The sequence below is a fragment of the Melanotaenia boesemani genome, chromosome 2 (assembly GCF_017639745.1).
Source record: "Melanotaenia boesemani isolate fMelBoe1 chromosome 2, fMelBoe1.pri, whole genome shotgun sequence".
Classification (NCBI taxonomy): Eukaryota; Metazoa; Chordata; class Actinopteri; order Atheriniformes; family Melanotaeniidae; genus Melanotaenia; species Melanotaenia boesemani.
Genome location: NC_055683.1, coordinates 25,276,559 through 25,853,274, shown reverse-complemented (window position 1 = coordinate 25,853,274; position 576,716 = coordinate 25,276,559). Strand labels below are relative to the sequence as shown.

The 576,716-nt window shown below is 39.0% G+C and overlaps 25 protein-coding genes, 2 long non-coding RNA genes, 1 other non-coding gene and 2 pseudogenes across 44 annotated transcripts; 11 read left to right on the top strand and 19 right to left on the bottom strand.

Moving 5' to 3' along the window:
• Nucleotides 1–5,870: 5,870 nt before the first annotated feature.
• On the top strand, nucleotides 5,871–50,984 carry LOC121632080 (ras-related protein Rab-26-like). Its single transcript, XM_041973256.1, has 9 exons — nucleotides 5,871–6,446; nucleotides 7,387–7,497; nucleotides 26,014–26,055; nucleotides 28,380–28,446; nucleotides 32,025–32,077; nucleotides 48,432–48,497; nucleotides 48,610–48,666; nucleotides 49,167–49,243; nucleotides 50,260–50,984. Exons 1-9 carry the CDS (start codon nucleotides 6,261–6,263, stop codon nucleotides 50,357–50,359), a joined length of 759 nt encoding a protein of 252 aa, XP_041829190.1. The 5' UTR covers nucleotides 5,871–6,260; the 3' UTR covers nucleotides 50,360–50,984.
• A 435-nt stretch (nucleotides 50,985–51,419) lies between these two features.
• LOC121632070 (arf-GAP with dual PH domain-containing protein 1-like) lies at nucleotides 51,420–66,144 on the bottom strand. Its single transcript, XM_041973244.1, has 11 exons — nucleotides 65,881–66,144; nucleotides 63,605–63,735; nucleotides 62,073–62,164; nucleotides 60,914–60,996; nucleotides 56,286–56,398; nucleotides 55,921–56,067; nucleotides 55,465–55,548; nucleotides 54,256–54,318; nucleotides 54,069–54,140; nucleotides 52,901–53,129; nucleotides 51,420–52,822 (listed from the first exon to the last, which is right to left on the bottom strand). The coding sequence occupies exons 1-11, from the start codon at nucleotides 66,023–66,025 to the stop codon at nucleotides 52,794–52,796; spliced, it is 1,188 nt and encodes a 395-aa protein (XP_041829178.1). The 5' UTR covers nucleotides 66,026–66,144; the 3' UTR covers nucleotides 51,420–52,793.
• An 836-nt stretch (nucleotides 66,145–66,980) lies between these two features.
• LOC121651144 (RNA-binding protein with serine-rich domain 1-like) lies at nucleotides 66,981–69,941 on the bottom strand. Its single transcript, XM_042003080.1, has 7 exons — nucleotides 69,855–69,941; nucleotides 68,753–68,902; nucleotides 68,450–68,629; nucleotides 68,234–68,339; nucleotides 67,796–67,949; nucleotides 67,551–67,692; nucleotides 66,981–67,393 (listed from the first exon to the last, which is right to left on the bottom strand). Coding segments are annotated over exons 1-7 (840 nt in total). The 5' UTR covers nucleotides 69,857–69,941; the 3' UTR covers nucleotides 66,981–67,287.
• Nucleotides 69,939–74,188, top strand: LOC121651107. 2 transcript variants are annotated; one of them, XM_042003014.1, is made up of 4 exons: nucleotides 69,939–70,107; nucleotides 71,317–72,000; nucleotides 72,081–72,194; nucleotides 72,414–74,188. In XM_042003014.1, exons 2-4 carry the CDS (start codon nucleotides 71,359–71,361, stop codon nucleotides 73,362–73,364), a joined length of 1,707 nt encoding a protein of 568 aa, XP_041858948.1. In that variant the 5' UTR covers nucleotides 69,939–70,107; nucleotides 71,317–71,358; the 3' UTR covers nucleotides 73,365–74,188. The 2 variants fall into 2 exon arrangements, with proteins under 2 accessions (XP_041858948.1, XP_041858939.1); XM_042003005.1 differs by having other exon boundaries at nucleotides 71,292–72,000.
• Nucleotides 74,085–81,403, bottom strand: LOC121651156. The gene is made up of 2 exons (XR_006012400.1): nucleotides 80,847–81,403; nucleotides 74,085–75,716 (listed from the first exon to the last, which is right to left on the bottom strand). It is a non-coding gene; the product is annotated as an uncharacterized LOC121651156 (long non-coding RNA).
• LOC121651138 (cytochrome P450 2K1-like) lies at nucleotides 74,117–79,250 on the bottom strand. Its single transcript, XM_042003067.1, has 9 exons — nucleotides 78,910–79,250; nucleotides 78,646–78,808; nucleotides 78,427–78,576; nucleotides 77,662–77,822; nucleotides 76,842–77,021; nucleotides 76,622–76,763; nucleotides 76,345–76,529; nucleotides 76,119–76,260; nucleotides 74,117–76,029 (listed from the first exon to the last, which is right to left on the bottom strand). The coding sequence occupies exons 1-9, from the start codon at nucleotides 79,102–79,104 to the stop codon at nucleotides 75,842–75,844; spliced, it is 1,506 nt and encodes a 501-aa protein (XP_041859001.1). The 5' UTR covers nucleotides 79,105–79,250; the 3' UTR covers nucleotides 74,117–75,841.
• A 1,491-nt stretch (nucleotides 81,404–82,894) lies between the features above and the next one.
• LOC121651149 (cytochrome P450 2K6-like) lies at nucleotides 82,895–87,497 on the bottom strand. The gene is made up of 2 exons (XM_042003091.1): nucleotides 86,894–87,497; nucleotides 82,895–83,456 (listed from the first exon to the last, which is right to left on the bottom strand). Exons 1-2 carry the CDS (start codon nucleotides 87,480–87,482, stop codon nucleotides 83,269–83,271), a joined length of 777 nt encoding a protein of 258 aa, XP_041859025.1. The 5' UTR covers nucleotides 87,483–87,497; the 3' UTR covers nucleotides 82,895–83,268.
• Nucleotides 87,498–88,255: 758 nt separating this feature from the next.
• LOC121651116 (cytochrome P450 2K1-like) lies at nucleotides 88,256–94,117 on the bottom strand. Of its 3 annotated transcripts, none has more exons than XM_042003033.1 (9): nucleotides 93,810–94,117; nucleotides 93,550–93,664; nucleotides 93,188–93,337; nucleotides 92,823–92,983; nucleotides 92,071–92,250; nucleotides 91,840–91,981; nucleotides 91,417–91,601; nucleotides 91,156–91,297; nucleotides 90,501–91,047 (listed from the first exon to the last, which is right to left on the bottom strand). In XM_042003033.1, the coding sequence occupies exons 1-9, from the start codon at nucleotides 94,017–94,019 to the stop codon at nucleotides 90,860–90,862; spliced, it is 1,473 nt and encodes a 490-aa protein (XP_041858967.1). In that variant the 5' UTR covers nucleotides 94,020–94,117; the 3' UTR covers nucleotides 90,501–90,859. The 3 variants fall into 3 exon arrangements, with proteins under 3 accessions (XP_041858976.1, XP_041858967.1, XP_041858959.1); XM_042003025.1 differs by having other exon boundaries at nucleotides 93,550–93,712; nucleotides 93,810–94,116; XM_042003042.1 differs by lacking the exons at nucleotides 90,501–91,047; nucleotides 91,156–91,297; nucleotides 91,417–91,601; ... (1 more) ...; nucleotides 92,071–92,250; nucleotides 92,823–92,983 and adding exons at nucleotides 88,256–88,491; nucleotides 88,730–88,871; nucleotides 88,961–89,140; nucleotides 89,713–89,873 and having other exon boundaries at nucleotides 93,550–93,712.
• A 3,107-nt stretch (nucleotides 94,118–97,224) lies between these two features.
• LOC121628038 lies at nucleotides 97,225–102,382 on the bottom strand (annotated as a pseudogene).
• A 14,643-nt stretch (nucleotides 102,383–117,025) lies between these two features.
• On the bottom strand, nucleotides 117,026–124,320 carry LOC121628030 (annotated as a pseudogene).
• A 1,574-nt stretch (nucleotides 124,321–125,894) lies between these two features.
• Nucleotides 125,895–129,376, bottom strand: LOC121651133 (cytochrome P450 2K1-like). The gene is made up of 9 exons (XM_042003052.1): nucleotides 129,152–129,376; nucleotides 128,892–129,054; nucleotides 128,560–128,709; nucleotides 128,195–128,355; nucleotides 127,443–127,622; nucleotides 127,218–127,359; nucleotides 126,811–126,995; nucleotides 126,550–126,691; nucleotides 125,895–126,441 (listed from the first exon to the last, which is right to left on the bottom strand). Exons 1-9 carry the CDS (start codon nucleotides 129,359–129,361, stop codon nucleotides 126,254–126,256), a joined length of 1,521 nt encoding a protein of 506 aa, XP_041858986.1. The 5' UTR covers nucleotides 129,362–129,376; the 3' UTR covers nucleotides 125,895–126,253.
• A 3,387-nt stretch (nucleotides 129,377–132,763) lies between these two features.
• On the bottom strand, nucleotides 132,764–156,424 carry abca3b (ATP-binding cassette, sub-family A (ABC1), member 3b). The gene is made up of 31 exons (XM_042002994.1): nucleotides 156,159–156,424; nucleotides 155,037–155,128; nucleotides 152,338–152,584; nucleotides 150,868–150,995; nucleotides 148,173–148,338; nucleotides 147,221–147,480; nucleotides 147,017–147,133; nucleotides 146,418–146,538; nucleotides 144,928–145,101; nucleotides 144,615–144,796; nucleotides 143,482–143,628; nucleotides 143,057–143,186; nucleotides 142,797–142,951; nucleotides 142,162–142,317; nucleotides 141,822–142,032; nucleotides 141,479–141,629; nucleotides 141,279–141,377; nucleotides 139,646–139,844; nucleotides 139,262–139,568; nucleotides 138,603–138,876; nucleotides 138,223–138,427; nucleotides 137,828–138,047; nucleotides 137,103–137,261; nucleotides 136,689–136,861; nucleotides 136,117–136,251; nucleotides 135,831–136,025; nucleotides 135,509–135,696; nucleotides 135,242–135,412; nucleotides 134,923–135,119; nucleotides 134,667–134,740; nucleotides 132,764–134,100 (listed from the first exon to the last, which is right to left on the bottom strand). Exons 2-31 carry the CDS (start codon nucleotides 155,088–155,090, stop codon nucleotides 133,969–133,971), a joined length of 5,127 nt encoding a protein of 1,708 aa, XP_041858928.1. The 5' UTR covers nucleotides 155,091–155,128; nucleotides 156,159–156,424; the 3' UTR covers nucleotides 132,764–133,968.
• A 1,970-nt stretch (nucleotides 156,425–158,394) lies between these two features.
• Nucleotides 158,395–167,397, bottom strand: ccnf (cyclin F). Its single transcript, XM_041995776.1, has 17 exons — nucleotides 167,132–167,397; nucleotides 165,506–165,660; nucleotides 165,267–165,373; nucleotides 165,111–165,178; nucleotides 164,751–164,947; nucleotides 164,481–164,534; nucleotides 164,029–164,133; nucleotides 163,783–163,860; nucleotides 163,176–163,330; nucleotides 162,677–162,841; nucleotides 162,376–162,499; nucleotides 162,099–162,279; nucleotides 161,866–161,953; nucleotides 160,386–160,485; nucleotides 160,094–160,230; nucleotides 159,489–159,667; nucleotides 158,395–159,225 (listed from the first exon to the last, which is right to left on the bottom strand). The coding sequence occupies exons 1-17, from the start codon at nucleotides 167,142–167,144 to the stop codon at nucleotides 158,780–158,782; spliced, it is 2,352 nt and encodes a 783-aa protein (XP_041851710.1). The 5' UTR covers nucleotides 167,145–167,397; the 3' UTR covers nucleotides 158,395–158,779.
• A 7,526-nt stretch (nucleotides 167,398–174,923) lies between these two features.
• LOC121628611 lies at nucleotides 174,924–177,114 on the top strand. Its single transcript, XR_006008200.1, has 3 exons — nucleotides 174,924–175,057; nucleotides 176,222–176,297; nucleotides 176,475–177,114. It is a non-coding gene; the product is annotated as an uncharacterized LOC121628611 (long non-coding RNA).
• Nucleotides 177,115–177,124: 10 nt separating this feature from the next.
• Nucleotides 177,125–182,456, bottom strand: LOC121628581. Of its 3 annotated transcripts, none has more exons than XM_041967681.1 (9): nucleotides 181,828–182,456; nucleotides 181,242–181,300; nucleotides 180,345–180,910; nucleotides 180,209–180,262; nucleotides 180,035–180,113; nucleotides 179,668–179,812; nucleotides 179,196–179,291; nucleotides 178,259–178,452; nucleotides 177,125–178,110 (listed from the first exon to the last, which is right to left on the bottom strand). In XM_041967681.1, exons 2-9 carry the CDS (start codon nucleotides 181,254–181,256, stop codon nucleotides 177,961–177,963), a joined length of 1,299 nt encoding a protein of 432 aa, XP_041823615.1. In that variant the 5' UTR covers nucleotides 181,257–181,300; nucleotides 181,828–182,456; the 3' UTR covers nucleotides 177,125–177,960. The 3 variants fall into 3 exon arrangements, with proteins under 3 accessions (XP_041823615.1, XP_041823607.1, XP_041823622.1); XM_041967673.1 differs by having other exon boundaries at nucleotides 180,345–180,894; XM_041967688.1 differs by lacking the exons at nucleotides 181,242–181,300; nucleotides 181,828–182,456 and adding an exon at nucleotides 180,952–181,110 and having other exon boundaries at nucleotides 180,345–180,921.
• Nucleotides 181,554–181,627, bottom strand: trnat-agu. The gene has a single exon. It is a non-coding gene; the product is annotated as a tRNA-Thr (tRNA).
• A 2,042-nt stretch (nucleotides 182,457–184,498) lies between the features above and the next one.
• hmox2b (heme oxygenase 2b) lies at nucleotides 184,499–191,843 on the top strand. Of its 3 annotated transcripts, none has more exons than XM_041967708.1 (7): nucleotides 184,499–184,592; nucleotides 185,101–185,177; nucleotides 185,938–186,039; nucleotides 186,145–186,262; nucleotides 186,430–186,921; nucleotides 188,956–189,079; nucleotides 189,163–191,843. In XM_041967708.1, the coding sequence occupies exons 3-7, from the start codon at nucleotides 185,972–185,974 to the stop codon at nucleotides 189,288–189,290; spliced, it is 930 nt and encodes a 309-aa protein (XP_041823642.1). In that variant the 5' UTR covers nucleotides 184,499–184,592; nucleotides 185,101–185,177; nucleotides 185,938–185,971; the 3' UTR covers nucleotides 189,291–191,843. The 3 variants fall into 3 exon arrangements, with proteins under 3 accessions (XP_041823642.1, XP_041823652.1, XP_041823662.1); XM_041967718.1 differs by having other exon boundaries at nucleotides 184,510–184,561; XM_041967728.1 differs by lacking the exon at nucleotides 185,101–185,177 and having other exon boundaries at nucleotides 184,537–184,592.
• Nucleotides 191,844–192,183: 340 nt separating this feature from the next.
• dnaja3a (DnaJ heat shock protein family (Hsp40) member A3a) lies at nucleotides 192,184–197,232 on the bottom strand. 2 transcript variants are annotated; one of them, XM_041967657.1, is made up of 13 exons: nucleotides 197,201–197,232; nucleotides 196,771–197,051; nucleotides 195,871–196,007; nucleotides 195,695–195,778; nucleotides 195,363–195,575; nucleotides 195,112–195,264; nucleotides 194,888–195,035; nucleotides 194,093–194,157; nucleotides 193,825–193,953; nucleotides 193,631–193,746; nucleotides 193,374–193,471; nucleotides 193,130–193,265; nucleotides 192,184–192,906 (listed from the first exon to the last, which is right to left on the bottom strand). In XM_041967657.1, the coding sequence occupies exons 1-12, from the start codon at nucleotides 197,215–197,217 to the stop codon at nucleotides 193,144–193,146; spliced, it is 1,563 nt and encodes a 520-aa protein (XP_041823591.1). In that variant the 5' UTR covers nucleotides 197,218–197,232; the 3' UTR covers nucleotides 192,184–192,906; nucleotides 193,130–193,143. The 2 variants fall into 2 exon arrangements, with proteins under 2 accessions (XP_041823591.1, XP_041823595.1); XM_041967661.1 differs by lacking the exon at nucleotides 193,130–193,265.
• Nucleotides 197,233–197,321: 89 nt separating this feature from the next.
• LOC121628547 (mitochondrial import inner membrane translocase subunit TIM16-like) lies at nucleotides 197,322–310,256 on the top strand. Of its 3 annotated transcripts, XM_041967637.1 has the most exons (31): nucleotides 197,323–197,461; nucleotides 199,212–199,308; nucleotides 199,553–199,633; nucleotides 199,985–200,055; nucleotides 200,875–201,061; nucleotides 202,083–202,159; nucleotides 205,960–206,010; nucleotides 227,436–227,519; nucleotides 228,836–228,918; nucleotides 299,032–299,086; nucleotides 299,187–299,244; nucleotides 299,352–299,497; nucleotides 299,595–299,693; nucleotides 299,768–299,863; nucleotides 299,990–300,149; nucleotides 300,255–300,430; nucleotides 300,504–300,612; nucleotides 300,841–300,927; nucleotides 301,175–301,317; nucleotides 301,470–301,574; nucleotides 301,897–301,982; nucleotides 302,228–302,369; nucleotides 302,491–302,580; nucleotides 302,730–302,846; nucleotides 302,965–303,100; nucleotides 303,269–303,360; nucleotides 303,534–303,620; nucleotides 306,666–306,750; nucleotides 307,020–307,156; nucleotides 309,420–309,485; nucleotides 310,075–310,256. In XM_041967637.1, the coding sequence occupies exons 1-31, from the start codon at nucleotides 197,402–197,404 to the stop codon at nucleotides 310,162–310,164; spliced, it is 3,153 nt and encodes a 1,050-aa protein (XP_041823571.1). In that variant the 5' UTR covers nucleotides 197,323–197,401; the 3' UTR covers nucleotides 310,165–310,256. The 3 variants fall into 3 exon arrangements, with proteins under 3 accessions (XP_041823554.1, XP_041823571.1, XP_041823562.1); XM_041967620.1 differs by lacking the exons at nucleotides 306,666–306,750; nucleotides 307,020–307,156; nucleotides 309,420–309,485; nucleotides 310,075–310,256 and adding an exon at nucleotides 303,755–305,666 and having other exon boundaries at nucleotides 197,322–197,461; XM_041967628.1 differs by lacking the exons at nucleotides 197,323–197,461; nucleotides 199,212–199,308; nucleotides 199,553–199,633; ... (22 more) ...; nucleotides 303,269–303,360; nucleotides 303,534–303,620 and adding an exon at nucleotides 306,148–306,283.
• On the bottom strand, nucleotides 254,407–276,955 carry vasnb (vasorin b). The gene is made up of 3 exons (XM_041967648.1): nucleotides 276,739–276,955; nucleotides 270,570–270,632; nucleotides 254,407–258,311 (listed from the first exon to the last, which is right to left on the bottom strand). The coding sequence occupies exon 3, from the start codon at nucleotides 258,278–258,280 to the stop codon at nucleotides 256,220–256,222; it is 2,061 nt and encodes a 686-aa protein (XP_041823582.1). The 5' UTR covers nucleotides 258,281–258,311; nucleotides 270,570–270,632; nucleotides 276,739–276,955; the 3' UTR covers nucleotides 254,407–256,219.
• A 212-nt stretch (nucleotides 310,257–310,468) lies between the features above and the next one.
• glis2b (GLIS family zinc finger 2b) lies at nucleotides 310,469–337,377 on the bottom strand. Its single transcript, XM_041967697.1, has 7 exons — nucleotides 335,886–337,377; nucleotides 317,675–317,876; nucleotides 317,342–317,472; nucleotides 315,825–315,980; nucleotides 315,586–315,719; nucleotides 315,383–315,501; nucleotides 310,469–315,242 (listed from the first exon to the last, which is right to left on the bottom strand). Exons 2-7 carry the CDS (start codon nucleotides 317,850–317,852, stop codon nucleotides 314,500–314,502), a joined length of 1,461 nt encoding a protein of 486 aa, XP_041823631.1. The 5' UTR covers nucleotides 317,853–317,876; nucleotides 335,886–337,377; the 3' UTR covers nucleotides 310,469–314,499.
• Nucleotides 337,378–339,740: 2,363 nt separating this feature from the next.
• tfap4 (transcription factor AP-4 (activating enhancer binding protein 4)) lies at nucleotides 339,741–351,732 on the top strand. Its single transcript, XM_041972767.1, has 7 exons — nucleotides 339,741–340,273; nucleotides 343,281–343,446; nucleotides 343,539–343,637; nucleotides 343,768–343,938; nucleotides 344,031–344,180; nucleotides 348,417–348,584; nucleotides 348,718–351,732. The coding sequence occupies exons 1-7, from the start codon at nucleotides 340,185–340,187 to the stop codon at nucleotides 348,868–348,870; spliced, it is 996 nt and encodes a 331-aa protein (XP_041828701.1). The 5' UTR covers nucleotides 339,741–340,184; the 3' UTR covers nucleotides 348,871–351,732.
• A 3,540-nt stretch (nucleotides 351,733–355,272) lies between these two features.
• Nucleotides 355,273–372,641, top strand: srl (sarcalumenin). Of its 2 annotated transcripts, XM_041996736.1 has the most exons (7): nucleotides 355,273–355,333; nucleotides 363,069–363,161; nucleotides 364,592–364,687; nucleotides 365,447–365,482; nucleotides 368,730–368,846; nucleotides 369,109–369,342; nucleotides 369,452–372,641. In XM_041996736.1, exons 1-7 carry the CDS (start codon nucleotides 355,273–355,275, stop codon nucleotides 370,261–370,263), a joined length of 1,449 nt encoding a protein of 482 aa, XP_041852670.1. In that variant the 3' UTR covers nucleotides 370,264–372,641. The 2 variants fall into 2 exon arrangements, with proteins under 2 accessions (XP_041852670.1, XP_041852676.1); XM_041996742.1 differs by lacking the exon at nucleotides 365,447–365,482.
• A 3,109-nt stretch (nucleotides 372,642–375,750) lies between these two features.
• LOC121629994 (adenylate cyclase type 9-like) lies at nucleotides 375,751–407,723 on the top strand. Its single transcript, XM_041970000.1, has 10 exons — nucleotides 375,751–378,168; nucleotides 398,004–398,176; nucleotides 399,407–399,517; nucleotides 399,923–400,179; nucleotides 400,349–400,451; nucleotides 401,010–401,218; nucleotides 402,175–402,334; nucleotides 402,550–402,692; nucleotides 402,893–402,916; nucleotides 403,295–407,723. Exons 1-10 carry the CDS (start codon nucleotides 376,356–376,358, stop codon nucleotides 404,640–404,642), a joined length of 4,341 nt encoding a protein of 1,446 aa, XP_041825934.1. The 5' UTR covers nucleotides 375,751–376,355; the 3' UTR covers nucleotides 404,643–407,723.
• Nucleotides 407,724–410,260: 2,537 nt separating this feature from the next.
• Nucleotides 410,261–455,537, top strand: crebbpb (CREB binding protein b). Of its 5 annotated transcripts, none has more exons than XM_042002219.1 (31): nucleotides 410,261–411,128; nucleotides 418,950–419,575; nucleotides 426,243–426,410; nucleotides 437,049–437,295; nucleotides 439,674–439,787; nucleotides 440,535–440,774; nucleotides 440,892–440,991; nucleotides 441,154–441,291; nucleotides 441,379–441,496; nucleotides 441,667–441,841; nucleotides 441,980–442,042; nucleotides 442,344–442,465; nucleotides 444,964–445,152; nucleotides 445,313–445,693; nucleotides 445,857–446,030; nucleotides 446,232–446,409; nucleotides 447,067–447,185; nucleotides 447,296–447,535; nucleotides 447,713–447,801; nucleotides 448,848–448,958; nucleotides 449,077–449,133; nucleotides 449,239–449,316; nucleotides 449,459–449,526; nucleotides 449,631–449,781; nucleotides 450,068–450,214; nucleotides 450,338–450,451; nucleotides 450,548–450,713; nucleotides 451,059–451,226; nucleotides 451,454–451,615; nucleotides 451,914–452,195; nucleotides 452,312–455,537. In XM_042002219.1, the coding sequence occupies exons 1-31, from the start codon at nucleotides 411,044–411,046 to the stop codon at nucleotides 454,544–454,546; spliced, it is 7,305 nt and encodes a 2,434-aa protein (XP_041858153.1). In that variant the 5' UTR covers nucleotides 410,261–411,043; the 3' UTR covers nucleotides 454,547–455,537. The 5 variants fall into 5 exon arrangements, with proteins under 5 accessions (XP_041858153.1, XP_041858163.1, XP_041858180.1 ...); XM_042002229.1 differs by having other exon boundaries at nucleotides 410,262–411,128; nucleotides 440,919–440,991; nucleotides 446,229–446,409; XM_042002246.1 differs by having other exon boundaries at nucleotides 410,262–411,128; nucleotides 448,878–448,958.
• A 2,069-nt stretch (nucleotides 455,538–457,606) lies between these two features.
• Nucleotides 457,607–467,259, top strand: trap1 (TNF receptor-associated protein 1). Its single transcript, XM_041968272.1, has 18 exons — nucleotides 457,607–457,818; nucleotides 458,751–458,921; nucleotides 459,021–459,103; nucleotides 459,193–459,333; nucleotides 459,829–459,900; nucleotides 460,539–460,699; nucleotides 460,808–460,917; nucleotides 460,996–461,069; nucleotides 461,380–461,535; nucleotides 461,691–461,811; nucleotides 461,939–462,008; nucleotides 463,038–463,185; nucleotides 463,312–463,497; nucleotides 463,621–463,759; nucleotides 463,843–463,928; nucleotides 464,787–464,932; nucleotides 465,029–465,101; nucleotides 465,260–467,259. The coding sequence occupies exons 1-18, from the start codon at nucleotides 457,698–457,700 to the stop codon at nucleotides 465,359–465,361; spliced, it is 2,160 nt and encodes a 719-aa protein (XP_041824206.1). The 5' UTR covers nucleotides 457,607–457,697; the 3' UTR covers nucleotides 465,362–467,259.
• On the bottom strand, nucleotides 466,349–471,232 carry LOC121628893 (MAPK regulated corepressor interacting protein 2-like). Its single transcript, XM_041968287.1, has 5 exons — nucleotides 470,516–471,232; nucleotides 470,351–470,420; nucleotides 469,727–469,866; nucleotides 468,705–468,788; nucleotides 466,349–466,486 (listed from the first exon to the last, which is right to left on the bottom strand). Exons 1-5 carry the CDS (start codon nucleotides 470,568–470,570, stop codon nucleotides 466,416–466,418), a joined length of 420 nt encoding a protein of 139 aa, XP_041824221.1. The 5' UTR covers nucleotides 470,571–471,232; the 3' UTR covers nucleotides 466,349–466,415.
• Nucleotides 471,233–471,931: 699 nt separating this feature from the next.
• Nucleotides 471,932–475,858, bottom strand: LOC121647313 (glycerophosphodiester phosphodiesterase 1-like). The gene is made up of 6 exons (XM_041996636.1): nucleotides 475,411–475,858; nucleotides 474,689–474,864; nucleotides 474,254–474,359; nucleotides 473,859–473,951; nucleotides 473,378–473,589; nucleotides 471,932–473,251 (listed from the first exon to the last, which is right to left on the bottom strand). The coding sequence occupies exons 1-6, from the start codon at nucleotides 475,669–475,671 to the stop codon at nucleotides 473,104–473,106; spliced, it is 996 nt and encodes a 331-aa protein (XP_041852570.1). The 5' UTR covers nucleotides 475,672–475,858; the 3' UTR covers nucleotides 471,932–473,103.
• Nucleotides 475,859–476,045: 187 nt separating this feature from the next.
• LOC121632397 (dynein assembly factor 5, axonemal-like) lies at nucleotides 476,046–500,015 on the bottom strand. Its single transcript, XM_041973885.1, has 13 exons — nucleotides 499,457–500,015; nucleotides 498,797–498,981; nucleotides 498,487–498,611; nucleotides 498,158–498,276; nucleotides 495,964–496,196; nucleotides 495,337–495,561; nucleotides 491,575–491,718; nucleotides 490,012–490,177; nucleotides 486,890–487,037; nucleotides 483,011–483,161; nucleotides 481,478–481,634; nucleotides 480,935–481,126; nucleotides 476,046–476,501 (listed from the first exon to the last, which is right to left on the bottom strand). The coding sequence occupies exons 1-13, from the start codon at nucleotides 499,992–499,994 to the stop codon at nucleotides 476,332–476,334; spliced, it is 2,553 nt and encodes an 850-aa protein (XP_041829819.1). The 5' UTR covers nucleotides 499,995–500,015; the 3' UTR covers nucleotides 476,046–476,331.
• A 943-nt stretch (nucleotides 500,016–500,958) lies between these two features.
• prkar1b (protein kinase, cAMP-dependent, regulatory, type I, beta) lies at nucleotides 500,959–567,006 on the top strand. 2 transcript variants are annotated; one of them, XM_041973925.1, is made up of 11 exons: nucleotides 500,959–501,157; nucleotides 503,170–503,357; nucleotides 517,566–517,736; nucleotides 520,354–520,445; nucleotides 541,780–541,841; nucleotides 544,600–544,646; nucleotides 547,588–547,746; nucleotides 553,762–553,822; nucleotides 556,026–556,147; nucleotides 564,019–564,100; nucleotides 564,525–567,006. In XM_041973925.1, exons 2-11 carry the CDS (start codon nucleotides 503,184–503,186, stop codon nucleotides 564,695–564,697), a joined length of 1,143 nt encoding a protein of 380 aa, XP_041829859.1. In that variant the 5' UTR covers nucleotides 500,959–501,157; nucleotides 503,170–503,183; the 3' UTR covers nucleotides 564,698–567,006. The 2 variants fall into 2 exon arrangements, with proteins under 2 accessions (XP_041829859.1, XP_041829868.1); XM_041973934.1 differs by lacking the exons at nucleotides 500,959–501,157; nucleotides 503,170–503,357 and adding an exon at nucleotides 514,072–514,405.
• Nucleotides 567,007–576,716: the final 9,710 nt, after the last annotated feature.

Here is a 576,716-nt window from a genome sequence, read left to right as displayed (position 1 = left end):
TTGCATAATTGAGTTAACGAGTGCTTTTGGTATGAAACCTGATCCTTTATTCACCGTGAGGACTGTGGTCATAGACTGTGACCACAGATAGAGGCAAAGTGAATAGGCCCTAAAGCCCTGCAACAACTGTGGGTTCACACTGTGGGCCTGGCAAGCGGCACAACACTCTGGGCCAGCACCAGGCTAATGAAAAAACAACACCAGGGTAATGCCAGAGTGGAGCTGGGACCGCAGCACAGTGCCCGCTGCACAACTGCCTGGGTCAGCACTGGCACTGGCCACAGCACCAGTTGTCACTGCCTTAATCCTGCCTGCTGAGTGACCTCATCATCGCCGCCTGTAGCGGCTGCCATGGCTCATTGCTGCTGCAGCAACACAGTGACCTCACCTATGCTTCACATGCACTCACACTCATCCACATGCAAAGCAGGCAGATGCAGAGGCACAATGTCCAAAACATGCAAAACTGTGACAATTAATTTTTTTCAGTTTCAGTTCTGTTTGTTGGCATCTGTTTCTGTCTAAAGAGGGCAGTTGGGTGGCATAAGTTTTGAGCTGCTAAACGCATTTTAAGAAGTATTGAAATCTTAGTAGTGTTATCACTGTCTGTTCAGGCACTACATCCAACAGTAGTACTGAAAGACTACAATACTACAAGAAACATAAATAGATCAATGAAATAACATGAAAATACAAATTAAAAATTTTCACAACTGCCAGAGGTATCCAAAAAAAATATCATAAGTCTAAAAACTGAATTATAAACAGTATTAATTTATACCACAATTGTAAATTGTATATTTTTTTCTCAGTGATTCTACTGATATGAATGTGTGTCAGGCCAAGTTACAATTACAAGGAAGCATGTGATGTTAGTTTATATATTGCATTCATATGGGACACCATCAGATTGTACAGACCAAGTTTCCATGAGCTCTTCTATTAACAGACATAAACACATATGTACATTCTGTTCATGATCATATATATGTATATATATACATATATATATATATATATATATAGATTTAGATTTTTATATATATTTATATATATATATATATATATGCTCATACACATTTGCGTGTGGTGAAAATAAAAAATAAAGAGACACTTGCTCTGTTGGCACCTCCTCCAATCACACACGCCGCCTTCACTCCCTCATCCCAGCTGTCACAACTGCAAAAACTCTACAAATACACACACACACACACACACTTGTATATTCACACTCACCCACACACACCACTTTTCCTGCTCACACCTTTTCCCGCTCACCACCACTCTCCAGTTGGTCCTCGTGTGCCCACTCTCAGCCGCAGCTTGAAAAGTGTGTGCGTTTGTCTTTGTATGTGTGTGTCTTTTGTTGTTTCGGTTCCAGCAGAGTACACACATGAAGTGCCCACCTCTGGTTCTGCAAAAAGCGAGAGGAAAAAGTAAATTGTCAGCCACATTTTAGTCTGGCTAAGTTGTGAAAAAATCACTGCCACCGAAATCTGTTCTGTGCCTCAGAGTAAAGAGAGTATTAAAACGGCACTGGGTAATTTAGGCACACTTTGTGGGAAAATACCTTTTTTTCCTGCTTGACACTGCTTTACACTTTGTTTTAAGTCTCCAGGCTGATCTAATTTACAGCCTGACTTGATGTTGGGATCTAGTGACGGGTGTGTGTGTGTGTGTGAAATCACTCCCGTGCTTACTCTGCATATTTGTCGTGTATGAGGGAGTCAGCGCAACACCAAATGCTTCCTTTTTGACAGCAACGCCATATGCATGGTCATAAATCTGATCACCAGCACAACAGAATCCAGTGACACTGTTGTTTGCAGGAAGCACCCAGGATTAGCAAGGATTTATGGTCGGGCCTTGTATAACAAACCCATCACTTGTGAATGCATCCTTTATCCTCATCCTTAAGATGACAAACTGGCATCTTTGCAAGTGGAAAGAAAAGTGCAAGTAGAAACACAGAAGACATTCAGATTAAATTTAACTTCCACGGACCATATCCAAATAAATAAAAGAACTGAAATAAGGAGCAGATATTGGGGGAAAATTAGGCCCCTGGTTATGATTATTGCCTGTGTGGCATTTTTCCATTCTGGTACCCTGGCTCAGACTCTCATGTCTGGATCTTTTAAAGGGCCCAGTGAGGCTTGGGCATGTATAATATTCAGCACATCAGATTAAACTTTGCTATGACTCCCTGTGGCCTAAATAATTTAGACCCCCTATTGGGTTACAGCAAAATTAAAGAGAAAAAAAAAGTGTGGACTATGTGAAAACGGTGGTGAACATTGCAAATATGTCACTGGAATACTGTGTTGACGTCTTTGGACAGGTAATAACGAATGTTGTCACCTTTTTTATGATGCAGAGGAAAGAGAATTAAAAATTTGTTTGATGACAGATTCTAAGTCAGAGCTTGGCTTTAGTGGTTTAACACATTAAAATATGGCAAGATTGAGTATAATGACCTTGCTATGGCAATTTCAAGGAACTATAACCCACTGCTTTTGCTGCTGTCAGTTTCTTTCCATTTTCTCTGGGACTTATCTCAGCAAAGGAATACAGTGGCACTTTGTTTCTATCAAGCTTTACACTGACAGCAGCAATAAAACTGCAAAAAATAGTGTGCTGAATTAAAGCATTAAATGTTAATATGCCTAATAGAAAGAGAGAGTACTCTCGTTTAAAGTGACTCTACAATTTGGTAACTGCTACATGTTTTATGTAAGACAGAAGTTGTGCCCATTATAGGATTTGGAAGCCTTTTGAAGAATCACAAAATTCATCATAAGAGTCAAAATGTTTAACAATTTTTTTAATTAATTTCTCTGTTTCTATACAAAGTCATCCTCCAGGCTGGATTACATCTAAGATGGATAATATTTTCCTGTCTTGTTCAAATTCTGTACAGAGAATAGTAAGTTTTCTTCACAGAATTTGAATTAAGAGATACTTCAAGTAGTCAAAACAAAGACAAAAGCAGTTAGATTGAGAAAAATTACACTCTGAGATTTCTTTATTCATTAAAATATGTCAGATAAAACTACAAACCAATTAATCCAACAGAATGTAAACAAGCAGCATCCAGTTATTCTCCACTGTCTTTGTTTCAAACACACTCTGTGTTTTTCTCCTTAAGAAGCCTTAGGGAGTGAGTAGGTGCCAGGCAGTGCCAGTACACTGCTGGTTGCTACTGCCAAGGCCTGACAAACAGGGGTGATGGCTGGCAGGATGCCCCTGGTGTCCTTTCCCCCACCACCACTGCCACCACACACACACACACATATACCCACTCATTGCACTCAGAGCACAGGCAGCTGAGAGACAGAGCAGCCAACAGATCAACAGTTGCTATGACTTTAGTTGAGCGACTGGTCAGCCTGCTGCACGCCACCCAGCCCACATTCAGGGCACCTGACCCTGGGTAAACTGACAAATGCCTGGCCTTTGGGTGTGCTTGCAGAGTGATGTGACCCTGAGGCCGAGAAGACCTAACTGCTGTTGGCACACACATGTATAGCCACCCTTCATGTGTGTGTTGCTCCCAGTCACAGTGTTGATGTAGTACATTACACTTGCAATTCCACTTCTCTATCATGGAACATGTCTGTGGATGCTTGCACCCACAAATGTGCTTAATTAACATGTTGAAGTAATTTGATGGTTTCTTGACTCTTAAATCACTCAGTTATTTGAAAATGCATAGCACTGGAATTAATGTTTTTAATCGCTGCTTTGTCATTTTAAGCAAAACACAAGTACACCCACTATTTTAGATTTCTCTCTACTGGTTTTATTTATTGGCATGTTTATATGCTTGCACTGCTATATATTTTGGCACCGACACATAAAAATGCATACAGACATATGGAGCAACAACTATATATCATAGCCTTGCAGTGTGTAGGACAGTCATAGGACATGTTTAACTCATCTTGACAAGGCTGTTAATTTCTCTGAAGCCAGGAATGGATTCCAGTGACCCTCTCTTTCCTCATCCCTTATTCCCTCCAAAATACCCAGCTGTTGTAGACAGCTGCTTTGAGGGCAGAACGAATCTCAGCTGTCGAAGGGAGCTGTGTGCAGGGGTACGGTGGATTTTGGGGTTTGTATTCCCTCAAATCAATGACACTTCAATCTCCTGGTCTGCATGAAGTTGGGTGGAGTCCAGTAAAATGCTGACAGACAGCAGGTTTTGGGACAGAAAACAGATGCTACAACTGTCTGTGTTAACAGCCAAATCGTTAAGTACTTCTGACCTGGGGTCACAAGGGAGATGACCTCCAAAAACATTCAACTGCTAGATGATTAAAATATGACTGAAAATAAGAAGAGGGATAGCGCAAGTTCTTTAAATGTCAGGTTTTGCTAAAATGCTAGCACATGAACATAAGCTAATAAAATTGTGACTGAGACATGTCCAAATGTACACAGATGTGAACATAATTATCAGTTTTTATTCATTGAGCTTACCTTTCTTTTGATCCACAAAAATGTATTTGTGTCTTTTCTATTTGTTGATGTTTAATTTAATTAAATATGCATATATCTAATGGATTTGCATACTTCAGTTTCTTATTGGGGAAATCAAATAATGTATCTGTGCTATGATCTCTGAGCACATACAAATGAGCCTTAGCAAGCTGGCATTTCAACAAAAAGATTACTGTATCAAACACAAATTTAATGTTGCATAAATGAATACACTGCTGGAGGAAAGCTATTCAGCATATTACTGTGGGTTCCAGAGGACAAAATATAATTTGAATTTGTGACTTTCCTTTGCTGCACATGAAGGTAATATCAGGACTCCAAATATATTATATAAAATTCAATGAGCAACAATTTAGAGGCTAAACAACTGTAAGTAATATAGACTTTGCTATTAATGATAAAACTCAGCTGTATGTGTCAACTTGATTAAGATTCTGCCACATGCATTGTATATAACTAAGCGTTCTTGTTTATTTTATTTTATGCCATTAAGACAATAGATTTTTTTTTTTGTCATTTCATTCTTTGTTAGTTTTTTTTTTTTTTTTTTTTTTTTTTTACAAGAACTGTAATTGTTTTTTGAAAATACAGGCAAATGCTTTAACTGCAAATACAATTTATCTTTATACATGACCTTACTGTTACTCTGGTGTTTAAACTGTGGTTTACTAGTATGTGTTCCTTTTACGCCCTCTCGTGGCGCTTTGTTGAAATCACAAGTCAAGCACGTTTAAAAAAATTATATTTAAATATATAAAACAAGTAAATAAGCATATAAAAATACAAAGATTCAAAATAAGTTTCTAAAAAAAATGCATAATAAATATAGTTCATATACAAAATGAATAAATAAATGTTATTTGTATACAAGTATACAAAACAATATTTTAGAAAATACAAAATACATAGAAGTATAATTTAAAATAAATGGGGGGAGGGTATATTCAAAATAAAGCTTTTTCTGTTTGAGTGTATATCTGTCACTTCTCCGCTTTATACAAGCAATATAATCTAAAATATGAACGTCATAAATCGCTTAAGAGAATATATTAGTGTTTCCTTAAATATTTTTTTATTTCTTTTAGAGTAATCTGTAGGTTTTAAAAACATTTTGTAAATAATGTTATACCATTTTATAAAACAAATAACTATAATACTATTAAAAATATAATTGCACGAAAAACTAATAATTTGACTCCTTAACAGTCAATATTTTCTGGATACAGTGGCTGTTGGTAAATGCTTCATATTTCAGCACCACGGACAGTTACAGGTGCTCCTACAGCATCATCTAGTTTTACAGATTAAAAATGCATTGTGTCAAATTATATTTTGCTACACATTTAAGTTCCCTCTGTAAAATTGCACTCATAAATTAGCCTTTGAGGATTTCCGTTCATCAGTCAGTTCTGTGTAAAGTCCTGACTGTTTTGCTCTCAAGGTGGAGTTTAGGGCCACATCACGTGCGGTTGCCGCCGCTAAAGCGCGCTACAGCTGCGCAGCTGCTGTCTTGAAAACAGAAAGCCAGCGGGAGCAGGAAGCGGCAGGTCTGCAGCGGAAATCAGCGCGCGTTGTTTTTCATGACAATTACACTTCTTTTTCTGGAGTTGAGGTTAGTGTCGAGGAACATGCGAGCAACGTACAAGTGAAAAATCAACTGGTTTCTCTGCTACAACTTTTCGCCCTTTTTGCACAAATTCGAGTGAGATTTTTTGTTTGTTTGTTTCTGCCGAGTGATACTTTTGACACAGTGACTAATGTCTCGAAAGAAGGCAGTAAAAGGCAAAGCCGCAACCAGCAGCCCATCTGCAGGTAGCCCCGCCGGGAAGAGCTCCGGGAAATCCTCGAGAAGCAGCACAGGTATTGTTCAGATGAACGGTGTGGTCCATCCCAGCAGACCCTCCATCAGCAACAGCAGCGAGTTCTATGACATTGCTTTTAAGGTAAGCTCAAGAAATAAATTATTTAAATTCAAGAAACTTGCTTTGTGTTTTTGAAGCAGTTTGATGTGAATGTAGTAATGACTTTGGCTCCTTTTGAAGAACAATTTATTGATCCAATTAATAGTGTTAATTGATTATAAATATTTTTGTGTGCAGACTTGCTTTTCTAAGATTTTTTTTTTAACTTGCAATTTGTGGGTCATTGCACGGTATTTCACTGCCTACTGCTCCCTATAATTCTAGTCCTGTATTGAGTTTGTACAGAAACTGATTGCATTTAAAAAAGAAATGAAATGAAGAAAGAAAAGACAAAAAGAAACAGGCCACATGGAGAAAACAGGGGACAACGTCCTCAGACTTACTTGCAATATTGTGCATCTGTTCAGTGACCTTGTTAATTCTCCTTCCTCTGTCTTTCATCTGCTGTCTGCTTCCTCTGTGAGCCCATGAGGCTCTTTTGATTTCCATGTATAGGTCCCACAGCCCCTCATCTAACCTGATAACTATAATCACATAAAACCTTTAACCTAATCACAGCTCAGAATAAAAACATGCACAGTTGTTTGGAAAGAAGCTCATAATGTATGTTTGTTCTGTATATGACACTGACAGGAAGGATCTAAGGACATCCACTGGTGACCATTAAGCAGTTGCACTCATTCATCTGCATGCTATTTACTGGCTAAGCACCAAAACACAGACTAGTTTAGTAGAATTATTCAAATGTTCTGAGGACAAACAACAGACACTGATGTATAATTAAAATGTATGGTCAACAGCTCCCTAGTCATATTCTTGTATATGTTTTTTTATTTATTTCATTTGCTGGTTGAGTATTAAGTTTTATCCCTCTTGACACTGGTTGTACATCTTGTGCTTGGCCCTTAAGCTGTCAGGTCATTCCTAATTGATTTCTGGGCTGTCTTGGTTTCCTGTGCAGGTGATGCTGGTTGGAGACTCTGGTGTGGGGAAAACCTGTCTGCTGGTCCGTTTCAAAGATGGAGCTTTCCTTGCTGGCAGCTTCATCTCCACTGTAGGAATCGACTTTAGGGTGAGCGTGAATCAATGGGAAAAGAAACCAATCACAGAAATTTCCCATGTACAAATACATTCATTCACACTTTCAGGTTTAATGGCTTTAGTATAATTGGGCCATGCTCTCATGGGATGCTTTCCACAGCTATTCTGTGTCTTTACAGACCCCAGAGCTTTGAGTATTTCCTATGTTAGAGGATGAATATTGATTTCTTAAATTAGTTTGACATGCTTTAGTTTTTTAGCTTCCCTAGGTGATCATAGTGTCAAGCATGTGCCAGTTTCATGGTCTCTCCTGGGCAACCACAAAAGAATGTGTCCATCTTTTATAACAATTCCATTCAGGTGATTTACGATACTAACAGTCAACCAGTTTAGAAATGTGGTCCCTAAGCCTGCTTTAATGTCTTTAATTATCTTGCTTGTTTTTTTTTTTGTTGGTTTTTTTTTTTTTTTCAACATTAAAAAACTGAATCCTTAATCTTTATTTTTGCTAATTTGTTTATTTGTCCTACAGAAGATATTGTGTGAAAACACACAATATCCATTACTATTACAAGAACCCTGACAAAAAAGACACTTTTGTGAATTTATTCTGCTCATTTTTTCTGACCGGTGGTAAAACTGTATTTCATAGATTGAGAACTGCAATCATGTAACATTGTCCAGTTTACAGCAGACAGTTATAAAGAAAAACTGGATGTGTTAAGGGAGCACTGCAGATGATATTATCATGTCAGAGGGTATGTTATTCAGAGTGCAATCTGGGAGCCCATCGGCGACAGACTAATGGCTATACCTCTGCAGGGGTAATGGCCAATATTTCTAAACCTCTGGTGCATCCAGCAGATATCCACATAAAAGATATCTGGGCCAAGATTTTGTGTTCCCGTTGCTTTCACTGGTCATCATGGTTCAAACAATGGCCCAGTTAAAAAAAAAAAAAAAAAGAAAGAAAAAAAACGAATCCACTTAAAAAAAGTGACAAAAAGAAAAATATTAGTCAGAAGAAATGGCTTTAAAACTATTCTGTCCATGTTCTGCTTTCTTTTGGTGTCAAAACAAACTGTTCATGCAACCAAACCCGGTCAAATTTGATTGGCCACAATTATGGTTGTTTTTATTTTAGTGTTGTGCTCAAAGCAAATGCAGTGTACTGCCACTACATATTTTTGGTAAACTAATTTTCCTCAAATGTCAGATTTAGTTTCTTTTAGTTAAAGATGTTAACAAAATTTGCAAAGAAAATGGCATTTTTATTACAGATGTGCTCTCCAAGTCCCAGAAGGCTTTAACTTAAAATTTTCTTTTCTTTATATCCATTAAATGTTTATGCTTTTTTCTACCTGAGTAGAGCTTCATTCTTTATGTTAATATACACCAATCAGACCAATATTAACTGAATTTCATTGGTTATGAAATGAAATTTATATGGATGTTCTTATGAAATCTACTACCCACCTACCCAAACAATTTTGCATAGTAAAATCCTCCTGATTTGATATACAACTCTTTTAAACTGCTCAGGAGCTGCTAAAGAAACTTTACAAGAAGTCCAAGGCTTGGATATTAGCCTCCAAACTGGAGGCCAAGGGAAGTACCTGATGGGATTAATAAGGGAAGGTGGTTTTAAATGGGCAGCATGTATGATTTAGTTACATCTAGTGGCAATATTGTTGGTTGCAACCAACACACAACCCCTTCTAACTACAGGGGCCATGAAAAAAATGTTACCAGACCACTCTGGCACCAGTATTTGGTTTGGACATTTATTAGCAAGTTTAATAGGAGAAGAAAATAATAATCTATAAAAAACAAAAACAGGGTGATTCTTATTTTTAAATAAAATGTTAAACATAAACATAGTTGTGAATAATAAACCAAAGAAGTTTAGGGTTTTGTTTGGTAATGTTGTTCATCTGTACTTATACCTCCCTCACCTATCCATCTCATCATTTTCCTCCCCTTATTTAAAGCTGGGTTTCCAAGGTACAGTAACATGTCCCAGGAAAAACCCAGACTACCCCCTTCCCAGTGACTCTCTTCAGCATCTTCTGGGAGACTCCAAGGAATTCCCAGACCAGTAACAACATATAATCCCTTCAGTGAGTTCAGGGTCTGTCCCAAGATCTCTGGTTTGATGAGCTTGCAAAAGGGAGGCAACCAGAAGGTGTCATAAGCAGATTCCTGAGATACCTCAGCTGACTCGTTTCTGTGCAGAGGAGCAGTTGGTCTACTCTGAGCTCTCCTAGATATTAGCTTTTATTCTACCTATCTAGAAGGCTGACCACAGCCACTCTCTGATGGAAACTCATTTCAGCAGTTTGAATCAACCAAACCAACCAATCAGTCGTAGATGAGATTAGCATGCAATTGGACCTGTAAATCAGAAGCTTTGCCTTTCAGCTCAGCTCTTTTCACCACTCTAAACCTCAGAAATTCCCCTTGTCACTATTAATGAATCCCCACCTACCATTCCTTGTGAGCAAGATCCCAAGAGACTTTAACTCCTCTCATTGAGGCATAGAACCACACACAATCCAGAGGGAGCACCACCTTTTTTCTCTTGAGAAACATGGCCTCAGATTTGTAGAGGTTCCTGGCCACTTGACATTTGACTGCAAACCACTTTATCATGTGGTGATAATGGCCAGCATGCTATGGACATAATTTTGAGTCCACAAAGCATATGTTGACTGAATGCTCCTGCTCCCGTGACCTATTTAGCAGCTCCATGAGGGTAAAAAATCTGGTCCTCAGTTTCATGACCTGTGGACCTCTTGAATCCAAGGGTTGACAACCTGTCAGAGCCTCCTATCCAATACCCTGGACTAAACTTTCAAAGGAAGACAGAGTAGTGTGATCCCCTGATAATTGGGGCACACACCCTGGTCCCCCTTCTCAAAAATGTGGGACCACCACCCTGGTCTACCACTCCACAGGTGATGTCCATGACCTCCGTGCCACATTGAAGAGGCAAATCAGCCACACAATGTCATGAGTCTTCAGCATTTCAGGGCAAAAATAGCCCATTTCCATTTTCCACCCGTGGATATCCCCATTTTGGGAGAACAGTTTTCTACCCACACCAAGTCCAAACTTGGACATACTTTGTTATATACTCTTCTGTCGAACCACCAAATGGTTCAACAGAATTTCCAAAAAGGTCCTTTTCTAGGGCCTCTCCCAGTTTCTAAGATGCCAGTGTTTTTGTTTCTGTATCCACCAATGCTGCATCGCTTTGGTCCCTCAGTGTCCATCAATTGTTTCCCCCCTGGACAACCAAGACTGAAGGGCCTCTTTCTTCCACTTGATGACTTCCCTCCACAAGTGGGTCCTCTAGTTACTGCTATGACAAGCACAAATAACTTTCTAGCCACAGTTCCTGATAGCTTTATCTGCAGCTGAGGCTCTTAACATAGCTCATTCAGTCTCCACATCTTCAACTCACCTCTATTATGTGTGAAAAACTGTTCTAGAGGTTTGTGTTGGGTTCATCATATATTTCTGGCACCAAGGTGCTTAGATTGAAGCTGATGTGTAAGTATTCTTACCCTGCCTAACACATCTCCACCTGGAAAACTGTAGAATATGAGAGAGTCCAGCCTGTCTCCAGGAATTTGGTTGCAGAGCTGTGTGCAGAGACCCAATTATTGGTACTGTTACTGGTGTGTGCATTGTGACATCGGGAACTGGCACATCAAAGCCCCCAACTTCACCTGCCTTCAACCTTACATCGCACCTAAACTTCAATTTCCTCCCCCGCAGGCAGTGACCCTGCATTTAAACAATTTTTATCAACTTTTTTATGTTAAATTCAGTTTTAGGTACTAAAGTTAGTAACATGACAATATATATAATTACATTTTATATTCTTTGCAGACATATCTTTGTATTAAACTATGCAACCACTATGGCTCTGTGTAGGCTGGATGAAATGATATGTGGATGAGGAGTTAATTCATTTACTTGGAGCATTGTGCTGTGCTGATGCATATTAAGGCCTGTCTAGGCAAAACAAAGGCCTTCACCAGCTCTCTACATGAGCTCTCTCTTGAATATACTGCTTACTCATCTCTTTTTTCATATGGAATCTATGGATTATATTTTTGCAGTGTGACATGAATGATTTGTCATCATTCTTAAGGGTTTGGCTCTTCTGTTCACATTCTTGTTAAATGTTCAGTTGTTCTTGTATAAGTAAAATAAATCTTGAAATCTTCATGTGCTGTGTACAGTCTTACTAAATACATCATGAATGAACAGACACAGAGATGGCATATAATTTCTGATTACATTTATGTGAAGTGTCTTTCTATCCAACAGCATAAACAGTTTAACATTGAGTTTGTTTGAGAAGTTGAGAGACTGGAGCTTTTTTTGAGTAGGAGAATATGGATTGGTTTTTATTATTCTTTAATTAAAATGCACAGGAAAAGGGTGACAGACAGGGAATGACTGTTATTTTTAGGAAAGACAATGTTGATCCCTTTTGTTGGTTGGAAAGAAGGCAATTTGCATCGTATGGAGATTTGATCCATTTCAAAGCTGTAGTGACGCCATGTTTTTCTTCTCCCTCTTGTTTATTGTCTCATCTCATTTAAACCTCAAAATGTTCTCAGGGTTACAGAGCTGCTTTACTGCCTTGTTAGACTTAAGATACAGCAACTTAATAAAAAAAATATAACTACATTTTTCATTTAATTTTAAAATCTTTATTGTCTAAAAAGCCTGGCAATTAAGGCCATATCTAATATGACTCAGATGTAAATCTTACCCTTCTGAATCTACAGTGAATCTGGCAGATGCAATTATATCTTAACACTAATAAGAAAAAGAGCTGCCTCTACATGCTACTGTGGGACATTTGTGCCAATGTAATACTTTAAATAAGGTTAATGTGATGCAAATTCTCCTTCATAGATGCATGATGAATCAAACATTGAAGCACTGCTTAGACCACAGATATTATCACTGATTTCTAGAGAGTGTATAATCTTATTATCCTAATATATCTCCACCTCTGCACCACTCGGATACATATGTGAAGACTTATTGGAGCCAGCAGTAAAAGTATGAATAATAAAAAGTTCAGTTTTTGTAGTTGCATAACTTTTTATTTTTCAGTCTTTCTGTTATGATAAATGAAATCCCAAAGCAGAATGTTGGTGTGAAGGCAATGACCCCTGGGTCTTTTGTTCATGTAAGAGTTTGTGCGAGAGTCAGAGAATGACATTACAAAGAAAGCTGCATCTTTTCAGGTTCATCAGTTGCCATGGTAGTTCAGGTGCTAATCGATGGGCAGGTGACTTGATGGCCGAAAGGGCAGATCTCTCATTTATCCTACATTGTGTGACTCAGACAGTTCTTGGCTCTTGAAATTGGGTGTTCTTTTTTTTTTTTTACCTCGATCAGGAGATCACAGGCTTTATGTGAAATGCTTCATCAGGGTGCAGAGAATATTTCCTTTAATTGAAAATGGCCTCTGTTCTTCATGCTACAGCTCATTCTTAATGCTCAGATTAAAAATGGACTTAAGATCAATGTGTGTACACAGCTGACACAGAAAGTTGTTTTTTGCTCTTTTTTTATTTTTCTCTTTTGGTGTTTTATTTACATGCAACATCAAAAGTAGCCTATACTTGCCGTATTAAAGAGTCGTTTAAAGAAAGTATGTTGAAGTCTGCTAGTAGTTTTACTATCCATCTGTCAAGACTGCGATTGTTGGATGCACTATGACACATGAAATATAAAAACAGATTGTTATGATCTCATTGCATAGAATCAAATATGTATATGTACAGATATGTAGAAATATGAAAATTTGATTGACAGTGAAGACTTTTGCAGGTTTAATTAATGATACGAAAGTTATATGATATGTGTGGCGATAATATCGACTCCAAGGAAAAATAAACATCTTTCTTTCTGTTACCACAAACCAAACTCTGCAGTCTGGAACAGATGCAACATCACAACACTGCCTTAGTTTTCTAGTGATGTACTTAGAGTGCTCTGGTGGTCCATTAACTGTCCCTGACTTGTTTAAGAGACATGGATCACAGCTAGCACACTGATTGATGTTATCTTATTTGCAGACTTTACTGTCTTCACAGCCTTTATCTTAATGATATACTTTGCTTTGCAACATTAGGGGAGATTACTCTTTGAGCTAAAGCTACAATAGATGGACTCATGTTCATCACTAAATAATCATGAGTCACAATGGGCGGTGAACTACTTTAGTAAGTGTGCTAGCAGTCATCTTGCCCATGTAGAATCAAAAGCTATGGTACAATGTCAACATTTTGCAAAACAGTCGCAGTTATCATGAGATAAAACTCGCTGACCTTGGCTTTTTCTCTACACTCACCATTATGTTGATGTGTATTTAAATGTAGCTACAACTAGCAGTTTTAAATTTAGCAGTTCTGTGATAACAAACTTTTTTACATTATATTATTTTGGGAAAGTACTGGTAAACTGGGCACGTTTTGTTTCAGGTGAACTGGAAAATAATAATGAAGCAGATTTTAATATTTTCCATAGATGACACAACCAGTTACAACATGCTTACACATGTTGGGGTTTATTTATCTATAAGGCTGACGCATGTAAAACTAAGTTTTCATTGTAATCACAGCAGGGAAGTTTCACACATAACAGCAACCCTATTGATTTAATTTCTTCTCATCATATTTTTGGGTATGCTTAATATGTATGTGGGAGCTGGGGCTGTGAATCAGGCAACCACTGAATCTTCACTCAACATTTTGCCTGATTTTGAAGTAACTTCAGACAGGGATGCACTTTATCCCTGTTACTGATTTTTAACATTTCACACACCATGTTGGCTTGTACATATTACCACTCTGGGCAAAACAATGCACCATTCTTTTGTGCAGATTAACCAACAACCAAACATTTCTAACCAGAAGATTTTCTTTAAGGAAAGAGAGCATCCATTCTGTAGAGAACTGCATGTACATTTATTCCTAAACTCAGCCTGGTGGATTAGCCACAGAGGCTGTGTGTGTTGTTAGACACTGGCCTTCATTGCCTTAGATGAGCTACCCAACTCAGTTTCTTGCATTAGTCGCCACCAGTCATTGATTTATTGTATAATTAGTCTTTTAATCTATTCATGAACAGAAGAATACTTATTAAATTATTGAAATATTTCTAGTATTATGGAGGTAGGACTCAAGATTGGGTTGATGAGTGTGTGTGCATGTGCAGTAGTTGGAATGGCTGTGTTCCTTCTATCACTTAAAAAAACAAAGACACGACACAAAGAAGGTCAGAAAAGAGGATTTCAGAATCACTGAGGGCTTGAATCTGTTGTACCTTTTCTGGTCTAGTTAGCACAGGAACAAGACAGAAGTGGACACGCAGGCTACATTTTTAGAAATACAGTAAGGAGGTGAAGACGTTCAGAATCTTCCTCCATATATTCTGCAATAATGATGCACCCACTCACCTACAAGGATCAAGAGAGGGATACGTAGTCCCGCTTGACCAGAAACAAGAGAAAGATTTTCTTCTTTTTTTTTCTGGAATTACCCAACTTTCTCATACTTTTGTTTTTGCTGTACTAAACTTTATAACCAGGAAGACGTCAGTCAATCACGTGAGTTTATTGTTTGCTCACTCAGCTGGTGAGTTGTTTTAATCTTGGCAAGGAAAAACGTGACAACCTAAACTCTTTCTCTGCTCCCTAATGAGCATTAAGTTATTTTCTAAACAAACAAAAAACCACCTTGTATATGTTTCTCTTATTTGTAAAAATCTCTAAGCGGACTGACACGTGTTGTACCAGAGCATGACCAAGTGAATCATCATGGTTTCCAAAACAGATCCTTCATTATTGCCACTGTATGACAGTAATGATAAATTATTTCCAGGTCCAGAATGATTGCCATCATGCAGTCATATTTACTGAACTGGTACATTTAGGTGGGTAAGCGGGTGATAATGACTCAACTATTGCCAAAGTCTCACATACCTTTACAGCTGCCTGTTCTCCCTAAATCCACCTCTTTACTATGACTGACTCACAACAAAATACGGCACATCTAGGTCTACTTTGATTGTACTTGAAATGTGCTCATTATTTACAGTATGCAGGTTATTTAGCGCCAAAATCCCCAATGCTTCACACAGTTGCTTCCATAAAAAGAAAATACACTGGAATTGAGAGATGCTTAATGTTAATGAAGGTAACAAAAGTCCACAAGATTATTGATTATTGTTATTTTGTCAGAACTGTTGATACTGATTTATTCCTGACCCCTATAATCCTGAGCCTGTGTTGTGTGTGATGCAACACAAGAGTTGTTTTCTCTATGATTTGATCAGCCTCCAGTAAACATGGTTCTGCAGTTACACCAGAGATTAAAATACTGTGGCCAGTAGCACTGATAATAGCTTAGTGGGTAAATTGACTGAAAAAATGTTAAATAGTCCATTTTGCTGATGACTGGGCTATTGTGGAAAACATTCGCTTGCATAATATACTGTATGTGTGACAGTAAAAAGAAAATTGGCTTTACATATGTAAGTGTTGACATGTCAAAGTAAATTTTTTTGGTAAAGATTTTAAATATAATTACAAATTCTTCCATCAATAAGTGATGCTGTGTGTTAAACTTTTAAGTGATACGCTGGTTTAGCAGATGTGGAGACTGTTCATGAACCACAGGAGGTTCAAGCTGGCAGTCTTATGATCCATTTCCAAATGCTGACAGATATGGTTAAAAACCTCTCTTTACTTGTTGGCTCATTACCTTTGTAAAGTATCTGTTCAATAGCTGCTGAGTGTTGTTCGGCTATGAAACAACGAAGGAAAAGCATGCAGATAATTGTGTAAAACATTAATCAAGTTTAATTGAGAGTACAATCATTCAATTCACCAAGCAGCTTGAAACAACAGCGAAAACCAAGTGGAGAATATTGCAGCAGATTTTGGCACATTTTTGGGGTAGCTAAACAACACAGCTAAACGTACCCATACGTTTAGCTGTGTTGTTTATTATAGAGAGGCATGATCTTTACAAGTTATTAGACTTTACAGTGATGTATAACGCAATACCAGTTGGTATTAAAATGAAAAAACCGACCAAAGACAAATTTCCATAGTTTTTTGTGCTAAGTATATATAAAACAAGGTAATTTTGTTTAGTACTAAAGTACTTTGCATTTTATGTCATGCCAAAAACTAGATTTTCCTAAAACTGTGAATTTTTTACTCATATTAACTGTGTTATTGGTTCTTATGAAGAAGTATTAAAAGGTGTTAGAGGACTTAAGGTTGTGCTGTGTTGAACATCTTTCTATGTTTGCATCACTGACTAATTTATCGAGCAGTGTATTTAAAGAAAATATTATTTAAAAAAAAATGTAAGTATCCAGTAATTTGTGTGGGACTCAACTTGAACATACACATCATGTTCAATGACTGAGCCGTCATCCTTTGCTCTGTTGAGTCATCAACCAGTCCATCCACCAGTGATGGTGCCCTGAAATAGATTAAATGATGACTATTATGTTGTGAGTCACCATTCTTTCATCTAACTGTGCAACCGTGTGTGGATGATTGTGTTTGTGTATGTGTGTGTGTTACACAGCCCCTAACACAAACTTAACTGCTTTTGATTTTTGTCTTGAGTGCAAAAATTAAAATTGACATGATACAGGCCATACATCTTTTATTTTATTTATTTTTTGCATAATGTATTGTTGCATAATTACTTTGCTGAAGTGTGTATAATTGCTACAAATTGCTTTGTTCTGATGAACATGAAGTCATCTTCAGAAGGTTTGGAGAGAGTGACTCATGCAACAAGTGGATGTCAGTCATACATCATTGCGGCTCTCTGTTGGAGGAAAAAACTAGATTCACCTTGAAGTTTATTTGAATACTTCCAATAGTAATTTTGTTTTAGTATTATGTCCAACAGAAAGATTGATTTTCTTTAAGGTTGTTGCTGTGATACATTTTGTTATTCTGTGGGGTTTTTTATATTAAACAGGATATGTTTGTATACAAGTCAAAGCGGAAATTGTATTCTTTGCTAAATTAATTTATCTCTAGTCATTTATGTTATTTGTATGTATGTATGTAATACTTGAGTTCCTGCTGTCTACTTTTTTTTTTAGATCTAAATTATTTTTGAACAACTAATATGAAAAAAGGGAAATTTGTCATTATCCAAGTTTTGAAAGTTTGAATGCTGGAGTTGGAAGTATTTGATGAGTTAAAACTGTCATGATAAACATGATGGGTGTCTGTTAAAGTATATGCTGTGCACATTTTAAATAGAGTCTTGAGCAGAGAGGGAAAATAAGGCAGCAGCGACAGAGGCTGCAAGAGGAGAAGAAGCATTAAAAAAAAAAAAAAAAGAAGAAGTAGAAGCAGCTTTGACTTGATGACTGCATCCTCTCCTCTGAAAGTCCCCTCTCCCCTTTGATACACCTGATGTCACAGTGAATGTCACGGACAGTCCATGGCCTGTATTTCACTCATGGCCACTTTCTTTTTCTTGTGTGGTTGGTGGAGAGATGGGTGACTGATTTTTCCATTACATACCCTCCAGCCTGCCAGCTCCTCCTGCCTGGCTCTTCTGAGTGGGTGCAATTAAAGTGCCAAACATAATCATGCCAGCAAGTGGCAGTGATGGGTTTTTATGCTTGAACATTGAATTAATTTAAGATGAATTGGGTGATACAATTTAAAGAAAAAGTACACACAGATACATAGATGCAGAGTTATATCTGATCATTACTTAAAGTTATTCTGCTTGACTGTCAATTATTTATTCAGTCATATCTGGTTCTTTAATTAATGTATAGTTATTCCGTTATGTTTAATAATAAGTCTTGCTATCTGTGAGTAAAACCAAATTAAATGTATTAGGTGGGTGTTTACATTGCCCAGGGAGGTGTTTGTTATTAATGGAAAGCAGCTTTGCCACCCGCTGCCCTAATGTCACTGGAATCTAGAGAGGTGAGCCCCAAGGAGCACCATCAATATTTAACACTGGAATGAAAAAGATGAGGATTGAACTGATGAAATTTGAAGCATCGATTGGAAAGGACAAGAAAGAGAGGCAAAAGCAAAATAACAATTAATACATATTTTAAGAAATTTCGAGAAAGAAATGTCCCTTGTCAAAACTAAAGATAAAACCAAACTTCAACCATATTAGCTGCCAATTGAGTCATTTTGTAATCATTATTGTGCACATTTCTGTACAAAAGTAAAATCTTAACGCATTACAAGACTCACAGTGTTCTTATCAAAGATGCCTTTTGAAGATATTTTGTAGACAACTGCAAAAACAAAAGGCTACAGCAATTTACAATCTTGTTTCCAAAAATGGTTTAACTGTGTTATGTCTCGTATATTAATTTTCCCAACAACAAAATGTGTTAATTTGCTTTAGGAAAACCAGCCAGCAATATGTAGTTAAACCAATAATTAATCATTTAGAAAGAATGTATTAAACCAGACAAATCACACAATGCAGAGAAATGACTTTAAGCAGGGGGACAGGGTACATGTAGACTAGACCACACATAGACACTTTTTGGGACTAGAAACATCTGCATGGGCTCAGAAGCACTTCTGAAAAACATTGTCACCGAACACAATTCATCACAGTTATGATTATAACTCTGCTGTGCAAAGATTTAAAAAGAAAAGACAAAAAACAGACTTTTAAACACTATTGACAAAAGCCTCATAAGAGGCTGATTAAAGCTTTTAAAACCTGAGGTACCACAACTGTGATCTTTGAAAACAGATGGTGCCAGATTGTGCCAACATGCCAGAGAGCTCGCCTGAACTGTCTGTACTGAAACGTCTCTGACTTGTCTGTTCTGTTCCACCTTATTGAAGCAGAAATAATGTTCACATATTGCACTATGATTTGATAGAGATTTAGAGCTGCAGCTGTATCATTCCAAAGGAATATTCAGTTATCCTGAAAGTGTTTGTTCTGTTTCTAAGTTAGCCTGAAACTTTTTTATTCTGTGCTGTGCACCATCTTCATTCATTCTTCACCAAAACGCATTTAGTGATATTTATATACAGTACCAGCTAACAGTTTGGACACATTTTCCCATTAAATCCAATGAGAAAATGTGTCCAAACGTTTGACTGGTAGTCTATCTTAACAAATCTCACAAGCATTATCTTTTCTATGACTCCAAAAGTATTCAAATTCACTTTGTTGTTACAGAAATATATTCATTTTATTGTTGCTATGAAAAGGCAAAGGCCTAAAACATAGGCTCAGGGCTCAAAGAGATAAGATGGATGGAAGCTAAAAGTAGTCTTGTCATGTGATTAATCAAAATGTGAAAGTCTATAAAGCTTGGAAGCATCCACATGTCCGTTTTTATTTAAAAGCCTGTAACAGTGATCATGTAGGAGTAAATTAGTGTACATGGCAACGGTAACATGCATCTGTGGAGCCACAATCATCCTGACTTTCCTGATATCCAGATGCTGTTTTTGCTGTTTATGTTTTCATTACAGAAAAGTAAATTTAGTGTAGTCTGTTTGTATTGATACATGAAGTAAGCCACAACGTGAACATTTTTGGGTTCTAACCAACAGTTTTTCTCACAGACAGACACATACACTCTTTCCTGTGATTCAACCATACAGGAAATATTCACCATCCTGCACAGCCACAACACACACAGACAGGAGAATGGGCATTTTCTTCTGTCATTCCAGTGTGTGAAAGATCCTGGAAAAGAGCGTAAAAGGGGTCACAGCTTTCTCTCGCTGCAGTTAGATGAATAATGATTCAGTAGCATCACAAATTCTTTTAGTTTAGGAAATGTAATGGGAATGCTTTGATAAAGCGAGTCAACTTGTTAGTAAAATAATTTTTTTACAAGTTACAGGTGAAAGATCAAACAAAATGATCCACATCTTTCAGGTAAATCAGTACATCTACCTACTAGGAAAGATTTAACAATGTCAGGTTTGGGTGGTTTTACACTCCACTAGAGACTCCACTACACTCTACCCCAATGTAGTTGATCAAGGAAATATTGTTTAAACTGGAATATAATTATGAATGCTCTCAGGGCTCCAGACTGCGACCAAATGGTTGCATTTTGTGACTAAAATGTGAGACAGTGCGAGTGAATTTTTCATCTACTGACAGAGGGGCTGCGAGTCTCCTACTTCAAAGTGCATTCTGAACATGGTAGCGTGTTGTGTACACCATTATAAAGCGACAGCAGCCTGTGTGGAACTGTTCTGACCGTGGACACGACCACTCCGAGAGTGTTCGCAACCACGGTCTGAGAGGTTGAACCATTCATGGCAGCGCTTAAAACCAGTCACCAGAGATCACGGAATCACTTCAAGCTAGTGTAGCAAAGTTAGCTTGATTCAGCGGGTAAGTTTACACAAGGACACAGAGCCGGAGAGCTGATTGGTTGATACGGAAGTTAGAAACGCCCACCTCATCAGCATACACTGATACATGAGGAGAAGTAAAAATGTGGAGGAGTGAGGCAAAGTAAATGTGTGCATTAGGAAAAGTGGAAATGTAGGGCCGTAAAAATAAATGCATAAATAAATAAAGGAGGAAAAAAAATAATGGGTAAAGAATTAAATAAAATGGACACAGGAAAAAATAAATAGAAATAAAAAAAAAATAACTGAAAATAAAAAAAACAAGTGTAAAAATAATAAATTGCTGTGGAAATAAATAAAAATATGGGAATAAAAATAAAGTTGGCAAAATAAAATAGATGAATAAATGGATAAACTAATAAAAAATATAAAAATGACATTTATTCATTTATCTATTTCCTCATTTATTTATTTATTTATTTATTTATTTTTGATTATGACAGTTTTGGCCTTAATATGTGACATGTTCCAGTCTCCTAATTAAAAAATAATATACACTTAAAAAACAGAACTAAAAAATAAAGAAAATATTGACAGAATTATTTTTTTTAATCTATTTTATTTAATCTATTATGTATTTTATTTTATAGATTTATTTATTTGCTGTTCTAAACATTTTTAGGTTGTCTTTTTTTATCAATTTTTGTCTTTCCCACAACATCCCTCTTTATGGCAGCATCCATTACAACTATATGTATATATGTACAAGGCTGATTATGCTAATTAGCGACTTCTAGCAACTTTTAGGACAGCCAATAGCTACTTCTCTTACTGAGGAGTTGGGAACAGTGGCTGGAGAGGAGTATCAGTCCCTGAAGCTGTTCGTTGCCAGGAACTAAATGGACAAGTCATACCATGCCCTCTGGGGGATGATGGTGACAAAATTGCTGTTCTGTTTCAACTACAAAGTGAAAATATAATCAAATCTGATTTGAGTTGATTTGATTTGATAAGTTCTATGTCTACTTGTTTTGTATTAGTGCGGCCAGTAAGATGCTTTTTTTTATGTCAACTGCTGCACAAAAAATGTGAATTGTAAACACTGTAATTTCTGAATTTATTGTTCAAGTATTTATCACTAATACAGTGAAAATGAGAGAAAATGTGAATATTTGCTTTGCAAGGCGATTTCAGTGTGCACCCATAAATTTTTTCCTTGCGCTCCTAAAAATTTAGGTTAGTGGCCGCTGTGCTCCTCGTAAAAATAGTTAGTCTGGAGCCCTGGCTCTCTCTTTAAATCAGCTTTCAAAGTTCTGTTTTTGTTTTGTTTTTTTGTTTGTTTGTTTTTTGTAGTTTTCTTTTTTACCTCTTTAGGTTGTTTTGTTGTTGGCTATGGGTCTCTGCAACAGGATGAAGCATTTTTTGCAACTGTGCCGCTGGTGCTGTTCAAGGGCCCAAAGGCTCACAGCACTTTCAATTAGTCTGTTTTCATCTTCACCTGGTCACTCAAGGGAGAAAATCAATAACAGAAAGGTAGGAAGGTTTTCTCTATTACACAGACTGCATAGTTAGAGGCTTGTTGAGGAAAAGTACTTTGTTTTTTGTTTTTTTTTACTTTAATTCACAGCCCTAAAAACCCTCTGAAAATGTCTCAATCGAGACAGATCTAAATTACTAAGTAGTTTGTGTTTAATTAAATTAATTTAACAAATAATCAGCTATCTAAAAACAGGGTGTACAGGATATAGGCAAAATATAGTTGCCTCAGCAACTATAGTGTCCCTTTAAAATGTGCAGGGTAAGCATGTGTAACCCATCAATAAGTGATTCCCACAAAGTCTAAGACAGTCTGGTGTAATGTGATATAGTGCACTGTCACAGCCTCTAGGAAAATATCCAGCACATTTTGGTTCAAGCATTTGTAAAACAATGTCTCATGGTTTGAAAATACTGAGTCTGCAATCTCCAGAAGGGACGAGGAGAGAAGATCCAGTATGTTCAATTATTTTTTCAGTCGCAATATGTCTAAAAATGATTAACTCCTATAGATGAAAAACATCATTAAATTAACAAAACAATAACTCTGACCAGTTTTTTGAATCACAAAATAACAGGGGTGGGAGTGTTTTACTTACTCATGCCCCATAACATTGGCTTTCGGGGGGTTGGGTTTGTTTTGTTTGTGTGTGTGTAGCATCAACTGCAGCATCCTAAATTGTTTTAAAAGAATCAATGGTCTCATTTACAGCTGAACTCCTATTTAAGAGGCACCATATTAAGAGGACTTACAATAGTTGAGGAAGATGTCCAAAGTCACTGTTCAGTGATACTTGATGCTGGTCAAGCTGTAAAGGAGCATTATGGTGTATAAAAAAACATGTTGCAGAGTTTCTCCTCTAAGTAGCTCGCAAAAACTAGTAGTAAGTTTGAGCATTGATTTTTCCATCCCTCATCAACCTAGAATGTTCCAACTAACTCATCTTTAATGATAGTAGTCCATACAGTACCCTGGGCTCGACTTAAAGTTGAGCCTGGTAATCAGTGATTCAACACCAGTCCATCCATTCTCTCTATCTCAAGTCACTGTCATTTCATTTTTCAGGCTCCTCTTGATATTTATACTTGTGTATGTCATTCAGTGGTGGCCATGTTTCTGCTGCTTGACTGCTTGACACTGCTAGGCAATCTTGCTGGCTCAGTTTGTTGTAGGCAGGTAATCACAAGCTATATATGACTTGGAAATGGGTTAAATCCAACATGCACAGAATTTTCTATGTTATTGAGCTGAAAATTGTACATAAAATACTCTGTGTATACCAAGTTGTATCCAACTGCTACAGTAATATGCAAGCGCTACAAATGTTCATAAATATCACTGATGCAAACTGTAAACTAAACAGCTACAGCTACTGGTCTGACAGATCCTTTGCAGCAGTGCTTTTCGGCTGATTCAATCCCTTGGCGTCGAATTGACATTTTATGAGCAAGAACCTATTATCTGGTTCTAGCAAATGAAAGGTGCATCTTTAAGTTTTATTCCTGACTTGAGATTGATGTACAAGCTAACAACTTTAATAACCAGAAAGTAAAAGTGTCACTCTGGAGCAGACTGGAAATGTGTGGGAGCTGGATGTTTCTGTATTTGTGTGTGTAGACTTATGTCTGTGTGTGCATGATTTGACAGCTGGGAACTGGGTGTTGATGCAGTGTATATCTCTGCCCTCTGTTCTTTAACTTATTGCCCCTGTGCATTGATTTCTGAGTTGCATGTTGGCTGCATGCACCAGTAAGCTGTCAGACCAGAAAGTAACACATTGAGGAACTGCCCCACATAACCTCTTTTACACGACTGTCATTGAAGCTATTAATTTGCCTCATCTATGAGCTTTCTGTGGACGTCACACGTCTGTTAGTTGCCTCACGCTTCGGTCATTAATGTTTTATTGGCTCACACTTCACAGACCCTTCTGAACGCTCCTCATACATTTGTAATTTATGATCCCTGTGAAGTGCTGTTGGAGTGATTCTGTTTTGAGTGTACATTTTCAGTCATGTACCTTTTTTCTGGGCATTAGGTTATTAAAAAACTAACATCCAGCATGTGGCTGGTAAGTAGAGCAGTTTGTATTTGAAGATGTCTTCTGTGTGGAGGGGGTTTGTTGTAGCTCAGGGAATGTAAAAGACCTAAAAGTGGTGTTTCTTCTCAGCAGAATGTAACTACACAGAGCAGAAAGCTGTGTCAGCCTGTAAGATGAAAGGACTTGAACATAAAGAGGAGAAAGTGTTGGTAGATTGGCACTCTTTAATCTGCAACACCTTAATTTTTCATCCCACCAAAGTAGACTGGCTCATATAAGCTGCTGAGATACATGCATTTTATCCTACTTAATCCACCCTTTCAGTGATCATGAGGTCTGTGTTGCTATATTTAGGTATTCAGCATCATTATCAGAGCAATCAAACTAGACTAATCACCCAAAATCCTACTGTAATAGTACCGTGGTGGTTCTACAGGACTTTATCTGGGTCACTAAATATTCATGAAGCCTCTAAGCACATCATGGGTTGTTTTTAGTAGCAACAACAACAAGGAGGTAGTCTTTTGAGACTCTGATTCCAATCAAACCACACTTATAAACTTGCTTGCAGCTCAAGTTTCTACACATGAATATGTATAGTATTTCTCCCTTTTTGGCTCTTAGGGAGGTAGATGAGCTGAACACATCAACAAAGACCATATCTATGTCTAAGTGCTCTGCTGGAGGATGAACAGCATTTTGTCCAGGCTGAATATCTTCTGTCTTTCCTCAGGGATCAGGGAATTAGAAGGTCAGTTGCAGCTCTCAGGAATATCCCAGGGGGTTGGGGATAAAGGTAGGAGGAATCTTCTGTGTGTTGCTTGGCAGCAGGCGATGCTATCTACATCAGCACACTGGGACAGAGAAGAACATCTCTTCTTTTCAATAACACTTATAAGCTCAAGGAAAATAGAGACGGTGAAACAAGTGTGGATGATCAAAACACACAAAGTACCCAATTTATTGATTTACCTTTTTTAGTCATTTTATATTAATTCATTGTTGTACTTAAGTTTGTTGTTTTCTTCCCTTTTTTGAGATATCTTGCAACTTGTTAGCTAATGATGAAAACTGGTAAAGTCTAGGTCGCTTCTGTCTTTATTCTTATAGAAAGCAGTTATATTATTTTGACCCAAAGCTCATCACTGATTGAAGTAAATCTGATAGCAGGAAGTTTCGTTCATCATCCTCAGAACTGAAAGTGTGCATCCATTTGTCTGAGCTTGGTTGTGCAGTTAGGTGGAGCAAACAGAAGCGAAGATCAGAAGATCTCCCTAGGAGAGACAGAGGGAGGTGAGCAGAGCAGAGGGGGTTAATCCTCCAGAGGAAAGAGGCGAAGCCTCATCAAACGGGGCCCGCGTGAACGGGAGACATGTAATATTGATGGAGAGTAGAGAGGAAAGTGTCCCAGGTAGATGAGAGAAATGAGAGGCTGTTCAGGCAGATGCCTGACCACAAAAACACACACACCTCAAGTTGTTTCTTCCACACACTGAAAATGAGTTTGCTAGATGGGAGACAAGTTTAAATTTAGGCACTGTCACTCATCCTCATTTCTTGCTTTTATTTCCAGAACAAAGTCCTGAACATTGACGGAGTCAAGGTGAAGCTGCAGGTAAGTACTTGAATTTATCATCTAAAAAGAAAGGTTATGGGAACTGATGAGAGATGTGCCTTTTGGATTCCTAAAAAAAATACTGAAAGATAATTAAGGATAACACCAAGTGTGGGGTACTGTCAGTCTGCACATATCTGCTCTGAATGGAGAACATAATGTGACCACAGCTGTAGCCAGCTGAGCAGTGCTGCTTGGTTTGCATGCTTTTATTTACTAGAATCCAGACTGGGGTTGAAGTGTTAGACTGATTTACTCATATGAATGTAGAGTTTGCGGTTATGTTTTATGAGCATATGAGTTTCTAAATATCAATCTTTTATCAAATTAAGTTAAAGATATCTATTGTCTTGAAATGAAAGCATGAAAGATATAATCTAAAAAAAAAAAAAGTTCTGCAGCTCTTATTTCAGCATTTTATGAAGCATGTGTTGTGGTTACTTTTGTGATTAGTACTGAAAACATGTTTGTCAATTTGGTTTCCTCTTTAATTGTGAAAATCTTATACCTGCAATAAAAAACACATATTTTTTAAGTGAAATTCCCGTGTATTTTTACATGTAAAGTATGATTTTAATCCTGTTTCCAGCAAAGTTCTGTATCTTACCACCCGAGCTATAAACAGTACACAGATCAGTTTGGCAAAAGATGTAAATATTAGAGACAGATATTTTCCTCAGAGGTCAAACCAGACCTGAAGTCAAAGAGAATATTTCAACAGTTTTCTTTTGGTGGACAAAAATGAGACTACTATTTAATGCTGGTGCTGCGTCATGTCTGCAGGATGTGTTCATAAAAATACATTAATTCATTTTTTGTGTTCTCCAGTGCTCAGTTAAAAGCCAAAACTGTTATTTCAGGGTTGTCTTAGCTCATCAGGGTAAAGTCATTTGTATGACTGATACTTGCATTACTTCAAGTGTTTTGGCATAATTTTACCGTTTTAAAAATAAACTTATGGCCTCAGAATTGTACAGGGTATGACTTTCCATCTCCTTCCCTATTCACTGAGTGGGAGATCTATGAGTATGCTAATAAGCGTCACCCACGGTTCAGCCTCTCAATTTTTCCTCCAAGTTTCTCCTTCAGCTGTGCAAGACTCACTATGGTGGGTTAGTTTGGTATAAACAAACACTAATAAGGTAATGATCAGGGCTTCTAACTGTCATTACCAATCACCATCCACTTTCAGCCCAAGAAACAGAAACAGTCGGCCAGACAGCCACCAACCTGGGGGCTGCTCGCAGTTACAGCCATGTGTCTCTCAGCTGCGTGGGAAGTCAGAGACAGTGTGCAACTGCCTTTCTCAAAAAAAAAAGAAAAAAAAAACACAGGCAATAGGTTTTTGAGCCATGTACCACAGACACATTTTGTTTTCCCCGAGAAACGACTGACAGCCTGGAAATTCAAACAGTTTACACTTGGCTGCTGGCAGAGCTGCTCAGAACATTTTCTCCAGCAGCATGAGTTATACAGGGACATGGAGAAAATATGCCCTCACATACTCACAGTCTCTCCCAGATAAATCGTTTGGATACCGTCAGTCTTCATAATAGGTTTAGTAGCAAACCCACCTGGTAATAAAAGGTCTATCTGCCCCAGCATCTTGAGAGAAAACACTTATTGGACATACCACCTGATCATACTTGCAGTGTCTCCCAGAGTCACATTATATAATTAGTTTAGCAGCAAAATCCAACTGTTGCATTTCAAACTGCAAACCAGTGTTCTCACTGGTATTTTTAATGGGATACAGGATGTCTTGAAATAAGGTCAATTAACTTATGTCTTGATCAGCAATGTTTGCAAATATATGAGAGCTTACAGAAACTGACTTTATGCTGTCAGTCACAAACAGACCATGTCACAACTGACATTTTCGCAACCAGAAGAAAACACACTGACTTGCTTCTCCCAGCTTGTGCTAGGTTCTCCTACAACTTCTTAGAGGCCCTCCCAGTAAGCATTCAGGATTAGATGGTGTTGGTTGCTCCAAACAGTCTCTGTCAGTGGTATTAAACTCATTTTAGTTCAGGGGCCACGTACAGCACAAATTGATTGGACAAGTAAAATAACAGCATAATAACCTATAAACTGCATTTTTATCTGATTTTAATTTTTTTTAATGCATTTTTGCCTGTTATTTAATTGTATGTGGTATTGCATGAGCTGGAGAAATTATATTTCAAAGCAGAACTTCTTAATTGCTGTGTTAATGAATGATTTTTGCCCATGATGTTGTTTGATTATTAAACTTTTTTTGCAGAGGAGGACCTTAAAAAACTGAAACTGCTGACCATATTTGTTTTTCTCCTTATCATCAGATCTGGGACACCGCTGGACAGGAGCGCTTCCGCAGTGTCACTCATGCCTACTATCGTGATGCCCATGGTGAGACCCTCACATGTCAAAAATACATTAATATATGCAGCAACAATTAATAACATGTGACCAAGACATGTGTGCAATATTGTGCAGACTGTGGCCTTGGTGCAGTGTCATCTTATGTACCATTTTTAGTCCAAGGACTTTTTTCCCATCTGCATAAAGTTGATGGCATTTTCAAAGCTGTTACGTTGTTATCAAAGCAAATTTTTATGATGGTTATATCTCACAGATGTGTTTGCACCAAGGTTTAAATGAGAATGTTTTTCTTCCACACTGCTGTATTTGTCAAGCACTCAGGTTTTATAACTCTTCTCCAAAGATAGAAGGACAACTCATTCGGGATTCAGGGACTTCTTGATGATCTGTAATCAGTCATTATGAGCATGCCCTTCTGTCTCTTTTCAAGTCCACATGTCTGTACATCTCCCTTTCATCCATTCTGATGTCACTGTTGGCTATGCAAGTTCATTTAGAAAGCTCTTACTGGTAACTCTACTGCTGGTAATCAAGTCGGAAGTGCTTCTGGGAATAGCTTCAATCAGAGCGTGAAACTCTCTCCATGGGAAATAAGGGAAAGTACTATGTTGTGGTCTGATTTCTTGTGGCCAACATCCAGGTGCAATGGAAAGTATAATTACAGTTCTGTCTTTGTTCACCATATCATCACATCATTCTTATGGAAAAATAATGTCAGGTAATCAAATATTTACTTTAAAACATGTTGGTATGAGAAACTACTGATATAAACTGGAAGATTTAATTAACAATGCAGCCTTTTAAGCATAACCTGCTTGTCTCCAGGAAAGTTAAATAGTGACTCTGCTCTTTTTGTTGAGTACTTGATAGTTAACCAGTGTTCCAGTATGTGCTTGTAACATTGAGCTCTTTTATGTATGGAGGAGGCATCACTTCATTTCTTCGACTGTCTGGGCAGCAGGGATTCTTGAAGTTTGTACAACTTAAGCAGGCTTAAACTACATACATACCTGCTTATGTGAAAATACCTGATCTGTGTCTGTGTGTTGTCCTCATTATCCTTGTCATGGTTTGGCGTCAGTCCGCCTAACTACAGCCGATGTATTTCACATGGATTGTTTCTGTCTCATGTAAGAAGGAGACCCTTGAGGACTTTCAGTAGTTTCAGGGACTTTGCCTGGGAACGTCACAAAGCTTTGAAATGCAGTTTCACACATCTTTCTGTCAGGATTTTCAATTACTCCACTGTTACTGGTGTAAAACATATCATACATGTCCACATAACTAAGTCAAATGTTCTTTAATGTTGACCTTCTCTTTCCTGTCTCTTCTATGAGCTGAAGTGATAAAAAATTGTAATTTCCACAGGCATTAATGAAAAAAGAAATGTGCAGGTTGGAATCTGAATACTCAAGTTTATTATTGAGCTTTAAAAGATTAATGCAAAGCTCCTTTAAAGACTTTTCTGTGCAACTTAAATAAGTTTTTTTCTACACTTGCTGTAGATACTGAAGCCTTTAAATGTTACTGACTGTGAATCTGACTGGGACTTAGTTTAATCTGAACAAATTCTTGTTTCAGCAGCACAGTGTCAGACAGCTTTTCGGTGTTTTGTACAAAGGCACTCAGTTACAGACGTTCAAGTTTTCAGGGTTGCACAATTAAATGTCAATATCACTTACTGACAGAGCTTTTACCAAAAGCTTTGAAAGTAAATTGTGTCTTTTGCAAACGATACTTGCACAGTCTTTTATATATATATAATTTTTTTTTTTTAATCTGAAAGACCTTAAGCAAGACAATCTCTTCAATTGTAGTTAAACTCTCAACCGATTTATGTGGTAGAGGGCTATTTTTATTTTGGTTTCATTAAAGGAAAATAGAGCCAAATATGTAAAGATGCCTCAAGGAATTTTCATGTGAACAAAATTTTCTTTGAATGCATTCTTTAGAACTAAAACACAAGTAGCTATGAGAGCATGCTGAGTATATTCTGTTCAGGAACACAGCTATGGCTGTTCTTGTGGTTTATGTCTGGCCATGAAATTATTGTAGAAGACAAGAAACAAATTGAAGCACAAACAGATTTTTATGAACCATTTAAACAAACGTGCAATTATATGCACTCCTCCATGAAGCAAGGTGAAGAAAAATAAATGGAGTCCAATTTTACAGCCATCCCATGTTTTTGGACAGAAGCAGAAATGCAGACTCAAAGTGTGGCTGCAGAAAGATGAATGTAGGAGGACTGAGGGAGAAGAGAGGCTCTAGAATTGAAAATAAGACATTTAGCCTGGTAGAAGTGTATCTGCTTTGTGGGAGAGTGTGTAGACACTCATAAGGTTGTTTTTGTATTTATTTTATGTTTTTTCATTGCCATGTAAAAATGAGTAATTATTTGCTTTCACCTTCTGCTTGTTTCCTCTATTTAAAGGCATTATATATATCTTGGATTGATATATACTGTATGTGCACTTTGATAAAGCACAAGAACACATTTACAAGCAACACAGTGATATAAAAAGATAAAAGATGAAGAATAAACAAACCACAGAAATGGAAATTACAGACTGTTTCAAAGCAGCAAAACATTTTAGCTTAACAACACATCATTCTGTGTGTGCTGGATAACAAAAAAAACTTTTTGAACATTGTTTATGTTCCCACACTATGCTCCCAAGTTTCCTGTCATATCTTTCACAAGCATTCATTTTTGTTGTCCCGGATTGATGGATGGCACCCTGCCGAAGGACATTGGGATCTGTGCTGCTCTGCTCTGTTAACATTCAGTAGATGGTTGGTTGTTAGATTAAAATGCACACTTTGTAACCTCTTCTTTTCATTATAGCTTTTATGGTTTTGTTCTTTTCTTTATTTTAAACCAGCCATTTGAGGCCGAGCCAGCGATGTGAGGGTTGAATCAACTGATAAAATCCAGGGGAAAAGGATTATCCTGATTATTATTCATCTGCTGTAAAACTTCTGGTGCATTAGCTTTATAAAAAAAATATTGTGTATATTAGCTGGAAAAAATTATTATTGCATAAAAACCTGAAAAGTAATGACATTTCATAATAAACTCCTCACAAATGGTCCTGCAATCAACTGTTGACTCTAAGTGTTCTGTTCTTTTTTTGGCAAATGCCTTGTTTGCATTTAACGGAGACTAATTAACATAAATATACTTGTTTTATAACCTCCTCATTAGTGTTTTACCAGTTGAAACCTGTTCCCTGTTCTTATTTTGCTCTCCATTGCTGCCTCTGGTCTCCCTCTAGTGCTGCGAGGACTTCTACTTTTTTTTGTCTCTGCAGCATTTCTAACTTCCATTTTCCAACCTCAGTTTAACTGTTAAATCTGAGTTAAGTTTTATGAACGTTGAGACTTTTTTTATTGTGTCTATTAGCCTAGTCTAATAATGTTTCATTTTATGTTTCCATCCTCTAAACTGCTGCCTTGTGTCATTGTTTAAAATAAATAACTGCCTTCTGGTTGTATTTCTTGTATGGGGTTGAGGCATCAAGATCAAACATCAAATTAAACATTTGCTGAGAACTCTTTTTATCAAAATGTCTGATATTGAAACTTTTCTTTGTTTCCTTCAGCTCTTCTTCTGCTCTACGACGTCACCAACAAGTCATCCTTTGACAACATACAGGTTGGTTGTTATTCCTTCCTCTTTGAAGCTTGTTACGGCCACCGCTTATTGCTGGCAGCTGTGGCTCATTTTGCTGCTGATTGCCAGTTCTGGAGGCTCTGTTTGAAGTGGCAGGAGCCGGCACACCTCCGTCCCCGCCCCTCTAAATGGCTTCACTATGGACCAATCAGGCTGCAGCTTGTTAGAGGCTGAGACTGAAAAGGCTGCAGCCGAAGCCAGTCACGGGGGGGGGGGGGAAGTTGGATTGGCACAGGCTGCTTCCCCTCGCTTAGTCACCGTGTGTGTGTTGTAGGAATGTGGCTGGTTAGCACAGGTGACCTCATTCCGAGTTGTGGTGGAATTTTTAGGTAGCAAAGCCTACTGGGTGCTCACTGTGCTTTGTATGGGTGATCTGTTTGGTTGCAGACCATTTTGTGTTGTCCTGTGGGAGGACTTAGTCATGGTTCTGTTTAAGTTGGATTCACCGTTCTACACCCAGTTTTGTTTAAGCTTTGGCTACACCTTTAGTAGTTCTGCCACAGTGGGTGCTTTGTGTTTAGTTACAGTGTTGGGCTAGATTAGTGTTTGGTTTTGGTTGTGACTTCCGTCACTTTAGTTTATGGATCTGCTGCTCTTTGGTTTTAGCTTCACTGAGTCTTTGTACAGTCATTTGGTTTTTGGTTTTTGGTGGTTTTTGGTATAGGTTCTGGTATATTTCTTTCAGCAGGTCCGCTAACCCCAACACTCATTCATTTTGTGTACTTTTTTGTTACAGGTTTTCACTCATCGTTCACGGGTTTTAATAAAATGGTTGTATTTTACCTTTTATCATCTGTCCCCAGCGTCATCTTTTGTTACGCCCAATCATACCCCTATATTGGGTCGTAACAAAGCTCTTAAGAGACTGAATGGTTTTGCACTGGATCTATCCGCCTATCGCTCTCCTTCAAGGTTTGACATGAACAAATGTTTACATGACATGATAAATTAAATTATCACCCCAAATGTTCACAAGAGAATTCACAAAAGGATGTGTGACACATCTAGTGTACAAGAAGCTGCATGGATGACCCACTTTATATTGTTGAAATGCAGAGATTGCCAGTGTGATTTGTGTTATTGGAAGTGTCGGGCTCTAATCTGACCTTTTATTTTGTCTGTTTATTTAGAATTCCTAGCTTGATTATCAGTGAAGGAGGGCTTTTATTAAGCAATTTAGTTATGTTCTGTTTTGTGATCCCTGTGGGAAGATTAGTCTTTTATGAGCTGTTATGTTTCAGTGGGCAGCCACACAGAAGTACCCAGAAACCAACTTGAGTTTTGAGACCAGCAAATCCATTTTTGTGAATTCATTCCGTAAAGGCTGTCTTATTTAAAATTCCCAATCTCTGTGTGGCAGGAACCCATTATAGTGAGAACATTCTACCTCCCAACAGAAAGCTCCCAGTGTAGACTGTGCTGACCACTGTGGCGCCTGGTCGGCCTGTTGGTGCAGACTGTTAAATGTTCATGCTTTATGCATTCTGACAGCAAGAGTACTGAAAACAGATTACAAAATGAAAAATGACACTGATTAAAATCACATGAGAACTCATGCAAAACAATCATTCATTACTGGTTTTTATTATCGATTAACCCAGATCGACTCAGTGTACAGAACATGCTGTAGCTTCATTTGTACGTTTGCAAATCAATTACAATTTATTATTCGTTGATCGAACATATTCTCCTAATTGCTTTAACTATGTGTGCTACTGAGATGTAGCTTTTTGAAATGTTCAGTTAGTCCTACATATATTGTAGTTCTTTCTGTGTCCACAAAAAGCTCAAATCAACAAGCAATAACTTTTATTTTTAGTAGTCAGAGTGAAGAGACAAGGAGTTAGCCTGCAGAAATTTATGGTTGAACTGCAAAGGCTCATTGTGCAACAGTAAGTTGCTGTCTGCAATATGCACTCCTACAGTTGGATTTTTTTGTATATGTGCAGGCATGTAATCTGTAATCACACAAAGGTACAGTATTATGTGGACTGTGATTTATTGGTTGAGTTCTGTGGGATCAGTGCTACCATTTTTACTCTTTATCTTTACAGGTAGGTAGGGAGAGGAAGTTTCATAAAACGTTAAAAAACTAACAACGTAGGAGACATTGCCTAATACTGCTGGTTGACCAGTTGCATTATCTGATAAGGCTTTTATGTTTCTATGACTGCTGTGAAGGATATGCTTTCCACACATGGAGAGAAGATATGAAGAAATACAGTATGTGGAAAGAATCTGAGTGTGCTCCTCCCTTCCTGAAAAAATAATTTGCCTCCAAATCAATTATATATATATATATATAATTATATATTATATATTTAAATGTCTGCTGCAATGGAAAGGAAAAAAGCAACAGTGTTTCTAGATCTTCAAAACAGAAGCAAAAAAGTTTATTTTAAAATTTTTAAAGGACACAGTTCAGCACCTTTTATATATCCACTAATTAGCAGTTAGGGCTGTAAAATTGCATGTTTTCATAACCCTCCATCTCCTCTATTACTGTCCTTCAGAGCACTGTGTTTGCTGTCAAAGGGACAAAAGTTGTTGAAGCTTGTATGATCGTACCTACTGTTTCCCATTATATAGTAAGTGTTCAACTCAAAGACAGACCTTTTTAACTGCTTTAATTGGCACCAAGCTGAAAACTGCTCTTTCATGGTGCCAAAGGGCTTGTTAAAGCAAGAAAAGGCTGTATGTTACCAGTCTAGGTTTGAGAAATCTGATGTGTGTGTATGTTCTAAGTGATCTCTGAAGCATGAAAGATTCTTCTCAAGTCTAGAGCTGAACAAAAAGCTGAACAAAAGTTTTAGCACAAAGTTAAAAAAAAAGAAAAACGGTTGTGTAGAGTGAATATTTAGAGAGTGATACAGGAGAGTCAGCAACCTGGCACAGTCTATTTTCTTTCTGTGGTAGGCTGATGTAGCTTCAGACCCACAGTTTCACACTAAAATTTTGTTCAGTCTGGAAACCCCAGCTTAGTCTACTGTTAGGCCATTTCTTCTCTATGCTTTTTAAAAGTTAGTTATGGCTGTAAATGGTCTTACTAATTAATTAATACAAACTGGAACTCAGAATACTTTTACATAATTTCCTTTTAATAAATCCTACATATTAGTCTGAAGCAAACCAAGTGGAGCAATGACATACTGATAATGCCATCGCTAAACCTATGTTGCTTTAACCTAACAGGCCCACAGGAATAACCTATGGGAGAATACTTGCATGTTTGCAACTTTACAGTTTTGTAGTTGGACTAACGTCTGTTGTTTTTGTGTTGCAAATGTGTTGCATCAGTGGCTAATTAAGAGCCGCTGTCAAGTGTACTCATACTATATATGAAGTAATTTCTGATCTCTAGTGTGGCTTTGTCACAGAAGACAATACAGTATACCATGTGCCAGTGAGGAAAGCTGTTAGAAGCAGTTTTTAGTCTGCCACAAATTAGATGTCTTCTTGAAAAGCACAGACTGACGTTTCCTTCCTCATCTGCTCAGCCTTTCCTCTTCCACAACCTTCTACCCTGCTCTCATCCAGTCACTGTAACTGGAAGGAAAATATTGGCTGCAAGCTGCGGAAGCCTGCTGGCACGCCGCTGCCTAACAAGCACTAACTCATTTTAATGAACACTAATGGTGATGAATGCCACTCAAAAGGTAGGGGATAAATTAAAGGGGCAAATACTTGTTCCTTTTACACCCTCTACTATCTCTTCTCTATAGTGTGTCACGTTCTCTTCTACAAGGACACAATTAGGAAAGCAAAGCTTAATGTCATTAAATCTATCCATCATTTTAGTGAGACTAGCTTAAACATTTAAGGCATGACAGTCTCTGGCAAAGCAATTCATTTTTCCTGAACTACTGTATGTGCAAGATGAGTCTCTCAGGATGGATGAATCAGCTTTTTGTTTACATAATTTGCAGTAGCACATAGTGCAAGTCATCATTGTTGCAGTTTTGTAATGTGATGAATGTTTTGTTGTTGGAAGAGCTGCTTCAGGGAGACTATAAAAGTCCATTTAGATCCTGCTGCAAATAATTTGTCTGAATTACTCCACAAAAAGCAGCCCAGCTCCTGCAGTGCAATCATTAAGATATCGGATTACTTGCTGTGAATGGGAATCACAGAAACTATCAAACCACAGTGAATCATTGCTGTCAGTTAGCTTAAAGTTCATAAAGCTAACTATTTCCACACAGCGTCACACCATCAACACACAATTTGACAGCCATCCTATCATGTCTGTATAAGTTGAACAGGTTTCATTAACATAAACATGTCTCACTAACATTATACATGCTAACCAGCATGAGACTAACTGAAGTAAACTATGTTTGTATGTTTTGATTTACCATTTTTCCCCAGTATTAAAGGCATTTTCATTTTCTTGCATTTCTTTGATTTTATGCAGACCTCCCCATACAGTACAATGATACCAATAACCCACACAGTCTGTAGGATACAGCTGACTGCCATCTCTTCCTATTGTAGTAGTTTAATGTTGTGCTACAGTTTCTCAGCCTAACTTAAGATCTGTGATCACTTGAATATCTCTCCAAGCACTGAGAGTAAGCACACTTCAACTGGCTATGAAAAATAATTTGATTTGTTGTCTGGTGATGGTGTGGATTGAAGGGTCGTTTTCCTTCTGTCTGTGATCTTTTTGTCTCCTTTCTTCTTTCCCTTTTGCTCTTTTTGCTATTTTCCATCTTTTTCTGCCCCCTCCTGTCAGGTCCAGCAAGATTACATAGATTCCGTGATTAAAAGTAAATAAATAAATGGATCAGATTATCAAGAGGAGCCTTACCCATAGGCCTCCCCTTGGCAGAGCAAATTTGTTCAGCACGATACAGCAACCAGATTATCATTTTGCTATGATGCTGGACAGGATAAGTTAAAAATAAAAAAAAAAAAAGAAAAATAATTTGATGAACATACTGTTAATTAGCAGTACGCCATGTTAAAGAAACATGACTGTGCAGTGTTACAAGAAAAACTTGATTGTGCAGACCTGTTGTTCTAACATGGTTTAGGATGATTTCTCTTTGAATAGAAAACAATGTTTCTTACTTACACATATCTTCAAACAATATATGCCTGTGCTGCTGCTCTTGGTGTCTTTGTGTTTTTGGTTGTAAACTCAAACCTCTTGGGTTGGTGAAAGATGGCACCCCTGTGTTTGGCTGGCTGTTTTTGTCTGTTGACCGTGCTGTTACTTTTCTTGTGTCTGCTGCAGGTGCATGATTGCCTGATTCTTCTTAATATTCTAGACTTTTTTGGAAAAACTGCAAATTTGGAACTCATTCAAAGATGCCTCCTCCTTTCCTGGCACCCATACCCCTTCATCTAAGGCGCCTTTCTTACTGGCTTCCTTGCAACAGTCGCCAAAGAAGATGTGGAAAGCGAGAAGGAATCTTTTTCAAACCGAAATCTTACCTGGCTTCTTCCAGTCACGATCCCTGTTTTCTGACCGGATCCTCCACGGAGTACAGATGTCAGTGGCTCTTCAGCCTCTTCTCTCACCAGACTGGCCAATGCTCAGTTCGTATGGCGCTGATTAATACCAGATCCCTCACATATATTTTGAATTACTTTTTCACAACTTATGATCTGGATTTTCTTTTGCTGACAGAGACCTGGCTGAAACCAGGTGAAAACAGCTTCTTTTCGGAGTTCCTCCCCCTCGGCTGCTCATTCTTCAGCATCCTGCAAGCTACCGGTCGTGGCGACGGTCTGTCTGCTATATTTAAGGAGTGCCTCAGATGTAGAATGATAACAGCAATTAAATATTCCAGCTTTGAAGTGCAGCTGGTTGTGATTGATCTTGCCTGCGATGTGCTGTTTTCCACAGTTTATCTCCCACCCAAATTTAATTAGGACTTTCTTTAAGATTTCTCAGAATTTTTCTCGGAATTTATCCCATAGTTTGAAAACTACTGATTTGCAGGGACTTTAATATTCACGTTTGCTGTGCAACAAACCAATTGGCTAATGAGTTTAAAGGCCTTTTGGATTCCTTTGGTCTTGCTCAGTCTGGTAGTGCACCAACACATGAACAAGGGCACACTCTTGATCTTGTCATTTCTCACTAACTCTCAGTTTCCCTCAGAGAAATAGTTGACACTGCCATCTCGGATCACCTCCCCATCTTTTTTTGACTTTGCATTCCAGCATGCCAGTAAGCCTCCGACTAAGGCAGTCTTGTTTACAGGTATATTTTCTCATTCTTTTTTTGTCAATTTTTTGCACTTTTGTAAGGCTCTTAATGCCCTGCGGCACTGTAGCACTTTCCATTTGCGTTTCTATGTGTTCTTTGAATTATTTTATGTTTTTAAGCACTGGTTTTTGCATACTATTTATGATTAAGTTCTAAAGCAGTGTGAGTGCCTTTTGGTTATTGTAAAGGGTTATACAAATAAAATTTGATTGATTAATTGATTGATTGTGTGAAATTTCTCATGCATTTGCTGTAGAGACACAATATAATGCCTTGAGGAAGATGAAACCTGCAGTTGCTTGTCTACATTCATCTCTCTGTCTGTCCCCAGGGTATGTACTGGCTTCAAATTAAATTGCTGCCTGCCTACCACATAGCTGCTAGTTAAATGTCATGGCACCACCACCGCACCAGATGGTGATGAGAGAAACTGTCAGTAAATATTGCAGTGATATAAAGTGAAATACCAATCATTTATAATCAGAGGAGACTGGCATTTAAGAAGTGACTCGTTACAGGTTTGGTAATGTGTTCTAAAAGGACACATAAGAATTGTTTTATCCCATCATATTTCTATAAGTTGGTAAAAGCATGATATGTCTAATCTTCATTGTCACTCAGACATTTCCTGTGAATTTGTCTTCTGCATTAAACATTATTAATGTATCAGCTGCAGCATGTTAGTGGATTACTGTAGTCATATATGATGCAGCCAGTGGAGCATAGTTCTGCACAGGCAAAGTGTTGGAGGTAAAATGATCTATCAGGGTTCAAGAAGCTGCTCCCTGTGGACATTTCATTTACTTTGTCAGTTGTAAAGTCACATAACAGATGGGGCACTTACTGTAGCATCACAAATTGTGTAAGACAAATGAATGTGTTCTTAAAGTTGCTTTGCTTTAGTTGAATCAATTCCAACAGAAACAAAACAACTTTCAATGCCCCTCTGGATGAGTTTGTTGGAGGTGCTCAAATGTTGCAAAACTGTTGGACAAATCTCTTGAATTTAGAAAGAAGGATGGCCTCTGCCTCATCTCTCTGCTCGTTGTTATGTAACGCCATCATTTCTGCATGTTCATCTGAAAAGTGCCTTTTATGTTCCTTTGAGTTCATTGCAGCTCTGCAAAAAGCAGCTCTTTACCTTTGTGGGGGTTGACAAGTCAAAGGTTGAAGCTGTTCAGGCATTTTCTAATCAAAAAGTATGGCTGTGTTTATCTCCTTTTTTACTGCCATGGAAAGCTACTATTTCAAATTATGAAGAATTCAACTTTTGAGTGCATATATACTGCCTTATATAAAAGCAGATTCAAGAGACAGAAACCTATTAGTTCTCTACTTCTACTTCCATTACTTCAAAAATATTGTAGTGACAATGCTGTCATGCTATGAAATATTCAAGATTAAACAGCCTAAAGTCTATTTCTGTTACCAGTTTGAAGAAAAAGAATTGTTTTCAGAAAGTAATTATTTTAGATTTATAATTTGTTAAAGTAGAAAAAGAAGCTCATAAACTTAAGAAGAAGAAGGTTAACCACATAATATTGTGGACAGGTGCTTCTGGATTTTTTTTCCCCACTTCATCAGGAATCATAAACATTCACCATTTTGTCTGGCAATGAAAGGATTTACATTGTGTTTTTTTTTTAATAGGTTTGCACAAGGTAATTCATTCAATCACCGTCTGCATTGCTTGTCTGTGTCTGCACCATTTTATCTGGTTATCACAGTAACTATTGACAATGTGCTGCACTGGATCTCCCCTAAAACCAAGTACTGCCTATTACTCATGTTTCAGAAGTCATTATTGAAATTAAGTAGATGGTCACAGAAACATAGTTCAAATCGTTACCAGAGGTGCTACAAATCCAGAAAATATTTATTATAGTGTTGTCTTATGTCACAAACCAACTCTTTTTGTCATTTTGGAGAGTTTTCTGTCCTGGTGGGTCACTGGCTTTCTGCTTTAGATGAAACTGTATAAATAAGAGATCATCCTTACATGCTGCTTAGTAGTTTGTGCACTACCATCGATGTCCTAAAAGTTGATCATTGAAGTCTTAAAATCTTAAATATTAAGATACAATTTTCCATAGTTGTAAGCAGATGATGTTGCTATAAGAGTTTGGTGTTCCTTTCATTTATGTGGAGCAAAAGAAACAAAGTAGTTTAATTGAAAAGTGTTAATTGACCTTTTCTTCACATCTTCTTCTTCTTTCTTTTGGAATATAATTTTTGTTTGAATGTTTTCCTAGAGAAGTAAAGAAATTCTGTGGTATGGATAGTTATTTTCATCTTGTACCTGAGGATTGAATCTCCTTCTTTCTTCTTAAATATTTAAATGAAAGAATTAAAGAATGTTTACAAAAACTAAAATGCAGTGTTTCCTCTTAATTGGCAGGAAAGGACCCTAGCCCACTCTGTGGAAAAAGAATTTGGTGTAATTGGAAATATCAAATAATCAGAGGTCTGTGTTCAGTTTCAAAAAGAGTGTGAATGTATTTAATTCCTGACATGAGGTCAGATGATACACAGATTAAATCACTTTACTCAAAATCGACCATTGAGGCAAAATTGCTGGTTTATGGACCTTTGTTCTTTTTTCCATTGCACTTCTGAGACCCATTTGCAATGAATATGCATTTTACAGGCACTTGACTTTTTGCACACACTTCAATTATATCTTGCATTATATATTGAAAACCTTGAATTATTAATTCACATATACATGCATTTATAATTGGTAGAAAATGTAATGGGTCATTGTTATAATATACCCTGGTAAGGTTGTGAACTATTTTCAATTACTCCCTGATTTGACCGTTTGGCATTAATGCAGCATATTATTAGTCCATAAAAATAGTTTTCTCACAGTAAAGAGTGGAGTATAATGCATGCATAGACTTGAATATGTAAGTAGTCCCTGTAGACCTGGGATGCGCCTTAAAGTGCCAATAAACTGTCATGCTTCCTCAAAGACATGGTGGCATTAACAAGGTTTACTCATTTAAAGTTTTTTCAGTCATGTTTCAGAAAAGAATTAAATGATCTCATAAATATTAGACCACAAGATAGATATTTTTAATCATGAAACTTTAGGTAACAGCAGCTCCACCTTCGTATCCAGTAACTGTAACTCACAGCTCCTAAAGGACTAAAATGATAAGGTAACTGCTAATACAAGGAAAATGGATGAAAATTATTCATTACAGAAAATATGTTCAATTTGTTTAAACATTGAAATTTATTTAAAAATAATTCAAAGGCAAATTTTAACTGTTAAATATGAGAACTGTTTAAGCTGGAGGTAAATTATTACCTTTGTGTTGTCTCTCCTTTTCTTTCAACAGGGTGCATTTAGGACACGACAAGAATAGTGGGCAGGGTTTTAAAACCAAAATGTTTCCCATCGTTTCTTAATAATTTCAGAGGCTTGTCAGTTCAGTTTCTTTTTTGCATATTTTGTTCAATAATTTGCACAATTTTTTTAATGAGTGAGCTGTAGGCCGGCCAGTTAACTATCCAAACTCCTTTGCTACAGAGTTGTGCTGTTATGACTCCTACAGAATGTGGTTTGTGATTATCTTGCTGAATAGACAAGAAATACATCCTCTAATTTAATTTATCACTATACCATTCTGATTACCAGCCTGATACTCCTTCTTTTCTTTGCCTTGGAGTAAATGGTATCCTTGATTTTATAAAAATAAAAATGATTTAAAATACCTCAGAAAAGTTCTTCATTTTAACTCTGTCCATCATAAATGAGACAGGATTCTTAATCTTGTTGGGTTTATCTCTCTTTGTATTCTAAATTGTTTTGCTTTCATTTGTAAATGCAGCAATGAACTGTGTTTATTTAGTGATTTTCAGACATGTTCCTGAGCCAGTGAGGTGGTTTTTATTCATATTTATCATTCATTTTTTTTAATGCACTGCTACCTGAAGCTCCAAAGATCCTGCTATTAAATATTGGTGTCTGTGTTCACTTTCTTAAATAGAGGTTTTCTCCATATTTTGAAATAATATTATTATGGATAATGGTATTGTGAATAATGATAATGAAAGATGGTCAAGAGTAAATTATTTAATTTAACTAAAATATTTGCCTTTCCAACTACAGTTTGAATAACTTCCTAATGTCTTCCCAAAATGATTACACCTTGTGCCTTTGGGGTCAAAATGACCCCGCCAAGTTTACCTTTAATTTAAACTTATAGTATAAATTGTCAATCAGTTCTTTGTCACACCTTTAGTATGACCTGGATGAAGTGTAATGAAGACCATAGTACTGAACAACACCCATTACTTAATGAATAAAAATTATGAAAACATAGGAGTTTATCTGGGGTCAAAATGACCCCGAAGGACAACAGGATGATTAAACAAAAAAGTTTCCTAGGCTCTACTGTTCTCAAAGAAATTCACATGTGCAATGTCCCATCGGGTTATTTAATATAAATAAAACTAAGAACTTGTATTTCAAAGAGAAAAATGTTAAGTTGGGAACTTGTTATCAAGTGCAGTTCAAAATTAATTTGGTTACAAGCTTCAGTCTCACTCAGGCTTTTATGACAGCAGCTTTACGAAGCACATCAGTCATCAGGACATGTCTCACACCCTGGGCAGACACATCAGCTGCTCTTTTACAAACACAAAGCCTTTGTTTTCCCCGTGAGGCCACTGACATCAATGGTGTTGTCTGAGGGTTTTGTGTGTGTGTGTGTGTGTGACGTCTGTGTGTTTTTCATTGTTAAGGTGTAAATGTTTTTTTTTCTGATCTTTACTGTTCCTATTGCTAAAGTCTACAGATTGCGTATTTGTTCCTGCATGCATGCGTGTACATCATCTCTGTTTCCGGTGTGTGTCAGGCACAGTGCCACTCTGTTTAGCTCAGCTGCTTAAACCTTCTCTCAGGGGAGAAGTCCTACTTTCTCCCCGCGCTCCTCTGAGTTGGCTTGACCATTTTTCTCTCCATGTAATACTCTCATCAAAGCTTGGCAAGAATATTGTTGTCACCCATTGCAAATTTTCTTTGACAAAAGTGCAACAGAGGGAAAGTTAGGGCATGAGGAATAACTCAGAGGCTCCATGAGGAGATTTAGTCTCATTTGTTGTTGTAGTTAAAGCATGACCTGGGATTTACAGCATTGAAATGGATTCTGTTTACAGTATTAGGATGGATTGTTTGTTATTGACAATAACACATCAGGGAGTTCAAGGACAGTCATTGAAATTTTGGATAGTTTGAATCTGATGTCATGCCGTTGGAGTCACATTAATCTTATATTCTATATCTGCACCAGATGTTTCTCACTGACAGTCTCAGTATATTATGTATAGATGCCACCTGTGTAAGCTCTAGTGTTCGATATTAAGCACTCAATAGAAAGACTCGGCCTAAAAATGTGTACTTGAAGCAATTTTTTTAAATATGTCTCATTTTCATGTATGAGTTTAACAGTAAATGAAAATACACAACTCATCCCATTGTAAGTAAGAATTTTCATCATATTGGGACCTAGTAAAATAATTGGTCATTTAAAAACAGTTTCCTAGATGGTTAAATATACATTCTCCAGATGAGAAAGATGCATTTATTCATGAGAGCATCAGAAATTCTAATATCAAAATACAAAACAGTTCAAATAAATGCTACAAGGCAATTATTAAATTCAGTGGCATCTTTATTTCAGCAGTTTTCAGCATAAATATGGGGATACTGGACAGCTCATCTAGATGAGTGTGCACCCCATGTACAGAGGCTGAATGCTAAACACAGCTGGTCTAGAGCTCTGTGCTGCATGTTGTTCAAATAGTCCATTAGTGCCAAAATATCCTTTGAAAAATAAATGTGAGAGACGTCTGGGAAGGTTGCTATGGATTGTGGAAAAAAGCCTCACACAGCACATGTAAAGAGCAGCTGAAATAGAGATGCTATAGAGCTCTGGAAACATGGTCTTGTCCCTATATGCATTTCCTTAAAAAAGACTCCCAGAGATATGTTACAGTTGTTCTTGGAAAACACTGTACAGCGCTTTGGGGATATGTTGCTTTTTTTTTTTTTCTTGGTCATAAAATCTTACCCATTAAGAAAAATCTCAGAACAATATGGTGGAGCTTCTGTCATGATTACGTTCTCCTGTGCTTCTTCTGGTCAGAAGTTAGAGCTAACAAAATACAAATTTTCAAGTATCTTTACTTTTGAGTTCTTATTTTTTGAAAACCTTTTAGTTTGTTACTTCAGTTTTAATGTATTTGGCCGTTATTGTGGGTTATTTTTTTTATTTGGCATCATTCTACGCCTTCTCGACATCAAGACTGATTTCAGGCCACACAGATGGGGCATTAAAAATTAGAAATAACGATTCCTTGGTGTAGTCATCAGTGCAAGACAGAAGGAAGGAAAAAGAAGGAACAACAAAATATTGCTAAAAATACAAAAGAGAGACTTGAATGTAACGTCTGCGACAAGATGAGTCAGTAATGATGTGGATCAAAGTAAACCAGACAACACTACAAACGAGTTCAGAGCAGCAGGTTATCACTTGTCCCTGGCTTTTTTGAGTTAACCGTTTTATGTCATCAGCTGCAAGAACACATCTTGGCAAATGCATCAACTGTGTTTTTATTATTGTTTTTAATTATATCTAAAGTCAGAAAGGGTTGATATTCTTCCAAAATATATTTTAATTTGAGGGTCATTTATCCTGAATTAACCCTCAAAGGGTTACTTTATCACTCATTACACTCCTCTTGTCTCTAATCTGACCAACATTTACTGTTTTAAAAAGTTTCTGCTCTCAGAAACAAGTCTGTCAGTAAAGAGAGTGAAAGCAGCTGACCTGGATTGTCTTTTTGTTGTTGTGACAACAAAAGTAGAACAGATCCAAGGCAACGTCAAATGTGCCTACTGTAACAAGTGACAGCTTGTCCTGATAGTGTCACAAAACAGCCTCCAGTAGCTGTCTACCTGTCTTTAAATTTGCCTTCCACTCTGATGCAGTTTCTTTGGTCTTGGTCCTGTCTCGCACTCCGACTGTCTTCTCCATCTTGCAGCCTTTTGGCACCCTCTGAAAAATCTCTGCTTCTATGGCGTCAGTCTTCCTGTCAAGGTTATCATCCCTTGTCTCATCAGCTCTCAACCTTTGGCATAACTTTTTTTAAATGTATTATTTGAAAGTAGACAGTCCCACCCAACAATATAATGGTAGGGAAACCTTGCTTTATGCTCAATATGATAACTAAATGGAATAATTTTATCCTTTTATGAAAGCAAAATGTTACATTACATTTGAGATACAGTATTGTTTGAGTTCAGTGCTCCTCATAAATCTCCTTTATATAACAGAAAACTGTTTTTATGTGAAATTTGTGATTATAATGGCCACAACTATCCCTTTTCTTATATTATTGTTTAGCCTCAATCACTCACTAAACTGAGATCTACTAAACTACTTCATTGATCTATTTTGTTGCCTGCTGAATCATCATTTATATCACTCTTCTGTTACGAGACATTAAAAAGCTTTAACTCTCTTGAAGTTATAAGTGGTATCGTCTGGAATCGGTGATTATTTTTGTGAAATGACGCATGAGGGGATGTGCAATATTACAGCCAAATGATCTAATTAAAAGCTATGGTTCAACAAGAGTAACTGCAGCATATGGAGAAAATCACTGAAAGGCAAGCTGGATTTTTTATTTTTTTATTTTTCCTTGTTTGTTGGGGGAAGATTCTGCAGGGTTGGGCAATCAATAACACCACTCAAAGGTCAATCTAAACCAGAATTTTTGTAGATTTTATATTAAATGCACAAAAAGTCTAAATATTAGCCACAATTGGCAACAAACCATAGCAACAGGTATATAAATGACAAGAAAGCCATTTTATAGAAAGGAGGAGCTTATTGCCTGATTGAAGAACCCCACAGCCACCGTCAGGTCTGACCTCATTAACTCCACAACACATCAAATCACAAACATAATTCAGCATTGATTTAAAGAAAGCTACAGGATTGATTAGGGACAAATGGTCTATATGTTAACAGCATATTGAGTGGTTGCTACAAAAAATGGCTCTTGTGGAGAATGATTATCAAGAACTATCATACATTAGCTGAATTTAATATAAAACAAGACTCATTATCCTTACTAGATTTGATTAAATCACATTATTTGGCTCTCTATCAACACTTGGTTATAAGTTAATCCAACATGTTTTGGCAAATTTTATCATAAAACCAAAATTTTATTTGTTTAATTTCCTCAGCTTTATAAGCATCCTTTAGCACATGAAAGATGCAAGATGGCCAAGACTCATCCCAAGTAGGTTGAAGCATCTCTGCAAGATTGCTAATGCAACAAACCAATATGTGCATGTGCTGTACATCTTTATGACAGCTTTATGAATGTGAACTAGGAACGGGTTGATAATGGAATTACTCTAAGTTGGAAATACATGTCTCTATTAATGTCCGTGGTGGACATAAATACACTGCCTCTGTATGTGCAACCTGCAAGAGAGAAATGCAAAGTATAAAACACAACAGCAGAGTTATCCAATGAGTATAAACATGCCAGGAAAAGATATACATCAGAATTCTTCTGAATGGATGCGGTATTTTAGAGGATAGAACAAAAGCTTTTTATATGTCCACTTCAATTAAGTCTTCGATTATATGTCCACTTCAATTAAGTCAGCATATCTTTCAGTGATATTTGCATCACCCTGATTCATTCTCATGCAAGGTTATAATATCCCTGTCATAACACTGAAACATCCATACAGTCTCCTCTTATCACACACTTACACAAACATACACTAAAAAATTATTCCTTGTAGGGTTTGGAGGAGTTGGGAACATATCAGTGCTGGCACTGGACAACTTTTGCCAGGTCATAAATGGATCTTGATACTAACCCAAAGAAACAGAAAACTGTGCACACTCACACTCAAAATGAAGCTCATTTAGAAACCCCAGGTAACTTGCATTGCCATGTTTTTCACCATGTTTGCTTGTTGTAAAACTCTTCCTAGGTTTCCGTTTTTGTTTCCCCTCTCGGTCTCTTGTGCTCTTATTAGCTGGAGCTCCTTAAAGCTGTCCCAAATATCTAGCATTCTAGATATTTGGTTAAAGCCTCTGATGTGTCAGCAAGCTTACAAAATGTCTTTCAAGCATTCACACAAAGCAGTTGGAGACTACTTTCTTATTGAAATGTAATACTTTAATTTTAGAGGATGCATCTGGGTTTACAGTATGACAGAGTTCAGGTTTCTCTGTAAATTTACAGTTTGTTTAAAACTGTTTACAGTGCAGGCAAAACACACATAAAGCCTGTTTCATCCCTTGTTATTGAATATGACCTTTATAAAGTTGTGACCCTCATCAGTCCCTTATCAAACACCAAGCCGTCACCGTAATTAACTGTAAAGAAGCTGTCAGAGAGAAATTTGCTTTAGAGCAGAACTATAGAATTATAAAAAGGCTAATTTATCAGCAGCCAGTCAGAAAACCATTGCAGAGTAAGTCACTGCAGGGACAATTAGGCATGGTGTTGATATGATGGATATTATTTCATCAGGAAGTTTTGCAGGTGTACATCAGAGCTAATTAACTGCTCGTTAACAGGGAAGGGGTGGTTCAGCTGCTGTCAGAGCACATGCAGCCAGAAGAGATGTTGGTTCCCCTGCAAGGCTTTGTCTTTCCCTTGTGTATAGTTAGATCAGGATGTAGCAGACAGTGTTGATTAGCCTACTGATGTTTGTTACTGTACCTCTTAGAGTATTTCTTTTCCTCACATACTCTCTTGGTATTTAAACACTTTTGTTTAATCCTTGGCTTTTTTTCTTCTCAGTGTTTTGTCTGCAAATTTTTTGTCTCCTTTTCCATCTGTTCGTTTTTCATGTCATTAGATTTGATGCACATGCTGTCCTTGTCAAGTCCCCAACAAGGTTTTTATTGGTTTGAGGCTTTTTTACCTTTTACCTTTATGTAACACATTGTGTCTTTTGTCTTGTTGAGCTTCGTGTATGTGCATGCACGTGTGTGTGTGTGTGTGTATTTATGCAATATTAATGTATTCTGCTTTCATTCTTTCTTTACTTGTGTTTCCCAGGCTTGGCTGACTGAGATCAATGAGTATGCCCAACAAGATGTGGTGCTGATGCTGCTTGGAAACAAGGCAAGACACTGATTTTTGTTACAGTAGAACATAAAAAAAACTAATGTACAGATGATTAATTTTTATTTTGATCATTTTAGATGACTCGTTTGTGATGTTCTTGTCTTACTAGGCTGATGCAACTCATGACAGGGTGGTGAAGAGAGAGGATGGTGAAAGACTTGCTAAGGTAAAGAACTAAATCAAGAAAACATGACCCAATTTTTGTTTAAGTGTGTTAAAATGCAAAGCTGCTCTAGACATAACAAAAAGCAGTGCCCATATTTGTTTTAACTGGTTCAAAATGAAAGCCACTTTGTCACCAGTTAATGTTGCAATGTCTCTTTTCATGTGATCTGTACCACTTATTGCATATCTTTTTTGCTTGTGAGAGTATTGATATTGCAAAGAGGATCATTTATCTACAGATAAGTTTTTATTTTGTTTCTTTAAACCTGTAAGAAAAATATCCAATCTGTAAAGATAAAAACTGAGACAAAAGAAAGGCAGAGACACCAGTGTAGCCGTGTTTATCACTTCTGCTGCCCTGTTAAGAGCTCCTGTAGACTTACAGTCAGAACCCTCTTCTGTTTTGCCAGTGAGAAGTAAAAGCTTTTTATGATTTAACATTTCATGTCTGCACCCTGGAGGGTGTCAGAATGAATAACCATCATCACTTTCACTCTGCAGGAATTTGGGGTTCCGTTCATGGAGACCAGCGCCAGGTCAGGTCTCAACGTGGAACTGGCTTTCATGGCTGTGGCCAAGTGAGTATGATTCTTTCAGCAAGTGTTGGAAACAAGATCAATAAAGACATGGTTTGTCATTAAAGTTGCATATTTGGCAATTTACTTAACCGATTACTTGTCACATTAACAATCAACTGATTCCTTTTTTAAAATAAAAACTAATATGGCTTTTTACCATTTTCTAATAAACCCACATTTAATGTTCACTGCCAAATCAACTATTTCATTTGACAAATAGATAAAGTGTAAACCATGTTAATTGCATTATAAAATAATTAAATATAATAATTTAATAGTTGACTCAATAAAATCCATGAGTTTGGTTGAATTGTTTCCTAAAGGTACCATTAGTAATGGCTGTATTTTAATCTTATGCACACAACATAACATTTATTCACAGCAGAAACTTTGACATGCCATTAAAGTAAATGCTGGTGTATAAATATATGAAAAAGGACTATAACTTGTTTGCAAATTATGTTCATTTAGTCTAACAAGCTAATAAATTTTATATACAACATAATTACCATGTATGTACAAGATAACTTGTAACAGCAGGATTTTCTTAAAAGCACCAGCGGTGCTTTAGAGGCTTTGTAAGATGCTGTAAAATACTGTAAAATCATACTGATTATCCATTCTCTTCACAATAGACTTGATGGCAGCCAGGTTGGTGGCTTGTTTTAATTCAGACATAGAGAGTTGTGCTGTTTTACTGTTCATGAAAGACACCCTCTCTGAGAAGGAAAAAAAAATCTCCACCTGGTGGTGCAGCCAAGCACTACAGCATATACCATCAGTCACCTTGTTAGAAAAAAATCTACTCTACAGATCAATTAGAAAACCTTGTGATGCAAGCTCAAAAAAAGTTGGACCCAAAAAAATAAAATAAATCTTTATTTAGGTTTCACTTTTTGTGTTGTAAAGTTTCACAGCTCTTCCAACTTGGATGTTAATACTCTCGAACTACAAGGTGCTAAATTTAACTTGGTTGAATTAATTCCCAAAACATCCTCTTGCTTTTTTTTTTCTAGGGAGCTGAAGCACAGGTCCATGAAGGATCCCAGTGAGAAGTTTAAGCTTCAGGAGTATGTAAACAAGGAAATGAGGGGCGCAGGGTGCTGCAAGTCTTAAATGGTTCTATGTGTCTGTGCGTGTTTGTTGACTACTCATCTTTATATATCATATGTGATCATATCTGGAATTATCAGAGGTGAAGAGTCAGCTCCAGCGAGGTATAAATTATTTCTGTTTGTTTATTTCTCTACTGTCAAACTTTTTCATTACATACAAACCCCATCTGTTGTCCTCTTCTGTTATGGTTTTGCTCACCTGCCTCCTGTAGCTGTGAATGTAGCCTGAGGTTTGGATTGGAAAAGAAACAGACCGCACACCCTAGTCAGCTCCCCATTACTGGGCATTTCTATCCATAACTGTTGCTGCATAGCTTTTTGACCTTGGAATATTATGCATTACTTTGTGTGGTTAATTCATGTTATATAGATTTAATCACATCATAATTGTATTAATTGGTGGGAAATGCATGTGTTTTTTAAGCCTATTATTTTCCCAGATCGACTTAGAATTTCATTGTTGGCCTTTTAGAAAGCTGTGGATGAATCTCTGGATGTGCTGAGATGTTTCTTCTGTTTGTCTTACAGAGTTTCACAACAATGTTTCTACAGGCTCCCTGAAGCCAGTTTAGCTCACCAGCATAAATTCAAAGTATTTCCATGATTCAGCTGTAGATATTAAGGAATATACATTAGCTCAACACACAGCAAAAGCTAATGGATGTTGCTATTTTGGATACAAAGGTATTGAATAGAAAGACATAAATGAATTCAAGCATAAAGCAATTGAAATAAATGTACAGAAAGTCAGTCATGCATTGAAAACTTCTAAAGATATATTATTGTGCATTTAATCATTTGCTGAAGTCATTTAAAAACGAATGATCAAACAAACTATATACAGTGGGGTTTTCACTATTATGTAAACTCCTTTTTCCTGCATGTAAAAACATTTCAGTAGAGAATAGCACTTTAGGTGGAAAAAGAGAAGCATATATATATAATGTTTGTAATTTATTGTTCTATTTGTAGTCTTTGAAAACTGTATTAGGCTGCTTTAATTGCTGCTCTGTTTTTCTCCTTTCAGTAACACAATTGGAAAATATAGTGCCATGTTTTGGGTTTGTTTTTTTTGTTTTGTTTTTGTTTTTTTTTTGTTTTCTTTGTAATTATTTGGACCAGAATGTTTTCCATGTCATCTTTCACAGTATTTGACCAATTCTTTATTAAAAACAGACCTCTTTTAGTATGATTTTTGCATTTGTAGGTACCATTTTATTAATAGAAATTTGTAAATGTCTCTGTGCAGCACTACTGCATATCTATTATTTGTTCCTATCTTGATGCTCAAAGTCTTGTTTTTTTTTTTTGTTTGTTTGTTTGTTTTGTTTTGTTTTTTCTCAATGTGCAACCTTTTTTCCCCCTGTAACTCTGAATTTTTGGCACAATTAAAAACCAAACAACATTTATGTGGCATTCATGCTTTTAATAGTGGCCATACATCATACTCACATACATTCTTATTCTCACACTCAGAGCATGCAACTGCTGATTAATGTGTGCAGCCAAGAGTCAGTGTCTTGTTCAGTGGCACCAGAACAAGTGCATGGCATGCTTAACTCTTCAAGATTAAACATAAAAGTCATTGCTTCAGTTATGGTACCACTTAAATAACATCCACATGACTTTCTCTTCAGCGCCTGCACAAATTATTTAACATGTAGACCTGCAGTCAACGGTTTAGTGAGGTTAATGAGCCACTGGGGATTTTATGAGGAGTTCAGTGCGATTTTAAAACCTTTCATTTGTCTCCCTCTGCTGGATGAATCATCCAATACATTAACACGCAGTAAATGGATCAATATCTTGTAACTGGTTTCCGACAAAAAAAAAAAAATATGCAAACCATAGCACTGCAGTTTGTGTGATTAAAACATTAAAAAAATAAGACAAAATAATAAAATAAATATTAAGAATTAATTATTGTAACCATATATAATGAAAAATATTATACATGTGTGTATGATATGGATGTGTACCTCATAGTTTATCAGTCTTGTCACATTAGTTTAGCCTTCATTTAAGTGGTCAGAGGTGAGCGTTTGTACACATTGTTGAAATGCAAACTTAATTCAGCTGCATTAAACATCAGTAATACAAGTGTGGATGTTTATATATCTGATTACAGAGAACAACACAATGACATCTCTTTACATGTGAGCAGGAACATTTGTGGACTGTTCTCTTTCATGTAGGAAAGTCACATCACACCAGCTGAGTGTGTTAGGCTAACATTCGTGAGTAATGACTGACACCACCAGAAGAAATCAGTCAGGCGTGTTCTGCAGGTGAGGAAGGTGGCAAGTGGAGGAGAAAGAGTAATTGTGGGAATGGTCAAACCCGTCTCACCTTTAGGTCCTTTACATATCACCTTTCAGTTTTTATATGGGCTTCTGCTACGAGATCCACCAATAGTTCTTCTAGAGCAGTGATGATCATGGTTTGTGTTTAAAATAAGCCTCCACTGAAGAAAGAATAGCATATATTAGACTCATTCATTGAACAAAAACAATATGTAATTTCACCTTTTGTTTCAGTTTACCTGCATACTCCTGTGGCAGCATCGGCCTGTTGATAACAGTCTGAAATGCTTCCATCCAATCTTTTTGGTCCTTGTCAGTCTCGCATGCAAAAAGGAATTTCCTGTCCGGGGTCACTATGGTAATTCCAAATTGCCACAGGTTGCCCTGAATGTTGGGAGGAAGGCCAGGAAGAACAGTGTAGTTGTTTTCCTTACTGCCAATGAACACCTCACCTCGTGCATAAGCATCCTAAAATCAGAGAGCAAGAACAGAGGTAGGTGTAATCCCTCAGGCTTGAAAAATAAGTATGTACTTACAGAAAGCTGTAGTTTCATTAACAAAAAAACAATTATGCCCTTCAAGTTTAACTGCAAACAACACACACTTCAAAAACATTGTGAGGCTTGTGGGGCTCTGGACTCTGCCCACCCTGGGTGACCGGTGCCCAGAGGCTGCCGATCTAGGGACGGTGGGGTTTGTGCCTCATTTCCGTGGGGGTCTCAGGATGGGGCCTTCCTCTGCCACCTTCTGCACAGATGTGTGGTCATCTCTATAGTGTGGTGGCTAGCAATGTTTCGGGACCCCTGCTAATCAGGGGTTGGTCTGCCTCTGACCTTGTTGCAGAGGCGTGGTTGCATTTGCAGATTGCACTCATCTGTGAACACTCTTCATTCCTATTATTCTGCATGCTGACACAGTCACTGTGTTGTCCTATGGTTTATACTCTAATAGCTACTTTTGTTTAGTTGTTGTAATATATGTTTTATTCAGCTTGTACATCTCTTAGAGGTGCTCCCGATGATTGTCAGCTTTGTTTTCCGTAGGATGCTGTCTGTTGTGTTTGACTGTCTGGTGTTTCTGTTTTGATTATGGGGCTTTTGCTTTCTATCTGATTGTCTCTTTTTTCTTCTCTGCACTTTTCATTTCTGTTCACTCTTTATCCTTTTTGTCCTATCTTATTAATAAAATATATACACTATTATGTACTGTACAGCTGAAGGCTTTTCTGACATGGTATGTACCACAAACCAAAAAAAAACTGTAGATAAATGGATGGTTGTTTAAAACTGAAAACACTTTCTGATCTTTCCTTGTCATTGTACCTTTAAATAGTTGAGGTAGATACAGAATAGACCCAACAACATTTATTAGTGACTGAGTGCAACTACAGTTGTGCAACTGTATTACCAGTGGATCTTTGAAGTACATCAGCCTCCTGTCATCCATGGTAAACCACCTCTTCTTGAAACCCTCTGTGTGCTGGAGAACAGAAACAAAGAAGGTTCAGAACACCTTGATGGCCTTATTAGTAATTTTGCTCTGTTGGTATGAAATGTAAACAAATATATCAAAAGAAAAAGGCCAAACAAATCACCTTTGGGCCAGTCTTTTCCATGTAACCCTCCTTTATGAAGTTCCTGGTCAGCTGTGGCAACAACTACACAAATAAATACAAAGTCACTGAAAAATCCTTTTGTATCCAGGATCTTACTCATTTTTCTTAAGGGTTTTCTAATCAGGATTTAGACTGTAACTTTATTTGAAAGATTGATTCTTTTGAATTTTTCTATGAGCTCCTCATGGGCCTTTCTTTTAAGCAATGGTTGCTGTTCAATAGTATAATAATAGAAATGGCAATGATCACATATCTCTTTTAACATGCTACACTTGCACATCCTTTGTAAAAGGAAAAGAGACAGTGCCGTCTCATATCTATTTACAGCAGCATCAGTTAAAGCAGGGGACCATCACTTGCAGACTTAAAATGACACAAATGTCTGTGGTGAAACAAAATAGATCTGTGATATTTTTAGCCAGTGGGTTTTTTGGTGTTTTTGTTTTGTTTTGTTTTGTTTGGTTGGTTTTTGTTTGTTTGTTTGTTTGTTTTTTTCCTGACAATGGGTAAAACTTTGCAATCAATTGCACGAAAGTAACTTTTTAATGCTAACAAAGCATAAATTTTACACATTTTACTACACTACTAAAGCAGATCCAATGCTGGTTTAGACCCAGTGCTTATATCAGAATTATTTATCACTTTTTCAATTTCCAAACCACTGGCCAGAAAAACTGATACTACAGAAGCGCCACATCCTTGCTAATCCAAAGACTTGTTTGACTTGCTTTTAAAAGATTGTGTAAAATATCTGTTTTATTAGAACTTACTTTAATTAATAAAATTAGGAACAGATTGTCTTTTTAGCTAATTTCATGAAACCTCAGCTAAACCATGTCTGAAAAGGGTTAAATTAAATAATATAAGTAGGTTTTTTTAAAGGGATGAAGGGATTTTTACAGGATCACAAAGGTAAGTGAAATCGCCGCCTCTGAGAAGTCATTTTAATGGAGTTTTAACTGACCATGTGACTATGACTCAAACAACCCTGGTCTGAACACATCCTAACTGAAGTTAAACTAGTGAGAAATAACAGCTCAGTTTATTATTAAAATACTGCAATGAGCAACAATATGTTTAATATTGTGAACTATAAATTTAATCTTTTTGTCTGTTAATAGAATTTCCAAAAACATGTCCTGTGCATATGTATGTGCAGATATGTATGATACATGCATGCATACTGACCTCAGAGTTAAGAGCTCCAGGAAAAGCCACCTGCAGGTAGTGAAACCTGGCTGCTCTGATGGCGTTAAACCAGTCCACCATTTCCTTAATAACACAACATCAAAAAGTAGAATAACTGATCCATACAGCAATTTCAATAACTACAGTCTGTAAATGTCTCCAGTACTACATACAGCAGTTTATATTAAATAAAGAATGGAGAATAAGTAACATCTGTGAACCTCAGCCCACATAAATTAGCAGAATTATTTTCTTGTTACTAAGATTATTAATCATGGCAATATCTTTTTATAATATATAATAATATATTTTTAATTTATTTCACAGGGACAAAACATTAAAACAATGTTACTAAATATGCAACCATTGCTATGTTGCAATAGCAATGGTTGCAATGAGGCGGCGATTTCACTCACCCCCCTCACTCTCACTTACATTCGAAACACCAAGCCTCACCTTTCCATCCTCATGGTAAACAAAGATGTTCCTGGTGCTGTTGTCCTTCAAATAGGTTATCTGCAGTCCATGAGAAGTGCCAATTTTAGCTGGCTGGAAAGTGGCATTCACAGTATTGAGCTTCATGATTGCTTTGGGTTCTCTAGCCTGCAGGAAAGACAATGATTAATTTTCAACTCATTAACTCTGTAAAATGTTCCTAATTTGTTTCAGAAAAGGTAACTGTCAATGTTTAACAATGTGACAATGGTCATTATTTTACTCTTCACAGAATTGTAAATAACGACATTTTGTAAAAAAAAAAAAAATAAAGAAATAAATAAAACAGGCAGATTTGTAAAACAGAACAATATTAAAGCACTCACATCATGCTTGTTGAAGTATTTCAGTACACCCTCGCGTTCGGACAGAATAAATTTTCGGCTGAGGTATTGTCCATTGTCTCTTCCTCGTTTCCATAGAAACCCTTCTCTGTAGCCTGCCGTGTAGGGAGTCACAAGGTTCCCGATTAGAAAAAGAGAAAGCACAACTTCAATCAAACCTCTGAATACAACACTCCACATATCAACACCATGAAAACAAACATATAATGACACATGAAAAAATATCAAGCAATAACAGTTTTTGAGTATTTAACTCGCAGCTATATTTTGAGGAGAACAAAAACTGTGTCGTCAAGTGAGTCCAACAAAGATTCTTTCTTTCTGCAGAAGCTCAATGCATTTGGTGTCTGCAAGAACATTTTATGTACCTTCTACCAATTCTTCACTGAAAGCTTAACCTTCTCGGTTTTTTTGCTGGTTTAACTCTTACATACTGTTCATATTCAAAAGTTCCATCATAGCAAGTTTATATATAAGGAGCTCCCAACCTGGGGTCACGGACCCCCCAAGTTCATCCCCCAAAGAGCACAGGGGGTCCCTGAGGCTTTGAACATTCAGAGCTGTTGTAATCAATGTCCACACATTTCCCTATTTTAAGAAAGAAAAGAAGGGTTATATGTTGTTAATTTAACTTTGGCTTTATTGAAGGATGGGACTCAGCTAGACTACAGTATTTATGGTGAGAACCTCACTTGAAATCATAAAATCAAGCATGATTTCAGCACGGAAAGGGGCGGAGGGTCCATGCTTTTTAGTGTTTGCATGAAAGGGGTCCCCAAGGAAAAAAGGTTGGAAACCACTGAACTATATCAAACCTTAAACTGCAGATCTATTTAGAATGTCTAAATAGCTTTTGTCACATTAATAAATGCATAATTTATCCTTAATAAATGTTTTAGTAAGCAGGGAGAGTTTATTTGTTAGGTTTTATAAGAAAGAAAGAAGCATTTATTACAACACACAATCATCTCCTGTTTTAACTAAAACCTAAAATCTATAATAACTAAGATATATTTTACTCAATTTAAAAATTGTATGAACCTTTTGGAACTGTTAGAATTTATAATATAACCATGTTTCACCACTGCAACCACTGAACACTGTCTTAATAGCTGCATCATAACAAACGATTGGTATCTTTTTTTCTTGGTTCTAGTGGCCTTTATTATACAGTTAGTGGACAGAAAAGGGGGTCTGAGAGAGAGTGACAGTTAGCCATACTGGCTTGAACTGGCTGTTCAACCAGTTGAGCTAAACACCACTACTTAATTATTATTATGAACTCAACATTTATCACTTTCACATTTATCTTTTTTATTTGTTTTGTCTTATATAAACATCTGCTTTGCTGCCTGCTCCTCACCATCAGTCATCTTATCAGTCATTATTATTATATTACATCTCAGGCGCAGATATTGTGTCTGTGTTACTTGTGACCTCTGCATGACTTCTGTTCCCTTCATGCACCATATATGATCACTCCATAGACAGTGTCTGTGTGAGGGTCCAGGTCCCCCTTGAAAAAAAAATACTCAGAAACACTGACCTGTAGTGTTTCACAGTTTCAAGATTTCCTGAAACCATAATCTTCCTTGATGTGACCCACACTGGCACATTTAAAATCCATCTAAATAGTTATGGGTCAAATATGACCTGAAACAGCCGAAATGTCCAAAACTTGCAAAACTAGCACCAATACAAAATAAGCAATTGTATATTTTTCTCATTTCTATGTATTTAGCTCACTTTAGGAAAAGTCATCAAATTTCAGGCCACAAGAATTATATTTAGTGTAATTTTACTGCTGTCAAAAGTCAAAACGGGTTAAATTTGATTCGAACTATATGTAAGGGTTAAAGGATTATCTGTTAAGAAAAAAAATGCATGCATGTTAAGGTCTGCTCTAAGATTATTGGAGACCAACAGGAAGACCAGAGCTCTCTCTGGGGGTAAAAAGCAGTCCAAAAGGCAAGGAACATTATTAAACAACTTGACCATGTACTGGCATGGTATATATTTTTTTATTTTATCTTAAAGTGTATTAAGTGTTCTGGGCACTAACTTGCAGACTGGATCATTGGTGGAGTGGTGTTGACTGCTGTCTGAATGTGTTCCTTTGTTGTATCTTCTATGTATTTATTTCTTTATTTTAATGAAGGTCTGACTGCATATGAAGGGCTCATCATTGAGAATATCAATTTAGCATCACTGACTTAAACAAACGCTAAGCTGTAAAGCTTAGATGTTTACAGGTGTGTTTGAACTTTTAGATAGTATCGCATGTATTAAAATCAAACCTCATCTTTTATAATTGGAAAGTGAAATCATGTTTTTGTTTTCATTAGTAAATCTCTTTAATTTTCCTGTTAATGTGTGCGGGGTCAGAGTGCCACAACCTATTAAGCAACACCAATGCTTCAGAAAATCTCTTCTTATGCAAGCAAAAACATTACTGGTCGACTGAACGCACCCACAAGGATTTGCAATACTTGTGGCAGTGTGTGCATGCGTGGGTGTGGGTGGAAAAGGTTTTTTCATGCACTTATAGCATTTGTGGTCACAGTTTAAAAAAAAAAACCTCGTCAGTGGTGAGAGGAAGAACATCTGCTGTTAAAAGACATAAATAATTTAGCTGCAACTGTCACTGCAACGTCACAGAAGCAGACACGCATACACCTATCCCTAACACAAACACATACACACAATTGCAGGTGTAGGGCTCTGTTTCTGGTTGCCTTCCTGATACTGGCTGGCTACTTTGCCCAACAGAAACAGCACTGGATATAGGAAAAGCAAAGCAACATGCAGACTTACTTACAGTATATGATCATACAGACCAACAATACATGAAGCATTTAAATGCTTCATCTACAAAAGTGATAAGATTTATGGAAGATAACCGACAGTAAGCATTATTTAACTTTATTGCACTGTAGTGTGAACATGACCATTATGCATAATTACTTATTGTTTGAATTAGTTATTCTAATAATTTTATGGTAGTTTAACTGGTATGGAGCTAAAAGTGATGGTACTCAAGAAGGTCTTACAAAAGACTAATTAACCCATATGACACATCTAGTTTTATAATTGTTCTTTATTTCCCAGGAATTTTCTTAAAACAGACTACATCAGAAACAAGTGAACTACTTACTTATAAAAACTTGTAAGAAAACTAGTTTCCCTAGAAAGAAGAAGACTGACCCTTAGTTTATAGTGGGAGTTGAAGTAAAGTGATAATCCAACAAAAAGCCGGCTGCTTTCTCTCATAAATACACCTGAAATAATAAATTGTGTTCACATGCACGTTTCTCTGATTCCTCAGCTGCCATGACTTAAGAGCAGGAAATTCTTGGTTGAGCAACAGTTTCATCAATAATTCATTGGCCACTATGTTGAACAAAGCAAATTTTTTTTTTTTTTTAAATCTATGAGCAGTGTACTATAGAAAATGTGCACACAAAGAGGTCATTCTTCCTCAATGGCTGAGACATACTACCACATGTTCCTAAACCTTTGCACGGCACAGCACAAGAAGCCATTGACGGAGAGATGGTGACCAACAGTCATGAGACTCTGTCTTTATCATCTCTACCTGAAACTATGATTTTTTATTTTTATTTTTTTACTTTCTGGATGCACTTTGCATTTACTTTATGACCTCAGTTCAATGAGCCAGTCTACAAACAAATAAAAAGTCTTTATAGTTGTCTTGTGTGCAAAAAACAAACATATTAAATCACATAATAATATTTTGAATGCAAATGTGAGACATAGCTCTGAGAGAGAGAACCTAATATGCTTTGGTTAAAAAGGGAACTTTATGGGTATTAGACATCACAAACGGTTTCCTCATCGTGTGGGCAATTCCACAGGATGTGAACTCAAAACATTTGTGCAAACCTGACACAGTGGCACTGTGATGTCACTTTACTGGAAAAGTTGATGAGATAGCCCACCCATAATGTCCACAACTGAGGTATAGAGCAGGACAGTATGGTTTCTAAATGTTGATGAGAAAGTCTTATTTATCAGGCTTTCTCTGAGGGAGGAAAAACAGACTTTATTTTTGAACAGCTTCCTGTTTCCGGCACAGAAGTTGTCAAGGGAATGAGTCAATAAAACCTGATAGAAAGCATGTTGGTATGCATCTTGTCTGTCCTTTTTTTTTTTTTTTTTAAATCAGCAGAACATGTAGTCATATTTGACAGTTTTTTGAGACTGTTGATAAGTTTTATTCAGTCTTCTGAATAAGAAGAAGATGCTTGTTATCAGTGCTGTTAACATTTAATGTATATGCAGTATATGTATGCAGTTACATACAGTAAATAAATCTATAATAAATGGTAGTGTACTGTAGTCTGAAAGTCCTGCTACCAAAACAGTTCCCAAATTAAAGTAATTTCTTTAACTCTAATAAAAAAAAGCAATAAAAGTGTAGCCTGAGATGAGGCCCCATATGTTCCACCTTATATGCTGTTCAGCCAAAAATGCTGGTAACAACAGATGATGCTCCGCTGCTGAGTATTCATGCAGCTTTTGTTCCTGAATATGCAACAAGTATAATATCATTTCATGTGTCACCAAACAGAGACACACTTTATTCTTACCTGCAGAGTAACCCTCCTGTCTCTCCACACATATAAACTCCTTCCTCTCATATTTAGCTCGGATCCATTGGTCCCGCACGAGTCTGTAGAATAATGCATGAGATGTTCAATTCTACCTGGATTTGATTTGTTTACTTATAGCCTCAGCTGCTCTGTTGTAAATATCCCATTAACTTTCATGGATGCCAGACTTCTGGACTTTCTTTTAAAACACAACTTCTACATTATAATTAGTAAAAAAAAAACAGGACTTTCCTCTAACGGTACTGGTACTGATTTTATGGCTCATTCTGTGATTTTAATCTCGTATATCTATCTTTGTTGTAATTAATCTTGCATTTGTAGTCATATTCAATTTTCATTTTCACAAAGACAGGTGATTTCAATATGCTCAACCTTCTGTGCCACTCTTAATTAACATGCTCAAGTTTTTATTGGAACAGTTTCATGCAGTTCTTCCCAAAATGCTTCAAGGTCTTCACAGTTAATGGGTTTGCCTTAATGCTTAAACTCTTTTGCATTTTAAACACAGTGCAAGTCCCACTGAGTTTCTAACTTGACAGCTTGGTGTTGTATCACTGAATAGTTCTTTTTTTATGTTTTGTTTTTTATCACTAAATGGTTGTCCAGAAACTGTCATACTGAACCACTGCTTCCTGTTCATAGCACTGGACCTTTCTTATCACTGTGGAGCTTCTGCATGACATCTCAGGAAAACCAAAACACTTGTGGAGCAAAAATAAATGTACCACTAATACAAACTAGTATTATGTTTTCAAAAATATAAAGATTTGCATTTGTCTTTTTTTTTTTACAAAATACTCAACAAGTAATACAAAAAGTCCCTAAGTAAAATTTGACTTGACTCCTCAGATGAGTTTTAGAAAACTTGATAAGCTTTCGTTAAATGCATGAATTTTTCTATGACCATAGATGTTTGAAATAAGATGAATCCAAGATGACCAGAAATAAACCTTTTAGGTATTATCCTGGCACCGAACTGTCAAGATGTGCTCATCTTAACTGAAACCGGAATCTGAACCGGCGTGTCTGCAAGTCCCATAATGCTTTGTGGTGTGACATCACAGTCCTGAACTCTATCTGGGCAGAAATACCTGAATCAAACAATAAGGAAGGCAAGGGAAGGTGCAGTACTTACAAGCAATCTTTGTATGTAGGACAGTAGTAGAAGGCAGGAACAATCTGTTCATATTTGGCCTTGGCAGCAATGTTACCTACAGAGTCCATAAACTGCAAAGAAAAAAAACTCAACATGGGAAACACGTTCTACTCAATGTTAGACAGGTATTCATGATGTTATGGCAGATTGGTGGACATAACCTGCACGCTTTTCACCAACGGTTACTATGTTATATGGTTTCAGAGACACCAGACTGTTATCTGAGCAAACCATATATGATATTAAATGATTCAGTGTTTTTTTAGCCACAAATTACAGGAAGTCAATGCTGATTCTGCCATCATTTCAATGATGCACAGCACACTGCAACAACGTTGATAAAATATCAAAACTTTAATAACTATAAAATGTAAGCATAATACAATGTTAATAGAACGTCATGTATATTAAAAAAGACTCTGTTATTCTTAACTTTAAAATTACCCAGAGGGAAATGAACTCTGTTGAATTTAATAACTAGTACTAGTAGAGGGATTTTGCTTCTCGGCTGAGGTCATATTATTATGCAAGAATGTTAGTGATGAAGCTTAATATGTTAGTGTTGGAGCTACAAATAGCGAAGTTAGAGCAACTGTGAGTCACATTGCCAAATAAATCTACAAGCATTCAGTTGTAATCTGCCTTTCATTTTGTCCTTGTTCACTGCCAAGTCTAAGAACCATTTAGAAAAAGTGATCAGTCAAATGGAATATATAAAAAATTATAATCAATTAATTATACATTTAGTTTGATTTGACAGGAAGCTTGTAATGAATTCCACATATGCCTCATTATGGGACCATGCCAGATCTAAACACAACCATAAGTACTGTGTTTTATGTCTCAAATAAAAGTTTTATTGCAATCTGTAACAACCATTTAAAAAAAGACACAGCAGGTCAATGTATTGAGTAAATGTTAAGCACTTGCAGCTCAGTGCTGAATCCTTGGTTAAAACAGACAGTCCCACTGACATAGAGCCTTTGCTTTTGTGTCTCTATTACAAACAAAGGACACTGATCAACATGCATTGGAAGCAGAAAGAAAATACAGAAAATATAAAAATTAATGTATATACCCCCAAGGAGAAAAATAGAATGATTAGGTGCAGACATTCCTACAAAATAAGATTATCACATAGTTAATCTCAATGAAAACGTGAAATCTTTTCACTGTTCTTGAGATTTTCTGTGAAATAAATGTGTTTTTCAGAATGGATTCTTCATAGTCCCACACAAACACCCTTGCATATATATACAAAGATGCTGGTTGTGTCTGCCAACTGCTGGCTCATTCCTTTCAATTCCAGCTGCATTGATACAGATGACTTGTCTTATTCTCCCAAGCGGGGCTGCAGAGGCCGAGCAGGAGGCAGACAGTGATGCTCTAAGTGGAGCAGGCCAGTATGGGTGAAGCAAAGATGCAGGCCTTACTGCAAGCCAAGTTTGAAACAAGGGCTGATCTGCTCTGAAAAGGGCTTTCAGAAATAAAAGTGACTGAACAGTTCTCACCTCCAACTCAGAAGGGCTCCAGGGATCCAGTAAGAGAGATTTGACCTTGCTAATATGAGCAATGTTTCTGTGAAGGCCTGAGCAGCTGTGACACACAAAAACCCCCAGGGTGTAGGATGCCCACTCTGGGTCTGAAATGCAGAATTAAGAAATACAGATTCACACACAAATAATGAATAATGAGAAGATTTTATGTGAATGTCTAGCAGGTCACTATTTCAAAGTGGTGACTGTTCGAACTATCATAACTTTAACATTATTTTATTAAATAGTCAATCAGACCAATTATACACTGTCCTGATATATAATCCATCCACATGTTTCAATTACATTTGTATAAGCTTTATGTACAAACTGTGTAAAACACTTCCTGAACAAAGAGATAACCAAAAAAAACTAGTGTAAACCCTAAAAAAAATAAAATAAAAATAACCCTGCTCTATAAAATTTTGACAAGTTACAGACACTTAAAAAGGTCAAGTACAGTATTCATGCATTTAAAGAAGATCTGGGTTTTGAAATTTGGTTTAAATACATGAGCAGATTCTTGAGTCAAGTAAAAAGCTGTGAAAGTAGAGAACATGAACAGTGCTTCAAGATTAAATGAAAACAGTGAAGGGATCAAGCAATCACATCAAACTTGTAAAGGAAACTTATAAAGCAAGAGATTAGGGCTGGGCAATATATCGATATTTTCAAATATATCGATACTTTATCACACACAATATAGAATGAGGGAATATCGCTTATATCGAGATAGTTTGTCTTGAGTTCAAAGTATCTTTTGTTTTTGCATTTTGCACAACTGTTTTTTTTTTGTTTGTTTGTTTGGTTTTTTTTTTTTTTTTTTTTTGTCATTGAAAAGTATTTTTCATTCATTTTGTTTTAAGAGCATTTAATTTATTAGACAGCTACTGTATAGCTGTCAACTGTTTTGCCCCCTAATACAAGTAGGCCTCAACACTGAACTATTCGTCATTACGTCTAAAATTAAATACATACTTCCCACATGAGTGCACTGTAGAGAAGACTAGAAGCAGGTCACTAGAGAACAGCAGGCTTGTCTTTGTGACCCCAATTTGCACTGAGAACATAAATGCTCCAGCAGAGGTCTGTGGTTTTATAAACAGAGCTAAAGCTTTTTCCACACTCAAAAGTCATTTTCAGAATCATTACTCTGATCACTGCAAAGTGAAATTAAAGTTGATGCAGTGGGGGGTTTTTAAAGTAAGTCAGAGAAGTGGGCAGTTTCATGTTTGTATCAGTGAGATGCAGCTCCTTAAAACAAAAAAACACTAAACCCATGAAACTCTGTCTCAAGCCACACACATAGAACACAAAATTAAGATAAGAGCAATGAACCTGAACTTTTTTTTTTCCTTCAGCATGACGGCAATGCTAAAAATATAACATTGCAATGCATTCTCTTGCCATCTGGGTTATTTATTTACGTAAAGTCAATCTACAAGCTGCACTGTATCAAAGAAAAGTGCAGAGAGCTAATCCCAAACTCAATCAATAACATAAAGTTATAACACAAACTAAGCTTAAAATCGGTCACTTCTTATTTTCTGTATATAATAAGAACCGTTTTAAGAATGGATGTGAAATAAGTTTAACTGAATGGGTGGTGCACTTGATAAGAAGCTCTCATAAACCTCATTAACATTTCAGCCTCAAGCTACAATTTTTCAACATCTCATGAGCAAATAAATGTAGATTTCACAAACCACATGTTTGCATGTGCAACGAAGCTCTGTGATGCAGATCTGAGAAGTGTTAACTATTCAGACTAAATTTCAAGGGTGTGTAACCACAAGTGTGTGCTGAAGGAAACCAGCCACCTAAATGAATGCATGGCTCCTCCGTCTATATGCAAAGCTTTCTATAATAAATCCCATGTACAGAGCTACGGTTCCCCCCAATTAAAACTGGGTTGAAATTATATGCATTTACAGTTTACATTAGCGCAAATATTTATAAATATTTAAAGTCAAGATTTTCAGATGTCATTATTAGCTCATGTACAAAGGTTCTTAACTCACTGCTCTGCGGTCAGACAATGTTCATTGTCCTATAAAGTTTATCATATCCTGTCACAGTGACTGAGAACCTTGTAGCCTCCAATAACAAGACAGTCTGTCAAGACGGGGCGCGGTTGAATGGTTTCGTCTTAGAATCAATAAGAAAAAAGAAGAAAAAGCTTTAAGTTGTAAAAATGAATAAAAGTAATCGCAATATGACATGAAGCTGTCAATGAGACGCCTCCAGCCTACCTGCAGCTCCGCAGTCGGCACAGATTCCATTCCCAGGTTTCCCTAGAAGCTGTTTAACACGTTGTCTCTTCTTTTCCTGTTCCGAAGCCATAACAGAGTCGATTCTGATCCGATCAGTGGCTGAAATCCACCGACTGTCAGGCATCAAAAGTAATGTCAGTGGACGCACAGGACTGTGTCTGCGCCAAAACAGCTGATTAGGTGACTAGTTGCGAAAAGGCTATAAACTGGAGTGTGGTCTGCTGTGGATGCTGCCAAAGCAGTTACGAGACACGACAATGACAGATGCAATTTCTCAACTTTCATTCTCATTCAGGAATGAGCCACCTAGCGGTGAATGTGCGGAAATGCGCTCGATTGTCCCATCAATCAGGCTACACCCTGATTTAGAAACTTATGTAAAAACCTATCTTGGTGATTTAAATTTGATAGAACAGTTTGATTTGTTTTATTATTTGCTAGTTCGCCTGCTCATGTGAAAGTGGAATTAATTAAATTAATGTGGGCCAAGCACTTAAGCTTAAGTGCAATTATTTCTTGGCCTAATAAATCAGCTCACAAGGAATTTTATCATAGGTTAAGCATGGATGTCACGTGCCTTTAATGGGGATGATGTCCCAGAAAGATTTAGGGTCAATCCCAAAGCTCGCCTGCAAATTGCATGTTTTGGTAAAACAAAGCAAAGAAATATTTGGCACAAATGTGGGATTTCAACTGAGCCATAAGTGGAAAATGTGTCAAAGTCACAAAGTAGTCCAGACTAGGCTTAAATGTGCCTGCTATCTGGAATATAAATATGTTATAAAGACAGCTGTAATTGTTGTCCCAAGTTATGATTAAGGTCTATCCCAACAAAATAAATAAATAGCAATAATAATCTCTGAGGTCGTTATTATGAATTTTAGTTTAATTTTCCTAAAGGTTCAGTTGTCTCACTTTATCAGATATGATGTAGAATGTGGGACAGCACAATTTTGGTAATATGTGCCCATGATTTCAAATCTTGAGATAATTTTTACAAACTTCTTGAAGGTTTATAATTTACAAGTTTTGTACTATTTACAATACATTGACAAAAAAAAACATACTGAATCTCTGAATCTTGATGCTTCTGCATTTTTATTTTTCAAAAAGGTCTAAAAATTCAATACGAGGTAAAAAGAAGTCACAATTTAAAGAACACATCTGCAGATCTCAGAGATAACAATATAAAAACAGAATCAACTTACCACAAAATACTGAAACAAAATGTAAAGATAAGCACTTTTGCTCTTCTTCTCTTCATATGAGAGACAATGAAGATTATTTAACTTCTGTTGAGTCCACAGAGTCCGGAAAAGCAAAATTACAGCTGATCTGGTTTAAGAATCTACGAGACCATGTGGTACCTAAATGTAAAACACATGTCTATCTAGAGGAGTTAGAGCTGGAACGAGAGCGATGGCGCCTGCGTCCAGGAGATCTGGAGCGAGAGCGGCGACGTACTGGGGACCGCCTTCTTGGGGAGCGGGACCTGTATGGATTCAAAGACAAAAATAGAAATTAGGTTTATAATTATTTTATAAACATAAACACTTTGGTGGGAGAGCAGTAAGATTCAAAGATCTTCCCACAGTGCATAAATAAAATGTTAAGAGCTGCTGGAAATGGTAGAAACATGGGTATCCTACCTTCTCCTCATGCGTGGTGGGCTGCGACGCCACATTGGTGGTGGTGGGGGCATTCTGCGAGGAGGAGACGGTCTACGAGGTATAGCGCGAATTCGCTGAGGCAACACTGCAGCTGCTGTGATTTCCTGCCCATCAATTTGCCCTGTCAAATTAATAGTTATTAAAATCACTTGTTTGATGTTAGCACACAAAAATCTGCCCTGATAATCCTGTAATCCAGAAGCACTCATATGATTCCTGCTTACCTCCATCCATATGTTTAAGGGCCTTCTGGGCCTCCTCAGGGGTTTCAAACTCCACATAAGCATGGCCCTTAGGCAGGTGTGTATGAAGCCTATCAACTGGCATGTCAATCATTTTGATTTTCCCATAAGTAGAAAAGATCTCCTGGATGTGCTCCTGTTAAGCCGTGACACAACAGTATGTCATTAAAGAAATTTCTGTTAGATGAGTGATGTTATTACATTACTTTAGTTACTTAGTGAATCAGGCTTTTCATTTTCTCAGTTTTGTCTTAAGCAGTCTGCTTAAAACACTGACTAAATATAAACTTCTCACTTTCTATAGTTATCCTTCAATCCTTGAGAGTACCCGATCATCTGCTTGACACATTAAGTGTGAGATGTTCACATAATCTTGAATGACATTTCTAAACTAAAAAGATGTTTTATGTTTCAGCTAACCTTGGTTACATTCCTGGTCAGCCTTCCTAAGTGAACCTTGGTGGGTTTGGGTGTGGGGCTTCTTTTCCTTCGTTCTTTATCATCTCCTCTCTTCTGGTTTTTTGAGCTGCAAAATCATAAGACAAAATAAACATAACCATGATGTAAACAAGAGAAAATACTAGACATCAAATTTCAAAAACATAAGATCTTTGTATTCATTGAGGGAGAACTTACGGTGAGCGGGAGCGACGGCGGTTGTCATGCCGTCTGCGGTTGGGGCTTGGAGAGCCTGAGGAGCTTGAAGAGGAGGAGGATCGAGAGGTAGAGGATCCGGAGCGGCTTGAACCAGATGAGCTGGATCCACTTGAGGAACCAGAGCTTGAACCAGAGCTGCTGCTGGATGATGAGCTAGACCTGGATCCAGTCAGTGAAAATACAGAAATTTATACGGAAAAATATTATGTTAGAAAACATCTAGGATACATTTTACTGCTAACATGAGCATAGACCATAAAAAGAATGTGTCGGAAAGCAAACCTGCTGCTGCTACTGCTGCCAGAGGAAGCACTGCGGCGTTTCCTTACTTTCTCCCTTCCCCTCTCCTTGTCTCCTTCCTTGGTACCAGTCTTTTCTTTGCCTCTATCTTTAGTTTTTTCATCCTCCTTCCGCTTTGTGGGTGATGGTGCCCTAAAGTCAGGGTAAAGCCAACGTTAACTAGGCTCTGTTAACACCAGATATAAAAATACATCTTCATATGCATTTCAAGTTCAAATTTCCACACAGACTTTATTCTGATCCAGTCTTTGTGCAAAAATGTGAAGAAATACTTCGAATAATGAAAACAACTCTACTCACCATAATAAATCATTTTAGTGTATTTAAAAATAAAGAGTCTACATTGCATTTTGGTATTGTTTATGCATGTGCATTGTAGTTTAACAACATCTATTGCTTAACATTAAAGACATCTCTATTTACCCTTTGACTGGAATCTCTACATTAAAATGGCTTAGCAGTAGTTAGCAGTAATGATTTAACCTTGAAAGCAAAGAACAGGTAGGTCTGTGACATTATTTAATTGCTCCTTTGATTAATTGCGTGTCATAAATTAATTAAATTGGAAAAGTAATCTGAATTCTCAAAATAATATCATTGGATTACTCCTTTCTCTAAACAGTCTAAAATCAAACGACAGCTGCAATAAATTGGATTTTGATTGAGCATTTTTCTTTCACGTTGTGATTAAATACTGTTTTAGAGCACAATAACATTTTAAGACCATTCCTTGCGACAAATAATTCATGGAAAGAATCAAAACCCACAGAAAGTACCCGAACCATTAAAGGTTTTCATAGTATCGTAACTTTGCTGCCATATTTAAAATTTAATATCACTAATGTAATGACTGATGTCCAAGTTGATTAAAAGCCCCACTCTTAAAGTCATCCGCCGCCATTGATTTTCATTCAACCGCTCTAGAAAACAAGGGAGCAGAACCGTTGTCCTGCAATTTACCGAATACATTCCTCTTCTCACTACGTATATATGATAAATGAAACGCAATATAATTTCAACAATTAATCAAATGTGTAGTGGACATGCCATAAGCCAGAAAATGCCTAGAAGAGCTTAAACTTACATTTCTTTCGAACGCGGTGGCTTCGTTTGTACCAGTCGCGGAATCCGTCGCCAGCTGATGACGACAGCGGAAACTGCTAGCTACCTAAGCGCCAGTTACAACTCATTTGTTTATCTCAATTGTTGATGTAATGTGCCATATATGTTTTCAATGTAGTAGTGTAACAACGAGACATGTCTTTGGAGTGAATGAAATGAGTTAATCTAATTTGAAACGACAGTTGAGCTCTCAGCCATCGAGAACGGTTTGCAAGGTGAGCGCAACACTTTTTTATTGCTGCTGTCGTTAGCTAGCTCGGCTATCATGTTTTAGTTGCTTCCAAATGGAAAAATGTGATTACTTACTCCAGGACTGACATTTTACAGAACTTCTCAGATGACATTCATTGAGAAATAATTATGCATTGCTAAAAGGCAGCAACGCGTGAGTAGCATATCAATAATCCTGTCCTTATCACGAATAAACAAGTTGTGCCACAACTTCACTATTGCTTTGTCTGGACTAAACAGCTTCAGCAAACTGTAATGTGAATGTGTTGATATTGTATAAAAAAATAAACGTGATAGTACTTTTATGTGCTTGCAGTAATATGCTTTGGGTTCAACTTATACAGTGAAGATTTTGGTTGTACTCTTAAATGTGATTACATAGATGAAGAATCTGGATTCAGAAATACAAACATCCTTTTTTTTAAAAAAAAAAAAAAAAAAAAAGGTCACATAACAAAGAAACTGTGATAAATTTCAAGAGTTCATAGTATATTATATATATTTGTTTCAAGATCTTATATATACATACATGCAAATATGAGAGTTAGTAGCTTCATGAAGCTTGACTGAAGTCATTTAGAGATTAATCTGTTGGTTTATTAAATAGTTTTGATTATATATAGTGGAGAGTAGCTGCATCAATTCAAAGCCCTGAAGGGGTTTTTTTTTTTTTTTTTTTTTTTTTCAAGGATGGTAAACAACAATAATAGAAAATAAATCCAGTTAAACACACAGAGACAATGCAGTCCTTCATCTATAAATTCTTCCATTAACATTTAAATATTAGTTTATGTTTTAAAGTCAGATCAGTACAGACCTACACTTGAGTAAGCATTTTAGACATATGTCTTTGCCTTTGCAGTTTAGATCCTGAAGCCTGAAGTTGTTGACAACAGGGTTTCCTAAAGTTGTTTGAACAAAGATGATTTAAGTCCTACCTTTTTCAAAGTAACTTCTGTTGTAAGACTATAAAGAGCTAATAAATGTTTAAGAACATTTAGCTTCACTAAAGTTGTTGCACAGCTAACATATAATCAGAAATGTACACACCTGCAGCCTGTTCAGAATTTCCAATGAATCTCACTCTGTCTTGTGTTTGCAACAGCACTGTGAAAATTTTCTTATGATTTGTACAGTTTGATTTGTTTTTCTATGGCTTCTTCAACAGTTTCCATTTTATGAATCTCCAAAAGATTTGTAATCAAACTCACAGGGCAGTTCCAGAGTGAAAGACCATGGGTAGGCTGGATGATGCTGCCAAACACAAAGTGGTGGAGCTGCGGAAGGCTGGTCTTAGTTTCCGTAAGATCAAAGCTGTGCTGGAGCTGGAGAACATCAAGGTGTCTGCTCAAGCCATCTACCTGTATCTAAGGGAGTTACAGGGGAGGCCACCAGGAAGAGTCAAACCAGTGGAGACTGCAGCCAGCACATTGGCAACACAGGTGCAGGCTCGAACTGGGACATTTCGGGAAAACTGGAGCAATATTCATCTCCAAAACCTAATACGGGAAGCGTCTCAAAATGCTGGCTTTGCAGCTTCTACAGACTTTGCCAAACAGAGTTCTACAAATACAGAGACTAGTGGAAATTCATCCAGGTCTGGGGATACCAGTGGAGGCAGCAGGCCAAAACAGCAACAAGAAGGGAATAAGGAAGAAAATGACATCCAGATTGTTAGTGTCACATCTCTTGCTCAGCATGGCCAGCAAAGAGTTCCCCAGTCCACTGTATCAAGGGTAGAAGCAGGTGCTATGTCTTCCACATTTACAGCTTCTGGAGCATTAACAAGGAGGAGAGTCACACCTTCTCCTGCAACCAGTTCAATGTTGGCAGCTCGAAAGAGACTTTTGGACAAAGCATTGTCACACAGGCCGAAGGTAGTCAAGCATAAGTTCCCTTATATTTTCATAATCTAGATTTAAAACTTTTCATGATAGCTTAATTTTTTTTCCAACAGTCATTCCACCAGGTGGCATCATTATTAAGGAGAGATCAGTCAGGCATTCAAAGTTCTGATTTGAGGAGCGCTCTAGCACAACCACGTCAAACCTATGATCTGACTACAGAAAAGGTGAGAACACTGCAAATGTTAATTGCTGAAAACAGAGTTTAGCTGTTCCTGTTTTTACACTAATACTTGCACCTCTGGAACTTGTATTATGTGTTATTGAGACATCTAGAATTTGTCTGTAATACTGTATTTGTTTAGTTTCAGTCTAGAAACTTTGCAACTATAATTGTTTGAAAGATTGTATCATAACTGCTACTTTGATTGTTTTCAATGTTACAGACTGTTATCGAAGGTCAGCCTGCAGATAATGGCTCCTCACAGCAGCACTTCCCCACACAGAGACCAGGACTGAGTGCCCGTTCCCTCCACTCTCTCCCTCGTATTGGGATTCGTCTTCCTAACCGCCCACTCCCACCTTTGACATCCTCAGCTCCTGGGGCTGCTGTTATTCGTCTACAGAACCCTGGGGGCCAGGGTACCTCTCGTAATGAGAGGAATCCAAGCCCGCAGCAGGCAGTCCAGGACTCCGGAGGTAGGGGTGGTTTGCAGGACCAGATTCAGACCCTGGGCTCTGAAGTGCGTAGCCTGGGCCTGGCTGTGAAAATGCTTGTGGAGCAGCAGTGCCGTTTGGAAAGGGAGCAGTCGCAGCAGACCCAAATTCAGAAGCAGATCCTCAGCACTCTGCAAACCCTTGCTTCCAAAATGATACGTTGTAACAGTGCTCAGCAGCAGAAAAACAAAACGCCATCACCTTCTTCTTTGCCAGCAGCCTCTGCCTCTACCTCATTTAGCCAAGACACCTTTAATTTTAGCCAAAGCACATACAGTCAGTGTAGCCAAAGCCAACCAAACTTTAACTCTTTAGAAAATTTAGACAATTTGGAGACCTTTAAACTGCCAGGACTGAGCTCTGCAAGCATGAATGGGTTTCCAACATGTAGCAGTCCAGAGAGCCTTCCTCTTACCCACACCCCCCCTCATACACAACCGTATACAGCTGCATACCCACAGCAAACCAGTCAAACATTAATGCCCCCTTTTACACCGTCATACGTATCTACATACAGCCAGTCTCATGCTCAGACTTTCGGAACATCAGAGAATAAAACCTCTGATTTCTCGGGCAGCTGTTCGGCAAGCACCTTCCAAGACTGCAATGTTTCCACTCAGCAGGTGAGCCACCCGTCACAGGATCAGCAGGTCAATACTATCAAAGTGGAAGGTCCTTAAGGGGCTTAAGATTCCTCAATGTTTGGGGAATATGAGGGCTCAACTGTGCTTTTTATAGTGACTGTAGCTTTGTCATTTGACACGCATTTTTATTATTAAAAATGTATGATTTAACAATGTAGCCTTTTTTAATTTATCTAATTTCAAAAGTGATTTTCAGACTATACATATAAAGCAATATAATAAACAGATTATAATAAATCCATAATGTTAAATTTTTATTTTTTAATAGACACGCATTGTTTTTTGTGAAAAGTTACTTTTGTGTCAGTTTATTTTATATTACTAGGGCATGCAATGCAAATAGTTCATTTTCATATTTGTCTACTAACCAACTAAGAAAAAGAAACAATAGTAAAGAAGCTGATTGTGATCCAAAGTTTTTTTGTTTCAAAGTATTTTCATGTTTTTATGTTCTTTTCCAAAACCATGGTGGCTTTGGGAATGAGAAAAAGTAGCTTGGAGAGCAGTGTGGGGCATTTGTGCTTAGACAGAAATTAGTTGCAAAGGCCAAACCTATAAATTCCTACATATTCCCTGTGAGGATTTTCGTAATACCACTCAACCATCCTCTTTTGCAGTGGATCATTTTTAAGCATAAGAGATTCTGTGCTTACATGATTTTATTTGATAGTGTTCTGAAATATGTGTGTTAGAGGCACATCCACACCAAGTACAGCTGGAGCATGTCTCTTTAGATCAGTTAGCCCTGTTATCTTGCCAATGCTCTGAAGGGAACACTGTCTGTTTGGCTGTGGAGTTAAAAAAAAAAAAAAATCAGTAGTCTTCTTGGGATGATATACTCCCAACTTTTAGTCTGAACTAGAATTTTAATGCTGTCAGAACCTACAAAATGGTTTAAAATCTTGAAAAAAATTTCTGTTATATTGCTGTTTGTAGTTTTCTTTTAATTTTATGTAATTGCACAAATTTCCAAAACAGACATAAAACTTGGATCATTCAAGTTTAAATGGTTTTGTTACATTTGCTTAACATATTTGAGTCTAAGATTATTACAGGTGTCAGAAAATATGGTTAACAACTAGAAAATGTACATATCTGCTCATTTTTCTCTGCCCATTTTACACAGAAACCCTCAGCTTTTACATGCATGCACACACACTATATCCCTCTATCCCATCTTTTATACTTACTAAATCCAATTCAAGGTTGCAAAGGGGGCTGTAACCTTTACCAGGCAAGAGACATGGTACACCCTGGACAGGTCACTAGTCCAATACAGGGCCAACACAGTCAAACAAGACAACACATACTCAAACTCAGTCAATTAAGTCACCAGCTGACATGCATCTGCAAATTTTTAGATTTTGGAAGGAAGCCTGTGTACCCAGAGGAACACACACACACAGATAGAACATGCAAACTCTGAACAGGAAGATCCCATCCAAGAGTCAAACCAGGAACTTACTTGTTGTGAGGCGACACTATTACCCACCACATCACTGTGCAGCCCCAAGGTTAGTTTCAGTGTTAATATTACAGCACAAACAGGGCTCGTGTAATGTAACAAGGCGTACTCTAATCTGAAACAGATGCCCTTTGCCCTAATATTGCCAGGGCTACATGTAATTCACAAGTAAAAAAGTCAACATTTGTAAGTGTTAGAAATTTAAATGGCTTGGTATACAGTGCACAGTTTTATTGTTTACAAGTTTCTATTCATTTGTTTTGTGTTTTGAAATGCATATAATGCTAAATTTATTATAAACTTCCTGTTCTCCTCTCAATAGAATTGTTGTGCATTTTATTTATAGCCTACTGGTTGTTGGTAAAAGTTAATACACAAAATAGGATAATAATAATTTTCTGCCTACCCAAGTTTATAACTTTTTTTGCCAGAAGAGACACAAGAGAGACCAGCATTATGTATTATAATTCCTTTTTTACATAATTAACAATGTCTTAATAAGAAAAGAGTACTGAGCAGTTAAATAATTCAGTCATGAAAATGAATTGAAATTGGAGTTTATTTAATAAATCACCAATTAATAATATTAATTGAGAATTTCCAGTTGAGAATAATAATTCATTTGGAGAATCACATGGTTTTTCATACGGTGAAGCGAGGCATTGAGACATCTTCCCGCGATACTTCTGCTTGAGAGATTGATGCGAAGGCTAGCTATCTGAACATCAATGACAATAGGTTGGGCTGCACTGTGGTGTGGTGATTAGCATCACAGCCTCACAGCAAGAACACTGCTTGTTCAAGTCCATGGGTTCTCTCTGAGTACTCCAGTTTCCTCCAACAGTCAAAAGACATGCATATTAAGTTAGACTGATTGAAAGATCATGAGCACAATTAAGCCCTGTTAATCTTGAACCTTTTACCTTTAGATTTGTAGCTAGCATATGTCACAACAGGTGAATAAGCAGGAAGTGACTGGACAAAGCAGAGCACCCCACTCAAAGAGATGGCATAAGACAACAGAAGTTCAAAGTTTCAGCTCTCTTTCTCACTGGCGCCTAATGGCACACAGCATCTGAGGTAAAGGAGAGAGGATGAAGCCCACAACTGGTGTCAGATCCAGTTCATCTTCTGAGACACCCGGTGGGGGAGTAAAACGAAAGTGCTGGAGGAGGGAGGTGAAGAAAAGGAAGAGCTCCATTCTGGCCAGGCCTTCTCCAAGGCACACCCTGCGACCTGTAAGAGGGTGCAAAGTGTTGAACATGATCCTGTGTGTACAAGCACTGAAAACGGTCATACCTGAAGAATGAAATCCAGCAAAGTACCTGCAGAGAAGGGCATGAAGGCATCTCTTTTGATACATTTACCGTCGTTATCCAAGAAATGACAAGGGTTGAAAGTGCGAGGGCTTTCCCATTCACCCTCATCATACAGGACAGAAGTAAGAAGAGGAAAGACAGTAGTTCCCTGTAAGTAAAAAGAAAAAGGTCAGGGACTAAAGTCAGAATGGTATAAAATTTGTGTTGAAATGGAGCAAAGTGAGCAGCTGACCTCTTTGATAAAGTAGCCCTGAAAGGTGACATCTTTGCTTGTTGTGTGAGGAATGGCCATTGGGACGATGTTGGCTAGTCTCTGTGATTCATGGATAACTGCATCAGTGAACGGCAGGTTCCTCCGGTCCTCTATTCGAACCTGACGACTTCCAACCACCCTGCTCAGCTCTTCCACAACACGGTCTGGATGCACATTTAAATCAAAAAGATGTCATGCTGTGATGTCAATATTTTATGTTAAAAACTGTAAACTGAGACAAGTTTGTAATGCGCACCTTGAATATGAGGATACTTTGCCATATACAGTAAACACCACTTCAGTGTAGTTCCTGTGGTATCCGTTCCAGCTGCAAACAAGTTTGTCACACTGTAGACCAGGTTATCATCGTGGTAGTGGGAATTCTTGATGTCAGACTCCTGGTATAACACAAAGAGGGAGAATACTTACTACTGTTTATAGTCTGTGATCAGACTCACTAGAATTTAACTGCTCACCTCCAGAGTTTGCTTTCGGATCAGAAATGCATCAATATAGCATCTGCACATATTAGGGTCCAGAGTCTCCTTCAGGTCTGCTATTATCTTCCTTGTGTCTTCCTTTCCGGCTTCTATATTCTTCATCACAACCCTCCAGTTTTTAAGGCATGGGCCCAGCCAGGGAAAAAAGTTGTATATCTGGAAAAATATTGTTGGAATATGCAACTATGAATCTAACAAAGTCTTCAGTCTTACATACTGAATGATCTCCGGTCTGGCAAATGAACTTCTCACTTCAGATCTTTCCACAGCATTTAGAAGATTAAGGTCGGGACTTTAACTTTGTAATTCCAAAATATAAACTTTATTTTCTTGTGGCCATTCCTTGGTTGACTGATGCATTGCAGTCAGTGTCTTACCTGATCAACTGTCTATTTAAACGTCTAACACTAATCTTTTAATTCGCTTATATTCTTTTGAATTTGTTGTTGTAGCTATTATGGCACACCATTTTGCCCAGATGCAGCAAACAAAAAAAAAGGAAGCATTAGGAGCAAGATTCCTTATATTGACAACACACAAACTGAGGTAAACTACAATAAAGAATATGGAAACAAGTAAAACACTAACAAAACATTCAACAGGAGTAAATCATAAGTAAGAACATACACCAATAGATTCTGCAGAGATTTTTTGTTCCTGAAAACAGAAATTGGAAAAACTTCACAAAGTTCAAAGGACTGCTTTAAGAAGCTGTAAAATAAAGGTTTGCCACATATTTTCAGCAGCTATAGTTTAACAAGTAGTTAAGATACACGTCAGTGTAAATTTTTATTACCAGGATGGAAACAGATCCAGTCAGATGGATAGTCTCATTATCTCTTTCCACCATGGCTTGGAAGACCGGGTCTTTGTATTCAAATCTCTTTCCAAACATTAGAGCTGATATAACATTTGAAGCTGCATAGTTAATGGCCTGGGTGTTGTTGAAAGGTTTACCTGTGGTTAAAAAAGTTAAGAAAATTAGAAACAATAGTTGAATATTAAATGAAACTTTAAAATACTGGTTTGTGTTTAAGCTTAATTGTGTTGTTTTACCATTAGGTTATTTAAGTTAAATATTTTTGGATCATTGTTAAATAACCCAAGCTAACAACATTTTTAATTTAGTTCTTATAAACTTAGCAATATGTGCATGTTTTAGTTAAAATACACATATTTGAGCAGTCAACACCCACTATTATGGCAGTTTAAAAATAATAAAAAATAAAAATTTTATTCCACAAAATATTAGCTATTTAGAGCAATTAATACATATTACACAGTCCTAATAATGATTTTAACACTGTTGCCACCACCTGCCCTTCTTTCTCTTAAACCCTGGTCCTTGAAGGCCACTATGCAGGTTTTAGGTGCTTCCCTGCTCCAACACATCTGATTCAAGTCAAAAGAATCCAACAATTTGTTGTCAAATTTTACACACTGACCCGTGTATTTGAATCAGTGTTGAAGCAGGGAATTATCTAAGTAGACAGCAGCCCTAGAAGGCCAGAGCTTGAAATCAGCTGTAAATAATCTGCAGTACTTCAGAAAACAGCATTACCTTCAAATTGCTCAAATTCTTTAATCAGGTAGTGAGATTCCTCGAGGATTTTTTCTTCACTTATCTTCTTGCCCATTCCAAAATCTTTGAGCGTGGTCAGAGCAAAACGCCTCATTTCCTTCCACGACTCTCCATTGGAAAACAGTATACCTAAAAATAAAACAAGTTCACTTGTTTTGTTAAGGACAACAAACACGAACTCTTAAAACATTTCCTTACCATGTTCTTTGTTAAAATCATAGAAAATTGGACTGACTTCTCTATTTCCAAACTCATCAGCATGGTTTACCAGAGCCTGTTTGACTGTCCTGTAACCTGCCAGGACCACCACCTTCTTCGTTCCAAAGTAGACTTGGAACACTGGTCCATATTTTTTGGAAAGCTAAAACGGTAATGAGGCTAAAGATGAGACTCACACTCCTATATTGTTTCCAAAAACACTATGTATTGAATAGAATGGTCTAGGGACAATAAATTACTCACATCAACAAGGCTTTGGTCGAGTCTCTTTAGATCCACCTGAAGCAGGTTACCAAGCAGAGGAAGAGGTCTGGGTCCTGGAGGCTCCCTCCTTTCCTGGGAGCTGAAGCTGGACAAAAGAAGGTAGACAACCAACAGACCAACAACGACCCCAAACAAGGAGACCGAAGTTGAGGACTGCAGAAAATCTTCAATCATGATCCCACAGTTTACAAACTCCTCTTAGTAAACTCCTTAAAAAGTGTAGATGTCTTCAATCTCAGCCTAAAGTATTCCCTGAAAACAATTTCTAAAGACTGTCACACCTAAATCTTCTGGTTTTATATCTGCAGAGATGTGCAGATAAGAACAAGAACAACAACAAAAAAAAAAAAACGTAACAGCATGAATTCACGAAGGTTATTGTGTCGGGAAGGAAAGCAGCGACATCATGTGGGCCCACAAAACATCCACCTGTGTTTTAGCTCAAGGTTCAGTTCAGTCCACGAGAAGCGCCAACTTTGTTTCCCTTGCGAGGCTGTGCGCGCGGCCGTGTCCCTGTCTTGGAGACTTGTGTTGTATTCATTTTATTTGTCTTTCAGCTGTTAATTAAAACTATCCGTTCAACCTCGCGTCTGCGAAAATACAGAAAAGCTCTTCCGCGTTAACACGCTCATTTAAAATGTCTGATCAGTCACACAATAGGCTACTACCTGGAGCCCCACAAGAAGAAAGTTCTGCCCGGTTTATGCGTCGGGAACACGCTGCAGGATGTCCTCACACACGTACGCGAAAACAAAATTACGTAATTTTCTCGCTTGGCCCCGAAAACAAGAAAAGCTTCTCACGAAGTAACAGCCCTCCCACTTTTATAAATCAGTTGATTATTACTACGGAGATACATGTTGGAATATCATCTAACTCTACATATTGACCGTATGTTTTTATTATTTTATTAAACTTCAATTTATGGTGCAAATAAGTTTTTATTCCTGTTTCTTTTTTTTCCTGTTTAGGTCACTTGTTTCCTGCCTAACACATCTGTCATCAGGCAAAAGTCTGTGTGCTGAATTCCAGATTTTAATTTTCATGCTGCCCACAAAAACACTTTAGTTTTATCTCTCACTGTTATGCCTTGTTAGAGCTGACCTGTCTCAAAATAAACTATTCTAATCATATGTTGTAATGTAAAAAATATGCAAATATCAGCTTTTTTAATATTTTGATCAAGAAATATTTAAAAATATTTAAACAGAAAATAAGATAACTTGATTTTTTACATATTTAACAAAAACATAATTTCTTTTTTTTTATTTAGATTATTTTTATCTATATATCAATTTATCATAGTCCTTTTAGATATTTAGTGTTGTTTGTGTTTGTTCACTGACTGACTGTTTTTACTGCTTGCTGTACAACAAATTACCCTCACGAGATAATAAAGATTCCTTGAACCTTTACTTTATTGGAAAACAACAACAGAAAAACAGTGACACTGTTAAAAAAGCATCACAAAACATGACAGTGGAATTTAAAGGAAGTGGGGTATTCACACGAAAAACTGACTTAGCATCAAATACACCTGCTGGTATGCTGTCCATATAGTTTCATCTTTGATTAGGACACGTTAAGACCTGATATACATTCATTGACAAGCTATAGTTCTAATGTACTATCGATTTCAATCAACACTTTAATAATTAATCATTTAAAAAATAGACATGTTTACATAAAGGAAAAGAAATTAATACAATTTAAGATTTTCATTTGAAAAACAGAAAGTTGCTTATTTTTTTGTCATAATCACATCCCAATGTTTCCTGTTTTGTAGATAAAAGATTAACTCACTCTGTGTAGATAGGTTTTATTTATTACAGGACTGGTATTTAAAGATTTTGAGCACAATTAAGCCCTCGTGTTAATCTTGTAACTGTGCCTGATGAATTCCAGTACTCTTTTACCTTTAGATTTGTAGCTAGCACATGTCACAACAGGTGAATAAGCAGGAAGTGACTGGACAAAGCAGAGCACCCCACTCGAAAGGACGGCATAAGAAAAGAGAAGTTTAAAGTTTCAGCTCTCTTTCTCACTGGCGCCTAATGGCACACAGCATCTGAGGCAGGCCCGGACTGGCCATAGGGAGAACCGGGAGTATTCCCGGAGCGCCGGTCTAGGATTGGCCTGCTGGCCTGCGTCTCTTTTTTTTTTTTTTTTTTTTCCTTTTCTTTCTCTTCCCGCCCAGGAGACAGGCCAGGCCAATCAGAGGCCACTCAGGCCAGTAGAATGTAAGGAGGGCAAGACGATTGGTTTATTACAATTAACACCCGCCCTAATAGTCCGTAGCAACCACACAGACAGCGCGTGTCGAGGGATGAGACGTGTGTCTGGTGCTACGGTGTGGGGGTGTAGCTACTGCTAGCAAACGACGGGATGGACTCCTCCCAACGAGGAAAAAGGAAAGGCGGCGCCGAGAGGGAGAGAGAGAGAAAAAGAAAGGCGCTGGAGGATGATGCGGCGAAATGCCTGAAAGTCACAGACTTATTCAGGCTCCCCATACCATTAAAAAAAAAAGATGCGTCTACAAGTAAGTTATTTAAAAAAAACACACAAAACTTTGATACAAAATACTCTTTTAAACACAGTATGAGGTCCAAGGACCCAAGGGTCCTTGAGGCTGTACACTTTCAGGCTTCACAGTGTAAATATGTAGCCTGTGTAGCCCTTGCCTTGAAATGAAGATAAATAAGACATAGGTTACACCAGGGGACAAAGTCATATATTTACAGCAGTTTATTTTTGTTATTATAATTTGTTAAGTTGTTGTTTCAATCAAAAAAAGAAATAGAGATTGTCTTGTCTACATTATTATTTTATTCATTTTGAATCAACCAAAAACGTGTGTGTGTGTGTGTGTGTGTGTGTGTGTGCGCGTGCACATGCATGTGTTTTGTTTGTGCCCATGCATTTAGGTGTGGGTGTGTGAACACGCGTGTGTGGTCAAGACCAGGGTGGCCTGATGCATGAATCACTCTTGGCCTGAAAAAGTTTCCCAGTCCGGCCCTGATCTGAGGTAAAGGAGAGAGGATGAAGCCCACAACTGGTGTCAGATCCAGTTCATCTTCTGAGACACCAGGAACATCTGATGAATCTGCACAATTCCTTGTTTTTTCAAGATGATAGGAGGCTATCATGCATGATCTTTCCATTGAAAATCATCTTAGACTTTTACAAGTCATAAGAGCTGACTCAGTAGCAATACACCTACTGGTGTGCTGTCCAAAGAAATAGTGTAATCTTTATTCAGACGGGACACATTAAGGCCTGGACCACACCAATGCACTCACTGTTCTGCTGTTATCTTCTCTGTGGACTGAATTTTTTTTTTTTTTTTTTGGGCATATGACCCAGACACATCTGTGATTGCAGATGGATGCACTTTGGAGTTTGACCTTAAAAAACTAAATTCTGCAGCTTGGGCTGATTTTACTGATGTTTTGAATTTGTATCACTTGCGGATTTAAATTTTCTTTACCAATAGAGCAGGTTAGTTTTAAATTGCTTGTTTCTAGCTTTTCGTCAGGCATGTGAGAACTTTTTAGACCTTAGCATGGTGTAAGTAAACACTTAAGTATCAAAAGAAAAACAATTTTTTAGATAACACTGCACTTACATTCATTCAAGTTAAACGTCACTTCTCATCAGCTTTTTGTAAAATAACATGCAAATTTAAAACTAAAAAACAACCAGTCCTATTCAAAATGCTGGTCCCTCCCATCTTTCAAACAAGTACGTAGTCATATGTTTTAATGAGTCAAGGTCGGTCAGGTTGTCATTCAAATAAACGTGAAGCAACAAATTTTGGCACCACTGCTGATACCTGAGTGGCAGTAAGAACACTGTCAGGTTCCAGGTGCCAGCCTGGATTAAGAAACCACTCCCGCTTTTCACCACCTTTTCAAAAACAGAAATTTAATCTCTGTATGGTGTACATTTAAATGGGTTTTTAAAAAAAAGACTCGCTCCACAGCTTTTTAAATTGTGCAACATAATTTTGTTTGCTTCCTTTATTTCTAAGACAAAAACAGGCTTTGTAACAAATACTTGGGTAATGAAGCCATGTGGCGTTCAGCTGACTATGCAAAGTTAGCATGTCCAACATACAAGTTAGAAAGTTATGTTTAGCTTGATTCTGGATTGTATTAATCTGTTATTGAACATCACATTCTAAATCTACACTTACATTTCTGTATGTTCAGTTAAAACTTATCAGTATCTATTTTAATGTCACTCTTTCCACTTTTATGCATTGCAATGAATGAAGTAGTGATCAAACTGATCAGTGGTGCAGAGATCAATAATAATGCCACACTTTGCTCCTCTTCCTCATTGCAGACTGACAGCACACAGCTCATGTGGAGAAGGAGCGAGGACAAAGCCTGTTGCTGGTGTCAGATTCAGTTCTTCTACTGAAACTCCAGGTGGAGGGGTGAAACGAAAGCGTTGGAGAAGGGAGGTGAAGAAGAGGAAGAGCTCCATCTTAGCCAGACTCTCTCCAAGACACACCCTGCGACCTGCAAGAACAAAAAGTGTCAAACATTAACATCCGATCACGTTTTGCAAGAATGGATATGATTCCTTACGTCTTAAAAAATGACAAAAACCTGATCAAGCTCTTATACCTGCAGAAAGGGGCAAGAAGGCATCTCTCCTAATAAATTTACCCTCTTTGTCCAGGAAATGAAAAGGGTTAAAGGTGTATGGACTCTCCCACTCACTCTCATCATACAGTACAGAAGACAGAAGCGGAAATATGGTTGTACCCTGGACATAAAAAGAAGGGGGATCTATCATGTCATTTCTCATGCTGTCAAAGTATACTTAACATTTTTATCAATGATATTGTTTCATGGAAGCTCTGAAACACTAGTGAGTTTTCTGACCTCTTTTATAAAGTGTTGGCGCAGCCATTCTGAACAAGAGCTGGACAACGGCAATACGGAGGAAGAAAGACACACAGTCAACATTTACGTTTGGCCTGCATGCTACAAAGAGGATAATTTTGTGAATGAGCAGCAGCCATTTATTGATTATTGCACACCGGTGTGTAGCCACGCCCACCTCTCAAAAGTAGGTCAGTGGGTCACTTAAGAACACTTCAGTCAACACCCCCACTTGTTCTTAAGCCATACACAACAGTGCATCGATTTTAAACACATTTCAATATTACAATCTTCAAATACCAAATATAAACATCACAAATTTGTCCATTGTCGTTTTAGCAACAGGTTTAGTAAACACATCTGCCACCATTTTATCTGTAGGACAATAATTAATAGTTATCTTTCCATCAGTGAGGACAGATCGGACAAAATGATAACGAATGTCTATGTGTTTACATCGTTGACGACAAACTGGGTTTTTAGATAGGGCAATAGCACCTTGATTGTCTTCAAAAATGGATACAGGTGCATATTCCAATCCATTGTCCATCTCAGTCAACAAGCGTACAAGATATAGGCATTCCTGAACAGTAGCTGATAATGCTATATATTCAGCTTCACACGTGGATAAAGCTACTGTAGACTGTTTCTTAGACTTCCATGAAATAATGGGGCCAGTCTCAGATAAACTAAAGCAGTAGCCTGTTACACTCCGTCTATCATTCTGGTCCGCTGCCCAATCTGCATCACTATAGGCCACAAGTTTAAGATTCCCATGTTTCCTGTAACATAACTCCTGGTCCACAGTGCCTTTCAAATATCTCAACACATGTTTAGCTGCGATCCAGTGGTGTTGTTTTGGTTCAGCAAGAAACTGTGACAATCTACTGACAACAAAACTTAAATCTGGCCGAGTAGAAGTCATTAAATAGATTAAACTACCAATAACTTCGCGATATTTTTTCGAATCAGCAGGTCCACCTCCACCATCAAGGTTCATTTTCATTTCACATGGTGTTGATCTTGGTTTGCAATGAGACATGTCAAACCTCTCCAGAATGTTGGTTATATATCTCTTCTGATTCATCCTTATTTCACCTGGTTTTTGGACAAAATCTATGCCAAGGAAATGCCTCAGTTTCCCAAGATCTTTAATCTTGAATCTAGCTTCCAACATTTCTTTCACATATTTAAGAAGTTCACCATTACTCACTGCAACAATTATGTCATCAACCCAGATGATCAGAACGACTCTCTCATTGTTAGACTGTTTCAAGTATACATAATGATCTGCTGTGTTTTGAACAAAACCACTTTCAACAAAAAAAATTATGAAGTAATTGGTTCCAATTCCGTCCTGACTGTTTCAAACCGTACAGTGACTTATTGAGTTTACACACCAGTTTTTGTCCCGATTCTGATTTTACCTCAAATCCTTCAGGCTGCTCCATATACACTTCACAGTCTATTGGAGCATGCAGATAAGCAGTTTTAACATCCATCTGATGTACTTCTAGATCATATTGTGCTGCAAGCTGCATTAAGACCCGTATTGAAGTCATATCAGCTGTAGGTGAAAAGGTCTCATGATAATCAATACCAGCCACTTGATTATAACCTTTTGACATATCTAGCCTTATAAATGGTCTCAACAGGACTTTCTTTGACAGCATAAACCCATCTGCCCCCCACTGCATGTTTACCCTCAGGTAATGGCATCAATGTAAAAGTATTATTCTCTATTAGAGACTCCATTTCTTCTTTCATAGCCTTAGCCCACTGCTCTGATTTTGAAGAGCCCAAGGCTTCCTGCAGTGTCTGAGGGACGTCACATGTCACATGATAGCAGTAGTCAATATTTGACAACGCTTGATCTTCACATTTTACTTCATAATCACAATCTCTATAATATTGAGGTGGTCTCCTCTCTCTCTTTGGATAACGTGCACTATGGCTACTCTCACCTTCATTTTTTAAGTTGGTATTATGTTCACACACTTCTGTTTTCACTTGCGGAAGGTCATTAGTCACATCAGGTCTTGGTGGCTGAATTTCAGCTTTTCTCCCTTGACTCATAAAAGGATCATACATGTCTTCATCTGTCTGTGTGTTACATTCATCAGTTTTCTTTGGTACAGATTTCACCAACCGGTTTTTCATTACTTTGCCTGTGTCTGGGTAGTAGACTAAAAATGCAGGGCTGTTTTTGTCATACCCCACAAATATTCCCTTTTCACAACGAGTGTCTAACTTTTTCTTATCATATTTATATGCATAACATTCTGAGCCAAACACTTTCATCTTTGACAAATCAGGCATCTTCCCAGTCAACACGTGGTATGGGGTTCGTCTAAGCCGGCTGTTGTAACATCTATTCCTGATTATAGCAGCAGCCTGTACCGCATATGTCCACAACTCTTTTGGAAGTCTACTTTCAATTAACATGCATCTTGCCATTTCAAACAAGGTCCTCCATGCTCTTTCTGCAGTCCCATTCTGATGGGGTGAGTAAGGAGCTGAGGTTTCATGTCTGATGGCATTCTGACTAAGCAGTGACTGAAAAACAGAAGAGGTAAACTCGGTTCCATTATCTGACCTTACACATTTAATTTTCCCATATGGGGCAACATCAGCAATGAATCTCTCCATAGCTTTAACAGTATCACTTTTAGCTTTGAGGAAGTAAGTAAACATAGCTCCTGAATAGTCATCTGTAAAGGCAATAGCAAATCTGAAACCATCTTTTCCCGCTGGCTCTATAGGTCCAGCAAGATCTGCATGAACAAGTTCAAGAACATTTTTAGCTTTTTCATCAGGATCTATATTTCTGCTTCATGTAAATTTTCCTTCTGTACACACATCACATTTCAAATTAGACTTCTCACATTTCCCCTTAATTTTCATGCCTTTGGTGACACTTTCCAGCTTTAACACATCATCATGGTTGCAATGACCCAATATTTCATGCCATGTCTGAACATCATAGCACACATTACATTCATCGGTTTCACTTGTCAGAGTACTCAAATAGAAAAGTCTGTCTTGCGTGATGATATCAAAAGACGTACCATTTCTATGGATGAGCTGGTTTTGTCCTTCCTTGAAGATGATGGTCGCTCCTTTTGATGTAGCCGCTTTGACCGAGAAGATGTCCTGGGAGAATGATGGAACGTAGAGCGCCCCCTCCAGTAACATCGTCACATTGCGGCCTTTGCTGTCTCTTGTGTGAACTTTGGCGGTGCCCTTCTTCAGTGCAATACCACTGGTCCGCTCTCCATCAGCCAACTCCAAAATATGGCTTTGCGGCTTGAAACTCGAGTCAAACTCCACAAATCGCTCGATGTCTGTGATGATATGCTTTGTCGCTCCCGAGTCGACCATGAGGCCTCTCGCCTTCACCACATTAACCGGGATGGCATCCAACTGCACCTTGAATGCGAATGTGTGATCTTCCTCATCCACCGCTTGCTTCACCTTGTCTCGTTTCCTCCGTCGGCAGTGCGTATCTTTGTGTGTGGCATTTTTACAGAAGCTGCACCACTGTCTCGGCTCTCTTTGCGCTCCATTCGACTTGCACTCCGCAGCTTTGTGGCCTTTCTGGCCGCAGGCATAACAGGTGAGTTTTGCATTCCCATTGTCTCTTCCTCGCACATTCATCACACTGTCCTATCTTGAGCTAGAAGCACTAAACTTCTCGGTGCTTTCATAGCTCCTCAGTTTGGTTTTAAACTCAGCAAACGATAACGTCTCATCACTCTGTGTAACATGGACAGAGAATGGTTTAAACACTTCGGGCAGGCCTTTTAAAATCATGGCAGTCAATAAGCCGTCACTTAATGTCTCTCCTGCATTACGCAGCGCTGTTATTGCCGTCTCCGCACGGATAATATAATCTGTGACGCTCTCATTCTCACCTTTTTGGAGAGAAGTCAGTTCTGTATACAAACTGATTACTCGGGCTTTCCTTTCCCCGCATAGTGGTCTCGCAGGATCTGCAGCGCCTTTCTGCCATCATCTGCGGCGTCTCTCATTACCAGGGACAAACTCTTATCGTCCAACAGTTGGATTAGCACTGCGTACGCTTCCTCATTTTTACTGGCGTCTGCGGCTGCAGCCTCGTTGTCTTCACCGGGGGCTTCACTCAGAATGGTGGACTTCAGGTCTAACAATCGTAAATGTGCCAAGACCTTTGTTTCCCACAGTTCATAACTTTTTTCATCTCCGTCAAAACAAAGTCGATTCCATCGGCTCCCAAACTCTTTGCTGGGCCCATAACCTGTTGGCGCAGCCATTCTGAACAAGAGCTGGACAACGGCAATACGGAGGAAGAAAGACACACAGTCAACATTTACGTTTGGCCTGCATGCTACAAAGAGGATAATTTTGTGAATGAGCAGCAGCCATTTATTGATTATTGCACACCGGTGTGTAGCCACGCCCACCTCTCAAAAGTAGGTCAGTGGGTCACTTAAGAACACTTCAGTCAACATAAAGTATTCCTGGAAGATGACATCTCGACTAGTTTTGTGAGGAAGAGACATGGGGATAATGTTAGCCATTCTCTGTGTCTCATGGATGACAGCATCAGTGAATGGCAGGTTTTTACGGTCATCTACCCGCACTTCACGGCTTCCTATTACTCTGGCTAGCTCCTCCTGGACCTGGTCTGCAGAAAAAAATAGAAATCAATACATTTTGAGAATGAGACTGAATGTGGAGTTATAGTGGACAGCTTTGTCCCAAAGTTGAAGCACAACCTAAAGACCAGGTCCAGGACTTGAGGAGGCCATTCTGGCACTAGTGACCAGTTTCCGTCTGGGGTTTTGGTGTAGGGATGATATATGATTATAAATATCTGTGTCCACACTGACAAAATTGCCAAGCTTTACCTTTTACTCACTTACCCTGAATATGTGGATATCTGGCCATCAAGAGCAGACACCAACTCAGTGTAGTAGCTGTGGTGTCAGTGCCAGCAGCAAACAGGTTGGTCACTGTGAATACCAAGTTGTCCTCATTGAAGTTAGTGTTCATAACACAAGAGTCCTAAAAGAAAGAACATCCACATGCAAACATGCATGATGAACACTTGAAGAACAATTGTTCTTAAAAAGATGGAAAGCGTGTGGCCTCACCTCCTCTTTCTGCTTCCGTATCAGAAAACAATCCACAAGTCCTCTGCATATCTGAGGGTTCAGTGTCCCTTTCAGATGCTGGATTAAGTCCTTCACATCTCTGACAGTCTTCTTAACATTTCTTAAAATCAGCCGTCGGTTCTTTATCCATTTGACTAACCAGGGAAACATGTTGTAAAGCTGCAAAATCACATATCTAAATATTTATGTGTTTGCATCAGTGACCAACATTAACTTTCAACAAAAGTCAACAAGGTAAAATATATAATAAAAAAATAATAATGATCTTTAAAGGAACACTAGTAGGATTACTGAACAGAATGAGATTACTGAACATGGGTGGGACTCTGTCAAGATGAAGGCTAAAATGATGAACATATAAATGGTTTCATATGTCAAGCACAGTTGTGAATAGACAGTGGTCGTCAGTGGCCAAAATTCTTCCAGACTTCAGCATGTTTTTATCTGCGAGGTGATCCAGTGGCCTCAGGTCAAAATTGTGTACATGTGTACTGTCTTCTTCTATATGCCTTCAAAGGTGCTACTTATCCCACAGCACCTTGCACCTATCAAACAAAGCTGGTCTTTCAGTTGTAAAGCTCAAAGGCTTCTCACATCACCATCAGTTGTTTGTCCATTCAGAGACACCATAGTAAACATGGTGGTACAAATATGGCAGCTGTAATGTATGTAAACACACAGCAAGTAGATATAAATGGTTCATTCTAGGAGAATAAAAATGTTAAGCTTACCTGGATTGTTACAGAACCTGTAATGTGTATTGTCTCCTTGGCTCGACTCACGAGGTTTCTGAATCGGGGATCATTGTATTCAAATCTGCTCCCATACACAATAGAGGAGATGATGTTGGATGCTGCATAATTTATTGGACATGTTGTGTCAAATGGTTTCCCTGCAAAGCAACAGAAAGGAATAATGTACAACACAATTTATGTGGGCAACAAATTGCTGATGATTTCAGCACAACTATCAATCTTTGTTAATAAGTTAAAAAGTAACAAACATTACAGAGATGTCACTTTCATTTTGAGGACACATTTACCAATAGAGTTGGTTAGTTTTAAATAGCTTGTTTCTAGCTTTTTGTCAGGCATGTGAGAACTTTTTAGACCTTAGCATGGTGTAAGTAAACACTTAAGTATCAAAAGAAAAACAATTTTTTAGATAACACTGCACTTACATTCATTCAAGTTAAACGTCACTTCTCATCAGCTTTTTGTAAAATAACATGCAAATTTAAAACTAAAAAACAACCAGTCCTATTCAAAATGCTGGTCCCTCCCATCTTTCAAACAAGTACGTAGTCATATGTTTTAATCAGTCAAGGTCGGTCAGGTTGTCATTCAAATAAACGTGAAGCAACAAATTTTGGCACCACCGCTGATACCTGAGTGGCAGTAAGAACACTGTCAGGTTCCAGGTGCCAGCCTGGATTAAGAAACCACTCCCGCTTTTCACCACCTTTTCAAAAACAGAAATTTAATCTCTGTATGGTGTACATTTAAATGGGTTTTAAAAAAAAAGACTCGCTCCACAGCTTTTTAAATTGTGCAACATAATTTTGTTTGCTTCCTTTATTTCTAAGACAAAAACAGGCTTTGTAACAAATACTTGGGTAATGAAGCCATGTGGCTTTCAGCTGACTATGCAAAGTTAGCATGTCCAACATACAAGTTAGAAAGTTATGTTTAGCTTGATTCTGGATTGTATTAATCTGTTATTGAACATCACATTCTAAATCTACACTTACATTTCTGTATGTTCAGTCAAACCTTATCAGTATCTATTTTAATGTCACGCTTTCCACTTTTATGCATTGCAATGAATGAAGTAGTGATCAAACTGATCAATAATAATGCCACACTTTGCTCCTCTTCCTCATTGCAGACTGACAGCACACAGCTCATGTGGAGAAGGAGCGAGGACAAAGCCTGTTGCTGGTGTCAGATTCAGTTCTTCTACTGAAACTCCAGGTGGAGGGGTGAAACGAAAGCGTTGGAGAAGGGAGGTGAAGAAGAGGAAGAGCTCCATCTTAGCCAGACTCTCTCCAAGACACACCCTGCGACCTGCAAGAACAAAAAGTGTCAAACATTAACATCCGATCACGTTTTGCAAGAATGGATATGATTCCTTACGTCTTAAAAAATGACAAAAACCTGATCAAGCTCTTATACCTGCAGAAAAGGGCAAGAAGGCATCTCTCCTAATAAATTTACCCTCTTTGTCCAGGAAATGAAAAGGGTTAAAGGTGTATGGACTCTCCCACTCACTCTCATCATACAGTACAGAAGACAGAAGCGGAAATATAGTTGTACCCTGGACATAAAAAGAAGGGGGATCTATCATGTCATTTCTCATGCTGTCAAAGTATACTTAACATTTTTATCAATGATATTGTTTCATGGAAGCTCTGAAACACTAGTGAGTTTTCTGACCTCTTTTATAAAGTATCCCTGGAAGATGACATCTCGACTAGTTTTGTGAGGAAGAGACATGGGGATAATGTTAGCCATTCTCTGTGTCTCATGGATGACAGCATCAGTGAATGGCAGGTTTTTACGGTCATCTACCCGCACTTCACGGCTTCCTATTACTCTGGCTAGCTCCTCCTGGACCTGGTCTGCAGAAAAGAATAGAAATCAATACATTTTGAGAATGAGACTGAATGTGGAGTTATAGTGGACAGCTTTGTCCCAAAGTTGAAGCACAACCTAAAGACCAGGTCCAGGACTTGAGGAGGCCATTCTGGCACTAGTGACCAGTTTCCGTCTGGGGTTTTGGTGTAGGGATGATATATGATTATAAATATCTGTGTCCACACTGACAAAATTGCCAAGCTTTACCTTTTACTCACTTACCCTGAATATGTGGATATCTGGCCATCAAGAGCAGACACCAACTCAGTGTAGTAGCTGTGGTGTCAGTGCCAGCAGCAAACAGGTTGGTCACTGTGAATACCAAGTTGTCCTCATTGAAGTTAGTGTTCATAACACAAGAGTCCTAAAAGAAAGAACATCCACATGCAAACATGCATGATGAACACTTGAAGAACAATTGTTCTTAAAAAGATGGAAAGCGTGTGGCCTTACCTCCTCTTTCTGCTTCCGTATCAGAAAACAATCCACAAGTCCTCTGCATATCTGAGGGTTCAGTGTCCCTTTCAGATGCTGGATTAAGTCCTTCACATCTCTGACAGTCTTCTTAACATTTCTTAAAATCACCCGTCGGTTCTTTATCCATTTGACCAACCAAGGAAACATGTTGTAAAGCTGCAAAATCACATATCTAAATGTTTATGTGTTTGCATCAGTGACCAACATTAACTTTCAACAAAAGTCAACAAGGTAAAATATATAATAAAAAAATAATAATGATCTTTAAAGGAACACTAGTAGGATTACTGAACAGAATGAGATTACTGAACATGGGTGGGACTCTGTCAAGATGAAGGCTGAAATGATGAACATATAAATGATTTCATATGTCAAGCACAGTTGTGAATAGACAGTGGTCGTCAGTGGCCAAAATTCTTCCAGACTTCAGCATGTTTTTATCTGCGAGGTGATCCAGTGGCCTCAGGTCAAAATTGTGTACATGTGTACTGTCTTCTTCTATATGCCTTCAAAGGTGCTACTTATCCCACAGCACCTTGCACCTATCAAACAAAGCTGGTCTTTCAGTTGTAAAGCTCAAAGGCTTCTCACATCACCATCAGTTGTTTGTCCATTCAGAGACACCATAGTAAACATGGTGGTACAAATATGGCAGCTGTAATGTATGTAAACACACAGCAAGTAGATATAAATGGTTCATTCTAGGAGAATAAAAATGTTAAGCTTACCTGGATTGTTACAGAACCTGTAATGTGTATTGTCTCCTTGGCTCGACTCACAAGGTTTCTGAATCGGGGATCATTGTATTCAAATCTGCTCCCATACACAATAGAGGAGATGATGTTAGATGCTGCATAATTTATTGGACATGTTGTGTCAAATGGTTTCCCTGCAAAGCAACAGAGAGGAATAATGTACAACACAATTTATGTGGGCAACAAATTGCTGATGATTTCAGCACAACTATCAATCTTTGTTAATAAGCTAAAAAGTAACAAACATTACAGAGATGACACTTTCATTTTCAGGACACATTTCTATGTAAACAAGAAGCTGTGTCATCACTTCCACACACAGAATAAAAACATGATACCGTCGTGTTTTTCAAACGTTTGAATCAAATGGCCACATTCCTCTAAGATTTTTTCTTCAGCAACTCTTTTGCCCATCCCAAAGTCTCTGAGGGTGGCAAGAGCAAAACGACGCATCTCTTTCCACGAATCTCCATTTGCAAACAGAATTCCTTTAAAACACAATATGAAATATAAAATAAAGTCCTGCAAATAGTGTATACATAATGCATATATAACATGTATGACATATAACATATATACACAAGAACATTTTACATCAAATTTGGAATATGTTCTTTTGTAAGAACTATAAATATTTACTTATTTTTGTTGTAGTATTATTAAATATATTAAAAAAATGTATTGTACAGGTAGGTCATACCATGACCTCTGTTTATATCATAGAATATAGGTGAGATGTCTCGATCTCCAAACTCCTCTGCATAGCTGACCAGAGCCTCTTTGACTGTCTTGTAACCAGCCAGGACCACCACCTTCTTGGGTCCAAAGTACACAGTAAATACAGACCCGTGTTTCTTAGAAAGCTGATTGAAAAGAAAAAATTAAATTCTATCAATGTGATACAAACAGTAGTTTATCAGTCAAAGAAAGGCTTCTTTCGAAAATGGAGTACTAACCTACCTCACATAATGTTTTGTAAGGTCTCTTGAGATCAAGCTGCAACAGGTTGCCAAGCAGAGGCAGAGGCCTCGGTCCTGGAGGCTCTTTCCCCAGCACAGCAGAAGTGGAAGTAGCTGGGAAAAGATAAAGGACTAACAGAACGATACCAACTCCCATTACCGTGATGGGACTGGAGAAGTAGGAGAAGGCAAAATCCTTCAAAAGCTCCATTTACTCTGCAGCTAGCGGTCCACCTGGCTGATAATCCACCTGGTGGAAAACACGGTGCTTGTTGTGTTTCAGTGAAAATCTCAGTGGATTGTGTTTGGGTTGTTGTGGGTTGTGTGGATGTGTGGTTTGACTCTTCTTTTGCCCGCCTCCTGAACTTAAACATCACGTGTTTTAGTATCCCAAGGGCAGAGAGGTCTCGATCAGTTCTAATGAATTTTAAGCCAAATCTTAACTACTTAAAATTAGCAGTAACGCTCCCTTGGTAACTACAAGGAAGCCGAGAGAACATCTTCTGACCAACTCCAGCTGCTGTAGGTCCAAAGCAGTGGAAGAACTAAGGTGCACAAAATAACATCATTCATTACTTTTTCTCTGAATTGTCATTACAGATATTGTCAAAAATCACTACTTAAATAATATTTTCAAATTGATCTTTATGGTGTTTCTGTCAGATAATTCATTTATACAACTCAACATTTTATTAAAACAGAACAATGTCGAGTGGTGTGGGGCAGAGAACCTGGTCTTAATAAACATCTTTTCTAGCACCTTTTTGGACTTTTTCAGGCTCTGACAACAGAAACAGAAAAACATATCAATGAGAATTGGGCTGTTTCTATACACAGGAGAACAAAGGTAGCCTATAAAGGCACAGTGAGGTTGGCAACACAGCTTGTTGAACTAGGGTTAAGTTCCCGTAATACTGAAGCTCTACTCCAATTACAGAACATCTAATTACAGGTGACTAAAGAGTAGGTTTAGGCTGTCACATGCCTGAATAAAAGTACAATTTTTAATAATTACAACATATTTTTTTATTTTATTAGAAATAAGTAGCTTTGTGTTTGGTTGATTATGCCCTTCTGTAACAATGCTTTTTTTTGACAATAAATCTTACACACACATACAAGATTTGGCAAGTCATTATATGCTCATCAGACAAAGTGTGGCCTCATATTAAAGGGAAACAAACAGGCTTTCCAATAATATAAGATTTGTTACCAGTAAGCATTGTCACAAAAAAAGAAATAATTGACCAAACACAAAAGAACATATTTTTTGTGCTAAGTTTATATACAAAATGGGTATAAATAAGTAATTTTATGATATATTTATAATTTAAACATTCAGAAGTGTAAGATGAGACAGATTTTCTCCCAACATTTGCATAGAGCATCGTTTTATTTTAAAAAGAAGAGCGATACATACACATTTGACAGGGTCAGCTCCATGGTACAGTACAGTACACAATTACAATGATGTACGTTCCCTTTTTAAATATGATACATCATATTTCAGCAGGACTCAGTTCTCTCACACATCAGCAGTGCAAACATTTCTCTGCTTCACTTTGCAACTTTTTCAAGTCAGGTATGTAATGAGAGCTCAATTGTGCAAATATATAAGAAAGGCAATAAAAAGGACACATGAAGAGGTTGTCTTGCCAGGACCAACATATAACATAACATTTAACTTTATTCACACCAGATGGCACGAAGGAAGCTCTGAAAAATCATAGAAAAAACAGGTCATAAAAGTAACTGAGTGCTTTTTTTTAAGTAACACATCACATTCAACTCACTTCTGTAAAGCAATTTAGTTTTTGTTTTTTCACTGAGCAGGAATGTTATTTGTACATTATCTGTTTATTCTTCCCAGATTATAGTATTATACTGTATGGAAAGCATATGATTGTGACTATATTTCTCATCAGTATGCATGGAAATATTTTTTGGAAACATTAATTGTTGCTCTATATGTCTATACAATATATACATCGTTTTACAAGGTTTTTAGGCTTTGGGAAGAAATAATCTGGGTTCACTCTGAACTGAGGTTCATCGCGAAACCAAATTCACAATAGGACACAAAAAAAAAGAAAAAAAAGCACTTTAATGATCATTCTTTTACAGAACAAGGCATCTGTTTGTATCCAGAGAACTAGCAGTTTTACTTTATTTGTTGGATTTTTGGACATTCTTTAAAGGAACAGTTTTACATGAAGACAACGATCAACCTTTTTTTTTTTCCTTTTTTTTTTTTAACTTTACTGAACAGTAACAATCACTCAGTTTATAAAGTTTGTCATCCGGTAGTGCAGAAAAATTCTAATGAATTTAGGAACTGTGCTGCAATACTCTCTGCAGCACTCCCACACAGCTACAGGGAAACATACGTAGGTCCAAATCACTCACAACAAGACTTCAAATTTGACTGCTACCCCAGCAGCATGTGAAAATAGCCTCCTGCATCATGCACTGACTTCAGGATTTAATTCAACCTTCATGTAAACTGTAATGGCTAACATCCCATCGCACACTGCTGCTGTAACTTGTCAGCAAAAAGCAGAATGATTGCATCACAAGAACTGACAACAGAGAAGTAGTGACTCTTCTCAGAATGGAATAAGTAGAGAGTAAAGATAAACTTCAGTTTAGCATGGTCCTGTATTGGTCACTAGCGGGTCTCTTCCTTTTTTCCCCTCTTTCTCATGCTTTGTGTGATGCTTTTATGCATGCATTCCTTATTGAGCCCAAATAAATAGTCTTGCATGGGGTCAGTGGTTTTAGTACCAAGAACATGTCAGATTATGTAACATATGCGAACAACATTAAGAGGCTCTTGAGGATGACCAGTTTATCTGCAAAAGGCAAAGTAAAGAAACAAAAATCCTCATTTGTTAAAAATGGCTCTAAGGTGTGCAATGATTTTACAATCACATCAGTATGAGTGGTTCACTCTCTTGTTATGACTGATGATCACCAAGAAAAAGCACAATAAATTCTTGGAACAATAAGGTGGTAATAAAAGTCATAAATAACAAAAACAAAAATATGTACAGATGCTTAATGCGCACGCATATGCAAACAAACCCTGTCACACACAGTTTAGTGTAGTGGTTTAGTAATTTCTTTGTTTTTGACGTCACTATTAAAAGTGCAGAGAAGAGATTTCATTGAATGGTATAATCAAGAGCCCACACGCCATGATCATGACAAAAAAAATAACATCAGTGTCCCTACATTCACATAGCAACAAACAGCATGAAGGAGCAAACAAAGGTGGTGCGGCCAAATAAAATGTTTGAGACCAGACTATCAAGTGTGTGTTGGTAAAATCATCTGGAGATAACAATGATCTGCTCCAGCCTGTGTTCAGTCCTTTTACACAGCTTATACATACGCACTAGCAGAAAGTGGGACGATGGACAGATTCCCGTCTCCTACTTGCTCCCAGTCTGAGTGCAGTGCTGGAACTGGGCAAAGCTGAGAAACACTTGTTCAAGTGATATCTGGCTCACACAAGTAGTCTTCAATGTGGTATTTCTCTTTGGCTGCCTCCAAAGTGCCGAACACCTGGACACAGAAATGGAGAATGATGATGGACAAAAAATGTTCAACGTATGGCTGAAATCTGAATTTAATGTACAATTTAAAAAAAAAGAAGAAATCCTAAACACCTACTGATATACTAGTGTAACCTTAACCCAGTTTCTGATTTTCCATATGGTTGTTTTTGCTTGTTTGTTTAAAGTTAGCTTTTCAGAGACATTTAATCTTTAGGAGCAACAAAATTTATGAAAAATTTCTTTAAATTATGTTTTTTTATTTTGTATTTTTACTATTTTTGTTTGTTTGTTTTTTGTCATTGTTTTCCTGAATTACAAACTGCTGGCATGTTCCATCATACACATCTGTCCTACAATTGTTTACCCTGACTATAGAATAAAATTACTTTATCAGGATTTTTTTTTTTCTAAATTAAAGTAGAAGGAGAACAGGAAACTTTTCAATTAATTCCTTTGTGTATTATTTTGTCCACTAGAGGGCGAACTGACACAACACCAGTGCAGGGACAGCTTTAACTCTGTTATTCCTTGAGCAATTCTCAGTTGTTTAATCATGAAAATACTGTACCTGTGCCCATGTTAGTGCTTTGTCAGTCAAATGGTAGTGCACCATTCCCTGGTGCTCATCTTTGAGTTGACTTCCTGTTGCAGGAGAAAATTAATTTAAAACTGCTTTATTATTCTTTTACAAGGATAGTAAAAAATAAAAAACAGCTTCCATTGATTAGAGCTGTGCATGGTAAACAGAGATTACATTTACTGCTATGAAAACACATTTATGTTCAGCTGTTTTTGCGTTATGAGACATTTTGACACCTCTAACCTGGGAAGGTGCTTTCGATGAAGTCTTTAAAAAAGCAGCAGGTCGCTGTCCTCCAACTCAGCCTCTACATGGACTTTAGCCAGCAGGGTGTATCCGCTGCCAAACTTGCTCTTTAGATGCTGGGGACCTCCCAAGGCACTTGAACTGACCGTTGACCATTCACTGCCAGCCTGGTGCACAGGGCCTCACACTCCTCCATACTGGTGAGTAAACACATCCATGTAACAGCAAAATATGTCAGCATCTTCACATCTTTTCATTAGCCCAATGTAGTGATCAAAGTTATTCTAGCTGACACCCAATACATTCTAAAGAAGCTCACCTGTGAGATGTAATAATTATGGCCTTGCCAGACTCTCGCGTGCGTGTAATAGCATCCCACAACAGCCTCCTGGCCACAGGGTCCATCCCGTTGACGGTTCATCCAAGAAGATAACAGGAGGCCCACCAATCAGGGCCATGCCTGCGCTCAGCTTACGCTTGTTACCGCCACTGTTTATGATCATAAGACTTAATTAAGTAAACTGATCGACATAACAGAGCAATACCTAGGGTAATATGCGTTCCTGTCTAACACAAAATCTACCAACCTGTAGCTGCGGACTAGTTTATCAGCGTGAGGTTCAAGCAGCAGTGATCTCAGGACATTCTCCACACAGCCAGACACATATTTCTCTGGTATTCCTCTGAGCCTGGCATATCATACACAGAGTCTCTCTTCCTGTCATGTGGTCCGTACAGCTCAAATTGAGGACAGTACCTATGCGCTGCTGAACCTGTAATGCCAAGATAAATGTTCTTGTCAAATTTCAGTGTGTTAGAAGCAGTGTGCTTCAACAGCAAAGATTTTGTTATTTTGGAACCAAAAGCTATCTATAAACACTCATCCATCCCATCTCCCTCCTCTCACCTTCTAATGTCCCTCAAGATGCTGTATCCATCAATGTATGCGTCCCCAGATGTAACATCCTCATCGCCTGTCAGCATCTTAAATGTTGTGGTCTTCCCTGCCCCTTAAAGCCCAGGAGGCCAAAACACTCTCCTTTTCCTACAGCGAGAGACAGCCTGTCCACACGCAGAAGACTTTCCCGCTGCTGTACACCTGCGAGGGACAGATAACAGTGGGTTTGTGCCATAATTTCACATAGCTGGAATCATGCATATTTCAGCAGTTAGACTGGGGAGCTTAATACCTTGCTGAGCTCCTGCAATATGAGGGGGCTCCCAACCATAGACTCCACATCGGCTGCCACTCCAGAACCCTCTTCCTCTCATCAGCCACATCTCTGTCCTCTGGTTGGAATGCTGCATCCTCTATAAGAGGCAACTGACACACACAAAACCAAACTTAAAAGATAAACATGAATTACCCAAAACTTTCAAGAACTTCACTAAAACTTACAGTAAAAAACAATATTTAATCAAAGAACTGTTGTGTATTATTCCGCTAAATATTTAAATAACAATTTTAACAGGATATGTTGTTGTGGATAAGTTTGTAGTGTTCTGCAGAAATTGAATTAATTTAATATTTCATTAAGATTAGACTAACTTGGCTCAACAGCACAACAGACTGAGATTGTGCAAAACTAATGTCTGAGATTTATGTTGTTTTATTTGTACAGGGATTAGAATTCCAACTCTCCAACTGTGTGCAAAGACTTTTACAGCAAAGTACACATCCCATCACAGAAGACAAATATAATTAAGAACGTTTCCTTTTTTAACATGTTTATTCAAACTAAAAAGTGCTTCCTACATAGAGCAAACTATAGCTGCTAGGGCTTTTCTTTAAAGGAAATGTCAAACAGTCATCCTCAGTGCTCTCACAATGCATCTACCTGTTTGCGTCTTCTGCACAGGGAAGTGAGGAGTCGCCAGACAGTGCGGATACACTGCAACTCGATGACAAACAGCAGAATGATGAAGACAACACCCTGCACGGAGAAGGCCCCACGAGGAAAGCGCCCAACACCAGGCTCTGACATTGAGAAGTAGTTTGTCTGGTATGTGATGTCTAAAAACAGAGAAGTGTTAAGTTACATTGAAGTTAGCGGGATAGTCACAAACAAGCAAAAACAACCGTATGGAAATTAGTGGAATTTTATTAGTGTTCAGAACCCAGTGGATTATTTATCTTATTTACAACCAATTTCCAGTTTTCCTTTGCATTGACTGACATGAAGTCAAACATGTTTTTAGAACTATTATACCAGATCTTTTCATCCTCTCTGGTTAGGCTGAAGTTGTACTTACTTAAGTATTTGCAGATTACGCGGCTGACAGGACTGGAGGTGCAAAATGAGATGTATTCGTAGTTCTGGTAGAACTGGCTAAAAGACATGCCCAGGCAATAGTTTGGGAAGATCAGGAAAACTTTATCCAGTAAGTGTGACATGTCCTGCAAGTTCAGTTCTGTAGACGACAATTAAGAAAAGACAGTCAGTAAAAATGATTATTCTTTTTTACTTGTTTGCTATTTTCTTCTCTCTCCATACTTTTTCCATGGTAACCTGGGTAGTGTTTGCAGATGCAGGCATCTCCTCACATACATATGAAATCACAGCAATGTTTTGCACCATTTCACAACAAGAAAGCTTCACACATCCCACTCCTCTCTGCAAAGGCTCTTCAATCAACCAAGTGTCATTTCCTGGAACATGAGCCCTATCTGTCTTCCCACACATAAGTACTGCATATGGTATATGGTAAGCGACATAGCCAAGCCAGGTGGTAAAAAGCAATAATGCAAACACACTAGCCATTTAATGGTATTTACTTCATGTTTTTGTTTTATGAATGGCTGCTATTTCTTTTTTTTTTTTTTTTTTGGGCTTGCAAGTCTGGTATTCTCGTCAAAATGATCATATTCCTTGAAAAAAGGCCTTTATAAAAAACAGGAGCTCTCTCTTATATTTTGGGGATTGCCATAATTTGAAAAATTTTCTATGTCTGCTATTTTTGATGGTCCATCGCTCACCTGGGATGGTCATGATTGACAGCCCAGAAAGGTAGCAGTGCCAGAGATCATGTTGAAGATGGTGAGGCGTGTGTAGGCGCGTAGCAGCAGTGGAGAAGAGGAAGCTGAGCAGGTACATCAGAGGCACAACTGCCCAGCCATACAGCAGCAGTAACAACAGCACATCTACAAGGTGGTTGTGCTCCACAAAAGCCTTTACTCCAAATGCCTGAAATACCACCTGTGAGCAAAAGACACATCAAAATGTGATTGTACAACAAACCATCAAACCTCTGCAAATTTTATTTTATCCTTTTCAAGACACGCACAATGTATGACTAAGAGATAAAAAAAAGATTAAGGTTTTTTTGGGCTTTTTTAAACTTCTTATTCAATTTCTGACATATAAAACAGACCCCTCATTGAAGCATGACACGACCCCCCCCTTGCCCCTACTCACTCTGTGAGCTGGCTCCGTGCAGCCTCAGACAGGTTGCGTGGCATGGGGAAGTTGCCTGTCTGTATGGAAGCATTAGGCCCAGCAAGAAGTTTGAAAGAGCGCATTGTCCACCATCATGAGGGCTGTAGCAGGTGTGTGGTAGCCCTGATTGTTGAAGTAGGCTGTTGCTTTCTGCATACTGGCGGCTGCTGCCACGGAAGGTGGCACCCACCACACACCGCTCATTAAGCTGCCGCCTTCTTCCTTTAGCTGGTAAGGATGTAATCAGTGAAGTCTAAAGGGTGAAAAAGATAGACATACTGTCAGTAAATCTTCAGTAAGCATAGAAAGGGTTGTTAACTACAGGACTCTTTGCACAGACTCATAGGAAGAAGGAAGACAATGATTAGAAGAGTCATCATCAGAGCCTCTTCATGGCTTTTGTGCGCAGTGGTCATTTAAAGACCATGTACTACTTCTTGCATGTCTTTTTGTGTTGTTACTTCTTTTACTTTTCTTTGCACAATACTCCCGTTGCTTTGTGTCGCTTAGGAGTTTTTTGTAGTCAAGTATTGTAATCACTTTGTGTTACTCTGAGAGGTTCTCTTTAAACAAAATCCCTGAACCATGTTAATCAAGCAGAAAAACAAGCACTTGCTTTTCTTACTATACATACCTGTTATGTTATGAGTTCACCCAGCTGGGTGGAGAGCTGGGATGTGTATGTGTCTGCCAAGGCAGAGGCAAGGGGACTGCCCAGGCTGCAGGGCCACAGGGACCCTGGTGGGACCATATCGATTGAGTTGCGAACCTCAGCTGGGGAGCATCTGGTGACTGGGAAAGGTGTGTAGCCACAACTAAGGCCACAACTGTGAAAATCAAAGGGACCAGGAATTGTGCTACATGACCTTCCAGTTTCTCCAGCTATACAGCGCCCTCTTCAGGAACATGGCATAGAACTGTTGCAGATGTAGTCTCATCTGATGAAGTAATAGGAACAGTGTAAGCAATATGGAGAAAACATCACTATCACCAGTTTGCTTTCTCAATCTAACCCCAATGTTCAACTTGATATTTGAGCAAGTCCTCTGAGATGAGATGTTGCCACTGTCTGTGAGTCGGTGACATCAGTGAGGCCGCTGATGCTGCTGTTATAAAGTGCCATGCAGAATGAAAATAAAAAATAGAAAAAAAACATGGTGATGTGTGAGAAGTGTTTCTGAAACTGTCAAGTTATTCAGTCATGAAAATGCAATTGAAATTGGAGTTTATTTAATAAATCACCAATTAATAATATGTAATTAAGAATTTCCAATTGAGAATAATAATTCATTTGGAGAATCACATGGTTTTTCATACGGTGAAGCGAGGCATCGAGACTCTTCCCGCGATACTTCTGCTTGAGAGATTGATTCGAGGCAGTCGCTATCTGATTTGAGCATACATCAATGACAATAGGTTGGGCTGCACTGTGGTGTGGTGATTAGCAATCACAGCCTCACAGCAAGAACACTGCTGGTTCAAGTCCATGGGTTCTCTCTGAGTTCTCCAGTTTCCTCCAACAGTCAAAAGACATGCAAATTAAGTTAGGCTGATTGAAAGATCATGAGCACAATTAAGCCCTGTTAATCTTGAAACCTTTTTACCTTTAGATTTGTAGCTAGCACATGTCACAACAGGTGAATAAGCAGGAAGTGACTGGACAAAGCAGAGCACCCCACTCGAAATGACGGCATAAGAAAAGAGAAGTTTAAAGTTTCAGCTCTCTTTCTCACTGGTGCCTAATGGCACACAGCATCTGAGGTGAAGGAGAGAGGATGAAGCCCACAACTGGTGTCAGATCCAGTTCATCTTCTGAGACACCCGGAACATCTGATGAAATCTGCACAATTCCTTGGTTTTTTCAAGATGATAGGAGGCTATCTTGCATGATCTTTCCATTGAAAATCATCACAGACTTTTACAAGTCATAAGAGCTGACTCAGTAGCAATACACCTACTGGTGTGCTGTCCAAAGAAATAGTGTAATCTTTATTCAGACGGGACACATTAAGGCCTGGACCACACCAATGCACTCACTGTTCTGCTGTTATCTTCTCTGTGGACTGAATTTTTTTTTTTTTTTGGGCATATGACCCAGACACATCTGTGATTGCAGATGGATGCACTTTGGAGTTTGACCTTAAAAAACTAAATTCTGCAGCTTGGGCTGATTTTACTGATGTTTTGAATTTGTATCACTTGCGGATTTAAATTTTCTTTACCAATAGAGTTGGTTAGTTTTAAATTGCTTGTTTCTAGCTTTTCGTCAGGCATGTGAGAACTTTTTAGACCTTAGCATGGTGTATAAGTAAACACTTAAGTATCACAAAGAAAACAATTTTTTAGATAACACTGGCACTTACATTCATTTCAAGTTAAACGTCACTTCTCATCAGCTTTTTGTAAAATAACATTGCAAATTTTAAACTAAAAAACAACCAGTCCTATCTTCAAAATGCTGGTCCCTCCTATCTTTCAAAAACAAGTACGTAGTCTATGTTTTAATCAGTCAAGGTCGTCCGGTTGTCATTCAAATAAACGTGAAGCAACAATTTTGGCACCACCGCTGATACCTGAGTGGCAGTAAGAACACTGTCAGGTTCCAGGTGCCAGCCCTGGATTAAGAAACCACTCCCGCTTTCACCACCGTTTTCAAAAACAGAAAATTAATCTCTGTATGGTGTACATTTAAAATGGTAAAAAAAAAGACTTCGCTCTGCAGCTTTTAAATTGTGCAACATAATTTTGTTTGCTTCCTTTATTTCTAAGACAAAAAACAGGCGTTTGTAACCAAATACTTGGGTAATGAAGCCATGTGGCGTTCAGCTGACTATGCAAGTTAGCATGTCCAACATACAAGTTAGAAAGTTATGTTTAGACTTGATTCTGGATTGTATTAATCTGTTATTGAACATCACATTCTAAATCTACACTTACATTTCTGTATGTTCAGTCAAACCTTATCAGTATCTATTTTAATGTCACTCTTTCTACTTTTATGCATTGGCAATGATGAAGTAGTGATCAAACTGATCAATACATAATCGCCACACTTTGCTCCTCTTCCTCATTGCAGACTGACAGCACACAGCTCATGTGGAGAAGGAGCGAGGACAAAGCCTGTTGCTGGTGTCAGATTCAGTTCTTCTACTGACACTCCAGGTGGAGGGGTGAAACGAAAGCGTTGGAGAAGGGAGGTGAAGAAGAGAAGAGCTCCATCTTAGCCAGAACTCTCTCCAAGACACACCCTGCGACCTGCAAGAACAAAAAGTGTCAAACATTAACATCCGATCACGTTTTGCAAGAATGGATATGATTCCTTACGTCTTAAAAAATGACAAAAACCTGATCAAGCTCTTATACCATGCAGAAAAGGGGCAAGAAGGCATCTCTCCTAATAAATTTACCCTCTTTGTCCAGGAAATGAAAAGGTTAAAGGTGTATGGACTCTCCCACTCACTCTCATCATACAGTACAGAAGACAGAAGCGGAAATATAGTTTGTACCCTGGACATAAAAAGAAGGGGGATCTATCATGTCATTTCTCATGCTGTCAAAGTATACTTAACATTTTTATCAATGATATGTTTCATGGAAGCTCTGAAACACTAGTGAGTTTTCTGACCTCTTTTATAAAGTGTTGGCGCAGCCATTCTGAACAAGAGCTGGACAACGGCAATACGGAGGAAGAAAGACACACAGTCAACATTTACGTTTGGCCTGCATGCTACAAAGAGGATAATTTTGTGAATGAGCAGCAGCCATTTATTGATTATTGCACACCGGTGTGTAGCCACGCCCACCTCTCAAAAGTAGGTCAGTGGGTCACTTAAGAACACTTCAGTCAACACCCCCACTTGTTCTTAAGCCATACACAACAGTGCATCGATTTTAAACACATTTCAATATTACAATCTTCAAATACCAAATATAAACATCACAAATTTGTCCATTGTCGTTTTAGCAACAGGTTTAGTAAAGACATCTGCCACCATTTTATCTGTAGGACAATAATTAATAGTTATCTTTCCATCAGTGAGGACAGATCGGACAAAATGATAACGAATGTCTATGTGTTTACATCGTTGACGACAAACTGGGTTTTTAGATAGGGCAATAGCACCTTGATTGTCTTCAAAAATGGATACAGGTGCATATTCCAATCCATTGTCCATCTCAGTCAACAAGCGTACAAGATATAGGCATTCCTGAACAGTAGCTGATAATGCTATATATTCAGCTTCACACGTGGATAAAGCTACTGTAGACTGTTTCTTAGACTTCCATGAAATAATGGGGCCAGTCTCAGAATAACTAAAGACAGTAGCCTGTTCACTCCGTCTATCATTCTGGTCCGCTGCCCAATCTGCATCACTATAGGCCACAAGTTTAAGATTCCCATTGTTTCCTGTAACATAACTCCTGGTCCACAGTGCCTTTCAAATATCTCAACAAAGGTTTAGCTGCGATACCAGTGGTGTTGTTTTGGGTCTCAGCAAGAAACTGTGACAATCTACTGACAACAAACACTTAAATCTGGCCGAGTAGAAGTCATTAAATAGATTAAACTACCAATAACTTCGCGATATTTTTTCGAAATCAGCAGGTCCACCTCCACCATCAAGGTTTCATTTTCATTTTCACATGGTGTTGATCTTGGTTTGCAATGAGACATGTCAAACCTCTCCAGAATGTTGGTTATATATCTCTTCTGATTCAGCCATTATTTACACCTGGTTTTTGGACAAAATCTATGCCAAGGATAATGCCTCAATTTTACAAAGATCGTTTAATCTTGAATCTAGCTTCCACCATTTCTTTCACATATTTAAGAAGTTCACCATTAGCTCACTGCAACAATTATGTCATCAACCAGATGGATCAGAACGACTCTCTCATTGTTAGACCTGTTTCAAGTATACACAATGATCTGCTGTGTTTTGAACAAAACCACTTTCAACAAAAAAAATTATGAAGTAATTGGTTCCAATTCCGTCCTGACTGTTTTCAAACCGTACAGTGACTTATTGATTTTACAACACCAGTTTTTGTCCCGATTCTGATTTTACCTCAAATCCTTCAGGCTGCTGCCATATACACTTCACAGTCTATTGGGGCATGCAGATAAGCAGTTTTAACATCCATCTGAGGTACTTCTAGATCATATTGTGCTGCAAGACTGCATTAAAGCCCGTATTGAAGTCATATCAGCTGTAGGGTGAAAAGGTCTCATGATAATCAACACCAGCCACTTGATTAATAACCTTTTGCCACATACTAGCCTTATATACATGTTCCTCAACAGGACTTTCTTTGACAGCTATAAACCCATCTTGCCCCCCACTGCATGTTTAACCCTCAGGTAATGGCATCAATGTAAAAGTATTAGTTCTCTATTAGAGACGTCCATTTCTTCTTGTCATAGCCTTAGCCCACTGCTCTGATTTTGAAGAGCCCAAGGCTTCCTTGCAAGGTCTGAGGGACGTCACATGTCACACGATAGCAGTAGTCAATATTTGACAACGCTTGATCTTCACATTTTACTTCATAATCACAATCTCTATAATTGAGGTGGTCTCCTCGCTCTCTTTGGATAAGTGCACTAGGGCTACTCTCTCACCTTCATTTTTTAAGTTGGTATTATGTTCACACACTTCTGTTTTACACTTGCGGAAGGTCATTAGTCACATCAGGTCTTGGTGGCTGAATTTCAGCTTTTCTCCCTTGACTCATAAAAGGATCATACATGTCTTCATCTGTCCTGTGTTGTTACATTCATCAGTTTTCTTTGGTACAGATTTCACCAACCGGTTTTTCATTACTTTGCCTGTGTCTGGGTAGTAGACTAAAAAGGCCAGGGGCTGTTTTTGTCATACCCCCACAATATTCCTTTTCACAACGAGTGTCTAAACTGTTTCTTATCATATTTATATGCATAACATTCTTAGCCAAACACTTTCATCTTTGACAATCAGGCATCATTCCCCGTCAACACGTGGTATAGGGGTTCGTCTAAAGCCGCTGTTGTAACCTCTATTCCTGATTATAGCAGCAGCCTGTACCGCATATGTCCCAACAACTCTTTGGAAGTCTACTTTCAATTAACATGCATCTTGCCATTTCAAACAAGTCCTCCATGCTCTTTCTGCAGTCCCATTCTGATAGGGGTGAGTAAGGAGCTGAGGTTTCATGTCTGATGGCATTCTGACTAAGCAGTGACTGAAAAACAGAAGAGGTAAACTCGGTCCATTATCTGACCTTACACATTTAATTTTCCCATATGGGGCAACATCAGCAATGAATCTCTCCATAGCTTTAGAACAGTATCACTTTTAGGCTTTGAGGAAGTAAGTAAACATAGCTCCTGAATAGTCATCTGTAAAAGGCAATAGCAAATCACTGAAACCATCCTTTTCCACGCTGGCTCTATGGGTCCAGGCAAGATCTGCATGAACAAGTTTCAAGAACTATTTTAGCTTTTCATCAGGATCTATATTTCTGCTTCGTGTAAATTTTCCTTCTATACACACATCACATTTCAAATTAGACTTCTCACATTTCCCTTAATTTTCATGCCTTTGGTGACACTTTCCAGCTTTAACACATCATCATGGTTGCAATGACCCAATATTTCATGCCATGTCTGAACATCATAAGCACACATTACATTCATCGGTTTCACTTGTCAGAGTACTCAAATAGAAAAGTCTGTCTTGCGTGATGATATCAAAAGACGTACCATTTCTATGGATGAGCTGGTTTGGTCCTTCCTTATGAAGATGATGGTCGCTCCTTTTGATGTAGCCGCTTTGACCGAGAAATGTCCTGGGAGAATGATGGAACGTAGAGCGCCTCCTCCAGTAACATCGTCACATTGCGGCCTTTGCTGTCTCTTGTGTGAACTTTGGCGGTGCCTTCTTCAGTGCAATACCACTGGTCCGCTCTCCATCAGCCAACTCCAAAATATGGCTTTGCGGCTTGAAACTCGAGTCAAACTCCACAAATCGCTCGATGTCTGTGATGATATGCTTTGTCGCTCCCGAGTCGACCATGAGGCCTCTCGCCTTCACCACGTTAACCGGGATGGCATCCAACTGCACCTTGAATGCGAATGTGTGATCTTCCTCATCCACCGCTTGCTTCACCTTGTCTCGTTTCCTCCGTCGGCAGTGCGTATCTTTGTGTGTGGCATTTTTACAGAAGCTGCACCACTGTCTCGGCTCTCTTTGCGCTCCATTCGACTTGCACTCCGCAGCTTTGTGGCCTTTCTGGCCGCAGGCATAACAGGTGAGTTTTGCATTCCCATTGTCTCTTCCTCGCACATTCATCACACTGTCCTCTCTTGAGCTAGAAGCACTAAACTTCTCGGTGCTTTCATAGCTCCTCAGTTTGGTTTTAAACTCAGCAAACGATAACGTCTCATCACTCTGTGTAACATGGACAGAGAATGGTTTAAACACTTCGGGCAGGCCTTTTAAAATCATGGCAGTCAATAAGCCGTCACTTAATGTCTCTCCTGCATTACGCAGCGCTGTTATTGCAGTCTCCGCACGGATAATATAATCTGTGACGCTCTCATTCTCACCTTTTTGGAGAGAAGTCAGTTCTGTATACAAACTGATTACTCGGGCTTTCCTTTCCCCGCATAGTGGTCTCGCAGGATCTGCAGCGCCTTTCTGCCATCATCTGCGGCGTCTCTCATTACCAGGGACAAACTCTTATCGTCCAACAGTTGGATTAGCACTGCGTACGCTTCCTCATTTTTACTGGCGTCTGCGGCTGCAGCCTCGTCGTCTTCACCGGGGGCTTCACTCAGAATGGTGGACTTCAGGTCTAACAATCGTAAATGTGCCAAGACCTTTGTTTCCCACAGTTCAGAACTTTTTTCATCTCCGTCAAAACAAAGGTCGATTCCATCGGCTCCCAAACTCTTTGCTGGGCCCATAACCTGTTGGCGCAGCCATTCTGAACAAGAGCTGGACACGGCAATACGGAGGAAGAAAGACACAACAAGTCAACATTTACGTTTGGCCTGCATGCTACAAAGAGGATAATTTTGTGAATGAGCAGCAGCCATTTATTGATTATTGCACACCGGTGTGTAGCCACGCCCACCTCTCAAAAGTAGGTCAGTGGGTCACTTAAGAACACTTCAGTCAACATAAAGTATTCCTGGAAGATGACATCTCGACTAGTTTTGTGAGGAAGAGAACATGGGGATATGTTAGCCATTCTCTGTGTCTCATGGATGACAGCATCAGTGAATGGCAGGTTTTTACGGTCATCTACCCGCACTTCACGGCTTCCTATTACTCTGGCTAGCTCCTCCTGGACCTGGTCGGCAGAAAAAAATAGAAATCCAATACATTTTGAGAATGAGACTGAATGTGGAGTATAGTTGGACAGCTTTGTCCCAAAGTTGAAGGCACAACCTAAAGACCAGGTCCAGGACTTGAGGAGGCCATTCTGGCACTAGTGACCAGTTTCCGTCTGGGGTTTTGGTGTAGGGATGATATATGATTATAAATATCTGTGTCCACACTGACAAAATTGCCAAGCTTTAACTTTTACTCACTTACCCTGAATATGTGGATATCTGGGCCATCAAGAGCAGACACCAACTCAGTGTAGTAGCTGTGGTGTCAGTGTCAGCAGCAAAACAGGTTGGTCACTGTGAATACCAAGTTGTCCTCATTGAAGTTAGTGTTCATAACACAAGAGTCCTAAAAGAAAGAACATCCACATGCAAACATGCATGATGAACACTTGAAGAACAATTGTTCTTAAAAGATGGAAAAGCGTGTGGCCTCACCTCCTCTTTCTGCTTCCGTATCAGAAACAATCCACAAGTCCTCTGCATATCTGAGGGTTCAGGTGTCCCTTTCAGATGCTGGATTAAGTTCCTTCACATCTCTGACAGTCTTCTTTAACATTTCTTAAAATCAAGCCGTCGGTTCTTTATCCATTTGACTAACCAGGGAAAACATGTTGTAAAGCTGCAAATCACATATCTAAATTTTATGTGTTTGCATCAGTGACCAACATTAACTTTCAACAAAATGTCAACTAAGGTAAAATATATAATAAAAAAATAATAATGATCTTTAAAGGAACACTAGTAGGATTACTGAACAGAATGAGATTACTGAACATGGGTGGGACTCTGTCAAGATGGAAGGCTAAAATGATGAACATATAATGGTTTCATATGTCAAGCACAGTTGTGAATAGACAGTGGTCGTCAGTGGCCAAAATTCTTCCAGACTTCAGCATGTTTTTATCTGCGAGGTGATTCCAGTGGCCCTCAGGTCAAAATTGTGTACATGTGTACTGTCTTCTTCTATATGCCTTCAAAGGTGTACTTATTCCCACAGCACCTTGCACCTATCAAACAAAGCTGGTCTTTCAGTTGTAAAGCTCAAAGGCTTCTCACATCACCATCAGTTGTTTGTCCATTCAGAGACACCATAGTAAACATGGGTGGTACAAATATGGCAGCTGTAATGGTATGTAAACACACAGCAAGTAGATTATAAATGGTTCATTCTAGGAGAATAAAACATGTTAAGCTTACCTGGATTGTTACCAGAACCTGTAATGTGTATTGTCTCCTTGGCTCGACTCACGAGGGTTTCTGAATCGGGGATCATTGTACTTCAAATCTGCTCCCATACACAATAGAGGAGATGATGTTGGATGCTGCATAATTTAATTGGACATGTTGTGTCAAATGTTTCCCTGCAAAGCAACAGAAAGGAATAATGCTACAACCACAATTTATGTGGGCAACAAAATTGGCTGATGATGTTCAGCACAACTATCAATCTTTGTTAATAAGTTAAAAAGTAACAAACATTACAGAGATGTCACTTTCATTTTGAGGACACATTTACCAATAGAGTTGGTTAGTTTTAAATGGCTTGTTTCTTCTAGCTTTTTGTCAGGCATGTGAGAACTTTTTAGACCTTAGCATGGTGTAAGTAAACACTTAAGTATCAAAAGAAAAACAATTTTTTAGATAACACTGCACTTACATTCATTCAAGTTAAACGTCACTTCTCATCAGCTTTTTGTAAAATAAACCATGCAAATTTAAACTAAAAAACAACCAGTCCTATTCAAAATGCTGGTCCCTCCCATCTTCAAACAAGTACGTAGTCATATGTTTTAATCAGTCAAGGTCGGGTCAGGTTGTCATTCAAATAAACGTGAAGCAACAAATTTTGGCACCACCAGCTGATGACCTGAGTGGCAGTAAGAACACTGTCAGGTTCCAGGTGCCAGCCTGGATTAAAGAAACCACTCCCGCTTTTCACCACCTTTTCAAAAACAGAAATTTAATCTTCTGTATGGTGTACATTTAATGGGTTTTTAAAAAAAAAGACTCGCTCTCACAGCTTTTTAAATTGTGCAACATAATTTTGTTTGCTTCCTTTATTTCTAAGAACAAAAACAGGCTTTGTAACAAATACTTGGGTAATGAAGCCATGTGGCTTTCAGCTGACTATGCAAAGTTAGGCATGTCCAACATACAAGTTAGAAAGTTATGTTTAGCTTGATTCTGGATTGTATTAATCTGTTATTGAACATCACATTCTAAATCTACACTTACATTTCTGTATGTTCAGTCAAACCTTATCAGTATCTATTTTAATGTCACGCTTTCCACTTTTATGCATTGCAATGAATGAAGTAGTGATCAAACTGATCAAATAATAATGCCACAACTTTGCTCCTCTTCTCATTTGCAAGACTGACAGCACACAGCTCATGTGGAGAAGGAGCGAGGACAAAGCTGTTGCTGGTGTCAGATTCAGTTCTTCTACTGAAACTCCAGGTGGAGGGGTGAAACGAAAGCGTTGGAGAAGGGAGGTGAAGAAGAGGAAGAGCTCCATCTTAGCCAGACTCTCTCCAAGACACACCCTGCGACCTGCAAGAACAAAAAGTGTCAAACATTAACATCCGATCACGTTTTGCAAGAATGGATATGATTCCTTACGTCTTAAAAAATGACAAAAACCTGATCAAGCTCTATATACCTGCAGAAAAGGGCAAGAAGGCATCTCTCCTAATAAATTTACCCTCTTTGTCCAGGAAATGAAAAGGGTTAAAGGTGTATGGACTCTCCCACTCACTCTCATCATACAGTACAGAAGACAGAAGCGGAAATTATAGTTGTACCCTGGACATAAAAAGAAGGGGGATCTATCATGTCATTTCTCATGCTGTCAAAGTATACTTAACATTTTTATCAATGATATTGTTTCATGGAAGCTCTGAAACACTAGTGAGTTTTCTGACCTCTTTTATAAAGTATCCCTGGAAGATGAACATCTCGACTAGTTTTGTGAGGAAGAGACATGGGGATAATGTTAGCCATTCTCTGTGTCTCATGGATGACAGCATCAGTGAATGGCAGGTTTTTACGGTCATCTACCCGCACTTCACGGCTTCCTATTACTCTGGCTAGCTCCTCCTGGACCTTGGTCTGCAGAAAAGAATAGAAATCAATACATTTTGAGATATGAGACTGAATGTGGAGTTATAGTGGACAGCTTTGTCCCAAAGTTTAAAGCACAACCTCAAAGGACCAGGTCCAGGACTTGAGGAAGGCCATTCTGGCACTAGTGGACCATTTCCGTCTGGGGTTTTGGTGTAGGGGATGATATATGATTATAAATATCTGTGAGTCCACACTGGACAAAATTGCCAAGCTTTACCTTTTACTCCACTTACCCTGAATATGTGGATATCTGGCCATCAAGAGCAGAGACCCAACTCAGTGTAGTAGCTGTTGGTGTCAGTGCCAGCAGCAAACAGGTGGTCACTGTGAATACCAGTTGTCCTCATTGAAGTTAGTGTTCATAACACAGAGTCCCTAAAAGAAAGAACATCCACATGCAAACATGCATGATGAACACTTGAAGAAGCAATTGTTCTTAAAAAGATGGAAAGCGTGGTGGCCTTACCATCCTCTTTCTGCTTCCGTATCAGAAAACAATCCACAAGTCCTCTGCAATATCTGAGGGTTCAGTGTCCCTTTCAGATGCTGGATATAAGTCCTTCACATCTCGACAGTCTTCTTAACATTTCTTAAAAATCACCCGTCGGTTCTTATCCATTTGACCAACCAAGGAAACATGTTGTAAAGCTGCAAATCACATATCTAAATGTTTATGTGTTTGCAATCAGTGACCAACATTAACTTTCAAACAAAAGTCAAACAAGGTAAAATATATAATAAAAAAATAATAATGATCTTTAAAGGAACACTAGTAGGATTACTGAACAGAATGAGATTACTGAACATGGGTGGGACTCTGTCAAGATGAAGGGCTGAAAATGATGAACATATAAATGCGTTTCATATGTCAAGCACAGTTGTGATAGACAGTGGTCGTCAGTGGCCAAAATTCTCCGCACGACTTCAGCATGTTTTTATCATGCGAGGTGATCCAGTGGCCTCAGGTCCAAATTGTGTACATGTGTACTGTCTTCTTCTATATGCCTTCAAAGGTGCTACTTATCCCACAGAGCACTTGCACCTATCAAACAAAGCTGGTCTTTCAGTTGTAAAGCTCAAAGGCTTCTCACATCACCATCAGTTGTTTGTCCATTCAGAGACCACATAGTAAACATGGTGGTACAAATATGGCAGCTGTAATGTATGTAAACCACACAGCAAGTAGATATAAATTGGTTCATTCTAGGAGAATAAAAATGTTAAGCTTACCGGGATTGTTACAGAACCTGTAATGTGTATTGTCTCCTTGGCTCGACTCACAAGGTTTCTGAATCGGGAGATCATTGTATTCAAATCTGCTCCCATACACAATAGAGGAGATGATGTTAGAATGTCTGCATAATTTATTGACATGTTGATGTCAAATGGTTTTTCCCTGCAAAGCAACAGAAGGAATAATGTACAACACAATTTATGTGGGCAACAAATTGCTGAATGATTTCAGCACAACTATCAATCTTTGTTAATAAGCTAAAAAGTAACAAACATTACAGAGATGACACTTTCATTTTCAGGACACATTTCTATGTAAACAAGAAGCTGTGTCATCACTTCCACACACAGAATAAAAACATGATACGCTCGTGTTTTTCCAAACGTTTGAATCAAATGGCCACATTCCTCTAAGATTTTTTCTTCAGCAACTCTTTTGCCCATCCCAAAAGTCTCTGAGGGTGGCAAGAGCAAAACGACGCAATCTCTTTCCACGAATCTCCATTTGCAAAACAGAATTCCTTTAAAACACAATATGAAATTAAAATAACAGTCCTGCAAAAATAGTGTATACATAATGCATATATAACATGTAGTGACATATAACATATATACACAAGAAACATTTTACATCAAATTTGGAATATGTTCTTTTGTAAGGAAACTATAAATATTTACTTATTTTTGTTGTAGTATTATTAAATATTAAAAAAAATGTATTGTAACGGTAGGTCATACATGACCTCTGTTTATATCATAGAATATAGGTGAGATGTCCTCGATCATCCAAACTCCTTGCATAGCTGACCAGAGCCTCTTTGACTGTCTTGTAACCAGCCAGACCACCACCTTCTTGGGTCCAAAGTACACAGTAAATACAGACCCGTGTGTTCTTAGAAAGCTGATTGAAAAGAAAAAAATTAAATTCTATCAATGTGATACAAACAGGAGTTTACTCAGTCAAAGAAAGGCTTCTTTCGAAAATGGAGTACTAACCTACTCACATAATGTTTTGTAAGGTCTCTTGAGATCAAGCTGCAACAGGTTGCCAAGCAGAGGCAGAGGCCGTCGGTCCTGGAGGCTCTTTCCCCAGCACAGCAGAAGTGGAAGTAGCATGGGAAAAGATAAAGGACTAACAGAACGATACCAACTCCCATTACCGTGATGGGACTGGAGAAGTAGGAGGAAGGCAAAATCCTTCAAAAGCTCCATTTACTCTGCAGCTAGCGGTCCACCTGGCTGATAATCCACCTGGTGGAAACACCGGTGCTTGTTGTGTTTCAGTGAAAATCCTCAGTGGATTGTGTTTGGGTTGTTGTGGGTTGTGTGGATGTGTGGTTTGACTCTTCTTTTGCCCGCCTCCTGAACTTAAACATCACGTGTTTTAGTATCCCAAGGGCAGAGAGGTCTCGATCAGTTCTAATGAATTTTAAGCCAAATCTTAACTACTTAAAATTAGCAGTAACGCTCCCTTGGTAACTACAAGGAAGCCGAGAGAACATCTTCTGACCAACTCCAGCTGCTGTAGGTCCAAAGCAGTGGAAGAACTAAGGTGCACAAAATAACAATCATTCATTACTTTTTCTCTGAATTGTCATTACAGATATTGTCAAAAATCACTACTTAAATAATAATTTTCAAATTGATCTTTATGGTGTTTCTGTCAGATAATTCATTTATACAACTCAACATTTTATTAAAACAGAACAATGTCGAGTGGTGTGGGGCAGAGAAACCTGGTCTTATAAACATCTTTTCTAGCACCTTTTTGGACTTTTTCAGGCTCTGACAACAGAAACAGAAAAACATATCAATGAGAATTGGGCTGTTTCTATACACAGGAGAACAAAGGTTAGCCTATAAAGGCACAGTGAGGTTGGCAACACAGCTTGTTGAACTAGGGGTTAAGTTCCCGTAATACTGAAGCTCTACTCCAATTAACAGAACATCTAATTACAGGTGACTAAAGAGTAGGTTTAGGCTGTCACATGCCTGAATAAAAAGTACAATTTTTAATAATTACAACATATTTTTTTATTTTATTAGAAATAAGTAGCTTTGTGTTTGGTTGATTATGCCCTTCTGTAACAATGCTTTTTTTTGACAATAATATCTTACACACACATACAAGATTTGGCAAGTCATTATATGCTCATCAGACAAAGTGTGGCCTCATATTAAAGGGAAATAACAGGCTTTCCATAATATAAGATTTGTTACCAGTAAGCATTGTCACAAAAAAGAAATAATTGACCAAACACAAAAGAACATATTTTTTGTGCTAAGTTTATATACAAAATGGGTATAAATAAGTAATTTTATGATATATTTATAATTTAAACATTCAGAAGTGTAAGATGAGACAGATTTTCTCCCAACATTTGCATAGAGCATCGTTTTATTTTAAAAAGAAGAGCGATACATACACATTTGACAGGGTCAGCTCCATGGTACAGTACAGTACACAATTACAATGATGTACGTTCCCTTTTTAAATATGATACATCATATTTCAGCAGGACTCAGTTCTCTCACACATCAGCAGTGCAACATTTCTCTGCTTCACTTTGCAACTTTTTTCAAGTCAGGTAATGTAATGAGAGCTCAATTGTGCAAATATATAAAGAAAGGCAATAAAAAGGACACATGAAGAGGTTGTCTTGCCAGGACCAACATATAACATAACATTTAACTTTATTCACACCAGATGGCACGAAGGAAGCTCTGAAAAATCATAGAAAAACAGGTCATAAAAGTAACTGAGTGCTTTTTTTTAAGTAACACATCACATTCAACTCACTTCTGTAAAGCAATTTAGTTTTTGTTTTTTCACTGAGCAGGAATGTTATTTGTACATTATCTGTTTATTCTTCCCAGATTATAGTATTATACTGTATGGAAAGCATATGATTGTGACTATATTTCTCATCAGTATGCATGGAAATATTTTTTGGAAACATTAATTGTTGCTCTATATGTCTATACAATATATACATCGTTTTACAAGGTTTTTAGGCTTTGGGAAGAAATAATCTGGGTTCACTCTGAACTGAGGTTCATCGCGAAACCAAATTCACAATAGGACACAAAAAAAAAGAAAAAAAAGCACTTTAATGATCATTCTTTTACAGAACAAGGCATCTGTTTGTATCCAGAGAACTAGCAGTTTTACTTTATTTGTTGGATTTTTGGACATTCTTTAAAGGAACAGTTTTACATGAAGACAACGATCAACCTTTTTTTTTTCCTTTTTTTTTTTTTAACTTTACTGAACAGTAACAATCACTCAGTTTATAAAGTTTGTCATCCGGTAGTGCAGAAAAATTCTAATGAATTTAGGAACTGTGCTGCAATACTCTCTGCAGCACTCCCACACAGCTACAGGGAAACATACGTAGGTCCAAATCACTCACAACAAGACTTCAATTTGACTGCTACCCCAGCAGCATGTGAAAATAGCCTCCTGCATCATGCACTGACTTCAGGATTTAATTCAACCTTCATGTAAACTGTAATGGCTAACATCCCATCGCACACTGCTGCTGTAACTTGTCAGCAAAAAGCAGAATGATTGCATCACAAGAACTGACAACAGAGAAGTAGTGACTCTTCTCAGAATGGAATAAGTAGAGAGTAAAGATAAAACTTCAGTTAGCATGGTCCTGTATTGGTCACTAGCGGGTCTCTTCCTTTTTTCCCCTCTTTCTCATGCTTTGTGTGATGCTTTTATGCATGCATTCCTTATTGAGCCCAAATAAATAGTCTTGAATGGGGTCAGTGGTTTTAGTACCAAGAACATGTCAGATTATGTACATATGCGAACAACATTAAGAGGCTCTTGAGGATGACCAGTTTATCTGCAAAAGGCAAAGTAAAGAAACAAAAATCCTCATTTGTTAAAAATGGCTCTAAGGTGTGCAATGATTTTACAATCACATCAGTATGAGTGGTTCACTCTCTTGTTATGACTGATGATCACCAAGAAAAAGCACAATAAATTCTTGGAACAATAAGGTGGTAATAAAAGTCATAAATAACAAAAACAAAAATATGTACAGATGCTTAATGCGCACGCATATGCAAACAAACCCTGTCACACACAGTTTAGTGTAGTGGTTTAGTAATTTCTTTGTTTTTGACGTCACTATTAAAAGTGCAGAGAAGAGATTTCATTGAATGGTATAATCAAGAGCCCACACGCCATGATCATGACAAAAAAAATCAACATCAGTGTCCCTACATTCACATAGCAACAAACAGCATGAAGGAGCAAACAAAGGTGGTGCGGCCAAATAAAAATGTTTGAGACCAGACTATCAAGTGTGTGTTGGTAAAAATCAGCTGGAGATAACAATGATCTGCTCCAGCCTGTGTTCAGTCCTTTTACACAGCTTATACATACGCACTGCAGAAAGTGGACGATGGACAGATTCCCGTCTCCTACTTGCTCCCAGTCTGAGTGCAGTGCTGGAACTGGGCAAAGCTGAGAAACACTTGTTCAAGTGATATCTGGCTCACACAGTAGTCTTCAATGTGGTATTTCTCTTTGGCTGCCTCCAAAGTGCCGAACACCTGGACAGAAATGGAGAATGATGATGGACAAAAAATGTTCAACGTATGGCTGAAATCTGAATTTAATGTACAATTTAAAAAAAAAGAAGAAATCCTAAACACCTTACTGATATACTAGTGTAACCTTAACCCAGTTTCTGATTTTCCATATGGTTGTTTTTGCTTGTTTGTTTAAAGTTAGCTTTTCAGAGACATTTAAATCTTTAGGAGCAACAAAATTTATGAAAAATTTCTTTAAATTATGTTTTTTTATTTTGTATTTTTACTTATTTTTTGTTTGTTTGTTTTTGTCATTGTTTTCCTGAATTACAAACTGCTGGCATGTTCCATCATACACATCTGTCCTACAATTGTTTACCCTGACTATAGAATAAAATTACTTTATCAGGATTTTTTTTTTTTCTAAATTAAAGTAGAAGGAGAACAGGAAACTTTTCAATTAATTCCTTTGTGTATTATTTTGTCCACTAGAGGGCGAACTGACACAACACCAGTGCAGGGACAGCTTTAACTCTGTTATTCCTTGAGCAATTCTCAGTTGTTTAATCATGAAAATACTGTACCTGTGCCCATGTTAGTGCTTTGTCAGTCAAATGGTAGTGCACCATTCCCTGGTGCTCATCTTTGAGTTGACTTCCTGTTGCAGGAGAAAATTAATTTAAAACTGCTTTATTATTCTTTTACAAGGATAGTAAAAAATAAAAAACAGCTTCCATTGATTAGAGCTGTGCATGGTAAACAGAGATTTACATTTACTGCTATGAAAAACACATTTATGTTCAGCTGTTTTGCATTATGAGACATTCTGACACCTCTAACCTGGGAAGGTGCTTTCGATGAAGTCTTTAAATAGCAGCAGGTCGCTGTCCTCCAACTCAGCCTCTACATGGACTTTAGCCAGCAGGGTGTATCCGCTGCCAAACTTGCTCTTTAGATGCTGGGGACTCCCAAGGCACTTGAACTGACCGTTGACCATCACTGCCAGCCTGGTGCACAGGGCCTCACACTCCTCCATACTGGTGAGTAAACACATCCATGTAACAGCAAAATATGTCAGCATCTTCACATCTTTTCATTTAGCCCAATGTAGTGATCAAAGTTATTCTAGCTGACACCCAATACATTCTAAAGAGCTCACCTGTGAGATGTAATAATTATGGCCTTGCCAGACTCTCGCGTGCGTGTAATAGCATCCCACAACAGCCTCCTGGCCACAGGGTCCATCCCCGTTGAAGGTTCATCCAAGAAGATAACAGGAGGCCCACCAATCAGGGCCATGCCTGCGCTCAGCTTACGCTTGTTACCGCCACTGTTTATGATCATAAGACTTAATTAAGTAACTGCTCGACATAACAGAGCAATACCTAGGGTAATATGCGTCCTGTCTAACACAAAATCTACCAACCTGTAGCTGCGGACTAGTTTATCAGCGTGAGGTTCAAGCAGCAGTGATCTCAGGACATTCTCCACACAGCCAGACACATATTTCTCTGGTATTCCTCTGAGCCTGGCATACATACACAGAGTCTCTCTTCCTGTCATGTGGTCCAGTACAGCATCAAATTGAGGACAGTAACCTATGCGCTGCTGAACCTGTAATGCCAAGATAAATGTTCTTGTCAAATTTCAGTGTGTTAGAAGCAGTGTGCTTCAACAGCAAAGATTTTGTTATTTTGGAACCAAAAGCTATCTATAAACACTCATCCATCCCATCTCCCTCCTCTCACCTTCTTAATGTCCCTCAAGATGCTGTATCCATCAATGTATGCGTCCCCAGATGTAACACTCTCATCGCCTGTCAGCATCTTAAATGTTGTGGTCTTCCCTGCCCCATTAAAGCCCAGGAGGCCAAAACACTCTCCTTTTCCTACAGCGAGAGACAGCCTGTCCACAGCCAGAAGACTTTCCCCGCTGCTGTACACCTGCGAGGGACAGATAACAGTGGGTTTGTGCCATAATTTCACATAGCTGGAATCATGCATATTTCAGCAGTTAGACTGGGGAGCTTAATACCTTGCTGAGCTCCTGCAATATGAGGGGGCTCCCAACCATAGACTCCACCATCGGCTGGCACTCCAGAACCCTCTTCCTCTCATCAGCCACATCTCTGTCCTCTGGTTGGAATGCTGCATCCTCTATAAGAGGCAACTGACACACACAAAACCAAACTTAAAAGATAAACATGAATTACCCAAAAACTTTCAAGAACTTCACTAAAACTTACAGTAAAAACAATATTTATCAAAGAACTGTTGTGTATTATTCCGCTAAATATTTAAATAACAATTTTAACAGGATATGTTGTTGTGGATAAGTTTGTAGTGTTCTGCAGAAATTGAATTAATTTAATATTTCATTAAGATTAGACTAACTTGGCTCAACAGCACAACAGACTGAGATTGTGCAAACTAATGTCTGAGATTTATGTTGTTTTATTTGTACAGGGATTAGAATTCCAACTCTCCAACTGTGTGCAAAGACTTTACAGCAAAGTACACATCCCATCACAGAAGACAAATATAATTAAGAACGTTTCCTTTTTTAACATGTTTATTCAAACTAAAAAGTGCTTCCTACATAGAGCAAACTGTAGCTGCTAGGGCTTTTCTTTAAAGGAAATGTCAAACAGTCATCCTCAGTGCTCTCACAATGCATCTACCTGTTTGCGTCTTCTGCACAGGGAAGTGAGGAGTCGCCAGACAGTGCGGATACACTGCAACTCGATGACAAACAGCAGAATGATGAAGACAACACCCTGCACGGAGAAGGCCACGAGAAAGCGCCCAACACCAGGCTCTGACATTGAGAAGTAGTTTGTCTGGTATGTGATGTCTAAAAACAGAGAAGTGTTAAGTTACATTGAAGTTAGCGGGATAGTCACAAACAAGCAAAAATCAACCGTATGGAAATTAGTGAATTTTATTAGTGTTCAGAACCCAGTGGATTATTTATCTTATTTACAACCAATTTCCAGTTTTCTTTGCATTGACTGACATGAAGTCAAACATGTTTTAGAACTATTATACCAGATCTTTTCATCCTCTCTGGTTAGGCTGAAGTTGTACTTACTTAAGTATTTGCAGATTACGCGGCTGACAGGACTGGAGGTGCAAAATGAGATGTATTCGTAGTTCTGGTAGAACTGGCTAAAAGACATGCCCAGGCAATAGTTTGGGAAGATCAGGAAAACTTTATCCAGTAAGTGTGACATGTCCTGCAAGTTCAGTTCTGTAGACGACAATTAAGAAAAGACAGTCAGTAAAAATGATTATTCTTTTTTACTGGTTTATATTTTTCTTCTTCTCCATACTTTTTCCATGGTAACCTGGGTAGTGTTTGCAGATGCAGGCATCTCCTCACATACATATGAAATCACAGCAATGTTTTGCACCATTTCACAACAAGAAGCTTCACACATCCCACTCCTCTCTGCAAAGGCTCTTCAATCAACCAAGTGTCATTTCCTGGAACATGAGCCCTATCTGTCTTCCCACACATAAGTACTGCATATGGTATATGGTAAGCGACATAGCCAAGCCAGGTGTAAAAAGCAATAATGCAAACACACTAGCCATTTAATTGGTATTTACTTCATGTTTTTGTTTTATGAATGGCTGCTATTTCTTTTTTTTTTTTTTTTTTGGGCTTGCAGTCTGGTATTCTCGTCCAAAATGATCATATTCCTTGAAAAAAGGCTTTATAAAAAACAGGAGCTCTCTCTTATATTTTGGGGATTGCCATAATTTGAAAAATTTTCTATGTCTGCTATTTTTTGATGGTCCATCGCTCACCTGGGATGGTCATGATTGACAGCCAGAAAGGTAGCAGTGCCAGAGATCATGTTGAAGATGGTGAGGCGTGTGTAGGCGGTAGCAGCAGTGGAGAAGAGGAAGCTGAGCAGGTACATCAGAGGCACAACTGCCCAGCCATACAGCAGCAGTAACAACAGCACATCTACAAGGTGGTTGTGCTCCACAAAAGCCTTTACTCCAAATGCCTGAAATACCACCTGTGAGCAAAAGACACATCAAAATGTGATTGTACAACAAACACATCAAACCTCTGCAAATTTTATTTTTATCCTTTTCAAGACAGCACAATGTATGACTAAGAGATAAAAAAAAAGATTAAGGTTTTTTTGGGCTTTTTTAAACTTTCTTATTCAATTTCTGACATATAAAACAGACCCCTCATTGAAGCATGACCGACCCCCCCCTTGCCCCCTACTCACTCTGTGAGCTGGCTCCGTGCAGCCTCAGACAGGTTGCGTGGCATGGGGAAGTTGCCTGTCTGTATGGAAGCATTAGGCCCAGCAAGAAGTTTGAAGAGAGCATTGTCCACCATCATGAGGGCTGTAGCAGGTGTGTGGTAGCCCTGATTGTTGAAGTAGGCTGTTGCTTCTGCATACTGGCGGCTGCTGCCACGGAAGGTGGCACCCACCACACACCGCTCATTAAAGCTGCCGCCTTCTTCCTTTAGCTGGTTAAGGATGTAATCAGTGAAGTCTAAAGGGTGAAAAAGATAAGACATACTGTCAGTAAATCTTCAGTTAACATAGAAGGGTTGTTAACTACAGGACTCTTTGGCACAGACTCATAGGAAGAAGGAAGACAATGATTAGAAGAGTCATCATCAGAGCCTCTTCATGGCTTTTGTGCGTCAGTGGTCATTTAAAGACCATGTAACTACTTCTTGCATGTCTTTTGTGGTTGTTACTTCTTTTTACTTTTCTTTGCACAATACTCCCGTTGCTTTGTGTCGCTTAGGAGTTTTTTGTAGTCAAGTATTGTAATCACTTTGTGTTACTCTGAGAGGTTCTCTTTAAACAAAATCACTGAACCATGTTAATCAAGCAGAAAAACAAGCACTTGCTTTTCTTACTATACATACCTGTTATGTTGATGAGTTCACCAAGCTGGGTGGAGAGCTGGGATGTGTATGTGTCTGCCAAGGCAGAGGCAAGGGGACCTGCACCAGGCTGCAGGGCCACAGGGACCCTGGTGGGACCATAGCGATTGAGTGCGAACCTCAGCTGGGGAGCATCCTGGTGACTGGGAAAGGTGTGTGCCACAACTAAGGCCACAACTGTGAAAATCAAAGGGACCAGGAATTGTGCTACCATGACCTTCCAGTTTCTCCAGCTATACAGCGCCCTCTTCAGGAACATGGCATAGAACTGTTGCAGATGTAGTCTCATCTGATGAAGGTAATATGAACAGTGTAAGCAATATGGAGAAAACATCACTATCACCAGTTTGCTTTCTCAATCTTACCCCAATGTTCAACTTGATATTTGAGCAGTCCTCTGAGATGAGTGTGCCACTGTCTGTGAAGTCGGTGACATCAGTGAGGCCGCTGATGCTGCTGTTATAAAGTGCCATGCAGAATGAAAATAAAAATAGAAAAAAAAAACATGGTGATGTGTGAGAAGTGTTTCTGAAACTGTCAAGTTATTCAGTCATGAAAATGAATTGAAATTGGAGTTTATTTAATAAATCACCAATTAATAATATTAATTAAGAATTTCCAATTGAGAATAATAATTCATTTGGAGAATCACATGGTTTTTCATACGGTGAAGCGAGGCATCGAGACATCTTCCCGCGATACTTCTGCTTGAGAGATTGATGCGAAGGCTAGCTATCTGATTTGAGCATAACATCAATGACAATAGGTTGGGCTGCACTGTGGTGTGGTGATTAGCATCACAGCCTCACAGCAAGAACACTGCTGGTTCAAGTCCATGGGTTCTCTCTGAGTTCTCCAGTTTCCTCCAACAGTCAAAAGACATGCAAATTAAGTTAGGCTGATTGAAAGATCATGAGCACAATTAAGCCCTGTTAATCTTGAACCTTTTACCTTTAGATTTGTAGCTAGCACATGTCACAACAGGTGAATAAGCAGGAAGTGACTGGACAAAGCAGAGCACCCCACTCGAAAGGACGGCATAAGAAAAGAGAAGTTTAAAGTTTCAGCTCTCTTTCTCACTGGTGCCTAATGGCACACAGCATCTGAGGTGAAGGAGAGAGGATGAAGCCCACAACTGGTGTCAGATCCAGTTCATCTTCTGAGACACCCGGAACATCTGATGAATCTGCACAATTCCTTGTTTTTTCAAGATGATAGGAGGCTATCTTGCATGATCTTTCCATTGAAAATCATCACAGACTTTTACAAGTCATAAGAGCTGACTCAGTAGCAATACACCTACTGGTGTGCTGTCCAAAGAAATAGTGTAATCTTTATTCAGACGGGACACATTAAGGCCTGGACCACACCAATGCACTCACTGTTCTGCTGTTATCTTCTCTGTGGACTGAATTTTTTTTTTTTTTTTTTTGGGCATATGACCCAGACACATCTGTGATTGCAGATGGATGCACTTTGGAGTTTGACCTTAAAAAACTAAATTCTGCAGCTTGGGCTGATTTTACTGATGTTTTGAATTTGTATCACTTGCGGATTTAAATTTTCTTTACCAATAGAGTTGGTTAGTTTTAAATTGCTTGTTTCTAGCTTTTCGTCAGGCATGTGAGAACTTTTTAGACCTTAGCATGGTGTAAGTAAACACTTAAGTATCAAAAGAAAAACAATTTTTTAGATAACACTGCACTTACATTCATTCAAGTTAAACGTCACTTCTCATCAGCTTTTTGTAAAATAACATGCAAATTTAAAACTAAAAAACAACCAGTCCTATTCAAAATGCTGGTCCCTCCTATCTTTCAAACAAGTACGTAGTCATATGTTTTAATCAGTCAAGGTCGGTCAGGTTGTCATTCAAATAAACGTGAAGCAACAAATTTTGGCACCACCGCTGATACCTGAGTGGCAGTAAGAACACTGTCAGGTTCCAGGTGCCAGCCTGGATTAAGAAACCACTCCCGCTTTTCACCACCTTTTCAAAAACAGAAATTTAATCTCTGTATGGTGTACATTTAAATGGGTTAAAAAAAAAAGACTCGCTCTGCAGCTTTTTAAATTGTGCAACATAATTTTGTTTGCTTCCTTTATTTCTAAGACAAAAACAGGCTTTGTAACAAATACTTGGGTAATGAAGCCATGTGGCGTTCAGCTGACTATGCAAAGTTAGCATGTCCAACATACAAGTTAGAAAGTTATGTTTAGCTTGATTCTGGATTGTATTAATCTGTTATTGAACATCACATTCTAAATCTACACTTACATTTCTGTATGTTCAGTCAAACCTTATCAGTATCTATTTTAATGTCACTCTTTCTACTTTTATGCATTGCAATGAATGAAGTAGTGATCAAACTGATCAATAATAATGCCACACTTTGCTCCTCTTCCTCATTGCAGACTGACAGCACACAGCTCATGTGGAGAAGGAGCGAGGACAAAGCCTGTTGCTGGTGTCAGATTCAGTTCTTCTACTGAAACTCCAGGTGGAGGGGTGAAACGAAAGCGTTGGAGAAGGGAGGTGAAGAAGAGGAAGAGCTCCATCTTAGCCAGACTCTCTCCAAGACACACCCTGCGACCTGCAAGAACAAAAAGTGTCAAACATTAAAATCCAATCACGTTTTGCGAGAATGGATATGATTCCTTACGTCTTAAAAAATGACAAAAACCTGATCAAGCTCTTATACCTGCAGAAAAGGGCAAGAAGGCATCTCTCCTAATAAATTTACCCTCTTTGTCCAGGAAATGAAAAGGGTTAAAGGTGTATGGACTCTCCCACTCACTCTCATCATACAGTACAGAAGACAGAAGCGGAAATATAGTTGTACCCTGGACATAAAAAGAAGGGGGATCTATCATGTCATTTCTCATGCTGTCAAAGTATACTTAACATTTTTATCAATGATATTGTTTCATGGAAGCTCTGAAACACTAGTGAGTTTTCTGACCTCTTTTATAAAGTATCCCTGGAAGATGACATCTCGACTAGTTTTGTGAGGGAGAGACATGGGGATAATGTTAGCCATTCTCTGTGTCTCATGGATGACAGCATCAGTGAATGGCAGGTTTTTACGGTCATCTACCCGCACTTCACGGCTTCCTATTACTCTGGCTAGCTCCTCCTGGACCTGGTCTGCAGAAAAAAATAGAAATCAATACATTTTGAGTATCAGACTGAATGTGGAGTTATAGTGGACAGCTTTGTCTCAAAGTTTAAGCACAACCTAAAGACCAGGTCCAGGACTTGAGGAGGCCATTCTGGCACTAGTGACCAGTTTCCGTCTGGGGTTTTGGTGTAGGGATGATATATGATATATGATATATGAATTACCAAGCTTTACCTTTTACCCCTTACCCTGAATATGTGGATATCTGGCCATCAAGAGCAGACACCAACTCAGTGTAGTAGCTGTGGTGTCAGTGCCAGCAGCAAACAGGTTGGTCACTGTGAATACCAAGTTGTCCTCATTGAAGTTAGTGTTCATAACACAAGAGTCCTAAAAGAAAGAACATCCACATGCAAACATGCATGATGAACACTTGGATTGTTCTTAAAAAGATGGAAAGCGTGTGGCCTCACCTCCTCTTTCTGCTTCCGTATCAGAAAACAATCCACAAGTCCTCTGCATATCTGAGGGTTCAGTGTCCCTTTCAGATGCTGGATTAAGTCCTTCACATCTCTGACAGTCTTCTTAACATTTCTTAAAATCAGCCGTCGGTTCTTTATCCATTTGACTAACCAGGGAAACATGTTGTAAAGCTGCAAAATCACATATCTAAATATTTATGTGTTTGCATCAGTGACCAACATTAACTTTCAACAAAAGTCAACAAGGTAAAATATATAATAAAAAAATAATAATGATCTTTAAAGGAACACTAGTAGGATTACTGAACAGAATGAGATTACTGAACATGGGTGGGACTCTGTCAAGATGAAGGCTGAAATGATGAACATATAAATGGTTTCATATGTCAAGCACAGTTGTGAATAGACAGTGGTCGTCAGTGGCCAAAATTCTCCCAGACTTCAGCATGTTTTTATCTGCGAGGTGATCCAATGGCCTCAGGTCAAAATTGTGTACATGTGTACTGTCTTGATCTATATGCCTTCAAAGGTGCTACTTATCCCACAGCACCTTGCACCTATCAAACAAAGCTTCTCTTTCAGTTGTAAAGCTCAAAGGCTTCTCACATCACCATCAGTTGTTTGTCCATTCAGAGACACCATAGTAAACATGGTGGTACAAATATGGCAGCTGTAATGTATGTAAACACACAGCAAGTAGATATAAATGGTTCATTCTAGGAGAATAAAAATGTTAAGCTTACCTGGATTGTTACAGAACCTGTAATGTGTATCGTCTCCTTGGCTCGACTCACAAGGTTTCTGAATCGGGGATCATTGTATTCAAATCTGCTCCCATACACAATAGAGGAGATGATGTTGGATGCTGCATAATTTATTGGACATGTTGTGTCAAATGGTTTCCCTGCAAAGCAACAGAAAGGAATAATGTACAACACAATTTATGTGGGCAACAAATTGCTGATGATTTCAGCACAACTATCAATCTTTGTTAATAAGCTAAAAAGTAACAAACATTACAGAGATGACACTTTCATTTTCAGGACACATTTCTGTGTAAACAAGAAGCTGTGTCATCACTTCCACACACATAATAAAAACATGATACCATTGTGTTTTTCAAATGTTTGAATCAAATGGCCACATTCCTCTAAGATTTTTTCTTCAGCAACTCTTTTGCCCATCCCAAAGTCTCTGAGGGTGGCGAGAGCAAAACGACGCATCTCTTTCCACGAATCTCCATTTGCAAACAGAATTCCTTTAAAACACAATATGAAATTAAAAAATAAATTCTTGCAAATAGTGTATGTATGACATATAACATATATACACAAGAACATTTTACATCAAATTTGGAACATGTTCTTATAAATATTTACTTATTTTTTGTTGTAGTATATTAAATATATAAAAAAAATGTATTGTACAGGAAGGTCATACCATGACCTCTGTTTATATCATAGAATATAGGTGAGATGTCTCGATCTCCAAACTCCTCTGCATAGCTGACCAGAGCCTCTTTGACTGTCTTGTAACCAGCCAGGACCACCACCTTCTTGGGTCCAAAGTACACAGTAAATACAGACCCGTGTTTCTTAGAAAGCTGATTGAAAAGAAAAAATTAATTTCTATCAATGTGATACAAACAGTAGTTTATCAGTCAAAGAAAGGCTTCTTTCGAAAATGGAGTACTAACCTACCTCACATAATGTTTTGTAAGGTCTCTTGAAATCAAGCTGCAACAGGTTGCCAAGCAGAGGCAGAGGCCTCGGTCCTGGAGTCTCTTTCCCCAGCACAGCAGAAGTGGAAGTAGCTGGGAAAAGATAAAGGACTAACAGAATGATACCAGCTCCCATTACCGTGATGGGACTGGAGAAGTAGGAGAAGGCAAAATCCTTCAAAAGCTCCATTTACTCTGCAGCTAAGGGTCCACCTGGCTGATAATCCACCTGGTGGAAAACACGGTGCTTGTTGTGTTTCAGTGAAAATCTCAGTGGATTGTGTTTGGGTTGTTGTGGGTTGTGTAGATGTGTGGTTTGACTCATCTTTTGCCCGCTTCCTGAGCTTAACCCTTTAAGCCCTAGGGTTTTTGGAGGTGTAGTTTGCCTGAACAGACCTACCCAAATTAAATCAACAATAACTCTGTAATTTTTAGGTTAATATACATAAGCGTGGTCTCAATGGATAGGTAAGACCCTATGGAATATAAATCCAGTGTCTGAAACATTGTGAATGTTAATATGCCTGTGCAAATTGTCATAAACCATAGGTAAAAAAAAATATATATATATATATATCCTCGGCATTTTATTTATTTATTTATTTTGTACACAGATGAAAACATCATGACAGAAATCATTCTGTGCATAAAGAAACCACTGCATGGATTCAGCAACTCCTTGACTACAACTGTACAAAGTTTCATGAGAATAGAACAAAGCTCATAGCTTTTATGCAGGTTTTAGTGTGGATAGGACCAGGCGGACTTTCCATTTGGCCACTTGGATACCCAAACTGTGCCAAATTGTGCTGTGTCTGTATTTCCTCCAGAACTTCCAACACGGTGTATTTGGCTCTTTGTAATTTCTTGGACGCGTTTATGGCGTTTATCCTTCGTTCTAAATGGATAAAAAGTTATAATGAAGTAAAGAAATGAACGCTGTTCGATATTCGCTCTTTCCGGTGCGCCCACGTGCGTAACTGCAGCAAAATGGCAACGATACTCCTTTGTTTACGCGCAAGTATTTATACCTGACTGATAAAGTGTCGTTCAAGTGTAAGATATCATTGGAAAGCTTGTAAGATGTAGAATTTGACCAAACTTTATTTACACTGCCAAGACCCACAACAAGACAACAAAATGGCTGTGAATGGGAGCATATGACATGTTAGCGTATGGCGAAGTTTCACCATTATGGATTACTACGCTGTGAGTTTTGGTCGAAGAACAATGTGGATAGACTTAAAATGACCACAAAAAGGTAAGGAAATAAAATATGTCGCTGTTTGTGAGAATAGCTTTGGGATTTGGTGCTGTATTTGGTGATAAACATGCTATCTGATAAGGCTGCTGTGATATGCGACGGTTAGCTTTGTGTTTGTTTTGAGACTGACGTGAGGTGCTTGGCGAATATCTTTTTATGCTTGGTACCATATTAAAGTGCAGCTTTTCTAGTTTCATTTGATACCCAATATGTTTGGGTGGAGTTAACGGATCACGCGTTGTGTTGCATTTTGTTTCGGGTGTTACTGGTTATGGTGGCGCTGTTGTTTGTGGCATATGTATTTTAAAGTTGTTATTAAACAAATTCTTTGTTGACCAAATGCACTTGAAGAGTTGATTTAGTGACATTAGGTATTCTTCTTTAAGACACATTATAAATAAAATAACCTAACATCACTAAAGTAACTTTTTTACACACATGAACTTGTTTACACCTTTTGGACCCACCGGTGGGCTTAACAGGTTTAACATCACGTGTTTTAGTATCCCAAGGTGCTGACAGGTCGCGATCAGTTCTAATGAATTTTAAGCCAAATCTTAACTACTTAAAATTAGCAGTAGCGCTCCTTTGGTAACTACAAGGAAGCCAAGAGAACATCTTCTGACTAACTCCAGCTGCTGTAGGTCCAAAGCAGTAGAAGAACTAAGGTGCACAAAATAACATCATTCATTACTTTTTCTCTGAGTTGTCATTACAGATATTGTCAAAATCACTACTTAAATAATATTTTCAAATTTATCTTTATGGTAGTTCTGTCAGATAATTCATTTATACAACTCAACATTTTATTAAAACAGAACAATGTCGAGTGGTGTGGGGCAGAGAACCTGGTCTTAATAAACATCTTTTCTAGCACCTTTTTGGACTTTTTCAGGCTCTGACAACAGAAACAGAAAAATATATCAATGACAACTGGACTGTTTCTATACACAGGAGAACAAAGGTAGCCTATAAAGGCACAGTGAGGTTGGCAACACAGCTTGTTGAACTAGGGTTAAGTTCCCATAATACTGAAGCTCTACTCCAATTACAGAACATCTAATTACAGGTGACTAAATAATAGGTTTAGGCTGTCACATGCCTGAATAAAAATACAATTTTTAATAATTACAACATATTTTTTTTATTTTATTAGAAATAAGTAGCTTTGTGTTTGGTTGATTATGCCCTTCTGTAACAATGCTTTTTTTTTTTTACAATATATCTTACACACACATACAAGATTTGGCAAGTCATTATATGCTCATCAGACAAAGTGTGGCCTCATATTAAAGGGAAATAAACAGGCTTTCCAACAATATAAGATTTGTTACCAGTAAGCATTGTCACAAAAAAGAAATAATTGACCAAACACAAAAGAACATATTTTTTGTATAAATAAGTAATTTTATGATATATTTATAATTTAAACATTCAGAAGTGTAAGATGAGACAGATTTTCTCCCAACATTTGCATAGAGCATCGTTTTATTTTAAAAAGAAGAGCGATACATACACATTTGACAGGGTCAGCTCCATGGTACAGTACAGTACACAATTACAATGATGTACGTTCCCTTTTTAAATATGATACATCATATTTCAGCAGGACTCAGTTCTCTCACACATCAGCAGTGCAAACATTTCTCTGCTTCACTTTGCAACTTTTTTCAAGTCAGGTATGTAATGAGAGCTCAATTGTGCAAATATATAAAGAAAGGCAATAAAAAGGACACATGAAGAGGTTGTCTTGCCAGGACCAACATATAACATAACATTTAACTTTATTCACACCAGATGGCACGAAGGAAGCTCTGAAAAATCATAGAAAAACAGGTCATAAAAGTAACTGAGTGCTTTTTTTTAAGTAACACATCACATTCAACTCACTTCTGTAAAGCAATTTAGTTTTTGTTTTTTCACTGAGCAGGAATGTTATTTGTACATTATCTGTTTATTCTTCCCAGATTATAGTATTATACTGTATGGAAAGCATATGATTGTGACTATATTTCTCATCAGTATGCATGGAAATATTTTTTTGGAAACATTAATTGTTGCTCTATATGTCTACACAATATATACATCGTTTTACAAGGTTTTTAGGCTTTGGGAAGAAATAATCTGGGTTCACTCTGAACTGAGGTTCATCGCGCAACCAAATTCACAATAGGACAAAAAAAAAAAAAGAAAAAAAGCACTTTAATGATCATTCTTTTACAGAACAAGGCATCTGTTTGTATCCAGAGAACTAGCAGTTTTACTTTATTTGTTGGATTTTTGGACATTCTTTAAAGGAACAGTTTTACATGAAGACAACAATCAACCTTTTTTTTTTTTCTTTTTTTTTTTTTAACTTTACTGAACAGTGACAATCACTCAGTTTATAAAGTTTGTCATCCGGTAGTGCAGAAAAATTCTAATGAATTTAGGAACTGTGCTGCAATACTCTCTGCAGCACTCCCACACAGCTACAGGGAAACATACGTAGGTCCAAATCACTCACAACAAGACTTCAAATTTGACTGCTACCCCAGCAGCATGTGAAAATAGCCTCCTGCATCATGCACTGACTTCAGGATTTAATTCAACCTTCATGTAAACTGTAATGGCTAACATCCCATCGCACACTGCTGCTGTAACTTGTCAGCAAAAAACAGAATGATTGCATCACAAGAACTGACAACAGAGAAGTAGTGACTCTTCTCAGAATGGAATAAGTAGAGAGTAAAGGTAAAACTTCAGTTAGCATGGTCCTGTATTGGTCACTAGCGGGTCTCTTCCTTTTTTCCCCTCTTTCTCATGCTTTGTGTGATGCTTTTATGCATGCATTCCTTATTGAGCCCAAATAAATAGTCTTGAATGGGGTCAGTGGTTTTAGTACCAAGAACATGTCAAATTATGTACATATGCGAACAACATTAAGAGATTCTTGAGGATGACCAGTTTATCTGCAAAAGGCAAAGTAAAGAAACAAAAATCCTCATTTGTTAAAAATGGCTCTAAGGTGTGCAATGATTTTACAATCACATCAGTATGAGTGGTTCATTCTCTTGTGATGACTGATGATCACCAAGAAAAAGCACAATAAATTCTTGGAACAATAAGACGGTAATAAAAGTCATAAATAACAAAAACAAAAATATGTACAGATGCTTAATGCGCACGCATATGCAAACAAACCCTGTCACACACAGTTTAGTGTAGTGGTTTAGTAATTTCTTTGTTTTTGACGTCACTATTAAAAGTGCAGAGAAGAGATTTCATTGAATGGTATAATCAAGAGCCCACACGCCATGATCATGACAAAAAAAATCAACATCAGTGTCCCTACATTCACATAGCAACAAACAGCATGAAGGAGCAAACAAATCGGTGCGGCCAAATAAAAATGTTTGAGACCAGACTATCAAGTGTGTGTTGGTAAAAATCAGCTGGAGATAACAATGATCTGCTCCAGCCTGTGTTCAGTCCTTTTACACAGCTTATACATACGCACTGCAGAAAGTGGACGATGGACAGATTCCCGTCTCCTACTTGCTCCCAGTCTGAGTGCAGTGCTGGAACTGGGCAAAGCTGAGAAACACTTGTTCAAGTGATATCTGGCTCACACAGTAGTCTTCAATGTGGTATTTCTCTTTGGCTGCCTCCAAAGTGCCGAACACCTGGACAGAAATGGAGAATGATGATGGACAAAAAATGTTCAACGTATGGCTGAAATCTGAATTTAATGTACAATTTAAAAAAAAAAGAAGAAATCCTAAACACCTTACTGATATACTAGTGCAACCTTAACCCAGTTTCTGATTTTCCATATGGTTGTTTTTGCTTGTTTGTTTAAAGTTAGCTTTTCAGAGACATTTAAATCTTTAGGAGCAACAAAATTTATGAAAAATTTCTTTAAATTATGTTTTTTTATTTTGTATTTTTACTTATTTTTTGTTTGTTTGTTTTTTGTCATTGTTTTCCTGAATTACAAACTGCTGGCATGTTCCATCATACACATCTGTCCTACAATTGTTTACCCTGACTATAGAATAAAATTACTTTATCAGGATTTTTTTTTTTTTCAAAATTAAAGTAGAAGGAGAACAGGAAACTTTTCAATTAATTCCTTTGTGTATTATTTTGTCCACTAGAGGGCGAACTGACACAACACCAGTGCAGGGACAGCTTTAACTCTGTTATTCCTTGAGCAATTCTCAGTTGTTTAATCATGAAAATACTGTACCTGTGCCCATGTTAGTGCTTTGTCAGTCAAATGGTAGTGCACCATTCCCTGGTGCTCATCTTTGAGTTGACTTCCTGTTGCAGGAGAAAATTAATTTAAAACTGCTTTATTATTCTTTTACAAGGATAGTAAAAAATAAAAAACAGCTTCCATTGATTAGAGCTGTGCATGGTAAACAGAGATTTACATTTACTGCTATGAAAAACACATTTATGTTCAGCTGTTTTGCGTTATGAGACATTTTGACACCTCTAACCTGGGAAGGTGCTTTCGATGAAGTCTTTAAAAAGCAGCAGGTCGCTGTCCTCCAACTCAGCCTCTACATGGACTTTAGCCAGCAGGGTGTATCCGCTGCCAAACTTGCTCTTTAGATGCTGGGGACTCCCAAGGCACTTGAACTGACCGTTGACCATCACTGCCAGCCTGGTGCACAGGGCCTCACACTCCTCCATACTGGTGAGTAAACACATCCATGTAACAGCAAAATATGTCAGCATCTTCACATCTTTTCATTTAGCCCAATGTAGTGATCAAAGTTATTCTAGCTGACACCCAATACATTCTAAAGAGCTCACCTGTGAGATGTAATAATTATGGCCTTGCCAGACTCTCGCGTGCGTGTAATAGCATCCCACAACAGCCTCCTGGCCACAGGGTCCATCCCCGTTGAAGGTTCATCCAAGAAGATAACAGGAGGCCCACCAATCAGAGCCATGCCTGCGCTCAGCTTACGCTTGTTACCGCCACTGTTTATGATCGTAAGACTTAATTAAGTAACTGCTCGACATAACAGAGCAATACCTAGGGTAATATGTGTCCTGTCTAACACAAAATCTACCAACCTGTAGCTGCGGACTAGTTTATCAGCGTGAGGTTCAAGCAGCAGTGATCTCAGGACATTCTCCACACAGCCAGACACATATTTCTCTGGTATTCCTCTGAGTCTGGCATACATACACAGAGTCTCTCTTCCTGTCATGTGGTCCAGGACGGCATCAAATTGAGGACAGTAACCTATGCGCTGCTGAACCTGTAATGCCAAGATAAATGTTCTTGTCAAATTTCAGTGTGTTAGAAGCAGTGTGCTTCAACAGCAAAGATTTTGTTATTTTGGAACCAAAAGCTATCTATAAACACTCATCCATCCCATCTCCCTCCTCTCACCTTCTTAATGTCCCTCAAGATGCTGTATCCATCAATGTATGCGTCCCCAGATGTAACACTCTCATCGCCTGTCAGCATCTTAAACGTTGTGGTCTTCCCTGCCCCATTAAAGCCCAGGAGGCCAAAACACTCTCCTTTTCCTACAGCGAGAGACAGCCTGTCCACAGCCAGAAGACTTTCCCCGCTGCTGTACACCTGCGAGGGACAGATAACAGTGGGTTTGTGCCATAATTTCACATAGCTGGAATCATGCATATTTCAGCAGTTAGACTGGGGAGCTTAATACCTTGCTGAGCTCCTGCAATATGAGGGGGCTCCCAACCATAGACTCCACCATCGGCTGGCACTCCAGAACCCTCTTCCTCTCATCAGCCACATCTCTGTCCTCTGGTTGGAATGCTGCATCCTCTATAAGAGGCAACTGACACACACAAAACCAAACTTAAAAGATAAACATGAATTACCCAGAAACTTTCAAGAACTTCACTAAAACTTACAGTAAAAACAATATTTATCAAAGAACTGTTGTGTATTATTCCGCTAAATATTTAAATAACAATTTTAACAGGATATGTTGTTGTGGATAAGTTTGTAGTGTTCTGCAGAAATTGAATTAATTTAATATTTCATTAAGATTAGACTAACTCTCCAACTGTGTGCAAAGACTTTACAGCAAAGTACACATCCCATCACAGAAGACAAATATAATTAAGAACGTTTCCTTTTTTAAGGGTTCAGCTTGAACATATTTATTCAAACTAAAAAGTGCTTCCTACATAGAGCAAACTGTAGCTGCTAGGGCATTTCTTTCAAGGAAATGTCCAACAGTCATCCTCAGTGCTCTCACAATGCATCTACCTGTTTGCGTCTTCTGCACAGGGAAGTGAGGAGTCGCCAGACAGTGCGGATACACTGCAACTCGATGACAAACAGCAGAATGATGAAGACAACACCCTGCACGGAGAAGGCCACGAGAAAGCGCCCAACACCAGGCTCTGACATTGAGAAGTAGTTTGTCTGGTATGTGATGTCTAAAAACAGAGAAGTTTTAAGTTACATTGAAGTTAGCAGGATAGTCACAAACAAACAAGCAAAAAACAACCGTATGGAAATTAGTGAATTTTATTAGTGTTCAGAACCTAGTGGATTATTTATCTTATTTACAACCAATTTCCAGTTTTCTTTGCATTGACTGACATGAAGTCAAACATGTTTTAGAACTATTATACCAGATCTTTTCATCCTCTCTGGTTAGGCTGAAGTTGTACTTACTTAAGTATTTGCAGATTACGCGGCTGACAGGACTGGAGGTGCAAAATGAGATGTATTCGTAGTTCTGGTAGAACTGGCTAAAAGACATGCCCAGGCAATAGTTTGGGAAGATCAGGAAAACTTTATCCAGTAAGTGTGACATGTCCTGCAAGTTCAGTTCTGTAGACGACAATTAAGAAAAGACAGTCAGTAAAAATGATTATTCTTTTTTACTGGTTTGTATTTTTCTTCTTCTCCATACTTTTTCCATGGTAACCTGGGTAGTGTTTGCAGATGCAGGCATCTCCTCACATACATATGAAATCACAGCAATGTTTTGCACCATTTCACAACAAGAAGCTTCACACATCCCACTCCTCTCTGCAAAGGCTCTTCAATCAACCAAGTGTCATTTCCTGGAACATGAGCCCTATCTGTCTTCCCACACATAAGTACTGCATATGGTATATGGTAAGCGACATAGCCAAGCCAGGTGTAAAAAGCAATAATGCAAACACACCAGCCATTTAATTGGCATTTACTTCATGTTTTTGTTTTATGAATGGCTGCTACTTCTTTTTTTTTTTTTTTTTTTTTGGGCTTGCAGTCTGGTATTCTCATCCAAAATGATCGTATTCCTTGAAAAAAGGCTTTATAAAAAACAGGAGCTCTCTCTTATATTCTGAGGATTGCCATAATTTGAAAAACTTTCAATGTCTGCTATTTTTTGATGGTCCATCGCTCACCTGGGATGGTCATGATGGTGACAGCCAGAAAGGTAGCAGTGCCAGAGATCATGTTGAAGATGGTGAGGCGTGTGTAGGCGGTAGCAGCAGTGGAGAAGAGGAAGCTGAGCAGGTACATCAGAGGCACAACTGCCCAGCCATACAGCAGCAGTAACAACAGCACATCTACAAGGTGGTTGTGCTCCACAAAAGCCTTTACTCCAAATGCCTGAAATACCACCTGTGAGCAAAAGACACATCAAGATGTGATTGTACAACAAACACATCAAACCTCTGCAAATTTTATTTTTATCCTTTTCATCCTTGACAACTCCAACCACTTTGTTTGGAACAATCATAACTATTGGTATCTTTATTGTGCTGTATTAGATACAGATACTGGATCTGAAACTGACCAGCATGAGGAGGCAGGGCAGCAAGAAGTTGACCAGGTCCCACAGCAGGGCGGAAAACCAGAAGTTTGACAAGTAGACGCCGCTGACCTGCTGCACATGCTTAGACTTGATAGAGGACTCCGTTACCAGCAGCAATGCAAAAGTGCTGGACAGGGAGGCCATGCCATACATTAGGTTGATGGCAATGGCAAACCCGGTCTTACTCCTAGAGTTAGAATACAACAATAATATGGTTAGAAGACAGCACAATGTATGACTAAGAGATAAAAAAGAAGATTAAGGTTTTTTTGGGCTTTTTTAAACTTTCTTATTCAATTTCTGACATATAAAACAGACCCCTCATTGAAGCATGACCGACCCCCCCCTTGCCCCCTACTCACTCTGTGAGCTGGCTCCGTGCAGCCTCAGACAGGTTGCGTGGCATGGGGAAGTTGCCTGTCTGTATGGAAGCATTAGGCCCAGCAAGAAGTTTGAAGAGAGCATTGTCCACCATCATGAGGGCTGTAGCAGGTGTGTGGTAGCCCTGATTGTTGAAGTAGGCTGTTGCTTCTGCATACTGGCGGCTGCTGCCACGGAAGGTGGCACCCACCACACACCGCTCATTAAAGCTGCCGCCTTCTTCCTTTAGCTGGTTAAGGATGTAATCAGTGAAGTCTAAAGGGTGAAAAAGATAAGACATACTGTCAGTAAATCTTCAGTTAACATAGAAGGGTTGTTAACTACAGGACTCTTTGGCACAGACTCATAGGAAGAAGGAAGACAATGATTAGAAGAGTCATCATCAGAGCCTCTTCATGGCTTTTGTGCGTCAGTGGTCATTTAAAGACCATGTAACTACTTCTTGCATGTCTTTTGTGGTTGTTACTTCTTTTTACTTTTCTTTGCACAATACTCCCGTTGCTTTGTGTCGCTTAGGAGTTTTTTGTAGTTACGTATTTTAATCACTTTGTGTTACTCTGAGAGGTTCTCTTTAAACAAAATCACTGAACCATGTTAATCAAGCAGAAAAACAAGCACTTGCTTTTCTTACTATACATACCTGTTATGTTGATGAGTTCACCAAGCTGGGTGGAGAGCTGGGATGTGTATGTGTCTGCCAAGGCAGAGGCAAGGGGACCTGCACCAGGCTGCAGGGCCACAGGGACCCTGGTGGGACCATAGCGATTGAGTGCGAACCTCAGCTGGGGAGCATCCTGGTGACTGGGAAAGGTGTGTGCCACAACTAAGGCCACAACTGTGAAAATCAAAGGGACCAGGAATTGTGCTACCATGACCTTCCAGTTTCTCCAGCTATACAGTGCCCTCTTCAGGAACATGGCATAGAACTGTTGCAGATGTAGTCTCATCTGATGAAGGTAATATGAACAGTGTAAGCAATATGGAGAAAACATCACTATCACCAGTTTTGCTTTCTCAATCTTACCCCAGTGTTCAACTTGATATTTGAGCAGTCCTCTGAGATGAGTGTGCCACTGTCTGTGAAGTCGGTGACATCAGTGAGGCCGCTGATGCTGCTGGCATCATCTGTGGTCCAGTCATGGGAGCGCCTCTCATGCTGGTACTGAAGGGCTGGCAGCTGGATAGCCTGTATGTCTAAACTAGAGTCTACCAGTTTTCCTACCCTGGAAACAAAATAAAATATAGTTAATAAATAAATAAAAAGCTTCATGAAGTCTTTAAAGAAAGAAAAAGATCAATTTGTAAATCAACCACGAAAGAGGTCCATTCAGTGAAAAAAATTACACAGTAAAACATAAACATTACTTCCATAATGCTTCCATAAATTAAGACATAGCACAAACTCCAAAATAAATATGTTATAAAGTGCCATGCAGAATGAAAATAAAAATAGAAAAAAAACATGGTGATGTGTGAGAAGAGTTTCTGAAACTGTCAAGTTATCTGTCCTTTCAATACTTCAGCAAGGTGGATGGAGGCAAGGCTGCCTGCAAACAAAGCTATTTCTGGGCCTCGCAATTCAGTTAGTAGTAAGAGAACAGCACCTACAAAGCAGGCTGCATCCAGCTACCTTAGATACCCTCATCTCACCAGATACAGTGTTTCTGTAAGTTTACAGTATAACTGGCTTTTCTACAACTCTTGTCCACCCAGTTAATTTAAAACATATGAGCTGTGAGGTCTTTTACAGCATGCATACTTAATACAAAATAAAACAGACAAAGAGCATTAAAATGCAGTTTAAACTTTTAAGTAATTTGACGTTTTGGAAATTGAAGACTAACAAGTTAATTTATTCTTAATAATGTTAATATAATAAATAGTAGCAGTGTTAGAATCTGACATGCATTTTAATTTGCTGCAAAATACTGACTTACACAAAGATGTTGAATAAGAAAATGTTCATACAGCTGCTTGCCTTTGTATCATTTGATGTTTAATGTGTTGTGTAAATGCCCAGAACATGCTGTTGGATTTTCATTTTCACTTGTAAATAACGAGGCCTTGGCAGAAGCAGCTATGACGTTAAACATGTGTGACAGTTTAAGCAGCATGCAGTGCTAGCCTTTCGTTGTAATGCAGCCCTGTGTTCGTTGCCACAGATACAGACATCAAGCTGATGAGGAAGCAGAAGGAACTGATCAGTAAGCAGCAGTCAGCTCAGACTGAGACGTGGGAGCAAAGGAAAGATGCAATCACTTTAACAGAAACACAGCTGAAACCCGTTCAACATGCAAGACGGCACATTTTCAAGTGCAATCAATTCCAAAATACACAAAAGGTATCCTGAAGTTCTTTCACAAATAAATATTGTTTCAGTAGGTTTCTGCTTATGAACATAAGGATCTAAAATTGAAAGAACTTTGCAAAAATACCATAGGAGGTTCTTTAATTATTAGAGTAGTATAATGGACCCATTTCCTAACGCATTAAAAGGTCTGCTCTGCTGCTCATTGGAAGGATTTCCATTACCCGTAGCATTAAACTGCCTGAGTGAGTTACCCAGGGGAGGGTGAGTTACTTCCAGCGTCAGATCCTGCCGATATGGAAAATTAGAAATAACAATCAATCACATTTGCATGTTATATATCCCCTACCTGAGGAAAACCTCCTCCATTGTGGTCACTGAGGCTCCAAAGCTGGCAATGCCCAGCTCCTCTCTGTTCATCTCCAGCTCAGCAAACAATAGTTCAAACCTGTAAAGCGCAGAAGAAAAACCAATTAGATAGTTGGCAGTTTGCACACTGTGTTTTTGTAAGTATTTTACCATGACTGATCTGAGGCTAAATCAAATCACCTGCTGGTGCTCTCTTTAGGTAGAATATAAGAGAGCTCAGCTCCAGCACTGCTCTCCAGTGTAGCATTTGGAACATACATGTGAACAAGGCGGGTGATCTCGGACACATTGCAAAGAGCATCCTTAACTATCACCATGTGGTAGCCAGCACCTGGTGAGAGAAAGAGACAGACCTGCATAATTAACCATAAAAAATATGGGTTTATGCAGCATAACAAATAATATTTGATCATATCTCTGCAGCTCTAGGAAAAGAAGTCCCTCCTGTAAAAACCATAATGAGGTGGCATCCTGCTGATGTTTTGAGCCTCCTGCAGTCACTTCCACTGTTCCCTTCACGTACCATATTTGTTCTTGAGGAAGAGTGGTGACCCGCAGCACTGCAGCTCTCCTCCTGCCATGATGGCAATACGATCACCAAGCAGGTCAGCCTCATCCATAAAATGGGTGGTGAGCAGGATGGTGCGACCACGTTTTTCCCCCTGCAGAAGGTCCCAGGTAGCACGTCGTGCAGACGGATCCATACCTGAAGTGGGCTCATCAAGCATAACAACCTAGAGATTAGAAAAGACAAGGGGAGATGAAAAGTCACAGATAAGGAGGAAGAACTAGAAAAAAAGAAATAACAACAACAAAAGAACAAAATAAAATTACAGTGAATAATGCCTGTTGTGGCTCCTAACCTTTGAGTCTCCTATGAGGGCAATGCCAATAGAAAGCTTTCGCTTCATGCCACCAGATAAGGTCTTAGAGCGAGCATGCCGCTTGTCCTCAAGGTTCAGGATGCGGATGATCCGATCAACCTCTTCTGGAATCTTTTCTTTTGAGTAGCCTTTTAACTGGATACAAAGTAGATCAACACACAGTACAAAAACATTATACTCACTTCACATTCTGCTTTACATTTAAAATTTAAGCAGCTGGTTGCTGCCAGCTAATGGGGATCCAAATAAAGAAGAAGAAGAAGAAGAATCTAGACACTACACCCTGAGAAATCTTACAAGCAGCAGTGGTTATTTGGAATCTGCAGTAGTTTCCATCTTGTATTTCCTGACACTATAGTTAGGTCATGGTTTGGAAATATGGTGGCATTGCAGCAAAATGGCTTCCCGGCAGTCATTTGCAGTTAAATGTAGTCTTTTCTTACCAGTATGATTTTTAAGTTTTGGTATCAGATTATTAAACACAAATTAATATCAGGTGTTAAACATGAAAGTTTTTATGTTTTGGAGTTGGAAATAACTAATTAGAATACCCACTCACCTCATAATTGTGTATGCAGTGCATAGACTGTGTGTGTGTGCAATTGTGTGAATACCTGTGTGTAGAAGAGGAGGTGCTCTCTCACTGTAAGGTTATCAAACAATACGTCATGCTGAGGACAGAGTCCCAGACTCCGTCGGATCAGAGCCATGTCCTGACAAATATCATAACCGTTGATATAGGCCCGGCCACTGGTGGGAGGAAACAGGCCTGAGACATGAAAGTGGGTGAGTTAATGTTTGTTGCATTGCATGTTTAATGTTTGTGTGTGTGTGTGTATATACAGCTTGCTTGCAAATGTGTTTCAACTGTAACCTGTAAGCATGGATAGTGTTGTGGTCTTCCCAGCACCATTGTGTCCCAGCACCACTGTGATCTGTCCCTCAAACATGTTCAGTGTCAGATCTTGTACAGCTTGTCGAGTCTTGTTTCCCACTTTGAACTCCTGTTAAAATAGAATAAAGTAAAAAAGTAATCATTAATGTATTATCATGACTTCTGTACAGTTATTCACTTGACCTTGTTTGGCAAACTCAAGTGAGACTATACAGTTTAAATCTTAGTACCTGATCTGCCAGGTGGGATTCCATAAATAAATGATTCTCATTCATAATCTACTGTCCTTAAACAAATTAATCATTTTTTAATAATTAAAATACTTCTTACCATATTCCCAACCACCTGGATCGTTATACGTTAACTGCTGCATAGTGACCCCAGGTCAGTGTTCTGCTGCTCACCTTAGTAAGATGTTTAATCTTTATCCCAGAGACAAGCCCAGCTGGCTCCTCCTCTATAAACTCTCCTTTCAGGGCCTTTTCTGCATCCTCCTCTTCCTCCTTCTCATTCACCAAAGCCATGCGAGGGCTGCTGCACCAGTATGAAGGCTGTAGATAAGGTGATTAAAAGACATAACAAAAGGAATCTTATTTTACACGTAGAAAGTCAGTGTCATCATTTATAGTGTGTGATCTCTTATCACTGAGCCTAGTTAGTTATGGGATGAGATGAGGAAAGCAGCAGAATACTTCGGACAAACATTGTCATTGTTTGTATATACAAGATGGGATTATATCCTGGCCAAGTTACCCTTTGCTGCACTTCCTAAGAACCAGAATGAAACCTCCCTTTTCTGCACTACAGAAACAGCATCCAAACACACAATGGACACAGAGTGAAATGCGTCAGCATCTAATCCACACCCTGCTGGCAGTCTCTTGAATTCCTGACAATTGGGAAATGGGTTAACACAAGTTTATTTTTTGCATAAGCACGAATGTGTGTGTGTAAAGGAACACCATTTCGTGATGGTCTACAGTTGCTGTGAAGATAAACCTTATTTGTGTTGGCTGGAGAGACTCAGACATTTCCTGTTTTTCTAACTAGCTGAACCCAAAGACTTCCTCTGGCCCGTATATTGGGACCTCTCCTTTCTAATCCCCCCCTACTCCCACTATATCAGATGTGCTTTCAGTGAGATGGATGCAGCTGCGTCTTTAGACAGTTTAATCTCAGACGAGACCTTGGCCTTGACTTGATTTGATGATGCTGTAAGTGCTAAATCCCATCAACTTGCACCATTCAGTAACATGACTGAGGTTCAATCCTTCTGCAATACAGCTAATTAAAAAAGAAAGAAATTACACTGCTTGACAGTGTAAAAAAAAAAGGATTACAAAAACACAACGTAAGCATTAGGGGAAATTTTATTTGCATGTGACTTTCTCTTTTTGGTTTAATTATTTCATGTTTAAAAGACAAACTTAATTGTTTGCAAGAATCTGACCTTATGCATATAAGAAATATATCTGCACTGGCTTGTTAGTATTCCCATACATGCATGCATGAGTGAGCAGCTTATTTCAAAGCATACCAGTAAAAAGAAGTAAGATGGCAAAGGCACTCCATACTCCCCAGGAAAAACTGCCTCCATGTACCAGGCCACCAGTCCATACAGCACAGAGTCAAACAGCAGCAAGCACAAAACCTGGGCCAGGGAGAAGTCATCATCCACCGTCACAGGGTCAAACAAGTTTGACCACTGGATTCCTGTACCTGAAAAGCAAGACAAGTACAAAAATAAATGAAAGAATACATTTTATCAGAAAATCATAGGATCAAAAGATATCAACAAGGAAATAGTCCCACAATTTAGGCAGTAGTTTGACCAAAGACACAACTCTCACCTTTGCCTTCAAACATTCCTATGAGCTGTGCTCCCATGGCCATGGCCACATTGGAGATAAGGCAGGCTGACACCTTCTGGGCATGGCTTAGTAAGTCATAGCGTGGCCACAGGAACAAATAAGGCAGGTAGCTGAGGAAATACATGAAGCCTCCTGCTGCTGCCGCCACGTTGGCTACATTCAGGCAGAAAAACAACAATCAGTGTCTTAAAAATGTGAGGATCTTATTAAAAAAAACTGTGATTTTTTTTGTTTTATGTGTGAACTGCTTGCAGATAAAGTCCAATAAATGAAATGATTTGCAGATGTAAGCAAGGCCTGACAAGCAAAAAAGATTATTTTAGCTGGATTAAATCCATTTCTCCTGAAAGAAAACCTGAAAGTGCTACTTAGATTAAACATTAAGGAGGAAAAAGGGAAAAGGAAGCTGAGTCATGTGAACAAGTAGAATGAAAGACTTAGTGCTGTTTTTGTTCAAATTTCTATAAAGCACAGCAAGAACTCTGAAAAGACCACTTGCAGCAGACAATGTGGCATTTTGAGCCTCCTTGGAACATGCATTGATTAAGTCCTATTATCTGTTCCCAAAAGGTACATCAGTGTGTGGGCAAGATGTGTCCAGAAAACTGTAGACACAAAACGGGAAGAAAAATAGCCCATCTTTGTAGAAAAATGGCTAAAGATGTCAGTGAAGAAGGCTTTCTGTTTGCTTAACCTCCCATCTCTCCCTCTTCCCTTTTTACACGAACAAATCTTTTCTAAGTAAAAGCCTCAAATCAAACTAAGTAATCTACAGTAACATAGTATATATATATATATATAAATTGAAACTTGCTTGACTTGTGATTAGTTAGAATTTATTATGATGAATTTTCTTTATGATTAGTAAATAACTAAAAACTAACTAATTCCTTACATACAACTGCTTTACAAAAAGCCACTTAAAACTGGCCTGAGAAGTATTTCCAATCAGAGCTACTTTGAGGAAAGCTGGAAGGGAATGGATGTTAGTCTGAAAGAGAGGCTTTGAATGAGTGAAAGAGCAAAGAGCGAGGGAGAAAAGAAGCATGAGAAAAGAAAGAACTGAATAGCTTCCTTTACTGCTGAGGTTGTCCAGGCTAAACCGTCCTTGGATCTCACACAAGAGTGAAAAATTCCTGACTTCAGAATGATTCGCTAACTTTTAGATTGAGCAAAACACACCCATTGCCAAGAAATGACACCATAAAACACAGACTTATTGGGTCAGAAATTATGTAAGATTAGTCAAACATCAAATATTGGCTTTCCCGAACTATTGTTCCTCGTGCTTTTATTGCTGATTTTCTTCTTCATATGCACAAAGAGGAATAAAACATGCAGCAGATGGAGCGCCAAAGGAGTACTCGCAGGAAAACAAAAGTTGTCTAAAACTATTTCCCCACATGTAAAGTACACAGAAAACGACTGAGAGCTACAATAAGACGAGGAAACAGATAGAAGACACTCACCTCTTGAGAAAAAGGCACTGATCATGAAGCTGAAGTTGATGGTGGCCACAGTGAAGAGCAGCAGGAAGACAAAGACTAGTGTGGGGTCACTGTAGGTCAACACAGCCCCGTTAGGGCTCACCTACAATAATAAGATTCAGTTTCAGTGGACAGGGATTTAACTTAATTAAACCACATGAGAAGTTTAGAGAGGAGCTGGTAACTAGACGTGAATGAATGAATGAATGAATGAATGAATGGTTTGAAACAAATAAACTATACTGTGCAGTCATCTGTGGGTGGTGTTATCAGTTAAGCATCACATAGATGTAATAGGTGAACAAGGATTAGAGGTCACTAACCAAAAGTTGAACTTCAAAGATTAAACAAACAAAACATATGACATCATTATATTTTATTGGTAAGAACAGAAAAGTGCAACATCTAAATATAAAATGAAAAAAAATAAAAAATAAATAAAAACTCTCAGAGCATTGTTTGGGATAGGTGTCATTCATTGTGCTATTTTTTTTTGCTTTAGAACCGGCTTAAATATGTGGCAATACCATCTCTGAGCTGGATTGTGGGGTAAATAAATATCACTTACAACAATAACTCACCTGGATACAAAGAAGCAGAGTAACAAAAAAGACTGAAATGGAGAGGAAGAGGAAGAACATCAGGAACCAGGCACTCCAATGGAGCCAGTTGCTGAGTCCCATCATCCTCATGTACTCCTGGGATGCACAAGAAAAAGGCAAAAGCATTAGTTTGACATATGATAAACTAATTGGATGCACTCAAACAGAGACTCATACACTCACCTTAAGCTTCCTTTCTTTTTCCTGCACCACAGCTCGCACTATGTTGAGGGAAGTGTAGGTGAAGCTGAGTACCAGCAGAAGGGGCAGCTGGTTCTGAATAGCCAGTATGAAGACATCATATATAAAAGCAGGGTAAGGAAAGCGTGATAGGACCACCCTGACCTGTCGCAGCAGGGGTACAGCAGCAGTTCTGTTGTAGGAGCGCATGATGGCTCGATCCACTGCATGCTGCACTGCCAGGAAGCCCTCACGGAAATAGCCTTTAAAAAAATTTGGGATATGTTATTATCCCTAATTTGGGTCAAAGAAATGACTCACCACACAAACCCACTTATAACACAACCTGTTCTACACATAAAAAAACACTTTTAACCTCTCTATAAATGTTAATATGGAAATGAATAAGTAGCTTTCTGAAACAAAACTAGAGCTCCAGACCAGTAATTCTGTATGTAGTGTATGCAAATCCATACCCATGTGACTCTAAAAGCTCTTGTCACAATGACTTCACCTTTTTGAGTAGATGTGTTATTTAAAAAAAGGAGACTGGTCAATGCATTATCCAAAACCCCTGTTTGATATTAAGTGGTAAATTAAACAAGCAGGAATAAAATACGTAAAAATTTAAGTCAGCAGCAGATGATCCCTCTTGAATAGTTTTAAGCATATTAACCACAAACACCTACCAAAAAAAAAAAAAACAGAAAAAACATAACACTCAACAATCTAAATCTGTGTAGGGGTGTGGTTGCCATGGAGACAAAACCTCAAGAAAGGACTATTGCTCAAGATGTAGTGACACAAAAAGCTTTTCATCAACTTAAAAATAAATCAAAAGCTCTTTTTTTTCATTTGTAAGATATCATTGAGAAATAAAAGTGAATAAAACAGATAAATGAATGTGAGGATGTACCCATTTTGAACCTTTGTGTTTCAACAAATCAAAGCTCACCCGGTGTGCCTCCTTCCTTGTCATATTGTTCTCGTGGCCCTGGAAGCTGAAAAAGTGGAAAGAGGCTGAGCGTGTGCCAGTCCAGGTCACTGTTCGGGTTCAGCTCTGACTTCTCTTTTGGTGGGGCGTTACGGGGGGTGAAGGTGAAGCGCAGGTGGTAGCTCACCTTCAAATAAAGAGTGTGAAGAAGGACAGACTGAGCAAAGTCAAACAAAGCTGAAAGAGGCAGAGTGGAGAGAATTTTATGTGCACTTTGGTTTTAGTCGCATTTAGCAACAAATGATGTTGAGTGGATTTCCTCTGGTCGGTTCATAGTGAGTCATCATCTGTTTTGGTCTATTTTTTTTCACCAGGTTTCAAACTGTAGTTGCTTGTTGAAAGAAAAATGTTTGTTCTTGTAAAGCAGAAACCTTGTACAGCAGATATTCAAATATTTTTGCCCAAATATATTTTGTTTCTTGGTCGTAGTCTTTTTTTTTTTTCAGAAAAATAACCCAGCATTGCACATTTGTGAACATTTACCTTCTGTGGGAAGGCCCCCTCTAGTCAGCAAGTGTCTTGTAACGCTTGATCAGTCATGAGTCAGTTCATTCTGTGGTTGAACCACTTGAGTTAGTATTGTTGAGATTAAATTGTGATGTCCAAACATTTTCCTTTAGAAATGTCTACTCCAATAAATATGACAAACCATCTTGGCCCTGATGCTGCAAAAGAGACCCAAACCATGATACTAGCATCACCTTGTCTCATAGATAGGTGAAGATTTTCATGCTGGAATGAAATGTTTTCTTGCATCCAAAGATAGTGCTTACAATTCAAATAAAATGCTTATCGTACATTTACAAGCCTTTGTAACCTTATAAGCTACAACACACATTATTCTATGCAAGTAAGAAACATTGGCCTGAATCCTCTCGATTCCTCTGACAAACTAAATTTGCAACCTTTCTATCCTGATGTACATCAATCACTCTTTTTCTGAAGTCTGTAGAAATGTTCTTTGTCTGTGCTATGATGTACAAACATAAGCTAGAAGATCAGATTTTTTTTTGGGACTGTGCTTATTAATTAAACAGAGCTTCCACTCACGCCTGAACGTCATCCAAGTGATTAAAAACTACCTCACGTTTAGCTCACTATCAAATTAACTGTTAATCCTTAAGGTTTACTCCCACCGATATTAAATGTTTTTATGTTTTAATGTTAAATATTTTATCTCCTTTATGTTTGTGTTCTCTTTGACTTTTTAGATATAGATATTAGACAGTATTTTAGTTTTTATTTATAAAGAAGAAGGACATTTCAGAGGGCTTTTCCTTAATACAGTCAAAGTCTCTAAAGAAGGAGGAGAAGAAGAAGAGGAAGAAAATCTTTTATCTCCCCTTTCAATTGTATTTTTTACATGTATCATCTCCCAGATGACAGCAGTTGTACAGAGTAAAACACTGTCACAGCACCTCTCACTTTAGTCTCTTTTCCACTAGTACCAACTTGGGTCGACTTGACTCATTTAAGGCCTGTTTCCATTAAAATTGAGTACTATTTCAATACGGGGAGGGGTTCAAATAGCAAGGCGGTCAAAACGTACTATGACATCATTTGTATGCAGAGCAAAGAAGACACAACAATGGAGGATTATTGAGATGATGGTAAATCAGAACCACCACAGTTGGGCCACGGAATTGGTTTGCATATAGCCATTACTTTAGTGATGATCACATAAATAATAAAATTACATCGTCGGTGTTACCAGGTTTTTAAAAATTGTGGGATTCTTGTGAAGGAGTCGCTCTTGTAACTCATCCACTGATGTCACTCCCTGGCCAATCAGTGGCCAGCAGTCTGTAGATGTTACATTTTTGGCTAAATTCAACCCACTTTGGAAAAACGCACCCGAGTAGGTGCTAAAAAGGCACCTAGTACCAGGTGCTACTACCTGATGGAAAACCCTAACAATCTTGGCTCGAGTTAAGTCGAATCAAGTAGGTACAAGTAGAAAAAGAACCATTATTTTGCACACAACCCAAACTCTGCTACATTTTAAACTTTCTGTCTGTATTTGATATGCCATCATTTAAAAACAAAAGATATCCAAGAAAAAAAGACCTTATTTGCTACACTGAGACAAACAAGCAAACAACAAAGAAATTATACTGAATAAAAGTATGAGTAGCTTGTACATATTTCCTTGTTTGTTTTATCTTTCACATGCATACGGTTAATGGCAACCTCAAGGAAATGAGGTAAAAGAGATAAGAAAACAGAGAAACGGACATGATAATGCACTATGACTAAGGGAATTTATAAACTTTATAAATATATGAAGTTGGTTATAAACATGATTCACTCTTTTATTGCAGTGAACTTTGGAAGCTCTAAGTCATTACGTGTATCAGATTATTTAATAACAGCCACAATGCACAAACCTGGAATTTCTCTGTTGTCATGTTTTTCTGGCTTTGCAGGAAGACACATGTCATCTCAGCCATTTTATTAGTTAAATAACCCCCACATCTTTTCCTTCTTTTCAAACCACAACCAACAAACACGTAACAACTAACAGAAGACTAAGTACCTAAACCAGTATAACTAGTTTATCTCAGTAAAAATATTCTTGACCTCATGTTCAAATGTAAGAACTGTGCACCTGCCACAGTGTGAAACAGAGTGTGACAGTGTGTATGCTATTTTTCACCTTCAGTGGCAAGGGTTCATCATCATGAGTGAAGGGGTGTTCAAACACAACAGCAGCCAGCAGCTTTCCTGACAGAGGGTCATTTCTCACGTAGTTCTCAAACTGCTCCTCCGTCTCAAAGCCACGGACTGGAACAGAAACAAGCGCACACACACACATACACAAAGAATTTCGCATTAGTTGTGTTGTGGCATTCACCTCATGTGCAGCTGCATCCACGTCTGTCTCATGACCTGACCTTGCGCCTCACCATTTTTTTGCTGACAAGCAGGAAATTGGTGAAGACATGCTCAGCATAGTGAGTTCTGGGACCCGTTTTATCAATACTTACGGGTCAAATTCCAAACAGTGCACTTGAACTGTGCGTCAACACATTAAAAAGGAAGAATTACAAGTAAGGCCAAAAAACAAATACATATGATGATTTAACACATCCTCAACAATCCTTTTACTTACCATTAAAACTATGTTCTATCAAACACACATGAAGGTATTCTGAGTCTGGCAAGGAGAATCAGTATTACACAGCGGTGCCAGGGTAAAATCTGGGTCACAGTCATAAAATAAACAGTGTCATAAAGACACACCGAGGGCAGAGAGGGAAAAGCAAACAGCTGCCAAATTCACAGGCTCAAACGTTCACTTGATACACTGCTGAAATGGTTATTAGTAAGTTAACCTAAAAGGAGGTTCTTGTACCCAAGGACTACTACGGCATTGCCAGGAGGTGGAAAGAAAACAAGAGCAATCATCAACAGCAATGAAATATGTGAAAGCATACACTTCCTCTCTGCTGTAGTAATCCCTTCCTTCAGGCATTATATTCAGGCTTTGGAACATTAAAGGCAGATTTCTGTAATACGGTGTGTGCATGACAACACTAAAATTCAGCATTGATAACTCCCCTCCACCTCTCCCTCTGAACTTTAAGACCAGTTAAATTATTTATTCATGGCTGAGCTGGGATCTCAGATGGCTATGCACACAACAACCTGCAGTTACACAAATCTTTTTATCGGCCCATCTCAGCTTCAGGCTGCAGTGCAGTGTGTGTCTTTTTTGTTGATGGCCTGTTGAAAGGAAACTAAAATATGTAAACGGGCTGTTTGCACACCTGTCATTCAGACTGCCTGCTGGTTTTTCTGGTGTCACACAGAAAAAATGTGCATAAGTGTGTGGAAAACAAAGAAATGACATGCTGGTGTTCCAAGGGAGCAGACAAACATATTACAGTAAATACACTTCCTTCATTTCCCTGTCAAAAAGCACAGTGGATATGGGAGTAGGGTGTGCCTGAGGGCCGTTTCTGGAGAAACCAGTATTCCCTGCTGCATCCTGTACTACAAATGTTCACAAGGCTCTAGTATTTAGTTCACTGGTTACAATGGTGGTACCAGCTATTTCAATTCAATTCAAATGAACCAAGCCAACATAGTTAATTATGCTACTCATTTTATCTTTATCACTCACCTGCAGACAGAACCAGGCTTTCTCGCACATCCTCTGCCACTTGACGCACCACACTGGAGTTACTAGGGACATATGCCAGCTGTAAGCTTCGCAGGAATGTTTTAGGGAGATAGTCGACAGAGTAGCTCTCGTAGATTGTGGCATTTGGGTAGTCCTTAAAAGTAACCTTCTGGCGCAGCACTATGAGGATGCCAGAGAAAAGCAGGGGAAGAAGTATCTCCACCAGAGTTACCAGGATCTGACGTTTCTGAAGAGTAGAATTAGGCATTAGGAATATTTCAAATTACTCAAAATCTTTGATGAAAGTGAAATGAAGTAATTTAGGCACCACAAAATGGGTACTTTCAGCGTGCTTGAAAAATTCAAGCTTCTAGTTATTTAAATCACATTGTGGTTTGGGTATCAATTTATTCTTGTCATTCTTTAACATGTGGCTTCATTAACAAGAAGGCTTCCTTTTGTTGAGTGATTGAAGTATAAAGTGACTTTGACATTTTTAGGGCATAACTTAGTCAATCTTGTAAAGTATCAGTAACAATACTAAAACAGAATGATACACCCACATAGGAGTCACATTCCCTTTCTGTGGAAATCTGGCTTCAGATTTCTCCTAATAGTCTAATTTAAACAATACTGAACTGTGTACAGCCATGAGCTGAATCTTAATACCTTTTCAGAGTGAATGCTTGGGTGATTGACCTCACTTGGATCTAGATTAAACTCATTGAAACAATCATGTTGTTTGAGATGTGGACAAAGTATTTTAAGTTTGGGTTTTTTTTTTTTTTTTTTTGCAGTGGTTTCAACAACACTGAGACATCATACACCCAAACCTTTTATATGCTTCTATCATCAATACACTCCTAGCCAAAACATTTCCAATGCAAATTTTATCCATGCTAATGCATTGTGATAAACTGCACCTTTATTCTCTAGCTACTCTCTGCCAGCTACAACTCATTTTTATTGCAATTCAGCATGCCTCGTGTAATCCAAAATTTGTTCAGAATGAAAACACAACTAAACTCAGCAAGTAAACCTTCTATGTATCACTGCTTTTCAAGAATTGTTACTGAATCAGTATGTCAATACATATACAAGAGTTTTAATAGATGGTTTCCTCTATTTTATGTCTCATGTTCAGCAGTTATAAAAACAAGAAAATGAAGTTGAAACTGTTCTTTTTCCTTTTTTTCTTTTCCTGCTGAGGCTTGAAGTCTTGTTGCCACCACCTTTATGTTGGTGTTTGATGAAGCCAAAGTCAACTACTTGCGTTTATCTTTGTCACATTAGATGCTGCAAACTGAACATTATTTAGTACAGCACACTATAAGCTCAGGCTGGACGCTCTGCTTTGTTTTACTGTCAACTCACCATCATATTTCTATGTACCATCAATACCTCCTTTATCTACACTACCAGTCAAAAATTTAAACACACTTCCCACTTGGTTTTAATGGAAAAGTGTGTGCAAACTTTTTACTAGTTGTTTAAATCCATCAATAAAAATAATTTCCCTCATATTGTTTGACCAGAGTAGAATGTGTTGATATTTTTTTATCCTAATATTTTTACAGTAAATTTTTATTGTATGTATAGACTAGAAAAACGTTGTGTGTTAGGAATCATGTTTTTGTTTCATTTTGTTTTGCTTCTGTCTGCTCCTTCCTGGGTCTGGCCTGTCTTCCTGCTAGCCTTAAAATTATGTTACCATTAGAAATTGAGATCAAATGTTATGTCTCCTGCTTTCTAAGTTAAATAAAGTAAATATATATATATATATATTTATATATATATATATATATAAATAAATATCCAAAATGTTTCTAGGGTCAGATAAAACGAGCATTTGATCTGTAATCAGTGGAGAATTCTTCAGCAGTCAAAATCTGATGTCACTTAACTGGAAATATGTCAAAATGACCACAGGGGAGGACAAGATACTGTATATAAAGCCTTTGTTTACAGATGTTTTAAAATAGTCTTTAACAAACCTGATTTGCAATGCCCCAAATGTCCTTACTAAAAGGTAAAATATTAAAAGAGCAGCCCCACACACGCTATGCAGCCAACAAGCCATTCTATTGCACAATAGTTTAGAAACTGTAAAATCATTAACCAATATACATATTCAACTTCATACCTGCTGCTAGTAAGCGCAATAGACAAACAGAAATGTGCCAATACTTTATACAAGTACAAATCCAGCATTGTTGAAAAATGACTTCCTATCTTCTGTACACTGACAGACCTTGAATCAGATGATATGGTGTTCTGGAAACACAAGAGAATTATCTGACAGTAATGGTTGACTCTTGATTTAGTCTCCTGATCTATGTCACAACAATTTTAAAGAAAGTCAAATGAGTAAAGAGTACATGTAGTGACTTTTCATGAAGACAACTATATAAGGCCAAAGAAAGCATGTGACAACCAACATGCTGACCTAGCTAGCAGCTGTGCAATAACAATAGAGCAAAACATATTTTAATTCCTCAAGTAGCTGGATAACATCTGAAGGTGCTGAAGCTAAATGTTAGCCAGCTTACCATATTTATGATGTCCCATAAGCCTATTACTAAGATGCTGTAACACTTTATAAACACAACTACCTACTGACAATAGACAGTCGCAAACCACATCAGAACCAAATAAGGACTCAATAAAAGTGGATGTAGGTGTATCATCCTCTAACTCACCTGCTGAAGATAATTTTTCCACACCAGCAGTCCAAATTGTCTCAGGATGGCCATTTTAAACAGGACACAGCCCAGGAAACTTTCCACAGATCCTGGAGACAGGCAGAAGGCGACATTTATAATTTCTAATCAGTGTTAGATTAACATTTCTTTGTAATGGCTGTGGGATAACTTAGATCTCTCAGTTTCCATTTATGAAAAACAGAAGAAGCACAAAAAGAGAAGTGAAATTGAGTAGTCATTTGTATTACAATGAGCATTATGCTGTAGTTGTCATTAGAAACCGCAAACAAGAAAAAGGTGGAAAATTAAGAAAATCAACATAATGAGAATGAGAAGCGCGATAACAACTCAACAGGGAGTTTGACCAGTTTGACCAGTTTCGGAATGGGATCTAATGGTTACAACTGGATTAAGGACAAAAGACAAACCAGGCCACTGACTTTCACATAGAAATAGGAAAATACCTATTAAACTAACACATGAATAAAAAGGTTTTCACAGAGAAAGAGAGAGATCTTTTAACATATGTCAGGAAAATATGGGACAGTCACAGATACATAAGAAATAGTTTGCACAATATGATCTATATGTTGCAGTTAAAGCCAATGAGAACACAGATCTCTATTTTATTTGTGACCCATTTCAGAGCACACCGCGACTTCTGAAATCGACACAAACAATGCTGCGATTGTCTAATTTTCACACTGGTTTCATTCATCCTAATAAATCTGAGGTAAATTTGCAAATTATATTTCTAACTGAGTTCAGAAGACCATGTGCTGCTTGTTAAAAGCAACCATGTCTTTATTAACGTGTTTTTCCAAACAATAATCACACATAAGCTGTTAAGGACGTGGTGCATTTCCTCATAAACAACAAACTGCCTTTCTTTTCTCTGATTGGTCCGAAGCAGTATTCCGGCTCTCCTGATTGGACAAAGAACATGTCCGTCAATCCCTAAAGGAGCCCGATGAATCCAAACGAAAAAGCTGAGTTGCAAAGGTACGACTTATTATATACCAAACCACTATTGTAATGCAGTTTAATAAAGTAAAATTAGTTATATATCCCCAAATAAACTTAATGTTTAATGTCTTATTACATAAATAAGTTTTTTACCTCATAAACAAGGGGTTTTGGTACATGAATTGTACGAGCCGTGGTCCCTCTCTCTCCAGTCGGTCGAGGTGAAAAAAGCTCGTCCTTATTGTCTTAATTTGGTATCAAAAACATTACTGCAGGGCTTTTTGCTCCACCGACACCATCGATGCTCGACTACATTGGGTGAGGCAAAGGATGCCCGATCCAGCTTTATCCCCTCCAGTTTGCTGCCTGCTAGCGAGGTTATGACATAGCACCAGCGGCTGGATAAGCCTGTAAATTCATCGTATAAAACGCAGCGACAAACGTCAACAAAACATGTCACGTGATCTGACTGGGGCAAAGTGTGTCATATGATCCCAACAGATGGGATATGCCTTTTTTGTGTGTGTATATTTAAATGCACCTACACATATCCACTTTGTTTCAATACATATTGAATATGTATTTTCGGGTTTCTTACTTTATTTTTAGAAATATTTGTTTTTTATATTGTTTGATTGTTGCCTTTTTTTCAGTTATATATTACAAGTAAACCTTGATTACCATAATTAACATGCATATTGATTAAGCCTAAAAAAGTATGTATAATACACCTTTAGTTCAACAGCTACTGCCTCGTTAAAATATTACTCTGCTGTACTTCCATAGAGCTCAGAAAATCCTGAAAGCAAAAATAAACAAAAAGAAAAAAAATGGTACAATGGAGCAGAGGCTAAAGCATCAAAACAGTAGTCCCCATTAATAATGGCTAGTTTCATAATTTCTATAATGTACCTTAATTGTGTCCCTCATGTGTATGCCATATCCGTAACAGTCATAATCATCATTTGGTATTGCACAGGCACACACACACACCAGCTGTTAGATGTCAGATGAAGCAAATCCATTAGACTCTCCCTGCTCCAGAGAATTTTTTTTTTACTACAATACTTTTTAATTTTTCTGATTTCACCTCATTCACTTTTTCCTTTTTACAGTCTTCTAGCAAATAATAGATCCATAAACAAAAGAAAGCAGCACATTGGATAAATACGCAACTAGAACTTCAACTAGATAGAATTACAATTAATTTGTTGTTGTGTTTAGCGGTTTGTTGATGTGGTTTTCAAGGCCACTGTAGGCCAAGCATTACATGTGACAATAACAAAAGCACGGTGCCTTTTTGTTTAATTTGAACACAATACAAAAACATATTACATATTATTACATATTCACATTGCATGTCTGTAAAAAAAAACCCAGCAGAAATAAAAATTTCACAAAAGAAAAACTGCATTTTTGGAATGAAGCAAATACAATTTCAAGTAGTAGAGGCATGTTCTTTTTTTTTTCTGAAACCATTTATATATATATATATATATATATAAAAAAAACACTTTTTACAATTAAAACACACAAAAGAAAACCAGTCTAGAATAACAGTTTGTAATGTATTTATAATCACAGTCTTAGACATCATGCATTATGTATCCTGACTGAGGCATACAGTACTTGACAACATCCTTATGTAATAATTTTCCTCTAGTGTTTGAACTTCCATCTGTTTCCAAGAAACCCAAATTCATCAAAACGACTTCAATACTGATTTTTCAAGTGTAAGAAGTTGCATTTAACTGCACCTTAGTGATGATGAAATTACTAGACCTGATTCAGATGGGAGGAAAAGTAAAACTTATCAGCATGTTAGAGTTTCAGGTTGTATTGGGTTCAATACATTCAAGCTGTATATTTATGACTATGCACCAGCAGTTTAGTATGAACCTCATTCAGCTGGTGATTCCTGATTCTTTGTTCCATTATCAGTGCACCTTAGTGATTAAGTTACCATCTATGTGGGGTCTCTGATGGGATTAGTGTGCCACAGGTCATCATAAGCATTAATCAGCTGCACATCTGGTGTATAGCTAGATTGTAGTGGATGCAGACAACTAAATGACTCATTTCACATCCTTTTCTTTTCACGCAGATGCCCCTGAAAGCACAGATCAGACCACAGTACCTTTCGCAAGCATGTGATGAAGAACAAAACTAAGCTGGAAGAATTCCAAAAAATATTTTTAGGCTTCGAATGCAGATGTTTCATTAGCTAGATGACAGTAATCATCTTTTGATAAAATTCACCATATACAAGATTGATTCTTGTACCAGCAGTGCATTTCAGACACTATGATAAACGAAAACAGACAAAAATATGACAGCTATGTTTTTCAATAACAACAGACAGTTTTCCCTCTAAAAAAAATAAAAAATGTACAAGATTTGTTTCATTTATAACTATCTAATATGAGATAGGTTTCTGTAGGAGGCTGTTAAACAAGTGAAATGGCTCCTGAGGAAAGTCAAGTTATGTTCCAGTGGTTTCTAAGCTGACTGTCTTTGTTTAATGGGAGGTATTTTTATTGCTCCATGCATGTAAACATGTAAATGAAATGTAACGTGGCAGAGAGGCAAGTTTCTTGGTAATTCATTTTTAAGCTTGTTTGTTTTTCCCTCCTTGTCTCAAAGCTCAGTCTTTTGATCTCCCAGCAGTTGACTAACCAGAGTGGAGTCTCAGGAGGAGACACCCGAACATCGAGAACAAATTAAAAGTGCTGGAGGTCTTCTCTATGAACAGCTTGAGGTCAAAGACCCATTGTCTACAGACTCAGAAACCCTGCGTTGGAAGAATACTCTTCTTCCAGATCCTCTTCTTCTCTTTCAACCTCACCTCCACTATGAGCAGCTACATTCTTCCTCTTCACTTGTTTGGTGGAGGTGCCCCGGGGCCTCTGCATGGGCACTAATAGGCGGAAGCCTGGCTGGGCATTAACAGAAGCTCCACCCAGGGAGCTGGTAAAGGTCTTGAATGTGCAAGGCATGAAGGAGGAGGAGGAGCATGTAGATGATGGACTGACACTCTGGACGGATGAGTATCCTGAACTTTGAAGGTCTCTGGATAAGGAGGCTTCTTGTCTTTGGCGATCCTGCTTTGTTTCACCTTCTGCTTCACAAAAGCTGTCTTCATCGCTAGACAAAGCTCGACAGTGCTGAAGTCTTTTTTCTGCTTCAGTAAGTGGCTGCAGTGTGATGGAGATCATAGAAGCTATTGAAGGAGAAGAGGTGAAAAGGTTAAAATAATACAAATAACAAATCAAAACCGTTTTTATATGATGGTCCATTAAGATGAAGAATTCAGCTGATGAGTCATTTCAAGTAATATCTCCCAGTAAAAGGAAAGGCTCATGCATTATTTTTCTCCTCTGCATGTAGATTAGTCAATTTATATGCATTAAGCTTTAAACCAGAAAAAAAATCCTGCTGGAGTAAATGTGCCCAGCCACTTTCCATTATCTTCTCCATACTCACAATCACAGTCTTTCTCCCCCTCGCCCTCTTCTTCGTGGTCTCCCTCATAACCAGAGCAGGAGGAGTCCAGACTCCAGTCCAGGATGTCTCCCAGCAGCATCTCCTCCTGATTGGACAGCTCTGCTGTAGGTGTGGCTACAAAGCTGCCTCTGTGGGCCTGAATGCTGTCATCACGTCTCCTTGAGAGTAAGCAGACAAGCGGAGGGTTACAATGAGTCACAGGAGCTTTTTACAGATGGCACAAAGAAAAACACCTTCTGGACGAGGCGCCTCACAAGTCCACAAGTCACAGCATACAGGGGACGCTGAGAGCTGATAAATGAGCAAGAAAAAACAGGCAGGGGCAATGGTCTGTCACTTAGTTCAGTCTCGTAACTCAAAATCATACTCCGTTGGTAACCTAAAACGCAGGTTTTAGGTGGCATATTTTGCAAAGAAGGGAGCTATGGTAAACAGAAGAAATAATCTTGTAAGTCAAGTACTATGTTTTAGAAAAATGGGAAAAATTTGATGATTCAAACAGATTGTGTTTATAAATATTTTATAGCAGCTTAATATCAACCTGCACTTATATTGGGGGAGCTGTATGTTAGTAGCTGGCTTACCTCTTGTTGGTGCTTGATGGAGATGCTAGAAAGGTGTGGATGTCTGCTGCCTGACCACCAGTGGGACTGGGGGGCTCCATCTGAGGCTCAACTTCTGGAATCTCCAAGATCTGACAGAGCTCTTTAAAATCCATCACCTTGCAAAAGAGATGATTTTTTTTTTCAAATATATATTCATGATCAGTACAATTCAGGAAGAAGAGAACAAAAAGACACAGGGCATGTTGTGAAACCAAAATGTCAAATTTCAACCTTTTATATTCTGTGAAGAAAAAAGAAAAGAAATAAGTACCTTTTCTTTGCTGATTTGCTGATAGGCCTCATCCTCAAATCTTTGCTTAACACCAGTAAGAGAGACGTGCCTGTAATCTTTGGGAACATCTTGACTGAAACTGAGGAAGAAATAGAGAAAAGAAGAAAAAAAATAAATAAAAAAGGAGACCGAGTTGGATTCTCTGTGCTTACTGTATCACTATAAATCAACTAGAGGAAAAATCTTGCTACAGGTCCATTTGAGAATTGCAACTGGTCAATATAATCTTCACCTATTAAAATGACTCACTCTGCAGCACGTTTCTGTGACGACTCACTAATAGTTATTAACTCAACCACTCCCACATCAAGTAAGGCTTCTTTATGACTCTGCAGCTCTCTGCCCTTCTTGTTTGCTTTAAAACCCTTAATGGCCCTCCATTTTCTTGGTAACCAGATGTTTTTAACGTTTTATGTTTAATCAATGTGTGCATGCTGAAAACAGCCAGACACATCACCAATCAATTCCTGTTATCTTTTCTGAGGAGGAAAGAACGGTGATGCAGTGGTCATGTGTGAGTCACGGTGCAGAAACAAATCAGACTAGCAGATTATTTTCAGAGCCATGTTCTCTGGCTTCATAAATATTGCAAATTTACTCTATGCTTCTAATTTCAGATTGCGGGTTTTGGCCGGCTGTCGTGCTCTAAAACAGCTGAATGAATGACCCAATCATCAATACAACACAAATCAAGTCTGGTTTCTTGTAATATGTTGTGTCTACAGTAGATATTCTGAGTAATCACACAAAGCTGGTGTCATTATTGGCCAAAGGTCAGTATGCCCTTGATGCCAAGCTCTTGAAACTCTTGACATGATAACAGAAGCTGCAAGCAGATACTACTCAATGTTCAACACATAAGTATGTGAGCATATGTGACTTCTACTTACAACCTGTTTAGTTATAATATTTACTGTGAAACAAATAGACTATAACTTAAAAAGGGGGAATAACTTTATATAGCAACGGTGTCAAATGATTCGTGTGTGAACAGAGTGATCAATGGCTAGAGCAGGCGTGGCCAACGTCGGTCCTCGAGAGCCACAATCCTGCGGGTTTTCCAAATTTCCCTGCTTCAACACACCTGACTTACACTAATGAGTCATTGTGCAGATCCTTATAGGCTGTTGGATCCATTTAATTTGAGTCAGGTGTGCTGGAGCAGGGAAATTTGGAAAACCTGCAGGATTGTGGCTCTTAAGGACCAACGTTGGCTACCCCTAGAGGCAACATTTGAGCAGTAGAAACAGCTGCTTCATATAAGTAAACAACTAGTGACACAGTAGATCTTCAAAATACAGCCAAAAGTAATAAGGTGAGCTCATTATGGCTGTTACAGGTTTTACTGCTCGGTGCACTCAGTCTGAATACATGACAGACTAGGTGGTCTTGCAAGAAGAAGGGTGTGAGAGAATTTAATTTATCAATCCCATTTAAGAACACACCCTCAGTGACTTACCACTTGACATAGAGCAGCACAGACAGAGGGATGAGGTCTTGCTTGGAAAATCCTGTGTAGTCAACTAATAGGGTGGGCCAGATGGGACCTGCAGAACCCAAACATAAGTCAAGATTAACATAAACTTTTCACCAGACTAAAACTGTAAATTCACTTTGTTTTGAAAAGATTATTGGCATGAGTTAAAACGGTGTTGTGTTGCAGATGCTGTGTGTGCGTGTGTGTGGTGTTACCATAGTGATGTAGTGCCCGTGTAAGGAGTAGTGCAGCACAGGCCAGTTTGGCAGGAGGGGGTGTGGTGAGAGCCGAGTAGAGCAGTGACAGCTCACAGATATAGCTGAACAGGTGAGTGGTTCGCCTCTCCAGAGGGAGCAGAAAGAGTAGTACCTCCCCGTAGTCCAGCAGTGTGGGGCTCTGAAGAAAAGTGAATAGTAAAAGAACTCTTTACATTAGACAAGAGCCTCAAGTTGCACTTAGTCTGTGTTTCATGTGGATAGTTACTGTCCTTACCCTGATCTTTCCCTCCAGCACAGACACAACCTCTCCCATCATTCGGACCAAGTCCTCATACTTGTAGGTGTTGTCTGTGAGCCAAACAGCCTCGCGTATAGTCAAGATTTCCTTACTGATATAGCTGAAAAGAAACCCACCATGGCATTATCAGCTTAGATAAATGGTCTAAAAAATTACCATTACTTGAAGAGAATTGTTTCTAAAAAGGAAAATTATACTACAACACGTGGCTATAGGACAAACAAGGCTATGAAGAATACAGAGATCACAGAGGATTTTGGTGTGTGGCCATTCTTACCGTGTGCAAACCACCATGCAGGCAATTCCTAACAACTGAAGGCGAGCCTTGGGGACAGAGCGCAGAGTCAAGTAGCGGTCCACGCAGCCTACTGTCACATGTAACGTCAAGCTGGAGAAGTCCTTCATAGTGGTCACCTCCACAAGCCAGTCAACAAGGATGTACCTTGTAAAATGGAAAATTACATGTGTGAGTATAATCAAGCATAGAATAAACACAAATGAAAAATTTTAAATGGGGGGGGGGTTATATTAAAATTAAATCTTAAAACTCATTTGTGATAATCGAATCACATTTTGAAGTCTGATATTATTCGGAGGCAGAGGACAAGCTGGTGTTCTCTATCATCTGCTCATCGGTAATGTCATTAAGGAAAGCCAAGATGGTCTAAACACAGTGAGTCATCACAATGACTAACAGAAGCACTTGATTGCCTAGATATCATTATTCACCAACGGACTGGAATCATTTAATGGTGGAGGTTCCTATTTCCCTGTACCTCATTGTGTCTTTGATGCCTTGTCTGAGGATGCCCTGAGTGCAGCATTGTGATGCCAGATTGGAAGGAGTGAAGAGCTGGGCTACTAAGTCTGCACACGCCTTGGACTCCAGACCTAGCGGATTCCCTCTGCTGCACACTTTGGCCAGAGACAACTAGGAAAAGAAGATCAAGATTCAAATAGGAGTCAGAATGGCTCAACAGAGCTTGACAGCTTTTTGAGCTGTGCTGCCATAAAAGAAAACAATATGACTGAATAGTGCAATAGTTTACTGCTTAAACGAAGTGCTGGAGATTCAGATGAGTCATGTTATTGTGACTCATTGGAGTGAGCAAAGAAAGAAAACAGCAAGTCAACAGTTGTCAAGCCCTTTTGACACAGCATGATAGGGCTTCAACATCTTCATGAAAAAAAGAAAAAAAAGGCAGAAGAAATGCTGTCAAAAGACAAAAAGCTTCACTGCTTTGTTTTTTGGTTGATGTTGATTTATAGGCGAGGACTAAGAGAAGTAAAAAGCTCCAGACGGAAAAAGAAAGCAGTCGCAAGACACACACACACACAAAAAAAAAACATTTAGCAGATTAAGTCAATTAGTAAATCACACACCTGCGCTTCCCAGCATCCTTTGCTAGCATAGTCCCTGAGAGTTCGCACACATTGGAGGTACCTTCCTGGATCGGCCATCTAAAATTCAAATGCAAATATCAAGCACAACTCACATTTGGCCTAATGTGTCACTTGATATATTTGCAAGAGTTTCCTTTTCCATTTTATTAACATTTCTTTATTTAGTTGGTTTATTTCAATGCACACTTAGATGTTAAATGTGCCTGTGGTCAAAATCAAACTTACCGCTGCTTTACGACTGTGCTGCCACAACAGGTATGAGCTCTGTAGACAGCCGGCCCGTGATGAGTCTTTTAGCATGGTTATGGCATCAGAACGTCTTTCATCCTCCTGGAAAAAAAAAGAAAACACAGTTCCAGATGTTCATGAGACATTTTAACATCTCATAATGATATTTCTGAGAAGGCTGTCATAAAAGAGCCTGCCAAATTTGTGAAGACTCCTCGTGTGTCATGCAGTTAAACAATACAACACATTGAGGATGTGGGTAAGAAGCACTGACTGGGACAAAGACAACAACAGGGGAAAAATATTTATTATTCCCTCTCCATGTTGCTAAAAACCAGTCAAACAACCCCCTGCAAGACCAGCACATAGATTTACATTTTTTATGAGGAGCTAACAGAAACTGGGCAAACCACACCCAGATCATTAGTTTGAGCCCCACTCTCACTCACATCGAACAGCAGCAAAACTCTGGCCAAACAGTGCAACAAAGGGCCCCTCTTTTCCTGCAGAGAAAAAAAACATATGTATTGTTCAAACAATCAGAACATTTGATACTTTACATTACTACTTTTTCTCAAAACCATCAACACAGCTAAACGTTTTCCATTTGACAAATGGAGCTGCAAATGTCTTGAACCTGATTAATTTAGCTAAACAATCTATGTTGATCATTCTCATGGCCAATGACAAACTTATTCCCTCTGAACAGTTGAACCTACCATGTTGGTATCACACTCAGCCTTGAGGCGATCAAACACCACAGCCTTACAGCAGCTGCCAGTGGGCGACCATGGCGGACGGATGAACACCCAAGTGAAGGGATCTGCTTTAGGAGAGCGCAGGCTCTCTGCCAGGCTGAAGAAGTGGGATGCCTTTCGACCACACACGTCTGCCCGCCCCTCATCACTTAACAATGCTGGAGGCAAAAAAGAAGACACTTGTGGAAAGCTGTAATCATTTCATCAATAGAGTTTTTGTATCCTATTTGACACAAATTTATCCATCATGGTCTTTTAAACAGAAATTGACAGTGCTAACTCTTTACCAAAAACAGAAGAAAAAAAAATCATTTAACTTACGCCCTTCATTGTACAAGTAAGCAATCCCAAGCTTCACAGCAGCCTCAAAGTTTCCTTTCTCAGCAGCTCTGAAATGAAGAGAAATTTAAACTAAAAATCCATCATGGCAAACATTGTTCCCCTCTGTTTAACAGCAGGAATTTCTAGGAACTGTACCTTTCAAACAGCCATAAGGTGTTGGGGGATGGCCACTTGTCTCTGAAACTGACCCTGGCCCAAATACTGGAGTGGTTGTCAACAATGTCACGCAGCTGGGAATTAACCTGGAGCAGGAGTGTATATAAAAAAAGAGAGAGAGAGAAAAAAAGAAGAATTAACAAGATGATAAGCCACATCATATCTGTGGATACTACAGCACATGCATGCTGTGTAGTAGCGTTTGTTTGTTTACGCACCACTCTGACAGACAGGAGGTCCTCTGCAGAGAGACACTGAAGAACACAGAGAACAATCTCCTCAGGTAAAGACAGCAAGGTTAGGGGTGGGGATCGTTTACGAACCCGCTTCCGTACTGGAACCGAGTAGCATTTTGAACAACGGCAGTGGACAACTGAAAGAAAATAAAAAAATCAATGTTACTTATCTCATTATTTTTAACAAGCAGTTTTGTATTCTTAAGCAGACTTCCTTTAAAGTCCAGCAAACATTCAAATACGCTAAAGTCACCAAATCACTTGACATCTAAGTGCAAAGCTGGCAAGCTAATTCTCACATTAGTGTGGAACAAATATTTGCTATTCATTTAAAGTAGGCCGTAGCTCGTTAGGTTAGTATGCTAGCAGGTTATGGATTTACACTCAAAATAAAATGTTTTGGGATGTAAAAACAAAACTATGAATTTGAGCTACATTAGCTTTCTCATTTCTATTTTTTCATGACACTAAATCTACGCTACTACATCTTAGAGGGAAGCAGTTCACTTTTTGTGCAAGCTGCTGAAAATAATGGAATATTCCTCACATCCTCTACACAACAAAGTGAAGAAACAACAAAGAATGATTGTTTTTATTATTTTTTAACCCTACTACAGCATTGAAATTTCCCTCTGGGATAAAGAAAGTATTTTTCATGTAATTTTCATTTCACCTTGGTACATTTGACATCAGACAGCTTTAATTAGTAGTCTGTTGTCATAAATTAAATATTTAGTCAAACTACTCAGGTTGGCACAAACAATAAACCAGAATCAATTATGGATTAAAAATCATAATAATTAGCAGATTAATCCACAACTATAAAACACTCCCTAAGTTTTTGAATACAAAATAGTTCGAAATGAGCTCCACTTAAACCCAAAAAGTGAAATCAATGAGTGATATTAATCTAAACAATAATCACTAGGGGCCATCTTTCTGCAACAAGTACTCTTAATACTCCTGATGAAGCAATAACCTTAATAGAACAATGCGAATTGTAACAGGATACTTTTAGAGAAGTATTGATATGTCTGCTAAAGTAAGTAAGTATGTAAAGGAGAACATTTAACAAAAACTAACGTATGCCACACCAGGGTGGTCTGCTAAAAGCATATGATTGAATGTGAATTCGTATAAAAACAATAATAGTAAGAAGACCATTTGTATTAAATTAAACATGCATAGGAAAAATAGCTGCATTTAGAGCACTTCTCTACAGTGTAATGAGTACATCCAAATGGGTGCATTCTGGTGAGCGCCCAAATTTCCCTCCTTTGGCTTAAATAAAACCAGCGTTAAGTATATATTAAGTTTGAGTGGATTTGCAGTACGATTTGAGTTTATATACTGCAAACTATAGCGTTCCAACTCTAAGAGGGGGGATGTTTTAACTACATTAAATTGTCGATTTCACTTAATGCCACTGTAACTCTCAGTAGGAACCCATCGCATCAGTTAACGTATGAGCTGACTAGTTGCTAGTTACCAGCCGAAAGTCTGTATATGATCAAATACAAGTTCTCACACACTTGTTTTTAGATCAAATCATCCATTATCTGACTGGTAAGAATAAGTCCCGTCAAAAAGTGAGGAAAAGTTACTTACCGCCCGCTTTCATTGCTATTAGTGATCTGTCCTTGTGCAACGAGGCTTGTAGATTCAACACTGTGCAGCTATTTAAACGTCACTTCCTAAATGCTAATATTACACACATGTACAATTGCAGAAACAATTACGAAAGAATCAAATATACAGTATAACAGTATCTGTTCTGTTGTAGTAGCTGACTAATATCTGTACAAGTTGCAAGTTCTTGCCTGAATTCAAATTCAAGCATGCGTCCTTACTTAGACCCGCCCCAAAAATACTCTAGGACCGCCCGCGCTTAACGTTTAAACTCTGCATTCAATTTGATTGGTGAAGAGTGATGACGCCCATGTAACAGAACGCGAACTTTTGATTGGACAATCTGAACAACGTTAACAGTGGTTGGTCAAAGTGTACAAACTGCACAATGTCAGAACCTTATTGGAGAACGTAAAACCATTTCGAAGTACGCGCTCGCCTGTAAATGTATATGATTGGTTGACCTGATTACGACGAAGGTCCATAGAGAGTTCTTCTACAAGTGCACTGTGGGAAATGTAGTTGGACTAAAAACTATCATTTAAAGGTACATCATTTAAAGAGACAGGTGCAAACTCACCGTTACCGATCAAAGGAGAATATTTTGACATGCAAAAGTACAATGTTTCGATCATAGTCCCGTCTCACATTCATGGCTGAAATCTATTTACTTTGTTTCACCTGAACATTCTGTATTACCAAATGTTATAAACTGAAAATAATTACAAACTAAGCAAAGATACGAAGAAATAAAACAACAGGTTGGTTAGGTTAGGGAATCAGCTGCCTTTGAGGAATTGAGGATTGAGCCCTTTGTGTTGCATCCCCATTTAGAATAGATAGATTTATCTCTAATCTGAATAGTTTCATCTTGATTGCTAGTCTTTTGATGCAATCATAAAGAAGAAGAGTACATCACCAGTAATCATTTGTTCTTTTCAGACTCTCTTGATCTGCACACCAGTTGCTCACTCAATCTCATCATCACAAATAAGACCAAGAGTTCACCATTTGTAGAATCCCTCAAATACTTCAGTATGTTTTAAAGTGTTTTAATGTTTCCCAATTTTTTATTTAATTTAATTCTTACAAAATGTTGCATCTTAAAAGAACATGAGAACATATTTTTGCTTTCTACAGTATGCAATTCCCAGTTCTCCATTGCATTTTTCTTGCATAAATGTACATTTACATGTATGGTGGTGAATAAAATCAGCATCTTTATTTCACTTTCCTCTGCTCCTTGGGGCCATGTAACTCTTGCTCTAGTTAACACTAGAGGTGAAGTGTGATCAAATTATCTTGTAACAGAGTGACCTCAGTCAGGGCAAGGGCTGTGACATCCTCAACTTGATGCACTGTTTCCATAGAAACTCCAACCCATCTCAACCACTTTCTCAGTAAAAACACAAGTGAATGGTAAGGGACAAGAAATTAGATGGTGCATTTAACCAAAATCAAATATAATTAGAGAAATGAGACCACACACAATGTTAAGTATTTGATTCATTTTCCTCTAAGTACATATTAGTATAATTTCACTAAAAAGATGTCATAACAGAGAAAGTAAATGTAATCATAGAGGAATATTGTACAGTAATGATAGATAGATAGATGATAGATAGATAGATAGATAGATAGATAGATAGATAGACAGATAGATAGATAGATAGATAGATAGATAGATAGATAGATAGATAGATAGATAGATAGATAGATAGATAGATAGAAAGAAAGAAAGAAAGAAAGAAAGAAAGAAAGAAAGAAAGAAAGAAAGAAAGAAAGAACTTTATTTATCCCATTTATTGGGAAAATTATGTTGCCTTGTAGTTTATCCTCACACACACTCAGAAAAACATGCAACATTAAAAATGTAACTAAAACCAAGTAAAATCATTAAAAAAAATCTTTTACGATACATACGATACATACATACATGTAATAGGTATGTACTGAATATACACTACCGTTCAAAAGTTTGGGATCACTTCCCTATTGAATCCCATGGCAAAGTGACCCCAAACTTTTGAACGGTAGTGTATATATATATATATACATATATATATATATATATATATATATATATATATATAAACAATACATCCCCATTACATCAAATTCCATTCTCATTGCATTTGTTTGTATTAGAACATCTAAACTGAGGGAGCATTTAAATTTAATTTTCTTATTATTTCATTTGACTGTCTGGCCAAGTATGTGTTATCTCTGTCTACACCTGTCTCTAAAACAGCTGTCATAATATCCAAGGCAGAGCTGAAATCTAACTCCATCTTGCCAAGGTATCATTTGGAGCCTGCTGCAGGCATTGACAAATTAAATACAGACAGAATTGTCTCTAACACAGATGCTGCTGATTGGAAATTTGAATAAATAAACCCACAAGGCCCCAGGTGGCTCAAATCCAGTTTTAATAATGTCATGTTATGCTGCCTGTTGCATCTCTCCGAACTGATGTCAGTGCATGGAATTCAAAGTTTGGTAAAATAGTGCTGAATGCTTGGGATTGGATCCAAGCCCTGGAGATAGAGAGGCGGATGAGTTGCTCCCATCTGGTTTCCTGTCATCTTTGCTGTGACCCTTGCAATCCAAATGACCACTTCCACCCCATCTGCACTTTGCCCTTGTTGGCCCCTCCACCCTGTTGCCAGACCTAAACACAGTCCCTCCACACCCACACCAGCTTCCCAGATTCTCATAATTTTAATTTAAAATAAACTCTTATTGAAGTATACAGATCCATCAGCCTTATCTTTCAGATAATGTTAATAACATGTACGACATCTCAGTCACTGTATGTGTATTTTGCCAGTAGGGGGTGTCATTTATTCTGGTTGACAGGGAACAGTCTGTTTTCTTAACGACCAGAAGATCCCACATGTCTCTGTGTATCTGAGCAAGTCATCCATTCTGGCAAAGCACCACATGACAATGTCTCTATATACAACACGGGGATATCAGGCAAAGGGGAAGTTCAGGTGGTTCTGCCAACCATAGCTGTGTTTTACACTCTAAGAAAAAGCACAGTGACAGTTGTGATCTATCTGTTCCATAGTCTAAACAGTGTTAGCCTATTGTCTCCTCACTGTCCACTCCCCATTTGTCTTCTGTATTTTTAGCCCTGTCCAGAGATTCTTCCAGATCTTTCAGGACAGGGCTAAATGCTGTTACCTTTCAATTATTTGTAGTTTGCTAAAATAAACAAGTTTACTATTCAAATGCTTAATAGGTGTCTTCAAGATACAAATCTTTTCAAGAGAATGAGGATATCACAGACAAATGTCTTCATGTCATATTTATTTATTACAGTGCATACATAAAGAGTTAAAATGTACATATAAGTAGAAATATACAATACAAAAAAAAAAAACTTGTATATACAGCACCAAATATTGGAGGCCACACAAATAAACACATTTGTGTCACACTAGAGTGACAAACAGCATAGGGAGACAGCGTGGCTGTCTTCCTGGAGAGGGACATAAATCCCTGCAGCAGAAAGAGGTAGATTTTCCCATTAATAATTAAGAAGGCAGAAGGGAAAACTAATCACATCTCTAACAAATATCTGGTCACCATCCATCAATTTTTACTGGCACAATATAGCTTAAAATTTACAACTATGCAAAGAGAACATAGTCAATGTATACTACACATATAAAAGCTGAATTGACAAGCCAAGGCAAGAATATGAGCATGTGCCTTAATTGTCTTGTTTTCTGTTTTTTCCTCTTTTGTTTCTCCAAAATAAAAAAAATCTATCACATTTGCCATCTCTTTCTCTGCCTCTGACCAAGCAGCTCCAACAAAAACAAGACTAACAGAAAGCAATGGATTATTTTCATTCAGTTAAAAACATAGCTTTGCAAAAAATTAAACACAGACACTGAGAATGGTTCACTTTTACATGTGCTGAAGCCCCATGAAATTCACCTTGTCCCAAAAACCTTGCCCTTAGGGAACAGATTGGAAGATATCTTACAGACAAATAGACAGCAAAGCCAGACAGCCTGATACGTTATCATCTAATGTAATGTAATTTTGGGGTTTCTCTCTTGTGTTGCTACTCAGAAGACACCACTGCTCTGGATCCCCTAGAAAAACATAAATGCATCACCAGCATTTACAAATAACATTTTGTTCATGACAGACATGAGACGGATGTATCTTGCAGTAACCACGTGTTGAGAAATATAGAGTGACGTATGTTAGCTCTCATTTTTTGTCCACAAAGGTTCAGAGAGGACTTATTCAAATCCAGTTGAGCTTACATTTTCATTGTTGCCTCTGGTATTACATCTAATCCCCTGGTAATAATTATGTTCTGCTCAGGATGGTTGATCTCAATCTAGCTTCAGGGGTAACTCCCTGCTCCTACATAAAAGTCAAAGGAAAGACTTCCAAGATTCTGCTTTGACTTCAACCACCACCTCCTTATTTCTCCCCCTTCCTTTCCCTTGTTTAAAGTCACAAATTGACTAGCAACCAGAAAGCAAAGCAAGATCTAAAGGCACAGTTGAGCTGCAGATCATGAGAAAAGACTGAGCCGTTCCATGCCTGTAAATACAGCATGAAAACTCTGCCTCTGCTGACCGTTGAGATGGTCTTTAGCATTGTGTGTTAACTGCCACTCTTATATGTACAGACACTCAAACATCCATGAAGTTATAGTTCAGATCAATGCAACAATGATAAATGAAAATTCAAGGATTTGGGAGTCCAAGACGAATAATTAATGTAAAGATAAACAGTATACAGTCCTTTTAATATCTGTACATTTCAGGTCTTCCCTCAATGATTTAACCTTTTCATCTTATGTTACATTCAGTCACATAAAGGACTCTTTAAGACAAAAATAAAATACCATTGTGTATCTCACCCCACGAGACCACACACCACAAGAAAGACCCTATTCACAGATGTGAGAACAGAAACATTCACTTGCTCTTGGAAACCCCAGAGTTTCTCAGAGCCCAAACATTAGTTAGTATTCACCAGAGAATGACTTTGTACCCTATTTTCAGACTGGCAAAAGGATTTGCCTCCCACTTTTAGTCAGTATTCTTTCCCCTTTGAGAGAAAAAAATTCTTTGGCATTGAAAGGTAAAGACTATGTGAATGTTGTGGACTATGGAGCACACACTTAATGATTTATCTAAACTTGAGAGTCAGCAGACTATACACACATCTCTTGAGTTTAATGGGCATGTGAGTGTTGTCAAGCGAGGCAGTAGGGATGTAGAATGAATGGATGGGTCAGATGTGGAGACGGGGTGGGGGGGTAAATTCTCAGAAGTTCAGGTGGAAACAGGGGAATGTGACAGAGCTTTTTTCCATGAGTGCTTGCTCAAGGCACCAAGCGGGAGGGGCCACAGAGGAGCAGGATCAGTCAAAGTGTCCCTGCAGTGGCATGTCCCCTCAGGCAGTGTCCTTCAATAATCCTGGTCTTCCCTGTATGGAGTTGAGGTGCCCCACACACACACAAGGCTGGGCGTAAATGCTCGCACATTGACAGGAAGGCAGTCAGTAAATCAGAAAGTCAGCACCCTGTGCTTTTGTAATGTGAAATTGAAGCTACAGAAGGCATTTCAAAGTATGGCGCTTCACTAAAAGGTTTTCTTGCGTAGACATGGCCATATGTGCAAAATGTTTTGTTCTTTAGTATTAAGTCCAAGTTTAAAAAATCTTTCAGTTCAACTGAACCTTTATCATATCACACACAAACACCTCACTCTTCCTCAGCAGGTCCTCTGCCCTCTCCAGCTCATCATCCACACAGATGCCAGTAAGATCCTGCTGGACTCAAGTTCCACTCTCCCATTGCGTAAAAAAAGCCCCCAACACATTGCTGCAGTGTCACAGGACGAGTGAATGACGTTGGCCGCTGACGCGGGCGCGCTGCTCTTTCGGCTGGATATCGGGTTGCCGTCTTTGGCCCACTTCTGGCCTCTTGGAGAGTCACCTGTCCTGGTAAGAGGAATGCTGTGACTGACGTGCCTAGTGACGCCAGCATTGACTCCAACAGCAGCTCTGCATAGCGTGTTAGGTGTCCGTGTAAGCACCCACTGTAGAACTGCAAGAGCTTCTCTGCATGTAAATATGCATGAAGTGTGCAACGCTTATTTGTGTCTCCTCAGAGATTGTTTTGACACAGGACACCTGCTGCCTGCTGATAAAAGAGTTTGTGAGGCATTAGTGATTCTCCTTTTTCAATCCAAAATTCTGGTCCAGACTACATACTGTAGATCTTTAGTTTCCTTTTCTATCTTTCTTTTGACTTTCTCTGATTTCCTGACAAAAGCTATCTCCTGTATGAATAGAGCCAAACTCTAATAAACAACTGTGGGAATTTGGCACTGGGAGGAGGTGAAGTGGAGGCGTTTTTAGTGAGACCTTGAGCTCCCAGCCCTGGACAAGTCTCTGATTTTGAGTTCTTCTAACTTTTTTTCATGTGCTTCACAGGGGACACTGCTCAGAGGTGAATGAGCCTCCCTCCTTCTTTTTTCTTCTCTTCTTTTTGTGGACTGTCCAACAAGCAGTTGCCATAACCAACAGCAAGAGGCCCATAACAAGTAGTACCACTGATACCACTTTAGTCTGTGGCAAGTCGTTGTAAGTGTAGGTCACCCCTGTTCCTGCAACCCCAATAACCAAAGAGATGATTCCAAAGGGAAAGATGCAGCGGTACCAGGACTTCTCCATGCCTCCGGTAGCTTGAGACAAACGCTCCAATGAGGAGAGTACTTCAGGTACCTTGGCCCCACCAGCCTCCAGGGACTGACTATCCTGCCCGGAGTTGGTCTGGGGCTGTGGCTGGCAAGCAAAATGGCCCGTTGTACAGCCCATCCTAAATGTGTGGGCTGGCAGATCCCGACTGGATCAGCAGCGTTGTTCTCCAAGATCCTAACTGTGATTAGCTTTTGCCTGGAGAAAAAGAAAGAGATAAAGACAGGCAAAAAAAGGTCTGTATGAGACAGAGGAAATTACTGGAGCTGTAATGGCTAGAAGGTGCCAGATGAAGGGTACTAAGTCAGCGCTGAAATCCACTCACACAATCCCCTTCTCTCCTTCCTTCTCTGGCTGTATCTCTACACACTGCTTGCTGGTTCTTCGACAGCACATTGTACACTCTGCAGATCATAGTGACGGGGATATATAAAGGACCAAGGGGGATGGGAGGAGCAAGGGATGAAAAGCTGGGTAGTCCAAGTGATACGATTGGTTCTTTTTGACTGACATCAAACTCTGAAGAAGGGAGAGTAGGGGCTGAGGAAGCAAGGGAAGGGGGAGGGGTGAAGACTTTACTGCTCCCTCTTTTCTCCGTGTCCCCATCATAGCACCTCAGCTGCAGTCTCTTGTCTCACTTTGTTTTTCTACTAAATAAATTCTTCCAGGAGGAAGAGAAAAGTCCAGTGCTGACAGGAAATCAGAGCAAAGGGTAAAGTCCTGCCTTATTTATATTTAATGCTCAATATGAAAGTGGATCTCCGCAGCTACAGATTACGTCCATGTGGGAATTATACGACAAACACAAATTCTTCCACTACCTACGCACTCCCTCCTTTATGTGTATATAAACACATGAAAAAATAGTAGAAATACATCAAATCAGAGCTCCTCCAATGGCAGTGTTTGTACATGGATGTCCATACTCACTCGTGACAGAAAACACAAGCAGCCCCCTCTCATTCCCACCCACACACACGCTGCAAATGCCAATTCTTTCATTCAGTCATTTCTGAATGAAAGGCAACCTGGTAGTAGGTTAATCCCCTAGCATGCTCAACTTGCTTTTCTTTGAAAATAACTCAATATAGACAGCTTTTATTTTCTCAGCTTGTTTATCTTCTCTCCACACCTAAAAAGCTACACCAAAGAAGGAAAAATGTGAGTAAAATGCAAATGTCTGTCTAAATCTTCAGATATTCCTGGCTTTATAACAGCTATTTCATCCTTTTCTTGTCTCAGAGGGCTTAATGAAAATGAGTATGGACTTAACATCACTGATTATCACAACTTAATGGTCGATTTGATGGAAAGGAAAAGAAAGTGATTTCAAATTTGAAACTAATTGCATTAAAAATAATTTAACCTGAATATAAATAAAAAAAAATGTGTATTTCTTAAAAACCAAAACCCACTGTATTAAGGATGTAACAAGAGTAGAGATGTGTCTGGGAAACAGCACCTGTGAGCCTTAATGACAAAAGACTTCACTATGCCTTTATAAAAAGCATGCTTTAAGCTTAGTAACAGGTCTGCTCTAATAATTAGTTAAGTATTCTCCTCCTTTTTGGTGTAGTCTAACAGATTAGCAAATACCTTATATTACCCTATAAATGAAGAACATGCTTCTGTCTGCACAGGACAACTGTTGTCAAGACACCAAAGGGAGAAAGCTACATTAGACTTGCTGATCAGTGGGGGTGATCAAATAATAACACCGACTTAACAACTAGCTCACCCAGAAAAAAGACATGTACAGGAGCCAAAGAGAAATAAAAGAGGGAAAGTGAGGAATGTGTTTGTGAAGGGCGGAGGGGGGTAGGAAAAAGAGAAAAGCAACAGGCATTTGAAGGAAAGAAGAGGATTCTTTTTAGCACCATTTGGTTTCTGTGGATTCGTACTTGGACTCTCTTGTTGAAGTGGACTTAGTGAAGATAAAAGGAGAAGGCTGAAAGTAGTGAGGCATAGAAAAGAATTTATGGTAACTTCTTTTGGTATGAGGTTATTTGTGACTTACAGAGGTACTTTCCATGAAGCTTCTCCCAAAGAAAGCAAAACTGTTTGGATCTTCCATTATGTGACAAAAAGAGGCGTGAGAAAAATGCAGCAAAGGCGTGAGACATGAGTAACCAGGTCAGGACCAGGCCACGCTGGTGGGAGCAGAGCAGCTTTAATGATGACAGCCACAGCCAGGCAGGAGCTATGTATGCAGGGCCACAGGAAGAGTTGCATAGGCTCCGCTGCTCCCACTGGGACCTATGTGCAGACCTAATGCGATCTCAAAGATGCCTCATCTTTTATTCCCTTCTCACACACTGATTCAAGACTGTACAAGCAGACTGGAAGCTTGCAGCAAATCCCTACAGTCCCAATCAGATGACATGACTGCAATCCACGAATGGTGAGACACAGCTGGTGCTGAAACTCTGAAGGTTTAGCTAACATGTGTGAATGTATTCCTCATTTAAATCAGGAGTAGTCATTTAAACTATTACATGTTTGTTGTTTTGGAAAAGCAGCCTATCTGGGACTGAAACAGTCCTGTCCCTTTTTATAATCTTATTTTTCCTCTCCTCAGGGAAACATGCCATTTCCAGCTTGCAGCGTGCAGAGAGCCAGGCCTACACGCGTCTTTGTGACTCAACCAGCTCTGGGTGTGCGTCTATCTGTGTTTGTGTGTGCATGATGGTTGGTGCAGCAGGGCTAAAACACCCACGTCCTGCTGCGTGAACCCAGCGCCACCTGTCGCCCAGTCTGGAACGGCCCCTGCTATCCACACGTCATCTGTGGGCATGAGCCTTTTGGCCCTCCTGCATCTCACACACACCCTCATATCACATTTGAGGCGGGTAAAACCATGAATATTCAATCAGAGACAAAGTATTGGGCCCATATGTCCTAATATGTATTGTATGTCTGTCTGTGTTATGCAACCTCAAGAGGGAAATCAAAAACATATGGAGAACACGATGAAAGAGTATAGATGAAGGTCTCTTCTCTGCCCTTTTATTAATACTGAAAGAAAAAAAAAGATCTAAACCACAATGGAAAGATTCCAAATCTATCTTATGGCTAACAGGTTCCTTTGAGACTCTGCTTTGGAAGAAAGTGGAACATAAGAAGAATGTGCCCTAAGTCTTTATGTCTTCTCTGTTTTCAGTGGAATAAAACAGGATGCCCGCTGTTCAATTAAATCCAGTCAGACAGAAATTCATGCAGACAGCAAACTGACTAATACCCATTACTTGTTGGTCTTTAGAAAAAAACATTGTCCTGAAGTCATTTTAGGTCATGGTTTGGATCCGACTCTCAACTTATATAAATTGCTCTGTGTGCCCTGTGGCTTCTTCTGCTTATTGAGTACCACCTGTTGGCACAATGAGTAACTACAGTTGTTTTGTTTTTCCTTTATTAACTGTGATATATCATAGTTGAGCAAATAAAAAAAAGAGAACATATCAGTTTATACAGAAAAAAACCCACAAAGTGTTTATTGGGTCCTACAGGAATTTCAAATTCCCATACAGTCAGATCTCTGTGGCTACCAGCTCCTATCAACTATGACAATATACAGATTAATTTTAAAATTCATAAATAGTAACTCAAGTTTTGAACAGTCTAAAACATGTTAGAAACCAAGGATAGACATATACAAAGGAAACTTATTCAAGTTATTAACATTCTTGATTTAACTCTGAGTTACCGCTTCATAAGGTACACATTTAGCTATCCGTTAGTTATTATACATGAATAACGGTTAGGATCACAAGAGGCTGGAGCAAGTCAAATTCAATACTCAGTAGGAGGCTATATGCATCATAGAAAGGTCACCAAACAGGACTGACAAGGAAAAACAGACATTTGCACTTTCATACACTTTCATTTCCCAGGGACACTTTGACATGGGGGTATGTTTTCTGTTTATATAATATTTTGTTGAATTGACCATGTCAAATGGGTCCTAATCGGTTGCTTCACTGGACTGCAGTATGTGGAGAAATGTCGTGTGTATGCATACCTTTCATTTAGCCTAAAAAGTGGTAACTCAGTGACATGCTTAGTGGTCATTCAGGCTCAGAGTCCAGGATTATGGCAGGGAAACGCTTCCCTCCTTCTCCCAGCAGGGAATAGATGTCTCTCAGCACACTGGGGTTGGGACGTCCAGGTCCAGGTACTAGAGATGAAAACTGAGGGGACAGAGAGTCCAACAGGACCTGACACACAAGAGAAGAGACTGTCAGCAAGTTATTTTTAAGTAGTGTTAATGGATATCACTAAAGAAAACAGACTGTGTAATTTATAAGCACTGTTAGGAAACAGTTTTTTTCCTGCCCTGTGGTGTTTCGATAACACAGCCACTACCTGTTCCAGGTAATTCTCTTGTTGCAGCAGTGCCACTCTCATCCGCAGCCTCTCCAGCTCTTGGAGCTCTGCCTCTGCCCTATAAGTTATAGTCGGGGGCAGGGGTGAAGTTATCCCGTCTCCCCACACGATGTTTGCCCCAGTGGGGCAAAGACAACCTCCATCTGGCCTCCATCGATCCCATGCTTTCCACTCTGACGGAAAACACAGTTATTTTTAGAGCGTGAGCAACCGCACCCCAAAACGTTTTGCTGCTCTGTTGCCTCAGCTTTAAATAGCTGGGTCCTTGCCCAGCCACGTCAGGAGAGACAGCTTTAAAACCCCATCGTCACAGGAAGGAGATCTTATGAGGCCAAGGAAAGTACTGATCTGGCACCAAGGCTGCACTGCGGCTCTGTTTTCATTTTCCACATGCCAAGACGGAGAAACCGCATCAGCTCGTTAGCACATTGCCTTTATCATAATCATTTTTTAAATTATATTAACATGCAATAAATGACAAATGCCTCTCTGGATGAAAAAAAATGCTCTGAAAATAAATACTGTACCTTGGAGGTGAGATCCTAGATTGGCAGCATATGTTCAAAATAGCAGACAGAGGTGTGGGGGCTTCACAATTACTGGAAACTTCTGTCTCACACTGGCTCTGGCAGCAAACTTGTGTTGCTTTCAAACTTGAGCTGGTAAATATAAACAAATCTCCTTCCCTAAGGGTGGCTGGATCATTCAAGGGGTGTAAATGAAAATGAGTGGGAAATAATTATAACTGCATTGCTGGGGGTAATGGAAATTGTACCATGTAACACACTGTAGGTACTGACTCAGTGAAACTGATACATTTACTCACTGTTGTATCAACAAACTAGTTCAGAATTTTTCCATCAGTGTTTTCTGTATGTGGGCATGTGCTGCCTGATCTTATCAAAAGGATTCATACCTTTTTTCACTTGATGTGCAAAGATCTGGAGCTCTGCTACCATCAGCTGCAATCTTTCAAGTGTCAGACAGGAATCATACTTGCTTTGCTCAGCACCTGTATACATCATAAAGGAATAGATTTGAAATTGCAAAGTTTTTGCTTAATGAAGCTGACTTGTGTAGATGAGGTGCACCCTTTTAATTCAGCAATAAGCACCATATCTGCAGTTACTCTAATCTTGTAACAGTTGTAGAAAAATCTCAGTTGTCCAGGATCCTGAGTCTGTTTGGCAAAGGAAAGGCTTAACATTGATTTATGTCATCTAAATAGCTCTCTCAGAAAGTTACTTCCTGCCAAATCTTGAGTAGTTTCCCACGTATCTCTCATCTTCTCGCCCACATTCTTGTGTCATCAGTCACTTCTACCAATTTCCCAACCTCTAATTTTAAATGCATGCATGCATGTATGGTTCTGTTGAGGCTGTTTTTACCCAGGTCTGTGGCCATTTCTGATGCCTGCTTAGCCAAAAGCTCCTCTGCCTGAAAGCGCTGTGCGAGGTCGAGCCCTTGGTGAATCCGTCTGTGCAGCAGAGTCCTGGTCTGATCTGGACTACCACATGGCCAATCCCTGGGAAACTATATGGGTCAAAGAAACAGGGTCAATTATATTTAGTAGAGATCGCTTAGACTAATGAAAGCATTTCAATCAACATATTTTAATAAATCAACATTAAAGAGAACGCCTGTGAATTGTGCAGAGTAGAGAAAGGTTTCTAGCATGATGCTACACAAGACAGAAAACATGCCTGAGGCCCCTTGGCCCACTTTAACTGGCTTCACTAGAAAAATAAAGGATACCATAGCTCTCATTCTCTCCATGAAGTGACTCCTCCCAGGCACAGGTTTCCTCTGTAGGGCAATTACTTTTTCCCACAATCTAAAGATAATGTAGAGAATGAAACTAAGTTCACAAATACAACCTGAAAATCAAGACCAGTTTTTATATATCATGAAATGTTTCATTTTAGTCACCTGTTTTGCTTGCTCCTTAAAGATTTCCATTTAGTTGTTTGTTCAGATGGCAACCTGAAAATTCAAGAGAAAACCTTTTTTAAACTGCAGCTGACGAAGCACAATCAATTTCATAGTTTATTTGTGTAAAACATACCCATTCTTTTGCAGCAAAATGCTTGCCCCGGACCAATCTGCATCCAAAATGGACAGTTTGTTACTTGAAGAAGGCCCGGATACAGGTGCAGCTTTGTCACTCGGCATATTGCTTCTGACTGTCTTGTTTTTAGTAAGCGATGTTGTGATCTCATCAGGAGAAGCAGATGCCAAGACAGCCTGCTGCAATTTTCTTGATGTCTGGTGCACAGCCTGAGCCAAAGAGGGTGGATGGCTTTGAATGATCTTTCTGTTATTTGTGGTTTTGGACTTTCCTGGTTTGAAACTTGCTGAAGGCCTTGGGTTCAATGTCTTTCTGTCATGACTGGCCGATTTAGAGGTTAATCTCATGGCTCTTTGACTTTCTTTGGATGTTGTTGATGAATGCAGTACATCCATGCATGCGTCTGTTTTCTTGTGAGTTCCAGCAAGGTTTTTACCACTAGAGTCCTTTCTAGAACTCTCTGAGCCAGAGCGGATTCGAAGAGCTTTTTCCAGTGCTCGCTCAAGCAGTTCCATATCTTCCTTCTCCCCTGGTGGGACATCTGCATCTGCATCAAGAACAAGCTAATATTCTGTTAACTTATTTACTTTGGAGTAGTACAGATTTCTTAACTCACTCATGCACAATTTAATTACAACTACAACAAATTAAAGCACCAATAATCATGACATAATACCAGATGACGCTGATCTTTCTCTATTCTGTTAGTTGCACTAAGCAGAAATTTTTAAATACATTTAATGTTTCTTATTCATTTTTATATCACTATTCTGTAGGTGAGGTTTTTTTCTTTATATATACCAAGTAACCGCTGATCAAAATGATCTATATCTGGCTAAATAATCAGCATTTTCTCTAAAAAGTAAAATAAGATGATTTTTCTCCAAAAATTACCTGCAGCAACATCATCTGCTGATGTTGACTCTTGTGAACCTGCCTTGGGTTGCCAAGTCCTGAGAAGAAAAATGTTTTATACGAATCAAAATGACCCAATAATGCTAAGAAAGGCAAAATAAATATATCACAATAAACAAAATTTTGTTCCATGCCCAATGAAATAAGGATACATATCTATGAAATTATCATTATATTTTTATTTAAAATTTGGAGAAAAGAAAGATCGGTTTCGCAAAAAACAAACAACCAAACAAAATTAAATAAATGAGTAAATGAGTAAATAATATAATAATGGGAAAAAAAAGAAAAAGGCACTGCTGGGATTCGAACCCAGGATCTCCTGTTTACTAGACAGGCGCTTTAACCAACTAAGCCACAGCGCCACCTGACCAGCGAGGCAGTCAGATCTTATTTTGAATGATGGCCTACTGTGGGTATGATGCGTAGAACTTTCTAATTGTTAGTCTGGGTTGCCACGAGAGGCCAAACCTCGGTTTGCACAGCTTAAAGTAACAAAATACTCGCCAATGCATAAAATACTGTGTGATCTGATAAACAAACCCAGAATAAACAGAATACTTACAAGCTCTGTAAGATTTCGTTCAAGACTCGAATACTGCCATTGAGTTTAGCTTGTTCGTCTTTGTAGGACTTTACAGCTTGATGAACCGTTGACACTAGGGACATGGTCGCTGTGTGGCTGTTGGTGCTCTTGCATTCCTCCCGCAATAACACGAAATATATCATCAAAAGTAAAAGCAGTTTAAACAGTGATTCCACTTTTTTTTCTCCAAAAATGTGTATGTTATAAGATTATACAAAATAGTTCATTCGAAAAAGGTGGAACAATTCACTGGTTGACATCTTTACAAAATGCTCTTTCGTTTTGACCCGCGAAGATACTTAACGAATGCGGAAGCTGCATTTCTCTCCTCAACACTTGAGAAGGGCAACTGTATTTATTATGCACGTGCCTGTTAATATATACAATGCAAAGACACTCACAAACTGATATTCTGAGCAAATATCCACTACATATGTTATCTAAAAAGCATAAAGTTATAAAAAGGATATAGACCGTTTCGCATTATATCCTCCGCAGTAGGCAGTTCTCGCGAGAATTGTCATGGCAACCAGGGACGCTTTTTTTTATGGACTTGTTGCCAACACCTGAATAGAGTTTATAGTTTTACCATTTTATCTCTGGTCTGCTGACACCTTGTCTCGTCCTGCTTATACATACGACACAAATGTATCAAAATAACTCAATTGCAAATAATTACAGAAAGGATTCTGGTATTTTGTTAACTAATGTCCCAGTGAGAGACAATACCTTTCTTTACAAATTTAACTTCAAAGAAGAATAGACTTAGCTTGATCTTTATCTTTGGTTTTTGTAGCAAGGTTTAATTATCATCATTAATGATGACTTTGACATTCATGTCTGCCAAATCCTTGGTGTGTGTACTGTATTTTAAATAGTGTAGGTTGACAAATGTGCTTTACTTTTTTGTTGTTTTTTTAATTACATGACAAATTACTGTCAACATTCTATCAATATTTGCTAACCTGTGATCTGTGATTTTAGACAATACCAGAATCCATTTTTAAAAATACTGTGAGAATATAAACCATCCATCCAACATTCAAGAATTTATATGAAGGTAGAGGCAAGACGCATTCTGGACAAGTTGCCAGTCTATGTAAGGTCAGGATATAAACAATTTGTTACAATGTGAGGTCTGTCAGTATCCCAACAATATAACAAAATCAAAAAATCTTATATGGGGGTTGATCTAGTTGAAATCTATGGAGCACAACTCAATTAGCATGTTTGTTCCAACAGGAACAGAGCAATAAATCCCCACAGGCTTTACCAGGTTTTCTTCTTGTCCATCTTTCAGATGCAGCTAATTTACACTCCAGAGGGTGTCCCCTGGACAAACCCAAAACCAAGCAACCCTTCTATCATGTCCTTTTGACCCACAAAATCATTATAAAATTAAGGTTGATTTTTAAAAAAGTGTTAAGGCAACATTTTAACTGCCTCAGACTGAGACCGTGCTCACAACTACTGAGATTTGAACTGCACAGATAACAGTGCTTCATCAAATATATTCAAAACTCCAAAGCATCAAAGTGGTATAAAGATAAGTGAAATTAAAGGGTCTGTAATATCAATTATATTTTGCAACAGAAAAAGAGCACTTAATTAACCCTTACAAATCTCCCAATGCTTATTTTGTATTTATACATTCACAGGTACAGCCAGTTAAATCAGTTAGCATGAAGGACAAAACCCACACACTTCCCAAACACTCCTGCAACTGCAAATGTAACTGTAGATACAAAAAAGAATAACACCTAACAAAACTGTGGCAAAACACATTAAAACCAAGCAAAGTGAAAACATATTTGACTGCATTTTAGAATGCAAACAATTGCATCGACTGCATTATAAAAGTAGTCACTAAAATCCATAAAGTTTTCTGAAGTTTGCTGATTAATCTTCAGTGGTACAAATGCAATTTTGAAAGCAATTCAATATTATGGTAACAGCTTTTTGGCCCTTTTGGAGGGAAGAGAATCGTCTTGTAAGCCCTCCTCATCACCACCACCACCACCACCTACTCTGCTAACAAAGCATCTGACACTACAGCCACCTGCCAGACCGATATCAGGCACACAAGCACATATGCAAATACACACATATAAAAACAGCAATCTGGCTTTCAAATGTATTCTGCATGTCCTGACAGATAAATCTGTTCAGCAACAGACAACAGCATTGTACATAATTCATCATTAGCATGCATGAATCATGTATGCACAAAAACAACAACAAATTCATATCTGTCTATGTGACTCATTTTGGACCGAGCCTTGTTTGTAATTATGCAATATTTTCTTTACAGATAGTGGTTTAAACTTTTCTGAAATTTTCTTTTATTTGTTTTTCTGAGTTGATCTTAACATCAACTTTTATCCTGAATTCAGATGTCAAACTCTTCACTTAAATCTTTTCAGTTCCTATGTAATTATATATATATATAGTACTATATACTATACTATATATAGTATTATAGTGATATAGTGTTTTTCTTAGTAATTGGTCATACCAAATCATCATAATAACTGTAAAGCTGGCTAGAAAAAAGTGTATGATAAAAAAAAAAAAAAAAAAAAAAAAAAGTCTACCATGAGAACTACAAATTTACGTAACCACTTCCGGTAGAAAAGCGCTTGGCTTTCAAGACCGGGTAGGAAAAGAGGTCGATGTGTTGTTCCGGTAGACTTTCGTATCCTGATTTCTACTTGTAAGTTGCTTGTCATTGTGCCAGAGTGAAGGTTTGTTGTGTTTAGCAGTTGACGAGACTAACGCGTTGCAGTCAGCAAATGAATCGAATAATCGTTATTAATAAACACGAATATTCTTATTTTCCAGCCTAATTTTAAACGAGTTTGTTTGCTTGTAATGCTACGTTAGCTTGCTTTTAGCTGACTTAGCTAGTTCTCTAGTAAAGTTAGCAGTGGTTGTTTGTATGATGCTACCATTAAGTTAAGATGATGTTACTATTAACTGGTAGCCTTCGTACAAAGAAAAATATAGGGTGTCAGATAAAAAAAACTTTTTAATCAAAAAAGAGCTAAAAATGAGTACAACACTTTGTCAACTCGCTGCATAGAGCAATAGCTGGCTGTATCCACTGTTTATTCTTTGAGACTCCGGGTAAACGCCAGAAGGCCAGAGCTTTGTTGTTTGAACAGCCTTTTGTTTCAGCGTTATTCAGTTCACTTCTGAGTGTTGTTTAGAGCTTTAAACCAGCCAAATTTACACATTTCCTTTCACCATCAGTCCAGAGTCAACAGTGTAGGGGAGTGCGGTGATTTTCGCACCACCTGTTTTCCGATCAAGCGTCTGCTGCCTTCTGGGTGAGCACTAATCGATTCTGTAATTTAAAGGTCATAATCAGTCTGCTTTTTAATAGCACCTGTTAGTATTTTATATGGCAGCATACATAGCTCAAAAGAAAGTTGTATAATTTGATCAAAACCAAAGCCAATTGGAACAAAGGCAAGTTTAAATGTGTCATTTGATGAAAGTTTAATCTCCACTGGCAGTTTGTTCCACTTGCTTGCAGCTTAACAGCTAAATGCTGCTTCTCCATGTTTAGTCTAGACACTAGTCTGGCCTAGCTGACCTGAGTCTTTGGACCTATCTCTGCCAGATTTATATTCTCTTAACATCTGTATTCTGGACCTACACCTTTCTGTAATTTGTAGGTTATCGATAAGATTTTAAACTATTCTGTGAATGACTAGAAGCCAGTGTAAAGATTTTCAAACTGGTGTGATGTGTCCAGATCTCTTAATCCTAGTTAAAACCCACAGCAGCATTCTGGATGTTTAATGATCTGTTTGAGAAACCCTGTTAAAAGACCATTACACCAATCCAGTCTACTGGAGATAAACACATGTATGAGTTTCTCCTGGTCTTTTTGGGAAACAAAACTTTTGTCTAAAAAAAAAATACCACTGTGTGCACATATTTCAAAATGTTTAGATATATAATAGAACTTATTTTCTCAAGATTTAGTTTCATATATTAAACATAGTGAAACTTAAATGTGAATGATCCTTTGTCATTTGAATGTTACTTTCCTGCAACTTAAATGCTTTATACTGGTTTTAGGGTGAGTTTGGTCCAGAAAAGATCAGCAGAGAAAATGGAGACGCCAGCGAGTATGTCCAACGGAGCAGGGCATGGTTATGAGGAGAAAGAAAACACCCTCAGGTGAATGTTACTGTAGTACTTTAACTTCTTTTTGTTTGTGATATAAGAATCAAAACTAGCTGTGTTGCTATGGTTTAATCAAAGACTTTTCTTTTCCTTGCACAGTCCAGAGGACTTGTCTGAGATGCTGGCAGCAGGGACCAAGGAGGTTCATGAAAAGGCTGAGAACACACAGTTTGTGAAAGATTTCCTCAGGGGACGCATCCGTAAAGAACTCTTCAAGGTCAGACTGAAGAAAATCAGGGGGGAAAAAAAACTCAGATTGATGAAAATATGTAAAAAATGAGAAAAATGTAGGAATAGAACAGACAATAAATATAATTTTTGCAATAGTGTTTGAGTGATAAAGTGATAAGAGGTGACAATTTAAACCTTTTTTTGTTTTCTCAGCTTGGTGCTGTGGCGCTGTATTACACCTACACTGCCATGGAGGAGGAGATTGAAAGAAACAAGGACCACCCCCACTTTGCCCCTCTTTATTTTCCTACAGAGCTGCATCGCCACGAAGCTCTAGCCCGTGACCTTGAGTACTTTTATGGTCCAGAATGGAAAAGTCAGGTTAGCTGCTCCCAAGCTACTCAGTGCTATGTGGACCGTATCCACCAAGTAGGGCAGGAGGACCCAGTATTGCTGGTGGCCCATGCCTACACACGCTATATGGGGGACCTGTCCGGGGGCCAGGTGTTGAAGAAGGTGGCTCAGAGAGCTTTGAAGCTGCCGCCTACAGGAGAGGGCCTGGAGTTCTACCAGTTTGATGGCATCCATAGCGCCAAAGCATTCAAGCAGCTGTACCGAAGTCGGATGAATGAGCTGGAACTGGACATGGAGACAAAGAAGAAACTGGTGGATGAGGCTGTCAAAGCCTTTCATTTCAACATGGAGGTGAAAGGCCAGAGGGATCTGGTGATCTGGGGTCTCATTTATAAACGTGGTGTATGCCCAAAATGGAGCCTAAAAGTGGCGTACGCCACTCACGGTGCAAAAGTTGCGATCAATAAAAACAAACGTGACGGGAAAATGTGCACACCTGTACGTAAACTCTGAGCATGCATACGGACATTTTGGAAATGGGGAAAATTGATGATGCATGTGGTTGAGGTGGTGAATTGCAGCCAGACTGCGTCATACTTACACATTTAAATTCACTTCACACCGAACATCAATTACAGATCCACGTTTTCATAAACATTCAACAATGTTATCTGTACTGCAGCCATAACTATTCCATAAATATATTCCAGTATGAAAATTTTATAAAACTACTCAAATCTCAACCCTGGAGCAACTGACGTAGCTTATACCACTGATTGACCCCTGCCCAGTATGAGGACCACGACCCACAGTCCCCTCCCCGATAGGAAGGCTTTATATGGGAGCAGGGATCTGTGAGGATGTAATGCAGAATTTGAGAAGAAAACAAGGCAAAGATTAATTTTTAAGGGTCTTTTAATGTATTAGGTTTGTTACACGTAACTGTCACCATGTTGCACATCACAGCTCAAATTTCTTTAAGTTCATCAGCTATGACATTAACGGTGCTGATGATGTCCCGTTGTGTTTGGAGTAAAGCTTCGGTCAGAACCTGACCACTTCCAGATGTACCTTGTGCACTGGACACACTTGTGCTGGAGACAGCCAGAGCTCGGCAACAACATCTCCCTCATCAAGTTGGGACCTCCTCGTCCTCCTCACCCCCCTCCCCCGACTGTGGAAGAACTGAAGAATACAGCTCATCAGCCTGATGTTTTCTCTACATGTGTATAAAATAGTTTACACTGCCATGACAAGATATATAACAGAGCTTTACTGGGTTCATCTGTAGTCTCTGCTAAGTCAGAGTCTCCCTCCTTCACATTTTTGGTCCAGTGTGGGGGCTCGGGTGTGTGCTTGCCCCCTTCGGTTGCACACACTGATCACTGATGGTGGGAGGCAAGTCTTTTTTTTTTTTTTTTTTTTTTTTTTGGCCTTCGCCACCTTAAGGTCTGACCTCTTCTTTTTTTTATTAGCTCCTACAAAGTGCAGGTCATGTATTCAGCAGCATTGGTTTGTTTGTCTTAATTTAAAAAATTATGGACAGATTTTCAGATTTTGATTAAATTTTCAGAAAAGGAATAATGAACAAGTGATTAGATTACAGAATTTATCCGAATCACCTTCTGGATCCAAGAATTTTTTCAAAGGATTCTTTACTATGGGGAGATGGCGATAGTTTTGTCATTACAGCTTCTAACAAAAAATAATGCCCATAATCATTGGCCAAAAAAAAAAAATTACAATGGCTTGGCAGAGGTCTACGATCTTGAGTACTTCTAGTTTATTTCTACCACATTTCTGTCAGTCACACTGACAGACTGCACCACATAACATTTTTTTTTATTTGTGGCTCCACTTTGCATTGACCACATATATAGCTGGGTTTGGACGTGTTCAGGCTGGAATATGAAGCCAATTCAGGCGTGCACATTTCCAAGTAGTGTGTGATTTATAAAGGGGAAATTGCCTGCATGGTTTTAAAAGCCTTGATTTATTTATTTATTTTTTTTTTTTTTGCTGTGCACCATTTTTGGCTTTTGGGCATTTGTTCACTTTTAGTATAGATCCTATGCAATGTTTTATAAATGAGACCCCAGGTTGTGTGAAGGTCTGAAATGTTTTAAATTTTCATTAAGTTTGTGCATGTTTTAATTGATTGAGTCAGGGTATTATGTTTATAACTAAAGGCAGTTTTGTTCTTTAAAGTTATCCCAAGAAAATTACTATTGAAATGCACTTTGAAACACGGGACATTTTTCTTGTTAGGTTTGCTTACTGTTTCACAAAGGGTTGGGTTTTCTTTGCGCTGTCAAACCTAAAGAAAAAATAACTAAATGGTTTTAGAATATATAAATGTAGACTTATATATGTTTATTGTTGCAGGTATTTGAGGAGTTAGAAGAGATCGGCAAAACTATTCAGGAGGATGTTTTAGATGCTGGCATGCCTGTTCATGGAGAAATGGGCGGAGACATCAGCAAATGTCCTTACTATGCTGCTAAAATGAGTAAGCATTGTGCTTAAGTTCTTCAAACTGTGAGTAATGCTGCATCTTGGTTTGCTATCTAAGCTTGTGCTCTTGTGTTGCAGCTGCATCGGGTGGAACTGCATACGCTTGTCAGCTGGCCATGGCTGTTCTCAGACACCCAGCAGGACAGGTCCTGTTTGCTACTTGGTTTGCTGCCTTGGCTGGATTAGCGGCATGGTATCTGATGTGAAGCAGCCCCTCAGTCTGTTACTCAGCTGCAATGAGACAAAGAATAGTTGAAGGAAGGACAGTAAGGAAACAAGAAAGTTTCAGCTACTTTTGACCATTTCATACAAACGGTCAGATCAGGTCCATGTGTTGTTGATGCGTTATTGTTCTGTTTTTAGCTGTAGAATTACAACAGAATGATCTGTAGGACCACTATGATATAATTTCCACACATAAAGCACAATATTTTACAATTTCTGCTACATATTTTGTATGTCTCCAATATTTCCTTGTGTTTGTTCTTTTCTGAAAGAAGCAGGTCTGTCATGAATCACCATTACTGTTTTGTTTCTTTTGTTGTTTAATTTTGGATATTTTATCACACAATATGGCATTTAAAGAGAATTTTGACGCTTATATAATTAAAAACTAACACTATAATAATGTAAGTCGACCCTTTAGAAGAGCAGTGAACTTCTAATTCCTTAAAAAATTCAGACAATAAAATCTAAAGAATTAGCAATAAAATATAGTAAATGAAACATAAAAAAACCCACAGTCAAAACAATATATAAGTTGGAATCTGAGGCTTTATTAATGAAAAGGCACTTAGATAGATATTAAACATTTAGCACAAGGATTATGTGGGTGAATAATCTCAACCTTAACCCATTGCCTAACCATCAGCTGTCAATAGTTTCTCAAATGTTTTATTTCATTACTACTGTTTTTCAGCAAAAGTAAATATTTGGCTGATATGTGTTAAAGTTATCTCATATTAATTTTAAACTGTAAAATGTCTGAATTTGAAGCGTCGGAGTTCAGCTTTAGTACTTTTTTGGTTTTCTTCCAAACCCTCCGGCAGCAGTTGCGCAGTCATTGGTGAAAAACACCCATAAGCCTCAAATACACCTTTCATCTGGTTCCCTGTTGTGCGTGTTTGTGTGTGGGTTGGATTAGGTGAAAAATGATAGAGGTCATATGCATGTATCATAAAATTGCTTAGTAACATAATTATTGTGACGGGCATATATTAAAGTGACTTTTTTTCTCACTTCAAAGCAGTAATTGACTACACGATGTTGTACATTAGCTGATGGATACATGGTGACCTGAGTAATGGTAAACATACTATGCATGTTTTGTGCACAGTAGGTTTTCTCTTGACTGACTGGTATGTTGATCTTTCACAAGGCGACTGTGATACAGATGTGTCTATAGAAACCTATTCTTACATCATATACTGTTTTTTTTTTTTTTTTTTTTTTTTTTTACTGAAAAATAATGTGAAAACTGTCATGCTTCATTTTTCATCCCCAAGTTTCCACATTAATTTGTGCTGAAACAAGTGATGGAAACCAAACTGCTTTTTTGACAAGTGGATGATTTATAGTCAACTTTTAGATGCTAATGATAAGAGAAAATTACAATCTCTCCTGGTGCATGTTCACTTATACTGTTTCTCAGTTTCATAATTGTGATTGGTTATCTGTAGACCGAACCAAAACAAATATGGCCGATTAATTTAATTGCACAGCTTAACTGTCCATGAATGTCTCCCTGCTTATTCAGTTTTATCTGCCACAAGAGCCAATATTAGGATGTAAGTGTTAATAGTTAGTCTTTTCTGAAAGAAAATAATATTATTTTTTAACAGTAGTGCTTTGTCTGCGTTCTTGTAAAGGTCATGTAGCTCAACTGCATGATGGATAAACGTGTGTGGGTGTTATTTGTTTTCTGATACCAGTATACACCCTTCAGCAGCTTGGCTTGTTTGTCCATTTATTGAGATTATATCCCTTTACATCATTACTAAACTACGTGATCATTTACTAATACTGTATATACTGTATATATATCCTTTTTTTTCACAATAGATGAGTAATAATTGTGACGTGTGTACTGTATGCAGTTTAATTGCACTGTTAAATGATTGGAGTTTAATATTTACCCTAACAGTGATAACAATTTAGACATTTTGCTTTGTTGTTTTTTAAGAATTATTGTTGCATAATACCAAAAGAACTATCAATTAACTATATTTCAGCCTGGTGCATGTTTTGTGTATTTGCACAGTGGTCTTCTCTGCGTGTGAAGTATTTCTTTACTGTTGAGCAAGAATGATACAGCTGATTGATAGCACAGACGGGAATGCAAGTGGTGTGTTTTGCATTTGAGTGTCTTAGGTTCAGTACAATTAAAAGCATATGATAGACTAAAACAGGAACTCTGACAGACTCCGGAAGTTCCATATTTAATCAGTCATATGATGGAAGTAAGATTGGATGTGTTTATACAGTTCAGTATTTTAATAGACTTTCACAAATCTCAGGCAAGCTAGTACTTTATGACCATAAAGGAAGACTGTTTAAATTGGTGTGGATTTTAATCATCTTGTGGTTTCACTTTAATTTCCCCACAGTACCTTTGTTTTTCTACCTGGAGCTCTAACTGGCTGGAATGCTTATTGTATGAGGGTAAAAGTCCAGGGTTATGTTATGCAGTTCCTCAAATAAATGTTTTCCTCTTCATATTGAAGTAAAGCTGATTCATTTGCTTGTCTTTTCATGTAAAACAGATTATTTGAATTCAGCACATATGCTGTTAAAGGGAATTTTGACCATTCATCCTGATTTTTTTTTTTAATTGAGCTGTTGCCTCGGAAACCACGTGTTCCAAATGAAAGCAACTGTCAGCTGGATTAACACAAAACTTTTAGATATTCATGATATTCAATGCCAGAATCCTGGCAAATAAACCAACAGAAAATATACCAACAGCAATTACATTTCCAAGCGCTGTAGTTGATATTTATTTTCTCTGCATAAATACCTTAATGATAGCCATTCAGCCACTTTGTGTTTTAGTGGTATTCATATTCAAGAAATTTGATAGCTCTATAAGAAACAGGCTCCCAGAACAAAACTTTTATTGTTGCTGTACAATTTGCTTCTAATCCATGAATAAATGCATATTCTACAGCTGTTCATGTACAAATGTGTTTAAAATCTGTTTCTCCTATAATGCAAGGGTTTAAAGAGGGACAGACCGGAGTAATTGATCCTCACAGTTCAGGAAAGTAACTATCGACTGCAGACACCGTCAAGACTGAAATCTATGCAGAATGTAAACATGTAATTTGACTGTTTAACCTTTAAGGACTGAGGTGCTCTTAAGAGAAATGTAAGCCTGAAAAGGCAACACAATTCATAAGATCATTTAATCCTAAATAAACCTTTATTGAATATTTGATGCCAGTACAACTTATTTTTGAAATGTGGACTCTATTACCATTTTTCTTTTTGGGAATCACCAGAGGCCAACATGCCCTGGGTGCTATAAGAATGTCCTTGGAGCCCCAATTTTTTTCCATGAATATTTTTTATGCAGTGGCCAACAGATGTTTTTGTCTGTGGATCCATTTAGACACAGGAGTAGAGAGGATAATCCAGTGGCTTTTTAAATTCAGGGTTGACTAAGTAGGTCGTTCTTCCAAATAACTCCTTTGCAAGCCGCAACAAACATCCAACAGTCTTTATTTCTGTCATTTTCTTTGTGAAGTGGCTGCTCGTGCTTTACACTTTCTTCTCTGCAATCTGACCTGCTGATGAGTCCTCAGTTCCAGGAAGATCTTTTACCTTGAAGAAAAAAAATGGAACTGCTGAATTGGAAATATTAAGATCAGATAATTATGATATCCCATAAAGTGGCTAGATATCTAACTAAATGCAGGGGTACATTTTTCATGGTTTAAGACAGCCACAATCCAGATAATGTAAATATTGCAGCATAGTGCTTCACAGGCACAGACATGGTAATGTCAGAGGAGGTAATTTTAGATTAAATAATAACCAGTCTTACCTGGTTTGTGGCTGTCAGGAAGAACTAAATAATTTCTTTAATTTGGAGAGGAATCCCCCCTGTTCTTGCAACTCTGCCTCCTCCTGGTCATGCCCACTTTGCTCTACCTCAGACTGTTTACAACTGCTGCCCCCACCTGAACAGAAAGGAACACTACATCTAAGTACCCTTGTTCAACCCCAATTAAAGGTAGCTAAAGGGAAAAAAGGGACTAAAGCCCTTTTCAGTGAGACTGTTCTTTTACCGGTGTTGGTGGCAGTAACACCATTGACTGTCCCCTCTACGTCTGACTCGTCTTCAGCGTAGCTCATCAACAGAGCTCTCTGCCTGTCTGTCAGCGTCCTGTACAACAAAATCAAATTTTTGTGTAGTTGAGAAAGCAGTTTTGAAGATGAGGAAAATTATAGCATCCCATTGTATTCAATTACAAAACTTTCTGTCGGGTGAAAACACAGAACTTAATATTAATACTGAAACAAAACAATGTCTTTGAAAACTTACTTGGGTATTTTTATTTTGACATGGATGTAGTGATCTCCAAAGCCATAGCCACTGACTCGAGCAATTCCTTTCCCTGCCAGGCGGATCCTGTGGTCTGTCTGGATTCCTGTTGGGATCTGAAAAAATAAATTGCTCTGGTCATTCATTAAACTGTACAAGATTGAAATACTCCCCTATAATCTGCCTCCACTTACTGTTAAATTGAGTGTTTCATAAAGGCCTTGTGCTCTAGCTGTGCCACCCAGGATGGCTTGGGCTACAGAGACATAAACATCAGAGTGGATGTCTGCACCGTCCCTTCTGAAAACTGGGCTTTTTTGGACCTGGACACATCACAAAATTAAATTGTAACAAAGTGTTCAAGTAAAAAAAAAAGTCAACCTAAAATTAATCCACCCAATCTAATTTACATCGGGCTTGGTTCTGCTACAAGATCAACAGCTGGACACAATGAATACCAACCCGAAATGTGATAAAGATCTCCTTCTTTCCAACTGGCATTCTGACTGTCTGACCATCCTCCACTCCTAAAAAAAACAAAACAAAACAATAGTTAATATCTGCATTTTATCAGGCTGACAATATTGCTTAGCCTGTCATATTCCTGTCTGTCAAAGAATTGATTTCAAAATCCTGCTGGTAGTTTACGAAGCACTGAATGGTTTAGGACCAAAATACATTCAGGATCTTCTGGTTCGTCATGAACCAACCAGATCCCTCAGGTCATCAGGGTCAAATTTACTTTCATTCCCAGAGTCAGAACTAAACATGGAGAGGCAGCGTTCAGCTTTTATGCTCCTCAAATGTGGAGCAAACTCCCAGAAAACTGCAGCTCTGCGGAAACTCAGCAGTTTTATATCAGGACTAAAAACTTTTCTATTTGCCACCTTTTATCAAAACAACTGTTAATCCCTCAGACTGAAATTTATTTCTTGTATTTGATCTATTTTATTGTATCTTTTTCTGTTTTATTCATTTCCTTTTTATTTATTTTTAAAGTACTTATTAATACTTCCTGCACCCTGCTGTAATGCTTTTAATGTTTTATTTAAAGCACCTTGAATTGTCTTGTACATTAAATGAGTTACACAAATAAACTTGCCTTGCCTAGCCTGACATCATCTGACATTCTTAACAAATGAGGAGAAAAAATATCCTTGAGATATTTACAGATTGCAAAAAAAAAAAAAAAAACAACAACAAAAAAACAAAATAAAACAAAAAACATGGCTGGACAGATACTGGAGTGTGACTGACCTGCAGGCACAGGAACCATCACAGTCTTCCTCTGCTTGGTCTGTCCAGTACCACGGCAAGAGTTACAGGGGGTGGAAATGACTGTGCCTTTGCCACCACAGCGACGACATGTAGAGCGCATCACAAATGGGCCTGTATTTACTGTTTCCTGTGGGAAGGAGAACTCAAGTTTAGAAAAAGAATTCTATAATAATTTGAAGCAATACGTCTATCAGAGTTCTTACCATGCCGGAACCGTTGCAGTGGTGGCAGTGTTGAACTTTAGTGCCTGGCTCATGACCCTTACCATCGCAACGTTGGCAAGTTGTTTCTATGTTAACAGTTATCTCTTTGTTGACTCCTTTTGCTGCCTGAGTGAATGTTAGCTCCATGAAGTACTGCACCAAAAACAAATGGTAACAAATAACTTCCACTTGAGCTCATAAAACAAACATCAAAAACACTGTTTAGCTTTACTTTGTAGGATCTCACTAACCTCTTGTGGCTGATCAAATATGGCGTTAAAGTCTCCAAAGCCGCGGCCTCCTGAGAATTCTCCAAAGATTTTGCGGAAAAGCTCTTCTGGGTCCACGTTGCTGGCATGTCCAGTCCAGTAGTGCTGCCCTCCTCCACCGCCTGCCTGACCAGCGTCAAAGCCTGTTGAGCCGTATATGTCATATTGCTTCCTCTTCCCGTCATCACTAAGAATCTTTGGGGGGGGAAACGGTAAGGTTTGAGAGGACAATTATTCACTCAAATTTTAACAGAGAAGAAACAGATTAACAGTAATTGTACCAAGCAGAACTTGAGTAAAGTCCAAAACCAAACCTCATATGCTTCAGCCAGCTGAGCAAATTTTTCCTTAGCTTGTGGATCATCTTTGTTGGTGTCGGGGTGGTATTTTTTTGCCATCTGAGTAACAACAAATACACTATCAACTACTGTGATAACAATCTAATTAACAACTACTACAAATTGTTTAGGTGAGTCAGTATAAAACAAACCTGGTAATAAGCTTTCTTGATTTCTTTCTGGGTTGCTGTGCGAGGTACCCCTAGAATCTGGTAGTAGTCCTGCTTGCTGCTGGATGAGGCACTTGAGTGAAAGGACAGGGTGTAGACTACATGTGGTGATTTGAGGCCTGAAAGGTTCCCAAAAGGATGAGAGATAATTTACATAAAAAAAATATCATTTAGCTGCACTGCAGCTGCATCAAAAACAAACTGAAAACTGTACCATTTCACCTGAGACTCTTGCAGATTATGATCAAAATGAGGCAGAATTTTATGGTACACTTAAGTTGTACAAACATTTGACCTTATTTCATCTTGTTATGATTAAATTAAAAATGCTACTCCATACACAGTATAAATACACAATTGTATGTCAACAGTTGCAGACGATGTTTAAACATTGCATGATGTGTCAAAAGATTTTAACGGCTTAAACAACCATGAACTTATCGTATTATTGCGCAACTTTGCAAATGAAAGATTATTAATATTAGCTTATATGTTTGACGTTGTCATTATTAGCGGATCGGATTCAACCCCTAGTAACCCTATATTTGGCATCACTTTGCCTGGAAACAGCCATCAATACAAGCAAATAAGCACGATACAAACATTTGCAGTTCCTAAAGTTCAAAGAGTACGTTGAATTTGCTGCTACACCAGCATTGCCACTTGATGGTAGAAATTAGCAGGACTGTTACATCACATCTGATAGACTCTCTTCATTTGCTTCAAAGTACATGCTTAAGCGTTGAAAGTTCACCTTATTGTCACTGCTCACTTGAGCAGATGATAGTTCATTATATGTAACTACTTTATCCTGCGTCACTAGAGTTAATAAGAAATGACTGCCTAGCGTAGCTTAGCCCAGGCTAATATAATATGGCTCACCTGACAGCCCTCTCAATGTCAACGCTTTCCCAGCTCCGTTGCACCCCATGCTTCCCCCTCGCCATAGTTTTTCTCCTCCCAGTGTCGAGAACCGTCGGACTCCTCCATGGTCAAAGGAGATAACGGAACCGGCAGCCCTCTGACATCCAGAGGACACGACGACAGTAATCCAGCGTGAGGAACAGCGAGCTACCGAGGACGCCATCATTCCTACAGTGGCCACCGCTCTGCACACACTGCGCATGCCCAGGAGGGAGTAGGCATCAGATTGGTTTCTTGCGCTGTGACAAAAAAAAAAGTTAAACACTATCGTTCCTTTTTATTAACTATACACTACCAGTCACACTGGGTATAAATGAAGATCAACATGTTTTGGAATTATCAGTTTAGTAGTACATACAAGTTAGAAATTATTCAAATGTTTTATCACCCGGGGTAGTACTTCATAAAGTCGTTTGTTGTCTCGCATGGGAAATGGTAATTCCGCCCAATCGCGGACAGCTAAGTAAAACAAAGCGAGCGCACACCGCGCGGCGAAGCTCGGCTGTCAGCTGTAGAACGGTCATTCTGCAGTACCAACCAGCTCGACAGAGACACCCGGAAGGCACGAAAGTCAATTTGAAAAAGCAGCATGAATCGTTTTAAGACCTCCAAATACAAAAATACTACTCCGAAAGTTTCCAAGAAAGATGTAAGTAGCACACGAGCATCTGTAAAAAAAAAAAAAATAAATAAAATAAATAAACTAAAGCTGTCTTGCTTAACATTAGCGCAGGTAAATTAGCTGAGCTACTTTAGGGAACGCCTGCTTGCCTGCAAGGGATGTTAAACTTCCTGCATCTGGAAGCCTATACAAGAGAGAAACAGCAAAAATAAGAATCCAAATGCAGGCATTTACACGAACTATGGGTTTCGTGTAGAAACTACGAGCCACGTGATTGCATGGAGATGCTAAGCGCAATAGGATGTTGCAGTGACGCCCATCATCATGCCTTTTTTGCGAGTTATTTAATTTCCTCGACGATTGTGTGGTTAGCGTTAAGTTTATTTGGGTCTGCTTAGATTTGTTATGTCAGACAAAGGGAAATGGATAGGTTATCATTATGCCTGTTTGGTAGTATTAGCTGTCATAGGTTGCAAGAGTCGACTTGTGCCTTGCATACAAAGCTAATCTTTTCTTTCTTGTTTTCGTCATTTGAATCCATTGGTTACAAGGTGAAGCGCCTGCATCTCCCATTTGTGATGTGTTTTATGCAATCCCCTCTTATGTTTGTTATGTTCTCAGCCGAGACAGTAAAATGCCTGGCATGCAGACAGTGGATGATCTCTGTATCTCTCCAATCTCTGCACAGTCGGCAGGTGGTGCTTTGCTCCTGTGAATGCTAAACTTGCAGTTCTTCTGGGCTTTAAGTTGTTTCAAAGCCTAAGTCATGTGGTGTCATTACAAACACAGTACATGAGTGAAAGTAGGACAAGAAACAAAGAAATTAGAGAGACATGCTTATAGGGATGGAGGAAGACATGAAAGGAAAGCATAGATTAATGAGTCTTTGTCTTAAGATGATCCAGAAATGCTTGATTGATGTCTAAATCCTCAGGAACTTATGCTGGAAAACATGCCATATCTTGTTTACAACAAATCAAAATTTATTTAAAATATTTCCCTACCACTTTAGAGACTATTAAAATACATCTGTAGTGGCTCTTAATGTTTTTAAAAACAAATAAATAAATGATCTACAATAAAAGCACTTATCTGAGATCCTCCTAAATTCAGTTTGGGAGAAAGTATGATTAAATGGATTAGAAATTCCTGCGGTTACTGAACACTCAGCATTTATGTGGGTTAAATAGAATAAATTAAGTGAAGTATTGTTATTTATTTGGATTTTATTTCAGTTAAAACTTATCCCACACTCTTTCTATGGGCATGTGCGTGTGTTTCCAATTTCTCTCTTGACAGAAACAGGTGTAGAACATAGGTTATGACATGCAGGGTTGCATTAAAGAGAGCATTACTATGTCTTTACTCAATAACGCTGTTGGTGCAGTTAAGTGCTCTCTGAAAAAAGGCACAATGTCGCTCACTATTGCTTTTAGTTTTCTGATGAGCAGCTCAGTAGTAGTTGTTGGAGCATGTTGTACAGAAACGCTGTCCTCATGCTGCTCTTCTTTTATTAATGTTACGTAAGAGGTTTTAAGAGTTCTCAGCCATGCAGGGAGGGAGCATTTCCACTTCCTCAGCACTTTGCTCATCTTGAGGCACGAAAGACTGTGTGCTCAGCCAGGTCCTTCCTGTTTACTGCACAGTTCTCTTTAGTTTTTCTTTTGTAGTTGTTGCAGTTTGGTTATGTTTGCTCTTTAATTGCTGGATTCCCTAATGTATACAGTTAGTTGCGTTCTTCTTATTTTTGCTTATATTTTGCTCTCTTTAAATCTAGGAATGGATCAGCAATGTCCGTGCAGGCACCTTTTCCTGCCAGGGGAATCACATCAAAGCAAGCTCCAAGCTGGTGGCTTTCAATACAGAGCACGCTGGTATGGATATAAAAGTGTAGATGAACAGTAACAATTGTCTTAAGTAGAGATGTGTGTCGACTGTTTATACTTTGAACCTTGTTTGTGTTTACATTTTGTTAAGCTATCGTCTGATCATGATAACTGGTCCAATCAACTAAAAAAAGCATTATCAGCAATACATTTTGAGCTACATGGAAATTGTTGCTCAATTTTAAAAGTTTGACCATGATGTTTTTTTCCTTTGCACTGTATGTGTCTGCAGGTGGAGGAATGGTAGGCCTTACTTCAGTCAAACCTGGTTCAAATGGCCAGTGGACTGTCACCCAGATTCCCTGTCATGCTGGTAGTATTTTAAATTTTTTAAGCCGGATATAATAAAATATATTAATAACATTACAAGTTGCATTTTTGTTTTTTGCTGTTCATGTGTAATTTAACACATTTTGCTCTTGAATAATAATAACCCACTTTGAAGTTTTTGCCTAACCATTTTGTGTATTAATTAAAGCCTTAAAGTATAAAATGCATAATCTGTGTAGAAATAATATTTGAAATACACCAGAAATTGTGTCCTGTTTATATGTGTTGACTTGATATCATATTTCTTTTATCAGCTGTATGAAATAACATTATTAAAGGAGAAATACAGACGTAGTCCCTTAGAAATAAAACAGCTTTTCTCTATCTCCATTAGATCTGGTGACCGACATGGACTTCTCTCCTTTTGATGACAGTCTCTTGGCAACCTGCTCTGGTGATGGAACGGTGAGCTGTTTAATGTCCTACTTCTTCCTCACCTTCTCCATTTATTAGTTAGTCCCTTTTATCTGACTTTCTCTTCCTGTAGTACACTTAAAATAATTTAATATTCAGTCCTTGCAGGCATTGTTGTTCCTGGCAGGGGTTTGAACGCAACATGAGCCTTTTGGTTTTTGTTATTTAAACCTTTTAAAGAAGACACCCACATTATCCTCAGCCACAGGTGCCCCAGCAAACTGAATGTGCTGAGTGTGGGTCTGCATTCTCAAACTCAGCAGCTCGGTTTACCTCACAGACATGTACAGAAACATTTTAAGTGTTGCCACACACACATGAACTGAACTGGTCTGCAGTGCCCAACATTCGCTAAGCACTTTTACTTTTCTTTATCCTATTCCAGAAAAGGCTTTTTTTTCTACCAAGCTGGTTGTGCTGAGCAAAGTAAATGATTGTACATTTTTAGTTTTTTGTTTTTACCGTCTTAACTGTGAACTCATCATGATTCAGCCAAGCTGATTTGTCAGCATCAGCTAGAAATCCAACCCAAACTCCACATTATGTGTGTGGTTTCAACATTTACAGATGATCATAGTTCATGACTTGACAACTTGTGTGTAGTTGTAGTAGTGTAGTTGTTGTCGTTGTAGGTGATGAACCTTGTATGGCTTAAAAAAACAGCTGAGTAGACTTATCATGAACATGTGTGAAGGAGAGGAATGGCACCCATGTGTGAGAACTATTTCCTGTAAAAGGAAGAGAAGATTTTGAGATGTCAAAGAGAAAAGAATCCATTATTCTAATTTCTTTCCATCTTTTTATATGCAGGTGAAGCTGTGGCGTTTGTGTGATCCAGAGCAGGAGCAGCCCAGCAGTCCAGAGCTGACGGTGCATCCAGGTCTAGGCAGGCTGGAGCTGGTGCATTTCCACCCCACTTCCTCTGGTTTGCTGGCTGTTGGCACCACAAAGTCTCCTCTGATTTGGGACACCAGCCGCCAGGAACAACCACTAGCAGGTGATTTCAGAGTAAAAATGAAAACATGTAACACAAAACTTGTCAAAGTCTTTGTTGTACATTACGTACTGTGTCTTGACATGTAACATTTCAGTTTCTGTCAGTTAATCTTCAGTTTATGTTGTGCCATGTTTTGTTTCTGCGTGTAACATAAACCAATATTTGGAATGGAGTGAAGTGGTTGGTTGGCCTTTTTCGTTGGAGAATGTCTGACTGACACTGCCTACGTTTTACAGCCCTGTGGCTCTGTCTAAGAGCTGGAGCAGCAGAGGTAATGTTTTGATCTGCAGTCCTGATCCCAGTCTCCACAGACTGGCCTCAGGATATAGTCACTATCCTCTGGCCTTAAACCCCTCCCAACCTCCCCTCCCACAAACACTATACTCCTTCACTCATCCCATGACAGCTAGCCTGGCTGCTGCTGCTCACTGCTGATCCAGTCTTTCATGAGCTGTATCTCCACAACACCTTTCATCACATTCATTTGTAGTTCTTTTTATTTGTGGCTGAGGAACAAGCTCTGAAAGCAAAAATATATGAGTGTGTGTTTGGATTCTTTACCCTCTAAAAGTGTGTAACTGTCTTAACAAAGCACCCTTCTTTTTATTTATTTTTTTCCATTTGTTTGTTGTCACGGTAAAACTGAACAATTCACACAAGCTGTGCTGTGTGCTCACTTATGTCACTGGAGTCTTATGTGTATCATGCTCATAATTTCTCACATATGCTGAAACTTAAACCCTTCTTTGGTGTAAATCATCCATATTTTATTATTGTCTTCTGAATTCTTTCTGCTTAATTTATGGCTTCATCTCTCCCCTTTCATTGACCTCTTGAGATTGATGTGTGTTTTTGTCTTGTCTGTGTTTGTGCTGTCATTCTTTGTTCATTGTGTGTGTTGTCATGTCTCCTATTTTTCTAAAAAAAAAAAAAATCTATTTTATTTTTTATTTTGTCCGTATTTAATCTGAACTCAGTATCGTGTTTTCTGTTATCTCTCTAACTGATCATCTGCCTGCAGCTCTGGAGCCACACAGCGACCAGGTGCAGAGTCTAAGCTGGAAACATGATGGCTCTCTGTTAGCGTCCTCCTGCAAGGTCAGGACACCTCACCGTGCACCACATATATATCACAATAATCTGCATGGCTCACACTAAAATTTAAAAGCAGTATTTGGGTGGATTTCACTAAACAGTTAAGACCTGTATGCATCCAGGTCTGATTCCTGCAGCTGTAACTTGTGACCACTAGATGCAGCCAGAGCCTCACAGCCGTTTCTATAACGTCAAAAAGGGTAATGCTCTTAGAAATAAGGGTGGGAATCTCATTATATATTGGATTACAATTAGTGAGACATTTTTTAGAGGAAAATAAAAATAAATTTGGAAAACCATTTGTATATAAAAATGTAATTGCCTGTTAGTTTTAGTATTGTAGTAGTGATGCCAAAGACATTAATTGGAGTCCTGAGGAGATTTTCCTCATAAGTTTGGAAACTGTAGACTCTTGGTTATTAACCCATTAAAAATGGCAAGAGGCTGCGTGTGAAGGATTAATCTCTCAGGGCCATAAATTTTTGCTTCAGCCCTGCCTCATCTCCAGCTTGCATCCTTCTATGGCCCCTTTATACTCATGACTTTTTTTTTTGTTGCAAATTTGTTTAACTTCTGAGAACTAATATTTCTTTAATACACACAGTTGTTATGTAATGCATGGATATAAAAGAAACAGATTTAATTGCTCAAGAGAAAAAAAGGAGAAATTGCATTTTTATGGCAAAGGTTTTCCGTTAGGTTGGTGTTATTTTAGGCATAGGAAAAGGAGGGAGGCCGTAGAAGGGAAAGAGAAAGAAATGATTTATAAGTTGCTATATAGGAAAAGCCAGTGACATTGGAAAGGGGGAGGTTAACTCTTTCACTTTGCATTTGCTCCTTTTCTAAAACCACACACTGACTGATGTGAAAATGAGACAGAAGCCCCTGATATATGTTTCAAAGAAGACATGATGAGCTTACTGCAACCACAAACCAAATAACCTTTGACACAGAAATGTACCATGTGCATCCTCTTAATTAGTATGATTGTTGGTCTGGTTCTCCTTGTTTGTCTTTGCTTTGACAAGTAACAAATTATTCCACCAATCACAAGCTTTGTCAAAATCGTGACATCCCAGACAGGATAATTGTCTTAATCAGAGCTACCAGCACTACCATTAGCTTCAGTGTAGCACGAAAGAACAAGACACCTGAGAAGAAAGTGTGTGTGTTGGGACTGGGAGAAAGTGGGGGTCCAGCCCTGCTGAGGCTCTGGTGTCATTTAACTAAAAAGGCCCCATTCAATCTCTCCAATCCAAGTTATTAAAGCAAATAGAGCCTGCTAACATGTGGGTTCAATCCCCGGCCCTCCTATAGGGTAAACATTGGGGCACAGGGCTTGGTTGGGGGAAGATGAAGGGGAGACCACCACCTCAAAAGAGCAGGAATCATGACAGGCCTCATTTGGACCTACAGAAAAGTATATTTATGACACACTTGTAGAAAGAAGGGCAGCATTCAATAAAGGAGAATAAAATCCCCAGGTACCCCGAGCAGAGGTGGAAAGCCTGTGTTTGTCTGAATGATGGACGGGACTGCCGGATGGTTTGCTGTACAGAAATTAGGTGTAGCTGGATTTGTGGTCAACAGTCCACTTTCAGTGCTGAAGGTTACATTATAATCAAGTTCTTTATCATGCTCTATTTCCCATGGTGCAAAGAATAACTGTTGAAGATCCTTCAGCCTCACACAGCAAGCTGCAGCAGGCTTTGACTTTAGTAACCGTGGGAGACTGCGAACAGCAGTCTGGCAGCGCAGTGTGTTTGATGAGCAGAGAGAGTGACAGAGTGCACCCCAGTGTGAAGATTCCCAGCATCTGTGTAGCTTTGCACACATGTAAAAGTTGTGTGTTGCAGACCTGCAGTGAAAACTCATTAAAAACAGCTTGAGAATGAGGCTCTACCTCTTTGATTAAACAGCTGCTGTCTCAGCACACACACAAATACAAATGCACACACGGATACCCCAGCCCTCCCATCTGTGCATTTATGAGTTTAGATGGAGTGTTTTTTTTATGTGTTGTTGTCATAGGCTTACGAGAGTGTGTTTGCTTGTTTGAGTGTGTGTGGATACTCGGTGGACACACTGTACGTGAATAGACCCTCATTTGTGTGTTTGCACAGCCAGATAGTTTCCTCCCACATGTGGTGTTTGCAATACAACACTTAGGATGAAATGGCACACAACTGCTTCCATTAGGAAGATGTATGTTTTTGATCTATCTATCTATCTATCTATCTATCTATCTATCTATCTATCTATCTATCTATCTATAGATAGATAGATATATAGATATAAATTTAGTTATTCTAATGTTTGTTTTTAAGAGCAGATGAATGTGTTGTTGGTAAAAGAAAAAAAATTAGACAACTTGAGCATGTTTATACAGATAATAGTTGGCTGTGGATTAGAACATAAGTTTGGTCAAAGGGATAGATAAAGACATTGATGTGCCTGTTCAGTAATAACAGAGATGATCTTCTTCAGCAGCTTTAGTGGGATGTCTACCAAAATAACTGCATCTTATCAGTATCATTTACCAGAGACTGGTACAGCCTTACTGCTTAGAGATGACTTTAGTCAATTTTCTTTTTTAGCAACAGGTGGACTCTTACCCAAAGGTCATGAGGAGGAAATGTTTATTGTATGTTTGTGTGTGTTGCTCCTGCAGGGCTCTTTGAGCCTTTGGCTTAGTCGCAGGTCACAGAGGCCTAAAGACATAGCTGTCTATGTGGGGCATCATATTCGTGGGTGGGCTGCACTCACACATAGACAAGATGGACGCAAAGTGGAGCAAATTAGTCAAAATCCCTGTTTGCTTTTTTGAGGAAAAAAATAGCAAATACCTGCCTTCTTTGATTGGCGAGTGGAGCAGAATGAAGTTGAGCTGAATCCCTGCTCAGGTTCGTTAAAATACATTCAAACATATGACAGTTTGTCAATGTCAGACATGTGATAGCTGAATAATATTTGGTATAGATAACTATTGCAGTGATTGCCATTGCTTTCATGTCTGTGCGTGCACCTTACAATGTCTCGGTCAGACTCCTGATTCCCTTTGACATGTATATGTTTTGTGTGGGTATGGTTTAGCCTAAGTACTTATAAGTATTACCTGCTATCAGCTCCGTGTGTCAGGGTGCTGCTGTGATCACAGTCACACAGCAGTATTGAGTGACACATCTGCAGACACGAATGTCCCACACAGCCTGATCCCATTAAACCCAATTTCCTTCCAATCACACAGGAGTCTCTCTGATTGGCTCCTGTGATTGATGCTGAATGTGTGTTTTGGCTGGCCAGGATCAAGGCACACAAGGCCGTGGAGAGGTCACTGGATTGCATTTGCTAATAATGAATCAGTGAGTTCTCACTGATAAATAAAGAAACTTCTGACAACCTATTTGAATTATGCTGAGGTGGAGCGAGCCTTTGTTAATGCTTTCAATATGTTGCTTTAATATTTCAGTTGTCCATTTAGTTTGTAAGAAAATAATCCAGCTAACAAAGACGTCTGTCATTCCTTCCACATTTTCTTTGAGAAAACTTGGAAATCCCGGACTTTGATCTCATTTACATATTAAAGCTCTTATTCTTCAGTAGCTCTCAACATTATTGCTACTTAGCGCAAGATACTGTTGGTATAGATTGGACTGAGAATGAATCTACTATACAGAGATATTAAAAAAAGGGCAGTTGAGTTTAGATTTATCCTGCAGTGCTCCATCATGCCAATTTATGTTTAATCATTTAAAAGTTTTCCTTTTTCTAATAGTTTATTTTTTCATGCTTTTCCATGCTAGGACAAGATGTTGCGAGTGTTTGATCCAAGAGCCCAGCTGTCGCCTGTTCAGGTAAGTCCCAGTTAAAAGAAGATCCTACCACACTTCCAAAACAACAGGTGCTCTTTGTAGCGGAAGTGCTGGAAGACGAATGATAAATGTGTTTTTGGTTTGTATTTTATAGAATAATTTCCCTCCAAAATCACTTGTTGTAGATTCATCTGTATCTACACTGTTTCAATCACAGCACAACAGATGAATTAAGCTCTGGTCCTTGACCCTTCCATCCCTGTTTCATATGAGCCCATTTTTTTCCACGCTACACCCAGTAAACATGTTGACAGTAACCTACAGAGTTCACCACTGGCCACTCTCACTGACTCATGACTGATTTATGAATGTGCTACACATGGTGCAGTCCCTTTCTCTACTTCCCACGGTACCCATCCCACACTAATCTAATGTGAACCACTCTACTCCCACCACTCCTTCTTTGCCCTTAATGTAAATTTCTAACCAATGACCTCCAGGCCTAAACCAGTAGGACTCCATCTCAACCAGCAGCAATGAGGAAGTGGAGTGTCTGGGCATTTATGTGTTGAGGGGGGCAGTGAGTGTCATGAGAGGTTGCTTGCTGTAGAGCAAATATTCTCACACATTTCAGTGGTGGACCTCCCAGGATGTTTTAATTACTGGGATGCTCAGCCTGCCTCATGGGCTCTCAGGTTTGTAAATATGAGGAATCCTGCAAAAACACTGCATGCCACAGCAGATTAAATATCTGATCGCAGAAATACCTGGAAGGCAGATCAGTTTGGGTAGTAGAGACCATATTTTTTAATCATGCATCTGCATGCATGCATCAACTCTTGTATCTGTTTACAATATTTGCTCAATCATGAGTTCTATATATGTTTCAAAACTTTTGCGATCTTTCTGAAAGAGAAAGAGCTCCTCTCTCTGCCTAACAAATAAGTCTAAGTAATTCAAATAAAAATTTAATTGGGCTGCAAATCACTTGTCACAACCAAAGGTCACATTAATTTAGGATGATGTCTTCGACAGTGACTTCAGTGGTTACTTATGGCAGGGATGTGCTTGGAAATTCCTTCTTACTCTATGGTTTATTTAACTCCATTAGATAGATGACATTTCAGAGTATAAGGGCACATTGATGACAAAGGAAAGTTATGAAAGCCCACAGTTTTATAAGTAAAATAAAACATTTCACTGACACCTAGTATTGCTGCTTTAAAGTCAGTGCAGTAGAACAAGAAATATAATCGCTTTATTGCACATATTCTTCTTCTTACTCTGCTGGGCCACCAGGAAACAGAGGGACCTTTGAGCCAAATCTTTGAAACTTTCTGCTTTTTCCTCTGTTTTTCTGTCTTTCCAAACTCTCTGATTTGGATTTTGTTGTCACAGAGATGACTAAGAAGTGCAGATGTGAGTTAGCACTGTCCTCTGCCTGCAGCACATGACTTAACCACCTCAAACCATGGAGAACTGAGCCACAGATCAAAGTTATTAGAGAGTTGCTCTGGTTCTGGCCTCTGGTTCTTCTCTCTCTCCCTTTCTTGTCTCCTCTATGTATCTCTGAAACACACAAGGTCCTCCTCTGAGAGGCTTTGGTTTAGAGGCCTCTGAGAGCAGAGTGGGTAGAGCCCCACCATGACAGCTTTCAGATGTGCAGCTGTCTCTCTGGAGAATGAGAGAGCCACAGAAACTCCTCTCAGCTCCCCATCTGCTGAAAAGTGGTTTACAGGGTGCGGGCGCTGAATCTTAATCATGCTAAAACATTAAGACTGCTGTAATTTGATTGCATAGAAAGCTGTTCAGCACCACAAAACAAAATAGTGCAGCATTTCTTATTGTATAAGTGATTTCACAGAGATTCCCCAAAATCCTTTGTGCTTGGTATGAAAGCATTTTCAAGCACTTTCTCCACTCAGCATTTGGATTGGTTTGTTGTTATAGGTAGGATGTGATAGAAAGAAAAGTCCAGTGTGGCCACAAAGTAAACATAAGGTGTAAAGAAATGGCCAAACTCTTTGAATTTGTAACCTCACTGGGACATCTGCTTGGCTTCTTACATGAAGCTCTGAAAATGTTTCTGGGAAAGGATATCTCAAGAAAGCTGGAGGCCATCATCGTCATGGAGTCATGCAGAGATCTTTTGCAAATGCTCTATGATGCAATTTATGGGATTTTTTATTAATCAGCACTTCCTACTTTTAGTGTCTGTATCACAGTCCAATATGGTTCTCAGGATAAAAACACAGTTTTTTTTTTTGGATAAGTCAGCTAATAATTCATTTTCAGAAGTTTTAATACTTTTAAATGTTTAACACATCTTGGTTAGACCAAAGAAATACAGATTTCAAGAAATACAGTTTCCACCATCACAGCTCAGGGATCCATCTCAGAGTTGCTCATGTGTGTCCACTGGTGTCCTGGTTCCACCTGAGGCAGCATAGTGAAGTGGGGTTAGCTCATCCCAGTGGCCACCACTGAACTGGGTTCTCCCTTAGTCAGGTGGGGTAAATATAGTCCATAATTACAGTTCTACTTCTGCTGTATTTATGGGAAATAAGACTGCACAGGCCAATTACGGCCTTGGAGAGAAAAAGCAGCATATCCTGCATCTGTAATCAGGGCAACTGTTGTATTTACATAGTTGGCACACTCGATGAAAGAGTGTCTGTAGATGTGGCACCTCTTCTCCTCCTGCCCTGTCACTGACTGCAAAGTAAATTGATATTTGAATTTTGTTTTTGAGGTACATTTGGTCTCTGATTGGCTGTGAAGCATTGTGAATAAAGTGTGAAGTACATTAATATGACATTGTTTTTAGTGGGTTATTTTTTTATGCTAGAAGCTTAAATCCTGAAAAGCATACATGTAGAAAATAATCTAAAACCTGTAAATTCAAAATGAAACACAGATTTCTGCATCTAAACATAATAAAGCATTCTTAACTGAGCAGTGTTAAGAATGCTTAGATTTTGTAGACATTGTAAGAACAAAGAATCGTCAAGTACCAAACCTAAATTTATATTTTTCTTTTGTTTTTCTCTTATTTTCTTCTTGGTTCTCCCATCCCTCTGATTAGTTTCTTTCACATCTCTGTACAGTTATACCTCCACCCTGTTTTTGTTGTACTGGGCCACAACACTGACTCTGCGCTTCAGGAGAGCAGTCATACACAGACCCGATCCTAATGAGACACGTGCCTTTGTGGACATTTGTGTCTCCTCTCCAGTCACTTGAATCTTTTGATCAATCTCCAGTGTCTTTGTATTTGCTGAGTGTGTGGTTCTGTGTGTGAGTGTGTGCCTGTGTGTGCACACCATGTGTGTTTCAAATTACAGTGCTGAAAATACCCCTCATAGTTTTGGGCCGCTGCTGGCCGTAGAGCTGTCGATCTGTGGTCGCTGGAAGAGGAGGGAGACAGGAAAAGGGAATAGTTTGCTGGACTCGGGGGGCCAGATTCCTCTTTTTCGGCTCAGGCTTTTGCTGCTCAGGGTGAAATTAGAGAGGACCGTGGGCTGGAATTGGTTTGGACTTGATGAGGGAGTTCTGGGTAGGGCCAAGAAAAAATACAGTGGTTTCAGCACTATACCATCTTTCATACCCTTCCATGAATTACACTGTATGAACTCTCTGGTAGGTGTGCGTCTCCAGTCTTGTGTTTCTCATTATAGGCATAATAAACTACATTTGTATGTTTGTTTTATATTTGTGTCTTTAAATTCCTATAATGTGTGTTTGAGAAGTGTGAATATATGTGGGTTCATGAGCAGATTTCTCATTAAAGACAGGCTTGGTGAGCCTCAGTTATGAGTGCGACTCGGACAGGCAGCAGAATAAAAATCTCTGCAGAACAGTAAAGCTTGTATCATTGATTTAGGTCCAGAGGAACAGGTGTGATATTTTCAGTCACACCTGTTCCTGATGAAATGAAACAGAATTATTTAATTATGGTGTTTGTGCATGTTTGTTTTCTTTAAAAAGAAACAGAAGAAAAGATTATTGTTATGTCAACCAGTCCATTTAAGTGTCTGCTTGAGTTCTTATGTAGTCACATGACCCTCATCAGCAGTCTGAAAACCTGTTATTTCTAATGGTTGAAAAACAGAGTGTCATAGTTTATTTTCAAGTGGAAAAAGACACCTAAAACTCAAAGATCATTTAGTTGTTTTTACGGAGCTTTCTATGAAATGGTTCATGAGAACAAACTGAATTCAAATTCTTCATACAAGTTTTTGTTACTTCAGATCTGTCTCCATTTTTATTAGTTATCTATTACCATTTACTATACTATAATTTCCTTTTAACTACTTAAGCAAAGTTATGAATTGACTGTTACTCAAGTGTTTGTTGTCACAAAATATCAAATAAATAACAATTAAATATCTTGCTCATTACATAGATTATTAAAACTGTCGTATTTGACAACAAAGATATAAAGGAACGATATTAACCCACATATTTACGTAAGAATTTAGAAATTCTGCAATCTGCATTGAACTGTTTTGAAACAGCCCATGGTGGGGTTTGCATTCATTCATTCATTCATTCATTCATTTATGCATGCCCATGTTTGACTTTTGTTACACAGAACAAACTCAGCTCATCAAGTAGTTTGAAACTCTTGCTCTTAAGAATATTTCTCACAACCTGGCCACTATTCCATCATTGCTTCCAGATTTCCTTGTATGGTCAAATTCTCCAGGGACTGCTTCCCAGCTAGGACATGCACATTATCCACTGCAACCATTTCTTTGCACTGCAAGAAATAATTCTGACTATTACAAGGTGGGACTGTACGGCTATTTATAAAGATTAAATCAAAAGCTAGGAAAAGCCACAAAAACGTGCTAGCCAGGGCACACTTCCCAGGCTAAACAAGCAGATTCTATCACTATGAGTGAATGGGTGCTAGCCAAAATGCACCTATACAGAGCCATGGAGCAAATGGGTGACATCAGTCAGCTGCGTTGAGTCCTCTTACCATCTGCTCACCCACTTGGCGCTGTCCATGTAGACATCAGCCATTTCCCATCTGCTAACTGTTACTATTTACCTGGAAAAGGCAAAGTAAGCAAATGGTCAACAGCACCTGTCAACTAGCTGGCAGTTTGACCAATCAGAAGACACTTCCTCACATACTCTTGTTTTTAACTAATCTAGAGGCACCTAAGATTAAGAATTAATTGATTGGGAATTATCATGTCAGGTCCACTTTAAAGTATTTTTGTGCTCTGATGAAAGTAGTTTGTGAGCTTTGAGTCCAGCTTTGTGGGCATAAGGCACAAAAACAAACCCTTTTTTTTTTGAGGTTTTATAAAGTATTTCATAAAATGTGCATCAGATGTGCAGATTCCTCTCATCGTGTAAAGAAAAATGCTAAGTATTCAACTCTATCAACAAATAATTCTCCTCACTGAAGTACTGCTCATGCCAAAGAATTAAGTTTTGATACTTCCCTCAAAATAAGACTTTTTTGGGAGTTTAGAGACTGTTTAATACTAACACCGCAGGAAAAAAAAATGTCTGTTAAGAATAGTGGGTTTTTCCAAGAATATGTCACATGCTCACTTAATAGCAAGCTTTGAATTCCAGCTTCACAAACTTCATGGTTTAGCTCAAAAACTGAGCCAAAAATGCTGTTGTGTTATAAAAAGTATTTGCTTATACAGCAAATATAGCTGATAATGACTGGAATGACACCATTTGTGGAGGGAAAGTTGCTTAACACAGCATTTAAATGCTAAATATGTGTCCAACTACAATTTCTTTTGCAGAAAGTCAACTGTAAACTGTAATTCTGTAATGTACACATTTTAATACTTTAATACAGTAGTGGCATACATAATATAACTATACTATACATAATGTAAAGATATTATTATTGTTGGGATGTTTACCCTACAATATATTTATAAATCAGAGTGCAGTTAGTTTGTCCGTTCCTATCTTAACTAATGTAATCTGTGTGACCCTTTTGGGGCTGATAAAACTTTGTTATACCAACACAGATTGACGTTGCAGTGTTGTCATGCTACAGCAGATTGTTTTTATTTGTTATACATCTAAACATATCTCTGATCAGTTTTGCAGAGATCCAGCTTCTGCTGTAAGTGCACTTTCTGTCTCTTTCTACCCTCTCTAACCCCCACTTTTTCACTCCTGTGGTTTGTCTTTTTGTGAATACTCACCCTCTTTCCAAATCGCTAACATACCCAGCACGTCATGCCTGTATACTTCCCCATCAGACCCTGATGGGTTCAGGACCTGGTAATAGCCAGTGGTTAACTCAGCCCAGATGTTGTAGCCCCCCCTTGTTTTCCCCTTTCTTGTTCTCTCATTCTATCTCTCAGCTTCCTGCATTACTTGCTACTGCTCCACTGCCAGCCTTAATTAGTTTTAGGAAATCTGACAAAAATAGGAAGACACTTTCTTATTGAGGAGACAGAATTTTATTCTGGATCGCTCAGTTGAACACTAGTTTGAAATCTGGATATTCTCTCTCAGCTGTGATTGATCCACTAAAGCTAATGTTTTACTCCTTTGTGTGTTTATTTTCTTTGCAAGAGATATAATGTTGCCAAGGGTTTGAATGGATTTATAATTTAGATTTTGTCTATGGGGACAGAGGGATGGCTCAATAAATGCTGGAGATATAACTGAGGAAGTTAGGAAGTCCAGAGCTAAAGGATTTGGGGATGTTGAGTAAGAGATTTAGTTTGAAGGATTTTTTTCTAGCTCCTTTAACTAATGAACAGGGGGGTGAAAAAGGGCAGGGTTAAGAATAAATGCCAGCTGGCAACAATAGAGCTATTTGCTCACATGTGTGTTGTTTGTGAGTGGAGGTCTCATTAGTGGGGTGGTTCCTCTGGGACTCTTCCAACTAAGTCCCTACGCACACATGTGGATCACACCTGGAGCTAAAAATAGGTGTTAATTTGCTCATTCTGCTGATCCATCCTAAGAATGATGAGCAACCTCTATGGGAATCAGGGACTTCTTAAGCTGCCAGTCGAATGCTTTCTGACTTTTCATATTCTTTGATATAATGGATGAGAAGCAGCCAGATGAAGCTAAGAAGAAAGAGACTGTAATGAAAGGATCATTGTTACACGGTAAATCAGATTTGCTCATATGGAAATGATTTATTTTAGGAAATATGCCATTTTTCATGGGAAAGATAGAATTGAATATAAAAAATAAAACTTAACTTTGACCTCAGCAGTTTCACATCACCACAGTTTTAGTCTCTCACAAGTTTCTCTTTTTTCTGCTTCGCAGAGTTACCTACTGATCTGCTGAACTTGTATTCATCCATTTTATTTGAAAGGCAAATAGTCTCTGCTTTTATTTAAATTTGATAAAGATCTGCTGAGAGAAGAAATTGTTTCTGTTAGGCAGTAGTTAAAGGTGGTAGGCACTGTTGTGATATTGGGTTTTCTTCATTCTATGTAGTTTGTGAATATTAATCCTTTTGTAGCCACCATAACGGGTTAAGCAGAACAAATTGTATACATGCAGCATCATGCTTTATATAAGTTATATTTAAACAAAATTACCACATTGAAACTAACTTTTATCAAAGTGGAAAACCCATCTAGAAAGCTTGCAAAATACATTGAATCAAAAGCAGAAGCTTACCTGTCAGTTTCCTCTATAATATGAGCAGAACCCATCATGCAGCTGAGACCAACCATGAGGTGTCCTGAGGGAAAAAATGCAGCACCAGATCCATCCATGCCTGAGCAAGCCGACATTTGGAGCTGGCATTTGATTATATGTTGATGATATTTCTGTTATCCTGGTCAGCAAATCTTATGATTCCATATACTGACTCAATTGCTCAGTTTTCTTTAGTTTTCTTTAAGGTCAGGCTGTTGTGCTGTTTACAAAAGCTGATTTTTAAGGGACGACCTGCTGAATTCACCATGCCTTTAACCCACTCTGGGGGTCAAGAGCATGCGCTTACAGAAAAATGACACTTTAAAAAAAAGAAAAGTGTCAATACCACTTGCTGCTTTCTAACAACAATTATTCTCTTAATTCTTAAAAAGTCATTCTACTTCGAAATAGTTTTTTTCAATATATTTTATTCACAGGGTAAATGTGTGATGTGTTTTTAAAGTAAAATAAAAGTGTGTGGTGCTGGTTTGGTTCAGTGATACCTTGCTTTCACCACCTATCAACAAAGAGTCAGTGGTGCAGGACAGTATGCCCCCCCACCCCTGCTCACTTCATACACAACCTCCCCTGCTCTGTCTCACTACAGATGACGTTAATGGGGCACAGGTGTGCATACCTGCATTGGTGATGGTGCCGTGTTTTTTTTTTTGTTTTCCTCAGAGACCAAAGAAAATTAGCAACATTCTATAATAAGAGTTTTGAAAAGTTGAAATCTGCCTCACATATGTCTTATAAATGCCCCATTGTTTTCCAACAAAAGCACACTTAGGCCATCTTTGACTAATTGAGCCTTATAAGATGACAGGTTCTTCTGCAATTTGTGGTTTCATGCTAGAGCTAGAAAGAAGTTACCTTGAATAGAGCTGCTGGGAAAATTTGGAGCTTGCCATTGCTGGGAATTCCTTGTTTCAGCATGAGCAGCAGTGTGAGATGGAGGTGTTTGTTAGCATAGTGATGATAAGGTGATTAATCAAGCTGTCACCCAGCAGCTCTGTGCCTATTGCTCCACACACAGTGCACCAAGCATCAGTACTTTGTCTGTGGGCATTGAATTATATCCACAGTTTAAGGCTCATTTCCATGCTTGTTATATTCATGTCAGTTTAGGCCAGCATCTGCTTGTGCAATTAGAAACACATTAAACTGTTTTTTTTTTTTTGTTCTGTTTTTTTTTCATGCATTATATTTTTTCTTTAGCATTTATGATTTTTCAAATGCTTGAAAATTTTAAAATGTGATTGCTCACACCATACAAATATTAGTTTATGAAAGGAAGGTGGAACCACTGAACAGCCCTCAGCATTTCCACAGGGCAAAGGAGTCCATGATTACACTTAAATGACATATGAACATGACATGCCTTGCACACATGTACCCAAGTTGAATCTCACTGTTCACTGCTTATGTTTCTATACAAATGTGTGTGTGGTACTTTGAAGATGTGAAGCCTCTATGATGTGGTTTCAGGGAGGGAGTAAAATCATGCAGCTGTATTCAGTCCAGCTATGAAAGAGTCATAAATGACAACAGGCACAGAGAGGCTGCAGAGAATGAGGGGCTTCACCGTGTCTCCAGTATGGGCATGATTAGTTATGTGCTGTGTGCTCCTACTCTGTCTATATAAGACCCTTCCCTCCCAAAGACAAAGCTGTTTTTGGAGCAGGTCTGGCATACAGATTCTCTTCAGTGCAGGGTGTCAAGATTTCTTGTGGTTGTCAGCAGCATCATTCCTTCCTCTGTCATTAGTACTATATCCTTCCCCATGGATCCCTGCTTTCATTTAGAGTACCAAGCCATTAAGTGCATCTCAGGAATATTCATTGCTTGAATGTCAACCACAGTTACCATAAAAAACTCTGGAGATCAACAGACATGCCCTTGAAATCTTCTCTGACTGAGTAGTGCTTCTTTTGGATTGATTTGGGAAATTCAGTGGTCCCATTAATCACATTAGTTCCAGGAACTGACTAACTGTACAGTCCTCTGATCCAAAACCAGCATCTCTGACCTTGGCTAATTTTTCCCAAAGGAAGAACTCTGCCAGTAGGGAAAGTGCAACTGGTGCCAGTCTCCTTGCAGAGCAGTGCCACTTGGTCTAATCTGATAGTCCATAGGCCTCAGAGATTGCTATCTAAACTGGTATGGTTGCATCTTTGTTATTTTTGTTTGTTTGTTTGTTTGTTTTTTGCCTTGGTTGCGCTTTGCAAATTAGTTGAATGATAACAATCATTCTAACACTTCAGTATTTCACTGCAAGCTAGCAGCTAAACTCATCTGTTCAAGTAGACTCTTCAAATGTATTGATAATCCTGTTGAGGTACTTGGAGTCAAATTTTACAAAACATTTTGTGAAATCCTAATGTATAATTCATGACTTTGGAAACAATATTACACCAGAATAAGGAGTATTTACTTATCGTAATTTGTTTGTTTTTATAGCAGCGGTTAAAATGATTCACTTTCGGAAAGATGACCTGTTGTGATCCAAAATAAACAGAATTAAAATATGATCCACAGCTTGGTCTGCTGAGTAAATGATTTGTCAGAGCCTAAAAGACAGTTCATTTTGTAATCGCTGATTAAACCAAATACAGTCCATTTGCAGAAGTGGCTCCTCTCCCAAATGCTACAAAACACGGTGCCAACATTTCACCTTACTTTACTCAAATGTTTGTATTTACACCATGATTCCAAGACCGATAAGATGTTGGCTAAAAATTAGAGTATCTTACAGGAACTGGGTAATCGAATTGCCATAGATTTTAAAAATGGTGTTAACTGTTTTACAAATATACACTGTAGTTAAAATATTCATATGGAAGTACCTTAAACCTGTATTCTACCTTATGACCAGCAGTGGGCAACACCTGTGACTGTCGCAAAAGAAGCTTGATCAAAAAGACGTGTATGGGAAAATAAGCTTTCTCACTTTTAGTTTCTTAGTTTTCTCAGTACATGTATGGTCTCCATTATTATTATCTAGTCCTCCTTTATTACAGCATTATGTCATTATGGTGTGCTTTACTGCAGCTGTCTGATGATTGACAAGTTACTCCTCTTGGACTCCTCGTTGTTTTGTGATGCCTGCTTTTGAAGAAGCAAGGTGCAAATGTCCAAAATGCAAAACTCAGTCCTTGTAAGCAAAGATTTACAAACTTACTGGTGACATCATGTTAGCTATAACTATCTGTTTTTATCTTATGTTTTGAAACAAGAAAATGTTAGATGTATAAAGTCAAACGTCTTTCCCAACCATCAGTCTACATGAAGCACCTTGCTATGTGGACTTCGAACTACAGGGTTTATACTGTGTCATATTAATCCCCCAAAACTGTAAATACTCCCAAACAAGGATAAGAGAGCAAATTAAAACTGAGTGGACGTTTGTACGGATAACATGTGGAAGATATCCTTCATTCGCTACTCAAATGAAAGAATAACTGAATTTGAGATTGCCTGATTGGCATGAGCTTACCCGTTTTCATTTAGGAAAGTATATGAATCCAAATTCTAATGATAGAGCAGAACGTCTCGCAGCAGTGGTGATAGGCCAGATATGGTGCCAGCTCTTGAAAGCCTACACTGCTGAGAAAGAGGGGCCTCCATCTGGAGCTATAGCATTTATGCATGCAAGGTCAATTTTTTTTTTCCTCCCTGTGTTTCTTGCCATTTGCTGCCAAAACCACACATCTTATACTCAGTGGTCAAACTCATCTTATACCCTCTTCTACAGCAACTACCCCCCTTTAACTCAAAGATTTTCTTCATTGTTGGCTCTGTTTAAAGCCTAAAAGGCAACGATAACTTCAGTGTTCTTTTTCCATATACATCTTTTCCCATTTTTTACTTTTCGATCTATTTTTTTCACAAAGTAAACTGACTCCAAAATCCAGTATTTTTCCGCTTTCTAAAATCACAGGGTGACGTCTCTGCGGCCAGCAGGCAAGTTGTTGGTAATGAGTCTTTCTCAAAGTCTTCTTGGTGCACAGAAGCAGCGGTTAGACAGTCTGTAAGCCAGAATCTCCCAACCATTATTGGGATGGATTAAAAGCCCTGAGTCCGTGAAAAAAAAAATGTTTTTGATTATGTTTAGATCTATGTAAACAAAATGGAGACGCAAATGTAGAACGGCCATTTAAATTTGGAAGTTTTGTGTGTTAAATTTTGGAAGAACATAAAATAAATAAATAGGTGAAAAAAAATCTGACAAAATGGGATCAGATCTCATTTATCTGCCATCAGTTGTGCTATAAGCAATCTGCATTCCCTCAATGACCTCTTAGAATTGTGTCAATAAAATATTCCAAACGTTCTTTGGTTTCAGCATTTTTAACAAAGATTTATGTTTGATCTAATCATATTGTGTCTTTATTGTCATTTGACCTGTTAAAATAATTTTTTTAAACAAAAATCATATCTATGATGGCATTCATGACAGCATTATACCTGCCATTTTACAATTTAGATCATCTAGGATATATGATCTACAGTGAGTGGGGAGTGCGCAGGATGAAACTGAGGAAATTCCCTCCTGATCCCTCTAAGACCGGGGTGCGAGTGATATGTAAATGATTTGTACTTCCTTGTTTTCATTATTCATTTCAGATTTTTTTGAGTGATCTACACTCGTTCACAATAAAGTTAAAAAGAGGACTAGAGGTACAGAAAAGAAAAGAGGAAAAGAAATAATTCTGGCTGAGAGAAAACATTTCTGGATATCCAATTCTAGGTGGATACTATATATATAACTGGGAGGCAGTCCAATCTGTAGAACCTTCCCAGGGTCTGCAGATCTTTTCTGATGTCTGCAAAGTAGAACTGGCCCCAAAGCTGTGCTCATTGTCTTGTTGGCTCACATCTCAGCTGAATTTGCTGACACAAAGGAAAGGAGATTGGGGGGGGGGGACTGCAGGAGAGGCAAATGTGAAATAAAGATGATGGCAGTCAGTGGCTTCACAGGTTCTGTAGAAGTATTTACATGTAAATGTTGAAATACTTTATTCACAGATATAGTTTATAAAATGTGTATACAGGAATATTGATGTCCTGTATACAGAGGTGAAAAATAAAAAAGTTATTTTCTGACCTTAACATTCTTGAGAGTCACATCTTAAAAATCAGCTTTTCCAGCTGCATTACTGCATTATCATTTCCTTAGATTACACTCCCTGCCCAGGTTCTGTGGCCTTGCACATTTATTTTTATCTGCAAGAATGGGGGAGGTATACGAAGTAATTAAAAATAGGAGTGTGTGGCTTCTGGACTTTCTGTAAAACTGAAGTAAATGTAATATGATACCAATAAAGAGAGGAAAAAAGTGATGGTAGGCAGCGGAGGAAATGAAAGCATAAAATGGCTGGTTTGATTTCTATCTTCCACCCTTCCTGTCCTCTTTGTCTTTCTCCCTGTCTTTGTCCTTTTTCAAGAAGCCTCTGTAGAGTCATAGTTATATTTGAGAAAGCCAACCTTGACTTAAAAACGCAGCTTAAATGGGCCATGAAGACAGAACAGGATGAAGAAAACCTTAATTAGTGAAAAGACTCATTAGCCATGGATGAGGAGACTGAAAGAGGGCTCTGTTTCAGAGTAATGAAAGCCACAAAATGATAGTTATTGATTAGAGGAGAGGAAATAAAAAGAAAAGAGAGATGCTTCCTTAACATCAGTCCATGCTTTAAGACATGTGAATTGGGAGAAAATGAGGAACAGGTTGAAGAAATAAGTGGATGCAGCTGGGGTGAAGTGAAATAGTGTTGTGGATAATACAGTCATGTGAAAAGAAACAGTACACCCGCTGTAACTTTTAAGGTTTAACATACCTAAAATGTTTATTTCCTGTCTTAAAATGAGGTACACATCCATCCATCCGTCTGTCCGTCCGTCCGAGTGACACATTATCTACAAAATAGACAGTGACTTTCTGAAGCAGCAGAAGCACTCAGTGCAAAATACTTACAGAATCTTACTTACAGATCTACAAGACAGTAGGAAGATGAACAGAGACAGTCAGTGAAAGTGAGAGTTTATTATAGCTCCCATATGTGCACACAGACACCTGATATTCATCCTGGTGGGTGAATCAACATTCTCAGGGAGTGACACATATGTGTATGCCGTCTGTTCAAGTTCAAATGTTAAATAGCTGAGGAAGAAGGACAGAAGGAGATGGAGGGATCCTTATTTGTTTATATTGAGAGAGGATATTCAAAAGTCCCATAAAACCATAATTAGCCAGACTGCTGACTGGCATCTTTTTTGTGTCTGGTTCTTGTGTTTAACCTTGCTTCAACTGCTGTCTGGTGTCATTTGAGGTTGATTCACATTATTCCATTCTGCAATACTTTCAGACCTTTTTGTTGGAATTCTGCTTGAGCATTCGCTCTTTATTGCTGTTGCCAGGTCTTTATAGATATAGTTTATCACTTTTATTTCTTAACAGTCTGAAAAATACTTTCCCACATCATTGAAGCTGACACCTGTGATGGTAATATTATTTTCCAAGATGTGACGTAATTTCCTCTACTTCCTTTACTGTGTATGTGATCCAGTCGTAAAAGCAGGTGTAGCTGATTCCATACACCCCCTCCTGTAAGCACTCTGTCATGAACAATTTCTTTCTTCTTTCTGTCTGTCTTTGTTATTTCATCAGCTTGGATCCTTCGTTTGGCTGCTAAGGAAAACATTTGTCTTGTTTTTCTTTTTTCTCTCCTTTTTCTTTATCACCCCTCCTTTTTTTTTTATCCTGTTTTCAAGCGTGTCATGATGGATTTGTTGCATGTCGGTAAGGTTTAGCTACAAAGAGGAGGGCTTCAAGTGAGTGGGACTTGAGTTATATATATGACTGCAGAGGGGGGGATGCTGTTTGGCAACATTTATACACACACTCACAAGGTCCAGATGTTGTGTCCTCTGGATGGCCTTTAGTGGAGAGAGAAGCAGTAGTGGTAGCGGTAGTTGTGTTATGCTTCCATAAATTGAAACACAGCTTATATAGGTAGAAGTTGACTGAATGCCCAGCTCAATACTGATCCTCAGCTGTACCTCTATGGCAGCAGCTGCTAGGTTCTGACATCTTCATCATAAGGCTAAAAGCAACATGTGCTTTCAGATGCAGGTGTGATCTTGGGGGTGTGATGTGAGCATACTTTATCGATCCATGCTTAGAAATGTAAGGCTGGTTTATTTGCCTCAAGCGGCTGATTCAGGCGGGGTAGTCAACGCCTAAGAAATGATGTTATGGCAAAACTTGGATTTAGTTCATAGGAAGATGATCTATCTTGTTAGTTTTTTATGTTGATCCCCCAAAGATAAAGGTTGTCTGCTTTATACACTGGCCTTAAAGGAGTGTGAAGGTTTGTGTAGGTGTCATTTAAAGGCACCTCTTGCAATTTTATTGGCTGATTTTGATTTCTTTCTTGTAATTATTACTGAAATTAATTTTTATCAGTTTGATTATTATTAATTATCAGATCAAAACTGCACCAGGACGCAGAGCTAACATGTAATATATAGCTGAAAAGAATATTGCAGTACATCTTTTTTTTTAATTCATCCCTTTTCTTCTTTTACTTCTCCATTAAAATTAAGGGCAAATGTACAGTATAAAATTCCTTAAACCTTTATTTTCCATTACAGAAAATGGCTGGTTATGCAGTGCCATGAAATTTGTTGTTATTGCCTATACCAGACAGCAAAGACTGATAGCTGTGTTCTCTCAATGATCTTCATTTTAACTGTCTTTTTTTTTGTTTGTTTAGTTAACATGGCTTGCAGCCCACCTCAGCTGAGGCAAATGTACAATCCAAGTAATCCTTGGATTGGTCAAAGTCTATCGAAAGGCTAAGACATGGAGACGAATAACGATGCATGCATACATTCACACCCACAGCCAATTTAGAATCACCAGTTAACCAAACATGCATGTCTTTCAAGTATGGGAAGAAAGCCAGATGACATAAAGCCACAGGGAAACATGCAACTTTCCACAGCATTTTTCAACACAGATTCTTTCGCTGTGATTTGCCACTGTTCGAAGTGTTTTGCCCTAAACCTACAATCCCAGTTTCAAATGGGCTGAAAAGTTTTAAAAAAAAATTTTAATCTATAATTTAATTGTTTTGTATCTTTATTTAACAGACACAAATATGTCTGAGTACCTCAGAAAATATCTCACTCAACAGAGTTTGCCACTGCATCTAGAAATGTTGCTTTAAACTGTATTGGCATACGGAGGAAGCCATGTGTCAAGTCTGCAGATAAAGACGGATGAGTTCTCTGGATACAAGCTCATGTCAGACAGAAAAATAGTGGACACATGTTCTACAGTAAGATCGCTGAACATTTAATTCATTCAGACCATTCAGAGATATTTTAAGGTGTGTGGATGCATCAGTGTTCGTAGCATGGGTGACTTGCATGTGTTTTTATCTACTACTGATGCAGGGGAGTATACTACAGTGCATCTGGAAAGTATTCACAGCGCTTCACTTTTTCCACATTTTATTATGTTACAGCTTCATTCCAAATTATATTAAATTAAGCTCTTACCTCAAAATTCTACACACAATACCTCATTATGACAAGGTGAAAAAAGTTTTTTTTTTAAGTTTTTGAATTTATAAAAAATGGAAAACGAAGAAATCACATTTACATACGTATTCACAGCCTTTGCTTAATACTTTGTTGATCCACCTTTGGCAGCAATTACAGCCTCAAGTCTTTTTGGATATGATGCTACAAGCTTAGCACACCTATCTTTAGGCAGTTCCGCCCATTCTTCTTTGCAGTACTTCTCAAGCTCCTTCAGGTTGGATGGGAGACGTCTATGCACAGCCATTTTCAGATCTCTCCAGAGATGTTCAATTGGATTCAAGTCTGGACTCTGACTGGGCTACTCCAGGACATTCACAGAGTGGTTCTGAAGCCACTCCTTTGAGATCTTGGCTGTGTGCTTTGGGTCATTGTCCTGCTGAAAAATAAACCGTCGCCCCAGTCTGAGATCTCGAGCGCTCTGGAACAGGTTTTCATCCAGGATGTCTCTGTATATTTCTGCAGTCATCTTTCCTTCTGTCCTGACTAGTCTGCCAGTTCCTGCTGCTGAAAAACATCCCCATAGCATGATGCTGCCACCACCATGCTTCACTGTAGGGATGGTATTGGCCTGGTGATGAGCGGTGCCTGGTTTCCTCCAAACATGACGCCTGGCATTCACACCAAAGAGTTCAAGCTTTGTCTCATCAGACCAGAGAATTTTGTTTCTCATGGTCTGAGAGTCATTCAGGTGCCTTTTGGCAAACTCAAGACGGGCTGCCATGTGCCTTTTACTAAGGAGTGGCTTTCGTCTTGCCACTCTACCATACAGTCCTGATTGGTGGATTGCTGCAGAGATGGTGGTCCTTCTGGAAGGTTCTCCTCTCTCCACAGAGGAACGCTGGAGCTCTGCCAGAGTGACCATTGGGTTCTTGGTCACCTCCCTGACTAAGGCCCTTCTCCCCCGATTGCTCAGTGTAGACGGCCGGCCAGCTCTAGGAAGAGTCCTGGTGCTTCCAAACGTCTTCCATTTACGAATGATGGAGGCCACTCTGCTCATTGGGACCTTCAAAGCAACAGAAATTTTTCTGTCTCCTTTCCCAGATTTGTGCCTCAAGACAATCCTGTCTCGGAGGTCTACAGACAATTCCTTCGACTTCATGCTTGGTGTTTGTGCTCTGACAGTCATGGTCAACTGTGGGACCTTATATAGACAGGTGTGTGCCTTTCCAAATCATGTCCAATCAACTGAATTTACCACAGGTGGACTCCAATTAAGCTGTAGAAACATCTCAAGGCTTATCAGTGGGAACAGGATGCACCTGAGCTCAATTTTGAGCTCCATGGCAAAGGCTGTGAATACTTATGTAAATGTGATTTCTACTTTTTCCATTTTTAATAAATTAAAAAAATCTCAAAAAAAACTTTTTTCACCTTGTCATAATGAGGTACTGTGTGTAGAATTTTGAGGTAAGAGCTTAATTTAAAATAATTTGGAATGAAGCTGTAACATAATAAAATGTGGGAAAAGTGAAGCGCTGTGAATACTTTCCGGATGCACTGTAGAATTTGGAAAGACGTGCTACCACCAACTGTTCTGCTTGACTCGCACTATGATAGCCTCAGAGACACAGAGCTTGTAGTCCGGTCATCTCCTGCTGAAAATTTATAGCACATCATAAAGAGGAGAATCAAGACAGTTATGACCATGGATTGTTAAAAAACTAAAATCTTGAATTTGGCAAAACTGCTACAAAAAATGATCCTCAGTTATATAACAATTCAAAGTTTAACATTAAAGGAAAGATAATGTAACACAATGTTGAAAATATCACTCAACATTTTTTAGTGTGTTGTTGGTGGACTTATAGATTTGTTTATATTTACTAAATACAATTATGTTGGTCAGTGAAGGCACTGAAAACCGTGGCCAAAAAAACCCAATGAACATAAAATCGTGATGGTAAATTTATTCTGTTTACTTTCACATATTATAAACACAACTGGAATGTTAGGCAGTAATAATCAGACCACACCTCTCCTACATGTCGCTGTTAGACAGACTCAGCAGTTTAAAATAGTCTGAGTTCAATTTGTTCCTAGTTTGGTCAATGCCAGACCATTGTCTTGCCCCTGAAAGGAAATCAGCCTGTGGTGTTGGTGATGAGCAGTTCCATGGCAATGAATTCTCTCTGTTTATACCACACCAGTTTCAGACAACCCCCTCTGATCTATTGCCTTTTTCCAGGTCGGAGTTTACTCTAGACTCATCCTGCCCATCATGGTTTTTTTTTTTTTGCAGACTCTTCATGGACTTATTGAGGCAAATATGATCTCACTTACCTGCATGAGACATACCAGTTGACTTCAGACTGAAAAATGATCCCCAGACACAACTGACATGTTTATTCCAACCAGTATTTATTGTCAACCGTTTCAGCGCTTCAATAGTTACTCTAGAAATGTGTTTGAGAGCCAGGTCGGTAGAGTGTTTTGTAAACCTGCTAAGTGGATAAAGTTTTTGGGGAACTCACGAGGAGCTAGAAAACATCTGTTTAACATGCAGACGTTTCAGTTAAAACTCTAGTATGCACTAAGACGTATCATCCCTAAGAGAGTTGAAGAAGTGGAAGTTCACATTTAATGTTAGCACATGCATATGTACAAAATATCAAGTTCCTCATCACAGAGAACAATAAATTCGGTTTGAACCACCAGCGTGGCCCACAAGCACACATTTAGCTGGCTGCTGGGGATTTATAGTTTATTCTGTTTTACTGACAGGGACATTTCCAGCACAGCAGTCTTTGGCCAAAGTTTTATGTTTAAAGGAAACGTCAAACACCTTTGGAAATATCCTTGTTGTACATACATATTTATATGAGATTTATGTCCTCATTATCTCTGTGTATCTAGTTTTCCCTGAAAGTTAGATGAGACCGGAACTGCTGTCATTTCTGTTTGTGAGTACAGAGCAAGATCCAGAAGATAGTTGACTTAGCTTAGTAAGAGGTCTGGCTCAGAGTGCCCCAAGTTAAGCCTTGTGTCTGGTTTGCTGAGTTTTTACATCAATATGCATATAGTGAGTGACAGTTTTAGTTTTTCTGCATTGTTTTTATAGCTGTAGATTTGATCTAGTTATTTTCATATACAAACTCAAAGAATCAGTTGACCCTTTCACACTTATGTTGAACAAAAAGGACAAACTAATTATTGGAAATCATTTTAAGTAAGATATAATGCCTAATCTACAGGAACCAGAATAACCACTTCCTGTGAATACTCCTGTTTTATCTACTCTTATCATACATGAAACCTGAAGCACATTATTCTGACATCTAACACCTGAGCTGGCAGGGCAAAGTCGGTTTCGTATGTTTGACTGATTTGAATATCTGCAGTTTTACTTTTAATTTCTACTTTATAATAATCTATAATGTATGGGCTGTGGTGTATATGTAATGTCCAGTATTCTTGTGGTGATTATTTTAAAATGATGAGGATTTAAAGCTTAAGTAAAATGATAAAAAAAAGTCCCTGACTTGGATTATTGTGGCAACAATTGAAGCTTTAAAGGTTTTGGGTCAACCCTATTGTCTTTACAGCATTGTGACTTTCTATTGCATCCCAGTCTGACATTGTGTGAAGCATTTAATGTAAAAGTAAACTAGTCTTCCTTATTCCAAAGTTGCATTTCTGCTTTTCCATCAGAGGTGCACAGTTTACCTAAAAAGAGTCTAAGTGTCTCATTTCATGGCTACATTTACGCAACACAACTGCAGTAAGCTGTGGGGAAGGAAGGGCACTTATAACCACTTCTGTGAACACCCTTTGCTCCATTTTCTGTTAACAGAACTGCATCAGCTGGGGCAAACTAACACAGTCCCTCATTCATAGCCCACATGTATGAAAATAAGTAGCACCTGGGGAGGATTAACAGACTGCAATGAGGAATTGGGGTTTTGGTTATTATCAAAAGACCCGGCATGTGTCCCTTCTCACACAGATGTACAGAGTTCTTGTCAAACAGGATATAATTATCCTGTGTTCATCTTTGTATTTTCAGCCATTGGCTTCAGCTGCAGATCTATGAAGTGCCCAGTGAGCTCAAACAGTTAGGCTCCTGTTACTCTCTACCTGCTGTGTGTTCAGGGGTGAAACATGGCAGCTTAAATTCTCCCCGTTTGTTTTTACAATTTGTCATCTGCAACCAGTTAACAGACACACGGGAATGAGGCTGCACAGTGGTTGTTAGAGGAAAACTCAGAATATAAGCTTCTATCTTTTCCTCTGCCATGCACAGCCATCCAGCAATGTCTCTACGAGTTATCATGGCTGTAATAAAAGACAACAGTAATTTCGGAAGACACAGCAGGGTAAAGGGCTAACAGCTCCTATTCCATGGAAACTTCATGGCTAACCCCCATGCCTTTTAGGAAAACAGTGCGGTTCTGGTTTGAATGCACTATTACCAGTTGAATTATTATTCACTGTGGCCCTAAGATACTATAGTATTACCTGTAACTACAGAAAAACAGGATTTTAGGAATAAATTAAGGCCTATTTAAGAATCACACTGTAAAGAAGCTTCCAGACATTTGACAAAGAAGCCTAGTTAACTTTTCTCTTTTGTTGATAATTACAGTACACACAAATAAACTTGGTGTTGAGCACGATGCATACTAAATTCTACACAATAGCTCGACTTTAATTATAATTGTTGCCTTTACAAACATTCCTCTTAATTCAATACTCCTGTTGTTTTCAGACATAACCTCTGACATGTGTCATTTGTGTGTGAAGATCACCTATTAAACCCCGTGCGGCTGTTCTGTTTTGACATATACTTGCTATGGAAACGGTGTAAGAAAATTCTTGGTACTATAACCACATGCTTACAAGTAGTGTCACAGTTTGGTAATTTTAGATTCTCTGTAGAAGTCACCTTGTCTGCAACATCAACAATAACAGGTTCTTCTTTCATGGGACAAGTCCTGTTCTGTTCAACCGCAGGGACCTGAAGTGCCTCAGAATCCTCTCAGCATACTCACTCTGTTATTCCTTTCTTCTTTTCGCTCATGTACCCCCTCATTAATCTGAACTAGGCCTCAGTGTTATGTACAAATTGTAGTTCATCGCAGAGACATTGACCTGAAGTAGTCACTCAGAACTGAGTCATATAGCAGGTTTTCAAATTGTCTTGTTGTAAATTGCAGTGTCTTAATAATATTTTTACACTATTTGTCCCACAGAGCGCCAAGTGCCTTCAGAACAACAAGGATTCTCGTATCCTGTGGGCTACAGATGACCTTTTAGTGACCACTGGCTTTGATATGGTGAGAAACCTAAAGCACAGATTGTTGATGTGTAGTTATCAGTGCACAGAATGAGTTCCCTTTTATTAAATTAGCAAAATTTCATCTTTTTTTAAAAACTGGTTACAGAAAAGAAACATTTAGCCAAATTTTCATTAAAATTGGGAACATTTGAGTCCAAATAAGTTCTCCAGTTCTTTGTTTTTATTATTATCCATTTTATTTTTGTTACTTAAGCTTCCTGATATAACTTACTTGAATATTATTGGGTGACCAAGAGTCTAAGATGTGTTTTTAGCATATTTTTTTATATTTGTGTTGATTCATTTGTTTATTCTTTTGAGAAGAATTCAGGAAGCTGCCTCGAACACAAAGTTGTGGCACTGTAATTCAGTTTTATTCAGTACCAAAGCTGTCTTAACTCTAGAAAATAGACAAGTTATTTGTGGTAAAAGCAAATATTAAGGTTACTGAGGCTTTCAGCCGATGCTGGCAGCTGATGTTGACAATGATGGAGTTATCATTCCATATTTAATGGTTTGATCCAAACTTACTCTTTAAACCAAACACATTCCACTTTCTCCCTGAGTTTCCAGTGTAAGTTCAAGCGTAAAAGATCAAATAAATAATGAATGAAATTATTTGAAAGTGTAATTATTATTTTTTTAGTGGTGAAACTGATAAGTGCTTTATGGAAAATGTATGTCCTTTTTATGTTAGTACTAGCAACCCAGAAAAAAAACCCAAAACTTATAAAACACTCTTTAGGACTCAGCAGATTAATTACATTTATTTTTGAAGGTATGTGAATTGCCAGTTTTGCTTAATATAAAACAATATTTCAGCAGCTCAACATTTCATGTGCCAGCAAATCTTTTATTAAGTGAAGGGCCTGCACTACTATCCACAGATAGCACAGATCCATGCTATTTGTGCAGAGTATGATTGGAGTTAACCATGTTTTGCCCACTATTCCCTTACCATCACACATGCTTGCATTTGAACTGTGTGCTGGTAACAAGCTGATGGCTCCTCTCTCCTTTAACTGAGAAGGCGTTGTGTCTACAGTACCCAATGATGATGTGAAATTTGGATTTGTTAACATTGTTCCTGGATCTTGTGTATATCTTTTATTATCTGCTTGCCAGAGATTAAGTAGTTGTGAAATTGTTTTCCACATGTGTTTCTTAGACTTTCCACAAATACTGTAAATATTGTCTCAAATTTGTGCTGAGTAGCTGTACTGATGAAGCAATCTGCAGCCATTACATTCTGTGAATCTATGTCTGCCTGCCTGTGTTTACAGTACTCAGTGTCTTGTTTTTGTTTGTGTGTAGATGCGTAGTCGTGAGGTGAGGCTTTGGGACAGCAGGAAGCTGAGCTCTTCACTCAACTCAATGTCTCTTGGCACCTCCAGTGGGTGAGTATGGCATCAGTTTGTAAGCTCTGCCCCCCTAACAGACTCAGAGTCATACTACTGACCTTGTGGCCCTTTAATGTCCACGTCAGTGAGAGTTCATGTCTTACAGCACAAAGTGTGTCTCTGTGTGATCCAATGTGCCAAGCAGACAGCATATGTGTATAATATGTGTGTGGTATGTGATTATTTGTATGTTACATGTACATGTACAGAGTGATATATGCCGGGCCTCCACACATTGTGTATGCCTGGGCGGGCATATGGACCTCCCAGAGCTTTGACAGTGTCCCTCTACATTCCTGCCATTTCCTGGGTCAGACCCACACACATAGACATCTGTCCTTTCTCAGCAGAGGAGAGACTATGTGTGTGTGCTGTCTTATTGTCCATAACCACTGCAAAGGGTCAGGAAACAGCAGCAGACACACTGACACTTCTCCCCTCAGCCCAGCACTTGTCATTTCTCCAATCGCTCAGTTTATTTTTCCAAACACGGCTGCCGAGGACCGGAGGGTAGCAGGAGTGTGGCTGGACTCCAGAGAGGAGAGAAGAGGAATGGAAGGATGGAGGAGGGGGTGGGAGTGAAGATTCCTTTGTCAGATCTAATTCATGCATTGTAGTTGTATTATAAACAGGTTAGCGGGCCAAGTCCTTCCAAACCGGAGCTGACCGGACTTTGTTAGGTCATCCAGCGTACTGTGGTGGATTAAGCTAATTTATTGTCATTATTGTTACTGCAAATAAGGCAGTGAGAACGCTACACAGAGCACTGCGGTATACAAATCTGTACTTCTGTGTTGCCTCTGTTTGAAATGATGGCAGATCAGATTCAACAGCTTTTTCTGTGGCACAAGCATTTGAGAATGTGTACCCGTGTGTGTTTGGATCAGTACGTGTAAAGTCATCTATTGTAAATAGTTTTACATTGTTTCATTAACCTAAGACTAGTAAAGAAGAGCAGTTTCTACATGATGCCATTGTTTTTTTGTTTTTTTTTTTCCATTTCATGAGATGTTTAGGAGTTGACTCTGTGGGGTCTTGAATAACAACCTCATCTCTATTTCCTCCACTTTTATTGAACTGAGTCTGTAGCCATTACAATATTTGATACAATCACGCTTTTCATGGAAAAAGAGGGTATCCAAAGCCACACATCCCATTGTTACTCCTTATTACAGAAATATTCTTGGTGAGATTCGTACCATATGTTGAGGAAAATCCTTTTAGGTGTCCCCTAAAACCCCAGAGGGTAGTGTTAACGGGTTAATTTTACTAGTTTGTCTGTGGTGTCTCCGTAGACAGAGGAATGTTGACTCAGAGTGTGTAGGTGCTGTTTTGTTTGAGTGATGATAGGACAACTTAAAGAGAAACTGGGTAAAGATTTCTGCTGGATGGTCCGACTCATGTGGGGACAAACTGTTGAGATTTTCTATTGCCTTCTTACTCACCAAGTGCCTGGCCTTCTGTGAGTCTTTCCACACTTTTAAATTGAAACTGGATTTATTGAATAAATTGCATCAAATCTGAAATTAATGTAAGCCCTGTGGTTTCCTGCAGCTTGATACCCGTTTATTTAAAATACAGAGATTTCCCTCTGCCGATCTAATTGCTTGGGTGTGTGCTCTCTCATCTGCTCTTCATTGGCTCTACCAATTGGCTCTATATTCATTTTAAATCACTTCAATCTTGGTTTTTATATACTAAGATGAAGTGTTGAAGATATATCATTCCTACCAGAATGCCCGCACAACCACACTGAAAAAAAAAATCAGGCAATAAAATGACAGATGAAACCTCGTCCTCTACTGTCATGCTTTCTTTTCCCTCCCATTTCTCACTTATTTGGCTCATGTGAAATATGTTTTTTACCATTTTTTCACAAGTATTAACAGCACATTGTAGAGTGGCTTATCCCTTTCTCCATTTTTCCATTTTATCTTTTTACCACTTCCTTTCTTTCTTTGAATGTAATTCAAAGTCCCATCCTGGGTTTTTCCCCCAAGTGGCTGTTGCATGCCAATGCTCTCTTCTTATCTGTTAAACAAGGTTTCAGGAGTTAAATTGAGGGGGAAATGCAATGACTGTGTCTATTCAGTTATAACTAAGTGCAAACTAAACCCCGTATTAAGCTAAATACATCTTAGGCCTAGTTTGTAATCAGGAATCTAATAACAGAAAAGCCAATTGTAGGTAATGGACATGGTCAAACTCTTTTGGCTGCTTACTAATTCATACTATAACTACTTTTAATGTGAATAAATGTCAGGGTCTTCTTTAACTCATTCTACTTACAGTATTTTCAGTCAGTGAACTGTGCCGCAGTAATTTCTTATGCAAAACACTACAGTTTGCTGTTCCCACCAAAATCAAGCTGTCCTCAGCTTCCATATGGACCTGTTTTAATTCATTCATGGTTATTTATTATGGTAGTCTTTCTGAGAATTATTTTTATTTTAGTTCAGCATTGCATCAGTGTGTTTCTCTTGTGTATGACCATTGTAGTTATGGAAAAGACCTCATGCAATATTCAAAACGAGAACTTTTTATAAGCTGACTGGGAAGCTCACAGTCAAACACACATAGTAGGGCATTTCCTCCTTGTCATTTTAGGCTTGAGGTGCACATAAAGATGGATTTGTTTTTGGTGTCTGTTTTAAACAGGCTGCGGTAAACATGGTGTGTAATTGGAGCTGCAAACTGGGTTGTATCAGGTTAGTTGTGCTTGTCCGCAATATTCAGTAGGACTGTTTTCTTTGGAGTGTCACAAGATAAAGAGGCCCACAATCATAAGCCAGTAAAATGGGGTTGTGGGTGGAATATAAATTTGGATGGAGTATAATGGAGGGGAAATGTTTACTTTTTTTGGTTTGGGTTGAAATGGAGACTGAAAAAGTGAGGGATGGAGGGTGATGAGTCTGAGAGGGGTGCTTTGAACTGCGCAAAGGTTGCTATTACTACAGGCCTGTTTTCCATACAAGCTGAAGATCTGGACATTTGAAAACAGTGTGGATTTCTGTGTGCTGACCTCTTTTATGCTCTTCCCTCTATAAACCAGAATTATAATAATGAGTTTAATTAGGCCTCTAAGCCAGCTGCAATCAGTGAACTTTACAACTGGGCATGATTGCACCCAGCTTGCTGTGTAAATGCTTGAGACGTCATGATAATTATTTGTGCCTTACAGCTTTAGCAGCTACTCACACACTCGAAGGTAATGTATTTAACTCTTGATAATGTTTGCTTGTGTACTGGTTTAGAACTGTATCCTAAAGCTGACAGCGAATACTCCAAGGGTCACTTGGTAAGAATTCAGCATGACAAAACTGTTACCTCAGACATTTCTGGCTGTGACCCATGTAATTGTCCGCAGTCGCTACCAATGCTTTCCTCTTCTTGTCAAGCACAAGTAAAAACTGGTACTAGCATGTATCTCCTCTTAACTTTCATCATGACAAACCTCTACTGCTCTCTTTTTACTGGCAAGTAGTTGATTAAAACAGATCACTGTGACCTGGCGCCCACGAACATCCAGCTTCTTGATTGGAGAGGACATAAGATTGTCCCTGGAGAGCCGACCTCAATGTTTTCCCAATCCAGTCACAGGTTATACAAAGAACTTGCCCTCTGAGGTAAACGCTGCTGACAGCCGGAGCTGTTACGAGATGGAGAGAGACTTTGTGATGGGTGGATGGGAGTGCCATAGGTGTGCTGTGTGTCCTCGTGCTCCATATTGACTCCCCACAATCTTTTTTTCAGTGTTTTTGTTCGTGGGTCATGCCTTAAAGTAAGGCCCACTCAGTGGGTGTAATTGAGCCAAACTCCCTTTAATCAGATGGATTGAGAAGAAGTTTGAGCCCCACAAGAGACCCAGCCTTTTACACAACAGTTCCCCCTTTCTCCCACCCTGGCCCAGGCACTTTAAAATCAGTCCCAGATGAAGGCTTTCCTGTGGGGATTAGGTGCAGCTGCAGCACCGCTAACCATACCAGACCAAAAAAAGAAATGAGAGAGGGAAAAAAAACACTCCGTGTTTGAAAGATAGTTTGCCCTTGTTCTTCTCTCAGAGTTCACTTTCTAAGAAAAAAGTAAAGCTTTATTCTTTAGGTGCAGCTTGGAAATTGATAGTTAAGGTGGAGGGAAAGGCACATCTACAATCCTCAGGTGATCCTCAGGGTCAAGTTAAGAGTGCAGCTGCTTCACCCCCTCTCAAGGACAGCCATGGGGGATGGTACTGACTAAAGATGTGACCGCACACGCTCTGTCAAAGAACCTGAACTCAGTGTTCTGACAGTTGAAACATGGCGTCTGGAATCTGTTAGTCATTTGGGGTTTCAGTTTGTAATTCAGCAGAGGGGGAGTTTGACCAGGAAAGAGGATTAAAAAGTAGGAGGAGGGTGCTTTTGAAATCCCCTCATATATATTTTCAATAGAGATATTGTCTCTTTGTAAGCTTTTATTGGCTTTTTATGTGAGCTCATCTGTTAATCCCTACCTTCTTTTGTGCCATAACTCTTCATCAGATAAATCTTTTGTTCTTCTTTCATGTTCTATGATTAACCAGAACTCTAAATGACTTATTCTTCCTGGCTTACTATCCTGTCAAAAATACAGCTGTTATCTCTCTGCAAATCCTTTCTTCATCCTTACTTTAGCACCTCTCAGACCCTCTGTCTGTAGCTATTAGTCCCCTCTCTCATCTGTTTCTCCTTTTTCTCATAGGTAAAATGGAAAGGGGGAGCAGGGTTTTGAAGGCGCTGATATCTGGGATTCTAATTAAGTGGTTTCAGATTTACTTTTTTTTTTTAGAGGAAAACCTAATAGAACTGAGCAGAACTGGTAAAAGCACATAGAAGTATGTGAAGCGTTTGGCGGGAGATATTTAATATAATTCACAGAGGGTTTTGATTTCATCCCGCAGGTATGCACTCAGCACTCCAGGGATCAGAAGGACCCTTTTGTGTGAACTCGCCACAGACGGAAAAATAGTCTCTCTCACCCCCACCTTCAGCTACTCCCTTCCTTCCTCTCTTCTTCCATCCACCTTTACTTTCCTTTATTTTCTTTTATTGCTTGAATTATGATTTTTTTTTTAAACTAAATGGAGGATTATTGGGCAAAAGAGGTCACTGCATTGCTCAGCTGTTAAGAACATCTTAATGACCCAAAGCTGGATGGATTTTTGAAACCTCACTCTAATCTGTCTCATTTTTAGAGTTTGAGACAGTGTCAGACTTCACTTCTCATCATTAGCTGTAGTGGAGTTGCACTTGCAGCCATAGATTTTTTTTTTTAACATCTGGAAAAATGTCTTTTCACCATTATTAAAAACATGCTTGCAATAACATTTGGGATCTTTGCCCTAGCAAAAGCCATCACACTACTTTGAGCTATCTCTAGTCTATTTCAGCACTTGTCTCCCTGTGGAGTGAAGTAAGATATCCAGTAGCTAATCATCTGATGGCAGGGTTGACAGAAGATGCTAGCTCAAACAGAAATGGTACAGACCCTCATATCAAAGCACACAGATTGAATTGCGTAAGAGTAAGTCGCCACAGTGCTCCACAACTAATATAACAAATCCTATTTTTCATGCTATTTTCAGGCTTACTTGAAACTTCGTTTAATCTTTTTTCTTTTCTGCTTCATTTACCATGCTATTTTTGTTAATTTTTTTTCTTTGATTTTTTTCATGATTGTCCCTTTCACGAGAATCGGAAACTGTGGTGTTCCATAGCTCCTGTTTTTAAATCATGCATTGTTTCTGGACGCTACTTACCTTCTGGATGCCTGCCACAGCTTTCTGGTGTTTTATAAAAAAAAGGATCTGAGCAATGGAGAGAAGTGTGTTTCTCATTAGTAGATGGTTTCCTTTGCCCTGCACCCTGCTTTCACCCTCCCTGCAGCCTGGCCTCCGTTGCTGCCTCTGGGACTGCTGCAGATTGGCAGCCTGTCACTACACACCTCCTAAGCTTACAAAGAATAATGGAGTTATACAGCAGGAGAAACAGAGAGACCAGGATGTGGATGAATAAACACATGCTCATGTAATTCATATGTACAGAGACAATGAAAATAAATGGACTTTAAAGATAAGACCAAGATGAAATTCGTAGTTGTTCCAACCTTCAACATCACTGGTTAAATTAATCAAAAGATTTTAAAATGCGGCCTGTAATACATAATCTTTTAAATATATCTTTACTGTGTTACCTCTGTACTTTAACTTGTAGTGAAGCGCAAGTCATTAAATGATTGGATGTTTTCATCTAAAGCTCTAACTTGGTTATTTAATTTCTCCCACATCAAAAAATGTTTCCCAAATACTTGAAGCAGTTCTGATCTGCATAGCTAATCTCATTAAACATCAAACACTTAACTTTTTCACATTTGTAAAATGTGTTTAATATCTTCAAGGCATCCATCAACATCTGGCACCATGGTAATTCCAAAAAAATTCTTTTTTTTTTTTCTCTAAGTGGGTTTGAGTGAGCAGACTTTTCCTATCTTTAAATAGAGGCAGCAGGCTAGGTGGATTGTCTCCTCATTTTATTTTTTTTATGATCGTATAATGCAGGGGCGGAGCCAGACCTGTAAAACACCCGGGGCTTAGACCAGAATGGCCGAAGGGGTTAGGGTAAAAAAAAACAGACTGAAAAAAGTACAGTTGCAGAGTACAATTTTAGATTTATTGCCAGCACAATCTACTCTAGAAAAAAAATATCACATTTGTATCACATAAATAATAATAATAATAATAACAATAAGAAGGAGAATGATAATCAATACAAAAGATGCTGAACATTTTTCAAAATGTATGTAACTTTTAACATTTACACAGTAAGTACTTCAATCCAGGATAAAACCACTGAACTGGCATTAAACAACAATGCAGAACTACAAAAAAAGCAAACAAACAAACAAAATAGGGCTGTATCAGGGCAAATTTTGCACTACACCAGGACTAAATCAAGATTCATCCATACTGCACCAGGACTAACTCAGGATTTATGCAGCACTACACTACATCAGGACTAAACCAGGATTTATCCATACTACACCATGACTAAACCAGTACAAAATTTCCTATAAAACAGAACAAAAACCAGGTCCAAAACCCAGACTGATACAGGATTAAACCAGATATAAACCAGAACCAAAACAGTTTAAAATCAGGACAATTGAGGACTAAACCAAGACAAAACCAGAATAAAAACAATACAATAGTAGCACTGAACATCATCATAGATCTTGACCTGCACTACACTGACAAAACCATTTACTTTGGCAATATAAGACTGTATCTTCGAGGCTTGAGTGTTGCGAACCTATCAATGACATTTTCAGGTTCAATGTTATTAAGGTATTCCTTTTCAATAGATAATATGGCCAAATCATTCAGCCTCTCTTGTCCCATGGTTCTCCTTAGCCATGTGTGGAGACGACGCAGGGCACTAAAAGAACGCTCACAGCTGCAGCTACTGACAGGAATGGTTAACGCAATTCTAAAGATGGCCTTCAGAGTTGGAAACATGTCCTCATCCAGCAAGTGGAAGGCTGTTGTAATGTTGTGAATGTCCTCTTTTTCCATTTTTCTTTTTATGAAGTTTTTTGCCACAAGGAGTTCTTCGGGCTTTATGGTCACATGGTAGTGGGCTGCAATGGGTTTTAAGGCATCTTCAGAGAGGAATGTTGGGGAAGATGGATTGCAGGCCTGAATCCCCTCCATTATTTTCTGTCCTGCCCCTGAAAATCTGTCTGCTAGTTCCTTCAACATTCGGTCAAGACAAGGAAAGAATATCTCACACCTAAACTCTGCTGAGCTTGTGAGACTTGGTGTTGCGCCACAGCTGGACTCCACCACAAAGCCATCGAGTCTCCTCTGCTTGTGCCGCGGTCCCTGAGGAATCTGGATGTTGCAGTCCCTGCAAACATCCATGGCCTTCTTGAATATTTCCTCAGCAGCAGCCTCTGTGCGCAGATTTGTGAGTGTATCAACTACTGACATCTTGTACTCCACAGCTTTGCCCATGTCTAGCCTTTCTCCCTGCAGGTAGCGGTGCAGGCCTTCAGTGACGCCAAGTACCTGTGAGAACATAATCAACATATACACAGTCTTGGGCTTTGACAGTTTGGACAAGATCCCTTTTGCAATAGGGGTATTTGTGGCCTCGAGAGTCGCTAAAACAGCAGAAATGTTGTTAAGAAGGGCTGTAACTGATTTTACTTGGCAGGCCCATCTTGTGTTAGAAAGCTGAACAAGCTCAGAAGGAACCAGTCCAAGGTCCTTTTGCAATTCTTTAAACCTTGTGTGGTTTACCAGAGAGGTGTTGAAAAATGTGTACACATTTTCCAAAAGTCCAAAGAAGTCAGAAGCAGCAGGGATAGCTTTACATGTATGGCAAAGGACAAGGTTAAGCTCATGTGCATAGCAGTGAATGTATACTGCTTCAGGGTGTCGCTGTCTAAAACGGGCCTGCACACCGCCCACCGCGCCACTCATGACAGATGCCCCGTCATAAGATTGAGCAACACAAAGTAAGTCATTGAGTGTGTAATACTGCAATAGCTCCTCAATTGTGTCTGTAATGCACTGTGCATCAAACCTTTCAAGTTTCCGTAAACCAAGAAAACACTCTTTGATATGGCCTTCACCTGACACAAAGCGTACACAAACAGCTAGCTGTTCTGTGTGCCCATCTCTAGCCTCATCAGCCATAACAGAATATATCTTTGCTTCCTTCATCTCTTTAACTATGTTTCCTGTTATTTCATGTGAAATACTAGTGATCATCTCATCTTGTGCAAAATGAGAAAGATAAGTGGTATGTGAGGGAGGTGTGTGATTTTGCAAAAAAGGATCAAATTTTTTTAGGAGCTTCATGCACTCAAGGAAGTTTCCCTGATTATGGCTGGACTCCTGCTCAACATGGCCACGGAATGGTATTCCTTGTTTGCCAAGGAAGCTTGTTACAGCTAAGATCCTGTGGAGGTACTGGCGTCTGTCTGAGATCTCTGCTGCATTTGCTGATCTAAGCTGCTCAAGCACATCACCTTGTTTTTTGGTGGTTTTGAAGCTATGCCAGCATATCATTGATGATGCATGGGTGGAACTTGTTTCGTGCTCCCTAAATGTATCCAAAGCCCTTTTCCAGTTAGAGAACCCTGAACGACTGAGGCCATCTTTTTTTATAGTGTTCTGCTTCCCAAAAAGACGACATGAAAAGCAGAAAGCCAAGTTCCTTGCTACAGAATACTCTAGCCATTTAAATTGTTGGAACCAATTGCTATTAAAAGCTCTCTGTTGGCCTCCAAACTGGCTGAGTGGATACTGTTGGAGTAGAGTTTGTCTTGGACCACTTTCTGCAGTTCCTAAGTCATTTCCTGCTATTCCACCTGCTGCTCCTTGCAGTAATTCCTGTTCTTCCCTTGTCTCATTTTGTACCCTTTCAGCTGTCCCTGGATAACTTCCTGTCATTCGACCTGCTGCTTCTTGCTGTAATGCTGCTGTGTTTTGGTGTTCTCTCTCTCCCCTGACTTCTCCTGACCTATCTAAATGATCAGAAAGAGAGTCATTAGATACGTATCTCTATATTGATCTCTCTAATTACTAGTTGGTATTAAACCATAAATCTAGAATTAGCGTAAAATTATAAATCTAAAAGGACACACTAGTCTAACGTGCTAATGAGATTTTGGCAAAGAACTGTCTCGACTAACATTGTCTTTCTCACCTGGATCTTGTTCCGTCTCTGTGCTGCTGTTCTCATTCTGCTCACTCTCTTTGTCTCCCTCTATGTTCCTCTCTCTTTGTGCTAGCAGTCAAACCAAACATCAAGAACATCAATATAAATCTACTGTTGTAATGAAATTTCACTTATTTCACCTACTACTACAAATATAACGAACTACACATAAAGCTTGATTAATATAATAACATTTACCTGTGTTTTTTCTTTGAAAGAAAACCCTGATGTCCATGGTTGGTTGTTTTCATATCAGTACAGAACTAAAACAGATTTAGATGGTACTTAATTTAGCCATGGCAGGTAGCAACTAAAAATATACAATCTATTTAGTAACACGACAATGATTTTATTAGTATATTAATTGTTTATTAACTCCAATTTCATAGACAACACACATGTAAGCTAGAAAACACAGCATCGTTGATGATTAGCCCCGGCAGAGCTAGCAAAGACTTATACAAGTAACGTAATACGTGTCCGGTAAGGTGAGCAGCGTGACATCAATCTCAACACAACTTTGTGATTCCTCATCATATTTGCGTAATACCCACCCGCTGTACTGTAGTAGTACTTTGGAAGTAGAGCGCTCCTCTATCCGACTCATTCAGCAGGTCACCGGTTTGTTTGTTTAAGCAGCGTCTCTGCCCTACGTGCGCGCGCCGTGCACAAACACTCAAGTGGCGCGCCCGGATTCGGATCATACCAAAATTAGGGGTTAGTTAGGGGTAAGGGGTAAGTTACAACTGTGCACTGTGTGCGTTGTGTCGAGTATGGTGTGTAGTTGGTTTTGTTTTATGCAGTTTGTAAGGCATCTAACTAAAAAAAAAATATCCGGGGCTTTTGAAAAAACTACCCGGGCTTAAGCCCCCAAAGCCACCCCCCCGCTCCGCCAATGGTATAATGTTTCCATAATAGAAACCAGTGATCTGCGGCCTCTTGCTGGCAGGTCCACTGAGTAAAAAGGAAACTCAAGAAAACAGAAGGACATTTTTTTTTTTATTAAAAAAGCCATCTGATTGGTTAATAGCAGGTGAGCCACATGTGCTCCTGGCTGATGTCATTTCTCATGTGGGCTCTATTTGTCTGCCCACACTGTGGAAACGTGTCACTGTCAGTGAGGCGGGAGCAATATACCACGCTTAGTTTAACTAGAAAAGTGCTAAGGCATGCTGCTGCTCACTGTCCGTGCGTGTTTGCATTAGTGCACACTTCTGGTGTTTAATGGTGTTGATTCATAGATTGAAAGACCTATGTTAACGCGTGTGTTTATCTTTATGCAAGTACATGTGTGCACATCTTGCTGAGCAGTAAGTGGACAACAGACGGAGATGGTTGGGAAAGAACTGTACAGCATCGATGCCTGTCAGATTTCACTTGTCTCTATGGAAATGTTTTGATAACAAAAGCTGCTCTGCACCTGCACGGCCTCTCTGTTTTTCTGCTCAGAGTTTCATGTCTGACTCTGCGCAAGTGCTCTTGGCCTAAGCAGATTAAAGGAATTTCATCAAAATGTAATTGGTGGTGGTGGGGGGCTGTGGAGGTGGTGGTGGCCAGGAAATAAGTTAACTATTGTGCTAAGCAAGCTGAAGTAGAAAAGAGAAGAAAAGGTGGAGGACCCCCAGGGGAAAAACCAGTTGGTCTTTAGTTTGTGTGCTGCAGATGAAACCACCATGGACTTTCCTGCTCTGACTTCGACCACAAGTCCTCTGTATGTGGCCAGCTGACATTATTTTAGTAAGGTCAATTAGTCAGCCAGTCTTTGTTTGGGCACTTTGTGTCAGGCTGCAGGGGCCAAGGACTAAAGGTCTGGGAACAAGTAGGAGAGTTTTGAGAGCTAGGAGTCTTTTATTGTGCCTGTATGGTCTTTTTGTGTTTATCTCTCATTTGAAACACAAGATGATGAGAAAAGCAGGCATTATTGTGCTTTTTAGGTTTGAGAAATTATTTTAAGTGTAAGCCATCAACTCCAATAACCAATTCATGTCAACATGTAAATTTGTTCATTCAAATGTGTAGCCATCAGGGGCCTGCATGGGGTGGCATGGCTCAGTGGGTAGAGTGGTCGTCCTGTAGCCCAAGGGTTGCCGGTTCGATCCCGGTCAAGCTCATGTCGAGGTGTCCCTGAGCAAGACACCGAACCCCTAATTGCTCCTGATGGGTCGTGGTTGAGCGCCTTGCATGGCAGCTTCCGCCATCAGTGTGTGAATGTATGTGTGAATGGGTGAATGTGACGTATATGTCACACCTATGTCATACGCTTTGGATAAAAGCGCTATGTAAGTACAGACCATTTTACCATTTACCATTAAAACGTTTGGGCACCTTGACATGCCAGTGTTGCTTCAACCATAGATGCAGGCAGAAAGACCTACATGGGTGACAGTTAAGTCATGGTTTTCTGACTTTATATTTCAATAAAGTCGATGGAGCATCTCCTTCACAATATCCCACTGACGTATCTGTGTGTGTGTGGGCGTAAGAATTCGCAATGCCATTATCCTCAGTAGCAAAAGGGTGGCACTTTGCCAGTGATCTTTTCAAGCATGTTTGTGTTTATTTTACACACGACTCAAACATCAGCTCAGACATGATTTGGAAAGGCTGTATTCCTGCCAGTAAACTGTACTGGTCAGACACATACAAGAGCACATTCACGTAAAATCTGTCACACTATTATACACATGCCTGGGCGGGTTTCTGTTGCTTAGTCTCTTTTAGCAGAGTGCATACCATCACCAAACATGATTCATCATCACTCAGGAAGATCTGTCAGCTGAAGTAACAGACTTAGCCATCCATATCTCTTTTGGCCACGCAGTCAAGCGCTGCATACATGTAGACGATACTTTAACAAGATAGTTGGCTTTAAAACAAACAGCATGCATTCCACTTCTTTGTTTTCTTTTTTATTCTATTGTTGAAAGGGTTTTTGCGGGGGTATGGGAGTTCCCGTAACCAGTCTACATATGCGTTGTGGACTTGGAGAAGGCGTTCGACCGTGTCCCCTAGAAACTCCTGTGGGGGTGCTCCGGGACTATGGCGTGCCAGACTCCCTTGTCCAAGCTGTACGGTCATTGTAGAATCAGAATCAGATTTATTGTCATTATATATATATATATATACAGAACGAAATTTAAAACTCTCTGTCTGGTGCAGAAAATATAACAGATTAAAACTAATCAACATTCAAGTTAAAAAAAAAAACACACAAAGCAAACAAACAAAAAAAAAACAGCACAACCGGTGCCTGAGCTTGGTTTGCACAGCTGGCAGTAAACCAGATTCGTTTCCATTGCAGCCGAGGTGCTGTGGAGATCCGGTTTGGTGGCCTCAGGACTGGGTCTCTGCTTTTTGCAGATGATGTGGTTCTGTTGGCTTCATTGGGCCGTGATCTCCAGCTCTTGCTGGAGGGATTCTATTGACAAGCCGCTAAGGGACATTTTTTGAAAAGGTATTGTGCCTATTCAGTTTATTTATGCATCCTTCTGATGTGTTTCTCTCTAGTGGTTTTCTTTATGTGCCAGCTATGTGAATTGAGTGATCACAGAAGTGTATCCCCTTTACAGAGCACAACAGACAAGCATGTTTTACTATAACAAGCATCTTGGACAAAGAAGGAGGCCCACTCTTAGAAAAGATATTTTAGAGACCACATACACAGCAAAGTCCAAGGGGACAAAACTGCTGATTTTTCACACTGACCCACCTGTGTGGTGTTCCAAGGGAGCAAACCTTTCAGTAGCACTGGACTGAAGAAACTCAGACTAGAAATATACATGCACACTCACACTTGTGCGCTGGATTGTGTTATTCTTAACTGTTTTCACACATCCGAGCCATCATCGTGGTCCATCCACGGTCTGCTGGAGCTCTGAAGTTGTGGGGGCTCACAGCTGTGAGCTGACAGGCTGTGCACTGTCTCCACAGTCAGCTAAGAGCTAACCATTGTGCAAACTAACACAGAGACAAAAAATAAAGAAAACTTTCATTACTTTTTAACTACAGCTCTCTATTTTGTGTGAGTGGTTTTCTGTAGATAACGTCCAACCCAAGGGAAAAAGTGCAAACATGTTCTTTCACATTGATAAACTTCACTACTTATCTTTCTCATTAGAAATTTGTATTTACATGTTACTTTAGTGACTGATTAAAGGATGTTTCATGATGTTTTAAAGGTGAAAGTTACCACGTGTAGCCCCCTCAATTGCAGGATAAGGTAGTTTCAGAAGCTCTTGAATGGTTAGGGAAGTAAATTTGTTTAAACATATCAAATCCTGGAAACTCTAAGACTTAAATAATTGCTTTAGTCGTCTTTTCTGTCTGTCTGTCCCTTTGTCTCCTCTTTATCCTCACAGTACCAGTCTTAATTGAACATGGGCTTGATTCTTCTTATTTACATCTTTAGCTTTAACTGTGAAGGTGTTCATAAAGCATGCCTGGTGTGAGTTGCCAGTGGGTCACCCCTCCTGCTGTTTGTAATGCAGAGTTTTTGTCTGGTTTGTCTGGTTTTTTTTTAAATAAACCTCTTAGCCTATGTGTCAAGTCTCAAGGTTGTAATACTATCATATTTTCATTCTTGACTGTGATCACATATCTAAATAAGAGGGGATGCAAAATGTTGATAGTATTGTGGAATACCACTGGCTACCGCATGCTCAAAGGCAAAATTGATTTTTAAATATTTAAATAACCTTTAAATATCCCACATGAACCCTTGTGAGCATCTCCTAACTTAAGGTCTACAGGTACTGGGAAAATAAAAGAAAGTTTGGGAGGCAATTGGAGACAGAAGGAGAATAGAGGAGCGACACACAGATGGAAAGGAAGGAGGGAAAAATATATTATGCCTGCTGAAATGGAGTTGGCAGTGCACACGCTCTCTTCCTGACCTTTAGTGTGTTTGTGTAAATTATATCCCTTATGAGGGAAAATATGTAGTGGTTGAACTAGAGAGAGTGTGCGTTAAAGAGACCCCCTTCCTTTTAGATCCTCTTTAATGTCATCAAGCTTTTTTTCTAGGGTAGCTACTTATCTCACTTAATATTTATTTCCTCATTTTATCAAGCTATTTCCCTCTTTGGTAACACCATAAACAGTTCAGTCCTAATTAGTCCATTCAACTCCTCTCACTGCTCTATCTCATCCTGCTACTTTTATGCTTTTATATTCCCTTCTGCTTTCACTCCCCTGTCTTGCTCTCCACAGTTGTGCTATTTTCAACCACGCGTGCCGGATGCATTTAGCTTGTGGTTGCTTGGGAATAGATGGCTGCATCAGGAGGAGAGGGGTCTGGTGAATCGCTACCTTCTCTTAGACCCAGTGGTTCTGTGCTGGCTAATGCAGACTTTCCACTAAAGTGAACCCACTGACTTGAGGTGCCTATGGGCAGTCATCTACAGAACCTACATTCTCAGGCCACAACCCGGACTGGCAGGCACCCACACAGGCACGCGGCGTCAGCCTGCCATGCGGGTGTCTTTGTTTATATTTCTCTTCTGTGGGTGGTGAGTTTCTCACTGTGCTGCAGTGAGCATAGAACCACCCTGCTGGGCTCATACCAAGATATATGTCTGTAGACCCTGGATAGGCCCTGTGGACTGGAACAGGCTGGGCAGACTGGACCGAGGTTTGCTGTAACTGTAGGTCCACGTATTTAGGCAGTGGAGAGCCGAGGCCATTCTACAAAGACAAAAGTGTATCTTTTCAATTTTGACTCACTTTTCTTTACAGCTGCAGTTCATTGGAAATTTTCACCAATGTTTATGTTACGCTCTCTTAAAGTTATACCAGCAGCATTTCAAAAAGGTTGAAATCTTGAGTTTGACTGACTGGGCCATTGCAACACCTTCATTTTCTCTCCTTTTTTGTTCACTTTTTTCTCTCTCTCTCTCTCTCAGCCTTTCTGAAGATAATAACTCTCTTGTTGCATCATCCATTTTCAGCCATGCTTTAACTGTCAGACAGATGGTGTTACATTTGACCCTAGGATACCTAAATATACAGAGTTGGTTGACTCTAAGATGCAAACGATTGAAAATAAAGTCAGAATTAACAAAAATCTAGCTACCTTATGACCAAGTTGTTTTCTACCACTTTGTTGACTGTCAAATTTTAAAAGATCCAGTGCAGTATATTTGTTACCTTTGGTAACCTAGACAAACCAAAACAATAGTAAATAAATAGATAAAAGTGTTTTAAGAGGAAGGATAAAGTAGGTCTAGTCGGATAGATGTTTACAGAACACAGTAATAAAATATATGATAAATATATTGTACTTAAAATATATTGTGCTCTTTGTGAAGCAGTTTGTGATTTTTTTTTATCATGAGGGATGTACCATATGCTTTCTCAAATAGGAACATTTTAAGGAGAGGTTTGAAGGTATCAATATCCTTGGCATGCCTGACATCAGTTAGAAAAGACATCCATGAGATGGAGTCTCTAATCAAGAAGGCCAATCTGCCTTTATCAAATAGAAAATAGTGAAGCAATATCTGTAGATCTCAATGATTGGCAGGCACATACTAATTCAATAATTCAAAGATATATGAGGAGGAAGAGGGGCAGATACTTAGCATCCAAAACATTAGAAAAATAAAATCTGTCTTTTCTATGTTCAATCAGCAATGGGTCAAAGATTCATTCACATTTTACAAGCTGCTTACCCCCCTTATTGTTTTTTTAATTTATTTTAGGATTGAGTTGCAGTAACGTTTCACTGTAAAATGCATATAGCATCAGACTTAATGATATTGTGGGTAAGGGGTTGGTAACTGTTTTTACTTTGATTATATTTAGAGATTTAAATTTTTTATTTAGTTATGTCCATTAATATTATTATTAATCTTGTTAGAAAATGCAGTTTATTTCTATCATGTTAATGTTATTGGAGAGCTACATAAATTGCCCTTTCAGAGTTTGCCTCAAAAACAAAGGTATTTATAAGTGGTCTTATATACACTCTGCCATAGAAAACATGTGCTTGTGTTTGTTCTTGTTTCACTCTGACTGGTCAGGATATGTTAACCAGCTCTCTAATTACCAGACAACAGGCTTTAAAAATGAGCCTTATCCTTGTCTGCTACTCATTGGCTATGTCACTACTAATCAGCACTCCGACACCTATGACTGTCCAGACCCTCCAGACAGGATTAACAGATCAGCATTTTCTCTGTTTGAGTGTAATAAGTCAGTCTGAAATGCACCCTTTCCGCTGAGGGTTATTAGTAGTTAGAAACAAACAGGTGTTTGTTGGCCGGAAGTTGATGGTCAGACAAAGGTCAGAGTTCAGCCAGTCCCCGCCTTTTGGCAGCTGCATGATGTGAGATGGGCATTATGTTCTGCCAGTGATCATTTGTGTTTGGGTTGGACGTGGATGTGTGTTTAGAGGAAATGGAATTAGTGTGACTGATGTGGATTACTGAAATCAACCTTTGTGCCAGAGCACACATTAACACAGCACGCTTGTAATGGGTGCTCTGAGCGCACACACACGCACGTTGAACTGGTTATACCTCTTACAGTTGTCCTTGCAAATAACATTTTGAGCTGTTTTGTTTAATATGATGTATAGAATCTGTTCATGCAGACTGTGGCATTTAGGCAAGGCATGTTTATTTGTATAGCACATTTAATGTACAAGACAATGTAACGTGCTTTATAAAACATTAAAAGCATTACAGCAGGTTGCAGAAGAGGCATTAAAAAGTACATAAAGAGAAACAAAATTATTAAGACCTAATTACAAATCTGGGCAAAATCTAAATAAAATCATGTAAAATAACTAAATGAAATCACAACCATTAAAAACAAGCAACAGTCTAGATAAGGTAAAGGATACAATGCGGATTTCATGCATAGGCTCATGAGAAAAGAAATGTTTTAACTTGGATTTAAAGGCGTCTACATTTGGTGAAAGTTTAATCTCCACTGGCAGTTTGTTCCGCTTTGCAGCATGACAACTAAATGCTGCTTCTCCATGTTTAGTCTGGACTCCTGTCTGGGCTAGTTGACCTGAGTCCTTGGATCTAAGAGCTCTGCTAGGTTTATATTCTCTGAGCATATCACAGATGTATTCTGGGACTGAACCGTTCAGGGATTTGTAATCTAATATTTTCTGTGACTGTCTATAAGCCACTTTAAAATTTTTAAAACTGGTGTGATGCTCTCAGATCTTTTAGTCCTGGTTAAAAGTTTAGCTGCAGTGTTCTGGATGAGTTGCAGCTCTTTTTGGGAAGTCCTTTTAAAAAAAAAAAAAAAAAAAAACATTACAGTATTCCTACTACTGGAGATGATCATGTGGATGAGTTTCTCCTAGTTACATTTTTAATTCTGTTGATGTTTTTGACTTAGTAAAAAGCTGCCTCGATGACAGCTTTAATGTGGCTGTTGAAAGTAAGATCTGAGTCTATTAACACTCCGAAGGTTACGAACTTGGTCATTCATTTTAAGAGTCCGAGTCTGCTGATGCTCTTCTCTTTGCTTCCAAACAGAATAATCTCAATTTTGTCTTCATTTCATTGTAAAAAATAGGCCACCTAAACATGTTAAAGTTGTTTGTAAATCACGTTGTCAAGCACAGACTCCCTGAGTATTTTCTGTGATGAAAAGTCTTACAAGTGCACAATCTGTGCCTGTCACCACCCTCCACTCCCTGCACAAGCATACGTGGTGTGGAAATGATTTTTCACCAAAGTGCCAGCCTTTGCATTACCCTAACGTAGCTTTATTTTGTTTCCAGTAGGATCTGTTTTCTCTTTTCACTTGCCTATGCGTGTAATGTGCCCACCCACGACACAGCATATCTCAGCCCTATTTGAGATTACACAGGAGCTCCAGCCACAAACAATGTGGAATCTGCAGATGTGTATACATAGCCTGGTTGTGTTGCAAGCAGAGTTTGAAAGCTATGCAGGATGTGTACACAGGAGTGTTTGATGAATGTCTGCTGGAGTCTTAAGGGATGTAATAAATGTTCTGAATGCCTGACCTCAACGCTTTGGAGAAGTTTGTCAGCATGCTACTCCTAAGTAATTGACACTATGCCTCCACTGCAGTGTTTGCACTGAAGGTTTTGATACTATCATAACATGTTAAAAAAATGTTTCAGCTTGTGTGAGAAATGGACAAATGAAGTCAATCAAAATAGATAAGAAAATCAAGAAGATGATTTCCAAGTCAAGCCACTGACCATTATTGTTTTTCTGTCCTGGTGAAATGTAAAATTTGTTTTATGTACACAAGGGACTGTGTTAGTTGTTGATCTGGGAACTATGGGTTGTAATTTTGGTCTTGTTTGAATCCCAGACTATTCTAGATCAGGTCCTTTCATGGTGCAGATGTTGAATGTGGCTCTTATTAAATATTTTGATCAAGATTAAAAAGCTTCAATTGCAGCTGTAGTTTTTATTTTCTTGGCTCTTTTTTCCAGTATTTAGCCATAATTTGAGGTGTGAAACAGCAATGAGTGGTTACAGTTAAATAACTTTCGTAGTACGCCAGGCTCAGTAACCCTCACCGCTCACCGGACTTGAACTTAATCTTGCATTGCTTTGTGGCAGCACATTACAAACAACCATCGATCACTTTATCAAAGTCAGGTGGCGTGCAAATCTTTGTGTATACTGTATGTTTTTTCTGCTGGGCTTGCAGAAGTTCTGCTGATACAGTGAGATGCATTTAAGCACTGAGTAATATTGTTTTAATTACTTCTGGGGACTCTGCTGGGGACTCTGCCAAGCACACTGCGGCCCCTTGCAGTGACTAATATGACTCATAGTCACTTGATTGGAGCATAGACCCCAGGGTCTTTTTAATATGTCAATATGTCCAGTTCGTTTGTCCTCTAGTTCCAAGAGGGCAAACATGCAATTCAGTCGACTTGAATGATTTAAAGAAGCACTACTGAACTTTGGCAGACTTTCTCAATGAAAGTCAGTGTCACTACCTAACAGTGGCTCATTTGGCATCAGTCTTGTATCTTACCTGTACTCTGAGCTCTTGCTAGCCAGTAAAACTATGTCTGATGTTGACCCTTGTTTTATCTCTTGCACTATCTCTTTCTCGCTTTCTTTTCCTCGCTTCCTTTTACGTTTCTTTGCTGAATCATCCATGGTGCACGTTCAAAATGGTCAGTGTATATTGATATCCAGTTGCTAGTGTGTGATCCGGTGCGTAAAGTGTGGTTTCTCAGCCTTGTGACACTTGTGGGCAACAATGGCTCCAGAAATGTACATACTGAATAGTCACTGTGCCATCAAAATGAATCAAAAACACATATTTTTACGGTCAGAAAGTCATTTAGGGCTACTTTACAGTTAAAATTTCTACTTTAAAAAATGGTTTATGACAACAGTTAAACCCTTATTCATTGACTAATATTAAACTAAGACTTTTGTGCCTTTTTGTAGAAAGTAAGCACCTTAGATACCTTTAACCTTTATTGTGTCAGTGTTCCCTGTAGACTAAAACTTGATTGTCAAAGACAAGGGTATAATTTTTAGTCTCTCTTTGCCCTAAGTTGTTTTTATTTCCTAAGGTGTAAAAGTGGCAATAATACAACACAAAGTTAAAATGAATAAATGAAAGCTCCCATTTACAGTACCATGTCTTGTTTTTTTAGTTATTTTGTTTAAAAAGTGTGTGACTGCAAGTACTAATGTTTTGAGATTGCGACAAGCAAGATATTATCAGGCTATGGCTGTTGTGGCTATGAAATTTTAGCCAACTATTAAATTACTGTGAATAATTGTGATTTCTAAATAATTGTCATGTTATTATATTATGCAGAAAGTCACATTCGCCTCATTAGGGTTGCATAATGTAAGGAAAATAATTGATATGCAGTATCAATATTTACTATAGTCTTCATTAATACACCTGTTTCTGTCCTAAATGAAGTCTAAATGAAGTCTAAATGTTTTTATGATACTGATATATGGCAATGAACAGTTTCTTAGCCCAATCTACATCATATCTACATCTACATCACAGCTGCTCTGACAAACCATACAAAGTTTTCTACCTGGTCTGTTTTGTAAGTGTGGCATCAAATAGCATCTTGCTACTAATTTAGTTTGTTTCCTTGTTCAATTTGAAGCTTTGTATTGAAATGGTTGCACCTGGTTTTAATTTTGGGAAAAGAAAGCCCAAAGATCCCTGTCCTTCATCAACAGTAACTACATGTGATGAGTTTAAACCGTAGCTCTATGCTTGAGCTGACAGTTTCTTCAGCCAACCTTGCAAAGCATGAGATCCAAGGCTGACACACACAGATTTTACTCTTCTGGCATGCTTGATTATTGAACAGACTTTACCAATATGCAATAGTTAGTTAAACCCTTCTGGACTCTTTTCTCCCTCCATGACCACCACTGCACCACCTACAGCCTCCACTCCCTTTCATTAATACCAAATTACTCATTTGCTTATACTTTTCTGAATAAATAAAGTTCCACCCACCCACCATCTCTCCATTCCTTTGACATGAGACATGCTTAAGCTACTTCCCAAGGGTGGCAGGCGTTTCTGTTTAGGTCCTCTTTTGTTTCCATCGCTATCTGTACACATAGACACACGTTTAAACACAATACACAGCCAAACAAACCTCCACAGCTGGCCCCTGCAGTGCCTCTCATCAGTACATATCCAAAGATGAGTAAACTTTTCAGTGTATGTGACCTTGCTTGAACTCAGTCAGCAACATCACCCCTTCCCCTCCCATTTTATCATTGCACCACCTTTTTAATTTCATGTAATTCCTTCCATCCTCTGCTTCTTATTTTACAGCTTTCCTGGATCAACTCCTCTACATTTGGTTCCTCATTTATGTTTTTATGTTTATAATTAGCATTCAACTGTTAGCTTAATTTGTGCAAAAAGTAAATAAATAAATCAATAGTTTAAAGAAAAAAAATCCAGCAGATCAATCATTGTATGGCGTTGTGAAGAACTTTTGCTAATGTTAAAACAGTGCTAACACCTCCTGTATTAGACCATGCAAATGAAGACAGGCTGCATAGAAATGGTGATTCTAATGTCTGCACAAACTTTGATTAGGAACATGAATCCTATGTTTTCAAGAAATCCGTAAGCTTGACACGAGGACCCATATGTTTGATTGTCTTTGGTCTATTCTTAATTTATATTTCAGCTTTAACACATCAGTGGTTGTTTTGAAGGCCTTACTTTTTAGGGGTTTATATTTAAATTGTTTGGTCCTTATATGGTTGATGTGACAACATTTAGACTTGTTCGAATGATCTTCAGAAGCAGAAAAGCTGCACCAAATTTTGTTTTTATTGCATTGAACATGTCACTTGTGAACATAACTGTGTTTTTGGGTTATGGAAATATTCAAATAATCTTTTTAGATTTTTCAAAGACTAAATGGTTTTTTTTAACTCATTTAATTTACACCTCTGGCAAAAGAGTTTGTGTTATTGAACAACCCATTTGGTCATTCGTACTTGAATTTATTTTTCAGTGATTTCTTTTGATTTTCACCAAATTAATCAGAAGTTAGAGTAAGTTGCAGGTTGTAGTCTTCTTCGTGATCTGTACTGATAGTTAACATCTTAAACATTTACAACCAGCTGATACTAAATGAAAAAAAGAAAAAAGAACAGTAGGATAAATAGTTCAAACCCTGATTTGTAAACAGGTTGTCAGCTGATGTCTGTACAGTACAGAATGCTACAGAGGCAGACTTAACAAACCAGGTATGCTGCAAGAGGTCCTAATATATGGATGAGGCCCCATGTTGCTCATGGTCCAGCCCAGCTTTTATCGATAAAAATTTAGCTCCATGATTTACTCCTGATTTATTTATTACATACCTTTCACCAATGTCAATTTCAAGCAAAAATGACTAGAAATGAGGTCCGTCTCTAATTTACTAAGAAAAGAGATGATGACCGAAAAATACCCTTGGCATAGAAGATAATATGTACACTTCATTTGTTTTTATATCTAGTAATCTTCCGAATAGTATGTGAAATGAATTGCACGTGTGCCTGTTAATGCATGTTGCCAGGAACTAACCAAAGTCAAATTCTTCCACTGCTTTCTTTTCCTGTTTTTCTTTCTTTGTGACTTCTCATCTTTCTCTCCTCATTGCTTTTTGCTGGAGCAGCATCTAGGCCATCTGCTGGGACAGACTGGCAGCTGTACGGCATGAGAGTAACCGGTGGCACACCACCCTTCATCTGTTATTAGTATTTCAGAAAGATTTAGACAGAAAGAAGGTGGAATGTGTGGCAGGAGAGTTTCGCTGAGCACTGAAGGGGAAGGCCAAAAACTGGAGCCAGAAATTCTGGTTCCAAAAACAAAGTGGTGGTGTGTTTTCTCTACTCAGCTCTTCTCTTTCCTCTCCTCTCTTTTACTTTATTTTGCCACAGTTCTATTTTTTTAAGCACAGAGGAACACAGAAATTAAATACAGCTCAGTAATAACACAAATAATCTGTCATACAATAAAATAAGTGATTTGATTTTAAGAGATATTTTAATAAAGATTTTATGACTCTTGCTTCAATAATAGTTATTTGTCTACTAATATTTTTGTCTAGTGTATATTATTCAGTTGTGGGTTTTTTTTTCTTCTTCTTTTGTAGTTCATGAAAAGTTTAGTGCAACAATTTTTGGGGGACAAAAAATTAAATGCGTCAATTTTTGGTGATGCAGGTGGTGGTTCTAGGGTTACCGTAAGTTTAACTGCGCTGCAAAGGCTTCTAAAAAAAAAAAGGGCAGAAAAAGATTAAAGACTGAAAGATGTAGAAGTAAAACACACACTGCTGGTATTCAGTGACTGTGTTTAAAAAAACACCATCCAAGTAATTCCCAAGTATTTCCATGTCTTTTATCCCTTTAGTTGTAATTTGCGAAAACTGTCCCTTCAAACTATAATTTTAGCCATTGAACAGTACAGACTTAAAGTGAGCTTCAAAGCTGGTTCCAGGGACCAGGTTTCTCTTAAAGCCAGGGCAGGAAAAAAGAAGAATTATTCTGTGAAAGGAAAGAAGAGAAACAGACAGATGGACACACACAAACTCTTTGTTCTTCCTCTCTCATGCCACATACAGTACATTAACATTTTCAGATGCCTGCCCGTGTAGTAGGAAATAAACAAACATACATGTATACTCCTTCACTGGCAGTCATTACTCTGTTTGCCATCTTTGTATCCTGTCTTTCTTTTTATTGGGATTCATTATACTTTTTGCCGAATTAAGAATAAAAAGAAAAGAAAATAAACAACTTTTATGAGTCAAGGAATAAGCATCTATATAACTTTATTAATCATTAAAAATCTTGGGAAACGTAGAGGTTAGATCAGTTTCAGATATACAAAAAAGTTAATATCTACTGACATCTAGGTGGGTGCTTTGTTTCCCCCATTATTTCTAGAAGACATTTCCTCTGAGAAAATTGAAATAATTGTGCCTCCATGAGAACAGTGATGATATTTTATGTGTTTCCATTAAAAGCGTGGGACGTTGCACAACAGCTTCAAGCTATTTGCCAAAATATTCAAGCTTTTGTTTGAGTGTGTGTTCGTCCTGCAACGATCCCCTACCAGCATCCTACCTATAAAAGATATGGGTGGTCAGCCTGTTTAATATGTGGCTTTTCAAACATTGCTCACCCATTTGGTTTAGAGTAGTGAATCATTCACAATGATTAAGTCCTCATACTACCTTAATCTGAGTGTTTTTAATTAGAATCTTTATTTCCATTTTGCCTCCAGCTCACTACTGATGAGGAAGAAGTCTAAAACTCCTTATCAACAAACATAAAGCAGTCTTATAAAAGTTTGCTTTGGGTGGTGTTGCACTGGTGGACAAACTGTAAGTATTTCATACAATATTAGTACACTATATAGTAAACAGTATAGCTTTAGAGATGACATTGTCAGTCTACCACTTCTTAGTAAAATACCACCTACATTCAATTTTAGATATTAATGATGTTTCCCTGATGTTCCCTACTAACCTAGTTGATCTCATAGACTTATTTTTGAGTACAACCAGCAGCTAATCATATTTGATTTTTACCTAAACATTTTACAGAAATACTGTTGAGAGCATATTAGCCTGTTATAGGTTGGGCATTATCACCTAAAATACCGTAACATGATTGATAAATCAATTTAACATTTATCTTCCAAAACCATGCACCACCAATAAAAAAATGTTTGTGTCAGGATTTTTTTTTCACATTCAGTGTTAAGGACATCTGACTTTTAACAGGGCTTTTTGTTGTTTTGTTCTTCACTAATAAAGCAAAATTTTTTTGTTAATTAAAGAACCGACTGATTGACTGTATTATGTTATTATCAAGGACCATAAAAATGTGCATCATAATGTTTATTAATCATTTAGTCTAATTACACAGCCTGAATTGACCTAATTTGCATTTCCCTCCAAAACATGACCTGTTAGCCATTATTTGCAAACTTTAATCTTCATGTACATTCTTGACACTGTACAACTATTCGGTAACTTTGCAAAAATACTCACATACATAATTGTGCATATGAACTTATGTTTGTTGATAGAAATATCCATGCAAACTGCTGTATGCTTGTTTTTTTTACTTTTGTTAAATTCTTTTTCTTGAATTCCTTCTCCTATGATTGCTCTCGTCTTCCCCAGGGTGATGGCTCAAAAGGAAAGTTAACTTTAAACACCCCCCACCCCCCACTCCTATACCCTAACAGTCATATATTGGCTATGACAAAGAAGGCAAACAGTATTATTTACTTTTGTATTTTCATTTAATAATATCACTTTTTCCATTTATACAAATATGTTCACAAAATAAAAAAAAAAGAAACGACAACAACAAATAAGAGTTTCCCAAAATAAACAGGGAAAAATTAACAATCACATTGAAAATACTTTTGGTTATCCTCAATGTATTCTATTTTGCAGACAAATATTCCAGTTGCATTATGTGATTTAAAGGCATTTGCTGGGAGGGAAATTTAAATTGTGAGCTGGAAATACTGTGTGCAACTTGGTATTCACATAACTCTTTGGTGTGTTTCCTCATAGATAGAATTGTTGGGGCTTTAAGTACTCATAGGCATGTGGGTATATTAAGGGAGAAACTGATGGTAACTTGATGTCTGCTGGTTTCTGCACAAGACAGAACATGTACTTGCATCATCACAGAGGTTAAAAGATCTACACACATACATACTCACACACAAACATACTACTTAACTCCTTTGTGGTATATTCACAGATTTTAGCACTGTGTTCCTTTTTTCCTCAACAGAACAGTGCATCTGGCTTTTCATAGTCTTTCTAGGTACAAGCAAGCAAAACAGGGGCCTTCCTTGCCAATGTAAGATTGTGCATAGCACGTCATCAAGCAGGTTATTTTTACTCAAGAGAAGCACAATACACAATTTCACTATTCCACTATTTGCTTTACTTGTTTCAGCCAGGCTGAGTGATGTGGTGTATTTGAATTGTGGTTGTGGGACAACACACTTTCCCTTACAGGGAATATATACAATAAATAAAGCCTCTGAAGATTTATTTTGCTGTTTTGTAATCGTTTAGGTATTTACTGTAAGACAAATTTTAGAATGTTTGAAATACAGTGCACTGTACAGTAAATAAGAAGGGGTTCAGTCAACTGATTCCCTCTGTACCCTGTCATAATCCTACTTCCCTTCTCCCTTTGTGATGACAAAGCACACTAAGGGCTTCAGTGTGGAGAAGGGGGATTTAGTCTCGAGTCAGTCCAGACTCACATCTACTTAGACTGTCTGACATTCTGGGGGCAAAGCCCTTTGACTGACTTTACTGGTACCAAATGAGTTTAAATCTTCAAAGATTTTAATCTGCTGTTTTGTCTGTTAGTCACAAGAGGTGGGGTAGAGAGTATTGAGGGGTTTTAACATTCACAATGTTGAACAGTTAAAATAAAATAAAAAAAATCACAAAGAAACATACAAAAACATACATATAAAACAAAGTCTTTGATCCAAATAAAGCAATCAAGCATCATATTTTTTCTTTGCACAACTTCATTTGGTGTCAAAAAGGTCATTCACAGCATGCACTGATCCCTTTGGGGTAGCACATTGGCGTTCCACAGTGCAGCAAAAACGACTGTTGAATTGGGTTACCGAGAAGGAAAAAGGCAATTAAAGTCCACTTTAGTGCACAGACAGTACACATGAAGGAAGCCACGAGCTTATCATGTCTCTTAGCCCCAAAGTTCAGCCAATGACAACACACCATCAGTCCCAGCATCACAGCATGTCAGATGAAGTTCATTAGGAAAATATTATTGTAGCAGGATGCAGCATGTGGAATAAAGCACTTTTGGTGCTTTCAAAAGTCCAAACAAATGTTTTTGAACTTGTTTAATGTCTACTTGGACAAACAAAGGGCAGTGACTTAAATTAATGTCTTTGCTGGTGGCCGGCTGTTACGGTGTCCACTTTCAAGCAACAGTTTCTGCTCTTTGTATTCCACTTGGACGGACAGAGAAGAGGAAACGAAAAATCCTCGTAATGTCAGTTGTCAGTGCCAGCTGTTAAAAGTATGAAGGCTTGTGTGAAGACATATTGTTATTTGATGTACTGTTATCTTGTACTAACAAAACCTCATATTCCAGATTACCATTTTGAACAGCAGGTTCAGGTATCACAAGTTGGGGCTGTTTGTGAGGCAGTGACACATTGTCTAAACCTGCTTTAACACCATCCAACTCTAGTTGGGGCGGCTCACAGTCAAGGTCCAGGTGGCCCTTGGCCTTCTTTCTGCGTAGATAGCATACTACTCCCACTGCTACTGCTATCAGCATCAGAAGTAGCAAGATAGCAGTTGCAGGCACCAGCATAGTAGTAATCTTTGGGCTCTCAGACCTTGCATCAGGGCCCCTTGTGCTTTCCGGAGCTGTATTAGCCTCAGTGCAGATGCTGTCTATACCACTGGGGGAGCCTAATGGACTGACACACACAGTGTAGGTGGAGTTGGGATTCAGACCTCTAAGTCTATACTCTGGAAAGGATGCTGGGAGGCTCAGTTGAATTGGTCTGCGATCCGGCCCAGACAGATTGCGATAGGTCAGGCGGATTCCACGGATGTAAGGCCTCATTTCAATGTAGCGATGGAGGTCAAGCAGGATTGAAGTTGCAGTTGCTTGATGGGAGCTGATTTCTGGTGGGTCTGAAGTAACTGTTGCCTTGGGAGGTTCAGCTGGAGGTAATGAAGGTGGAGAAGGGTTTTGGACTTCACAATACATGCCAGAGGTTCCATGTGAACAGGTGCATTCTACTTGACCATTCTGGTCCAGATGACAAGTACCACCATTCAAACAGGTGTGAGGGGGACAGAAATGCAGTTCTGGGTCAATGCTGCTGCTGGTGCTGGTGGATACAGGGACGGGGGGTAAGGGAAAGTCCTCCTTGTCAGCTGGGTTGTCACTAGCTCTTGGGACTTGAATTACTCTAGTAGTAGTTGGGAAGGTAGTGACAGGAACAGAGAGTGTAGTAGTAGTAGTTTTGACAGTACTTGTGGTGACTGTAGTTGTGGTGGGACAGCCAAAATCTCTGTGCTCCAATCTTTCCAATACCTTTCCAGCATTGACAGGAGGGAAATGGCAGCGGGTCTCTTCTGTTCTCTCCAAGGTAATGCTTTGTGCTCTGAGCCATCTTGGGAACCAAGCTAAGTTGCAGAGGCAATTGAAGGGATTTTCTGCTACTGTGAGCTTTCTCAGATGGGAGAAGAGCTGAGAGAGCTCTTCAGGAAGGCCTTGTAGACTGAGACTGCTAATGTCTAACTCATGTAGCTCCTTGAGGTTCTGCATGTCCTCCGCCTTTAAAGGACCCATTGGGTTCCCAGCCAGGCTTAGAGAGAACAGCCCTGGGGTCTCCTTTAGTGCTGATGGGAAAGACTTAAGTTGGTTTTCTGAAATGTCCAGCTCATGGAGATTCTTCAGACTACCTATGAGTTCCTTGTTCAGGCTAGTGAGCCCCACACCACCCAATTTGAGTGACTCCAGGTTTGGGGTCTGGAGATCTGAAGGGCCCAAACTGGGTAAAACATTAAAACGAAGGTCCAACAGCAGTAATTGGGGCATAGAGAGGGTAGGTAGAGATGTCAACATGTTACCCTGCAGTTTGAGTTCCAGCAGGTGCTCCAGTCCATTAAAGGCTGTAGGATGGATGGCCTTAATTTGATTACTGTACAGATAAAGCCGTTCAAGCTGAGCCATACCATGAAAGCATTCCTTTGAAATGTGGGTTATCTGGTTGGATGACAAATCCAGGTTTTTCAAAGAAGTCAAAGGTTCAAACACCCTATCAGGAAGTTGGGTCAGTTTGTTTTGACTGAGGTCCAGCATTTCTAGGTGGTGTAGACCATCAAAGTCCTGAGCTGTAATGGTTTCAATCCCATTGGAAAACAGGTAGAAGTTTTTTATAGAATGGTGCACTTCCTTGGGATTGGGAATGGTAGGGGAGCGTCTCTGGAAACAAAAAATGGCTTCAGGAGTAGAACAGGAGCAATGTACTGGGCAGATGAAGGCAAATGCAAGATCAGGAAGGATGAGGAAGAGTAGCAAGGGCATCAGTGGTCTGAGAAAGATCTTCATGGTGCAGAGTCTTTTACTCTCCTTGCTCAGCCTAAAAACAAAGGAAAAAAATCTTAATTACAAACATTGCTCTTAACAGAAAGGCACATTGAATGCTGTTTTGTTGTAAATGGTATACAGTGGTAGCACACATTAACTTGATAGCTTCAGCCACTACACTGAGTTCAAGATAACAAAGTAACTTCTTTAAGTCTGTAATCAATGGTCATTACACAAAGAAATATCAGATCAATGTAGCAAATGCAGTATTTATTTTACAAAACAGCTTTTTTTCTCTTTTTAGACAGGTTTCCAGGCTAGCCTAGGTCAGTTATTGATTCACAACATTGTTCTTTACACCTTTCATAAAAATAGATTGTCATCAAAGGTTTAACAGTGATCAAAAGCAGGCTTTTGTCACAAGGAATTGTGACTTTAGGCTTTAGAGAGAGCTTTCAGCAATAATGGGTGGGGGGAGGGGTTACGTAGTGGCATCGAAGGCAACATTTTCAATGTGTAAGAATTTCTGTTTTGTTTTTTAAAACACTGGACTTGCTAGGATTTATTTCTAGTATTCTAAACTTGGAGAGCTGCTGTTTCCATGGAATTATCTCTTTGACGATAGATGTAAGATAAACACACAATTTCTGTATTGTTACAGACTCAGGGTCTGTAATACATGTCAAACAAGTTCCTCAACTATTGTGATAAGGATGAATTATGCTGATAAGAGCTGATAATAAAAATTTATATGTAACACTATGTGTTGTAAGTTGTTTCACCCGAGTGCAAGCCTTATAAAACAAATGTCCTGATGAAGTGTCAATGCTCTACTTCAAAAGATGTTGGGAGGGAGAGAGGAATGAAGGGAAGATAAAGAACAAAACTAGTTGCAGACAAGCGTCTGTGTAGCCGCTTATCATCCTTTGATATCTAGTGAGACAGCCTTGGGGAAAGAAGTAGAAAATACTACAAAATAATTGTGGCTTGATTGGCTATAAACTACACTAAATCCCATTTATTACCATACTTTAATGACTGAGGGCAAAAAAGTAAGTAGCTGATATTTCCAAACTTCTTTCTTAACATATGTGACATCCTGTCTGGAGTGTTATATGATGGCGTGAGGGAGCTTTTTTTCAGGGCCTTAAATGGTGCAGTTGTTGATCTCTGCGCTGTACATTACATAAATAAGAAGCCCAAGTATCTGTGACTTACAGTTTTACACAAATGGAGCACACAGAACGTTCTGTTCTCACACTGCTCACCTGGGGTATAATAATGTCAATATTTTTAATCCTGTCCTTTTTTGTACTAATTAGTTTGTTTACTCACTTGTTCCATTCATACAGAAATCTCTCATGCTTTAAAATTGCATTAATTTATTTCAGTAACTTTCACTGACCAACTCTAAAACCAGTATAGTCTGATTTGACACTAAAACATCTTTAGCCTTTAATAATACATTTTTTAGTAACTTTAGAACAGACACCCATTTTTAAAATTCATTAAGATCCCTTTTCACTCTGTTTCATAAAACTTTATTTAATAAATCTCACAGTATCTAACCTGGAGAGATGACCATTGAGTCAGACCGCCAGTGTAAGGGAAAGTATCATCTTATCTTTCCACAGCAATGACATTTATTTTCTGTCTAGTTTTGCTTACTTTTTTTCTGTTCCTCCTTGAAATTGCAACCCCCTTGGGGAGATTTACTGATATTTAATTTCTGTCTTTTGTTACCTTCCTTGAGCATAAATGAAATAATTTGTTTTAACTTGCCTACTCTTTCGAGCAAGGCAGAACTGTTGCTCCATCCAACTACGTTGGTGAAATGAAGCTGATCACACCTTAATGCTTGACTAAACAAAGCCACACACTCATATCCACAGCACCTGCTAATGCCTTGAAAACACTCTCCAACTTTGTTAGCCATGCAGAAAAATCAAGACTTAGAGTTGCATTTGTTAAAGGAAAAAACCTTGTTGAAAAGGAATGACAACATCTGATGGCAATAGTTTGCTGTTGGCCTCAAGTGAATGAGCAGCTGAGGTGAAGGGTTGCAGTTAACCTATAATTTACACACAGGCCCTGGGGGAGTTCATGTTAACACATCAGTAATGTACACAGATCTACAGGATTCTGTTTTGTGACTCAGAGGCTAAGAAGCAATTCAACATAAAACATGTTATTTGCTCTTGTTGTGAATAAAATAAATGTAACAATAAAGGCTTGAGTCAAGGCTTATATGAATGCCTGAGATAATTAGTCTTAGGCATATTAAGGCCTCTGAAATTTATGGAAGTGTGGATGGAAGAGTGAGAGAAAAAGTGGTTGTCATGCTTTGTATGTCTGTACATATTTGGTAGGATAAACAGGAGACTAAGAGAACTGAGAGTCAAACAGCTGGAACATATGCAGATGGTCTCAGGTTTTCTTATCACTGTGTGATGAGGTGCAAAGTTTCAGCTTGAGTGTATAGTCCTTAAAGTTTTAAATACTGTGAGATGAGTTTATTATATATCTGCAGTTGTTGAAGATAGAAAAACTTCATAACTAAAATTAAAATTTTGCTTTGGTCCAGTACATTGGGGTCCAGAGATGGGTAAAAGAGCCAGAGCCAAAATATACAGCAACATCAAGGCAGCTATGTGATGAGAGCGAGCTATGCAGATAGAACTGAGAATATTTTTATTAGAAACTCATTGTGGTATTTCTACCATAGCTCCCTGGGGCAGAATGTTTATTTGAGTGTGCCTCATCCCAAACTGGGCCAGGCACATCTCATAAGCATAAGCAGAGGAGAAGTTGTGTTTGAGGTGGATGGGGTGGGAATCAGCCAGAGAGTACTGCCAGATCACAGATAAACTGGAACTTGAGAGGTTAGATTCTACTGTTTTCTTTCTCTTAAGATGCAAGTGACTTGTGCAGATCAGTGGGTAAGATAAGGTGCAGCTGCGGCGTCACTGTTGTATAAATCCAAGTTGTGTTGTGTTGACTGACTGCTGTGAGTGGAGGTGGAGGGCAGAGAGAGATGGTAGAAAGACAAGTCTTGAAATCCTGCACAAAGAGGAATGCCCCCTCCCGTCTTGCCTTCCTCCTCCTTACTTGAGTTGTAATTTCCTTTTCTCTCCCCTGCGCACTTGAGACATTCCTGAGACAGGCAGGAGCTGAGTAAAAAAAAAAAAAATGAGCTTGGCCCTTTCATTGGCATTTCAAGATTAACAGGAAGCTTAGTTTTTTGGGGTTTTTGTCTTTTAAACAGACAAAGGATTGGATGAATGTCATCAGATCTGTTATATCAATATGTGAGTCTAGGTTTGTTGGTTATATTAGAAAAAAATGTTTTGGCTGAGGAATCTGTGGAACAAGAGCAAGAAACAGACAGAAAACATTACAATGGAAAGATAATAGAAACTTTGAATCTGTAAGCAACATAAAATGATAGCATTATCAGTTCTCTGAAAAGAAAAAAAAAGTAATAAGAGGAGGCATGAGGAATTAACACTTTGCCCCTCTCCCTCAGCTCACTTCTTAGCCTACTTTTTCTTTCTTCTCCAGATGAGGAAGAAAAGTAAACACAAGCAGGGGAACAGCAGAGATAAGAGCAGGTTTCTGTCAGCAGGGGCACCAGGGTGAATAAGGGCTGGTGTGGAGAGGGTGAAGCAGGCCTCAGAAATGAAATCTCAGCAGCCTGAGTGTCAAGAGTTTTTGTCTTTAAAGCTGAACCCTGTGGACAAGTTAGCCACAAACAGAAGACTAAATGAGTACACAGTGCCAAGTGACGTAAGGGATAAAGCTGGGAAGTACAGAGTGTTTACTCTCATTAAAGGCAACACTTCCCTTTGGAGACCTTATCTTCTAATGGAACAATACTTGTGGAATATGCATAAGAGTGTGATCTACAGAGTTGTTGGGTTGTTAGCTTGTCCCATCCCTTTCTGCCATCAGCACTGTCCGTGCAACCAGCTGGACCTTGTTATCCACAATCCAATGAGGTCAGCCATCAATACGAAAAAGGGTTCAAGGGAGGCTTTAAAAGGAGAAACAAAAGTGCTGTGAAATATTCGGGGATAAGAGCTTACATAAGATGTTGCAAACAAAAAACGAAATTTTGTGCATGCAGCAGACGCATGTAGCACAAATATGCAAATGAGAATGTCAGTTATGTTTATTTCAGACTGTTGGTATGCATGTAATGCAGTGAAATATTTTTATGGCATGAGCTAATGCGCCTCTAATGTGGTTGCACCAGCTCAACTATATTAGATGAGCGAACACTACATGATGGAAGGATGAGAAGAGCAATTCTGAAGTGTTGCCTTTTGCTCAATACAACTGGAAAACAGATGGTTCTTCTTCTGAAATACATATTTTCCTAAATTTCAAAATAATACTAAAAAAAAAAAAATCTGCTTACGCAAAAGTTAATGGCTGTTTTAATTTGTAATTAAGTGCTGTAGTTGGAAATTAGGGTACGTTTTCTAAGATGACTACAGATCTGATTTCTAAATATGAATGCACAGCTCAAGCCAGACAAAACCTTGTTGAAAAGCAAAGATAGTTTTTCTAAATATTTCAGTGTCAAAGCCTCTCACCAAGGTCACTCAATCAGGCAGAAAATAAACAAAACTTGAGAGGGATGGATATTTGATATAAAGAAATAATGATAGTTTTACTATGTCTGACAGAGACAATACTCATCTTGAACCCACAATATCATTGCTGTTCTTGGCTGTGGTATAAAGGGGATTAAGAGTTTTACTAGTTCAATAATGTGCAGCAAAAACAAAGCTTCCAGCTGATTTTAGCCTCACCACAAGAAAAGACCCTCTATTGGCCACATCTATTGTACATTATCTCTTGTAGTGCTAAACAATGCCAATGGGTTCTTGCTTTAATTATAACTAATAACCACTTTAACAGGCAGCTGCTGGCCTGCCTCCTAGACACCTCACTTTCACAATTTCATGTATTTTTTTATCCATCCATCCATCCATTTTCTATACCGCTTATTCCAATTCAGGGTCACTGGAAAGCTGGAGCCTATTCCAGCAATTAGCAGGCGAGCTGCGGGGTACACCCTGAACAGGTCGCCAGTCCATCCCAGGCCCAATCTAGAGAGACAAACCACTCAAGCTCATATTTATTCCTGGAGCTTTTTTTCTATAAATTTTTTAAAATTTAAAATTTAAAATTATATATTATTTTTGTTTTTATTTTAAATTTAATTACTTGTAAAGTAGTTAAATATTATGTTTAAAAGCAGACTTTTTCATCTCAGGATTTATGGTTTGGACCAAGTCTGTTTATCAGGACAGTGTGAAGCAGTACTATAACAGCCTGCGGCTGAAGGGCATGAAAGAGAACATAATACATAATATACAGTGGTGTCCAGAGGTGAATGGGAGTCTAGGTGAATAGTAAAACTTACAAAAACTGTCTATTTACTTCATTAAAGAAGAGCTACAAGGCAGCTCAGTTTTTTAGATTTTTGTGATACAGGGGAGTAATAATATTTTAGCAAATTCTGTCAGTTAAATAACTTATATTTAAATATGCACACTACAGTCACAAAAGAAACCTGAAAGCCAAACGGTCATTCATCTAGTCAGACAGCATCAGTCCAAAAGCCAACAAAGCCCATGTGCAAGCGAGGAATGGAGTGGCTCCTTGAGGTCAGAGGTCAGGCTGAGATTAGTGTTTCCACTTTTGCTCCGTATTCTGTGTCCTCTGTTGTGGTACAGACGACACACAGATAACAGACCATGTTTGACACGGGTATACACCCAGCTTCAGTTACATACATATGCACCTGAGTCCTCATCCTCACAACAGGTGCTTTCTCTGCTCCTTCAGGGCAATGTGAAATGCAAAACCTTTACTGTGTCTGGGTAAATGATGTGACCTGTGCCAAATAGACAGAGGATACGAAAGAGAAGAGGAAACCGGCAGAGGTGGGCAGCTAAACCAGACTACCAGAACAGGACTGGGTCTTTGCAGCAGTATACATGTAGTCTGTTTCTGAGTCCTCTGTGCTTCAGCTCATAGAAGTCAGGCACTACATGTTCCAAAAGGAAATGTGGGCTGTTTCCTTTTGTTTTATGACTGTAGGACATGACAGACAATTACAGTAGATCCTAGAACTGATTTTGTTTTTACAACGGCACCAAGGGGACGTACAGGATGCTCGGGCGGAAACTACTCTTCTTCTGTCTTCTTTTTTTTTTTTTACTTTGCACAAAGTGTCCACTTGTTTTGTCCCAGCACTGACACAAGTCTTTCATCAGCAAACCATGCCCTGTGACCCCTTTTGGGGACACAAACCCACAGCCACGTTCTTTCTTAGATGTGCACATCTGCCTGAGATCCTCACATCTTCACCACAGGACACTCACATTACACAGACACAAAGGATTCCACCTCACCACTGACAACCTGGGCTTTGATCTGTTTTCTCAAAGTGGTGTTTACACCCACAGCTTTTGTCAGTCTTGTGCCTCATGTCTCGTACTCTTTCTTTTTTCAGGCAGACACAACAACAAACCACAACATTACAGAAGTCACAGACAGTTGTGGCCAGAGCTGTACGTTACAAAGAAAACAGTAAATATGACATCCTAGTGTCACAAATCTGGACTCTCTCCAGGCATTGGCTTGCACATTCATTTCCTGTGAATGACTGTCCACACCTCCAGCCAGAATCAAAACTTTATTGTGCTTTCTGGCAGTGTTTTCCAAAGCTCTCTGTTGCTGGTACAGACACTCAGTGCAAATAGATCTCTCTCAACAAAAAGGCAGCTCTGACAGTGTTCAAACCACTTGAGAGACTTTAGCTCTAAGCGGAGACAGAGCCAGGACATTGCTATGCAGTATGTGTCCATGCGTGTGTCTGTGTGTGTGTGTTTGGCGTTTAAAAAGGCTGGATGGACCAGTTTTATCAGTCAGTCACAAGCCTACAGTAATGTGCACACGCCAACACTCTGCCTCCTTGAGTGACACTCATTCCAGCTTCAACATGACTACAATGCTGGTTTGTCCTTACCACCATGATCTTTATCTACCTGATGCGATACAGCATGTATTTTTCCTCATACTCCGTCCTTTTATTTAAATGTGTTTGCTTTGTAGTAGACAAAGCCTTCACTTTTTATGTTATTTGCTCAAAGTTTATTTACTTTTATCCAAAAGGATCATATGTGGTCAAAAGCTCCTCATAAAGCTCTTCATTTTCCACTCCAGAATGGGCTGCAAGGTGGCAGCAAACCATAGTAGGTCTGACCATACTGTTTTCATTTTTTAGATACAATTGACTTTTTTTTAATCAAGACAATCACTGTCAAGATGCTGGTTTGGAGGCTGTGCTGCTGAAGTTTCTCCATGTACTTGGGACTCTTTCCATACTTGTTAGGATGAGTTTCCATGGCAAGGGAAGAGTTATTTACCAGCGGGATTAACTGATTAAGCTCTCCAAAACCAAGATAATCAGCGAAATAGCACACCAAATCCCAAATGAGCTGAAGAGGATGTAGGGCAGGAATGAGGCAGACAGAAAAACGGTGGAAATTCAAACCCTGTCTTCCAGCAGTTCTGATGAGTAATGTGAGATTGCTAGCTAACAAAATGGACAAGCTTGTGGTGCTAACACAGTCTCAAAAAAAATACAGGGCATCCAGTATTATGTAGTCCACCAAAACATAGCTGCATGAACACATCACGGACTCTAATGTGTCTGTACACTGCTTTAAGACTGTACGAGCAGACTGCAACAAGAAAGTCAGCAGAAAGCTAAAGGGAGGTGGAATTACAGTGCTTCTTAACCACAGCGATGCCATCCTGGACATGTCACAGTAAAGGAAAAGATCTGCACAAGGGACATGGAACTATTAGCTGTGAATTTTCATCTATATTATTTACCCAGACTTTACCTGTGTTATTCTGATAGAGGTCTATATCATACCTGGTAACGCTGCAGACACAGCCTGTGACATCATCAGCTCCATTGTTGCTAGGCTACAAACACAGTATCTGAATGTAGTCACTGTGATCTCTGGTGACTTAAACATTTTTCTTGTCTGCAACTTCACCAACATTCTAATAATTTGTCAGCTGCTCCACCAGAAAAAAATAGGATGTCAGACTTATTTTATTCACATGTTAAAAATGCATCCAGCCCCTCTGCCCTGCCTCCTTAAGGAAGATCAGACCATAGCCTGGTTCTTCTCACCTCCACTTACAAACCCATTGTTCACCAGCAACCAATCATCAAACAAACTATTAAAACCTGGTCTAATGAAGCTGAAGATGCTCTGAGACGGTGCTTTGAGTCCACTGAATGTCCTCTGGGAACCACGTGAAGATGACGTCAATGCCATGACAAGTGTGACAGATTATGTCAGCTTCTGTGTGGACAGCATTGTGAATGTGAGGAGTGTGAGATTGTGAGTCAGTTGGCAAGCAGACCCGCTGTCAGTTGGACTGATTGACTCTCAGACTGAATATCCTTATTAGACAAACAGCGTCACCTGTACTCACTGAGAAAGCACTTGCACATTATCCGTCTGTGTGTTTGCTCGTCTGTTTGTACGCCTGCATCATATTTGCACTCTTTATTTTAACATGCACCATACCCCATGCGACTCTCTGGAATTCAAGCATTTGTTTTAATTAGTTCTAAGGAAGTACTTTAGACAACAAATAGATGACACTCATATTTATAAAATCCTCGTCTTTGTGGGTTTGCACCCTGTCCTCTCTTTGCTCCTCTTGTCTTTACTCAGGTTTGTTCATTACAAGAGTATGACTGGAATCCAATGAAGACTTGTCTCCTCCACCTGACACAACAGCCCTGCAAGGGCTCACTCAGTGTTCATTAAGCTTGAGCGAGCTCAAGGTTGGTGTGATAGCAATCAGGAATGTGGGGCAGTTCTACTACTGAAACCAGGAAACAGACTTGTTTACTTTGTTAAATGCATCAAAGACTCATAAACTTTGAAAAGACAAATACAAGCTTGCATTGGCTTGATTGGTACAATTGTTATTTGTGTTAAGCTGTGCAGGTATTTATGGTCTTTGTAGACTTAAGCGGTTAGAATCGAACATCAGATGAGAGGAAAAAAAATCTAACCTTCCTCTGGCTAACACGTTTCATATCCTTCTGAAATGTTAAACCAAGATAAGAATATTCGCTGTTCTTAAGTAATACTGAAACATATGTTTTATTTAATTGCTATATTGTGTTGATGTGGCAGGTCATTTGTCACCATTAGTGTCATTCAGTAAATAATGTTGATTATGGCACAAGATGAACTTTCCTATGTTTTTCTGTAGAAAAACCTTGCTTTAAAAGCAGGTATTGTACCTGTTTTTCAGGACCCCAATCCTACACCACCTATTTTTCTGTGAATTACCATTTAAGATTTTTTTTTGTCATTTTGCCCTGCAGTCTTTTTCCTTAAAAGAAAAAAAAATAAACTCAGACATGTGCCACACATGCAAGATAAATGTGAACTGGAGATCACTGGTGCTGATTACAATGTCACAAAGGAATTTATTGTGAAACTACTGCCTGTGCTGATACGTTGCCAGCATTGGGGGAGGTTGGCTGGCAAGCTAGCAGTCAGGCGGTACATTTTCTCCCTTTTTACCCTGCCCCCAATGCAGACATGCCTCTCCTCCATGGCCTCAGGTACCCTTTAATTACCTTCTGAACCAAGACTGTTTTGTTTATTACATTGTCTTAGTTTTGCTATTAAGATGGTCATCATAGACACTCTTTATTTATAACAATCGCTTTTAACTTCAGTATTTCTTTAGAACAATCATTTTTCCTATGACTGAAAAATAACATGCAACTATGACTTAAGCTAATTAAATCGTACTGATTAATCAAATGTAATCTCAACTCTAATGCAAATCTGCCAATTTCATAGATAAATGAAAAGATGCTGTGAGCTACATAATCACATTCACCTGCCTTTTCTGTCTGTGCCAGCATCTGACTAAACAGGTGAGCCTGCCATCACAGGGAGCATGAAGACCTCAGTCAGCAACAGTCTATTAAGATATCAATGCTAACCTTTTACAGTTTGCCTGCAGCCTGTCTGCACTGCCTAAAGATCCCTCATGTCTGGTTTAAACAAGACAAGGGTAGTGATAAAAGTGGAAGAATAAACATGTGAGTGTCCTTCTCCCTTTAGGGTGGCAGGACAAACAATTCAGTGCTTACATCTGCTGACTACAACTCTACTGAACCGCCTGCAGCAACCATTGCATTTTTTTCAGACCATCAAAAGCAACACAATATGAACGTCTAATGTTAAAATCTGCTCATGTTATAAAATTTTCATGTAAAACGGAAATACATGGAAACAAGTTGATGCCTTAAAGAAATTTCTAAAGAACAACAGGAATTTTGAGCAGATTAACAGTGACGTAAAATATTTGTGATTTGCACATAAAACGTGCAAAACCACTAATGTGGTCTTATAAAGACTCTTTCATCCTGGGAAATGTTTGAGCCCATTCATAGAATAAAGAGAGATAGAGTATCTTAGTATGGTTTATGGTCTAGATCTGTTTCTTCACCATATATATTGTGTGTGTCATACAGGAAAAATAAATGCCACTTTGTCAGCAGCAAATAGCAATTTGTCCTCAGAAGGAACAGTTTGTTTACCCTTATCCACACATCTGTTAATAGATGTCCTGACGTGAGTCCAGCAGATTTCTGAGTTGTAACACATATATTGTGTACACCTGTGTGTTTGCTCAGTCACTGACTTTATATCCTAATGTCAATAAGTTTGTACAAGTGTGTGATAGATACAGCATATAAATGTCTTGGAACGCCTTTGTTTGCTTGTACATGTTTGTTTTAGGTAGAAATATTAACATTATTAACCAAAAATTACACACCACTATGGTGGTTTCAGGTTGGCCCACTGAATTGTGAAGGTTGGGTTAAGGTTGTTTTCCCACTTCACACTGAGCTAGAGGTTGCAGTAATGGCAAACGCAGACAGCATATATTTTAACTTCTTAATCACTTGTTGCCAATACATGCAGCTGTGCTGTCAGCTGTCTAGGAAATTATGTGCAAAAGATGCACAAGGTATAAGTGTGTGCTGTTATTAAAGATAGTATATGCAAGGTTTGATTTTCTTAGACAGAAACGGAGTCAGTGCTGACATTAAAGCATCACCTACATGGCAAATAATTACAATGAGTAAAAACTTTGCACAGAACTTGAGGAATGTGGGCATGAGTTATGGCCTCAAAATCAATAGAGGGGGAATGTCACTGCTCTGCCTTCTTCTGTGTCCTTGTGGAGGATAGGGGTGGGACAGTCAGAGAGGTGGGGGACTGAAGTAATTAGGGAAAGTAGTGATGTGTATCCAGAGGCCCAAAGTGACTGTGTGTGTGTTTGTCTGTGTGTGTATTTTCAAGTCCTTGCAGTCCCTGTCGCAGCTCATTGAAAACTACCACAACAATGAGGAGGTTGACGGGTCAGGAGGGGTGCGTAAAGTTGAACAGAGGGTCAGTCATGCACTGACAGCTGATAATTAATAAATATGGAGTACATCTGTGGATACAACTCCTAAAAACTGAGCAAACTGAACCAGAAGTGTCACATCTCGAGTCTCATTTTTGTACAAAAATGATCTACATCATGATTGGTCACAAAATCATTTTGCACCTTCAGACAGTTCATTCATTGGTTCCTGCATTTCACTTGCCAGAATATGAAATACACTGTGGACCATATTAATAAGCTACTGTGTATCAGGCTTTAGATACACATGCATGACATTTGTTAGTAATATAATTCCAAAGAGGGACGTTTTTCCCACCTGTTTCGGCTATAGTTCTGTAAGTTCAGACAGACATCCTTAAGTCTCCCTGTTTCATTTCCCCTGTCTGCAACCTAGTACAGCCTCACTACATCACTGTAATATGGTATGTGTGTTAAGAGAGCTGCACTTGTTCTCCTGCCAGTCTTATTAACATGCTGAGAGTTGCTTGAAAGGACCCTATTGAGGAAGCAGGCTGTTACAGTTAACACTGTAAAGACTGCCAAAGATTGCTGGATTAGCATTTTGGATACAATTATTCAAAGAGTGTATTATTATGCTGCTTCAGAAATATATTACTTATAAAGTCTGCCATACCCAAAACTACAATAATTTTTGGGATCATAATACATAATTTTCCTGATGTAAACCATGTGTTTGCATTATAATAACTGGCCATATCATAACCACATTTACAGATTAGTAATAAAGCTGCCAGATTTGATTTGTTTCACTCACCCAGTGAAGATGTTTTCTGCTCTGATCCTGCTCCACTCTTCTTCCTCTTCAGGTATACTGTCCCTGGAAGTAGCACAGCAGTTGTACCTATTAGTAAATATGTTGAAAAATGGATTTAAATAGCATTTCTCTCCACATAGCTGGAATCCAGCCACACTGTCATGCACTGTTAATGGCACACAAGCAAAACAGGAAGTTTTTTCCTTTTAATTGGTCAAATTCCAGCTGTGAACAAGAGCATGCTGCACACCGACAGGCTGTTTGACAACACAAGAGAATGGCAGCGCGTGAGAGGAAGAATGCAGGCCGACTGCACTCAACTCTGTCAGCTTCTTGTCTTGTACTATCAACCCATCAATCATGGCCCGTATGTGTGTATGCGTAGAATGTTTACTTAAAAATGATTCTCTAAATGTTTTTGGAGTGAAGTGAAATATTTATTTAGTTTCACCCTCTAGAGCCTCAAATAATATGACAAATGTAACTAGATGAATAGTTTTTTTTTTTTTTTATTTCTGCATAGATTTAAGGAAATCTGGAAAATGAACAGTTGCATCTGTTTTTCCTCATTTAGTTTTTGCAGGAGTGTTTGTTGGCCCTCACTTCTCTCAAAGCCAATAAGATCTTTAAATTTATGCGATTTAAACTACCATTCCATGAAATGGTCACTTCTTCTTTATTTTTTTTTTTTAAATGTTTAGCATGTCAACATCTAAAACCACACAACATTCTGTGCGTGCGTTCATGTTCTTGTGGCTCTCTATAAATACAGCATTGACTAATCTCAAATGTTGTTTTTAAACGTGGTTATGGAATCATGGTTTTATGAAAAGCCAAACACAAAGTGACCACTTGATGGATGTTTTATTAGTGGGAGAAGTTTTGCTGAGAGCAGCTTCTAAATTTCTTTCTAGTGGCAGATTTTTCACATTTTTTTTGTTTCACTGATTTAGCGTGTGGTCATAAAGTAGTTTCAAAGATAATTAGCCAGGATGCTTTTTTATATTTTCCCTGTATTTCTGTTTCACAGAACACACTCTTGACTTCTGTTCATGCTGCACTCGTTCTTCCACTGTGTTTTTAGATTTAAGCCATATTTTATATACCTTAGCTCTGAGTCATGCATTGTGAAAAGCAGAAAGACTTTTAACCCCATGCTGTTTTTCACCTGGTTGTGTAAGACCCAAATCCTAACTTCACTATGTATGTAACTTTTTTTTCTGCATTCAGTTTTTACATCTGCAGTTTGGTTTGCCAGCCCTCGTTCAAGCCTCCACTACTTTATATTCTTTTTTGCATACATTTTTCTATCTGTACAGGTAAATAAAAAATTTCATCTTTGCTAGCGGGTGAATGGCCGTCTTGTGTAGTTGCTGCTAAACTGGAGGATTTGTGCACTGACCCCCCACCATGTTCAATTTGTCTAGGTCACTGCTTTTCAGACAATCCCTTGACTGAAATGTAAACATTTAGCTTTCAGAGTAGACCGCAACACTTAAAATAGATTTAAATCATCTTTACTATTAAACTTTAGAATTACTTTAGTACAAAACCAATTACAACTGTCCTCATCTTTTTTTCTTTTTTTTTTGTATCTTTCACATTGTCTCTGAGACATTTGGTCTTTAATTGCTACATAATTTCCACTGCTACATAAACAGTCTCTTTTTTTTTACCTGCTGCTACTTTTTTTATTTTTCCCAAAATGATTAGTTTATTTCGGTATATTTGGATATCTTTAAAGGAGCAATTTTGTCAATCTATTGCTTTTTCTCTTTTTCTCAGCACTCATATTTTTCATTGTCTCTACTGTTGTTTGTGTTTCTCCAGTTTGATCTGTTTCATTATTTCACTCTCCCACTTTCTGCATCAACCCCTTTCTCCTTCTGCATCTGGTTCGGAGAGATCTGAGCGCTCTGCCATCAATGTTTAGGCTGTTTGCTGTAGCATTGTGTAAAACTAATAGTTTATAGTCCTCGAACATTAGTCAGAACTAAAGCTGCCGAAGAAAGGTGGGAGCAAACAACGGGAGCTTTTCTTTTGCTTTAGATGTTTTGAGGTTAGAATTCCCTCAGGGGATTACGAAAACATTTTTTAATTTTCATTTCATGTTGTGAAGCTTCTTGTTGCTTGAATTTGTGGCAGTGACAAGCCATGACTTGTGTCACAACTGCTTGCCTGGTGCTTGCAGTGTTGAGTGATGAAGATTCTGTGGTGACATTCTGATGTACATGTACAGATTTGCGTTCTCAGGCGGCATCTGGCTCGCTAAATCTAAAAGCAGAGCCAGATAAGCAGAACTATCTGTGTCACTGTGCAACTGAAATAGACCTTAAGAAAAAGTGAGCCAGAGAACAAAAAAACGTTGACCGGCGTAATGAAAGAGGGCTGCTCTGTGAGTATGTGTTGGCTTGAGTGTTCGATGTGCCCTCATGAAAGTGTGTGAGAATGACATTGAAAGATGGACACGTGGCAACCTGATTGTGAGCAGGCACACACTGATGTACAGATACACACAGCCCGCATGGATAGTTTGCCACCATATTCATATTCAGCAAAACAGTAAGATTTAATCTCAGTCCTGGTTTATTTCCACTAGTTATTAATGGCTGACTAAGGGGAAAGATATCTTTTCCACTTCTGGTTTTGGTCAAACAATATAGGCATGTGTGTATGTGTGCCCAGTATGATCTGGTTTAAGGCTCATCTCCCAATTACAGTGTTGGCCAGAAGTAATTACAAGCTTAGATTAAGAGGAGTTTCTCTTTTTTTTACAGGCCCACTGAAATGCAGCAATTTGTGGTGGCTTTCTGGGATGAGCATACTCCTTGCTCTCCTGCCTCTGTCCCTCACTACTTCACAGGAATTTTGTTTTCTTTTTCTTTTTTTTTGGCTCTATGTACATTTTCCATCTAGACTGAGAGAGTTAAGAGTATTGATACATTTTAAAGCTAGACAGTGTACTGTTAGGCAGACATGTAAAACCTGACTTTAGCATGAGTGTGTGTATGGATGTGGACATGGAGGACAGCAGTTATTTGGGGTTTGGGCTCAAGCTGGGCCACTCCAAAGCTTCCACATCCCTTTGCATGTGTGTGTATATTTATGCAAGGTTTTGAAGTGGTTCTTCTGAACGCATCATTTGGCTGCATCGGCAAGCTCTTCTTCAATTTAGCTTGGCAGGCATACAGGCTGGGGTTTGCCTCCACATACCGCTGGTTCAGCGTTGATGTTTGAGGCCAAGGCCTTTGAAGACAAGGGTTAACTCAAGACTCCTTTTCTAAAGAGAAGCTCTGGATTTTGGTTGTCAACCAGAGAAACCATCCGCCCCCCCCCTCCCATCTCCCTCTCCCTTCTCCACCTTACCATATATATTCTCTTCTCCCTTTTCCAGGCCTCCTCGCTCAGCACCTGACTTTTAACCCTCTAATCCTCCGATGCAGTGGGTAGGAATATTTAAGCACTCCTCCTAATTGGCATAAACTGAGCTCTCTGACCGTTTGGAGAAGGAGGCAATTTTCAATATAATAATCTGTGTTGTATTAAATAAATTTACAGCACCACAAAACTGTGGTAGGACATCTGACAGTTTTTAGTTATAGTAAAAAAAAATAATAAAAAAAAACAAATACCACAACTGTCAGTTGGGAACTAACAGCAGATTTAGACATCAGTGTTTTGTTCCTCCCAAGCTCTTTGGCACAGATATCGAAATGCCAGCCTTGATTTTGTAAAAAGAACAATGGATGAAAGTACATGCAGACACTATGTTTCTAACCAGTCCTGGATGGGTGATGTGGTTTCAACATCAGTGACACAGTGGTATGACAGCAGGCCTGTGCTTAATTATTGAAATCAAATTCGCTGATAGAAGACTTCTCAGTCATGCATCCTGGCCACACAATTGATGGCAAAGAAAAACTGTGATTTAAACTTAAAATTACATATGAGAGGCTGCAGACGAAACTTCACTAATACTTTGTTCTTTATTCTCATAAAAACCATTTACCCTTAAATTCTTCTTTGTCTCCGTCTGTCAGCAGTGGAATTGTTCATGTCTGCCATGAGGAGAATCAAGCACTGAACAGGAAAGTCTCTGCATATTAACACGTTCTCAACAGGATTCTTTACAGCAAGCTGTGCCCATCAGCTCTTGCTGGTGCTGTTATGTCACCATTTGTAGCAAAAAGTTCTCCACAGTAGTGAGGGATAATTGGCCTCCTGTGGCTGTTCTGCAATGTTTGGTAGTTTAATATGGAAAGATTGCAATTATTACATACTGTCAATGACACAGCTTCTTGTATAGCATGATGGGAGTTTGTGAGGAAGCACATGGCGATGAATCAAGCAGTATACTGGAGATGGGTTAATAGCAGGGCTATTGGAGTAGTTTAGTCTGCCTATTTGCCCCCAGGAAAGTGGAAATTTGCAGTGTCTGTTTGTGGGAACCATGGAAAAAAAAAGATGCTAATGTGGCTGAATGGGTTGTTGTAAGAACACTGTTCTTACATGAATTAAGTATCTAATTTAAAGGCAACCACATTGTTTTATTATCTCAATTATAGTGTGAGGACTACTGATTGTTACTGAGAAGGAACTAAAAGGAAGCATTATATCTACATGTTTAATTTGACGTCAAATCTGTGCCGTTATATCCCCCCTTCTAGAAAGAAAAAGGGCTGGTGGGATCAGTTTCTGTGTTTATAGTGGCAATTTGTTTGAAATGTTTACAGGTGACAAAGAGATGATCTGATGGGCATTTGTTTCTTTATTATTTGGAACAAAGATTGTTCTAAACATGTTGAGTCATGCACTTTATTGGATGTTAGTTTAGAGCTGGAGTAGGTCACTCAGAGATTTAATCTTTCAGGAATTTGACCTCATCACTCAGTGCTTCGCTGCACGCCTGCTGAAGAAAACTGCATTTGTCTAATTTCTGTGTTTTACCTTCCTTCACATCTAAGCAACTTTTACATTAATCTGTTTCTCCACTGAAACAGCTTCAGCAAAAAGTCAAATTACTGAGTCTTTCAAGTTTAGCAGCCTTGAAACTTGTACATGTTGTAGGTTATAAACTAATAATAATAAAATAATATCTATCAGGGCAGGAGGTTGATGGACATATTTTAATGTTGGAGAGTGCCACCAATTAAGCTGATGACTGATGGCTAGCAGAAATGTAATTTCTTGTTCATCATGTATGAAATTGGTTGGTTTATAAATAAGTAGCCTTATAAAATTCCCAACACATTTCTTTCTTTCACGGATAATCAGACCTGTTTTTTGAGCTTGTCTTGTTAAACACAGACTCATTTGCTTGCTAATTTTTGCTTTAAGGAGGCACAGCTGCCCTAAAATGAACCACTACATGCAAATACTTTACATTTCTGACCTCTGTTGACTATCGCACGTCTTGATACTTTTTCAACGCTCGTGTCCTGTCTAACTCTGTGTGGTGGGACGCTCCCTTGTGTAGTTCCAAAAACAGCTGTCCTCTGCGGTAAGCACGGCTCGGTGCGGTCTAGACACTCGGCTCGGTCCCTGCATGCTGCACGGCGTCCTGCGGTCCAACACCAGCCCGCCTCATTACCGCCCCGACGGCTACTTCTGCCCCGTGCGCACGCTTGCGCGTTTACGCATTTTCCAAATACAGAAGAACACCTTTTTATTGATAGTGTTTGGCGATCTGAAGTATTAGTGCTGTCCCACATCCCCAATAAACTTGTTACATCCAGTAACCTTAGTAAGAAGCAGCGCACCCATAACAAATAAATATCATTGGGATATTATACATTTAATGAGGAAAGTTAAACGAGGCGTACTTTGTATATGTTACACGCTCTGCATTAAAACACGACTTTAAAAGCAAAATAGAAACAGCATTGGATTCTTTGAGGGAGTTTTATTTAGTTGGGTTAGGTTGTCATATTGGGACAGAATCAACGTGATATATGCTAAAAAAAAAAAATCTTTCGGAGGGTTTTTAAACCTATGACCAGCTTGTTCAGTTAATCGATTAAGATAATTCTTAAGTTTTACTTAATCCCACTCCCGTCTTTATAACTCCGTTTACGCTTCTTAGCAAAATTCTCGGTCATCGGTCTACAGCAATAAAGCTGAAAACATTGGTTTTTATCCTTACTTTATTACTTCAAACAGAAAATCTTACCCGTAACTTCGGTGGAGTAAAGCTGGGAGCGCAGCTGCGCTTGTGTGGTTATCCAAACAGATCACTTTACTGATGTTAACTCCAGACCTGGTAGTTTTCCGTGCGCGATCTCTCTCAAAAAAATAAAAAATAAAAAGCTTTTTAGACAACGTATTAAACCTCTTACGAACAGTCCTAACCAAATCCTCGGAGAGGTACACCAGCCTCCACGTCAAGGAATGCGCTCAAGTGCGGACTCCCTGGACAAAAAGCGCTTTATTGGTGAGCACATAGAAGAGTTGGAAGTGGAGGGATGGGAGGGGCGAGCCGAAGCGCACGCAGTTGGGCGCACTCCTGCACTGGCTCCAGAGCAACAAACAACTCACCTTGCAACTCGGCTGAGCGCGAAGGAGAGAAATTCCAGCCTCCTTTCAGTTCACTACATCTTAATTCCAAGCTGCACGACCTGTTTTGAACAAGAGACAAGATTACAGGTTTTATTATTGACAGCATCAGACTAGGCTACATTTAATTTAAATGTCTGGATGCAGATTACTCTGCAGATAAACAAGAAAGTTGCTTAGTTTCTGCAGTGTGTTCATAGACTTTGCCAATAAAATGAAACAATGCAAACATAAATAATCTACATGATACACTTATTGACAGAAATTTCTATCATTGACAGGTGTAGTTTCTGTTTGTGTTTTCACACACTTCATCTGTCTGTTGACATAAGAGTGACTGTTCAGTGCACATATGGTTGCTTCATTTAAATCAAGCTGAGATAGCTATCAACTACTTTCTGTCATTGACAAACTAACCGTTGGCAGCTGAGAGCCTATTTCAGTGTCAGCTGTTCCTAACAAGGTACAGTAAGGTGATAGCTCTGAGGATGTGTTACCTCTGATGTGTACTTTGTTTAGCCACATGTCACAGAATTTCACACAACCCTGAAGCCGTTTCTTGTGCATATTTGTCTTTGTCTGCCCTGCACATTTCTGCAGGACTTTTGTTTTTTTCCTCATGTTGACAAGAAATAACTTTAACCAGGCAGAATTTCTCACTGTGGTGATGTCGCTGACCCTCGTGGCTGAAGGTAAAGAGACTCTTAACAAGAAAATTATTCAACATGCAGCCCTTTATCTGACCCTGAGGCAGTCGCATGTGTCTACTGAAACCACCCCCACACAGTGTTCTCTGGACAAGGGGTGCTTTAGTTCCACTTGTTGAGCCATGCTCATAGTGTGTAATTTTTACCATTTGCTTTTTCGTAGAAGTCTCCACAAAGTCTGTGGTTCATGAATTTCTCTTGATCGTTCTCCTCCTGCTTCTGCTATAGGAGTTATTATCCATGTAACACACGCACACAGTACCATCTGCAAGGTATTACAGTCATTAGAGGAATAGAGAAATGATTTCACGCATGTCCTGCAGGGTCCAGATGTAGCTCTTCAGTAACTGCAGCAGCTGAGTTTTACATGTTAAGGAGAAATAAAGGAAGAACAAATGCATTTAAGCTATTCTCTCTTTTCTGCTCATATTTAAGACTCACAGAGGCACTGCTGGTGACTCTCTGGACTCTGTGCACAAAACCTCTGTCTAAACTGCAGCAGCAGTGCTGAGGTTATTCAGGTACACTGATGATGAAATATTTATCTTAGGTGTTTAGTTTGTTGATGAGGAGGAGGACAAGTGACCTCCTGAAACAAATACTCCAAGAAATATTATTGTAATTATTCACACATCCCATTTAGGATTAAAGATACTGCCCACATCCAAACATCTTGTATTTTTGGGGGGTTTTATTTTCTGCAGAGGGCTGTACGTTGGTGTGGTGGTCAGCGCTGTCACAGCAACAGGGGTTTGTGGTTCTGTGTGGAGTTTCCATGTTCTTTCCATGCCAGCACAGCTTCTGTTCACGAACCGCGGCATCCTCCAAGTTATAAATTTGGCTGACAAATATTAAATTGTTCATTTTCTTACATTTAATTATTTTTTTTTAGCAGATGCTTTCATTTAAAGCAACTTACAAGTGAGAAATAAATTTGGGGAATGTGAGGTTCAGGATCTTGATCAAGGATAAGATAAAGAAGACAGATAACAGATAAAGAAGAAAATGTTTTTTAATTGAAACCGTTCAGGCCTCCATGTCAATGCTATACATCTGTTTATCTATATAATTTTTTTTTTTACCCCAGTCACTTTCTAAATATTTGTGGCCTTTTACAAGAATCAGCCTTCAGCAACCACCATCTGTCATTATTATGTTCTTTCTGAGTATAAATGTTACCCCCCAGGTGCCCTATTGTTATTGTTTTTGTCAAATAGTTTTATTTAAGTTATGTCATTGCAGCATCTATAAGACCACCTATGCTCACAATAATTTCATGTAAAAAAACCCTGTATTAATTGTTTAGAAGTGTGTGGAAAGTTGTTTAAGTCATTATTAGTTTTGAAATGATTAAACTCAGTTATCTGTCATAAAACCGTGTAACTTGTTGCACCTTCTTATCTGGTTTCTGTGTCATTTGAAGTCCTGTCTACTCTCTTCTGACTTTAAGCCCAGAATACGAAAATGATGTAATTTGCTCCACATTTCTGTACTTTACAGGACAGACGTGCATTTGGCCAGAGGTATAAATCACAGTCTAGTGGCTGAAGCGCCGTCACCACGTTGAGCTCCTAATCTCCGTGGCCCAGTAAAAGATGGCGAGGCAGCATATAACACTGCCCGGGGGAACCAATAAAACACTGCTGTGGTGTTGAGCCAATTCCTGCCAACGGTTTAAATCTGTTCATGCGTACCCACACATCACCATACTGTCAGGTTATAAAGATTTCTTCTTGTCAGTTTTTCATCAGTGTTCAAACGCCACACTGAAATTTACTTGTACTCTATTTTCCATTTTTCCCGTTACTTTTCTTTACTTTTGAAACCTTTTTACTCCTCCAAATGTGTTTGCATGCAAATTTACTCTTTCACACCCGGCTTTCTTCCTAATTTTTCTTTATTTTTTCCCCCTCATTCACCCATCTTTAACCTCTATGAGTTATGGTAACTTCAGTGCTTCAATTTTAAGTTCAGGTTTGGCTGTCATGGAACTCTCATACATCTCTGTAGATATAAACTGACTCATGATTTATTGTTTGGGATTATACTGTCATGAGGAATACTTTAAAAACACAAAGAAAAAACAGAGGTAGCAGTGAGATCATAAAGTGAAAATTAATGTGAGGACACTGGAAGGTAAAATACTCCACACAAGACAGAGAAGCACTTGTCTCATGGAGTGTGAGCTTTTTACTCACCACCGTCACCACAAAGTCAAAGGGGCAAAGACAGACCAACACACAGTCACATTATACTCTGAGCCCTCCACAGGCCTGTTTGAAGCTCTATGCCAAACAGGAGCCTGTGTCTTGGTTTGAGGTGTTCATGATTTGGTGCTCAAAACATGCCTGTGGGTTTTTACTTTTTAGGAGCTCAAACCAGGGAAGTGTCCCTGAAGTACAGAAAGAAAGGAAGTTTACAAGAGAGAATACCGGTTTAGGAGTAAGGTTTACCACAAATGACACACATTGTCAGTCCACACAAGAAGATGCTCTCTTTTTAAAAATTTAATTTAGCTAATAAAAGAACTTTTATAGAGGTCCATAAACAGAACAAGTGGCTTGCGCAGCACATTTTGTGTCCAAACAAGGTGGCTTTGTATCCAAAATATTTGTCATAATATCAGATTTTTTCTGGGAAAAAGATCAAAACTTACAATAGTTACTGAATGAGCTGGATGTAAAAATATCTTTTTCCTTTTATTTTATTTAGGAGATTTAAAAAACAGGTTTCATAAATTTTCAATCAGGCCTAAAATAAACAAGGTTAAGTGAGAATTTTTGGGACAGAAAGGTCTTGTGCATCATTATACTTGGGGAGAGGGCGGGGGATGTTTCCCATTAAGACAGCCTGGGAATAATCGTTATGGTTTATTTTCTGATGGAGCCCCTGTTCATTACTCTTCCAGCCCTCTCCCTGTCCTTTAAACATTAAGGTGAGTGTGCCCTTTGTTAGCACTTAATCTGTCCATATGTATCAGTATCTCTGTTCACTTGTTTTTTGTGGACATGCATGCCATCCTCCCACACAACTTCCCGTCACACATAAATGTGCTTTGACGGCCGTATGTGTGGGCTGCCTTGAAGAGACCAGGCCATCCTCAAAAGGCCCAAATCGCCTTTCTTCCTACAGCACCCTCACACCCCGTAGTTTGGAAAAAATGTCCATAGGAAGCGTAGTGCCATGCAAAGCAGAAGGAACCTGGGAAAGGAGATGGGGAAACTAGGAACATGCAAGGTTAATTAGAGGCTGCTATGGGAACCTGAATATAACAAAAATATGGGCAGCAAAGAGAGGAGTAATGAGCTTAAAGCAGAAGTTGTCACTGTTTGTGTGAAAGCACTTAATTTTATTATCTCATGCATCTTTGCACCTATTATAATTCAGTGTGCTCATCATAAAGCTGTCTTCTTTGAGGAACCTTTAGTTTATACACAAATTTTATCATCCTATTAACAGTATGTACTGCTATTTATCTTTGTTCGACCCAAACATGGGACAAGGATCAGCTTTATCCCAAAGTGAACTTCACATTCAGGGTGAGAAGGGCTATGGGTGTTTACCTAAAATATCTTCACCCTTTCTCACCATTTTTTTAAACCTGGCTTTGCACATCACAGACTGGTTATACATTTTTTTTGTTAATCTGTCTCCTGTTTGCCATCTGTTTATTATTTTGTTTTTACCCTTTTATGATCCTATTTTTTTGGGCTCTTTGTCATTACCATCTGGCCTGGTTTTGGCATTTTAACTTCATTCAAGCAAGCTAAGAGCTTCTTTAATGTTTATTATGTTGACATGAAAATGCCCTCAACATAAGAAATTATTAGTATGTTAGACTTTCTGTGATGGAAGCAGCTATTTGCTTCATGCAGAGGATGACTAGACAGCAAAGAAAGACCTAGAAGGTCAGACCAGAGTTTACTTTGAGGTTTACTCATTTGCTGCCTCTGTACACGCAAACACTTCTCATTAAGAAGCTAAGCAGATGGCACGGCTGCTTTCATGCATCTGAGCTGGACTAGCCATCAGCGGACATTTTATTTGTGAAAAGGATCAAGAATCCATGATGAAAATAAAGCTCAATTTTACTAACTCCCATTATAAAACAGTTTCCTTTAGTTTCTGTATGGCTTGTAGACTTATTTCTCATTCAGACAAAGTGGATGCAATCATCTCTGTGCATTTGTGGACAGATCAGTTATGGCTGGTTGTGCTGTCTCTGTTGAGCTGAAGGCACTGTGAAGGATATCAGCTCAAGCACTGGAGCTCTGATAGGAGAAATAAAAATGGGGAGAGAGTGCAGAGAGGTCTTAAACTGAAAGGGTGAGATCTGAAGGGAAGAGTCTGGATTGACAAGGCTTATCAGTGACCTCCTCTCCCTTGGTTACTTAGTGGGGGTCTTGCAGAAGTGACCTTTTTAACAAATTCATCATAAGCACAGAAGAGGCACAAGTTTTTTTCTTTTTTGTTTTGCATTTATTTGTTCAGTTCTTTGGAAGTGATTAGTTTGTTTTCACAGCTTCTTTCTGTCGTGGTTCTAAGAGGCTTATACAGGTTTTTAAAAAAGTTGCAAATGCAGCAGAAACCAGCCGGTATTATGACAGATACAAGTGCTCTTCCCTAATCTCATCTCCCCTGCCTTCGTCTCATCCTGTGAAAACTTCTTCCTACCACTCAGTCATATTCTCACTTTGCACTGTGGTATGCCAGGTATTGAGTAACAGTAGCATGCCTGCGGTTTAGTGCAAGAAAGTCTTTAGTTTAACTTTGGTATGTTCGCTATGACTGCATTTGCTGATTTAGGCAGGAGCTCTGTCAGCGGGATGGGAGCAGCTATGCCCTGCAGATCACATCACAGATCACATTTATTATTACTTTGCTGTTTCTGTGGTGTTGTGCTCTGTTACTTTGCATTACTTCCTTCATTTACTTCTTGTAAACATACAGTAGCTGGACTTTACATTTTAAAATTTACTTCCTATTCATGTAGTTCATTATAAAAGTCAAATATTAAAATTCGCCCCATTATATCTTGATTGCTTTCATACAACATGTGTGATCTTGAAAGCATTACTTTCAAAGTGCCATAGCACCGTTAATACCTTTATACATTTTAAAGGTCCCATATTATGCAAAATTCACTTTTTAATGGTTTTGGAACAGTCATACTGGTCCCCCCGCATGTGTAGGAGACCCGTAAGTGTGAAACTCTTTCAGGCGCTCTCTCTCCCCCCTGCTCCACCTCTAGGGAAGTAAGCGCTGAAATGAGCTTGTTTGAAAGCGTGTACGTTATGACGTCATAAGGGACAATAACCACTCCCCACAGAGCGATGGACCCGTCTACCGGCTCTCAAAGCCCGCCCTCTAAAAATCACCTAGCGCCCAGTGTTTTTCCCTCTTCGGCAACCCTCGTTAGCGGACATGGCTAAGCGACAGAAGCACTGTTCTGTTTGTGGCTGCATAAATGAACACGAAAACGTTTTTTTACTTCCATCCACTGAACCCACGAGGACTGAGTGGATTAATTTTATTTTTGGAGGAAATGTACCCGGAAAACTTCCAAAGGTTTTGCATGTCTGTGGCCAGCATTTCAAAGAGGACTGTTTCCACAACATGGGGCCATGGAAAGCAGGCTTCGCCAACCGTTTGAAGCTGAAGCCAGGATCAATACCAACTGTCCGTGACACAGCTGGAGAGGTAAGAGCTGGCAGTTATTTTATCGTTTCGGCCTTATTAGTCTGATAGCTTGAAAATATATTAACCTGTCAATCACCTCATGACGGGCGATGTGATGGGTGGAGCCAACAGCTGAGCTGCTCCACCAGGGTTCCGCCCACCATAAACGGCACATTTCTGAAGCTGCTAAAAAGAGGGAGGTGAAGAGAAGCCGCTGCACTCAAACTGAGGGTCGATTTGTCCATACCATGGCGGAAATATTTCATTTAGATATTAATGAATGGTCTCAGATTGGGAATAAAGTGTATAATATGGGACCTTTAAATTTATCACTTTTTGTTGGATACCTTGGTTTCATAATAATACTATGCAGTTAGCTAAAGCTCCTCTTGTTCTTTTTTTCTTTACTAACCAGGCAGTCACTGAGTAATTTGGCTGTAAAATGACCTGCCTATTTAAACTAAACTGAAAAAGTTAAATACAAACAAACACACAGCGCACAGATAAGAAGTGTTTGTCCCACAGTGCTGATAATGGTAACTTGAAAGATGGATGTGAAGGTCTTGACATTAAGAGGAGGTCAAGTAGTTAATTAAATGAGTGGAAAGAGATAGATAAAGCTGCTTGTTTCCATGAGTTGTTTTAGATGTGTCCACACTGTTGTTTTTATTCTATATTTTCTTTTCTTTATTTTTTTTCACCTTTTCACTGTCCAGCCACTTCTGTGTTCAGGCTCAGTACAGTTCAGTGCAACATGAGATTGTTTAACTCTATCCTCAAGAGGAATATGAATATACTGTGTTGACAAATTGTTCTAAGCTGCCTCGTCATGCACAAGACTGGATGTGGGTTTTTTTTAAATGTCTGGTCAGCGCCACTTATTCTCAGGAGATGGTTGCTGTCAGAAGTATGAGTTTCTGTGTGTACATCAGTGCAGTGACTAACACACTGAATACAACAGAACATAATTCACCACCAAAAAATACAAGTTCACACACTTATATATTGTTGGACCTCCTTTAGTTTTGATTAGGACACGCATTCATTGTGGCATTGTTTCGATAAGCTTCTGCAGTGTCACAAGATTTATTTCCATCCAGTGTTGGATTCATTTTTCACCAAGATCTTGTGTTGATGATGGGAGAGTCCAACCACTGCGCAAAGCCTTCTCCAGCACATCCCAAAGATTCTCAGTAGGGTTAAGGTCTGGACTCTGTGTCTCATGCTCCCTGAACCACTCTTTCACAATTTGAGCCTGATGAATCCTGGCGTTATTATTTTGGATTATGGCCATGCTCTCACTAAAGACAAAATCCACTGTTGTAATAAGCTGCTCATTCAGTATATTCAGGTATCACACGACCTCATTCTTTGGGTACATAATGTTGCTGAACCTAGACCTGACTAACTGCAGCAACCCCAGATCATAGACTGCCCACACAGGCTTGGACAGTAGGCATGATGGATCTCTTCATCTGCCTCTCTTCTCAACCTGATGCTCCCATCACCCTGGAACAGGGTGAATCTGGACTCATCAGACTACATGACCTTCTCCCATTGCTCCAGAGTCCAATCCTTATGCTTCCTAGCAAATTGAAGCCTTTTTCTCCAGTTGACCTCACTGATTAGTGGGTTTCTTATAGCTACACAGCTGTTAAGTCCTACTCCTTTGAGTTCTCTTTACATTGTGTTTGTGGAAATTCTCTTACTTTTACTATAAAATAGATATGAGTTCTACTCTTGTTTTTTTTAACCAACGGATTTCACCAAACATTGAAGTGATCACTGATCACCATAGTTAAAAATGTTTTCATGACCACATTTATAGGAGACAATGGTTCCTCACAAGCTTACTTTTTTTTTTTTTTTTAAAATAATGCACTGGCCAGCTCTTAACCCAGTTTCAGCAGTTTCTGCAATCTCCATAGATGTTTTCTCCGCTTGATGCATGCCAATGATTTGATCTATCTTAAACATCTTTTCCTCAACCACGGGATGTGTCTTTTGACATGGTTGTTTAAGAAATGAGAAGCCACTTGTTGCATCAGCTGAGGTTAAATAACTTGTTGCCAGCTGAAAGATAATCCCCCATGCAGTAATTATCCAAGAGGAGGCTCGCTTTTCGCTCAGTTAAACCTAAGTGGCAATTTTTTTTATCTATTTATTTATTTATTTTGGCCTGGCAGTGTGCATTTTGGATAGTAGAATCACAGTTCGGAAAACTCTGTATTTCAGAATGTACAATAAACAAATAAATAAACAAAACTTTCCACTGTGTTGGCTGAATTTACACACACACACACACACACACACACACACAATTAGACTAGAAATTAAACTTAGAAAAATAAAGAAAACAAAAACAAACCAATGTCCAAAATTAAGAAAATATGTTTTGCTTTCTGGTGCTTTGAAGTGTTTTATCTGGTATTTTAAACATCAGGGCCACCATACTGCATCTGCCTTGTTGATATGCTGCTTTACTAAGGCGTTGGCTGGAAAACTAACTTGCACATTAACAGTTGTTACACTGTATGTTTGATAAGAAACAATCTCTGACCAGATAAAGACAGAAATATAGATGAAGACAAAAGAAAAATGTGTGCTGTGATCTGTGTGTGGGGGCAATAATCATAGTGATTCTGGTTGTACCAGTCGCATCTCATCAAGGCTATTGTGTCAAGGCTGTGGTGTCTTTTCTAGCCCTCTTTTGCTTTCTCTTTATTTGTCCAATAGCTCTCCCAGATGTTGCATGATAGAGTTCAAAGCATACATAAAAGGACACTTGCACACACACATACACACATATAAGTTGACAAGCATAACTGTTGTGATTTACAACATGTATGTGATGGGATCTTATCTTTGTATTCCGTAGTCTCTCTGCTTTTTTTTCTCTCAGTCTTTCACTATCTCTTTACAATAAATCCAAGCTGTTCTGTGAGGTACTTATTTCTGTTTCGGTCATTAAAGTAGATGATTTAGTGTGGGTGTGTGGGTTCTGCCCAGAGTAAAGCTCAGAATTTTGTGCACATTTGTTAAAGCCAGAACAAAGGCAAGAAGGTGAGGCAGAGGCTCAGGAAGAGGATATGATACTGAAATAAATTTCAGAATTTTTAGGGGTTGACGGGTGTCACAATTATATAAAACTTTATTATGGTTGTTTTAAATGCACTGTGTAACTTTATCAGCCCAGACGGGTTGGCTGAATCTTGTGTCTTGTCTTTCTTAAAAAAAAAAAACATTTACTGATTTGACGTGTAAAACATTTTTTTCTATTCAGCAAGTTGTGGAATTTTATTTACTGAGATGTAAGGGGGATCAGAAGGGGAATTAATCAATAAAATAGTTTATTAGATGAACAGCAAAATACAAGTATGGACACAGTCGCATCCAGAAAGGTGTGTGTCACAAAGCGATGAATCAGATCCACAGCTCTGATGAGCCAGAGACGGAGGTCCTAATAAAGTCGATCATCTGTCTGATAAAGCCCAACTGGAAGGCACAGCATAGTCAAAACACGTGTGAATAACGATCATTGAAAGGCACTCTGTTGAACGCCTCAAGAATGTTTGTGTAGCTCTAGTCAAGCAGAAATGGTGAAAAAAAAAAAGTTGTTTTAAGGTTTATATTTCCCCCTTTATTTTTCCCATTCCCTCTCTTGACTTAATCCTCTCAATCATCTGCACACACATATTCAGGCTTGAAGGAAAAACAAACATTGAACAGTAATGTTTTGTGTCTGTAAAAGACTGGGTTTTGTGGTTCTAGCATTTCCAATAATTCTGCCTTGGCTGTCCATGAAGGAAAGTCTCATACTCACACACTCAGCCATATAAAACAGGACAAGTATATTCTGAAGGGTCTGATTCATCCATTATGAGCAACGCTGGCATCTTCTAAACTGTTGCCTGGGATATTGCTCTTTAGCACCATACTGTCATCTACGTTTGACCACAGACTGTTTAGCTGGACAATTTTTTTACAAGACAGTAAGTCATTTATCGTTATTGGTGGACTGTTTTTTTATAGTAGATTTTACTGAGTGTTTCAGTGAGTGTAGGGTAGCAGCAGTTCAGAGTTGTGGTTTCGCCACAGTAGGAAAAATAGAGTGTGCATCTGGGAGCGACTCAATCAGCGATTGGTTTAGCTATTAGAAATCTATGCTCAATGTGGAGTGACCAAATCAATAAGGGCGATTCAAGAATGAACTCCTGATGAATAATTTTACATTATATTTCTGGTATGCAGAAAACCTACCATGCAATACAAGATATCCATGGCAGATTTAGACCATGTCATTTCTGTTTTGTGGTTTATTTTTGAATTTAAGGGAATTTATGAGGAGGATTATTAAGGTCAACTGACACGTATAATAAGCTATGCACATTTTAATTAAGCACCACTATATCTGCTGATATAAACAGCCTATTATTTCATACATGATATGGTCATAGTTGTATTCATTTCACATGGGTTGAATTTTAAATTAGATATACTGTGAGGGCTTCCCACCCTGTTATTTTCTAACTACATGAATCCTAGTTTTATCTCTTTCACATTCAAGACAAATCTAAGGGCAAAGATAAAGACTTGATAAAGATAGATAAAGGTAAAATTAAAATGATTAAATCTTCAATAGCCTTAGCCCGTGGGTCGTGTCTGGCAAATTTCTTGAATGTCTCAAACACCACACGGATGTCTGTCATTCCCAGTGGCTTCTTTGCAGTTGGCTTTAAGTTTTTTGAGTCTGTAGCAGCCCGGGCGTCCTCATATGCTTTCAAAACTCCATTGAAGTGATAATTATGTTTCAGTTGACTGATAAGGTTTGTAGTAATGATGCTCATGCTACTTTTCCCTCCTTGTGGAAGTTGTTTGGAACAGTTATTACAAATAATCAGCGAACTGTCTTTTTTGGAAACTTTAAAGAATTCTCACACTACCGACGGCATGTTCTTTGTTGTCAAAACGTAAGCACGCTGTGCTGCATGCCGGTGGTGCTGCATTCACGGGGTGATGGAAATTCCCCATGACGAGAATGATTAACAAATATATAAGATATCAAAATATGACATTGATGTAAAATGAGCTTACATAGACATATGATCACTAAAGTCATCCATGAGATATGAATAAAAACATAACTGGCAAATGGCCAAATGATCGAAACCATCTAAATGACAGTATTTGACCAAAACCAATCACAAATAGGACCAAAAAGGACCACAAAGTGGCAGGATATAAACTAAAAAATGTGGAAAATACACAGAGATATAATATCTGCAATTCAAATTTGCGTGAGTTTTGGTTGTTTGTCTTTCAATCTGAGCTTCTCCTTGGAAAAATGTGGGGTATTCTTTTTACGCACCTGTGTTTTGACATGAAAAGACATGTATCTGTTATGATTTTGTTTATTTTGTTACCTACAACCAAGGTTAGTACAAATAATATCTGTTTGCCAAGAGCTTATTTTCTGTGGAAGCGTCAAACTTTCCAGGTCTTATTAAGGAACTAGCCGCATTTAGTCATTCAGCTGGGGGGAGGAAGGAGAACTAGTTTTGATGCACTTTAAAGATAATCAAGAGATTCTTTTGTCTTTAAAGTGAAATAATAACTTATGTAACTTGTTTAATTATAAATTTTGCTGAATTTATCTGTCCCAGGTTGCAGACACTTTGCTTATCAAAGCATATTTATACTTTATTGAGCTCATAAAAATCCATCTTCCTCTACTCAAGAGGGCAAATAACATTTCCTTACTTCCTTTTTGTTCAAAATAAAAGTGCAAACATGACTAAAACCAGACTTTGCACAGGTGAAGTTTCAGCTTAAGGGGTCATTGTGGTCTTGACTCTGACCCCTTTGCCTTCTGTGTTCTGCGGCATCTTCTTCTATCCTCTAACGTGGTCACGGCTGCTCACGGTTCCCAGGCCCCCGATGACAGGTCATTTAACGGTCGTCTAGCCAGGTCCCTGAGGTTAACATGGAACGCATCACTTCCAGGACTGCACAGCCATCAGCACTTCACAGATATAGACACACATTGCACTCATCAGGGGCACAAACTACAACACGTTCCTGCTCTGGAAGTACACTTGCTTATTTACTTTTGTCATCAACCTCAAAGCTGTCTTGTGTGTTTTTTTAAGTGCAGTAACTCTACATGTGGTAGGTTTGTTTTTCGTACCACAACTTTCACACTATTACTTCCCCAACAGTTCCTGTGTACTCCTGCTTCTTCATGCCCACCCAGATTTTACAGTAAGTTCAGTCCCACCCAGACCTGAATGTCGAGGAAATGAGCCCCCCTGCAAGTTTATGACCAGTGACCTGGCAGTTTTATAACTAAGCCAGTCTGGACTAGTTTACCACGCATTTAAAGGTCTGCGTGTTTCTATTTTTAAGTTTATATTAACACATTTCATTTTAGAGATTGACTCAAGATTTTTATTTTATTTATTTATTTATTTATTTTGCATTTATCTCATAAGTAGAACAATGTGTGTTGGATAACTCTGTGTAAATATCTTTTAAATCAGTTTAAGGACTGATTTGATCCTCCTGTCTCCTCTTGTGAAAATAAAAATTTGGGGTTTTCAGTTTTAATGACAGCATCATGTAAAACAGATGTGCCGTCCATCATGTGGCCAAACAGCAGCCTGTGTTAAGTTGTCTTGTCTATTACATTGTACGGGGTTGTTTTAATGTAACATATTTGGTATTTAGTTAAGATGTGATATGTGCCAATGATCATGTTTCAAGCTCATAGTTTTGACCTACTAAGTGATAACCAAAAGGATTTGCAGCTATAGTTGGAGCTGCTTGTATCAGTGTGAGGAAGAAGCTATGCTGATGACAACTTGTAATGGTAATTAAGTATTCTTCTGTTTCTTGAGGACAAGAGGGAATTCATTGCTAGGAAATCTTGCAAAATTTCTTTTGTTTGGTAACTGGCATGGAATTGGGAGTTTGTGGGGCTGTAAGATGTGCACTACAGACCTGTTAAAGTGGGCCTCAGAGAGTTTAATTAAATCCTGAGCATTCATGTATGCATGTGCCTGTGTGTCACTACATGTTCTTATGCGTGAGTGCCAGTTGACAGGGGGCCCATGCATCAAGGAGAGAGGGGAGGGGGCCGTTTGGCATCCCATCTGAGAGCCTCGTCACTGGGGCTCAGACACGGCCACAGCTGGTCCTTCTGCTTACAATCCTGGCTTTTCTTCGCCTCTCAGTAACGCAGTCCGTCAATTTTAATTCTTTTCTAATGAACTAGCTACTGGAGGTAGCTAGCCAGGAAGACCCAGCACACTTATTAAACACACAAAGTGGAAAAAGTATGTCACACTTCAGGATATTTCATTTCTCACTGACTGTTCAGCTTGATTTAAATGCCTGCTGAGGATTCCTGAGCTTATCCTGTCAGCCCCACCACAAGCAATGTTATATTTAAGTCTTACAGACCATACATATGTGAGAATTTATCATATCCTCCTCAGTGCATGTTTTTCCTCTTTCAACACTTGCTGATCTATGAATAATGAAGTGGGTCATCTAATAACAAGCAGCCCTGTTTTTTGAGTATTTTTTTTCATTTACTCTTATTATTAATCCTAAATTTAGCTGAAACTTGGATAACAGGCCTTTTTATTTGTTGGCAATTTTAATATGTAGATGTATAGAAAATACTTTTGTTTATTCTTAAAAACACTGGAAACAACAGGATGGTACATCTAGGGGGATATTTACTGTTAGAAGAAAAAAAACAATAGGTGGGACTTAGGTGGAATTTGTCACAGTTTGGTTAGGTTTAGGCATGTAAATTACTTGTCCAGGTTTATACATATAAAGCTACTTTGCTACTAACCAAAAATATTAATTGATAGCTGCGCTGGATGCCACTTCATCTGCATGACTAAAATGATTTTTTTGCCTTTCTCACACTTTCCCACAAGGCCATGCAGTAGAAGGTGCAAACAAAGCTTCTGTTTACAGAGTATATATAACACACGTCAGAGCTGAGTCTGTCAACAAAAGCTTATTTGGATACAAGTTATACATATTTCGTCAAATGCCTTCTTTGGTTGCAATGTAGTAGAATAGGTAGAGTCTATCTTTACTTCTACTTTTTAGTTTAACTTCTGGAGTGCAGCCTGTGGAGCTCTAATGATGCTAATTTATGCATATAGTAAATTCACCATTTACTGACTGTTTAGATAATCATGTACATACTTGTCCATAATTTCATACACATATCTCCTTAACCGTGCCAAGATTCTTATTTTCCAAGTCACATGCGTACAGGAAACTAGCCTGGTTGGTTTAACAGTTCTGCATTGTTATGTTAGGAATCTGATTTAATATCACTGGATTACTCCACTCCAGCCCTTTCATTGCTGAGGCAGAGTTAAAACTCTTGTACCTGCAGCATAAGTATGCATAAAACTATTAGCTGTGTCTAACTCTTTAAAACAGGAGTGTGTTCTGCCCCAGCAAACAATAGAGATAGAAGGAGGGCAAGGTTATCATAAGAATAAAATAGAGGATGTGTTGGTCATACGAACTGTTAATCAGATAGTGATTATGAAAATAACTCAAAGGCATGTGCTTTTATGGTCATACTTTGAAATGTGAGATATGTCTCTTAGTTATAGGAAACCATTCTTAATACATGATATTTTTACATCACCGATCTCATAATAATCAGTCCTGTATTGTGCATATCTGCAGTATTGTTAATGTTACATTTAAAATGATTGGACGATTTTTATTGTGAATTGAGGTTATCTTTTAACAGAAATCCTTGGTATTGGTCGCTCTTTTCTTAACCAGTCTAGTGATTCTCTGGGTTGAGCAAACCAATAATTTGTTTTACTGTTTGTAGTTTTTCATGGGGTAGTAACCTAAATAACTTTGTTTATTCACTACAACTCAAACAAATTCAACTTAAGTACATAACACCAGTTCACAACAAAAAGTCATTTCAAGTAACTTAAAACATACATCAAATAATTTCCAGTGCAATCCTGCTCATATTAATTAGACTGAACTGAAATTAATTATATTTCAGTTCAGTCTAATCAGTCCTTGATAACTGAAGGCCCAGTCTCCTATTCTACTTTTGGAGACGATAAGAGCCAGAAGGCCCTGTGATGTACTGGCCATCTGTCTAGGGTGTACCTCGCCTCTCACCAGATAGCAGCTGGAAAAGGTTCAATAAACTCGATGTGCCAAAAGTGTGGTCTGAGTGCTGCTCAGTATGTTTGGACTTGTTTTAGCTACACAAGTTAGGTCCTAGTTGGCACATTAAAAGTCAGACCTTGACACTGTAATCATCTTTTATTTGCAGACCAGTTTTATTTTAAACCCTAAATGCTTGTTTGTTCTTGTTGTGATAATCAAAATCTTATCTTATGGCTCTGGCTTTATATTCACTCTAAAAACAGTAACCACTGAGCAGCAGGACAGCAAAGGCAGTTTGTCTGCAGGACAAGTTGCAGGCCTGCAGGAGGAGTGATAAAGTGACCTGATCGAGTTAACAGTTCAGCAGACCCTTCACCTTCAGTGATAGTGCTGCACCACTCACTTACTTCTACCAACTGAAATGACAGAACTAGCGGACTGATAAAGAACCATAGAGAGCAATGTGACTGAGAGAAAGGTAGTAAAAATGGTGCACAACTCTATGTACATACAATTGTTGTAAGAATTCTTTTTGATCCCAGTTTTTAAGGAGCTGAAATTTTACCTTTTTGACAAGTTTCAAGTAAAGTAAACTTCACACTTCTTCAGAAAACGTCATCTCACTGTAGTAGTCAAAAAGGTAAAATTGGAGCTCCTTAAAAACTCTTTTTCTGATTAAAAAAATAGAATTCTTACAACTACAACTGGAATAGGCAAAATGGACCTAGTCACTCTAAGTGCTCTACAAGTTGTGGAAAAAGAATATTAGTAATTGCAGCCAGTTGAATTTTTCTCACCCTTCAGAAACCTGGTCAGATCTGATTGTTCCTGTCAGTTGTCAAATCAGTTTTAGTTATAAAGCCCAAAATCTCAAATCAAATTTCCTCAGAAGGCTGTCTAATATCTACATTATTAAACTTAAAATATTGTAATAACAAGCAAAACTTGCAATGAGGACAATGAACATCTTTGTTTTAGTTTCATATTCCTCAAAGGTCTGTCTGTCTTTTCTACTTTCTGGCTCACTCCTACCTGTCATCTGGAGCTTATTGTGGTGTCTCGTGTGTGTTTTGAATAGTAAGGGTTGCCTAGCTTAAGGTCGTGCTCTTATACGACAGAGAAAGGTCCTTTTGACTGATACTGATCTGGTCACAGCTCTACCCATAACGTTATACCACTACAGGCTGCTTCCATTAGCTCCATCTATGCTGTGTATATTAGACTACTGTGTGTGTCTGATATTATCAGTGTGACTGGATGAGTATTAGTTCCAGCAAGTGTAGCGTGTGTTGGTATGTGTGCATTTTCCTGCAGAATGGAGGGAATTGTCTTATAATGCAGATCTGTATGTTTGTTTGTCTGCAAGAATGTTCTGAATATTTAACACATACATTCAAAATTGAGAATTTTTCTGAAGGTAAGATTAATTTATTACAAAAAATAAATAAATCAGCACAGTAAATATTCATGTTAACATTTTAATCATGGGTTTAGTTTATCAGTTTGTAATTTATCTAGGAAATTGCAGTTAACAGGGTCAGGGTAGGGGTCAAGAAGACCAAGAAAAAAACTGATTACATGAACCAACTCCAGAGAAATAGGGGGGCTGAATGTATTTTTTAATAGTAAAAATAATAATTTAAAAAGTCCCACAGACTGATTAAAAATACAACTCAAAAACCACAATGGACGTGAGAGGCATGTGGTGAAGGTTTTGTCATATTCTTCTTAGTTTGCCCATCTTAAATAAAAATAATACATGTCTGGGCCAAATTCAAAAGAACAGTGGAAGCAAAACAGCCTTAACTAAAACAGATCTAAAAGTCTGTTTGCATGAAATCTCACGGCTGCTATAGAAAATATTTACAAGCTGTAATACTTGGCAAATAAGATGTTCCAAAATACTGACAGAACTTTTCCATCTGCTAACTTTCCTTTCTGTTAAGTTATAAATCCACTAAAAAAGATGGAGAAATTGTCATATTGCTCAAAATGTGGTATCTTTAACTTGAAGCCATTATGAAATTAGGTTTTAATTATTTGGCTATTCACTGTAATAGAAATATTAACCAAGGGTACCAAACCTTTTTTCATGATGTTCTAAATATTTTGATTTTGAATTAATATTGTTGATTTTCTCTCCAGCTCCAGCTGCAGATGTGTCCAATTTATACCCCCTCCCCAATTTACACATACATGCACGCAATTTCTATACTTGTCTGTCTTCTACTTGTCCATTTTTCTGGCCCTCCAATAGTCAGTAATTCCAAAGACATACACTATCTCATGCATTATCAAATGACAACACATTCTCATAATCATTATATACCTGGGCTGGTTCAGACTCATATGCATGAACACAGATGCGCACTAGAATAATATACACATCATATCTGCTTGTGCTGAAGGCTGCTGTCATGGGCAGATGGTCATTTTATGATGTTCCTTGGTGTGTGTGTGAGAGGGCAGTGTGAGGTGATGGCAGACGAGACAGGAGGCGTGCTCGCTCTGCTTTCTGTTTTGTGTAAGCTCTGATATTAGCCGAGGCCCAGTGACAGACTGAAGCTGGAGGGATTTTTAGGGCATCAGGCGGCTCATTGCGGGGTGTTGGAGGAGTTTGAGAGGTGTCAAGACATTAGTGGGTGCAGAAGGGTCTGGCAATGAAAGACTGAGACAAGTCTCTTTCAAGGAGTTGACTTAGTTGTGATTTCTGTTGTTCTCTCATTCTTTTCTGTGTCTCAGTTTTTTGGGTTTTTTCTGCTTAGTTTGCTTGTTTTCCTAGTATTATTGGATAAAGTTTTCATGTGTGTGTGGTTCTTTGTTCTAGCTGCACACCAGATAGAATAAAGATCTTATGTGGATTAGTGTGCCAGGCTAACCACTGTTTGCAGGCTCTACTGAATGAAATCTGTAATAGTTTTTCTTTTAATCTGTAATCAGCCCACATGACCAAGATCTGCTTAACAAAGTCAGTCTCACACTTAACCATGTGTAAGTAAAACATACCACCATTAATGCGTGTACCCATACATCATTAAGCAGCATTATTAACACTTGTATACAAGAGTGCTCGAACATCCATGCACATAATTATGCACATGCATGTGTATATGTGTGTTCCCGTGTGGGAAACAGACTAGTAGTGAGGTGGAGCATGAATAAACAGAAGTCACTATCAGCGATAAAGCTCAGCTCCTGTTATTTGGCTGTTTGACTTGTAAATTTACTGTGAGAAAAAACAGAGATAAGACCTCAGAGAGAGTAAAGGCTATGTGGATAAATAATTTGAATTGTAGACACAGGGGAAGCTCAGGGCGCAAGCAAGGTAGTGTTGTTGAGGCAGGGACGGAGTGAGAGGAGGGGTTATGGGAATGGAGGTGTTCAGGGACTCCCTGTGGACTGACTTGGATGTGGGAACACAGAGTCGGCCTAACGAAGCATGGGTGCCCCTCGCTGACTTCTCAGGCATAGAATAGAGGGAGAGATGTTTAAAGATACTTAAAGAAGCTGCTTTATGGGCAACTCACACATCCTGGGCCATTGTTGAACAACATTGTATGCACATGTTTAACATTAAAATACACACTACAACTAACACTTACCTCTTTGCATCACATCCACAACCAAAATCCAAACCATTTTAATAAAAACAAATAATGTATTTTATTCTGTAAGAACACATGCTTGCCATCCCATTGACAACAATATCCATGTATCATTATGTTGAAATATGATAAAAAAAAAAAATAAAAAAAAAGAAACAAATGAAGACAAAACTTCAACAATGTCAGCCTTAGCTTACAGTATGTTAGTCCTGATCATTTCTGTTTACATTTTCTGGAGGATCCTGCTTCATGTAATGAGGCCACAATCCTTCTACAGGACAATGCTTCATCACATGAATTAAGTACTCAATGACTCCATGGCTGTGAAGTACTTGAGACTTCACACATGACTGAATAATGGTCTGGGGCATTTCCAACAGCTAAATTAACTGGAAAAACGTATCAAGAAACAAAAAAGAAAATGATACAACATCACTGTCACTCACAACTGAATAGATAATGCAATAACTTAAAAAGAAGCCAGTTCAGATTCATACAAAAACATTGGTGACACGCAGTCACATTCTCTTCCTCTTTAGCATATTTATTTATTTTTATTTGACTGGACAGGAACATAGCATATTTTAAAAAAAAAAACCACTGTCCTAAGGCACTTTTCTTTAGTGGAATAACACAATCCCCTTTTGAGACTCCCCTTGTGATTCGATTTGCACTGGTTCTAATGGTAACTAAAGATCCAAGAGGAGGGGGAGCTAAACCATGTGTGATTTTATAAAGAAAACCTACATTTCCATATTTAATTACAATTTCCCAATCCATAAGACCGTATTTCCTTAGGATTATACATTACAATGCTACAAATACAACACAAAAATTGTTTTGTCTTTTTGTCTTTTTATGTGTCTGGCTATGTGACCAGCTTGTTAAACAATAATTCATGTGTGAGAAAATCATTGAATGCATGTATACTTTAGTTCAGTTGCTTCAGCTGACACTGAATTACGTAAGAATCTGAAATTTGCAATACTAGTTTTGACCCATTTACAAATGATTTGAGTCCAGATTTGAGTCCATCAGAATACTGAAATATTTGAATTCTTTTACAATCTGTAGTTGCCCTCCAGACACAAAGACATCTCGGTCTGCACAAGCATCATATGTTTTTGTGAAGAACATGCCAACTGTTTTTGATATATTTAGCTGAAGACAGCATTGCCTCAGCAATGTTGTAACAATAACTATGCACTTTGTAAGCTTGGCAGCAACTTCTGTTTTCGTGGCACCATGAAACATAGAGTATACATTTGCATATGAGCATCAGGGCACATAGATGTCAAATCAATATACACAAAACAAAAGAGGGCCCAATATAGATCCCTGTGGAATGCCAGTAGACAAACCAAGAACATTAGATTGGTAATTATTAATTTGTACTGTCTGAGTGCAGTTTGAAAGATAAGATTCTAACTATTTTAGGGAATGAACAAATTACTTGTTGGCAGCTAATTTGGACAGGAGAACTCTATGGCTAACAGTATCAAAGGCTTTTTTGACATCCAAAAATACAGCGCCAACAGTACCACCTTTATCTTTTCTATGAGAAAGCAATTAGCTGAAGCCAAATTTCATTGGATGGAGAGGGAAGGGACTGTTATCCAGATATTGTGTGATTTGCTCAGCCACCCATTTTTTACTTTAGACACAGTGACATAAGCACATACATGAACCCTTGCGTGTCACCGTGCATTGTCATCTAACATACCCAAACTCGAGTCTGTCATTATACTGTCATATTTGGAGCATTACATCACCATGCTGTCAGTTTCAAGCGGCAATCCCCTAGAAAAGTACTATTACACAAGGTCATCATGAGTTAATCACTGGAAGTGCCTCTTTCCACTTCAGTCAGCCTATGTCTGGCCTTTAATATGAAGTGGTTAGGTCAGCCTCCACTCTATGTGCTCTTGTTCCAACTGTGACTAGCCATGGAAAAATCATACCAAAGGCTGACTGTTGCTACTCTCAGTGACAGGAAAGATTGTAGAATAGTTTACAAGACGTTTAAGAAGAGATTTGCCAGCATAGCTTATGTTTGTGTAAGTATTTCCTGTTAGGTTTTCATATTTCACCCAATTGTGCTTTCCTCTATAAGCCCCTGAATACTGCAGCCCTCAATCCTCTTTATTCATATCATGAGAGGCAGGTGACTGTGGACTTGTTTAGGCTTGCGTTTGTGAGGTTTTGAGGTAGATCTGGAAAGTTTACTCCACTGATCCTGTGACAACCAAAACCAGCTACCTGTAGCCTCTCAATGTCTATGTTTTCTTATGTTTCTTGGGTTTATGCAATAAAAGGAATACTGTTTAATTTTGGACTCTTTATTGGTCAAAACAACATGTCGACTAATCAAAACATCTGTAAATCAAACCAGCTATCAGCAGAATGAATGCTAATTTGAAAATATAACATTTATTTTCTTGTTCTGTACATGTACATCATATTCCTTGTTGGCTCTGCTTTGATAGTTTCCCCAATGGTGAAAGAAACAGCTTCATGAACTGACTTTGAGAAAATTTGTTAAATTTTCCTATCATTTCAATAACAAGATGTGCTCAGGCACATTGTTTTCTCTTTTAGCCTAAAACTGAGCATACTCCACCATCTAGTGGCCCTTAAGTAAAACTTCAACCAGAACCCGTGACATCCTGTGTTAAAAGAAATATGTAAATGTTTTTAAATGTCATATTCAGTCTCCATCTCTTGTCTCTTTATTTTCAGGACACTGATACCACTGTTTGATGAGGACACTGGTCTGCTTCTACTTGCTGGCATGGTAAGCCATGAATCAGTGTCCTTTTTGTTTTCTGTGTTATGATAACTTTGGTGAATGTTAAGTATTGGAAATTAATTTAATAATTTTCTGTCTTGCATAGGGAGACACTGTGATTGATTGTTTTGAAGTCTCTTCCTCTGAGCCCTTCCTCTCTCAAGGTAAAGCTTGTCTTGTTTTCTATTTGCGCAGATATTATTAAAGCTCTCCTAATGATATTTATTGCTTGTCATTCTTTTTTTTCCCCCTTTGTATTTCATGTCTATAGTGAGCCACTGTTTGACAGAAGCCTCAACACGAGGAGTTGCCATGGTACCCAAGCTGGGATTGGATGTAATGTCCTGTGAAGTCATGCGGGTGCTTCAGCTGAGAGACAGCTGTATAGTGCCAGTCAGCTACCAAGTCCCTCGCAAGGTTGTACTCATGGCCACACACACATACAACATGTTTGTGACTCACTCGAGCAATATCTTAATGTATGCACTTGTGCCTGCAATGTATTGTCCCCCAGCATTCAGGTCAGGAGTTTCACGAGGACCTTTACCCAGATACAGTGGGAACAAATCCAGCCATGTCTGCTGAGGAGTGGTGGAAGGGAGGGAACAAGCAGGTATCACATTTCCGCTCTCAAAAAGTTACTCATTCTGTATTCTGCAGATGGCTCAAACTTTTTGTGTTCTTCAGGTGGAAAGAGTTAGCCTCCATCCAGACAAACGGCCCAAACCACCAGCGAAACAGACACCTGGAAAGAAGGAACTGCCCAGTGGTGGGAGCAAAGAAGTGAGAATCACATTTATATTGCCTGGCCTTCTTTTTCTTTTTTTGATCTTACTATTCATGCTTGTTTTATGTTCTTGGCTGTGAAGGCAAGAAGTTAATACGTCAGTCACCCATCTGTTTTTGTAGGACCAGGCTCATGGCTTTTCCACTTCCAGTAGTCCTTTAAGCACTCCTAGCAGCAGCGCTGCCCCGTCCCGCTCTCCCTCCTCCACCTCCGGTCTCTCTTCAGGTTTTCTCCCCAGTCCCAGTCCTAGTCAGAGTGTCAAAGCTATACAAAGCCTGCTGGGTAAGATGTCACACATCTGAAATATCTCAGAAATTATTTGGTGTCAGCAGTTTTAGAATAAGCTTCCTTTTCCAGGCAAACCATGTAAAGTTCCCTTTTTTCCAGGGCCAACGTCCAAGTTCCGTCATATCCAGGGTTCCGTGATGCACCGCGACACACACATCACCAACATTCGTGACCTCAACCTGACTACACCTGGCGAATGTGATGGCTTCTGTGTCAACCGTCAACGTGTGGCAGTGCCCCTCGCCATCTCTGGTGGCCAGATTGCTATATTTGAGGTACAGCAGCAGCTTTAAAACACAGCAGTGTTGATACTTAATCACTTTGGGTTGAATTTAATTCTCTTTCCAGCGCTCTCAGCCCGGCAGACTACCAGAAACAGCCATACCCACCATTCAAAACTCTGTAAACGTGGCCGACTTTTCTTGGGACCCCTTTGACACACGCAGACTTGCTGTGGGTGAGTAATTCCATGTTTGATTTCATCCCAACTGTTATGGATTTTTATGAAACATTTAAAGATGTAAACTTGTGTTAAGTTAATGTACAAAGTTATTTTTTAGTTATGACATGTTGTAGTTTAAACGTACTGTTCTGTTTGCCTGTCATTTTACAATGGGATATATTCTATATATGTCATTTACTGAGTGAATATTTCACATGATTGTTTCCTCTCTGTGCACACTAGCTGGTGATGATGCTAAGATTCGGGTGTGGGAGGTACCAGAGGGCGGGCTGAAAGAAACTATAACTGAGCCCAAGATCATCTTGCAAGGTAGGACAAACTCTATGGGAAGCACACTGAAAGATTCAATACTCAGCTATTTTTATTTAATTTGTAATAGCAAAGTATTGTGCCTCAGCAGCAAAAGTTAAGGGTGAATTAACTGTTTCATGATGTATAAATTGCTGTTCTAGAATTTTTTTTAAAAAGTAACCTAAAAAAGAAATGAGTGTGCTTAAGAGGCTGCGTGAGAAGGTGATGAAGACAAGAGTTAAGCAGCTGCTGTGATTCCTTGTAGGCCACACAGAGAAGATCTACTCCATTAAGTTTCACCCTCTGGCCAGTGGACTCCTTGTATCTTCATCCTATGATCTCACAGTCAGAGTGTGGAACCTGGAGAGCAGAGAACAGGTCAAACTTCTCACTGGACACCAGGACCAGGTGGGTGATTGAAAACCCATACAAGTATTAAAGAAAAGTTCTTGATTCCATAGTAGCTCAGCTTTCACTCAACCAAGGAGCAGAAGAATATCACAAACATGATGAATTTCAAGTCTAACTTCCTTCTGGTTCCTTCTTCTTGTCCCTGCCAGGTGTTTGGCATGGCATGGAGCCCAGATGGCAAGCTCCTGGCCACAGTTTGCAAAGATGGAAAAGTTCGCATCTATGACCCTCGCAAGTCCACTGCACCTGTCCAAGTATGTATGACTCGATTTTAAGGTGTGACCATATTTGTCCCCTGATTTGTTGCTTAAAAATGCTTAAATAGGAATGCTACTGCAGCTTTAAGGAAAAAAAAGTGAAAGTAAGTATTATCCTGCTGAACAATTCTTTAAGGACAAAGAATTGTTTTGTTTTATGGAATTTATGCTACTTTTAAAAGCAATGAACTACAAACAAGTTATCAGAGAAGATACATTACATTACAGTGCAGCTGAATTACACAGAACAAATACTGTATTTAGTTTTCCATGTTTAACTTTCTCACACACGTCTTTGTTATTTTCTGGGTTTTTCTAGGAAGGCGCAGGTCCTGAAGGCCACAGGGGAGCTCGTGTGGTCTGGGTGTGTGATGGCAAGTACCTGCTGGTGTCAGGATTTGACAGGTACTGGAAGTAATGAGGAATTTGTTTCCTAAAGCAACAAGCAAGGATGAATCAACTTTAGCTGACTGTTTTGGAAGCTTTGGGGCCTTCTCACACCATATTCAAAGCTGTCTTAATTTATTAAACCATGCATCAAGACCAGAGTGCTCAGACCCTCCTAATATTAATGATGGTAATTCACCATTGTTAATGCATCAGTAGGCCATTCATAGCCTCACAGCTGATCTTTCTTGTCCTCTTCCTAGTCGCAGCGAAAGAGGACTCTACCTGTACTCAGCTGGCTCCCTGTCCTCTGGGGCAATAGCCAGCACTCCCGTAAACGTCTCCCCCTCAACGCTTATCCCGTTCTATGACCCTGACACCAGCATTGTCATTCTCACTGGAAAAGTAAATACATGACACTATATATCTTTTAGTTGTGAGATGCACTACAGTTGTTACACAAATTTCACAAAACATTAATTTATTATAATCTGTGTGACGTTTTTTTTTTTTTTTTTGTCTTCAGGGTGATACCAGAGTGCATATTTATGAGATAGTCCCTGAAGATCCATACTTCATTGAATGCAGCAGTTTTAACTCCCCTGAGCCTCATAAGGTACCAGACTGATTCCCTCCTATTAATTCATCTTAATATATAGACATTGATGTGCTTTGGTATAAGTGTTGGAGGTCATTCATTTATGAGCTTTAAGCTTTTATTTTTTTAAAAATTAGATAATAACTTACTAGGTTTATTGTCTGCAGGGATTGACCTTTCTGCCAAAAACAGAGTGCAACGTGCGAGATGTAGAAATAGCTGTGGGGTTGATGCTCTCCAAGACGACCATAGAGCCGGTGGCCTTTAAAGTTCCACGGGTCAAAGTAAGCCAACTACACCCTCCTGTGGTTGAATGGGAACACTGCCTACCATTCTTCCTGGTGGGTATTCTGGATTAACAGAATGCATTACTCTTTCTGTTTATCCAATTTGTGATTCCAGAAAGAGTTTTTCCAGGATGACGTGTACCCGGACACAGCAGTGTGGTGGGAACCTGCACTGACTGCCTCTGCCTGGCTCTCTGGCTCTAACGGCCAACACAAAAAGATCAGCCTGAAGCCTAAAGACATGACACCAGGTTCAGACTCCAGCATGTGGCATTATCTAGCTCTCAGTCTAAATCAAGATGCGTTCTCTGCAGTCTGCATGTCTGCACTGGACATGTTCTGGTATGTTGTTTTCCTTTATGCAGAGCATTTGTGTGTGTGTGTGTGTGTGTGTGTGTGTGCGTGTGTGTTTTCCACAGTGAGTGAGGCCCCCAAAGAGGCTCCAGTAAGAAAATACCTGCCCTCATCGGTTTACCTGGAGGAAAAAACTGATGAACAGAAAAAAGAGGAGGTGAGGAAAAGCTGAAATATTTCTTGTTTCTGTCTATGATGTATCTCTTCAGTTTATCCTGCTTCAGATAAATTAGCTAGATTAAGTTAAAACCATTGTGCACATGCAGTAGTATCTAAAAAAAAGGACTTTGACTGTTATGTTGACCCTTACTTTGTGTCTGTATAATGCAGCTGCTGAGTGCCATGGTAGCCAAGCTGGGGAACATGGATGACCCGCTGCCACAGGAGTCCTTCCAGGGGGTTGAAGAAGATGAATGGGTAAGTATAAAAATGTGAAGAGTTTGATAACCATTTTTGTGCTGTTAGACTAGTGAGGAGGAGTTTTACGCAATCTGTATTACCTTTTTCTGTTTTGTTTTGTTTTTTTTAACTTTGATTTCCTTGTGATTTAGGATGATTAAAGAAGACGTCTGCTTTTTGCTTCAGTCATGGTGCCAACAGCTGAGTGGAGAGAACAAGTTGTGTGTTGTTGCCGCCTAAGCAACCTCTGAGCTTCATCAGCGAACATTACAGCCTACTAAACACAAAAATGTTGCACAATGTGAAAGCCCAAAATGTTCAGGTTAAAAATAAATAAAAGAACTGTGTTTAAAAAAAATCATAATGACCTTGTTTGACACCTTCTGGTTTTAGTATTATACCTACTAAGTTAAAAAAAAATCAAACCTCACATCTAGTTGATATTAATTTTAACAAAAAATTGTGTCTCTTACATATTATATATAAAAGTAGGATAATCTAAATATTCACTATATAAAAAGCAAACTCAACTGACAAGTTCTTACAACAAAACTCATGTTATTATTAGTGATGTTATTTCTGGTAGCTAACAGTTCTAGTTGTAGATAGTTTTAGGAGAATAAAACTGCAGTCAGTCACAGCAATAATACTTCTGGTTTTAGATACATAAACAGTTCAGTTTTTAATCATGAGTTTCACTTAAAATTTCAAATAATGGATCAGAATTTTGACTTAGCTTCTCTTGTTCTCTGTGGTGTGTGGTCATTGTTCAAGCTTAAATATTGCACACTGGACTGTCCTCTTATAAAGAAGAAACTCTGGTTATTGTAGATATCAGGATGTCACATTATGAGTAACAGTGTACAAAGGTGGTATGTGTGTGTGCACATTTACTTCCACAGATGATCTTTGCTTCCATTTTTTATTGGTCAGTGTTAAGAGCATGCTCAGAAATGGTTCTGTCCTTAAAAAATGCAACACAACAAATATTTTGTTGTTTTTATTGAATGGCTTCATTTTATGCACAACTGATTTAAAAAAAAAAAAGCCTTGTCTTCCAGTTCGGTTAGACAATACACACAATTACTGTAACATGTTTTAATCTGCTTGTTTGTGCATCTGTTATCTTGGTCAGGTAACTGTTGGAAAGGTTTTATATCTCAATGGGACTTCTTGCTTTAAAAAATCTAAATAAAAAAAATATAGTGTATAAGCTTTAGCAGCAAAAACACATTCATGATATAACAGGGTTACCAATGTTCATGTTTGCCAATGAACTGGAATTTCTCATGACAATGGCATTGTGTTAGCTTTCCTTTATGAGCCAGTATAAAACTTAAATGCAATTTTAACTTGATTATGTGGTATGTTTGTACCAGATACATTTGGTTCATCTTTTGCCATCTTGTTGTATAATTAAGGATCAAAGATTTAAGAAAGAAAAAAAATAGTTTTTATACACTGAAAGCCAAACCAACTTTGTCTTGAGTTTTTAAAGAGGGGCCTTTTATGCTTTGAGATTATTGTTTCTTTTGGTTTGCTGGACAGTTCATAACCAGTAGTGTCCAGCCGGTTTTGGCGATATTCCTAATAAAATATGCTCATTTTTATTATCTGATTTTAACTGCTACTGAGTAATCATGGTGTTAACAAGAGAGCAGTACAGTATTAATAAATTACAATGAAGCCATTAACAGCCATAATGTAGTCTCTACTCAGGGCTACAGCACTATTATCAGTAATCCAGGTTTGATTCATCAGAATTTACCTATGCCCTCCAGTGAAAAGAGATGAAACAGATGACTTTGCCATGCATGATTGTGCAAGTCATGTTGAACACATGTATATTGGGTGTCATCAGGGTTTTTTTTTTGTATACTCTATCTGCTTGTGATTCTCAGTGGCCATGCTGTCTTGTATTTGAATCAAATGTACTTGGTTTGTTTTAATAAGAACCTTCTTTTTATACAGTGAGTACAGTAGTGTTGTGTTTCTGTTTCACTATAGTAATGGCTCGTGGACTGTTTTTCAATATAGTCTTGCAATAAACATTTTTTAAAATCAGTGCTACTTGTGCTTGTGTTAACTTACCATAGGAAATACAGGAAACAATACTGTGTTTGAAACAAACTCAAGGAATAGCCATGTTCTTTTAATCTGCACCCTGTTACATTAGGAACTATTGTATAAGGAGGACAGAAAAATGTATGTCTATATTTTTTAAATAAGGAAATTTGTTCATTGCATGGATTAAATTAATGTTAATTTGAAGAACAAATTTTGTCAAACTGTGTCCTTATATGTTAAGTTATTCTATATATCTTAAAGCACTTTATTTTAAATATGGGGTGTACGGTGTTGTGGTGGTTAGCACCGCAGCCTTTGCTGGAGCTGGGGGTTCCAACAGTGGCCTTTCTGTTTGGAGTTTGCGTGTTCTCCCAGTGTATGCGTGTGTTCTCTCGGCAATTATCCATGTGTCGTTCTAGTGTGCGCAATAGGACCGACTCTGCAGTTAGACCTCCTCGCCAGCAGGTGTCAGTGCTAAATATGACGTTCAAAGAGGCTGAATTTCTTTGTTTTCGTTGCTTCCTTGAACTTTGACCGTTTAGTAACCTTCAGTGTGCATGTGTGAAAATAGAAGCCGCACACTTTCAGCGGAAGCTGTATAATATCACAAAATGGTAAGATTAATTCTTTAGTTGTTTTTTTTTAAGTCACAACGCCTCTGTTAGCATTAGCATAAGCTAGAGCTAAAGATCTTTCCTTAGGTCACCGTTTTTCTAGCAGCGTTACATAAGATAAACTGCTTCTTACTTTAATTTGATTAACAGAGGAACTGCTATCGCAGGATGCAAATTGAGAATCAAGCCAAAAGGCAAGACGTATGAGCGGAACCGTTTAAGTAATTTAGATAAGGTATTCGGTACTGCTTCCATGCCTTGCGTCATTATACTTATTTTGATTTAACTGATATCGTAATATGTCACCTGCCAAAGTCATATCACCCCTGGCCTCTTGATGCGTTCTGATATTAACTCTGTATGTGTTTTAAATCCCTTACAGGCTAGATATCTTGCACAGATTGTAGTGATGGGATTTCAGGTGGTAGGGCGAGCATTCGCACGTGCTTTACAACAAGAATATGCAGGTATGGCTCACGACAAAAGAAAAAGCAAAAAAATGTTTTTCTGATTGATCACTTGTTCATGTGTTAAAATGCCAAACATTTTCTGGCGCAAGTTTTTTTATTTAAATCTTACAAGTTTGACTTTTTCTTGTCCTATGAACTTGATTTAAATGTTAACAATTATTACTGGTACTGAGATGCATCAGACTCAGGATGAAGCACTAACACCAACATGCTGACATCATATTACTTAAGGATGTATGTTTTGTGTTGTATTTTCCGCCACACAGCCAGTCAAGCAGCGGCGCGGGCTAGGGGCCGTACTGGTCAGCAGTCAGCTGCAGCTTCTAGCATCACTGGAATGAGCCTACAGGAGGCTCAGCAGATACTTAATATTTCCACACTCACCCCTGAGGAGATTCAGAAGGTAGAAACAGAGTCTTTAATTCTTTTCCAGTACATAATATGGCTTTTGGCCTGTACTACTAAGCAAAATTTGGAGCTTAGTGGAGTCATTTTAGGATCTTTATTGTCACAAAAGTGGTTTACTTATTACCAGGCTCCATTGTGATGTCTTTTATTTTATTTTATTTTACTCCTAATGCCCTTAAAACTCTGAACATCATGTCTACGACAGGTTGCGTGTGTTCATCTTAAGTAACCATGGTCATCTGTACAGATTGACCTTTGTAACACTAGAAACTCCAGCTTTGTGTTTGCATAGAGGTCATAGCATCTCTTTAATTGTCATTAGTACCAGTTATTACGGCAGCACTAGCAAAAAAAACAAATAAATATCCAGTAGCTTTGTGTATTGCTTTGTTTGCATATGGTGGGGCATTTATTTCTGAATTTATGTTATAATTCTGCAGTTTGTTTAATCAATCCTAAGTAAATATGGGTATCCCATTTTGAAAATGTGATGTTATGAAATTATTTTGAGTATGATGAAACACAGCTTAATTCTTAGTCATCTAACAATGTTGCTCCATCACTCAGTTGCACAGAAAACTCTCAGCAGCTTGATGTTTTATCAGAAAAATAACTTCATTACTGGCACGTCAGCTGCAACAAACAATAACAAACAGTACATGTAATGTACTTGTTCCAGATAAACTAAGATATAGACTCACTGCATGCAAAGTGAGATATTTCAAGATATTTATTTGTTATAATTTTGATGCTTATGGCTTACAGCTTATGAAAACTCCAAAATCATAATCTCAGAAAAATAGAATATTACATGAAATCAATAGAACCAATTATTTTGAATACAGAAATGTTGACCATTGTCATGCATATGAACTTTTGCATGAATTACTGCCTCAATGCGGGGTGGCATGGATGTTATCGGCCTGTGGCACCTCAGGGGTGTAATGGAAGACCAGGATGCTTCAAAAGCGGCCTTCAACTTTTCTGCATTGCTCTGTCTCATGTGTCTCATCTTCCTCTTGGCAATGCCCCACAGATTTTCTATGGGAAAAGTAATCCCTTGGTCATTGAACCATGTTTTGGTTCTTTTGGTAGTGTGGGCAGGTGCCAAGTCCTGCTGGAAAATAAAGTCAGCTTCTCCAAACAGCTTTGAAGTGCTCTAAAATTTCCTGGTAAACAGCTGCATTGACTCTGGACTTAATAAAGCACAGTGGACCAACACCAGCAGATGATATGGGCCCTCAAATCAACACAGACTGTGGAAACTTCACGCTGCACTTTAAGTGTCTTGGACTGTTGCCTCTCCATTCTTCCTCCAGACTCTGGGACCTTGATTTCCAAATGAGATGCAAAATATGCTCATCAGAAAATAGTACTTTGGACCACTGCTCAACACACCAGTTCACTTTTTTCTTTAGCCCAGGTAAGACGCTTCTGATGTTTTGTTTGAAGCCCATGTCAAGGATCTGTCTGTGTGTGGTGGTTCTTGAAGCACCATCTCCAGCCTCAGCCCAGTCCTTGTGAAGCTCCCCCACATTTTTAAATGGCCTTTTCCTGACAATCCTCTCCAGGCTGCGTTCACCCCTGCTGGTTTTGCACCTTTTTCTTCCACACTTTTCCCTTCCACTCAGCCTTTTATTTATGTGCTTTGAGGCAGCACTTTGAGAGCATCCAACTTATTTTGCAATTACCTGTTGAGGCTTTCACTCCTTGTGGAGAGTGTCAGTGTTGGTTTTCTGCCCATCTGTCAGGTCAGCAACCTTCCCCATGAATGTGAATTCTACTGAAATAGACTGAGAGACCATTTAAATGCTCAGGAGTCTTTTGCAGATGTTTGGACTAATTTGCTGATTAGAGTGGCACTTAGAGGCTACAACATTGAACCTTTTCACACTTCTAATTTTCTGAGATTTTGATTTTTGGGTTTGCATAAGCTGTAAGCCATAATCATTAAAATTATAACAAATAAATGCCTAAAATATCTCACTTTACATATGAGTCTATATAATAGTTTACCATTTTTAAGCTGAATTACTGAAAATTTGTGATATTCTCATTTTTTTAGTTTCACCTGTATATTAAAATATTAGTCATCTACGTCAATACAAGTGATCTGCAATTTTGTTGGCCTAAAATTATTTGGTTTGTGTTTGGTCCATATGTTTACATTTACCAGTTATAAAAATTTGTAAATGTGTGTTTTGGGGGGGCGGGGATAGAATGAAACTGAAATGCTGTTACCTGTTTCTGTCCTCTAGAACTACGAGCACCTCTTTAAAGTCAATGACAAGTCAGTTGGTGGGTCATTTTATCTACAATCTAAAGTAAGTATTCTTTATCTTCACATACTACACGTGTTACTTCATGCTATTTACAGTTATTATGTAATATCACTAGTATTATTTTAAAAGGTTATTTAAGTACTGTCCCAATGTTCTACCTCCATATTGATTTTTTGGGACATTAAGGATGAAAAAGGAAAAAAAATCAATCTTTGTGATACTAATGCTGTCCTATAATGTGGAGCTTGTAACTTAAATTTAAAAACTTGTGTGGAAAAAAATAATGAAATAAAGGTAGAAACCTTTCAAGTTTAGATGTGTTCTGCATTTTTGAGCACAGCATTATTCAGCCTGGAACTGAGGCAGTTTTATTCCTAAACAAATATGATACACCAGTTAAACCAGTAGTTTAATTCTCTATACCAGCCCTTATATAGTCTTTGTGGCAGCATTGGTACATTTGTAAAAAATGTAAGATTTTTCCAGTATGCCTTGTGACTTCAAGTTTGTATTTGTTACTATGTTAATTTATCAGCTGTACCTCTTTTTTGTGAGTAAACTATCGTATAGTTATGTATTTTACAAGTATTGTCCTGTTCTGTCGGTCATTGCTGTTACTGTTTGTTTCCAGGTGGTACGAGCTAAAGAGCGTCTGGACGAGGAGCTAAGTATTCAAACACAAAATCAAAAAGAGCAGTCGCAACAGAATACAGAAACATGAAGGGAAAAAAATGCCTGTTCCTCTTGCCCTGCCTTTCCTCTCCCCATCCTCTGTAAATTATAACCCAATAAAATATTTTTCCCTTTGTTTAATTATGGGTCAGTGTCCTTTTTTTTGCCAGTGAATATCAGTTATCAATGTGTTATAGTTTATATAAATCTTCCAGACTGAAATGCTGAACTCTTGCTGTTGTAACTGGGTGTGGTGCTGGTATCAGGTGTGGAAATTTCAGTGTAGAGAGGCAGAAACCCCATCTGTAACATCTGTTTTAATCTTTTTGTTGGGACAGTAATGAAAGCACATATATCAAATGCAACTTTATTAAACATTTTTGTTTTCATTGACATTATTATCAATATCGTAATAAAATTCCTCTAAAACAGGAGAACAACGCTATTTTGTACCAATTGGAGACTTTTACAACTATAATTCTTCATGTCCAACCATAGAACATGATGGCAGGAAAATATAGTTTCATATAATATTTTTTGTAGTGTATAACATCTGTATTTACCTATCATAAAAAGGCACTTGGAAAAATTAAAATACTGACATATCTCACAAATGTGCAAAAACATAACTTGAAACGGACCTTGTGTGGCCTTAGTCTTATCATTAACCCTTTGTGCAACTCTGTGGCACTTCCAACAAAGGTAACCTCATGTAATGACACTGACCTAGTTAGTTTATTTTTGTGTCCTGGGTCTCACTTCCCCTTTTAATAACATTAAGTGAAGCTTGTTTTAACATTTCCAGGAGCATGTACCACTTTGAAAAAGTTTGTGAAAATTCAGACATTTTAGTGATTGACAACAATTTTCACGATTATACTTGGTTCCCAAAATCAACTGATAAACAATGCTTTACACTGAGAATAAAAATGTTGCAGCATCCCCAAATCTATACACTCTATAAGGGGGGAAAAGTGCAGTTTATTACAGGCTGAGCTCAAAGGGTTAATGGATCATACAGCTTATTTCATATTGAAATTGTGTGGATCCTGTCAGGATCTGTGTCAAATTCAGATTTCTGCTGCCACGCTGAGTCTGTGTCCCTGGCTTCGACCGGCAGAGGAGAGACGGACAAAATGAGGAGGAAAAGGAGAGTCGCCGCATCTGTGGGTTTCACTGTTGCCATGGAGACAATGTCTGACTTACTTGACACCTGTTTCTGACGATATCACATGCCAGACTTGTTCATTCACAGCAAGAAAATTCTTTTGTGTCCGTGTGGTTATTGGAGGCAGAAACACAGATACGCTGCTCATCTCTGCGCTAACTGCTAACCTGCAGGCAGCCTGACACCACAACCTCGACGCAAAGGGGAATATCGGTTTTGATTTACTGTGAATGTAGATTTTTGGTTGCCCTCCATCTTTTGTAAAACTCTTTTTAGCAGGGAGGTGGGGGGAGTTTAGCCTTTGAGTTAAATCTACCAAAAAAAAAAAAAAAGGGCAGACAGAGTTCAGTGGCCTAGATTTCTGCAGGCTGGTGTGTTAGTGACAGCCACACTGGCCACAGCACACCCCCTGCCTTCAATACTGAGAGGGCCGTTTTCTGGGTAGGTGGCCAGATGGAGAGTGGAAACACAGCACCGCTATCCTCTGCTGGCACACAGCTCCTGCCCTCCCTGTCCCTTGTCCATTCAACCAAGCCTCTCTCCTTCCTCTCACACTCTCCCAGTGCTGCCAGTCATTTCACAGTTAGATTTTATCTCACTAATTTAGCCCTTTTTATTAACTTAAAAGGTCTTAACAAAGGAAGTGGAGATTGCAAATCCAATTAAAAAGTCAGCTTCCTGTTAGGATAGTAACTACACCAAGAAACATTTTATGCCCTTACCTTTTCTGAATTTCATATACTCATGCTCATCAGAGGAACGTTAATGTCATTTTGCCCACTGGTTATGCACATAAATGATTTTTACTCCTCAGAGCAAAGATTCCAATTGTCTTGGCTTGTGTCGTCTAATGATATAACAAAATAATCTTTATTTAATACCTCTAATTACTTTTTATGGCCTTGGTTTGCAACATAAGAGAGTTTCTCTTTGCCACTGTTTCACTTAAAGGGTTTAACAACCTTGAACAGAAATGCATATTCAATATTTTACAAAAATCAAGACACGTTAAGGGTCTACAGTAATACTAGCATTCCTGCACAGTTGTATGGAGGTATTCAAATCCATTTGTTTACCCAATAGAACAAGTTAATTTGTCATCTTGTGAGAGCATCAGCTAAAAAAAATCTTCATTATTAAGGGAACAATATGCATGGGCACTCTGTTTACAGGCAATGAGTCCTGATATTGTTAGAGTATATAAAAATTGACCAATTTACCCCTTTCGTGTGCAACCCTGCCCTGGAAAAACACCCAAATCTTTTCCTCTCTCCCTCACCTCAACTCCTTGTAAGACTCATCCTCGGCAGCAGAAAGCTGATTGCAGAGCAGCCATTGCAGAACACAAGAAGCAACTTCAACATCACAAGAAAATGTCTCGTCTGAATAACAGCACAAAATAATGACATAAGAAAATAAAATGGCAACAAGTGAATGAAACACCCCCAAGAAAGAGTGATTGATAAAGAAAATCACCAACATTAGCAGAAAGGAAGAGGAGAGAAGAGAGAGGAGGTTATCATTTTCTTGATGGAATGTCCTTTATGCTGTGAGGAACCTCTCCTGCTTCCCTTCCTCTCTTACGTAGACATGGAAGTCCGTTTCATACATGCATGAACGCAAAATGGAGTCTTGCAGAAAAATGGAGTAAGAGCAAACCATTTTAAAAGAACCACGTGACTAAACTAACATTTCATAAAACAGGTATAGTTTTATAGTAAGTGCATGTAGACTGCTTAATCGAACCATGAGAAAAATTTTCCCAGAAGTTTTTTTCTCCTTTTTTGCCCCTTTGGACAGAGTAAAATGAGGCAGTTTGCAAAAGTGTGGCTTCTAAGTCAGTCCAGCTGTCAGCAGCATTGCGTGCATCCCACTCCCCCATCCGCTGTAGCACAATGTGAACATCCCACTTGCCCTTCTCCAGGTATTTTTGGCACAGCTAGATCTTGTAGAGTAAAACTCAAGTTGACAAGTCTAAGTTAAACCTTGACTGGACCACCACCTGTTTTTCACAGCTGGTTTTGGGTCGTTTTAGTTTAGAAAATAAAAAGACAGTAGTGTTTATCACCACAGTGGCCCTTTCATACACAGATTGGCTGTGTTGATTCAATTACAGGAAAGCAGCTGGACAATCCAGCAGCAGAACAGTGATAGTTCTGTGTGTGGCACTTGGGATGTTGTCTATCATATCCTACCAGAGGGGGGAGTCAGACACACCAGTGCTTTAATTTCACTCGCAAAAAGGAGGAAGTGATGATTAGTCATTGCCAGGTGATGTAACACCATTTGTCAATGTTAAGACATCAGCTCACTCTGTGTTTCAAAAGCCTCTAGTCTGCACACCTGGCACACATTCTGGTGGACTAGGCTGGTCTGTGTTGGTCACCCTCCCCAAACTGGGGACAGATTGTCAAAAGTGCTCTTTCCCAGGTATGTTGTGCTGGAGGAGCAGAGAGGTTAGCAGCAGTTTTGAGGTTTCAATACTATAACCAGCTGATACTATTAAGTGCTGTGTTTAGTTGATCTGCTTTCTGCCCAAATACAAGACAGTCAGAGTTCACTTGCTTTGGTTCGGCAAGCCTGTCTGAATCATATTAATCACATTGGCTTGTGAAAAATAGGTCATAACTTTAAAATCTAAAATATTCTCCAATAACACGCACATTTGCCTAACTGTGAGTGCTTCATTCATGGTGTATGTACTGTATCTCACTGCTAAGCTGGAGGCACACTGTCAAAGTAGAGTCATATAAATACTTAATGATGAATGAGGACGTTTTTAAGAACACGGAGAACAAAGACTCACGATTATGGTCCTTGTCCACAGAACCAGCTGGAATGAAAGTATCAAAGAGAAAATAGAAAAGAGAAGAGGAGCCTATTGTAAGGCTTTGTGAAAGGAATACAGGATTGTTCCTGAACACAGTTCTTGGGCCTCAAGTTTAATTTTCCAACAAGAGGCTTGCGTTGTATAGTTAATTCTTAGAAACTTGAGGTGAGATGCAGTGCTTTTCTGCCTGCATGTTTAATAAATTTCCCCATTGTTTTCTTTTTTTAAAACATATAGCTCCTCAATGCATTTCCTATATTTGATTGTGAAAGCCAATCCTATCATCTCTGACCACCCATACTCTTACTATGGCATTGACTCTTCTATCCCGAACCCCCCTGAGCTCCTCTGGAATGTATGTGTGTGTATATATATTTGTATGTGAATCAGTTGACCACAGCTGGCTTAAGCACCACAGCGCCTGGGGGGATGACCACCCAGGACAGGGGATCATGAGACCCTCCAGTGGAGAGATTTAGGACCCCCCTAGTCACCTCATTTTCTGCCTCTTCTCCCCTGCCTCTCTTTGCCTGGTGGCTCTGGGCCCTGCGCTCAGTTGCAGCCCCAAGTACCGGCACCATCGGTAGGCCAAGGGCAGAGGAGGGGAATGTTGGGGAGAGCAAAGGTGACTTGGCCAAGCCTAGAGGGGAGCTGTTGAAGGACAGAATAGATGTGCCTCCCAAGCTGCCTGGAGGGGAGTTTGGGCTACCCAGTGTGCTGAGGTCCAGGGGCCTAGGACTGAGGGGGGACAGTGGTAGGGCACCACCAAGGCCCTGAAGAGCATGGCCTCCAAGAAGAGCAGCTGTAGCTCCAGGGATTATAATGTGGGCTCCACTTATATAGGACAACTCTGAATCCTTACCCCCACTACTAGTAAGACCTCCACTCTGACTTCCCTTTAGCAGGGATCCCACCCCACCTGGGGAGCCCTGCTCCTGGGCCACAAAGTGCCCATGCGCTTTGATGTGCTTGCGCAGAGAGCTGGGGTCTGTGTAGCGCTTCAAGCAGCCCACCATCTTGCAGTAGTAGGGCTTATCCACATAGTGTGTGCGAGTATGTTTGAAGCGATCACTGGAGTTGGAGTAACGCTTGTTGCAACCCTCGTAAGGACAAATGTAGGGCTTTTCACCTGCAGTGAGGAGAAATAAGAAGATCATAAATAATTACAACTTTATATATTTTACTATAAAAAATATAGACTGAGAATTAACAGTATAGAAAGTGCTGCATTAAGTTTTGTTATTTGGGTGTCATTTGGTGACCACTGACCTGTGTGTGAACGGTTGTGTATCTTGAGATTCTCCAGGCGTGAGAAGCTCTTGTTGCAGGTGGGACAGCGATGGGGTTTCTCATTAGTGTGGGTGCGGATATGAATGAGCATTTTGTACCTGCAGGCACAGAGGACAAAGATGTTCACTTTGGCATTCATTTCCTTAATTCTCCACTTGCATCCAAGAGAAAGATTTTCTCACCGAGCATTAAACCCCCTCCCTTTGCGTGCACAGCCCTCCCAGTGGCAACAGTACCCAGAATCCTTCTCAGGTTTGACATGGAAGTCATTGACATGGTCCACTAGGTCTTGTAGGGAGTCAAAGAGAAGATGGCACTAAAGGAGGGAAGAGTTCACATAAACAGTTGTGATGACAGTGTTATTTTGGTCTGATACACATTGAACTTCAATGATGTGTGTGTTTCATTTTCTTGATCATACCTTCTTCCAGCGACAGGCCAGTTGTTCATCGGCTGAAAGGTCAGGAGAGGCTCTCTTGTCACTTGTCTGGCTAATAAACATAGAGGATGGAAGGTGAAGTCCTGCCCCAGATCCAATTGGCACAAAGAACTGAAATGCCTGTGAGAGGTGAGAATTCTGATAAACAAAAAGAAAAAGCACAAAATTAGAGCAAAGCAGTATATACTGTCACAAGTATAGTACTAACTATAGACTATTAGACTGCGCCAGACAAAAGTGATTGCCTTAAATAATTTTTAAAAAAAATGCAGAATGGGTGCTATGTAAAACTTGAATAATACAATAAAACTCTACAAAGGTAAAAGTGGATGTACTGTACTGTTCTAATCTGTAGCAGTGCAATTTCTGCTGCTGCACTGACAAGTTTGAAAATAACCACCTCCTGAATAACAGGCACTCATGTCCTGACTGACTGAGAAAGTCTTTTTTTTTATTAACAGTCAGTTGAGTACAGACGTGCTGATTCTCATCCTTCTCTTCAAAAATCCACTATATTTTTCTTGTAGTAGTTACCTGCTGTGCACTACAAAACCTCCCTACATCCCTGAGCTCAGCATGAGAGCTGTAAGATTCATTGAACCTCCGCTGGGGCTCAAAGAGCTAATGCAAAAGCTCACCCACACACATACACATACAGTGAAACTTAGCTCAAGCAGAAAAGAGAGGATTCTTGATGAAATGTTGGATCTAGGATGTGAAACTGCAGGAACTCGAGCATGAAGAATAAGAAAACAGTGCAGCTATGTCAGACGTGAATGTGACAAATTTCATAAAATGAGAACAATTCCCTTCTCTGAGCTGTGCCAGTGCGTGCAAAACTATGTGAGCTGCTTTGTGACATGTTGGAGGAAAGAGAGCATGAGTGCGTGCAGTTTGGAAAGTGTGTGAGAAGCTGACAGAGAGTAAGAGTGACCAATAGTGTCCTATCTCTGTTCACAGGGGATCAGTGTGTAGGAGAGCGCTCAAGGGGGGGCTGTGTAAAACATTGTGGGGCGTAGGGAGGCTGAATGGCCCCAGCCAGCATGTCTCAATTCAATTGCAAGGGAATTGAATTAGGCAGCATGAGGTCTGCATGGCTGTAGTTTGTCTTAAATCCGATTATACATGTACACACGCGCGCACACACAGGGACATATGCATCATGCCAGCGAGGCCACTGAGTACAAGTTGCACAGACAGAGGTATTTGTTGGGGACACAAGACATGTTTGATAAGAGCTACCCCCTCTCCCACAAACACAGAGGCCTTCCACTCCTTGCATAACACGATTCCCTTATGTCAGTGTGACACCACCCAATGTTGCTCCTGATTTGCTGACCCCATCAGGCTGAGTCACTCTCTACAAGTAGACAATGAAGTGTGGCCACTCACAAATTGGAGATGAAAGAAGAAAATGTGTGAAGAGGGAAAATGATCTCCGGGTAAAAAAAAAAAAGGTGGTTTAAGGTTTATGTGTGTTTGAGTTGCGTCATACTCACCCCTGAGGGGGCATAATTGCCGTTGGTCATTTCTGGAGAACTGGGGGTGTGGCGGGAGGAAGGAGACAAGCTCAAGTCCACCGCAGGGGGGGTTGGGGTGTCTGTTCGGTCATGAGGGACCACCTGCACACCTGAGAAAAAGCAAACCTGTTGCGGTGACTTCTCACTTTGGGCATTTGTTTATGTTACACTAGTGTCAATGTGACACTTTACATTAGAAAAACCAGCTTAATGAAAAGGGCGTCGCTCTGTCCTACAATACATTTCCTCAGCATTGAGGCCAGTCCAACAGCCTCATTAAGGCGTTTTGCATGGCCCAGCCTTGTTACTCACCTGTGTACGGAGATGCTGGTGAGGCAGGCTCTATCACTGCTGTCCCATCATCTGCCATGCGAAGTTGGCGGATTTGCTTGGGTTGCAGAGGTGAGTGGGGAGGAGACCGCGCTCCTCTGTCTTTCCCATTGGCCCTCCGAGGGAGTTTCAGGTCCAGAGGCTCATCCAGGGACAGCATGACTGGAACCCACTGACCTCCCAACTGCACAAACAGGCACAGGTGGAAGAGTCAGTCTTTACCAATAAAGATTGAATTAATGTTTACAGTGTATACTGTGGCATACAAAAGCTGGAGTTTGCTGGGGTTTATGATCGTTGGGACAAGTATTGAGGAGTCAGAACATTTAAAAGGATTAAAAATTGCATTAACACATAAAACTTATGTGAGGCCTACAATCCTCTGAATAGTGCCCCTTTCCTTTTCTTTCCTTTTTTTCCCTAAGAATTTTACCGATATTGTGCAAATAATTTTTCATTTTAACTCAGTGATTTTTGGGCTTAGATTAAGAATATCACTTAGATTTTGTCCAAACTTTTGCATTTCACAGTAACCACATACAATGAAATGCTACATTCCAAGAGAAACAGTGATCAGAGGACAGGTTCTCACACCTGCAATATTTCACATATGAACGTTGTTGAAAGAATCTCACATTCCAAAACCCCACAGGGTATGAAACCACAGGGTATGAAACACTCTCCAACAATGGAAAACTGACCACAATCAAACTGAGACACTGAGTAAGCCAAAGAAAAATAAACACACACACGCGGTGAGAGTTCAATGACCCCCTTCTCTTCTTCCACCCTGACCTTTACTCACACTCTCTTCCTGAGGAATTTCTACAATCCAATCCAGATGGTCGCCCCCACTGCTAACCCTGCTTCAACCCACCCCTTGGCCAGTCGCTAGTCTTTGTACCCTGTCGCATCAGCCCCCTACTACCACAGCCCCATCTCCAACCCCCACAGTGTGCACCTTCATACTCGATGGACCTTTGAGACCTAGCAGCAAACCTGCAGGCCTTCGAGTCCAGCTGTACCTACTCCATCCAACTCCTCCTCATCTTAACACATTGACCTCTGGACCCAGCCTGAGGGCTGCAGCCAGGATGCTTCATCTAGCTGTCATTTGAGTTCCAGTTGCAGTGTTCCTAAACCAATGGACACTTTGGATTAACCCAATCACTTGAAAGAATTTTAAATTCATGTGTATAAATTCTTGTAAAATTTTCATGGAAAAAAAAAAGATTTTGACTTGAATTTTTTACCTTAAACACAAATATAAATGAGCTGTTGTCTTTTTAAATCCAGGGTTTACTGCTTCACAGATCCAAATGGTGCTAGTGCAGTGCAGCTGAATTAAAGCCAAGCTTTCCATTTAGACCAGTATATTAGGGTTCACTGCTTCTTCTCACCAGACACACATCTCCTCAAAGAGTTTTCTAGAAATATAACACAGTAGCAGTGTCCTATATTCCTATTCCAAGTGTACATATAACAAAGATTTACACTCAAACCCATGTACTCAGAAAAATGCACATGTATGCACACACACACACATTAATTAATCAAAGTGTAATTTCACAAATTGATCTGCCCTCCCTCTCCTTTACTCAAATACCAACACACATAGAAGCCAAGGTTAGTTGTGAATGGTGAGCTTTGAGAGCGACTGGCCAGCAGCCACATGAGAAGACCTTGTGTCTGGGAGGCATGAAGCAGGAAGGTCATTAGGTTCACCATCTCAACAAGGGGATGGCCACCAGCTCTCACATACGCACACACATACATAGTCAAAGCCAGGAGGGTGGGAGGGGATGTAGGGACTCAATCGGCCAAAGATAAGAGGATGATAATACGCACATGTTGTGATGCTAACAGGGGATCACACTGTATGCATACAGAGCAGCATTATGCTGTTATCAGGAAGATCTCACGGTGATGCAAATATAGACACTCGTGTTTGTCATGTGCAAAAAAAGGGAAACATTTTTGTTTTTTAATTTGATTGTGAAACACTGATTACATGACCAACAAATGGACAGTCTGAACTTATTTTGTATCAAAATGTCAACAGGCAGAAAACATGGGAGGGGGAGATAGATACAGTTCTGGAGATAGATTATGCTACCATTGGTCAAAGACAAAGATCAAAAAAGCCAATTCTTTATTTTTTCAAGTACTACAGTAGAGGTATGAGCAGTTACTGTATGCAGCTCCTTTGTTTTGTCCTGTAACACCTTTGCTCTTACAGGTAAATAAAATGTACATAATGTTTGTTGTACTGTAATAAAAGACAGGAACAACAGGACTAAGTCAGACAGAATTTACATAATCTTAGATCTCCTGCATGCATCAACTGTCACCTGCGTAGGCTGTGCAGAGATTCAGCTCTTGACACATCATACATTTCGGTCAATTAAAAGGCAACTACTGTATGTTATGCAATGATAAAGGGCTGATGAATGCCATTTCTGTGTGTAATGTTGCTATTAATTGTAAAAAATATTCATATTTAGATGCATCAGGTAGAATATAAGCTTCCTCTGGAGATCTGCTAAGTTTCTATCCTTTATACTGCCTGACTTACTGTAACTCCAACCATACAGGCTCCCATGAAATTTGGCTTTATTGTTTGGGAAAAGCAGCAGAAAATCAGTTGTCATCCACTTTAAATGAGTAAAAGGCCTTATCCTGAAGCACAGACCAGGAAGCAGCTTAACCCCCTACAAATCCTACTCTCAACCACTGCAGGGACAAACAGAAAACTGGCTTCCTGTCAACATTATAATTAATGCTAAAAAATACTACAAGAAATAAATTAGTATCCATATGAATACAAGTTAACTTGATACTGATATATAATTTACATCTCTTAATTTTCCAGTTTATTAAGTGCTCATCCAGATCTAACTCAGAGCAACAGCCAGCCATGAAAAGCATTCTAATCAGGTGAACTGTTTATATTATTAAGATTGCTGTATATGAGGTAAATACCTATTTGTTGCAACATCTTAACCACATGCAGTTTATCATCTCTCAATCCAAGAGGAGTTGACCAGCACAACTCCTGATGAATTAATTCCTACTGCTGGATTTAAATTCCGCCTACCCTAATGATTTTTTCTTGGTGGAGCAATAGCAGAGGCTGGCTGGGAAGTGACTCACTGTGTGGATCTTGGGCTAGACTTACAGTATCTCAACTACATCTTCCAAACAGCCACATTTACTGAAAGGGGGCTTGTGGGAAATGTGAGATAAAAAAAAAGATGACAGAGAGAAAGAATGATGCAGAGGGGAAGTAGGATGACGCTCTGTGTGTGCATGCTTGTGTGATATGTGAGTGTATGTATAAAACTTTGTGGCAGGCGGCCGTGAAGTTTGAGGAAGGGGTGTTGGCTGGCCCCCATGCAGACTTCCTTGCTCGGCCGTGGGGTCGACAGCATCTCTGAAAGGCGGCATTGTCCCTTTCTGGGCCCTCTCTTCTCCCTCTAGCAGAGTAAACACTGGCTACAGCAGCTGAACGGTGAACGGGTGGGAGGCAGGATGACCGCGGGGGCCACAGCAAGGATAAATGAGGGTGAACAGGAAGTGAAGGAGGAAGATTCCTTAAAGAGAGGTTTGTGTGTGTCCTCTTTGGCAACCTTATCACCTACTCCCCTGCATAAATCTTTCCCACCTGAGTCCCAATAACCCCAATCCCTTCGATGAAGTGTTTGTGCTCATGGAATGAGCTTTTGAGATATGAGGTGTGTGAAAGGTGGGGTGAGGCTGGGACAGGGGGCATTAGGTCAGAGGAAGGCTACATGTTTCAACACCTCTGCGTTCTAAAGCAAAGCTCACATGGATCAATGCTGGTCTTGCTCTGACTGAATGATCTGAGATCTGTAAAGGATGGATCGTGTTTCAACTCAGCCTGCTTTGTCTGATGATGCCGAAAAGAGATCCAATACATGTGCAGGATAAGATCATTACGTTTAGTGGGCATGAAATCATATTGTGTAATATTTTGTTTTCTATTAGGCTTTCAGCGGGTGACAATATGTGCATGTCTACAAATCTTGTCTGACCCCCTCTGAGGTTCGCTGTAACTTAATCCCCCTCCTGCTGTGACCCTGGGAGGTGGTCTGTAGGAGGTAAGCCATCTCTCCCTGGGGCTCTTTGCTCTCTCTTTCACGCTCTTATTTTTTTTTTTCTAACACATGCACACATAAAAACAACTGAGCCAAGATAGCAGCACTCTGAAAACACAAACAGCCTTGGCACTCTGGCTTATTTTCAAATAATCTGGACAAAAGTCCTCACCAACCACCACAAGAGCAGCATACTTTTCCTTTCATATAAAATAAATCCTCATTTGAAGGGAGGTATAAGCCAAAAGCTTTTTGACCAGCCCAGTAGACAAGTTTGTTAGTAGCCTGTCTAAATTATACACCATCATGTGTTTCCTAATTGGGCTTCCTAATAGCAATTAGAATCAAGATTGACCACAATTAACTCATTATGGCCAAAGGCTTCATTTAAAAGGACACTAGAAACATGACATAAATTTATTTGAGAGGTTAAACCCTTTGCTTATATTGTAAATTACTGACTTTGCCCTTATGTGTTTAAAAAAATATAAGAGTTTACATGTCTTAAAAACATCAATGTAACTGGGTCTTAAAGGGTTTAAAGCAACACTATTAATTTTTCGCACTTTGGCACCCCCTAAAGTAGGCTAATTCAGCATCCATCTTGCATCTTGGCTCTTCTCTGAGGTTCCTTCTGCCAGTCAGTCTGACACTAACCCTTTCTTTGTCACTTTCTTTCTTTTCCTCGCTTCCTCCAATAATGTCCCTTTGCATTTCTGTGCTGAATCAGCCATGGTATGCGTTCAAAACAGCTAGTGTGATGATATACCATGTGATGCAGTGCCATAAAGTGAAAAGCTGTTGTCACATGATGAAAAAAAGTTGTGAAGGGCAGTTTCTCAGACTCTGGATGCTGACTCTGTAATGTCCTCGTGCATTCCTTTGCTGAATCAGATACTGCATATGTTTAAGTGTGATATCCACACAACGCAAAACTCAGCTATAAAGTGATGCAGCATATCAGAAGATAAAGTCTTGTGGTTTCTCAGCAGCCTCTAGCTGCTGCTGGGCAACGACAGCTCCAGGAATGTACAAAATTTATGTCCCTGCCATCAGAAAATCTTACAAACACATACGTTTTGGGGTCAGAAAAATACATGGTGCAGCTCAAACCCTCAAACAGGTTGTGGTTTAAGGTATTATTTTATGTAGATTCTTACACTTTTGTATTACCTGATTTTTTACATTGTCAAAACATTTTCTGAATACAAAGAATGAATATGATTGAATGAACTATGGACCATGTTTCAACATGAATATACCTCTGGTGGTGCAGGGGGGTATTCCAAAAAGCAGGTTTACTGGTTTAGCTGGCTATGACAACCTAGATTAAATAGTAATCTTGGGTTTTCTGTTCCAAAATGGCTAATCTAGGTAAGTTAATACAGAAACATATGCTATAAATTTAGCCAAGTAAAGTAGCCAAGTTTTGTTCAGGCTATGCCCAACATATCTCCAGCATAATGATGTGAGGCAAGGTCACCATATGTGTGATCAAAACTGTCAAAACCACTTAGATTTAAAGTAATGAACGCAACTTCTTTTTTTAAATATTTTTTTTATTTAAATTTTTGTCTGGCAACTTCCCCATGGCAGTCGTCATTGACTGAAAAGAGAAACACTTTGTTATGCAATGTCATCATTAACTGACATTTTGGCATATGTTTCCATGGATTTCTTGTCTTTAGTTTTAAGAATTACATTTCCAGGTCCGCCTTTGCGATTTGGCTCTGTAGGTGGACATTATATAATTATTTCACAGTCATCTGGGCCCGGTTCTGATGATATAACCCCTGGGATGCCGCTCATCATCAGGTGGTCTCAGTTGATGAGGTTGTTGTGGTCACTCTGAAACTGTTTTTCATCCCTCAAACATCTTCTCATTAGAGGTGAAATGGGTAGCCCTTTGCGCCAAGCCTACAGCAATATTTATGTAAATTATTAGCAACTGGAGGAATTTTTCCTAAGATGCAGATGATATATTCTTACCAGTCTGAAGCTTGGGTGTGGATGGCCTACATCTGCTTATAATATAATATAATATAATATAATGGCCTTATTAAATTTAGTAATTAGCTAACACATGCTAACTGTAGGCCACCATGCGTTTAACATCCAACCTTCACCACGGGTGATGGCAGATGCAGCTATTTTCGTTTTTTGGTCATTTTCATTGTGATTTTGGGGCTCTGTGAATGATGCCTTTCATAGGTTTGCTGTGGTCGTGCTCACCTTGGCTTAACCATCATGGGGTTGTTTTAGCTACTTCATAGTCGGTGTTTTAGAACCAACAACGCAAGTTACAACATCAGAAGATTTAGCAACCTCAAACAAAGGCTTTATCAGGATTTGTTAAACTTCCTTTCCAAAATACCCTCCCTGGTTTACAAAATTCTTCCAGACAGAAATTTTAAACAAATAAAAATCTAGTTGGATAACCTTGGTTTAAAATATTGTTACAGTTATCAAAATTTATAATATGTGGACTTCTCACCAACTTTCTACCACAGACATTTTTGTGGTAGGAATGGTGGTGAATAAAAGCATAATTTGTCATATTTAGTGGACAAAATGACAATAACTCTCTTCTGTGATTATGAAAGGTTTTGTAGTTCTGTGGTTTAACAGTAAAGTGTAAAGACACAGAATCAGTCATGTCTAGACCTGCTGTTTTTTCCATCTAACAGGTGGAAAGGACAGGGTCAAAGGTAACTGACTGAGGTGTGGGTGTGGTGTGACCTCTGACAGCAGGGTCCTACATCTGCAACTCAGACCATGAGGAAAATAATAATGTTGGTACTCAAGCACACATTTCTCTGTGAATGATAGGATTTAACTGATTAAAGTGTTTGGACTCCTCAGTGTAAAGAGATTAGAAATTTTCTTTAATACATTATATTGGATTCATATCAAATTCACATGAGATTATTCCAAGACAAATGCAATAATCTGGCTCATTTTCTGGATCCAGGAATTTAAAAAAAAAAATTCTTTACTATGGGGAGATCGAGAGAAGTTTGCCATTACAGCTTATAACTCAAAAAACATGCCCACAATCATGTGCAAATAAATAAATAAATAAACTGCAATGGCTTGATTTGGTCTGATGTGGTCTGTTTCTATTTAAACTTTTGTTTAAATCAATTCCACTTGAGATAATGTTACGTCTTCCTGTCTGCTAGCTGGGCCAGGTCATAATATCAGCAATTAAAAAGATGAGGTCAGCCAACATAATGTTCAGTTATTAACATGTTTGTATTTGGAAACACATGAAATCAGAACCAAATAAAGTCACCATTTAACTTCCACTTGTGTGATTACTGACGTTTCTTGGGGTAATAACCACCATTGACCTCAACTTTGCAGGCTCATACACACCCAAGCCACAGCCTCCACATACACCCTTCCACCCACCAGTACCCACCCTTATCTATCATCTCTCGATGGATCACTTAACACACAAACAAAACTACAGCTGAGAGACTTTTTTTCTGCTTCTATTATCCTGAGCCAGCCACCTCCTCAGACAGGAAACCTCAGTTTCCACTCCTCCTTCTTTGGGCCTCTCATTCCCTCTTTCTCTCCTTCTTTATTCCTCTATTCTTTGCTTTAATTTTTCTCTGACATCCACTGCTTTGTTTTCTTGTTAAGTTTCTTATTGTCTCTTTCTCTCTCAACTCACTCTTTTCTGACAATTAATGCTGCGCTCCTCCCTGGTTTTAACATTATATTAGTTTACAGCATTCACAGCCTTTCCCCCAAAAAGGGGGAATGGCACAGAAGAGTGTTAAAGCTCTAAGAAGAGGTCTCACTAAGATCTATTATTCATGTTGTTAATTTAAACCTCTACCCTTCCTTGTTGAACCCTGCAGCAAACACTCAGGATCTTAGCAGGATTATGTAATAGCAGCAAGCATGGAGCCCCTGGGGAAGGGCTATTGAGGAAAAACAGTTGGTGGTGTGCTGGAGTCACAATGGCTGGAATACGCAGAAACAGTGACATGTGCATTAACGTGCTTCTAGAAAGGAAGCAATGAGCACAATATTGCCATTTCTTCATTCAGGGTTTTAAAAATCAAAATAGGAATATGGCATCAACAAATAAAAGATAAAAACAAAATAAGGAAGGAGATCTGAGTTAAAATAAGGAACTGAGGAGAAAAAAGTGAATAAGAAAAGAAGGGAAGAAAAAGGGAGGAATAGATGGAATGAAGTTGGGAGAGTGCAACAGGAAGCCTCTCAGCGAGCTACCAATGGCCTCCAGCCAGAGCTTTCAGACACGGAGGAATTCCAGGCAGAAGGCAGAGAGGGAGGGAGGGAAGGTGCCAGGAGGGAGTGAGGCACAAAACGAGGAGGGCGGGTCGCACTTGTGGTTTGTAAAAGGAGACAGCTTTAAGAAAAGAGAAGATCTCTGTGGTTGAACATCAGACTTTTTGTTATGATGCAAAACTTCAGAACAAGCGGCTGAACTACGCAGATTTTAGGACATTTATATTCTGTTAATTACTACCAAGACTTTCTACCATACAGTCAAATCTGGACTATATTTTTTGTGTTGTTTTGGTTTTGTTTGTTGGTGTGCAGTAATGCATAAGCTGTAGCAATCATGCAAAAGTATGATTAGCATAAAATCACTGAATACACATTAGCTAGAAGATGGATGAAAAACATATTTTGTTTTTTACAGTTGTTTTACTAAATCAAAAAATAAATTTGCATAATTTTAATGTGCATCTCATTAAGTGCTTTGGTCAAAAAAAGACAAAAAAATTAAAGAATGTATTCTCTAAAAACTTGTAAAGGCATTTTCACTGTTTTCTGATGGTTTAAAGACTTTGTTGGCAGTTGGTTAATTTATAGCACTTGATTTAACATTATTTGACAAGAATTAATATTAGTTTTAAAAAAAGTAAAATTCTATTTCCTGTCAAGAAAATGATGTTCAGATCAGTTAGAAAACCAAAGAAATAACGTGAGATGTGAGACATTTGTGCAAAATCAAATATTACCTTTCACATGTTTACAAAAATGAATAAAAAGGCAAATTTGATATTAACACTCGCTTACACATGCGCTTACACACACACATAATCACAAAACCAACAAACAAAAAATCAGGATTTACAACAGAAACAGAGATGTATGTTATTAATAAGAACCTCAACCACTAAAGTATGTTTTGTCATTCTGAAACAAAACGTACATTTATAAAATCCATTCAAGCTAAATAATAAGGCACTCTGCTGCCAAAATGTGCCAGACAAATAAAGATCTAAATGAATAATTACAATTAAAATGATATGGTGCAAAAGTTAGACTACAATAAAAGTTTATGATGATTTACTCTGGCGACTGGGTTCTAACTGTATTGTTTTTGGGTGGATGGATGGATGGATGGATGGATGGATGGATGGATGGATGGATGGATGGATATAAAATAATGGATTACCAATCAGTGTAAAAGTATTTTTCTTTTACCAATAAGGAGCTGACTATCCTTAATGATGTATTAACTACTAATACGAGAGATTTTCGTGTTTTCCATCCTGTAATTCATTAGAACAAGAGTAAGTGAGCTATTTTGACAAAACCAATGAAGAGAAGACGCAGGTATAACTGGAAAACTTGGCTCCACAGTGGCATTGGGCTAGGAAACTTCCCCCTAGCCACAGTCAATTTATTAGACTCCCTGGTAGCTGCTATATGACATGTGCAGTGATTGAGAGCCCACATGTAGCAACATGTGTTTTCAGTAACTGGTTTGTTTTTCTTCCACCAACTTGAACTCAAAATCAGATGGGCTAGATGAGTTTTGATCAACTAAACAGTTTTAATCTAAGCTATATCAGGACAGCAATCAGTGATAAACAGCTTATCCCCCAGAGGGCCATTACTCTGACTGTTTGATAACTATTTGAGCAGAGAACCTATCCAACGGTAATGCTTATGGCACTTCACACAACAGTTCTGAAGGCTTTGAAGAGTGGTGAGTAATGTTACAATAACGTGGGGCATTTCACAACATCACAGTTTTGTAGTGCGGCAAAGGGCAGCAGGAACCAATGAACGCAGCATGAGGCCTACAAAGCAAGCAAGAGAGAAGGAAGAAGAAGAGAAGAGAAGAGAAGAGAAGAGAAGAGAAGAGAAGAGAAGAGAAGACAAGAGAAGAGAAGAGAAGAGAAGAGAAGAGAAGAGAAGAGAAGAGAAGAGAAGAGAAGATGTGGCTGACATCCCCACCCTGCCTTACTTGAACCTCCAGTAACTCGCTGGGCCTCTCTACCTCCAGCAGTGAATATATTCTCTCCAACCCTTAGTCCTCATCTTTCATCTTTCTCTCCCATGCCTCCATATAAACAAAAATTAGCTTCACCTCTTTCCCCTCTTTTCTTGACTTTCACTTCACTTTCTCATACTGTGCCTCCATTGCCAGTCATTTCTCTCCTTGTCCTTTTTTTATCATTCAATGACTCCCATCAGGTCCCCTCCTCACCCCAAATCCCCATCCCCTCACTTTTCAGTTCATTCCTGTGGCTCTCTCCCCCCACAAACAGTGATGCAATCCTCTGACTCCTGCGTGCAATCGCAGGGTCTGGAACTGGCTCATCAGCCAAGCAGGGGCGTCACCACACCATGCTCAGTAGGAAAGCAACAGGAGAGGAAAGAAGGGAGGTGGGGAGCTGAAAGAAAAGAAGGACTGAAGCCAACGAGGGAAGGAGGAAAACAGTCTGAGGCTGTGTGAGCTAGCAGTGGGTGATACAGTAAAAAGTACCATCATAAATGTTTTACAGTTTGTGCTTATTCACAACTAACTGTGTGGTGAGGTGTGTGGAAGGCTGTTGTAAATCTCCTTAAATGTACTGGAAGAACTTTTAAAGGAATTTGATTCTGGACAATCAAACTGCACAACATCCCTGCTCTTGTCCTCTGATCAGCCCACTAGCCAGCTGTGTCTGTTATGCTGGGATAGCTGGATCAGTATTTCAGAAGTGATGGCTCGTTTCTACTCCCACACTAAACGCTGTCACTTCAGCTGACTCACACCAACATTAGAATTATTGCAGTATGAAATTCAAGTAATATTTGTGGAGGTGGCACTCTCAAATATACTCTGAAGGTCTACACTTCTCCAAACAAAACTTCATTTTCTTCATATTTCCTGGGTGCAGCAGTTGCAGATAACACATGTGAGCACAGTGTGTATACAATGGACGTGCAGTGATAAGCTGCATTCTTTTCATTGTGGGGGTGCATCCATGCAAAAAGTAATGTTATCAAACAATATTTACTTAAACAAGAGGGAATGCAGAATGCAACCACTTCAACGCTCTCTAAAAGTGTTTTTTTTTTTACTTGGAAATGTGTTTGTTCAGATGTGCTTGAGTGTATATATACAAACATACCTCACACACAAATACCAAACACATTCATCCAAGGTTTGCCAAATTTGCAGAAGCAGCCCCCCCCTAAAGGCAGCAAAAATGAGCACAAGGTCAGGTCAGGAATGCAAAGCACTGGCACCTGCCTAAATCTTTAAAATACCAGCTTCACTCAGCACACACAGACACACAAAAATTAGTGGCCACTCCCTAACACAGATTTCAGGATTCAACCTTTAAGAAAAAATGTGGCCAAAACCAAAACAAGAAGGGTAAGTATAGCAGTATAAAAGGATTTGTGGGAGTCTATCAGTGTAAAAAAAACAGCAAGTGTATAAAGCATAAACCAAACCAAATCTAAACCAGTGAGAAGCCTGTTTTTGCTTGTCTCCCATCTTAATCATACAGCTAACAACAGGCTGAGGGCGGTTTTTAAAGGTATGGCATGCATATAGAAACCGTCGTACTAATAACTGGCAATTTTAAACAGCCTTTTTAACAGTATGTGTGCAAACATAAGCACTATGAGCAGCAGGCTGGCAGTGTGCTGTAGAGTTCAGTCCAGTTCAGAGTACTGTGGTACCGCTCCAGCTTTGGGAGGGGTGCGTCTGTCTCACAGTCATTTCCTGGACGGGGATATTATGGCACCACACACATGAGAAACAAACTCCTTTCACATTTACACACAGATCCAAGACACATTCATTGGCTTGCAACTCAATAAGGCAAGGGTGCACAGTGAAATCTCTGGGAAGCAGGTCTTCTTATTCAATAGCCAGGGTAATATGATCCCAACAACAACTTTATGCAACACAGCCTCCGGGAGGCTGGGGGCAAGGTGTGGGGGGAAGAGCCCTATGTCTGCTGTGTCGTAACTTTTTTACTGCTTCGTCCCAGATATCGTGGATGGCCGCTCCCTATCTGTAGAGAATGCTGGGTGACACCTGTGCACCAAACATGCAGCACAGAGGAGTAAATGATAGAGGGGGTGGGGCATACAGGGCCAGGGCCAGATGTGCTCTAGACAGTGTGCATTTGTGAGCATGTGAGTGTACATGTGTGCATAAGTGTGTTGTATGTACAAAGAGGAAGGACAGGACCAACGTTCAGCCTCCCAAACCAAAGCATACTGAAAAGATAGGAAAACAGGAAGATGGAGAAATGCAAAACAGAAAAGAGCAATTAGTAGAAAAAGAGATGTGACGTGTGTTCCTGTCAGTGTTATGGGGGCCACTCAACAGCAATAGCTCCCTCTATTTTAAATTTGGGTGTGTCCTCTATACTGTCTACCATACCTCCATTTTAGCCTTTCTGTCTCCCTCTCCTGTGATGACATATATACATGTACACACAAAGCTCATGTTGTCTTTTTCTAATGAATCTGTGCCAACTTTTCAGCAACCTTGTGTTCTCCCTCCTCACATGGCGCGCCTGGTTTCTCTGAGTAACCCTCCAACCCGGATCCCCTCCCACCATGGCTGGCAAAAGGACAAGGTCAATATGACAGTCTTTTCTCTTTGTCTCCTTTTATCTCAGTCTCTCTCCTTTTCTCTCTGCATTTCTGTGTTCTAGCTCAACTAAGTGACAAGCTCCACCCTGCAGCTTTCATCTTTTGCAGCTCCATCCAAGAGAGAAACTGCAACAGAGAGCAGAGAGACAGATATACAGGGGCAGATGGAGGACGGCTGAGATGGCGACAGACAGAGTTCAGCATAATGCTGTAAAATGGAGCAGCACTAAACTCTTGATTTAAATGTGTTGACACATCCAATTCGTGCGAGCTGTTGGACACAAGCATCAGAAGGATCTGGAGCTGCTTCTTCTTTGGGTTTGGCGAAACTTGCAAAACATGAAGAGCTAATAAATGTGCTGTAGTCAAATGCAATCACACAGTAAATCAACAATCTTGGGAAGAACAAGCCTGAGAGAGAATCTCAATTAGTGCCGAAGGTCAGGGAGATGCTCATGCTTCTACAGACTCTTCTGTCCTGAATTCATGCTGACACTGAGAATCAATTAAGGAATAGCTCACTATGACTGCCATTTATGGAGACCCAAGCAAGGACACAGCTTTAAGATAGTCACAGTCAATATTCAAGAGGACCACTGAAAGCTAATTCACTTTTAGCAACTAAATAAAACAGTGAGGCTATTACTTAGATGCTTGTTAGGGTAGGATATGATTTAAAATGCAACCTCAAACTTAAAACATTTCCAAATTACATAAGGCTCCCTCATAAGAAGAAAACAACCCTCGTACGTATGAATTAAATTAGTGCTGGCAACATCTTCAAAACACCAGAGAGAAGGTAAACAGTCGCAGTCCAAACTTTCTTCTCTCTCCCTCTTTTTCAACTGCATGTATAAGATGAAGAATGTCTTATATAATGTACATGTAGTTTATGAAGCAGGGTGGTTCATGGAAAGAAGAGGAAAATGTGAGGGAGGGAAGGAGGGGGAAATGAGAGGAGAGTTAAACATGAAGAGAAGATGGAGTCAGGGAATTGGGGATGGAGGAAAAGAGGGAGGAAGGGGGGTGAAGGGGGTAAAGTCTAAAAGCTAACTGACATGGTTGGATATGCCCAGACAGAGAACCAGGCCCAGGCCCAGACTTGAGAGCCTTATTTCAATCTAAGAAATGCCTCACCCGTCTCTTCCTCATCCTCTTGTCTTAAAAAATAAAAGAAAAAAGTCCACCATCAACCCCACTCCCCTCCTCTGCGCTCCCAGTAAGTTACCCCTCACCAGTGCTTTACAGACAGAGCCACCCTTATCCGACTCCTCCCTTTCTTTTCTTTTCAAACAAGCAAACACACACATACATATCTCAGCCATACTGAACTGTTGTGCTTCAGAAGATATACTAGAGAATCCAGGGTGTTAACCAAGCAAGTAATAATACAAACCAGCTGTATCTTTAACTGAAATCCTGTCAGCATTTTACTCTAAAACTCACTGCTTCTTGAACCGAGAAGATACCTAAATGATCCAAACCAGATCTACTTCTACTATCAGTTAAATAAGAAGTAAAGAAACAGTGCCAGCTCCTGTACATTGATGTTCTCATGTCTTAGCTTTCCTTCTCTACTCTTTATTCATCTTTTCCTCATCATGAGTGCCCTGCCACAGACATGGTCTGCATATTGTCTAACAAGCTTTGCAAGCTGAAATTCTCTCATTATAGAAACACTGAGCTTGGAGTGCAGAAGGCGCTTTAAAGAGAATAAGAAGAGGTAGGGCGGGGTAGTTGGAATGAAGCACTGAGTTGTCTGTGTTTATTTTGGAAATGCAGCCCTGCAGCTTTGCAGCAGAGAAACAGACTCCTAACCTTAACCATGAAAAAGCAAAATCCCTGCACTCATTTAAGATGTCCCACACAGGTGATTTAAAGAAAAAGTGTAGACTGTGTATGTCGGTAGGGGCCATTTTAACCCACCCTAAGAATTGAGGAATGGTCTGCTCTGGGAGGAAACAGCAAGGCCGTGAGGTGATTAGTGGTTACAGTTTAACTGGAGAAAAATGCACGGTGTGTGAGCCACGCCAGCCAGGAGACAAAGTGGTATGCACTGGTGTCTTTCAGTTTGAAAATTAGCATGAGTCAAGCTCTGTATCCGCTCAGTCTACTCCTAATGTATGGGTCCAAGAACCATCGACCCACACAGACATCACTCTGTAGTCTTCCAAATATGACTCTGCCACTCCAGTGGCACATGGCAATGATTAATGATAAGAGCTTTTGTGGAAAAAAAAAAATTATGCTTAAAGACTGTAATGATGTCTAAGCTGAAAGTCATTAGCTGTCATTTTCACATTTAATTTAGGCTGAACTATTGAATCAGCGCCATTTCATCCGAATTTTAGTCGAGTCATTTAGATGGTATTGGCCTTGTGGTGTGGCGTAGTGTGTGACTTCCATTTGTAGATCACACAGCAACATCTGCTGGAAAATAATTCTGAAATGGGGAGTAACTACAGCAGTACTGTTAGCAGGTGAAGCACCTGTAAACAGTTAAATTACAGTATTTTGTTAGTTTATAATTCAATGATAAAAAGCAAATAACTCATATAAGCACCAATTTAAAACAGTTTTAATTTATCCAAAGCTGAGTCATAAATATGCTCTGTCCAGCTTCCTTCAGTTAAAGGACACATGGCCCCACTGGTAAAACAGTCCATGTCTTCTAATTGTTTCAGCCCAAACATCAGTAAAGAATTTAGATGTACATCCTACAAGTACACCTGCAGAAATTGCCAGCCCATCATGGATATATGAAATAAAGCTGCGAAGATTAATGCAAGTGTGTATCAGGTGTCTTGTTTTCACAGCATGCTGCCTCATTCACTGACTACTATAATCCTTCCTCCCCTGCTGCTGAGTTGCCTTTCAGCTTGACCGTAATCCACTGCAGCTATGGCACCCCACTGTGATATTAATTCAAACACTCAAACTGGCTCGACTAGTTTGTACAACTTAACATCTCATTCGCTGGTACAGAACATCTACAGCTGTTCTCCTCAAGTGGTATATTTTGTGCCTTCCCGCCACACTGTGTGTAAAAGAAAACTTGTCACGTTTAATTTCAGATTAGAGGATGTGCAGCAAACTGCATAATACAAGACGCACAGTGAATATGCTTGCTTTTGTGTCATTTGTGGAACATTTTTTACTAACCTGGTTTAAAATATTGAGCAAAAGTGCATTGTGAGTTTCCACCATCCCACTACTGCAAGTCACCTAGTTGCTCTCTGATGCAGGAATATGCCATTAGGGTCCACCTTTTCCACCATAAAACAGTTTCCTTTGCCTTACAGTTCTGAAACTCAGCTGGATGATGTCACACATTTGCAGCATGAGGCCCAATCCCAGACAAATGGAAAATTGAGGAGCGGGGGTGACAACAACACCCATAATTTCTTTTCAGGAGCCAGCAAAAGCCTTTATCCACTGGCGCATTAATTGCAGCAGAAAATGCCAGTTAGTGTCAAACCTTTAACTCTGAAAAAAAAAAAAAACTCTGTGGAAGCTGTTGCCAGCTAACAGCTGCCGATATATTACATATGGCCAAATGTGTATTAGGAACAAAAGATGACACACAGCAACAAAAGGCTACAAACACCAGCACACACAGATCATTTGAGTGTGGAAAGCTACCAAAGAGATGCACAGCTGGAACCATGTGAACATCTGGCCTATCAGTTGGGATGAGAGCTTTTTCTCTGCTGTGACTAAAAGCTGAGCACGAGTGGCATCGACTGAATAACCAGTGCCGATGGTGATAGATGCCTCTCTGTCTGACCTCAGACTTTCTCTCAGATGAATGTTATGGTTGACCTGCTGCTGAACTGATCATCAGCTGATTGGATAAACAATACACCAAGCAGGCTGTGGAGTGTGGAGCACCTGTGTTCACAGTTCAGAGAAGGTTTATGGATTCAGGGGCCTGAAAGAGGGAGGAAGAAGGGGGAATCAAAGTCCTTCCTGTGTACGGCCTCTTTCACTTCTTCTTTTCCCCACATACTTTGAGAGCCATCCAGTAGGCCAATAGCCAGACTTCCTCCCGCCTCTCAAGCTATCTTTGCGACAGTTTATCTCATTCATCCACACAGGAAATACCTCACAATCACCTTGGAAATTATGAGGTGAGGACACAATCATCCCACTCTGATCCGAAGTGCAACTCTCACCCCTGAGTGTGCCTCGATCTGCATTGAGGCCTAATACTTTTTAATGATTGCCCTTATTCCCCTTCAGAACAGGCCTTGTTAGGTCTGCCTTGGCAGGGCTTGGCTCTCTCCCCTGGCATCTTCTGGAACAATAGGCCCATGGGAGGCAGCCAATGGGGAGAAGGTCCATCACAACCCCAGTCCCAGTAAGCACACAATTAGGCTTAGGGACAGTGGAATTGCTTAATTGGAGGAAAATAGCTCTTTATCCAGGCAGAGGCCTCTGCTCATCCTTGCCTTCTGTAATACACCCTGCCTCATCTAACTTAGAACTGGGCTGAACAAAGTGAATAAAGATGTCACCAGCTAGCCTAAATCATCAGTTTGTTTGTAAAAAAAAAAAGTACCTAAATTAGGTTATCAAGCAAAAATATTGTGATCAAGAGAGTAGATGGAAAACGTGACTAGTATATAACTACTGCAAGGTATTAAATGATTTTATGTGCAAAAATATAATAATGCAGTTCTGACAAGAAGTGAATGTGGAGGTTGCAGTCACCCTATCTTCTTTGTTTACCAATACGGCAATCTGGAGTCGTTGAACTCTTTATCAGATGCGGTGACAAACGTCAGTGAGCTGGGCTGAGCTGTGATGTGCGCCACTATATAGGGCAGGATTTGTGACACTGCTCTAAAAATTTCTCTCGGGGTTAAGAAGTGGAATACTGGTTAATGAGGTGGTGGAAACTCGTGGAAAAGGTGGCTCAATGTTGAAAAACATACTGACACGTTTCCTGATTAAATGGCACAACTACAGCCAGCTGATGCACGTTCGCCACGACCGGCCTCGGAGATGACAGTGCAGAGAGTCCAAGCTGCAGGATTTCAGTGCACCGCTGGAGAAACTGAAAATAGGTCACTGCCCTGTTTGAACTCGTGCAGTTTCTCACACTGCATGAGAGAGCGCTCACACCAGCGTGGACACGCATGACAATATGTAGAACTGACATGGTAGAACGGGCTGATCCTGCTTACCTTACAGCGAAAATGCCGTGGATGTGGCCGAGATGTCTCCGGTTTGGTCCACGTCTCCCCTGGAGAAAACTTCTCAAGTCCTTAGGTTTAAACGGCGTAGGTGTCAAGTGACCCCTTGTCAATTTGTCGCTTTTTTCGACAAAAACGAAAATAACAACTGACACGTCTTGAAAAAAATATATAATTAAGTGTCTGGAGAGGCGGTCTGTTCCCAGACCATTGTCGGGATTATTTCTAAGCTTGGAAAAATCTATCATAAGCTTAAACCCAGCGTATGTGACAGCTGGTTGTTTAAATAAAAACTAATCTATGAAATGACAGTCTTGTCTCTTGTCGCAAAATGATATTTTGCATGTTATCATGCCACTGCGAACCCGTCAAAAAGTGTAAACACCCGAATCCATAGCCTGAACTGTTGCCGCTGAGGAAAAAAATCAAGACCACTGGTTGTGTTGTGCATCAAAGGCGCAAAGGTGATTTCTTCCGAAATTCAAATCGCATCGCTTAATGGCAACGCTGGTCAAGTGGGGGTTTCCTGTGGGTGGTCGTGGTTCTCCGAGGGGGGTGGGAGGGCAGTTCAGACCAGAGGGATGGCACGAAGTGGTGGATGGGAAAGACAGGGCGGGTTGGCGATGGGGTGTGGGGTAGAGGAGGATCGTCTCCTTCTTCTTCGGTGCTTTTCCAAATGCCGAGGTAGAGCAGTTTGCTTTCTTTTCGCGCAGTTCTCCTCGTGCCTCTTCTGTTTGTTTGTTTTTTGTTTTTGTTTTTGTTTTTCCTAAGCACTCGAGGAGAAGCTGAGTGTTGATGGTAGTCTCCCCCACCACTGTCTGACGCGCACAGACAGCCGCCCGGAGCCCAGCAGCCAGCCCGTCAGGACCAGCCCAGAGCCTGCCAGCTCAGCGCATGCTTAGCCTACTGCTCCGCCCATCCATCATGGGCAGTCCCCGGCTTTTCTCCAAGCTTTCGCCTTCTCCCACCCTGCCTGTCCTCACGGTCATCTCTCCGCCTCAGTTTTCTAACATTAGGAGTAAGACCTCTATTTTCACTGTTTGTGGTCCTTTTTATTGTTTTGCACAGCTATGCTACGTTGGACATAGTTGCTCAAAAACTATTAAATATTACATAATGCAAAATTTCAGTTTGAGACCAGCAATGAGTTTACTAGTCTATTATACTCAAAGAGAACCTATGCATGCAAATGAACACATAAAGCACCTGATGGTGGATATATCACATATTGAAGGGTAAACAAAATTAATCTCATTACCTTTGCCATGTCCAGTATGTTTCCTGTGGGTTATATTTACAACTTCAGGACTCATATAGACGTATATAGATGTTTTATGAGGGTGCATTAGTGTGATATTGTTTGAAAATAATTTGAGGCAGTGAAATTATCTTTTATACAAACATCCACGCAAGGGAGTTAACCCTTAAAAGGGGGATTTGACTGTCTCCATAACAACGATTACAACTGTCCTATAAACCTCATAGTATTTACTCCCTGTGGCTATTCAAGTTTGACATGCTATACCACTAACAGAACGGAAAAGTAAAATGTAAATAAAATAAAGAAATGAAACGTGAGCAAATCGTGAAGGTGAGATGACTACTTTGTCTTAGCATTGCAACAGTTTATTGTCGTGAAATGTTTTCGTTGTGTTCACCCCAAATCATCAAAAGTGTGTTATTTTTAAGATGCAAACGATGCACCTCCAGAGCTTAGCTGTTAGTTAAGGCCCTCCTCAACTTTTCCAAACCATCGCTAGAGGGCGGAAGACAACCTCGGAAAATCATCAAGGGCTCAGAATCTAATCATTAGAAAGAAATTGATAGCAAAATCACACACACACACACACACACACACACACACACACACACACACACACACACACACACACATATATATATATATATATATATATAAAAATCCTGTCAAACCATTAAAAGGGTTGCTGGCAACATCTCCATATTTTCATATACAGAATTTTGGAGGAATTCTCAGACTAGAATTAGACATGAAACTGCGTAGTCAAACAGATTTTTATATTTATTTAGTTTATTAGACCAAAAAACATCAATCACATTTCGTATATGATGTATTTATTTATTTTTAAGTGAAGTTGAGTCTAATATACCCTCCTGCTGGAGATCTCAGTCCTAGAATAAAATTCCAACATTTCAGGTCTTTCATTGATTTGATGCACGTTGTAAATTATGTAGTTGACTTTCAACACACAAACATGTCGAATTCATTAAGCAAGCAACTCTTAAGTAGCTTCAAGTTTGTAAAAGAAGTTTATCCATAACTTAATAGTTATATGTGGTTTTCAAAGAATTTGTTTTCTGTAAAATCTAAACATTAAAGCCAAGTGTGTCTGCTGATTTTGCATTTGTTGATGAGTTTTGCTTGAACAGTGTGCTACAACTTCATGTTCATAGGGTATAATTCTTAAGTTAAGTTAAGTTGTTCTTTTTTTTTATGGAAATAAAATCTCCCATCAACTCTTTGTCAACTTGTTTACATTTGTTAAATTTCCAATAGGTAAATGATCATTTAAAAACTCCCCATTTGGATCATAATGGCCAAATATTTGTTGCATGTCTGATCTAAGACATTTATTAGACTCTGACTATAGAGTGTGTAAATTTTTAAATAAAAAAAAGACAAAACAAAATAAAAAAAATAGTCTATAGCTATTTGATCTGTTTTATGCAAAACACACACATTTATGTTATTTAATCTCATATTCCTTAATGACTAAAATTAAAGCTAACTTAAGATCTTTATGGAGGTCTGGTTTTCACTTTTTAACGTGAGAAATGAGTACTCATTTCCACTGAATTGAAGGTGATGTTAGATTCCCAATTTTAAACAAATATATTTTTAAAATAATTAATACACACACACACACACACACACACATATATATATATATATATATATATATATATATATATATATATATGTGTGTGTATATTTTTTATTGTTCATTTTGAAGCACGATTTACATTGTAAAATGATATGCCTTAAAATCCTCCCCCACACAGTCTGTAATCACTGCCAGCCTTTTTCTACCGGTGATCATTCACAGCTGTGTTCTTACGTAAACGCTCGACTTCTTGCAGCAGCACCAGACTGACCCGTGATAACTGATGCGCCACCACGCTGCTGTTTCCGGGTGTTACATCAAATTCCCAGCCCCCATTTTGTGTCTGCGCTGTAAGCGCGCCGTTTCCCAGGATAAACTTGTTAAATTTGGTTACAAATAATTAACCCCCCCCCCCCCTATGCAGCAGCCACGCTCGCATCCAAAATGGTGAACAACATGAAGCCTTGCGGAGCGTGTCTTGTCAGCTAGGAGCAGCCTGTCCCTGAAAGCCCTCCCCGGTGCGCTGTTGCTGTGCAGCGCTGCCAACTCGTCAGCTGATCTCTGTTGTTCGCTTATCGCAGCTGTTCGAGTGTCCGCCCCTGTGGTAGTCTCTCTTTTTTTTTTCTTCTTTTTTTTTTTACTGAGTGGTCACGGTACAGGTGACATTTGGGTTATTATTGTACAAAGAAAGATTTATACTATGCGTCCAACGCAGAGGGATTTTATAACATACATTAGCCCTCCTTTTATGAATGATTTAAATGATTATGGTTAAGCCCATATACACACGGTAGCCTATTGGAACTGCGACTAGTCATGTGAAGGAGAAGTATTTCTGTTCATATAGATTAGCTAGACCTACTTCAAATTAAGAATTGGATGATTGTTGTAACTCGCCATTTAATCATAAATGATCTGTCTGTATTTTGCTGCATTTCTTTTTAAGACATTTAAACTAATTTTCCCGTATGTATGTTTTCTTTTCGGTGTATTCCTGCGCTAAATAGTCCTTTGTTTACACGCAGTCCCCCGTCTCTGCGGAAGGAGGCTTTTGGTAGTGCAGTGTGTGACTCCTACCAGCTGTTTCCCGCCTTGAAAGCCATCCGATCAGCTGCACGCACACACATACACACACGGTCATGCAGAGGGAGAAAGCAAGGGGGAGGGAGAAAGAGAGAGGCAGAGCGCCACACACAACGAGGGAACCCCATCAGCTGGAAGTCGAGTAACATTACAACTCTCAGCAGCCTCAAAGAACTACATTACACGATCGAGGAGTTCACATAATCTTTAAGGATTTAACACCCGTCGGATCACGGGATTTTTGCTCCCTAACGTCATCGTTTTTCTTTGATCCTGTGGAGACTGATTGGTGTTTTTTCTTCTTCTTTTTTTTCCGGGGGGACCAAACTGGCGAGAGGCGAGCATGGAGTATTTCATGGTACCAACTCAGAAGGTGCCCTCATTGCAACATTTTAGGAAAACGGAGAAAGAAGTGATTGGTGGTCTTTGTAGGTGGGTATACCACATGTGTTTCTTCCAACATGATGTATTATTATTGTAAGACATGTGTTGGGAGTACACGCATTTAGAGATGTCGCTGAGGCAACATGCTCGATCTGATCTGTTATTGTGTACACGACCCTCTCGCGGGCAGCTGCGGTCAGAAATGATCGCCAAACACTGAGATTATATTTTGAATAAACACATTAAGGTCTCTGCTATCAACACAGCATATTCTGTGCGCTATCATTTTGCATATTTGCCTGCAAAATCGATGTATTTTGTGGCTAACAAACATAAACCACGTGGTTCCGTGCACACCACGCTGCTACTCCGCTCTAGAGCGCGTCCCTGATCTATTTATTCTCAAATAACCTCTGTGTCGCTCGTAGGTCTTGCGATTTGCATAATAAAGAGAAAGGTTATACTACGAGTGTGGTACTTTCTGAAAGGGTCTGCTGTCGTCGCACACGTCGTGGGGGTAACTGATTTCGCTCAAAGCGAGCCTAAGTTATTGTGGGTAGTGCGGCCATGCTTGTGGCTTGTGCTAAAAAGTGATGAGTGGTCTGGTGTTTGTCGCTCAATTATGTATTCGCATCGTTTACTCTTCAAATAAACATGAACAGTTGCTTTTAAAATTGCTTCTTCATGAAGTGGCAATAGTTTAATTGGTGTTTCTATGGGTCATGTCCGCACTATCGAGCCGCCTTCACTGCGTCTTTTCATCCCGCACCTCTGCCATGCTGCCTGCCGCATTGTTGTAATGGCGGAGGACACGGAAAAGTCTGCTTGGAGCACGGAGGAGGTTTTGGACAATGTGATGGCGGAGGACCCTTATTTTGGTATTTTATTTTGGGACGTCCTCCCGTTTGTCTAGCAAAAGCGCACTTGGTGTTCGCGGGGAGGCAGGAAAATTAAATGTGGTGTTATTAATAAGGGGGTGTGTATGTCGCGGAAGGCCCTTCGATACGTCCGCAGCCTTGCTTGTAGAGAGAGGCGGAGGAATCTGCTGCTGTTGCTAGCGCGCCAGGGAGTACCGGGAAATGTAGTCTCTCTTTCTTGCTCCTTTTTTTTTTTTTTTTTTTTTTTTTTTTTTTTTTAACAGTTAAAAGTAACCGTGATTTAATACACAAGGAAAATAACCTAAACTGACTTTAAATACTTACTGAATTCATTGTACTCAACTCGTCGCGTAAGAAAGGACATAAATTGAATCTACTTTATAAATATTCTTACACATTTTATCATTGAGAACATAATTTTGTCAAGAGTTGTAAAGGCTATAATCATTGCGCCTCATATTTGACTCTTATATCTATGCCAATAGTAATAGTCACCATTTCACTGTCGCATAATATCTGATATTCACGTCTGGTGTGCAAGATGTCAGAAAAAAACTGTCGAGTTCTCGTCATTATTTCTTGTCCCATAGTGTCGCCAAATGTCTTCTTTCTGTACCAAAACAGTCCAAAAACTACTAAGTTTATTGTATTTGAGGAAACTAAAGCCAAAAGTGAATTGCATTTAGTTTGAGTAATGACTTTATCTGATGACTTGTGGATTTGGCTCGAGTGGTTCGTTAATACTATATTTTGTTAGTTGTATTTAATTACCTGGGACTATTTTACCAGTTTTTAATCGTTAATCAATTTATACCTCTGTGTTATTCCGTGTTTGTGAAATGAAGTGATCCAGTTGGTCATGTTTTGGCAATGGATGTGTGTATTGGATCTGCTGCTGCAATGTTGCTTTGTGTGTCTGTATTTTTGCACACTTAATACCACATGCAGACACACACACACACACACTATTTTTCGCATCCGTGTCTGCACAATTGTTCCCAGTGTTTGCAGTGAGGCAGCTGAGTCAGTACAGATAAGAGCTTGGCAGGTCCCAAAGATACTGAGGCTGATAGAGAGGTTGTTGGTAGAAGCTCGCTTAGAATTTTCCGTCAGCTGAATCTCAGCATCTGGTATATGATGGCTCCTCTCCACATTTTAGGTATGCAGGCATTGATAAGCTTTTCACTGCTTTAATTACATATCAGGGACAGTATGGTGGAATTACCTGCAAAGGGTAAGATGCATTGTAGAATGTGTGCTGCTTGTAAGGCACACTTAGAGTGTGTCAGCTAAACATTGGCTGAAATTCTTATTTCTTCTTCCTCTTTGTTTTGTTATGTTCTTTATGTAACAGGTTGGATAATCCATGCTTTGCCACGCAGTATTTTAGATGTGTAAATACTTAATAGATTAGTAGTGGAACGTGTAGGATGCATTTCATTGGTTAGCTCGGAACATACATGCATTGTAAATGTAAATTGTGTAAAGCGCTTTTCAGAGCTTGTGTCGTCCTTGGACATGTACACATGAGATCAGCTACAACATATGCATCTTCTCTTGGTATGTCAGTTCTTGAGTTGTTTTAAACCACCGGCAGCATATTGTTTGGGGAACCCTTTTCAGACCTGGGAGTTTTTTTTTGGTTTTTTGTTTTTTTTTTTTTAACATTATTGCATTTTAATTTATGTATTTTGTTTTGGAGAGATGCCCATTATTTAAAAAATGTTTCAGATTACACGATGATGGCCTTAAATTACAATGAGGACTGAAGATTTAACATTTTAATTATATTTAACGTTTTTCTCAGCTGTATTGTGCCTAAGATAATTTTTTCCCTTGAAGTCTTAATGTGTTAGGTGATAATGGAACATATGGAAAAATACCAACTTAAGCTAAGAATGTGGATTATTTAAGACAAATAAAGACTCCATACCATACCACTAAAGGATTATTTTTATTAGTACTGGAAGATGCATTTCTTCTTTAAGAACTGAATCTGCTAAATATTGAAATTTAGATTCAGGTGTGTCCTTTTGTTATACTGCACTGGTTTAGTAGAAGGTGATTTTCAGCTACATATTTTCTGTTATCCTAATTATTCGAATAGCCTCATATGCTTCATCTATATTTTCTTCACTATTTATGTTAAATTAATGGCAACCTCTTCTTCCTTTTAGTCTGGCCAACATTCCTTTGACCCCTGAAACAGCCCGAGACCAAGAGAGGCGAATTCGCAGAGAGATTGCCAACAGCAATGAGCGTCGGCGTATGCAGAGCATCAATGCTGGATTTCAGTCACTTAAAACACTCATCCCACACAGCGATGGAGAAAAGCTCAGCAAGGTGGGTCATACACAGAGATTTGAATTAGAGTTAGACGCAGCTTTTAAATTCTGAACTCGATTTCATAACCAAACTTTAACGTTGCTCTTTAGGCTGCCATCCTGCAACAGACAGCAGAGTACATTTTTACTTTGGAGCAGGAGAAGACGCGGCTATTGCAGCAGAACAGTCAGCTTAAACGAATTATACAGGTATAGCACGCCCCTTCCAAAACATCCACATCCTGTGTCCAGAGGCATTCCCAAGCTCTTCTTTGTTGGATCGTTACCAGTTTTAAGATTAATCTAAACGAGATATCCCATTTCTGGTTACGCTCTCCAGGAATTAAGTGGTTCCTCACCCAAAAGGAGACGTGCAGAGGAGAAAGATGAAGGGATTGGCTCACCAGACATTCTGGAGGAGGAAAAGACTGAGGACCTGAGGAGGGAGATGATCGAGCTGAGGCAGCAGCTGGAGAAGGAGCGCTCAGTCAGAATGATGCTGGAAGATCAGGTAGCAAGAAAATGCACATCCAGGAATGCAGTTTTACTAGTATGAAAAGTGTGGCCAATGATGATAATTTTATGTCATGATTTGAATACGAGATGCGTTCCCTGGATGCTCAGCTCTACCCAGAGAAACTGAAGGCGATCGCCCAGCAGTTCCAGGAGCAGCAGGCCCAAACACAGAGCCTTGTCCATCTGCAGCAGCCTAAGCAGCTGGAGAGGGACCTTACTCCAGCACACAGCCCTCAGGTTTGAAACCACTTATCCTAACCTAAGATGCCTGTCTTTAGTCCTCTAGTGAAAACATTTTTGTGGACTTTGAATAAGAGTTGGAACCGATCTGATCAAACCAGGCTCCGATATCAACATGATTCACTGGTCAGATGTCAGGCTGAATCCACCTCACCGATCCACAGAGGGAGCTTTTGTTGTCGTGTTTTTACAAATTATAAGTATTATGCAGGTTTAAGCCAAACAAAATATGTTGACGCAGAATCAGTTCATGAAACTCGTTATTTAAACAATTATATATGATTTCGTTTTTTACTCCGAGCTTCTAGTTTAGACGCAGCGTTATTGAACAACTGCACTGACAAGTCTGATGGGAACTGTGCTGTCTTCGCTAATGTAGCATGACACTAATTTGGATATATTTTAGTCTGGATACATAAAAAAGCAATATGGCGACTTGAAATATGTGTATAGCCAAGGGGGTAAAACATTGTTCAGCTAAGAGTTGAAGAGAAAATAGTGTGCAGCAGATGCTCGTTAAGCATTCTAGCAGAGTGGTAAATTCCCGGAGACAATGTGAAAACTCAAGGGCTTAGAGCCACAGAGAAGTCGCCCAAATTCATCATTCTGGTCTACCAATTAAAGTTAATTTTGGAAAAGTCTGCTAGGTTAAATACTGTAATCCTCAATGCAACTCGCATGAAGAAGGTAAAGGAAGACATGGGAATATGTAGCTTGGGTGGTAATTTTTTGTTGAGCATGACTGCCTAATATCGCAGTGCAGTATTGACCATGCTTTCACTAATACTCGTAAAACTGTGGAGCATTTTAAACACTCGCAGCTAGCACTGTCCTATTTTGTAGGTTCTTCAAAATCAGCTACATAAAAACATTTCGGCTATATTAGGCAGCAGCTTCTATGATCAGAAGTCTTCTTTAGCAGAAACAAACCCTCTGAGATGATACTGTCTAGTGTTTCCACAATTATTTATATACATCCTGGTTCCCTTTCAACTATTCCTTTGGACCTTCAATATTTAAAAAGCAGTTGCTAGATTATAACTACCTTTGTTTTTATTGAGATTACTCAACATCTACAGACTTTGTCTCTGATTTACTTAAGAATGTTTTTTTTCTTATTATTTTGGAAAACATTTAAACTGGATTCATTTAATTTATCAGTCGCTCTCTTATTAAGAAGTGATATGTGGTTTACTACAGCAAAATAAAACCTTATACAATAACAACAGCAGTAATGATTATAATCACAATAACATTCACGTAAAATTATTGGTATCAGCCGATGTCAAAATTTCCGATATTGGATCGGAACCCCAAAAAAGCTGATTGGTTCGTCTCTACTTTGATTTGATGGTGCCAGCACTTGTTATAGTTATTAGTAACAAACACACATACATAGAATAATCTCCATATTTCAGACACGGTTGCACATGTCCGTCCTTTCCATGCCGAGAGTTAGAGCTGTCAACAGCTACAACAGTTTTACAGCGTGTCAAAAGAGCCTCTTGCAAATCTTTCTGCCATGCCTGCTTTCTGCTCTGACAGCTGCAGTGTCCTGTTTCTGCAGGCTTGACCTAACTGAGTGTGGTGCCAATCCAACGTCATGTGACGCCTGCCGATCCACACCACATTAGCCATAAAACACTTGGTGTGGATCTGAGTGCTGTTACCTCAGACAGCACTGTTATGAATGGGCATAAACAACTACAGTTAACCTTCATTCTAACATATCAGCTCTCTTTTTACCACTTCAGGTATTTAACACATAACATGTTTGTATATCACCAGACAATATCTTTTAAATTGAGGTGCTTTATATGGATCAATTAAAAGGAATCCAATAATGACCAATGATGTTGTCTTTAGCGCTGTCATTTGATGACAGCTATGGGATTTTGTTAAAGAGTGAGATTAAGCTGTCATACTGCTTGTTCTCGGGAGAAGAGGTTTCATGCCAATGGTAGGAAGATGAATAATGTAACAGAAGCTGCTGTTAATAAATGGTTATAGAGCTCAAGGGATGTGGCCTTTAGGTTTAGTGATGGCTGCTGTGCTCCTGCTTGATCAAGCTCATATACATCTACAGCTCTAACTGTATGTTGTATACATAAAAAGGTTAAAAAAAAAGTAAGAATAAGATTTCTCAAAAGATTATGACAATACTTAGTTTAATTAATAAAAAAAAACGCCAAACATACCCAGTACAGTACTGTATGTTTGTATATTTGGGCGGCTGTAGTGCAGGAGAAAGAGCAGTTGTCCACCAACCGGAAAGAGGTTTGAGTTGATTCCAGGCTTCCCCTATCTTCATGCCGAATTGTTGCCTCCAGATGTCCCTATCTGGTATGAATGTGTGTGAACGGGACATGTAGTGTAAAGCGCTATGACTGGAAAAGTGCTTTGTTAGTACAGTTCTTTTACAATATAACTTCTATGTACCGCTAAACATGTTTTATTTAGACATATACTTTTACCATTTACCATTGATAATATGAAATAAGATAAGATAAACTTGATTAATCCCTCAATGGTGAAGTTTGTGTTACTACAGCTCAACTACAGAAAAACATTAAGGAAAGCAGATTAACGAAATATAAAATCCAAACATTAAATACAAATACAATAAAATAAAAATTATATACCACCGTAACTGGTGTTCTACATACAGGCAAACACAGTGTGCATTATAGAGAAAGGATTATGGAATCTGTGTATGTATGGACATACATATATACACACACATACACGTATCTACTCATACACATACTGTATATGTATACGCTTATACATGAACACATTTTTACATATATACACATACACGCATACATACAAACATAACTGTCTACACACATATGAGGTACATTATGTGTATGTGAAGTGGTAACAGTGGAGGTAGAGTGTACGAGTGACTCATAACATGATGCGTTATAGAGTCTAACTGTCGTCGGGATGAATGATCTACGAAAACTCTGCAAAACATCTTCAGTGAGGATGTTTTAGTCTCTGACAGAAGGAGCTGCTCAGCTCCACACACCATGATCTCATGCAGAGGTTGATAGGGGTTGTCCATGATGGATGCCAGCTTTGCTAATATCCTCCTCTTGCCCACCACCACGGGCTCCAGAGGACATCCCAGCACAGAACTTGACCTCCGTACCAGTTTGTCAATCCTGCTCCTGTCCCTGTGGGTTCAACCGCTACCCCAGCAGATCGCTGCATAGAAGAGGGTGAATGCTACGATGGACATAAAATGTCTTTAACAGAGTACTGCATACTCCAAATGACCTCATTCTCCTCAGCAGATGGAGTCAACTCTGGACCTTCTTATACAGGATGTCTGTGTTTGTGGTCCAGTTCAGTTTGTTGAGGTGAACACCCAGGTACTTGTCAGAGTCCACTGTCTCAATGTCTTTTCCCTGGATGTTTACCGGTGTGGTAGGGGGTAACTTTGTCTGGAAGTCTATGACTATCTTCTTTGTCTTGCTGGCGTTGATTTGCAAAGTACTGGTGTCACACCGACCGACACTCGCTGATCACTCCCCTGTATTCCTGGCGGTTTCCGTCTGACACGCATTAAGTAATGGCTGTATCATCCGCAAACTTTTGTAGCTGGCAATGGTCCGAGTTGTGCCTAAAGTCTGAAGGGTATGATCTGAACAGGAAGGGTGAGAGAAATGTGCCCTGCGGCGCCCCCTTGCTGCAGACTACCACATCAGACACACAGTCATGGAGCCTTACATACTGTGGTCTGTTGGTAAGGTAGTCGATGGTCCACGCAGTCAGCTGCTCGTCCACTCCAGATTCCCTCTGAGCAGTGCAGGCTGGATGGTGTTGAAAGCACCGGAGAAGTCTAAAACATGATCATCACAGTGTTCCTGCCTGCTCAAAGTAAGAGAGGGATTGGTGCAGCAGGTAGACAACAGTGTTGGCCACTCAGATGCAGGGCCACTAGACGAACTGCAGGGGTCCAGCACTGAGCTCACCAGTGGGCGAAGGTGGTGCTAGGATGAGCCTCTCCATGGTCCTCATCAAGTGAGAAGTCAGGGCCACAGGTCTGTAGTGGTTGGGCTCCCTGGGGTGTGTGATCTTTGGCACTGAACCACACATGAAGTCTTCCACAGTTCAGGAACCCTCTCAAGACTCAGATTTAAGACTCAAATCAATGTGTTTAGGTTACTTGTTAGTAAAGTGTTTACATGAGAATAACATGCAATAATTGTGCCTTTCCACCAGGTGTTGGCCCCAGCAACCCCACCTGCACCTACACACCATGCCACAGTCATTGTCCCGGCACCTGGTCAGACTGCTCAACCCCATCATGTTACTGTTGTAGCCATGGGCCCAACATCAGTTATCAATTCAGTATCCACGTCTCGACAGAACCTGGACACCATTGTTCAAGTGAGATGTTTTTTTTTTTCTTTCTTTCTGTCTTAATGGAAAATGTCCCCAAGGTCTTTGAAAATCCCCCTGATCTGAACACTTGAGGGTGCTATTGTCACTAACATATCCTGTACTCCCTCTATACCCCCAGGCAATCCAGCACATTGAGGGCACCCAAGGAAAGGGTTGCGACGAAGAGCAGCGGAGGGCAGTCATCGTCACCTCGGGACGTGTCCTCTCTGATGCAGCTGGCTCAGACACAGCCTCAAACAGCGACGGGCCTGATGACTGTTCACTGCCTTGATTCTTCTCTGAATTCTTGCTTACCACACACTTACACACACACACTTCCACACAAAAGGCCCTAGCAGACGAGGGCTACAGGAAGATACAAACTCACAGCACACTCGTTCAGCGGACATTAACAGGGCTGTTAGTCAGATGGAAGCACTCTTCGTTCTTTTTATTTTATTTTATTTTAATTTGTTTGTTGTTTTGTCCTTCTTTTCTGTACACACCAGGATATTTACTCTTATAGACAGCCCAGTTACATTTACACACTCACACATGAAGTCTCTTCAGCATCTATTTCTACTTATCTCTAGCCCTTGCTCTCTCATTCACCTGCACAAACTCATGTCTCTTCGTCGAGCTGTAGATTATTAGAACTACTACCTTGCTGACTGATTTATAAATGCTCAGTCAAACTGGATACTAGAATTTTGAATATCTGCTAAACATCTCCATTAACTACTAGGACTATTCTTTTGACACAGCCCTGAAGCCATGTGACTGATCAATGAAAGGGGAATCAAGTCAACGAAGAACCCAGTGGTGTGGCGCCACCACTCAGCATATGAGCTTTTTCATTAAGATGGACATCTTTTCAAACATCTTTGCTTGAGACCCATCTGAGCTGTTTGGAGAGACACTGTGAGCTGACATGAGTGCCCGAAAGTTCCACCTTTTAGGCTTGGTGTTGAGAAAGAAATGTAATTTTTACTCCTGTTATGTCTACTTTTGTGGGGTTTTTTTTTCCAAGGCTCAGCCAGACAGTTAAAAAAAAAACAAAAAAAAAAAAAACATTGAGAATTATGGCTCACTGGTGCTCACGGGATAAGATGAGAGTGCACTTACTTGTTCACAACTCTATTTTTTTTTTGTTGTTGTTGTTTTTGCTGGGCTGGGTTCCCAGTAATCCCACATATGTCTTTGGCCTGTGTCCTCTTTATCTTGTGTTCCCCTACCAAAACAACCCAAAAAACTAAACAAAAATACAAAAAAAAACAAACAAAAAAAAGAAATAATTGCTTTGATATTTCTTAGCATTCGCACTCCTGACTATAGAAGCACCTATCTTGTTAAATAAGCTCATCAGTGGGGCCGATTGAGTAATCCACAAGTGTGTTTGTCCCTTTTACTGTTTTGAAGCAGCAGGGCTCAGTGGTGCTCTGGACTCTGGAAGTCTGCAACACCACCACTTTTGCCTTTATACAACTATGACTGACATACAATCACTTTTGCTCAATCTTAAGTTTTTTTTTTTATTTTTAGCCCCTATTTGTATATTGTTCTGTCCAAATTGTGAAAACATCATATCAAGCAGTTGGCTGAAAATATGAGGAAAATGCCCAGAGTGCCATGGAAGCGACTGGATAGACTACATATGCTCTATGCATTTCCTTATATAGATCTGTCCTTCTTTTTTTTTTTTTTTTTTTTTTTTGTATATTTACATGATTTTGCTCAAGTTTTTCTTCTTCTATATGCGCTCTTTAGCCTGGAAATTGTAGTTGACAGACTGACTCTTAGAAGAGAGAGGCAGCAGTTTGCCTTATTAATAGCCCATGGGTGCGAGGAGGCACTGTGAGGCCAGCCTTAACACAGCCATGGGGTTTGAGGGAAAAACCTGGACACTTCACCCAGGCCATTTGGTGGCTTCTTGAATCCCGCTGGTTTTCACTTCAGTTTTACAATCAGACTTGTAAACACCCAGGGTGTGGAAAAATATATATTCAACTATTTTGTCTAAGTTTATTATGTTTGTTTGAAGTTGGCCTCAAAAATTATTGTGTTTCTAGTATATAAATTGTATTCACGTGATCCTGTTAACTGCTTGTTCAAAGTATTCATACAGTATCCGAATACTAACTTCTGGTTAGATTTGCGTGTAAATTGGATACCATTTAGGCCCCTTAATGTGAGCTGTATGGTGGGGGGGGGGGGGAGATTCCACATTGAGATGACATTCCATAAAACTGTATCAAAGTTTTCCTGTTATTTTCAACAGTTAAACCGAATACATACATGGCACCATTTAGGACTTTTGACACATCACAGCATTCAGACGCAAACTCGTCCCCCTCCATAAATGCATAAGAGGAGCTTTGAAGTGCTGAACAGATGATGTGTTCAACTGAACACTCCGCATAATGATTTATCTTATGGAATTTCCCTTTAAAAAATTTTTGATGTCAGCTACACTGAAATGAGTGAAACTGAATCATGGGACACTTATCTTTATAGGAAGTGGATTCCTAGATGTTGAAAACATTTGCATGCTCTGCTGTTTGTAGAGCCTCAACCAGTTCCGCTCGGTATCTGCATTGGAAAATATTCTGCTGAATTGCAGAACTGGTTTATTTCCATCTGTCTTTTACACTCTGTATTGTACGCTACAAAACTTGTGGACATATCAGATTGTCAGAAAAGTGGGGAGGGCCTTGGGATCACTAAATGGGGTCAAGATTACAAAGCACTTACTGTACTATACTGGAGTTGGCCTCTTAAGTGTAAAGGGGCATCTCCTCAGCTGAAGCTCTTGAGGTTATGAGTAAAATACCGCACAGCTGTGTATCCCCCTTTCCCCCCATGTCAGTCCTCAATTTTGTCACGTTTACCTTTCCTTTTTTTTACTGCATCATTTATCCTGTCTTTGTTAATGTATTGTTGGTATCCCTAGTCTTGCATTTTGCAGCTCAGTTTTCCCCCCTTGTTTCTTGTTCCCTGTAATTATTTTTTTAATTTTTTAGACCTGTCAATGCTATATGGTCATCAGAAAGCTATTTTTTTTTTTTTTTTTTTTTTTTTTTTTAAGAAATGTGGGGATAAAGAGGCTTGTGCCTTTGTAAAGACAGAATAATAAAGTTTGTACTTTGTTTTTTAACTATTGTCTTTGTGTGAATCTCCTGTTTTGTTTAAAATAATGACTTTATTCTGACTAAATTATAGTGTTGTAAAAACTCTGCCACAAACAATTTCTTGGCTAAATTAGTCAGATTTCCAGTTGTAGTTGTCCATCACTGAGGTGTGGCTTGATTGTGGAAGCAAACAGCGGAAGCTCTACGCTTCCACCTGGTGCTTGTGTTTCTTTGCTTACCAGTAAAGTGACAAATGCCATTGTGCAAAAGAGCATATTTATTAGAAAAATAGGAAAAAAAATTAACAAATAACTACAAAAATGTTCTTTAGGAGTTAGACAATGTCATATCAAACATTTGGTCCTTAGCTACAAATGAGTCTCATGTCTTGAGCTTCCACTCCAGTTTTGTACTTAAAGCTCCTCCTACAAGACAAACCAACATTAACTGACATTCAGTCTGCAATTAAAACATGAATCTGTGCATCAACCCACTAATATATTTTAGTCAAGACTATAAAATATTCAAAATGGCTCCATATATGGGTCCTTAAATAAATAATTAGTTGTATCAAAAGAAACACCCCTTCAAAGTATCTACATATGGTACATGCCATGCCACCTACTCTATAAAAGCATTTGGACACTTCTCATTCTAGTTTAAATACTCATTAGAAGGCATGGGCTACACCACCACAGTCACTCAAGCAGTGTAGTGAATGCACAAGTGTCTGCTCCTGATTGGTGGATTTTATGTTGAAGCACTTTCCCCTCCCTCTCCTGCTCAGCAGCTCATTGCTAAATTAAGACTGACCACCTTCTCTATGACAGTTAAAATGTACACCAGGAAGAGTGGTTGGCATTTCTGCGTCATCCTCTGACACACATTGATCCATTCCAAGCCCCTTGTTCACACTGTCACACATTAATTCAGATACCACTGGTTCTGCTGTTGAGAGGCAGCCAATCATTCTGCATTAGTTTGCTTTTAATTTAATGCTGAATGTACATCAGCATTTTCAAAAATTTCAGGATACTATAAATGAAAATAAATATTTTAAACCCATGTATTTAATTGAATATTACCGATGTCAACATATACAGAGCGACCATCCAACCATACTTATTCCAAAGCAGGGTGGTGGGGCTGATGACGGCTCATTTTGAATGTGATGGCAACAAAATACTACAAAATGTGCATTTCTAAAAAAAAATTATTTGTGGGACATCTCAACAAAATTCGTGAAATGAAAGTATGTCAATTACATTTTTGGGGATAACTGTGTGGAAGTCATCCAATGATTTGAGCATTTCAGTGTTAAATTGACTAAGAATGCAAGGATACCATGATCTTTGTATCATAATTTTAAAGATTTATACAATAGGAAACCTTTGTGCACAACAAACAAAAGTAAAACCAATTTTGAATTAAATCATTTCATGGACTCAGGAACAACATTTCCAACTGAGTTTAAAGATTAAAATATAAAAAAAAAACTATTCCCTTATGGTCTGATCTTATTTAAGAAAAAATTGAGAAGAAGCGTCTTGTGTTTTCACTTGGGATATTATGGAAGCTGAAATCTGAGTTAAAGAGGGGTGGTAGCATCTAGATTGTTATCGTTACCTATTCAGGTATGGGAGAGCATTATTGCACCTGCAATGAACTACTTGCATTTATATTAAATTGACATCAGTGCTTGACAACATCCATGCTGTATACAGATAATTGCACCTGTGTAAAGTAAATATGTAATTATACATGTTGAGGAATCCTGACAATAAAGATCTGATTGGTGCAGGCAGCTGAAATCCCATGGATGTTCTGTATTTTTATATACCATGAAAAAAAAGATAAAGTTTAGCAACATTTTCACACAATAGACAGTCAACTAATACTAGACTAACTTTAACCAGTTGGTTGAGTGGCAAGCGTGGGTGCATTAGTATACTTAAAGGAGGGGTCTCACCTCTTTAACTATTGCTGGAGCCCAAGCCTACTAGAGAGAAAGAGCTAAATTTTGGAATTGTTGTAACCAAATGAAAGTGTGAAAGAGTTCATATTTCATGGAAAAGTAATCCCTACTAATTGCAAACATTACAGAGAAGCAACATTTACACTGCTTTACTGCTGGGAGATTTACATACAAATTTAATTTGGAAGCTAAAATTTTAGAGAAAGTTAAAGTCCTTTTAAAAATTTAGGGAAAGTGTGACTTTTGTCTATGTAATTTCTGCTCCTTCCTATTGATTTATTCCCATTGATAACGTAGAGGTGCAAGTGATCAATAGGAATATGTGAAGAATGCATAATTATTGTCAGTCTACAGTTAATGTATATTTCTGTTTTCAGCCAATTTCCCTTTTGCCACTTAAATCTAATGGTTTTATAAAAATAAAGCCCAACGTTTATTATACCTTATAGTGTAAATGCCTACCCACATAAGCACATTAATCCTCCATTAATACATGAATTACATGTGCTGAGCATTAAACCATAAAAAGGATACCCTTTAATGCAGTTTCCAATTAACTGAAAAATAAATTTCTCTTCCTCACTGACCGCAGTGTATGTGCTGCTATTCTCCAATGCAGCACAACAGTAGAGTCAAACAAACAAAAGAGACATTTGGAAAAACTGTCTGTTTTAACTCACTGAAGCGTTTATGTTAACCTGGATTCATAAAAGCTAATCGAAGGCACAGATTCTCATACACAAATCATGTTTCCCCCAATTCCCCACTACACAAGAATCTCCTCAGGATTAAAGCATTTTTACATTCCAAGATGAACGTGCTGTAATGTTTTGACACGCTTCCCAAGTAATTTGGGATGGACATGGTTGGGTAAGAAACTCCTGCCATATTTGGGGATTAATTTACAGTTGAAATGTTGATTCCCGAGGAATTGTGCAATTTTGTTCGCTACTCTGTGTCTGCCTGAGTGTGATAAAGCAGTAATCCGCCTAGCATTCAGCTGTGTGAGGGATTCTAAGCTGACTCAGGGGTCTTCATGTTCCACACTTTCCTCGGTTCTTTCATTCCTGCTTCTCTACACATTCACACTTACCTTCACCAACATGGCAGCCAAGTGAGCACAGTGTCTTCCTTACAAAAAGGATTGTTTAAAAGTTCCCTTCAATAAAATTTTAAGCATATTTACCAACTTTACAGGTAGAGGTGGTAAAAACGTTACAGTCATCAGCAAGGGAAAGAAAACAACTGTTTAATAAGATTTTCCCTTTTAATCTGGTAAAATATGCAATTCTTGATTTGCTTTTAATATTAATTTAGGGGAGGTTCATATTCCTTTTTAGTCTACTTGACTTAAGTGAGCACACTTTTGTAACATACAGCCATGGATGTTGAGGACCTTTAAAAAGGAGAGCCAGCTGCTTGTACATGTAGACTGTCTATGGCACACTTCTTACACCTCGGGCACATAGATCTCAGCCTCTCCACCAGTTGGTCTTCTCTGTGCCCCGCCTCTTCTCTCTGCATGCACTTTAACCTTCCTGCCTTGGTATATATAGTCTGTGTGACTACCAGAGTTCTCCTGGCAGCCATCATGAAGGGTACAGTCTCAGTCTGCTGTTTCCTCACCCTGCTACTTTTGCAGGCCACAGCAGGTAAGACTCAGAAACATTTTGGTTAAATATACAGTTTTATAGGAGACATTCCTCTATATTCGCACTATATAAACATATACATGTTTGCATCTGAGTACTGCTGATGAATGAAAAAGTGATGCTGTGTTAGTTTAGAGGCTTGTTTAATTAATGTTTAAGATATGTTGTTTTGTCAGTTTTATCATACAAAGACCAAAGACTGTCCAGAGATCAGCAATGAGCCATCACATGGTTTAGCACCTGCCAAGGATAGACGGAAATGTTATCCTATTTTTTCTCCAGACTAGACTATTTAAAATCTGTCCTAGTTTACTGTTGAACAGCTGGCACCCATTAAAAGAGAGTCTCCTCTATTTAGTTATTTATATAAAATATTCTTTAAAACCTTTGATTTATTTTGTATGAACTGTCTTATCTTATGTTTTGGTTAGTTTCTGAGGGTGGGAAGTTCAGGAATATTCAAAGCTGTTCAGCCCCTACTGTGGCCTGACAGCATGTCAGCTGTCATAAAGCATGGCACCAGCTGATGGAAAGTCTTAGTCTAACCAAGGAGAGTAGAACAGCCACGTGCGAGCTTGAATGGACACTGAGTCTTTTCTGCATTTTCTGATATGGTCTCTTCATTTTTGTTCTTTAATTTGATTTATTGCAAGTAGAAAAATTGCTAATTGCAGGCTACATTTTCTCCCAGGATTACATCATAAACAACATAAATGAGCCACAATAAGTTTTATCTCATGGAGCTTACTTGAGTTGAATGTCATTGTGAATCGCTACTCTAGATAACCCACTCTTAAAACACAGACTGGTCTCTGGGTCTGCATTCGTGCAGTTATTGTTACCCTTGTCTGTCACCCCTGCCCGTCCTTGGGGTGGCGTTCAGCTCCGCCGTCCACAACCAGGCTTCCATATTCCAGCCTTCTGTCAGTTGTCTAAGATTGGAAAGCCTCCTGAAACCTAACACTGTCCACTACAGTTCCTACCTCCCTCTGTTCAACTCCCCCTCACCTCCCCTCCAGACTCCTCACCCCTCCCAGCTTCATGCTCCGCTTTAGATATGCTGCACAGCTGCTGTCACTCTGCACTGTCACAATCGCAATTTATTCCCAGCAGTTGGCCTTTTAGGGACATGCATTCTCCAGGCAGGAGGGGCTGGGCTGTGACTGCAGCTCACATTTTAAGACAGCCCTTCTGGATGCCCATGCAGGTGTCTTTTTTTTTGTTTGTTTTTGTTTTTTTGTTTTTTTGTTTGTTTTGTTTTTTTTTGGTACGTTAGTCTTTAAATTCACTGCATACCATGTAGTGTGTATTGAATTTTTGCTACAGGGTACACAACATTTTATTGATTTCCTGGGGGATGTGGAGACTGATGAGAATCATGAACTTCTTCCTATGATTGTGTGATTATTTATACTATTGAATGATCTGACCACTGTCAGGAACTTGAAGTTGCTAATTAATACTTGAACTGATAATCTCCCTTTAATCAATGTGGAATTGATTTATTATTGTTTAATCATAGCTTGTCTGACATTCCTGGGCTGTCCAAGTTCACTGGCCAAAAAAGAGGAGAAGCTTATAGATTCTCTTAATATTTTTTGATAAATCCAGCTGACAGCACAGTCTAAATGCTGACATCTTGAAACTATGAAATTTTACACAGAAATTTTTCATGACCAGTTAATTGCATCACTTTAACTGATAGCTAAACTTGTTACCATATGGTAGGAGGGTCATCTTGCTTACCTCTTTGTGTGATCAGACATTACTGGTCTTGCATTAGTCTGATCATTTTAGAGTTTTTTTTTACAGATAGGTAAGTCGACTGTCATAACATTAATTTTACATTAATGTGCACTTCTTAAATAACTTAAACTTATAAACCGTTAACTTGCATAAAATTGTCCACTTGGCTCCACAATGCTGTCTGGGTTTTATATGGGTTATAGATGCTATATGCTAGAAACCCCTTGCTGGTCATGTCATTGTGTAAGAGCCACCAATGTAACAAGTAAGAAGTGAAGCTAAATTCAGTGTCTAGTATTAAACTTTAACTGTGAACAGTACTTACAATGTATAAGAGCTACTATTTAAAAAAACAAAACAAAAAAAAAATACTGTTTTATCTTAAAAAGTAAATAGATATTAACAGTTTTGCTTCTTTCTGGTACAGATTAAATCTTTACTGGTGTGTTTATAGCTGTAGGTAATATTATCCATCCTCAGCACCCTAATAACACCTTTGGCCTCCTTACTTTGCGGAAGGGAGACACTGTAAGTAAAAGAAGTGTCCATGTGATTCCCACTAGTGGCATGTGGCATGTCTGGGACATCCCTACACTGGTTGTAGTAGAGGGGACACACCAGTCTAGCTTAAAAGCATTTCTATACCCTCCTCCTTCAGACTAGCCCCTGCAAGGGCACCTGACACCCGTTGCTGGCTCTCTAAGGGGAACAGGGATATAGGCATCAGATCAACACCTCAGCGTAAAGTGCCTTTGCCCTCATACTTTTCTTTGAGCTCAGAGGACTGAGGGAAAGTCATTGATATTTTATGTTTCTTTATTAAAAAGTAAAACTATACACACCACAGTTAGGTCTAGATATTGCCTTCCTGTCCAAATATAAATGTGCAGAAAAACAAATACTAAATTATACTTGTGATTAAGTTGACTTCATTGATACAAGGAATAGAGTTAAAGAAGACCCATTAAATGCTTTTTTTGTCATGAATTAATATGGTATTTAACACTTACGGATGTTGTCTTTACAGCAATATTCACTCGACTAGTCTGTAAATGCTAGTCTGCATATGACACTGTCAGCTCTATGTGGCGGGATGTCTCTAAGTCTCCAAACCGACTAACAGTCAAAACCTCAAAATAGGCAGCAGCCATTCTGCCTCCTCCTCTGTCCATCTTCTGACCCATTGTGGGGCTATTTCTGACATTGGGGGAGCACCGGCTTCACAAGCTGTACCACCTGTTGCTATCCGTGATGTCTTCTCACTAGAGCCTGCAAAAACTCTGCTCACACCTAATAACGAAACAAATCAGAGACATTCCCATTGGTTATATGATTATATGTTTATTGTCATTTATTATTTTTGTAAATGTGAAATGCACCATACTGCATATTGAATATATTTCCATTATGAGCAAGAATGAGCATTATGAGTTTTTATGTATTACATTAATGGGTTAATTAAAAATTAATCAAATCTTTTAAAATTTGAATGTAATCAGCGCCTTTTTCCAGAAGAACCCTTTGGGCCTATAAGAAAAGCTTCCTGCATCGCCCACTGCTCAATAGCAATCCTCTAACTGGAGGTTCCAGACCTGCTGCCCTCATCATATTGACTGTAATTGTATTTACTCTCACTGTGCTGCAAGCAGAACATGATCCTGAGATGTCACTAATAAAGACATACTAATATAAACAGTGTAAATGCACCAGTTCAGATGGATATTAGCAAGCATTCATGGGAACATTATTATAAATTAGAAGAGGAATATTTTTTTTATTTTTGTGCACCCTCTGACATTTGAGAGGGTGAACTCCAATCTACTATATTTATACAGATTCACACACGTAATTGCTGATTATCAGCGTTTTTGATGACTGAACAGCTACCAAATGTGATCTAGAGTTAAAGCATGGCTTTGCTACATAAAGGCAATGTTATCAGCAACATTCCTACATGATGCGCCCATGCCTTAAGTATGTTTCTCCAAACTGTGGGTTGTGTGGCAACAAGCTCAGTAAGGATGCAGGCTCAAAACACAGATGTCCAGGGTTCAGCTCCCCTGGCGCCTGCAGGGTTAATTTTGAGCTCTGATGCAAGACCCGCCATCCTTTGGCAACATTACCTCTCTGATCTTTTACAGAGCCCTGATTCACAGCCTCCATCAGGGATTGACTGAATTGGAAGGTGTTAACAAGTTCACAGCAGTTAGGCCCACTCAAGAGGCTAGTGTTAAAAGATGTGCCTCTTCTGAGTGTTGAGGCAAGTTGCAGAAGGTTGAGTAAGCTTTGAGTGCTGCAGTTGGGATCTGCAAAAAAAAACAAAACAATTCAACCTGTAAGTTTAATTACGCCTCACTGTCTTCAGAGAGGTGAATTCTCACATACACAAACCCTCCCTGTTTCTCATTGGGTAAAAGCTTTCTTCAAAATCTTCAACCAGTTTTCTGAGATTATTTTAATCTTTCCCTGTTAGTCAGTTTAACATAGAGCCAAACTGGGAAATTCCACATATTGAAGATTAAAATTTTTTGCCATTGATTAGTGATGTATGACATCAATTACTGGCATTCCTAAAGGTCATGAGGCCAAAAGCAGCTCTGCTCATGTAGCAGTCATCTCAGTTGAATATGTCATGGCCCTCTTACTATATTAGATTAACTAAGAGAATCTCTGCTGTTTAGAAAGAAAAATCTTTTCTTTCCTTTACCTTCTTGACAATAAAAACAAACCATTTAGCCTGAGACATTCCCAAACATGCAGTCAGGTATGTTTATGTACAACATTTCTCAGGCCCACCTCTTATTCTGGACACTAACCGTTTTGTTTCTCTTGTTCTTGCATTGTATTGGTAACAACATTGCACAGGCTTATTTTTAGCAAGTTGACCTGGAGAGAATCAGCACTGATGCCTTGTTCCTTAACCAGCTGTGTGTCACTGCTGCAACACAGTAAAGGTGCAACTTTTGTGGCATTATTTAAGACCGGAATCACGTCATTTTCTTTTACAGTCTTTATGTTATCAAATAACAGTGCACATCCTGAAAAAGCTCCATTTGGAGTTTTCTGGTCCGATATGCTCTCAGTTATTTGATTGATGGCAAATGCTAGGTATTCTTTTCATATGAAAACATCTTTTTCAAGCTAAAACTATGTTATTAAAGGTTAATCCTTATTTTAAAAGAGTTTTTTATACTGGTTGTAAACAGTCATGGTTTTACTTGTCATTCAATGCCTGTAGGTTATGACCAAAGCGGTGCCATTCTGACTCTTGGCCAGAAACACAAGAAGTCATCATCCACGTGGCTGCTGGCTTTACTCTAGTTTGTGGTGTAGGATACCGCAGCAGTGCACCTCTGTGAGGGGGAGGCAGGCTGCTCACATTGATATGTTATGTATTATTTTGTACAGGGACCAAATCTAAACCACCGCCATAGTGTGAAAAGAGATTAAAGTTGTGTGACTTAAAGAAAATTGAAGTCATCTTCTGGTTTCTTGTCCTTCTCTTATACTGTTATTAGATATACTTATATCTATAAGAAAAACCTTCCCTGCAGTGAAAGAAGTGACTGAAACTGGCACATACTGTGGGTTGGACCTATTCCACACTATAAGAAACCTGACTGATGGGACACTATGTCCTGATAAAACTTTATATGCAATCTTTATTATTTTCTATCTTCCTTTTAGCCTTATTAGACAGGATACGGGAGGTTATCGTTGCTATCGGGCTTAAACCTCCAATGTCCAAAATTCGTGATTTTTATTTTCCTTCATAAATCGGTACTATGGGTCACCCTTTATGTCTGTCTGTAGTTTTACAAATATTTAACCAAAGATATATTATGTAAAACACATACCAAGTCTGATGACATTATATCCAATTATTACAAAAACCATACAGTTTTTTAAATTATTTTTTAAAAAACAGTTTTGGACATAGGAGGTTTGTGCCCGACAGCAGCGTTACGTGAGGTATAGAAATCTTCTACTTTTTAAATCTAATTTTAAGAACAAGTTGTAGATTAATTTTGAGCTACATTTATCTATTTCAGTGTAAGTAATTTGAATTTAACCGTTGACTGGCAGAATACATGCAACATGTTAAAAGTGAAAGAGGATTCAGATCATGCATACTTTTCTCTGTATGAATTACAGCTCAATATCACACCATCTGATGTATCATCTTTATTTTTCACTATAAATATCTTTAAAATTCTGCTCTAAGTGATGGTTTGAAAACTAAGACATGTAACCTTCCAGGACATAGAAGAGTAAGTCAAAGGACTTCCCAACAGCTCCTATATATATCTCATAACCGTAACAAGTTTGTCAGATACAGTGCTTTGTGGGAGGTGTCACAGGGTGCTTGTTCTAAGGCCTGGGCACACAAGGACAGGCCTCACAGGATGAAAAGATTGTGATTGGTGGGTAAATATAGATGAGGAAAAAAGAGGATTGCACATCATTGTCTCATGTATATTACTGAAGGGAACACTCAGTCCCGCTCTGAGTCCTCCTCTTTGTCAAACTGGGGAAGTCCCTATGTCTGTCAGATTCATCTTTGCTGTTGATATTAAGCCCGTGGTGATGCCAAACACACATTTTTGTCTGTTTATTTTCATCATTTGCTATCTAAATTAAGAACTGATTGTATAAACAGCTGTGATCTAAGTAATCCGAACCTCCTCTACGTCTTCCTCACACAAACGGCCGAAGCATCATAAGAAAAACTGTGTTCATGTTTAAATGAAAGATTAAATTAAACAGTGAAACATATATTCCTGAATGCAACCATTTCAACATGACTTATTAATATTTTACTGATAATTTGTTTAATCCACCCCATAACCTGAGGTTGGAGGGTTAATCCCTGATATCTCCTGTACATATGTTGTCGTGTCATGGAAGAAGGCCTTACATCCCAAAATATTTGTTCTGTATGTGCAGGGCAAACATGTGAGCCTCCCTGGAAAGGGCACCAAATGTGTGTACCTTCCTTTTACATAGAGAACAACCCAAAAATGAAACAATATAGGACTAGATTTTAACCTCATCTTCAAAACTTTAGTAAAATATAATTGTTTTGTGTGTTTATAAAGCTTAGATTCAAATACTTCTGGCCTCACTCAAAAGTCATACAGATGGATTGCTTCAGTAAGGAGAACCCTGGTGTCCTAGGCTCAAAGCTGTCATGCTCAACATACAAATATAATGCTCTCAGAATAAAGATGATGGAGTGTTATTTTTTTCCTTTTTTTTTCTTATGGTCTGTGTTCAGGTTGTAAAGTATCACATGGCAAGCAGCAGTAGATGTACTGGAGGCTCGGTTTACAAAGTCTTGATGATGAAAAAAATCAAATATCTGCTTTGAAACTGATGTCACCGAGCGTTTGTCTTTCTGTCGAACCTAAACTCCCCACTCTGGCAATATAGCACAAAAACAAGACATACATTTTGAATTTAGCATAACTGGAACTTCATAATTAAATTGTTTCTGCATTGTTTTGAAACAACTTGTAGCACCCTGGTCCTATACATTCATTTTTTTCAGATCTGTGAAGATTTAGTCAGAAAGATTTGTCCAGCTTTTTGGCTCAACCAAGTACTGAAGAAGCTGTGTGCACTTATGCCCAAGATGATATTATGTGATGAAATCATGCACTTATGACCTAGTTGATATTGTTTGATGAAATCGTGATCCTGTATTTAAATAAAATGACTTAAAAAAAAAAAAAAAAAAAAAAAAAAATTATATGCACTGCACTAGCACTACATGACAGCACCTGGGTCCAACTGGACTCAAAAGCGGTCTGACTATCACTTAATTATGACGTCCCATCTTGTTTGAATTCATGCTTGTGTTGTTCTTCCTCTCAAATGTAAGTCGCTTTGGATAAAAGCGTCTGCTAAATGATTGTAGAATAGAATAGAATAGAATTTACACTCTGGTCTCTAACAAGGCTTAATTTCATTATTTTTGTTTTTACAGAAGAGGAAGATTATACATCCGTCCTCAGAGACAGATCTCACATTGATGAGACGCTGCGGCTTGCTACTGAGGAAAAAGCAGCAGATTATGCAGGTAAAAAGAAATGACCAATTATTATCATTTTATTTTAAAAAATGGTTGAACATTAACCATATGTGTTAACTCAGCGGATCATGTCAAGTAGTTGACTGCTGAAAAGCTTTCCTTAATATGGTTTTTCATTTGCACAAGTTCCTATTGAGGTATGTATTAAACCACAATATGCACTAGGGAGATGTCAGTCACAAACTTAACCTAATTTTCAACCTAAGATCTTTATTCTAAGCTCTGACTAAATATGAATAGTTTCACAGTGGACCTTGAAAATTTTGTGTACCTTTTTGAATAAAATTAAATTTGAAATAATATCCAAAGTAAACATTTAAAGTCCTAAAAATACATTTTTAAGAATACCAGTTAAACTAACAAGATCAAATAAATATCTTTGGCCATCTTTTCACTGAGGAAAAATAAATAATAATACATACGTGAACCTGTACATTAATTATATTATATTTATTTATGATTACTTTTAATACCCAGCAATGTGGGAACATTTTTTTTTTATTTTATTTTGTTATTTTGTTTACTTTTTAATCTTCAATGCTTTGTTTTTATTACTCATTTACTTTTCTGTATTTTTAGTGTAATTACTTTGTGTGGTTAGTTTTAATAATGTCTTATTTTTGGTAAAGCACTTCGTTTACTTGAAGGTTGTTGGAAAGGGCTATATAAACAAAGTTGTATTATTATTATTATTATTATTATTATTATCATGGTTAATGGGGAGTGTGTGCAATGGTTTATTTATAGAACAGGAATCTACAAAAGTTATATCTTCACAACATGTCTGTGGAAGTGTACTATGGCTAGAAAAAAAAAAGATTTCAGGCAACCTATAAAATAAATAAAAAAAAAAAAAAATCTGTTCAGTCCACCATTAGAGGAACAGTGAACAATTACTGGCAGGGCTACTCTGACATTTGCTCTACTATTTGGTAGAGCAAATGTTTCAGTGACTTTGTGATTAATTTTATTTAAACATGTAAAAAAAAAAAAAAAAAAAAAAAAAACCTGCCCAAGCCATCTCTACCAATTGGTTTGGGTATGTAATACCAAAAGTAACTGTTTATTTCACTGCTTGTTGTCCAAGAGAAATAGAAAAAAATGCAAAGAAACATTTTTCTCTTGCTTTTCTCTGACTGTGAACTTTAAATGTTTTACAATGACTGCAGATTCATATGCTGTTGCAACTCAAGAATATCTATTATTGCATCATTTCACTTAATAAATGAATGACAGTTTTTTTATTAGTGTATTTGTTTTCTCCTCATTTAAGAATTAAAAAATTGCATTAAAGTATGTGTTATGTTAAAATGTTATTTTAGATTAAATGCTGAGTTGTTGGTCCCAAGTAGATGTTACTCATGCAACCATTCTTTTATATGCTTACATTTCTTTATGGTCTGTTCCTTGTCCTTCAGCGGCTCTAGAAAAGTTACGGAAGATCTACCATACGTCCATCAAGCCGATGGAACAGGCCTACAAGTATAATGAACTAAGGCAACATGAGATCTCAGGTATTACAGAAACATCGGTTTCATCTGTACTTGGTGTTGTGTGGATTTTTGTTGTTGTTGCTTTGATGACTGATTTTTTTATTTTTTTTAAAAAATTGCATCATCTTTACAGTCAACAAATACATAACAGTGGGATCTTGCATTTTTTCCCAATTCTGGGGGTTTCCAGGAAATTGCAGTTAAAGCGTAACAGGTAACTTTTAGAAATTATCTTTAGGCTCATTCATTTTGAAGCATCTTCCCATATCCTTCCACTTATTTTCCCACAAGACTTTAGTTTTAGCACTGTGCACCGTTTTTTTTTTACAGTCTCAGCACTCTGAGCTGCACACTGAACTTGCCAAAGACGAACTCTTCCTTTCCACAATGAAATAAAGCTCGCCCTCTTGTGGCTGTTCAGCTTTGACTTGCATGCAAACAAATTCAACTTTTAACACATCTCTGAATAAACATTTATTTATTTATTTATTCTTTGCATATATGAGAGTAAATTCATTTAATCATCTGACCACATTAGCACACCACCCATTTCTTTACAGACGAGTTTGACAACTTGTAGGTCAAATATGGGACCACAAATTCCAGCCATGGTCTCCCACTCATTCATGTACATTGATACTCTTCCCCTCCCTGTTGCTTGATACAAACCTCAGTCCTTCACCGAGCTCTCCTTCACCTCCTGTTCCCTTCACTTCTCTGTACTCCACCCTCTTCTGTCCTCCCCTCACCCCCATCCCTTCCACTACCCTCATCTAACAGCATACCCCGGACGAACCCTGGGGGACTCAGCCACAGGTGGGTGTGGGCAGGGCTTACCTGAGCATGGCACTGCCTGAAGTGCTAAGCCCCTTCCTTTCACCCTTCATTTTTATCATAAATGTGTTTTCTGTCAATGAAAAGTTTCAATCATGCTTCACTTTGGGTGACACCTAATAAACCACAACTAAAAACTATAACATCCTGGATTGGTTTGTCATTAAAGTGATCATGGGTGAAATTTTCAATCCACAGAAAGCTGTCAATTTGTACTTACTGGACATGAAAACATGACAAATGTAAAAAAAAAGAAGTTGTGGCTCAGACTTAATCAGACCATGAGATTGTTAGTGTTTAAAGAACATTTTTGCATAGTATTTACTAAGGGGATCATTATTATTTTGTGTAAATTAAAACTATGGAGGGGGTTGCATGTGCAGCTTTGGCTTCAGAGAAGGACACTCAGGTATGAGGAGAGACTGGTGGGAAAGGGTGGTCGGTGTTCAGCTAGGAGTGAAATCACTTTGTCACTTTTTCTTAACGGTTACTAGATTAAGGATGACAGTTTTTGTATTTACAATACTTCTCTTTTTTTCTTTACACTTTCATAATAATCATCTGTCAGATTCATTCATACTTTTAACCTCAAATCAGTAGCAACTGCAAATTACAAAAAAACAACAAAAAAACCAACAAAAAACAACAATGATTTTCATGTTTACTTTTATTGAATTACTTTCATTATGGACTAAAAATATTACATGTTAAGTCTCATCGACTTTATTTGAATGTATACATCCAGTTTAGCATTTCAGGCCTTTCTCAACTAATCTGTGAGATGATCATTTCAAAATAATGATTCTCAAAGAAATGTAGGAAGATATTTGCATATGTGTCCCTTTTCAGTGCAAAGTACCATTAAAGAACTCAATGAATTTAGAGGAATTTCCACGTGTAACAGGCCTAAGTTGGAAATTCGCAATCCTTCAGACAGCCCTGCATCAAGAAGTGTTATTTATGTATAGCTGATATAACCATGTGGTCAGGGGATTAATGAAAGAAACTTTTGACATGCATCACAATATAGTTACTTACACGATGCAACATTAAACTTTAGAATACAAAAGAGAAGCTTAACATTAACCTTGTTGAGAGGCAGTGTTGACTTCTCTGGGCTCAGAGGTATCTGGGATGGACCATCAATGAAAACCTGCACTGTGATCAGACTAGCCAGTATTCAAGAACTTTTTTGGGAAAAAAAAATAAATAAAAAGAGCCCATTTGATAAAACCAAAGACAAATAGGATAATCCTAACTTTAACCAACAAATCCAAAAGCTACAATTTGTTGGCATGGACTGTCATGGTTTATGGTTTTTGCTTCAGATTTTTATTCCTGTCCTAGCCTGTTCCTCAGTTGCTGTTCTTGGTTGTCTTTGAGTCTTGGTTATTTTGTTTCCTGCTTTATTTTGTGTATTTTGTGTATTACATTTATTTACTTCTTGTTCTCTATAAATCTGGTTCAATGTTGCTTCACCTGTTAAGTTAGCTCTCCTGAGTGGATTTATTACCCCTTTGGTTTTGTTTATTTTCTGCCCGATTGTTGGCGTCCTTTCCCCGGTATTGTTCCTTGGTCTGCATAGTTTTGGTTTCTGCTTTTGCTACTCTTGAGTTTCTTATTTATTTATCCTGCAGTTGTGTTGTTACACATCCACAATTAAACCTCATCTGCCACACTGGCCCAGCTCCTTCCTCTTCGCCCTGCATTGGAGTCCTCATCCTCCACCTATCCTGACATGGACTTGTTTTAGTGCTCCTGGGAGAACTCACTTACTCTTCTGTGTTGGCAGAATTATTGTAAAATATTTTATTTTAGAGCAACATGCAACTTCTTTTTGAGAGATATCCATGTATTTTTCAAACATGAAATGCAGGAAGGATGGGACAAAATAACAAATGGTATTTGACTTTTTTGGAAATCTATTGCAGTCCTGAAATGCAAAAATGGATCTTTATTCACAAAGTAAATGAAGTTGCTGAGAAAAAAATCTTGGTTAAATGGAGTCTGAAATTAGCTAAAAGTAAAAAAAAAATGTAATAACCAAGATTTCCATATGATCCCAACTTTTTCTGATTTGGAGTTATATAACAGAACTTGGTGCCCTACCACCCCTCACTACATCCACTTCCAACACACATGGCAGCTTGCTATGAGACATGCAGCTTGATCTGAAAGCATGGCCTTGTTGTGTTGTGAGATATGACTGCAGTATTTTGTTTCTTGCTACTGGCAGAATTAAAGCTTCCAAAAATTTTTTGTATTTGCTTTTTTTTTTTTAAAGTTGTACTGATTTTGCCTGTGTTCACTAGATTGGGAGTGACACTGTTATTTAGATTTGTGTTTTATTTCCATTAAATCGAAAACACCATTCTTGAAAAAGTTGGGACAATTTTTCAAATATCAGTAAAGAACTGAATGCAATGTTTTACAAACACTTTCAGCCCTCTAAACTATAATTAATATTATAGTATTAACACAAAATATTAAGTGCTGAAATAATCTGAAAATGTTATGTGTCACATTTAGAATTTTATTCAAGTAATATATTTTTACAAGGGTTTGCCAACTGGGTGTATCACCACTTCTTTAAACAGCCTTTAAACAGCCCCTCCCTAATAAAATGACATTTTCTGAATGGAAGGGATTGCAGCCCCAAAGCCAGTATGCAGCATATTGTCATTCAGAATGTTACTTTGCTGTCCTTTAGACAATGCACCAGGCTATAGGAACAGGTACATGTATTATAAGAGAGGTTTATAACTTCCTAAACTAATTTCTACCTTTAAAAATACCATTAGGTAGTTTTTCAGTTTTATTTAGTCTCATTTAAATGCACTTGGAAAAAAATAAGTTCTTTTAGTCCTTTCTTGATTGAGTATAAACTTATTTTTGAAGATATAGCAAGAAACTGTGTGATGAAATCCTCAAATTCTTTCAAATTGTCACATTAGAAATCATCATTAACATTACTGAATTGCACATTCACAAGTTTCTTTTCTTATTTACACTTCATACACTACCCAACCTTTTTAGAAAAAGACCCCCCAGCCCCCTTAAAAAAATAAAAAAAACAACAATTTCTGTTATAGGAAAAAGGATAACACACAAAAACTAAAGTTTATGCATTTTTTGTTATCATAGTAGTTTAATTTTCTTTTATTTTTTATATTCCTCTGTCATTCATTCAATCCTGCTGACATCAATGTTGTGTTGCACTGCCCACCAGATGGAGAAATTACCTCCAAGCCCATGGTGCTGTTCCTTGGACCCTGGAGCGTAGGAAAGTCCTCCATGATCAATTACCTCCTGGGCTTGCAAGACAGCCCCTACCAGCTCTACACAGGTATTATACTTGTTGTTCTTCTTCTTTTTGAAGTGGCAATAAATAATGCTGAAACCCTCTTCAGGATGGAGCAGCCTTAAATTTTGAGAGAGTTACAACAACTTATCAATAGTAAACAGGAATACAAGCCTCAGTTGAAGATATTTATAAGTTCCATAGAATGTTCACACCCCCCCTCTCTTATCTCTGATCAACACTTTTCCCACTTCTTTATACTTTACTTGCTAATCTATCCTTCTCTTACTGTGACTTTGTTTCATAGGAGCTGAGCCCACTACCTCTGAGTTTACTGTTATAATGCACGGGGAGAAGATTCGCTCTGTTGAGGGTATTGTTATGGCAGCAGACAGTTCTCGCTCCTTCTCGCCTCTGGAAAAGTTTGGGCAAAACTTCCTGGAAAAGCTGATAGGCATTGAGATGCCTCACAAGCTGCTAGAACGTGTAACATTTGTGGACACACCAGGAATCATTGAGAACCGGAAGCAACAGGAAAGAGGTGAAAGAGACTCGCCTTTGCTTTCCACCTAAACAGCTAAAACAAGTGCAATAACAACAGAGTGGAACTTAGTGTCTCTTTGTAACACCTTTCTTCTGCTTCCATCTAGGTTATCCTTTCAATGATGTTTGCCAATGGTTCATTGATCGAGCAGACCTGATCTTTGTGGTGTTTGACCCCACCAAGCTGGATGTTGGTCTAGAGCTGGAGATGCTCTTCCGACAGTTGAAAGGGCGCGAGTCACAGATCCGGATCATCCTCAACAAGGCTGACAACCTGGCCACCCAGGACTTAATGAGAGTCTATGGAGCACTCTTTTGGAGCTTAGCTCCCCTCATCAATGTAACTGAACCCCCTCGAGTCTATGTCAGCTCCTTCTGGCCATATGATTATGCACCTGATACCAGCCGTGAGCTCTTTAAGAGAGAGGAAATCTCTCTCCTGGAAGATCTTAACCAGGTGATTGAAAATCGTATGGAGAACAAAATTGCCTTCATTCGCCAGCATGGCATCCGCGTACGCATCCATGCCCTGCTAGTAGACCGCTACGTCCAGACCTTTAAAGAGAAAATGAGCTTCTTCAGTGACCCTGAACTAGTATTCCAAGAGATTGTGGATGAGCCAGACAAGTTCTATATTTTCAAATCCATCCTAGCCAAGACCAACGTCAGCAAATTTGACTTGCCCAACCGAGATGCTTACCGTGACTTCTTTGGCATCAACCCAATCACCAACTTCAAGCCCCTGTCAGCTCAGTGCTCCTACATTGGAAGCTGCCTGCTGGATAAGATTGAGAAGGCAATCACCAATGAGCTGCCCGCTCTTCTGAGCAGCATTAACTCAGGCAAGCAGCCGGGCCTGTCGTCCTGCGAGGCTACTGGCTGTGGTGAAAAGCCAAAGAATCGTTACCGAAAGAACTGAGGAACATCAAATAACTTGTGTTGAGGAAGTGGAGACAGAGGGGGTGAAGAGAATGGGTCTGGTGGAAACCAACTCTTCTTTTGTCAGAACACTTGTATTGTTGAGGAGACAGGAGACAAGATTAAAGCGTATTGTTTTTTTTTTTTCCTCAGGAGTGTAAGGGAAGGTGGATTAGGGGACTGTGAGAATGATGCAGGTAGTGGGAGGGAGGGCACTGATAAGGCAGCTTAAGGACACAAGTGCTGAACAAATGAGAACATGCCACTGATCACAGAGTTTTGTTAAAACACACACCCTCCTTTCTCCCTAGCACAACTACATTGGACTGTCTGGGACTGTGGGGTTGGGAAAATATTGATGTGAAGAACCAGTAAAATTAAATAATAAAAGGCAAATCGTGAGACTGAAACAGTCCAAAACCAGCTCCCTTGTATGTGAATAAAACAGGAAAAGTGGAAACACAAAACTGAGTTTTTACGTGAATTACGTGAATTGCATTGCAACGAATCATTTCCACAAGCTTCAGAAGTTGTTTTTGCAATAGTCATTTTGTGGGTGCTATACAAAGCTTTTGTGTTTAGCTGATCATCCAAACCTTTTCTTTGAAAATAGATTATCTTTGCATGTTAGTAACACATTCTATTTACCAGATGCATGTGTTGTTTTTTTTCTCTTTTTCTAACACAAACAAGTTAATTTCCTCTTACAATGTTTCTGAAACCTGAACCAGTCCTGCCGTGCAACAAATATGTCATTTTTTCTCTTAGTTTTGGTTGTTGACGGTTTGTGAAAAAGCAGAGGTCAGGGTTCATGGGTAGGAGTCTTCAGAGCAGAGAGGGTATGTTCATTCTGCTTCACTTCTTAACTGTTCTTACTGTGTTTTTTTGAGTCTATAAATTTGCCAGTCTTTGGCAAAAATTTAGTACTGTGTTAAGAGTTATTATTTCCTTCAATGATAAGCTAGCTAGCTTTTTTTTCTTAGCTGAGAGACCATAAAAAAGACACAGTGACTGATGTGCTTGAGTTATAGCTCTCATTATCCATTTATCCTACCATTTCTTCTGTGTGCTTGAAAGATTTTTATTGTTTTTTGTCTGTATACCTCTTCCAAATTAAACTGAACTGGATTGTGTAGGTGAACTGAAAAAAACTTTGGCATAAATTTGAAACATCCTCTGCAAGTTTGTGATGGTGGATCATTGTCACGGGGAATTTTAGAACTTGCAAACAGTGGGATGAAAGCAAGAGTAAACTGGAGGACTCGTGAGTTGACCCCTGACCTCTACAGAAGTAAGGCAACCCCAAATGCTGATCTTTCCCCAGTTCTGATAAAAACTGATACAAAGCTGCCAAAGCTCATGTAGCATACCTCAAAGAATTTCCAAGAAGTATAGCAAGAAAATTGCTTAAGTTATGTCATCAGCTTTGGGAATACACTTATCTGACAATGGACATTTTTCACAACTTCCAGAATACTTGTTTGAGTTTTTTATGTTTTAAAGGAACTGTGCATATATAACATAAATATGCAAGATTACAACAAGGCTAATTTACATCCCTAGTCCCACTGCAGGCCAATCCAATAAAATAACAATAGGAATAATAATGGAGGGAGATTAAGGTGCACAATACCAACATGAGTAATAATAAGGAAATAAGAACAAAATAAGAATGTTATAGATTCAAGACCAGAGGGAGTACCCCTGGAAACTGTCACTGTTAAGACTAGTTGTTCAGGTGTCTAATGTGTACATTTTGAGCTTTGGTTTTTGATTGGATAAATATGTAAGATTTAATATGATAAGATTAGATTTTAATGTGGTTTTAAAAATATATTGTTCTTCTTACAGAATTGGACTAACTCTCCAGTATTTGTGCTAGGATACACGATTAGCCTGGTCGCTGCCTCATATTTATTACGCAGACATTAATCAGAGGTTCGCATCCTCTCATCCTGTTCAGCAAGAAAACCATTGACTGCAATTCCCAAAATGCCAAAGAGTCCTCTAAACACCAAGCCCTAGTTAGTCAAAGAAAATGTTGATATTGAAACAAGAACTCCCCCAAAGCATGGACTTGATCCATGCACACTCATACACTTCTATGTCCCCCATGCCTTTCCCGCACTAACCCCTTCACTGCTTTCCCCATCTAAACTCCTAGGCATGATGAAGATAACTATAAAAGATAACACAAAAAAAGACTCTTTTTCATACATTTGAGTGTGTTCCACTGGGTGTGCATGTTTACACTGCAGATCCAGGGTATGCCCACAAGAAGGTGCTGTGTAAAAGAGTAAAGTATGGTAAAGGATACAGCTGCCTCAATAACAACATGGCAGAAGTTTTATAAAGGGGGCAAACACTTGGGATTCATGATACTGGAGGTGGTGGGTGGGTGGGTGGGGGGGGGCTTATAGTATATTATATAAGTGTCACTAAATGTGTCACTTAACTTTATTCACCTGTGATTTAGACATTGTATGAATGTGTGCCTGAATAAATTAGCTGCTTATTCACTTTTTTTTTTTTTTTTTTTTTTGCTTTGGTATGACATTTAAATTAAAATTGGCCAAGTCACTTAGAAGCTTGATGGATAAGAATAAAGGTTTCTGATGTACTGGGTTGATAAAACTTGTGGTTCTTCTGTTGAAATGATCCTAAGGCAGAGAGTCTGGTGTATGAAAAATGCTTCTTCCCCTGTCTTTTTTCCTTTTGTTTACAGTCCACATATGTGCCCCCATTTCTTTCTTTCTCTTACGCCTTGTTGCCCAAGGTTGGAATACTCTGAAAGCCCAATCTCGCACTTTTACTTCTGAAAGCATGGTTTGATCCCGCAGCTGCAATGCACCAGCAATTTGTTGTGGCTGGAAGTGGAAAGATGTATGTGAGTGTGCATGTCTTGGGCTGTGAGTGCACTGGCTTTTATTTTTGATAGTAGTACACACAGATTTCCTTATAAATGCTCACATAAACTTGTACGTTTTTCTTTATTAATTTACTCCCTCTCTTTCACCCACATTATTTTTGGTAAAATATGAAGCGATAAACATGAAAATGGAAAATTGTTTCCACTTTTAAAAAAAAAATCTTACTACCAAAATGAAAACATCTTTTATCGAAGGTCAGGGTTTGCCATGAATGCTTTTCTGTAAAATCTGTTGGATAAAAGCATTCAAAATGACACCTTTACAATGATTTTGAACATGAAGTGTATACTTAAAAAGTTATAGCTTTTGATAAAAATGTAAAAATGTAATTGCACAATAGATTCAAAAGCAGTTTCACACACTGTAGGTCATCTTTATCAATTGAATCAATTAAGATGTTTAAAAAAGGTTTACAGGTCATTACATATTTGGCGTATGCATTTTGGAGTTGTTGCTATATAATCACAACATGTAGTCAAATGAGATCTCAATACAAGTGAAAATTATATTGTTAAGAGTTCAAAGTAAATCAGCAAAAAAAATAATAGCAGAAAGATCAGGATGGGTCAGATCCATAGTTTAGAAAAACAAATAAACTGTTGAGTCCAGAAGAAGAGAAAAGAATGCATATATTGCATGTATTATTTTTATATTTTAGTAGGCTATATTTTGTGGACATTACAGTACATTAAAGTACCCTCCAATGAGAACTGTTTTAATGCCATAATAGGGCATTTTTTTTATATTATTATATGTTACAGCAGTTCATTGCCGCTGGAGTAAAAAAATGTAGATTTTGTTCAGAATCTCCCAAATGACGACCCCTCCCCTCACTCAGCCAATCCTTCTGTTCCTCGCCTCTTTTTGCCAAATAATGGACAGCAACGTCAAGTTAACGTTGAGTAACTGGGCGGAAATGTATACCTTTCATAATAAATGGTAGTAAAATGTGTTTTTGCATCAGATGAAGCGCTTTAAGTTTAACATCCATCATGACAATAATAAGATCTAAACCTCAAGGAAGTGCGCTTTTTTACATGCCAATTATTTGATGTAGCATTCAACGATTTTTTTTTTTTGTTTCATTAGTCTATCTTTGTTGATGTTTTCTATAAAAAGTTTTTAATTGAATTGTTTAATAGATTGGTGGGTTGCTTATGCTCGAGCTTTAGCCACATTAAACTTGTGGTAATTGCAATCTCTTTAAGAAATATTGGATGCTCAAACTCGATCGTTTCTCAATAAAAATGATGGTGTTAAAAAAAACGAATGGGGTTGGGAGGGGGAGCTTCCGTCATTTAGTGTGCTGGTAAGGTAGTTTAAAGCGAAATTTCTATAAAACAAAAGGTCGTTCTGGACCAAGATAAAAGACTAAATGGTGTGCCAGACTCGGCTTGATACATCCAGTTGCGATTGGGGTTTTATTGTTAAAGGGGAAAAGCGGAAACCATCTTCATTCAATTTTAACAATGTTTCTTTCGCTCTCCCTCGCGCATGCATGCGCGCGCGCACGCTCCATTCCCGTGGCTGGACGGCTGTCGACACACAGAAGATGGTGGCGGCTGCTGCCCCCGTGTTTTGCCCACCACGCCAGGAGAGCGCGCAAAGCGTTTCAGCTGCTCTAGCGCGCACAAAATGGTCAGATAACACGAAGAGGTATATTCTTCTCTCAGTGTGGACGGCACAGGGGACGGAAAGGTGGGAAGATGAAACATCAACCCTAAATTGATGTTGGTCTTGGACTAAATGGAAATTATTTGGAGGTATGACGACATTCTCGCCACTTTCCATTCAATTTAATTAAAGTGGTTGGATCAAGGTAGCGCTCTGCTTTAACCTGTGGGACTGAGGTGGGAGGTGGAGGGTTATGGAGAGGAGGTGGAGACCTATTAATTAGCTCGACGCTCCCTGGGCTTTCGTCGTCTGGCGTTCACAAGGGTGACCAATCCGTTGTGGGCAAACTTTACTTCAGACTAAACGAAAGATCGCACGATACTTGGTGTAGTCTACTCTCGACTGCGTTTTTCATCACAGCTGTCCAGTGACACTGGGTATACAAGTCAAGGAACCGTCATGGTCAGGATCTGGATATACCATCTGGATATTTTCCCGGGGCGCACTGTGACGATGGATTGGCGACTTGTGGTGTGACTGGATACCAAAGCAATACTGATGGGACACTAAACTAAAACTGCTCTGTGCATAGCTTTGAGAAACGTGTCTATGCATGAGTCAGTGACAGCTACGCTCTTGCAATAAATCCAAACATTTTCATTAGGGTGTTTGTTACGCACAAGGTCCCCTGCGGACCTGCTTACACAAAAATCTGACGAGTTTGGAAACGAGGTGGCAGCGGAGACTCCGGAGCAGAAAGTCAGGAAAGGACGGGGCTCCGTCCAAGAGAACACTTGCGATTAGGCCCTGCAGCAAGGAGCATGCGGGTATATTTAAAGCTCCGGGGGTAGTTTTTGCACTCAAGTTCCCTTTCAAGTTTTTTTTTTTTTTTTTTTAAGGTAGCCTATCCCATTTCTGCATATGCCCAGTGGAAGTGAGAAAAACTGGATAAAGTGATCTGTCTGGATATCCTCCAGTCATTAAAGTGTTCTAGTTATAGCGGACTGTCTAAATAAATAAGCGGAACTGGATTTTCTTACTCATGATTTCGACTATTTCAAAACTTCTCTAAATCACGTATGCAGTATTTTTTTCAATGCATTTGTTTCCCCATCCTCCTTCTTTACGCGCGATATTCTGTCGGTTTTCTTTAGTATTTTCCAATGAGTGAAGCAGACTGCTGCCCAGTTGACTTGGACTGTAACAGTGCAGGCAGCGAGTGAACCTTGCAGTCTCAAGTGCGTCAAAACAGACGGGAATGTAGAGGAATGCAGAGATTGACGTCAAGAGGGGCAATAATGAACAACTCAAAAACACAGGCTAGCCTGCTAGTGTTCATAAAATCAGAGCACTATAACGTCTGTGGGATTTTTCTTGAAAATGTTTTTGCTTGTGTTCTTTTTTAAAAACGACTAAGAATCATTACCATAGTTGTGATATTGTGGCTACATACTTTGCCTTACCATTTTTGGCTGTACTTTCCCCATAAATTACGGTGCCTTGTCCGTCTCCCCCCCACACACACATTTTTGGATACGTTAAAACCAACATGGCATCTCCCCAACATCAGCAACTGCTGCCTCACAACACAGAAGTGAGCTGTGACTCAAGTGGAGATGGAGGCATCTCAGTGAGAATTGGCAGCAGTGTCAAACACAAACATGGAGGTGGACCACTGAGTTCAATTGGAGGAGGATTCATGGGGGGAGCCAAACACTGCAAGTACAGTATTTCTTCTAGCTGTAGCTCTGGAGAATCTGGAGTGAGGAGGCCTATGGTTAAGAGTTTTCGTGCTCAGAGGAAAATGCCTCAGCTTTTTGAAAGATCAGCAGGTCATTTTTGGGATCCAAAGTTTGACTCTTCTATTCTGGAGGAAGCCTGCAGAGAACGATGTTTCCCTCAGACACAGCGGCGCTTCCGCTATGTCCTCTTTTACCTGGTAGCTTCCTGTTTCCTATGGGGATTATACTTTGCTGCCAACCCATCCCGCTGTGACAGGTCTACTTTTCTCCTCCCCACTGCTTCCTTCTTAATTTTCTGCCTCCTTCTCTTCCTTTTAACTTTTACCAAGCTGTATTCACGCTGCTACAACCAAGCATCTCTGCTGCTTATCCTTGTAACCTTCATCCTGACCCTGGCCCCCCAGATGCAAACATCACGCTTCATGGACCCAGACATTCCCACACCTGCACTTGATGAAGAAGAATTCAGTGGCATAGGGCCCACATACAACCAGTCCACTGAAAAAATTGTAGGAAGTGACACCAGACTCCCCTGTCTCTCTCCTGTAGGCACCTTCTCCCTCTGTATTGAAGTTCTGCTGTTACTTTATAGCGTTCTACATGTTCGTCTCTTTGCTTCTGTCCTGCTTGGGTTTCTCTACTCTGTCTTTTTTGAGAGTTTGGGCTGGCTGCACCTCACCCAGTCAGGGGAGACCTGGATCTTAGCCTCTCTGTCAGATTGGGACACATTAAGCTGGTTGGGCCCAGCCAAAGCCTTGCTCCATCTCTGTGCTCATGCCACTGGCATCCACCTGTTCATCATGTCCGAGGTACGGTCACGCAGCACCTTTCTTAAGGTTGGTCAAGCTATCATGCACGGCAAGGATCTGGAGGTGGAGAAAGCCTTAAAGGAGAGGATGATTCACTCTGTTATGCCAAGACTTGTGGCGGATGAGCTGATGAAGCAGGGTGATGAGGAGATAGGTGACCATTCTGTTAAACGTTATTCCACCAGTGGAGCAGCTGCTGCCATTTCTAGCCCAAAAAACAACAAACGCAAGAAAACTTCTATTCCCAGAGGCCAGATTATTTTCAGACCCTTCAACATGAAACGGATGGAGCCTGTCAGCATCCTCTTTGCAGATATAGTGGGTTTTACCAAAATGTCTGCCAACAAATCTGCTCATGCTCTCGTTGGGCTACTAAATGACTTATTTGGACGCTTTGACAGACTTTGTGAGCTCACTGGTTGTGAAAAGATCAGCACTCTAGGAGATTGTTACTACTGTGTGGCTGGTTGTCCAGAACCCAGACCAGATCATGCATATTGCTGCATAGAGATGGGCCTGGGCATGATTCAGGCAATAGAGCAATTCTGCCAGGAGAAGAAGGAGATGGTGAACATGAGAGTGGGTGTCCACACTGGCACTGTTCTGTGTGGTATCCTGGGCATGAAACGCTTCAAGTTTGATGTCTGGTCCAACGATGTTAATCTGGCCAATCTGATGGAGCAGCTGGGTGTAGCTGGAAAGGTCCACCTATCCCAGGCCACAGCCAACTTCCTGGATGACAGATACCAGCGTGAAGATGGGCAGGTTAATGAGAGGATAGGCCCGAGTGTGGTAGCTGATCAGCTCAAAGGTAAGCACATAAAGGGAAAAAGTTGACTATGTTCCTGCATTTTTAAAATATATGTAACTTGAAGTACAACAAAGGTAGTTTTTTTTCTCATTTCTGATGAAAGCATTAGGCATTTCCACACTATAGAGTAATGGTCATAAATTGGCTGAGACCCTCAGGCTTAATGCTCCCGATAATCCTCCATGAACCCACAAACTTTAACATTTATATTAATTCAAGTTTATGTCCTGTAATTCTCAAAGAAAATGTCTACTTGCCAGCATATTGTCAGAATCAAAGTAGTTGCAGGGAAGAATTTGCATTTGTCAAGGTCGACATGGTGTTTAATCATCACGTGTTGTACCCGGCACTGATTTTTCTGGCAGGATTTGAGTTTCTGTCCCCTCTATGATGTTTGTACTATATCACATTCAGACGCCATCTTCTTTCCCAATCTTCACTCCCCTCAGCTCTCTCTGTTCTCTCACTCAATTACATTGCCTTCCAGACATCCTCAATGTGTCCTATTCTCTTAACCTCGCTCTGAATCTCAAGGATTGCTTTACAACTTAATGTATGTCACCTTTTCTGTTAGAGGCTTGCCTGCAGCTGCATTTTCATCTCACTACCTTGTCTTTTTTCCTTCCTTAAAACTGCTTGACTACAGCTTTTATTTGATATATTTATGCAAATTGTCTTAGTGTGACTAAATGTGGGCTTAATGGCTCTTTTCATTTAAAGCTTGCTGATCCATTATCATCCATTGTAAGTGAGGTGACAGTGTCTGACTAAAGAATTGCAGAGGGTGTTCACCTGCCCTTTTCAGTTAACATTCAGGTTTATTGTTGCTTCACTGTGCTGCTAGGAGGCTGTGCATCCCATTTTGCCCAGGGCATTTAAGGCAGGGATTATTATCACCAGGGAATTCACACACATTTGCAATTCGAGTATGTGCATTAATAATTTGCGGTTTATAAATTATCAATTTATTTGTACACCCAGTAGACTATTAAAAGGCAGAATGAATTTTCCCAGGAATTATTTGATTTAACAGTAAAGGAACAAGCTCAAGTGAAAGTGCCTTTTGTTTGCCAGCCAGCAAGAGTGATTTATGGGTCTGCAGTTCAACCTCATCCTGTTAGATTGAGTGATTAGCAGTCTTGCTTTTACACCTCTTTTTTTAACATATAAATAAATGTTACCCTAAGTGTAATCACTCCCTACTTTGTTTTCGCTACTTCTTTCTTGCATTCATCACACATTTAGTTCTCCTCCCAGGATTTATCTTCTGCTTGTAGATTTTCTGTGCCAGTGAGAGAGCTGGCTGTCAGGTGAGAGCTGTTCTCCAGTGCTGTAAAATTCCCTGGACTGTCTGGCCAGACTCTGTAAATCAGTTGAATAACATTGCAGCCAGGCGTGGATCCTGGCTGGGTCTGGTCCCTGTTGTCTTACTTGGAAGTAAATTGCTCTGATATAGACATTGATCGCTGTGGAGCTGTCATCTGTGTATTTTTTTTGTTGTTTTTTGTTTTAGTAGGTGTGTTGTGTTTAGTTTCTGAAATAGTTTTTGGCTGCTGAGGGTTGTTACAGTTCCACAGTAATTAGTTTGTTTTACTGACAGATTAAGATTTTTAAGTTTGTCTTTTGAAAGTATGTTATTTTTTTGTTTTTAATCTTAATTCTAAATGGGGTGCAGCCACATTTGGTCACTTGAGTGTTACAGCTGCGTCATGTTGCTTCCCCAGTTCTGACCTGAGGCCTGTGCTTTTTTATGAAAAAATTGAAATGTGCTTTGATTGTAAAGCTGTGATTTTAACAGTTGTTTAATATCATGATAATTAAAGAGGCTCCATATAATTATTTTTTAGCATTTTTAAATTTGAAAATACTCCCCCCCCTAATTGATTAATCCATAGAAAACCAAAACATGGAGAAAAATACATGTTTGAGTTTTCAGGTATCCAGGCTCCAAATCTTTGAATCTGTCTACAGCTTCATGTTGTCTAAAAATGGAAATTCAAAGCACTGAAATTACTAACTAAAGGATTATTTACCAGACAGACAAAGAGAAAAAAAGAAGATAAGTAAAATAATATAATAATCTTATTCTGTCAATTGGTCAAGTTCTTTAAAAATACAAACAGAAAAAATTGTATTTTATTTGAGCTCAGAGCAATGCTTTATTATGTTCAAGTCGTTTGTCTGGAAGTTGGAACTAGAAATCAGTTTTTGTTTCATTATTAGATTTATCAGATTAATTTAGTTATAATTCAGATAAATGCAAAGGATAATGAGTCTAAAGTAGAATCATAACCAAGTTAGCTGGAAAGATGTAGTGATAAGATCTTCAAAGTCTGCAACAGTACACATACTTTATCCTTTGTGTGCTTGTCTCTCTAGGGGCTACACGTGAATTCAGATCTTGTTTGGTTGTTGATTTTCCTTACTGGAAATGTGAGCTATATTTAGTTGCATTTCCCTGAAAAAGTACCTGTCTGTCTTTGTTTTGTGCTTAATGCAGAGTGACGGCACCTGCAGAAGATTGTCCCTTTGGAGGACACTGTTAGTGTGGCTGCATTATTCTGTCAAAGATCCAAATGTTTCTCTTTCCTCTTTCATTTTCATTGTTTCTAGAGAAAATCATCTAGTTTTTTTGGCGGATGTATACAGGGGATTGTGTTAACAGATTGTGATTGTGTGTAATTATTTCACTAAACCTAGTTACAGTTTTAATCTCTTTATCTGTAAAAATATTACAGATTAATAATGCCTACACTTGTTTTGTGACTCAAGGATGTATTCTGAAAACCTAGCGGTGTGTGTGTGTATATATATATATATATATATAGATATATATAGATATATATATATCTATATATATCTATATAGATATATATATATATATATATATAGAGAGAGAGAGAGATATAGATATAGAAAGTTTTAGCTAATTTTTCCATTCAGTGATGGATAGTTATCATCCAAAAAAATAGACTTCCTGTTAAGCAGCGCTCACTTATAGGGCATTTGTTTTTTTTAAACCGATCAAACCTCTGTTACTGCCATTCGTATTAATGAAAGTTCAGTTTTAAGTGCAGTAGTAGAATGGCTATGTCTCTATCCAGTTTGGTCAAAAATTATGAGCCAGTATTTCTGTAATACTCTGATTATGTTGCCAGTTGCATGTGGCATCTTATTTTCAACCCTGAATAAAGAGAAGAACTGGCAGTTAACCAGTTGGCCTGATTGGAGAATTGGACAATAACGGTGGACATAATGGATGATTTACCGTCCAGTTTAAATATGTAAATTGACTCTATATTCATCAGGTTATATAATATATATACATATATAATTAAGAATTTTATGCTATGACTGTTAATTGTGTAAACATTGTTTGCTAACAAAGTCACCATGGCAATTAAAATGTAATAAGTCAGTGGTCTGTTAATGACATATTTATCCTGTCACCAAAAATGAACAAAATAATCATTATGCTGCTATAAGGACTTTTTGCTCAAGAGTCTTTGTGCTTGGTATGCATGCTGAATTTTGTCTAGGCTGGTGCTGAAGCTCATGGTAAATTAATTGAAGAAAAACACAAGCTCTACTGTAATGATGTAAAAATACTTTAATAAATTTGAGCTTCTGACAGATCATTTATATAATTACAAAACCCCTTACTAATTTGAACAGGGTTCTAAATAACTAGCCTCCTCAAAGGTTATATAGCATGTTCTCAGATGGAGTTTTAAATTGTAAGCATGACCTTCTTGAAGTCATACTGCTGAGCAAAGCTGAACAGGGTAGCTGTAGAGTATCACCTTCTCTCACACTGGTCTCTTGTCTTTACCCTGTGGGAGCTTTCTAATTAAGGAAGACTGTGTAATCTCTTTGGCCAAAGTGATTAATGTTAGTAATTCTCCATCTTCATATCTATTCACACTAGCCCAGTGTTATCCTGACCCCTGAACACATCAACTGCCTGCCAACCAGACCTTTTTATCACAATAAATGCTATTGATTATTTACAATGAGACTGTCATGGCTGTGTATACTTATGATGAGGCAAGATGGAAGACAACTACAGAGGGTTTCATGTCGGGTAGATATCAGAAAAAAACAGCCAAGGATTCTTACATATTCCGCAGAGGAGAATGAAGTTATTGTTGATGTGCATGAACCTGTCTCAACTTCATGTCCACCTTGAAACATCAAGAACAAGAATTAATCACACATGGTTGATTTGAAAGTAGAGATAACTTAGCAAATAGTACGTGTGAAGGAAATTCTATGTCCATCCACTCCGGTCTTAGCACTTCATGCTCTGCACCAAGTAGTTATCAAGAGAGCCATGTGGGCTTTTTCAAAGATTCACATGCACACATTCACTTTCACACATCTCTGCCCCAACTGTGTGAAAGCTGTCCTGTCGAGCTGTGCCGTCAGTCAGCAAACTGTACAATATTTGCCTGAAGCTTTTTGTTAATGTTCTTTTTAAAACATTTTTAAAGTTCAATCTATGCTAAAAAGTAGCCCTGTCCTGTTTTATTTTGTATATAATTGCAGGCTAATTAAGTCACTGTTTTGGCTATCATCTCTTGTTTTTTAAGTAGATGCAATTCATTCCAGAAGTATAGCAGCTGTCTTTGTGAGGTTGAAAGAATAATAGCCCAATAATACACTGCCTGGCCAAAAATAAAGTCACCACCTGGATTTAACTAAGCAAACAGGTACGAACCTCCTATTGGATAGTTACTGCATGGGCAATTATTTTTCAGCTGGCAAGAAGTTATTTAGCCCCAACTGATGCAATGAGTTGCTTCTTATTTCTTAAACAACCGTGCTGAAAGACACATCCTGTGGTTATGGAAAAGATGTTAATCTGTTTAAGAATAGTCAAATCACTGGCCTCAAGCAGAGAAAACATCTAAGGTGATTGTAGAAACTATAATAAAAATTAGGTTAAGAGCTTTCAAACATATTAAAAACTGGAAGGATAGTGGGAACCATCATATACCAAGAAGAAATGTAGTCAGAAAAAACATCCTCAACGATCACTTAAACGTTTGGTGAAATCAAACAGAAGAGTATAAGGATTAGACTCTGAAGCAATGGAAGAAGGTCATGTGGTCTGATGAGTCCAGATTTACCCTGTTCCAGAGTGAAGGGAACATCAGAATGAGAAGAGAGGCAGATGAAGTGATGCAGCCATCAGGCCTAGTGCCTCCTGTATGTGCCTGTGGGGGCAGTCTATGATCTGGGTTTGCTACAGTTGGTCAGGTCTAGGTTCAGCAACATTATGTACCCAAAGAATGAGGTCAGCTGACTACCTGAATATACTGAATGAGCAGGTTATTCCATCAATGGAATTTTTCTTCTCTGATGACACAACCATATTTCAAGATGTCAATACCGGGATTCATTGGGCTCAGATAGTGAAAGAGTGTTTCAGGGAGCATGACGTAATTTTTACAGATGGACTGGTCACCACAGAGTCCAGATCTTAACCCCATTGAGAGTCTTTGGGGTGGGATGGGGTGGTCGGACTCTCCCATCATCAGTACAAGATCATGGTGCACTGGATGGAAATACATCTTATGACAGAAGCTTATCGAATGATGCCACAGCAATTGCTGCTGTAATCAAAGCTAAAGGTGCTCCAATGAAATATTGGAATGTCTGACCTTTTATTTTTGGTCATGACTTCTTTCAATTGGGCCAGGCAGTATAGAAAAATGGGCTACGCACGGTTGTAACTGCCAATTGCACACCCAAAGGGTTAAGTATGTGTTTGCATGTGTTCTGCTGCACTTGACAAAAAGTTAAATAGTTTGACTTTTCACCCTAAAATATACTCAGCTGTCTTCTCCCCCTGCCAGCAATCAAATACCTGGCATAATTTCCGTCTAGACTCTTCTAGTCCAAATCAGTATGCGCACACAGCATGCAGCCCTACTGTAGAAAGAAGGAGATAGAGTGGAGGGGTGTGGTGGGGGGGTAATAGTGAAGTACACTGCACTGGGTGGAGAGGCTCACTGCTTAGAGTGGTTAGGAGATGCAGACATAGTATGGTGAGGATGTGGTGGCAGCTTTGATGTTTTTGTAAAATAAATGAGTACTAAGTGGATCACAGATTTACCGCTAGATGACTTACAGTGTTCTTCATTCACTTTTTGTCCCTGAAGTCTTTAAGGGTGATTCAACTGCACAAATGCAAAGAGAGCCAGGGGAGTGAAACAGTCAGTGAGACTTTAAACTGCAAAACTGTATTGCAGTGACCAAGCTCTGGCTAAAGCACCTTGGCTCTGAATGGTAGATTGCAGCTCTACCTCGAGTGTAATGCCATGATGCATCACACTGCATTGCACAATGTTGCTCCGTATTGTACATTATAGCTCAGCGAAGCATGGGATTGCAGTGATGTGATATCATCAGTTTTCTTTAGTCCTAATATACAGGACAAGTCTGCAGACACATTGTCATGCTATACAAAGATAGGGGAAATTACAGCAAGGTTACTGAATGTCCGCTATGTGATTAGCGAAAGTTTTATAACAGTGATCATTTAGGTTATCTGCTGTGTCACACTGTTACTCAGTAAGAATATAAAAGCTGGATTTATTTAGAAGAATTGTGCAGCAAGTGTATTGTTTGCTGTTTCCACCCAGTGAGCAACAAAAGATTTGTACTGAGCTGGCGTGATGAGTTTCAGAATCAGGTGTAGGAAAGCAGAAAACATATTGCAAAGAGCTGTAATAGTCTTATCTGCATTGCTCAGAAAACTTTCTATTAAACTGATTCTGTGATTCCTTCAACTTCTCATGTGCCAGTGGAGCCCTTCAGACTTCTAAGCCCTATATATATTGTAGAAAGCTGTCCTATAAACTCAAAGCTCTTACCTCTGTCTATTATGTTGGAGATGATCCAGAGCGAGGTGGAGAAGAGAACTTGATATTAACAGCGCAGATGCCTGCCTGAAAAGAAGCCACACTCGAAAGCAGCTAACATGGCTGAGCTGTTAGAACAGACACTGCTTATGAAGCCTGTGGAGCAGAACTTGCTAGAAAAAGTGTTGTCAAGCAGATATTGTTTCATTTCGATCAGAGGCTTTTTGGTATTTTGAATTTAATTCAGTGAGAAACAAGAACACAAAACATGATCAATATTAGTGCCAGCCAATAAAGGATAATATGCTGGCAACCTATTCCTCTATTTACTAATCGAGAGGATGATTCAGCACATTTGAAGAGTTATAACATTGACAAATTAAATATTGTCAAGCAGTCTAGTTCAGTGTTAAAATGTATGATGAAGGTTGACTCAAGGCTTGCACACAGACTCATTTTTAAACATAGATATTGATATTATCCTAGGAACCATTAGTTTACTCTGGGGTTTCTGGTCTGACGAAATGGGAGAGTAATGTGCTTCAAGTTGATATTTCAGCGAATTCTTTACCAAAATAATATGGTGGGTTAATACAGGCAATCTAATGCAGCCATGCGTTGATATGATGGGTAGAGGTGGACACTGACTGACTTTTCAGTTATCAGCCTTGTAACTCAGAGGTCATGAGAAGTGGAAGATTGGGGGAGGATAGCAAATTGTGCATCAGTGTTTCTCATCTCAAAAGTATACAAGGCCAAAAGTCATGTAGCAACCTGTCTTGTTCTATGGAAAGTGTTTTCACGTACCTGAGATCAGCAGTATCTTTTCCTGAGAACCTAACATTCTCATCTGCAGACTAAAAGATTGAAATGATGAAAAGATACAATTAAAATAATTTAAAAAAAAAAAAGTCTGTGAAGGTTCTCATGGTATCCAAAAACAGTTTTGGTTTTGCAATGTGAGAAAGAAAAATTGTAGTTGTTTCTAATGTTTGTCCTTGACAGAGCTTTTATGTACCTGCACTTTACAGTAAGGATATTTCCCATCTGCAGCAGCATGCACACACACATACACACAAACAAACACAAACACTTACTCTATCACTGCATTCTTTGCCTGCAAAGGTTAATTGCCATGGCAACAGGCTACTGAAAGGGGTGAGGGTCAGCTGTCTCTCTTTAGTTGTCAAGACCGATGCTTTGACAAAGAAAGAGGGGCCAAATTGAATTTAAGTGCATCTTTTGTTTTTGCAATATTTGAAAAGAAAGCCCACTTGTGTGTAAGCACAACATGCAGAGGGTGTTGGTAGGTTGCGAAGGGGGGTGGCTGGACATGTGTACACACACTGCTTTTTTCCCCACCTTAAAAGTGAAAGAAAAGTGTTTTGTATGTCTTTTTTACAGCTTTCGCTATCTCACTGCATATTGGGTTTGTCATTTAGATCTCTTCTGGTACAGTGTGTGTTGTGTATGAACTAAAGGAGGTCCTGATGATAAATTGCTTTCATGACTCACTGATGCCTTCTAAGCTTTTTTCCTTTGTCATCAAGGATACAGAAAATGCCAGAGCTCCTCTACACTGAAACATACTTGCCTTTACTGACGTTGACAGATGGAGCTCATTCTTAAGGTGACACACAATAACCTCTCACTTCATCCATCACATATCGCTCAGACATAAACACTTAATTTTGCTTTTGCCATTCAAGTATGGTAAACACCCACACATGCAGTCACACCCTATGTATGGTTGTGGGCTGTAGTGATTCGTTAGGGTGCACAACAGGAGTGTGCATGTGATAAATGATTGTGTGAATTATGAATGAGTGAAGATGAAGGGCAGCTGGTGCTTGCTGAAGCCTTCTACAGCACTCAGACTGACTCTGCAGGTTTGTGTGTATGCAGTTAAAGTGCTTTTTTTTCTCCATTACTGCTTATGCAATGTGTCTGTTATACGTGACTATAAAGTATTTTATTAACAGTTTAGCCTGTGAATTAAATTTAAATCATCGAAGGCCATTTCCAGGCCTCACATCTCAGAGAATGAGGAAGTAATTTGAATTGCTTGTCTGTCACACCCTTCCTGTATAACTCTCAAAGATATTTAAGTAAACATCCTTATCTTCCTTTTGACCCCCTGTTTTTTTAAGCTAAGCCCTGATGTCTTGTCATTTTCTATTGTCTGTGGTTTATATTATGCATTATTTACTGTGCCTTTTTTTGTTGGAGTATCTTTAGCTTTCATTAAAGCATGTATTCTCCACAACATAGTTATACGCTTATACTGTCACAACATATGTTTTTCTCCAGAGTTGCATTTTTTGGGCAAGATCTTGTGTTTGATAATGGCAGTTAGACTGGGATGTGATAGAGGAGACTTTATGCAGCAAAGATTATCATAATCATTAGGTTATGTGGTGGAATGTGAATTAATGTGTGAAAATGATGCCTCATACTCTCAGAACCACTCTTTCACCATTTCAGCCTAATAAATCCTTGTTTTGACATTGTAAAATTTCCTCTTTTATTTATTTATTTATTTTGTGGCTGGATAGTGTACCTCTGTTCATTGTGCATGCAGATCTGAAGGTAAGCAATATATTTTAACTAATTCTTAATTCTACAAATATCCCATGTTGCCCCATAGGGTTTTTTTGTAGAGGAGATTGGACACTGGAGAGAAGAAGAAAAAATGGATCATATTTAATCTGGAGAAAAAAATGTCCTCTGGTCAATAAGCTTATCTGTAGTGATGCCTTTTTCTCTTGGAGTTTTGACCTGTAATCAGGGCCACTTGCAATCAATCATCTTCTATAAAAGTTTCTGTCTCTTTGTCAGTCAAGTTTCATCTCAGTGTTTTTTTCACTGAAGATAGAAAAGAATTTCCTTTGTACTTGTTAAATATAATGGCACCTATGATGGCACAGTATAGGTTGATATGTCTGTTGCCTTACAGAAAAGGATCAGTGCACATCAATGCCAAGTTTTTTGTCGTTATCCTGTGGTTTAACAGTGCAATTCATCTTGGAAGATAATTCCCGAATATTATTTGCATGAAACATCAGGGTGGTTTGATTATGAAGATGTGAATCATAAGCTATGGGTTCAGTCACTGGATCTCGACCATAATAAACCCCCAGAGAGACTGTGGACCAATGTGTAAAGCTCTCTACTCTACCATCAAGAAAATGCCAAGCATTTGCAAAATGGTCCTTGATCCATCTACTACTTCTCCAAAGCTTAAGGAGGGTTCACACTCTTCTGGCGGCCCACCTACTTAACCAAACATCTTATGTTGTTTTCATCATGGTGTTATCTTTCTGTATATTAGTAAAAATGTGAATAATTTTTAAGACCCCAGAAAGCACATTTAGACTTGAGGTGTCCTCTAAACCTGAGTGATGGGTACAGATATAATGGATTTTATTTATTTTATATTTGATGAAAAATTTAAATACCGGGTTGTGGTCTCACTAGTTTTTGGAAAATTTGTGAGATCCAAGGAATGAACTATTACGCTTTGGTCTTACAAGTAAGACTATAATGATCAATTAAAGCATAATCAAATGTTAGTTTTACATTAGGAAATAGTGGTTTGCAGCCATACTGGATGATTGGTTCCTCTGTTGTGAACTGAGCTTCAGTGCAGTACTGGACTCAGCTCTTTCCTTTAACTTTAATGTAGTGCATTCTCTTTGCATCCCGCTGGCTGTCAGCTGCTACTCCATACACTTTATTCCTGCAGAAATCCCCCATGCTGTTACTCTTAAGGGCCATTACTAACTTAGAGTATGTGAGTGGTACTAAGTAACTGATCTGTTTCTTGCAGAGGTCCCCATCAGTTTGACTTTGGATTTGCCTTTCTCATCCCTTTTGTTTATTTTTCTGCATAGCTTCCTTTTTGTTGCCATCTCATTCTACGACTTGGTTAGACTGCTGCCTCTGCTGTTTTTCAAACTGCACCTTCAACAACCTTGAAATAGTACAGTGATGTTTATCTTTGCAAATCCAGTATCAGATTGTTTCTGCATTTCTTACCAAGTGAAGAAACTTAATGAGCCTGTCAATTCTGCTGTTAAAGAAGACAAAAGAGTCACTTTGCAAACAGCATATGTACATCCTGTGTCTTTAAGTCATGCAGAATGATTAAGGGTAAAGACTGAGATTGCAACTACCATCCTCATTTACTTCTGCTGTATCACTTGCCTCTTTTCTGCAGGAGTCCTCAGGGAGCATCTCAATGCTCAGAAGAAGATCGAACACATTTTCATCATTAGCCCCCACTGAAGATGCCATCACTCAAAATGTGTTTGCAGTGTATGTGATATTAGTGCAGGGAATAGGTCTTGCATGAGATAAAAGATAGAGTTTTGTGTTGGTTGGCTGTTCGCTTTGATCATTTACCCACAGCCACAAATGTGGTCACTGTTGAATCAATAGGTAAGTGCTGCTCACAGCAGCAGGTCAATAGCATGTCTGGCTGAGATATTTCAGCTTGTGATGAAATCGAATTTCAGTTATAATCAACACTGACAAAAACTCAAGATGGTTAATTAATTAGAAATGCATATTTTTAATGCTAATTTTATCTTTGTTCTACAATGAAAGAGACCTGAGTGTTGGACATCAGACCCAACTTGTAAATTATCATGGAGGGAATGAATGCAGTTTAATCATCATTACTTTTATTCTTTTTTTCTGTAAGTGTAATACAGATTTAAAGGCAATTAAACCACATTTGAAGCCACTCACTGATAAAGCGACTACAGGACAAAGAAAGTGAGCATTTTAACGTAAAGAAATATGAAGACATAAAAAAAAAGTGGCAGATGGACTGGAGCTTATCCTAGCGGCAAGGGACACCCTGGACAGGTCACTAGTCTATCTCAGGGCCAACAACGGCAAACAAGAGTGGACTTAGTCTGAGGCTGAATTTAGAACCACCAGTTAACCTAATAAGCATGTTTTGAACTGTTGGAGGAAGCTGGAGCATCTGCAGAGAACCCACGCATGCATTGGAGAACGTGGAAACTCCACACACAAACCAAGGTTTGAACTAGGAACTGTTTAGCTGTGAGGTGAATGTGCCAACCACCATACCACTGTGCAGCCCGGACCCACCTCCCACTATATTTTATCACACATGGACATTTTTCCATTGTGCTTGGAATTTTTTCTTTCTTCCTTTCTTTTTTTTAGATGTCTTAATATGGGTAAAAGATTTATCACATGCACAATTTTTTTTTTTTTGGGGGGGGGCTAAAGTTTTAAAAGTGGTGTCTGCTTATGGATATTTCCAGTGTGCACAGATGTGCTGATTGCTGCAAAGCAGCCATATGGTCACCATTGTGTGTGGTGTGTGGGAAGAAAAGAGCAGAAGAGAATTAACACTCAGAACTGCATATGCATGGAAAAAGATTGTGTAAAAACAGAAAGTGAATGTAAGCTTTTGAGATTATGTCAGCTGGGGCAATTCTTTGCAGAGCAGAACCCACTATGCCAATGTGGTGATGAGGCAAGCGGATATGGGCTTTAAACAAAAGAATAAGAGGCATAGTTGGACTGCAACACAGAGAATAAAGAAGTGAAAGACACTGAACCTCAGCAAGATTGACAAAGCAGGGAGAAAATACAGGCCACTGAACAAAGGAGAGGAGGATGTCAAAGATTTTGGAGGGATTTCAACTGTATCTGTTGTTCTGCCAGCAGACCACGCCAGCTGGGGACTGTCAAGGATGGAGGGATCGCAGGCACGGAATACAAAAAGAGCAAACAAAGCATACAACATAGACAGCCAAGCGAGAGTTAAAGACTTTGGAGAGATGTCAAGAGTTTCTATTGTTGTTTTTGAGAGAGCTGTGGTAGGGCCGGATTGAAGCCAGGAAAAATGCAAAGGCCAAATAAGGACATTTCATTTTACTTCTGTTTACAGCATAGCAGTGATGAACAAAAAGAAGGGAAGGACATTGACAGATTTGTTGATTGCAACAGGAAACGAGACCTCAGGATGGCCTGTTGTGTGGGGACTGTGCTTGTGTGTAAGCCAAAAGGGCTCTGAGGTAATTCACAGTTTAGGGGCATGTGCTAAATGCAGAAAGGGAAAGGTCATGCTGAGAAAACCCAGGCAGGTTTACAAGACCTGCTGTTTCTTCTTATCAACTCAGACTTATAGAAGTTATCCTGAGCATCACTGTGGCTTTGTCTGTAATACTGTTTAGTGCTTCTATAAAATGCTTTAACAACTTAAAATCTCAAAGTGACAACTTTTAATCTCACCCTGCTGGGAGACATGCTTCACTTTTTTGCCTTTGTCCCGTTTAATACAAAATACTACAAGCCACTGTCATCTATTGCATACTCTTAACTACTAGTTCTGATATATTGAGAATAAGAATGGGAGAAGAAAAGCTGCCCTAACAAGGCCAAGTAATGCATATATTTAAAACACTTTGATGCTCTTAAATCTATTATTGTTTTGATTTTTTGGGTTGTTGGTGGGTTTTTGGACAACTACTGTACATTGGAAAATGTGCCTCAAGAAAAAACATTTGACAGCAAGCAATGCTATAACATATTTTTCAACATATTTTCATTCTGCTCTAATCTTCAGTAAGCGCCTGCTTTAATCAAACATAAGGCTAGATATTTATAATGTGTTGCTGGATGTTGTAGCTTAGTGCAAACCATACTGTCAAATCGTTATTTGGCTCATTGTGTGCATAATGTGTGAAACTCTCCTATATCATAGAGAAGACAGTCTTCTATTTGCAAAATCGGCATGTGACGCAGCCCTCTTTGTCAAACTCTGCTGGACATTTCAACAGAAGAAATGGTCTTCACTAATTTGACATTGTAAATAATTCTGCTCACATCATTGCATGTCCTTTCATGCCCCAGAAGATATGAGCTCAGCAGAATTGTTCAGCTGTAAAGATGAAGGTCACCACTCACCCTCCTCCAACAAACTCCCACCCATTCTTTGCTCAGGAGATGCATGCAAACTCTGCTTCTCTTTTACTGACAGGAATGACAACCTCAGTCCCACTGAGATTTTTTTATGAAAAATACATGTGTGTCATTCATGTTTTTTGACTGAATGGGTTCAGTCAGGGAACAAAGATTTTTTTCTTTATTCCACTACTCTCTTTTTAAACTCCTACTATATTTATATTTTGTCTTGCTCCCTCCTGTCCACTGTGCATCATACCTCAGTAATGGAGTGCTCTTAAACTTTGTGTGATGTTGGACAGAGTTCCTCTTTTTATTCTCCTGCTCTTTTCCAATCAACAGGAACAAAATGTACAATATATCCCAGGATGGAGACACAGTGAAGAGAGAAGGAGGGGTGCTCTTGCTGACAGTGCCAAATGGCACAAAGGGCTGCTCCGCCTAGCAGAGCTGTATCTCTGTACCACCTGCTCCCCTGCCCTCCTGCTCCGATACCTGGCTCTGAAAAGCAAACTTGTCATTATGAGAAGATCAGGCACATGATATGTTTGTGTGAGTGTGTGTGTGTGTGTGTGTGTGCGTGTGTGTGTGTGTGTGTGTGTGTGTGCGCGTGCGCTGATTCAAGGTTATCTGCCAACTATCTGAATCTCTGGCCTGTGTGCTCTACTGTTTTTAATAAACCTCTCTGGGACAGCAGCATTGGCTCCTTAGTCCCACTTTGGTTGCTAATAGAAGTTAAAAGAGAAGGTGTTGCTTTGTGATAAATGTTCAGTGAGTTTTATATTTATTGCCACCTTAGCTGTTGGCTTCAAACAGCTCCCAGCAAGCACCCCCCCCCCTTCCCCCACCCCCCAAAAGACCATTTTATCTTATTTTGCATGTCCCAGAGGTAAAATACCTTTTTTTTTTTTTTTTTTTAAGGTTTCTTTTTGTTTCCTTTGGCCCATTTTTTCCTTATTTCTATGTGCTTTGTTGTATGTAGGACATTGTAAGTGTGTGCCAGGCTTTTTGTTGCTGGTTGTTTGCATTCCACTTAGTTGTCCTTCTCTTTGCTTGGGGCCAGATGAAATTACCTCTGTAGTGTGTATTGGTGTGCCTCCACCTTTTTTTCAGTGTGTTTGTTTGGTGCACCCAACCTCTGTACTGAAGCACACTAAGCACCATGCAGAAAGAGCTCTGGAACGGCCATTGTTCCACGAGAGCTTGGACATGCTGTGAAGTGGCGAGAGGAAGGGAGGAGTTGAAGTGATAGTGTTATTTGTTTGCAGATGTTTTCTCATTTTGCACTCATACGTTCTAAACAAAGGGGCTTGGAGAGGGAGATAATATGACTGGGCTCTAACAGTGAAAGGTTATCTACTGTTCCCTGTCAGCTAATAGCAAAAGATAGTTCACACACTTCACATCCCATAATGCCCAGAGACTGTCACTAATAGTGCTCTTCAATTAGCCCAAGGACATCTCAGAGAAAGAGGGGCCAACACACCTGCTTCAGAAACCATCAAAATGATGTGCAGAATGACAGATGGATAGTAGAATACACATACACACTCAGCAGGAAAGAAACAAAAGACATCACTTGGAACACACAGCATGAAGCTTCCTGACCTTTTCCCTGCTATGAGGCCTTTAGAGCACAGCTGTATTCTGATGATGCTGGTCCCTGTTGAAGTGGACTGTGAAGCAAGCTGCTTATCAGGGCCACAATTTACTGCCCGACAACACAGCAATTTCAGCTGCTACAAAGTTAGATTGTAGATGAGATTGTCCTTGAAGGGAAAAGAATAGTCACACAAGCACACTCATCTGCTTAAAAGCTCATGTATCCCCTCATACAAGAACACACAGATAACAGAGCCTCTGATGTGGATATCTCTTGCTTCTCTCTGGCTGTCACAACTGATGTAAGGACAACAAGATGAGATCAACGTAACAAACATCCACATTAACCTGTGGAGAAATGGTCATAGATCCTCAACTTCAGACCTGTATTAGTCTATTTTTGCTCTGATAGAAGAGAGAGCTGAAATAATTGTAATCAAGCCCACAAGACATTTATTTTTTTATGGAAGCTGAAGCCTAAGGCAGTGATGGACACAACATACCGCAGCTCCTGTTATCTCCCTTAGCAATCAACTTCGTTTCCCTAAGTTATGAATGCTTTTTTTTTTTTTTTTATTCTGACCTATTTCTTCCTGTTACATTCACTCCATAAATCATTTTGTTTTAGATGTGTTGGCCTTTTTCATTTGGGTCATGATTCTCATCCACTATAAGTCTTTCCTGGATTAAAGCCACCTGAGTAAGAAAGCCAATGGCCAGGCAGAATAGTCTTTAATATTTCTTTATTTGTTTAATAAGTCATTTGTTTACTTTTAAGAGTTCCCTAACTAAGTGAAGTGTCCAAGTGGGTACCATGATAAGAAGTTAAATTCTCTCAATTTTAATAAAGCAATTTTAATGGTTCCTTTTGTGGGATCCTACTACCTTTTTGGGACTCAAAGGAATTATTCTGTCCGATAGTTTCTTGCAGTTGCAACATTTAAAGGGACACTTGATTATTCTCAATTGTTGTACTAAGAGGATAAGCAGAGTAGTCAGTGAGCTCTTAAAAGGGGCTTTTTTTTCTCTTTTGCCTGTCGCCAAACACCCCATGCATGCTTAGGATGGGGGATTGAATTGAAGACAAGATTAATGTAATCTGTTGGTTTTCCTAAGCAAGGCGAAAAATTTGTATGGATTGGCTTGTATAAACACCGTTATTATAAATTTCAATAATGGTTGTTTTGTTTTAATTGGATCTTAATGAATTGGCTTGAACTGATTTATGTCTGAAAAGTACCTTGAGATTATTTTGTTGTGCATTGGTGCTATTCAGATAAATCTGAATTAAATTTAATCTCTCATTTTTTTCTTTTCTAAAATGTGTACCTTGATGAAGAAATATTTGTATTTGTTCTTATTGCTAGTATGACATTTATATAATATCAGTTAAGCATAAAAATCCATTGGGCAGAGTATTTAATGTGCTGTTGCACACTATTGCACACTCACATCTGAGCTGTTAAGTTAGATTCTTCTTGAGGACGGCTGATCCTTTCTAAGTGGACAATTTTCTGCTGCCATCTTTTCTTAACTTCACGTAATTTCCAATGAGGTCAAGGAAAAGTACTTAGCAAAAATACCAAATTTGTTTGACTGTTCATCTAGGTCAACACCTAGGCTTCTGCTGACTTGTCAAGCAGTGGAGTTCTAGGATCCTTGTGAAGGTGTGTTGTCCTGCATACAGATTAAGGCCTTCTTGGATACTGTGGACTTGCCATTGTTAATGATGCTTGAGGGCCGGCATATAGTTTTGGAGGTAATTTTCAGCTTAAAAAATGGTCCAGTAAGCTCATTATATTGATAGCAATCCATCTTGGTAGAGTTCTCCTGACTTACAGGTGCCTGACTAAAACTGGTGTCCTATGTCCATTAATGATCTAATATGGGGCCATCCATCTGCTTCATCAAAAATAATTATACCATCAAGTATTTCATACTAAATCTAGAAACTTAAGCTTGTGAATCATATTTAGTGGTGGTTGTATTTAAGCTTTATTTATCATGTCTCTGAACTCTGCCCTGTAAGCAGTCCATTCATCTTACGATTTAGCATTTTTCACTGTCAGTTAAATCTCTTTTTCTGGCACCTTTTTATCAAAGGTAATGAAGCTGCACATTAATTATGCACAACTTAATCTAAAAGGTTAATCACTTAATGCACTCCCTGCTTCATCACAAGCATCACCTGAAAAGTTCTTCATCCAACAAGCATTCAATAGTTTGGAATAAAAAAAATATGCATAGAAACAATAAGGCCGGAGAACTTACTTGCCTTGTAATAGTGCATGCAGGGTAGCTTGAAATGCTGCATTATCTTTAATAAGTTGTTACGCTGATAGGGAATAAAGGTTGAATTGTCCAATGATTCTTTTGAGAAGGATTTTTTTTCTCCTCAATTTATTTTTCATTCATTATTACTCTGTAGGTAGGTAGGCAAAGACTTGCTTTAATCGTCATTTAAGATATATTGTAACCTGTATAACTTGGTCACATCTCACCTTTACCCACAGTTTTTGATATGTTAACCTCTGGGACTTTCACAAGTTGAGAGAACATTGTGTGTCAGTGGAACTCTATTATCTCTTCAACAGTATCAAGTAAGTTAAAAAAAAAGGCAAGAGAAATGGAGATGGAGGGGGGAAATAACCCTGCTGAGCCATGAACAGAATTTGGTGCTATGGTGGGAGGAAGAGTGAGATTTCATTAGCAAACTAATGAAATCAGTCAACGCCTTGTGTATGTGCTGTTTGTGCACAAGGTTCTGTCTAATATACGACCACAGTTGCACATTTTCATTTTCAGAGCCAGTCAGAAAGACTCCTCAGTTTCCTGCTGAGCTTTTCTCATCCTCTGTGCCATTCTGCATCACTGGTGCAAAGAATTAGTTTGTTATTACTGCTTTTTACCACCTTCATTTCCTACCCCAAATCTCATCCACCTATTTATCACCAAAGTGAGCCCATCTATCTACTCCTATGCTTACTCTGTGTAGGCTTATGGGTGTTGTGCATTGATGGTTCTGTGAGTGTATCGTAATGCCCTTGTCTTTACATCTATCTCTTTACATCCACGTTCATATGTTATCACATTACCTATCCCCTCAAGTTTTGTTTGTGTACAATTCTCTGAAAATGGGAATGTGTACCCATGTGTAAAATGTGCGGTCATTGTGTGTGTCAGAGTGAAGCCCCAGGGTGGCTCGGCAGTAGCAGACATGTCTGAAGTACTTAACGCAGACAATTCTCAGAGCCTGAGGCTACAACTATGTTGACAGTTGAATTATGTGGCTAAGCACACACTCACCAGTATTTACCTGCGCAGCTGACAAACACACACATATACCGGTTACCGTTGTTGTGTTCTGTCACAACATAATGATCTAGACTCAGAGATTTAATGAAGAGGAGTTTAGTCACAAACAGCTGGTCATCCTGTTTCAAGTTATGTGGACTAAAAGCCCATTTTTTAAGCCATCAAAACCGTTTTTTTTTCCCAATCTGTATCTATCATGGTACCGGTGAAATAAAAACACAAACAGGAATATTCTGGTTAACCAGAGTGGAAAAGACTAGAATATTTTTTACTGAGAGTACAAAATGCACTATTTAGAGCAAAGCAAAGGATCTTATATCTCAGTGAAGCAGGAAAGCTATTGCTATCACCAGGTAACAACTTCTTTACAAACTGCCTGGTTTAGTCAGTTTCTCTGAATGCCAGTTCCTGTAGCTTGATCACATGGATGGGTGAAAAAAACAAACAACAGAAACCTCGTAGGAGCGATGGAAATGTTATTATGTTGATAGAAGTGGGAGGAAGCAGGTGTTCAAATATTTGGCTCTTGTGTCCAAAATGTGGTGTCTCATGGTCATTGGACGTGAAGATCAGAACTCCTCCACACACTGATGCACGTGTACCGTGTAACATATACACATGAAAGATGAGATCTGCCATTGTGGAAAAGTCGAGATAAAAAAGATTGAATGCAAAGAAGTTCAGTGTCATAAATCAATTCTCAGGCTGTAAGGAAGTTTAGTGAAATTGGTGTGATGAACAGAGAAAACTGTGGAGAAAAATGTTGACCTTGGCACATTTTGTATGCCTTGCTCATCCCTTATATTTAAAACGACAGAAATGGTTACAAACTTGTGCAAACACATCATACACTACATTTATATACATGTATATGGACTACAAAAAAAAAAGAATGATTCATGTGCATGACCTTGTCTTTTACAAGTGGGAGAGATTTATATTCAGTTCGTTTCTTTCTTTAAAACCTGCTTATATAAGTCACTAAGGGATTTCATCCTGGGTACTGGGTCTCTGCTGAATCCTAATGCAACACCATAACCACCAGTACCTTCATATAGGCAGTGATGACAAAACAAAAACTTTATTTGTTTCTTTTTCCAGGTCTGAGGACATACCTGATCTCTGGCAGAAAGGTTGAGCTTCATTCTCACTGCAGCTGCTCCCAGATGGGGTTGTCTGGGCTTGAACTTGCAGATCCTCGATGTCCCATGCCCAAAATGAGCACGCCTGAGGGAGCCCCTTCAGCCTGTGCCTTTCCCCCAGATGGGACCAAGGTGTGTAGTAACTGTTGGATAAAAGTAAGCAGAAATGTTGTTGAAAAGGCATGTTACTTGGATTGTGTATCATTTTGCATCTACACTGCCTGAGGAGGACCACTAAGCTCTATTTCTACCACAACCTTTTTCCTGTATGTGGGTGTATCAGAAGCTTTCATGGATATTTTCATTTTTTACAAGCAAGAAGTGTTGACTTTGTATTGATTCAGTCCTGTATTATGTTCAGCTACACATGTCCATGTGCTCCATGTAATTAGGTAATTCTAACTTTGTACATCCTGCATGGCTAGATTGTCTCTAAACTTCCTTCACTTTTGATTCACCTAGATTTGTGTATTTTCAAGATGCTTTCATTTGTTTAGCAGCCTAGTTCACATTTAGTTCTAAAGAAATTTGCAAGTAAAGTGGTAAGATCTTAGAAATTAGGCAAGGAAAAATGTTTCCCTTCCCAGCCACTACTTGGTGTAATAACTGACCTTAACTGCTAATTAACCCTAACAAGACCATCCATACTGTATCTACCTTTACAGAAAAAAACTGAGGTGTAGTTGCTGGGGCAGAACAGAGAATGAAGACAATAGAAGATGATGTGGAATCAGTGGGAGTACTTTAGTTTTTCAAAAAAATAAAAAAAATACTTGATATGTTAATGAGCAAACTCAAGCAGGGGGGCCCTTTTCAAGTTACCTGCAACTGATGCCCTCTCTATATACAGCTTGTAATCCTCTGCATGGCTCAAATCCAGATATGACTTATTTTGAGTGATCTTTCATCTTCAAAGGATTTAATGACAAGTGTGTGAGGATGTGTAAGAAAGGTGAGGACATACTTGTTTGCATGTTAAATGTGCTAAGTGGGCACCCAGCAGGTGCTATCTGTGATTTGCATATTTGGTAGAGAGCATTTAATTAACAGTATCTTTATTAACTGTATCTATGTCATGGTCAGCTGCTGCACAGAGATCTGTCATCCTCATGCACTCAGTCGCATGAAATAAAAAATTGATGCAGTAAAGACTTTTAATTACCTGTTATAATGGAGCCTATTTCTTAGTTTCTGCTATCTTAACCTCTAACATTATCCTAAGTTTAATAAGTCTCCAACTTTATATATTTTCCTCTGTATAACTTAATAATTCTTAATAAACCTTAATAATTCTCCACCTTCTTTCATACCCACATATTCTGTTTCTCCCCTCTTTACCACTCATTTCCATACGCCACAAAGTTCCCCTGTCTGTCCTGCAGTGTGAACCTGATAGCAGGGGAGGATCAGGCTCTGGAGGAAGAAATGGTGCATAATGGCTGCCACGATGAACACAAAACCAACAGCAGCAAGGTTAGTCTGTTGTCACCTGATGCAAGCAGAAAATAAGTAAAAAAATTTTAATTACTGACATTTATGTTAGGAAAAGTGTAGAATATCCATATTGTGTAGCACATTTTATGTCATGGGAGCTCTATTTTATATTGGGGCATTTAATGCCCCGGAGCACCCCCCCCCCCCCCCCCCCCCCCCCCAACAAGTAAAAAATAGTTCAAAGAAATAGTGCTCCATTAGTCCCAGTTAAAATATCCATACACATTGATTTAAATTGAGGTAACTGAAGCACAGTATTTGATTTTCATATTTCCTATTTAGAGCACTTCTTAGTATTGCTGACCTACTCCCAAAACAAAGATCTATTATCACACCTTCTTCTTTGGGAATTCAGGATCTCTCTCAAACTGCTCCTTCTTTTAGGACTCTTCAAATCTGAAGTGCTCCCCAGCGGTATCTGCTGGGCGCAGCCCCAAGGCTGTGAATGGCCTGCTCAGTCCTAAACTAGAAGCTTTGAATAACAGCCAGACATCACTGTGTGAGATGCTGCAGGAAAAGGAGAAGAAGACGTGGAGTGGAGGAGCCATGGGCATGGACCATTCAGCTCTCATCCCACTGCGATCCAAGAACTTCAGGGAGAGGAGTGATGCTCACTTTGTGGATGTTATTAAAGAGGACAGGTTAATATAACTCAAGAAAAGCTTTATAACAGTCTTTTGAAATTTGTAATCGTAATGCACAGATGCAGCTTCCAGTGTTTAATAGTAAAATGTATGCTGATTTTTACTTGAATTATTAATCTTTGAATGTGAATTGAACATTGCGTTTGATTTCCTATGTGTCTGACAGTCTTATGAAGGACTATTTCTACAAACCTCCATTACACAAGCTGAGCCTCACCTTCCTGGAAAGGAGCCTGGAGTCTGCTTACCGGATAAGCTACCAGGAAGAGGTGTGTGTTCCTCTAAACTGTGACATATTGATGCCCATATGCTTACTTAAAGAAAAGGTGTGGATGGATATGTGTGTATTTTTATATTCATTTATTTATGTGTGTTGTGAGCTTGGACTGTAACATACTCTAAGCTACCTTTTGTCTCTGTGATCTGGATATCATTAAGAATTGAAGAAACATCTGCCTTTTCATTAGTCCTGTTTTAGCTGTTTTTATATGTGGGCATCTATATTAGATAACACTTCAATGTCTTTGTCCTTGTTAGTGTTTCTCTTTGTATGAGTCTTTTCTGTGAAGCCTGTTAGCACTACGTTATCACTAGATGGGTCAAGACTGCGGCAAAGAGAAATCACTGCAGGACCTTAAAAGCAGTTTTGTGTTAGGTTGCAGTGCCCTCTGCTGGTGCAACCTCAGAAGTGCACGTTTGATATCATGGCTGCATCTCTTGCAAGACGAACTGACCGATCTAAGCTGAGACTTAATTGAAAGTTTAGTCATTTATTTTCATCTTGCTTCTGTCCCAACCTATTTTGTTTTGTCTGTCTTGCCTCCCAGGTGGAGAACCAAGCAGCAGTGCAGACATTTGCCAGCCCAACATTCAGTTGCTTCTTGGACATGCTGCTGTGCTGTTTAGTATTTCTGGCTCTGTCACTGGCGTGTTACCTTCGGCCACTTGTTACCCAGCAAAATCTGTCCACACCAGCACTAACTCTGACAGCTGTAGCTGCACTGCTGGAGGCTCTGGCTCTTTTTTTTGCTATTCGGTAAGATACTAAGGAATGACCGTGGTTTGTAAACTACCAGTTTAAGCATAATCCCAATTTTCCAGAAAAGTTATTGAACAAACATTAAAGTTATTTTTTTTAATAAATTGAAACCTTTATTTAACAGACAAAAGAAAAACAATTCAGGCTTTTCATTGAACGGCTCACTTGTATTTATTAAATATAAATTAATTTGATACCATCAACACACAAAATCGTAAGAAAAGCAAAGAAATACTGAAAACTTTATTATGTAACAACATGCAAAGCAAATCAGCATGTTGGAGTCAAAACTGAGAAAACATCAGTTTAAAAGTTTTATATCCCTGTTAGATGTCACCATTTAAGGACAAATGGTTTTTAATTTCTCCAGAAACTCTGTCATACATATTAGTTTAGATGGGGCGGTTTAGAGTGGTCATCCTGTAGCCCAAGGGTTGCGGTTTGATCCCTGGCCAGAGAGCTTATGTCGAGGTGTCCCTGAGCAAGACACTGAATGGGTCGTGGCTGAGCGCCTTGCATGGCAGCGTCCGCCATCAGTGTGTGAATGTGTGTGTGAATGGGTGAATGTGACGTATATGTAAAGCGCTATATAAATACAGACCATTTACCATATGCAAAATACATCAGCAAAATGCTTTCTGCCAAAAGGAAAAAATATATGGGCAGTTTGCTTAGTTGAAATGTACTTCAGCAGAGATGAGAGGAGAGGGAATTAAGGGAGAAACTGATGATACAAAAATTTTCTGTCCCTCATAGTTGGTGTGTTGATATCTTCAAATTACCATATTTTTTGTCCTTTTCTTCATATGATGTTAAAACAAACTAAGATACAAACTATGTGTCTACAGTATGTGTTTGGAATCAGTTCCTTTTCCAAGGTGTAACCAGACTGGGCTTTCCAATGTCTCATGGTAAATTCTTATCAGTCATGGTTTCTTGTTTTTCCTCTCCAGTATGGCTTTCTATCTGGACAGTGTGCTAAACTGCACTCAGGTCCTGATGAGAGCTGTCTCAGGCTGGGTAGCCCGTCACTTGATAGGAGCTGTTCTGGTGTCTTTGCCTGCTGTAGCAGTCTTCTCCCATGTTACCTGTGACATGCATTTCTCCATTCAGGTGAGGTCAGGTTTTACTTTTTTTTTTTTATTTATTTGATTGAATTCTGCTTACCTGTAGGAATAGGATGCTTGTAAAATGTATATTTCTGACTCAAATACACATTGTCTTTAGCTGTGAAGAATGTTTTTAAAAACATATTCAGAATAATTTATACTATTCACAGTGCTGTTTGCTTATATTGTCCTTCTCTGTGTGTCCTTTTTCACCCTTAGTTCACCATGTTCATCTGCTGTGCTATAATCATAGCTATCATTCAGTATTGTAATTTCTGCCAGCTCTGCTACTGGATGCGCTCAACAATAGCTACGCTGGTGGGGCTGACGATTCTTGCCCTGCTTTTTAGCTCCCCCTGCAGGTATGAACAGTGTGGAAATGTATGAACATGTAACATAATTGTTGGTTTCAAACCAGATTTTTAATTAAGGTTTTTAGTAGAGAGATGATGATGCACACATTAACATCTTTCAAAAAGAGCTAAATCCTTTTTATTTTATATTGGATTTCTTGATGTTCTTGATCCATTAATTGTTCTTGCTTCTGTTTAATATCTTTCAGAGTTGCTAAGAATCTCTTTTTCTGGTAAGGAAATTGTGTTAATATTTGTGTCAGAACTGCTCAAACCTTAGGTTAAAACTTTTTTAAATTTATGCTTTTTTTTAAAAAAAGCCACAATAGTGAAATGACATAAAATGAAGGAAATGAGTATGCCAGTTTTAAAAGTGGGACTTTAATCATAGCTGGCATCCAAAACTCTCTGCCAATGGGGGATTCTCAGTTTCTTTCAAATATATTTGATTGTTTGATGTACAGAACTTCATAGTGTTAAGGTACATGATGTCATGTCTTTTTTTTTAACACGATCCCTTTGTTCCACATTTTTAATTTAATCTGGTTAAGCAAGTATAAAAATGGATGGATGGTTATAAGTCTGCCCTTCTTTCTCTTACTCTCAACCAGGTCTGATGGTCAGAACAATAGTAGCAACAGCTCCTTCATTTTGTCTGAGAACCCAATAGATCCTGAACCTCAACCCCATCCACAGGAACTTCTTGGTCCTGAGGTCTGCATGGCATTTTTCCTGCTCCTTCTCCTTGTCTGGTTCCTTAATCGTGAATTTGAGGTCAGTTACCGTTTGCATTACCATGGAAATGTTGAAGCTGATCAACACCGCATCAAGATTCAGAACATGAGGGACCAGGCTGACTGGCTACTCCGCAATATAATTCCAATCCATGTGGCGGAGCAACTTAAGGTCACCCAGAGTTACTCAAAGAACCATGACAATGTAGGTGTCATATTTGCCAGTATTGTTAACTTCAGTGAGTTTTATGAAGAAAGTTATGAGGGAGGCAAGGAGTGCTATCGTGTCCTCAATGAGCTAATTGGCGATTTTGATGAGCTCCTGCGGAAGCCTGCCTTCACAAATATTGAAAAAATCAAAACCATTGGTGCCACTTACATGGCAGCAGCTGGACTCAATGCTCAGCAGTGTGCAGATGCAGCCCATCCTCATGCACACCTTCGTGCTCTTTTTGAGTTTGCTCTAGAAATGATGCGAGTGGTGGATGACTTCAACAAGAACATGCTGGGCTTTGGTTTCAAGCTTCGAATTGGATTTAATCATGGGCCTCTAACAGCCGGGGTGATTGGGACAACTAAACTTCTCTATGATATCTGGGGAGACACTGTCAATATTGCCAGTCGTATGGATACAACAGGTGTTGAGTGTCGTGTCCAGGTTAGTGAAGAAAGCTATTGTGTGCTCAGTGGAATGGATTATGAGTTTGATTATAGGGGCACAGTTAATGTCAAAGGAAAAGGTCAAATGAAGACCTTCCTTTACCCTAAAAGCAGTGACAGCGGCCCTGTGCCTCAGTACCAGCTCTCAGTCTCACCAGAGATCCGAGCACAGGTGGATGGTAGCATTGGGCGCTCTCCCACTGATGAAATCGCCAGTATGGTGCCCACAAGCAGCACGACTGCAAGCTGTCCCAATACTACGGTACCCAGGTCCAGCCCTGAATCCTCAAATGCAACAGGGCTTAGCCACATGAAAGAGGCAGAAACCCGCAAAAGACGTCCCTCCACAGAGACTTCTTATGCCAAGCGATCTACGTCTCACAGCAGCTTGACATCTACACCTGTAACCAATCTTGAAGGACCATCTCAAAATGACAAGTTCATCATCTCATCCTTGGCCCAGCAGCATTCAACCCAAAATTCAGCCAAGTCGCTTAAAGACACGAGGATGGACAAATATGAGAATGACTGTGACAATAAAGCTGGAGAGTTAACAAGGCTTTAAGGATTTGTTACAATGGCACTTTTATCATCAGCCCTCAACCCTTTAAGCTCTCGTTCCTGCTAGATGACACATGTAAGTGCTATATATTTGGTCCTACTTGAGGTAGATACTAAGGGAGGTTGATAGACATCGGCCTTTTTGCATCAGCCAGGAAGCAGAATGTTTGTAGTGTAAATATGATGGCTGGTAATATCAAGGGTGCTTGGTGGACAACAAAGAGGGTGTCAGGCAGGAACACACAGGAAATGCTGGTTTTCCTCTTGCCTCCCATTGTCTGGCATTAAATTACTTGATTATCTTTGCACCTTTAATCTTGATTATTTCTTTCATATGTCATTTAAGTGCCTTTAGAATAGACTAAGATGTAAAACAAATCTTTTTAAGTGATAAATTAAAGGGAAAAACAATGTGAAAACTTTTTTTTTGAAAAAAGAAACAAACAAAAAAACAAAAAGCTTTGCTTTTGTTACAGGTTTACTTTTTGAACTATGTTTTGCTATGATAAATTTGCCTTTTTATCCAAGAAGAAAGTGACAATGTAAGAGGACTCACAATATGAGTCAAATGAAAAAAAAAAGTTATTTGAAGATGGTAAAATTTGCACGTTAATGCTCCAGAGCCTGCATACTTGTTAAAACTAGACACAGCCAGGATTAATCAATCTAGGCTACAGTGTGCGAGTATATTTGCATGCTTGTTGTGCAGTGTCTGTTTGTGTAGTAAAGCCAAGCAGGGTTTAATGAGGAGAGGTGCCTATGAGTTACTCAAATGACTTTGTTAAACTGCAGGACTACAAATAGTCAGGAACCATCTTTGACAGAAAAATAACTTTATAGCTGATTTGGCAGCTTTTTCTCTTGCCACAGTTGAGAGCTTTGTATTTCCTCAATAACGAGATGATTGCCTCAGCTACATTAAATGAGCATGCTTGCAGCATCGTAGGCTACTAGTTTGTGCCCTTCTCCCGAGATCCAGACTGTTGTGAGAAATTATTTAACATTGATGAGTGTTTCAGTGGATCCTGTAAGGTATTGTCGTACCTAAAGAATGTCTTAAGCCATGACTACAGATGGACAAAAGAAAACTGCCTAAGGATCGCAATGCATTACACTGTGTTAGTTGATAGTGCTTTGAAGACGTGGATAATCAAAGTGGAATGTCATAAAATGTGTTTAATTGTGTTACGTGTTATGTAAAACTTGAGCTGTTTATCAGAGGCACTCCTCTCTGACATTTAGGATTTGAAAGACAATAGACGGAAGCAGCTTAATGCTTTTGCTGATTCAAATTTTCAATGGCATGAAACTTAATGTAATAGCACTGTAAATTCAAATGCAATTTACCAAATGTATTTCATACCCATAGGTGTTTTTTTCCTTTTCTAGATTTTTTAATCCATATTATAAAGTTGGAATATTATACAGTTATCTTGCCCTACATTTCCTCTCTGTCACTGTTTCTCAGCAAAAAGGATTGTGTGCTCAAAGGCAAAAAGGTTTACTATGAAATCCACCTGCTTGTCTTATTTTTGTATGCTCATCTTGAACACCACCTCATATTTTAAACTGCCATTTGTTAACCAACTGTTTAGCCATGAAGCAAACAAATATTGTAAAAAAAAAAAAAAAATAAAGCATCACTTTGCCTTCTCATCTTTTAACCATTTCTGTTACCTGTTGGATTTAACATTACCCCTCATATTGTTTTTTTTTTTATCTTCTGGAGTTACATTAGCATGTGCCTTTTTTTTCATTTCAAGTCAGTTAAATTCTAAAGTTTCATAACTCCCAAAAGCTGACAACTATGAGTATAATTTTGCTTGAATTAGACTGAATTCTAAAGTTTTCGGACACAGTAGAATTTGTGCAGTGCCTTTTCTTGATATGGACAATTAAATGTAAAACTAAATAATATATATTAAAAAAATGACATTATTATGATTTAATAAGGTTTTTCTTTCCTTTTTGGTTCCCCTAGTTTTGTATTGCATGCCATATCTAGCTGGGTTAATTTAAATGTTCTAACATTAGATTAAAAGGTAAAATCACCTTATTTTGCTCATGAGCACACAAACTTTGTAGCGGTCCAAAAAATGTTTATTGATGTACAATAAAGGGATAATAATCATTGTTCTTATCTAAAGTGCTAGTAGAGGTGATGATTCTTGAGTGTCAGGTAAAACATATACTCTACATGTCTTTATTTTCCTTGGTAATTTTGATAAGCTTTTTAGAAAAACATGCTTTTTGTGGACTCGTAACATTTTTGGGACAAAAGGGAACAATAAGATAGCTCTGTGTAGCGACAGATTAGATTTTTGCCTGCTTTGTTTCATTATAAACATGAGCTTACAGTATGTGTTAATTTAGCTGGGTGTTTTGAGATGCAAGTGGCATTCTGAACCAGCAGAATAATGCACTGGGAAAATGTTGATGCCAAAGAGTGTCATTGCCATCTCTTGAATTTTCTTTGAAGGTTGCATCATCTTAATTAGCCTGTGGTGTTTTTCCAGAATCAGAGGTTGATTTCATATTTGCTATTTAAATGCAATTGCACAAGGCACTATTTTTTTTTTTTTTTTTGACATTCAGCCTTTCTATTGTATAGTATCTAGCCATTTTCTATTGTTTATATACACGCATGTATTACATAGTCTAAAGAACTTGATAATTTGAAAAATGTTGAAATCATAGTTGATTACTTTTGATTTCATGTATGGAAATCTGTATGAGTGTTTGTAAAGATGTGCATTTTTGTGTGTTTTGGAAGTAATGTTCTTAGCAGAAATGCGATTTGGAAATTTATCCAACTTCTGTTTCATAGCAGAAACTCTGACATGCTAAAACATTAACCAATACATATTTCAGATATTTTCAATTTGAACTAACCAAATGAGTAAGAATAGGGAGACGCTACACAATATTAATTAAGTAGTATTGGAGTAGCTTGTTCTTGCTCCCATTCAGTCTTAATGAATTGTTTTTGTTTTTCCTTTTTTCTTCTTCTCTGGGTATGTTTTTGTACATAGCACGCTAATACGTGAAGTGAAATTTAACACTGAATAAAGTCAATTGCTGGGAATTGATCTCTAATGAATTTGTAGCTTGTACACTGTGGAGTTGTGCTTTTAAGAGAAAACAATTACAGTATGCTATTTTTATGTTACTTTATACTTATGTTTTTTATTTCAGTGAATTTTTAAACTTTTTCTTACACTACATTTACTGTAAATAAGAGTTTTACTTGATCATTACTGGTTATTTTATAAGAGTTTACAACTGTAAAACTTATTTATTCACCATCATTTCTGTTGTCACATAAACTAGCAATGAATGCACTTAATGCATCATCATAACATAGTTATTGCATTTCATTACACATGAGCTATTCGTTCCTATTGGTACTTCTGGGGAGGAAGGGTTGGGTTTTTTGTACTACACGATTCTATAGTATACATAATCAGATTATTGGGGTCTGCGATGGCCCCAGTAGTAACTCTACAACATCAACAGTATACTGAGAGTCTCATAGAGCTCAGTGAGACTGTGGAAGACAACTCTAAACCAAACTCAAAGCCAACTGCACAAGTTGACAACAATTAGCTTTGTCTGCTATTTCTCTGTATGGGTTTCAACCCTTTCAGTGAGATCATCTCAAAGAGTGGCTACAGATAGAGGTTCTGTAGTGGAACAACCACCATCCTCTTGCCATATAGAGGACATTGAGTTGTATGCCGGGGCGGAGCAAGAAATCGACTCACTGATCCATTTTACCAGATAATGCAGAAAGGATATTGGGATGTCATTCTTATTTGATAAATGAATGGTATTAAAAAGAGGCCGCAAGGAAGTCAGTAACATCAAAGTACCTACAAAGAGTGAAATGGGTCCTGAAGAGTTGGCTTAGTGAAAAGAGCAAAGTTCAGGCCATTAACACTTGTGCCCCAGTGATTAAATCGGGGGTGGGGGGAGAAGACCATCATCCCTGCATGGCATGTATGACCGACACCCTGAAGAAGTAGCTGATGTTGAAAAATCCTACCAGTAACTACAGTAGCTGATCTGAAAGATGGCACTGAGACTTAAATCATAGCTGCTTGAGAAAGAATCCTTGGTGTACCACACCGTACAGAACTCGAGGTGCAGGCTGTGCAAAGAGGCCTCATGGAGTGCCATAACCAGGTTGCTGGAATAGGGCTGGAAGTGTCAGGGTAAAGATGGGAGATGCTGACAAAGGTGATGAAAATGACAGAGCTAACATCTCGTGGGATTTCCAAATCCAGACTAATAAACTAGTGATGGCTAACCAACTGGACATTATGGTACCTGACAAATTACAGAAAGCAGCAGTATTGATAAATGGAATGATCTCGTATGACAAAAACATACAGAAAAAGAAACACAAGAAGCTTATAAAATACCTAGGACTGAAGGAGGAAGTTGAAAAGATGGGGGGGGGGGGGGGGGGAGGGAACATTTGTATCTGTGGTAATCAGAGACTGTGTCCTCCAAACTGGGAGAGTGGCTCTAACAGATCCTAGGAATATCATCAGAGATCTCTGTCCAGAAGAGCAGAAGTTAACATACTGTGCAGAACCCTCAGACTGCCAGGCTTATGGTAGAGGACGCAAGCTTGAAAGAAGGGTCAACTGTCGGCAGGAGCGTTTATTTATTTATTAGGTTAAATGTATTTATTCAAATATTTGTTAAATTCAAAATTATATCAAGACAACTTATCAAATTTCTACATTTTTGTTACTTCGAAAAAATGCACTTGTTTTGGGCATCTGTCAGCAAAATTAGTGACAGTGCTATATACAATAGAATTATCCTAAACTCATGGTTATTTGATTGTGATTGGCATATGGAAATACTTTGCTTCCATTAGAATAATATGTTTAAAATTTATTTAGCCAATACAGGACTTGGTTTTGGTAAGTGTACCCTTTGTTTTTCATATCTTTGTAAATACTATACTTGAATAGTTGAGTATTATATTTTGCAAAAGTGACTTTTTTTTTTTTTTTTTAATAATTTTCTATCTATAACCATCAGTACTACAACATTCTGCATGGTATTTTTTATGTAACTTATCTAATTTTAGACGTTTAATTTTGTGCACACATTCAATGCAATAACTAATGGTTTAATGGTTTTGTTTTAATGAAAAGTAACGATAGCTGTGGTATACAGTGGAGTTAAAAGTCAAATGTTTTTCCTAACAATATAGGTTTGTAAAGTTAGAATGAATTATATGTGCTAACTGAAATTTTAATTGCTTCTTTAATTATTTATAATTATTTCTTGACGAGAAATAAATATGTTAGGTATAAAGGTTGGTTGTGGTTGCTTTGCTTTGAAAATTGCCTTTCCCTTCTATTAGCATATTTTAACATGTAGAAATAACTTATGTTTTTATATAGTTTGAAACGGCAATAATGCTAATTTAATTTTTATTCTATTACACCTTTGGAGGCAACTTTATATACGTCTACATGACGCACGGTGGGACACAGGTTTACGTCAGGGCGTCAGGCACGACGCCTCCCCCTCCTACCCCCACAGTCTATCTGGGAAGAAAAAAAAAAACTTTTTTTTTTTTTTTTTTTTTTTTTGTATCGGAGGAATCAACAGCCGCCATCTTGACGCGGCTCAGAATCGGGATTTCGGGGGGAGCATTAATTTTAAAAAACCATCGGAGCCACCCAGACCCGGCTCAAACGGCTTTTTCCCCGGCAGAAAATCGAAGTGTTAGTTCTTCCGCCGAGAATTTATCCTAACATGTGAAGGGAACATGTCTTTTTGTCGTCACGAAAGCCCACTGTATATTTGATTTCCCTTTTAGACAGCGTCGCTGCTTACCGTATTTCCGTCCAGAGACGCTATATTTATCGATAGACAGCAACGAAAAAAATATCCACCACATAGAAAATATTTCGGGAATTTTCTTTTTTTTATTGGAGCCAAAACCTGATTTTTTAATCGGTCGTTTCGACAAAGAAAAAAATGATTACGTACATACGCGAAACTGGCGATCTTCTGGGGAAAGCGATTCGCGTGCGCATCGTTTAATATTTTATAGTTGATTTTTATTTATTTTTATCGAACTGAAATAATTTTTGGACGTAATTATTGAGGATAATTATGTGGGTGTTGGGTGTTGGATTATCATGGGGTGATCTTCGGTGGCGAAGCGGGGCGCTGTTGCCTTTCTTTTGAATTACATCTCTCCAGGCAGCGTTTCGCCTGTCTGCCAGAAAAGAAAAAAAAAATTCTTCTAAAATTGCTCCTTGACGTGCAGCATTGGGAAAAGTTACCTATTTCTAATTGCCAGACGACGTGGAGCTGATCCTGCTTATATTTTCCTGTATCGCCAACGATTCATAACATTCACCGACCAGGATGGCTGACAATCTGCTAGATGCGGGACCCCCCACTGCAAAGCGACCGAAGCTTAATTCACCCCTCTCCGGATCAGACGGCCCAGGTAAGACAGGACATGGCTTTACGCATCAAGGCTAATTTAATGGCAAAGAGTATGTTTTATACACCAGTGTACACACCAGTCTTCCTGCTAAAAAGAAAGCTGCAGTAAAATAAACCTATCAGTCCCCTCAGTGGGATGCGCAGATGCTATAGAAAAACTGTACATTAAGTTCCTATGGGACCGTTTAACTTTCTAAGCAGATATTTCATTTATAGTATGAAGAAAACCCAACACGCAAACACAAACTGCACCTTCGTCACAAGATGCGACTGCTCAACAGGCACAATTTCAGTCTAACTTGTTAGTCTTGTAAGAATCGAGATACTATTAAATTTATTAAGTCCCAAACCTCTCATGTACAGGTGAGTAAAATTTTGACAGGATACTCTGACTTTGTGGTCTTAGTGTTCTTTTGGTGTCAAGTCTAAAGTAATCTTGATGCATCTTCATGCATAAACTTTTTCTTTTTCTTTTTACATAAATTTATTCTCTTTTAAACCTTTACATCCTGAAACATATGAAAATACTGCCTTTGATCTGTTGAGTTGGTTTGGATTAAGTTTATTTCTCATTAACATGTAGACTGTGCAGATGCTGGACACCACACACACTTGAACCTGTATGGATTGGTTCAAGAATGCCACTGAAAAATCAGCCCCTTTTCCTTCTAGTCAAGAATCGGTGCTAGAGCAAGTAGGAAACAGAGTAATTTTGAATACCTTCACCAGATATATCTGCTTATGGATGACATACCTACTGAAGGGGTAAATCATTAATACAGTCACAATATAATATTAAAAACATTTAGATGAGCCATTGAGTGATGTGAGACAATATTGCATGCCGATTCAACTCAAAACACTTCCATTCATCTCAAATCACAAAATGCAAATAAATATATAGAAATATAATTTTTTTTTCCAGCACTCAGATATTTAAGTACGTAGTTAAGTACTTAGTTATAATAACTAAGGTAGTACAGTAAGGTAACATTACAGTAAGGCAGTAACCTGATTTTATAGTTACACACAGTACCTTTGGATATTGGTAATTTCCTTATCAAATTTAAATAAACACTGTTACACTAAAGCAAAAGTAAACAAATTTTTCATTTTCTTTACCAGTATGTCTTACAAATGATTATTGTATCATGTTTGATCCTAATTTTTTTTATTTGGATTGATACTATTGGCTTGTAGATCATGGAATTAGTACATTGATGTAGATTAACACCACTAATAACTACTGACTTAAAAAGGTAGCCTGACATGATATCATTGAATATTACAAATGCAGTCCTAGGATTTTTATCCATCTAACCTTCAGAGGAGCTTTGACCAGTTGTGTTGACCATTAAAAGAAAAAGAGATTATTTTATAAACTTGTGTATTCTGAAGATGATGCATTGTGTGACCACTTAGATTAGTAACTGATGGCATTCCTCTTCCATACATAAAATGTTATGTTTATCTGTGTTTTAATGCTTGTCATGTATTGTTATACCCTGATTTATGTTAGTAAATTAAATAAAGATTTTTTTTTGGGAAGGTCACAACTATTTTTCTTTTTTTATTTTACTTCAACCTAATTTATGAAAATTTACTCATTATTTTTAGTTTTGAGTATACACTAGGGTTAAGGTTTTGTGTCCAAACTTAATTCTGTTATTTCTTAAAAACATATTAAACCTACTAAAAACAATTTGAATTAAACGTTAAAATCAATTAATCGGCCAATATAATATTCTGACTATTTACCCTGACAAAATTTTTGGCATGTTAATGAGTTGCATATAGGATGTTCCTTCCATGTTACTTTTTACATGTAACACGTCCCCCTATGTTGTTTATAAAAGTTTTTATGATGTCCATAATCAACACAAAACAAGCCTTTGTGGGTTGCTCTTTTGCCCCAAATATAAATTTCTTGGTCTACTTGCCAGTAGAAGGTTTTGGTGGGTCTGGAGCATCTAATTTCAACCAAGGCAGTTTTGGGAGCAAATGATTTCTGCCATCCTCACTTTATACACTTTAAGTTGACTGGTGCAGTCTTCTTGACTTAAGCGACAATTATCTTTTACAACAGATGTGATTTATTTATTTATTTATTAAATAAATATTAAATATTAATATTTTGGGTGGTTTTAATATTCAGCCGAATGACAATCCTAGGTCTTTTTATACGCGGTTGCTGATTAGGGCTAGGTTAAAAAAATCGATTTATTGATTTTAGTCGATTTAAATTAAATCCAATATTGATTCAAAAATTGCAGTTCACCCATCATCCACTAGGGGCTGGCTCCGAAACAGAGCAAATCCCCATAGACTCCCATGTTAAAAAGACCACCTTCGCAGCATAAATAAACATGTCTAAAGCCTGGCACAAAAATCCATTTTATGATTAATAGGTCAAGTTTACCTTCATGACAACTGTGAGGGGGATGAATTTTTTTCTAACTCAACCATTTGGATGTTATTTAATCTTGAAATTTGGCATAATTAGGGGCGTGTCCTTTTGATTGACAGGTATCCAATATCCGTGGCAAGAAGGGAGAGTGCAGCACAACTGTGGTTTTAGTTGACTAACAGCGTGCTTTAGCTTTAGCCCGCCTACCTCTGTTAGCTGGTTAGCTACCGTTGCTCGGGCTTAGTTCGGTTAGCTCTTAGCGGCAGGCAGCTCAGAGTTTGATGGTTGTCAATCATCCACCCCCACCTTCACAGTCCCCCTCTCAGCTCGACCTCTTTGACCATTTTTGGATTTTCCGGGACTAACGACATGCGTGACGCTACCAAGATGGCGACAGTAGAAACACCCAACGAGCTTCACTTTTGCGCTTCAGAAACCTACGGGTGACGGTCCAAAATCAGCTTCTCTTGCTGAGATGATGTGAAATTCAGATGTAAACGGGGCTGTCAACCTTCAACAACACCATGCACGTAGTTTAAAATAAATCCAATATGGTCGTTTAAAGTTACATTTCTTCTAGAACAGGTTTACACTTGGTCCTTTATCAAACAGTAAACAGTCTGATGCTATTTATCCAATTTACATGACGATATGTCAGGGCTGCTCTCTGTGTCCACGGCAGTGAGCACACACACATAATTACACAGACATTTACGCACGCACACAGGTTTCCACACAGAGTACATGCATCAGAAAACACGTCAACCAGCTGAAAATCAGACAAAAATAGAGTTTTCTAAATTCTGTCAGGCAGGTGAAGATGGAAGCATCTTGCTCCAGTGAGGAGCACATGGATTATTTCTCCATTTAAAACGCTGATAGTGGTGTTATGCCAATAGCATCACGGCCATCACGGCAACGCACACAGCTGTACAAGCTGAATCTACCGTCACTGATGGAATTTCTAAGTTGTAGTACGGGTTTAAATGGATTCAGTATTTTTTGTAGATTTAACATCAGCACACTATCTGAGATCTGAACTTTAAGAATATTTAGAGTGACTCCACTGAATGAAATGGTATTTTCTGTCTTAAGTTGTTTTTTTTTTTCCTCTTCACAACATTTCTGGCTCTGAACCTGGGGAAACACTGTATTGTTATGGTACTTAAGAATTAAATGCAGATGTGTCAGATCAGATTATTACAGTAATGTGATTCTCACAGATAACTGATTTTGATTGTCAAGTAAATGCACTGTGTTTAAAAAATGATTTAAGATGCCTTTAATAGTCAAGAAAAAATGGTGGCGTTACATAATTAGCATTAAATGAATTGATATCGAATCGGATTTAATCGAAATCAAATCGAAAAAGGCTGTTGTTAGTTGAATCATTTCCGGAAATTAGTGACGATACCCAGCCCTATTGCTGATATTCTTAGAGGGATAATATGAACTTTGACTTTGCAGTTAAGTTGGCTGACACTGGACTGCTTCACTCTCTGCTGTTAGAAGTTCTTTAGGTTTTTCTGGGTGTGTTATTACACACATTTATGGTAATACACTTGTCTCCTGTAGAACCCCCTCTCTTTCATGTCACTTCAAGTATAAGCAGGGGTAAGAGAATAACTTCATCTGTGCATTGAGCATTAATGTTCAAAAAGTTCAATTTCTTTATGTATATGAATTGATTCAAGTAGCACATGGATATTGATCATGAATGGTCCCAAGATCTCCATTTATTTATAGCTGATTCAGACTTGACTGTGTATGTTGAATATCTTGAGTGTTTCTATAATAATTTGATTAAACTCAATTTGGAATTTAGACTACGTACTATTACATATTGTTTCTAAATTACTGTACTTGAATGCAACAGATGGTTATATTTACTTTTAACATTAAATATCTATTAGCAATTTTAAAATGTAGTTGCTCTTATCAAAATGAAAATTTGTGTACCCTGATTGATTTGGTTTACTTGTTCATATTATTCATATAATTGTTTTTGACTCATGTCCATTATTGGCAGTTGGACAGATAACAAAGATGTGCTTTTACCACATGCACCCTGCTGCATGCAAAGCTGTTGTTCACAGGCACAGATTAACCAGTCTCTGAAGTTTATGTTAATGTGTGACACTTTTTTTATGGAGCTCTAATCTTGTGTCAGTATGTGTTTGCACCCATGGCCACAGGCCAGTGTTAGGCTTGTTTTCAATTGTATGGCTGAGTAGGCTTGTCACTACCACAGGCGAGAGGCAGACACTCTCCAGCCTTGCTACTTACCTAGCAGGCTTTCTCCATCAAATGTTTGGCCTGTGTCTATGAGAACCAAACCCTGGGTAAGCATTCTTCAGCAACGTTAGCATCTGAACACTTTCAAAACAGTCAAATGATGGCTAAATGTTGCCTCTCATTAGACTGGTAAAACATTGGCAAACAAAACTTTGGATCTACTGGCTAATGTCTCTGTTGAGGTGGAACTGATTGAGATGTGGAGGAGGATGGGAGGGACTGGATACCAGCCAGCTATCTTTTGTCTTGCTCTACTCTTACCCATTGTGTTCAACACATCCACACAATCAGGGGTTAAATTGCATTGTGGCTCTCTGCAGCTCAGCCCCAGTGTGTACACCTTATATTCATGGAATATTTAATTTTGCATATCTTCAATGTCGCGACAGGCCACATTTCTGAATGTGAAATGTTGTGCTCGTTCACATAGACGTGCACAGGGGGGCTTGCGACGCGACACAAAATAATATAAGAACTTTTGTAGCTGTCGCGTGGCACTATAACCAACCAGCGAGGGGCTTTATTGACTGACCAGTGAGAGCAGACTATATATTGCAGGTTTTTTCCCATACTTTACAATACTTCACTCAAAGATTTTAAAGATGTAAATGAAAAGGGACACATGTGGTGCCAGGGTGAATTTGTCTGAACAGAGGTCCTGGATTTATCTGGATCAGCCTTGGGGTCTGCCATCAAATGATTCATGATTCGCCATGCTATTTCTTTGTTTGTTAAATGGGATGAGCCCAGAGTTGTCTTTCTCTTTTTTACAGTAGAGTCAACAGCAAGATTTCTGTCAGTTCAAGCAAAATCTTGTGACTCTTCATCCTTCATGTCTTGTCTGTCACGGACTGCTTTGAAAATGTCAAAATTCCCTCCCTCCAATGTCATAACCAATAAAATTTCTTGGAGAAAAGCTATCAGAGAGCGTGACACATGACACTGCCGCCATCACTGCTGTTTGTTACGTCCTGTGTGTGTTGGGTTTCACCTGGGTGGCGTCCTGTCGCCTGTCGCTGCCATTTGTCGAGTCCTTAAGATTTAAAACTGAGAGCCAGATGGCTGAGTCACAGGTTGATAGAAAGGTAATTGCCAATGTTGGACTTATACAATGTTTAAATTTTTCAAAACTATAACATTCAATGCAAGATTAAAGGTGGGGTTTCCCCATAAACTGTTAAAAGTAAGCAGGGTTGTGAGCACAATATTAGAGTATATTACACTGTGGCTGGGTGATGTATGCTAATTTTACAAGCTGCCAGTTGCAAGATTAACCAGCGAAAGTGAATTAGCCCATAGTCTTTTCTTTTTCTTTTTGCCTTGTCCCTCAATGACTGATTATTGTGCAGACCAGAGGGATGTTTCACCTTGTTTGTCAGATGATGTCATGTTTTGTAGTCCAATGAACCCAAATTAACTTTGAAATCACAGCTTGCCCATACAGCAAATCTTATTTTGACCGCACAAACAATGCTCATATTTTTGGGACTTTAAATAGTATGATTGCGCTATTATGTGACTTGAAAAGATGCAGTGAGGGACTTTTTTTGGTCACCCTTACATTTTAATGCATTTCCCAAAAAAATACCAAAAACAAGTTCTTTTCCATTTTGTGGTTTTCATTGACTTGTAGCAAATGAGTGCAGGCCCAGTTTTACATGTGTTGTATGCCACTAATTTAATACATCTGGAAGTCATTATGTTCCTCTTATAAATCACCAAATAAAGGGTTTCACATATGTAGTGCCAATCCAATGTGTGGAAAATAGCTTACTGTTTCTTCAGTTTTAAATGTAGTCCCATTTATATATATATATGGAGCAATCAGGGCTGTGTCTCACAAATTAGGCATGTGGTTTCAGAAAATTAGAACAACACTGGAGGTCTCTGTCCAAAAAAGTGCAGTTTTGGATACAAGCTTACAATATGTAAGCGTGAATACATACATAAAAGGCAATAAGCTTTATTAGCATACATGCCGACTTGAATTACCCAGACATGCTTCTTAAAAAGGCCAGTTTTTTGTTTAAAGGTGGTGTTTTTTTTTTCTTTTTTTTTTTTTTTAAGGTGTAGTTTTTTTTTCACCTTTACTGTAGCTTTTAGTTTATCATGTCTGTGACCTGAGGATATTTTGTCTGTTATTGTGCGTTATTTTATTTAATATAAAGCACAAACATTGTGATTATGACTCAACTACAGATATTGTCTTTATTTTAAAACATTTTTTTTCTTTTAAATTATTTTGGAAAACATTTAAATTGTATTAATTTTATCAGTTGCTCTCTTATCAAGAAGTGATCTGTGGCTTATTACAGCTCAAATGTAAGTCGCTTTGTATAAAAGCGTCTGCTAAATGACTATAGAATAGTAATAGCCTAATGAAACTTTACACAATAGCAATTCTTGCTATGATGCTGGACAGGACAAGGTTTAAAAAATAATAATAAAAAAAAACTTTATACAATAACAACAGCGATACTAAGGATAATCACAATAATATTTACATAAACGGATTTAGCATTGGAAAATATCGGTATTGCCTGATATCCATATTTCAGGTATTGGAATTGGATCAGAACCCCAGAAACGTGGATCAGTGCATCTCTAACTGCAGTCCTAAATTTTTGCACTGCATTACATGTGTGGAAATGGCTTAAAAGGCAGTCACAAGAGTTTTCAAATAAAAATGGGGTCAAAATGTCAAATTAGTCTTTGGCTTTAGAAGTAGTGTTAATAGAATATGCAAATGTAGCAAAAGTTACATGTTATGGTTCTCCATTAACGTCTTCTCTGTTTAATTCAAATGGTCTGTTGGCTTTTCCTGTGGAGTGTGGTTCACTTGTGGTGTTAAAGCAAAGCACACCACCCCAAAGACCTGTCAAGAAAGCAAGCTGTAAAAACAGTCGCTATAATAAGGCGGTGCTGGTAACCATAACCATTTAAGGTTGTATGTTATTTTATAAGGGTATTTTCCCTGGTCAATCAGAAATATTAAATTTGTTTGCATATAACTTGATCACTCCATATTGTATAAATTAAGTCAATTAGTGATTATGTCATTAATTTTTACACTCTCTCTCTTGCTCTCTCTTTCTCCCCTCCCTCCATTTTTTCTTGTAGATCTTGTGTCACTGTTTGACCTAGAAAATGACCTTCCAGATGAGCTCATCCCCAATGGAGACATGGGAATGGGAATGCCATCCAATGGTGGCCCCGGTGGAGGGGGCCCCGGTCTCAGCTCGGTTGTTCCTGATGCTGCTGCCAAACACAAGCAGTTGTCTGAACTTCTACGACCAGGGAGTTCCTCAATCTTGGGAGGTGGTCTCAATTCTGCCAGCCCCCAACAGGGAAGCATGGTGGGAAGTCAGCTAGGTGCTGTACTGGGTAAAGGTCCTTTAGGGCAGGGCTCCCCCAATCACCAATCTCCCCAGGGCCAGAAAGGAGGAGCCTCTGCTGGGCAAGGCAATGGAAACACAGTCATGGGCTTTAACCAGGCCATTATGAACAGTGGCCAGGGTCATGGTGTCCTAGGGCAGACAGGACAGGTCATGAATGGAACTATGGGACCAGCAGGCCGAGGGAGACCTGGGCCTGGCATGCAGTACCAAGGCCAAGGCATGCAGGGGACACAAGTAGGCGCTGGACCTGGTGTTGGAGGCAGTGTGCTGGCAGAGACTCTTACCCAAGGAGGGCCACAGATGGCACACAATACACTGAGTGCTCAGCAAGCTGGAAACATGAATAAGGTGAGATTAAAATTATGATTTATTAATCCTTCAAGTTATCAGCTTTTTATTTGCTAAAATAACAAATATGTGTGAAACTGTGGAACATATAAAATACAGGTGAACTGCTAATGTACATCTGAAGACAGCTGAATGAAAATGCTTTAGAGGCTCTAATGTCATATTCCACATTTAAAGATATACTTTCTTAATTCACAAGTATTCAAGTTTTTATCTTTTCACAAGGAGGTTAACCAACTCTAATGTGCATATTCTTAGACGGTACACTGCTTTTCTCAACCACTATGACACAGGTGGTTAGAAATTGATTTGATTTCAGCTGTGTAATAGGTTTTTATTGATAAGCAAGATAAGAGTATGGCCTTTTTATAATTTTTGTATTTTTAGATGCACATGTATACAATATGCTGTCACTTAGTGTTAATTTTTATGAATACTTACAATTGGTTACCCCTACTCTCATCTGTTCCTCGTGGATTTGGAATTGGTCAAGACATTGAATCTGACATCAAATGTGTCTGTCTGCATGGGTCTAACTTTGCCACACATGCTGTAGTTTAATACCTGATCTATGCTTGTGTGGATATTGCTAGAGACCCACTCAGTACAATTTCTGGTTGATTGTGATCCCTGCTTTTTCCAAGGTATTTATACAGCTAAAAAGAAATTTCATTATATCACCATTGAGTACTAAAGGTCCTTAATTTTATTTTTTTTTTATTTTTATTTTTTTCACTTTTTGCTCAACTCAAAATACACTGCTCAAAAAAAAGGAAACCCATAATCATTACTATGTAACTCAAAGTCAGTCACACTTTTGGGATATTGATCTGTCCAGTAAGGAAGTACCAGTCAATCAATTTCAACTGCTGTAGTACAAATGCAAGAGACAACAGGTGTAAATGAGAGGCAATTAGCAAGACAACCCCTGTAAAAGAATGGTCCTGCATGTGGTGGGCAAAGACCATTTTCCTGTCTTCATCCTTTCGGGCTAATTCGGGCCCTCACCACTAGAGGTAACATGAGGTGGTATCTGCAACTTACAGACTTTGCTGAGGTAGTGCAGTGTTTACATTTGTGTATCCAATACATCTGCTATAAAATGGTGACTTAATCGTTTAATATTGCTTATAGCGGTATGTTAATCCGCCTTCCTCCCAAGGATCAAGATTGATTTTATATTATAACAACATGAAAATTATACTATGACACTGACATCAGGCAGCAGGCTGTTGTTTTGGACCACACTTTCTTTCTAGCTTTTAGTTTGGTAAAATAAAAAAATCATGTTTCTTTTTAGTAAAGGCAGGTCCTTTAATAGAAACTGTGAGCTGTGCCTACTCTTATGAACTTCCACACTGAAAGTTAACTTAAAGTTGGAAGAATTTTACTGACTGTTACTGGATGTGTTATGCATTTATAGAGTGGTATAAACAAAAATCTTATTTTTAAGTACCTGATCTGCAGGACAGTGGTGAAGCTGGTTGAGCTGGAAATAATTCATTTCTAGTCACTAGTCAAGTAGTCTGAATGAGTGCAAGCAACATGTAACAATGTACTGGTTCACAGGAATGTATGTTTGTGAATGAGATGCAGTTTGCACGACGGCATCCTGGTTGTAATTTCTTTGTGAATATTTATACTGCACTTTCATATACTTTGAAGTGTGCGAAAATGTTTCACCCCTTGTCTGGGAGATGCGGGGCTTTGTGGTATGACAGGAAGCCAAGATTAAACCAGCAAGCTAGTTCTCACCAATGTTATTGCAGCAGACATTACCACATGAAACAAGCCCCTCCTTTCCCACACAGATGTATACAACGTAATAACTGACTGAAATTTTTTATTGTTTATAGTTCGAAGTTAATCAGTGAGCCTGTTTACATCACTGTCAGAATATGATATCTGGGAAGAATCAGATAATTTTAATAATCTGATCTGATGGATCTACATGCTCTTCTGAAATACAGTATTCTCTAAAAAAAAAAAAAAACCCTAGTCTACATTCACCAGTCTATTAGATTTATTTTTGAGTACGTAAGTGCGTGGTGATGTCATTTCCTGTTATTTTCTAAACATCTGGTCTTTGTAGAACATGGCGGCGCCTGTGGTCTTAGCGTTTACTGCTAATCTGAGCAGTAGGAAGCTGCTAAATAGTATACAGATAAATTTTTTATATTGTTTATTAGGGCTGCAACTAATGACTATTCTGATGGTCGATTAATCACCGACTATTAAAACGACTAGTCCACCAATCGGATTATGTATCTCAAATATTATAAATGGATCTTATTTCACTTTCAGCTTTGAAATTTTGCATAAGGTTAAGTCTGACATGCCTCCTCTTTAAATGTTCGAGCATTGCAGACGTACTTCCATGGTACACAAGGTCCGCCTTACAAATCTCACATGTATTTAATTTATTTTGTAAGTTTAACGTGAAGTTATCCCAGACTTTTAACATTTTCCTCCACTGTTTTCTTCCCTAGTCCGCCACCACATTTTTCCCCTGGCGGACTTTACTGGGCATGTGCAACTCTCAGCAGAGATTAAAAAAGTAGACGATGTCTCACTCTGTATTTTTTTCCCCTCTTTGCGCATGTGCTTTGTGCAACTTTCAGCAGAGATAGAATTAGAAGACGATGTTGCACTTTGTAGTTTTTTTTTTTTTTTGCCGACAATAGTCGACGGCTAAATTTGTTGTTGACTATTTTTATTGTCGACAACATCGACTAATCGTTGCAGCCCTATTGCTTATACTCCCTGCTGCATGGGTTGTGCATGCTTTTTTGTGTTTTGTTCACGTTGTGACTTCTTCTTTTAACAGAAGACTTTGAAAACATGGAAGCTACACCCCTCTTTGCACATGCACAGATGAAAAGAGACTAAATCAGACACACAGCCTACATGCATGAAGACATCAAAGTATTTGGTAGAAATCTATGTGTGTTGAATCGATTCAAGTTTTATATATCCAATATCGATACGTAAAACTTAGAGATTGATTTTTTTTTTTTATTTTTTATTTTTAATTTATATGTCCTCTTTTCTGGTAGCGACCACTCTCGCGCGACTTACCGAGGCTTGGTGAGCTCTATATACACACAACTGGTTTTCTGTGTCGCCTCCGTACAAAATCGGCTCCTCTTCCCAAGATAATGTCAAACTCAGATGTTTTCATTCACCAGTGTGGATTACCTTCACCTGTAAAGTATTTTGCACCGGATTACCACTCACATAATCACTAAGACCGGCGGCTCTCACATTTGCAACTAATGCCATGTTCATTGGCGCCGGCACATTAAACAAAAGGAGGCATGTCACTACGCACATACGTACTTTGAAATTACTCTGACATGGTCATTTAAAGTCACATTTCCACTTGAACAGGTTTACACTTCGTCCTTTTATCAAAAAGTAAACAGTCTGAGTGTCATACTTGCGCCTTCCCTGTGTCCATGGCAGTCAGCACACATGCATAGACGTGTTCGTGCACACACAGGTGATCCCACTTCCGTCAGAGGACTGAGTGCACGCGTCAGAAAACACTTCAACCAGCTGAGAATCAGACAAAAATATGAGTTTTTAAAAATTCTCTCAGGCAGGTGAAGATGAAAGCATGTTGCTCCAGTGAGGAGCATGTGAAGTATTTCTTATGCACCGGTGTTATGCCGATAGCGTTACTGTATTGTTATGCTATTTCAGATATGCTTGTAGATGTGTCAGATCAGATTATTACAATGATCTGATTACTCCTAAATAACTGAATTTGTCAAGGAAATGCACTGTGTTTTATAAACATAGTTATCTGAGAATGTCATTAATATTCAAGAAAAATAGTTGGTGTTAAACAATTAGCTGTAAATTAAATAATATCGAATCAGATTTATTCTAAATTAAATTGAAATAGACTGTTGCAAATCAAATCGATCCAGGAAATTAGTGTCAATATCCAGTCTTTAAAAGATAAATTTTGCAGCCTACGCGACCACTTGAATTATCTGATTAACCCCAGAAAAAAGGTAATGATCAGATTTTTGGTGTGCATGTAAATAGACCTTGTCATGTTTACTATGTTATTGGGGGGGGGGGGGGGACTCACATCAAAATGTTTTTCAGATTTAATGTTGAAAGAAATCAGAAATGTTAATGTATAGATGAACAAATACAGGTTCTTGGCTTTCAGTTTACAGTTTTACATGGCAGAGTTAAGCTACTTTTCAGTACTCCAGTACCCACGGTTTTGCTTTTGCTGCCGTTTCTTGACAGAACAACTACTTTTTGCAGTTTAATATTAATAAATCTATTAATATAACATCTTTCACAGATATAGAAATCACTCATTGCATCACAGAACAATACAAATGTTTGTCTTGACTTAAGTCTCTCATTTTCAAAGTGGTTTGCAAAAGAGATACTTGGACTGGAAAACTACAAATTGCTGAAATAACCTGATAACAGCTTTAGAGTAGTTTAAGTAGTTTTCTCAATCCTGGTAAATAGAACCCACTGCCCTGCATGTTTTAGGGCAATCCTACTTTAACACACCTGAATTAAATGAGTAACACTTTAATAGGTTTGCAAAGAACTTGATGAGGAAGTTCATTAATCTGAATCTTTAGTAAATCTTAGGAGTCTTACTGGAGTCACTGCGCGCTCCCGTCATCTCGATTGTTAGGTGTAAGGTGGTAATCTTCGCTGTTTCATGTCAGACTTTTCCTAGTCTTGGGTCTGTGACAATATCAAAATTGTTTGATATTATTGCAAGTCGCAGTGACGTAACACAACCAACAACCAATAGATGAGCTCTGACAAAAGCAGAAACAGGAAACCACAAACACTTAGGAACACACAAATAAATTAAATAAAATTATTAATAATAATAAAAAAAAAAAGAATAATAAAGGACGAACAAGAACCAGTGATGAGACGTCCTGTGTGGACTGTCCAGAAAGAGGAGTGGATGGTGGAGCATGTGGCAGATCAGCCCTGCCTGTTTGATATCAACTATCCAACATATCACAAAAAATTCTAAAATAATGTAGTTGTAGTCTTGTAAATAGTGACCCCACAAGATTCACAGTCCTTGCTAGGCTAAGACTTAAGACTCTAAACACTTGTTGTTGAATGTGAGCAGGTGTGGGCTGATAGTTTTCTGCAAGTCTTCTGACTTAAGCCCTGCATGAGACATGCAGAGCAGTGGGTTCTGAGAAACAGGATTGAGAAACACTGCTGTAAATGTCGATAGCTCTGTGTTCCTGAACACTTAAAAATTTATGCAATTGTAAAAGTTAAATAATTAGACTGTTTAAAAAAAAAAAAAAAAAAGAACATTTTAACGTGCCAAGAGGAGGGGAAGCACTGGAGGCTTTTAGTATGGCGTCATCTTACCCGTCGGCACTCCTTTGTGATAAGTGCAGGTCATCAAGTGGGAGAACCCGTGTGTGAGAAGTTGAATGTGTGAATGAGAGGCAGGCAGCATGCAAGTGTCTGTGGGTTTCTGTGTGGGGGAGGGGCAGGCAGCAGTGCAATACTCATTTGTTGTGCAAGCTGATCTTTCTCTGCGTGTGTCACGTACCTTTTTTTCTGGGCAGGGCTTGCGCTGTCTGCGAAGCAAAGCAGGCTTTAGCCAGCACAGAGAAAACAAGGCAAATGCAGCAGACAGATTCATGCAAAAAACACAAGGGATGGAAATATATGACCTAATTAGATTAATCAATTCAGCTTATTGGGTTATTACAGCTAATCTAGTTTTAGTTTTGAGGTCCATACTACAAATGATTGTCTGCCTTTTGCGAGCAAATTATATATATATATATATGTATATAAATGTCTCTATTTTAACGCTTTGATCAGTTGCACAGTTATTGGTGAATAAAAAGTGTACCTAAGTACCCAATCGGAGTGGTGCTGCTGTCAACAAATAATAAGCAAATGACATTCCTTTCTTGAGAACTAAATAGCACCTAATTTTCACAGTAAATTTTTACTGTGATTCTAGTGCATTGGTTTGTAAAGTGGCAAAGACGAAAAGATTATTATTGCTATGCATTGCGTATTAATATAAGTTCATAGGTGGACACACTTAGGTCAACACCTGTGAACTACCCACTACAAGCTTTGTTGTTTAGCCGTGTTGTTTATGTAAACCATACTCAGTTGAGTTGACCTTTTTAATTTTTTGCAATTCATTGTGATCAATTAACAACTGTATTCGGCAGCTTATAGATATAATTATGGACATAATGATGGAATTATTATTGAGTATTATGGAAAGATTGTTTTTGCAGTTTTAAACACAAGGTCACTGGATTATTCCTTGTCTAACTCTCATCAGAAATGATTTGATCGTAATAGTGCTGGCTGAATGCTCTGTTCTTTTAAAAAAGTAAACTGTCAGTTTAAGTAATACCTAAAAGTAGCCGTCTGTCCCATGATCTGCATGCCAATCCAGTGCTAGTGAGCTGAGAGAGGGAACAGTTGGCTTGCTATAGGTTGCAGGGCAAATACTTAATGGAGCTCCTTTGATGCCCAATTTACAGTACTGAGCAAAAATTTGGGCACGTTACCCTGTTTATTTTGGATGAGTAGGTGCACAGGAACAAAAAATTCAGAAACCCTTTTATGTGTATTTCCACAAAGACTAATTGTTTCACACTTACTGTAGATGGCGATGTCAGGAACCCCTTTTGGACAGCAGTATGGTCAAGCGGGAGTGCAGCAGATGGGGACAGCAGGGGTCAATGCCCAACAACTCCAGAACAAGACAGCCCTTTCGAACAACCTGCCCCAGTTCCCTGCTGAGTTAAAGGGACCTGGGAGTGTGCCAAATATGGTGAGTGTTAATTCATTTACACACTTTTACCTGTTCTCCTGCTTTTGTTTTTATGGTTATTCTCTTGGTTTTGAGGGAATAAAAAGCTAGACTCGGGGCTTTCAAACCCTGGGAACCTTTTCCATAGTTCAAAAGTCTGTTGGACTGATCCAAAAGCTCCAGTTGATATCAGGTCACGCTTCAGGTAGTCACAGAGAGGAGTGTGTGGAAGCTTGCAAGTGTTGCATTTCTTGTGTTCTAAGCAGCTGTTGCTTCTGTTTTATCAGATATATTAACCAGATTTGACTTTTCAGCTGTTACTGAACTCTGGTTTTGTGGCTGAAGTGGTAACAGTTTAATGCAAAACACTGGAGAACAAATCCTTTTGTAGTGTTCTTGTTGCTCTACAGGTGTTAAATTTATCAAATTGTCTCTTCAGTTTTTGTCTGTGTAAAACTGAGTTTTGTGATGGCTGTCAATGTAGTACAGATTCCATGTAATTACTTAAAATTTGTGAAACCAATGAGGTACAATTATCAGTAGAAAACAGAAGCAATATTCAGACTTGTGGCCTTGCCTTTTAAAGTGACATACACTGCCTGGCATTGTTGCATTAATTTTTCGCTATGATCTTGTATTGATGGTGGGAAAAGCCTTCTCCAACACATCCCAAAGATTCTCAGTGGGGTTAAGGTCAATCCATGTGTAAAAATGATATCTCATGTTCCCTGAACCACTCTTTCACAATTTTAACCAAATGAATCCTGGGATTGTCATCTTGGAATGTACCTGTGCAATCAGGGAAGAAAAAGTCGATTTCTTCCATGTCGATGCGGAGTCGATTGCTACAGACCTCCAAACTTCATGTAGCCTTCAGATTAGCTCAAGATCACTGCAAAGAGAGCTTCATGTATTGGGTTTCCATGGCCGAGCAGCTGTATCCTAGACATACATCACCACAAGCAGTGGTGTAGAGAACGCCGCCACTGGACTCTGGATCAGTGGAGATGCGTTTCTGGAGTGACAAATTTTGCTTAACCATCTGGCGATCTGATGGCGGAATCTGGGTGTGGTGGTTGCCAGGAGAATAGTACTTGTCTGACTTCATTGTGCCAAGTTTAAAGTTTGGTGGAGGGAGGATTATACTTTGGGGTTGTTTTTCAGGAGCTGGGCTTGGCTCCTTAGTTCCAGTTAAAAAAAAAAAAAGAACTCTGAATGCTTCAGCATACCAAGAGATTTTGGACAATTCCATGCTCCCAACTTTGTGGGAATGGCCTTTTCCAGATCCAACATGACTGTGCACCCGATCCATAAAGACATGGATGAGTGAGTTTGGTGTGGATGAACTTAATTGGCCTGCACAGAGTCCTGACCTCAACCCGACAGAACACCTTTTGGGATGAATTAGAGCAGAGGCTGAGAGCCAGGCCTTCTTGTCCAACATCAGTGTCTGACCTCACAAATGTGCTTCTGGAGGAATGGTCAAAAATTCCTATGAGCACACTCCTAAACCTTGTGGAAACTTTTCAGAAGAAATAAAGCTGCTATAGCTTCAAAGAGTGGGCCAACGTCATATTGAACTCATTTGTTTAAGAATGGGATGTCTGTTAAGTTTATACAAGAGTCATGGCAGGTGAGCCTTAGTTAAAATCCAGGTGGTGGTGTATGTCTAATATGAGTTCCCTGGTTTAGGAGGATCCAATCAGGATTTCTTAGGTCTAACGAAAAACTGCTGGCAATAAGGTTAAACGATAAGTTGTTATTAAATTGAAATTGCAATTTAAAATGTTGCAATTAGCAAATCACAAAAGAGTGCAATTAATTTTCATGTTACATGGTACCTGACCCAGGTTTCAATCCTGCAGTATCCACAGTTTGAAAAAAATCTACTCAATTCAGACATAATTCCTGTTGTCACAGTCATCCAAAGTAGAGTGACCAAACATCCTATTTACCAGGACATGTTGTCTTTTTAAAAGTAAAAAAAGCGCGTCTGGACGGATTTTGCTCTGTTCTAACCTTAATTATGTTTACCTTGGATATGAGTTGCGTTTCATTCCCCACACTCGCTTTTCATTATACACTGTGTCACAACTGAGGAGAGGGAGTGAAGGCAGACGCAGTGCAGAAAGTACAGAGTAACACAGTGTTTGTGCAAAACTGCGGAGAAAGTCTGAATTACTCTCCTTTCTCATCAAACTTTTCCCAGAGAGAGGGTTCAACATCATAATAAGATGAGACAAATGCAAAGTAGGCTTCATGTTTAAATTACACATCATGCGAGAGCTACAGTCAGCTGTGAAGTCATGTCACATTCTCAAACCTCATCAAGGACTAATTTTCCATAAATGAAAAAAAAAACCCAACAAAACAAACAAACAAAAAACACAGAACAGATAACAGTCAAACTTCTGAAGTTTTCTGAAGACGTGAATAAAGACAATTTTACTAAGTGAAGTCGCTCTAAATATTAAAGTTCAGATCTCAGATAATGTGTTGATGTTAATACAACCTACAAAAAATATTGGATCTATTTTAAGCCGTAATACACCTCAGAAATTACTACAATGGTGGTAAATTCAGTTTGTTCGGCTGCTTGTTTGCAAACAGTATTTTGTCTGATTTTCAGTTGGTTGAAGTGACGTATACCTGTGTGTGCACGATATGTCTGTGTATGTGGCATCGGGGTGAAACTCTGCTGTGTGCAAAACAAAAATGTAGACAGAGACTTCAGTGTTTTGGCCACAGGTTGCGTCTTGCAGTTGGTAGATGAAGCCCCTCATATCTCAACTTTGTGTCCTTGCGTTAGAATATAGAGTAGTCCAAATTTTGATGACATCCCATGTGGTAGTCCTCCATCTCATATAAAAAATATATTCTTTATATATATTCTTTATATATATATATATATATATATATATATTCTTTATATATATATATATATAACAATTATAAGTAGAAGATGAAGAAGATATTGAGTTGTTCCAGAGGGTTAACCTTTCTGTACCTTTCTGTCTTGTGTTGGACTTGTGAAAGTCTCACAATGAGCACACTCTGTTGTTACTTGACTGTTTTGTGTAGAGGATGTGAGGAATTGTTCATTATTTTCAGCAGCTTGTGCTGCATTTTTTTCTGGACAATCAGCACCGAACCAGAATCTGGATCAGTTCTTTCAGTCTTTGAGTCTCAGGTTCTGATGCTGCTGCTCCAACAGACTTTTCACAACAGACTTATAGAAGATATGCAGCATCTTAGTGCAGACATTGCAAGATCTCTTAGGAAGTAGTGTCTGCTCTGTACTTTCTTGTAGATACTGTAGATGTTTAGTCTGTTGTGAAATGAATTCCAGCATACTTGTATTCCTCCACCACCTCCATCTCTTCTTCCAGGATGTAAACAGTGTTTTGTTTATTCTGGTTCCTCTTGAAGTCAACAATCATCTTTTTTGTTTTGTTTGTTTAGGATGAGGAGATAGTGTTTCTGCACCATCTCATAAACTGACTGACCAGTTTTCTATACCCAGCTTCCTGTTCATCACTGATACATCCCACAACTGCAGAGTCATCAGAGTATTTCTGCAGATGACAAGATTTAGAGTTGTATTGAAAGTCTAAAGCCTGGTACTCACATAAGGATTTTCGGGCTGTTTTTGTCGTGATTTTGCCTCTTCCCGACCATGGATGGCAAATGCCGGATAAGTGGGAGTCTTATAAGATTTTTCTGTACAATTATCATTTGGTCTGTGTTGTGTTACGTGCAGATTTGTCCAGATAATCCACTCAGAAACGGGTTGTAGCCGAGAATCGGAAATAATGAGCACCGACAACTCGTGAATTGTGACTGCGTGGATGATGATGTGGTACGGAATGTAGCCAATCAGAGAGCGAGCTGGCTGGGGAACAAGGAAGTAAATAAAGTCCGTGTTCACGCCATCTCCAGTCTGTTATTTTTTTCAGTTCTGCCTTTTTTCTGTTAAAAATAGTCCCAAGACCACCATCATTCTCTCGTCCTATATATCCCCTTCCATGCTGTGTGTTGCGTTTTCTAGTTGTTACTAGGGCTGCAACTAATGACTATTCTGATGGTCGATTAGTCACCGACTATTAAAACGACTATTCGACCAATCGGATTATGTATCTCATGATAATTATATATGGATCTTATTTCACTTTCAGCTTTGAAATCTTGCATGGGGTTGTTAAGTAAGTCCGACGTACCCTCCTCTTTAAATGTTCAAACATTGCAGACGTACTTCCGTGGTACACAAGTTTCGCTTTACAAATCTCACATGTATTTAATTTATTTTGTAAGTTTAACGTGAAGTTATCCCAGACTTTTAACGTTCTCCGTCGCGGTTTTCCTCCCTGGTCTGGCACCATATTTTTCTCCTGGCGGACTTTATGGCGCATGTGCAACTCTCAGCAGAGATAAAAAAAAGAAGACGATGTCTCACTCTATATTTTTTTTCCCCTCTTTGCTCATGTACAACTCTCAGCAGAGATAGGATTAGAAGACGATGTTTCACTCTGTAGTTTTTTTTTTTTTTTTTTTTTTGCCGACAATAGTCGACAGCTAAATTCGTTGTTGACTATTTTTACTGTCGACTATTGTCGACAACGTCGACTAATCGTTGCAGCCCTAGTTGTTACTATGTTTCTTCTTCATTTTTTTTGCCGGTTGTTGCTCTGGTTCTTCTTCTACTTTCTTTTTTTAGATCACGTTTGGTCACGTGAGATGTCCTGCTCGGAGGACTAGATTGTAGAGCACTTGCGGGACAGCATTGTGATGTGTGTGTTGTTTTGTGATTAGATAATCGGAGCACACCACACACAGTATGATCAAAACTGTTTAATGCCTGATTTTTTTTTTATCTTCATATGTGAGGTCACAACCAGATTAAAAAATCTCATAAGATTAAAAAATAGTTGTGTGTACCAGGCTTAAGGTGTACAGTGTGAAGAGAAATGGTGAGAGTACAGTCCCTTGTGGTGTTCCTGTGCTGATGACCACCATCTCAGACACGTAACCTTTCAGTTTCACAAACTGTGGTCTGTTTTTATTAGGTGGTCATAAATCCAGGTGGTTGTGGAGGTATCCACCTGAAATTTATGAAGCTTATCATGTAACAGAGCAGCTGAATTGTATTAAAGGCACTTGAGAAATATAAAAACATGATCCTCAAAGTAATGCCTGATTTGTCAAGATGAGCGTGGGCTCTCTGAAGCAGGTAGATGATGTCCATCCTAAAACCCAAACCCATTTTGATATGCAAACTATAATGGGTCCTGAAAGGTGTTCATTTGCTTATGAAGTAAGCCAATAACGGTCTCTCAAGGGCTTTCATTACGTGAGATATTACAGCAATTGGTCTGTAGTCATCTAGTTCGGGTTTTTGTTTTTGTGATGTTTTCCACAGCACAGGAACTTTTTTTCTGAGCCAAGCTGGGGTTGAAAAGTTGTTAAATCCAACATAGTTGTTCCGAGCAGGCTTTCAAAACCCTGGGGCTGACACAATCTGGACCTGCAGTCTTGTTCTTGTTCACTCTTTCCAGTTGTTTCTTCACCTGACTGCAAGAGACAGACAGGGTAGGTTTCTGTCATAAATGGATGCCTAACAGTTGGTCTGCATTTGCAAATTAGTTACAGCAACATCTAATTGTGCTCAAAAGCTTATTATGCAAAGCAGCCATCTTACTTATGTATTTGAATAGACAAAAAATGAGAGAATATAAAGTTAACTACTACTGCCCAGTGGTCATTGTGTCACACAAACGGTTGTTACTATCAAACAATGCTTATATTACAGTACACGTGTAGCAGACTTGATTTGGTGACATGATGGATGAAAACTGAAAAATTGGCAAAAAGTTAAATCAGAAAAAGATTAAATTATCAGAAACAGAGCTAGCTTACTACAATAGGTCAATATCAGTAACTGAGCATGTGTTAAAGGTCAAAATGAACCATCAAAAAGTAACAATTAAGTTTTTAACTTATGTCTTTTTTTTCTTTTAAATTGGGTATACACTTGGACAGAAGTGTTTATACTGATGCAATCTGACTGTGTGTATTTCATCTCTATTTGTGGGACGGCCCCAGCAAGCTTTCCTCTCTCTCTAACCCTAACACACTGAGCTTCACTTGCTTACAACGTCACCTCACCTACTGCTACAACAACTAGCATAATATATTTAACAAACCATATCTAAATTTCTTTTGCAAGCGTCAACAAAACTAACCCCCAGTAGTGTAAGCACTCTCTTTCTCCTTCTTTGCCTCTCTCTGTCAGCAGAGAAACATAAGCTTGTAAGCTGAGCATGAAAACCACACTTATTTCACCTAAAAATACAATAAAATCAGAACATGTTGTCAAAGGTGACTACTAGACTGTCACATTTGTAAAATTAGTGACTGCTGGTGTTGTCTCAAGTGATGTTATTTCATTCAGTTTTTAACTAATTTTGTTGCCTGATAAGAAACAGAAAATAAGTAGAAGTAAATAGGAGACCCTATTAGAAATTCAGTTGTATAAGGTTGTATATAGTAGCAGATGTAGTAAGACAAGACTGTACGCCACTCAACTGAAAATTGGATTATAGACCATATATTGTTGGAAGCTGTCTCCTCTTCTAATAAAGTATATGCTACTTGTTGAGTAGAGAGTGAAATCACAAAGTAAACAGAGCTTATTGCTGCTCAAATTTGTTGAAGAGCAGCAAATCATCTATGGTGTAAATTAAATTGACTTGAACTTTTTCTTAACAAGAACCCCCTGGCAGGAAGCATAGGATACATGTAGTACAGAAGATCTTTGCACATGCTTGGGAGCACCAATCCTAACATGTGGCATACCAAAATGATGATAAACTCAACTAAAAAACTTTACGAAGCATTGGCATCCGAACCAAACACAGTTTAAACCCCAAGTAATTATATAGGACTGTAACAAAAGCATAAAAACAGCACTGTCTACTTTAGCACTTGTGCTAATTTTTCCACTTTTAGTAAAACCACAAACAGGGTGTCATATGTTTTCCTTATGGGAATCCCCCACTCTGGGGGCTTTGTCTACTCTGCGGGGTTGCTGCTGCAGTGATCACCCTTGTCTGGGTGGCTGGGACGTACTGCACTGCAGCACTATGGCAGTGGCATGGCCCCAGGCTGCCCTGATCTGGGCAATTCCTGTGGTGGCAGAACACATGCGTGCGTGTGTGAATGAGTGGATTGGAGAAATTAAACAAGATGTGTGTTTTTACTTAGTAACAAACTGTTTTTAAAATCAAACTTAAAAAGCGCTTTTCACCCAAAAAGTAACACAAAGTGCTGTACACTGATCACAGCCGTTGTCTGCACCACAGCCATAGGGCTACAGTGCAGGACCCCAGCCATCCAGACAGGGCAAACACTGCAACAGCAACCCTGCAGACCAAGCAGGCAGAACCCCCAGTGTAGTGGGCCCCTAGGAAGAAAACAATTAAAAAGTTTAAACAAAGTTCAGATAAACCTAAAAACAATAACAGACAAAAGCAGAAGTTTAAAAGATTCATAAAAATAATGTACTAAAATATGACAAAATAAAAAGCGACTAAAACACAAATAAATTGATAAAATTACTAACATAAAAAATTTTAAAAAATTAAAGCATAAAAAATAACTACAATTAAGATTCAGTTAAAAGCTAAGCTAAAAAGGTAGGTCTTGTGTATCTTTTTAAAAACATCAACAGTCTCTGCAGCTCTGAGGTGCTCTGATAGGCTGTTCCACAGATGAGGGCCAGTGGTGGAATGACACCTCCCTGTAGGTTTTCATCCTGACTTTAGGAACAACGAAAAGGCCGGCACCAGAGGATCTAGGGGTCAGCGAGGGCTCATAATTTAAAAGAAGGTCACATAAATAGGAAGTTCCAGTCCGATTAGGACATTTATAAATGACTAAAACCTAGTACCTTAAAATTAATCCTGAAACGCACTGGGAGCCATTGCAGCGATTTCAAAAAATTGTTTTTACTATGTAAAGCTCTTTGTGCTACTTTTTGCATGAAAAGTGCTTCATAAATATTTGATTTGAAAGCAGATTTACTGATTACAAAGACGTCTGTCTCATCACTGTATGACAAAAACTCAGTGAGCGAGCAGCCAAAGAGTAGCAAACAAGAAAAATCGTTAAGTCATAAATCATGTCTTACTTCTGTTGTTTTGTTGTCAAAAGTTTTATTCCTGGTAGTTTCTATGAAAATGTAAGGGATTTTATAATAAAGTATTTACTTTTCCTATATATACTATAAAGCAGCTAACGCTGCGCTCTGTTTGCACGGGCACTGATGCGCTCGCTGTGTCACTATTTTGTCTTCCGTTGTGTGATTGACGAATGAAAACGTATCCAAACATCATCATTTTTCTTTGTTTAAGATTTATTACTCATCCAAATGAATCATCATTTTCTTGGCAATAATCCACAGTACAGATCCATCTCCATCGCAAATTCCAATCATCACGTCAAACAATACAAGCAGTGATAGCTATCGCGGTCAAAACTTGTTTGCTCCCTCCGTACAGCAACACCTGTCACCTGATAGATAGTTCCTACCTATACGATGCTATCAATTAACTAGTGCCACCTACTGGGCAAATTAACTATATTTAAAAAAATGGCTCTTGCATACTATCTTGGGGTTCACTTTTTTTTGGATCCTCATGGTGTTTCGAAGGTGCATTTGGGGGCTGGGTGGCTGTAGCTCAAGAGGAAGAGCAGTAGGTTCAATTCCAGGCTTTCCCTGATTATATGTCCTTGGGCAAGACACGTAACCCCATGTTGCCACCCGATGTGCCTATCTATCAATGTGAGTGTGTGTGTAAATGGTTAAATGTGACAGGTAGTGTAAAGTGCTTTGAGTGGTCAAGCTGACTAGAAAAGCTGATATAAGTACAAGTCCATTTACCATATTGATTCTCCTTACTCTGAAGAGTGATTGAGGTGTAGATCATCAACATCGGCTGATGAGTTCCTGATATATTTAACAGCATAGCACCAATGAAAACTCAGATCAGTTGTGGTCAGGGAAATGCTTCTGTTCATGGAAGGCAAACACAGAGGCAATGAGGAGGAGCTTCTTCCCACAGGCCATTCAGGCCCTCAACCAGAACACCTAGTACCTGGACTTTCTAGACTACCCTACTCTGCACACACAACAACCAGACTCACTGAACATCTTTGTGTGCATACTGCACCAACACTTTACACACTTTACATAGTATTTATTTATAGTCACTCATTTGCATTTACACTTATATTTGACTTTTTCTTTTCATAATAGTTATTGATATATTATAGATATTGATATTCTTTTATTATTCGTATTGATATGAATAGCTTTTATTCCTCCTCAAATACACTTTTTCATTCTTCTTCAAATATAGAACAGTTGTAATAAGCATTTCACTACATATTGTGCTGTGTATGATTTTGTATGTGACAAATAAAATTTGAATTGAACTTAAGATTAGTGCTGTAAAAAAAATTGATTCTCAGATACTAATTGAAACTAAAATTTGGTATCCATCCATTTTCTACCGCTTATCCGGGGTGGTGTCATGGAAGCAGCTGCATAAGCAGAGAAGCCAAGACTTACCTCTTCCCAGCCACATTCGCCAGCTTGTCCTGGGGAATTGAGGCGTTCCCAGGCCAGCCAAGAGATGTAATCCCTTGAGCATGTCCTGGGTCTTCCCCATGAACTCATGCCCAGAACAATTCACCAGAGGGGCGTCCAGGAGCCATCATGACCAGATGCCCCAGCCACCTCATCTGTCTCCTCTTTTTGCGGAGGAGAAGCAACGATACTCTGATCCCTCCCCTGGATGACCAAGCTATTGATAGTTAAATGCCACTTTGGCATCTGCTGGTTTATGGAACGGACCAGCCACCTCTACCCATTTTCAACAGGCACTGCAACGGGCAGCCCCTCCCCCTTACATCCTCTACCTGGTAGAATCATCGTTTACAGTGTTGCCAACTACGTGACTTTGTTGCTATAATTAGCTAGTTTTAAGACTCTAGCTAGATTTTTTCATTTTTTTAAAAGCAACTAATGACAAATTTAGCGACATTTTCTGGTGTTATTGGAGACTTTTGGAGATGGGTGTGACAGAACACATTGTTTACTCTTCTCACTGAGCAGCGGGTGCTGCCACAGGCTCCTCCCCCATCCAAAAGCACTCACAAAAAGCTTGGTCCTCACGTAGCAGCAGTCCCAGCTCCCAGCTGCAGTCAGAACAGGACATGTTCACCTCTGCACCATGGCGAGACTCAAAATAAAACGCGCAAAGCTGCCTCTGACTGATCCCACCATGGCTTACTGTCAGATATTAATGCCTATTTTGACTACAACATTTTGAGTTGATCTTTTAATACATATATATATATTTTTTTTAGAAATTTAATACAGTAAATTTCCCATGTTTCCACGTTCATCATTGTTTTTTTCCCCCATTTCTGAATTTGTTACATTTTTCAAAATTGTTATGTATTAGTTTTAATCTTCAATGTATTTTCCAACTTCTAATATTACTTTATTTCATTTTCTTACAACCTATAAGTTTAAAGTAAAACATTTCTGATTAATATCTAACCTGTATATATGTTGGTACCCCTTTTCTGTCCCAGATGCAGCAGCCAGGAGCATCAATGGGTATGGTCCCTGGGGCTGGTGGTGTTTCTGGAGGCCCGACGGCTGACCCTGAGAAGCGAAAGCTTATTCAGCAGCAGCTGGTCCTGCTGCTCCACGCACACAAGTGCCAGCGACGGGAGCAGGCCAATGGTGAGGTCAGGGCCTGTACTTTGCCTCACTGCCGCACCATGAAGAACGTACTCAACCACATGACCCACTGCCAGGCTGGAAAGTCCTGCCAGGGTGAGTCAAATTTATCAGTGTTTGTGTTTTTGAAAAAAAAATGCATTTACACAGCAGCGGAATGAAAACTACGTCCATGCAGGAGAAAATGCAAAGAGGGCCAGAAACGATGTAGTGTGCATGCCAGGCCTCTAGTGGACAGTGAAACTTTGCAACGACACACACAGGTGTGCACCACATCCTCATAATACCGCAAAACGCAACACAACAGAAGCTTCACGTGTCAGCTGCTAGTTATCTTGCGCATGTAAGTTTTGCGTCTGCTGATGCCATAAATACCAGAAACGGGTTTTGCTTCAACAGACCAAATAAATTGAAAAGACGTAGCAGCACAAACCTGACACGGATGTTTGCCATTGTTATTGTTGTGCTTTTCGCAGGTTAAGCAGAGTCTGAGCCAAAAGATGTCACTTCCAGTTTACGCTGACTGGACTTGCCCTACATTACGAGAAAATTTAACTTAAATTTTTGCAGTTTTATTGACCCAAAACGCTATAAAGGTGTAAACAAGAGGCCAGAACACAACAGTAGCTTTTGTGTTTTACTGTCTCAATGTTGTGGTGTAAACAAGGCCCAAGCTGCAGTAGGAACATGCCTTTTTTCCGGACTACTAAGTTGCTCTGGAGTAGAAGTCGCATAAATCATAAAATGTAACCTATATAATGCAGGACATATAAAAGTCACACTGAACTATGAGTCACATTTATTTAGAAATTTATTTCACAAAATCCAAGAACAAGAACATATATTTAATCTGTAATGTAGCACACAAAACAACAGGCTGAATACGTGTCCGGTATGTAAACGTATCACGAGGGTTTCCTCCAGGATTTTTTTAAACTGTCAGGGAGACCTTGTCTCCATATTACACTTTATGAACAGCTGATTGAGGTGCTGAGAAAGTAGGAAAATGTTTACATCACATTTTGCATATAAAGACACCAACCCTGCCCTACCACCGATGAGGTTTCATGTTAAATATGAAATAACCAGGTTCATTGCACTCGATTACCATTTCCATTGTCTGCCTCTTATCCGGGGTTGAGTTGCGGGGGCAGCTGCCTAAGCAGGAAAACCCAGGCTTCCCTCTGCCCAGCCACATTCACCAGCTTGTCCAGGGGGATCCCGAGGCCAGCCGAGAGATGTAGTCCGTCCAGCGTGTCCTGGGTCTTCCCCGGGGCATCTTTCCAGTGGGACGTGCCTTTTAAACACCTCACCAGGGAGGCGTCCAAAAGGCATCCTGGCCCGAGCCACCTCATCTGGCTCCTCTTGATGCGGAGGAGCAGTGACTCTACTCTGAGCCTCTCTCGGATCACAGAGCTTCTCCCTCTATCTCTAAGGGAGAGCCCGGCCACCCTGTGGAGAAAACACTTTTCGGCTGCTTGTGTTCGCGATCTTGTTCTTTCGGTCACTACCCACAGCTCGTGACCATAGGTGAGGGTAGGAACGTAGATCGACCGGTAAATCGAGAGCTTTGCCTTTTGACTCCGCTCCTTCTTCAGCACGACAGACGGATGCAGAGTCCGCATCACTGCAGACGCCGCACCGATCCACCTGCCGATCTCCTGCTCCATCCTTCCCTCAGTCGTGAACAAGACCCCGAGAAACATGAACTCCTCCACTTGCGGCAGGACCTCATTCCCGAACCAGAGAAAGCACTCCACCCTTTTCTTTCTCAGACGTTTTTGTTAATATTTTCAGTGGTACAAGAGCAGCATATACCATAGATATCACAAGCCTAGAACGACCTCTCACGGCTGTAGACGGTAATGTGTACTCCTTGTTTCATGTCAGTCAGTATGAATTAACATTTAGAAACATGTTAAATTAAAGTGCACCTGACTATAAGACGCAGGACCAGCCAAACCATGAAAGAAGTGTGACTTATAGTCCCGGAAATATGGTAGTTACTTTTTGAAAAAGCAATATGTAACTATCTCTTTCAGCGTTAAACATTTGCCATCCTTGCCATTGGCAAAATGTTATATTAATCTTTATATGGCCAAAGGTTTTTTATTTCTTTTTCTCTCTCTCTCTCTCTTGCCCCCTCCCTATGACATATAAGTCGACATCAGCTTCATTTAGACAGCCGTGTAAGGACATTCACCCAAGGCTTGTTAAATTTAAACACAAAAAGGAAAAAGACTAAATATATGGTTTCACAACATGTTTACTAATTGCTTTTACTAAATTATTTTAAAGTCTGTGTTTTTCTTCATCAAGTCAGTACCTATTTTACTAGACAACACTATGGTGTATGAGTTTAACATTTTTATCTTCTGGTTTATCTTTGGTTAATTTCAAACACTGTCAAACACTGATGAATTTACTTGTCACCACACCTCACTCTGTGTATTGTTTCTTTTATTATTCTCCAGTGGCTCACTGTGCATCATCCAGGCAGATCATCTCTCACTGGAAGAACTGTACGCGGCATGACTGTCCTGTTTGCTTGCCTTTGAAGAATGCGAGTGACAAGAAGAATCAGCAGCGTAAGTAACTCCTGCACCCCTCTTCGTCTCATCTTATTTATTTAAAAATCCATTCATTTATCTAGAAGGTAAAGTTGATTTGATGGATTGATGGGTGCTCAATATTTGGGGTGTTGTAGGCATTTAAAATAAATTTAAGACCTTGTAAACTGTTTAACAAGTCTGTCATCACACAAGAACAAGCCTTAAGGAAGTGTGTGTAGTATGAAGGAGCGCCACCTGCAGGCTGTGTTTTTCCTACTACAGCTCTGGGCTGGCTTGATGGTTGGGAGACTGAACAGTGATAGGATTCCTCTGGAAAGGTTGGGCCTGTAATGTGACACCCAGGGGAGGGGCTCAGTGGCTCTGCTATTAGTGGGGGCAGGGTCTTGGGACATCATGCTTTCTAATTGGTTAAAAGGCCCTATGACAGATTTAAATCCCCCATGGAGGCAGCATGCTCCCTGTCAGCAATCAACACAGCAGGGAGTAACACAGGGATTTTAAGTTGAGGCCCAACTAGACCCTGTTTGATTGTGATTTAGTGCTTTTCTTTACTTTAGAAAACTATGCTTTAGATTTGTTTTTTACATTTTGATACCGATTTTACACACACACACACATATATAATGATTTATTTCTATGCATTATTTTTTTAATTTTGTATTGCACAAGAAGCAGAAAATGCTCAATTATTACATGTGAACTATTGAAATATTAATTCAATTTTGCCAAACCCCAGGTTTATTTCTCATCTTGTCTCTCCAGCTATGTTGAATTCACCTGGAGCCAGTCTACAGAATGCCATCAACACAGTAGGACCCGGCCAACCCAGCTCCACAGCCATCAACAGTGCTGCTTCACACATTGACCCCAGCTCCATGCAGAGGGCCTATGCAGCTCTAGGTCTCCCGTATGGGAACCAGTCCCCTGCTCAGGTCCAGGGTCAGGGTCCAACTCAGCAAAGCCCCCAAGGCCCCCAGCAGCTGCGAAATATGAATCCACTTGGTATGATGTGAAAAAGACTTCAGTGCTGTTTGATAGTTTATGTGTAATTGTCTGCAACTGAATTAAATGTCATTATACCATCTATATAAACTCCTGTAAATTGTATGTGTTGTTCAGGCACTAATCAAATGAATCCAATGGCAGGAGGCATGGGTACCTCTTCCTCAGACCAGACTGGATTGCACTCTGACTCGTCTTTGCCTGCAACACTTAACAAGTATGTTTTATTATCCTCTGCATTACCAAACATTTGCTGCCACTCAAAAACTTTATAGCTTAACAAGTGATTTTTGGTGAAAAATTCATGGTCTCTGTCAATTTTCTGGTGGCAGGCTTTTTTATGAGTCATAACAATGATAGAATTGTATTTGTCTTGTAGTCAGCTGATGCAAGATGGATCAGTTGTAGGCGGCATGGGAAACCTGCCCACTGCCAGCCCTCTTTCTGCTTCAGGGGTAAGGAAGACCTGGCACGAACACGTCACTCAGGACTTGCGCAACCACCTAGTGCACAAACTGTAAGTACAACAATTAAGCAGATATCTTTAGAGATACCCAAGTTGTGCTGTGGTATACCAGGCTAATGCAGATTGTTGTTCCTACAGTGTACAAGCCATATTTCCCACCCCAGACCCCGCAGCACTGAAGGACAGGCGAATGGAGAACCTGGTGGCATATGCACGCAAAGTTGAGGGTGACATGTATGAGTCGGCGAACAGCAGGGTAACTTAATGCAGAATTCTAATGACAGCATGTCTTTTTACCATTTTTTGAGCCCAAGTTTCTACTAAGTGACAAGTGATCAGAGAATCTAAACCTGGATCAGAGTAAGACAAAAAAATAACGACAAAATGTCTTGTCTGACTTTTGTCTTTTTCTCATGTTCACACTAGGACGAGTACTACCATTTCTTGGCAGAAAAAATTTACAAGATCCAGAAGGAATTAGAGGAGAAGAGGCGCTCACGGCTACAGAAACAACCTGGCATGGTGGCCACAGCTGGACCTCCGCAGCCTGGTATGCCTCAGCCCAATACCATGGGCCAAGGACAGGCTGTTCGGCCTTCAAGTTAGTAACCAAACTCTTTAACACAGTGTTAATTTCCAAGTTCATACTGTTTCTATAATTATCAAGATGTGTTCCAACATATTTTTGTAGCTGAGAGAAACTTTGAAGGGAACAGAAAATTGTCTTACTTCCTCACAGATGGACCAGCGCCTATGACAAACATGCCAAATCAGATGATGAATCGACTACAGGTGCCCCAAGGTATTGTTCAGTAAAATACTCAATTTTTGGCTCTTTTTTTGGGAAAAAAACAAACAAAAGCACATTATTTATAGAGAAAGCAGGGTTTTGACTTTTAAAATTAAATTGGAAATCTGGCATATACTTCACACGTGACAGAGGTTTTCTGAACATACCTGACTGTTAAACCACTCAGGGCTGTTTTGTTTAAGTGAACTTGTTTAGTCCCTGTGCTGGCCCACTAGGACAGGGAATATTGAATTACAATAACTCCCAAGTATCTTTAATAAGTATGTGATTGTGTGTAATTCTCTTCCCATAGGAATCAGTCAGTTTAATCCAATGGCAATGCAGAATGCACAGATGTCTCAGGCACCGATGGGAACAAGGGCTCCTTCTCCCATGAGCCATCCGCAGCAGATGAACATGAGCTCTGTTCCAACGGTCAGAATTCTATCCTGCTTCTTTCTTTTTACTGTTTAAAGACCTCATATAGTGAAAATCAAGATTTCAGCTATTTTTTTATTAGATCTTTATTTTGGAAAGACAAGAAAATATCAACAGCAGCGTAACATTACAAGAAGACAATATCGAGTTCTTCCAGTTTTTGATTTAAGACATGGAGCCATATGACTACAACAGTAATCGGTGAATACACGACATCCTCTTGTGAACAGTTCTGACACTTTCCCTTGTATGAACAAAGCCCTAAATGCCTCACTTGATCACTGATAGAAGGCTCTAATATCAGTTATTAACAGGAGGAACAATTAATATAGAACATTGTGATTGAACACGGGGCACATCCATGCTAATTGTAAAGAAATATAAGTCAAGCAGTCAGACAAAAAGAAAAAAGAAAGATACAGCAATAAAGACATTAGTGAGATCAAATAAAGTCTGCTCTTGTGGGGGTGATAAATAAGATCTATTTGTTCCAAATTTGGTAAAATCGGTCCTTCCAAATTCTTAATTGGTAGGTCAGCTTTTCCATCCTAAAAATCTCTAAAATAATTCCAATTCACTCATCCAGGGTTGGTTGAATCAGGCTTAACCACCTCCCTGTATTTGTTTTTTTTTTTATTTGCCACCAAAAGTAGTTGAAGCAACTCGATCTCTCTTCTATGTTTCAGAAGAGTAATGTGACCTAGATACAGGACCTTAAATCTCAGGGGTATTTGAATTTTAAAGACCACACTTAGGTATGCCCTGCCAGAAGACCTTTAAATTGGGACAATCCCAAAAGATATGGTAATGATTAGCGACAGCCGAGCCACGTTGTCTCCAGCATGGCATAAGAGCGCCCTTATAACTTTCCTGGAACGGTGTTTTGAAATATGTTATATATATAATATTATTCTTCCAGCTATGTTCTCTCCAGGACATAGAGTTGGACATTGACCACTGAAAAGACCAGATGCTGTTCCATGCCTCCATTGTAATACCAGTCTCAGATTCCCTTTCCCATTTAGCCTTTATATACTGAGTGTTATCAGCTCTGGCACAGGAAAGAAATTTGTATAACTTTGAAATGGATTTGGTGGGGGTCACGGCCCTAGCATTTTTCAAGATGTGATAAAACATCCGAGAGGTCAGTCAGTTTACATTTACTGTTAATATATGTAATTGCAGGTCTCTGTGGAATTTGCTTCGTGCCAGGCCATATTTGTCCTTAAAAGTCTCAAAACTGTTTACAGTATTTCTTTTACTAAGTGGAAAAAAAAGACCCTGCATTGACCATGATTTAAAATTGCAGTTGTATTTTTTAGGAATGAAATCTGAGTCATCTTCAGATTCTCAACATTTATGTAACTTGCTGGTGTTAATTACCTTCTGCCAGACTCGAAGTGTGTGAGACAGCCAAGGATTCCCTAGCTTTTCCAAGCGACCCATTAGGCCCTTATTCGCTATAGCAGCTTGAATGGGAAACTGGTTTGATTTCAGCAATTTCAACCTTTTATTTATATATAGGACCCACTCTCAGTCACCCCTCTGGTCCAGTTTGCCTGCTGTGCTGGGAATGTGTCAATCACAACTCCCAAGCAGACAGGGCTCCAGACTAACTTTTTTCTTAGGTTGTACTGATCCGCCTAACTTTTAAATGTGGGTGAACCAGTTAAAAAAAAATTCTCCCAAATTTTTAAAGTATCGTTTCCTACACCACATTTGATTACATTTTAAAGATTACTTTTTGATGATTGGACATATACACTGATTATAAATGATTGTGAACAAAAATGAGGTTTAGGAACATGTTTATTTACAGATCCTAGAATATTAAATAAAGGTAGAACTGCAGAGTTAGATCAAAGACATTTTTATGCATTAAAAGGTTCTTTTTCATGGAAAAAAAAGTCTAAATATCTGAACACAGATGTTTTGGGGGTAAAATTGATGGCTGAATAAAGTTTAAAATTATTTTCTTATTGTTTCTCTCTTTTTTTTTTTACTTAAATTTGCTCTTCTTGGAACTGTTTGTCATGTTTTTTTTTTCTTTTTTTTTTTTTTACTTTTTTATTTCCTCTTCTTTTTACTGTGAAATGCTCAATGGCCTTTGACCATTCATTTAGAAGTCATTTCACACTTCAATACAAAACAGTCAATTTGATGAAGTTAGCTTCCTGTGGTTTCCACAGGCCTAATCCATTTATAAAACAGCTCCCTGACTGCAAAGCAAAAATTTGCAATGCAACCATAGCAGAGCTCGAAGCCTGGCTTAGAGACATTTATGTCTGCCATGGCTGTGGATTGTTGATATGTTGAACTTAAATTAATCAGCATTTGTACTGATAAGCTACACCATTGGTCCTTTACAAGATTATGATAGTGGGAGCACATGAATGTCCATTACATATTGGTGGAAAATATAGACTAGATAGACTAGAAAAACTAGGTTTTTATCTATGTATTGATTTGTCCGTTTAATTTATTTTCCTTTTCAGATGGGGATGTCGCCATCAAGAATCCCTCAGAATCAAGGAATGATGGGAGGTCATGCTAATAATATGGTATCTCAACAACCTAACCAAGGCCAATTCCTGCCCCAGGGTCAGTTTCCTGGAGGTGCAGGTGGAGCAATGAATGTGAATATAGGCCTAGGACAGGCTATGTCACAGGCTGCTGTTGCACAGGTGAGAGGACTTTTACTGTGGGAAGAAACTGTTTAAGCTCCATTTCATTTCACCTTGCATGTTTTGCTGTGACTTATTTGTTGTGTTGGATGTAAGTGTACGGCCTGCTGTATTAATGATGTGTGTCAGTATGTTAATAGTGTATCCCACTTCATTCCAGCAACCGCAAAACTCTAACATCCCTCTGAATGCACTGGGCTCCCTTGGCTCCCAGCTTCCCTCTGGAGCTAGTGCCCAGCCTACCCTGGGTACTACCCCTCCACCCAATGCCTCTGCCAGCCTTCAGCCTCAGCAGCAGCAGCTGAACCAACACCATGCTTCCTCGCAGGCCCAAGTGCCAACGCAGCCCTCCACTCCCACCTCCGCAGTTGGACTCTCCTCCACCTCAACTCACATACCCAGTAGCCTCCCACGTCCACCCTCAGTCATGGGCACCCCACCTGACCCCTCCCAGCCTCTGACACCCCTGCAGCCCCAACCTGAACCTCCCAGCCAGATGCAGCCACCCACCTCAGTGCAGGCACAGCACCCTAGCACACCGGTGAGATACTAACTTTTCCTGATTGCTTCAAATTGCGTTTGCCTCTCAGCTGTGATTAAAGCACCCGATTTGTCCTTTAACTCATTTTGAAAATAGTGTCATGTATTTTTATATATTAAATGATGAGCATTTTGATTATAAAGTCTCTTTTCACTCATCTAAGTTGTCACAGGCAGCAGCGAGTATAGATAACAGAGTGCCTACCCCTGGTTCTGTGGCTGAGCTGAGCTCCCAGCAGGCTCTGCCTGACATGAGTGGTAAAGAAGCCAAATCCAGAGTAAAAGATGAAGAAGATGACAGCAGCTCTGGGAAGAAAGAAAACAATTTAAAAATAGAGGTAATGGAGGAATTGTTAAACTTATTCAGTGTTTATTGGCAAAGAAATCATTTTTGAATGTGCACTGCTACCAACTATCTGCACTCACATAAAAAGAAAAAGTCGCTTTTGGCTTTTTCACCTCCTTCATGTACCTTGTTATTCTGTGTATAAAATACAGTGCTAAATAGCTTTATAACAGTGCTTATATTTATACAGCAGGATGATGCAACCAAACCCACACTGGTGAAGAAAGAGGAGCCAGATGCAGCAGAACCAAAGCAGGAACCAATGGAAACGGAGGAGAAGAAGCCAGAGGTGAAGACAGAACCCAAAGAAGAGGAGGAGGGCGGGGCCGGCAGCACATCAACCCCCTCTAATGCCCAGAACCGCAGAAAAAGTAATATCACTGACCTTATTTCTATTCATTTGTAAGCAGCCACATAGTAAAATAGGTGAAGGAAAATTGCAGATGTTTTATTGCTTTGAACATTAGAACAATTGACAGAATATGACAGCAGTGACAGCAGTTTCTCCTACAGAAAAAATTGGGATACCACCCAAAAAAAGAGCTTTTCACTCCTCCAAATGTCCTGCTTTAACTTCCAGGTGTTAAATAAATGTGTCTCAGTTGGTATCTATTTGCCTTTGACTAAGTTAACATAGTCAAGAATCTAACACCGAATCCATTTGCTCTTTTTCATAATAGCGGCACATTACCTGTGCAAAAAGATGTCTTTGTAAACCCAATGCTGTTACACTTAAATAATTCACACTTACGGAATAAAAGCAACCAGCACATTTTTCCAAAAGATACCTTTACATTTGCATATCATCTGTAACCCATCTCTCCCCTTCAGTTTTAAAACAGTAGGAAGTATAAAAAGCACACAAAAGTTTGCTTTTGTTATCTGAGAAATGGTTCTGCACCCTCATATACAAGTATTTTGTAACATCAGTTTAGACACTCATAATTAATTGGTTTATTTAAAATATTGCATTTGCAGGCAAATATGCAACTTGTGTTTTAGTCTCTTAAAAAATGTTGTCTTTTAAGTTTTCAAGCCAGAAGAGCTGAGGCAAGCCCTAATGCCAACACTTGAGGCCCTCTACAGGCAAGACCCTGAGTCCCTTCCTTTTCGGCAACCTGTAGACCCGTTGCTGCTGGGTATACCTGTGAGTGTCCACAATTATCATGCTCACATTTATTTCAAAATAGCAAGACTCATAAATATTGAAAACTTAATAATTCCTTGAAATGCTTGTGCCTGCCTCTGTTCTTGTAGGACTATTTCGACATAGTGAAGAATCCCATTGACTTATCCACCATCAAGCGCAAGCTAGATACGGGTCAGTACCAGGAGCCGTGGCAGTATGTGGATGATGTCTGGCTCATGTTCAACAATGCCTGGCTGTATAACCGTAAAACATCCCGTGTCTACAAGTACTGCACCAAGCTGGCAGAGGTGTTTGAAGCGGAAATCGATCCTGTCATGCAGGGTTTGGGCTACTGTTGTGGCAGGAAGGTGAGATAATCAGAGCTGAGAAATTTACATTTTAAAACAATGCAGACATTTAAGGATAGATGTCTTTATTTAATGACATGTATGTTACAGATTCATATTTACCTGTATGTACCTGCTGACTGTGGATGAGGTTGTTGCATTGACATGGATTTGAATGTTTCTTTGGTTTTCTCACAGTATGAGTTCTCACCTCAGACACTGTGCTGCTACGGCAAGCAGCTGTGTACCATCTCCAGGGATGGCACTTACTACAGTTACCAGAACAGGTAAAAAGTGCAGATCTACATTGCTTTGAGGCAAAGACCGTTAAATAGATGGAAGAGCAGTAATACAAAGTGGGTCCACAGTTGCATAATTATAGACCTACTTTTTACTTAAGTTATTTTATAGGAGTATTATGAGCTTAATATTAAGTAAAGATTTTGCAGCTGTAAAATGCCTGAATCAAATCGACATTGCATGGAGGCTAGCCGGAGGAGAGCGAGGTGACCGACCACCGATAACGGCTGAGTAAAGAACAGTTTGCTTGCCAAACATTCACTGAGGGCTGCAAAATCTTTATGGCTTTATATTGAGCCCATAGAATACTGCAGATACCAGTAACTGTGACACACCTTTCATAACCTGTGTTATTGTCATAGATTAATTTATTTTTTAGAAAAATCTAGCACCAAAGCACCCCCTTCTGTGCTGAATATGCTATTGCACCTCAGCGTTGTTCCAATGCAAGACAATTACTACACTGGGCACCAGATGTGGTGAAGCTTATCAACTGAATAAAAATTCAGTAGAAATTAGAGAATTCCTAGTATTGTCCCGGAAGCTCCAAGCAATATTTAGTTTACCCATTTTTTTTTAAATGTCACTAGCTTTCACTAAATAATAGCCGTTTTGCGAGCAGAAGCTGTTTATCATGTTACGTTGTCCCTTGAATATATGCTTTTTTTTCATTTTCACTCTTGTCTGCCCTTACTTGTTCGTTTCATCTATTCATCACATCATAATGCATGTTCCTGTTTTCATTTCTAGCATGCTGTTAGATGGTGTCAAAAATAATTGGTTTTTGATGGTTATCTTCTCTGATTAACATAACATTTAGCATGTTTCCCTCATTATTATTTCATTTGAGAGGCTGAATCATGACCATTTCGGGTGTAACTAACCTGTACCTCTGCCTGTGTGTGTATGTGTCCTTCCATCTTTCCGCCTGGCCATGCTTGGTCCTCGGTTGTTGCCGTGTGCTCCGTGCATTCTGCATTCTACCGCCTGTACGCCGGTTTGCCTGTGCTGCTACTGTGTGTGCTGGCTGCAGTTCACCCAAATATGGCCTTATTGCCGACAGGTATCACTACTGTGAAAAGTGCTTCAACGAGATCCAGGGCAACAGTGTGACCCTGGGGGACGACCCGGCACAACCGCAAACGTAAGCTGAAGAGTGTCTGCCAGTCTCTGTGGCTGTTTTCTGTTCTGACTTCATTCTGCGGACAGGACTTTCAGTCAACTTGAACTTGTTTGTTTCCTTATCTTTTTATGTTGTGCAGTATGATATCGAAAGATCAGTTTGAAAAGAAGAAAAATGACATGTTGGACCCTGAACCGTGAGTACTATGCAGATAGCAGCTCAGTCTGACTTGTACCTGTGATGACAGTGAGGCTTAACGATAGATTTTTGTAAAACAAAGGAAACATGTCTGTCTTTGTAGGTTTGTTGAATGTAAAGATTGTGGCCGAAAAATGCATCAGATCTGCGTGCTGCACTACGACGTCATTTGGCCATCAGGGTGAGTCTATGACTCTTGGGCAGCTATCCTTCCATTTAAATATATAAGTCATGATTTATGTCAACAGAAGTCTTTCTAGTGGGAATTTTTTTGCCAAGGTGGCTGCATGTTGACACTTAACAGCTGATCTTTTTTATTTCAGTTTCATCTGTGACAACTGTCTGAAGAAGTCTGGCAAAGCAAGAAAGGAAAACAAGTTCTCAGCCAGAAGTGAGTTATCTTTAATTGTAAAACAACAGAAACTTTTTTGTTAAACCATAATAAAGAATTAATTGTTGTTAATCTACTTGATCCTAAATACGTTTGTGTTTAAGGATTGCAGTGTACGAGGTTGGGGACATACATTGAGGACAGAGTGAACAAGTACTTGAAAAGGCAGAACCACCCAGAAGCTGGTGAAGTGTTTGTGCGAGTAGTTGCCAGCTCTGACAAAACTGTGGATGTTAAACCTGGCATGAAGTCTAGGTAAGATTTGCATTTTTTGTGATATTTTTAGATTTTTTTTTGTGATAGCAGCTTTTATTATGTGGCTGATTCCTCATAAAAATCTAGATATAAACTTAACAGAATACCACGTAGAAAAATCCCTTTTTATTGAAAAAAGCAAACTCGCTGAGAAGAGTGTTGGGGATTGTTATTTAAAATGTGCTTATTGGTTATATGTTTACTGTCTTGTGCTGCATCGGTAGAATTACTGATGTAAATTCTTGAACGCTGTTGTAGCTTGTGTTTTTTGCACATTTACCCACAGGTTTGTAGACTCAGGCGAGATGATGGAGAGCTTTCCTTACAGAACCAAAGCACTTTTTGCATTTGAAGAAATAGACGGGGTGGATGTTTGTTTCTTTGGTATGCACGTCCAGGAGTACGGTTCAGAGTGCTCATTTCCAAATACCAGGTTAGACTACAGTATTTACAAACTGAAACAAAACAAACTGAACAACAATGTTATTCTTTCTCTGAGTTAACGTTCATATATATTTTTTTGTTCTTAATCACATTTCCCATGTTTGTCTTTCAGGCGGGTTTACATATCATACCTCGACAGTATTCACTTTTTCAGGCCACGTTTGCTAAGGACTGCAGTGTATCATGAGATCTTAATAGGCTATCTGGAATATGTGAAGAAACTTGGGTGGGTAAAAAATAACTTTACACTATGTAGTGCTCTTTTCCATTTCAGCCATGTATAAGCAGACATATTATTATTCATATTTTATTTTCTGAGCAGGTATGTGATGGGTCACATCTGGGCATGCCCACCCAGTGAAGGAGATGACTACATTTTCCACTGCCATCCTCCTGACCAGAAGATACCCAAGCCCAAGAGGCTCCAAGAGTGGTACAGAAAAATGCTGGAGAAGGCGTTTGCTGAGAGAATCATACATGATTACAAGGTCAGAAATCAACCTCAGCGTTATGTCTATGTGACCGCCATGTAATTTTGTTCTCTAGACCGCCCCAGTTAAGAATTAACAGTGGTTGTCAAATTAGTTTGTAATCATTTTTTGTATGGGGTGTTGCCTTAAGGATTAAAGTGTATTTTTCTAATTAAGAGAGTTTTGTTCTTTTTAAAGGTGTAAAAGTATTTGAGATAGACGGAATTAAATATTTGGTCATATATACCCCATCAATTTAAGAAATGGCACCCAGCAGAATTGTGTGGGATGCCAGTAGCTTACAATGTGTTAATATTAAATAGTTGCAGCTGCCTGATGAAAGCCTTGTGTGTCTGTGTTCAGGACATTTTCAAACAGGCAACAGAAGACAGGCTGACCAGTGCCTATGAGCTGCCATACTTTGAGGGGGACTTTTGGCCTAATGTACTAGAGGAGAGCATCAAGGAGCTCGAGCAAGAAGAGGAAGAAAGGAAGAAGGAAGAGAACACGGCCTCCTCTGAGTCAACAGAGGTATTTTGGATCATTGTGTAGTAAAAGAAGACTATTGTGATGTTAGAATCAGAAGCCCAGTACTAAAGCCTCTCATCGCAGATTTTATCGTCTTAAAGTTCCTAATGTACAAAAGCTTTTAGCAGTCACTCTGGCTCTGTATATAACCACTCACCTTAATTATTTAATCTAATTTTGCTTCTTGTGCAAATTCTATTCTCTAAAAGTTCATGTCTCTCCATTACCAGGGAGCCCAAACTGACAGCAAGAATGCCAAAAAGAAAAACAACAAGAAAACAAACAAAAACAAGAGCAGCATCAGTCGAGCCAATAAGAAAAAGCCTGGGATGCCAAATGTAGCCAATGACCTGTCACAGAAACTTTATGCCACAATGGAGAAACATAAGGAGGTGGGTAACATTACCAGCTCAAACACACCATTTTCTTGTGACTAATATGCCATTGCATGCAACATTGACACCAGTCAAAATATTTACTTTTTTTCAATCATTTTAAACCAAGCTGACATGTAGAGATTAATTTGACAGCAATTACATAATTATTAGGTTATACAGTTATTGTTCTGACAACAAGAGCCATCATCTTTAGAAAAGTGATAATTAATTTATCACTTATTAATTCTATGCAGAAATATTATCCTCTCTGACTGTCCTTAACATAACCCGTTTCCCCTCTTATTTCCACCAGGTGTTTTTTGTGATCCACCTCCATTCTGGGCCGGTCATTAACACCTTACCACCCATCATAGACCCTGACCCTATGTTAACGTGTGACCTAATGGATGGACGTGATGCTTTTCTGACTTTGGCCAGGGACAAGCACTGGGAGTTCAGCTCACTTAGAAGATGTAAGTGGAGCACAATGTGCATGTTGGTGGAGCTGCACAATCAGGGCCAGGACCGCTTTGTGTACACTTGCAATGAGTGCAAGCACCATGTGGAGACTCGCTGGCATTGCACCGTTTGTGAGGTAAGACTTTGTGACATTATTCTTGTGTTTTGGAGTCTACATCTGTATCAGTCTAGAAAATGTTGCAAGTTTTCATTTTGGGATACTGTTAATGAGACTTCCTTACCTTTCTGCAGGATTACGACCTATGCATTAACTGCTACAACACTAAGGGCCATGAGCACCAGATGGTAAAATGGGGTTTAGGTATAGACGACGACAGCAATGGTCAGGGTGGAGAGGCTTCTAAGAGCCCTCAGGAGAGTCGGCGTCTCAGTATCCAGCGCTGCATCCAGTCTCTGGTTCACGCCTGCCAATGCCGCAATGCCAACTGCTCTTTACCATCATGCCAGAAGATGAAGAGGGTGGTTCAGCACACCAAAGGCTGCAAACGCAAGACCAATGGTGGCTGTCCTGTGTGCAAGCAGCTAATTGCTTTATGTTGTTATCATGCTAAGCACTGTCAGGAGAACAAATGTCCAGTTCCCTTCTGTCTCAACATCAAGCACAAACTTCGTCAGCAACAGTTGCAGCACAGGCTACAACAGGCTCAAATGATGCGCCGCAGAATGGCCACGATGGCTGGAAGAGGAATGCCCATGCCTTCTCCACCTACCTCAGCTGCCCCTGACACCCCAAATTCTGTGCAGCAGCCTAATACACCCCAGACTCCCCAGCCCATGCCTAACCAGCCCCAACCACAGCAACCACCTGCCAATATCGCCCAAGGATTTCACAGCAATGGCCGCAGCAGTCAGCCCACAACACCAGTGCCACAGGGTAAACCAGGGCCTCAGTCATCCCCTCTCCATCAGCAGTTATCACCAATGCCTAACATGCCACACCAACAGCAGCCTCAACCTTCACAGCCGCAGCCACAACAACAGCAACTGCTGGCAGCCCTGAAGGTGGCACAACAGATTGAGATGGTAGCCAAGGCAAAGCAGCAACAGCCTAATTATGCCATGAATGGGATGCCCATGAACCACCCACGTATGATGGGGCCCATGCAAATGATGCAGGGGTCACGGGGCCCCCAGGTAATGCAGGCTATGCAGCAGGGCCAGTGGGGTCCAGGAATGCAGAATCCCCAGGTTCATCAGCAACAGGTCCCTCCTCAGCAAGTCCCCATGGCCTCTCAGCAGGCTCAGGGAACCCCGATGCCTCAGCAAGCCCAGCTCATGCAGAGACCCATGATGCCCCAACAACAAGGGCTCCAATTGTCGGGGGTCATGCCGCCACAGGGGCCCTCACAACAAGGCATGACACCACAGCAACAAAACATGCCCCGAGGAATGCCTGGCAATATTACTCAAAATGCCCTTCAGGAATTATTGCGTACTCTGAAATCTCCAAACTCCCCACAGCAACAACAGCAGGTCCTAAGCATCCTCAAGTCTAACCCCCATCTCATGGCTGCTTTTATTAAACAGAGGACAGCCAAGTATCAGGCCAACCAGCCAGGGCAACAGCAGCAGCAGGTACAGCAGCCGAACCCACAAGCCATGCTGGGTCCACAGGCAGGAATGCAGGCCATGGCAGCCATGGCAAACCAGGTGCAGAGGCCAGTAATGGCTCCTCAGCAGCAGCCTCCTCAGCCGGCAGGGCCCCAGGGTATGGCACCCATGGGACCTCAAGGCCAAATGATGAATCCTGCTCAAAATGGCAATCCCCAGCTGTACCGCAGACAGCAGCTGCTCAGGATGCAGCAGCAGGCGCAACAGCAGGGAGGCTTGTCTCAGAGTCATGGTCAGTTCTCTCCACAGCAGCCAGGACCAGCAAGCTTCTCCCAGCTCCGTATGCAGCAGCAAATGGCTATGCAAGGAGGTGGAGGACCCATGGGACAACTCCCTCCCACATCCCAAATGGGCCAACCTGGTATGGGAATGGATGTGCCCCAGAATCTTCTTCAGCAGCGCATGCTTCAGCCTCAGCAGATGATGAAGCAGCAGATGGGTTCTCCAGCACAGGTTAACTCAATGAGTCCACAACCTCACATGCTTCAAGGCCAAGCCCAGGGAGGAGCTCATTTACAAGGCCAGACAATGGCAAACACCCTGGGAAACCAAGTGCGCTCCCCAGCCCCAGTGCAATCACCCCGCCCACCTTCACAGCAGGCCCCTCATTCCAGTTCCTCCCCACGGATACAACTCCAGCCATCACCTCAACATGGTGCCCTCCATTCGAGCTCTCCTCACCCTAGCCTTGGTCCCATGTCAGGCTCTATGGAGCAAGGACACATGGGAACACCTGAGCAGAGTGCCATGCTGCCACAACTTAACACACCAAACCGAGGGGGGTTAAGTAATGACATGGGTATGGTGGGTGATACAACAGGGGATACACTAGAGAAATTTGTCGAAGGATTGTAGCATTTTGAAACAGAAGAACGGCCTTGTTCTGTTTTCAGCTGAGACATTTTTGTACTTACTGATGTAAAAAAGCTATAAGAAATACAAACAAGTCTTATAAGGCCTACGGACTGTGAACTTTCTTTCATGGACTACTTTTTCCTACAACAGAGTGATTTAATAATTGCTGTGGAAAATAAAACAAGAAAGACACAAAGAATATATTTTTGGTTCAGACCAGCCTTGCAAGAATTCAACCTGGTCTTGTGTTGTTTTCATTTGTTTTTCATTTGTTATGATCTGCTATTGACTTTTTTTTTGTAAAAAAAAAAAAAAGAAAAAAAAAACTTCTCAAAATATTTTTCTTTTTTTCTTTTTGTACCTTTGCAAATGAATATTGTATTTGTGTTGAGAAGTCTGTAAAATTATTTGCCTGAGAATATTTTTGCCAGGTTTCACCTCTTGTTCAATTTACCTGTTCCTGGCTAATTTATTCTAATATAACATTTTTGAAAAGGACTGCCTTTAGGAAAGCCTTAATTTCTTTCCTGTTTGCAGAGTCTAAAAGGTGATTAATGTATTTGTATAGATTTAGGATACTCATTGCATACACACACATACAGAAAACATGCTGTTGAAAGAGAAACCTGTATCGAAACTTGTCTATGTTCACAGGTGCTGGAATGTTCTTTATACTGGCCTGGACCCAACGTTTGTCTTGCAGATTTTCAAAAATTGCTTTGTCTCCTTCATTCGCAAGAATTTGTCATTATGTACTGAACCTGTTTTGCCTGTGGTGGGAAATTTAATTGTTTGCTGATTTGTGTTCAGAGTTGTGCATCATTTTCTCTCACATTAAACTTGAATTGTTGAGGAACTGTTCTCTAATGTAAATCATGCAGCTAAACAGTACTGTATATATGCTGATAAGAATGAAATCACTGTAAAAACTGGTTCAAATGGCTCATTTCGTACTTATAAACCATATTGTTAAATAAACCTGTGTGCCACAGACTGTCTTCAAAAGTTGTCATATGTGAGGCGATAATGTAGTTATTCTTCCCGGTGCATCTTTAAACTTATTTTATGTGACTAGGGCTAGATCTGGTAGGATAAATTTAAAATAAGATTTTGATTTCAGTTTTAAATGATAAACACATATCCCTAAAATTAACAGAATAAATATATACAAAGAGGACGGGTAAGGTTAAAACGCATACTACACTGCTCAAAAAGATAAAGGGAACACAAAAATAACATCCTAGATCTGAATGAATGAAATATTCTTATTAAACACTTTGTTCTTTACATAGTTGAATGTGCTGAAAACAAAATTTCACTAAAATTATCAATGGAAATCAACCCATGGAGCTCTGGATTTGGAGGCACACTCAAAATTAAAGTTGAAAAACACACTACAGGCTGATCCAACTTTGATGTAATGTCCTTAAAACATGTCAAAATGAGGCTCAGTAGTGTGTGGCCTCCACATGCCTGTTTGACGGGTGCCCAAGTCCAGTCCTGAAGATCTACCATCCTACAACTTTTAGATGCAACCCTTCCCCAACACACCTGAATATAATGAATGGCTCGTTACCAGGCGTCTGCAGAGCTGAATGACATGTGGATGAGGGAATTGAGCCATTTGATTCAGGCGTAATGGAGAAGGGATGCATGTAAAAATTCCAGGATAGTAGATCTCGAGGACTGGACTTGGACACCCCTGCCGTATGACCTCCCTACAACGCCTGGACATGCCCCTGATGAGGTGGTGGATGGTCTCCTGAGGGCTCTCCTCTCAGACCTGGACTAAAGCATCCGCCAACTCCTGGACAGTCTGTCGTGCAACGTGGCGTTGGTGGATGGAGCGAGACATGATGTCCCTGATGTGCTCAGTTGGATTCAGGTCTGGGGAATGGGCATAGCATCAATGCCTTCGTCTTGCAGGAACTGCTGACACACCCCAGCCACATGAGGTCCAGCATTCTCTTGCATTCGGAGGAACCCAGGGCCAACCACACCAGCATATGGTCTCACAAGGGGTCTGAGGATCTCAACTCGGTACCTAATGACAGTCAGGCTACCTCTGGCGAACACATGGAGGGCTGTGCGCCCCCCAAAGAAATGCCACCCCACACCATTACTGACCCACTGCCAAACCGGTCATACTGGAGGATGTTGCAGGCAGCAGAACCTTCTCCATGGTGTCTTCAGACTCTGTCACGTCTGTCACATGTGCTCAGGGTGAAGAGCACAGGGTGTCAGTGGCGAAGCTGCCAATCTTGGTGTTCTCTGGCAAACGCCAAACGTCCTGCACGGTGTTGGGCTGTACAACCCCCACCTGTGGACGTCGGGCCCTCATGGAGTCTGTTTCTGACAGTTTGAGCAGACACATGCACATTTGTGGCATGCTGGAGGTCTTTTGCAGGGCTCTGGCAGAGCTCCTGCCGTTCCTCCTTGCACAAAGGTGGAGGCAGCGGTCCTGCTGCTGGGTTTTTGCCCTCCTACGGCCTCCTCCACTTCTCCTGATGTACTGGCCTGTCTCCTGGTATGCTATGCTATGGACACTACGCTGACAGACACAGCAAACCTTCTTGCCACAGCTCACATTGATGTGCCACCCTGGATGAGCAGCACTACCTGAGCCACTTGTGGGGGTTGTACTCCGTCTCATGCTACCACTAGAGTGAAAGCACCGCCAGCATTCAAAAGTGACCAAAACATCAGCCAGAAAGCATAGGAACTGAGAAGTGGTCTGTGGTCACTACCTGCAGAACCACTCCTTTACTGGGGACGTCTTACTAATTTCCTATAATTTCCACCTGTTGTCTATTCCATTTGCACAACAACATGTGAAATCAGAGTTGCTTCCTAAGTGGACCGTTTGATTTCACAGAAGTGTGATTGACTTGGAGTTACATTGTGTTGTTTAAGCGTTCCCTTAATTCTTCTTCTTATGTTTTTTTTTTAGCAGCGGATAATAAATACATCACTCATTCGCCACACTGAATTTCTACTTTTCGTCAGGCATATTCGAATCGCCACCGTGACGTCATTTTCAAGCGCGTTTCTTGGTCCTATCTGCAGCTTTCAGCGCATATTCAGCGTGTGTCCCACGGTCAGTTGACCTGAGAATTTTGTCTTATGGTCCTCTGGTAATCATATTGTCATCATGTCCCGCTGTCTCGCTCTTGCTCGGTTTGCACTCAGTTATTCTCAGAGAGCAAATTCACAGTTAATGTCATGTGCACGAGGGCTTAGCAGCCAGACTGTTTCGCGCTCACTAACTGGAGGTAAGCTTGTTTTTATTGCTAGCAAAGTTAGCTAAACAAGTCAGTTCAAAACCACAAGATCACAAGGAAAACTTCTTCGCGGCGAAATGTTAAATATAGCTACATTAATTGTTATACAGCGAGTTGTGTTGCGTCTCACGGTGTACTTCGAAACCACACGACATTCATAGATTAGACTTGAGGTGACTAGTCGCTTATACAATTCAGGCTGTTACATCAGCATCATTTTCTGCATTTTGATTTGACTTAAATTGGAGTATTCCCTGTCACAAAGAAACATTAAAAAGTACATTAAAAAGCTTTTAAAATATATTAATAAGATATTAAATATAAACAGAAAAGGCATAAATAGAATAAGATAAAATGCAGGAAATAAATCTTACAGGGTGAAGAATTAACAGTTGTTTTGATAGTAGTAGTAGTAGTAGTAGTAGTAGTAGTAATAATAATAAACTTTTTTAAAACCTTGAATTAAAATAAGACTTTGAGTACACCTGGGAGTTTGTTCCACATGTGAGAAGCATAAAAACTAAACACTCCCACTCTGTTTAGTTCGGACTTGTGGAATAATATGTAGACCTGACCGTGATGACCTGAGTGATCTGGTTAGTTTATAACGCACCAGAAAATACAGGATGTATGTGAGTTTATTGAAATTCTTATATAATTTTGAAAATAGACACCCTGATGACTTAAGAGGTGGTTCTACAGGCTGCATCTAGTCACTGATTAATAAGAGCCAAAAATAGGTGTTTTGTGTTAGTGTGTGTGTGTGTGCGGTTTTAATCATCACTTTGATTAAAAGTTTTTAATAACAAAGCTTGTTCCCAAAATTAAATGTAATTGAAGAAACATAATAAAGAGATGTATTTTCAGGCCAGTAAAGACAGTTATATTGAGGAACGGTCTCATTATTGTTCTCCTGTCTTCAGATTTGCAATTTGGACAGCAGCAAAGGTGGAGGAGTCGGCCCAGGGTATGGGAGTGCCAGCGGTCCTGCCTTGGCTTCAGTCAGCAGTCTTACTACAGCACCCAGGAGGTTGAGAAAGAGCCTGAAGAGGAACCTCTGCACATAATCATCAGTGATACAGAGTCTGTGCAAGGTGCTTATACAGCTGCAGACATAATTCCTATATAGTGAAATGCCAGTTGCTGTCAGTTTTATGCTAATCTGAATGCTAGTCTTTCTCTGACCTTTCCAGGTAGTTTTTCAAAACATGAATTTCAGGCTGAAACAAAAAAACTTCTGGATATTGTTGCCAGGTCTTTGTACTCAGAGAAAGAGGTAAGAGACTGTGGGCAAAAAGCGCTTTTATCTTACTTTATCAGCTGCACTTCTGTGACTGATTCCTTGGCTGTTTCTCACTTCCATAGGTTTTTATTAGGGAGTTGATTTCTAATGGCAGTGATGCTTTAGAAAAGCTGCGGCACAAACTGATCACAGCTGGTGGGGAAACGGCAGCAATGGAGATCCACCTGCAGACAGACGCAGCAAAAGGAACTTTTACAATTCAGGTACATTCTCCCACTGCTTAAGTATGATTTGTCACAATTTCTATGCCTTTTTGAATGCAGGACAGTGTTTCTCCTGGGTTTTTGGCATTGGGGGGGAGGTTGTGCTGTTAAATAAAACTTACTTGCCTTTCTTGGAGAGCAGGGTTTGGTATGGGAAACACTGCAGGGACAAACTATTTAGTGACTGTTATCGATGCAGTGGGATTTAACCAGGAATATAACTTGGTAACCAAATTTATATTCCTGGTTACCAATTTACAAGTTTACTGCTATATATAGATATAAATTTATCTTCTTCCTGCTCCTTTTTATTTGTGGCGTACAAAAAAAAAGTCAAAAGACCTTAGCAAATGTAATTATGTAAACATAAATAGATGGATGGATAGATTTTGTGCTGTGTAACATGGTCTGCCACCTGGTGGATGGATATGATACGACATGCCACAGTCTCTCTCTTTTTTTTTTTAAAGACTGGGTTGTCTGTACTCCTAACAGGATACAGGAGTTGGTATGAGCAAGGAGGAGCTGGTGGATAACCTGGGTACTATTGCCCGCTCTGGTTCAAAGGTTAGTGCTGTTGAATATCCAAATAAATTTCCAGGTTTGTTCACCTTTTCTTTCCATGGGGGTGGCATGGCTTGGTGGGTAGCGTGGTCATTTTGTAGCCTGAGGGTTGCCGGTTCAATCCTGTCAAGCTCATGTCGAGGTGTCCCTGAGCAAGACACCAAAGTCCAAATTGCGCCTGACGGGTCGTGGTTGAGCGCCTTGCATGGCAGCTTCTGCCATCAGTGTGTGGATGTGTGTGTGCATGTGATGTATGATGCAAAACGCTTCAGGTATAATTGCAGGTACAGAAAAGCTCTATATGAATGCACACCATTTATCATTTACCATTTTATTTGTGGTCACACAGTATTTAATATCACATACCTCCACCTCAGCTCGTTATTTGATTTGAACGACTTTAGATATTTAAATATCTCTTAGCAAGATTGAAACTTGACAGAGGTGGAGCTTGGGCAAATGAAGAACACATACATTTTGGTGCAGATCAGAATCACGTGTTTAAAAAAAATTACAGCTTTAGCCTCATTAGTTTATGTGTTTTCTGTTCACTTCTGGTGTACATGTGCTATACAATATTGGTTTATGCATCTTTTGTGTTGTTGGTACTCTGATTGCTCTCTATCTTTTCTTTCCTGAAGGCGTTCTTGGATGCACTGCAAAACCAGGCAGATGCCAGCAGCACCATCATCGGTCAGTTTGGAGTTGGTTTCTACTCTGCCTTCATGGTGGCCGACCGTGTCGACGTCTACTCTCGCTCTGCAGAGCCTGATGCACCTGGATACAAGTGGTCCTCAGATGGGTGAGAAAAATTAAAGTGTGTTTGTTCTATTTTTAAAGAGGCAGATTAAAAAAAAAAATCTTCAGAACAAAAATTGTACATAATTTATTTTCACACTGTCTCCTTCAGCTCTGGAGTTTTTGAGATTGCAGAGGCCAGTGGTGTTCAACAGGGAACAAAAATCGTGCTGCACCTTAAAAATGATTGCAAAGAGTTTTCCACTGAGGACAGAGTTAAAGGTATACATGCTACCGTGGTTTCAATAGATAAATAACTGCCTCTCTCCATGCAATGACAAAATGTTGCTTTCATTTCAGATGTTGTAACAAAGTACAGCAATTTTGTGAGCTTCCCTATCTTCCTAAACGGACGGAGGCTCAACACTCTGCAGGTGGGCTTCAGTCTTTCCATTTTTCTCTCTGTATTGAGGCAAAGTTATTAATTACTGTGAGTTTGCAAACAGAATATACTTTTATGTATGTTTAAGGAAGCTTAGTAATTTGTGTGGCATAAATGTAATTTAGTGAAGCAAGACTTATCTAACACTTATAACAATATTATTTAACATTTAGCATAAGTTGCAACTAAGGTGTAAAGAAAATAATAAACGTTGACATTACAAATTTTAAAATTAAATTCTGTTGACTTTAAATCATGCAGTCTGCTCTAAACTGATCTGTTGTTTGGCCCCTGTCCTTCAGGCCTTGTGGATGATGGAGCCGAAGGACATCAGTGAATGGCAGCATGAGGAGTTCTACCGCTACGTAGCTCAGGCGTATGACAAACCTCGCTACACTCTGCACTACCGTGCAGACGCCCCACTCAACATCCGAAGTATCTTTTATGTCCCTGATTCGGTGAGAAGTGTTTATTTAATACCCACTGATAGAAATGTAAACTTTATTTCAATTAGTCAGATTTCATTCAGAAATTACTTAAATAATGTCAAGGAAGATGCAAGTAGTGGATGTTACTGAACTCTTGTGAGAATGAATAATATTTGTGTTAACAGAAGCCAAGTATGTTTGATGTGAGCAGGGAGATGGGCTCCAGTGTAGCTCTGTACAGCAGGAAGGTTCTGATCCAGACTAAAGCTACTGACATCCTGCCCAAGTGGCTGCGATTCCTTCGAGGTCTGCATCTTCTCAATTGTTTTTTTTTTTTTTTCACTTTACATGTATGACTGAATAAAAGGCAAGAGGGGAAAAAAAAATCAGATTCTGTTTAGTATTCTGGAATAAATATGTCGTGTGTGTGCAGGTGTGGTAGACAGTGAGGACATCCCCCTGAATCTGAGTAGAGAGCTGCTGCAGGAGAGCGCCCTCATCAGGTACAACACAAGTATTGTTCATATCAATGATGGAAACCATCATCAATGTCTAAATTTTGACCCCAGCAGAGAGCCTAAAGATCAACCTGTTAAGTCACAGTGAGAAATAATAAAAACAGTAAGAAGACATTTAAGTAACCGAGTTAGAGCAAAAGAAACAGTTGATTTCTGAGTATTAAAAGGTGGCATTTCAGCACCTCCGTGATGTTTAAGGCTACGTTCACACTGCAGGGCATAATGCTCAATTCAGATTTTTTTGTGATTTTTCTTTTGAGAGTCTGTTCACATTTCCAATTAAATGCGACTTGTAATAGATCTCCTGTATGAACCTTCTGCCCACCAAAAGTGTCCCGCATGCATAGAAGACACGATGACGTGAGTGTGTGTGTGACGTCTTCGTTTTTGTGAAAGTAAACATAGACGGAAACAGCAGAGCTTATGTTGCAATTTTAAAGTTATTGTCCAACCGTAGCCAGCACATTTTCAATGGCATCGTTTTAAGGAGGAGATTACAAAAGAGGAGGGGGCATGAGAGATTAAGTGATGCCACATAGTAGTTACATATAAATTCAACTGCACTGATCACATCCAGTGCTACCCTTCCTAGACCTCTTGCCACTCCTTTGCTACCCCGTGTAAAATTTTCTAGATCTGCCACTGGTTACAGTCCAACAACTGTGTTGTGAAACCATGAAATCCAGATCACAGCAAATCATTAACCGTGTAATCCAGCTGAAATATGAATCTATTTGATGGAGAGTATGTCTTGGACACCGCTGAGACAGAATATCACTTGAAGGCTTCCTGTGAAAAATGCCAAGCAACTACAAAGAAGGCCAGAGGATAGGCAGCTTTTTGTGAGCATATGTGCACATTAAACAATTTCGATGTATTAAAATAGACGATTGCCATCGTAATATGACATAATATGACTGAAAATCCTCCAAATTACATAATGCCTCATGATTTTTATATTCCTAATGTTGATCTCAGTCTTGTGCTAAATTTTCTACCATCGTGTCCCTCCAGGAAGCTTCGTGATGTTTTACAGCAGAGGGTGATCCGCTTCCTGCTGGACCAGAGCAGGAAAGAGCCAGAGAAGTACAACAAGTTCTTCGAGGATTACGGCTTATTCATGAGGGAGGGCATTGTGACCACCCAGGAACAAGACGTCAAGGTGCCTACTTTGGTTCATTACACTGGAATTATTAAGATGCAATCAGCTTTTTACCAATAGTTTGCTTCAGAAACATGTGGTCCCTGAGCGTTGTTTACAAGCTCCCTCCATGCCCTCGCTCTGTAGGAGGACATCGCAAAGTTGTTGAGGTTTGAGTCATCTGCTTTGCCAGCTGGCCAGCAGACTAACCTGATGGAGTACGCCTCCCGCATGAAGGCTGGCACACGCAACATCTACTACCTGTGCGCCCCCAACCGGCATCTGGCAGAGCACTCCCCCTACTTTGAAGCCATGAAAAAGAAAGACATGGAGGTAGGATACATGATTCCAGTAGATAATTTATTCTTAGATCAACTAGCGATGGTAATGAAACCAGACAGCGACACACTGCAACGAAACAGACTAGGCCCAATGACAACCTCTCTGTTTGTGTAGGTGCTGTTCTGCTATGAGCAGTTTGATGAGCTCACCCTGCTCCACCTCAGGGAGTTTGACAAGAAGAAGCTGATCTCAGTTGAAACTGACATCGTGGTGGATCACTACAAGGAGGAGAAGTATGAGGACAGCAAGCCAGGTCTGCTCCATCCTCAGTCGTAGTTTCAGTGGGATGGACACTTCTTACTGTCACAGCTGTAACCTGGACTTTCTCTTCTGCAGCTTCAGAGCGTCTGACGCAGGAGCAAGCTGATGACCTGATGGCCTGGATGAAGAATGCTTTAGGTCCCAGAGTCACCAACATAAAGGTAACAAAAATATGTTTAGACTTTTTCTTCCTTACCAATGAATATGCTAAATATAATCAAAGTACTTTGGTATTTGGTCCATTTCGTGCCCATGGCTGTGCAAGGAGTCCTGGTGTCTTACAAGTTATATTTGCCATTTATATGATGGCACTGTGAGACCACCAGGGGACACTAAGGTGTTTTTGTGTGTGAAATAAGTTTTTAATTAACATTTTGATCATCAGAAATAATTTTTACACACACGTGGAAAGAAATTACTCTTAGTGGCCCATGAATCCATAAAAAACTGTCAAAAATACCAGGATTCCCTGTGTCTGCCGACAATGGGGAGCCAGTTAAACCTGGTGGAATGAAGCAAAATGGTTCAACATCCCTACTTTTCTTCCAGATGAAATGCTGACATTAAAGAATTAATAGTTTTAAACTGTAATGACAGTGACATTAAAATGTGCAGTTTTAATGGAAGCCAAGGTGACACTTGTGGCCACAAAGGTCACCAGAGAAAGTAGCCGATCAAATCAATTTTGTTGCTACTCATTGGCATATGCAAGCTTCTAATCATCACCAAAGATTAATCTCTCTGTTATATGGAAAAGAATTTGGTTTTTGTGGGGTTTTTCTGTAAAGAATGAGGTAGTAATTCTAGTATTCAAACTGGCATTTAAAAGGTTAAAATGCTAAAAATGACTGAATGTTTGGTCGTTTTGAGCAGGACGGAAGTTGTTTAAATAATTTATCAATAAAAAGGTGGAAATATTGATGTAGGACAATCTTATAGCAGTTTTTGTGCATGGACACTTTTGGCCACAAGGCTTAAATGAGGACATCTTGCTATGCATTCTCCCCTGTGACTCTTAGCTGACACCTCGCCTGGACACCCACCCTGCCATGATCACAGTGCTGGAAATGGGCGCTGCACGCCACTTTCTCCGCACCCAGCAGCTAGCCCGCTCTGCAGAGGAGAGAGCCCAGATTCTGCAGCCCACGCTGGAGATCAACTCAGGGTGAGAGTGGTGTGCTTGTGTGTGTGTGATGGGGCTTTGTAATACTATAGATTTGTGTCTGTTATCAGCAGTTTTACTTTTCCCACACTTCCTTAGACATGATCTGATCAAGAAAATGTACGCACTGAAGGACATGAACTCTGAACTGGCTGGACTGTTACTGGAACAGGTAATACATGTTAGAGATCCAATGTTTTTATCATTTTTATTTTATTTTACTTTTTTTTTATAATTTATATCCCATTTGTTTTTGTTGATTGATATATACACACACACTGTAATATCCCTCTGGAATAATAAAGTATTTTTCATATAATTTTTCCACAGATCTATGACAATGCCATGATCACAGCTGGCTTGAATGATGATCCACGACCGATGATCTCCCGTTTAAATGATCTCCTGACTAAAGCGTTGGAGAAGCACTGACTGCTTGTAGAATGATGAGGTTTTGGTTCATAGACTGAAGCATCTGCAGCAGATGAAGGTTCAACAGAGCTGTGTGAGAGCCATTCCAAAACACTGCAGGCCCTTATTTATCTGAAGCTGTAAAAACACTTTTCACCCTTCTGGAGTACTTCTGCCGATGGAGTGTGTGCAAAGGCTAAAGGAAATAATATAATGAAAGTGATCTGGTGGAAGCTTCTTCTTAACATGTCTGTTTGTTACCATTTTTGTTTGGAGTAAATTATTAGGAGGACTCGCTGCCATTAACAAACTTAAGTTTTGATTGTTGTCATGCCTGGAAATGTGAATTACTCATGAAGGTGTTTGCCATCTTCTTTTTAGTTTTTGTCAAGTTTGACACTTGGGATTTAATTTTCTTCCCGAATACAAACCAGATATAAAAACTGTCACACTGAGCAGAAAAAAAATGACATTTAACAGGTCAAAACAAACCTGTTTTAAAGTATTTCATAATCCTGCCAAAATGCAGCAACAAATTTAAAGCAGCAAGCTGTTTATAAACAGGAGCGATGGTAGTTTTGTTGAAAAAGCAGCACATAACAGCTGAATGGAGGATTTCCCACTTTGTAAAAATCCATTATTTCAGTGACTTAAAAAATAAATGGTTGAAATGTTTATGAACATGTTTACAGCTGTCAAACCTGGTTATTAGTGCTGGTGTACCTACTTCAGCTGCTAGGCTGTAAACCTGGATCATCATAGTGTCAGTCATAATAAAGAGGAAAACCCAAAACTTTTCTTTAAAATTGTTTTACTACATCTCTACTGCAAGGGTCAAAACATGAGAAACATCAGCTTCAAGACGTCATCGTCCTGCATTCAGTCTGTCTCAGGCTGAATATTCGCTGAAGGCAAGAGTTCAAATTAAGTGATTCTCAGTAGCTCTGGCGTCCCAGCGCTGTCAGTCTATTTGAACCACATCAGGGCACTTGCAGCCCAGGCTCTCTCCTTTTGTGAGCCATCCCAATGCAGGTCTCACCTCCCGACTGGCCAACATCAAATCCTATGGAGAGTGTCAGGAAAGTTTGTCTATATTGGCCAAGAAGCGTTGGGCCCACCATTCATCCAGATCTATGGGCACAAAACCTGAGAAGTGAGAAAAGATTTTAGTGGTTGACAAAATTACAGGTCAGACCTTTGTGTGTAGTCAAGTTTACATTCAAACACCAGAAAACTTGTAAATGTATAATAATGAATTAGATTATTGAGCTTCAATGGATCCATTATTCATCACCTCATTCATTCTTGGTGATGGTAAGCTACAGGTGTAGCTACACCTGCTAGTATCTATAAGCATGCCATTTAGTGCCCAAAAACTATACCAGAAATGCAAGGATAATGCTAGTTATTTCATTAACAGTAAAATCTGTGTTTAACCCAAGCTGGGTAATAGCTGTTTGACTCAAAATACATTACATGGCTAAAATGACTCAAATTATATTTAAAGTTTTCTGCTGGAAAGGCTGTTAGCATCAAAATAGCCATTAGTGAGGTAGCACTTTCCATGCGCTTAAAAACGTAACACTGTAGAAACAAAAAGCAATCTAACAATGGAATCAACCGATATTAGTCTAATTAAATTTTAACCTTCAGCAGTATAAATAACAAAATTTCTTCTTAAAAAATATTTTCACATTCACCTGTCCTTTGGTAGACTCGGCGGGAAGATGCAACTCATCCCATCAAGTTAATTAGAAGCAACATATGCCACTTCCGGTTTTTACTCTTTAAAAATTAACAGAACTGTAAATATATGTAATACAAGTTCCCAGCAACATTAAAATTACTGCCCACCAAGAGGCCCTACAACTCAGTTTAAGTTAAATCGGAGCAACCTAAACCACTTCCTGTTCGCTGTTTAAAAAAACATTTATGTGCACTCGCTGCCCTCTAGTGGCCAAGCAAAGAAATGACTTAGAGTTTGTATTAAAACTTGGAGTTCACGACTATAACGGGAACTGAAATTCTAGAAAAAATGCATTACTAAAACAAGATAAATTGTGTTCATGGAAGGCAGTTTTCGTGGGCTTTTTCTGATGGTGCTGTAAGTGTAGCTACTAATCTCATACCAGACACTAGCTTGCTAGCAGTTTCTGTGCTGTTATAATAATAATGAGATAAAACTGGAGATATAATAAATCAAAATCATATCATAATCACTTTCAGCCTATATTTTGTCTCCATATATTTACAGCTACATTACAATTATTTAAACTTTACATTTTTCCATCGTTAACGCACTATTACTGCCCTCTGGTGGTGACAGTGAGGAGCTACAACTTATAAGTTATCAAGGCAAACAAGAGCAACATAAACCATTTCCCTATTTTCCCAAAGTAGTTACTAATGCGCTTCAATTATACTGCCCTCTAGTGGCCATTCTAGGAAACTACAACGGGGGAATCATAACATAAAATAGTATTAAAAACAAACTATAAAGTTCAGTACAAACAAGAAAGCTGACATTTCATTTCTAGAAAATACTGTACATTTGAAATAAGTAACTTTTTAAAATAATTGCACTTGCTTGCATTCCTCTGTATTAAATTAAAAGTATAAAAAAACACTTTTAGACTATTTTCTCTTTGTATGCTTATAGCTGCAGTACATTTATTTAAAAATAAGATTTTCCCTTTATCTAATCATGTCTGCATGGTGGTGGTTAGTACCACGGTCTTTTAGCAAGAAGCCTCGGCTGGGGAGGGGTTTGAACAGTGGCCTTTCTGTGTGGAGTTAGTATGTTTTGTCCATTTATGCATGGGTTTTCTTCAGGTATTCTGGCTTCCTCCCTTCCTTGGTTCTATGTAATTGAATTATTAAAAAATACTTAATATAAATGTTAACTTATTACTTTGTATATGTATCAGAAAATTCCTATCAATTTGGCCCTGACAGTAATGTTAAAGCAAAAAAATATCTAAATGAGCAGATATGTTAACATAGTTGGCAGATCTCTTTTAAATAATTGGCTCCTGATCCTTCCTGGTGAACGGATCAGACACAGTTCTGCAAATCCCTGATTTGCTGACTGTCATAGACCAGTAAAGGCTGCTTCTAATCCTACAGCCTTTACTGTAGACTTAAGTGCTATCACAACCAAAGAAATCTTGAAACTGTGGAAACAGTGTACAAGATCTGAAAAATGTTTAGCTTATGGGTAGTGGGGATTTTTTTTACAGACAGACAGACAGACAGATAGACAGTCACAGATTTAAATCGGAACATTTACGACTAAACAAACTTATGCTGCTGAAATACCCAATATATTGAACCTAAAGTTCAGGAAGAGAGCAGCTGTACTCACCGTCCATGTGTGGTCCAGGAGTTGTCTCTTTGTAGTAAACTGCTTTCTGGGATGCCTCCAGTCCCTGACCAACCTCCTGCCAGGCTGAAAACACAAATTAGTGCAGTCAGCATTAACACCAAATGATCTTTATCTGTGCAAGTTTGTTGAGAGAGAAAACAAAACAAACAGTTGTGCATCTCGGTGTCACACCCACAGTGTCACACATGTAGAGTCCACAAGGGCAACTGCTTTAATGGCCTACCACTCCTGACAAATGTTTGTATTTCAAATAATGCGGAACAATTAAGTGCAGCATATGTGTAAACTCTGATTTAATCTCTAGTAACCAGCTGGTCTCCACCTTCAAGAAGCTGCTTTGGATAGGTTTGATTTTTACCATGTTTTGAGTTATTAGTGAAGAGAAACAAAAGTTTTTCAGAAGAGGGGGTTGGGCCACCTTTATGTCCTTGTCCGCTCAGCCACAAGGTTGCTGAAGTTGTTTATGAGCTGCTGTGGCTGAGATTCAATGCCATCACAGGACACGAAGAGTAACAACAACCGAGCCAGGACGGGTCTCCCGGAAACAGAAAGATTCACTGAATCTTAACAAGAAGCCCACACTTTAAAACTGGGTCAGTGTGTGGACCCAACAAAACCCTTCATCCTGTAGGAACCCCTTATTAACCCCCCACACCCTTGTATTTCTTTCTTTTAAGTGGACAGCAAGTCTCTTCTACCCCTGAGTGGCTGGTGAGTTAAAATCAAAGACAAAACCATAGTTTTTCTTCATCATGTAAGCACGCAAAGAGTCATGAGAGGTATGATATGTGGGTGTGGAGTATTTCTCTGCTCGGTGCCTATCATGGCTATCAGTGTCTGAGCAGCTGTGTGGGTGAGGCCTGGGAAAGGGAGGAGGAGACCAGTTCACAGTTCTTAAGAACCCTGATAGTAAAACAATGCCATTCACAAACTTAGGGACAGTGTCTGGATGCAGTGAGACAATGAAAAACGTTATTTCTTCTAGTACAGCAACTCCTTACCCTCAGAGACAAACTTCACATTTTCCTCGTGTGCAGGGGAGAAACTCTCTTCCTGCTGACTGTCTGCAGAGAGAACCACAGCAGGCTGATGGTACTTCTTACCGTTCACACGGTTGAAAACTATCTTGGGTGAGGGAAGGCTGGTGGATGTAAAGAGAAAGAAAAAAAATTATATTATGGTGATTTCTATGAGAAAAAAATTCACAAATTGGAGCAGGAGTTTTCTAAAACGTGTTGCCCTTTGATCCCAAATTTGAGCAAGGCTGGGTGAGCAGGAGTCAAAGATTACAACAGCTGAATGAAGGACCATGTGCTACCAAGGTCACACACAAAACACATTAACCAACCAGCCTGGCTGCTTCAAAGTCATGAAAACAGCCAGCTGCATGAGGAAGCAGAGAGTAAAGGTGTAGTTGATTTCTGATTAACAGAAGCTGGTGGTATCAAATAGATGACATCTATTGCCGACTGGAGATGTGCTAACAAATATTTTAACAAACAAAAAGTAGCTAAAATATCTGTCAAATGTCTCTAAGACTGAACTTTAAATGCACGTGAAAAGCAAGCTCACATGAAAACATGGAGATTATTTAAGGTGACACTTTTCTGAAAGTGCAGACTTACTCAGGCATATTCCAGGACGTCTGTTTGTGCTTAAAGTCATTTATTTTGCTGTCCAGCTGTTGAGTAGGCCCTGCAAAAAAAGCCAACATTGCCCTGTAACATGCATGGATATCTGAAAGTGTGCTTGATGATGCGATTAAACTTACATTTGCTTTAGAGACTCACCTGTTCTTCGTTGTGTGACCAGCTTGCTAGGACCTCTAGTGATTGTGTACATCATGCGCAGGCAAGTTTACCTGTACACCCTCAAGTTCGGCACGTCAAAGAACTCTTTTAAGACAATTTAAGATAAACGCATTCCTTCATAAATATGTCCGTGCCTGGAAAGTCTGTCGATGTATGGAGCAGAGCAGGATAAACTTCACTCACAGGTTGCCGACACAGACTGACATGAGGACAACCAAACCGCTTTGTAACCTTGTGGAACTGAAGCGTGCGTTGCGCTGCTCTCCGCGTAAAAACAGCAACGGTGGCACATCTCAACCAATGTCCCGTCTTCCTTTCTTTCTTCCTTCACCTGCCGTCCCTTCGCCCCCCCAGCGCAGACATGTATTGTAAGTCACTTTGGTTCACAATGTCACACGACCAGAAACAGTAGTAGTCATTCATGAGACTCTCTGGACGCACGCCGTCAACGTACCACCACGCCTCCTTTTGCGCTTTAAAGAGACAACGACCCAGGACTGGATCATATCTGGAACACAGGTGAAGCAGAGCTGCGATAGATTTTTTGGTATTTAATATAATATCAGTCTCTCATTATAGAGCTGCAGGATCTAACGTCGCTGTATGTGGAGAAACTGTTACTAATTCCAGATCATTTTCAGACGATGGAAGAACAAAACAAAAACGGAGTGCACTGTAATGATGAGCTATTTTAATCTTATGCCCTCTTGACAATGCTTAAATAAATTAATAGAATTAGTGAGTTTATTGTGTGTTCATCCAAGGCCCCACCTTAGGGCCAGCAGTGTGTGTGGTTACAGTAGATACAGGAGAGCTCAGATGCACAAAAATGAGATTACACACAACTCTCTTTTTTCAGTGTATTCAGGCTGCACTAGTGATGCCACAATCTATGGTCATTCACAGAAACAGAAAAAAAAGAAAAAAATATTTGAAAACTTTGTATCAAATGTGTTATTTTAAAAAACATGCACTCAGAGTGGTTTCAGCCCAAGGAAGTTAAACTATTTTTATGTGTCTACAATAATTTAATTTTCAGTTAAGATGATTAAATATCTTATTTAATATAATCTTGGTTTATTAAATTACACAATGATGTCAATGGTTAGCTAAGTATTAGCATTAATAAAATAAAAACTGTGTGTTATGTAGTTTAAAAGTTTTAATAACCTCAATAGTGTATTTTGTACTTAATGGTGGAAGAAATGTTTTAATAAATAATCAAGTATTATCATGTCAAGACAAAAAAAAAAAAAAAATCATTACTAGTTCAGGTAAGACACAGCAGACATAAACCCAGATTTTTAATAATCTGGCCAGTTTTAAATATAATTATGTGAAGTTAAATACACCAGAGGGCTTTTTTAGGTACTAGAAAGTGGGTGGAAGAGCAACACTGAGAGTAGAAAAGCTCTTAGGTAGTATAATTCTGATCCTGGCTCCAGGTCAGGTGGAGGTGTTGCTGAACTATGAGTTCTTATTACAGTAGATCAGCACATCAAATGACTCACAGTTTATATAACCCTGTTTTCCAAAACAAAACAAAAAAAAGTAATTCCACAAATACACTAACAGAGTGCAATGATTTGCAAATAAATCACACCCTAAATCTAACTGGAAATACTAGAAAGACAACACATTGCATGTTGAAATTGAGAAATGTAGCTTGTTTGTAGAAAAACATTTTGAATCTCATGCCAGCAACATGTTAAAGACACATTTGGTACAGAGGCAATAAAAGACTGAAATGTTGCTTAAACTAAATCAGCTGCTTGAATCTCACAGTTAATTAATTTATCTGGAAGCAGGTCAGTCATGTGATTGGACGTAGAAATAGCATCATTTGGGACAGACTCCAGCCCCCCTGTGACTGCACTGGAATAGGTGGATGTAGAAAATGGATGGATCGAAGCTGCTGCATGGGCTCAGAAAGTCCTCTGAAAACCAATGAGGGAAGAGAGTGTGTTGCTGCATCCACATATGTAAAGTATAACACACTTTTGCACTTCTGTGCTATTAATGCAGACTGATACAAGCTCTGGAGCAACATATGCTTGCATCCAAACTATGTCTGCCACAGGGATAGTTTTGCTGATTTCAACAAGACAGCTCCAAAACACATTTAATCCATAATGACAGCATGCCTCAATGTTAAACAGTCTAGGTGCTAAACTGGCCTGCCTGCAGACCAGACCAAATGTTTCAGCTGAAAACATAAGATGAATATAAAACTGAACTTACGGCAAACGAAGCCCCCAAATTGCTGAGTCGTGACAATATTTTGTTATCAAAACTGGTCTCTCAGGTCTGAAAGGTTCACCGAGTTTTGATAAAAGACGAGTGGTGCAGTATACTGGTAAGTACGCCAACTACCCACCTCTTTAAGAACATGATGCTGACATCAAATTCTAAAACACATCCTCTCATTTGTTGTTCAACAGGACAAAAACATAAATACAGACCATGTTTCCTCTTAGTTCCCACCTTCTAACTGGCTCATTAAGAAACCAAAAACATCTTCTTTTATGTTTGGTCATCCCTGTGTGCATGTGTGTGTTTGAAATCATTTAGACATGGGGATCACAGTCTTCCAGCAGACTGTCTGTAATGTAGCTAATCTTTAGGAAGTTTTGGTAATAGTCCTTCTCCACAGCAGTATTAACAGTCCAGCCAACCACTTCCACTCCTCGCACTGCCCAGTACTGAACATAGTCCCTGGTTAAAGAAAAGTGGAGCAAAGAAATGAGAGATTACAGTCCAGTAGCCTTCTTTTCTGACACTCAAGGAAGCAAATAACCATGAAGCTGAGAAGATGTAGAGACCAGTTTAAACATCACTTACTGTGATATGAAGTCCTTTTGCACCAGGATGGCAGAAATTCCACAGAGTTTCCACAGTATATGATGGTGGGCCCAGTCCAACAAGACATCAAGAACACCAGCCCACAACTGACCCCACGATGACATGGAGCGAGGAGTCCCATCACCAAAGCAACTCAGTCTCCAGGGCCGGTGGGTCAGAGCCGTGACCACGAAAGGGTCGATCTGGCGCATCTGTGGACCAGAGGAGGTCAGAGCTTGACTGAAGAATTCAAAACGAGAAAGTGGCTCTGCTAGTCAGAGTCAAACAAGCCTGTAAATTCAGTTTAGCAAGCATCTGTGCCAAGCAAGAACATTTTACTTTCAACAAGTGCATACAGACTCAATTACAGTCGATAAATTAATGAGTTAACATGATACCGACAAGAAACATGATGAATTAAGCTAAAATGATTCATATTAATCCAACATAACATTTTTGCTATTTAACCATGAGCAGTTACCTTGTATATGACTTTGGGTTCAAAGGAGGACACAATGCTGGAGTTGTAAAGGACTGGAAACTTCTTATACATCTCATAGAGAACCGATGCAGCCTGGAAGCCAGGGAAACGCTTTAACAGTCAACCATAAAGATGACAAATGTTTCACTGTGTAGCGGTGTGATATAAACCTAACCACTTCATTCTGTTTGTCTTAGATTTATAGTGCAGCTCACATAGGGGGAAATGGATTATTTTCTTTATATCTTTTTATTTATTGTCAACAAACTGACAGGAAGCTGTATTTTACTTGAAGAATGAGTTTGTGTGGAGCCTCCACACAATAAATAAATGTTGTAGCTAAAAAACTATTTTTTTTTCTTACTTGGTCAATATAAGGAGGGCATATTAAGTACCTTATCAGGTTGACCTTTAACATCAAAGAAGATGATCAGCTGGTGTCTGATGCATTCCTCCACTGCTTCCTGTAGAGTTGGAACCTTCTCTTCACTGAACTTGTTTCTACAGATGAAAGAACACATGACTGTTTTAAAAAAGAAAAGAAAGTCAGATCATATTCCTGGTGTAAGAACTTCACACAATCAAAGCTATTAAATTAATATTTTTCTCATCAGAACCAATAAATGCCCCTCAAAACAGTTTTATGAAAAAAATCAGGTCTGAACATTAATAATTTGAATGAAAACATTTCTGGATCCTAAAGTTATTATTGGAAAGACAAATGCTTTAGATTTCAAATCAAATGGCCGCTTATAATATCAACACAATATTCTCTCTCTTTTCTTAAACGTAACCATGAAACAGTGAATACTGTTTAACACACAGCATACTTCAGCCTGTGGTGAGCAGCAGCATCTAGTCTCCTAAGGTGGACATAAGGAAGTTTGCTGATTGATCCAGAGCCGTTGGTGGTGCGATCCACAGTCTCATCATGCATCAGTACTGGCACTCCATCAGCAGTGAAACTCAGGTCTAGCTCCACTCCACTGGCCCCATTTCTGCTGGCCTGGAGCAAACACACTTGAGTGACATATGGTCTTGTAATCTTATTCAATTTTCTACAAAATGATAGGGTAAGAGGCCTAGTTCTGAGAGAGATGGACTTAAGGACCCAGGTTCAAGTACCCAGACTAGTTTTGAGTTCCTGAACAAGGCCCTCAACTCCCAAATTGCTGCACTGAAACCGCCCTCTGCTTTTAAGTAAATCTAGAAATTAGTTAAATTTTAACTGCATTTCCTTAAAAATCTTTATTACAGCAAAATACAATGTGTAAGGGTCAGTAGCAGCTGGATTTCTCAACACCATGAAGATGGAGTTCGCTGTTAGTTCACCATCAATGTCATGAAATAACCGGTAAGGCTGAATGATGGGTCAGCTGTATTTGTAATTTAAAAAAGAAAAGATCAACAGAGTTTATCAAAAGGGATTCAGTAATTGCAGAAACGTGAAAGCAAACGACCCAGATTTTTTTTTACTGCGACCGTGACCAATGCTCTCGCGCCGATTAGATCCACATTTTTATAAGAGCAGGTGTCTCTCTGCTTGTCCAACCTCTCTGATCGCTGCCAAGGTGTTCTCAGGAGCATCGTGGCTTCCTCCGCGGTGCGCCACCACCGGAACCCCGCCTGAAGGAGCCCTGGGCCGCAGAACCCGACCGGCCAAGTCCGCCGGCACAGGGGGGAACCGGAACATCACCATGAAGACGTAAAGAAGCGCGGTGAGGAGGGAGGCTCCAGCAGCGCTCCTCGTAACCAGTAAGACCACCAGGAACACCACCGAGAAATACACCAGCTCATCTCCAAGCTGCAGCATGGCGGGAGGGGATGCTGTCACAGCGGGTGGGGGAGGATGAAGGAGTCGATCATTATGATAGGACGAGGATGAAGATGGACGAGGCTTTGCTGCCACCTGACTTCATGTTGGTGGAAAGAGAATCGTCAGTTTTATCTCGAGACTGTGCGGAGGATGTATGAGGGTGAAGAGATCCTACTGAGTGGTACTTTTAATATCAAACCTGAAAAAGATAATTTCACATCCGCTGGGGAACATTCAAAATAAAACAGGATGGTCAGCCAATGTCTCATCTCACATTTAAAATATATGAATATTAAAATATCTAACATATTCACCCTTATTTAGATCTTATATGTATTTATAAATGTAATAAAATAAATATGACAAAAAGGGGAAAATGAGCTTTTATTCTGAACACAAAATCAAATTACACATTTTTTGTGAAGTTATAGGATGCAGCTGAATTAAAACAACTACAATGACCAAAACCAGTTAAAAATGATGTAATCAGAAGCAAACATCAAGGCTGAAGGAGTACAATAACAGAAATGAGTTTAGAGAACTGCCCTTGAACATTGTGCATTAAAGCAAATCTTGACCATTCATATGTAAAGCTTTTACAATAAATTCTTGTTTAACAAGTAAAGACAAGTAAAAGGCAGTCATTTTTGAGGGTGTTTAATGTCTCTGATGTGACCCGAGACTGCTTGCTGTAGTCTCTGTGGACAGTGAACTGATGTGCTGGAGCAGCTGTTCACAGTTGAGAGGACTCCGATGTTTGTCCTTCACAGCCTCAGCTTCCCTCTTTAGAAGCGCTGGGTGGACTGAGCTGGCTCTCTTCAGGATTTCTGGACAGAAACAGGCGCACAAAGACACAGAATAGACCAGAGTTAGCACTCTAAATGAAATAAAGATCATAAATATAAATACATAAAGACTAAATCCTTAGAGAACAGCCTTAAAATATTAAACTTAAAACTGTATTATCATCCCTCTTTTAATAACGTTACAAATGCATTTTTCCTTTTGTGATAAGGAGTAATAGAATGAATATCTTTCATTAAAGATCTAAAGATGTTCCAAAAAATAAGCATCATGTTTCTGTTCAATTTAAGAGAGCTCCTGTCAAAATGCCACTTCATCTCTTAAAGTATAAATCCTTACAAGCTTATGCTGTGAATTCTGATACTGTCCATTTCAGTCTGGCATTATAAATTTATTAATAAAAGCTGATAATATCAATTACTGAATAATATAATAAAAGTCAATGTTAAAGCAAAATAAGGAGAAACAAAAGAAGAGTTTAAGTATAAACAGAAAAACTTTGCTTTTCAACTTAACTGCATAAGATTTTAACTAGACTGCCTGCTGCACAACCTGTGCTTAGCTAAATATTACATGAAGTTGCCACATTTTATCTCTAAATGTCAACGGCTGAAATAAAATTTAACTGTGAGCAGAATTTGTTTATAAAAAGACTGCTCCTTTGCAGGGGGGATGTTTACTATGATGAGCTTGCAAGTAAAGGGGATCTTATATGTCAGTGCTGTTTGTGTATCGACAGTGCACTGCTTAATCACACCTTGCTTGCATTCAAAAGTAATGTGTTCTTCTTCCCACCTTCCTTTTCTCCCCTGAGTGTCATGAAATCCAGCTTGATCACTGTGTTTCTCCTTCATATTGCTTCCATTAGATAATGTAGCGTACTGCAATGTTTCTTGTCAGCCAGACCAAAAACATAATAAAGTCAGAATCTATGATCCAATTTTTAAAATCACTGCATTTGGCTGAAATATCAGAAGGTGTGCAGTAGATACCATGTTTGATCCCCACCACAGTTGTTCTGAGATTTAAGCAGATAAATATGGGCAGTCTATTAAAACCGTATTAAAATTTTTGAAGAAAACTTACTGAACATTTGTAGTTTTGGAGCTGCAGACAAGCATCACAGCTTTGTGTCAGTTTGGCTGGATTCTCATATCAGTTTTTCTAAGATCTTACAAATTTCTACCATCTTTCCTTAACCATATGACATTTTCCAATGAGTTCAAGGATTTTAATTATTATCATTATGATTATGTTTTTTATTTTAACTTTTTGACTGTACTTAAGGTGTTACTAGGCTCACACGTCCAAACTGCCTCTAACCTTGGTGCAGAAAAAAAAGCACTTACCATGCCAGCAGATGTCAGTGATGAACTATATTAGAATCACTTTGCTCTACATGTTCATGCTAATGTTCCCTTTTCTTCCATTAGGAGGCGATAAGTCTTTGTTTCCCATTGTTCCTTAATCACAGTTTTTCAGGAGTATGCTGAATTCCATACATTGCTGTCAAAAGTTTCAGAACAGCACAAAAGTACTGTTCCAGTGGTGACACGCTAGCACTCTGGATGAGTTTGCTTGTGTAAACACATGACATGATACTTGCCTTTGTTCTTCAGGCAGATTGTGGGGATTTTCAGCTTTTGTGTAAACTCTGCTGAGCTGAGATGGATGTAGGGGATAAGACTTTGAATTAAAAGAGAACAATGGTGACTTGTAAGAAGTAAGGTGCACCTGTGCCAACTCACTTCTCACAAGTGAGACAGGAGGGTTGAGAGGGAGGGAATGGCAGTGTTGTCCATCATTCTGTCAGGACATGCTGCACACATCAAGCCACTTCACAGACACATTTGAAATACAAGAAGCATAAGAATGAGATCAGCTATTAAAGGCATAAGTACGGGGAGACAGAGAAAAAGAAACAAAGTGGGGAGAGAACAAAGAAAGCTTCAAATGGAGCAATGCATGACAGGGAGGAACACTTCCACATTTGGACGCTGTCAGATGATTGCTCAGCAAGATGTGAGGTCATCTCATTTCACAAAGAGACTCCAAACTGTCTGTGAATGTGCCGTACTTTATAAGGATCAGACTACATACACTTGCACATAATCATTGACTTTTGTGGATAAGGCATATGCTGACTCATACACTACAGATGACCCATCATTAAGAAGCTGAAGTTAACCAGCTTTGCCAGATCAGCATCAGCGTAGACTGTTGAAACATTTTACATGGTCAATTAACTATATATATATATATATATATATATATATAAGATTTTTAAGTCATGCCAAGTCTAAACTTCACCAAAACCAATAATTATTCTGTATGTGTGTTTTGCTTCCTATTACATTTGAGACTAAAAACCTAAATTCCAACAATTTCTGCTATCATTATAAACTTTCATACATAACCAGTGTAATTATTACACCAATAAAAAATGTAATCCATCAACTGAGCTTACTTTATACTTTATAGGATTCTTTCTTTCCCAAATGAAACATGGCTAAGAAGAAGTAAACTCTACAACAGGCACAAGTAATCATGCCTGATCACACTCATACCTTTAGTACCACCAGTTTGGTGTAGTCTCATTAATTACCTAATATGCATTTCTCTGGATTATGGCTGGAAGTCGTGGCATAGATAGGCAGAAACTCCAAAAAAGGCCCGGAAAGGTTTAAACTCACAATAACCTTACCATTTGGTAACACTGCAAGCCACTGCAGTGCTGTGTCACAGGGATTCTTTTTCTAAAACAGCTGCTATTAAACGTTATTCAGATAAGATCAACTTATCAGTAGGGGTTATGGGAAGTTATTTTCAATATTGGATTTGGTGCTCAGTGTGTATAAATGGCAGCAGGATGGAGTATGAGGGATCAGCTGGAAATAAACTAGAAGTTTCATGGTCATGGAGAATGAGGGAACATGTAATCCAGCGCAACAACGTGGCTCAGTTGTGTGTTTTAAATAGTTTCTAGACACCAGTGTCGTAAGAACAAAATACTGCTTCAGGATTTGGCTACAAAAGTACTAATTACTAAAATCAAATAAAGTGTTGTTTTAGACTTTTTATGGGACTTGTTTGAATAAAAGAAAAACATACATCACCAGACTCATTTTCAAAATTCCTCAGCTCTAGCTTAGAGAACTATTAGCATCTTGAATACTATCTATCACAATCACATGTGAGCTGTCTGGGTGTGGGATTTGCCTTTAACTCCCTGCCAGTGAGCAACAGCTGAGGAAGACCTTTACATGATAGGTGAACTATCCAGAGAAAAATCTAGCATTTCTATTGATAACCTTTCAATGCTTAGCTTAAAAATTCTTAATGGATTTGTAAAACAAACATTGTGTTGGGCTAGAATTTATGATATAGAAGCTACTGCTGCATCTGGTGAGCATGATAATGCATTCTCCACTCGTTTTTTATTCTCTTAGTCTTTCTGAGAATGAAGTATGAGAGATCCCGCAGCATGGCCTCTCAACTTTGGCTACACCATCAGTGCTCACCTGCATCCTGTCAGGATTAATGACAGATAACATCCATGATGGGTAGGAGAAAGCCAAAATCCAGAGGAGCAAAGCCTTAGTTACACACTACAGGAAAACCCACTCAGAATTTCCGATATGGCAATAAAACACAGCCGTGAAGCTACGGGCCATTGCAGCAAACAGAGGGCAAGGAAGGAAAAGGAGAGACTGACAGATAAAAGACTGAGGGATTAAGTAGGATGAGCCCGAGGACAGATGTGGAAAGGTTGCAAGGGGAAAGGGGTCCTCATGTGGTTGTCATTAGGTAAGACGGTTACAGACTGGCCACACACAGATTAATCTATCTACTCTAAGTGTTTGTAGATAAAGGCAGGATAGAACTATGCAGATATTAGGGCTCACAGGGCTCACATATTAACCTTTGAAATGACTCGCTCAGGCAGGTGCTTATCCAAATCTGGATCTTGTATTTCACTCCTTAAGCCCACCACCAGCTCCGCCCATGGTGGACCTGAAGTTTTTTGGCAGGGAAATTGTTCACACTACTCTTGATGATAAATTGAGTGGAAAATATGGATAAGAGACAGAGCTTTTGAAATAAGAGAGATGGGACTCTTTGGGCAGACTACCAGCGGAATAATGTAATGTTTGATAGGGAACACCCCAAATTCCTCCTATCCCTGTGTGAGTATATTGGACACAGAGACTGATCTGCAGAGTGTCAGACTGAAACTTTGCCTCAAAGTCACCACAACATTCATATATCATGATCATAAGCTCAAATGGTATCAAAAACCTTTTTTTGCCAACACTTTTCCTCTTTCCAACTTTTCCAACAACCCATCTTCAATAAAGACAAATGAAGACATGTACACATCCTCTTGCAGTCATTACAATCTATCAACACTCTACCTTCAGCTTTGAAGCTCTACAAACACCCCACCCAGTCTCACCCAGCACTTGGTCCTGCACTGCGCTGTCAGGGTCATCGAGGTGCAGGAGGAGCTGCTGAAAGAGGAGCTGCAGATGAGGGGCGCAGAGCTCAGGATTGTAGTCTTTGGTCAGGCTGGACAGCCAGAGCCCCAGGGTCTGCAGAACAACACCACGAACTTCCTTGCTGCTGTCATCCAAACGCTTCAGCAACTCTGGCAAAAAAAAAAAACAAAACAAAAATGATTCTGTTACTTTTGTTTATTAGTGGGTTAGTGGCATTTACAGTGAAGTGGGTTTCTGTGGGTAAGATATGCAGCTTTCCCAATTTGAAATAATATTTTTCGTCAGCCAATCCTTTGCAGCCATACATATTTACATCCAAACCATCTTTTCCACATGGCTTGGGTGCCATTATTAACTGATTAGGTGTGCTTCCTCTTTTGAGAATCAAGGGGAAGTGGTAATCCAGTTCTCTAGTATATACACGGCCATTAAGATGGAGATCTGACCCATGATGCATGGCAACATGCACATCTGAGGGGCAGGGCCAATTTGTCACTTACCTGGGTAAATCTTGTTGAGGGCCTCCTGTTGCAAACTGGTTCCAATGAGCCTGAGAACGGCAGAAAGACAGCGACAAGCCAACAGTCTGCTCATCTGAGAGTCCTCCTCCAGGGCTGATAACACTTGAGGACTCAGTTTTTCCTCCAGAAACAGCAACTATATGCAGAAAAAGCAAAGTTCAGATACAAAAAGAACTAACTTGGTTGTTAGCTTACATAAAAATGGTTTTCTTTTTTTTTATTTGGTTAAAAGGTTAAATGTTTTTCATGAAGAGGGTTTAAACTTTTGTCTTATTTTTTGCTTAGACTGTTAAAGTGAAATATCACCTGAGTTGGGGTTGGATCAACTTGTACAGTCATAAACATGGAGTCCAAATTCAGAAGTACAGGGAAGGCTGATGTTTTCATCACACCACAGATGAGAAGCAGAAGTAATGGACAAACAAGGTGAGGCTGAGCAGCCAAGAGGTGACGGCTAAAACCTCTGTCACTACGTCTGTTTGCTATTGAAACCATACAAAAACAACAAAAAAAAACAGCTAAGAGAGAGACAGGGATGGAGACAAAAAGAGGAGGAAATCTTGGCAGATGTGTGATCTGAGGCAATCTGAGGGTGCCAAGTGTAACTGGAGCTGCAAATGGTTTTCACAGGGAGTGGATGGGAAACAATGTCCTACACTAGGACTCTTGCATTCACCTGTAGAAACCCACAACTTTCTGAGGTTACATACCTCAGGACATTATCATAAGAATAACCTGATTCAAAAGCCAATTTTTAAAAAGTAATATGACATCATTTAGTCACCTCACTCTGGGTTTGTTACACTTGTGAAGACATTTTCCATGTGATAGTAGAAGCCTGATCATGCACACCTGCACCCACGTACCCCACCCTTGCTACACTATCTTATAGAGAAAATGCCTGACTACAAAGATCACACAGACCACTTTCAATTGATCAGTGTGCACATATGAGGGCAAACGTTGCCAGATGTGCATGAGCTTGTGTCAGCACACATACTGTAACTCGGCACATGATCCGGCAGGCAGGTGCAAGGCCATGTTCCGGTAACAGTTCCTACAATCAACAAAAACCCAGAACAGTGGCAGCACTGTTCTTTCGTGGTAAAGGTATGTGAACCCGATTGCCCCCACGTACACCTGCTACCTGCTGTGTCCAGCTCTTTCAGCCAAGAGAAAAAGATGGTGGACAATATATTATCTTAAACAGCCAAGTGGGACCATCTATTTTGATGAGAAATGGACAAAACAGAGAATTTGAAGTAAATGTCAACCCCTGAAGGGTTACAAGAATGCACTACCACATCTTTCCCCTTGCAGCTGAGTCAATAAAAAGTGTTTTTGCAGATTGACAATCAAAGAGACATTCTGCTGGAAAGGCCCCACATCCGGTGTTTATTTCTAGAACATTAGAGTTCTTTTGCACAGGTGAAAAAGAAAAACAAAACCCTGATGATTGTGTGGAAGTCTGTGGAAACAAAAGATTATTAACTGTAACTGGTGTGTATGTACCTGTCCAGATGTGATGGCCCCTCCATGCAGCAGGGCCAACAGACAGCTGAGGGCTGAGGTGCGGACGGCGGCAGCTGTGCGGCCTGCGTGCCACACCAAGTTAGGAAGCAGGATATCACACAGAAACCTCTCTGACTCTGTGCAGAAATGCCTGCAATGGTGTAAAGCAGATAGAGTAAGAACTTTCAACTGTGTGGTTAAGTGGACTAATGTACTTTTTTTAAATATAATTTTTTGCAGTAACAACACTTCTGAAACACAACTGTTACCATAAAATAATTTTCCCACAGTCTTTGAATGGAAGAAGTGTGGGGGTAGTGAGGCAAACACATCTGGGTTTCCTCCATTCTCTTTTCCAAACCTTTTCCACACTGGCTTAGGCCCTCTGACATCAAACTCTGCACTGCCTGCAGCCTGTAGCTGCTCAGCTGGAGTGACAATAAAATTTTCATGGGTTGTATCTGATAAAGTGTGCTGTAAAGTTTCAGGGCCTGTAGGGGGAGACTGTGTGTTACTGATGGCCCCAGAACATTGATGGTGTATTAGCTCAGTGACTGCAGCTTGGCAGTTGATGACAGCTTTTCATGACTGATGCCTCAGGATGGAAAGACATATTTCTATATCGAAGGAATGGTGTCCAATGGAAAGAAGAGTGGGATCTCACCTCGTCTTTGTATATCTGTCACACCAATGTTAGCTTCTCTTCACTGGCTCCCAGTCTATTTTATTGTTTGTTTTAAGTGTTTAAATGGGCCCCCCTCTTATCTTTCCAACCTTTTAACACTACTCACCCCTTCCAGCACCTTGAGATCTGCTGATCAGATGCTTCTGGTTGTCCCGAGGTCCAGGTTAAAACAGGGGGGTGACAGAGCTATTTCTGTTGTGGCCCCCAACCGTGGAATCACCTTCCCCTCCTCATGAAGACCTCACCAACAGTGGACATTTTTAAAAACTCATTTCTATTCTTTGACTTTTAACTCAAATTGAGTTTTGACTTTCAGGCCTTTGTGTTGTTTTCAGGTATTTGTCCATTTCTATTTTGTGCTGTTATTGTTCACTTTGGTCAATTTCAGTTGTTTTTAAACATGATTATAAATATTCTACAGACAATCAAACTAAACAGGTGTGAGGGACTTCTGACTGTACACCTCCTGGGTCTCTGCACAATGACTAGCAGACAAAAGCTGCCATTTAAGTCTTAAAGTTAATTTGACTCTTGGATTATGCAACAGTAAGTTTACAAAGCTTTAATTTTCCTCGTACAGTCTACGATTTTGATGAGAGACTAGATTATACCAGTGTCTTAAAAATTTTGAGAGACACATCCTGTAATTTTTTAGATATTTTTTGGAGCTGTTCTTTCTTGAAGGGCTTGTGTTTTTTGTCCCACTGAAAAATTTCCTAAAGATGTTCTGTTGGATTTAATTTAGGTGACTTATTTTTTCAAACCAAGTTTTTTTTTTTAATTTAAACTTCTTTTCTTCATTGTAAATGTGTGCAAATTTGGCAGTGTGCTTTGGAATTTTTGAATACTACAGTTCAGCCAAACTTCTAGATACTAGTAGTCATCTTCTCATAGTATACTAGTTTATTCACAAGCCCCAGCATCTTTTGCACACACTCCCGCCTGAGCCTCACTGTCAAGGCCCATCGGTTTACTTGTCCATGTTTACATCCATTAAGGTTTTTAAAATCTCTCTTATCTGACACCCATTGTCATTGATTTTCCTTCAATATGCACATTTAACTTCCATGCCAGTGAGCCATAAGAGAGAAAACACACTACCTGTCATCTAAGAAATGATGGAATTGTGAACATTTTAACCTTTTTAAATTTTAAAAAGACTATACAGTCATGTGCTCCCTTTGATTGAATAGGTGTGTAAAGGACAGCACTAGTTTATTTTATGGCTAATTAGCAAACACTTGTCATATTCTGAAGTTGCAATATAATGTAATTATTGTGATAATGATTTTATCTATATTCTTCACTCATTCCTTAGTCTTTAAATAATTATTTTCTGATTAAACAGATTCAAGATTTTGCCATTATATTGGGCCTCGTTTCAGAATTTCTAGAATATGTTCCAAATTAGAGTCATTACAGATAATTGCACTTTTGGATCAGCTTAGTTTTGTCTTCTTTCATGTTAAAGAATTCCACGTTTTGAATAAAAGCACCTCAGTAGCATTTCTTTCTTGTGGTAAATCTTGAAACTTGAAGTTAAGATTAAAGACAGTTCTCTTTTGCAGTCTATACAACCTTGAAAGCATACTCTTATCTCAGTTTCAACCAGCAGATGATTTTGGCCAGCCACATCCAGGGAAAACGGTATAAACTTTCATTTCTTCTACTTAAATTTCATACCCAGCTTTTTAATCACAGCAAAAAAAATCCACATGAAGGAGGAAAAAAAAAAACATTATGAGTGTGTATGAATGAAAGGAACTTACATGTAACTTTCCCTTTCAGCTTGCTCCATAGCAGAGGTGTTATTATGTCATTTTGGATGCACAACAAAGAAAATATGTTTTCTCTATGACTATTATCGTCCCCGTGATGACATATGGTGTGTGTGTGGCCTGCAATCTACTGAACAAAGATCAAGCCATAAATCAGGAATGGATGGTTGAGTATGAATAGAAATATTATAGCAGACCACACAGATCCACAGAGTGTGACTTTAGCATTTGTTTGAAATCTTTTGAAGGTATAACATGGTTTCTGTCTCTTCATGGTTCTGTGATTACCAGAGATATGTCTCAGGAATGAAAGAGCCAGTTAGCAGTGCAGGTGGCCATGCATGGAGCAGGTAAGAAACAGAGACTTCTTTTGTCTAATATGAACATTTATGGATTTTTTTTTAAAAAGTCAGATGAAAGCAGAATTTCCAGTTTCCACAATTTTGGCAAAAGTGTCAGGATATCTTGGCTTCAGAACTTTTCCTGTTGTTTATGAATACACTCACAAGGATATTATTTTGTCGTGGATACAATGCACTATTGCTCAAAAGCTCAATACTACTTTCATTGTGTTCTCATATAAATATCAATTTCATTCATCTCAAACTTGGTCGTCATATTAACCAATGGACACATTTATTAGCACATCCAGATCTTTTGGCTGAAGCATTAGGGTTGTATAGAAATCTCCATGGCAACACCACAGATGGGGTTTGTCTTTCTGATTGACAGGGGCAGCTGTTGTGATTGCATGGACCCAGAGAGGGCCTCAGGTTTAAAGCATTCTCTCAGACTGGAGCTCAGAGCCCAAGCTGAAGACTGCACAGCTGAGGACTGAGAAAAAGGGGGACCCTGGAGGGCAGGTGGGGGGGTAGTAAGGCAACTCTATGGGTGTCCAACATTCCTGCTATCCTAGCCCCTTAATCAGTCAATAACCATTAGAATTACTGTTGAGAAGGCTGTCGTCTTCCTATGTCAGGCTGGGAAGTGATTAATAAGAGTAAGCTTATCTGATACTCCCTAAGAAACCAGCTCAACTCAAATGGATCTCCGTTCAGTCCGTGGGGTGAGCTGTGGCTTCTCATTTTTGGTATACTGTCAGTAATGGTGGACTCTACCTAAATAAAGATCCCATAAAGCTAATAAGAAACAATGACAGATGACATAATAAAAAGTTATTTTTTGGTGTGTGTGTGTGTGTGTGTGTGTGCACTGCAAATTATATTCCATTGTGGGTGTGGTGTAAAAATGCTTATCAGTTGGGGGTGAGACCCTAAAAATGTGAGCTGTGCTAATGATGAATGAGGCTGAAGCTCAGAGTAACATTGTGCAGTGATAATAGGGCACAAAATGTTTCAAACCATCATTATCACCAATTTTGTTTTAAAGTTAGTGTGTGTAATGTGTCTCGCTCACCCTTGGGAGTCCAGTGTGTTTTTTGCATCTAGTAGCAATTTGGCCAGCATTGTGAAAATGCTCATCCTCATTTCTGTGTCTCTGTTTGGTTGGAGGCAGCCATAGAGAAGAGGCATCACTTGGTTCAAAAACTCCCCAATTACTGGACCTGGAGCATAAACATGGAAAAAAGTTGCATTACAACAATTGTGACTTTAAAACTTTCTTTTTGGCATTTTGCAAAAAAGAAACTAGAGAAGAAAAAAAGTATACATTATCCCCTGGATGCCGCTACTTTTACAATTGAGTGACACAAGTTAATCAAACTCATTGCAGTTTTTTAATGCTCACAGATCTAACAGTCACTCACACACTGAATTAGAGTAATTGAAATTGTATCTCCTGTATTTCTGACTGTAAATTATAACATCAAAACATAAATGTGACAAGCAGCATCAGCAATATAAAACAATAACCCAAAAGATAGACAAGCTATTGAAAATATAACATCCCCCATAAAAATAACACAATAATTATAGACATCCTAATAACTCTGCTATAATTACACCAATTAATAAATCATAGCAGGTATTTTTTTGTTTAACTATTTTATTTATTTGTGTTTTATAGGGCTTCCTTTGTATATACGGTGTATATAGAGTTTATTTTGTATTTGTCAATGTGTTTACACTTTTTTCTTATATATCTGTTCTTTTTTTATTTTAATCTGATGGCTGCTGCTGTAACAGGAAGGTTACCCTTACAGAGTAATAAATGTCTGTCTGTCTGTCTGTCTATCTCTATCTATCTATACCTATGCCTATCTATACCTACTTTATCCTGTAGGGGGCTGCAGGGGGCTGGCGCCTGTCCCAGCTGTCATTCAATAAGGCAAGGTTCACACAAAACAGAAACAAAAAAGTTCATCACAGGCAGTCTAACTAAAACAATCTTTAAAAGATAAGGAAAAGATAAGGGTGCCAACATAGAAATATTACTTGTAATTGCATATTTTCTAAACTGCTTTTTTGTTTTTTTTATCAGGACCACCTTTCAAATGACAAAAAGAAAACTAAAATCTGCACCTATGTTTTAACAGACCAGAAGGCTATTAAGGCTGTGGACTGGTGAGACAGTGACACAGAGAGCAGAGGAAATGAAACATTGTGTGACAGAGTTTCAATACAAATACCTTTTCCAGGAAAATGAAAAGCTCAAACTGCAAATATTTCCAGTTTCATTCATGCCCACACACCTATCCAACACAAGTCTGACTACATGTTTACCAAGCTATATATAGTGACCTCTGTGTGTGTAATCAGTGATGTGTCCATGCCTTGTTTGGACTGAACTGTGACAGACATGAGAGGAGACAGAGGAAGTCGTGACACTGCCTGAGTTTGCACCCTTTGATTTTTGAGTGACTCAAAGGCTGCATCATTTAAGAAAACATGTTTAAGTGAATTTTTGCATGAACTTCAGATAAAATAAGGGAAGTAAAGTAGACTTTAATAGATTAGCTAATTAGCTAAAGACTGTCAGGAGGATATGAGGGAGCAATAATTCTTCCTGTCTCAAACAAACACAGATTAAGTGTGTAAAGAGCTGATGAGCAAGCAAAATGGCTAATTCTCCACTGTCATATTAACTACAGCCAATTGTTCTTAGAAGAACTGATTTCCCTGAATCATGTGCCAATCACACACAGTGGGCCACACACAGTCTGTTTTGCTGCCTGGAGCAAAGTCCTTGGGGTGTGTTGAGATATGAAAGATCACATCTGCAATAGTAAAATCTAAGGGAAGCTTAGAGCAGCATGAAATATGTGCAAATAAAACAAACTCTCTTTTTCTTTCATACACACACACACACACACACACACACACACACACACACACACACACACACACACACACACACATATATATCTATATATATATATATATAAATAAACAACAAAAAAGAAACACCCGCAGGGAGAAATTGAGGTTCAAAGTAGCCTTGATCCAGTTGAAGGTCAAGCGCAGGCGGCCTTGTGGCTGTTTGATGTAGTGACCTCCATGGGGATCACTGAGCGGCCTTAGAATGGACTGGTCAGTAACTGTGGGAGTGTTTGTGTAGTGTGTATGTATGTGTGGATTAGAGGTGCCTAGTCAATTAGATTGAATGGAGATGTAGGGAGAAAAAGACAAAGATGAAAGCGTTGCAGTGGGAGGTGGTGATGGAGGATTATGTAGTATTGGAAGTGGTAAAGTAAATTCTCAGAACCAAAGCAAGGATCACAGCTTTTTAACCTCCCGTGCCACACACACACACTCACACACACATGCAGATGAGCACTTAGAAAAGTCTGAGACAGAAAGGTTGACTTATAGTGGGAGAGACAGGGATTTCTAAAGGTCAGTGAGCCACACAGTGCTAAGACATCCCAGTTTTTTGTGTGGCTGTGTTTGGGCATCAAATTCTCTGAATGTGTAACAACAGTTACAATTCATAATCATTGATGAGTGTAGATTGTTGACACTTTACACACTGTCACATACCTAATTTCATAATTACTTATTTGCTTTCCAGGTTTCTTAATACAACAGTCCCCTTAGTATAAATGGTGCTGACCAGCCCACAGCAGAACCTTCTGACTTTAGTCCAGGAGAAATGTTGAAAAACAACAGTGAGAAGAAATGAACTTGAAGAAAAGGGCTCTGCAAATATAATCTTATTTCCAGAAAAGTTGAGATGCTGTGTAAAATTTAAATAAAAGAACACTCCACTGATTCAGAAACATCTCAAAAAGCCGTTGATAAACAACACAATTCATCCTTACATCCCAACATGTAAGATAAAAACCTGAGGTGAAGTGCTGAGCTCTCCTGTGGTCCGACAAGTACAATTTTAAAAAATGGCTTGGTTGAAGACATACATGATGGTATAGTGATGTATTAATGCACACTCTGATTTTGATGTCCTGCCTTAAAGATACAGCATACAGTAATTACCAATCAGACTGTCCTTTCATCAACATGCTGAGTCAATGAGTATGTTTGGATCGATTATGTGTGTGTTTTTTTTAAGTTATCATTAGCTGTACTTTTTTCAGGATTACTGTGTCATTGCATGCAAATATCAGCATCTTAATATCTTACCTGATTGCACGACGATGATATGTAGCTGGAGTCTCTGCGGGGAGTAACTAGACCAGGTATTGACAGAGGCAGACAGCCAGTCAAATAGCTGTCCCATGTGTTGTCTATAGAGCTCCATCAAGTTCAGGCCCTGTACCTTACTTAAAAAGTGTGCACTCTCCAGAGCCTAAAAGAGAAAGTTGTGTCAAACTAAATTATATCAGTTTTATTTGTTAGTTGGACAAAAAACAAACAAATAAATAAATAAACATTAACAATTACATCAAATCAACGGATTTAGACCTCACTATTGTGTTTAACTTCAAGATGTTTAGTTGTATTCATATTTCAGGAATTCTTCAGGTCACATATACATGGGAGGCACAAAAATCATGTGAAACCATGAAAAAACAACAACACAGCATACTCGACAATCTCTCACATGTAAATCCAAACAAAAATTCACACACAGGATGTCATAAAAGCATTGAGACGGCTACAAACACACACACACAAACACAGACAAAAACACACACCAATAAAGCTAAGCTGAGAGGAAAGGGCAAAAACGAGGATAGAATAGCAAGTAATTTGTTGACTTTTCAAGGCAGGGAAATTGACCTTTAGAACATTTCATAGTTCCCTTCATCATCCCTTAGGGATGGACAGGGACAGACATTGTCTGAGTCACTGTTTAGACCGCTCTGAAGAAAGATAGACAACCCTGAGTTGTCCATTGATGGGAAAGACATGCCCCTTTTCTGGGAAAACAAGTTCTGCTTTTCCTCTGTGTCCAGGAATGCCCGAGGCCATTCTCACCCTCCCTCTCTTTCTTAATCCATTTCTTCCCATCCCTCCTCTAATATTGCTCCCTGTGTGAACATACACACTAATGCAGACAGACGTAAACACACAGTCACACTAGTGGCTGATGTGGTGTCTGCTTAGCATCTGTGCCAGTTTTTTCCCTCTCCTCTCCCTGTCATTAGCCTATAACGGCGACAAGAAGCTAGATGACATGCTGACCTCAGACACCATTGACTTCACTACTGTTCCTGTTTGCGACTTGGATTGGGAGGCTGACCACATGACAAAAACTCATTACCTGGGTAGGACTTGAGTTTTGTGACCTGAGGGGGCTTTATGAAAGTAAATGGAGCATGGCTGATGACACATACCTGCTCAAAAATACCACTCATCTCTCTCCATCTGTTTTTCTCTATTTCTGTCTGTCACTTCTTTCTCCACCTTTCACCCACCTCTTTTCACCCAAGGCTGGATTTAAAGTTCTCCTCCAAAGGTGCAATTTCAGCTCCTCTGGGTACGTAGGTAATTATACAGCTAGCCATGCCCACTTTGAAACTGTACAAATACTTACATTCCTTGAATAGCTTTTGCTTCATAAAACCTACATACCTTTTTAGAAAAAAAGGATGAAAAAGAGATAACAGTGAGGAGGAAAATGATAGTGTGAGGAATTTGAGTATTACACAGATAAATTAAATGTTGTTAACAATGGGGAATAAAGAGGTGGCAGGCAGGGTTCATTTTAAATTCTATCTTTATACTGTGGCGTTTTCTTACCTTTGCACTGAGATGTGTCTCAGTAGACAGACTTTGGATGGTGATCAGCACCTGCAGAAGCAGCAGGCTGACTGAGCTGCAGTCTGACTCACACTGATGCAGAAGTATATCCACACATGCCAACAGCTGCTCCAAGTATAGAACCTGAGAAAGAAGATAGTAAAAAATCATTAGGATTTTTTTTTAGTCACGGATATGTAAGTCTAGCCAGCACAACTATGCCTGAAAATTTGGTTGTGTTGGTCTTCACAAACAACTTTTGCTCACATAAGTAGGTAACCATTTGTCTCTAGTTTCACACACATAATAGATGATCAACAATTCCTAATAACTAAGACCGAGAACTTTCCATCACTTAGCATGAGAGTGTGTGATTGCTGTCACTTGTCAGCCAGTATTTTGGTGAGGTCATGTTTAAACAAAGACCTGCTGCTCAGGCTAATTTCCATGCCATCACTGGGATCAAGACCTGTTTTCCTGTTTTCACGCGGCCTGTCATTAGGACTTTATGGGGGAGGGAGTTGGGAGGAGATTGAGGGGAGTTGCAAGGTATAAGTGGATAAGAGAAAGACAGAGAGTGTGTATCTTTCTGTGCAAGAGGAGCTGAGAGGTAGAGCATTTGGGCCATGAGAGGTAACCAACTAATACAGATCCACATATCTACCCTTGCTGAAAACACTCAAATTTCATTTAACCTGACAGACAAAAATAATAGAAAAGCTCTATAACTAGAGGGGTGTCCTGTTTATTTAATGAATGAATGAATGAATGAATGAATGAATGAATGAAAAAAAGCTTGTGTGTACAATATATTGATTCCAGTATCATAGTGAAGTATGTTAATACATTTTTGTTAATCTAGTCTGAGAATAAAACTAATAAAATCAAACCACAAATATTCACCTTTTTTTTTTTTTAAATGACTACACCATATCAAGTTACAAGTGTCTACAAGCTGTTGTTGGGAATCCCTTTTGGTAACTAGACTGCTCACTGGCTCATAAAGAAGGCAATTGCACAAGGAAAGGATAAAGTACAATGTTTGATACACACATTAGTGTACAAACACACAGGCATGAATATTATACATGTGCAGAAAACAACTATTAGGGCTGGACCAGAGTGTGAGTGAGGAAGAGCGGAAAAATGGTGCTGGGTAATGACTAGGTGGACACCTGGAGCCAGGCGATATACACCTGGTTTTATTGGAGTAGGCACACTCCAGGGGAATCATTATGCAGTGTGTGTATGTGTGGATCTGTTCACTGTTGGATACATCAATTACAGTTACCCAACTCCTTTTTGAGGAGTTTTACCAGGTAATGAATTCCTATCCAGTGGGGAGTTCACCCCATAGAGCCAATGATATTGCTATGGCAACAGGAAAACAAACACTGTGTATGTGATGTCAACCCCTTTATAGTCAGGTAAAGTTTACCTTTTTTATGCTCTCTGTTGTTCAGTTGTGCAGCGAGAGACATTCAGTTGTCATACATGACAACAGATTGACTTATAAATATGTTTTATCAATCATTACTCCGTACAAAGCCCCATATCTTGACAAAGTAAGATTTTTTTTCTTGCACAGACATGATAAAAAAGACACAGAGAAAAGATGAAAAGACACCCTCTTCCTGATCTGTTCCTCTAGGCTTCTGTGGACACTTTTTAAAGACTTTCTTTAACACAGCATATTTGCTGTTAATAAATCTGGCTGTAAAAATGTCTATTTATTCACTGTCTTATGCCAATTTCCTCCAGCCCTGCAGTTATTGTGATGCCTCCATCACCACATCAACTTTTAACACAGTGGCACTTTGCTGGAAGCTGTGTAATAGTGGCCATTTGTTAATGCCCTGAGCGGTTTTCCTTTTAAAAGAAGCTTGTAAGTGACTCATGAGAAGATACCCCACATATGTTTTTTTCTTTCACCACAGACTTGCCTTATAGCTCCTCTTAGGCTTTTGACCTCATCTTCTATTTATAACCAATATTTTAATTCTTGCTGAGCATCTGTCATTTATTTTTGTACGATGTCTTTTTCCCTAAACTGAAATACAGAAAAGAAAACAAAGTTAAAAGAGTTTCAGAGGTTACGTCTTGCAGACGCATCTAATATCAGCTTTCATTTCTTCAGCTCCCCACTGAGCCTTGCAGTTCCCTTTGCTTCTGTTCACTTTGAAGATTATTTATTTAATTTCTTTACAGACATTCATTTTGTCCAAGTCAAACATACCTTCTTTTTTCTCTTTGCGAGCGGTTTGAAGTGGCGCATATATCCATCAAGTTAGAGCCAAACACATATTTTTCTGAGCTTTTAAAGACCTTCGTTCTTAGTCTTCTATATCCGTGCTGTCATTGTGCATGTGCAGCTAAATAAACAACAATAAAATACAAGTTGGCCAGTGAAATTTGAATAATCTGAAGCAATTCTAGGTTTGCCTTTTATCACAGAGAGAAAGACAGCATGCTAGCTGCTGAGTGCACCCATCTCCAGTAGTGTCATTCACAGACTGAGCTTCTCCTTCCTTCCATGAACTATCCCTCTTGTCAAAGAAAGTTGCAGGTGCTTTGTCTGGGTCATCTCGTCAGTGACAATGCTTAATGCTTTGCCCTTAAAAACACTGAGGGAGAATGATAGAGGAAGATAGATGGAGAAACAGACGAAGAGGAAGCAGAGGTCTGCCTGCATCTGTGCGACAGCATGCGACTGCCGTCCTGTTAAATCTCTGTCTGGCTGACCCTGCTGGACAGCAATGAGGGAGGACAGAAGGAGGTCAGCCTCCCCTTCTCATTTATCACCGGCCTTGACCAGGCAGGCTTTGAAATTTCATGGATTCTTTTAATGGCATGGATGAACTGCAGTCTGGTGCTAAGACCTTATGTGTGGCTATAAAAAAACAAAGCCCATGTGTTGACTTGTCTGTTCCACAGGGTCAGAGTAGCCATGTAGGGGTCACATGAAATTAGTGGATTTTTGTTATTATTATCTCAGGGAGGAAATTCTTGCTGGCAACTCTGAGTGGGGGGATGGGATCATGGGTATAGGTGAGGAAGTGCTTCAGCAGCATTAGAAAATAGCTCTCAGCCAGACAGCAAGGGAAGCGTAATTAGTGCATGGGCAAAAGAAAAGCTTGGAAGAGTTTGCTCCTGACTTGATGGGATATTTCCACTGGCAGACTTTGATTTAGAGTAAATCTTCTAAGATTTTAAAATTTCTTCTACTGTGTAAAAAAAGAGGTGTATAGGGCTGTATAAACATACAAAAGTTGCGTGAGAGCAGATATTGTTTGATCAAAGACTTGAAATGTTAGATTTGAAAAACACCATGTGGCCTGACCATCATTTTAGCTGAGTTGGCATTGTGGAGAATTACTCAACAGCGAACCCACTGAACTCACCATGCACAGTGGAACTATTAAAAAACAATCCTGATGTAAGACCTCTTAAGAGATGTGGCATCCTATCGTAAACTCTATTTCCAAAGGGTCATATTAAGCAGCCCATTTATGGTACAACTGCTGAAAATATGGGTACTAAGATACACAAAGCGAGAAAAATATCTTTCTACACTATGAGACAGCCAAGATTACCTAATAAGACCTGAAGAGAAATAACTGATAGACAGTCACAACAGTATGTAGATGTGTTAGTAGTGAGTGTGAATGGGGTAGATGGTATTCCTGGAAAAAAACAGTAATTCTAAGGTAAATAAGTTAAAAACAGGTCAACCACATCCAAACCAAGCTTTCCTCTGCTGACCTGTTGATATTCCTGGCAGACGTCAGACAGGACCAGAGTGTTGGCAATCTGCTGGAGATGTGGTTTTAACTGGGGTTTGGAGCAACCTCCTAGTACCGCAGCCAGAACCATGAGGGGGGCCCAGGGGTGGGAGGAAGAGTATGGGGTTGTCACATGTTCCAGCATCAGCTTCAGGAAAACAGGTGGAGGCACAAAGGTTCCTATCAGTTTAGCAGCTGCTAGGCACTGGTGGCAGTACAGACAGGAAGAAGAGAAGAGACAGAGACATGAGAGAGTGTAAAGGAGGACGACATGTACAGGAAGTCCTTTTTTAATTTGCCGCACATCAAAGATCTACACAATCCTCCAAAGTAAACAGGTGCATCCCAAGTCCTTGAGCCCCACCTGGTGCAGTCTAAATTAAGGACAGCTGACAGACTTACATGGAAGTTAAACTGTTTTTAAATGATTTCAGAACAGCAGGTGTGTCCTGAAATCATTCCATCTCACTGCAATATAAAACAGATTTATTCTACTGTGCCTGTGAACAAAGTGATAAATATTAACTGCCACACATGATTCATAAATAGGAAATAAAAGTGATGAATGACATCCTGCTAATCTGATGAAAAGTTCTCTGGGACTCACATTGTTGACCACCTCCCCCTCTGTGTCAGTACAGGCACGGTATAAGGTAGCCAGCAGGGGCTGCAGGTGCTGAGTGCTGTGGTCCTCGGCGTGTAGCAGCAGCACAAAGAGTAGCTGGGAGGTCCTGACTCGTGTTGGCACCAGCCAGTCAGTTACGTCATGAGAGATAGCTGGTACCAGCCTTCCCAGGTTTCTCACTACCAACTCTCTGCAGCCCAGTCCTGGACGCTCCACTAGAAGACAAAATGTTTTATAAAAACAATATTTTTTGAGGAAAATTCATATTGGAACAAACTATCTGTTCACTAAAACGGACATTTAAGGAAAAATAAATACTCACATAATCAAACGCTGACAGACTAGACTCCTGCTTGTCACATTTTCTACACATATTTTTTTAGATTCCCTAATGAGGGACTTGTCAGAGCAATGGAAACACATTCTAAGATAGCTAGCTACTTTTCCATCCTACACCCCCTATCTCCTTTTCTTTCTGCCCCACCACTATATTCCCCCTTTCCTAGAGATACACTGATGAGAAAAGAAGAAAGGACTAAAGGAAGACAGGGATAAATCAGAGAAATAAACTACAACAAGCTCAAACAAGACCATTTCTGGTAATGTCTCACTGTCTTGCAGTGACCTCTTCACACTGGGAGGGCTGGCAGATTTATGAAGGCAAGAAAACAAAGAAGGAGAAAAGAAGGAAGCCCAGTTTTTTTTTTCCTATCCATTCTGTTCTTGTCTGCAGGCAAAGCCGTTACTCATTCATAAAGTGATGTGAAGCTGTGAAACTTGTAGAGGAGCTTTAATCAAGTGCGCAGGTAAGGAACCAAAGCAGACACACTTATCATGGCCCCTTAGGCAAAAAAATGGTGACCATGTTTAGGTTCATGTTCATACCAGACCTTGAGGCAAACGCTTATCATCCCAAGCCAGAACTTGCCCTGACAACAAAGCTGTCACAGACTGCACCATATATTTTATTTATCTATTTTATTATGGCTTATAACCAAAGAAAAATTTCCAATGGTCAACAAATTACTATTGTATTAAAAGGCAATTAGTTTACTTGAGAAAGAAGTTTAGAGTAATAACCCTAAACCTACCTAAACCAAAGGATATATTCAGGTAGAGACTGACTAAAAAAAAACAACCAAAAAAAACAATTAAATAACACAACAGAACATTTGGCTGCACAACGGGAGAATAAACAGGGGTAGAAGGAAGGAATTAAGAAAAGGACATCAGCTGTAGAACTAAAGTAGTGATTAAGAAAAATAAAACTTTGTGTTTTCTGACAATGATGAAAATGTTTAAAGTATATATTTTGGCCCAACCCCACTACCTCCCACTGACCTTACCACGTGACCCTACTACTACTTGCTACATTAGCAAAAATAAGGTGTGTCTTTCATTTTGGGGATCAAAGACTAGAGGCCATCTAATTATCCAAGTGGGCCAAAACAATTGCATTTGACTTCAAGGCTGACTATTGCTATAATTCTAAACATCTGAGCCAATTATGTCATGCATCAAATATATTTGCCTCCTGTTGTACGGGATTACTAACTCACTGCTCACTATACTGAGTCTTTCCATTTATGAACTACTAACACACTTATATTCACTGATCCTGAAGGACAGGGGTGTCCAAAGTTGGTCCTCGTCGGCCACTGTCTTTCAAGTTTTGGGTGTTTCCTGTGGTAGCACACCTCAATCAGGTTAATAGGTCAACATGCTTAGACAGAACTTGACAACAAGCTGTTGAGGAGAGCCATCTAATATAAATCTGTTTTGGAGCAGGGACACATCTAAAACCTGCAGGACTGCAGCCGTCGTGGACCGACATTAGTTACTATTTAGTGACATTTAACTTCTCCAACCGCAAATTGCAATCAGTAGAAAACATCACACCTACCCCCACACACCTCGGGCTGTAAAAATGTCAAAATACCACTTCAGAGCCAGTGTTTGTTTTGTTCCTTGTGAGCTACAGTAGGAACACACCACTCTACCTCATTACTACAAGAGGCACAGATGAAGATCTGATATGTTTTATACTGGGGAAAAAAAGCTTACTTATTTATATTGCATTGTGTTTCTTGCAGTAGGTCAACAAACATATTGCACACTGGAGCTTTCACTGCAATGGCAGAATTGAGAATGAGCATTTGATTTCCCAGTGACTGACCTCCGGGTGGATAGTGTGGAGGTGGTATGAGAAGGAAGTCCATCTTGTCCTTGATGTCATCCTCATTCTCCTTCTCCCACTGTGTGCCTATCTGCCTCCATAAATCAGCTGCTAGGAGTCTACAGGACAAAAAACAAACAAACAAAAAAAAATAACAAAAAAAATCTTAATCTTGCACTGTGTCCTACAAATAGTTAAAGAAGGGTAGACATTTCCCTTTAATATCAAACTCTGCTATGACAAATGTAGAATATTAAAGAGTAAATAATGAAGCATATAGAATTATTGTATAACTTTCTATCGAGGAGTATGCAAATGACAGCTTTAACCTTATTTCTGGAATCTCATCACTGATGCTGCTCAGCAGGAGTGGAATGAATTTGTGGAAATATGAATATCGGTCTCTCATGTGCAACAGCCAATCACCAACAACTGCAGTCACAGCTTTTCTCACCTGGATCAAAAGAAGAAATGAGAAAAAGACACAATTTACCATTAGTATACTTCATTCTAATGGCAAAGTATTACTGTCTCAACACAGAGATAAAAACATTCTGATTTTGCAGACAAGCAATGAATCCACAGACAGATAATAACACAGGACAATCCCCCAAAAAGGACACACTGAACAAACTTAACCTGTGGTGAGTCGTCAAACAGTCTTTGTGCCAGGTGTGACAGTATGTCATCCACATTTTTTCCACTGCCATGCTGAATGACCACACCGGTAGCTTCGATGACTGACACTCGTACCCGGGAGTGTTGATGCGCTATCATCAACATGAGAGGTTTGACAAGACTCTCAGCTTGCATGTGAAAGTGTTCTGAAGAAAAAGATGTAAAATATATTTCAATATAATCAGTTCCAATGTTATGTTTGTTAGTTTTAATATTACTAGACACTTTGAATGCACATAATTTTCATGATTATTTTCCATTTCTTTTTGCATACATTTTCCAATACTTCATTCTCAATCCTCCACAGCTCAATATTTGAAATAAAGATTTAATATAACGGACCCACATACAGGTCTATGGCTAGTCAACCACATAGCATAGCTTAAAATGAAATGTGCCAGTTGTTTGGGATACTACTAATACAAAGAATTATTATAATCATTATTACTTTGACTTCCAGACAGTTACCCTTTTTGTCATCTCCGTCATTAGTGAACATTCATTGGCTGTAAATGAGGATAAGAGCAGACATGCAGCAGACCCACAGCACAAGAAAGTTTGTGTCTGTGTGCTTCGTAACCATGGTAACAAACTATTAGTAACAAAAGCGCTTTCACTAACCTGGCACACATTTTGCGAAGTAAACTGTACATTTGCAGCTTTCTCTTTTAACATCCGGGAAAGGGTCGACGATGGTTCTCTGCAGTATGTTGATCATTTCGTTCAGATAGGGCGCTAAATGCTTCCCACAAACCTCCACTGTCAGAGTCAACATCTCCACGGCAGACAGCCGAAGCTCTTCCGCAGGCTCCAAGATCTCTTTCTCCCCCAACCGCTGAGCCAAACAGGGCATTAGATACGGCAGCGATTCCTCCGGTTTGGGGACACTTCGAATAAACTCTGTTATAATCGCAATCGCGATTTCCCTGCATTTTTCCATCGGGTCTGACAGACATTTGAGGAGAGGCTTGAGAAGGGCAGCGAATACTTCTTGTGAGACGCTACTGGAATGCCCTTTATCTACAGTCTCTTTCTTTATGGACTCAAGAGCTTTCTTTCTTGTCGTCTTGTTATCCTCGTTTAGACAATTTAAATCTCGGGCGAGTCCTCTCAAAATTTCAGAGGCAGCATGCTCATCTCCAGCCACAATCGCTGCCATCTTGGCTATCGCTATGGCAACTGGTAGCTGCACGACAAACAAAGACTACTTTACGATAGCTTCAGATTCAAATCTTCAAAACTTTATTCGTACTCTTAATTTGTATTGCAGGTTCCCGTTTATTCTGGTCACGGTGATAAAACACAAGTCCTACTCACAATGCTGGAAGAAAATACACACTATATAGATAATACAGAATGTTTAATCCAAAACAAATTAGTCTGAATACTGTAAAAATGTCAAAACAATATTATATTATCCAGCCATCCATTAGTCCGATACGGGTTGCGGGGAAGCTGGAGCCTATTCCAGCAATTGGCAAACTCATTTTGATAGAGTATAAAAATATTTACAAAATATTATCCTTCCAAAACAAACATGTTGTCTATGCACTGTAATGTATTTATCCACCATATAACTAATAATAGTAATACAATAATACTACCTAATCCATAAAAAGAAAGAAGAAAAAACAAAAACTATAGCACAACTATAGCACTGCCAAATATATTTTGACTGATCTATCACCTTTAGAACTGTGATTAAACTGTTCACGTTTCATGTAGATAGTAATTACATAGCCCTGTTGCTATTTCATTAATATTAAAGTATCAAGTGTCACTTTCTGGCGTTGCTGCGTTTACACAGAAATAGCTCCTGAATGTTTGGCCTCCAGTTAACTCCATGTTATTCCAGATTAAATAAATTTTTATTTAAAAGAAGGTCAAATTGTTGTTGTTAAATTCTTCATATATATATATGTATATATATATATACATATATATATATACACACGTTTCTCCATCTATCTTTATATACTTTTAATAATTTTTCTCTTTCACTCTCTCTCTCTCTCTCTCACACACACACACACACACACACACACACACACACACACACACACACACACACACACACACACACACACACACACACACACACACTTTTTTCAACCTCCAAGTGGGTTGCCGCGTGTTCGCTGCTGCTGGCCTCGAGAGATCGCCGCTGCGGTCGAGAAGATGACAGATTGACGTCATCGGGACTGACGCAGAGCTGAGCGAGAGAGGCAAAGCAGCAGCAGCATCCCAGCTAACCAGCGGTACCCTATCAATCTCCTACCACCAACGAGTTGTTTTGTCACTGAGCATCCTCCAGAAATAACGGTAGGGACACCCGCGCGAGGTACAACTCAATAATGCTTACAAAATATCTGTTTTGAACAGGGCCTTGGGAGCGGTTATGTTTTTTGTAGTCGCAGTAATTTCCCTTCGTTGTGGTTTGGTTGTCATTGTAAGGTTAGCAAAGCTAGCTGTGTTATTAGCTGCATCCTCAATACATTTGAACAGGTGGTCAGTTCCATCAAAGCGCCACAGAATTGGCAAAATTGATGTGTGTGTGGACACTGCGGCGGTATTATTTATGACAAAACTGTACTCAATAGATGCCATTCTCAGACCCCCATATTATCATGATCTGTAATGCTGTAATAACCGTATTGAAAGCGTGATTTCCCTTCGAGGAAGTGAAACAAGATAGTCAAATCTGCTTGCTTCCTGGCTCACCAAGCAACATGATGCTAAAGTATCTAGGCTATGTAATTATAGCTATAGACAAGCTACCACAGACTTATGTTATTTTAATTTTTTCTTTCTTTTTACTTTGGTCTTAATCTTATAATGTATTCATTTTCCACTAATGAAAGTGCCATTTTCCAAAATGATCATACTTAGGTAATTAAAGAAAAGACCAACAAAACATTAGAAGGGTAAATATAGTTATATGTTGATAGTAGAGCATTGTAGCATGAGGTATGTTGTCAGTGTTGAAAATGTTATTTCATATTTTACCATAACAGTCATTACTGGGTTGTCAATATTTCACATGCTTAGACTGTATAAATACAAAAACAAAACGCTGATACACTCCTTAAAATGTAAATAATAACAAGATGCAATGATTTGAAAATAATTTTCAATTTGAAACACAAACACTAAAAAACATGATGAAACCAATTGATTCTCTCTCTCTCTCTCTCTCTCTCTCTCTCTCTCTCTCTCTCTCTCTCTCTCTGTCTATATATATATAATGTATACTTACTAAGAATATATGCTCATTATGAGTTTGAATTTCAGATTATTAACATATCCCACAAAAGGTGTAATGCATAATTTTTTGTTTTAGCAATACTCTGCAATTGTTAGGGACCATTTGCTGTAGGAAATAAAACACAATATGCAGACTTGATAAGGACTTTTAGTTGAATGTGGTTGACATATGAACTGCGTGCAGCTATGTTGCGATAAAGGAGACAGAATATGGTTGAATATGGTCATACAGGAATGAAAAAGACCTTGCTTGAACAAAAATGCCATCTGGACAGTGCATTTATTTCTAAAATAAACACACACAAAAAGGGTAGATGGTCTATGTCTTCTTCTGCACATTTCAATTCATTGCATTTTGTTTTTATTTGTATTTTCTATAGCCAACTATTTTTTTTAATGAGGGTAGTATGGCCATCAAAAAGAATGGGTTATAAAGGTGTATGTCTACAGATGTTAAATCAGTGCATGTCTTTAAATTTTAACAAATTGTTAAACAAATTTTTAAGAAACGTCTTTGACAAGATAATAATGTCTATATTGACAACTCTATTGGCATGTGATACATCAAGGTTACATACAAAACAAGATTTTGCACAATAAGTGTTAACATGACTGTCATAAACCCAACAATTTGAATTTTCCAGTTTTATTATTTTTTATAGGGAACCAGTAATATTGTATATATCACAAATTTACATTTTGTTGCTAGTTGTATTGCAATTTTGCTAACTGAGCTACTAACTTTTGGTACTGGCATCTAAAAACTTACAACACAAATGCATCTAACATTTTTCAGTATCATGAGACATTATGTGCAGGGTATTGCCACAAACAGCGGTTCATGTCATGCAATATAGTATTTCCACCTCCTTTCCACAATCCATTCCTTCTTTATTCTCCTTTATTCATCTATTATCATGCTTTATGCACACCCCATTTTGCCCCTCCCATCCATGTTTCTGTTCTCCTCAAACCTCCTTTCCCCCTTTTTACACAATTCTATCCCCTTCTCTGTTCTGCTTTCCCTCCCCTCCTCTCATGGTCCACCCTGTTTTCTCCCACTGCCACAGAGATAAAAGATAAGATGGCCACCTCCTCCTCCACTCTGGAAGAAGACGAGAGTTTGAAGAGCTGTGAAATTTTTGTGCAGAAGCACAACATCCAACAGATCCTCAAAGAGTGCATTGTGAACCTTTGCATCGCTAAGCCTGAGCGTCCTATGAAGTTCCTGCGGGAGCATTTTGAAAAGCTGGAAAAGGTTAGTGATAAAAAGTAAAGTTTTAGCCTATGTTTAAATGTGGTGCTCGGTGAGATATATTTTTTCAAATTACCATGCACTTTTTTAACCTGACTAGGAGTGTGCTTGTACCAAGTAGGGTTTATCACAATTACAGTTAAACACATCATATTAACTATCTCACAGGTTCATGCAGTATACAGTGACTACTTAATTGGACACAATCTGTATTTGTTTTTCTACATTCCTCCATTTTAGTTAAAGTTTGTATGTGGGAATGAGCAGACAAAGACCATCTCAGACAGCTACAGTGTAAAAAAGATTTTACTCAACCCATTATAATAGTGTTTTCATCCTATGATAGCAGAATTCTTCAGGGAGTGTGAGAAGAGCACCCATAAAAGGCCAGTGTCTTGCTTGCAGACTCAGATAGCAGACTTTTTGTATCTGCCCTTTTATTGGTCTGTCTGTCTGTGACCAAAGAGACAAAAGAGATGATACATTCATCAAAGGATAACTACTGCACATAGAAGAGATTTGGCTTCTTTGAATGGAGAGAAAAGAAAACTCACGACTTAAAAGTGGATTAAGGAGGGTAATTCTTGTAAACACATTACTGTGGTCAACATGCAACGTGACCGTTCCCTGTGCAAGTGTACGTGTATCTGTGTTTTTTTGATGAATATGTGTACTGATTCTGGCACCACTAGAATAATAAAATGATGTATACATGCAATATGTTTTTACAAATCCTCTATATTTGTAAGTTGTCCATTGAATTATAACAACGATTTTACTAAAAATGGACATCATTCTTTCAATTTGGATAAAATCTTAGACCAGTTGACATACATATTTAACACATATACAAATTAAATGGTCTTCAAAACACAGTTGGCTCCCCCAGTATTTAACTTAGGAGGTTCGTTATTCAGCTTTGTTCATGCAGAGACCCAGTTGGCCAGACTGCTCATGAGTGGATCATGAGATTTGTTTGTTTAAACAATGGGCTCTTTTTGACACCACTGGTACAAATAGGTCATAAAGGTGTATAAATGAAGCAGCAGAATGTTGATTTTGGCCTTAAAAGAATTTTGCCTAGGGATGAAATTGCTAACAAGAGAAATAATTGTGAAGAAAAATCAAATAAAGGCCTGGAGTTCACTATCTTTACATCTGGCTGGAGGGGGAGGGGGGTACTGCAAATATGTATGTGTGTGTGCTACCATGTGACGGCTATTTGATTAAAGCAGTTATTAATATACTATTTTTCTTTTTCTAGCTATACAAATTCTTCATTGACTTGATAAAAATAATGTAGACTCGACTCTTATTTACAAATACAATCTATAAGTCTATATTACACAAGAAAAGGTCATATTAAGCTGTTATTTGTCCAGAATGATCAAAAAGACTCAGCATCAAAAAAGCACAGCACTGATGGTAGAGCTACTGCTGCTGTTACTGGGGGACTGTAATGCTGCAGCGTCAGAGAGGCAGTACGAATACTAATGAAGGTGATGAAGCTCAGCTGAAGGAAGTTGCAAGTGGTTCATGTTTAAGACAACATGGTGCATGATGGTTATCTCAATACCACATATTTCTAAAATGTTTTTGCGTTAAAAATTTGAATGTATTAATGCATGCATCATTTCAATTAAAAAATGTGGGAAAATAGCTGTTCACGGTTCATACTGGCACATATTTACCCAAAAGATTTGTTTTTGGACGTGCTAGCCAAAGTACTAAGCTACATTTTTCAGGCTCATGTCAGTCAGATCCATGTCATTGTCAAGTGAAGCTCATGAACAAAACATGTTAACAGCCTGTTTCAGTTAGATATTGTTTGTCTTTATTTCAAATAACTTGTCAATAATTTGCTAGTCGTCAGACTGTCATGCACACATCCATAGATGAAGTTAAAAAATGTGTGTGAAGTGAGCGTGAAACGTCAAAGGAAACATGGAGATGTCTTCTCTAAATCATTGGTGCTGTGCAGATGTTGGATGTTACGGCCCGTGCTGTCTTAGACAGCTGTGGTCGTTTATATTTTGATTAGGGGCGGCAGAGCGCTGCCTGGAGTGGCTAAGGCTAGCGCCTTTGTCCCCGCCCCTGTGTGACTGGCACTCCTCTGGGCCAGTCAGGCTGCAGCCTACGGGGATGCTCCGGCTGAAAAGGCTGCAGCCGAGGCAGGTCTGGAGGGGGAGAAGCCAGAATGGCTTCGGCCGCTCTCCCCCTCATGTTGTGCACCGGGTGTGTGTGTGTCGCGACCACCTCCTTTTCCACAATGGGTGCTTACAGTGTTTAGTCTTGTGGTTAAGTTTACTTTATGGTGATAGTTTTAGGGCTGGGCTAGGTTAGCGTTTTATTGTGTTGTGACGACGGTCACGTTAGGTTATGGGCCTGCTGCTTTTGTTTGGTTGTAGTTCCCTCACCGAGTGGCGGCTGTGTTTTGGCGTGCACTCGGTGAGTGTTTGGTATAGGTTTTAGTTTGTTTCTTTCTGCAGGTCCGCTAACCCCAGCTCATCTTTATATTGTTTTACAGGTTGTCCATCACTTTGCACGGGAAATGTAAATAAATGCGCTTTCATTTTAAAGTAACATCTGTCCATGTCGAGTGTTTTGTTACGCCCTTCCCTACCCCTTAAGTCGGGTCGTAACAAGTGGGGGCTCGTCCGGGACACAGGTCTGATCATTTAGAGACCATGAATGTGGTGAGAGAAATTTTTAAAAGGATTCTGAGATACAAATCAGAGCAGGACCCTTCACTACCACTGACACCTGGTAGAAAGGATTTACACGTCAGCTGTGCAGGGGCGGGTCTAGAAAAGTTCTGATGGGGGACCAGGCAGGGGTACTGATCAGGAAAAGGGTGGCAGAAATTAGATATATTTTATAAGGTCTTGATTGTATGTAGTATTGAATTGATTATTACAACTAAAGTGATCATCTAATGTAAAAATGCAAAGAAAAACCCAAGTGAGGAAGATCTCTTTCTGTTGATACAATACAGTAAAAATGGGCATATTTCAGGCATAGTCACGAATGGTGATTAAGCCCTAATATATATATGAGCCTAATACACACACACACACACACACACACACACACACACACACACACACACACACACACACACACACACACATATATATATATATGCTCTCCAGAACATATCTGCCAGAAATAGTCTACCCAGTTCAGTCCTGTTGTTTCTTCTGCAGGAGCTATGTTTTTTTTCATGAAGATTTACCAGTATTATCAATGCTGCTGGATGTACAAAAGTACTTAACCAGTCTGCATCCACTTGCATGCTGTGATTATAGTCTTCTACAACGAGACCTACATTTCTAACTCCTTTGTCTTCCTCTCTACAAGTAAACAACTATCAGGCTATTGTTTAAAATATGTAATATTTTGACTGCTTCCATGACTGAAAGATAAAAAAGACTTGTTTATCATTCCTTGTAGCATGACAGGAAATATTTTGACTAGAAAGAGAAACTCAGTTTGGGGTTTTCCTTTATGAAAAAATACAACACTGTGTCATGGAAGACATATCCTCCCCTTTTTGTTTTTTGCTGTATGAGCTTTAAATATTTGATGTGCTTGATAAATAGAAAATCACATCATTTCTTGTACTTTTACTGGGGTGGAGACCACCTTGTGAGCTAACCCTAAAATAACATGTTATGATTAATCATTGTTTCCCTGTGTGCATTGTCAAAGCAGCATCTTTTATGGTAATTAACGTATAATGTTTTGTTTGAAAAGCAGGGACTGAATTGTCATGTTGTTAAATTATAATCATCTAAGTGTTTGAAATAAAAACTGCAGACTTCCTTCTGTTGTCAACAGGAGCTCGAAAATATTCTGCTCAACTAGTCCAAATCTGTGCTTATATTTGAGGTCAGTCATTCATGGAGCTGAAATGGACCATGAATTCTTTTGTGGTGGCCTAGTTATTTAAAGGGCTTATTGTGTTCCTTTCCAACTGCGCAGGGTAATTTTGAGGACAAAATTTCATTTAATCATCCATGCCCATTAAATCTGATCTAATCAGGAAGAAAATTGCCATTAGGGAAAGATTATCTTAAATGGAACAAAAAATACTGAAATGTGAATATTTGGTCAAATCCCATAGATCAGGTTTGAACAGTTTAAGTTCTGTTTTAGATCGAGAAGCCATTAAAGAAATATGAGGGGACAAAAGACTCCTTCATGACATCTTCTCCTGTATTTCACTCTCCATGCTTGTGTTTTTCCTTCCCCTCTCATGGCCATGCTAGTCAGCACCTCCTCGCCCACTACAGGCGGTTACCTAGGCAACAGCATAGGATGGATAGATTGTAGACTTGTGTAGTGAGCCTAGTTATACACAAAGTTGTTTCCTTGTGTTCTAATCTGTTGTTTTTTTGTGTGTGACAGGCATATATCCCTTTCTCCCTTCTTGACAGTCCTAACTTCATTTAATTTCTTCTTAGCATCCCTTTCATTCAACACCTTCAGGCTGATCTAAAACATCACGTGTCCATTACTCACTCTCAGTGAATAGTGTTTGCCATGTTTTTTTTGTCCCATTTTTTCTATTTAAACATGCTTTCTTTCTTTCTTTCTTTCTTTCTTTCTTTCTTTCTTTCTTTCTTTCTTTCTTTCTTTCATAAAATTATCAGTCTGACTAGTTTGATTTGAACCTTTGTGTTGATATAATAGCACATCTTTATGGCATCTTGCTTCTTTTCATATTACCCATTGAAGCATGGTAATAATGCCTTTTATCCACACAGTAGCTTTAGATTGTTTTTTCTCTCTTTCTCTCTATTTCTATTACCTCAAAGTGTAATTGCAGTAAAGTGGCATTCTGTTAAATTATCCTATTTGTTTGTGTGTACTATGTACTGTAACTTCTTAGCAAAGTTCCTCAGTTTACAATAAAAAGATTGTAGTTGAACATTAAGTTAGCATCTTAATAAAAACTTGGAAATGACATTACAAGTCTGTGATATAAGGCAATTTAACCTATGGTTACCAAAATGCAGAATTAGTTGTTACAGAACTTTGTGCCAGGGTGACGTGCGTGTAAGTGATTGCTGTTACAGTCTACTTTAGACATAGAAGTGCCAAAACGTAATATGTGAGTGTGGATATGCCTCTCAAAGTAAGCAGCTTGGACCACAGATGCTTTCTTGAATCAGGCATATTGCATCATCCTATTTAACAGTGTCCTGGTGTCTTGCAAGTGCTGTTGTTGGCTTTGGCTACAAAAAAAAACAAACAAACAAAAAAAAAAAACTATTGCTGCTAGTAAATATCCAGTCCCATGAGAACAAATCTAATGATTTAAGACATGTCCATGCCCTCCTTCTTCAATTTTCACTCTCACTGTGTTGGAAATAACACTTTGATATTTGCATAACACCACCTGGCAACTAGATGTTCAGCCCAGTAACAGCCATCACTTCTCAACTCCATCTGTCGATCTGTGGTTTAAACATGAGTCTAAGCATTCTGAGTATTGTGGGCATCACAAGTAAACTCAATTCTGTCCAGCTGAATTGATGTTGTGGCACATTTTTCACTAGTGTCCAGTCTCTGGACCAGCCAGGTACTAATATCTGTCACTTCTTTGTTTCAGATTAGCCATATTTTCCTTAACAAAATAAACAGGAGACAAACTATTTGTCCAGAAACCAAGATATTGTTGTGAGACAGATTAAAGAAAAATCTAAATTTTCATACAGGAATGACTTCAGCTGTTTCTGGTGTTAACTTTCATGGTTATATGAGCAGATAAAAATTTAAGGTATCAACCCAGCGGTACATGGTTAATATCTGCTGGAACAAATTTATCAATAAGAGTGCATAGTTAAAGAAAAAACAAACAAACAAAAAGATAAAAGTATACACCATAAGCATATCAAAGTTACTTAAAGTGTAACTACACCCCTTACTCTTTGCGTAACTACACCCACCGCCAAATTTTGAAAAATGCCCCAAATTGCATAGGTTGGGATGGGAGATGTAGGGTGATCATGAAGCGGAGAGTGGGAGGGCTGGGAATACACAGGTAGAAATGATGACAGACAGCAGCTCAGCGGGCACTAGCAAGATGGAAAGCGAGATTCACAAAGCACCTACGCCACAGAGCGGTATTTAAGGTGGAAGACTTTTCCCCTCCTGAATCTCCTCAGCTACACAAGAACAAGGTGGTCCTGAACTGTATCAGTCTGAGCTGTTAGCACTTTACACTGACCTGTCAACAGCTGTGGAGACTCGCGGCAGGTTGTGGCAGCTGAAGGAGGGGGCTGTAACATTTTTAAAATTTTCTAATGACACAGAGAAGCGCCAAGTATGGCTTTACATTTCGAAAAACAAAACCTGGCTTCACCCTGTAGGGGGCATTATTTTGACCCACAAATTCCCGTTTTTAAAGAAATGAAAAAATGACAAATTTTATTAACAGTATAGGTGGTTTTCATAACAATCAAGTCATACTATGTTGTTTACAGCTCAAAAAACACATTTTAAGGTGCACTACCCCTTTAAATCAGTGCCATGCATATGATTGATACCTCAATAGCATTGCAGGGCTTTGTCTGTGCTGTTCTTTGAGTTGTTTTCTGTTATCGACATTGTAAAAAACATAACATAAAAAGTGCAGTCCTTCATAATCTTTTTCACGTTTCTTACTTTATTACACAGAATGACATGGACACTGACTAAATGCAGACAGTTAATGTATTTACTGCTGATATGTCAGACATGTGATGTTGAAAGACAAAACCAGTCTTCTCTACCGTAGCAAATGGGCTGGTTGTGATGAATTCTGTTGACCTCCCTGTCATTCCCAATTTCTTTATTTTTCTCATAACATTTCTCCAATATATATGCTTTGATGACAATGCTGAAGTTTTGTCACTTCCGATTTAGCCTTAAAAGGGGGGAAGACCTTGTTCTGCTTTGAATTGAATGCCAACCACAGCTTCATAATCTTAAGATTTTTAATAAAATGAGTTGCAATGAATATAGCTTTATCTCTACTGCATAAAAAAATGCTTAAATTAAAGACATCACAAGTGGCTGTTTGACTGATCTTATTTTCCACTGTGAAATATTTCCATATAGCGGTCATGCTAGCAAGTTTCTGTCACTGTGCTAAAAGGCAGCTACATTGTGGTGTGGATGATGTGAAATGAAAGACAACCTAGCTGCGGTGCACTCAGTGACTACAATACCAGTCAATCAAAAATCATCCAGATTGGGGCCTGAATCCAATACTTGTGATCAGATAGGGACACTCCTAATGCGAGATAACATGTAATTAGTTGATTTAAAACTTTCCTCATATGAATCTAGTTTCATTATATTTAAAAAATAATCAGAAACAAAAAAAACTGAACGCTGAAATTCATTGTATTTTTTCCCCAGCCTAGGATGAAAGAATGTAAACATCTAACAGGTTTAAATTAGTTGTATTCAATGACAAGAAAAAAAGGGTGGAATTATTTTGGGAAAAGGTCAAATATATATTAGAAAATATTATTTGCAGGCACTGCAAATTGGCATAGGTGTGGGTCTTGAGAACACAGAGAAGGGTGAGAAGAAAGGGTTTCAAAAAATAAATTGTAAAGTGCCAGAAGTGAAGCATGAGACAAACTCATGATAACCCTGTGAGTAAGTACAAGGGAGGGGGTGGAGGGGAGAGGCCAATTCTGCTTATCTTAACATGGTCAAGACACCAACACTTAAAAATAGCCTTAGACACAGAAACTACTTCTTTGTATTTTAAGTGTAAATTTAACATTTCTTTTAAGCATGTAATAGATTTACATTTGTATGTGACTTTGGGTCACTGCTCATATTACCCAACCACATTAAAAATGGTGCTATAACTATAACTGACTTCTGATTTCTGACCTCAGATCAGTTTGTTATGTGGTATCTTAACAGAAAAAAAGATAAGCTCCTTAAAACACAGCAGCAGATTCATGACATAGAAGTGTCATGGTTATCTCTGCACATATTTGTGAAGGTATAAGGTATAGCTAAAGATAACATTATACTACTTCAAACCTTGCTGAGTCAGTTTTTCTTTGTGGGAGATTCCTTCATATTGCATTATGGGAGAGGTCTTCACTCTGTCACTGTGTCAATCAGCTGCTATCCCCCCCTCGCCTGTAAAGTGAGAAGACTCTGTGCTGCCAGCCATTCAGCTGTCACCAGGACCTATCACAACAATCCACCCTTCCCATCAAAGGCCTCTGATTGACACTTCATCTGGAGGGTTTTGTTGAGAGCATTTAGTGGAGAGTTATGCTTCAAATGATCTCCCATTTTTGTTGTTGTAACTGTTCCTGCCTCCCCTTGATACAGCTTAAGATGAATCAGTGTAATGGCATTACAATATTTCCCATTTGTAATTATGTCAATTTTATAGCACAAGTATAATTAGCGTCTCCATAGTCTGTTTTCACTCAGCACTGCAATGATGACAGCAAGGCAGTTTGTCAAATCATCCTGAGTTGTGTGCAGTGACCCAGGTCTAAACCACCTCTTCCTGAGCCCCCCCTGGGTTCTTACAGGTAAATTAGACTCCTAGCCCACTTCCACAATGGTCTCTGTATTTTTTCTCATCTGACCATTGTCTCCCCTTACCTGCTACCAGTTAGAAGTTTATGTGAGCAGCAAGATGTGTAAAGAGGATTTGTTGCAAAAAACACAATCAATGGCACCTGGTTTCTTTGGCAGTGATGTCTCATACGATAAGGCAGAATTAGTTATTTTCACAAGTGGTCTGTATTAAAATACCACCACTACAGCTAACAGTCATTTCTATAATTGATTAGTAAAGTGCAATAATTGTAAGAAAATCAGTCAGCAATGTAACTGCAGATGAATTTTCTTTCAAGAAAAATGAATCTGTCAGCCATCTGTGTCTCTTGTTCCAGAAACAATAAAGTCAGTCAGTTGAGTTTACAGGGAAACATTGCAAGTTTTTGTAGTTTTGAGGATTAATATAGAAAAAATAATATATGCAATGTAGAAACTCTATTTGTACAAGTAGACAGGCCTGTGTGTGCTGCGACATTAAATAGAGTGACTGCGTTCAGCACTGTCAGACCTAATAAAACAGTGAACATTCTGTCTATTGTAGTGCCGTAATGGTGTGGAACAGAGTGATGAGTAGACTGTTAGCTTCGCTGGTGGATCAGCTCTGCATGCTTCATTACCTGTGTGTGTGTGTGTGTGTTGCATCTTGTTGTTTTTGGTTCACTCACATGCTTTCAGCCCCAGCAGTGGGGAGTGAAACTGTCTATGTCACTGGACGAAGACTGCATGCAGTAAGGTAACTGCTTACAGATGTTTGCTTTTCTTTATCCAAAATCAGGAGTTTTCTTCATGGAAGAATGGATATTTTGATTTGTGCTTCATCCTTATTGATGAGTTTAATACTTGTATGCTGAAAATGGTGAGGGCTTAGGCTGATTAATATTAGTAAGTCATCGCTATTTGATTGATGGTTAATCATAACTTTTGTTCTTGGACCAAGGAATGAAAAGTACATAGATATTTTGATACATGTAGGAAAACTAGTTTTATTCATAAACTAGTTTTAAGTGGATCCTATGATGGGTTTGATAGCAGTGACTATTTAATGCAAGCGTGTGTGGGATGGGATCTGTCATCTTTTATCTCTGTCTTTATTTTTTAATCTCTGACCAAGAGTCACTAATGGAAAGGCAACTTTTCAAAGAGCTTTGTTGCCCTGCTTGTACTCGTGCCTCGTGTCTCCTCTAGTCTTTTCCTCGTCTGTCCTCTCTGGCACACAGCTGCTGATGATGACGCAGAGAGAGGAGAGGACAGGAGAGGAGAGGAGGGACAGAGTATATAATATAGGGCAACAGCACTAATTCTAGTACAGATAAGAGGGTAGAAATGGAGGCAAAATCTCATATGACAAATCCCTTGCTTTCACAATAATAACAACTAAAGAAAGACAGCAGTGGCTCTGTACAGAGCCCTAGAAATACTGAATATTACTTGAAACTGCTTAGACTGTTGTTCAGAAAAGCTAAATCATTTGTTAAAAGCATCACTGCAGCTGTTCTTAGTTCACCTTGAATTTATAAAGCCTCCTGTGTGGAAATTGTCACACTTGCGTTGCCTCAAAAGTCCTACTGCATAAGCTGTTTGTGTCCTGCATGGTTACTGCGCACACAACAATAGGACTTGTTGAAGCCAGACACAAAGTACGTACTTGATTACTGACCCTCTGACCTAAGAGGAAAGCATGTGAGCAAGCTAGAGATCAGTAAGTAGTGAAAAGGAACAGTGCCTGGCATAGATGGGGAATATATTGGATGATGATGATGGGGATGCATCCCTATGGGAATGTATGGATCTATTCAGTGGTGCAAAACATGCAGACACACCATTTGGTGAGAAGAGAAACCCATGCTGAGCGCAGTGACGTTTTCCCTTCTGTTAACTGATTCATTTCGACATGACAGTAAGAGAGAGAGAGTCGGTTAACAGGCATCAGAACTGGCGTGTTTGAATGTAGGTGTGTGAGCCACTGTTGCTTTCTGACCAGTCTCACCACCAACTATTTAGGATGCTCACAGTGCCTGGTTGTCATAGTGACAGAAGGTAGCAAGAGGAGTCCGCTCATTGCGCCACCTGATTGTGAGTGTGAGAGAGAGAGAGCCAGAGAGAGGGTAAAAAGCAGCGACATTGAGTTGCGCAGCAGCGATAGAGAGGCTTTTTTTGCTGTGATCAGTGATTTCATCAGTGGACTTGTTCTTTAGCTGCTGTGTGGGGATTGCAGACATTTTGCCACTTCTTTGCTTTGGCTCACACAACAACTTGGATTATTTGCCTTCATTCTGTGCTAGAATGGGAAGATCCTGATGCATTGGGACATGTGCATTAGGTGTGTACGAGTTGGGATGCCATATATGTTGACTCCCATGCTCACTTAGACACACACAAACTTTAACTTAATGTTTGATGCCTCTGACCGACTGAGGGACACATTTCAGGCCTGACCAGGGGCCCTTCATGCCATGGTAAATACTTTTATCTAGGAATATGCTTCCGGGAGCTAACCTATTCAATCTCCTAGATGCTTGAGCAAGCGGGATACAATTAATTGCAGTTTTGTTATGAGGCAAGATACTCAGGATAGTTTGAGTGCTTCGGAATTTTACTATTGACTATTTGTGACTATCCTAAACAACAAAATTTCACTTGCCTGTGCTCTGACTTGCTGTTTATCTTGTTGAATAAATATGTATGTTTGTACTTATTTAACTCTTTGCAGTATGCAGTTGGTACCTGATTGCAGATCTTGTGGTGTGAGTGTGTGTGAGCTCCTATCTCCACCTGCTGTCTGTATACGTATGTGTCAGTGTGGTTATGTGTTACAGTGTGTGTGAGTCTCGAGCATTGATGCTGCTCTCTGATTCTGTTCTTCCTCTTCTCTTCCTACTGGCTGTGTTCCCTCAGGCAGTGACCATGCGTAAGCAAGAAGTGTGTGCAAGAAACAAATGTTTGTCCTGCAGTATGTTTACTGGCTTGTCTGATTTGGGTTTATGTGTCTGGAATTTGTGTGCATGTGCGAGAGCTGCATGATCAAATTGTTTCACACAGATAGTGAGCAAAGCAATACAATACCCTTCAAATGTAATGAGCAGGAAGAGCGAGAAACAGAAGGAGTGCAACTAAATAATCATTAGGTATAAGATGATACCATTTCAAAGGCTGGGTCAAAGTGCAAGCTCCTATTAGGCTCTCTTCTTGGTCAGTGGTTTTTGTCATTGTTACATGGATATACTGTCTTTCTATTCTCATTATATGTAATAAAAAAGGTTTTAAAAATAATGTGCAAAGAGGTTGCTTTGTAAAGTTTTGATTTGGCTGTTTCTCACTGTTACCTACTGTCTGCAGCCCCGTCTTGCTGGTTCTGTCTGCTCCTAGAGGTATTTTCATTCTCCAACATCTCTTGTTTATCCTCTTTTTTCCCCCTTCTGCTCCTTTCAAAGTGTATGAGCAAACTGAACCAGGAGCAGTATTTCTTCAAAGCATCCTGTAGTCACTCATTCCTTAATCAGCTGGAGGTGATCTTCCTTTTTATTCTTCAGGTTGGCAGAGTTAAAAATGGTCAGACCATGTTTAAAGACAGTAGGGCTGGGTGATACTGCAAATGTTGGTATCGCCGATACAGATAGTTTTTGCTTGAAATTTCATAACCATTTAATGATTTTGCCTTTAATTATTGACCATTAATATTATCGCAAGCACAGTATAAATATTATTGTCAAATAAAACATTTTTTATTAACAAACTGAATGGCAGAACTGAAAAATTTTAAATTTAAGCTTTTTTATTTGTAAATATCATAAAATAACATCATCATTGTAACAAAATAATAAAGCAACTCTGTTATTCCCTTTTATCACACAATTGTTTGAGAAAAAAAGTCAAGAGTGCAAATTAGCTAAACAAAAGCGTCACACTGGTAATGATCGATACCCATACTAGCCCTGGTATCGATAAGATCGATATTTGGATCGGTCCGCCCCGCCCTAAAAGACAGTAGTTGTAGATGAATTTAAATCTGGAAGGAACATGACTCATATATTTACTTAAATTTGAAACTAACTAAATACAATTAAATATTTTTTTTAATTACTATAAATGTCATGAATTTTCATGAAATTGACTGAACTAAAGCTTTAACCAATGGTTGTTTTTATTAACAAAAATTTCCCACTGTGACGAAATAATCCAATCATTTGATTGAAAATTTATTAAAAAATCAACACATTCTCTTGTTCATCTGACAGTTTAAAACTCATAGATCGTCTTCTGTTTTGGAAAAAAGATCAACTTTCTTTGCAAAAACCATAGCTTGAGATATGATCAGTGTTTGAGAGGGAGATTTATGTGATTGTTGATTGTAATTGTATTTCTTTGTAGACTAAAAAATGCTGAATACTTGCCTAACTAAATCCATCATTAATCGATATTTCCCATACCAACTTAAGCAAATGCAGTTGATTTACTTGAGTTAGTGACATTGTTGCTGTTAAAAGTTCAGGTTGAAAAAAAAGACCATTGATGCTATGTAAGATCTAGTGTCACAAGATCTATCATATAATTTCTGTCTGTGTGGTGTGTCTGTGCTACTTCTAGGCAAGGTTTATACAGGTTTCAGAGCAACATAATGTTTCCAAATTGCCCTGTGTCTTTTTAAGGAGAACCCTTACGTATTTCAGTGAGAAAATGCTAAACTTTGTGCTGTATAAATTACAACATCATAGTGTCATAGTGGAGTGTTGTTACTGGACTGGTCTGTCTGCCTCTGACCAACTGGAAACATTTGGCCCATCATGAAAGGACTGTTGAGCAGATAGAGCCCTTTATCAAGAATAGAATAACATTCCTTTCCTGTTGTGAATGAAATGTTGGTTTATTAGTGTTCAACCTTTTTAAATTGGGATTACAAAACTGCTGTTTGGCTCAATCTTGCTTTTCTTCCTCGCTCAGTAGAATAAAAATAAATGCACAAGCTTATTTACACTAAAAAGGTCTGTTTCTGTGTAGAAATACATTGGATCATGGCAATTAGTTTACACAAACTGTCATCCCACTTTCTTTTTCTTAAGGCCCTTTTTGCATTTATTTCAAGCCATTACTGCTTTTATCACACACTTGTGCTGTCAATAATTCATTACCTGCTATGTTCAGTACTTTAAACAGCATACAGTCAATGACATCCTGCGTTCCCTTTATTCCTGTCTTTATTGTTTATTATCTGCGAGTAAGAACTAGTTGAGTTTTTTTTTTCTTTTACATTTGGGCCTAAAAATGTGAATTTTTTATGCCAGTCACACCAGGTCATATCAGCCAGATGTCAGTAAAGCATGCCCTCAAGACTATTTGTGTTATATTATCTAACTATGCTTGATGTTAACAAAGGGGGTAAACAAAGTTTGTCAGCACTTGTTCATGTGATAATTTTTCAGGGTAAAAATAAGTTGTAGTTACTCTCAGATGATCTTTCTTTTCTTGCCTGAAGCCACAACAGTAAATGCATCTGTTTCTTTGCATATGCTTTTTATGCATTTGAAGAATCGATCAACACTGTTTTCAAAGACATTCTTTTTCCCCCAGTGTCCCTCTTATCCCTGAATAAATAGCAATTCTTTGTCTCTGTTTTTACAGGAAGAATGCAAGCAGATCATGGCACGGCAAAAATCTAACAGCCAGTCAGACTCACACGATGATGAAGTTTCCCCACCACCACCAAATCCTGTTGTCAAGGCCCGCCGTCGCAGGGGAGGAGTCAGTGCAGAGGTGTACACTGAGGAGGATGCTGTCAGCTACGTACGCAAGGTCAGCTTACCCATCCATCTATTTTCTGTACCCATCTTTCATCCATCCATTATTTCTTTTATATCTGCTTATTCCAATTCAGGGTCATAGTGGGGAGGGGGTTGTCAGCGGCAGCTTATCCCAGCTGCTAGCAGGCAACAAATGATTACGTAAACCTTGGTTAGGTTGCCAGTCCATCACAGGGCTAACACAGACACAAATGAGACAAAATAAAAACACTCTCTCCTAGGGTCAGTTGAAAATCACCAATTAACCTAACATGCCTGTTTTTGGACTGTGGGAGGAAGTCAGACTACCCGGAAAGAACTCAAACATGCACAGGAACAACATGCCAACTCCACACCATATGGGGGGCTTGTCGCAGTTTTGCAACTTTGCTGCCTAAAGGGTTAAATGATCTGCTGGCTGTACCTAAGATTATTGTAGATTACCATGTATGTTTCAGTTCACATTAAAAAAAATTTAAAATACATGTATATGGATATGTACATTAAAGCAGCTGATATGGTAACAGTTGGTACTTGGTATGAAGGACTGTGAAAGATGAGTGATTGACAGGTAATAATGGCTAAAGTATTGCCATGTCCTCTTTGTTCCTTAGTCTTCTTTCAAATTACAATGCATCCACTTCATAATTTACTAGAGTATAGGAAAAAGGATGTCCTTATACACTACCACTTAGAAGTTTGGATACATTTTCCTGTTAGATTCAATGGGAAAGTGTGTCCAAACATTTGACTGGTACTGTACCTTAAACTATACCTTACATTAACTAGAAATGCAGACAATACACAGATGCACTTCCTTACATGGACACATACATTCTAGTTTGTGTGTCTTTAGTGTGCTTGTGCACTTCCAATTAACGTGACATGAATTGCTGGGTAATGACATAATGACATGAACCCCAATCAACACGTTGTAATTGCCTGGTTACTGGAGCATGCATTGTGTGTGTTTGGGTGTGTGCCTGCATGTGTGTGCCTGCACTTGTGTCTGTGTGTGTATTGTGGTCCTTGTTTTTCTTCCATGAAGGGAACAAAAATCGGATTGCACACCAAATTATGGGGACTTCCTGTGAATTTAGGGACAGAAATTAGGCATCCATAGGTCCAAACTGAGCTTTGCATTCATGTATTTTTGTTTCTAGGTGTGAGGTCTCTTCCAACTGCAGTCGTATGTAGCTGTAAAGTACCGGCCTTCATCTTGGGCTACTTTTTTTCTCTGTATTCCTTCCCATCAGATGAACTGACACAATCAACACATGCCACGATTCACACTGCCACATCAGTACCATGTAGAAAAGAACTTACTGCATGTCCTTAACTTACACAAGACAATCAGTGAAAAGTTAATCAAAATCAAATTAAAACATGAAAGCACATTATTGCCTTACTGTGAAAGAACACTGTGTCCGCTTACCTTTGATGAGGTTAACACACACACACAGACACACACAGACATATACAAATGTGCTGACTTCTTATTACATCGCTTTCATTAGACTCCACTGTGGAAATTTACAGTTTGTTTTAACAGAATACAATTAGCTAACACTTCTTATCTGAAATGACTTTGATATAAATTGCAAAGCATCTTAAAAAAATAGTGAGGCTTGTCAGTCTGGCCTTGAGCTTGTGTTAACAGAAAAGATAAAGTTGCTTGAATTTAATTTAAAATATGTATATTTTTTCCAAGCCAAATACCTCAGTATTAGGGACAGAAAAAAGACTACACTTTGAATCATAACTTGGGGAGCAAATATCTTTTTCAAGCTGGTAACAAGCTGAGTGCCCTGAGAGTTATTGATCTTTTGGGTGACAGTGTTGGATCTGGATCCTACAGATGATTAATAGGCTGACCTCAAATTTCTGTCCTTCTCTGATTTGATTTTCATTCCTGACCAGTCTGTTTCGCTTTATGCCCCCTGAGTAGCCAAGCTGGTAGTTCTACAGAAAGATAAAACTTCAGTACTTTATATTATGTATGTGATGTGGTTGTATGCACATTTGTGTGCATATTGTGCACTGCACAGTGTGGTTGTCTTCATGTGGAGACATCTGTTGCTTTAACTTAATTACAGCCTAACTCCTCCTCTCTCCCACAATGAGAAGCAAAACACACACACACTTCACTCCTAATCAGAATTATTCTAGAGTAACAAGGTTTTTTTCTTACATCTTTCCATTAGCTTTTTACCCTTTTAACGCTGTTTTTAAATAAGTATAAATTCTCTTCTAGGATGCCTTCTCCACAGACTTCTGTGTGCAGCTTTATTGTGGCTTCAGATGTTGCCATTCCCTTTCCATGAGCACACGCCACAGAGTCTGGAACATGAAAATGCATGTTTTATGAATGAGTTCAGGGCTCTTGTGGATTTTTAAGGTCTGTGTGACATTTTGAGTGCAATCCCTGAACAGATGGGCTTCCCCAAAAATATACAGACACGTGTGCAATATTCCTTTAAGAGCTTGCCAATACACTGCTCTATAATTACTCAATTTAGTTTGCTTTTGAAGTTGGCCATATTATGTGTTTGTGCTGGTTTGTTTCATGTGTCCACCTGCAGGTCGTTGTTGCCATCCACTTGACTGTAATTATTTCTTTGTCTACACAGGTGATTCCAAAAGACTACAAGACCATGACTGCATTGGCCAAGGCCATCTCTAAGAATGTGCTGTTTGCTCACTTGGATGACAACGAGAGGAGGTACAAAATCTTTTTGAGCCTAGTGTGTTATCTTTCATGAGGTTCAAAATCCAACTGCGACACCAGCAGACCAAATATGTGTTTAAACTATTTATGTATACACAGTGAAAAACATAAAAGGACAAACAAACCATTTTTTCTAGTTAAAAGTATTACGCACATAGTCACTGTGTGCTAGTGCTGCCTGTATCTAAAGTCTGCAGACAGATGGTGGAAGGACAGAATGCGGTACATCAGCGGGTGGGTAAGGGGCAACTGGATTTGTCTGTGTATGCCGTGTTGTGTTGTTGGTTGCTATGGTGAAATCTGTCCATAGTAGTATTAAGTTGCGTATTGGGCGGTGGTGCACAGTGTTTAGAAATCAACAATTACCCATAGTTTTCTTTAAGTGAGAGAAAGTTGCCAAGTTTCCTCATTCCCTCTCTTTTTTTAACCATCTGCTCCATTTCATTGTTCTTTCACATTCCTCCTCTCTTCAGCCATCATCTCATCATCCTTCCATCTGTCCAAGATCTCCGATGATGACTGATTCTGGCTCTGACAGGAGATGGGGTATTGTGGGAAAGTCTCTCAGGTGGCTGGCGGTCCTTGCCGCCAGCCGGAATAGTGTTTCATTGGCATGACGAATCTATTATGCACCATGGAGAAGAAAACACCGGAGCTTTCCTGTTGGCAAGGGCTTCCACAGACCAAACCCAAAATACAGTTTTTCAGTTCTTTCGTCAGCTGACAATTTGAAATGCTCCCTTGGCACAAGCAAGCAGGCCTCTCTGATTGCATGTCACTGCATCTAAAGGAGCCTTGAGTGAGGTGCAACATGTGATAGATCTTGACAGTCTGAAAACCACATAATGTAATGGCTGATGTGGCAGATTACCTTTACAACAGAAAAATATCTGGCAACAGACCATAAGCCATCAAGTTTTAATATACACAAAACTTCTTGGCATGTCAAGCTATATAATGCTGTTGTCATCAGCTCATGAAACCATGTATGATGATGTAGAATTTAACTGATTGTCTGTCATGTCTCACAACACACAGCTAGCATCAACAATTGATGCAGTGTACACAGGAATTCCATTTGGGATTTGTGGGTGAACATGAAGCCGTCAGTGCAGTAGGGTCTCTACTTATGAAAATAATGTCTGATTTGCTGTATTCCACAATAACCAGGCCCACTTATCAGTGTATGGAAATACACTACTAGTCAAAGGTTTGGACACATTTTTCCATTAGATTCAATGGGAAAGTGTGTCCAAGTCTTTGACTGGTGCAGTACATCTCAATTCAATATTTGGTTTAAGCTTTAGCTCTGATATTAACCAATACTGTCTTGGCTATGTTAACCACATTTAGACCACATTTGTATTTGTTACTTATCATTTAAACTTTGTCTCAGCAAATATATAAAAACCTATTAATGCTTATTATAAACACTGCACATACTCAGGATGAAACTTTACAGTGAGCTGTAACATTTGATTTATCATTTATTTGGTTGCAAATAGGGTTGTGACCAAACAACCAAAATGTGTCCACTGCACAAAAACTGGCATCATGTGTGTATAAAAAGTACAGTCTTGTTTCACTTTGAATATGTTTTCCAACGGAAAGTGTCCTAATATAAGAAATATAAACTTTTAGTGCACATGATTTTACAATACTGAAAAGATTAAATATTTCACACCTAACGTTTTTGTGACAGTCTGCAGTAACAGTGTATATCCCTGTTGCAATAGGCATCAAAATCAAAGTGATTTTCAAAGTGAAACATGTTTTCACACCTTAATGCCTTCTGTTGTTGGCATTGAGGAAGTCATGGCACAAAGTGCACTAGCTTTCTCTTGATGTGCCAGAACTGGATTGACGCAGATCAGCAGATGGAGTCTTAACTACACAGCCCTCTCTCTGCCTCTCACTCTTTTAATCCTGCTCTTCTCTAATTCTGCAAATAGCTGGCTCTTTTCTTCACTGGATGTTCTTGCAGATTTGGTCTCAGTGGTTGTGAGGACAGTGACAGTTGACACTTACATGTGATGTGACAGTACATAAACAATTCTCATCATCAAGTTGATGGATAAATGTATGAAATGAAAAGCACTTTATTTATCCCAGTATTTAACATTGGTTGAGGCTGTTGGGCATAGCTGAGTATTTTTGTTTTTGTTTTCCCCCTTAATTTGCTTTTTAAAAAGTTGATTGTGATTGGACTACATGTTTTCTGATTTTGTCAATAAGACAGTCTGAGAAAACCACAGGCTGGTGATTGTATGTGTGGATCAAGGAAACATCTTGTGTGATTAGTCACTCAGCAGTTATGTAAGCTGAGCACCACACAATTTGTTCCCCTATTAGCACTATATTATGCTATCATCCCTTCAGTTGTAAGATTGAAAACGATGAAGGCTTCTTTGTGTCCCTGCTCTCTCTAGTGCTCTCTTTTGCTCTCTTATTTTTGTGGTCTTGTTTCTTGTTATGTTATCCTGTCATTCTGTATATCATTTATAATCTTCTTAACTCACTAATCTGCACTTCTATGAGTCCATGGTGACTTTGCTGGCCCTGTAATCAGTGTATGTAAATAAGTATAGTTAGACACTGTTGACAAGGCAACTTTTGCTTCTAGTAGTTGTTTCACTTTATGAAATGATGATCTTTCTACAGTAGTCATACAGTTTACATCCTGTGTTTGGTAATACTTCTGCATTTTATTTTAGTGATGAATCCATGTGTGATTTAGCTTTTTATTTATAGTAGTTACCACATGAAGCTAGAACTAGACAAATGGAAGTGATTTACGTAGATTCTTTGTTAGTGCAAGCTATTCCCTGAGCACCTATATAACATACAAACATTGCACAGTATATGTCTTTTCGCAGGATTTTTGTCAGCAGTGAAGCTGGATTTCTTGGGGGTTTTTGGAACAGTGATGGGTGTGTATAATTGCAGGAATAAGCCAGCCAGGAGAAAAATGATCCAGGGGAGCATCTGAGGACAAGCAGATTACTTGGATTGTAACAGACCCAACAAGTGGTCTGTGTTTAGATAATATTTTCTTTTAAATGTTCGCTAACGCAGCTTTTTTTTTAAAGTAAAGTTCCCAAAAACTTTTTGATGATTTTAGAGAGCAATAAGATAAAAAGCAAGAGAAAATGTATTTCATCTTTCAGCCAACAAAACATTCATATTCCTTCATACATGAAATATTAAAAAGAATAAAGGCAAAGGAAGATAGACAAGGCCTCCTTTTATTTTAACGCTAATTGTTATTGAAGTAATTATGGATCTTTGCAAAAATGCATTCAATTATAAATGTGTTATCCTTTACATAAATACCATAAACTTCAGTTTGATTGAAATGGTAAAGTTGTGAAGAGGGTCAGTGGGGAGATGAGGGCAAAAATTACAAGGATGAAATCAACACACACAAGCAGATAGCCAGGCATACAAATACCACTATCACTACAAAGGAGGACATGGATTACATTATCATGAGAAACATGCACAGACACATATGCATTCACACACATTCAAAGCAAATTCTCAAGTAAGCATGTCAGAATGTTTTCCCAATGTGTCTGCTCCAGCTGAGACTGCAGAGTCTTTGATTAACACACCATTCCATATGCCAGACTTTATGGCCACAAACTTTTTGAGCTCCACCAGCTGTGTGTCTTTGTGTGTGTGTAGTCCATTTCTCCTCAGCTGCCTAGATATAAAACTTTCCTAAAGATTTTTATAAAACCCAGTTTTTGTCATTAAAATTAGGTTTAACTGAATGTATAACATTAAGATTGATGTGTTGGTAGAAATGCCATGAAATAATCACTTTTTTTATTAGAATAGAAGAATGTGAAAATAATATATGTGGTTTTTATTCCATCATGTTATACAGCCATGAAAAAACCAAACATTGTTTTTTCAGTTTTGTGCCTGTCACATTGAAATGAAAGTCAGGGCATGTAGTTGCTTGCAATTTGCAGTTTGAGCCACTTGATGCCGGTACATTGTTTACACTGGACCTTTGAAGTAGCCTGACCCTTCTTGTATTTACATAATTAAAACATATTAATCAGCTTTATCCATGTACAGGAAAATCTGCAGATTCTAGCAAAGATAGTTATTAGGGTTGTTAATAATTATTTTTTATTTATATTTATTTTAATATGCTAATTGTGTTAATATTTTAATATTTTTAACACAATTAACGCATGTGCAGCATGACAAGCACCATACATCCATAATTTCTCAGTTATAACAGCGGGAAATGGAGAGGAAAGATGGAAAAGATGAGCCGGTGGCTCTATAGATAGATTTGAGAATAAACATAACATTAATGGAGCAACCCATGGACGTCGCCCCTGTGGAGAATGATGGTGTACACTCTTTTCACAGTAAGAGGGTTCCACACCCTCACTTTTCACACATTTTTTTTTAAACTTATCCTGCGTTTTGCAGGATTTTGCGTTTTCCTAACGTGTCTGCTCCAATGGCTCTCTGCTCGTCTCTGTGTTTGTGCAGCAGCTGCTTCCTCATCCTCTCATGTTGTTTATGAAGGATGTCGGTGATCAGCTCATCGCCTTTTCTCTTTTGTTGTTTTTCTTTATCGTTCAGCTGAGAAGGAGGAAACCAGCGATTCATGGTTTACACCGTCACATATTTACCCAAAAGTATTGTTTTTTGGCAAGACCTTCTCTTACACAGTAGCTGGCTGGTGGTAAACAGGGTTTATACGTAAGATATGTAGGGGCCGGTCTAGAAAGGTTTTGATGATGGGCCAGACAGGGGCAATGGCCAGGAAAAGGGGGCACACATGAGACCTTTATTTTTAGGTCTAGATTTTATGAAATATTGAACTTATGATTATAACTAAAGTGATCATCTAATGTAAAATAGTGAAGAAAAACGTGTAAAACAAACCGTTTATCAACAGTTGTTTACTTCGGGTGATGCTGCTGTAGGACTTTTATCACTGCTACATAAACACTCACACTTCAATTATAAAAAGAAAAACATGCTTTTATCAGTTTTATCAGTATCAATGTTGGCTGTTCAGCTTCAGTCGTCATATCTGCTGGTTCTATGACAGATAGAAACGTGAGCTGGGTTTAGACCGTCGTGAGACAGGTTAGTTTTACCCTACTGATGATGTGTTGTTGCAATAGTAATCCTCATCATCTCACCAACCATGGAGATGGTTGGTGAGATGATGATATATGAATTCTGAATTATGATCTAGAACATGGTAGAGATTATTTAGAACAGCAACAGAAGTACATTACATGCTGCATTTACCGACCATTGGACATCTGACGTATACCCAAGGGAAGGTCAGTTAACACTAAATGTTTGTAGCATTTGCTCTTTATGTTGATACAGCACAGTAAAAACGGCAAATTTAAGGCACAGTCTCGAATAGTGATTATTCTTAATTAATTTGAAAGCTGTGATTAATCTGATTAAAAATTTTAAGCCCTAATATTTGTTTATTCGTATTTGATGGAATGTTGATTTCATTATGGAAAAAGTTGAAACTGCAAAACAACAACCCTTTTTGCTCACCACAACACTTTGATTCTTGACACAGTCTGATGCCTTGTTTTCTACTATCAATATGATACAATCAACGTCTTTAGTTGTCAGTGCTCTGCTGTAAATGGTGAAAAATGTTAATGTCTTACTGACAAGCCTTTGCTGAGTGGATTAAATCTAGTTACATCTAAACAGTGTTTCAATGGAAAGGATGTTATGCAAAAATCAATTTGAATTATAGAGGCAATATGGGCGATACCACAACTTTCCTTTATTTTAACTGGTGATCTTGAAGTAGTGGAGAGTCTTAAACATTTGTCTTTCATCCTTTGTACCAGAGTTTCTTGTTTTTAAAATGACTAGAAATTCTCAATCATTTCAAGTAACTCCTGGTTTAAATAATTTGACATAATTAAAATTTCAAAGATCTTTTTTGGATTTTTTTTTCTTTTTTTAATAAATATCAGCCCTGCAATATACTGGTGACCTGTCTAGGGTTTACCCTGCCTCTCCTCTGTTAATAGCTGGGATAGGCTTCAGCTCCCCGTGACCCTGAATTGGACTAATAAGCATAGAGAATAAATGAATGAATGATCTTAATTTGTTTGTCTCTTTTTCTATTGTTGGTCCCTAAACTTATGTCTTATGTGTGGTTATGCAACTGGAATTCTCCAACACAAATCCTAACCTCTGACATGGTGTTGCTGGAAGTGTACCAAAAGAAGGGTCCATCTGTTTGTTGCCCATTAGCTACAAATATGATCTTATTAAGCTTTGCCAGTACCAACAACCTTATCACAAGAAAAGCCAGGATTTTGCATTGCATTCAGCCTACTTTGCTAAACTCAGATCAGGCTGCAGAAACATGTGCAGTAATGATGTAAATGTACAACTGTAGCATCCTATCGGTGCCATCAGGATGTCTCATTGTATTTAGGTTTCAGCTAACTGATAGCCCTTACAGTAGATTTGAATATTTTGTTGATTAAAGTTTTAAATTAGAAAATATGCGTTTACACCAATTTGAAGATGGCATTAGCCACTTGTTAGGTTTACACGGCTGTGGTTGTATGTGTATCTGCACACACACACTTGTATATAAGTCCTGTATGTATACAAGTGCATGACATCCAGGTGCACCCTCATTTACCAGTCAATCTTCCCACCACTCCCCTCTCTTAAAAACCTTATGAGAGTAAGTCTTTTGTGGTCAGTAGAGGCATTATAGCTTGTATAAACACACAGATCCTGTTTTCTTATCTAACTTCTGACTGTAAATGAAATGAGACTTCTGATAGTGGTAGATTGTGATGTGTTAATGTTAGCCTATTTTCGTGAGCATTATTGCACAGTTGGTTGAATGACCTTGATGATCTCCAACCTCTCTGTGTATGAGTTCAAAGATGGAGATAACCATATCAGGCAGCAATAATTCTTTAAGTGGCCAAGGAAACTTTCAGAGATTAGTTTACTTTTTTCTTGAGACATACAAAGTACAAATACACTCTTAAAGCTGTCAGCTCCTGTCTGTCCATTTTAGTCTAATTCCCTCATAATATGAAACACTCCCTTCGGGGTATAGTGAACACACTTGACGCCTTACTCTCTGTATATCCATGCTAACAGTCTGGCAGATATGCATCAGGAAACCCCGTTTGTTCTGTTTTTGTAGCTGTCTTGGCAGAGTTTGCAGTATAGTAAAATGACATTGTCATCTGGCAAAAGGATTTATTGAATCTTTTCAGGTTAGGACTTAGATGTATATTACACAAAGGCTATAATTTAATCTTTTATACGTAGTGAAGAAGAGCCACAAAGTATGTACAGTATTTTATCTGTAAATTAGATGTTTACTTTTCTTTGGAATGATATGAATACAGTAGTCAAAAAAAGAACATTAAAAGCAGTGAATACAATAGTTAAAACAGATGGTAAAAAGGTGGTGCTTTAATCCTCTAATTAACAAGCAAAGTAATGAGTAGATGAAGTGACTGATTAGTTGACCCCTGACCCTGAAACTCTGACCTCTGCACCTTCTCCACTAACTCCTGCTGATGGACAGGCAACATCTTTAGTGTACTGATAGTCTGTGTGAGTGCAGTTTGTGCTGGAAGAGATATAGAAACAATAATAAATAGATCAGTTAGTGACAGAAAACTTGCAAACAAAAGCAAAGTGAAAGACACGAAAATACCAGGTAAAAAAGCTGCCTAGTCTTGTGCTTTAAAAGTTTATTTAAGGTCTGTATGTGGAGACAAAGCAACAAGGAGGATGCAAGCGGAGATAATCCATTATCAGTCATATCAGATGAACACAGGCGTCATCACCATATCTGATGGCTAGCTTTGTGTTTCAGCACATGAGGGTCAATATCTGAGTCACATACATTTATTTATTTATTTACTTTCAACAAATAAAAAAATGGTGAAATGTGACAGAGTGCAGGAACACGTCCACCATCAATGTACACTCAGTGTCTGTTGTTACTATATAGCTGCCCCTAGAGGGTGTTTTTGCCACACACAGACAAACCAGGTGTAAACTATTACTTCACTGCTTCTTCTGACCTGGTCCTTTTACTGTAATGGAGACAATAAACAAACAAGAACATATGTTCAAGATGATCATATCCCCACTGGTTGTACACTCGTACAAATTGAATCAGGTGAACTTTTGCAGACTGTCCTTCCTGGCAACACATAATGCATACACTGTAAACAAGATGCAGAAGCTGAATGGATGAATGGAATATTAGTTATCCCTCACCCAAATGCCCCCCTCCCCTTATTTTTATTTTTTATTGTTTTTCTAAGACAGCCTATTGATTGTGTACTGTGTTAACTTCATGGTCATTCATTTATTGTTTATTTTGTTTTTGCCCCCCTCCCTCCATATTTTAGAAAACCTGTTTACCTGCTTGTTCAGGTAAAAGAGTGTTGTGTGTGTGATTTGTATTTTGCAGCAGGATGTGTAATAACAGTAGTATGAACAAATTACCAGGTCTGGGTTCTTTGTTCAGTTCATTTATTTGAGTGTGTGATTGTATTGACTCTGTGTGTGTTCTCATGCCTGTCTTTTTTCTGAGAGCCTGGTGGTCCTTTTTTCCCCATTTTTTGAATTCAATACTTTCTCTGTCTTTCCCTCTTTCTATTCCTGTCTTTCTCCTATTTTCAGTCATGCAGGCTCATTCACATCTACATCGACACTCACAGCCAGTCCCTCCCCCACATTCATGTGTAGTCTTCTCTCTCCGTCCCCTGCATGGCTTTGTGCTGCTGCCACAATGCCAGGGGCCAGGCGATGAGGTCACTCACCACAGGAGAGCTGCAGGCCTGACTGAACCTCGACCATCCCCACCACCACCCAGGGCACAGAGAACTAACAAGCCACTAGTCTTACCTCCTCAAGCTTATCACATCTTAGCTTAATCTCAGCCAACTTCACCTTAACACTCATTCAGCCCATAGGGCATATACTTTCAATATATAATTTGTAGGAAATCCTTATCAGCCAGGAGGTATCTTTGCATGCTAGAGCACATAAACACATTCAAACAAGCATGTTAGCAAGTGCACACATGTATGCAGAAGCACAAACTTAAACATGCATGCAAATGCACAGATAACTGCAAAAGTTTTGTCCTCTCTCATGCCATCAGCTGTGTTTCAACCTGTCCCCCTGCTACCTTTTCTGCCTCTGGTCATCCTTCTCCATCTTAAATTTATCCATATTTCATTAAATCCTTAGAAAGTAGTGATAAATGTAGCATTGTTGGTATTTGGAGTCCTTTTGGAACTCTGTATTTCTTCCAAAATGTACCCATGAGTGTGCAGGACAGTTTTCCAGTTAGCTATGTTTTAGCTGCATATTGCCATTGGTGTGAGTGAGTGTGTGTGTGTGTGTGTGCATCTGTAACTATGGTTATATTGTGTGTGCTTGCATGCATGTGCATATGTTCTTGTTTAAGCATATGTATAGATAACTATTTACTTACCTTATCACAGAGGCTGTGCAAAATGTCAAACATTCACGGTGTACACCCCACATCCATCTCTTGGAATGAAACTGCTGTGAGAGTGGAAGCCAACAAGGGCAAAGGCAGGGAGAGATATACAGCATGGTATGGGCACCTGTGTCTTTATTTGTAAACTAGTAAGGAGTGATTCATGTCAGTTATGATCGTGGAAAGTGTCACGTTTCTTTTCATGTGAATGAATATATAGGGTAAATATGTACGTGTGCATGACAAGCCAATGTTTTCCTTTGCTGTGAGAACATGATGTTCCTGCAACCCTTCATTGCCTTTATAGCTCAGTCAGTCCAAAGCACAACCCACACACTGACCACCACACATTATTCAGGGATGAAGCAGCCTAGTGCCTGACAGAATCGCCTGGGTTGCCCCATGGCCTCCTATTGTATACATCACGTCTGCTTTGTCTATGCAACTGCGATAGGTTCCAGTGCACAGGCACAGACAACAGTCCTGTTATAGTGTGTTAATTCTCCCATGACCTCCTCATTGGTTTGATGGTGTCACTCTGTTTGAGTTTAATTTAGATTAGAGCCGCTCAGCCCATTTCCATGCTTGATGAGCTTCAGTATGGGGAATTTCATAGAGCTCGTGTTGCAGATTTTAGGACACTGTTAAGTGACTGAGATATTTAGGTCATAGCTTTCCTGCAAGAGTTTCAAGAATAATACTGTTACTTATCAACAGTGCATAGAATAACTATCAAGAAGGTTATTTGGCTGCACAATTAATTAAATTCATTTTATGATTTATATATCTGTGGTTAGTTAATAAGGCAAAATTATTCTGTTGATTTGCATTAGCAGGGAGGTCTGCTGTAAGTCATCAATCAGTTTGTAGGCAGGGTTACACAAAACAGTGTAAACATACACTTCTGAAACTTCAATGGACAAAACAGTTTCGTGTTTTATGTTGATTTAATTTCTTTGTCACTTTTAAAATCCTTGGCAATAAGAAGTTGTAGGCTAAAATGTTATTTTAATTGTATCAGTTTCACTGTAGTTTTTGAAGCCAAGCCAAAAACAACCAGTAAAAACTATCTATCTATCTATCTATCTATCTATCTATCTATCTATCTATCTATCTATCTATCTATCTATCTATCTATCTATCTATCTATCTATCTATCTATCTATCTATCTATCTATCTATCTATCTATCTATCTATCTATCTGTCTATCTATCTATCTATCTGTCTGTCTGTCTGTCTGTCTGTCTGTCTGTCTGTCTGCTTGGTAAACTGTGTAGTTAAAGTATGGCCTTACATTAGTCAGATGTTAGCTATTTCTCTTCTGTGCACCCAAGGCACCATTATCATTGCTCATAATATTGTTTGTTGAAGTTTAAACACATATGCAATCAATAATCCATACCAGTACACTATAGTGTTTTTGCAGTTCAGCATGGAATACCACCTTCATTCATTTGTCTTCCCTTGCCCCCGTGTTTTTTTTTTTTGTTTTTTGTTTCCTACGTCTTTGTTTCAGCATGTATACATGCGTGTGTTGTGTGTCATGTTGTGTAAACAGCTCCCAGATTTAAACTCAACAAAGGACAACTTAGATCCTGATGTGCTACTCAAATTCTTATTTTGTTCTAGTTTTTGTCTGTGAGGTGGGAATGATGGGGGAGAGGGACGGATGGAGGAGAGAGGAAAAAACATGCCCTTAAGTTGGCTGCATTCCTTGTGATGTTAAGTGACACGTCAGGATGTGTGTGTATATGTGTGTTATAGGGAAGGAATTGGAGAGGTAAAGTGCTTATCACCAGTACATAATTTATATGGGTATTTTATCTATGGAAAGTATATCAATGTGCATTGAGTTAAATACTTCTTTCAGGCTTGACGTTAATGGGTTAGAAAGAGAGTAAATCTACACCCCCCATCCCCCCCTCCCCTTTTCACTGTTTGCAGTGACACGTCGGCTGTAGACACATCAGAGAGGCAGAAGCTTAGTCCTGTCAGCGCCTGATTCAACCTGACCCTTTTTCTTTCTAAGTGGAGGAAGAACTCGCTTTTTCCTGCCCTGGGGCAAAGAATAACAGAGAGAGGGGCGTCAGGAAAGTGTGAAAATCCCTGAGTATTGAAAATGTGATCTAGACTGACAGCATGAGGAAAATGAGTTGAAGTAAGCAGAAAAAAAGATTTTTTTTTAGAAAAAGTTAGAAAGTAGACAAATCACAATACTGATGAAATGGGAGAAGGGAAGAAGAGAAAGGGAGAGGAAATAAGGGGAGAGGCAGTAGGGCTGGGCCTGTTATTCATGTTTTTAGGCTGACATCATAGCTGCACCAGCAGGTGGTGTGTGTTGGATCATCAGGTAGGGCTTGTCTTGTCACACTTGATTCACACAAAAGTGCATTAGAGAGCCTCTACCCATGTCATCACCAGGCCACCAATGTACCCTGAAATTTAGCTGAATATGTTCATTTCTTTTAAACCATAACAAATCTTTACAATAGTGTATAAACACAATACAGGAGAGAAAAATGACTGCATCACAATACAGGGGCAGCAATAAGATTTTGCGATCCTATAAACAACTTTTCATTACCAGAATTTAATCGTAAGAAAACTGTCACAGCATAATAAAGCCTCAAAGCTATAACATGCTGGACATCAGCTCACTAAATAAGAAGAGGTATTTACATTTCACTACAGAATAGAGACACTTGCTCTTTATGTGCAAGATGAACAAAGAAACAAACATATAAAACGTGTAACATTGAGACCATAAATATTGAGCACATCAGTATTTATCAAAATATGCTCCCTACAAAATCAAACTATTTTACTGTGATCATTTTAACACATACATCCCTATAAATAATAAAAAATATGCTTATAGGATTCTTCAAATAAACATTAGCAAAATATGTAAACTTGTTTTAACAAAATAAAGTACAAAGGCCTACAACTTTCACCATTAAAAACTCTTTAATTAAAACACAAAAAAATGAATTTACCCACCTGCCTATATAAACACAATAAAAAAATTAACATTCTCAGATCTCGAGATTCTCATCAAAAGACTCATTCTCAGATTATTTTTTTATCTCAAAATTTTGGTGCAGGAATACAAGCTGGTCCACATGCTCAGCTTTCAGGACAATTCTCTGTGCATTCACTGTGTCTCCTGCAGAGGAGAAAACTTGCCAGGAATGCACAGGAAACACCTTGTTGCTCTGGATAGGTGAGAGGACACATATTCATTGTCCCTCCAATAAATGAGAGGATTTCTTGTAAGAGGCAAAGAGGTCTCATCTGTAAACTTCTTGATCTCAGATTTTTGTGCTGTTTTGTCACTGGTGTGAGCAAACTAGCTCCAAGCAAGTCTGCCAATGCACATGAAGTCCTTGGGTTCTTTTGGAGTGGCTTACGGATGGAGACAGGGCTGTCCTCAATAAGTGGGTAATCAGCCTCTTCTGGGACATTCTCCACCCGCTTGTCGCTTTATTATTTCGCTGCTGAAAACATGTAATTCAACTACTATTAATGCAACAGAAATCTAAAATTTAAATCCAAGATTCATGCTATTATACACTATTAAATACACATTTATCCAATTGCAACTAATAAAACCATATGTCATCATATACTTCATTAACTGTATGTACTCAGATTTGCACTTAGTTATAACTTGAGTGTATTTTCTCTAAGTATCATTCATTAATTGATTTTCTTAAATTCTGTTGCTTCTTTATCACAGCCACTACAGCATTCATTAGTCTGGAAAGGATCTCACTGGTCTCTTCTTTAGACAGGAAGGGCAGGTCCTTAAACCTTGGATCAACAGCTGATGTGATGCATAGTGTTCCTCTCTCAAAGACATATCTCTTTTCCAAATCTTGTGCTATAGCAGCTTAGATGTCCTTGACTGTCAGTGTGTCATCAAGACTTTCTTTTGCAGCCATTACAAGCTTGGCATGAAGATGAGCAATGGTGGACAGCATTGGCACACTCTCTTCTGACATCACCAGTGTGGCATCCTTCATAGGTTTGAGCACCCTGACCACGTCCTCTGCACACGTGATGTCAGACTCACTGAAACTGAAGATTTCTGTTTCACTCTCCCTGACCTCTACTGAAAGCAGAGCTGCACACATGGTTGCTGTTCCAAAAATCATTACATCATATCATAGGAACTGTTCCATCTTGTAATAGCATCTGTGATCAATCTATGAGCTGGTAGCTGGAGCAGGTGCTGTTTCTGCTTTAATTGTTCGCTGGCTATTGTGCTGCACCTGAACAAGACTGTTACATGTCTGATTCTGCCAAGACGTCACAGCACTGATTGTATTTTCAGTGCCTTCTGTAAGATTCAGATTGTGTGCAAAACATTGTACGTGGGTCATGTCTTGTCGTGACTGTCATGTTCAATGCATTATTTGTAACAACAGTGGGATCCTTTGCACTCAATTCCCATTCAGTCACAGCTTCCTTAAGTAACTCTGCAATTTGTTTCCCTTTGTGACTGTCATGCACGACTCGAGTTTGCAGTATATGGGACTAAAACCACTGGTCAGTTATGTGATATGCTGTAAGAGTCACATATGATTCAGTGGCCCTCGAAGTCCAAATATCACAGGTCAAAGCAACTCTCTCTGCTGAGCTGAGAGTCTGACATCTTTGTACAACTTCAGCAGAGCAGTATCTGTGATGTGTGTAACGGGGTTCTAGCATTTTAATCATATTACAAAATCCCTCATTCTCCACAACACCCAGAAGGCGCATGTCTTTTCCAAATTAAACAAAGTACTGACTGCATTATTTTGGTTGCACAAGTTGAAGTCGAGGTAGTTTCCTTTAACGGTACTTTGTCGTGGTGTCTAGCCACATGTGCTTGCAAATTTGTAGTGTTGCTTGAGTACTTGACTTTACTGCCTTCCTTTGTTTGAAATCCCAAATGTGTCCACACCTGCTTTGTAAGCTGCTGGGGCCATCTGTATGGAGAATCACACTGACATCACCAACACACAGAATTGTGGTAGTACCCGTGGTTTGTTTACAGTGGTTCAGCAGTGGCTTTTGTCTTTTTAATCTCTGTCTTATTCAGAATTTCTGATGAGTATTTTATTTTATAATTTTTTTTCCCTGAGTTGTGTCCTTGGCTGCAGCTTCATGAACAGCACCCAAAAATGAAATTAACAAGTAGATTTTAATCCTCCATTTCCATCTTGATGGGGTGCAGTGAATACGGTGGATAAACATCATGTTTTAGAAATGTTTTTAACACAGTTTGCTAGTGAGAGACCTGAAAGTGTGGACGTAAACAAAAGCCAGGTACCCGCCAAATGGCAGAGAAAGCTGAACCCAAATTAGATTAGGATCTTATACTTTGTTATTTAATTGATTCAAGTGACATGTCCTTTTTTCTCACATCTGCACATAAACTGCTCACTGCAACACTGCATCATCATTCCTAATCCTTAGGCTGCTTCTTTCTTCCTGTCCTTTCACTGGCTCTCACCTCCCTGATGCAAATGTGAATATGTGCACTTTGATTTAGCGCAGGAAGAGTTTCTTCTCTGTGGCTGAAAATGTAAATTTCCAAGTATTTCGAAGAGTACCCAATAAAGCTAAAACAGGTGGAAATTGTTGTGTGGGAAAAAAAAAAACTTTCTGAAAGCATGAATATATCCATGTTTAGGCATGTGTGTTTAAAAAGGTGTTTGGCAAGTCTTGTTAATTTTGGCTTTCCCAGTCTTCCCATTGAAGTACATTCTCATTATGAGTAAAATTACTGATAGGGTAGGTATGAGAAATGGTGTGGCCATGATAAAACTGAATTGGCCGTGCATGAAATTGGCATTGACACGTTACCAGGCTGCTAATGCCAGTTCAGTGGTAGTTCAATATTATTTTTTTTCTGAAGACTACTGATTTATTTAGGCTCAAAAGTTTCAGGAAAGCGTTGGTCCATTATTATTATTATTATTATTATTAATTTTTCTTTTCTACTATAAGAAGCTAATCCTGCCTGAAGACAAACCTGTTGTTTATGTAAAATCATCTGATCTAATTTTAGGCCCCCATTGGTTATATCCAACGTATTACTTGCTTGACTATCAATGATTTTCATAATGGAAAAAAAAACAAAGTAAAAAGTAAAAAAAGCAGTGATTCAGAGTATGGCCGATTTCCACAAAACTGTCATTTGCTCATAATTGAGCCAACAGATTTATTATGCTGTTTCGAAATTATGCTCAAATTGATATCAGCTACAACTACAGCTAGTTTATGAAGCAATATGTCATGTCATCAGTTTAATGCTTCAAGCTTGCTGATTGGTTAGTTTTTATTTGACAAGGTTGAAGCAGAAAATTATGCATCTCATGCTGCTGTAATATTGAGTGTAACAGATTTATTGATGTGTGTAACATGCCTGACATTTCAGAACTGGCATTAAACAACTAGGGAAGATTGTACCTTAGAACTGGACTGGAACACTTCCAAAAAAGGGGTTGAATTTAGGAAAATCTAAATAATATATTTAGTATTTTAAACTTTTTCACACCAACCCCTCCTCTCTTCACTTCTCCGGTGGTCTGGTCAATTCAGTATGTGTAAATGACAGATTCCTTTACTTGGTTTTAGCAGAAGTCTACAGGTCATGCAGATCACTAACATGACTGCACTGGCCCTCAGGTCTTTTATCCCAGCAGTGCACACATACTCAGACACACTTCTACATGTAAAGGCAACAGGATGCATCCATGTTTACACCCCTTATAAACCAACCAGAGCCAGGTGTGTGGTTTTAACACATTGTTCTCTCTGCCCTCTGTTAGTTTCAAATACAACTTCCAACATTTAATTACACACTCCACGTATGTGAATGTGAGCCCTTACTAGATCTTTAATACAAAATTCCAGTTCACTCCAAAATCCTAATTAAAATTAAAACTGAGTGTTTGTTAGACCATGGCAAAACAAATGTAAGCCAAGTGTATCTTGGAGCTGATGATGTTTATGAGACTGGTGTTTTAGAGCCCTTATGACCAAATTGAAAAGCAGATGGGAAAAGGTCAGTTGAGTTTGTGAAAAGTAAAGGTTGACTTTCTCTTCATCTGGCCCTGGCATCCTCCCACCCTGTTGGCCGTCAGTAAGTGGTCATTGCCACCAACCATAAACTGTTAATGTCCACCTGTAAACCTCGAGGACCACCGCTGCGCTTCATGGTGCCTCCACCTTCAGCTCTCATCAGCTCAGATAAATAGAAGGACCTTGTAAAAACTTTCTAGAATATTTTTTTAAAAAAAGCTGCACAGGCAGGAAATTCTCAGCAGTGTACATCTGGAGAAAACAGCTTATATAAGCTGAGGTGTACTACATGTACAAATGGTAGCCTCCTCACCCCCCCGAAAAGTGTATAGTCACCCCATTTAATGGTTATTATTATACATTAATTTGGGTTTGATTGCTTTTGAAAGAATGAATGACAGAGGGCTTAGGTTTATTTTAGGGTTTCCTTTCCTTTTTCATTATCAATTTTCAGACATGATAAAAACGTCAGTTGCTTAGGGTTTAATGGCTAATTTTGAAAAAAATGGGCTTGTGTTGGCATTAGCTTTTGTTTGTTAATAAATAATTTTTTTAGCTTGGTTTTGAGAGTGAATGGGGGCACGTGTCAAGAGCTTTCATGTTTTAAATATCCTCCCTGAATGCTTCTGGGCTTTATAATTATCCCTCCCTCGTCTCCCCCTTTTTTCTGTCTCTCACTCACTTTTTAATAGCATTGCCTCTTATCAGTGGTTTGTGTCTGCATCTGAAAACATCGGAGCATGTGCTTGCTTGAACGGTTATGTAATGGGAAGTGTAATATAAAAGCAAAAATTATTGTTTCTACACAAACCGCTCAGTGGGGTAAGTTGTTCCATGTGAGTAACTTTGGCTCTGCACAGAACTTTAAACACTGGACATTAAAATGTGCAGCACTTAGTCAGCCTCATAAAGCTGTTTTCCAGCTTGCTATCATCTCATGCAAAAACAGCTCTTTTTATCCCACTCAGTGGAAATCTAATTTATGTTTGCATGCTCATATTTGTGACTTAGCTTGTGCTTTAAGTGTAATGCTGACTAATCACAGCTGCAGCCAAACAAAAATCAGTACTGTTTTATGTGTTATTCATAGCAACCTGCCACTTAAGGTTCTTGAGTATGCTGTCATCTAAAATCTTTTAATTTTAGGTAGAGTGCAGCAAGCATGGTGCATATTTTCTGTGTAACATTCCCATGTTTCCGAAGTGTTGGGAAGGAGAACCAGCAGAAATGATTAATACATATGAGCCCATTGTTATGTCTATAGCTTAATGGCTGCAGGGTGTATGAAAAACAAGCATGTAAACAGGGAAACAATGTTTCACTGCCACATTATATTGGATCACCTTGTCTGTCTTTGGTACCTCATAAAACTTGCACATATTTTCCAACCTGATTGTGCATCTAGTGTCCTCAGGCCATCATTTATAATTTGAATTGTTTAGACTGCCATAACAAAGACTATTGTTCTGATTCTCTAGAATCAGCACCCTCAATTGCAATCACTTGTAGCAATGAAAAATACTCCCTTAAGCCTTAATGGCATGAACACTTTGCCAGCCAAACCAGTGGCATGTTTCTGCCAAGCTGAGACACAACGTGGAGAGCTGGGAAGTTCCCTCATGTAGTGCAGTTGTTGATTATTCTGTATATTACAAAACCTCCACTGCTCAAACAGAGCAAGCATTCTGGATGGGCTTCACATTAAGGTCTTGTGTAACTCAACATTCTGCGGCCCATTAAGAAACACAAAGACATGGCGGCACGTCGTGCTGTTAAAAAGCCCTTTGGTGTTATTAGTGTAATGGCAGTGCTGTGTGTTGATTTAGTAATGTAAAAGATAAGATGTTAGCTGCTGAACAAATAAACAGCTGCACTGGAAGAGAGATTAATAGGGAGGGAAGAGGTGAGTGAGGGAGGGAGGCTGTCATTGCCAACCTGGAAAAACAACAAACAATCCAGCCACAACAAGCAGGCCTGATTTGATTTTGTTAATGACTAAAATTCCCCTAAGCTAAACACTTTTTATGACTGTTTGAGAACAATGATAAACTGTTGCTCCACTGTTGAGGAGCGAATGAAGGAAAACATAAACTTTTCCTGTCATTTGCTCATAAATGCTCACAAACATGCATGGAGACATACACTCACAATGTACAAAGTGCTACCTGAGGTGTCAGCATTTTTCTGACTTATCAGTTTGGACAGAGAATACATTGCTTCATAATGAGCAATACACAGTGCAATATTGGTTGCTTGTTGGGAAGTATCTTGACATATCACAACCATGACAGAAGCTTTGTGAGCTTTGTATCACAGTCTAGGGTGGGTGGAGATGAGCTTCCTAGCTTCCCCCCTCTCTCTACAGGGTTTCTTTGCCTCTCTGTCTTTCTATCTGTGTCTGTCAGAATAGCACATCCTTTGTTAGTGGGGTTGCTTTGCCTTTTCATAAGGTCAAAGGGGCTACAGGTAGCGGAAAGGACAAGATTAATCACTTCATCTAGGGGGGTGTTAGACCAAGAGATGGGCAAAATAGGTGGAGCAGTAAGAGAAATAGAAGGAAGAAAGAGGGAATTGAGAGGGGAGAGGAAGGGGAAAAGTGATTGAGCACAGACTTTGAGGAAGTTTGGGATAAAGAATGAGAAAGAGAGATGGGTAGATATGTCGGGAGGTAATTACCATCATAAGTGTCTTTGTTGTGCTCACTGATGCATTCACTCAATGGATGGAGATAGGTGGAACATAGAAAAAGAGAGGTGGTAATGTGTAATTACTTGAAAACAGGATTGCTCGTCGTCTTTGATCCCTTTGTTATAAGCATGTCACCCACTCTTCCAACCTGCTTAAATGTGTGATGTGTTACCATCATCAATGCCAATATGCACACACGAAAGTTCAACTTGTCATCCTCAAAAGCACATCACTCGTGTTGTTTTCCTATTTACGTTAATAGTTTTGTCAAAACCTAGAAAATCACAACATGTAATCACTGCATTTGCTCTGTTTCTTTTCCTCAGGAAATGCATATATGCTTTTGAACTTTGTTTGGCTAAGGTAATTATTTTCATAAACCACAGATCATTAGCAATACGTGACTTGAAACCAACTGCTCCAAAGTTCCCTGAATAAACAGACTCCGTGCCAAGCACAGGTGGTCACAGATGTGAGAAGAGTTGAGGGCGCTCCTGCAGATGTTAGTCTGACTAACTGCCATCAAAGTGTGGGAGCTTGCGTGCCAAGTCATGCCATTGTGGACATTTTCATCAAAACTGCATTGGCAAAAATATATTGCAATACCAGCAATGTGCTTTTTAAATTTTTATTTAATGCTTTTTTTTGGGGGGGGGGTTACATGTTTGTGTGTCCTCAAGTTTATGTGAGTCAGTGGCCAGCTGCAACACACAGGCCCTACCTGTTAGTGTAGTTGGCTGAAGTCCATCTTCTTAAGTCTGCTTTCTATTCAGTGTCACATAAATAAATACCAGCAGGGCCCTCTCATTTCTAAACCACTCAGTAACATCCTAAGATCTCTCCAAACACATGTGCACTTACAGCTTTTTTTCTTCCCATATCTTGCTTTTTTAACATAAGAACTTCATAAAAAACAACATTGTTTTTGCAGACCAGTGTGCTGCAAGTTGTCTTGCTTAGTTCTACGCAGTCCAGTGCACCATCAGGAACACATGCTTGTTTCACACCCACAAATTAGTTTGTACAAACCTGTGTGTTTTCATAGGCAGCATGTACTCAGATGCAGACATACTTGCTCAAATACACACATTCAGTGTCATACACACGCACAAACATAACTAAGAGCGGGCTCAGACTTGCCCCACATTCACTCAGCAGTTCTTGTGTCTTTGATATGCCTGACCCTCTTTTATTGTTTTTTTTTTTATATATATATTTCTCTTTAAGACGGGTGGTATGCAACTGATTAGATGAATAAATACAGCCTGAAGGTGAGAGACGGGCAGAGAGTAGGAGAGGAAGGATACGTCTCTTGTCCTAACACATTCCACTAGTGGAGTGATAATCTTTTCAGGCTTCATGCCTGAAATTTCAAACAATTTCAAACAGCCCGATTAGCAACAGTCTAATGGGAGCTTTCCTTGCTGGGCTAAAACATAAATTAAGTACCCAGTTACTGGTATCATTGTGTTTGTTCTTTCAGCACCTCTAAGAGAAGATGCCCTCAGAAATGCAGGCTTTGATCATGGCCTGAAACAAAACAGTCATGTTCTTTTTGATGGTTTTAACTGGGGATACTGTGTGTTTGCATGGATTTGGGTGATGATGAAGAAATCAGTTGTGCACATGTTCAGATGGATGTGGTTTGTGCAGATGTACATGTGTTTTTGTGCCTGTTGGTGTGTGTATTGGGGTCAGCCAGAGTTCTCAGGAATGTCTCCTTGGCATTCACTACCTGCTGATAGAGCTTACACAGTGATGATGGTTGCTGTCTTTTCTGTCACATCACTCCTCCACAAAACTGTCTTGTATGTATTGTATATTCTTTTGTCTGAGATTAGTTGTGCAGTAAACAGTTTAAAGAAATGGATATGGTATCAAATGACAAGTATGTGGGATATATGCTTGCACTTTTATATCTTTTTATTTTGTTTTGTGCTCAAATAAAGACTCAATCAATATAACCTGTGTCCTCCCCCCCATCTCCCCACCTCCTACCTACCTACCTCTCTCCACCTCTTTTTCTTTTTCAGTGACATATTTGATGCTATGTTCCCGGTCACCCATATTGCAGGAGAAACAGTTATCCAGCAAGGTTTGTATGAATGTTTTTATGAAACTAATTAATGTAAAAGTCATGCTTTTGGGTCATGTCAAACTAAATTAGAACAGATTTACATATTTGAACCAGTTAGGGAAACAAGCCCAAAGTTGTATTAGTCGCAGAATTTAAATAGTCAACTTTGAAAGTGGAGTTTCTTCCTATTAAGACCATTAAAGACCGATGTGGAAAAATTAGCTGGAGATATTTTGCTAAAGGGAAAGTTCTTCCAGCTGTCTGATGCAATGAGTGACCTTGTCTTAACATAGATTTGAACCACTAAACCACTTTAAAGAAAAGGAAGCAATTAAGATGCTGCTTTCTTCAATTATCCACAATGGCCTTATCTTGAAGAATGCATCTATTGCACTGCCACCACTGGCCATGTTTATTTTATCTTGCCACTCCCTTTTCCTCTCATTGCCCCACTAACACATTCCTTCAGCCTGCGCCAGCTGTTGGGTCGCTCTCTTCTGCCTGACAGTCATCAAAACCTTGACTCTAGTCATCCCTGGACTTTGAAGAAACACAGACCAGCAGGGCCAGACTGTATTTTTCCAGGTCTCTCCCTCTGAAACTCCTATCAAACACAGACACATTTAATCACATATTTTAAAGCACTGAAAACACACATTCTTGCAGACAAATTCCCACTTTCAGATAATAGTATGTTAACACCTGCACAAAATCACATATTTTACAGCATAGTTTACAGCACACAAACGCACACAGAAAAGTGTTGGTGCCTGGACAACCACTTAGACTCTCCTACCAACTCTTAAGACATCATCAGGAGTATATCGGTCCTAATTTGGTGATAATAAAGCTAGCTAACTTTGCAGGGCCCCCAGTCCCAGACAGTCCATTGTTATATACACTATTGAATGTGGTATATACAGTGCTGATGTCATGGCTAATGTCTGGACTACTGTACAGCTTCAAGAAACCAACCATGCTACTGGCTACTCACACACTATTTAGACACAGTAAGGACTTATATTTGTGAGGCTAGGCTGGTATTTAAACATAGGATGAATTTACTTTATCAAAACATAAAAGATAGAAAGGTATTTTCATCGGGCTCTTCTGCTTATTATTTACTTCTAATTCAGATATTCAGTTTTACAATTATAGTTTATTGTGTCTTTGAATATTATTTTGTATAGGAACGTTTAGAAATATCGGTGCTGCAGCATTGTGGGTACAAAACACCTCAGAGGTTGAGGATGTACCCATGTTGTTCTTTTCAGCAAAACCATAGAACCTGAGCTAAGCGTACAACAATTAGCTTGTGTTGAAACTAGACCACATGGCATACACCAGCTTGCATGACTGTGTGTGTGTTTTTGTGTGTGTCCAAGTTCTGGTCAAATATTTGCCTGCACTCTTAAGCAAAAGGCAGAAAACAAAGGCTTGGGCACCAAAGTGATAAAAGACAGGAAGAGCAGAAGAAAAGACAGACACAGTGAGAGGGGGACTGAAAGAGCGATAGAGGAGATGAAAGAGAGAGAAGAAAAATTAGCTGAGGGCCAGGTTGCAGCAGGTTGAGCATATATGTGTGTATGTATCTATGGGGTCTTCACTAGGACAGACAAGGAGCGTTTTGTGTGACAAATAGAGCTGTATGATTAACGAGCCCTGCACTCCACTCAGTATTAATTAGGCGTGTGAACTCTTGTGAACTTTACTCACAGGGCACTCTCATCCTTTCAGCTCTTTAGGTTAAAAATACACACACAAAATACACACACAGTCACACCCTGACTTGGTACCTACTAGATGCACAGATATGCATACTTGTGTCATTTAGACTCATGCATCACTCCCCTCTTGTGCCTCTGAATCTATTTGCATTTACATCCTATTGTTAAAGGTAGGAAGAGCTTTGTAGTGCTTGTGTATGTGGCTGGCTGTCCTTTTTAATGATTTCCCGTGAACTCTATGTAATGGATAGCATAATTAGAGGAACACTTGCCATTTTTTAGCCTTATCTCTAGACTAGAGGCTTTTACCAGACATCAACCAGCCAGCGCCAATGAATCACTTCATAGTTTCAATTTGTACTATTAGTGGCTCTGCCAGGATTCAGTAAGCAGAGCAGTAAACGTTTTGAGTTCCCCGCTTTGCAGTTATAGTAAATCATGCTATAATACTGTAAATAGAACAGGATAAATAAAGCTCATCACAACAGTTGTCCACCATCGTATGAATCTCTCAGTTTTTTTATATTATAATGAAAAGTTGTAGCTCTGCAAGCTCAGGCACTTCTGTTTCAAAGTTTCCGCTATTAAAGTACAAGTAATGGACACTGCTATTACTTCAACTTTCTGCAGTAGCACTTTTGAAACTGGACATGCCCAGAAGCTTAGAGGCCATTTATGTGTTAACACTCAAAATACAAGTTCAGTTGTTCCAACAAACATAATACTCTTAACATTGAAGTACTCATAAACTACCTTTTGCCCTGTACGCTGAGGACCGAAATGCTCATCAGAGCAAATGAATTTAAGCAAAGCTTTTTTGGCCACTGGTGATGTTGCAAAATTTACTCATCTTGTTGAATAGCAGCCTGCTGTAGCTTTGTCACTCTTCCGTAGCATACTCTATATTTCATTCTCCTATAACCATCTCTTTATCACATGATCAGTATTTGATTTTGTTAGCAGGTGGCTTGTGAGCTAACAAGCTTTCTGGTAGGTTCACTTTCAGACTTTCACAAGCTCACACGTTTCTTTGTCTCTCTCTTGTTCAGGTGATGAAGGCGACAACTTCTATGTGATTGACCAAGGCGAAGTGGACGTAAGTAACACACACAAGCACTTTGTCATTTCTTATCATACATTATTCATTAAGTGACTCAAAGCAAAGTATTCCATTAAAGGGGATTCCAGTGTGCCTTCTGTCAGTGTAACTCTCATTTACCTGTTTTAATGTGTAATCTATAAGAAAGATTGTGGCTCACTGGAAAACCCAGCCTACTAAACTCATGTTGAGACAATTTCTTCCCACAAATGTGTAGTTTTTTTAGATTTGCCTCCATGTTTTGTTCTTCTTTAAAGTCTAGTTCCAGTCCGATGACAATCTGAACATGGCGCTTTAGAGTCAATCACTCTGTGAAGGCACTCAAACTGAGAAGATCTTTTGTCTTAGCAAGCCTGACACAGAGCGATAGAGTTAAGTGGAGAGATAAAACGGGAGCGGATGGAAAGTTAAACAGGAAGTGACCTTATCAGCTTACTGCAGTGAACACAGAGGCAGCGGGTAAGAGGAGAGAAACAGGTTGGCAAGCTTGACTAAGATTGCCAATATCACTGACCCACCTACACAGAAAGAAGGAACAGAAATATTCAGATGGTGCCTTGATAGAGAGACTGCATAACAACTAACTCTAAATCTTGTTGTGCTGACTTCCTTTGTTTCAGATAGTACCTTGTCAAATGTGATTAGATAAGTAATGGGATCTATTTCTAGATTCCTGTGAAAGAGAAGTGAGCCTATAGTAGAGGATTTTGTTTTCTTCATTCAAGGCTATATTTAGGTCAGATAAATAGTAGGAAATTCACTAAAGTGAAGTTAAAACTGTATCTAGAAACTGTAAATTTATCACACTGAACATGAGCCATTCCCCACCCGAACTTGTCAAGCATGACAAATACAAAGATAAAAATTTTGCCTGTCAAATAGAATTTTGTAGCTTCATTTCAGTGTGGAGAAATTCCCCGCTTTTTTTTTCCTTGCCTCGGGTAAGTTTGTAACATCTGATGCTGAGCTTTTGACAACCATTCTCTCACAAACAAGACTTTTTAATGGGTAACACTGTTTTTGTTTTTACCACTAATCTCACAGTCTGCGGTTTTTATCAGACAGTTAGTTGAGAACACTTAATCACGTTGAGGGCCCTGTTTGCTTTAAGTTCTTGAAATGCTCTCTAACTAAATCAGAACATGGTCATTTTTGTTGCTTGCAGTTGCAGCATATCAGACTTTTATTTTATATTTCTGCACTTACTTTCAGGGTTTCCTTAAGCCTGTTCTGCTATAATTTTCCATTAGATCCACAGCTGAAGTGATGCTCTATCCCACAGCGGCAGAGTTACTGTCTTAATTGTTCCTTGAATGTGTTAAACCAGATGAGGTCTGCTCACTGCTGCCACCAGTGAATCTGCTCCCACAGAACCTTGTCAGCCTGCACCCAAATTGTGGGAAGACTATCCTAGAAACTCACCCCAGCCATGCTTTTCTGTGTCTCCCTCACCTCTCCCCGTCATCCACTCTTACATCTGTACAGACAGCGGCTGTCTCCCAGCCACAGCCCTGGCACCAAACTGCTTCAAGATCAGTGCCGAGGTTATTCGAGTGTGGAGATGTCTCTCATTAGACAGGGGTGTAAATCTGCCAGCATCCCATAAACTGCCTGAAAGCTGCCACTAATGTAAACACCCCTCCATGTCTGCATAGAAATCCATTCACTTACAGACATTGGCCTGTATTTATTTACGGGTGCACCACAAAAGAAATAAAAGCTTTCATTCAAAGTGCAGAATAACCTTATTAGGAATGAAACTAGTGTTTGTGGTTGTAATTTAAATTCGAGTGCAGTTCAGTGAAATATGTGTGATATTTTATGATTTATTGAAGTAGGTTTCTCTTAACGAGCAATATTTTTAAGATTGGAGACTTATTTTATCAATATTTAGGGTAAACAAGACTTTAGAATTTACAGATAGTTACAGAATAATCACCAACACAAATATGCAACCAGCTACACACAACTTGCTGCTTATATTAACATACTGAAAATCCTTTTACAACTAAAAGACAACATATGTTTGAGATTTGTGTCAGTCTTTATACAATCATCAATCTGAGTTCTTAGTTGCCACCCTCTTTGCAAGTTTGTACTTCACTAATGCTCTTGCTCTAGTTTATGTGTGTGAAACAACATTATCAGTCCAAGAGCTGAATCAAAGTGTTTGTGAAACTTTATGGGATGGTATGTATGACTGTGAAGACTGGACTGGAAAGTGCAGTAAAACTATTACCACTTGTATGCTGTGACTTTTGCAACATTCAGATAATTGTTCTAAGCTTGATGTAACCATAGTCAGCACTCTGCTCTCTGAAGCCATTCCAGTTTGTAGTGAAGGATGAGTCCCTTGTGGTCTACTCTGAATCTGAATAAGAGCTTCCAACAATTCTGAGAGTTCTCACCAGTAAACCCTCACTCCCTCCTTCTGTCTCTCCCTTCCTCCCCAACTCTGTGCTATTAAGTCAACAAGATAGGGGATAGTGTGTTGACAGGTGAAACCGTAACGGCCTCAGAGATAGCCTTGGTCAGCTTCACTGAGGTTGAATTGTCTGTAGATCTATAGAGGTTGGCCTGAATGGAGTACTGCATGTGTGTGCATGCAAGTAATCAGCTTTGTGAGTTGTGTGTGTATTAGATGTTGGAATTGACCCACAAAGTCTACCACAGCTCTCTGACCGTTACTCCCAGATCACAGAGAAGGCTCAAACAAGACAAGACAAAGAAAATAAAAGGAACTGATGAAGAGATAGGAAGGACAGAGAACCTTTAAGAGGGACTCATCTTAAGGCTTAGTTTAGATCACAGAGCAAACCCTAGTAAGCATTTTAAACAACCCCCCCCCCCCAAAAAAAAACTTTGGAGTATTCTTTAAAGCACTTCAGCTTGTAATACCCTGTCCATCACATCACTCATCTTGCTGTTCTCTCTGCAGGTTTATGTAAATGGAGAGCTGGTGACAAATATTGGAGAAGGAGGTAGTTTTGGAGAGCTGGCCTTGATTTATGGGACTCCCAGAGCTGCCACCGTCAAGGCCAAGACTGATCTTAAACTGTGGGGCATTGACCGAGACAGCTACCGACGCATCCTCATGGTATGACTGTCTACAAACTGACATGTAGTACTGTGTATCACTGTGGCCCTGTGGAGACCAGGTATCAAGGTAATAATGCGCACTAAAAAAAAACAGCATTGAAATAAAAGGCATCTGAAATTCTGCTAGAGAAATACTTTAAATGTATTCATTCAGTTGCATGTTCTGTAATACTGTTATTTGCACCTTAACTAACAAACACATTCACATATATAATAGGCTGATGTGGACTGGACAATTGTGATGTTTTATTTTTATTAAGGGTTTTTTCCCCTTTGATATGCCCTGCTAACTCTCTGTGGGCTTCAGTAGTTAGCAGTGAACTGAGCCCATTCCCAGGCCCTATCCCACAAAGACAGACACATCTGTGAGCATGCACACAAATACAATCAAAGCTAAACACAGGCGCTAATGAAGTGCTTGTTCCCATAAAGGCATCATGTTATCAGTTAAATAGAACTGGTTCGGTTTTGCAACATCAGACCCAGAACGTATTCACATGTTGTGGCAGGACAACTGATTTAGTTCAGCTCCTCAGAGACATAGCACCGAGTAGGAGAAACGACTGCGGTCAAGTGAGGCAGCACTCATGAAACTCATCTGGCCATCAGAATATATTCTTTATTTTGAGAAAAAATAGGTTACAATGGAGCGTGATGACTTAAACTGGTTAAACTGGTGTGAACGTGAGCTGGTTCACCAGAAAGCACCAAGAAGTTCTGAGATCATACATCAGGGCTCTAAAGTCTGACCAGTTTGTTGAGTGTGACTAACTTTTTTTCTTGGTTGCACCAGTGCACCAATATTTTACGGGTCTGAATGAATGGCTTTTATTATCTGTCCCTCCCTACCTGAGCTCAGAGAACAATAACACCTTGAGAGACGTGAGAGAAGGGGTGGGTCTTCACCTCTGATCAGCTGTGATCCACAGTTAAACACCATGTTGTATGTTGGTTTGAAATCAAGACCGATGTGCATTAGATGTCCGATACGGTGGAGAACAATCAGTCTGGAAACTGGAATCAATCACAAAATGTGGAATATGGTGGAATTTGCTTATGTGTGCTGGTTATCTATTATCCTCACTAATTTACAGGAAGTGTTTTCACCATGGTTAATGAAAATGAATGAGGAAAGCTGGATCAGAGTTGAATGCTTTTTGACCTCTGCAGACCCCCGTCTGTGTGACATCACCTCCACTGACCAGGATGAGGTCTCCCCCAGAAATTCAGGGGTGGATAAGAAGTTATTTAAAAAAAAAATTTGAAATCCAACACAACGCAGGTCTAGAAAAACTGAAAGAGCTGCATCTGTTTCTGGAGAAGCATTAGAGTGAGAAAATACTGGCTGATAAACGTTGCCAGAAAACGAGAGCATCCTGCATCACTCAGTGTGTTTGAGCTGCACCTGGAGACTGTTCTGTATTAAAATTAAACAAAAAAACAATAACAAAAAGCCTGGATGTTTCTGGCTGTTTAAGTAGCCAAAACCATGGTATTTAATAAAGCCAAAGAGGAGATTTCTTTTACAAAATTCAGATCCAAGTAGATAAGTACAAAATAATAATAATAATAATAATAATCGCAAATCCAAAAGGAAATTTGCCAGAAGCAGCACAACCTCATGAGCCATTTCAAAGTTTAAAATGTTTAGTTCCATTCAATTCCGTGAAGCTAGAACTTTTTTTTAAATGTTTTTTTTCTACTTAACATTCATGCTTCCATTAAAGACTAACATTTTTCTTAACCTCATTATTGCTGAGCTGCTGAAAGTGGCGCTGTAAAATTTGGGGTGCACCTAAACTTTTTGCTCGTGTACCCAAATTAAAAAGTTTGGCGCACCAGTGCAACCAATGCTAAAAGTTACGTGTTTGTTTAATGTCTGTCAAAGAAATTTTTGAAGCTTTTAAATCTTATTATGTTTAATTCTGAAGTATGTAACGCACCCTCTAAAATTTCTCACTAGGACAATTTGAATTCCATTTTTCATCATTCAGAAGAAACTACCCTACAATTTACAAGGACTCTTACAAGGTCAAATGGAACATTAAACCTTACGTACATAGACCAATCGTAGCCCTCCATGAAACAGTTCAGAAATAAGTATGATGTATGACCTTGCAATAAACAAGTACAGCAGAAGACTCGCTACACTCATCTTTCATGGTCTTTTACTTGCAATATTTCCTCCTTCTCAACCACTTAAGACTCCTTAAACACTTAAAACAGTTGAATTCATTATCTTTTACTGCAAATACACACACTTGCATGCACATTCTGACATATATACACACGGGAGTCTATCCTCCCATTTTAATGTCTCTCCAGAACTACTACTCCCAGACTGAAAAAGGGGAAAAAAGTAAAAGTGGTATAGAGTGAATGAAGACTGTGAAGGAGAAAAAAGGCCCACACACTTCCCACTCCAGGAGCTTATCTAGTCTGAATGTCCAAATGTTTAAAGTGGAAACATTAGGTGCCCTGCCTTGGGGGTCATACTCACTCACATGCACACACATATTTTGTGTGCTGTTAGAATGACTTATTATTATACATGTGTGAACATCTGTGTAAGCATCTTTTCCTGCTAGATACCTCCTCAAAAGTTACTTACTGCTAACGAATTAGACCAACTCCAATTTACCAGTTTTTTTGTTTGTTTGTTTGTTTTGTTTTGTTTATTTTTGCAGTGCTAGCAGAGAAAATTCTGTTTTATGTTAAACAGAACTACCAGAGATGAAAAAAAGTGTTTTTGGACCTTTCAGCTCAGTGTAAAGTTGGCACTGGCCTGTCTAGCACTCATGTCACCTCTTAAGCGCATAGCTAAAGTGACGACGCAGTCTGCCCGGGTAACCTTTCTTTGAGAGGATTCTCACTCTCTGCAGCTCTCATTCCTTCGTTCCTTCCAGCAGCAGTGGTGGTGGGGGGTAAGATGGGGTGAAACAGAATTCAATTATGTGAACCTGTAGTTAATTATTGCTGTCAATGATTTGTAAAGCTGTTTTTTTTTTTTTTTACAAAGTGTGGTATTCTGGCAACATTGTTGGCCAACACAATGCACATTCCCCCTTTGTGTAAATATGTGTGTGTTTGTGTGCTTCCCAGTAACTTCCCAACATTATACTGAGTGCCTGTGTCTGCAGCTAGTTAGTTAGAAGCTCGTAAGGTGCATTGCCATCAGTTTAATTGTTTTCACATCTGCTTCCCTGTCTTGCTGTCGGTTCACACTTAGGGACTATTTATGTTTCAAGAAGCATCTTCTTGAGCAATTAAATAAGCATTTTTGTTGCATAACATTTTTTTCTATATCTTTGGATGCTAGGCTAAAAATTTGTTTTAACTCTTGTTGGTTATTGGACAAAACCAGATGTTAGAAATTTCCAAAGAGCTGGTCTTTCTTGAGGACACCTTTTACAGTTACCAGATTTCCCAGGCAAACCAATTAATCACTTCATGGAATTCAAGATTCAATTAAATTACCATTACACAGCCCAAGATTCAATAACTAAATTACAGACATAGACCGGTCATGCCACCCACAAAAAAGACACAGCGACACATAACAATTGGCTTGGAATGCAGTTTGCCCATTAAGACATGAGGGCACTACTGTCTTGAATTTCCTGCTACTGTAGCCTGAATTCAACTTAATCAACTGCATTTTCTTGCCACCAGATATTTGCCAAAAACAGGCTAGGTAGAGGAGTTCTCATCTGACTTAGCTTTGTTAATGTCTCAACTCTCTTTCCTTTCAGTCAGTTGCTCCACTTGCCTTGACATATGACCTGATTAACTCAGGGGGCGGTAATGGTCTAAAGACCTGCCATCCTAATTTCAACCCCTGTGTTTACTTCTCCATAAGTGATTACTGGATTCTGATTAAAGGTAATCAATACTAAAACATTCTTTAATGAAAACAAGTTTTTTGTATAAAGTGAATGTGGTCTCCGCATCTGTATATGCTGCAGGCTTTATGACATTTTACAAGTTGATTGATATTGAATATAACAAATCTCAGCAGGGTCCAAGAGTTCATCCATGTTAACGAGGACCCTGAAAGACCACTTAATACTAATCTTCCTTGACTTTACTGTATATCACACACCCAGCGGCAAAAAATGGTCATAATATTTTTTTTTAATCCATTTGAGACACTTGATGAGTATGTCACGATGAGTATGTCATGGTATCATATAAAACCAAGGCGCCCTGTCAAACCCCACCACACCCACTCATCTCACCACCTTCCTTATCCAGGAGTATGTTAAGCAAATAATGTAATACCCTTTTCTGTCATAAACACACTCTCTCCATTGTGTTGTATTCATACAATACCCACCTAGTTCGTGTCGTCTTGGTATTTAAACACACACTTACAGACAAAGCCATTAACAAACTGACAGACCACTGTCAACAAACAGAACACAAGACAAAAAGAAAACAAGGAAAAATTACACCAAGAAACAAAGCGCGATGAAGGGTGTGCAGGGGTGGTGTTTCACATTGGACAGAGATGAAGGTGATAGAGATGAGGCGTAAGGTACAGTTGGTTTAGTCTGGCTTTGCTCCACACCTCAAGTCTTTGATGATTCTACCTCAAAGACAGCAAACAGACACGGAGGCTGGTTCATCTTAATGCACAAGAGGAGTGAACACATAAGGGCCAAGAAGAAGAGTCGGAGATTTTTATACATGGCATATGTGTTCAGGCCTCCCAAGTAGATGCAAAGAGAAAATTATGTTCACTAACTAAATACATGAAAACTTCACAATTTTTAATTAAAAGATTATGACATGCATAATTTGCTTTCCATCAACCTTAGTCCATGCCTGCATTGCTTTCATTATGCAGATGTACCCAACACAACCTGCTGCAGTCACATTAATCAGACCTACTAATATAATTTATTGTTATGTACGCAAGGTAAGCCTTTAAGCTCTGTAAGTTTTGTGTAAAGGCTGTGAGAGTTTGAAAGTGTATTTGCTCGCATATGAGCAAATTTCGTTCCTGCAGCGACAGCAGCAAAACATAAGTGGCAGAACTAAAAACAGACTGCGCACAGACACACACTCATCTATCCAGGAGGGAGGCAGTGCAGGCTAGAATTCCTTTAATCAAGTTGTTTACAATTCTGAGTTTGACGTTGACTCACTTGGGAAGATTTGCTCTCCTTTTAAGACAAAATGTGAAATTATATGAAATTAGAGGCAGCAGCGGGACTCATGCACTTATGCATTGAAGACACCCCGAGCCTCAATATATCACTTCCATATGCAAACGCAGACACGGGGTGGACAAGATCAGCGTCCCTCACAGTTTTTTCCTCTCTTCATGTCTCTACTCTCTCTGAGTGGTTCTGTGCAGTGAAGGAGAAATGCTTTTAGAGAAGGGGTCCACTGGGTTTAGACTTGTCAGGAAGCACCTGATTTTCATGGCATAGCCAGAGAGGGGAAAGTCCCCTGCCTGGTGGGTGGGGTGGGCCACACACACAGACACACACACATGCAATAAACATTACAGCATATCTCATGCACACCTTTGTACATGCCCCCATGAACTATGATCTGTTAATCACAGATTATCTTGTAGCTTCAGTTTGTAATGTTGGTATTTGACCATGGCTGTGTGTTACATTTGAAGCCAGCCTTAAAGGTCAGTTTGTGGCAAATAAATTGCTGCTGGGAAAGACTTTAGAGAAACAATGAATGAGCAAAATGTGTCCGGAACAGTCAGTAAATATGAATTTGAACAAAAAAATCGGTTTTAGCTGCAAAATATAAAATATGTATTTTTTAGGATTAAAAAAGTATAAAAAACAAGACTTCACTAATTCTTAAATGATAAAAGTGGAAGAAGACAAAACTGTATCTTGTATCTTACAATAAATGGGTTCTACACCCTCAAATCTATACACACAGATGGCATTTTACAGAATAATTAAATTGTCTAATAGCAGTGTTAGCATACAAAGGAGTGTGTTAAACTGGTAATATGTTTCATGTGTTTGTTTTATAGGGCAGCACTCTGAGAAAGAGAAAGATGTATGAAGAGTTTCTCAGCAAGGTCTCCATCCTTGGTAAGTATGTGTATTAAACTGTAAAATTGAATGAAGATGTGTTTTTTTTCTTGTGGGTGTAGTCCTATTTATTTCTGCATTCATGTACATGTTAAATAATGAATGTGTTTGCATGTTCATCTGTGTTATGAGTTAATTTCAAATAGGTCAAAGGGTCCAAAGTGCAGGCCGTTAAATCAACGTATACCATAGATTAGCCCACATAAACACAGGCACACGTTGTCACACAAGTAAGGCCTGTGTGTACACTCTTAATCTGCTCATACTGTTTATGCTTAAAGCCAGTCACACTCTTCCATGCCTCTATGTGAACAATTAAAGAATAGGTAGTTAAGTTAAGCCTCTCTTTCCTACTGGAATTTGGGTAACACCAACCACTGGATTTTGGAGGGATGGCGAGTGAGGTTCATTCAGACTTTCAAATTGAGTTGCAATAGGAACTGACATCTCAACCTCTTCCACTTGATCATGTGTGTGCGGTGTATAGAGAAGGGCCATGCCCCCTGTACAGAGTTATTAGCTGGGTGAGTAAACCCATACACTCAGTTCTGGTCTTAGGAGAACATCTCTGAGGTCTGCTCTCTTTTCATTCGCCTCCTTTCTTCCACAGCTCCCTCTTTGACAGCCTTGTTGAGGCCTGCATTCAAACACCCGCCTCCCTCGTCGAAATGCTTTACCGCTCTTCATCCCTCTTTCTGTCGCTTTGCCTCTCTGCTCAGCCTCTCTGAATTGGAGGAGGAGCAGGGGGTGGAGGTGTTTTTGTTTGTCTTTGATTTTTGAGATAACCACGAAATTAGGTACAAGCCCTTGAAGTCGTGGAGTGAAGGCAGAAAAAACAAATGTTCGTCACACATACACTCAAAACAGGTTTCCCAGTGGTCAGTCTCCTAGATGTTTACTATGTATGTGTGCAACAAGGTGATCTAAGTGGGTGCAGGCTTGGCGAAGCGGAAAATGTAGGTTCTTTAGTCAGGACATTTGTGTATCACGTTACTTGCCTTGCCATTAAGGATCACCACTATGGGACCTACTGCCTTTGGCTTGCAGCCAGACAGAAGACATCCATCTGGGTCGGGCAGACACCACGGCCCCACCAGAAGGGACACTGGACACCTCCAAATTACCAGACCTATCTTAGTTAATCCTAAGTACATATACATTCATTCACACACACAAATAGATACACTAGTATTAGTTACTGAGCACATCAGGAGACAATAGTTCCAGACAAAGAGATCCTGCTGTAGTTTTACACCTCTAACTCATGTCTTAGCTAAATCAAAACAATGAATCATCTTTTCATCTAGACTAAGCTGAGGATAAGGAGTGTTTTCACTGCAGATGAGTCACATTCCACATGTGCATGTATAGACTGTTAAGATTAGGCCACAGTAATCTGCTGAAGTGTGAGAGAAGGGCGAACTCATCAGGGAAACTTCTGTGTAAAGGTATACAATGATTTTGTGGGTTCTTTTACTTTAAATATAGATTCTGACTTGCTTTAAATTCATTTAGTAGAAGTATTTTATTTCCAGTAAATTGTGTGACAAAACAGTACTTTTGGTTTTCTGTGAAAAATTCAAGAGCTTCTAGAAATATTTTGGGCTAACCATGTCACTGTTCCTGTGGTTGGATAGTTGAAAAGCCATCTGGCTGCAAAGAGCTACAAAGTTGATATCCCAGTTTTTTTCAGGTCATATTATGTTTATTTAGTTCACGTGTGGTTCTATATAACAATGGAAAGGAAATATTAATTTTAAATAAGGTGCCATTTCACCTTTCAAACCACTGATTATAAAAGCAACATCAATTTTATTTAGTCTAGTGCTTTAGATTGAGCTTAAACTTTACCAAGTACGGGATGATCTTGCCCGCTGTAATTTACCCAGAGTAAAGGATATTTGACTGTCTTGAGGGATAAAAACATATCTCTGTCATCGCAATCCGGAGTTAGCAGGACAAAAATGGGGTCAATTTCAAGGTGTTTAAGCTCTGTGGGCCTCCATGAAACGAGGGAGTGGTCAGAGGATCTAAGATATAATGGTTCCTGATGAATGACTGGATTAGCTGAGATGGGATTTAGCCCACCAGTCGACCGGAGAAGCAGCCACTTAGATCATGAACAGAAATGAATGTAAGTTTGTGCATATGCTGCTGCACTCATCCGTGTTTTAAGTGACAGATATTTGCTCTCCATTCACAGAGTCTTTGGATAAGTGGGAGCGTCTAACTGTGGCTGATGCTCTGGAGCCTGTTCAGTTTGAGGATGGAGAGAAGATTGTGGTGCAGGGAGAGCCTGGTGATGACTTCTTCATAATAACCGAGGTACGGTCTGTCATATCACAGCAGTATGTTAGGTCATTTTCCTGTTGTGTCACATTTCCTGTGAGTTCCAAGTGTTGACATATGGGTCCTGAGACCTTGTAGATGTCATCAAGTAGGCACGGGGATTGATGAAAATGTCATGTAAAAATGTTGGTGGGCTCTTTGCTGACATCGGAACTGATCCCAGTTTATTGCCACCAGCAGACAGACTATCTGGTGGTGCTCCACTGCCCTATCCCTCAACCACGGTTCCTGTGCAGAGAATAGTCCCTCTAACACTGCATGCTTTGTGGAACTGGGGCCCCTGGCACAGCTTCATGAAGGGCCCCCTGCCTGTCATCCTAACACACTTTTGATTAACTCCATACTTATACAGCTTTCACCAGGGTCAAGTCAAGAGGGTTCTGTCTAGAGGGGGTGGGGGGACAATCTGCTGTTGCCTCTGTGCGTTCCTTCTGCTTTTTCCTCTCGTTTCAGACTTATTTGTTGGTTACAGTCTGAAATTACTACATTATTGCTCAATCTGTCAGGTATTACATCTTTCCAATTTGCTCTGTATCCATCAGACCTCCTGGAAAGCTGTGGTTTGTTTGCAGTCATAGGAGTGGTTATGCTGGAAGTGAATTTTGCTTAGGGTGCTGAGTGGTGTATCAGTCCTTATCCCGATTTTACCCACCCTCATACTCTCTTCACCTGTACCCTGCCAGCACGACACTTCTCTCTTTTTCATCCTTCTTTCATGAAGATAAGATAAGATAAGATAAGATAAGATAAAATCGCACAAGTTCATCACACATGGTGAAGTTGTAAAGGTTCAAAATGAAGCTACAGAAATCACAAAAAGCTAGTTTGTGGGAAAAAAAAGAAAAATAAAGGGGACATATTGCAATCAGCAGTGTATGACTCATCAATCTGAGACTTTTACATCCCAGAGAGAAGAAAAACATGGAAAATATGCAAAGCAATCTGGGGATTCACAGGATGGAAGGATGGATGAAGAACTAAAAAAGGAAGCGAGACAAAGAGTGAGTGTAGGGAGCCAGTACATTTTAGTTTGTGGTTTAGGTGTTGGTGAGTTTTTTTTGCTTGTACCTGTCACGGTGCATCCACTCATATCATTAAGATGGAGGTCAAAGTATTACTTCCTCCTACATACATAACACGGTTTGAAAATGTTTACATGTATTAATCTTGCGCCTTGCATATCCTCTTTTTTTTCCACCTACTACTGCACCCAGCAGCGGTTGAGTTCTTTCTTTAACCTCATGTCTCATGCAGCCTGACTTTCCCAGAGTAGAGTGGACTGTGGTGGAATGTGTGTTGCTGACTTTCACATGAGGTCAGGACACCCAGCCTCCAGGGAGGGAGACGAGAGAGAGAGACAGAAAGAAAAGGATGAGTCAAAGAGGGCAGGGACATGTGGGTAAAGTGGAGGACCACAAGTAAAGAGGCAGAAGAGGATTTTGGATGTGTAAGTTATAGCACTCTCTATCCTCTCTTCTTATGTTTTCTCTTCATGTGCATAACTTTCATTAGTTTTTTTCTTTGACTATTACTGTGCATAAGGCTGAGATGTCAGGCACTCCCATTTCTCTCATCTTCTTAATCTGTCTTTTCTCACTCTTTTCTGTGATTTCTGCGGTTTTGGTGGCTCAGCCTAAGACAAACCCCACAATCACTAATTACATGCTGCTTATGGGAAACAAAAGGGAGGTATAGAGACATCACTTTCTTTACCAGGCAAGAGGAATGGGGCCTTAATGAAAAGTGGCATGTTTACTTTTTTTTTCTAGTACTGTTCAAACAAAACAAGCCTTTACAGGATCCGAGGTCATGAAAACTCAGCCTCATCTTCCTTTGCAACATCCTCTTTCATTTTAATCTCTTCTCTCCCCAACATGCACGGATAGTTAATTTATTTAAGCTGTGCCAGCTTTGCTTTAAAATGAAGTGAAGAGACGGAGAAATTAAATTTCTTAATTCCATTATAATAATGATCAAATTAAGAAAATGAGACAGACAGACAAGGCAAAGAGTTACAACAAGGTGTTGTGATGTATACAAGGAAGCAGTGATGGAACAAAAGTGTTCATTTGTCTCATTGACCCTAAAATATTGCAACACGCTATAAGATAAGTTCAACCTCTAAATGATCTAAATGTATTTTGAATCACTGATAAATCATTGCTGTGCATGTGAAAATAATCATTGTGTAATTAATCTTCATAATAGTATCATAAGTCAAATTAAAGACCTGTTAAGGTATAATTGATCTACAAAAATAATAATGAATACATTTTAAGCTTGTAAACCCTTCACCACAGGAAATTAACGCAGCCGTGCAAAGCCACAGCTCCATGCAAGAAGCCCACTTTCCACTGGAAGTAATATACACAAGCTTTGTTTGTTTCTTTTTTTTTAAAGCGTATTCTGTGCATGCCCAGCTGTACTGTCTTATCACACAAGGATATGAGTAAACAAGAATTTAAAAAAAAGCCAAATATGGTAGAAGGTTGCACAGCTTTTCATTAAAGTGTTTAATAAAATGTTAAGAAGCATGTGTGTGCTTTTTTATTCTGCACACATGCAAACTAGGAACTTAAGGAATATGGTAGGTTTGAAAAATGTTAAAATTATGTTATTTCTGTGAGACAGTTTCAACCATTTGAATGTGAAAATGAAGTTAAAATGTTGCAAAAATATAACCTTTTTATTACTAATATTTTTAATCAAATGAACTCATGTCAACAAGATGCAGTTAAAGCAGTGTGATTTGATTCGTTAGCCCAACTCATGCATTTTCAGTGGCTGCATGTACTGTATGCCTCTGGTTGATAATTCTGTAAAATCCTGTGATAGATATTCACTGCATTCACTCGTTTCTTATGAATATATGCTAAACTCTTTTATTCATCAACCTAATCAGTTTTTCATGAGTTATTTCTCATTCTCATTTTAGACTCCCACAAAACTAGTCACACTGACAGGGTCTAAAGGATTCTGTTGTGGGTTTTCAACAGTATAGTATCTCCTGGTGTTAGCCTGTACCATACATGTATTTGCTGAAAAGCAATTTAGCTAATAGAATTTCAACATTGCTTTTATGGACATGAGAAATTCAGTTAGAACAAGCTAGTTAAAGATTAACAGGTCTTAATTGAGTTAAACCATTTTGAACTCCTTTAAGAGCAGCCATCGGGTTGCTGCACAGAAGAGAGAGAACAATTTTGTGAGAATTGCTGAAGGGTTTAGTAAGTGAGCTGTGGGTGTTAGTGTTTGAATGAGAAGGTGCAGACTCCGCTGATGCAGGGTGGCCCCATGAACGGGCCACTCAGGATATCGCCTTCCTTCATCTGCCTGTGCCCCTTTATCTTTTCCTCTGAGCGTGTTGTCATTTCAGTGGTTCTCATTCACGCAACATGTTAAATTTTGACTTTTCACCCTGAGCTGATGCATTACATTCTGACTACGGTACATTTGTTTAAGAACTGATGCAAATAAATGGATGTGAATTTGCAATTTGCCTTAAGTACTGTGGCCAGTGATTAAGTATCTGTTGAGGTACAGATGATTTGTTGTGGCTGCTTTAATTGGCACACAGTATTCCTTTCTTTGTGTCTCTATTGCTTCATTCTCATTCGTTCATATCCTCTGTTTATTTTTTTTTCTGTGGCTGACCTCAGCTTTAGTCTTTTATTGTTAGGAGTCCTGCACAGCTTGTGTTGAGCAGGCAGAGGAAGCTCTCCAGTGTTTATAAAAGACATATCTGTGGAGCAGAGTGCTACCACTGGGGTGGTACAGTATGAGATGGTTATCTGGACCACACTGGATGAGCCAGGTTCAAGAACGAACTACTGTAGTTCTGGTGCTGCACTGTTTCACTCTCTTTGTTTGGACATGAATGGAAAGGAGAGTATTCCACCAGATGTAAACACAGGAGTTTCAGTGCCCCTTCTGCCTTACTCCCTCTCCATTCACATCTCCATTTTTCTTTTTTTTTTCTTTCTTTTTTGCACCCATAAGTTCCAGAAATTTAGGAATGTGAGCATATTAAAAAAAGTGTGTGTGCTTAACTGAGGTAGAAATTAAGTTGATCAAGACAGGAATGTGTCAAAGTGCAATATGAACAGGCTTTAGTAATAAATTAGGACTTTTATAAATATGCCAAAAATACTTTTTTAAGTGGGAAGGAGGGAAATTTAAAATGTATACTAAATTACTACAATGTTAACACTTCCTGCGGTCAGTCATTAGTTTACAGTTTATTTATGTCTATCCCACGTAAACTGAAAGGAGAGAGATTAAACATTACACTCAGTGCCTGTATAATTTTAATAATAATCTCTTTTTGTTTGCAGAGCTTTTCTTAACAGAACAGATAAAAATTCCCTTGGATTAAAAAAAATGTATATTTATTTATTTTTATTATATAGTATAGTATATTTATTATATATTTTTATGTTAAAATGATTAATGATAAAAATGCTTGGAATAGATATGTTATTAGGTGGGAGCATAATAAATGGTAGCTAAGAGAGGCAGTGATGTAATCTACGGGCCACTTGGCTGCGTTAAACACTTTCATTTCACATAATACTTTGTGTGAAATGAAGGTGGGTCAGCAAAAAAATAACTTTAGCTGGAAAAATGAATCCTCCAATCTTTGTGCAACAGCTCTTTTGGAGTGGTATTTTACCTTGGAGAAGGTGCTTTGACGTAGCTTGTCTGTTTGGGGTGCCAATCTCTAAAGTTAAAGTGGTACTGCAAATGTATTAGCATAAAAGGTCCATGATACACACAGCAGTGTGTGTATTGAGACACGAGACATAGACAGAATGAGACGTAAGCCTTTATTCTACTGCATTTTTCTAATGAACAGAGCAGCAGTCTGAAAAAGCTTTAAAATCCAGAGTAGCAGATGTGGTCATTACCTTTATGCTCATTCGATAAAACTCTGTGATCAGTTCAGCTGCTGGGACTTTTTGCTGTTTGATTATGACGAGTAATCAGACAGGCTGCCAAACTTGTGCTTTACCAATAAAAACCCACGCACAGTTACACACAAGTAAACATTCACACTTTCCAATAACATTTACTTCCTTTAAGACTGTGTAAACACTGCTTGTATATATGTACAAAAAGTTTAATTGAAAGTACACAGCTATGGAAGGAAAGATAATACAGTATATCTTTGCATGCTATATCTGGACATGTGCTTATTTTCTTGCCTACATATTTTTTTTATTATGTACATTTATGTGTATTGTGTGCAAAATTCTAATTTAAACCAAAGCTCTTACACAACACTACCACCCAATTAAAATGGAAAGGAAAAAAACAGTGTTCAGTGATGTTGCTAGGTATGCGTCCTGCATTCCTGGTTGGAAAGGATGTGGTAAACTTTCTATTGATGCATCCCGGGGATGCACCTTATTTTTCGATTATCTTTGAACAACAAAATCATAGTAACTAGCAAAAGAAACTTTGTTGTCAGCAGACCAGACAAGCGCTGCATCTAAAAGATGTACAGACTTGATATCTGTACACATAGTACAGGTTGGTCCCTACCAAAATACCCCTACCATTCACCGTGGATTTCATTTCAGACATTAAAGATACAAACTTTATAGTAGTAAACTTACGTTTCTACTCCTCGATGACGAGCTTGTGTCGATGTTTTAACATTTACTGTAATGAAATAAATAAAACATGCTCCAATGATGAAAAATACTTTGAATGGCAGTTGCCATTTTGTTATGCTCAGGCTCAGGCAGCGTGTGCACAGACATCCTGCTTCTAGCGACATCCTGTTTTTCTCGTGCGAGCAAGAAAAGAAGAACGCAAAAATGCCAACGAAGAAAAAAATAAAGCCTATTGCTGGTCAGCGGACTAGTAGCATGAAAACTGTCATGTTTTGTCATAAATTTTTCAGATTTGTTTAATTTCATACACATATATAAATATATTTATAACTATAAACTATAATTATAACTACATGTACCATACAGCCATCAAAGGACTTTAACGCTACAATTTAAGAAATAGAAAAATATAAGAAATAGAAAGAAATACATATTTTAAATTGGGAACCCATTGAATTTTGTGGGGACCCACATAAATCACCACATGTGGGTCCTGGGGACTCACTACATTAAAAACCTATCAACATCACTTAGTGTTGCAAATGGGAATAGTCAGTTGATGTGAAAACATTTTTTTTTTCTTATGTTGAATTGTTTCTATGCGTGTTGTGTCCTTAGATACAGCAAGTTGCTTTACATGGTGACTTGACTCCAGTGACTCAACCGAAATTAGATTTTGCACAGAAGTTCTCAAAAAATGCTTGAGTTGATACCATTCATGAATAAAATGAATAAATCTGACAGAAGAAAATGTTTTTTTTTTCTTTATATAGTCTCTATACTTTTTTGTATGTAGGCATGTTCATGTACATGTCAGTAAAGTCTCATAACATCATCCGCAGCAACAGTCACCTGCATTATCATTGCTCTATTTTAAAGCAGAAAGCAGTTAAGAGACCCCAGACAGAAATTACAACACAGTTTGGACAGGCACAATATGGAAAAGACACTCACACAGTATTTCTCACATATCCATAGCTCATATCTAGCACAATCTCAGCAAGCCACACATGTTCCTATTACTAAAATACAGTCTCACCTTTGTACTTTTGCAGAGAGTAGCTGGCAGTTTGGAAGTTCTCATTAAAGCTCATTACATTCATATTTAGAATTATTAGCCTGGTCAGCAAAAGGAGTAGAGAGAGTAGAAAAGGATTAAAAACAGTGTGAGAATGCTGGAACGGTCAAGTCTGTTATATAAAACTGTCCAAGACAAGCTGGGAAGTCCCCCCCTGCTGAATTCTTACCTGGCATCAATTACAGCAGCATGTAAATGTCCAGACATTATCAGCCAAAATACATACTGTACCTCTGTCTACATTATGATCACCTAAACATGGCAGTTACATGTAAATTTAAAAATATATGGATTCAAATACAGCACCAAACACAAGCTTGGTTGTTTGTGTGGAAAAAATGAATAATCAGACATATTCTCATACGCACATGAAGTTTTTCAACAGCTGCAAAACTTGACAGTGTGATATGTAAGTCATCTGTTAGGCAGAGCACATGGAAATCATATTCCTTCTCTTCTACTCTTTTAGATGACTCACACGCATGCACATCCCCACAACAACAGCCACTGGATGGTGGTGATATGCATAGCATGACTGACCACAGAGTCCACTTGGACTCTGTAGGATGAACTGTTGGTCGGTTTGAAGCTGCACAGTAACAGTGATCTACTAGCAACGTGCCATCGGACAGAATGCTTTTGGTGTCTGCACAAAAGTGCAGTAGTTTCCAGGGGTCACTGAAGGACAGGAGGAGCCTCAGTCTGGAGCAGCAGTTGTGAATTCTGATAAAGGGGATTATGTGATGGAGACATAGAGCAATCAGTTCAGCCTCTGATAAGCTTAGATGTTTATATTTTCTACACTCTGGAGGAAATAAAGCAGAACTAATCAATTTCTAATCACATAGACTGTTGGAATAAACAAATGCGTTTCTGCTCATGTGCAGACAAGCAACAGGTGTCTGTCCCACAGAAAAGTGGACTAAATCCTGTGCACCTGTGCTTTTATGAAGCAAAGGAATTTCTCCTCAGCTTAATCCTCCTGATGATTTTTTTTAGATCCTTCCTAAATACCCTCCCACTCCTCCTTTCTCCAACCCTGTTTTACATACACCCTCCTCCTTTTATTCTTCTCATTCTCATCCTGTTCTTCCTCTTGCCTTTGTGTCTCCTTCAATTCCCTCAACTCTCTCTTTTCTTTCTGCTTATAGGGAATAGCCTCTGTTCTGCAGCGTAGGTCTGACAACGAGGAGTATGTGGAGGTTGGACGCCTTGGGCCTTCTGACTACTTTGGTGAGTGTTCACTAGGCCTCACGGCTTGGTAGCCCCCTCCAAAAAAAAAAAAAAAAAAGAAAAATTAGTGTAACAAACCTCAGTTTGTGTTACACAAATTATTTCACATTAGAAAATTGTGCAGGCAGAAACATAAATAGTAAATGTGGCATTAAAAAGGCCAACCATAAGTTACATTTCTTACTAAATTGTTGCATGAATAATCATGCGCCACAAAAAATGGTTTTAAAACATTCTTTTGATTATTGACTAAAAAATGCTTTTGGTTAATTGACTAATCATTGTATGTTGGTCTAATTATGATGTTCCTTCAAATGTCTGAACTCCTTTTATTTTTCTGCTGATTGCAAAAAATCTAAATGTGACCCAACAGGTTTGGATATCAATATGTAATGCCTTCTTCATTCTGCTCCTCTTCATCCAGGTGAGATCGCCCTGCTCTTAAACCGTCCCAGGGCAGCCACTGTTGTTGCGCGTGGACCCCTCAAGTGTGTGAAGCTGGACAGGCCACGCTTTGAACGTGTACTGGGGCCGTGCTCAGAGATCCTCAAAAGGAACATCCAGAGATACAACAGCTTCATCTCCCTCACCGTGTGACATGCTGGCTCCCAGAGCCCTACCAGCAGGGGTTGTGCAACTTCAGCATCAGAGCTTTAGTGAGTGGGTGGGTGGAACGTGGGGTATGAGGTTATGGGCTTCAGAATGTGGATTTTACATCCATTATAACAGGGCGCTTATTTTCTGCCTTCTTTTTTTCCATTTTGCGCATTTCTTTTTTTTGACCTCGTGCACTTTGACTTGATCTGTACTGTCATGTAGCTTTATGTCCAAAACAACATGTGAGGGTGTAAAAATCAGAGTGAGGACAGTAATAGTTGAACTCATGATATAATGTAAATGAGTCATGCATACAGTGTGTCAGCTGTATGGCACATGCAAGACTGGCAAATAATGGTGTTTGCACTTTTAAGTAATTTATGGAGGGTACAGATAAATTCAGGAAACACAGGAAGTCATGTTTATGTCAGCGTGAGGAAGTGAGTTCACATTTCTTTGCTCGCTGGCTGTTGTTTGCCTTTTTTTCACTTGTGGCTGTGCGTGGTACCATTTCTAGATCAAATCAGGCACGCACTACACAGACCTCTGTTCCCTTAAATGTAATGTAGCTATAGAGATATAAAGTTAAATAAATTCTTGGCTATTTCATTCATCTTTTTGCTTCTTAACAATGCTTTTACAGCTTATATCAGACAAGAGGTTTTTAGACGTTATGTTGATTTCAATGCTTACAAGGTTGATCTTTTTTAATTTTTTTGTATTGTTGACAAATTGCATGAAAAGACCAAAGCCAACACTGAATTGATCCTACTAAAAATGTATTGTCTTTGCACCCAAAGCACAACGTACTTCATCCTTTCCATAGATCTCTGTTTGTTGTCACCACAACATTGCTGCAGTGGGTTTCTTAATTATAAGAAGTATGAAGGCCACCTCCACAGACTAATTATGGAAATAACTTTCCGTCTCTAGAGAGTAATTCCTGTAAAGCAGAGGCGTTTGCACATCTTGGGAAACATAAAAACATGGAACATTGTAAAGAGTTACCTTTTTTTTTAACTCTTGATAATGAAGTAGCAGACACATGATACTTTGCACCATCTGGACTGTGCTCTTTTCTCATTTTCACCCTCTTCTGCTGTTCTGTTGATAAATTCTATAATTCTATCCATAATATGCAAAAACTCAACATGTATGAACTATTCAATCTTCAGCCATGAGTGGATGCATGGAAGAACGAATTTTTTTTTTTTAATGTTTAATTATGTTTGACCCAACTTACAATCCCCCCTTCAGCATATTAGGCTTGTCTGAAAAAAGTATGTACACATGTTCTGAGATGTGTCAGTTACCCACATTTATCTTTTATACATGCCAGTTTATGTGTGGGCAAAATACATTTGCATGATTTATATGTGTACAAGTTGTTTATAAAGTCTACCACAGCTGGGCTGAGAATTTGCAGTGATGGGTGTAACACGTGAAAGTTCATCATGGTCTCTTGGTCTCATGCGGTGCCTTGATACCAGAAAAGAGGGTATCAGCTCTATGGAAACAGGGAAAGTGATCCCTGGTTTTAGTTGGTTGGCTATAATGCCTGTCTTTTTTTCAATTAAAAACATAGTGCATATTGTGGAACTGTTGCTCACTTAAATGTTTTAGTTTTTGAACAACTATGGCTCAGAAGAGCCATTTTGAAGCACGTAATCACTTATTAGTAGGATTACTTACTTGTTGGTTTTAGCCCTTCCATAAGATTAGTTGACAATGAGAAAAATATGCAAAATATTAAAAAAATATATACAATTTTAAGATTTTACAGTTAAATGATGCAGTAGAATTTCCCTCTACTCACTGAAGCAGTTCAGTCTGACCTGTGAGCTGTTGTACTACAAAGGCACTGTAGTGTTATCAGTCCACAGTCACAGTCTGAAACAGAAAAAACACAACCATAGTTTATATGCTTACACTGTCTCAGGACTGAATAAACTTTCAACACAAACACACACATCTTAATTGATGTTTTTATTTATTTTATTTTAAGCTCATTCTGTTTGATGTTGTAGTGCTACATTAAAGCTTTTGCACCATTTTAGAGTTTGTAACATTGGCTCAATAAAACAGCTCTTTTTAATACTTTACTTCTGTGTTCTAAATAAGAAATAGTTAAAAAAGAAAAAAGATGAGCTTGTGTTGCTTTCCTTTGATCTACAGCAAACTGTCACAGTTGCACAACTGACCTAGTGACTGATGTATTTGGGACCTTAAAAGAGAGTCTCTGTGTATTCTGCGTATCTTTTCTTTAAAATATCAAACCATCTTGGGCAAATAAAGATTAGCTTCTGAAATCCCTTTGATTTGAGTCATTATTTTCTCATGATTAGGCCTTCTTTGTCCCATCATGAGTGTGACTATTATACACATTTTTCCCCTTAGTTTATAACAACTCCTGGCATCGTCTCCTCCTCTCCTGGCTGGACTTAATTCCCCATCTTTCACTTTTCTTAGCTCATGCCCTTTAAGTTCACGCCTACACCTCCTCTAAATGTTATATGTTAATTAACATCCCTTTTTTACTAACTGTCCTTTACTGAAGTACTTCTCATGTTTTTTTCCTACAGGCATATCCCCTTTTTTTCTACCTCCCTGTGCTTAGTCTTGCTTTCTCTACTCTTCTCTTCCCTCCATCCTCCTCACAATAGGCCAAGTGTCAGTCATCCATCAGACTGGGCTGTCAGAAAGCCTCAGAGCTCCTCCCAGCCAGTTTACACCAGAGTAGGCTTAAAGCCTGTACAGCTTTGACACATTCCTCTTAATCTTAATGCCCACTAAATCAACTAAGGAATGTGCCCCCAACATGCTGACATTGTGTTTAATACTCCCCTTGCCACACATGTACACTCTCTTACCTATAAAACATTTTTGCTTTGACAACATACACTAACACACTTGAATGTAGAAATAAACCTGTGAAACAATCGTCTTTCTATCCACTAAAAAATAGAATAGACTGATTGATCTTACTTTGCTTTGGAGAAAAGCATCAACATATATATATATATATATATATAATATCACTTGTATCATCTTTAAGAAAGTCAAAAGCCACAGTTATAGTATATATATATATATATACTATAACTGTGGCTTTTGACTTTCTTAAAGATGATACAAGTGATATTTTTGCTACACACCTATCTGAGCATATAACCAAAGGAGAAAATACATTAGGAGGTAATTCAAAATACAGGCCTTGACTTGAAGTACTATACGTGGTTCCCGTGGTGGTTTTTTTTTTTTACCAAAAAGCAACTTTATATGTAAACCTTAAAACCAATATAGGCTGTAAACATAGCAGGTGCAATGGCGGCATGTCACCATCCATCTCCATCATGTACCATCTTTTCAAGCCTGAACATGGATGTTATTAAGAGTTGTTTTTTCTCAAACAACCATCTTGTTCAACTACCTAGAAGATGCAGTATTTGTAATTCTGGTTAGACCAAAGTTCAAAATAAAAGATGACCACCTGAGCTATGTGAGCATGTGTGTGTGTGTGTGTGTGTGTAGGTGTGTGTGTGTGTGTGCGTGGCCAGCATGCCAGATTAGGCATGGCATTACCAAACCAACCTGGGTGGCCTAGCAAAGAATAAAACTTGGCAACGTCACACAGGTAGTGTACTGAAGCCATGACATCATGGCACACTGCCAGTGTAAGAATAAACACAAGAAACTGCACTTTCACTCAAACTTTTAATTTAGGTCACCCTGTTACTCTCTTCAGGTTCTGTATGCTTGCGTCTTCTTCTAATCCATTGCCCAGCTCCCACGGTCTCACTTTGCCTATTACACTGATTGCGATAAGGTAAGAGACACTTTATTCAACCTGACAGGGGAAATTCAGGTGTCCTGGAGCATACAATGTTTGCCATACTTAATCAAGCACCTTCACTACAATACAAAACCACAACATGACAACAGTAAATAAAAAAGGTTAAAAGCTACTATCAGTAGTAACAAAGTGCACATAAGTGCTATAAGTCTTATAGCAGCCGGGATAAACAGCCTCTGAGCCTGTCAGTCTGGCAGTGTATGGAGAGGAGTTGGTCACTGTAGCTGCTTCTCTGGGCGACCACAGTGTAATGCAGGGTTTCTTAAAACATCTCCCCAGATAAACTAACATCAGTTAATGTAAATGCAGCACACTTTAGTGATAAAGTTGTGAATGGTCTTTTTTAAATGCAAATAAAGACACAAAAATAAAATCATAAAAATATTGTATGAGAACATCATTTTCTGAGGCTGGTGATTAAGATGTGAAACTGGTTCGTTTGCATAATTTGGTGTTGGAATAGTTTCCCTACTAAAGACTAGATAAATGTCCTGTATCCTGCTGAGTAATAAGTCAAAAGAGACCAAGCAAGTCACATAAATACACAAATAATAATTACAAAATATATACACTACCGTTCAAAAGTTTGGGGACACTTCCCTATTGAATCCCATGGCAAAGTGACCCCAAACTTTTGAACAGTAGTGTATATATATATATATATATATATATATATATATATAAATATATAATCTGAGCAATAATTATTTGTTAAAAACTGGTTGTTGTCATTCTAACTGAAACTGTACTTTTCAGATTTTGTTCACAGGCTTGCAACATCTGTTGTCTCTGTGCACAGCTTGCACGAGTTTCTGGTCTTTTTCTTCCATTTCCTGCACAAAGAGGTGAAGTTGTTCATTAGAGATAACAAGCAGTAGCAGCAGGAACCAGGGAGAATCCACGAGTCTACCAACAACATCACCTCTTTTCTCTACATCATGTAATGTAGCTTTTGTTCTCTAATAAGGCTACTCCCAAAGAAGAGTGCGTTTGTTGCCAGACTTGTACATTTTGTTATCCAATCAGAAGTCTACATTGTCATGGAGATGGGAGAAGGAAGCGATGTAGAGGATAAAGATGATGGTGGAGGCAATGTGTGTTGAAGAGTGCTGCATTAGCTTGATCAATGGAATCTAAAACTTTATATTCTTCACTTTGTTAGTGAACTCTTGAATGAATTCCACTGAAAGCCACCCACATAAATGCTTGAGAATTCATCCAAACATAGAAACATTTTGTCTCCTCCTTTACAGGGTGGCTTCCCAAGCACATCCCTCCAAATTCCACATTTTTTGCAATTACTGCCAAAACTTTACAAGATAAGCTGGTTGAGAGGAATTTGGGTTGAATATATCCATGATTGCATGTCTATTTGTTGCATCCCATAAATACACACAGCAGCCCATGGTCTCATGAGAGGATGTTTTATTTGGTGCAGATTTTTAAATTGGGCATAGTGAGGCTAGCCTCTGGGTGTGTGACCACCACAACTTCCCCCATCTTTTCCTTGACTCTCTTTTTATTTCCTGTCTTCTTCCCTTTCTCTCTGTGTTCCCATGACATCTCTGCACCTTTCTCTCCCCTTGACTGGAGAGATTCAGGCTAATTAAAGCGCCTGCCAACCTCCATTGATTCCCCCTGCTTTCTCCTGCTTTCCTCCTTGATCCCCTCATGCTAGTGGGAAATATCACCCCCAACCACAAGCACTAATGACATCTGCCTCTGATACACAGCTGTCTAGAGATATAGGGTCTGGGGACCTCACTGCACCACAGCGGGGTTCAGTATAGTTGGTTTTGAAACTTTCAGTCCAGTGGCATCTCTTCTCTACCTCTAATCACAGCCCTCTTAGGTCAAAGGCCACCATCCAAGCCTGGTCACAGGTGGCTGAGCAACAGTGAGGCTGATGGGATTGAAAGGTTAGGGATGAGAGGGGGCGAGGAGTAAGGTCAGAAGGAGAGGGAGAGTCAAAAATGGGATCAGGAGATCATCACAAGGTCTGATTCAGTTAAAAAGCTGCACCTCTATATGCTAACTACCAAATATCATGTTAGTGAGTTATTTTGTTTCTACAAAGAGAAAAAAAAGGTTTCCAAATGAACACTGAACTTGTTCAATACTGAGAAGACAACCACAGAAACCACAGTCATCCTGTACTGTTAAACTGATCGCGTTTTAGAACACAACAAAACAAATGTCCTTGTCCAAACCAGAGATGAACCATGGCGGTAGCAGTTGACGAAGTCTCTTTATTTCATTTCCAAAGTTTCATTTCAGACTTTGTGATGCTTTTTCTCTATCTTTGAAGGCGTTTATACATGTATTTTACATATATAGGAATACTGACACCTGATAACCTGAAAACACAATCTTTTTGCAGGTGCATTTAACTCATGAAAGTAAGTGATAAGTGGCATAACTTGCCTCTTCCTGCTGATGTCTTGCAATTAAACTCCAGCAGGATATATAAGAAAAATATACCAGACAATAAATGAAGAGAGGAAAAGGAGAAAAAGAGAAAGTAAGAAATGAAGGAGAGTATGAGATACCATCTGTTTGTTATTCTGCTTTTCTTTCCCAAGCTTGTTATCGTTCCTCATTTCCTGCTGGACGACAAGTAAATAATTCGCATGTATACATGTGGCAACACTGAGGCCAGGCCTCCCCGCTTTGCTTCAGTTTTGGCCTCAGTTTCAAAGTTATTCCCAGCAAAGGGCACCTCGTGTGACTCGCCTCCAAACGACGTGTAGAGAAAACAAACAAAAGACTGAAATGTTCTCCTGATATTCTGCATGCTCAAGGAAAAAAAATTTTAAAAGGCAGTTTGAAGGAATCTTTTGAGTGAGATATTCCATCATGCACATGACTCTGCAGTCTTCTACCCACATTGATCCCAACCTAACACAATGCATCTCTTCAATTCAGCTCTGACTTCACTCCCAGGGGAGGCAGCTCAGCAATTGTCTCAATTGTTTCTTTTTTCCGCTGCTCCTGCTCTCGGGGGAGTCGTTAGGGTTTTGACTGCAGATCATAAAAGTAGTCGAACTCTGTTCTAATCACATTAGGAAGATGAAGGAATGCAATAAGCAAAAAGTCCCTGTTGGATTGTTTAGGAAAGGGTCATAAAAGCCCACTCAGTGAATTTTAATAGATATTTGCCCTTGAGATATTTTAGATGATAATTTGATTTACTACAGATTCTAGTTTAAAACATCACGTGTTTCTAAATCTGTGGTAAGCTTTGGTAATGTGATACTTTAATTGAATTGGATACGGTATGTCTACACTTATTGATGTCTGGATATGATTTAGTATCCACTTTGGGAATTCCTATGTTTTAGACTTGATTAAATCGAGTTGCTTCACCTAAAAAAATATGACACCTCTAACACAAGCTCTTATTGAAAGTGTTCAAAGTCAGGCCATCTCAGACATCCACAACCTTCCAGCTCCTTCACAAATATGCAGAATTTTTTCTGTGTCCCAGTTGCTCTAAGTAATTTTTCCAGGGCCTGGGGCAGTGGCTGGAGAGCAGAATGAGGGTGGCCCAGTTATCCCCAAGACCTTGCAGGACCCAGCTCAGGGGTGACCCAGCTCTCCCTAAACCCTGATGGAATGTGTGGATTTGACTGAGAGCTGTAACCAGAGAGCACTCTCTCCTGTCTTTAAGCCCATAATGGAGCCACTTCCTGTTGATAAGCAGGTTGTTGTGATCTCTCTCAGCCACAGGATTTTGACACTTCATCTAGAGAAAAGGAGAAAGATGAGGAGAGGGAGGAGAGGGATTATTGTGGCTCTGTCCTGTATGCAATACTGACAGTGTGGACTTTCATTAAAGGCTTGAGTAATATAAAATGATATTTTATCTAATTTAATTCCTTGATCCTACAGTAAACTCCAAAGCATGCATGTATGCACACACTTGTGCAGGCATGCAAACATCAGAACTGTATTGACGCAGATAGACTTTCTAATAAAGGGAAAAAATGCAAGAAAAATAGAATGGAGGTTCCCCCAAACTCTGTCCTGTCTTTTTATGTGTTCCTTTTTTTCCCCTCCCACTTGTTCACTTGCATCCCACTGCTTGGTTTGTACCTGGTACTACTTTTATGACCTCCAATAATAACAACTATAAAAGAGCCAAAAGCCTGCTGTAATTATTTTTTAAAAGCAGCTATAGTGTTGTTTCCAGAGCAACTACCTGGGAGCTCTTTGGGGTAGGGGGCTTACATTATCCACTGTTAATCGTTACCACGATGCGTGCGAAACTGCTTCACAGTATGGCCCATAAACTAAAGAGGGCTTCTCTCCTGGAGGTAAAGTGCCTTCGTAGCACAGTTAGGTATGGTTGCTATAGGAATTGTGGTGATGAGGAAAGTTACACACAACTCAGGGCGCTTACATTGCTTCATGGGCTGCCTCAAGACATGTTAGGTGCTGCTTACAAGCTCAAATGAAAAGTAACCAAGAGCACTAAAATAGATCCTAAAATCAACCTTAAATCCAGGCATTTTCTCTTAGTGAAATCTTTTACTTCAGACTCTTGCGAACCCTGAAGGTCTTCTCACACCCTCCTATGGCCATTAAAGTTGTCTTCTTTCCTCCATCACTCAAATCAAACAGAGAAATCTCTCCTTAATCCCATACATCACCAACATCATCACAGCTGCCACTAGTGCCCTAATCTTACGGTCCCTAAACCAGGAGTGGGACTGCCCATGACTAGTGAAAGACAGACAGAATGAAGGGCAATATGAAAGCTGCATCTGACATACTAATTAGAGTAATTATAAGCTTAAAATCTCCAAATACATCTCTAAGGACAGCTTTGTGTGCCTCCTCTGAGAACTGAGCGTGTCTGTCATGTATGGATGTAAAGAAGACATTTAATTGAGTTTGCTGGGAAATCATTAAGCTTAGATAGATTTTATTAAATTTTAGATTTGGCTCTCCCATGAACCCTACATATACCATCTCACTTTTAATATCAGTTGCTTCATATTTGTTTAAATTACTTTTCTTTCCAAGTCAAAACTTTCACTTTGTGCTTACCACTGACTCATAATCCTGGAAATTTCCATATGTTTATTATTAAAATATCCCTGTATATGTTTCATTCTTTAATGTCTTTTTTTTTAGAGCCAGACCAATGTAAGGCAATACTAGTCCACTATTTTCCCATTGGCACCAACTGAGAAGTTGCCACTATAATGTCTGGGCTCTGCTCATAGACCTTAATTTTCCTTTAACCCCCCAGGGATCTCATAGAGACAGGGCAGTTCTGTGTCCCACTATCCTTTCCACATCGTCCAGTCCCAGCTTTGATGTTTCCTTGCCAAGACCCTGATTTGTGACTTAGCCATGTCCTCCCGTTCTAGCCTCCGAACTCACACAACATGTGGACACAGTGGGAGTTCCGAAAGTTTTGGGGGAATTAAAGAGGAGAAACAAGGAGGGGGAATTGGGTCAGACCACCACAAAGCTGGGGAGACCCCTGTCTTCCTCCTTGCTGGTTCCCACCGCTCCTAACATGGCACACATATGTTGAAAAGGTCAGGTCTTGATAGACAACAGAGCACCGGCAATTATGCTGCTATTTCTTAGTGGCTGGAAGTCCCCTGTTTTCTGTGTGTGTGTGCGTGTGTGCAGAAAGAGAAAGTTTTTTTTCTCTTTTTTTTCACTCATAGAGAATAAAGAGGTAGTGTTTTAAGGGGAAAATGAGCTGGGACAGGGGGAACAGTGAGCTGCATGTAGGGACTTGTGCCCAGATTGCTTCATGTCTGTCTGTCTGTCCATTTGAGGAAATTAGTGAATGTACATAAGGGAATGCAGGTGTGTGAATGTGTTAGAGTTCCCAAATATACAGTCTGTAAGTAGGTGTTTTCAAGTTTCTGGTTTGTCCTTAACTGAGTTTGTCTTTGCCCCCAAATTAGATGAGTTTTGTTCAGACCTGGATCTAAAGGCTCCTTAATTTTGCAGTCAAGAATGCATGTCTGACCACAATAAATGGATCTAATGCTGAGTTGGGAGATGACTCCTCGAGGAAACATACAAAACTCACACCCAGATTTCTCTTTCCCACTGACCACATATTTCTAGCTCTCTAAGGATAGCTTTCATGGAGGACTGCGGAGTGAAAAAGTCAAGGCAGAGTTATGACAAGACCAGAACCGCACTTTGACAGATCTGGAGATCACACAGAGAGGATGCTGCTGTCCCTTAACAACTGAAGTGTGCTGCTGTAATGTATAATGTGTTGCAGCTGGAAGATTGCCTTGCATACCTTGAACCGCCATTTGTGCATTTATGTGTGCATCCGGCATCATTTTTGATCCCAGAGGTGAACTTGACTACAGTACTGTGACTTATGAAAGAGTGGTTGGGTATTGTACCCCCTGAATGCCTGCACACCTATAGTGTCTTAAAGGAAAAGGGGTCCAGAGGGGTGCTGTGAGGCCCCACAGAGTATTTCATTCAGGTTGCTATGCATGTTAGACAGATTAAGTCTTGTAAATGGCTGCCAGTAATCGTCTCTATAAAAGAGCAGCTGCATGTAGGAGCAGTTGTAAGTATGGCTGCTGTGCTTTTTTTCCCCTCAACTGCTTAACAATTATTTGAACAAGCAAACATAGTATGTGTTTGAGTCTTCTCAGTGTAAATGTGTGTAAGTTGTGCCACTGCTTGTTTATGAGCAGTGAGGTTGCCCTGGATATGCTCTCTGCTCTGGATAATTTCCAAGTCCAATCTATAGTGCTACCTGGCTCTGGAATGTACCTTTGCTCCTGGGAAATCTCACCTGAATTACTTGCTTGTGTAAGTGTGTATTTGTACATGAGTAATCAAACCCTAAATGCTGCCACAAGTTTCTAATTTGTCTATTACAAGAGCTCATGTGAAGTACCTCCACACTAAAAAACCCACTAATAGCATCAACTTTGTCATCATGGACACTGATGAGCTGGTTAAGGCTTAAGTTAGCAGAGACTAATTCTTCCCTGAGGAGGAGGGAGGAGATCACTACACTCTGTAGTCTAGAAAGTACCTGCTCCTTGAGTCCGTGACTCAGGCGTACTCATGATATGGTTGGGTGGTGATGGGGGGGGACATCAGGTTCAAATCTGTTTGTTTCTCTGTTGCAAGGCAATCCACTCTGTCTTTGACATTATGATGTGTCATAGAATGGAGGATGCCCAGTGGAAAATATATTACAGCTTTCAGTGGAAGATAAATATAAAAGTTGTAGCTATAATAACTTTCACAAATATGCAGCTATCAGTATATTGAGTTTCTATTGTCTGCTCTGCTATCTTTTTATGGTTCTCTGGTGTAAGGAAGTGTGAAATTCTTTGCTTTCGTTGCACAGTCAGAGTTAATCCAGACTGGGATCAATTAAAAAAGATTAAATTATAAATTATGGCGTTTTTGTTCTAATAGTCATTGCAATGACTATTTATTATTGAAGTAAATATTTTATTAGCACTTTGCTCATAAACAAAGCCAAATGATAAAGCAGTAAATATGGACGTATCACAGATGGACATTATAAGCAGAGCTGGTTGGTGAGAAGTCAAAAGAGAACAAACAGCTTTCCATAATGAAACTCCTTTCCTCTGTGTCTGTGCGACTTTAATGGGAGGGTTTCTGTTTTCTTCCTCTAACCTTTGCCTTCATTGGTTTGTTTTGACTATAACACAGATCTAAGTGTACTCAGCTAAAAGTCACCCATTTATAAAACCCTCATGTCATTGCTTCTAGAATAAAAATTAAATAACATGGTCAAGACAATACAAGAGATCCCCACTTTCTAATATAGAAGAGACTTTGCAACTCATAACCAACATACAACACCCTCGCCCCCAATCCCCCCTCAGTTCTTCTCTAAATGGGAACTGTGTGGCCCAGGGGCAAACTGGGAGTCATCACCTCACTCACAGCGTCCTCTCCACAGAGTCTTTATGGCTAGATTTACTGTGCACCAGCATCTATAAAATCATTTAATGGAGTTAATGTTGTTAGGTACACAGACATCAGTTGCTAGTAAACAATGGTTCTTGCAGTGTAAAGGGAAGAACAGAGAAAGCGAGACTGATTTGTAACCGTACTGTTTTGATTTTTGGCTTAGTGATTAATGTAAGTCCAGTGATAATCCATCTGGGCAGTTCTGCA

Coding starts and splice junctions, on each gene's coding strand:
- abca3b (XM_042002994.1), bottom strand. CDS start 155,090: ATGGCCATCCTGAGACAATTTGGACTGCTGGTGTGGAAAAATTATCTT. Junction 147,481..148,172: donor CAAGGAAGGAGGCACACCGG/GTGAGCTTTGAT, acceptor ATTTTTTTAAAG/GCTATTTCCGTGAGGGCTTC. Junction 141,378..141,478: donor CCTAAAGAGAGCACCAGCAG/GTGATTTGATTT, acceptor TGCGCTTTACAG/GTTTGAACTATTGTTTGCTG.
- glis2b (XM_041967697.1), bottom strand. CDS start 317,852: ATGCTGTCCCTGGATGAGCCTCTGGACCTGAAACTCCCTCGGAGGGCC. Junction 315,502..315,585: donor GGGAGGGGGTTTAATGCTCG/GTGAGAAAATCT, acceptor CTGTGCCTGCAG/GTACAAAATGCTCATTCATA. Junction 315,243..315,382: donor ACACAACCGTTCACACACAG/GTCAGTGGTCAC, acceptor TCCTCACTGCAG/GTGAAAAGCCCTACATTTGT.
- LOC121651149 (XM_042003091.1), bottom strand. CDS start 87,482: ATGAATGTGCGAGGAAGAGACAATGGGAATGCAAAACTCACCTGTTAT. Junction 83,457..86,893: donor CCAGCTCATCCATAGAAATG/GTACGTCTTTTG, acceptor TTGTTCTTGCAG/GTCGCAGGGTGTGTCTTGGA.
- LOC121628581 (XM_041967673.1), bottom strand. CDS start 181,991: ATGATATATTTCGTGTTATTGCGGGAGGAATGCAAGAGCACCAACAGC. Junction 180,263..180,344: donor ATTTTGCTGCAAAAGAATGG/GTATGTTTTACA, acceptor TTGAATTTTCAG/GTTGCCATCTGAACAAACAA. Junction 178,111..178,258: donor AAGAGAATTACCTGGAACAG/GTAGTGGCTGTG, acceptor CTTGTGTGTCAG/GTCCTGTTGGACTCTCTGTC.
- LOC121651144 (XM_042003080.1), bottom strand. Junction 67,950..68,233: donor TGACCAGGAATGTAACCAAG/GTTAGCTGAAAC, acceptor ACGGCTTAACAG/GAGCACATCCAGGAGATCTT. Junction 67,394..67,550: donor CCACCACGCATGAGGAGAAG/GTAGGATACCCA, acceptor GAATCCATACAG/GTCCCGCTCCCCAAGAAGGC.
- dnaja3a (XM_041967657.1), bottom strand. Junction 193,954..194,092: donor AGATCTTTATCACATTTCGG/GTTGGTATTCAT, acceptor TGATGTGTCCAG/GTCCAAAAAAGCCCAGTTTT. Junction 193,747..193,824: donor ATGAAACACTCAATTTAACA/GTAAGTGGAGGC, acceptor TTATTTTTTCAG/ATCCCAACAGGAATCCAGAC.
- ccnf (XM_041995776.1), bottom strand. Junction 164,134..164,480: donor GAGTTTTGCTGCTGTTCGAT/GTGAGTGAGAGT, acceptor TTTTTTTTCCAG/GAGGATGAAAGACGTTCTGA. Junction 163,331..163,782: donor AAGGATGCTGGGAAGCGCAG/GTGTGTGATTTA, acceptor TTCTTTTCCTAG/TTGTCTCTGGCCAAAGTGTG.
- LOC121651133 (XM_042003052.1), bottom strand. CDS start 129,361: ATGGAGCTTTTGAAGGATTTTGCCTTCTCCTACTTCTCCAGTCCCATC. Junction 128,356..128,559: donor AACATTTGAAAAACACAATG/GTATCATGTTTT, acceptor GTTGCTTTGCAG/GGAAACCATTTGACACAACA. Junction 126,692..126,810: donor AGGGATACTTTATAAAAGAG/GTCAGAAAACTC, acceptor TTTTATGTCCAG/GGTACAACTATATTTCCGCT.
- LOC121651116 (XM_042003025.1), bottom strand. CDS start 94,019: ATGGAGCTTTTGAAGGATTTTGCCTTCTCCTACTTCTCCAGTCCCATC. Junction 93,338..93,549: donor TGATATAAACAGAGGTCATG/GTATGACCTACC, acceptor TGTGTTTTAAAG/GAATTCTGTTTGCAAATGGA. Junction 91,048..91,155: donor CTTCTTGCCCTTTTCTGCAG/GTATAAGAGCTT, acceptor TTGTTCTTGCAG/GTCGCAGGGTGTGTCTTGGA.
- crebbpb (XM_042002211.1), top strand. CDS start 411,044: ATGGCTGACAATCTGCTAGATGCGGGACCCCCCACTGCAAAGCGACCG. Junction 441,842..441,979: donor ACAGGCTGTTCGGCCTTCAA/GTTAGTAACCAA, acceptor ACTTCCTCACAG/ATGGACCAGCGCCTATGACA. Junction 445,694..445,856: donor CACAGCACCCTAGCACACCG/GTGAGATACTAA, acceptor CACTCATCTAAG/TTGTCACAGGCAGCAGCGAG.
- vasnb (XM_041967648.1), bottom strand. CDS start 258,280: ATGAAGATCTTTCTCAGACCACTGATGCCCTTGCTACTCTTCCTCATC.
- trap1 (XM_041968272.1), top strand. CDS start 457,698: ATGTCCCGCTGTCTCGCTCTTGCTCGGTTTGCACTCAGTTATTCTCAG. Junction 459,901..460,538: donor TTGCCCGCTCTGGTTCAAAG/GTTAGTGCTGTT, acceptor TCTTTCCTGAAG/GCGTTCTTGGATGCACTGCA. Junction 461,536..461,690: donor TCTTTTATGTCCCTGATTCG/GTGAGAAGTGTT, acceptor TTGTGTTAACAG/AAGCCAAGTATGTTTGATGT.
- LOC121632070 (XM_041973244.1), bottom strand. CDS start 66,025: ATGCCTGACAGTCGGTGGATTTCAGCCACTGATCGGATCAGAATCGAC. Junction 60,997..62,072: donor CCTACATACAAAGATTGCTT/GTAAGTACTGCA, acceptor ATTATTCTACAG/ACTCGTGCGGGACCAATGGA. Junction 55,549..55,920: donor TTTACCATGAGGATGGAAAG/GTGAGGCTTGGT, acceptor TGTGTTATTAAG/GAAATGGTGGACTGGTTTAA.
- LOC121651138 (XM_042003067.1), bottom strand. CDS start 79,104: ATGATTGAAGATTTTCTGCAGTCCTCAACTTCGGTCTCCTTGTTTGGG. Junction 78,809..78,909: donor TCGACCAAAGCCTTGTTGAT/GTGAGTAATTTA, acceptor TTACCGTTTTAG/CTTTCCAAAAAATATGGACC. Junction 77,823..78,426: donor AGAATTTGAGCAATTTGAAG/GTAATGCTGTTT, acceptor TTTTAACCACAG/GTAAACCTTTCAACAACACC.
- tfap4 (XM_041972767.1), top strand. CDS start 340,185: ATGGAGTATTTCATGGTACCAACTCAGAAGGTGCCCTCATTGCAACAT. Junction 344,181..348,416: donor CTCCAGCACACAGCCCTCAG/GTTTGAAACCAC, acceptor CCTTTCCACCAG/GTGTTGGCCCCAGCAACCCC. Junction 348,585..348,717: donor ACCTGGACACCATTGTTCAA/GTGAGATGTTTT, acceptor CTATACCCCCAG/GCAATCCAGCACATTGAGGG.
- prkar1b (XM_041973925.1), top strand. CDS start 503,184: ATGGCCACCTCCTCCTCCACTCTGGAAGAAGACGAGAGTTTGAAGAGC. Junction 520,446..541,779: donor TTGGATGACAACGAGAGGAG/GTACAAAATCTT, acceptor TTTCTTTTTCAG/TGACATATTTGATGCTATGT. Junction 564,101..564,524: donor TGGGCCTTCTGACTACTTTG/GTGAGTGTTCAC, acceptor CTCTTCATCCAG/GTGAGATCGCCCTGCTCTTA.
- LOC121632397 (XM_041973885.1), bottom strand. CDS start 499,994: ATGGCAGCGATTGTGGCTGGAGATGAGCATGCTGCCTCTGAAATTTTG. Junction 498,277..498,486: donor GATGAGATTCCAGAAATAAG/GTTAAAGCTGTC, acceptor TTTGTCCTGTAG/ACTCCTAGCAGCTGATTTAT. Junction 487,038..490,011: donor TATCATCGTCGTGCAATCAG/GTAAGATATTAA, acceptor TTTATGCTCCAG/GTCCAGTAATTGGGGAGTTT.
- LOC121629994 (XM_041970000.1), top strand. CDS start 376,356: ATGGCATCTCCCCAACATCAGCAACTGCTGCCTCACAACACAGAAGTG. Junction 378,169..398,003: donor GGTAGCTGATCAGCTCAAAG/GTAAGCACATAA, acceptor TTCTTTTTCCAG/GTCTGAGGACATACCTGATC. Junction 402,335..402,549: donor ACATGCATTTCTCCATTCAG/GTGAGGTCAGGT, acceptor TTTCACCCTTAG/TTCACCATGTTCATCTGCTG.
- hmox2b (XM_041967708.1), top strand. CDS start 185,972: ATGGAGACGCCAGCGAGTATGTCCAACGGAGCAGGGCATGGTTATGAG. Junction 186,263..186,429: donor TCCGTAAAGAACTCTTCAAG/GTCAGACTGAAG, acceptor TTGTTTTCTCAG/CTTGGTGCTGTGGCGCTGTA. Junction 189,080..189,162: donor TTACTATGCTGCTAAAATGA/GTAAGCATTGTG, acceptor CTTGTGTTGCAG/CTGCATCGGGTGGAACTGCA.
- LOC121632080 (XM_041973256.1), top strand. CDS start 6,261: ATGTCTCGAAAGAAGGCAGTAAAAGGCAAAGCCGCAACCAGCAGCCCA. Junction 6,447..7,386: donor TCTATGACATTGCTTTTAAG/GTAAGCTCAAGA, acceptor TTTCCTGTGCAG/GTGATGCTGGTTGGAGACTC. Junction 49,244..50,259: donor GCTTTCATGGCTGTGGCCAA/GTGAGTATGATT, acceptor TTTTTTTTCTAG/GGAGCTGAAGCACAGGTCCA.
- LOC121651107 (XM_042003014.1), top strand. CDS start 71,359: ATGGGTAGGCTGGATGATGCTGCCAAACACAAAGTGGTGGAGCTGCGG. Junction 72,001..72,080: donor CATTGTCACACAGGCCGAAG/GTAGTCAAGCAT, acceptor TTTTTCCAACAG/TCATTCCACCAGGTGGCATC. Junction 72,195..72,413: donor ATGATCTGACTACAGAAAAG/GTGAGAACACTG, acceptor TCAATGTTACAG/ACTGTTATCGAAGGTCAGCC.
- LOC121628893 (XM_041968287.1), bottom strand. CDS start 470,570: ATGATGTACACAATCACTAGAGGTCCTAGCAAGCTGGTCACACAACGA. Junction 469,867..470,350: donor ACGTCCTGGAATATGCCTGA/GTAAGTCTGCAC, acceptor TACATCCACCAG/CCTTCCCTCACCCAAGATAG. Junction 468,789..469,726: donor TGTGAAGTTTGTCTCTGAGG/GTAAGGAGTTGC, acceptor TTGTGTTTTCAG/CCTGGCAGGAGGTTGGTCAG.
- srl (XM_041996736.1), top strand. CDS start 355,273: ATGAAGGGTACAGTCTCAGTCTGCTGTTTCCTCACCCTGCTACTTTTG. Junction 355,334..363,068: donor ACTTTTGCAGGCCACAGCAG/GTAAGACTCAGA, acceptor TTGTTTTTACAG/AAGAGGAAGATTATACATCC. Junction 365,483..368,729: donor CCTGGGGGACTCAGCCACAG/GTGGGTGTGGGC, acceptor ACTGCCCACCAG/ATGGAGAAATTACCTCCAAG.
- LOC121628547 (XM_041967637.1), top strand. CDS start 197,402: ATGAATCGTTTTAAGACCTCCAAATACAAAAATACTACTCCGAAAGTT. Junction 199,634..199,984: donor CCAGATTCCCTGTCATGCTG/GTAGTATTTTAA, acceptor TATCTCCATTAG/ATCTGGTGACCGACATGGAC. Junction 206,011..227,435: donor CCCAGCTGTCGCCTGTTCAG/GTAAGTCCCAGT, acceptor TTTGTCCCACAG/AGCGCCAAGTGCCTTCAGAA.
- LOC121647313 (XM_041996636.1), bottom strand. CDS start 475,671: ATGCTGCAGCTTGGAGATGAGCTGGTGTATTTCTCGGTGGTGTTCCTG. Junction 473,590..473,858: donor AACCCAAAGTCATATACAAG/GTAACTGCTCAT, acceptor TCTGGTCCACAG/ATGCGCCAGATCGACCCTTT. Junction 473,252..473,377: donor CAAAAGGACTTCATATCACA/GTAAGTGATGTT, acceptor TTCTTTAACCAG/GGACTATGTTCAGTACTGGG.